General features: G+C 46.3%; 1 protein-coding gene and 3 pseudogenes across 3 annotated transcripts; 3 read left to right on the top strand and 1 right to left on the bottom strand.

Moving 5' to 3' along the window:
• The first annotated feature begins 51,279 nt into the window (after positions 1–51,279).
• LOC139006244 (peroxisomal targeting signal 1 receptor pseudogene) lies at positions 51,280–53,201 on the top strand (annotated as a pseudogene).
• Positions 53,202–74,988: 21,787 nt separating this feature from the next.
• On the top strand, positions 74,989–463,603 carry DIP2C (disco interacting protein 2 homolog C). 3 transcript variants are annotated; one of them, XM_070391030.1, is made up of 38 exons: positions 74,989–75,166; positions 287,078–287,149; positions 288,923–289,087; positions 294,342–294,452; positions 315,079–315,204; positions 329,535–329,744; positions 340,890–341,024; positions 343,812–343,931; positions 345,762–345,959; positions 356,524–356,615; positions 367,797–367,907; positions 372,589–372,712; positions 373,030–373,139; positions 373,306–373,408; positions 375,466–375,530; positions 378,090–378,183; positions 378,310–378,429; positions 380,175–380,289; positions 393,800–393,939; positions 396,577–396,713; positions 398,210–398,418; positions 399,683–399,797; positions 400,283–400,484; positions 406,209–406,318; positions 408,370–408,450; positions 412,228–412,351; positions 412,855–412,976; positions 413,852–413,963; positions 414,049–414,158; positions 425,054–425,184; positions 434,727–434,895; positions 437,429–437,599; positions 447,465–447,526; positions 453,142–453,199; positions 455,257–455,331; positions 457,171–457,345; positions 458,355–458,478; positions 460,222–463,603. In XM_070391030.1, the coding sequence occupies exons 1-38, from the start codon at positions 75,082–75,084 to the stop codon at positions 460,472–460,474; spliced, it is 4,836 nt and encodes a 1,611-aa protein (XP_070247131.1). In that variant the 5' UTR covers positions 74,989–75,081; the 3' UTR covers positions 460,475–463,603. The 3 variants fall into 3 exon arrangements, with proteins under 3 accessions (XP_070247131.1, XP_070247123.1, XP_070247139.1); XM_070391022.1 differs by having other exon boundaries at positions 288,920–289,087; XM_070391038.1 differs by lacking the exon at positions 288,923–289,087 and having other exon boundaries at positions 74,990–75,166.
• On the bottom strand, positions 174,471–184,543 carry LOC138998943 (nucleophosmin-like; annotated as a pseudogene).
• On the top strand, positions 236,398–237,010 carry LOC139006235 (large ribosomal subunit protein eL37 pseudogene; annotated as a pseudogene).
• Positions 463,604–464,388: the final 785 nt, after the last annotated feature.

The raw sequence follows: 464,388 nt of genomic DNA, 5'->3' as shown, positions 1-464,388 counted from the left end.
CATGCTATTATGGTCAATTAGTATTTGACAAAGAAGGCAAGAGCATACAATGAAGTAAGGACAATCTCTTTAATAAATGGTGTTGGGGAAATTGGACAGGTACATGAAAAAAATGAAACTAGACCACCAACTTACACCATACAAGAATAAATTCAAAATGGATAAAAGACTTCAATGTAAGTTATGAAACCATAAAAATCATGGAAGAAAACATAAGCAGTAAAATCTCAGACATCTCACATAGCAGAAGTTTCAGTGATACATCTCCTGGGGCAAGGAAAACATAAACAAATGGGACTACATCAAACTAAAAAGGTTCTGCACAGCAAAAGAAACCAGCATCAAAATGAAAAGGGACCCCACTGTATGGGAGAACATATTTACCAGAGAGATATCTGATAAGGAGTTAATCTTCAAAATATATAAAGAACTCAACAAAAGAAAGACAAGCCAATTAAAAAATGGGCAGAAGACCTGAATAGACACTTCTCCAAAAAGGACATACAGATGGCCAATAGATAAGTGAAAAAGATGCTCAGTGTCATTAATCAGCAGAGAGATGCAAATTGAAACAATAATGTGGTATTCCTCACACCTGCCAGAATGGCTATCATAAAAAAATAAACAATAAGTGCTGGCAAGGATGTGGAGAAAAGGGAACCCTAGTGCACTGCTGGTGGGAATGCAGCCACTATGGAAAATAGTATGGAGTTTCCTAAAAAAAAATTTAAAATGGAACTTCCTTTTGACCCAACAATCCCACCTCTGGGAATATATCCTAAGAGTCCAGAAACACCAATCAGAAAGAATATGTGTTACTTACAATAGCTACAATCTAGAAACAGCCCGAGTGCCCATCAGTAGATGAGTGGATAATAAGCCTGTGGTACATTTACACAGTGGAATACTATTCAGCTGTAAAAAAGGAGCTCTTGCCTGACCTGTGTGGCTCAGCTGGTTAAGCATCAACCTATGAACCAGGATGTAATGGATCAATTCCCAGTCAGGGCATATGCCCAAGTTGCGGGCTTGATCCCCAATAGGGGGTGTGCAGGAGGCAGCCAATCAATGATTCTCATTGATATTTCTATCCCTTTCTCCCTCTCCCTTCCTCTCTCTGAAATCAATTTAAAAATATTCCAAAAAGAAGGAGCTTTTGCCCTTTAAGACAGCATAGGTGGACCTGGAGATTATTATGCTCAATGAAATAAGCCAGTCAGAGGAAAGCAAGTATCCATGATCTTACTTATATGTAGAATCTAATGAACAAAATAAACTGACAAACAAAATAGGTCCAGAGACATGGATACATAGAACAGACAGACAGATCTCAGAGGGGAGAAGGGTTGGGGGTGGGGGCAAGAGATTAACCAAAGAACTTATATGCACACGTGCATAGCCCACGGACACAGACAATAGTGTGGTGAGGGCCTGGGATGGAGTGGGGGCTGGGTGGAGGGGGACAATAAGGGGGAAATGGGGAACATCTGTAATAGTGTCAACAATAAAAAAGAAATGTTTGCTCCTGTGTTGTGCCCACACTCTCCTCCCAGGCTCAGTCCATCCTGCTCTTACCCCTTATGACAGCAGCACCTGCTGGACCCAGCCAAGCCTGTTGGTTTTCATCCATAAAAGGGAAAGTGTTTGCCCCAGTCCTCACCCTAGTTCTGTCACCAGAGGGCGGCAGAGAGACTCCGACGGATGCAGCCAACTGTTCCCAAGGAGACAAAATCAAGTCTCAGCTTTGTCCTTAAGGGACCGGCGGGCCTCTGTGAGTGCGCAGGTCGCTGTGCGGAGGCCCCTGAGTGTTTCTGTGCTCTGGCCCAGGGGCTCGTTGGGCAGCTCCCTGTCTTGTTTTGAGGCCAACTTCTGGGTTTCTAACCACTACTGGTCCTGCTCCCGCAGGTCCTGAGGTGGCCCCAGGGGAGCAGCTGTGGTCAGTGCTGGGACTGGGGACATCCTGGAGGGCCGGGCCTGTCGGCATCCAGATTCGCCCTGTCTCCTGAGCTGGCCAAACCTGCAGTTTGCCTGGAGATGTCGGCAATGCGATTTTGTTTATACCTTTTCTCTTACATTTTCCATTCCTAACACAAATGCTTCATTTTTATATAACCATTAGGGGTTAGACCAGCCCACACTCCAGCCAGCCTCCTCTTCCTGTTGTCCCCCTCAAAGCGGACTGACTTGGGGTCTTCCTCCCAGGCCCCCTGGCTCAGTCTGTGGGCCCTCAACCCTCGGGCACAGTGGGACCAGGCAACTGAGTGCTGGTCTGGGCCTGCAGCGTGGGAGGTGGGCGGATGCGGCCTCGGGACGGAGGGGCAGGGCACGTGGAGACTACCCAGAGCAGCAGGACATGCCAGCCGAGTTAGTACAGCCACCTCTTTCCCTCGCCCCCTTTTCTCTCTCCCTGGCACCTGCCGTCTGAAACCTAGGTCAGCACCCACATTTCACAGAGCGCACACCCAGGGTCCAGCCACTGGAATGCCGATGCCCAGGCTGCCCACTGCTATCTGCTGTCTATGTTTTGTTCTCCATTTGCTAAGATTTCCAAGCCCACACATAAATTCACATGCATGGGTCAAGGGAGGCCGTGGAGGCGGGGCAAGGGGAGGCATCCTTATAAGCTGTATCACTGCTGTGGCCTTGGGGTTCCTGGTTCAGCCTCGGCAGAGAGCAGGCAGGGGTGCAGTCTCGTTTTATGTGGGAAAGAAGGAGAGGAAGGTTCAGCATCGCCAGGCACACGGTGGCTTTTGCGTCTGGCATCTCAGAGACCTGGATGCTCTGGCCTCCTTCCGGTGAGAGCTCGCTCAGAAATGATGCTCACGGTGGGGAAGGAGGGAGGGGCAGGGGATGGAAATGAACACACTCCTGCCTCTCAATATGCAACGTGGGCTGGGCTCTCGAGAGCCTGTGGAAACCTCTTCAGTTGGGCTCTGCTGGGCACTTTTGCTGGCAGAAATAATGGCCCAGGCAGGTGCTCCAGCGATGAGAGCAAATGCAGGCCTCGCTCTGCAGCAGCCTCCTCTCGGATTTCTATAATTGGAAGGAAGCGGAGCTGATAGGAAACACACCGCCGTTAGAATGACAGGCGTGCACATTCCATCCGGCTCCTCCGGCGCTCCGTGTGCTCCGAGCATCAGGTGCGTTTCCTGGAGGAGCGCTTTCAAGCACAAACAGTACCTTTTCCCTATTTATCGAGCTATGAATTCCTCTAATGTTTTGCCAGTCACTCTCTGGGGGCTCATTAAAGCTAATCAGCTGAGTAAATAATATAGAACGAGGACAAAAGGGATCAGCAGTATAATACGAAGAAAACCGCTTTGGCGCCCTGTTATAATCGGGTTCTTCACTCTTCACACTTGAGCTCTGGGGGAGAAAACACCTTCGTTCTGCAAGTCAAACAATTGCAATAGAAAAGATTCAGGATCGTTTTCCAAAAGATGAAAAGAAACATACTGGCCCGAGCCAGCTTGGCTCAGTGGCTAGAGCATCGGCCTGCGGACTGAAGGGTCCCGGGTTCAATTCAGGTCAAGGGCACATGCCTGGGTTTTGGGCTCAATCCCCAGTAGGGGGCAGCCAATCAATGATTCTCTCTCACCATTGATGTTTCTATCTCTCTCCCTTTCCCTTTCTCTCTGAAATCAATAAAAATATATTTTAAATAAATATAAGAAACACACTGTTATACAGTGTTGTGTGGTGAGCGGAGAAGTTGCAGTCAGGGTTGAATGCCAGCAATTTCCTTTTCTGCCGGCCCTGCACCAGTAACTGGCAAATAAAACTCAGAAACGCACGCCTGTGAACACAGGGCCCAGGGAGGAGGCAGAGTGGCGCTCACGGGGAGCTGGAAGGAGACGGGGCTGGATTCTCCCTCCCTACAGGAGCTGGGACCGGCAGGGGCAGGTGCTTCTGACACCGTGGCTGCTTCCGGCCTCCCTGTGCTCCAGCCCTTTCTCTGCAACGTGGGCTGCAGGCATAAGTGACTAATGGGGGTGACGCTGAGCCACGGAAGTCAGCAGGGAGCCGGGATGATTCAGCTCCTTCCCTTCGGCATCTGGCCCAGGAGGCGTTTGCTGCTGGCTGCAGCATCCTCGGCGTGACACACACCTGTGCGCACGGGGCTCGGCTCAGCGCCTGGTGATGGAGGAGGCAACGTGGGCCGGCTCTCGGATGGTGAGGGCAGCAGCGCCGCCTCCCACTTGCTCCCGGCACCACCACCAGTGTTTCTCTCAATGATTCTGTGTAAAGTGGGTGGGGCCACTGGCCTGGCTTCAGCATCAACAGGAAGACTGTGAGTCTAGAGAATCAGGGATGGGCTAACCCAGCGTGGGGCCTGCCACCACCTCTGTGGAGAATACGAAAGGCAGTGGGTGGTGCCCACTGTGGGTTTGTGCAGAGGATGGGCAGGGAGGCCCCAACGGTTTATGAGCTGCCCCACCCCAACCCGGTTCCTGCAAGAAGGTCCCGCCAACTCTGCCCTCCTGTCAGCACCCAGGCCATGTGGAGAGGAGTGGATTTTACTTCCCCGAAGTCTACACCAGCGCTGTCCCCTGGAAATGTAATTCGAGGCACTGATATAATTTCAAATGTCCTAGTAGCCACATTTTTAAAAAAAATTCTTTATTAGTTAAGGTATTACAAATGTGTCCTCATCCCCCCCCATTAAACCCCCATCCTCCCTCCCCCCCCGCCCCCCCACTCATGCTCTCATCCCCCTGTTGTCCATGCTCATTAGTTTGGCTTATATGCATGCATACAAGTCCTTTGGTTGATCTCTTCCCCTTGCCCCCTCCCTCCCCTACTTTCCCTCTGGGGATTAATAGTCTGATCGCTGCTTCTCTGTCTGTCTTTGGATCTGTCCCTGTTCATCAGTCTATGTTGTTCTCTATATTCCACAAATGAGTGAAATCATGAGGTATTTATCTTTCTCTGACTGGCTTATTTCACTTAGCATAATGCTCTCCAGTTCCATCCATGCTGTTGCAAAAGGCAAGACTTCCTTTTTTACTGCAGTGTAGTATTCCATTGTGTAGATGTACCACAGTTTTTTAATCCACTCATCTGTTGATGGGCACTTAGGCTGTTTCCAAATCTTAGCTATGATGAATTGTGCTGCTATGAACATAGGAGTGCATATATCCTTTCTGATTGGTGTTTCTGATAGCCACATTTTTTAAAAAAGTAAAACGAAACAGGCTACGCTAATTTTAACATTTACCCAATACAACCCAAATACTGCCACTTCAGCAGACAATGAATAAAAAAAATCACCAATGCAATCTGTTTTATTTTTTTCATGCTCACCTTAGAGAGCCAGTGCTTCACGCCTACAGCACCTCTCATTTTCTCAGGAGCCTGCAGCCGGGGCCGGGGCCACCGCCTCCCCGTGCAGTGCAGGTGTTGGCTGAGCCCATGTTGTCCAAGTCGCTCTCGGGGGTCCTCGGTTGTCTAAAACCACAGCCCACGGCTAACAGAGCTGTCCCCTCACCAAGCAAAGCGCGGCCCCACTGAGAGCGGGGCTGAGGCGGTGTGGGGCCACAGGCAGGGCCAAACAGCTTGGAGATACCACATAGGAAATAAAGAGCAACTGTGTTCAGGGGAGATGTGATTTAGGGGCAGAAATATTTTTTCTGTAGGAAAGCAATGAGCCTCCATGTGTATGCATACATGTGTGTGTGCATATACATGTGTGCATGTTCGAGTGTGAGCATGCACATGTAGGTGTATACTGCATGCACCTGTGTACATGTTTGTGCATGCGCATACACACATGCACCTGTAGGCATATGTTTAGGCATACATACATGTGTGCAAGTGTTTGCATTTGTGTGTACGTGTGCGTGTGTGTATGTGCATATGTGTGTGAGTGCATGTTTGTGTGTGCACGTGTGTGTGGGCGTGTGAGAGAGAAAGAGATGAAAGTGAAGGGAATCCACATTTATAGTGTTTTCTATTTATTTCTCCAACAAAACAGTTTTGGGAAAAGGCATTGCACTGAGGGAGGCTACTCTGGGGGACAGCGCACTCAGTGCCTGGTAATGCCCAGGGCGCCTGTGCACTTCACGCTGGAGGATCCTTGTTGCTCCGTCTGGGCAGTGAGACCCCTTTACTCTCTGTGGTTTAATGCCAAACTACTGTGATGCTCAGACCTGGGCTTGGGCTCGGGAGAAGGGGGGCAGCTCCTTGCAGGACAGCCCGAGGCTCTGAGAGGTTCCCAGTGCCGGGACCGGCCTCCCCTCTGCCAACGCAGGGAGGGAAGCCTCGGGCCCAGGGAGCAGCTCCAGCCTCAGCCCCATCCCAAGAGTGTCAGCCCATCCAGCTCACACAGAGACCGTTCTCTGAGGGGAAGATGCCGTCAGTCCACCAAGCACACCCTCCTCTTCTCTGAGCACTGCTGCCCAGCCCCACCTCTCCGGCTGCGCCAAATGGCCCCTGTTTGATTACGTGTCACCTGAGGCAGAGAGAGGGAGAAACAGAGAAAGAGACAGAGAGACAGAGAGAAGCAGAGAGAGGCAGAGCAAGAAAGGCAGAGACACAGAGAGGGAGAGCCAGAGAGAGAAGCAAAGAGAGACAGAGACAGAGTCGTGAAGGCAGTTTGCGCAGCCCCCAGGCCAGCCTCAGGCCGCAGGGTCGCCCACTCTCAGAGGGGCGGGCTGCCGGGCTTGTGTGGAAGCCTCATCCCATCGAGTGGGCTCCTTCCTTTCCTTTCTGCCTCCTGGGAAATAGAGCTTCTGCAAACTGATTTCAATAGCGGAATTTCTGATTCACTGGCACTGAGCCCGCAGCGAGGCTCTAAAAATGGCATTTCTGGGGCTGACTCAGTGGTTAGGAGGCATTTGGTAGGTTCGCTCCTGCCGTGGAGGAAGGAATGACTCATCCTCCTGGGGGCTGGAAGGTTTTGGATTGGACGCCTGGAGCCTGATGCCACATCTGGGCCGCTCCGACCCACGGGCCCTGGGAGCGGACCCACGGGCCCTGGGAGCGGAAATCCCACTGCAGGCCCAGCGAGTGTAGTAGGAGTGTCCTGCCTCCCAGCAGGGGTGGTCTGCTCACCTACCCCCAGGTAGGACTGTGCGTCCCTAGGGGTTCTCAGGGGTCTGTGAGGCTGCTTGCACCCGCCTGACTTTCGCTGGGGGCAGCCTCTTCTTTGATGCTGAGGGGACACCCTGCCTTCAACCAAAGAATCAGAGCAAAACCTGGGCTCTTGAGACAACTCGCTTTTTCTGGGGCCCACGGGAGGCATGGTGTGCGCTGGGCTTCCCTCCACGCAGAGCTGAGGCCGGCGTTGAGTGCAAGTAGTTGATTTGGGAGGTGGACCTGGAACAGCCAGTCAAAGAGGGGCAGGGAGGGAGCCTTGTCCAGCACTGGACAGTGTAGGCAGGCCCAGGGGTTGCCTGGGAGAGGAATCTGGGCTATTACCCACAACCCCATGCAGGGTACCCCTGCAGCCCCGGGCCTGATCTCAGGTGACCGGAGGGAGATGCTGGTGCGAGCACAATTCCAGTGGCTGCAGGCACAATTCCGGTGGCCGAAGGCGGCCAGTCTGCGCCATTCAGCCATCTCAATAGCCTCAGGCCAGACCAGTGTCCTTTCCCGTCCGGGCCACGGGGAGGAGTGTGCACTGCCGCTGTCTGCTGAGCACACAGAGGCCGCGGTGCTCGGGATGCCTGGGCGTCGCTGTGAGGATAAGTGAACGGGCCAAATGTCAAGAGACCATGAATGGCAGGAAGAGTGTGTGATTGGGACCGTCCCCGGGACACAGGTCTGCACGTGGGGCTGGGTGGCGGGCTCCACGGGGCACACAGTGCCCAGCCTGACACCATCTTCCACAGCAAGGAGGAGCTTCTTGGCGTCTGCCTCCCGGAGCCCAGGCCGGGGGATGGACGGGCTCTGAGTGCATCTCTGGCTGCTCGCCAGGCCCGGAAAGAGCTGCTGATGGCTGTGGTGGGTCAGGCCACACCTAACTCATCAGTAATCCAGGGCTGAGCTGCCTCTCCGGCTGGCCTGGCTCGGGCCTGGCCCAGGGACTCCGGCAAACTCGGCTGGGTCTGTGAGCTTTGATTTCTCAGGGAAGAGGGCAAATCTTTCTGAACCTTCCAGGCTGTGGGATGCCTGGACGAGTTTTGCGCCCGTGTCTGCGATCGACAGCCGCTGGCTTGGAATTAAGTCAGAGGCAGAAAGCTGAGCCCAGGCCTTCTCATGACCCCATGTTAAATCCTGGGATGCTCACTGAAATGCAGGTTCCCGGGCCGCTTTCAAAAGGCCCGCTCTGCGGATGAGCAGCAGCCGTCCTCTGAGAAGCAAAATACAAATGGCACCTTTAAGCCAGAGGAACTGCCCTAAGAAGGGGCCAAAGATCAAAGACAGGGTTCACCTTCAGAAGTCAGGGCTCCTGGTCAGAGCTGTGAGGCTCTTGGGGGGGCCTCACAGGTGGACTTTGCTCCTTCTGCCCCCAGCACCACACAAGTGGCATCACCTCCCCTCCCAGTGGCTCTCAAGGACTGGGAAGGGTTTACTTCCCAGTGCTGGAGCCTTCACGCCCACTGGGCTACTCAGACAGGGAGGGCTGGAGACGGAGGGGTGCACAGAGCATCGGCACCGCCCGCCCGCCCAGGCTGGCCGCTGGCCGGCTCCACACACCAGCGGCCACCAGAGCCCTGCCCACGTCTGCTGTGTCAAAGACGCTCAGGATACAGGCTGCACTCGTGAGGAAACCGACGCACAGATGAGACTAAGACCGGAGAGACTGACACGATGGTAACCTCCCGGAGAAGAAGGAAGGTGAGTGTAGTAGCTGCAGTACCTGCTGTGGCCTGACCTCGCTCCATGTTTCCGTGGAATCCGGCGTCAGGCCCACACTCTGTTTCCTGTGTATTTAAAGTTAACACGTTAATCCCCCAGTGCGGATACCGGGGACACGGAGTTTAGAGGACAAGTTAGCAGTTAGGATCCCACAGCTGATGCGCACGGCTAGAGGCGCCGATGGACAGAGGGCCCTGGAATGGCAAAGGCAGCTCTCGATTCTGAAAGTGCTGCCCAGGGTTTCTTTCTTGCGCGTTCACCAGGTCCCTTTCTTGACAAATCTTCCAGCTGAACCTGTCGGGGTCGTGTTTTATTATGACTTTGAGATGGAAGTTCGTTGGAGAGTGGGATTTGCACAGGTTTTTAAAGTCAGGCCACTTACCGTTCATCCCACAGGGTGAGAGACCCCACAGGCACGTGGTCTCAGGGGCGGAGCTCCATGGCGGGGGCGGAGCTCCGTGGCGGGGGCGGAGCTCCGTGGCGGGGGCGGAGCTCCATGGCGGGGGGCGGAGCAGGGGGCGGGGCGAGCTGGGCAGGCAGGCCTCACCACTGAGCCAGGCTCTTCTGACCTTGGTCTCTGAGTTCACTCCTCCTGAGTGAAGCTCACGACTTGATTTCTATCGATTCTTTTGCAAATGAAAACGATAAAGTTCAAGAGACTAAATACTTACGGTATGTGAATCGCGTTTCTCATTGTTAACTTTAAATACACAGGGAATTGTTCCTGCCTGTGGGCTGGCCTCAGGGGTGTGGGAAGTGGCACAGTGATGGGATGCCAGCTGGGAATGTGGCACTGTTCATCCCTGGCCCACTCCTGCCACCCTCCCCAGCCGTGATGTAAATTTAAATTTGGGCAAACATTTCAGAAAGAGCTTCCACCCAAACCTCCTATAGAGTCAGGGCTAGGCAGGTGCCCAGGGTCTGTCTCAGGGCACCAAAGCATCCTGAGAGAAAGAACAATAATCATCTTAAAAGATTGTGCAGAATTTCTAGCCTCCTCGCTGTTCACAAATGTTCATGGCAGCCAGAGGCCACAGAGCCAGTGTTAGGTCTTCAGTGCTTAGGGTGTGATCCACTCTGCAGCGCCCACATCACCTGGGAGCTGCGAGAAATGCAGATGCTCAGGCCCCACCGCCCTGGGGCCACCATGACCTGGTAAGAATCTGCAGTGCGGCCAGGTGTGCCAGTGCTTCACAAGCACAGTGATGGGGAAGGAGTGCTGTGGACAGGGCTGGCTCCTCTCCCCTCTCCTCCTCCCTCTCACCCCTCTTTTGTCCTCAACCCTTCCCCCATCCCTCTGCATTCTCTCTCTTTTCTCCTCTCTCGAATCTGAGCAGCCTCGGGCTCTGCCTTCTATCTTCGGTAAAAGATCCCACATCCCACAACAGCCTCCTCACGCACTGCCCTTGCCTAGCGCCTGGGTAGTGTTTTCTCTCCCATTACTTGGGGACGGCTCCATTCATTTTGTTTTCCTCGTCCTCAGTACTGGAATATTTCAAACGCGGGTGCCATGGGGCAATCCCTGATCTACTTTTAACAAACAAATAATTTAGCCCTGGAGGAAAGGGCAATCTCCTTAAGTGAAGGGATGGCAGATGGGCTTTGTCCACTGAAGAAACCCTCCCAGATTCCAGCCAGCCCCACACCAGAGGTGCTCCCTGCCCCGTGGCCACAGGCAAAGGGAGCAAAGGCCATGAGTGAAGGTGGCCACAGGGTCCCCTGAGTGCCAGTTGGGTGCCACCAGCCAGCGTGGCCTCCCTGAAGGTCCAAGGCCATCTTGTCTGCAGACCCAAGACTCGGCCCCAGGGACAGGACTGGCCTCGCTGTGTCTCGGCCTCCTCTGATGGAAGCCTCTCATCGGTCTGTGATCAGTCTGAGGGGACGGGGGCAGGATCGGGGCTCAGAGCTCAGAGCCCCCTCTGCCCGCCACCTGGAAGCCCTGCAGGGCTCTAAACCTTAGAGGATCCACACCCATCGCTGATGCCCGAGTGTGAGCAGGGCCATGTCTGGGGTGGACTCACTCAGGGGTGAGGTTACTCACCAAAAGGGAGATTATCTGACGGCCTGTCCTACCTGGGCCCCTGGAAAGGGACCAGCTCTTTCTGTGCTCACAGAGACCAGTGGTGTGAGGGGCTTCGTGGGCCAGCTTGTCCCTGGGGGACGATGGCCAATACTCTTTCCCAAGTGAGGCAGGGAAGTTCCATAGGGGACAAAGGCCTCTGGCTCTACCCCTTCCCTTTTCTGTCTTGTCTGGAACATCGCAGCCATGACCTTCACTGACCACCTGTTCCCCTGCTCCCCCCTCCCCAGTTTCCAGTACTTGAGACCAAAAGAAAAGAGAAATCGCTATCTGGAGCGGAGGGACACGGACGAGCCCTGTGGCAGTCACCCCACCACTGTCAGAGGCCGAGGAACACCCTACCCCACCCTCTCCCACGTTTAATAAAAACCTTCCACCCAGACCCCATAGATGTGTCTCGTTCTCCGAGGCCGCCCTCTCTCACTTCTCCAGAGTGTGCTATGGCTTTAATACAGTTACTATGCTTTGCGAAGACTTTCTGACACGCTCTCCAATTCCTTCTTGTTCCTAGACAAGGACCCGGATTGGGTTGAGGCCCCGCTGTGTGGCTTCACAAGCTGGCCCCTCTTCTCAAAAACACAAACTTTCAGGGTTGGGAGGGTCACAAAGGGCCAGCCGGTGCCTCTGCACTCACTCCCCACCAGCTCCTTCCACTAGTGAGCGGCTCGAAGCCAGAGGACCCCCCCCCCCCGGAACCAGGCATCCCTCCCTCTCCCTGAGAGCCCCCGGCTCACCTCTGCTGCTCACACTCTCTCCTGCTCTTGAACTGTGCCCGTTTTCCTACTCTTTCTTTCTTTTTTAAATCCTATCTAATAAAGAGGTGATATGCAAATTGACCATCACTCCAACACACAAGGTGGCCGCCCCCATGTGGTCAAAGATGGCCACCACAAGATGGCCTGCAGGGGAGGGCAGTTGGGGGGGACCGGGCCTGCAGGGGAGGGCAGTTGGAGGGACCAGTCCTGCAGGAGAGGGCAGTTGGGGGGGACCGGGCCTGCAGGGGAGGGCAGTTAGGGGTGACCAGGCCAGCAGGAGAGGGCAGTTGTGGGCAATCGGGCCAGCAGGGGAGCAGTTAGGTGTTGATCAGGCTGGCAGGGGAGTGGTTAGGGGGTGATCAGGCTGGCAGGCAGGCGAGTGGTTGGAAGCCAGCAGTCCTGGATTGTGAGAGGGGTCCCATATTGGAGAGGGTGCAGGCAGGGCTGAGGGACACACACACACACACACACACACACCCATGCACGAATTTCGTGCACTAGGCCTCTAGTTTAAATATAATTGGTGTACAATGCTATGTTAGTTTCAGGTGTCCTATATAGCGATTTGGCAATTTTATAACTTACAGTGTGATAACCCCACTAATTCTAGTCATCTCTGTCTCTGTGCAAGCCTATCCCAATATTACCACATTTCTCTTCTCCTTTTTGCCCCTCCCCTCTGATAACCATCCCTTTGGACTCTGTTTCTCTGAGTCTGTTTCTATTTTGTTTGCTTGTTTGTTTATTTAAGATTCCTTAAGTGAAACCATGTGGTATTGTCTTGTGTGTGACTTATTTCACTAAGTCAGTACCCTGTAGGTCCATTCATGTTGTTGCAAATGGCAAGGTTTATCCTGTTTTGGCTGAAGAATATTCCTCAGGCGCCGAAGGAAAGGGGAGCCCAGGTCAGAGACAACAGGTCACCTGCCGTGCTGCCCGGGTCCCCTGTGCTCTGACCCGATGCCCAGGGCTGGTGCCTGGTGTGGTCCGACCTGGATGGAGCAGGTGGCTGTCTCCTCCCGCAGCTTTGCCTGCACCCAGCCCTCTCTCTGCCGCAGCAAACCCCGGTCCCAGGGCAGCCAGAGAGATTTTCTTCAGAATGTGAATCAACCACATCACCCTGTAACCCTTAGACCAGTGGTTCTCAACCTTGGCTGCACATTAGAATCACCTGGGAATCTTTTTAAAATCCTGATTTCTGGGCCTCATCCTCTGGAAATTCTGTTTCTTTGTTACTAATGTTGTGGACTCACCCCATAACAAAGAAACAGAATTTCTGGAGGATGAGGCCCAGAAATCAGGATTTTAAAAAGATTCCCAGGTGATTCTAATGTGCAGCCAAGGTTGAGAACCACTGCTTTAGACCAAACCCAAAGCTCTCAGTGTGTCTAGAAGGTTCTCGACAGCCAGTTCCCTGGATCCCTGGGACTTCCGCGCCCCCCCCCCCCACCATCCCTGACTGTGGTCCCCTCCTCCCTCTGTCCTTCCAGCACAGCTCTGGCCCCAGCTCTCCCACAGCTCCTCCCCCACTTCAGACGTCACTCCTGAAAATGCCACTGCCCAACATCCCTCCGGGTGCCCTCCTGCCTCTCCCACTTACTGTGTCTGTGTGTGTGCCAGGGGCCCTCGGTCACCCCTGAACTCCCCAGGCACACGCGGGCACTCTGCCGTTAGTGGTCTCGTGAGTGGATGGAGAGCAAATATTACATTTCAGTTACTCCCAGGGCAACTGGACTCTGGATTCCGAATGACCTTCCGCTTAATAAGGACCCCCCAGGTCTTATGTGCCCCCAGGAGGCACACCTCTGTCACCCCACATCTGTGCAGTCACACCTCTGTCACCCCACATCTGTGCAGTCACACCTCTGTCACCCCACATTTGCGCAGTCACACCTCTGTCACCCCACATCTGTGCAGTCACACCTCTGTCACCCCACATCTGCGCAGTCACACCTCTGTCACCCCACATCTGCGCAGTCACACCTCTGTCACCCCACATCTGTGCAGTCACACCTCTGTCACCCCACATCTGCGCAGTCACACCTCTGTCACCCCACATCTGTGCAGTCACACCTCTATCACCCCACATCTGTACAGTCACACCTCTGTCACCCCATATCTGTGCAGTCGGTGGCAGCTCAGTGCAGAAACTCACCTGCGTCTCTTTAAGTTAAATCTCGTCAGATGCAGTCTCTTCAGCCCATGAGGAGCTTTTCAGAGATTGTGTGACCTCAGCCATCTGACACCGCCTCAGTTTCCGCCCTGAGGGCTCCAGGGGAGGTTCCCTTGTCACCTGGCTCAGGCACAGTTACCTGAGTGCACCTGGCGAGGGGCCCAGGCCGCCTGAGCTGACTGCAGCCTTTAATTAACAGCCAGCCTGCCAGTCAGCCCCGTCCTCTGGGTCCTGGTGAGCGGATAGAGACGGAACGTGCACGCCTCAGGCAATTTTCAATTTCTTGGTGGCCACATTTAGGGAGTACAAAGAAACAGGTAACAGTAACTCTAATAAAGTATTTTATTTAAACACCACATCCATGACATCATTTCAACATGAAGAAACGTAAGATTGCCGATGAGACAGTGCATGTCGTTTTCACTCGAAGTCTTGGAACCCGGTGCTTTATGCTGACAGCGCTCTCACTTAGGATCACCATGTTTTCTGCTCCAGGGCCCTTGCGTGTCCCGCTGGCTGGGCTACGCAGGGCCCATCTCTGCAAAAAGGAAGGCGTGGAGGTGAAGGTATTGCACGCCCAGCCTCCCCTGCCGTCTTAGCCGTACGACCCCCTGCCCCTGGTCCCAGAGTCTGTCTCCCCAGGCGCCTCCTTTCCCATCCCTCCTTCTGCTGTCACCCCCAGTGCGTCGCCCAGCAGGTCTTGCTCTACCTCCCCGTGTGTGTGGACAGGTGCCAGGTGAGGACTGCCAGAGCCCCTGCGCGGTGGGGTCCGATGGGGACCCAGCCTGGCAGGCAGTGGGTCTCTGAGTGACAGTGGCTTTGTCTATTCCTGTGAGCAGCACAGCCCAGGCTACTGGTCACCTGGCACCTGGCCGGGCCACGGAGAAGGCCCGTGGAGCTGCCAGGAGCTCTCAGGTGCCCAGGGCGCCGTGGCAGGAGCAGGAGGCCAGGCGGCATCTTCACCTCCATGCCTCCTTTCTGCAGCGGATGGGGCCTTGGTACCCCAGGCAGCTGTCAGTGGCTGTTTAAAATGCACAGGCACATTGCAAATACGGATGCCTTCCACACGGAGAAAAGTTTGGTTTTCAAATCCATTCAAATTATCCTAAGCAATGCCAGCAGTTTGCATTCCCACAGTGCGCAGGGCTCCAGTTTCTCCACACGCGGTACATGCAGACGACAATATGGCGTCGTGCACTTCAAATCTGTTCAGAGGGCAGATCTCACGGTGAGTGAGTGTTCTCACCATAGTAATTAAAAAGAAATGTCCACACTACAGGAAAAGGAAGGGAGTAACAAAAGTCTTAGATAAAATCCCAATGTTAACTTTTAAATGGTTGCAAAAGTGGCTCTAAATTCTTTATATATATATTCCTTTATTGATTTCAGAGAGGAAGGAAGAGGGAGAGAAAGATAGAAACATCAATGATGAGAGAGAATCATTGATTGGCTGCCTCCTGCACGCCCCCGACTGGGGATCGAGCCTGCAACCCAAGCATGTGCCCTTGGCTGGAATCGAACCCGGGACCCTTCAGTCCGCAGGCTGACGCTCTATCCACTGAGTCAAACTGGCCAGGGCTCTAAATTCTTTCTGTTGCCTCTTAGTGCACTTTCTCACTGCTGGATGGTTTTGAAAATGCATAGGAAGCACAGGAATGCTTAGAAAGTCTTGGGAATGAGTTATGTGTGGCCACGCAAGGATAAATCTGGTGTACATAGGTTATGTTTGCTAAAGCAAGTTTCACAGTAAAATTACTTTTTCTTAAAATATATTTTTATTGATTTCAGAGAGGAAGGGAGAGGGAGAGATAGAAACATCAATGATGAGAGAGAATCATTGACTGGCTGCCTCCTGCACGCCCTCTACTGGAGATCGAGCCGGCAACCTGGGCATGTGCCCTTGACTAGAATCCTTCAGTCCATAGGCCAATGCTCTATCCACTGAGCCAAACTGGTTAGGGCCACGGTAAGATATTTTTAAAAGATTTCATTTGGAAGCTCAGTGTTCTTGTTATCGTGACTACGTAATTATAAAGAAAGTTTGAGCTCCATGTCATGCCACCAAAGGCCCCCATCGGCCCTGTCTCCCCACGTCACCTTCCTCACCAATAACAGGCTCGTCTGGGAGTGGAGGTCCCTGGGCAGTTCAATGCCAGCCTGGCTTCTTTGTCACCAAGCTCAGCACCCGCCCCTCAGCCTACTTAATTGGCCTTTCACTCCTTCTGTGGTGAATATGCTTTTTTAAATTTTTTTATTTTCTGCATGTTCAGTTTTATTTTCTTTCCTTTTTAAAAAAAAAAATTCTTTATTAGTTAAGGTATTACAAATGTGTCCTTATCCCCCCCCCCATTAACACCCCCCCCCCACTCAGGTTCTCATCCCCCTGTTGTCCATGTCCATTGAATATGCTTTTTTTTTTTTAAATCAAAATTTTGTCCTGGCCGGTTTCTCAGTGGTTAGAGTATGCACCAAAGGGTCTCAGCATGACCCTGGGTTGCAGGTTTGGCCCCTGGCCCTGGTTGGGGTGTGTGCAGGAGGCAGCCAATCGATGTATATCTCTCACATCTCTCTCTCTCTCTCTTTCTCTCCCTCCCTCTCTTCTTCTCACCCTCCCTTCATCCCTTCTACTCTCTCTGAACAATCACTGGGAAAAGTGTCCTAGAGTAAGGATTAACCAAAAAATAAATACTCCAACTGCCATCTCCTAAATTTTGGAAGCAGAACCAGGCAGATGACTTCAACAGAGGTCTGTGCAGCTGGGGGCTCTTTCGAGCCTGTCCGCTCAGCTCTGCTCTCTCCTCTCTGTCCTTCCCCAAACAGCTGGTGCCCCCGTGGCCCCGTGGAAACCCTGGGCAGGGTGGGATCTGCTCTGCCTCTCATAAGAATAGCCCTGCAGGTGTGCGATGTCACTCCTCTACCTGCCTGGGGCAGTGAGTGGCGAGAAGAGGGGTGACAGCCACCCCACCTTCTCTCTCACAGCAGAGCAGAGCAATGTCTGTTTATTTGATGGCGCTGTGAGCTTTGGAGGGGTAAGACGTCCCTTCTGATTCCCACTGTCTGGGGGTCACTGAGATGACATTGCGGGGTGAGGGCGGGGGAGGACAGCGTGGGCAGCAGCACCGGAACTGCTCAGGTCAGTTTGTTCACTGTCTCACTGCACATACAAGCACAGTGTGACATGTGAAATACATAAACAAAAAGAAAGCAAAGTAAAGTGGAAGTGAACTTCTAGTGTAAAAGTAGGGAACATGGTAGAGGTCGGATGTGCCCTATTAGCCACCAAGGTAGTCTCACTGTAGACGCTACCCAATGGTTAGCTGCAGTTGCTATAGCGATCGGTGCAAACAGAGAGGTATTGACATTGTACAGAAAGCACTTTCCCTTTGCCATATTTTTGGAGAGATTACTGTTTATACTTGGAATGAGAAGACAGTCCTGGGACGGTTCCAGGTACCCAGGGCAAGCAGCTGCCTCGACTCCTTTTTTGGAAGGAGACAGAGGATAAATATAGTAAGTACAGGGCACACACGGCAGCCACGGATGAAAGGGAACTTGGACTGATTGGAGCCAGAGCTCAACCAATCTTCTAGATCCTTGCATTTCTCTGTTGATCATGATGAAGACTTTCGGGTACTCCCTGTGGTCTAACGGTTGGTAGAGCTAGGAGCTGTACAGGCAGGTGGTCCTGAAGTCTTGTGTGCAGATGGAGCAGAGAGCTGGCAGAGGCAGTGACCCCCAGAGGGTCTGGATGAGGTCTGGGAGAGAGGTCTGGGTCAAGGGCGGGTATGACCCTGCTGTTGGGCAAAGGCCGCCTGGCAAGCGGTAGAGTGGAGGAGGAGCTGTCTGCATGAGGCCTGGCCGCCACTAGCTGCAGCATCCTGGAGTCTGGACTCAAGCTGCAGGGCCCCAGCCGGAGTGGCCATCTCCACATCCCCAGCACATCTGTCCCCCTATTTGTGTTTGTAAAGTCCGATGCAGCAGGTGTCTGCGCCCCACCGCCCCCTTCCCTGCCTGGAGGCATTATCCAGGCGGAGCCAGAAAACGATTGTGTCATTTCAGTGACTCTGCATACAAATTAAATGCTCTGATATTTGCATTTAAAACGGTATTGCACAATATAAAGGTGAATAGGAACATTCATGCTAATAATTGAAATTTTTAGATTTTCTTACAACAATTATAAATTGCAAATAAAAATATGGCAAGTTGAGAAAGAACGATGAAAGAAAGAAAAGCATGACGTAGCTTTCACATTTTTTCCTGCCTTTGAAGAAGGGGCTGTGCTTTCCCACTGGATGAAGACATTATTCCGTAGGGTCCTGGCCTGCGGAGGGAGACACACCCACAGCACACACTCATGTGCACACAAGAAAGGGACCGCAGCTCGCTTTCCAGGGCTGCAGATTCCCTGCTCACGCTCTGCAGGTGCCGCTTTAAATGTCCCGGCGCCGACCTGAGGATCCAGAGCACGTCAGAGCCAACACGACCTGAACCACGGTCCCTGCGAAAGGAGCTTCTGAGAGACGAGCGTCACGGAATGTTGCTTTCCAAGTGAAAAGAATTTTTATTTATTAAAAGAAGTAAGTAACACAACCCAAGTGTCCATTGAAGCTTAGATGAACAAACACAAGCTAGTCTATCCACACGGTGGAATGTTATTTAGCCTTAAATTGTCTACAGCATGGATGAACATGGAGGGCATTGTGCTGAGTGAAATAAGCCAGTCGCAGGAGGACAAATGCTGAGTGCACTTACAGGAGATAGTCAAGGTCACAGGGATAGAAAGTGGAATGGTGGGTGCCAGCGGAGGGGGCAACGGGAGTTAGTGTTTAATGAGGACAGAGTTTGAGATAGAAAGTTCTGTGGATGGATGGTGGTGATGGTGATACAACAATAAATGTACTTCATGCTACTGAACCACACACTTACAGTGCTTAAGATGGTACATTTCCTGGCATGTGTATTTTAGCATTATAAACGACAGTAACACACACTCATTGTAAAAATGAAAAGCAGACACCAGGAGAAGCTGTGGGAGGAAAGATGTTCGGAAGGGCCCACGCTGGCACACTTATGTCTCACACCCCAGGTCCTGCCTGAAAAAGCCAAGGTCCTGGACTCCACAGAGCACGAACCATCAGCCGTCCTTGGCCCCGGGGTCCCAGGCGGGCGCTGGGGTGGTTGGAGAGGCTGTCCCCACAGGCGAGTCTCCTGCAATGTGGCTGGAGTCACCATTTGAGGAAAACTCCCGTAATTCTGGGCATTTAAAGACATGAGCACTGGACATTCCCGTTCACATGGAGGTGCACGTATGCAGTTCCCAAAGGGCCTGGGGAGGAGACCTGCCTCCGGGTTTCAGCTTTCCAAACAGCAGTTTCTCACAGCTGCTCTTTGGAAGGCAGCTTCCGGAGGACTTTGAAAATACAGAGGAACGAGGGTCTTTAGGGAATAATAGAGGAGCGCAGCTAAGGCCACATGCTGTGACAGCTCCAGGGCCTCCTCTGGTCCCATAAGTTTACCTTTACACAAGCCTGTCAAATGGTTTCCAAAGCCTCTGGTGCATTTAATTTCTCCACCAGCAATATATGAGCTTCCAGTCACTCCACGTTCTCATCAACACTTGGTATTGTCAGCCTTTCTAGTTTTAGCCACTTAGAGGGCATGCAGTAGTATCGCACTGTGGTTTTGCTGTGCATGTCTGTAATTTGCATAAAGTTAAGCATATTTTCTGGTACTTATTGGAAAGTTGCATACTTTATTTTATGAAATGTTTGTTCAAATAATATTTCCCATTTAAAAAAAGTTGAGTGTCCCTTTACTGAGTTGTAAAAGTTGTTTATGTATTCTAGGTCCAAGTCCACTGTCAGGTACATGTATTAGATATTTTTTTCGAATCCGAGACTTGCTTTCTCATTTTCTCCATGGAGCACATATGTTTTTATTGGAGTCAGTTTACCTTTGTTCGTTCTTTAATTGTGCTTTTAATATCTTTTCTTTGGTTACTTTTAAGATTTTATTTCTTATTACTGGTTTTAAGTAATATTATAGGTCTTGTGGTTTTCTTTGTGTTAACGCTTCTTGGGAGTTTATTGAGTTTTTTAGAGCTGCAGGTTTATAAAATTTTATCAAATTTAGAAAATTGGAACATTAATTATTTTTCTGCACCACTCCCCCCAACACAAACTTTTTGCCAAGCTTCCAACTACGCATCTGTTGGACCACTGGATGTTGCCCTTTGATGCACTAAGCTTCTGCTCATTGTTTTTCACTGTTTTTCTCTCTGTGCTTTATTTTGGATAGTTTTCTCTTGTCATATCTTCAAGTTCATTGATCTTATCATCTTCAGTGTCTAATATGCTGTTAATAACATTTAATAAAATTTTTATTTTAATTATTGTATTTTTCATTTCTAGAATTTCCATTTGGTTCTTGTCTTTTAAGATTATTTTTATTTATTTATTGACTGATTTTAAAGAGAGAGAGAGAGGAAGGAAAAGAGAGAGAGGAAGAGAGAAACATTGGTTTGTTGTTCATCTTATTTATGCATTCATTGGTTTCTTCTTGTATGTACCCTAACCAGGAATCAAACCCTCAACTTTGGTGTATCAAGATGATGCTCTCTAACCAACTGAGCTACCCAGCCTGGGCTGGTCCTTTATCTTTTATATCTTCCATTTCTTTCTTCATTAGGTTCATGTGTTCCACTACATTCTTGAGCATATCGAACATATAATAACTTATGCTTTTGTGTGATAAATTCATCATCTCCGTCATTTCTAGGTCTGTTTCTACTGACTGATTTTTAAAATTATGTTTTCCATTTTCTTGCCTTAGTGCATGTCTAATAATTTTTTTTATTGATTGCTAGCCATTGTGAATTTTAGATAACCGTTTACTAGATTGTGCTGTATTCCTTTAAAAAAAATATTGAAGCCCTAGCTGGTTTGACTTTGTGGATAGAGTGCCAGCCTGCAGACCGAAGGGTCCCAGGTTCAATTCTAGTCAAGGGCACATGCCCGTGTTGTGGCTTGATTTCCAGTAGGGGGTGTGCAGGAGGCAGCTGATCAATGATTTTTTCTTATCATTGATGTTTCTATCTCTCTCTCCCTCTCCCTTCTTCTCTCTGACATCAATAAAAATATATTTTAAAAAGGTTTTTAAAATATTGAGGCTATTTTTAGTCTTCTTGGACTCTTTCACTGGAAAGCTATTGTTTTAAAGCTATTTTAAGGCAGGTCTGTGTAGTCTTGCCTATAGGTTTCACTGCTGAGGCAATCCACTGATTGTCCATGTATTCAACAAGGTCTCTCTAGCCTGACTGTAGGGAATGTGAACACTTCCTATCCCTGTATGAACTCTAAAAATTGCTCTTTTTACAGTTCACCAGTTCTTCTTCTTTCCCTGGAATATGCTCTTTGCAAACTAAGGCATTTTACCTTGATTATGAGCAAATGGTTTCCAACTGAAGACTCAAGAGAACCCATATGCAGATTTTTGAGCTCTTTGCTTGTATGACTTCTTCCTGTTCTCTACTCTGCCTCACAAATTTTAGTTGCCTAAGCTTCCCCAGGCTCCAATCCTACCTCCTCAACTCAGTGAAACCCCCTGGTGCTGTTTGGTGCCAAGATCACAAACTGCCTTCCGGCTGAATCTGGGTTGCTTAAAAGACTCATCTCCATTGTCTCCCAACAGCATTGCTGTTCTGTGTGCATGATCTGTTTAAAACATCGTCTACTTTTCTGTTACAGCAGAAAGACAGTTCTGGACACTTACTCTCTTACAGCTAGAAGTGGAAAACTCAGTTTTATTTTTTTAAATGTTTTTTCTTAATTACAAAAAATAACACATGTTAGTTTTAGGAGATTTAGAAAATACAAGTAAATATACACACAATAAAAATCACACATAATGTACAAATAACCACTAACATTGTGGTGTCTATCTTTCTGACAGAGTCCCTGTGAGTATTACTGTATGTATATGCATCTGAGTGTGTATATGTCTACATACTGTGTTTTTTCTAAACAAAATAGAATACTGCACATACTATTTTATAATCTGATTTTTAATTTAATATTATATAATAAATAGGTTTCCGTGTTATTAAAGTCTTGAGACCATCTCCCTAACCTCTTTACTTATGTATAATCCTCTCTGTCTACCTTCCTTCCCTACTTCTGCCCTTTCCTCCTACTATAATCTGTCCTCAAAACTTCTCTGTAGAGTCTACTCCACCCCTAATGCCATCCTAGACATTGCAATGTGCACGGAGAAAAGAGAGGTCGTGGTTTCTGTGCTTGTGAAATTTACTGTCACATTAGGAAGAGAGGCCAAGTGCTGTGCTCGTCTGGGGAACAATGGCGGAGAATGTAGAGACAAGTACTTGCGAAGTGGGGTTGGCTGTGTAGGCGGAGAGTGGGTACAGAAAGGGAAAGGCTCATTTAAAAAACAGTCACAGACCAAAAAAAATAAATAAATAAAATAAAATTAACTCTGAGATCTCTCAAAATTCACCTCCTTAGAGATTGCACAGTACTGGAGTCATAGAATGAGTCATCGTTTTTGTGGGATATTTAAAACTTTGACTGGTTTGCTGGATCATTTTTTTCTCTCTCTTCCTAGAAAAGATGGCTGTGCCTAGCTTGAGCGTAGCTTGAGCTGCCAAGATCCTGTTGCTAAGGACAGCCCAAACAAATCCATATACTAATAATTTGTCCGCTTAAAACACAAGGCAAACACAGTCTGTTCTGTATGCTATAGCATTTTGATTACACACAATTATTACGATTTCTAAAAGTGTGAATGTGAGCCTTTTACTTGTGGGATAATGATCACGGGGGGTAAATTAACTATAATAAAAATCAACCTCTCAATTATGTAGGAGGTAAAGTAAGGTAAAGGGCTAATATTTAGACATCTTCCTTTCTTGGGAAATCTCTTTAATATGCTGATTAAATTAAATTTCTATATTTTTATGCTAAATAATCTCACATTTTAATCTCACCCATCAATAGGTATTCATATTTACAAAGTACAAAAATTATGAAAATTAAATTTATAAATAGGTCTGTTTCTGAGCTCTCTTTCCTGTTCAACTGGTTCATCCATGGAGCAATGCCACAGCACGGGGTTAACTATTATAACTTTATAAGTCTTGATATTGGCCAAGTCTTCCACTGTGTCTTCCTTCAGGAGTGTCTTCTCTATTCTTGGCTCTTTGCCCTCCACAGAAATTTTATAATTAACTCATCAGATTCCACAAAAATCCATCTTGGGATTTTAATTAAAATTATATTGGACTGCCCTAACTGGTTTGGCTCAGTGGATAGAGTGTCGGCCTGCGGACTGAAGGGTCCCAGGTTAGATTCCGGTCAAGGGCGTGTACCTTGGCTATGGGCACATACCCAGTGGGGAGTGTGCAGGAGGCAGCTGATCGATGTTTCTCTCTCATCGATGTTTCTAACTCTCTATCCCTCTCCCTCCTCTCTGTAAAAAATCAATAAAATATATTTTTAAAAAATTATATTGGACCAATATATCAATTTAGGGGAAAATAATATCTTTATGATCTTGGGTATTACTAGTCTTGAATGTACTGCTCTATTTTAAGGTATTCTATAATGGTTTTCAAATAAGTTTCAAAATGTTCTCCATAATGGTCTTACAAATAATATTGACATTTATTTGGAGTTACTAGTGATGCACCAAATACATTTTTGCCAAATACCAAATAACCAGTGTCAAAACAGATATCTAGCCAATGTTGTGGCCAATGGTGACTCTCAGAAAACTAAATACATAATACTAGAGGCCAGGTGCACAAAATTCATGCACAGGAGGGGGGGGGGTCCTTCAGCTCGGCCTTTACCCTCTCCAATCTGTGACCCCTGTGGGATCAGCCCTAAATTGGCAGTCGGACATCCCTCTCGCAATCCGGGACCGCTGACTTCTAACCTCTCACCTGCCTGCCTGATCTCCCCTAACCCCTCTGCCTGCCTGCCTGATTGCCCCTAACCCCTCTGCCTGTCACCCTGATTACCCCTAACTGCCCTCCCTTGCTGGCCTGATCGCCCCTAACTGCCTCTGCCTCAGCCCCCGCCACCGTGGCTTTGTCCGGAAGGAGGACCGGACGACTGGAAGATGTCCAGTTGACCTGGTCTAATTAGCATATTACCCTTTTATTAGTATAGATATGCCCAAAACACACACATAAATATAAAAATGCATCAGAAAATTTTAATTTTTACACTAAAATTTTTAGTAACAAAATTTTAAGTTTGATATTCTAATGGAGAACAATAGGTTCTCAGAGTTGATAGCTGTTAGTGCTCCTGCAGCTGGTAAATTTCACATTCGTAATGAGGTGAAAGGAAAAGCCAGAGACGTTTTTTAAAATCCTCACCTGTGGACATTTTCACTGATTTTTAGAGAGAGGGGGAGGAGAGGGAGGAAGGGAGGTAGAGAGAGAGAAAGAGAGAGAAACAATGATGTGAGAGAGAGAGAAGCACCCACATGCTGGCAGCCAGTGCCAGTGATTGAAACACAGCCTAGGCATGTGCCTGACCAGGAATCAGATCCACAATGTGTCAGTGCACAGCACGATGTTCCTACCAACTAAGCCACACTGGCCGGGGAAGCCAGATAGTTCTGAGGTATGTAATTTTCTTCTCTGAAACTTTCATCTTCATATTTTTTTAATGTATTTACTGACTAGACCCTTTCTTCCCAGAGACATTTTGAAGTGGCCAACAGAACAATAAACTTTTAATATATCTTTGTGAGATATGAAGGATTCCCAAATAATAGTTTTTCTGTAAGACCTCATGGTTTAAATGAAATTAGCTGAAAATTAAATGCAGGTTTTAAAGGTTATTTTGTTTAGTGTAATGAGTGCTTAGTATGCCAAACAATTTTATGATGACTAAAATAATTACATAATCTAATTCTTAGTATTGTGCCTGTATAATTACATAAAGTTTTAGGAATGTTTCTTGGTTCAAAAATGACAATGTTCTCCCTATATTTACCTAGCTAATGGAGCCTCTTAACATTCACATTAACTTGACGTCTTTTTCCTTATTTATTCAGCTATATGGAAGCTCTTAAGCACTGTTTATCTGCTAAAATTAACTGCTTTCACAATCTTCATTAATCATTGCAAAATTTTATTTTTGAAATAATATGCTGTTATACTACAATCAACACTTCAACATAAAAAGAACCTAAGATTTTCCCTCCAAGTTACATATAAAATGTGTACTATATTCATAAAGCAAATATTTAGATATTAGCAATAAAATCTAATGACTTGCTTTGTTTGTGTTACTAATGGTAACTGACAGTCATATGCTTATGCACAGATTTAGGGATACAAGAAGTGACATTAAGTTAGATATTTGACCTTTCTGCATCCAAGCCAAAACAACCCCAAACACAGAGGTTGAAGATCAACATCAGTGCTAGGTGCTAGATAGCTTTTCCTTAATTGCTATGTTAAATACATTACATTTTCTACATATTGTTGGTATGCAGGAACTCAGTTTTGCATGTTGATTTTATATCTAGCAATGTTGCAAAATTTTCTCCTAAATTTTAATAGTGTCTCTTATTTTGGGGGCCATTGAAGACCACCATAACAGCTGTGAATAATGACAATTTGTCATTCTTTTATAATGGTTTTCTTTGCATCGCTTTTTTGTTAGGGTGAGGGCCTCAACAATGTTGGATAGAAGCAGAGCTAGCAGTCATCTGTCTTGTTTCTGATTTTTAAAGAGTATGCTTTCAACATTACCTCATTCATTACGAAGTGAGCTGAGTTTTTCAGAGACACTATGGAAACAAAATTGGAAATTCCGTGTCTTTTCATTCAACAAGTCACATTTTCAACAAGTCCCATATTCTTAGATTCAGCCTGGCTCAAGAAGAGCAGGGGTATGCCAGAGATTAGGAGGCCCTTATAGCACTGGTTAGCAGGAACCTTGAGAAGATTAGGACTATTGGCTCAGTAGGAGAAGAAACACAGATAAACTTTGCAAATATCTGTGAAACATTTGAAGATGCCAAGAATGTAAATTTCGCCGAAACCGGTTTGGCTCAGTGGATAGAGCGTCGGCCTGCGGACTGAGGGGTCCCGGGTTCGATTCCGGTCAAGGGCATGTACCTGGGTTGCGGGCACATCCCCAGTAGGAGATGTGCAGGAGGCAGCTGATCGATGTTTCTCTATCATCGATGTTTCTAACTCTCTATCTCTCTCCCTTCCTCTCTGTAAAAAATCAATAAAATATATTTAAAAAAAAAAAAAAGAATGTAAATTTCTATTTAAAAAAAAATTTATGGTGAAATATACATAACATAAAGTTTACCATATCCAAGAAATCATTGCCATATCCAATATTATGGACCTTTTCCCCTATGTTTATTCTGAGTTTTATAGTTTAGGTTTTTGGCCCATTTTGAGTTAGTTTTTGTATATGTTAGGGTCCTACTTCATTCTTTTATTTGTAGATAACCTGTTGTCCCGGCACCTATTCCATTGTTTCATCTCCCTTTTTGCTAGTGTTACATTGTTTTGGTTACTAGAGCTTTGCAGTAAGTTTTGAAATTAGGAAAAGTGAGACTGTCAACTTTGTTCTTTTTCAAGACTATTTTGGCTATGTGGGATTCCTTGACATACCCTATAAATTTTAGGATGGGTTTTTCTATTTTTGCAAAAAGCATCATTGGGATTTGACATTGATTGCAATGAATCTGTAAGATGTAGTAAATCTGGTGTCAAGGCCCTTTTGAGTTAACATTTATACCTGTTCAAGATCTTATGCTAGTGACTTGGATAATTTATTCTCTAGAAGTTCCTTTTTGTGTCATCTAGATTCCAAATACTTATTTTCAGATACTTAATTATCTTCTGTGGAATGTAATAACTTCGATGCTATATACACTAATTGCTTATTTGGAGAAACTGCATTTTCTATAACCTCTCTTATCTTTAAGGAGATTTGTAGCCTTTTGATAATGACTAAGTTTCAAGACCTTTGCCTGGCTTCCTCACTTCAAGCTGGATTGCAATAAATTGATAACTTGTACAGATTCAGTTCGTAAGAGCACATGGGACAGGCTCTAATTACATTCTTTATCATGTAAAGAAAGCTCTTGCGTATTCCAAGTTTGCTAAGAGTTTTTCTTATTAAGTGGGTGTTGAGTTTTTGAAAACTTTTTTTTTTGCATTTACTGAAGTAATCATATGAAATTTCTCTCATTTAACTTTAATGGTGGTAAATTACATTAACTGATTTTCTATGTAAGACCAACTTGCAATCCTAGGATAAAACTAACTTATTCGTGATAGAGCACCTTTTATAACGCTGGGTTCTGTTGCTACAATTATGGTCAGGATTTTGCCTCTGTGTTCGTAAGTGATGAGGTTGCTGGTCCTCAAGGCTGAACCATGCCTCCTAGAATTCCCTTCCTTGTGTGGGCCCTTCCCCTCCAACTCTGGATGGGTCCTGCAACTCAGTTCAAACAATGGAACGCTGCAGAATTAATGCTGTGCTGGCTCAGGGCACACATCTAGGAAAGGCCTGGTAGGCCCACCATTCTCACTTTGGAGAGCCCTTGGGTGCCATATAAGAAGTTTTGCTAACGTGCTGGTGAAACCACACGGAGAGGCCACACGGTCCAGCAGAAGTTCTGAGACCATTTGAGAGACAGGCCCAGTCACCTGTGTATCCTCACTGAGGGCAACTTTCTGGCTGTCTCCAGGCAGGCACCACATCTGCGGTGAAGGCCCCCCCGGGGCATGCCAGCCTAGCTGAGCCCCATAACCTTACATGGAGAAGAGCCATGTGAGTCTTGTCAACTACAGATGAATAGAAGAGAGTAAACGTTTGGTTTTGAAGCCATTAAGTTCTGGAGTAGTATGTATGGATCAATAGTAAACCTAAACACTGTTTTTGTTTGTTGTTTTTTGTATTAAAATTAAATTAGCTTCATAAAATAAGTTGGGAATATTCCTTTTTCCCCCTATTCCCTTATATAAAAGAGTTTATATAAGGTTAGAATGAATTGTTCCTTGCATGTTTAGAAGAATCTGTTGATAGAACTTCGTGATGTTCACTTTGTGAGAAATTTTTTTAACAGTTGGTTCTATTTGTTTATTGATTAACTCTGGGTTTTCAAGACTCCCTGGTGTGCTGCAGTAAAGTCACTGGGGGCAGCAAGACTCTTCAACTTTAGAAGGACATACATTGAGATCTGACACCTGTCAGCCACTGCACACACTTCTAACTTGAAGTAGCTCATGGTTTCCACGTCAGGTTCCACTGTATTCCTGTCAGTGACACATCTCTATTATGCTGGTTTAAACATGGAGGTTCTGACCAAAAGCATTTGGAAATCACTGTGGAACAGAAAATGAGGGTGGTGGTGCTCAATCTGATTCCACGGTTCAAGAAGCTGTGTAGTGGCCAGTGGGCACCCGAATCCCAATGATAAGTAATTATGGTTATTATGTGATTTATGCACACTTTCTTCACCCAGCAAGTAAGTTGTTAAGACGTAATATGTGCTTTCTCTCTGTTATCTTTGTCCTTATGCTGGAGGTTTATGAATTTTATTGATCATTTCAAAGAGCAGCTTTTGATTTCATTGATATTCCACATCCACTTTCTATTTTCAGTTCATTGACTTCTGCTGTTATCTTTTTATTTTCTTTCTTCTACAGGTTTTGGGTTATTTTTGCTATTCTTTTTTTATTTCTTAAGGTGTAAGCTTTGATTATTTATTAGATAATATTTTTTTATTAGTTAAGGTATTACAAATGTGTCCTCATTCCCCCATTAACCCCTAACCTCCCCCGCCCCCCCCCCCCCCCCCCCCCCGCACACTCATGCTCCCATCCCCCTGTTGTCCACGTCCATTGGTTTGGCTTATATACATGTATATAAGTCCTTCGGTTGATCTCTTCCCCTTACCCCCACCCTCCCCTACTTTCCTTCTGGGGATTGATAGCCTGATCGCTGTTTCTCAGTCTTTGGATCTGTCCCTTCTCATCAGTCTATGTTGTTCTCTATAATCCACAAATGAGTGAGATCATGTGTTATTTATCTTTCTCTGACTGGCTTATTTCACTTAGCATAATGCTCTCCAGTTCCATCCATGCTGTTGCAAAAGGCAAGAGTTCCTTTTTTTTTTTTTTTTTTTTTTTTTTACCGCAGCATAGTATTCCATTGTTTAGATGTACCACAGTTTTCTAATCCACTCATCTGCTGATGGGCACTTAGGCTGTTTCCAAACCTTAGCTATGGTGAATTGTGCTGCTATGAACATAGGGGTGCATATATCCTTTCTGATTGGCATTTCTGGTTTCTTGGGATATATTCCTAGTAGTGGGATCACTGGGTCAAATGGGAGTTCCATTTTTAGTTTTTTGAGGTAGCTCCATATTGTTCTCCACAGTGGCTGCACCAGTCTGCATTCCCACCAACAGTGCAGAAGGGTTCCTTTTTCTCCACATCCTCTCCAACACTTGTTGTTTGTTGATTTGTTGATGATAGCCATTCTGACAGGTGTGAGATGATAACACATTGTCGTTTTGATTTGCATCTCTCGTATAATTAGTGACTTTGAGCATGTTTTCATATGTCTTTCAGCCTTCTGTATGTCCTCTTTCAAAAAGTGTCTATCTAGGTCCGTTGCCCATTTTTTGATTGGATTGTTTATCTTCCTTTTGTTAAGTTTCATGAGATCCCTGTAAATGTTGGAAATTAAACCCTTATCGGTGGTATCATTGGCAAATATGTTCTCCCATGCAGTGGGCGTTCTTGTTGTTTTGTTGATGGTTTCCTTTGCTGTGCAAAAGCTTTTTATTTTGATGTAGTCCCATTTGTTTATTTTCTCTTTAGTTTCCATTGCCCTAGGAGCAGTATCAGAGAAGAAATTCCTTCGGCATATGTTTGCAATTTCGCTGCCTGTGGATTCCTCTAGTATTTTTATGGTTTCCCGTCTTATGTTTAAGTCTTTTATCCATTTTGAGTTTATTTTTGTGTATGGTGTGAGTTGGTGGTCTAGTTTCATCTTTTTGCATGTATCTGTCCAATTTTCCCAACACCATTTATTGAAGAGACTGTCTTGACTCCATTGTATGCTCTTGCCTCCTTTGTCGAATATTAATTGAGTGGTTTGGGTCGATTTCTGGGGTCTCTATTCTATTCCATTGATCTATATGTCTGTTCTTGTGCCAGTACCAAGCTGTTTTAAGAACAGTGGCTTTGTAATACAGTTTGATATCTGGTATTGAGATCCCACCTACTTTGTTCTTCTTTCTCAGGATTGCTGCAGCTATTCGGGGTCTTTTTTAATTCCAGATGAATTTTTGGAACATTCATTCTAGATTTGTGAAATATGCCATTGGTAATTTAATGGGGATTGCATTGAATCTATAGATTGCTTTGGGTAGTATGGGCATTTTGATGATGTTGATTCTACCAATCCATGAACACGGTATGTTCTTCCATCTGTTTATGTCTTCCTCTATCTCTTTTTTCAGTGTCCTGTAGTTTTTTGCATATAAGTCTTTTACCTCCTTAGTTAAGTTTATTCCTAGGTATTTTAGTTTTTTTTGGTGCAATGGTAAATGGGATTGCTTTTTTAGTTTCACTTTCTGTAAGTTCACTATTGGTGTAGAGAAATGCCATGGATTTTTTAGCATTAATTCTGTATCCTGCTACATTGCCGAATTCATTTATTAAGTCTAATAATTTTTTGATGGAGTCTTTAGGATTCTCTATGTACAGTATCATGTAATCTGCAAATAAGGACAGTTTTACTTCTTCTTTTCCAATCTGGATGCCTTTTATTTCTTCTTCTTGTCGGATCGCAACGGCTAGTACTTCCAGTACTATGTTGAAGAGGAGTGGTGAGAGGGGGCATCCCTGTCTTGTTCCTGTTTTTAGGGGAAATGGTTTTAGTTTTTGCCCATTGATTATGATGTTGGCTGTGGGTTTGTCATATAAGGCTTTTATTATGTTGAGGTGTGATCCTTCAATTCCTATCTTGCTGAGAGTTTTTATCAAGAAAGGGTGTTGGATTTTGTCAAATGCTTTTTCCGCATCAATTGATATGACTTTCTATTTTCAGTTCATTGACCTCAGCTGTTATCTTTTTATTTTCTTTCTTCTACAGGTTTTGGGTTATTTTTGCTGTTCTTTTTTTTATTTCTTAAGGTGTAAGCTTTGATTATTTATTAGATAATATTTTTTTTAATATGAGCTTTTAATGCATTTCTCTTGTTACTCTCAAGTATCGTCTTCTGTTTGGCTTTTGGAAGTTTGGCTATGATGTGTGCCTTCTTTGTACCCATCCAGTTCAGTGTTTATTGAGCATCTTGAGTCTGTCAAGTTATATCTTTCATAAGATGGAGAATTTCAACCAGTATTTCTTTTTTTAAAAAAATAATTCTTTATTTTGAAAGTATTACATATGTCCCCTTCCCCCCACCCCCCTATTGGCCCCCTCCAGCTCACCCCCCTGCCCCCCGCATTCAGCACCCTGTTGTCTGTGTCCATGGGTTATGCATATATGCATACAAGGTCTTTGGTTGATTACTTCCCACCCACCCTCCCTCTGAGATTCCTCACTCTGTTACATGCTTCCGTGACTCTGGATCCACTCTGTTCATCAGTTTATTTTGTTAATTAGATTCCACATATGAGTGCAATCACGAGATACTTGTCTGTCTCTGACTGACTTATTTCACTTAGCATAATACTCTCCAGGTCCCTCCATGCTGTCTCAAAGGGTAAGAGATCCTTCTTGTTTACTGCTGCATGGCATTCTATGGTATAAATATACTACAGCCTTTTTATCCACTCATCTACTGATGGGCACTTGGGCTGTTTCCAGATTTTAGCTATTGTATATGGTACTGCATAAACATAGGGGTACATACATTCTTTCTGATTGGTGCTTCGGGTTTCTTAGGACATATTCTTAGAAGTGGAATCACTGGGTCAAATGGCAGTTTGATATTTAATTTTTTGAGGAAACTCCATACTGTTCTCTACAGTGGCTGCACCAGTCTGCATTCCCACCAGCAGTGTAAGAGGGTTCCCTTTTCTTCACATCTTTGCCATCACTTGTCATTTGTTGATTTGTTGATGGTAGCCATTCTGACAGGTGTGAGATGGTACCTCATTGTCATTTTGATTTGCAGCTCTGGGATGATTAGTGACTTTGAGCATTTTTTCATACGTCTCTTGGCCTTCTGTATGTCCTCTTTAGAGAAGTGCCTATTTAGGTCCTTTGCCCATTTTTAAATTGGATTGTTTGTCTTCTTTTGTTAAGTTGTATGAGTTCCCTATATATTTTAGAGATTAAACCCTTATCGGAGATAACATTGGCAAATATGTTCTCCCATGCAGTGGGCTTTCTTGTTGTTGTTGTTGTTTTTAAAATATATTTTATTTATTTTTTACAGAGAGGAAGGGAGAGAGATAGTTAGAAACATCGATGAGAGAGAAACGTCGATCAGCTGCCTCCTGCACACCCCCCACTGGGGATGTGCCCACAACCAAGGTACATGCCCTTGACCAGAATCGAACCTGGGACCTTTCAGTCCTCAGGCCGACGCTCTATCCACTGAGCCAAACCGGTTTCGGCCTTTCTTGTTGTTTTGTTGATGGTTTCTTTTGCTGTGCAGAAGCTTTTTATTTTGATGTAGTCACATTTGTTTATTTTCTCCTTAGGAGCTGAGTCTGTAAACACACTGCTATGAGAGATGTCTGAGATTTTGCTGCCTATGGTTTCTTCTAGGATTGTTATGGTTTCACGATTTACATTTATCAACCAGTATTTCTTCAAACACTTTTTTTTTTCAAACACTTTTTTTGTCCTATTCTTTCTCTTCCGCTTCTTGGGCTTCAATTACACATATGTAAAGATTGTTTGCTGTTACCCAATAGGTCCCTCAGGATTTGATCTTTTCTTATCCTTATGCTCTCTGTACTTCTCATTATGTCACTTCTATTTATTAATCTTTTAAAAAATCCTCACCTGAGGATATGCTTATTGATTTTAGGGAGAGGGGAAGGGGGGGGAGAGAGAGAGAGAGAGAGACGCATTGATGTGAGAGAGAACATTGATTGGTTGCTTTCCATACATGTACCCTGACCAGGGATTGAACCTGCAACCTAGGTATATGCCCTGCCCTGACTGGGGATCGAATCCACAATATTTCAGTGCATGGGACGATACTCCAACCAACTGAGCCACACCAGCCACGGCCTATTCATTAACCTTCAAGTTTTTTAATTCTTTCTTCTGTCATTTCATTTGGCTATTAAGTTTATCAAGTAAATTGTTTATTTCAGATATCAAATATTTTTGGTTTTAGAAACTTTGGATTTATTGTCATTTCTATTTCCTGTGAACACATTTTGTTTAATTTCACTGCGGATAGCTAACACAGACACTTCAAAATCTTAGCCGGGGCCATCTCAGGCTTTTGGTCAGTTTGTTTTCTTTTCTCTGGAGGGTGGGTTCCACATCCCTGGGGTGGCTCTGTTTGGATGGGAGTTAATTCAGCGCATCCTGGACATTTGAAATATTAAGCCATCAAGACTCAGGATTCTGTTCATTTTCTCTGGCAGGTGTCATTTCTTGGTTTTAGCAGGTAATCATTTGCTGGGCTGCAGAAGCGATCTCAGTTCAGGTCTTCTCTTTGCAGCAGATACTCTTAGTCAGTCCCACACACATGTAGCGCAGAGACACACAGTCAGGAATTAGGATTCTCTCCCTGGGTTCCCTTCTGAGATTCTTTCTCTCTGCTGAGGGGTGGTTTCCTGGGTTCTGTTGTCTCCTTCCCCAGGCTACGAAGAGTGGCATCCTCCTGCCCGCACCCTTAGAGCCTGTACACCACGCTCATCCTGTCCGGCCCTTCCTAAAGGCTGCAGAGACCCCCACTGGCCCATACAGGTGTCTCCAGTGTGGACGCCTCCAGACTCAACACGCTTATCATCGTGGGTCCCAGGCAGCTGCTTTTCCTTGTTGTCTGATGTTATATTTGTTTCCTGCAGGTGTGTGGTCTGCTACGATCTTATTAGTCACTAGAGGCCCGATGCATGAAATTCGTGCAAGGGGCTCAGCCCTCAGAGCCCCACATGCCTCAGCCAGCCCTTGCAGCCCTGGCTTGGTCCAGAAGGTCATCTGGACGGTTGTTCTGCTGTGCAGTCTAATTGGCATATTAGCTTTTTATTATGTAGGATTATTAGAAACAGAGGCCTTCCTTATCTCATAAAAATGCTTTGTAGTTTCTGCCACATAGCTGTTCACCTTTTTCTTTGAATTTTTCCAAGACATTTTATGTTTTTTGCCATGTCTAGAATAGTACATGCTTGTGCATGCTTCCTCTTTCTTTTCTTTTTTTCTTTTTTTAAAAATATATTTTATTGATTTTTACAGAGAGGAAGGGAGAAGGATAGAGAGTTAAAAACATCGATGAGAGAGAAACATCAATCAGCTGCCTCCTGCACACTCCCCACTGGGGATGTGCCCGCAACCAAGGTACATGCCCTTGACCGCAATCGAACCTGGGTCCCTTGAGTCCGCAGGCCGATGCTCTATCCACTGAGCCAAACCGGTTAGGGCTGCTTCCTCTTTCTTTCCATGTTTTCTAATTAGTCATTGTTGCTAGTATATAGGTTGCCTATTGAATTTTAAAATAGATTTTACATGCAGTCATTTCCCCCCCAAATTTATTTTAATTTGGTTTCTTTTTGATTTCTAGAGGAAAAATTATAGCCTCTGTAAATAATGATTGCATCTTTTATTGTTTTTATTTCCTCTCTTATTGGAATACCCTATTTTTTGCTTCTTACCTTTCACTGCCATCTCCCTCCTGGCTCCATATTCTGCTCCCAGGGCCGTGCCTGACCTCGGGGAGGGAGGACAGTGTGGAGCAGCCATCCTGGGCAGTGACCTGAGACCCTCTCTCCCTGCTCCACTTGACTCACTAGCTCAGCCCAAATAGCCCAAAAGAATATTCCTAATACAAAGCCTTGGAATATTTTGAGCACAAACAGTAAGAAAGGCTTGCTAGAAACACCTAGTGAAAATAGGAAGGTGGAATTAATTAGATTTCCGTTTTGTTATGGGCAAAGTGGAGCAGTATTTTATTTCTAAACTAGAGGCCCAGTGCACAAAATTCGTGCGCAGGTCAGGTCCCTAGGCTTGTCTGGCAATCAGGGCTAATCGGGGCCTTCTGGCTGCTAGCTGGGACCTCCCTTCCCCAGCTGCCACCTGCTGGCTGGGGCCTTCCTTCATTCTGCGCCACCCCCTGGTGGTCAGTGCACATCATAGCAAGCGATTGAACTCCCAGTCTCCTGGTAGAACTCCTGAGGGGACAATTTGCATATTGGGCTTTTTATATGTATAGATTCTTCAGAGTACAATGGAAATACTCTAACTTCTCTTGGCTGAAGCTACAAAGTTAAGCAAATAACTAAAGAAATTACAGAGATATATCATATCAAAATGCCCTTGGAATAACCAGGTAATTGAGAACAAAAGTGAAGATTTTATCTGCTTAAATTACCTAAAAATTTGTTTTTATCTTCCATTTCACCCTTGTAAATAAAACAGTGGTCTAAGGAAGGAAAATTTAGTCCTTGTTTTTTTGAATAAAAAGTTTAAACATCTTTTAAAAAAGAAACCAATAGAGAATTAGAAAAAGTATCTGAAGAGACCAATCACTGAAGAGTACAAATAGCCAATGTAGCCATGGAAATAAGATATACCTCTCTAGTAGTGTGGGAAATAGAAATTAAAGCAATGATTAATATGATTTTTTGACCTACTAGTTAGCAAATTTTAAAAAATTGGATAGTATAGCCTGCGGTGAAATAAATGTTTGTGTCTGACAATGGAATGACTGTCATTAGCTCACACTATATTTTTTAAAAATATATTTTATTGATGTTTTACAGAGAAGAAGGAAGAAGGACAGAGAGTTAGAAACATCGATGAGAGAGAAACATCGATTAGCTGCCTCCTGCACGCCCCCCACTGGGGATGTGCCCGCAACCAAGGTACATGCCCTTGACCAGAATCGAACCTGGGACCCTTGAGTCCGCAGGCCGACGCTCCATCCACTGAGCCAAACCAGCTAGGGCCACCTTGGAGGGTTTTATTGGCTGGCACCCCAGAGGCCGCGCTCCTGGCGAGCTGGGCTTGCGTGGTTCATTCTCACACAGTAAGTGCTCACTTACTTCATCCAAAGCTTCTTGGAACTACAGCAAAATGACAAGGAAACCAACCTTACCACAGGTTAATTGATACAAACAAGAGTTTAGTTCCTACAGCATCGCATCAGTGTTCTAACGAAATGGCATGGAATAAAACAACGCTATTCAAGGACCACTGCCCTCCAGGGCCTGATGCTATCTGCATTTGAGGCCATGGTGGGGAGACGTAGCCCTTGGATTTAAGCTAGGGGACTCGTGGGAACCCAAAGGAAAGTCCCTGCACCGTGAAGTAAGCCTGTCCTGGAATGTTGAGCCGGTGGCTTTGGGGTTCCAGTCAGCTGGCCTACCGCCCAGGTGTCCAGCCACACCCCAAGCTTCTAGAAATCGCCTGCAGATGGGCAGCTCCATGTCAAGTGGCAGCATCCAGGGTCCGTGCTGTCACTCAGAGGCCCGTCCTCCCCGGTGAGCCCACCACCAAGTGCCCGTGTCCAGCAGGACCAGGACAAGTGGCTGGTGGGAGCTGAGAATCCTAATGCATCGTCTAAATGTGGTGACATGGGGACTGTGCAAACTAAGCTCGGATGTCCCGAACCTGTCTGGCCTGGAGTAAGTTTAAAAACAGCCTTTCTCCCAAAGTCACGCTCTGCATAACGACCCTTTCAGTCAACAATGGGTCCCATATACGTGGTGATCCTGTACGATTAGTATCATGGAGCGAAAAGATGACCATTTCAACACACACACACACAGCGGGAGAGGCCATGTGAGAACAAAGGCCGAGATGGGGTGACAAGCCAAGGGACGCCAAGAACCCCGGCAACTGGGAGCGGGGCCTGGAACAGCTTCCCCTCGGAGCCCCGGAGGACAGCCCTGCCAGCACCGACCGCAGCCTCCGGCCTCCAGAGCTGAGAGCGAACACGGTTCTGTTGTTCAGGCAGCCTGGCTGGAGGTCCTTTGTCCCAGCTGCCCAAGCAAAGCAGCCGGCTGTGGGCACATAACACTACAGAATGCTGTTCATATGCCATCCGCGCAGGGGGGCATGTTGAAGATGCGGGGGTGGGGGGAGGAGGGTGGAAAGGGGGGACAGGGTTGCTATCGAGGGTGGGAGGCAGGGCCTCTGGTGATGCGGGAGCAGTGAGGGTGGTGCTCTGATGGACGTCTGGGAGAGGCCATCCCAGGCAGAAGGATGAGACGCAGGGAGGCGCTTTGGGATAGAGAAGCTCTGCACGGAGCGCGGGGCTGGCGGGAGGCCCGCGGCCGGTGTGTGAGCACTGCCTGCCGTGCTCAGTGCAGTCACACGCTGTACATGACAGGCTGCACCGCGCAGCCCCGGGGCGCTCTAGGTTTGTGCAGGTGCACGTGGCATTCGCACAAGGACGGAACTGCCTAACGACGCATTCCCCAGAACACAGGCCTGCCTTTCAGTGGCGCGTGACTGTCCTCCAAAAAAACAGTGCGAAGGCAGGAAAGCGCCAGAGGACTTCGTATCAGATAAAGGCACCTGGTTGCTGAAGAAAAACCAGTAAATCCCTTCATAAGTTTCCAACGGAAAATTATTTGCAGAGCAAGGCATGATCATCTTTTAAAATTGTCTCAGTTAAACTCCATAACTGCTTCTCATCAGACTTGTAAGGCGTTTCACAAGGAGCCATTTTAGTCCTGACGGCGCATTAACACAGATACTTGCCAAATCTGAACCAAACGCATTTCTTGCCTGGTGCTACTGAATGAAAGCGGTAGGAGGGGGAAAACATGTAAAGACTCCGCTCCTATTGACTTAACGATAAAAGATACAACGTCCACCGAGGGTTTCATTTGGCGAGGCTTCCGAAAAGCAGATTCAAACTCAGCTGTGAACGTAATGCATCCGCCAGGTTTCTTGGGACAGAGAGCGTTCGAGCCGCTGAATTCCAAGGAGTGCGTTTTGGGGTTGGCCCGTGCGTGACTGTAACCACAGGAAGAAACCAGGGGTTACTGTAAAGAGCGGCAGAGGGAGCCTCAGTTATAGAGCTAGTGATGCTCCCCGGATGGGAGTTATCTCTAAAGCTCGTCTGCACATGGGGAAGGAGCTCTAGGAGGAACACATGTCAAGTACTTATTTAGGGCCTGAGAGGGCCCCGTCTCCAGGCAAGGCCCCTGGTGTGGTGGGCAGGTGTCCCCGTGTTCCTGTCCCTGCTCAGACACGGAGGAGCTTCTCACACGGGGACCGCGTGTTCTCCGAGGCACAGCACCTGCGTGCTGCTGGGTGTGTGGTGGCGCCGGGAACACTCATCATTTGCCATCATTCGGTTGGTGTGCAAAGCAGCCAGAAAGGGGCATCAGTCTTGGGCCTGGCTGAGCAGTCCCTACTCCAGTGGTTTTCAAATCGCATCCCACAGAGACTTACAGGATGGTTGGTCTGTTTCTCAGGACGGTCTGCAAAAGAAGGCTGCACAGCTGGGTCCTCAATCAGAACAGGTTGTGCAGCTGTGCGTTCAGTCCCATGGTGCCATCCCCTAAAGGGTATCACAGGCCAGGGCTCATTGTCTGACCGTTTCCTAGAATATCACAGTGAAGAGCCTTGTTCTTTTTTTTAAAATATATTTTATTGATTTTTTACAGAGAGGAAGGGAGAGAGATAGAGAGTCAGAAACATCGATGAGAGAGAAACATCGACCAGCTGCCTCCTGCACATCTCCCACTGGGGATATGCCCACAACCCAGGTACATGCCCTCGACCGGAATCGAACCTGGGACCTTTCAGTCCGCAGGCCGACGCTCTATCCACTGAGCCAAACAGGTTTCGGCGAAGAGCCTTGTTCTGACCAAAGCAGTACATTGCAACCCTTGCCTGCACCACACAGGTCGTGTCTGTAGGAAAAGGCCCCACCCAGCGACCAGCCGTCCCGTTGGTGAAATCTGCACACTTACATTCGTGTGGACCGGGCACCCCCTTCCCATGTATGACCCTGCCTTTTCCTCTCAAGATGAATTAAAACATGCCATTTTGTCGGGAAGGTCATCCTGGGCCAAGGTTTCCACGGCAGCAGCAGAAGCGAGATAAAGGCCGAGCATCTCAGAGCAAAGGCAGGGAAACAAAGGCGCAGTCAGGGAAGCGATGTGGCCAAAGGGGGTTCCAGGAGGGGCCAGCAAGGCGTGGGGCTGGTGAGGACACGGGGCAGCACCTGTGGGCAAGGATAGGGTCAGTGCCCGCTGCCCATCACGCCTCTAGTCCCTTTGCTAGCATTTTTCCTTTGGGGTAAGAGGCTGTCAGGAATGCTCTATCAACAAGCAAATGTCCCCAGTAGGAGATGAGCCTTTCCCAAGAACCTGCATGCCGAGCACGTGTGTCCCCAAGTGGCAGCTGCTTGTGAGGGCTCCGGGCACCGACCCTGGTGGGCTCGAGGGCCGGAGCAGCCCCAGGGTCGCCTGGAGCCCATGCACTGCTATTAAATACCAAGACCTGGATGGAGAGGAAGGAGGACCCGCGTGTGGTGGGATGGTGAGAAGACTGCTTGTAGCCAGGCTGCCCCGAGCTGTAGAGGAAACAGATTTGGGGCGGGAGGGTGTCAGGAAGGCTTCGTTTCAGTGACACATGTCAGTTAAAGCTTTTATTTGGTGCTATCCACAGTTGGTCCATTGTAACGTGCCTGCCCTCCCCGCTCCCCCCATGGCCCTGTCCTGCAGGAGTTTCCAAGGGAAACAGGTGCTTCTCTTTCTCCGATGATGCTGTAGATTTCTCAACATGGGGCAATGCGCCAGCATGTTTCTCTTAAAGCTCCTGAAACCTAGATTTCAAAAAGCAGCAACTTTAAGGGTACTAATGCCGGAGGCCGGTCCATCCTTGCTGCTTGACGCAGTCGCTGCAGGAAAGAGGCATCTGCACAGCATGTGTTTCAGTGAACCTGGCGTATGTAGCATACTGTTTTTAATATGTTTGCTCCCTTTAGCGCCATGTGTTTTAACCAAGGTCACCTCTCCGAGAAAGGTTGTTTCCCCAGGTGGGGATCTTTCCCTGAGGTTAGGGAGGGGATACAACCCCTTAATTAAGTGCCAGGCGGGTAATTAAGCTACATGGTCTTTACTCCCTGGAATGGAGATGAGAAACACCTTAACCCTTGTAATGGAAATTGACGGGGTTGGAATCGGCTGGTATAAATACGGATGTAATAAGACAATAAACGTCAGATCCTCATCAGTTCCTGACCAGAACTCCGACCAGAACTTTGGCTGGAGATCCTGGCTAGAGGTCCTGACTAGGCTGCTGACCAACTGAAGGCTGTCTTCGTGTCATTCCTTCTTCGCCGACTCCGTCCACACCTTTGGGGACCCCTGGACCTGCTGGGATTGGACCCCAGCATACTAATTCTCTTTACTTAGCCCAGGATTTATATATAAAGCGTTGATTAAGATAGAATTTCATGCACAAGATTTTGATATGCCTTGCATTTTAGAAAGACATCAACACACAACGCGTTGGACTCCATGTCCTGGGTGGGTGAGAGGTGGCTGTTTGCGCTAAGAGTGGCCCGTCCTGGGCCTGAAACAGCCCGCCTGTGCCTCTGAGCTGTGTCCAGAGCCCAGCCTGGGCCCCGTTGAGTTGATTGCTGCAGTCACTGCACCGTTGGTTTTATAGCAAAATGTTGGACATTTTCCCCCTAAAGAAGAGGAGACAGATGAGTGTTGTGGGGTCAGGAGCCCCATGAATGGTGGGGCTCTGACTTTTCATCTGTGCATTCCCAGAGCGGAGCACAGTGGCTTCTAACAAAGAGTAGGTGCTCAGTAAATATTTGCTGGACATGCACATGAGCTCATGAGCAGGAATACATGAAAACTGGGCTGGGAAGTCCACGTCCTTGGTTCTAGCAGCTAGCTTCTGGCTGCCTGACCTTCACTCCAAGGCGGTGAGGGTCACCTGACATATTGCACATGTGGGTACATGTTATGTAACACAGAACAAACTGCCGGCTCTCTCCTCCCCTGAGGCCTGTAAGTGCTCGGGCCCATTTCCTGTTGTGCGTCTCTCACCACCAGAATTCAGCTCCATTAGGGAAGCAACTCTGTCTACTTCATTTCTGAATCATGAGGCCTGAGGTACCACCTGGCATACGGCAGGCGCCTGGAAATGTTTGGTGGATGAATAAAATGAGTGAATCTTCTCATTTCCCCTAGTTTTCTTTTTTCTTTCTTTTTTAAAAAAATATATTTTATTGATTTTTTTACAGAGAGGAAGGGAGAGGGATAGAGAGTTAGAAACATCGATGAGAGAGAAATATTGATTAGCTGCTTCCTGCACACTCCCTACTGGGAATTACCCAAAACCAAGGTACATGCCCTTGACTGGAATCGAACCTGGGACCCTTCAGTCTGCAGGATGACACTCTATCCACTGAGCCAAACCGGTTAGGGCTTGGGCTTAGTTTTCATCTGCACCTGTCTTCTAGATGGCTGCTCTGAGGCTGAAAATATATCTTAAGTAAATAACAATGTCCTGAATTAATAATGATAGTAGAGTGTAAAAAAAAGGACTGAAATGGACACTGAGAAAGATTAACAAATTTACAATAGAAACATTAAATAAGCATAGGAAGCAATGTCCATCCACTGGGATCCCATTTTCTGAGTTCCTTGTATAAATGGTCATGTTAATCAGACTGGTTGAACCATATTTTTTTCACCTTCTGTGTGCGAAGGTGATCCTGGCCTGTTGTTTGCTATTTTTACTGCTCAGCCTTTAGTCCTTTATGCCATGGTGGGCAGGCCTCCCCAGGGAGCCACACTTACCACACGCAGACTGAAGAGAGTGGTGGAGTTGACTTCACCATGGCTCCTGGGGGTTCGGGGGGGGGGGGGGGTCTGTGCTGCAAATCTTGCCAGTGACAGCACACTGTACCGTGTCATCGTCCCCGTGACCTCGCTGCACCTGTGTCATTGTCCCCGTGGGCCTCGCTGTATCTATGTCATTGTCCCCGTGGATGTCGCTGCACCTGTGTCATTGTCCCCGTGGGCCTCGCTGCACCTGTGTCATTGTCCCCGAGGACCTCGCTGCACCTGTGTCATTGTCCCCGTGGGCCTCGCTGCACCTGTGTCATTGTCCCGGAGGACCTCGCTGTACCTGTGTCATTGTCCCCATGGGCCTCGCTGCACCTGTGTCATTGACCCCGTGACCTCGCTGTATCTGTGCTGTGTGATTGATTCAGGTCCAAAGCATTTGAGAAGGAAGCAGACATTGACAGAGAAGCGCTGAGGACAGAGCACACTTTCCTTCTGGATCAGAGTGAAGTCCAACCCACAAATGTAGAAATTGAAAGTGGAGATAAACCCAGTTTTGATGTTTCTTTGAGACCCTGAGTCCCACATCCCTGGAAGCTCACATGACTCCTAGGCTTTCCCATTTCATGGAGCGACAATTTCCAGAACTCTATTTTCAGAAAATAATCAGAAGTAGTAAAAAAGTATAATGTATAAGGATGTTCATCATGGGCTTATTTATAATGCAAAAATATTGAAGCAGAGAAAAATGAATTTCTGTGCAGCCGTTAAAAATTATGTGTTGGTACATCACTAATCATCAGGTAAATGCACATTAAAACCACAATGAGATATTGCCTCCTACTTGTTGGAATGGCTATTATCAAAAACATAAGAGAACAAATGTTGGTGAGGATGTGGAGAAAAGGGAACCTTCCCGCAGTGCTGGTGGGATTGTAAGTTGGTGCAGCCACTATGGGAAACAGTATGGAGGCTCCTCAAAAAACCAAGAATGGAGCTGCCATACAATCCAGGAATTCCTCTGCTGGGTACTTATTCAAAGGAAATGAAATTATTTTCTCAAAGAGATCCCTGCACCCCATATTCTCTGCAGCATTATTTACAATAGCCAAGACATGGAAATAATCTATGTCTGTTGATGGATGACTGGATAAAGAAAATATAGTATATATATAGTGGAATGTTACGCAGTCGTGAAAAACAAGGAAATTCTGCCTTTTGTGACAACATGGTTGGACCTTGAGGACATTATGCTAAGTGAGGTAAGTCAGAGAAGGACAAATACTGCAAGGTATAACTTACATGTGGAATCTAAAAAGAAAAGTCAAGCCAAACCGGTTTGGCTCAGTGGATAGAGCATCGGCCTGCGGACTGAAGGGTCCTGGGTTCGGTTCTGGTCAAGGGCATGTAGCTTGGTTGCGGGCACATCCCTGGTAGGGAGTGTGCAGGAGGCAGCTGGTCGATGTTTCTCTCTCATTGATGTTTCTGGCTCTCTATCCCTCTCCCTTCCTCTCTGTGAAAAATCAATAAAATATATTAAAAAAAAAGAAAAAGAAAAGTCAAATTATAGACACGGTAGAAAAGTGGTTGCCAGGGGTTAGCGGGTGGCGCAAGTAGGGAGAGGTTGGTAAAAGACAACTAACTGTCAGCTGTAAGATGAATGAGGTCTGAGGATCTGATGTACAACATGATGACTGCGGTTGGTAACTGTGTTGTGTAAGTGAAATTAGCGAAGAGAGTAGAACTTAAATGTTTTCACCACAAATAAAAAGGTAAATATGTGAGGTGATGGATGCATTAATTAACTCAACGGGGGCAATCCTTTCACAATGTATGTGGGTATCAAATCACCACGAGGCATCCGCTACATGTCTTACAATTTTATATGTCAGTTAGAACCTAAAAAGAGTTGAAACTTTTTAAAGAAATCATGTGTTGCACAAAACTAGGTAATAACACCAACACATATTCACTATATATAATTTTGGCTTTATTTGGGTTTTGTGTATTTAAATGTTATTTGCTTTAAAAAGCAAGCTTGCTTTTCCCACAAAATATAAATCTTTTTATATTAGTTGGTAAAATTAGTACATTGCTGTAAATTTTAAGTAATTTCCAAAATCATGCAAATTTGAAAGTGAAGGGTTGACTATAATCACCCCCTGTTCTGGTGCAGACATATAACTCGAGGCAGATAATGCCCGGCCAGCTGGATTCCAGGTGTGGGCTGGGGGTGGGGGTGATCATCTTTAAAATGTCTAGATAAAATTGTTTCCAAAATTTTATTTAGGAAACTATGAGGTGGCAATCAGAAGGAGGAACACTGTATTTGTATAGTTCATGGATTATATATTTGAACATTTAAAGATATTTACTAAACTCCTGTCACATTAGAAAGGAGTCAGTAGAAGTGTTCAATGTGTGAGAAACACTTTGAGAAACATTGGGGGAAACATGAGTTTACTATCTGTTATGTGTTGTTTATTGTAACCTGGAATGCAGTCTTGGCTGATGAACAAAAATAGTTCTCCGTCAGCTCTGGGCGGAGGGGGGGCGGGGGGGGGGTGTTGCGGGGACGGGAGTGTGTGTGTGCTGGAGGGGGTGGGCGGTGTGTGGAGGGATTGCGCAACAAAGACATGGACAACTGTGTTGTGATTCGGGGGAGCGGGGAGGTGGAAGAGGACATAGAGAGGATAAATGGTGGTGGAAAATAAAAAGGCAGTAGTTCTGCTCCCCTTTCCTTCATCACCGTTTCTGGGGCGCCCGTGACGTCTGGGCATTGTTGCAGGGAGCCGTCTGGTGACTGCTCTGGAACCCTGTCTGCAGCCCTGGGAATTGTCAGTGGAACCTCAGTGCAAAGCAGACGCTTTCACGGCTCTAGCATTCTTGGTATTTCTCTCGCTACCTCTTTTTATTTACACGAAATGCCATCTTATCACTTAAATGGCACTGAGAATTACATACCCAAATGTATTCCTGAGCACACTGAAAAGGCCTTTGTCCGCCTGTGCGTGTATTAAGATGATGATTATCCCCGCGTGGAAGCTCAGAGAATGAGTTCAGGACTCTGTAGAGTTTATCAGGCAAGATAATCTGCGTCAGTGACACTGGTGCCCTGGACAGAACGATCCGATCCGATCCGCACCAGTGTCTTCGCCGCCCGCCAGGACGGTTGCCCTGGCAACCTGACGACGCGTTCTCAGCTCAGACCAGCCTGTTTACTCCAGCGCTTTGGGAGGAAGGACCATGGACAAGCGGTGATGAAAGGTAACTTCCTCACTCCTGCTCCTTGGTCCTTTTGTTCTCCGCTTCCCAGGTCACTAACGGGGCCGGAGAAAGTGACCTGTGCACCCTTCGCAGCAGCTTCCGGATGCTCAGACGTGTAACTAACAGTTACCGTGGAAGTTAAAGCTGCCAGGACTCTCCCAGAGACGCTGATCTAGAATCCTAGAGCGTCCACTTCCCAGGATGCTGAGACTGAGAGGAAGGTTTGGGGGGACCCGGAGCGAATCCAGCGGCAAATCTCTGGGGTGTGGGTGCCTCTCTGTTGGACCTGATGGTCTCCAACACCTCTTTTCGCTGTTATTCCTTTGATTGTGTGACTCAGTCTCTTAACTGGGGGGTGGAAGCGGGTGGGGGGAGCAGGGGACAGGATGGATGCAGCCAGTGTGCTCTGATGGTTAATGTGCTCTGATGGTTAACGGCCTGTTCTACATTTAAGAGGAAATCCCAAACCCGTATCCTGAGGTTAGCTAAACCATAGTTCACCCTCTGGAAGGTTCTTTTCCATAATTCCCAAGTCCTTAATGTTTACAAGTTCCCCTTTTCCTAGACAACTCTTTCCTTTAACTTCCTCATAAGAAGCATCCGCCAAACGGGGAAGGCTTTCTGCAGATGTTACTTGGCGGCCTGATCTCTGTGTGAGTGGTTCACACACCCAGAGAACACACCTGACCACCCACTGGCACCGACACATGGTGGGAATGGATTGTGACTTGCAAAATACTCTGCACAGTAAGAATCCCTTTCCGGACTCTGTTTGTTTGTTTGTTTGTTGTAACGATGACTTTGGATCCAGCCTGAAGAAAGGCCATATTCTTGTTAGAGGACAAAGCAGACTACCTCATGTTGCTAAATATGCACAGCAAATGGAACAAAGCCTCAGAAACATCATCACATTTTTCTTTATCCGAAGAACATTGAAAACTGTGAATATTACAGACACGAAGCCCCAGAAAATGGAAAGAGATGGGATTTGCTGGCATCCCGATGAGAGCCCGCATGGCTGGGATCCCCTTCCTGCTGGCGAGTGCGTAAGCCTGTGTGCATCACGGCTTTTGCTGCAGCCTCTGCTTTATTCATCAGGGTTCCTGACTCCTCTGCTGTTCCTCTTGGTTGTGCATCTTGAAGACATTTATTGTAAGACTTTTCCTTGGATAACACAGGTGAAAACTAAGGTTTCCATCTTTATTCATTGAAACAACGACACTGAGACACTTGGAACTCAGACAAATGTTTAAGCATGAGCTTGTGTGTGTTTTCAGCTGCGGCCCATTTGGTTGGAATTTGTGATTGGCTGTGAAGTCTCACCTCCTTCGAGGGCAGTGGTTCTCAACCTTCCTAATGCCGCGATCCTTTAATACAGTTCCTCATGTTGTGGTGACCCCCAATTTCATTGTTACAAATTGAACATAATTGAAGCATAGTGATTAATCACAAAAACAATATGTAATTATATTTGTGTTTTCCAATGGTCTTAGGCAACCCCTGTGAAAGGGTCGTTCGACCCCCAATGGGGTCGCGACCCACAGGTTGAGAACCGCTGCTCTAGGGTATTGCTGATGTTATTATGCAGAGAAGACGAAAGGTAGCGTCCCAGCATCCCAGCGTCTGTCTGTTGTGTCACAGGATGATAGGAGTTGGGTGGCTTTGGCAGACAGCATCTGAGGGACAGGGAGAGCTACTGCTGCTGGTGTCTGGTGGTGGAGTTAGGCTAAACCTTCCTGCTGAAGTGAAATGAATGAAGAGGCTGCATGGAGCACCCAGGGTCTGAGGCAGTAGGGAGCTGTGTGGTCATTACTGGATGGAAACAGAAAGGTACCGGAGAGCCAGAGCCACACAGCCACTCGGTCCCCAGGGTGCTGCCCACTGACCCCTGCCTGGGGGACAGCGAGGGCAGGGCCCACCCAGGGTGAAAATTCTGTGGGGCACATGTCCTCATTAAGATGACCCCTCTCCTGCTGAACCCCTGGGGGACCCCAGGGGAGAGGTCTCAGCCCCAGTGAAGCAGAGCGGACAGAAGACAGGCCTCCGGGAGAGCCTCCCGCCGCGCAGTGGCGACAGGTGAGCCTAGGAAGCCTTTCACAGGAACAACTAGCACTGATCTCACATAAATGATTTCAGGAAACAGAAAGAGAAGAAACACATCCCAGCTGCTGGTGTGAGACGGGCACCGCCTTGATGTGCAAACCAGATCAGGGCGTCACTGGAAAGGAAATGACAGGCCAGTCTCTCATGAATGTGGATGCAGAAATCCCAAACAAAATATTTGCAAATTGAAAGCAGTACAAGAAAAAGAAAAAATACCTCACCACCAAGTTGGATGTATTATAGGAATAGATTGGTCTTAGAAAATCAATCATATAGTCAATCATATAGATACACTAAATTAGAAAAATAATATGATCACCTCTGTAGACTTATAAAAGGCATTTGGTAGAGTTCAGCCTGCACTCAATTAAAGAAAACAACAACCAACAACTCTAACACCTCATAGTAAACTTAGAATAGACAGGACCCTCCTTAATCTCACAAAGGGTAGCTATAGAAGACTGACACACATCACTCAGTGGTGAAATGTAGAAAACTTGCCTGAGAAACGACAAGACCAGGATGACAGCTAACACCACTTCTACCCTACTCGTATTTGAGGTCTCAGCCAGTGCAGTAAGTACTGAAAAGAAATAAAAGTTATAAAGATTGTAAAGAAATAAATAAGAATCTCATGGTTCACAGATGACTGTACACATAGAAAAACCAAGGCAATCTATTACATTGTTACTAGAATTAATAAATGAGGCTTGCCTTGTTGAATGCACCAAAAATTGCATATTGTATTGCATTTCTTTATGCAAGAAAGAAACAAAACATGAGCATTTATAATATACTAGAGGCCTGGTGCACAAAATTTGTGCACTGGGGGGTGTCCCTTAGCTAAGCCTGTGCCCTCTCACGGTGCAGGAGCCCACAGGGAGCGGGCCTAAGCCGGCAGTCGGACATCCTTAGCGCTGCCTTAGAGGTGGGAGAGGCTCCTGCCGCAGTCGCTGTGCTCTCCAGCCGTGAGCCCAGCTTCTGGCTTAGTGGTGCTCCTCCTGTAGGAGCGCACTGACCACCAGGGGGCAGCTCCTGTGTTAAGCATCTGCCCCCTGGTGGTCAGTGTGCATCATAGTGACCGGTTGTTTCACCGTTTGGTCAATTTGCATGTTAGCCTTTTATTATATAGGATACCATGAATCACAGACTCAACACTATAATGTAAATTCTTCCCAAATTGATTTAGTGATTTTAGGTTCCTCAATCACACTTCCAACAGGTTTTCCTTTGTTTAATATTTTTCATGTAATTTGATAAGCTATCTCTGAAATATATGGAACTGCAAAGTGCCATGAGTAGCCAGGATATCCTTGAATAAGATGGGAAGACTTGCTGTGTTAAATAGCAAGTCATATTATAAAGCTGTGCAGCCACACACTGTGGTATTTATAGACAAGTGAACCAACTGAGTAGAATAGAAAACTTAGACACAGACTCACATGTACCTGATTTATGACCATGTGAAGTATGACAGAGGTTGCTCTTTAGATGAATGAGTCAATTATAGATTTCTTTTCTTTTTTTCTTAAATTCTTTTCCACTGATTGTTGAAAGTATTACATATGTCTCCCTTTCCCACCATAAACATGGATTTTTGTCAATAAATAGTGTTGGGAAAACTGGCTAACCAAACAAAAAAGGAAGGAAGGAAAGAAGGAAGGAAAGAAGGGAGGAAGGAAGGACGGAAGGACGGAAGGAAGGAAGGAAGGAAGGAAGGAAGGAAGGAAGGGGTGGGCCATGGCTGGTTTGGCTAGTGGTGAGAGTGTTGGCCTGAGGAACGAAGAGTCACAGGTTCGATTCCCGGTCAAGGGCACATGCCTCGGCTGCAGGTTCAATCCCCAGGAGTGGGAGGCAACCAATCGATGTCTCTCTCTCACATCAATATTTCCCTCTCCCCTCTCTCCCTCTTTCCTCCTCCTCCCTCCCTTCCACTCTCTCTGAAAATCAGTGGAAAAAATATCCTCACTCCTTGGGGGAGGATTAACCAAAAAAAAGGAAGAGAGAAAGGGAGGGAAGGAGGAAAGAAAGAAAGAGAGAAGAAAGGAAAAGAGACCCCTTACGACATACACACAAAATTAATGAAATAACTAAAGACTGAAATAAAAATTCTAACATCTAGAACCAAAGTTGGAGTAAAACTCTGTTGATTTTCTTTTCTCCTGAGATCATGTTCTTTACTTGGTTCTTCGTGTGTTGGGTAGTTTTGGACGGTATCCTGGTCATTATGGAAATGAAACTGTGGAGTTAAGAATTCGGTTGTTTTTCTCCATGGATGTTGCTTCCTTTACTTAGTTACACAGCGGTTCTCAACCTGTGGGTTGCGACCCCGTTGGGGGCCGAACGACCCTTTCACAGGGGTCGCCTAAGACCATCGGAAAACACATATACAATTACATATTGTTTTTGTGATTAATCACTATGCTTTAATTATGTTCAATTTGTAACAATGAAATTGGGGGTCACCACAACATGAGGAACTGTATTAAAGGGTCACGGCATTAGGAAGGTTGAGAACCACTGACTTAGTAGGTATTTTTCTGGGCTGGGCTGGGCTGGACCTGTAGTCTCTTGAGTGACAATTTCAGTCCATTCGGACCTTTTGTCTTCAGCAGGGGACTTAGCCTGTTCACACATGTGTGGCTGGGGCTAACCAATCATGGAAGAAGACAATAAAACCTTAAAATATATGCAGGAAGCAAAAAACTATGAAAAATGATGTGGAACACTTGAAAACGGAACATCTAGAAATAAATACAATAATAAAAATTTAAAACTAAGTGGATACATTAAAAGACAAAGAGAAAAATCTTAGCATCAGCCAAAGAAAGTGGACAGATGAGCTTCAAATAATTGACACACACAGCTGAATTTTTAATTGCAACATTAAAGTAGAAAGTTCAATGGCATTGATCTCTTCAACTGCCAACCTAGTATTCTATGTATAGGAAATTTATATTTAATGAATGAGAGTGAAATGAAAGCATTTTCATAAATAAAAATGGAAAAAATTCATTACCAACTGACTCTGACTAAAAGGAATTCTAAAGGAGACCGATAGTAAGTCATCCCAGATGCAAGTTTGAGATACAAGAAAAGAATAAATAACAGAGAAGTGAATATACAGATAAATGTAAATGAACATTGATTGAATACAATAGTAATAGTATTTAGTGGGGTCCAAAAAGGAGAGATAAGTTATGGAATATAAGCAAAGTTAAAGTATTCAAAGTTCCTTGTATTATCCAAGAAGATAACAAAGATTTTATCTTTATATTTTAATAATTTAACTATTGGTGTTATAATTTCTATAGTAAGGTAATTATAATTCAGAGCTCCCAAACTAATATTGGGAGCTAATTAACTACACAAAAAAAAAAAAAGGAGAGGAAAAAACAGAAGAGGAAGTGTGACAAATAGAATATAATGCTGGAAGCCAGTCCATCCTTGCTGCTTGACACAGTCGCTGCAGGAAAGAAACATCTGCACAGCATATGTTTCAAGGGACCTGGCATATATAGCATATTGTTCTTAATATGTTTGCTCTCCTTAGCGCCATGTGTTTTAACCAAGGTCACCTCTCCAAGAAAGGTTGTTTCCCCAGGTGGGGATTTTTCCCTGAGGTTAGGGAGGGGATACAACCCCTTAACTAAGTGCCAGGCAGGTAGTTAATCACTTTAACTACAAACAATCACGCTTAAGCTACATAATCTTTACTCCCTGGAATGGAGATAAGAAACGCCCTAACCTTTGCAATAGAAATTGACAGGATTAAAATCGACTGGTATAAATACAGATGTAACAAGACAATAAAGATCAGGTCCTCATCAGATCCTGATCAGATCCTAGCCAGAACTTTGGCTGGAGATCCTGGCTAGAGGTCCTGACTAGGCTGCTGATCAACTGAAGGCTGTCTCGGTGTCATTCCTTCTTTGCCGACTCCGTCCACACCTTTGGGGACCCCTGGACCTGTTGGGGTCGGACCCCAGCATCTGGCGCCCAACGTGGGGCACGAACCCACGACCCTGAGATTAAGAGTCTCATGCTCTACCAACTGAGCAGATCCAGTGACTGAGCAGATCCAGTGGCGCCCGACGAGAGATGGTGGTCGCCATGGCGATGCTGGAGCTGGTGGAGGCGGAATGCGGGTGTGCCAACCCCCTCATGAAGCTGGCCGGGCACTTCACCCAGGACAAGGCCCTTCGGCAGGAGGGGCTGAGGCCCGGTCCCTGGCCACCGGGGACCCCAGCCTCCGAGGCGGTCCCTAAGCCTTTGGGGGTAGCCTCTGAAGATGAGTTGGTGGCCGAATTCCTCCAGGACCAGAATGAACCACTTATATCGAGTGCCCCTCAGACCTTCAAGATGGATGACCTCCTGGCAGAGATGCAGGAGATTGAACAGTCAAGTTTCCGCCAGGCACCCCAGAGAGCCCCTGGGGTGGCAGACTTGGCCTTGTCTGAGAACTGGGCCCAGGAGTTTCTTGCAGCTGGAGATGCTGTGGATGTAACGCAGGATTATAATGAGACGGACCGGTCCCAAGAATTCATCTCTGAAGTTACAGACCCTTTGTCTGTGTCTCCTGCCCGCTGGGCTGAGGAATATCTGGAACAGTCAGAGGAGAAGTTGTGGCTGGGAGAGCCCGAGGGAACGACTGCCAGTGATCGCTGGTATAATGATTATCATCCTGAGGATGATCTACAGCATACTGCCAGTGACTTTGTGGCCAAAGTGGATGACCCCAAATTGGCTAACTCTGAGTTCCCGAAATTCGTGCGGCAGATTGGCGAGGGGCAGGTGTCCCTGGAGTCCGGTGCAGGGTCGGGCCGAGCTCAGGCAGAACAGTGGGCAGCAGAGTTTGTACAGCAGCAGGGTACATCAGATGCCTGGGTTGACGAGTTCACAAGACCAGGGAACACAGCTGCCCTTGATATGGAGTTTGAACGAGCCAAATCAGCTATAGAGTCTGATGTCGATTTCTCGGACAAGTTGCAGGCAGAGTTGGAGGAGATGGCGAAACGGGATGCTGAGGTTCACCCCTGGCTTTTTGACTATGATGACATCACGACTGCTTCCTATGATAAGGGGTACCAGTTTGAGGAGGAGAACCCCCTGCGTGACCACCCCCAGCCTTTCGAGGAAGGGCTGCGGCGACTTCAGGATGGGGACCTGCCGAATGCTGTGCTGCTTTTTGAGGCGCTGTGCAGCAGGATCCTAAGCACATGGAAGCTTGGCAGTATCTGGGTACCACACAGGCAGAGAATGAACAAGAACTAGTAGCCATCAGCGCATTACGGAAGTGTCTGGAGCTAAAGCCAGATAACCAGACAGCATTGATGGCACTAGCTGTCAGCTTCACCAACGAGTCCCTGTAGCGACAGGCCTGTGAAACCCTGCGAGACTGGCTGCGCTATACACCAGCCTATGCCCATCTGGTGGTGCCCAGGGAAGAAGGGGCCAGTGGCGCAGGACTGGGCCCAAGCAAGCGCATCCTGGGATCTCTGTTGTCTGACTCCCTATTTCTTGAAGTGAAAGAGCTCTTCCTGGCAGCTGTGCGCCTGGACCCTACAAACGTTGACCCTGATGTGCAGTGTGGGTTAGGGGTCCTTTTCAACCTGAGTGGGGAGTATGACAAGGCAGTGGACTGTTTCACAGCTGCCCTCAGCGTTCGTCCCAATGACTATTTGCTGTGGCATAAACTAGGGGCCACCCTAGCCAATGGAAACCAGAGTGAAGAAGCAGTAGCTGCATACCGTCGGGCCCTCGAGCTACAACCAGGCTATATACGGTCCCGCTATAACCTGGGCATCAGCTGCATCAACCTTGGGGCTCATCGGGAGGCTGTGGAACACTTTTTGGAGGCCTTGAACATGCAGAGGAAAAGCCGGGGCCCTCGGGGTGAAGGGGGCGCCATGTCAGAGAACATCTGGAGCACGCTGCGTTTGGCATTGTCCTTGTTAGGCCAGAGCGATGCCTATGAGGCGGCTGATGCCCGGGATCTGTCCGCCCTCTTAACTATGTTTGGCCTGCCCCAGTGACAGTGGGATGGGCTGCCCTATGAGTGTCTGCCTGGAGGGGTCCCCGCTCTGGATGTGACTCCCTCTCCCCAAATGGGCCTACCAAGGGGCTGGGCTGATGATCATATGCGGTACGGCCTCTCAGGAGTGGCCTCAATGTAGGGGTGGGTAGTCTTTGTTCTAGTTCCTACATAATTGTAGGAAAATGAGCTGTATCTCTTGAGTCCCTTGGTAATTCAAGGGTGCACACCCGGCTACAGATCTCTGCATATCATGCCCTTTCTTGGTGCTGCTTTTTGGGTAGGACCCAGAGATAATAGGGTAACTGTTGTCATCAGCTGCCATTTCTCATAGGGTCTACCACATTTGTAATATCTGTCCCCCTCCCCCTTTTACTGGGAATTGATAATAGTACAGCTTCCTTGGGCAGTTATGTGTAGGCCATTCTTCTGCCATGCACCTCTGGGATGACCATATCTAGGGAGGGATGGCAGGAATTGACCTGTTGGACTTAAATGTTGATTTGGCTCAGCAGAGTCAAGTTTTGGTAGGGGTGCTCATAGTTCTGTCATTCTTGGACCTCTCCTGGCTGTTGCTCAGATTCCCTGGATATGATGCTGCACACAGGAATGCTGGCCTCACTATCTGGGGGTCCTCAAGAGCTGCCAGGGTAAATTGCTACACAGTGTTTGGGTGTTGGGTAGCAGGAAGGCTCACTTGTGGAATTAGCTAGCCTAGAAGGGACCTGATGGGATCAGGTCAAGGGCTGTGCTCTGTGGCCGTTTGTGGAAGGACGGCATTGGGACGTGGGATGTGAGTGCAGGAGTCCCTCCTCCTCTTAGACCTGTGAGTAGGAATTGAACTAGTAGCTCTTCTAGAAAGTTGCTTCAGAAATTGTACAATCCTCAAGGCCAAGCAATAGTAGAAAGGGCTCACCAAACTTTAAAAACACAAATTAAAAAATTACAAGAAAATGAGTTTAAATATTCCTCTCCTCATCATGTTCTACAACATACTCTATTTGTAATTAATATACTAAATGTAGATTCTGAGGGAAATTCCCCGATGTACAGGCATTGGAACCCTGATCTAACTAAACCTAAAGTCCTCGTCAAATGGAGAGACTTGCTTACAGGAGCCTGGAAGGGACCTGATGTACTTTTAACCCGGGGGAGAGGATATGCTTGTATATTTCCACAGGACACAGACTCACCTGTGTGGATTCCAGACCGTCTAGTCCGACCTTATGTCTCACCACCCTCTGTCTCCACCTCACCCTAGCACACCTGACCAGTGCCCGTCTGCAGCTGATGTGCAGCCCTGAGCTGGAACAATCTGTCCATTGGGAGGATCACATGTGCCTCCATATGTCCCAGCTTTGCCCCACATCTTCTTTTCTTTTTCCTTTTTTTTTTTTTTTAAATCTAACTACTTGTTTGCTGGTCTTTGGCCTTTCTCCTTCTCTCCTGAACACAGCCTTTTCTAGAATCTCCCTACCCTACTGTTCCAGGTAGGGCACCTCCCTTTTATGCCGTGACTCTGGGTGTTTGGTATATGTCCCATACATGGAGTTGTCTTGTGCCAAGAGCCTGACATCCTGGGCTGAGAAACCCCTGTCCCGGGACTCTTCTTTGTCCTGTATTGGCCCCTCTTACCCTTGTGTCAAGAGGGACCCTCTTCTTACAATCCAATTGACTATAGCTATTGCCTGAGCTCTCTGTTCATGCTGAGGTTGAAGCCTCATAGTGGCTGGTACCATGGATCTGTCTCTAGCCCAATGGCGTGAGCTGGGCCCTCCCTGGAGAAGAAACCTGGGTTCCCCAAGATATGTGATCAATGCCGGGGCCCCGCCAGCAGGCAAGGGGATCCCAAGGCAGTTGCTGGGCGTGGAGGCCACGGGGGCATAGGCTACCAAGGAGACAGAACTAAACCTCACATCACCCTGCTTGGCCCCGGAAGATGGCTGGTTAGTCAAAGATGGGTAAGATTCCTCAGGGAGGAACAACCTAAGACAGGCACAGTCGCAGAGGGGCCGGTAGGAGAGAACTTGGGGGTCAACAGAGGTGGGGCTCAGATCCTCACCCCCCCCCACCACCAACTATGCAGGGGCTTGAACACTCACTCCTTCTGAGGGAGGTCTCCTGCCCCCATGGCTGCTTCCCACTTCGCATGCCCAGCTCAGATCGGGACCCAGGTAAAGACAGAGACTGGCTGACAGCAGCTGCCCTCTCACTGCAACAGGACTTGTTTCCCATTTCTACCTTGGACCACAGGGAAAGGGGCAGCTGAAGGAAAGGGCTGTGTCAGGATGCTGCCTTCTTCCCTTTCTTCTCCTTCTTTTTTCTAAACACTTCCATCCCTTGTAGTTCTTTTGCTTTCTCTTCTTTTCTCTCTACTACCCTCCATCTTCCATATCAGCTGACCCAGAGGGCATAGCTTACTCCTCCTCAGACACCGACACCACCATCAAGCACGGCCCTGATGGACCCTTTGATGCAGCCCTTCAACTCGCTGACACTTTGGGAAGCCCGTCGCCAGTGACGCCGCCCGCTAGCCAGACCAACAAAGACAACCAAACCACTGACTGGAGGACAGCTGAAATCCCTTGACTGAAGAGGCCAGCAACCTTCTACAAGAACACGGCTCCTTGTGCAATCCGTCCACTATGTTTATAGCTATGCTTATTGTCATTGCTTGCCAGTCTTCTTCCGAGTCTTAAACAGCCCAATCTGAGAGGTGGCCACTGATTTGCATGCGCTATCATTTAAAAAATAAAAAAGGGGGAATTTGCCAGAAGCCGGTCCATCCTTGCTGCTTGACACAGTCGCTGCAGGAAAGAAACATCTGCACAGCATATGTTTCAAGGGACCTGGCATATATAGCATATTGTTCTTAATATGTTTGCTCTCCTTAGCACCATGTGTTTTAACCAAGGTCACCTCTCTGAGAAAGGTTGTTTCCCCAGGTGGGGATTTTTCCCTGAGGTTAGGGAGGGGATACAACCCCTTAACTAAGTGCCAGGCAGGTAGTTAATCACTTTAACTACAAACAATCACGCTTAAGCTACATAATCTTTACTCCCTGGAATGGAGATAAGAAACGCCCTAACCTTTGCAATAGAAATTGACAGGATTAAAATCGACTGGTATAAATACAGATGTAACAAGACAATAAAGATCAGGTCCTCATCAGATCCTGATCAGATCCTAGCCAGAACTTTGGCTGGAGATCCTAACCAGAACTTTGGCTGGAGATCCTGGCTAGAGGTCCTGACTAGGCTGCTGATCAACTGAAGGCTGTCTCCATGTCATTCCTTCTTTGCCGACTCCGTCCACACCTTTGGGGACCCCTGGACCCGTTGGTTTTGGACCCCAGCAATATAATAAAATGGCAGATTTAAAACTAAATATCTTAATAATTACATTAAATATAAATGACTAAACTCTTTGGTTTAAAAAAAGACCAAGAGTGCTATACTGACTTTTAAACATTGAACTATATGTTATAAGAATACAGCAAGAATAATAACAAAAGGATAGAAAAAATGTATCATTTGTATTTGCGGAAGATACTTGGTATATATGATCAATGCCATACAAAATAGACTGGTGCTGGCAGAAGGTATGAGTACCAAGCAGGACCACGGCGTGTGGGAGCAAAGAATTTTCAGTAACCACCAGAGGCTCATCCCAATGACAGCGACCAGCGCCCCACCTTGGGCTGACACCCCTGCTCACCTGCCCGTCATGTTCTGCACACACCCCCTGCTGGTCAGCACACATCATAGCGACCGCTTGTTCAGCCGTTTGGTCTATTTGCATATTAGGGTTTTATATATAGACTAGTGGCCCGGTGCACGAAATTCATGCACAGGGCGGTGTCCCTCAGCCGGGCCTGCACCCTCTCTAATCGGGGACCCCCTTGGGGGATGTCCCACAGGGATCAGGCCTAAACTGGCAATCAGACATCCCTCTCACAATTTGGGACTGCTGGCTCCTAACTGCTCACGTGGCTGCCTGCCTGATTGCCCCTAACCACTCCACCTGCCAGCCTGATTACCCCCAACTGCTCCCCCCACTGCCCTGCTTGCCCCCAACTGGCCTCCCCTGCCAGCTTGATCACCCCTAACCGCCTCTGCCTCGGCCCTGCCACCATGGCTTTGTCCGGAAGGACATCCAGAAGGTCTCCCAGTCTAATTAGCATATTATCCTTTTATTAGTATATATAGTCCCATATGTTTATTTTCTCCTTTTTTTTTCTTAGCCTTAGGAAATGTATCTATAAACATACTGCTATGAGAGATGTCAGATTTTTCTACATATGGTTTCTTCTAGGATTTTTATGGTTTCCCAACTAACATTTAAGTCTTCTATCCATTTTGAGTTTATTCTTGTGTATGGTGAAAGTTGGTAGTCTATTTTCATTTTTTTGCATGTAACTGTCCAATTTTCCCAACACCATTTATTGAAGAGACTGTCTTGACTCCATTGTATGCTCTTGCCTCCTTTGTCAAATATTAATTGAGCATAAGGCTTGGGTCAATTTCTGGGTTCTCTGTTCTGTTCCATTAATCCATATGCCTGTTCTTGTGCCAGTACCAGGTTTTTAGTACAGTGGCTTTGTAGTATAACTTGAAATCTGGTATTGTGATTCCTCCAACTTTGTTTTTATTTCTCAAAATTGCTGCAGCTATTCAGGTTTTTTAAAAATTTCATATAAATTTTTGGAGTATTTGCTTTAGCTTGATGAAGTATGTCATTGGTATTTTAATAGGTATTATATTGAATCTATAGATTGCCTTGGGTAGTATGAACATTTTAATGATGTTGATTCTACCAATCCATGAACACAGTATATTCTTCCATCTGTTTATATCTTCTACTAACTCATTTTTCAATATCCTGTAGCTTTCAGAGTACAGGTCTTTTGCCTCATTGGTTAAGTTTATTCCTAAGTATCTTAATTTTTTGTTGTTGTTGCAATGGTAAATGGGATTGTTTTTTTGTCTGTGAAACTCCTAATTTCACCTTCAATTTTAAATGATAACCTTCCTTGATAGAGTAGTCTTGAATTTAGTCCCCAGCTTTTCATTAGTATACAAAATAATGCCACTCCCTTCTGGCCTGAGAAATCAACTGATAGTCTAATGGGAGTTATGTTGTATGTAACTTGCTGTCTCTCTCTTGCAACCTTTAAGATTCTTTCTTTATCTTTAACATTTGCCATTTTGATTATGGTGTGTCTTGGTGTGGGTATTTTGGGTTCATCTTGATTGGGACTCTGTGCTTCCTGGACTTATGTGACTTTTTTCTTTCCTAAGTCAGGGAAGTATTCTGTCATTATTTCTTCAAACAGGTTTTCTATTCCTTGCAGCCTCTTCTCCTCCTGGCATCCCTATTATGGAGATGTTGTTTCATTTCAGGTTATCTCAAAGCTCCCTTAAACTCTCCTTCTGCTTTCTAATTATTTTTACCATTTTCTGCTCTGAGTGGATTTTTTTTTCTACCTTGTTTTCTAATTCACTGATTTGGTCCTCACCTTCTTCTAAGCTACTGTTGAATCCTTCAAGGGTGTTTTTTATTTTAGCTATGTCATTCCTCATTTCCAATTGATTCTTATTTATTATTTCAAGCTCTCTTTTCATGCTGGTATAGCTCTCATTAAGAACCTTATTGTGGGAAGCCATCTATTGTCTTCACTAACAGAGAGGTGTGGACAAGGAGCCCGGAATTCTGGTGACCCTTGAGCCCTGACAAAGGTCAGAGCTATGCACTGACTGTTTAGTGGAGACAATAGTAGCTGAAGCAACTTCCTGACCAGATAGTCATGTAAATCCTTACTGATAAGATAGTCTGTCTGTTACTGGAAATTGCCTGCGTAAGGGCTATAAGTGTATCCCAAATGGAAAAAAAGGATGACAAGGCCTGAGCACAAGTGGAGTCCTCCCTCTTGCATTGGGCTCCCGCCTGGCCCCTCGATTTCCAAATTATTATTTCTTGTCTCATCTCTGTCATTTGCGTGTGGCCCCTCTCCCAGAGCCCAAACCCTGAACCACGCGGGATGTGGGTCTTCACACCTTATAATTGTCTTTACGTTGCTTGCAGTTATCACTGAATTGTTTGAGCACCCTCATTATCATTACTCTGAATTCTTTATCTGATGAATTGTTTTCCTCCATTTCATTTAGTTCGTTTTCTGGAGATTCCTTCTTTTCTTTCATTCGAAGGTTGTTTCTTTGTCTCCCCATTTTTGCTATTTCTTTGTTTTTGTTTCTATGTATTAGATTAAACTGCTATGCCTCCCAAATTTTTTTGGGTGGTCTTATGTAGTAGGTGTTTTGTGAGACCCAGTGGTGCAGTCTCTTAGATTTCCTGAGATGGGTGCTCTAGGAGAGCCCCTTACTTGAGTTATTTAGGTTCTCCTGTTGTAGTTGAGTCTTGAATGTTATTGTCCTGATTGTGCATGGAGTCTCCTCTCAGGCTGGATGACAATGTGGCTCACCCTTGACCATGTCATGCAAGCAGTTGTGGAGGTGCTGACAGAACAGAATGAAATATAACAACACAAAATATGAAACAGAAGAAACAAAGCAAGAATGTGCACAAGACCCCGATAGAACCAACAAAAGCAACCACCAGAGAAGAGAAAATTATGAAAGAGAAAAGAGAGCAAGAATGATAGAAAAAAGAAAGAAAAGTGTGGGGAGAAAACAAAACAAACAAAAAAAGCACAAACAAAAAAGAACAAGAAAGGGGAGGGGCATAATTTGTAGACGTAGAGCTGAAATAAAGAAAATAAGAATAAAGTGTTATGCCCAGATTTCAGGATCCCCAAAAGACCACCAGGAAGCCAGCCGAGTCCGATGCAAAAGCAAAAGAGTCTTTATTCGAGCTAGCTCGAGCTCCCCGTCCACCACACTCGCCGACGCAGCGGCAGGAGGCAGAGAGAGAGAGAGCTCTGTGGGGAGAGGGGTTTTATAGGGTTGGAGTAAGGGGAGGAGAGAGGACTGTGGGCCCTGCCAACTGGCCAGGTGCAAGTCGGTGTCTTGTTACACAGGATGTGGTCGTATCTATGGCGCACACTTCCCTTGATTATTGGTTAGTTTAAAGAAATCCTAGGTGTGGCTAGCAGAGGCTTGGGCTTCCGGGAAGAAGCTCCTTGCTGACCACATGGCTAATGGCTGCTGCCCAAAAATGGAGGATCCGGGGCAAGATGGAGGGTGTAGCCCTCACCCTTTCAAAAGAATTAGAGGAATAGAGGAAGGAAAGTGGTTTAAAATAAAGGAGGAAGAAAGGAAATGAAAAGACAAGAAAAAAAATTGAAAAGGAAAATAGAAGAGAAAGCAGATAGGCTTAAAATAAGAAAAAGAAAAAAGTTAAGAAAGCAGGGGAAAAAAGAAGAGAGAAAGAAAAGGGAGAAAAAAATATAGTGAAAAAAAGAAGAAAAGTTGAGTAAGAAAAGGGAAAGGGAAAATTGGATATACTAGCATGAACGGGACAGCAGAAACTAGAATAATAGCAAGTCAATAATGCAGATAGATAAAGAAGAAAATTTAAAAATGGAAAAAAGAAAGAAAAGAGAAAAACAAAAAGAAGAAAGAGGAGTAAAAAGGGAGGAAAAAATAGAAAAGAAGGAAAAAAGTGAAGTGGCGTTCATTTCAGCCAAGTTTAATGCCCCATGGGAGCTTGCTTTGCACCCCACTCTTTTGTTCTGTGTACCAATTTTAGGTTTTCTGTGAGGTATTTAGGTACTAACCACTGGTAGGCACTGTGTTTTGGCTTTCACAACCTGCTACAGTTCTAAGTGATTCACTGATCCACCACTTCTGTCTCTCCACAGGCCTTGGCTGCAAGCAGGAGGGACCAATTTACCCTTTAAAATAGGTTTGTTAGCCTCATGGGGCCCAGGGCTGGGTCAGCAAACTTCCCCTGATTCCCTGGACTCTGCCTCTGCCCGCCTTTTGCCTGCTAGTCAGCTGTCAATCTTACTCACTCAAAAGTCTGTTTCTGAAAGGGCCTTAGGTGAGGGAGGTTCTGTTTAGCTTTCAGGGATTACGATGGGTGTGTTTTCCTGACCCACAGCTACTCCTGCGAGTGGCCCAAAATATTACTCTGCCCTTGGCTGGACAGAGATCCTTGTATGGGGACCAATGGGGTCAGCTGGGAACCTGGAGTTTTTATTAGGTTGGTTCCCAGAATAGTGGGGTGCACGGACCCTCCTCCAATCCAGTCTCTGAGGGCTCTTTGAGACTGCTCAGACCCATAAGCTTGGCCTCGGCTTTCATTTCCTCTGGAAAGCTCAGAATGCAGGGTGTGGTATGCAGCTCTCCTGAGGGTGGGATAGTTGTATCAGCTGCCCCGAGGCTAAGGGAGCAGCTAGCTAGCTCCTTTCAGAAAAAATGGCCTTTTCGGTTTGAACAGCTAAATGCAGGGCTCCTGGCCACGGCTTTTACATCTCTCCCTGCCTTGCTTCCCACCGCAGCCTCTCCTCAGGCACCTCAAGTCCGTGCCTCCCTCCCTGTACCAAAGCCTAGGGTGAGTAGTTGCAAATGAAAGTTCCTGTGCTCTGGGTTTTTAGAGACAAAAATTTTTAAAACCCCAAAACTGCGCTTTCTCTCCAACAGGCTCCAGACTCTGCCTTGGCCAGCCGCCCCGCTGGGTGTTATGTGGGCCGCGTGTCTGGGCTCCAGACCCTCCCATAGCCCAGCGCTCCCTCCTCTCTCAGCCTCCCGGCCTGGCGCCTCAGACCTGGGTCAGCTCCTCTCGAGACCTTGCCCTTCCTTCTGATCTCCAGGTGTTTTCTGTCCTTCCTTGATACGTCTCCTCCTCAGCTGGACCTCAGCTGGTAATTCCAGGTGAATGTTTCCCAACTTAGTTGTATTTTCAGTCTGGCCCTGGGATGAGGTACATGACAGGCCTGCCGATTCAGCTGCCATTTTTCTCTCCGAAAAATATTTACTTAAAAAAAAAAAAAAAGTAGGCTACATGAAACAAAATGGACAAATCTATAAACCTAAAGTTGAATGAATGAAAAACAAAACATAAAAATTATGGTTACAGTATAATGCTATTTATATAAAGTTCAAAAGGAAGCAAAATTAAACTACATTTTATAGGGATGCCTGCAAGGGTAGTTAAGAAAAAGCAAGGGTGTAATTACCATACAGACAGGAGAATGGTGTGTCTTCAGTGGGAATGAGGGCGTTGTAGTCAGGAAGAGCCTTCTGGGATGTAAATAATGTTCAATTTCTGGTCTTGGTTTATAATTACTTGGCTCTCTAACCATTTGTTAAGTGTAACCTGTAACATTTATGAACATTTACTTATATTTTGCAATAGAAATCTTTAAAAATTAATATAATTAGCCCTAACTGGTTTGGTTCAGTGGATAGAGCGTTGGCCTGTGGGCTGAAGGGTCCCAGGTTCGATTCCAGTCAAGGGCATGTACCTTGGTTGCAGGCACATCCCTAGTAGGGGGTGTGCAGGAGGCAACTGATCGATGTTTCTCTCTCATCCATTGATGTTTCTGACTCTCTGTTCCTCTCCCTTCCTCTCTGTAAAAAATAAATAAAATCTATTTTTAAAAAAAATTAATATAATTAGACTTCCCAAGGAAATAAATTTTCTGACATGGCTGAGAATTAATTAGCTTTCTACTTATTTGTTATATGCCAAACAGATATTCATGTTAATGTATGTTATCTTTTTTTTAAAAAAAATCCTTTTATTGATTTCAGAGAGGAAGGGAGAGGGAGCGAGAGATAGAAACATCAGTGATGAGAGAGAATCATTGATCGGCTGCCTCCTGCATGGCCCACAATGGGGATCAAGCTCTTAATCCAGGGGATGTGTCCTGACCGGGAATTGAATGGTGACCTCCTGGTTCATAGATCAATGTTCAACCACTGAGCAACACTGGCTGGGCTGTATGTTATCTTTCACAATAAAAAAATATATAATTGTATAATTAGACTGGTAATAAAAAACAGCAATCACCAGACTATCTTACTTCCTAGGGACAGATTTTCTGTGTTTTTTTTTTTTGTTGCTGTTGTTTTTGTGTGTGTGTACCTCACTATTTCTAAATAAGCTTAAAGTGCTGTGTCTTTATTTTTCACTTTCATGTATTATGGATATTATGGACTGTCTAAATCCATAAGATGGGGACCTGGCTTTCTTCTCTACCTGGTTTTCTCTAGGCTCACACGCACTGTTTTCCTATTCTCTTCCTCTCCAACTACATTGCTTTTTGCTTATGTTGATTTAAAACATTATTTGGCATCTGCATTATTATGACTATGTAAATATTATTTATAACCAAAATAATTCAACCTAAACTCCTATCAATGTGTTCTATTAGCTTTTCTTTGTTTTTCTTTTTTTCCTAGAGACAGCCCTCCAGAATTCCTCATTCTTCCCCCAGTTTGGACCAGGGTTTACATTAGCATGCTTGCAAAATATTTTTCAAAGACTTCTACGAGCCATGACTCAGTAAGTGATACCAGACTTGCTGTCCACTGAAAACAACCACAAAACTGGACAATATATGAAACAACTCTTCTCAGGCATTGAAAAATGAGCATCGCAGAAGAGAATCTCATGAGGTGAGCCCAGTGTTGCTCTGTGATTGTTCTGGCTTTCAGCCTGGAGGTGCTCTTTCTGCTCTGAGCAGGAAGAGACTGAAGTTCAGGCTTTGAAGTGGTTGGGATTTGTTTGTCAGGGTGTCTGGGAAGGGGTAGTTTCCTGGAGAGCAGCACCGAGAGGTCTGCATTTGACTCGCTGTGGGGCTTTGGCTAAGACCAGGCTGCACGGGGAAAAGGTGAAACTCCGTGACTGAATAGAGATCACCTGCTGAAGTCTGAAAGCCCAGTGGTGACACCATGCAGTGCCGGGTGACATTGGGGTACTAGCCTAGGCAGCGGAGAGGCCTCACTGAAAATTTTGGAATGTAAGAGAGATTCCAGAAAGACCAAACCTAAGAAGAAAGTCAACACTCCACAGCAAGGGACAGATCCTAAAAATTAGGTCCAAACAAAAATAGACCCATTCCAACAAAGAATAAAACCAAGGCTGACAAGACCAAATAATTGCCAATAGTTTCAGTGTCTGAACAAGTTCAACACTTGTGTATGAGGAAGATGTGATTTTCTCTTTCTACCACATGCCATACACAATGTTCAGCATATAATAAAACATCGCTAGATATGAAAAGAAATGGGAAAACATGAGTCATAGTCAATAGAAAAACACAGTTTTTGAAAACTGGTTCCTGGTTACCCAGATGTTGGAATTAATAAGCAATAACTCTCAAGCAACTATTACAGTTATACATGTTTATAAATGAGCAAACGAGGAACCTCAACAGAAAAATCTATACTAATAAAAGGGTAATATGCTAATTAGACCGGGTCAACCAGACATCTTCTGGATGTCTGACTTCCTTCCGGACAGTTAGGGGATGACCAGGCTGTCAGGGAGGTAGTTAGGGGGCAACTAGGCTGGCAGGGGACCAGTTAGGGGTCAACAAGGCTGGCAGGGGGGCACTTAGGGGGTGACCAGGCCAGCAAGCAGAGGCAGTTAGGGGTGATCAGGCAGGCAGGCGGATGAGGGGTTAGGAGCCAGTGGTCCCAGATTGCAAGGCGGATGTCCGACAGCCGGTTTAGGCCCGATAGCAGGGATCCCCAAGGGGTCAGACATCCCCCGAGGGGTTCCGGATTGGAGAGGGTGCAGGCTGGGCTGAGGGCGCCCCCCCAACCCCCCGCCATGCACTGGGCCTCTAGTGTCATTTATAAAAAACAAAAACAAATGGAAATTAAAGAATTGAAAAAGTGCAACATATGAAATAAAAATTTAATTGTAAGAGCTTAACAGTGGATTGGAAAGGTTAGAAGTAGGGGTCAATGAGCCATTCAATCTGAGAAATAGAAAAATATTGAAAAAAATTAAGACATGAAGAGAGCAATTATTGAGCACTATCCATTTCTCATGTGTTAGAAATAGAACTAATCTCATTGCTTTTGTTTTCGTTTATTTTTATTATTTATTTATTTACAATTTATTGTTGAAAGTATTACAGATGTCCCTTTCATCTCCCCGCCCCATTGACTCCCTCCATCCTGCTCTCACCTTTTCCCCAGGCCTTCACCACATTATTGTCTGGTCATGCATTATGCATATCCTATATAATAAAAGCTCAGAGACCGAAATGGCAGAATAACCAGAACAACCAAAGATCAGAACGACTGCAGGCCCTTGCCCCTGCCAGCCCCGTCCCGCAGCAGGGGCCCCCACACCAATTGGGGGCATGGCGGGCCTGCAAACTGCCCATGGCCCCTTGCCTCTGCTGGCCCCACCCTGCAGCAGGGATCCACACCCTGAGTGGGGGCATGACCAGCCTGCAAACCACCTGCGGCCCCTCATCCCTGCTGGCTCTGACCCCCAGCAGAGACCCCCCACCCCGATCTGGGGCCCCCATCAGGGCAGGCTGGCCAGCCCCCACCTGTGCACCGGGCCTCTATCCTCATAATCCTATATAATAAAAGGGTAATTTGCAAATTGACCTAAATTTGGAACGACCAGAATGACCGCTTGACCAGTCACTATGAGGTGCACTGATCACCTCTCGGTCCCTTTCCCTGGCTGGCAGGCTCCAATCGCCTGATGGTGAATGAGGAACCGAGGGTGGGTGGCAGGGGATGCGGGTGGTGCCAGATCAAGGTCCCCACCCCGCCAGGCGTCTCACACACAGAGGGTGACCCGCAGCAGGGGTGGGGCTGGCGAGCGAGTGGGAAGGGCTGAACTCTCGGTCCCTTCCCCTGGCCATCACGCTCCAATCGCCCGATGGCAAATGGGGAACTGGGGTAGGTGGCAGTGGAGGGTGGGGCCAGCTGCAGGCAGCTGGGGAAGATGGCCCTGATTGCAGGCCAGGCCTAGGAACCATACCCGCACAAGAATTTTGTGTGCTGGGCCTCTAGTATGCATACAAGTTCATTGGTTAATCTCTTCCTGCTTCCCCCACCTCTTCCCTCTGAAATATTTCAGTCTGTCACATGCTTCAAGGTCTATGGATATATTTTATTTGTTACTTTATTTTGTTTATTAGATTCCATATATAAGTGAGATCATGTGATACTTGTCTTTCTCCAACTGACTTATTTCGCTTAGCATAATACTCTCCAGGTCCCTCCATGCTGTCTCAAAGGGTAAGAGATCCTTCTTTTTTACAACTGCACAGTATTCCATTGTGTAAATGTAACACTGTAACAGTTTTTTTTTTTATCCACTCATTTACTTATGGGCACTTGGGCTATTTCTAGGTCTTAGCTTTGCACAATTGCTTTGTGAAAACTACATGAATGACTGGGAAACATTAAAATTCTTCATGAGCCCATGCAAAGCAAGCAAAGTAATTTTCTTTTTAAATTCTCACCCGAGGACACGCTTATTGATTTTAGAGAGAGAGGAAGGAAGGAGAAGAGAGAGAGAGAGAGAAAGAGAGAGAGAGAACATTGATTATTTGCATCCTGTGGGTGCCCTGACCAGGAATTGAACCCAGAACCTTTTGGTATATGTGATGATGCTCCAACCAATTGAATCACCCGGCCAGGGCACAATTAAAGTAATTTTGAGCAATTATTTGGCTTATTAAAAGATAAGAATAGAAAACAAAAAATAATATTCATGTACAAAATGAACTCAAAACACTCAGTCACCTAAGTCTACCCCCCACCCTGACATGGTAGGTTCCTGACTTCCCATGATCTGTCCGTACCAACCAGCTTCATGGTGGCTTCATGGTGGATGTGAGCACCTACGGCCGATTGAGGGGTGACCCACGTTTTTTCTCCACTGACATGCAGAGCCCATCCGGAGCCCTTTACAGGCGGTGCTCCATCCCTTAGCTCAGGGGTCCTCAAACTTTTTAAACAGGGGGCCAGTTCACTGTCCCTCAGACTGTTGGAGGGCCGGACTATAGTTTAAAAAGAAACTATGAACAAATTCCTATGCACACTGCACATATCTTATTTTGAAGTAAAAAAACAAAACGGGAACAAATACAATATTTGTATTTGCATGTGGCCCTCGGGCCATAGTTTGAGGACCCCTGTCTTAGCTGCTGTAAGTTTTGGTGCTAACGGACCACAGTGACACACTTTCCTCTTGGGGTCGACGGATGTTGGCCCCCTGTGGCAGGTCAACAGCTGAGCAGCCCAGAGTTACACAGGTTGGCCGTGCCCGATCCATCTGTGGGCTGTGGAGTGCCTCTTCCCTCCTCCCCCGATGTGTTCACTCCCTACAGGTTCTTTTTTTCTAAGAGCATGGCCTCAATGAAGCACATGCCCTGAACCCTCACCCTGGGAACCCTCCTTAGATCTCCTCAGTCCGTGTGCATGACCATGAGCAGGGTAGGAAGCCGAGGCACCGGAAATGACTACAGTAAGGCTTCCACCGCAACCAGGATGTGCATGTCCCTGATGGTCCCTCCTCTCCTGTTCCCGCCCAGTCCCATTCTCAAAGCACTAACTTTATCTCCTGATTCCGGAGGGTGATGGCCGGGCAGCCAAGGCCCTGGGGTCCCTGGATCTCTCTGAGACCAGCATGGTCAGCTGCGGACAGTGCAAACTTCACCATCTTTATTTTTATTTACTTTCATCCAGTGTGGGTGAGCTAGGACAGACGGACTCGAAAACACTGCTTTTAATTGTCTTCACAATAATGCGATTCTGCATTTTATACAATTAAATTTTTTAGACTCCACTTATGAACACAATGGTGGAGTTTTACTTGGCACAGTAGAAGTCATTTAGGAATGTAGTTGGCTTCGTGTGCGTGTGTGTGTGTGTGTGTGTGTGTGTGTGTGTTTCCTCTATTTTGAAGAGATGAGTCTAGTTTAAAAGTTTTCTTTGATGATTCTGTTCCACTTTGTGGATTTTGGATGGTGAAATTTTAGTCCTCAACCACTCCTTCCTCTTCTGCTTTAAAAACTCCTGTTTTCAACACTCAATAAAGTCTTGTATCTTAAATCACTTCGTAAAACTTGAAGAAAAAAAAAGCATATGTATCATTTGTTTCAGCCACTTAATTGATATGAGTTCTGAGAATGACAATTAATTTTAACATTAGCTTAATTACGCCAGACATTAGTCCATCATCATTGGCAAAAGAAATATATTATAAAAATATGATGCAGTCTAAGACCAAACAGGATTAATTTTTGGATGAGAATTTGTTCTTCTGTGCTAATAAAAGTTCACAAAAACGATCATAAGTAATTACATTATTGGTAATTGCATATGGACTTATAATAACATATACAAGAAAATACTTAGGCTGTTTGTCCAAGACAAACGCACACACAGTTTTTCCATTGAGACATCTTTGCCTCACAGTTGAATTCTCGGCACTTCCAGTAGCGGTGTGGGTATTGAATTGATATGCTGTGGGATTCCTTTCTGCTTCTCCTTGGCTGGTAGACTGGTCTTGGTTAGCCAAATAGGTTGGAAAGTTCTTTACTCCCAGAGGATAGTAATGTAGCAGAAAGGCAGATGCACACATGTTCACTGGACTTAGTCACGTTCACATTCATTCTACAATGATGTTAAAAAAAAGTTACAGAAACGTTAACCATCTCCTGCGTGCATAGAGTAGCTTCATTCAAAGGTTCAAGCTGCTTTCTAAATTCTAAGTAATTAAACCCAAACTTTCTGTGTCAGATTATTCACTTTTATCCTTGCTTTAAAACCAACACTCTACCCAACCTGCATTTCTGATAATCTGGGGGGACTAAAATGAAACATAACCAAAAGCATAAATTGCCAGGCATAGTTCTCTAGGGAGACTTCAGCTTAAGAAGACAGTGTCACTGCCGAAACCGGTTTGGCTCAGTGGATAGAGCATCGGCCTGCGGACTGAAAGGTACCAGGTTCGATTCCGGTCAGGGGCATGTACCTGGGTTGTGGGCACATCCCATGTAGGAGATGTGCAGGAGGCAGCTGATCGATGTTTCTCTCTCATCGATGTTTCTAACTCTCTATCTCTCTCCCTTCCTCTCTGTAAAAAATCAATAAAATATATTAAAAAAAAAAAAAGAAGACAGTGTCAGGCCCTGGCCGGGTGGCTTAGTTAGTTGGAGTGTTGTCCCCTGCACCAAAAGGTTGCAGGTTCAATCCCTGGTCAGGGCACTTACCTAGGTTTTGGGTTTGATCCCCCGTTGGGTCTTGTAGGAGAAGGCAACTGATCGATGTTTCTCTCTCCCTTCCTCTCTCTTTAGAATGGATAAAAATATATCCTTGGGTGAGAATTAAAAAGAAAATAGAAGACAGTATCATAATAGGGTTGTAAGCACCTTTCCCTCCAGGACTTAGGATAGGAGAACTTAAAGAACTTCCATTACAGAATTTTGCAAGCAACTCTTCCTGGTGACTTTAGAAAAGTTAAAAAATTCACAAAACTGGAATGCATGGGGGAGATCACGGCATGAATAACTTCTACATAAATCTGATGAGGAGTGAAATAATCAACTCTGCACCGCAGGAAGGCTCCGGAAGTGGAGGTGTGCTGGGAGATGCTATCTGAGGGCGAGGGCGCTCAGCTGAGGAGCATCGTGTTTCCCTCCCCTGGGCTCATTAATGAATCAGCCGGGCTCATTAATGAATCAGCCGGGCTCATTAATGAATCAGCCGGGCTCCGAGGAGGCCTTCAGCGTCCACTGGTTGAATCCGGTCCTTTACTGCTGTCTTCCATCCTGACCAGGTTTCTGAAATCTAGGGCCCAGTTAATGTGCGTTACTGAGTTTTCACTCAGAATTGGCTTGAAATTCAGTGAAACAGGAAAGGTAGAGGTGAGGCCCTGTAGGTAGGTACATAGTGGTGACAAGTTACCCAGAGCAGACAGTAGAGCAAGATATAGACAGAGGTCCCCAAATCCTAATTTGCATGATGATTGGTTGAATAATTAGCTTTAGGTAGCTGCCCCTCTGTGGAACTCAAAACAATTGTCTTCAGAGCTTGTCTGGGTGAAAGGATAGAGGGGCAGAGGTAGCTTTCAAGGTCTCATTTTAGCATTTCTTCCATCCACTGGCCTTGGGCTGGCCACCCCCTGGTGGGCCAGGATCCTCACGGGGTGGCCTTTGTCTCCTGGACACCTGAATGTTTGTACTGAATCTCAGACCCTCTGGGTTTTGTTAAGCAAAGCTGGCATATTTGACAAATTAAACTATGCTCCTGTGTTAACAAATGCTAAGGATGTGTGACCCCCTCCCAAGCAGCAGCCATGAGATTCTACTTAAGCTTTCTGAAGACAACTGACCACACTTCAAAGATGTAACTGGCTCTAGATGGTTGCTCAGTGGATAGAGCGTCGGCCTGCAGACCAAAGGGTCCCGGTTAGATTCCAATCAAGGGCACATACCTTGGTTGCAGGTTCCTCCCGGGCCTGGGCCCTGGTCCAGGCTCGTGCAGGAGACAACCAATAGATGTGTTTCTCTTACATCGATATTTCTCTCTGTCTTCCCCTCTCTTCCACTCTCCCTAAAAAGCTATGGAAAGCCCTAACCAGTTTGGCTCAGTGGATAGAGCGTCAGCCTGAGGACTGACGGGTCCCAGGTTCGATTCTGTTCAAGAGCATGTACCTGGGTTGCAGGCACATCCCCAGTAGGGGGCGTGCAGGAGGCAGCTGATCGATGTTTCTCTCTCATAGATGTTCCTAACTCTCTATCCCTCTTCCTTTCTCTCTGTAAAAAATCAATAAAATATATTTTTTAAAAAAGCTATGGAAAAATATCCTAGGGTGAGGTTTAACAAAAAAGAAAAAATAAAGATGTAACTGTGATGATGGAGTGTCTAGGGCAGCAGTTCTCAACCCGTGGGTCGTGACCCCTTTGGCAGTCGAACGACCCTTTCACAGGGGTCCCCTAAGACCATCCTGCATATCAGATATTTACATTCCGATTCATAACAGTAGCAACATTACAGTTATGAAGTAGCAACGAAAATAATTTTATGGTTGGGTCACAACATGAGGAACTGTATTTAAAGGGCCAGAAGGTTGAGAACCACTGGGGCAGTGGTCGGCAAACTGCAGCTCGGCAAACTGCGGCTCTCGAGCCACATGCGGCTCTTTGGTCCCTTGAGTGTGGCTCTTCCACAAATACCGACTTCTGTGTATGGGCCACGAAGTTTCAATCGCACTGTGCGTGCACGCCCGCACGTGGTATTTTGTGGAAGAGCCACTCAAGGGGCCAAAGAGCCGCATGTGGCTCACGAGCCGCGGTTTGCTGACCACGGGTCTAGGGCTTTGGTGAGATTTTGACTCCATTCTAATAAACTTCTACTGGGTATTGTTATGTGCAACCTAGTCACACATTAGAACCAGGTTTTTATACAGATAGACACACATGACTGTCAGTCAGCGTTTTCACTAAGCCCTGCATCCCTTGAGGCTGCCGGACTGCGGCAGAAGAGATGAGGGGAACAGTCTTGCTCTGGTTCCAGTGCTGGACTGCACTTTGAGAAACGAGATGCTGTTTATAGGTCCCTCACCACTGCAGAAGAATTGCAGACAAACTAGCTGCCGTATGAGATGCACAGACGACCTAAGAATCCAGGTACACCAGGCAGCAAAGAGGTGTGTGATCCCAGAGGTGGGAGAGCATCTTCCCAACCAGATCAGAAGGAAGGCTTCATGGGAGAAGCAGCATTTGAACTGAAACTCGAAGGTGTAACATTTGGCATGTGGCTGTGACTCGGGCTGGGGAATAAGGGAGACAGGATGACAAGAAGAGGGAACATGTCCACAAGCAACAGACACAAGAAGTGGTGGACTCCCCACAGACAACCGAGAATTCTTGAGAGCGCGGGTGCACGGCAGGGGCCGCAAAACAGAGAGTAGAGGAGAGAGCTTTGTGCCAGGGCTGTGAAGCCTTCAGGGTCAAAGCAGGGAGCTCTCAGGCTTGTAGGCAGAGGACCCCTGTATAATGCAGAGCCCGGATGTCCCCTGCTCAGAGTGGCACTTTAGAACTAGTGATCTGGCAGCCATGGCAGGAAAGATTACAAGGACAAACACTTGGGAGGGGGGTGGGGTGAAGGGATGTGCTCTGAAGGTCTGAATTAGGCAGTGGCCCTGGGCAGAGGGGAGGAGAGAGAGCGTCAGAGAACAGTTGTAGGTAAAAGTTACTGAAGCTTGATAACAGGCATGGCTCAAATATGGGTAACAAGGAGTAAGGGAGGCTACCATCAGAGAGAATGAGCGGAGACTGATGATTGGTGGGTATGAAGATTCTGATTTCTGGTTTGGACAGAACATGTTTTGAGGACATGGCAGAATTTCCAGATAAAGACATCTATCAGGCCATTGGAAATTCCACAAGTACACTATCCAATCTGTAGTCACCCAAAGACCTGTTAAAATGAACCGGCAGCTCAGAATCTCAGCCTGCTATCGATGTGCTATTTAATGCAAAATAGTAGTCTTCTTTGGAACCAACCTCAGTTATAGCATCTTCTGTAAACGATCAAGGCCCATCTGTGCACTGAAAAGGGAATATATTTTCATTTTGGCATCATCCTGCCCTACAGCGGCTTGATACTGCTTGCTGAGTGGCGTGTGCAGCCCCACTTTGCTGTAAGGAACCCCACGCTTTGCTCTGCAGACTGGGATTTGAATCCTGGTTCTGCTGCATTTTATTTCTCTAGCAGTGGTTCTCAACCTTCCTAACGCCGCGACCCTTTAATACAGTTCCTCATGTTGTGGTGACCCCCAAGCATAAAATTATTTTCGTTGCTACTTCATAACTGTAATTTTGCTACTGTTATGAATGGTAATGTAAATATCTGATATGCAGGATCTATTTTCATTGTTCGCAACCCACGGGTTGAGAACCCCTGCAAAGCTTTTCAATTGTAGCATGAAGGACTGAACTAGAGCCCCTCTAAGGCTCTCTATACCAGCGGTCTGTTTATCGTGAAAAGGAGAGAGATGGTGATGAGGCTAGCAGTGCCCATTGACTCCATGTCCACCTTTTTCAAGCTTGTCACTGTCAGTTGCCCACTTCTCTCACATGTCCCCACCGAAAAGTCAGATCCGTATGAGAAATGCCCACAACTCTCTAAGTTGCCACTACAGTCAAGTCACTGGGAAATACAGAGATGAAGAAGGCTTAGTCTTTGTCTTCCAGGAACTTACACTTAGGCTGATGAGGATGATAAAAAAAGGGCAGGCAGGACAAGGGCAGTGAGCAGTGGGAGCACAGCAGGCAGGAGGAGAAAATTTTCTGAGTTGACATTAGGGGTGGATGTAAGGGGTGTGAGCAGAGACGCAGGTGGGCACCTTGGGTGAGAGCGCACCCTGAAGGAAAGTGTGAAAGGCCTCCAGGAGGCCTTTTGGGAGCTCATGGGAGATGTAGTGGAACTGCAGGTTGATATCAGAAGGAAACATGGATTGGTTGCCTCCCTGTATGCCACTGACTTGGGATCGAACCCTCAGGATGACACTCCAATCAGCTGAGCCTCCGCCGGGCACAACTGCCTACTTTTGAAAGGGGAAAAAATGCCACGGAGCTTCTGGGCGCTGACTCTGCTTCAGGGTCAAGTAACCGGTGGTGGGGAACTGACCAGGAAGTCGGTGGCATGTGCCAAGTGGGTGGCAGTGGCTTCAGTGGAAAGAGTGGTTACAGGAATGAAAATGAGGTCAGATGCGCAAGACTTTGTCCTGAGAGGATCAGGAAGACTGAGGAAGACAAAAGTCTCTGAGGACTCTCTGGCCTGGAGAATTAGGAAACTGGTGCAAGTTGTTAGAAGTTAGGTATCTGGGCATCTCAGTGAGGTGATTCAGTTGGGCAGCTGGAGGCATGAGATAGCCTCCCCCAAATGATCATGCCCAGAGGCACAGATCTGGAAATTGGGGGGGGAGGGGGGATGACGCACAGGAATGGAAGTAAAAAGGGATGGAATCCTGGGTAGTGACGACGACGAAGCCCAGGGAAGAGGACCTGCTGAGGACAACAGGAGCCCCCAGCCGGTGAAAGGTGGGGTGCTGGGGACCGTGCCATGGGGACCGTGCCATTGGGCCATGGTCTTTCAGGTTGGCCTGGATGTGGACAGTAGACTTCCCCTCTCCTCCAGCCTCCTTTTCGAAGGTGGGGAACAAGGCCTGACAGATGCTCTGATTAGCCAAGAGCACAGGCTGGCGGGCACTAGGAACTTTCAGACCGGTACTCGCTTCATGGCCCACACTGTCCCGTCCAACCCCCCAAACAAACTAGTCATATAAAAAAATTCAGCCCTTGAAGACCCAGAATACTTGAAGTTTCAACCTGGGAGGGTGGGGAATCCAGCAGGTATTTTTTGCCTTAAGCCAGAGGGAAGCCAGGTCCTGGGCGGGGCGGGGAGGGCCCGCGGGACCCGTGCGTGTGCTTCAGGAACGCGCGCTGAGCTGGCCCGCCCATCCCCGCCCTTGTGCGCGTCCCCATCCCGGTGCGCGCCCCGGTCCTGGCGCGTGTCCCCGCACCGCACAACATCCGCACGCCCCCACTCCCATATCCCCCAGCGCACCCCGCAAGCCCCCGCCAGCAGCCTCCGTCCTGGTGCGCGCCCCCGTCACTGCGCTCCCGCCCTCCCCACACCCCGCCTCTGGTGCGCGCCCCCGCCCGTAGCCCCCGCCCTGTTTGCGCCCTTGCCACCGCGCGCACCGGGGAGCACCCGGTGGAGCAGCCGAGCCGCGGCGGGACCGCGCCGGGCCGGGGGCGCGCGAGGACGCGGGGGCGCGGGCGCGAGGCCGCCCTGCGGGGCCGCGCGGAGGAGGCGCCGGAGGAGGAGCGCTGCCCGCCGGTGCCGCCGCTCTGTGCGGGTCCGGGATCGCTGGAGCGGCCAAGCCGCGGCCTGAAACAAAGAGGCGGGCGCGGCGCGATGGCGGACCGCAGCCTGGAGGGCATGGCGCTGCCGCTGGAGGTGCGGGCGCGGCTGGCCGAGCTGGAGCTGGAGCTGTCGGAAGGTAACAGGCCCGGCCGGGCCGCGCCGCGCTGTCGCCGGGAGGCCGCTGCGGGGTGGGCGGGCGGGCGGGCGCGTGGTCTCAGGGGCGCTGGGTCCCCGCGGTGCGTGTCACGGCCCCCACCCGGGCCACTGCGTGTCGCCGCCGGGCTGCGCTGCGGCGGGGCCTGGGGCGCGGGATGGAGCAGCCGGCCTGGCGGGCCCGTGTCCTTGTGCGCGTCCGCGCGCTGCCCCCGCGGCCCAGGCTGGGGACGTTTCGCGCCGCTCGGCCTGCAGTCCCCTGGCCTTGCTCTAATGCGAAACTTGTCGTTGGACTTGAGGGTTTGAACCCCGATGTGCCAGCCATCCTGGTTTTACTACGGCTCGGGGAAGCTCGCGCTACTATTGTTCGTGTGTGTTGTGATGCGAAGGGTGGGAGACTCGCAAACCTCCTACCTCAGGCCAGGTTCCCTGCCTGGCGCTCATCCCTCGGATTTGGAATTGGCGACAGATTTGCTGCCGTGATTTCATGGACTGTTATGTACGGTTTCTTATTTGCTCTTAATGATGGGATCATGTGCTCAACTGTCATAAGTTTAGATCGGGTTTTGCTATGCCTTAAAAAAAAAAACACCCACTAAAGTTCCAAAATGTTAATGTTTAATATCTGTTCAGTATTCACCGGCTCACCCTGAGAAGGCCACTAACGTGCAGTGGTGGGTGGGGAGGGGCCGCTGTCTCGGGTTTATATTTGGAGCAGTGCAGCGTGGTGAACTTTGTGTGTGTGTGTGTGTGTGTGTGTGTGTGTGTGTAACGGTTTTGTGAGGGCCGGCAGCCAGAAAGTAAATTCATTCGTGCCAATTTCATCAGCAGGGAGGAGCCGATGTTGACTTTATGCTTTCCTTTTTAACACTTGCAGGGCACAGAAGGGAATAAAGGAGGGGGCTGTGGCGTGGTGTTAGCTGCCTTTCCCGTGGCCCACGGACTATGTCTCTATATCAGATCTGGGGTTCTGCAGGGTATCCCAGTGATCTGTAATGTTAAACAGCCCCATAGCAGAAGGAGGCTGCTTCCTGGACTCTGTGCTGAGCAGACACTGTTCCACCTGGTTGAAGATGTGAGGGCGTAGCTAAGTACCCCAGAGGGCCCAGAGGTAGGCCATACAGAGTAGGCCCAGGGGGAACACTGTTGAGATGTACAGTGGTGGGTAAAGTGTGTGCCGTGGACAGTGCTCGAGGGGATGAAGTCTGTATTAGAAAACATTTGCTGGAGTTATTTGATTGTGTCGATGCTCAGATGGGTTTTCTCCCTCACTCTTCAGCCCCTCAGAGCTCTAGTCTGTCATCCTCACCGCTGTTGTATGATTCCCAGCACCCATCACCCATGCATCATCTCAAACAAGCAGTTCTGCTCTGTCTGCATCTCTTCCATCAGGACTCACGGGGAGAGGATTCTTTAAATTAGTTTTCGTGGAAATATCGGAAAATATTGTGGAAACACGTGGAATTTTCAGTGCCCAGTTCCTACAGAGGAGGATGGAAAAGACAAGTCCGTTTTAAGTGTCATCACGGTATCTCTGTTAGCAAAGGGGAGCCCCTGAACTCCACAGCACTGCTCACCTCCCCCTGTCAGCCTGGGAAATAAGCGCGTATTTGCCTCTCTGAATCTGGGGCAGTGCTCTGAATGTGCGTCCCGGCCCCCTCCTACGCTGGGAGCGGTCACTCATGGTCCCTTACGAACGTGTACGTGGGACACACTGCCCTGCTCGATGGCACTCACCTGCCACCAGCTGTCGCTCTCGGAGGGTGAGTAATATGTTCCTGCTGCCCAGAGGATGGCAAAACCACTTTAGACCAACGTGTGCTCAACCCCATTCTCTGAACAGATTTTATAAAAGGGCTTAATGAATTTCTTATTGAGTGTCTGGGCAGAGAAAGGGATGTGTGTGTTTGCATTCAGGGAGCACATTATTGTTTTTCTTTCTACGTGAACCTTGCTAGGCCTGGCCTGAAGAATGAAAGAATCAGAGGTTTGTGGTGTCGGCTGGTGTAGCCTCAGCCCCTCTGTGCCACCCCCACCCCCTTGTCTTGCTTTGTCCCTGCTGAGTTGATAGAGTTGCTCTTTAAGGTCCTTTGGAATTTCAGGTCTTACAAGCACATAAGTGGTTTTACTGGCTTAAATGAGATGAGCCAGTTTGTTTTCCAGTATTGCTTAGGAGAAACCAATGAGTGGAAGGATCAGAAATCTGTATCTCTCTACATTTTGGAACTTAAAAAATGCCCCAGTATACCCACTTCCACAGTGAAAAGTTAAAACAAGCCTTCGCGCCGAATGACTTAAGTATATTGCTTTCACATTTCCTGTTCCATCAGGACTCATGGGGAGAGGATTCTTTAAATTAGTTTTCATGGAAATATTGGAAAATATTGTGGAAACATGTGGAATTTTCAGTGCTCGGTTCCTACAGAGGAGGATGGAAAAAACAAGTCTGTTTTAAGCACATCACGTCGGTTGAAAAAACAGGGTGGACTATCAAAGTTCTTACGTGGCCTGTGGGCGGTTAATGGTGCTCATTATTGGGATTTGCAGACAGTGGCCCTGCTTTGGTTGCACTGTCTGCCGGGTATTGCTATCGATGCTAATATTATTTTATTTTGGGGGGCCATTGCCTGCAGAACTCAGGGTACATTCCTGCTCTGCCGGTTGCCTCCTTGTTTCACTCTGCTGTGTTACGACCCAGTGCTCCCCTCACTGGGGAAAGCCAGCGCCTTTCCCTTAGAACAGCCTCGTCAGCAGAGAACAGGAGATGTGGCAGGCGGCCCCTCCTGTGGGTACTAGCAGCTACAGTCGGTGTTGTGGGGCCAGGGATGGTGGGTCTGCTCAAATGCTTGGGATTGAATGTGAGACGGGGAGGAAGCCAGACAGTGAGCCGTCCGCTGCAGGATGCCAGGTGGAGTGGCCAACACCCCGTTTCCTAGATCATTCTTTCTTCCCTTCTTTTGGCTTTTGGGATCTTGCATTTTTCTTCTTGGCTTTAAGAGGGCCCCCAAGTAGTTTCATTAATAAGTGAATAAGCACTTGGCTTAAGGAGTAACTTTAAATGGAAATACCAAAGTAGAGAGGAAACAGAAAACTTCTCAAAGACAGACTTGTTTAAAGCACTCGTTTGTTGATTGAGATTGAGCAGTAAGTTTCTCTGTGAACAGATGATGCTCGTTTCTGGGGCTCTGCGGGCCCTGGGCTTGCAGCCACAGGAGGCCCTGGCCCCCCTCTTTCAGGAGTGGCTGGGCTCTTCTTTGGTAGAACTAGGGACGTTGCCTTGTGATATAGCCTGCGAAAGATTTGTTGTTTGCACAAGAGACGTCTTTATAAAATATACGGCATGTCAAACCCTTTGTGGCTTTTTAGTTGTTGGTATAACTACTTACTCCCTACCTTCTGCTTATGGGGGTTACTCAGCTCATACTCTGCTTGGCTGATTAATATGCCCAACTACTTTAACTGCTCATTTTATTCCATCATAGAGTCCAACTTGAACATTTTCTTAGTAAGTACGAATCTGCTTGAGGAGGGAGGTGAATGCTAACTGAAATGTCAGCCTTTTGTGCTAGTCAAGGAACCAATAATTTTTTTAAAAAAATTGCAGATGAGCAGTGCACAAGCAGCTTGCACATTCCTGTCACCAAAGCGTAAGATCTTCATGAGATGGCACTTGGAAGGTGTGTGGACTTAGGGCAGGGTGGGGAGCGTATGAGGCTGGAGAAATCGTTTGGTATGATGTTTGACCAAATACAGCAGGCTAAATTTTAAGTTGATGTTATAAATATCCAAATGATGTTATAAATATCCAAATGACCCTTGGCAGAAAAAGGGTTCCCCACCCCTGATGGAGGGGGTGGCATTTCCAGGGCTATTGGGCCCAAGATAACAGATACACTTTGCTCTAAACTCGAATTCTGTCCCCCCACCCACTTTCCAGCCCCTGATCTTTCCTTGGAGGTCCCTGATGCTACAGAGCTAACAGCTCTGCGGAAGCTTAAAGCGTAGGACCACCTTCCGAGGTCAGTAAGCAAAGACCCAGCTGTCTCTAATGCCACCCAAACTTTGTGTATATTTTCCGCACGGAAAGGAAACAGTTGATTCTGGAAAACAAGTGTGTAAAAAAATTTTGCCCCCCCCCCCCCCCAGAGTCTCATTGATAATTTGTTGTAAGTGGGCGAGGAAGAAGGGAAGGGGTCAGCAGAGGGAGGGAAATAGAAGCTGTGGGGGCCCCTGAGCCACTCCAGCTGGATCAGGATAGTTACAAAATGTGTTTACTCTGTTACATCCATCGCACCCGTAGCCCTAGGTATCGCGGTGAATGAAGTGGAGGACTCGGCCTGATGAATGTAAAATATTGTTACCTGCATTAAAAATATTTATAAGACGGCAGCGTTGACATGTGTGGGATTTGAAGTGGGTGGACTTGAATTCTAAGAGTTTTTCAGAGCTGTGAAAATCATTCCGTTTGAAAGTTCTTTTCTCTATGAATTAATATAGGTGTCAAGTTTGGCCAGGAAGCTAGGAAAGTAAACATACACACACATTAAGGCATAGATCTGTAACACTGCTCCAAATGCTTATAAGATATTTGCAGTGCTGTACTCCTGCTTAGATCTGAACTTTATGAGGTTAAAGCCGTAACAACAGCTCTATTTTGTTTTAGACTGGGCCCACGGGTTTTATATTCTTGTTATGGTTTGAGGCTACAAGCTGTTGGATGCTATGAGTCACTTCTTGTCTTCCTCCTCCCAGCCTTCTTCAAATGGCTGTCTCTTTTTTTAGAGTTGATTTTTTAAAAAGCAGTGATTTAGGGGATGAGTAGTAGCATTCTTCTGAATTGCAAAGAGAATGTATCGGATCATCTTGGTTTTGATGTCATATATATGGACTGACTCACCAGTCCAACTCCTAGTCATATTAGTAAGATCATTTCTAGTTCTTCTCATTACTCAGGCACCTTAAAAAAAAAGAGCAGATTCTTGGTGCAGTGAGTTGATTTAGTTTTGCACATCAGTATTTATCCTGGGAATCAGGGACGTGTCATCAGCTGTAGCGTGGACAGCGCCTCGTGTGATGTGATTGGTTTCCGGCCACTTTTCATTGAGTTGGTGCTCTCCTCGCCCTCCGGTTTCTCTCTCTGTACACCTCTACTTTCAAGGTTGCTGACTTTATCTTTTGTGATTTTTTTGGTGTTCCATACAAAGGTTGCCTACTCTTGTTGCCAGTGCTCTGTTCTTTCTGCTAAGAACGTCAAAAACTTGTCACCTCTCAAAAGAAGTAATTGCACCAATTTGTTCCTGATGATAATAAATAGGGATCTCAGAGAGGCGAGGCAAACTGGGGTTCCCTGGTAGGGGCTGGGGTGCAGGAGCCAGTGTGACAAGGAATGGGGTTTCTCACTAATGAGCATATGGATACTGCCCTTCTGTCTTCAGGTCCCAGTTGGGGTATTCATTTTTAAAAATATATTTTTATTGATTTCAGAGAGGAAGGGAGAGGGAGAGAGAGAGAGAGAAACATCAGTGATGAGAAGGAATCATTGATTGGCTACCTCCTGCACACCCCCTACTGGGGTTTGAGCCCACAACCCAGGCATGTGCTCTGATCGGGAATCGAACTGAGACCTCCTGGTTCATAGGTTGACGCTCAACCACTGAGGCACACCAGCCGGGCTGGAGTATTCATTTTAATAAGCCTTTGAGACAAATGGAGTGGGAGAATGCTGAGATACTGAGTTGTAAAAGTCAAAATTACAACAAGCAGACTTTTTTTGGGGGGGAGGGAGGGTTTGCTATTTAATTTTTTGTAATGCTATTGAATTCTGTCTTTTGAATATTCTCTTGATACCCTTGCATAGTAACATGGACTCTTGTGCTGTGTGAATTACAAATTGAGAGAGTTCTTTACTAATGTGCTTTGCACAGTAGGTATGGAACATGGGAAAAACTATGCAAGCTTGTGAGGAATGGAGGGTCTCTGGTTGATAGTAGGTAAAATAGGTCTTTCTCTTCTGGGCTGCTGGTTTTAAATCTTGTTTTTCTTTTGCTTCTTAGGTTGGAACTGTTTCTGTGCCTAATGAAGAGATTGAAGACCATGGGCAGATCTAGCTAGTTGTGTCAGCATCAGAGCCAGGGATTCCTTGCACACCCATCCACAATCACGCCCAATTATTATTATGTTTTTACTGAATTGTTTAGTTAGTCAAGTCATAGATTTTTCTATTTATTAGAGAAAATTTGTAACATTTAAAATAAAAAAACTGCCTGAACATCTCACCTCTTCCATACAGGCTACTTCAGATGCGCAGCCTCAGGCCTCCACCGTTGCGAGGGGAGGAGGAGGCAGGCCTCCACTGTCTGACTCGCTTCTGGACACTTAGTCCTGCCCAGAGGAGACTTTATTCTAAAGTCTCAAGGGTGATTCTGCGTGTGTTCTGACCAAACGTCTTACAAATGTTGCTGCCATATTTCAGGAGTTCATACAACAAATAAAGCTTAGGGAGGGAAGAGGCCCTTAATGACCTATGGGGACTTTCCCAGGCGCATTTGTGGATTAGCTGTGCTTGTTCCCTTGCGTGCACAAGGAGCCTCGTTTCTTGACTCTGACACTCTCAGGAAAACAGGAGCATCTACTCTGCGTCCTGGTTTTATTTCCCGTTCCCCTTTCTCCCCACGCTGAGATTCACTTCTCCATGAAGAGGAAGGTGGCACGAATCCACACTGACCACCCTCCGAGGAAGGATCAAGAGATGCTTCCTGGGCAGATAGATTTTGTAGGTCAGTTTTCTGAAATGAATATGGAAATGGAAGCTGTTATGACTTCACCTTCCCGGACGTTTCTGGGTCTTCATGAGTAAACGAATAGAGCATGGCCAGTTGTGCAGTGTTACCATTACCCAAATGCTGACACAGATGTGGCTTATAAGTCATGATACAAGGGTGGCAAGTGTATCTCAGAGCAGTTGCAAAGCCTGATGTTGTCACGGGAAAGGAACAGATGAAACCTCTTAGTTAGCCAAATGCTTTAGGAAGGACAGGTTCACTCAGGAGCCGTCAGTTTGAGGGGCTGGATTATATGACACTAGGAATTTAAGCTCCCAAACACACTTTTCACGTGTGGGTGACCTTCTTCTGTGCTTCTCGCATCTCCGAGTCTTCCTGCTTCCTATTTGGGGAGATTTGTGGGAGGATATTGAGATTTCTCTGGGCTGAAGGTCTGATCTGCTGCAAAGTCTTCCTGCTTTTCATACATCAGAGGGTGTGTCCAGGGCTCTGTTGGCCGCACCACCTACAGCATTGTCTCGGTAAGGGAGCTCGTCCTCCCTGCCTCAGTTTCCTGAGTTGTCAGCTGGGTTGTCACAAGGACCAGAGAGGCAGTGAGTGTCACAGTGCCTGCCTGGGAAATACCACGTCTGCTCTGAGCCTCCTCCCAGGTGCTGGGATGAGCCCTTTGTACTTCCTACTCCTATTGCTCCCCTCTCCCCAGCTTATTCGTAGGATTAGGGGTTACAGTGACTATAAGAGTGGCCTTAGGAGAAAGGAAGTGGGAGGAGGAGTCCTCCCAAGGTGCCGGCAGGGTGTGGGAAGCACTTTTACTTCTTCTGAGAGGACTCACTGCACTTCTTAACAATTGCCTGGCCACCTGGCCACTTACCCTGCACTGGGATAATTTCAGAGCTGCGATGCCTTTTTAAAGATAAAACTTGTTTCTTCCTGGTGGCCTTTTTGAGTCAATAAGCCTGTTACCCCTCCCCCCACCTCCCAACCACCTTTTTTTTTTTTTTTTTAGCTCCTTTGCTTTTCAAGAGAAAAGTAGGGGAAGGATGTCCTAGGTCTGATTCTAGTCCAGGTGCACCTGGGAAGGGTGTCCTAATAATTAGGTTCAGCTGCAGACCACCTTGGACCTCCAGTGAGAGTTGCTGGAGGAGCTGCCTGGGTAGCTTCTGCTGCAGTCCCCCTCCTCTCTCTGCTGACTGACGAGGAAGCACAGAACACCACCAGCTGTGACTCTGACACATCTCCCCGTAGATGTGCGTGGCACGTGGCATCAGTGTGTGTGGAGGGAGGCTAGGCTGACACCTCTTCTCATCATGTCTGATGACGCCTGCACACTGATATGGGCTGTGGCCACAGGTGGAATGACTGGAGCCTGCAGCAGTTCTGAGAGGCCAGGCTACTTCCTTCTGAAGTGGGGAGGGGCAGGGGCGTGACCTGGCAGCATGGCCAGAGGCCCTGTCCCCAGCTTGCCAAACACCTCGGATGTCCTGGGGCTTTGTCCTTACCATCCCTCTGGCAGTCTTCTGCCTTAAGCACCTTTGGGTTTGTGACTGTGAGTGGGATCAACTCTCATAAGCTGCTTCTTTTAAAATAAAAACCAGAGGTAGAGTTTTAAGCCTGCCCCCATGTGAACTTAATGGTATTGTAGAAATTATGGCTTCAATTATCCTATATAATGAAAGCATAATATGCAAATCGACCTAACGGAAGAACAACCGGTTGCTATGACACACACTGACCACCAAGGGGCAGGCAGATGCTCAGTGCAGGAGCTACCCCCTGGTGGTCAGTGTGCTCCCACAGGGGGAGTGCCGCTCAGCCAGAAGCTGGACTCACGGCTAGCTAGTACAGCAGCAGTGGCAGTGGCTGGAGCCTCTCCCGCCTCTGCTGCAGGCGGGCAGTAAGGAGCGAGGGGTCCCGGACTGCGAGAGGGATGTCTGACTGCCAGCTTATCCCCCGAGGGGTCCGGACTGCGAGAGGGTGCAGGCCGTGCTGAGGGCCCCTCTTCCCCCTCCCCAGCATGAGTCTCGTGCACTGGGCCTCTAGAGCAGTGGTTCTCAACCTTGGCTGCATATTAGAATCACCTGGGAATCTTTTTAAAATCCTGATTTCTGGGCCTCATCCTCCGGAAATTCTGTTTCTTTGTTACTAATGTTGTGGCCCCACCCCATAACAAAGAAACAGAATTTCTGGAGGATGATGCCCAGAAATCAGGATTTTAAAAAGATTCCCAGGTGATTCTTTTTTTTTTTTTTTTTATTTTTTTTATTTTATTTATTTATTTATTTATTTTTTTTATTTTCCTCTTAAAGTATTACAAAGGGTATTACATAAGTATCCTTTCCCCCCCCCCCCCGCCCTTGACAAACCACTACCCTCCCTTACCCCCCAGTGTCTTATGTCCATTAGTTATGCTTATATGCATGCATACAAGTCCTTCGGTTGATCTCTTACTCCCCTCCCTCCTGCCCCCCAACTCTCTCTGGCCTTCCCACTGCAGTTTGACAATCAGTTTGAGGCAGCTCTGCCTCTGTATCTATTATTGTTCAAAAGTTTGTAATGGTCTTTATTATCCATGAATGAGTGAGATCATGTGGTATTTTTCCTTCATTGACTGGCTTGTTTCACTTAGCATAATGCTCTCCAGTTCCATCCATGATGTTGCAAATGGTAGGAGTTCCTTCTTTTTAACAGCAGCATAGTATTCCATCGTGTAGATGTACCACAGTTTTCTAATCCATTCATCTACTGATGGGCACTTAGGCTGTTTCCAGATCTTAGCTATGGTGAATTGTGCTGCTATGAACATCTGGGTGCATATATCCTTTCTGATTGGTGTTTCTGGTTTCTTGGGATATATTCCTAGTAGTGGGATCACAGGGTCAAATGGGAGTTCCATTTCCAATTTTTTGAGGAACCTCCATACTGCCTTCCATAGTGGCTGCACCAGTCTGCATTCCCACCAGCAGTGCACAAGTGTTCCTTTTTCTCCACATCCTCTCCAGCACTTGTCGTTTGTTGATTTGTTGATGATGGCCATTCTGACAGGTGTGAGATGGTACCTCATTGTTGTTTTGATTTGCATCTCTCGGATGATTAGTGACTTTGAGCATGTTTTCATATGTCTCTTGGCTTTCTGAATGTCCTCTTTTGAAAGGTGTCTATTTAGATCCTTTGCCCATTTTTTGATTGGATTGTTTATCTTCTTTTTGTTAAGTTGTATGAGTTCCCTATAAATTTTGGAGATTAAGCCCTTATCAGATATGACGTTGGCAAATATGTTTTCCCACGAGGTGGGTTTTCTTGTTGTTTTGTTGATGGTTTCTTTTGCTGTGCAGAAGCTTTTTATTTTGATGTAGTCCCATTTGTTCAGTTTCTCTTTAGTTTCAACTGCCCTAGGAGCTGTATCAGTGAAGAAATTGTTTTGGCATATGTCTGAGATTTTGTTGCCTTTGTATTCTTCTAGAATTTTTATGGTTTCCTGTCGTACATTTAAGTCCTTTATCCATTTTGAGTTTATTCTTGTGTATGGTGTAAGTTGGTGGTCTAGTTTCATTTTCTTGCATATGTCTGTCCAATTTTCCCAACACCATTTATTGAAGAGACTATCTTGGCTCCATTGTATGTTCATGCCTCCTTTGTCAAAAATTAATTGAGCATATTGGTTCGGGCTAATTTCTGGACTCTCTATTCTATTCCACTGATCTATATGTCTGTTCTTGTGCCAGTACCAGGCAGTTTTGAGAACAGTGGCTTTGTAATACAGCTTGATATCTGGCATTGAGATCCCACCTACTTTGTTCTTTCTCAGGATCGTTGCAGCTATTCGGGGTCTTTTTTTATTCCAGATGAATTTTTGGAGAGTTCGTTCTAGATCTTTGAAGAAGGCCATTGGTATTTTAATGGGAAGTGCGTTGAATGTATAGATTGCTTTGGGTAGTATGGACATTTTAATGATGTTGATTCTACCAATCCAAGAACATGGTATGTTCTTCCATCTGTTTATGTCTTCCTCTATCTCTTTTTTCAACGTCCTGTAGTTTTCTGAGTAGAGGTCTTTAACCTCTTTAGTTAAGTTTATTCCTAGGTATCTTAATTTTTTTGGTGCGATGGTAAATGGGATTGTTTTTCTGATCTCCCTTTCTGAAAGTTCACTGTTGGTGTATAGAAATGCCTCAGATTTCTTGGGGTTAATTTTGTATCCTGCTACATTGCCAAATTCATGTATTAAGTCTAGTAGCTTTTTGATGGAGTCTCTAGGGTTTTGTATGTATAATATCATGTCATCTGCAAATAAGGACAGTTTTACTTCCTCTTTTCCAATTTGGATGCCTTTTATTCCTTCTTCTTGCCTAATTGCAATGGCTAATACTTCCAGTACTATGTTGAACAGGAGTGGTGAGAGTGGGCATCCCTGTCTTGTTCCTGTTCTTAGGGGAAATGGTGTTAGTTTTTGTCCATTGAGTATGATGTTGGCTGTGGGCCTGTCATATATGGCTTTTATTATGTTGAGGTATGATCCTTCTATTCCCACCTTTCTGAGAGTTTTTATCAAAAATGGGTGTTGGATTTTGTCGAATGCTTTTTCTGCATCAATTGATATGACCATGTGGTTTTTTTCTTTCAATTTGTTTATGTGATGTATCACATTTATTGATTTACGGATGTTGTACCATCCTTGCATCTCTGGGATGAATCCTACTTGGTCATGGTGTATGATCCTTCTGATGTACTGCTGGATCCGATTTGCTAAGATTTTGTTGAGGATTTTGGCATCTATGTTCATGAGGGATATTGGCCTGTAATTCCCTTTCATTGTGATGTCTTTACCTGGTTTTGGTATTAGGGTGATGCTGGCTTCATAGAATGAGCTTGGAAGCGTTCCTTCCTCTTGAATTTTTTGTAGTAGTCTGAGGAGGGTAGGTTTTAGTTCTTCCTTGAATGTTTGGTAGAACTCCCCTGTGAAGCCGTCTGGCCCTGGGCTTTTGTTTGCTGGAAGCTTTCTGATGACTGCTTCAATTTCTTCCATAGTTATTGGCCTATTGAGGTTTTTAGATTCTTCCTGATTGAGTTTTGGAATGTTGTATTTTTCTAGGAATTTGTCCATTTCCTCCAGGTTGTCCAGTTTGTTGGAGTAGAGTTGCTCGTAGTATTGTTTAACAATCATTTGTATTTCTGTGGGGTCTGTTGTTATTTCGCCTCTATCATTTCTGATTTGGTTTATTTGGGACCTCTCTCTTTGCTTCTTGGTGAGCCTGGCTAGGGGTTTGTCAATCTTGTTTATCCTTTCAAAGAACCAGCTCTTGGTTTCATTGATTTTCTGTATTGTTTTTTTGGTCTCTATTTCATTGATTTCTGCTCTAATCTTTATTATCTCCTTCCTTCTGCTCACTCTGGGGTTTTCTTGTTGCTCTCTTTCTAATTCTTTGAGTTGTAGAGTTAGATGATTGACTACCATTTTTTCTTGTTTTTTGAGATAGGCCTGTAGAGCTATAAACTTCCCTCTCAGGACTGCTTTCATTGTGTCCCAGAGGTTTTGGATTGTTGTGTTTTCATTGTCATTAGTGTCCAGGATGTTTTTAATTTCTTCTTTGATGTCATCGGTAACCCAATCAATATTTAATAACATGCTATTCAGCTTCCAAGTGTTTGAGTATTTTGGGTTGTTTTTATTGTAGTTTATTTCTAACATTATGCCATCGTGGTCTGTGAAGAAGCTTTTTATGATTTCAATCTTCTTGAATTTGTGGAGACTTTGCTTGTGACCCAATATGTGGTCTATTTTTGAATATGTCCCATGAGCACCTGAGAGGAATGTATATTCCGCAGCTGTGGGGTGAAGTGTTCTGAAGATGTCAATTAAGTCCATCTGATCTAGTGAGTCATTTAGGATTGCTGTTTCTTTGCTGAGTTTTTGTCTAGCGGATTTATCCAGTGATGTCAGTGGTGTATTAAAGTCCCCTACTATGATTGTATTGTTGTCGATCTCTCCCCTGATTTCTTCCAGAAGTTTTCTTATGTATGTGGGTGCTCCTGCATTGGGTGCATATATGTTTACCAGGGTTATATCTTCTTGTTGTATTGATCCCTTTAGTATTATGAAGTGGCCTTCCTTATCTCTGGTTATGGCCTTCACTTTGAGATGTACTTTGTCAGATATAAGTATTGCTACCCCAGCTTTCTTTTCCTTTCCATTTGCGTGAAAGATATTTTTCCATCCCTTCACTTTCAGTCTGTGTGAGTCCCTTCTAATGAGGTGGGTCTCTTGTAGACAGCAGATGTATGGGTCATGTTTTTTTATCCATTCAGCCACTCGATGTCTTTTGGTTGGAGCATTTAGTTCATTTACATTTAAAGTTATTATTGAAAGGTATTTGTTTGTAGCCATTTCTTTTTGTGTGTGTGTGTGTGGCTGTTTTCTTTCTGAGCTTGATATTTCTTCTTTTTACACCAGTCCCTTTAGCATTTCTTGCATGGCTGGCTTGTTGGTGATAAACTCCCTTAGCCCTTTTTTGTCTGTGAAGCTTCTTATTTCCCCTTCAATTTTGAATGATAGCCTTGCTGGATAGAGTATTCTTGGATTCAGTCCTTTGCTTTGCATCACTTTGTAGATTTCCGTCCATTCTTTTCTGGCCTGATGTGTTTCTGTTGAGAAATCATTTGATAATCTAATGGGAGATCCCTTGTATGTTACTTTCCGTCTCTCTCTTGCAGCCTGTAAGATTCTCTCTTTATCCTGAACATTTGCCATGGTAATTATGATGTGTCTTGGTGTGGGTCTTTTCGGGTTCACCTTGTTTGGGACTCTCTGGGCTTGTGTGACTTTTTTCTTCCCCACCTCAGGGAAGTTTTCTGATATTATTTCTTCGAATAGGTTTTCTAATCCATGTTCATCTTTCTGTTGTTCTGGCACCCCTATTATTCGTATGTTGTTTCGTTTCATGTTGTCCCAAAGCTCCCTTAGGCTCTCCTCCTGTCTTTTAATTTTTTTCTCCATTTGCCGTACAGTTTGAGTGTGTTTTGCTTCCTTGTCTTCTAATTCACTAATTCGGTCCTCTGCTTCTCCCAGTCTACTGTTGATACTTTCAATGGAGTTTTTTATTGAAGCTATGTCACTCTTCATTTCTTCTTGGGACTTACTTAAGTTGTTAATTTTTTCATCTGTTTCTTCTAGCTTCTTGCATAAGTAGTTGAGTTTTTCATCTGTTTCTTCTTGCTTCTTGAACATGTGGTGCATGTACTCTAGGAACCTTATTCTGAATTCTTTTTCCGTCATGTTGCATATCTCTGTCTCACTTAGCTGCTTTTCTGGCGAGTCCTCCTTTTCTTTCCTTTGGGGGTTTCTTTGCCTACCCATGTTTGATCTCGCTGACATATGTAGATGTTGAGGTGTTCAGTGGCTGCTCCCTGGGTGGCAGGGGCTCCTTGGGTTGTGGTTGCTGCTCAGACGGTTGCGGTAGCAGCTGCTTTCCAGTTGGCAGCAGCTCCTCTGGTGGGTGTTGTTCACAGCTGTGTTGGCTCTTCTGGCTGGTGGGGGGAGGCTTCACGTACAGTTGCTGTTCCACAGACAGAGGGTGTGGTGATCAGGAGGCTGTGGTGATCAGGAGGCTGCGGTGATCAGGGGGCTGCTGTTGCTTGGATCTGCTGCGTTGATTTAAAGGCACAAAATACAACAGAGCAAGGCACAACGTACCAGGCACTGAACACAAGTATATTCACAATATTAATAACTCCAAATAAAGGTGACCACCCGAATTAAGAGAATTAGGGGATAAGGGAGAAAGAAGAGAAGAAGATAAAAGAGAGAACAGAAAAGAAAAATAAGAAAAAAACAAACAAAAAAGGAGTGCAAAAATAGAATTGGGAAAAAAGAGGGGGGAAAAAAAGAGAGCGAAAAAAGAGAATGAAGTAGAAGTGGGGAAGAGACTCCCCGTATGAGGAGCAAACTCCAATAGAACTGCCACTAATCTCAACAAATTCCAGCAACAGATCCCTGGAGATGAATGCAAACTACAAACCACCAATAATATCCAGAGGGGTAAGGGAAAACAGAAGCACAAAAATAACTGGGGTGGGGTGGGGGAGGGAAGGGAAAAACCAGCAGAAAAAAAAAAGAAAAAGAAAAAGAAAAAGAAAAACAACCTCACAACCAGTCCTAAAAAAGAAGAAAAAACACAAAACAAAACAAACAAACAAATTAAAAAAAAAAAAAAAAAAAAAAAAAAAAAAAAAAAAAGCCCAATATATTCGACAATCAAGAAAACAATAGAAAGATAAGAGAGAAAAAAAATGGTTGGAAAGTGAAGAAGGATAAAGAATAGGTGTATAAGGATTTAGAGCAGTAGATTGAAAGTAGGATATATAAGTAGGGTGGAATTAGACAGGGGGTAAAAAGAGGGAATTGGGAAAGTCTGGACCAAAGTCTTACCCTTAAATAGGGTAAGAGAAACAGGACACCAAAAGGGGAAAAGTAAGGAAGAGGGTTTTAGCAAAGAGGTGGAATTGAGATAGGGAAAATTAATGCTAAAGGAACGATGAAAATAGAATGGAGAACACTAATCCCAAAAGAAAATAAAGAGAAAATAAAATGGCACTTCAAAAAATGGCAAAATGGTAGGAGCAACAATACTGGTCAAAAACAAAAATGTGGTAATTGAAAGGGTAAAATCAGGTGATGGAAAAAGAAGAAAAAGAGAAAAAAAAAATTGGTTTCTTAGTAAAAAGGTGAAAAAATTAAAAAGAAAAAGAAAAAGAAAAAATTTGCAGTAGTGATGGTCCTTCGGCTCTTCCACTCTTCAGCCTGGTTCGCCTTAGTCCTGCCAGGTATTTAGGAGAGTGTTGAATCTGCCTGCATTACACTGTTCCTCCGTGTTGCAAATCACAGTCCCGATTTTAAAGCAGGCCGTATTTGTGATCCAGTCTGCCTTAATTTGTATTCCCCTAAGAGTCAGTTTGTGGCTCAACCTCTGGGTGGCAGTGTTTTTGGGTTGGCCTCTGAGGCTATACAGCTTCTCTATCCTTTTTTAATCCTTACCCTGCTCTGTGTTGTTGGTGGGACTGAAAATCCCTCTATAGGCCAGACCCTGGTAACTCCCAGGGACTAATCAGCTTGTTTTAGTCCTTTATCTCATACAGGGTGGAATCTGGGTGTGGCTGTGCTCCTTGCCTGGGGGGCTGGAGGGAGGAATTCCACCCTCTGGAGGAATGGCTGCCCCAGTCCTGGGCCCAGGGGGGTCTCAGCACTCAATTCGCTGCCACCTCCTCCGGCTCCCCCTCTTTCCTCAGCCTCTCCCCAGATTCCCCTCGTCTGCACCTTCACCCTCTCTTCAGCACAGGTGAGTGTCTGTATCCGAACTGTCCTATGAGCAGGGTTCAGTGAAAACAAAGAAACAGACAAACGCCGGCCGGCCGCGGAAACGCTCCTCTTACCGGTCTGGGAAACGCTCCTCTTACCAGCACTGCATGGTCTGGGAAACGCTCCTCTCTTATGGGCACTGCATGGTCTGATCAGTTCCTCAGGATGCCCCCTTTAGTCTCAGTTCTCCGCAATCACAAAATCCAAATCTCAAATCTCCTGGCGCCAGCAAACCCGCGGAACTCCTTACCCTGGTCAGGGTCTGTGTCTGTCCCAAGAGACGCGGCTGTCTGCCATGCGGTCTCCCTCCGACCCTCTGGGCTCAGGTCTGGCAAACTTTCCTGCCCAGATCCCTGGTTTTTAACCTTTCCAGGGGAGGTCTGCCCTTCCAGGCTGCAAGCCGTCTCACCAGCTGAGTAAATTTGCCAATTCGGGGTGGGTGTTATTAGTTTCAGCTGCTTACTCCGTTTGCTCCGGGACAAGACCTGGGACGCGTCTGCCTATATCGCCGCCATCTTTCCATTCTCCTCGAACCTCCCCCAGGTGATTCTAATGTGCAGCCAAGGTTGAGAACCACTGCTCTAGTGTATAATAACTGACAATTTAAGAGTAACATGAAGTAATAAAGTGGAGCTGGACTTTATTCTTAAATGAGCATTATCAGGCTTCAGAAACATCTTTTGTTCTTTTTTGGGCAAATACAATGGATGCTTAAAAGCTGTTGAGATTTAGTAATATAAAGTAATCTTTAAGGATCTATTTAAGCAAGGGTGTGATTCCATTAAACTTAAGTCATTAATATGTACCCATTTAAAGCCAAGGAAATAACGACCAACTTGCCAGGGTTGAACCTGCTCCTAGTATTACCAATGTGCACTGTAATGGTCCCCTCTGCCCACACGTTACTGTGGCAGCGCTGTATCAGTGCTGTAAAAGTAAGACGTGTGGTGGGTGGGTCTTATTTCATTTTGCTCAGTTCCCGTGAACATAATCTTATTGCAGTGGCTGGGCTTCCTCCACCGACCACAACATTGTCGTTCACGGGGCCAAATGGGAAATAGCACCTGGGGCTGCTTTGCCTCTGATACCAGAGTCCAGACGTGGAGCGTTCTTTCCCTCTTAGCTGCGTGTACACAAATTAACGTGAAAAGGAAGTAGAATGCGCTTTTCTTTTCCCCTCCCTCTGTAGATGGTGATGAGTTATTATTTAGATCTCATGCTAGAGAGGGATGTACAGTGCCTGCTGGTGTTTTGGAATTCCCTGTTCTTAGGAAGGTCTGGCCCTGGACACAGGGCAGGAAGCAGCCTTGATTTTGTTTGTTTCCTTGATGACTTGCTTAGTGTTTGACACAAATCGGGTTCTGGATGGAATGCGCTCTCGTTAGAAAGCGTGTCAGCAAAACGGGGGCTTTCAGAGAGTGTTCTGTGTCCCGTGACTATAGGAGAGCGAGGCCTTGGGGAAGGAAGGTGGGCGGGGGGTGGCAGGGGTGGGGGCCCCTTGGTGGCCCTGCCATTTGGCGGGGGGTGGAGGTTGCTGGTGGAGAACGCTCCCCAGGGATAGGAAGCTCACACACAGGGCTGACTGCATCAGTGGGACCACGGGGCAGTTTTGATAACTGTGACTTATTCTTGAGAAATGTGGGGCGGGGAGTGGTACTTGGAACACCAGCGTTCCGTGAGACTGAGATGTAAAATGAACCTTACAATTGCATGGTGCCTTGTAGCTTTCCTGTTGATCTTTTTTTAGTCCTCTGAAAGTATTTTCTAAGGAAAGGATGTTCTCTTCTCTGTGCAGACGAGGAGGCTGAGTTTCACATGGTTAGAAAGCCATCATGAGCATTAGAACCGTGGTTTCCTGACACAGTGCCGTGTCCTGGGTGAGCTGGCCGACCTTAGGGCTTGGGAGAGGCGTGTTTTCTTTTGATCAAGGATTGGGGGATCCAGGCTTCTCCTCTGAGACCAGCCCACGGAGCTCTGCGCCAGCTGTGGGTACCCTGGGGAGGGGAAGCAGTGGCAGCCCCCTCCTCAGCCGTCTGGCCCCACCTCGAGCAGCAAGTCAGTGAGGAAAATGCTGGCTTTTTCTTCTACTTGGTTGTAGGGGGATGGAGGCTTCTGCGGCACATTTTCTTAGCTGGCTGCCTCTAGGACTTTGCATTTAAAATCTGTCTGTCCTCTTGGGGTGGGTCCATGGGTGTTCACTGTACCGCTCCTCACGTTTTTTCTGAATGCTTGAAAATTTCCTGTGTTTCTCCTGGAAGATAAAACATAAGAAACGCAACCCCTTGAGCTAACTTTTCTGGATGGCAACCTTTAGAATCAGGAAGCCGGATATGGTATGGTTTTATCAGAAATCTCGATCGTTTTGGTCAAGAGACAATGCTGTTAATTCTTGGTTGTGTTGTTTCTGGGAAAAATATTCTGAATGAGTTTTCAGTAATAACCTCTTCAGCGTCTCTACCAGAAAAGAGTGGCCTTTCTCAAAGCTTCCCTATACCACTAACCAAGGGTGATGGTGATCACCTTTAAGCGGCCACTCATCACGCATAGGCAATCGATTTTTATGTGGATGTGGAGTGCTTTTATAAGCGAAGTGCCCGTTCTGATCTTCTCCAGCTCCTCAGGGATGGGCCCACATCTGATGCACCTGAACCATGCTTGTCTCTGGTCCCCAGAGAACTGGCCTGGTGTCTGTAGGAATGCATGGTACCTAACGTGGACCTCTGAATCAGACGCTGCAAGTACTGGTAGACATCTGTGGACAAAGTCTGTTCTCTGTATGGTGGGGGAGGACGCTTACGTATTTTCGTGCATTGCATTAAATGTCTGACAGATATTACCTTTTAGCCTTATAGCCTGAGCGAAAGTACATTTGTCCCTCAAAAAAGGGAAGTGTTCAGAGAGCTGGCCCAGTCGTCGGCTTTGCCCTTGGAACTCTTTCTGCTGCTGCTGTCACCTGCTTGTCACATGATAGCTTTCCCAGGGGAGGCCCTCACTCCTGCAGTTAGTTAGGCAGATCCCAAATAGGAAATACAATTTTCCCTTTTATTTATTTTTTATTTTTTATCCTCATCTGAGGATATTTTTCCACTGATTTTTAGGGAGAGTGGAAGAGAAAGGGAAAGACAGGGAGAAACATTGATGTGAGAGAAACACATCAATGGATTGCCTCCTGCATGAGCCCCAACCAGGGCCTGGGCTGGGAAGGAGCCTGCAACCAAGGTACGTGCCTTGACCGGAATCGAACTTGGGACCCTTTGGTCTACAGGCCAACGCTCTCCAGTGGTTCTCAACCTTCCTAATGCCGTGACCCTTTAATACAGTTCCTCATGTTGTGGTGACCCCCAACCATAAAATTATTTTTGTTGCTGCTTCATAACTGTAATTTTGCTACTGTTATGAATCGTAATGTAAATATCTGATATGCAGGATGTATTTTCATTGTTCGTGACCCACAGGTTGAGAACCACCGCACCACTGAGCCAAACTGGCTAGGGCAGAAATACAATTTTTAAAAGATGGCAAGTTTCATGGTATCCGTGATTTTTCTTTTTTGTGTATTTACTTCCATATACCCTAAATGGTAGAGTTTCCCCACCTGATAGAACAGTTCCCTTGATTACGAGCCATTACTGGTACAAACACTCCTTGTTTTATCGAAATTCATAGGTGCTGCATTTTTTTGCAAATTGAAGGCAAGACCCTCCACCAGCAAAAAGATGACTCACTTTATCCGACACTCGCTTTATGGCGATGGTCTAAAATGGAACCCGAGAAGTCACCAAGGTCTGCCTCATAAAATTCTGTGAGGCACATTTTGGGAACCTGTAGCTCAGAAAAGGTCCTCTATTTTTATAACCATAATCTGCTTAATAAAGTGGTTGGGATTGTGGCTGTCATTTGTTGTCCTGTTTTTTATTTTTAGACCCTTGAGAAGAAGCAATTTAGTGACTATTCAGAATTGTGAAGATAATCTAGTGATTAGAGAATCTCATTGGATAAATCTTATAGCTTTCTTTCCTTTAAGTAAATAAAAATATCTTGATCCAGGTCAATGTTAGCAGGAATAACTTGTTTTTAAAACAGATAAAGATTTGCCAAAACCGGTTTGGCTCGGTGGATAGAGCGTCGGCCTGCGGACTGAAAGGTCCCAGGTTCGATTCCGGTCAAGGGCATGTACCTGGGTTGTGGGCACATCCCCAGTAGGAGGTGTGCAGGAGGCAGCTGATCGATGTTTCTCTCTCATCGATGTTTCTAACTCTCTATCCCTCTCCCCTCCTCTCTGTAAAAAATCAATAAAATATATATAAAAAAAAAAAAACAGATAAAGATTTTTGTGTGACACGTGCCCATCCTGGGATAGTGTCTCTAGAATATTCTAGAACATCCACCTCTACAAGTGTGTCCCTTCCCTACTCCCTGATTATTCATGTTTTCACCCGATTTTTTAACCCACGTATCCAAGATGGTCGTTACACACGTGCGCGTGTGACGTCTTTTCCTACAACAGGGGCCTTTTGAATATTGTTTTTGGACAGTGCAGTTTCCCATGTGCTCAGCCAGAAAGCATGTAGCTCCTCCCAATAGAGACAGATGTTCCGGCATCAGGAACCCGAGGACTTTTCCTGTCATATGAAGCAAATAGATCCCAGAACAAAGCTGGTTTTGTGTGCTCTGCATTTACCATGAACTTTGTTGCAAAAGTGGAGCGAGTGCTTCCCTACATACCGGAAACCACGTGACTCGCTTCAACAGAAAACATGGAGCATCAGTTCTGCAGTCGGGTCGTTTTGCATATTGGCGACTGCACCTGTTCCGTAAGCTGCGAAAGCCACTCCCTCTTGGCCTCGCCAGGGCCATGGTTGGCCCAGTTCATGGAAACAAGACCATTCGCCAGTTTCAGTATTTCACATCGCAGGCTGCCCCTTGTCTGCATCACAACCCAATTTTAAAGGAAGATGCAATTTGACTTTCAGTGGATTGTCTTAATGTGGTTATCCATGGCTGGATCATTATACTGTGTTGTGAATTAGTTTTGCTTTTGGATTTATCCTCATAATATAGAGTGTTCCAGAGGAAAGCATTAACACTGTTACTTGTAACTTGGACTAACTCTTGATTTTTATGAGCTGATAACGGTAATGGTGAATTTAATTTCCATTTCTCACGTTGTTCTAAATTCTAAGGTCTTTCTTTGGTCACCGCTTCTCCCATGTTCTTTCCTTCTTGTCCATCCACGCTTTCTGCTATTTTGTCTTCTTTCAGACCCAGAGGCCCTCAGCGTGTGGTGTGTGGTGTGTGGTGGGTCCTGCTTGCTGTGAATCTTTTGTCGGTGGAAAGGACTTTTTCTTTTGAGCAAGACAGCTCCAAACAAATTTCAGTTGCCCAAGTATCACCTGTTTTGTGGACGGTCTATGGACAGTTTTAACCCTTTTTCTGTGGGGTTTTGGCTGACCTTCCCTTGCCCTCCTCATGACTCCACCAGCCCATGTGCCTGTGCTCTGAATGCCTGCCTCATCACGTAGAGCGGTTAAATAAGTCACACGTCGCCGCCTAAGCACCCCTCCCCCGCGTGTGAGTGTGGATTGTGTTTTGTTACTGTGGGGGACCCTGAGGATCCTGACCTCTGGGAATGCCTCCCATTGAAGTGGTATAAAATGGGATATCGGTGCGAGTATTATCGTAACTCACGGAGCAGGTGACAAAGATGCTTCCATCTGAACAGCAGCTGACCTGACGGCACATCCGGTTTGGAGCGGGGTGACCTTTTGACAGAGCAGCTGGCGCTTGTCATACCCTGAAAGCTGTGCTTGCCCCGTTTTCTGTTTTGTACGTAGAATCTACAGTTCCTAAAGGGAGGTGTTGGCTGATTCGAAGGGGGCAAACGCGATAAAAATGCTCTCTGGAGATTTAAGTTGAGTAAGTTTGCCATATAGTGTGTTGTTTACTATTTAATACTAAATAGAGTCGACGAGTATGTCGCTCAGTGGTTCTCAACCTTCTGGCCCTTTAAATACAGTTCCTCATGTTGTGACCCAACCATAAAATTATTTTCGTTGCTACTTCATAACTGTAATGTTGCTACTGTTATGAATCGTAATGTAAATATCTGATATGCAGGATGGTCTTAGGCGACCCCTGTGAAAGGGTCGTTCGACCGCCAAAGGGGTCGCGACCCACAGGTTGAGAACCGCTGACGTAGCTGAACGGCCCACCCCTGTGAGGCAGAGGTTGCTTTTGCCCTCTGAGCGTTTGAGCTGTCTTTGCTTTCCTTGAGCACTTATTTCACGGGCAGTTTTTGAGTGAGGTTCCATATTCCACACTGTGGGAGGGGTGACCGTCGCTTCTGTAATGCAGAGGAAGATAGGACACACGCCGTGGGGAAGTTCAGCACAGATGGAAGAGACAACTTACCGCGAAGACCCACCACAGCTCCACGTGGAACTGAGTGCCAGATGCGTGGCCTCAGCTCGGAGAGCTCCGGGTTTAGAAGGAGCGGCTGGGTGACGAGGGCCTCAGTGTGCTGGGGAGGCCCCAGGCTCTGGGCCGTGAGGGCTGGGAGACGGCCGGGGCCTTTGCAGAGGGGCCGAGGCCAGCTGTGCTGGGTGTGGGCTGTCACTCAGCGAGGCCCTGCCGGGCAGTGCTGTCTGTGGCTCCTGTGTTCTGGGCGAGAGTTCTGACCCTAGTCTGCCTGGCTGGCTGGCTGGCTGGCTTTGGGCTGAGGCATGGGGCCTGGGGTCTCGGGCACTGAGTTTAATGGGACGATGGCATCTGGGCCTTTCCTAGTTTTCAGAGGCTCATGCGATTGGGGCTTTTCTTTGTTTTCATCTCTCTGTCCATCCCATCCAATGGAGCGACTGTATAAGGGTTGACAATAAACTTTGACGCTATGATTTTGAGTAGGAAGTTAAGCCCTGAATATGAGGCTGTCACCTTGGAGATGACCTTATTCAACCTCCTCACTCTCTGAGCCGGCTTATGGAAGCGGGAGGTGCAGGGACTTGCAGAGGTCACCAGTCAGAGGTCACCTGTCAGCGGCAGAGCCAGGGAACAGCCTCCTCTCTGCAGGTCCTCCCAGCAAGGCTTTGCTTCCTTGCAGGCGCTACAAGGTGGGCAGCGGGGGGATCATTGACACAGAGCGTCTGCCCCCCAGGTTTTCCGTGTGTGTGCTGCATGCGTGTTGTGTGTGCTGTAAGTGTGCAAGGTGTGTGTGGTATGAGGGTGTGCACAGTGCCCGTGTCCTGTCCTGTGCGGTTCAGGTCAGGAAGCAGCCGTGTGGGGGTGTTGGCTGAGTTGGGGTGACATGCATCCTGAGAGGTTCCTGCCCTGAATTTTGACACTGCCCCCCCTCACCCCGCCCCCCGCCCTGGTGGCCCCTCCTCTCCAGATGCCTATGGAGCCTGCGTTTACCTTCCCTCCCAGTTTCCTTTTCTTTCTGAGGACCTTCTTCCTCTTCCACGCTGCGGCTCAGGGGGACCTTTAAACCTCCGCAGGCTGCATGCCTGTCACTGTGATGGCTTCGCCCTCACTGACCAGTGATGGTCTCATGGTGCAGAGAGCTGGTTGTCTGGCCGCAGGATGCTCATCCTCCAGGCTCCCTCTGAGGAAGGTGCCAGGACGGTCCCGTCCCCCAGAAGGCCATCTCCCTCCCCAGCACCCTCCCCACCTCCCCCTCCTCACTCCTCAGCCACTGTGACCCTGGGTGGCAGGATGTGCTGTGACCCCAAGAAGGCGGAAACCTTCTGTTATCCAGGCTGTGAAAGAAAGACCCGCTTTTTAAGATCAGAGAACACCTCTGTCTGTCTGCCTTCTAGTGAGGATGAGCAGGCTGTGTTTTGAGTTTCCCCTTTTCCAGGAAAGAATGAGTCTTCTTCGTGGCGTGCTGTGGACTTGCTGTGTTGTTGGCAGGGTGGGTGCCTGTGGGCAGCCTCTGCTTGGCAGCCAGGCCTGCTTTTCAGGTGAGAAGGCCGAGGGGTCCCCCGGGAGAGTGAGGGCTCGTGCTGGCCTGAAGGTGAGGCATTTAGCGCGTAATATTTGATAGACAGACGTTTTTAAGTCCAGGGAAAAAGGGCAGTAAGTGGCTTAGACCTTTCCTCAGAGCACCACTGAACTGTGACCATGCTCACAGCCCCCTCCTGCCTCCGGCCTTCCCTGGGCCCCTGCTCTGCCGCTGCCTGGCCCCCGCGTGGGCTCATCTCCCGAGAACGCTGCCGCTCCGTGCCGGGCCTGTCTTCCTGAATGCCTGGGATTTATCAGCCGAGATCAGTAAAAGTGCAAATAGCAGTCACCGGCTTCCCACCGCAGAGACTCATTTTGTCACACGTATAACTCTGAGAATGGGACAGCGCTCTCTGTGAGAACCCTGCTTATGACAGAACACCGTGCACTGTAATCCCACGTCTGTCAGCAGAAGGTCGGCTGTGCGTGGAGGGCGGAGTCCTCCCGGGGAGCGGAGCGGAGGGCCCCCTCCCTTTCCCTGGACGCATTTCCACGTGTGTTTTGAAACAGAGCTTTGGCATTCCGGAAGAATGAAAATTATGATCGACGGCATCAATCCTCTGAAATAATAGTGAAGATGTTGGCAGTGCACACCAGGACAATAATTGGTCATTACAAATGGTTTTTATTCACACTGAAATGTTTCCTTGTTCGCTTCCCATGCCCGGGAAGGCAGTCTGTGCTCCTTCCCGCGTGGTTTTTTTCCTCCGGGCTCTTCCCTGGGGACCGAGCCCTCTGTCTGCTCCCAGTGTGGGGGTGCAGCTCCTCAGGGCTCTGTGTCTGCGGGGTGCCCGTGGTGGTTGTGGGGGTTCCCCCTCTCTTTGTTGGCTTGGGGAGCAAGATGGCTCTGACTGCGCACCTTAATGAAAGCGCTGTCTGTCCCCTGGCCCCGTCCCCTGGCCCCAGTCCCCTGTGCAGACCCAGACCCATTGGTGGGGCACTGAGGCTCGGGCCGACCCCGGGGGGCCGCCTGCAGAAGGCCAGGTCAGTAGTCACTGACATTGCGCTTGAAACTTCCAACAGGTGTGGGCAGGTACTCGGGCCACCACACTGACCTCAGCTCTGTTTTACCTCCTGTTCCGTTCTTTCCTGACGTGTAGAAACTTGGCCATGTATTGCAATCACCTGGAAACGAATTCCCTGTCCCCAAGGCCACCTTCAGAATCTGCAGTGGGGCCAGGGGATGTCCCTAGGCGATTCCAGCACCGCTGGCCAGCCTTTGGGAGGCAGCGGCTCCTCCCACTCCTTTGAAGTTAATCATTGAAGAGCAGCAGGAGGCAGGGAATTCTGGTTTAGCCCTGACTCACTGGCTCCCGTGAGCTTGGCTGTGCAGGCATTTGGGGGTAGGTAATGGTGTCCTCTGCTTTATTTTCAGCTTTCCCAGTAGGTGCTAAAAGAATGATTGATCCTGGAAGGCCAGTTTGAAGAAAGCCGAAATTCAGAATTACGATATGTGAGCTCCTGTTATTTCACATACACCCCTGCCCACCCGTTACCGCAGAGGAGCGGGGGTGCCCGGCGCTGACCGGCTCCATCCCGGCCAGGCAGCGCGCTCTGCAGTCACAGCCCCCTTCCCCGCGGTCTGCCTCCCGCGGTCACTGCGAGTCCTTGGGAGCTCAAGCACCTACGGTACAGGTGCTAAGTGAAGACGCAGGACCTCTGAAGAGGGAGGAAAAGGTCCCTGTGAGTGACTCCCTCCTGGTGGTTTACCTGGGGCAGCAGATTGCGCTCAGGGTGTGTGAGTCTGTAGCAATCGTGTTCCTGGCATTAGGTCCTACCAGAGGGAAGCCCACCTCTTGTTTTTGATGTAATTGCCTGCATGTTGCCTGGTTCCCGCCACCGGTGGTTTTGTGGAAGCTACAGTAGCGGGAAGCACGTCAGGCCCCTGCTCGGGCCGGGGTGTACCAGGCAGCGTTTCACACGTGGTAAGAACGCACGCTCTAGGACTTCTGTTAGTGGGGACTCCGAACCTCCCTGGCAACTGCGTGTGTGGTGTTTTCTTTTGAAAAGCTAACTCATATATTAGAGTCTCCATATGAAGCCTGGAATTGTTAAAAATATTTTCCTAACTAGAAGATATAATTATTGGACTTGTACATTTACACATCTTGCGTTAGATTGCATTGTTATTTATTTACCCCTTCCCTTTTTTCTTTTGGTTAAAAAAAAATGTACATTTTATTTATAGAATGAAGCGAGAAATGAAATCAAGGCACAAATATATAACATACAGTTAAAAATATACATGTATACGTTATAAGTCATCCAGAGTGGTAAAGGAGATAAAAATAAAAATGGAGAGGAACTAGTGGTTCAGAAACATTGTGTTTATTTCTCTTGTGTCCAGGAAACCTGCATCTTCGAAGCTCTGTTTTCTTTTTCAAGGTCAGCATCCAACCTGGTGGCCACCAGCGGCTGAGGGAGGGGGAGATGTTGGTCAAAGGGCACAGACTTGCAGTTGAAGATGGTAACTGCTGGGGATGTACAGTGTGGTGACCACAGTTCTCACTCAGTATTATACGCACTTAAAGTTACTCGGAGTAGATAGTAGGCATTCTCAACACAGGGAGTTAATGAACGTGTCCATTGTCCCACATATTTATCCTGATCTTGGGGGTCATTTCACAATGTAGATGCATGAAAAGAATCATCAGGGCATGCAATGTAAGCACATACAATTATATTTCTCAGTCACACCGCAGTGAAGCTGGGGGAAAAGCCACTTAGTCCTTTAGGTCTGGTTTCTCAGACTCAGGCTCCGGGACCCTTTGTGTGCGCGGGAGTGGGGGGTGGGGGCGAGAAACGGGGCGGGAGGGGGCCGTCCTATGCGTCCTAAGACCTTTAATGTCACCGTGCTTCCACCTGTTAGGTGCCATTGGTGTCCTCACTCCCGCAGAATTACCCCTGGCGGAGAACTGCTTTCTGTGGCACAGTGGGACGTGCAGGTTGGCATCAGCCGATTAATAGCTGTTGCTCATTTTTGCAGACCCAGTCGTGTGATTGAAACATGGCTGAGTGTCGATGTTTGGGTGAGCAGCTCTCCTCTGGGCATCTGCATTCAACCTGTTCAGGCGGAAATTGGTGCAATCTTGGTCTTACAGACATGAAACCCTTTGGATGCACACGCCCTGAGGTGTGTGCGTAGCTGTGCGGCATGCGGGCTACAAGACATCCGCAGTGTGTGTCTGGGGGCCCTCTGGCCTGCCGCGGGCCTGCGGGGCTATGTCCCATGAGGAATACTCCAGGGAGGCAGACTCTCCGGCCCCTTTATACAGGCTCTTGTGACCTCCCCAACCCACAGAAAACCCTTCTACTCAGGGAGCGATTTTCGCATCCTTTTGTTCTCCGTCCATTGGCGTGGAGGGTGACGGACACCCACCTGGGTTTAGAGACTTAGGTTTGAAACATGTATTACTATCTCCCACACTCTTTTCATTGTTTTGTCCACACCTAATTTGAAAGCAACATTATGTGTCATTAAAAAATTACTTTTATCCTATATCAACTCGCTGCAAAACATCCCACTTTGTTTTCATGGAATCAGTGACTCTTTTTGGAGTCACATTTAATTGGCTTCAATAGTCTGTTACAGGTACACTTGGCACAAACAGGTTTCAGAGCAAACACACTTATTTCCTGATCAGATGGGGCTCGGCTGCTGAGACAGAACAGCGGCCCAGAGCCTGTGCGGGAGAATTCAGCGGCTGCGGCATCGCTGAGCCTGCGGGGAGGGGCTGGACACTGCTTCGGGGAGGCGGCCGCCCGTCCTATGGATGCTGCATGCTCATGAGCTCTTGTGTTTCAGCAGTTCACTTTTGTGGCAATGCCACAACTATCAGGAAAGTTTGTTTTAAAGAAGTACATTCAATTACAACTTAGAAGTATATGGGTATTCCATACAGCTCCCGTAGGAGGAACTGGGGGCCTAGGGCAGTGATGGCGAACCTATGACACGCGTGTCAGAGGTGACACGAGAACTCATTTTTTTGGTTGATTTTTCTTTGTTAAATGGCATTTAAATATATAAAATAAATATCAAAAATATAAATCTTTGTTTTACTATGGTTGCAAATATAAAAAAATTTCTATATGTGACAAGGCACCAGAGTTAAGTTAGGGTTTTTCAAAATGCTGACACGCCGAGCTCAAAAGGTTTGCCATCACTGGCCTAGGGAGAACGCAGGTATGTCACTTATGAGCTCTATGGGTGATAAAATATGTGTGAACATAATGGAGGCCTGGACATGGATGCCTTCAAACGTCAGGTTATTGGGGAACCATGAGGGTTTTGGGAGGGGATCATGAGCTGATCCAGGCTGTGCTTCTGAGGAGTAGCATGCTGGGGGGTGGGGGGTCTAGGAGAGGCCCGGATGAGCCCCAGGGCTGTTCCCCGGTGTGGCACCCGGGGATGGTGAATGTCCGAGCGCAGGTGGGAGCGGGGAAGAAGAAAGTGTGTGTGTGTGTGTGTGTGTGTGTGTGTGTGTGGTGGAATGAGCATTCCTGCAGACGAGGACAGAGCTGGTGGAGGGAGCAGCCGGAATACATAAACGTGTGTAGACCAGTGGAGCCAGGCCCCCTCGGATTCACTTGCCCATGGCATCCATGAATTGCTGTTATTCTAAGTTCATTCAGAACAAAGGAATGTTCCGAAGGGCCCTTAAGCTGGAATGTGCCTGTGCATTTCAGAACGCCGTGTGCTTTGATTCTGGCTTATTATGGGTGACTGACTCTTAGCGTGTCTCCTGTGACGTCTGCAGAGCAGCCCGCCAGCGTCAGGGTCTCCACGGTGTCTCCCCATTGCCCAGCGTTTGGAAGGAGGCACCTGCCGCTGAGATCCTGAGTTCAGTTGGGAATGTGATTCCTGAGTTGCCTAGTTCCGTGAGGGAATGGTGATTTACGCCCGCGGTTCTGAGCCAGCGGCATCCAGCGGGAACAACATGCACCTTGCGTCCGCGTTGTGTCTGCATTTAGCTCCTGCCTTTCTTCAGTTCTGCATGTGTCCTTTCATCTCTGCTAATAAATAACAAATATGTTAGCCGTCAAACCTACAAAGCAGGCTTCACCTCACGCTCAGTGCTCCAGGTGAAAAAGAGAGAAGGTGATCCAGGGAGGGGAGGGTAGAGAGAGATGTCCTGGGAGGGACGCTTGACCCCTGGGGTTGAGGGCAAGCCCTTGCCGGGTGGCTGGGCTAACGGAGAGAAATGTAGAATTTTTACAAACGAACAGCGGTAAGTCCTCATGGAAAATAAGATCTTGGAATCGTTGTGAAATCATTTAATTATTATGCCTAGATCATTGTCATCGTCATCATGACACGGGAGTCGGGGTGAATGGAGTTGAAGAAAGGAAAGGGAAGGGCTGGGAAGGACTTCAGGGCTCTGGCTGGTGTGTTCTGACCCCGGATGATGTTTTCTATTTCTGGTTAGGTGTGTCTCAGCGCGTGGGCTGCGGCATTTGCAACCTTGTGTTTTTGTGACAGGTTAGCTGTGAAGATGTTGCAAGTTAGATTCCTAGAAGTTGTGGTGGGAGCTCCTGGTCTCGCTGCACAGGTGACGGCTGAGCACCTGTTGGTGACACTTGGCCCCGTGGCTGTTCCTGGTGTGTGTGGAACCCCTGGCTGGAGAGGCTGTAAGATGTGCATTTCTGTAGAGTCTCACGATGGCTCAGCATCTTCATGGCTCTCTCATGAGGGGTCATGCCCTCATGTCCTTTGCAAAGCAGACGCACATTTTAAAAAGGTGTCTTCTCTTTCTCTTGTTTACAGCGCTGTGTCTTTCACTTTCCTTCACGGCAGCTTCTCGAAATAGGGACGAAGAAAACAGTCTTTGCTTCAGACACGGAGGACGGGCCGCCTCACTAATGTGCCTGCCGTCGGGGTGTTTCTGGCTTGAGAGGGACATCCTGACTTTCAGTTCTGTGCACCCCCCCAAAGAACACTCGGCCCCTCTGCTTCACTCTGCGGGGGGATTGCTTCTGAGGGCTCTTTCTTTTCCTTCAGTTTTGAACAACTGAAGGAAAAGAAAGGGGTTTAGTTTCTGGGATGGTGAAAGGGCAGTGGAAGGGCATGGAAAGAACAAGCAGGAAGGGAGGGATTATCTCATGATTTTATTCAGGAGGAAATTTCTCGGACGGAGGAAACATTCTCGGGTCCCAGGAAGTTACACTGAATAAGTGGCCCCCTGTCACACAGCCCCCTTTGCATACTCGTTGTTACTGGGGTAACGAAGAGAATGAGAACATTCAGTCTGAGTTGAAACCACACATCTTTGGTGACATGGACTGTAATGAGCAGAATTAGTTGAAGAATTTGGGGAAAGACGGTCTGGATGAGGCCTCATTATTTGGAATTGAGGGATGAGCCCAGCAAAGTGGGCTCACTGATTTCAAGAAGGTTCATTTGGGGGGATGTGCCCCTTTTTATAGAATGGCATGATGGGGCTCCTCTGAGTGCGTGTGCCTATGTGAGTGTGTGTGAACAGGTGTGTGCGTACATGTGTGTATGTGTTTCTGGGTGTGTGTGTGTGTGACTGTGTGTGCGTTAAGTTTGTGAAGTCCTCTGTGGAAGGCACGTTGCTGAACAGCCTCTGCCCGAACCTGCCAGCCTGTCTCTCGGGGAGGGAATTGTGAACGGCCCGCCGTGGGGTAGAAGCGCCCAGAGGTCTGTAAAATACATCTGCCTGCATCGTGGGAGTTAATGGTTTAAGTGGGCATAGAGGCGTCGCAGACGCCGTAATAAAAGTGACACCGATGCCCCCTTGTTCTAAGCTTTGTGAACGTTTCCTGGACACGTGACAGATGCTGCTGCTTAACATGCAGGTGGTTAATGGTGACGTTTGTTTGACAAGACACGTTAATGATTAGTGTTTTGGTAACAAAACACTGTGTGAACTTCCCGGGGACTTGACGTAGCACTCACACTGTGCCAGGCTAATGCCACCGGGTTTCGATTTCTTCCTCATTCTCCTGTTGGCTTGGCCAGCGCTGGGGCGGGGCTCTCAATACGCCCAGAGCATTTGCATCACTTGCCCGGCCGGCCTGCGTTAAACCCTGGCCTTTTCCTTCTTATAGCAACGGTGGTCAGTAGGTCAGCAGCACCCGCGCTGCTCTCTCCTGGTCTCTGTGAGGCAGTCGAGCTTTGGCTGGCCTTGCTGTTGAGCCGCTGTGTGCTGTGCCTGGTGCCCACTGACAAGAGTCTGGTTATCCTCCTGGTACGCCCTCGGCAGGGCGGGCGTGCGGGTCCTGGATGCGAGACGAGGATGCTGTGCGGATGCTGCTTTTCTAGGCTACTACTGCGGGCCTCACCCCGTCCTCACTGAAAACCAGACCCTCCAAACGCCTTGTGAACAGTCAGAGAAGCCTGGCTGTAAGAAGTGGTTGCTTAGATGAGATAGGTAAGGTGCAGATCATAGTGAAGTGTGAATTTACATTGTAATAAACATTATTTCTTAAAAGATAAGTCACATTTGAGTATTGTACTTAAAAAGAACTCAGATACCATGAAAATATAGCTGCCCATACTCCAGTGTATCACAGTAGAGCAGGGAAGAGCACAGTACAGTAGAGAATAGAGCACATAGTATACAAGAGACTATGATAGCATAGTACAACCAGCACTGTATATTATAGCACAGTGCTGTGTAGTATAGCTGGTGCAGTGTAGTACAGTGCTGTATAGTATAGCTGGGGCAGTGTAGCACAGTGCTGTGTAGTATAGCTGGTGCAGTGTAGTACAGTGCTGTGTAGTATAGCTGGTGCAGTGTAGTACAGTGCTGTGTAGTATAGCTGGTGCAGTGTAGTACAGTGCTGTGTAGTATAGCACAGTGCTGTGTAGTATAGCTGGTGCAGTGTAGCACAGTGCTGTGTAGTATAGCTGGGGCAGTGTAGTACAGTGCTGTGTAGTATAGCTGGTGCAGTGTAGCACAGTGCTGTGTAGTATAGCTGGTGCAGTGTAGCACAGTGCTGTGTAGTATAGCTGGTGCAGTGTAGCACAGTGCTGTGTAGTATAGCTGGTGCAGTGTAGTACAGTGCTGTGTAGTATAGCACAGTGCAGTGTAGTATAGCTGGTGCAGTGTAGCACAGTGCTGTGTAGTATAGCTGGTGCAGTGTAGTACAGTGCTGTGTAGTATAGCACAGTGCAGTGTAGTATAGCTGGTGCAGTGTAGCACAGTGCTGTGTAGTATAGCTGGTGCAGTGTAGCACAGTGCTGTGTAGTATAGCTGGTGCAGTGTAGCACAGTGCTGTGTAGTATAGCTGGTGCAGTGTAGCACAGTGCTGTGTAGTATAGCTGGTGCAGTGTAGCACAGTGCTGTGTAGTATAGCTGGTGCAGTGTAGCACAGTGCTGTGTAGTATAGCTGGTGCAGTGTAGCACAGTGCTGTGTAGTATAGCTGGTGCAGTGTAGCACAGTGCTGTGTAGTATAGCTGGTGCAGTGTAGCACAGTGCTGTGTAGTATAGCTGGTGCAGTGTAGCACAGTGCTGTGTAGTATAGCTGGTGCAGTGTAGCACAGTGCTGTGTAGTATAGCTGGTGCAGTGTAGCACAGCGCTGTGTAGTATAGCTGGTGCAGTGTAGCACAGCGCTGTGTAGTATAGCACAGTGCAGTGTAGCACAGTGCTGTGTAGTATAGCTGGTGCAGTGTAGCACAGTGCTGTGTAGTATAGCTGGGGCAGTGTAGTACAGCGCTGTATAGTATAGCTGGTGCAGTGTAGCACAGCGCTGTGTAGTATAGCTGGTGCAGTGTAGCACAGTGCTGTGTAGTATAGCTGGTGCAGTGTAGTACAGTGCTGTGTAGTATAGCACAGTGCAGTGTAGCACAGTGCTGTGTAGTATAGCACAGTGCAGTGTAGTACAGCACTATGTAGTATAGCACAGTGCAGTGGAGAGGCCACATGCGGTTTGCAGCCTGTATCCCTGTCTGAAGACACCTGTGTTCGGGTACCTGCTGACCCAGACAGGACAGCAGGGTGTCCCATCCAGGTAAGAGCAATGTAGCATCTCCTCCGTCTAGTATCATTCTTTCTGAAGCTCTTCACAATTTTAAACTTTGGTTTCTCAAGTTAAAGAACAATTTAGAGTCTCTTTTTTGAGTTGCTGGCCTTGCTCTGAGCAGTTTATGAAGTGCTCTAGTCCCCATCCCAGCGGACATCTTTCTCTTACCCAAAGAAGTGTATTCTTGACATTTCTGAATTGGGAAATTTTAGTCATAGAATCATGACTCTTATTTTTATTTTTTGTTAATCCTCACCAGAGGACATTTTTTTCATTGCTCTTCAAAGAGACAGAGAGTGGAAGGAAGGGAGGGAGGGGAAGAGAGAGAGAGAGAGAAACATTGATGTGAGAGAGACACATCGATTGATTGCCTCCCACACAAGCCCCAATCACGGGCAGGGAGGGAACCTGTATCCGAGGTACATGCCCTTGACTGGGAATCGAGCCCATGACCCTTCGGATTGCGGGCCGACGCTCCAACCATTGAGCAACACCAGCCAGGGCTCTTACTGTAATTTGTAACAGATGACTACTCTGGCAGACTCCAGTCAGATTGGGTGTAAGGTCGTAAGGTGGTTAGCCCCTTGCGTGGTTCCAGAGGACTGGGGAATGGATATACTTCGCCTGCAACCCCACTTGTCCATTAAAGGCCCACCTGGCTCAAGAAGTCATCTCGGATCCCCACGCTCTAATTGTCCTTCCGCAGTTTAGATCTTGATGCACGAGGATGTGGAATCCCCAGAAGTCAGGAATTTACCCCGTCCTGTTGCATCCTGTCTGGTGTCCCGGGCAGTCGTAGGCGCTCAGAATGCGCTTGCTGACTTGGGGATTTCTGTAGGGTTCTGAGGGCGACTCTGACTCCTGTCCCAGTGCAGCTGTCTTTGCAGGAAGCCCGCTGCTGCTTTCCGCAGGGGCCTGGAAGTCGAAGGCATCCGGGGAGGGAGCGGCCGGGTACTTGGAATTTCTCAGAGGTCTCAGGCTTCAGGGATGTTCCTCAGTTAAGAGCTCAGCAACCCCAAATTAGTCTGCCCTCCCCGTCCCCCACCCCCCCCTCCCCCTCCCCCTCCCCATAAAATGTTTAGTGCAGTTTCCTTCCTCTCACCTCGATTAGCTGGCATTTACACATTTTACACGTCACTTTCTATTGGCTCAGGACTTAGTTGGGAGACTCATGCATAAGGCTTGAGATGGTCAGATAACATGATTCTCAAGCTTATTCTTGCAAAAACTGTCTTTAGAGCCAAAATTGTACCTTTGAAAAAGCCCGTTTTTCTAGGAGCGGCTCTCAGCGTTGTGGAAACACAGTCCTTGGTGCAGAGGGAGGCTGGGCCTGAGCCGGTTGCTCTTAGGACTTCGAGGTTTATTAATGAACCTTTAAAGGGATTACATATTTGCCAAGTACATTGGGGATTTTTTTTTTGCTCCATGAGGGCTTTGTAGGGTGTGATTACTGCTGGAAAGCTGGCGGCCCCGTCAGCACCTTGTGTACGGCTGAGGGCAGTGGTCCTTTGGCGCAAATACCACCTGCTGTCTGCCTCCTCCTCCGCTCCGCCTTCCGGCTCGCGGCCTCTGCCAGGTCCCTGCTCAGCCGGGCCACTCTCTGAGATGCTGGTTCTGTGGGGAAAGGCACCCGCATTCCAAGGGCTCCCAGAGTGAGCGCCTGGACCGTGGCCATGAGCGCAGCTGCCGCCGTGGCTGGGGGGCAGTTCAGGGCTGCATCCAAATTGGAGGGACAGTCCCCTGAGCTCTCAGAGCTGGGTGACCTTGGGCCTCCCGTTCGGACGTGGGAAGAGGGATGAGGATGGGGTGGTGAGCGAGGGCCTTTGCATCTCTCTTTCTTTCTTGAATAAAACGAGGTCCAGAGAAGCAGCGGCTCAAGATTCTGTGTCGTCTCCAAGTTGGAGGGGAACTTGGGCTCTGACTTGCATTGACACAGGGTTCCCCCGCCCTGGCCGCAGCACTCGGTCCTCAGTCACTCTCATTTCTTATGTCCTGGCCTCCCAGCCATCAGGAGACAAATGCCCTTAAGGGGCCAGCGCCGTCCTGGCCGAGCCATCGGGGTCACAACCGGAGAAACTGCCTGACAACACAGCCGCTGTGTCCGTTCAGCGGCTAATTCACAAAGTGACAAGAGTCGTGTGCCTTGCCTAGTAGACAGCGTGGTGTCAGCATTTTGGACCTTAACATTTTTGTTGGGAAATGGTAGTCTCTAGACATCCAGATGTTGTCTTCTAACCATAAACGAGTGGTTTCAATATGAGGAAACATGAATGGTGGTTCTCAGTGACATGCAACCAAGGACTCACACCACGGATCTGGAAATGTTTAGCTTCGAAGGGAGATGCCCGGGCCGTGTCCCCGCCCACCCCTGGGGGACACCCCTGCGGCTGGAATGGAAGGTTCAAGGGCACAGGTTGGATAGTCAGCTCACCCCCTCGCCGGAGGTACGGTTCATCATTTGCATCAGAAGAGAAGATTTGCAGGGCTGCAGCAAGTACATGATGGACTGTCAGAACTGCTGGCAAAGCCCCCACCAGGGTTTTGATGGATCCCTATATCCATCTTTTTGTGGATTTTACTGTCTGTGGTGAGGGAGGAGATGTTTTTCACAACCCCAGGCCAGCACAGCAGACACTGAGCTCCCCCTCGGGGGCTCCAGGCTGCCTGCTGTCCACAGATATCAGTGAGGGACAAAGGCACTGTCTCGGGCAGACGGGAGGAGGCCAGGAAGCTGGAGGCTGGGGGAGGGTGAACCTGTGGAGGCCTGGGGCAACTTGGATCTGGGCAAGCGTCTCCCAGGGGGATGGGCTGTCTTGACTGGTTAGGAAAGGTGACTGCTATCCAACAAGGAACATTCTGGTTCCCTCGAGGTTTCATCCTTGCCATGAAAGTTGTTAATAGAACATGGAATATCTGCCTTTTTTTTTTCCTTCTAAGGAAAGACCAGCAGAAGGCCCCACACTACCGCTCTCCCCGGCTCGGGCATACAGGGCACGATGGATGCCAGGATTGCCCGGCTTGGCGGAGGGAGGCTGGGCTGCCATGGCTTGTAGCAGGGACTCCCACGGCCCTCGTGCTGCAGTGCACTAAGCATGGGCAGTCGCATCACACGGAGGCCACCACCTCTGTTACCTCATCAGGGACTTGAGGCACCTAGAGAATTGTGTGCAGACATTACGGTGCAGCGTGCAATGGGACCATGATGGGCTGTTAAGAAAGAAAGGGCCGGATCTTTGTTTGCATAGCAGAAAAGTGCCCAAGAAAGTAAAGAAACAGGACAAAAAAAAAAAAAAAAAAAAAAGGATCACATTCTTTGGTCCCATTTTTGTTAAAAAAAAAAAGATGAACTTGGTGAGGGTTCTGTGCTTGTGTGAATATAGACAAGATGCACAGGAATGCAGAGATTCCACGGGGTTCACACTGGGGAGTGGATGGCGTTGGGAGTGGGTGGAAAGGGGTGCGTATGTGTTACTTTTTCATGAGTTCATTTTATCTTTAAATTTTTTTTATTGATTAAGTTATTACATATGTGTCCTTATCCCCACGTTACCGCCTATCCCCCCCACTCATGCCCTCACCCCCCTGTTGTCTGTGTCCATTGGTTAGGCTTATATGCATGCATACAAGTCCTTTGGTTGATCTCTCCCCCTTACCCCCATCCTCCCCTACCTTCCCTCTGAGGTTTGACGGTCTGATCGATGCTTCTCTGTCTCTGGATCTGTTTTTGTTCATCAGTTTATGTTGTTCATTATATTCCACAAATGAGTGAGATCATGTGATATTTGTCTTTCTCTGACTGGCTTATTTCACTTAGCAAAATGCTCTCCAGTTCCATCCATGCTGTTGCAAATGGTAAGAACTTCTTTTTTACTGCAGCGTAGTATTGCTCTGTGTAGATGTACCACAGTTTTTTAATCCACCGTGAGTTCATTTTTCAAAGTAAATGATTAAAGTTCAGTTTGAGCAGTAGGTCAGCCTAGCTGTGGTGACAAGTAGATGCAAACATGCAGTGGTTTCAAACGATTAACAGTTTGCTTCTTGATCACAAAGAATTCGGGGCTCCTAGGTCTTGGCCTGGGAGTGGCTGAGGCTCCCCATGTCTGCATCCTGCACAGTCCCGGCGTGGCAGCCTGGCCACTTCCAGCAGTGACCTCAGCTGAGGAGGCAGGTGCATCGGGAGGGTCGAGGACCAGGCCCAAGGGGCGCGACTCACATGGCCCTGCCGGAGCTCAGCTATGCCCACGAGGGGGAGGCTGGCTGTGTGGTCTGGGATGGAGAAGGAAGTGGGTTTAGACCAGCAGCCAGCTACCCAGCTGAGGTCTTCACCATGGGGACGTTTGCTAACTATTGAAATCCACCCTGATCCAGGTTCTGGATTTAGCTTATTTCACTTAGTGTGCCAGCTCTTAGAATTCCTAGATTGGAATGAGTGTTAATTGTACATCTCAGGACTGCTAATATAGTATTCCTCAAGAATGTACTGCTTTCTTTTACTCCACACCCCAAGAGTCCTAAAGGTTGCTTCCTTTAGCAGTTTTCTTCCTACGTTACTCTTCACTCATCCTCTCTCCCTGTGGGGACGCATTGCGGGCAGGGGTGGTGTCTCACTCGTCTGGCGCTGGTGCCCAGGGCTGCTTCGATGGAGAGGCTTTTTTCTGTGCCAAGGATGGTATTTGGAAAACCCCCAGATTTTAGGATAAGGAAAATTTTAAGGCCTTGATTTTGTTTAAATAAACATTTTTTTCCAATGGCTTATGTTCTTAGAGTATAAAAGATGTACTTTTCTGAGGAAATATTTCTTAAAAACATATTTGATTGGAAAAGCATCGAAATAGAGTTACAGAAAAACTTTTTTTTGCGTAATAGCTTTCACATGGATACATATTATTGTATAATTTTACCTATTTCACATACATTCTACTGAACCTTTTACATTTTTTTCTTAATTCCGTCCGTCATTTGGTCCCTTCAGAATTGGTGTGGGCCTCAGGCCCAGGTTCTGGGCTGAGATGCTGGGGCCCAGAGACAGAAATAAGAGACAGACACGGTCCCTGTCTAGTGGGAGAGGCTGACTAGTGAGTAATGACACGTTGCTGGTGGTGAGAGGGGCTCGGTGGTATGTGTGGACAAGTGGCAAGTGTGGAAGGGGTGAGTTGACTGGCAGGAGGAGATGAAGGAGGAGGTGTGGGGAGGCAGCCTGAGAGGGGCCTTCCCTCCAGCTGACCCTGAGCAAGGGGCCTTGTGCCTCCACCTCCGGGGCAGAGAGACGGAGCCAAGAGCCACAGAGAGCAGCTCGGTGTCCGCCCTCTGCAGGTCCACGCTGGGATGAGACACTCGACCTCAGGTGTGACCCCGAGCGGGCCCAGAGGGTTGGGGGTTTGCATGGTCTCGCATGAGCAGGTGGGAGCACCTGGGAACCTGAACCGTGACTGAGCCGAGTCCGGCCTGCATTCTCTGCGTGGCTCCGAGCACGTTTCCAGGGAAGGGCCTCTCAGGAGCCCACTTGAGTCCGGTTCCCGCCCCGGGAGGCACACCCAGAACTGGCTGCGGTGACAGCCGTGCCCAGTGCGTGCACCGAGGCTGCTCACCTGTGCGTTGTCTCTGTTCTGTAAGTGCGGACCCCAGCCCAGACCCTGAAGCCGCTGTCGTCGGCCAGGCTCCTGCCACCCCTGAAAGAAGGTGGGCACAGTGCGGCCTGCAGCTGTGTGGGTTGTTCTGAGAGCACTTTTCTCCTGGGGGCAGAGGGTGTAGCACCAAAGGAGAGGGTCTCTGAGCAGCTCCTGGAGGCCCGGCCCTTTCCTCTCCTCTTCCTGCTTCCCCCTGGAAGTGCTATCCCTAATTAGGAAGGCCCGGGCCTCGCCAGACGGCTGGAGTTGATGGGAACTTGGGACAGTAAATACGGTCTGGATTTCCGTTTCCCTCTTGAGGTGTTGATAGTGTGTTAAAGCAATGAAACACTTGGATGTCGGTGACTCTGGACGGTCACCCGCACGGGAGCCGTGAGCGAGCGTGTGCCGTCTCATCTTCTGTCAGATGGCAAGTTGAACGCCCTCCTGCCAGGAAGAGCCTATCCTTTATTTAAAGCAAGTAGAGGATCATTTGGCAAGTGACGTGGGATTTTGGTTTAAACTAAAAATACCTCGACTTCCTCTCACAGCACCGTGAGCGTGATGGCTGAGCGAGTTATTCATTGAGAAGTCGAATAACAGCGTGCTGTGTTCTGACTCTGATTTCCCTCTAATCCATGGCATTTGCTAAAACATGACACACTCTAAATCTGAGAGTTTCTGGGTCACGTGGGAAAAGGGAACGTGGGTTCTGTTTTCCTTTCAGGGAGTTGCTTCATTTTACATTTATTTAATTTTTTCCTTTTTTTTTTTAATAAGAAAAATTGCTTCCTTATCAGATATAAACTTATCTGAAACTTAATAAAAACAAAAGTGACGCACGTGGAGATGCATCTGTTTTAATGGACAAACATTAAGTTACCATGTTCGATATTTTCTTTCTCCTCTGTCCTCCCCCAGCCCCGCCACCATCGTTCATGCTCAAGTTTGCTTATGAAAAAATAAATATTATCCTTCAGAAACGTTTAATACAGTGGTTTTCAACCTAAGGAATAGGATGTCATTTCAGCAATGGAAGTTCTCAACTGAGTGGGTCTGTGCGAAGTTTGGAAGAAAAAATATTTTAAACTCCCCCTTCTCTGAGTTACCCTGCTTTGAGAATAGGATTTAATTAGCTTAATTTCCAATTTAAAGTAATTTGACAGTTTAACAAACTCTTACTACCCTATAAAATTCTGCTTATGTGTTTGTTTTGTATTTTTCAGCTGCTTGGCTTATGATAAATGCATCATAAATTATTGTAGTAATTGCTATTAAAATTAATGTGTCTTAACCATGTATCACAAAATTAACAACCAAGTAAAGGAAAAATTGCACGTATTTCTTTTATGACGAGGTTTGCTTTTCTTAGAACATCTACCTGCACTTGGAGGTAGATGCTCTGCCTTTCCCCCTGGGACTCGGGTGGCACTGTTTTCTGGGCTGTGGTAGAGTCGTGGAGGCCCCACTCCCTACAGGGGCACAGAGACAGGTGGGAGGAGATCGGATGTCCTCACACTTAGGAAGTGAGTGGGAGTGGCTGGTCTCAGTGACTCTGGGGTGGGAGTGGGAGTGGCTGGTCTCAGTGACTCTGGGGTGTCCTCAGCGCTATTCCGGGGTTCCAGCTGGGACTGGGGGAGGATGGGAGGTGGTGGTAGCTCGTTTCTCCCAATGGGCGTCGAACCCACACACGGCACACGTTTCCTGGAGAAGGAAGTGAATATGACTTAAAACTTTACATGTCCCCTTCCACGGTGTATCTGAGTCAGCATGAGTGTTAATTCGATTTAATTCGCAAAGTAATTATACTATGTGCTACTTTCTAGAAAAAACCCAGTTGATTTAAAAAATAAAATCACAGGGACGGATGGGCTTATGTGCTAGTGACTGGCAGTATTTCCTAAACTATGGAGTCTGTTTTCGCATGTCAGAAACAAAACATTTGTGAAACATAGGAAAACAGAGGGAAGACAATCCTCACCCCCGCTTGGGAGCGAGAGAATCCCGATCGATATGCAGATGCACCTGCTTTTGGTGTTTCCGCTGCTCGGTTTTTACTGTGTGATGATCAGATCACAGACTCACAGACATGTAGCTGCTGACCAGGCCTGGAAAAGCACTTGCACTGTTACAAATAGCATGTCCATTGTGGAAAGTTGAGACCACGTTTTTGTTTAAAAGTGACTCATAATCCCACCAAGTCACTCATACGTTTTGTAAAATTTCTTGGTCTTATGTCCTTAAAATAGATATTTTATAAATGGTCAGGACATCATTTCTGGGTGTGGGGGATGGAGAGACGGAGGAGCAGGGTTCGCAGGGAAGCCACGCTGTGCTGGACCGCAGACCTCTGAGCTGATCCTGAGTCTGGGTCGTTCCCGCCCCCCGGAATCACTGCCCACGCCTCCCTCAGGCAGCCCTCAGCTCTGATTAGAGTGTGAACCGGGCAGGCTCCAGCCCCCGGCACCTGAGGCTGCCTTACCGCTGCTCTCACATAGGACCAGGTGCCAGGGCTTCCTTCAGAACACCACACATGTGGCTTCACCGCCTCTTGGAGTTCAGTGCGTGGCGGAGAAACCGGAGGCCGGCTAGAATGTTGTTTCAGGAGGAAACGTGTGTCTTCCTCCCGAATGTGTTTACGATTTCCTCCCCGTTATCTTCTTAGCGAAAGTTGTGTTTGGCTCATCTTGGTGTGGCCTAGTCTCAGTGCTTCCTCTGGAATTAGGCCCTGCCCACGTGCCTGTTCGGGTCATCCACCCCACGCGTAGTGTCTTGCCGCTCTTGTTCTTCTCTGTCCCATTTTGAGCGCCTCATTATTTTGCGTTTTAGACGGGCCTCTCCGTGCACATTCCACTGCTCCTTACGTGGGCACCAGGTTGTGTGATGTGGAGTGCTCGCAGCTTGCCTGCGTGTCTGAGGCTTTGGTGGCAGTGTTTAACTCTGTGTGTTTCCGTAAGAATTTTTGGGAAGTGGGGGAGCTTCCATCAGGCTGCCAACCAGATGCTGTTTGAAGTGACCCCCGCCCAGGCTCTCTGAAGTGGGGACGGGCGTCGGGCGGAAATTGAGGGGCTCCTCAAGGTGGGTTGATGAAGCCGGGAGCTGCGTCCCCAGGTCCCCAGCACAGAGGCGTGTGCCCCGCGTGTGGGCAGGTGGGGGATTGTAATGAGGGTTGTGTCCTTCTCCAGAACACATCTGGACGGCTCCCCAGAGGGTGTGGGGTTTTTCTTCAGTAAGTGTCACTGTTTTGGGGAACCAGGACACGTGAACTCGTGAAATCATAATTGCTGTCTGTGTCCAGTTGTTGGGAATTTCTGGGGAGAGCTGATGGGATGACCCCCCCCCCCCCCCCTAGAAAACCTTTTGCAGCCTTCCTCCCGCGCCTGCTGAATTCTCCTGGTGCCGGCCTTGTCGTCCCCGTCCCCGTCGAGTGTGGCTTGTCCTCTGTCTGCTGAGGTGCATTGAGGCTTCTTCGAGACCGCCTCCTTTCTCCTTTTAAATAACGAGGAAGCTTAGAATGTAAGCGGCTTTGTCCTCTAAGACAAAGCTTCCCCAGCCATCGTGCCCCTACGCCAGCGGTTCTCAACCTGTGGGTCGAGACCCCTTTGGGGGTCGAACGACCCTTTCACAGGGGTCTCCTAAGACCATCAGAAAACACATATGTAATTACATATTGTTTTTGTGATTAATCACTATGCTTCAATTATGTTCAATTTGTAACAATGAAATTGGGGGTCACCACAACATGAGGAACTATAAAGGGTCGCGGCATTAGGAAGGTTGAGAACCACTGCCCTATGCGATGTGAGTTGCTGTCCTTGTTGGCTGTGAGTGTAGCGGGGGTCCTGGGTGGATCCATGGTAGAGAGGAGACAGGCGTGGCCCTTTCCATGGTCCCGTCTTTCCCACGAGGGCACGCCAGGCTGCTTCTCCTTCTCCCAGTCCTGTGACCTCCTGTGACCTCATGCCACCTCAAGGGGAACTTCTCCTGATCACGTCCCCCCTCCTTTAGAAGCATTCGCTGGGGCTTAAAGCACATGCCCAGTGGGAGGTCTTTTACCAGCGGAGGTGTGGATATGTGCGACTCGACAAACCAGCCAGAACTTAATACCCGCCTTTGAGGTACTGAGCGGGTAGCGAGGGGTGGCTGGAAGGGCTGCCAGGCACCCTCACTGCCTCATGCATATTTATGGGGTGAAATAGGCGTAATGGAAGGGTAACGAACAAGGCAAACCTTGAGATAGTTTTGGTAATTTAGGTTAAAGATCGCCCACGTCAGCACGTTGCTGTGTGACATGCCCGGTAGCGTGTGGGGCGGGGCAGTGTTTATCCCGGAGGCTCCTATTCAGAGCTGTGAAATCCTCTTTAAATCTCTCCTCCCACTGGAGAACCATGAGGGGATGGACACATATTGGTGTCATGTTCCTTTTCTACGTGAGCCGCCCTTGAGCTTGCAGAAGAGTAAGGCCTGGCCTGAGGGCCACGTCTCAGTGTGAGAGCACGGAGGCTTTCTGCGTGACGTGGTGTAGACGTGCACGCCCCTTCGTGCGACATTGGTGGGTGTGGGGTCTGTGAGGGGCCTGGAGCTGTGACACGGGAAGCCGTTCGCCCGGATAGAGTTAGCGCCAGCGGAAGGTCCAGAGTAAGAAGGCTATTACAGGTGGCGGTGTTGGCCAGCCTGTCACCGGGAACATAAATCTATTCCGTGAAACCTGCTGAGTTATTTTTGTGTTTAAACTGGCACCTGATGGTCATGGTGTTTGGAGCTTGCGAGTTTGCTGCAGGGGTTCAGGGTTCCCTTCAGAAGTGAAAACTTCCCCCCCACCCCCACCCCACCCCATGGCCTGTGAGCCTTTCACACGCCTCCAGGGGAGTCTCATGAGGCCCAGGTTCCAGATCTGCTGGTGCGCTGGCTCCCGGGAGCTGCGCTTGCTGACTCTCCAGCCCCGAGGCCAGGGTCTGAAGAAGTTGGTTACAACACTTGCAGCAGAAGAACAGAGGTCTTTCTTAAGATGGGCACGGTGAGGAACATGACCTCTTCATCCGCTTCAGAGAGACTTCGAAGTGTGGGCGCTATTAGGAATGAAAGGGACTCTTGCTTTCTTGTGTGTGGGCATTGAGCAGGGGCGCAAGCCCGCTCACCGCAGTCAGCTTACGTGCAGGTTGTCTGCGCAGGGAAGCACAGTGCCGCTGGCTGCCGCTGACCAAGTCAGAACATGGCTCTGTCTTACCCCGAGTGTCTCTCTCTCTCAGCAGCGAGAGAGAACGGCATCATGGGTTTTCTTCCAGATGTGCTGGTAGGAGCGGGTAATCCATCAGGTATCTGGGATCTAAACAGAAGCCCGGAGGTCAGGCAAGGTCCCGCTGGCAGTCTCTTCTTCTGGAGCACATTGTCTTGTGGACTTTGCCGCACGGGCCCTGGTTCCATCCGCCTGAGTTTGGGGACAGGTGACAACAACCCAGCCCAGGTAACAGCCCAGCCCTGAGTACAGAGGAGCCTCGGATTGCTTGTCCCGCAAACTGCCCTTCACAGGATCCTGAGTGGTTTCACGGAGTCAGGGAAGCAGTGAATGTAGTCTCTCCACTGTGACCGCAAGGAGGAGGAATGACCCTGAGATCCTTTCAGGTTAGGAGAGGTTTTCCCACTTCTCCCAATAATGGATCGTGAACGACCTTGGAGCCATTCCCCCCTTTTTTGATAGGAAAGGAGGGAGAGTACCACATCGTGAACTAGCCTCACTGTGCTGGTGGGAGGGAAGCAGCGATGAGAACCGTGTTGTGTGATTCTGTGATGCTGCTGAGAAAGTTGGGATCTACACACGCACACGTGCCCACCTTTGCTGGCGCAGCAAGTCAGGGCACGTGGTGGTTACATGCTCTCCGCTACCCTGCTGGCCCTGCAGGGTTGGGAACGCCTCTGAGGTCCGCCTCTGAGGTCTGTGCCGCCTGCGGCTGCTGGGGCTGCGTCCGAGTGGATCTTGGTAGTTTACCTGCTTCTCTTCGTAGTTCACAGTTCTCTCTGTCGTGATGGGGTTTCATGTGCCTGGTGGCCTTGTTGGAAGGTGCTGGGATTTCTGCGTCAAGGTGTTCTCTCCGTGGGAGCTCGTGTGCTGAGGTGTGGTGGGGTGGGTCTCAGAGGCTTTGGGGCAAGACTGCACCCTTGGTGTCTCTTCCCCAAGCAGGTTCACCGAGTGTCCTGGGTGCCCCCGACTGCTGGATGGTCAGGGGCGTGGCCCTCGGGAAGCCATGTGCCCAAGCCAGGCAGGGAGTGTTCCCTGTGCACACGTCGACATCAGCCTTGGGGCAGCTCCTGCCCTTGCCCCACAGGAATTCCTGCGATGCTGCTTTTTTGCATTGACCTTTGGGCCAGTGTCTGCACCTACTAGGCCTCGATCTAGTCTGTGAAACAGGCACAGTGTGGCTATTTCGAAGAGACGCTGGACCAGAGCGCATGTGGCCAGCTGTTTAGTGCTGTGATGACGTCCAGTTGTCATTAATGAGTGACCTCCAAGGCGGGTGACCATGGACGTGAGCGACATACACCCGCCAGGAAGTCTTCTTGCCACTTCGTGCCCTGGTTTCCATAGTGACCACTCCTGTGCTCTGAGCATCCTGGGGGCATTTGCTGTTTGGTCAAATTCCATTGTGTTTGTGATAGTCCTGGGTACATGTTGGACTTGCAGCATAATTACGACTTGGAAGAATAAGAATGAGGTGGGCTAACTTTCTCATACTGTGTTGCAATAGGTGGCACCACTAGCCACAGCCCAGCATGCGGTTGCCTGTGGCGGCTCCCTGTTGTCACGGTTTCCCAGCACAGAGTGCAGCTTGAGGAAACAAAGGCATTTCTACAGTGGAAGCCAAACCATGTTAGATCCTGTTGTGACTTGAGTGGCATGAGAAGAATTGCTTGCTTATTTATTTATTTTTTAATCCTCACCCAAGGACATACTTCCTATTGATTTTAGAGAGAGAAAGGGGGGGGGGGGGTTAAGAGAGAGAAAGAAACATGGACACCAGAGAAACTGATTGGTTGCTTCCCGCCCCCGCCCCAACAGGGATTGAATCTAAAACCTGGGTGTGTGCCCTGACTGGGAATCGAACCTGCTAACGTTCAGTGTACGGACGGTGCTCCAACCAACTGAGCCACACCGGCCAGGGCGAGAAGAACTGTTTATTTTACAGCAGAAATGAGATGGGAGCTGTGCCTTCCACTTCCTATTTCTAGGGACACGGGAGCCTTCTCCGGCATTTCCCTGAACTCAGGGAGGTGAGCTCAGAGTAAGACGTGGGCATCACAGTGTAACTTCGAGACAGTCCAAGAAGCCGGGAGGACACTGGACGGCTCCGTTCCCTTCCAGTGGCCGGGTCTGTGTTGGGGGCATTTTGCAGAATAACCTCAAGGCTGCGCCAGAATCTGCACTGTAAGAGGCGATGCCTTGGTTGGCTGCCCTTCCCACCCGAGTGCTCGATTGACGTTAAATGTGTGTGCCCTGGAGACCGCCAGCTTCCCAGTTACCTGGGTGAGTAAGTGCTGGAACACCCCAATGTCCTTACACCCGAAACTCTAATCTCACTCTGTACTTTTTATTACCAAAATGGGGCGTAAGGGGAGAGGGGAAATAACTCCTCCACCTGGAGCGACTCTTTCTTGTGACCTGCAATCATGTGCCGTCCCTCCCAGGAGAAGCGGGTCTTTAATGGTTTGCTTCAGGTGATATATTTATTCCCGTGATGTCCTGTTTTGCAAGTGTTGTGCTTTGGATTTTAAATATTTAGGCCAAATTGTGGTGTACGATCGAATTGGCACTATAACGATACTCGTTGCAAAGCCTTTTGGTTTCCCATTAGGATTATTTATTTCCCTTCTCTCGAGTTCACTGCTGTTGGTATGAAGAAGCCGCTGTATAGTTAGGATGTCAAATTATACAGCATTTTCACTGTTCACATATATTTTTAAAGAGTTTTCTTCTCTTGGCTCTGAAATGAGAATGCATTTAGAACTTGGCGTACAGGTAACTACACACGGTGCATTTACATGTCAGCTATGTTTTTACTTTTGTGTCCTCAGCCTTGGTGCACAGGTGAGGCCAGGCCCGTGGCGGATGCACACCCGTTCTGCCCGAGGGACTTAGGGCTGCGTCCCCATAGCGCACAGAGCGAAGGCAAGGTCACGCGCTATCTGCCTTTTAACGTTTGCTTGTGGAGGGAGGGGGTCACCCTTGGGCACGAGTTTTGGTTATCTCCCATTAGATTAGTCACCTCTTTTAGTTAAAGCTCCCTTGTCCAGCATTGGAACAGAGAGATAAGATGAATTGGACAGCGATTCTGTCCTTCTGAGTGGCGAAAGCCTGAGAACCCAGGCGTTTCCAATGGGCTGTCTGAACAGCGAGCCCCCAGCAGGTCAAGGTGGTGGGTGTGGCCGTTGCCCTTTGGGGAACAGGGTTTGCCTCTCCAGGGCCTCTTTCTTCCATGGACTCCCCGGTCCTCTTAGAAGCACAGGCACCATGTCCTTGGTGAAATGATGGCCTTTGGATCAGGTGCTGACCTTTTCTTACCATGTCTTGTTGCCTCAAGCACCCAGGAGGGATCTGCATGCCTTCCTGTGATACTGTGATTGTACTAGCATATTTGCTCTTCCCCCACAATTCCTGCCTCGCAGGTCCCAGAACTCTTGGAATTTTCTAGGTGTTCAGAGTGGCAAAGGTGGTGTTGTTATGTGAATGAGGTGATTTATGAGCAGACCCCGGGAGATGAGTGGGCTGGAGGTTGAATCAGTTGCCAGTGGCTAATGGCTTCATCAATCCTGCCTGTGTGACGAAGCCTCCATAGAAACCTAACCGAGGGGCTGTAGAGAGCTGCGGTTGTTGCACTCGAGGAGCTTTGGGGAGCGTGGCATCCTCAGAGAGGGGTGGGCAGACTGGGGAGGGGTTGGATAGATAGGTGAGGGGTGTCGAGGGGCGGGGAGAATAGATGATTGACAGGGGAAGTAAAGATGACTAAAGGTTAACCATTGTAGATCTACGCGGGGAGAGTTTGCGTACTTTCATTGTAGCATTGTTTCCACTTGTTAGTATGTTTGAATATTTTCATGATAAAAATGGGGGAATTAAAAGAATTTAATATCAGTCTGCACTTATTTTGGATGAAGGCAGAGTTGAAGTATTCATGACATTTTTTTTTTTTTTTTTGGTAAATTTTCAGGGTTGTATCCCCTGGGGTCTCCCACAAAGTTTTCCTTCTAATAAAGTTGTTACTTTATACTTGGTTAAGAGTGTAGGTCATACAGAAAATATCAACGGAGGAGTGTCTTACAAAATTGGACACTTGGTTCCAATATTATAAAAACTCAAGATAAACCTGCCTGTGTTGTTTCTGTAGGAACAGTTCCCGGGGTACAGGCGCTGAGAGCTGGGGTGGAGGTCTTGGTGCCACTGGCCACTATCTGAGCTGCTGAGTGCCACCACCCCTGGACCGACGCAGGCCCTCGCTGCTCTTTCTTAGAACGCCTTCACTTGCCCGCATCCCGGTGGTGTCTGCGCCCCACGTCCCCCGCCAGACTGTATGTTCCTCAGGGTTGGTCAGCGTCGGGGTCACCTGCTCACCCAGCTGGAGTGCTGGACATGGTGGGTGTCCCCTGATTGTGCCCTGACAGTGACTGAACGACCCGTCTGGTCGCTGCCCTGCTCTGGGCCCCCCGTGAGGACTGTGCCTCGCAGGGACTCTCTGTTTGGGCAGCACCCATGCTGGCCTTGACTCCAGGCTCCTGCGGGGAGGAGGCTGGTCCGTCTAGAGCTCCTGACACATCGCTGCCGTTCTCCTGCTGGCGGCAGGCCCATGTTGTGGGCTCATTGCCCTCCTCGGTGGGAGAACAGAAAAGATGCGCAGGATGGACACCTCCATGCTAGCTCAGCTCCTGGGTGCCATGAGCCCCTCCAGAGACTGGCCTGACCAGCTTTGCGATTCAGCTCCGAGGACGGGTAGCTTGGCCCCTGCTCGTTTTGCCTGGGGGGACCCCCAGCCTCTCAGTCTCTGCATGGGCCCCGGATCTCTGTTCGTTGTCCTACATGGACATCTGTCTGACCGTCCTTGACACTGTCGGTGGATTCTGTCTGTCAGGGAAGAGCAGAGTTTGTGTAGCAACCTGGGTGGTACACTGAGACGAGCTTTCTGGTCCTACAGAAAACAGGTCTGACGGCTAGAATTCCTTTACATTAACGCCCGTGTGGAGACAGCTGGGAGATCGGGTCCTCAGTATTCAGGATGTGTGTATACACTCTTTTATTGGCTAACCTCTTTTTATTACCTTAAATCAGGAGGAGTCAGCCCATGTCTGTTCCTTCAGTGTTAGTGAGGATGGCGGGCTGTGATTGGCCTGGGGTAGCGGAGGCTGGGAGGTTGGTGCCTGCCACGGTCTGTACTGTACGTCGTGTGTCAAGCACTGTTACCAGAGAATTCCTGGGCAGCCTCAGAGGCCCCGCCCGGTGCCGCCGTCATGCGCTCTCAGGCTGTTCCTGGAAAACAGCCTCGTCTGTTCGGTCCTCAGGAACTCGGTCGGTGCCAGCGTGACACAGAGATTTCAGTAGGTGGTTGCCGAGGACAGAACTTGGGTAGAATCTGTTTGCATTGTGAGTGATACTCTATGGTGCCCTCCAGAAGAATTTGGGAGGCGGAGGTATCATGAGAATCCCTTATTAAAGAAGGCTAGTGTTTTGTCCTTTCTACACGACGGCTGAGCCGTGGTCTGCACGTGGACCGACGTTTGCGTGGCCCCGGCATCCTCACGGCCGCAGAAGCTGACCCGGCCTCCAGGGAACGAGGAGGGGGGAGCGATGCCCCCAAAAACCTTATCTCAGTGTCACTTTGAACTTTTTCAAGCTGCTCTCTCTGTACGCAGGGCCTGCCAAGGCACACGGCACCGTGCAGCTATTGCATAAGGCGGGTTAAAAATAACCCACCACCGTAAATCTCAGGCTGCTAAAATGTCAGGCGAGGCGAAGGGAAGGAGGAGAGGGGGCGCCTCTCGTTATCTGCTATCCGCTGGAGTGGGACTGTCTGAAAGACAGCCTGTATGTAGATCCTGATCTTTCTAGCAGCATTTCCCCTAATAAAACGCTATTCCTGTGGCCGCTAACAGCAAGGCCGCCCAGGTCGGGGGCTTCCTGCTCTCTTGAGCACGGGGTTCGCCTGTAAGTGCCCTCCCCAGCGAAGCTGCGGCCAGGCCCCGAGGGACCCAACGACGTGGGAGGACTTTCTAGGAGGCTCCCTGGAAGGAGGCCTGTGCGCTGGGCCTGTAGGGTCATCCACTCAGTAGATGAAGCCAGGAGAGAGCACCTTTAATTTAAAAAGAAATTTGAGGGCAAGAGCTGTGTCTGCCTCTGCTTCAGGCCACATCGACTGAGAGACATGCGTTGTCACAGACTGAGTGCCAGCCCCCCGGCCACCAGCAGGGCCACCGCGATGCGTCAGGCACAGGGGGTCCTCTATTGTTTGGTGCCCCCGTGGGGATAGCAAGTTCTTCGTCATGGTGGTGGGAGGTCAGTGTGCTCAGTCCACCCTATTACCATGGTAAGTGCCAGAGTTCAGGAGTTCCTCAACGAGCCTGTGTCGTCTGTGTGGGGAGCCCTGTGTCCCCTGCGCCCGCTCCCGAGGGGGCCTGCGGGGCCACGGGGCCAGGCAGGCTTTGGGCAGGTGGTTGGCCTGAGGCTCGTCTCCTCCAAGGGGCCTGGCGTGAGCGAGGTGGGAGGAGCACCAGGTGCACCAGGTACAAGCACCCCTGGGGGTTCAGTTTGGGAAAAGGGGGCCACTGCTGGCAATGCATGGCAGACGCCTTGTTGGATAGTCGCACGAATGAGAGATTTATGAAGAAAGATGGTTTGGAGTGCGTCTCCTTCGGACAGAGGGGCTTGTGCCGGGGTCCAGTTTGTCTGCACATGCTGCTGTATGTTGTTTTAGCTCAGGGAGCACAGAGCGAGGCAGGTAAGATGTTGTGTGTGTTTTTTTAAAGATGAAATAAAAAATTTTTTTTTCAATTATAGCGGACATACAGTATTATATTAATTAGTTCCAGGTGTACAGCATAGTGATTAGACATGTATATGCTTTACAAGTGATCACCCCTATAAGTCTAGCACTCCCCCCGCACCATACATCCTTACTACTATAATACTGACTGTACTCCCTATGCCAGTGATGGCGAGCCTATGACACGCGTGTCAGAGGTGACATGCGAATTCATTTTTTTGGTTGATTTTTCTTTGTTAAATGGCATTTAAATATATAAAATAAATACCAAAATGTAAGTCTTTGTTTTACTATGGTTGCAAATATCAAAAAATTTCTATATGTGACACGGCACCAGGGTTTTTCAAAATGCTGACACGCCAAGCTCAAAAGGTTCGCCATCACGCCCTATGCTATACTTTGTTTTTTAGATTCCATGTTGTCCCACTTATGCCCCAATTAATTAATTATCTGCCTATATTTAGTGGGACATACGCAGGTGACCAGGGGTCAGCAATAACGTCCTATCCCCTGGTTCTTCAATGTCTAGACCAGGGGTGGGCAAACTTTTTGACTCGAGGGCCACAATGGGTTCTTTTTTTTTTTTTTTTTTTTTTTTTAATTAAATCTTTATTGTTCAGATTATTACATTAGTTACTCTTTTTTCCCACCATAACTTCCCTCCACCCAGTTCCAACCCCACCCTCTGCCCTCACTCCCCACCCATTGTCCTCATCCATAGGTGCACGATTGTTGTCTAATCTCTTCACTCATCCCCACACCCCTTTCTCCCCCCCCCAAGAATAGTCAGTCCATTCCCTTTCTATGTCCCTGATTCTATTACAATCACCAGTTCATCAGATTATTTATTCACTTGATTTTTAGATTCACTTGTTGATAGATGTGTATTTGTTGTTCATAATTTGTATCTTTACCTTTTTCTTCTTCTTCCTCTTCTTACAGGATACCTTTCAGCATTTCATATAATACTGGTTTGGTGGTGATGAACTCCTTTAGCTTTTTCTTATCTGTGAAGCTCTTTATCTGGCCTTCACTTCTGAATGATAGCTTTGCTGGATAAAGTAGTCTTGGTTGTAGGTTCTTGGTATTCATCACTTTGAATATTTCTTGCCATTCCCTTCTGGCCTGCAAAGTTTCTGTTGAGAAATCAGCTGACAGTCGTATGGGTACTCCCTTGTAGGTAACTGATTTTCTTTCTCTTGCTGCTTTTAGGATTGTCTCTTTGTCTTTTGCTCTTGGCATTTTAATTATGATGTGTCTTGGTGTGGTCCTCTTTGGATTCCTTTTGTTTGGGGTTCTCTGCGCTTCCTGGACTTGTAAGTCTATTCCTTTCACCAGGTAGGGGAAGTTTTCTGTCATTATTTCTTCAAATAGGTTTTCAATATCTTGCTCTCTCTCATCTTCTGGCACCCCTATAATTCGGATGTTGGTACGCATGAAGCTGTCCCAGAGGCTCCTTACACTATCTTCATATTTTCGGATTCTTTTTTCATTTTGCTTTTCCGGTTGGGTGTTTTTTGCTTCTTCGTATTTCAAATCTTTGACTTGATCCTTGCGACCCTCTGGTCTGCTGTTGGGAGTCTGTATAATATTCTTTATTTCAGTCAGTGTATGCTTAATTTCTAGTTGGTCCTTTATCACAACATCGAGGGTCTCATTAGATTTCTTGAGGATCTCACTACATTTATCGGCGGTCTTACTAGTCTTTTCGAGGGCTTCTAAACAGTTCTTTAAGGACCTTAAAAGTGTGGTTTTGAACTCTATATCCAACAGTTTGCTTTCCTCCAATTCTGTCGTTTGTGTCCTGTTTCTTTGTCTCGGCATTTTTTTATGCTTCGCTGTGTCGATAGAGTGCCTTTCTGTGCTAAGTGTCCCAATTACCTAAGGTAGACACTCTTGGTGCACCCCCTTGTGGGCTTTGTGCACAGTCTTGTTGTGGTTAAGCCTTGATTGTTCTAGTTATCACTGTGAGGAATTGACTTCCAGGTCAATTGGCTGTGAGAATCAGCTGTGTCTGCGGTGGGAGAACTTCTGTGCTGGAGACACCCCTCTGGGGCTAGACTTGCTTCGATGGGGCTTTGGTGCTCACTGAGTCTGCCTCCTGAGTGTGTCTTTTATGGTTCCACGGAGCTTAAAGCTGGATGGTCCCACTCTGACCTCTGGGCTTCCTGGCTCCTGGATCTCTAGGGAGGTGCTAATCTAGCCTTTGCCTGAGGCTATCCAGCAAAAGCCTCCCTGCAGGGCTTGGGCGGGGCGGGTCCCACGGGATCAACAGGGCGGGGTTAGCAATTATGGCTGCTCTCAGTCTTGCCCTCAGAGGCTCTGCTTCTCAGTGTCCCAGTAGTCGCTGCAAGCCCCACGGAGAGAAAGCTGCCCTAGGGTTCTGAGCGATGCCAGACAGTCCTGCTTCTCCCGTATGAGCCTGGGTCCTTAGAGACTCCCCCAGAACTGGAGCTCAGAGCCTGAGACTCCCTCCCGATTGAAAACAACCACGCCCTCAGCCTCCAGCCCGCTCCACATGCACTCCGAACCTTAGTATTTTACTTCAGCACTGCGCCTCCTCTGAGCCTCGGTATGCTTTTCTCTTTCCTCCTAGTTGTAGAACATCCACTCAGCCAGCTTTCCTGTGGTTCTGGATGATGTCCGTTCCGTCTTTTAGTTGTATTTTTGAAGTGGTTGTTCGAGGCAGCAAACTCCCGTGTTTACCTATGCCGCCATCTTGGTTTCTTCCACAATGGGTTCTTAAACTGGACCGGAGGGCCGGAACAAAAGCATGGATGGAGTGTTTGTGTGAACTAATATAAATTCAAAGTAAACATCATTACATAAAAGGGTATGGTCTTTTTTTTTTTTTAGTTTTATTCATTTCAAACGGTCCGGATCCGGCCCGCGGGCCGTAGTTTGCCCACGGCTGGTCTAGACAGTTGAACCGAACCAGAACACATGAACACACAAGACAGAATTAGTATGCAATCACACAAGGTTTATTTACCTATTCCTAGTGGGTCCTAGGCTCCGGCAAAGGCCACCCGGCGATGGACACCGAAAGGCGGACAGTGAAGACAGACAGACAGGCGGCCGCAGTTGGCTCAGGCTCGCACAGCAGAGCAGTCAGTCAGAGGCTCGTCTCATATCTCACAGAGTGACGTGGAGTCCTTCTCTCATCAGGCAGGAGACGTTGACTGAAGGAAGGTCCAGTGTTTATATAGCCGGTAGTAAACAACTTGTGTCTTATCAGTGTGGGCCAGACGGTGTGCCTTATGCTAGGAGCAAGGCGTTTACACTTTAAGGGCTTAGGGCGTTCACATCAAGATAGTGGGGTGTTCACCACATTTTGGAAGTTACAGAGTATTGGGGTCTTCACACAGCAAACATTTCAGACAATAATTTCACACATTAGAGGGGTTTCCTTATGATCATAACATTATTATAACACACGTATAAGTGAAGTCATATGGCATTTTTCTTTCCCTCTCTGACTTATTATTTCACTTAGCATAATACCCTCTAGGTCCAGTCATGTTGTTACAAATGGTAAGATTTCATTCTTTTTTGTTGGCCGAGTAGTATTTCATTGTTTATAGGTACCACCTCTTCTTTACCCACGATGCCTACCCACGGGCTCTTAGGTTGCTTCCATATCTTGGCGATTGTAATGATGCTGCAGTAAACAAGATCTTGTGGAATGTGATGGCTTGTGTCCTGTCCAGTTCTTCGTAGAAAGACGCTCCAAGGGCGGAGAGAATGGAGGAAAGGTGGTCTTGGCCTCGTTGGAAGGAGAGCGGTGCTGAAGCAGGTGGAAAAGCACGGAGCACATGGCAAGCCCACCGGTCCCAGCGGAGGGCAGTCCTGGCCGCACGCAGCGTGGCCGGGTGTCAGCGGGTCAGTTCTGGAGCTGGCTCAGGGTGGGCAGTTGTGGCCGCTCCAGATGGGATATTCTACTGGGCAGCTGGTGGAGAAGCCTGTAACCAGGCATTTTAGTAAAACTTACAGGGTTCCTGTTGTTCCCTCAACTGCCAGTACCAGACCCTGGGTAGCCTGCAGGCCGTCGGGATTGTAATCTTACTTCTCGGAGCTTCTGCAGTGGCAGCGTTGGGGATGGCGGTTGTGTGGCTTGAGGAATGGCATTTGCTCCGCCCTTGGGCTTCTGTGTTGGGAAATATTAGTCAAATTCCTTTACTAGACAAACACACATCCTCTCACAACCACCACAGGAAGGTGAGCTTGAGGGGAAGTGGCCAGGGACCCATTTCCCTCCCTCCTCCTCCTGCGTGTGGGAGGTGCCACTCCCTGGGTTCTGAGGAGCCAGCAAGGGGCACAGGTGCCTTTCAGGCCAGTCAGGAGAGAGCCAGCCTCGATCATGGGGCGGAAACGTGCTCAGAAGGTTAGCTGTGCTGGGAGAGAGGATTCAGCCCGGTGACGAAGGGCCCGCCCTGCGTGCCAGGTGGACGTGGGAACATGAGTCCTGGGCTCTGGTGTTACAGTGGGCTGGGCTGTCGGCCAGAGCTCATCTCCTTTAATTCCACTGCACTTGAGAGAGAATGAACGTGGAGGCAACTGCCATCCATGGGACTTTAGAATAAAGTATGGTCTTAAAAGTCCCCTAAAAATGGAGCCATCTGTAAGGTAGCTCACATGGAAGCAGAGTGCGAGCGTGTCCCCTGGAAGGCACTTCTGCGGAAGCAGCTCAAGTTCAGCTGAACCGTGGGATCCTAGGTCGGTGTGCGAAGGTCAGGTGGGTGCTGAGAGAGAAACACGGACTGGGCGTCATCCGGAACACGAGTCCCGATGCTGCCCTGACATGTTCCCAAGTCCCAGTGCTGGCCGCACCACCCTGCTCAGAGGTGAGAATTACAACTCACCCGATCCATTGCCAGTTCTTCATTCGCATCGTCATCTCACGTCAGACCCGGGTAGAGGAGTTCCGCTGCTACGTGTTTTTAATTACCCACCCTGCCTTTCCTGGAAACTGTTTCTGTGCTGCTTTACAGCATGACATTGTCCCTTTTATGAGTTGTTATTCTTTAAATCCTGGGCTTTCATGTACCTCACTCTCTATTCCGTTCTAGGATGCAGGTTCTTCCCAACTCAAAACTTAAATATCTTTGATCATACATAACAGTTTCTAAAGGTTTCAAAAGTATTGGAATATTGGTTATTGAATATTGGTGGTTTACTTACTGAAAAATTACATTTTAAATAGAACACTGAAGTGGAAATGATGCTTTGATTTTACGTGGATCCCTATAAAAATTGAAATGTCTGTCTATGATTATCTAATTACTAGGCTGTACACCTGAAACAAATACAAAATGATATTGAATGTAAACCGCAATTGAAAGTAAAATTTAAAAAGGAAAAGAAGATGTAGAAGCCCCAAACTTATTTGTGGGCACTACATAGGAATGCATCGTTGAAGAACACATTTGAAAGCATAACTCCTTTCCTGTGTTGTAGGTATCTCTTAAGGGGTGGGCTGGAGAGTGGGCTTTATGTTGAGTGAATGTTTGATGAAGATTTCTCTCAATGTAGAATTAGTTTTAACGAGTCTTCAGACTTCCCTGTAAAGGTCTACTTGTTAATGAATACTCTTGTAAAAATGTTTAAGAGCTTTAACACCTAGAGGTGCTAAGTGCTAACTCCTGCTCCTGGTGCAGTTAGTAGTAGTTACAGCGTGACACATGTAGGCAGTATTAATAACTGGTCACATGTGACCTCAAGTGCCACTCTTGTTTTGTTTTGTTAATCCTCACCGAGGATATTTTTTTCTATTGCTTTCAAAGTGTGTGTGTGTGTGTGGGGTGGTGGGGGGTGGGGGGGGGGTGGGGGGGGCGCAGAGGAGGGAAGGGAGTGGGAGAAAGAGAAACTTGGATGTTGAGAGAGACACATGGACTGGTGGGGAGTGAATCTGCAAGCCAGGTCTGTGCCCTTGACCGGGAATTGAACCCACGACCCTTTGGTGCCTGGGCCCTGATGTTCTAACCTCTGAGCACACCAGCCAGGACTCAAGTTTCACTCTTTTTGAAGCAAAATTGAGTCCCTACAGATGATATATTCTTATGTAGATTTAATGAACATAGGGATTGCTATGAAATTATAAACACCCCAAGAGACAGATAAAAGCCTGGGAAAATACAAGTCCAGGATACTCTCTATGCTTCCTCTAAAACAGGGGAAAAGCATGCCTGGCCGGCATGGGTCAGTGGTTGACTGTCGACCTATGAACCAGGAGGTCATCATTCGATTCCCGGTCGGGGCACATGACAGGGTTGCGGGCACAATCCCCAGAGTGGCAGCCAATCCCCAGGAGGCAGCCAATCAATGATTCTCTCTAATCACTGATGTTTCTCTCTCTCTCCTTCACCCTTTCTCTCTGAAATCAATAAAAATATATTTTTAAAAAAGAGGGGAAAAGCAGTAAATAGAAAGTATCCAAGATACAGCATTTTAAAAAAGTATTTATTTTAATACATTAATTAAAATAATGTAATTTATTTCCATTAATTTTAATTATTTTGATTAATTTTCTAATACTTGGGATTTAAGTATGTGAATTGAAGTAATTCATTTTAATTAATAATATATCAAGTAAATTTAATTGTTGACCTGAATTCTTTGGATGAATGATTTTGCCTCCCTAAGAAGACTGAACATTCTTTGAGGGCAGGAGCCCCACCTGGTGCTTCTGCATTCTCCGCAGTACCTTTTCCTGTCGGGTCCCATGTGCTGCGATGACCCTCCAGCACAGTCCCACAGGAGGTAGAACATCTGGAACCTTTGCCACAAAACCATCATCTCCACCCTGAGCTACAAGGTAGATGACCCACCGTGCCTCACTTTTTGGGTGTATGTTTAAGTATGAAACTAATGGGGACATTTCACCTTATTTTTAAGGCAGGGTTAAATGCTTATTTTGAACTCCTGCTTTTGATATCAGATATTACATTTTTTTCCAGGAAGATCATCCCCGTACGATCGAGAAATAGCCTGTCAGCACTATATTCTTGGTCTGAAGCAGATCAAAGAGGTCTTATTAATTATTCATTGTGACATTTTACATCTTATTTTACTTTTTATAATTACCAGAGTCTGTATAATTAACCTTTTATTGAGTTGAAGTACTTAACATTAAGTAGGGCTATAATTACAACCATTAAAAAAGGTATATGGAAGAATTTAAAAATCTTTAATTAGAAAGAAAATGGTCCCCCTCCCCACTCCCCCCAGCAGGTCCATAGTGAGATTTTTTCTTGTCAACAAGTATCTTTATTATTTCAATAAGAAAAGCAAACAAGCCAGAAAAGCAAAGTGGTCAGTCATATCTGATTGGTGAGAGTTGTGCCGTTTCATTAGCCTCATATTTTACCTCTGGGTTAGAGATGTGGCCGGCGTCTGTGAGCATCTTTGATTTTGTCACGCACATTCCTAGAGTGCAGCGATGGTTTCGTCCAGCGTTGTTGTTTTGTGGATGAGAAGGCAGCTGGGCATCCGCGAGGCCCCCCGGGGTTGCTGTGAGGAGCGTACGTGCCAGGGATCAGCTCCAAAGGGTAGCTCAGCTGGCACAGGGGCAGTCTCCTCCTCTCTGCTCAGCTCTTTTCCTGTTACACCGTAAATTGGGAAGAATTTTGTCCAAATCTAGTTCAAGTGGACTAGACTGGAAATAGCATCAGAGAACAGAGAGGTGGTTAAGCCTTCTGTAACGTATTCTGGCTTAGCAAATGGCTCTTGGCCAGGAGTCAGTCCCCTTCCTGTGGACTCTGGTGACACATGTAACCTTCAGGCTGGAACCCAGTGGCGAGGTTATGTCTGAAGGGCCGTGTGTGCCCGTGCAGTGGGGCTGATGCCGCAGAAACGGGAGCCTGTTTTCCATTGTCAGGTTTCATCCTTCAAGCACAGGTCCCAGTGGCCTGTTCCGCAGGTTTCTGTGTAGAACTGAGGGCGGCCCCTCCGCTGGACGCTTAGGGGACGAGAAGGGGCTGCTGTCAGTTCTCCACTCTCCATTCTCGCAGCCCTGAGGGTGGTTGTGTGTCTTCGTGGCTCTATCCTGGGAGGGACCTAGGCTTTGCTTCTGCCCGTGGAGAAGGGGACAGTCACAGCCCCCTTAGGGTCATTGTAAGAATTCTGCTCTGGGTGACCGCCGGGAGAGCACCCAGCATGCCCTCCGGTCTCTGTAGCACCGCCGGGCGTCTCCTACAGCCCATTTCTTCCCCGTCTCCCTACTGCCCCACATGCCAAGCCTCTATGTCCCTTTCCAGCGATGAGCATCTGGTGCGTCTCATCAGCCTTACATCTAATCTGTGCTACACGGTGGGTGTCCCACCAGGCCCCCCAAGGAGCACCCCAGCACCCACAGACACAGAAACAGATTTCTCGTGAAGCTGTTCACAGACCTCCGAGCCCATGTTCCACGGGTCCGCGGTTCTAGCTGCAGCAATCTTGATGCCAGGGCCGGGGGCACGGGGCCATGACTGAGGACCTCTTTCCGCCGTGAGAGAACATTGCGAGTGGCTTGGAGAACTCCCGGTATGACGAGAGGCATCATTAGGTCTGCCTTCATGGCAGGAGGACAAAGCCAGAGGACGGACCTGAGTTTGCTATTGATCTTACTTCCCCTGAATACCTCAGAAGCGAATGGTATCTGTAACTACAGAATAAACACGAATGGGCCCTGGTAATTCACAGATTTGTTCAGGAATGGCCCCAAATGAGAGAGTTCTAGTGAAAGAACTAAAATGGGGGCTTTGATCCCGACTCACTGTCTGTGTGACCTTGGGCTGCCCTGTCCTTTGTGGGGTTCTGCGTACCCCAGTCGGTCTCACCTAGCCTTTCTGAGAGTCCTGTTTGCTGTGGCACTTGCTCTATCACTTGTATACCGTCTTGACAGGCCAGGCACAGCACTGAGACTTTGGGTGCGGTGCTGAACCTTGCTAAGCTGGTGGAGCCACGTGATGGGCTCCAGGTAAAAGGGAAAGGAAAAATCAAATGTGCGGGAAGGAAAAAGGAACCCAGAAACGGAGATGAGACGAGGAGAGAGAGGAAGATGAGTAGGAAACGCTTCTCCAGGTGCTGCCGAACGGGATGGGTTCCCCTCTTCTGCGCTGACCCATTCTGTGGGTGGCACCTGGCTGCAGGTGGACTTAAGAGAGTTCCATCAGAAGGGGCAGTTCCAGGTGATGCCCTGGGCCCTGGAGCTGATGACCCGGCCATAGGTCCTGGCGGGGCTCTGGCACCAGCTGCTCTTCACTAGCTGTGTGTCCTTGGGGAGGTTCCTTGGCCTTTCCCTGCCTCCATTTTCTCATCTGCAAAATGGGGATCCCAGTCAGCATTTCAGTCACAAGGTGGTTATGAAGGTCACAGGTTACTTCAAACAGTGCTTATTAGCACGACACGGGCATTCAGAACATGTCAGTAGTTATCAATGTTTAGTGGACGTGACTGAGGGTTAATAGCAAGCGTGTCAAACGGGCCACGAGTTTGACATGCTTGGTTAATAGAATGGCAATTTGTGGTTCCTAATTTGTTTTATTATTTCATTTGTCCACAGTTTATTAGCCTTTTGAAAATAATTTTCAATTAATGTTTTATTTCAGAATATATTTTGTTAGATGCATTTCTTCCAGTTTTCCGGTTTATGAACATCTCTTTTGACACGTCTTTACTTGACCCTTTTCAAAGATCGTCAGGGGTAATCTTCACTGTTTTATTTTATTCCTGTCTAATGCAATATCCTTCAGTGGTTAATTCTTTTACATTGAAAGCTTGTCATTGAAATTTTTATTATCATATACAATTTCAGGTTAATTTCCTTTTTAAAAAATTTTAGGCAGCTGTTTCCCGTTTATAGGTAATTAAAAAGATTCGATACAGTTTTATAGGTGTTGCCTGTATTTGCTTGGGCATTTTAAGAGCTTGTGATTGCGGGCACCCTAATGGGAACAGCCGTGTGCACGGCAGGTGTGCATGAGGCCTTGCCTGGCTTAAAATCTTTTGCAGGTTTAGGAGTAATTTTTTTCCTGTTCTTCCCCAAGCCTTCTCATCCTTGTTCATTCCTCCTCTGTCCTTTCCCAACCTTTGGAAACTGTGCCAAAAATGTTTGACAATGCTAGGATGTCTTATCTGGTGCTGGCAGCTGAGGCCACACAACAGGCTGGCGTAGCTTAGCCCAGCCTCAGAATTGCCTTCCCAGCAGAGCAGTGAGCATGAACCCTCGTGAGAGCCAGGCCAGCTAAGAAAGCCCTCCGAGCAATGTCTAATCTAGGAATCGGCTACTACCAAGTGCCCATTTTTAGGATGTATTTAAATTTTGACATACTTTTTCCTCGGTGCTGAAGCTAGTGTGTGACTGCGGCTCTTAGTCATCGTCATGGGACTTACTGTCAATTTGACTGGAACTGGCAGATGTGGGAATGCCGTCCTGAGCCCTCGCCAAGCAATTCCACAGGCTGCTTGGCCTGTGGACAAAGGAGGGTTTGTTGTCTGCTGGCTGCAGTGGAGTTCATGTTGTTTTGTAATTGTTAGTGTAAATAGTGACCAGCTAAGAAGCAACTGTAATTTAGATGGACATATTTTTATTTTCGTAGTTGGCATCAGGAACCTGGATCTTAAATGCATGAGATTTACTGAGCAAAAGTGCCACCCGAGGCCGCCTTCCCCGGGTGTGTGCCTGGAGGTGGAGCTGGAGTTTTACTGCCGTTGGTTGTGCTCCTGGAAACCTCGAGTGGGCGAAGGTGTGTTGCTGGCCAGGCCGCAGGGATGAAAACTCCAGAGAATTTCCAGGATGCTGGTGGGGCCTTGGGGTTTTATTTGCTCATGGGGACCCAACGCTCCTGCCCAAATGCAGTTGTTTCTGGCTCGTATTGTCATGGCAACCCGTGTGCACCTCCATCTCAGCTCTGTTAGCATTGTCCTTTCTCCTTGGTGCCCACTGAGGGGAAAGCTTGCTAAGGGTTTGGTCAGTAAATCCTTTTTGAATAAGTGACTTAGTTACCTATCTTTACGTTTAAAGTATTTATAAATGGGCTTTGTTGAGGCTCTACGGTGAGGCCCTATAACACTGGTGCGCAGAGCGGGGAGGACGTGCTGGGTGGGCGTTGCTGTCTTCTGCTGGCAGGACGGGCTTCAGCCGGAGTGGATTCCAACTCACCCAGGGATGCTCGCCTTTTGCCTCCGTGCGCTGTAAAAATGCAATCATGTTAAAATTTAATACAGCGTTCTTTGTGCCCACTAAGTGGAAAGAGACGTTTTCAAATGGAGCTGAGTAGCCCAATCGATCCCTCCGTTTCTGTCTCGTGTTAGAGCGCTGAGGTTCTCAGGAGCTCCTTCGCGCTGACGATCTCATCTCTCCGCACGACCCTTTGGAGGAAATGGGGAGGCGCTTTCTCCACTCTGCAGATGTGAAGGCATGACTAGGTTCTTGGGCTCCGAAGGACCTGCTGTGTCACAGTGACGCTGGGATAAGTGAGAATGACCATAACCAATAAAATCAATTTTATCAAGAAGCTTTAAGAAAGCATACTTTCCCCAAGACATTTTCAAACAAATTAAAAGCAACTTATTTTTTCCTGTTGCCAAGTAGTGTTAGTTGAAAATTATTTGGCAAAACCCAGAAATAACCTGTGTTAATATGATATAATGTATATTTCCCCTGGGATCTATGCATCCATGCATCCATCCACCTATATTCTATCCACCCACTCCTCTTCCCATCCACCCATCTATGCTTTTAACCAATACCACTGTGCGATGACACATAGCTTCATTACTTGCTACTTTTTCTAGCCAGTAGAATACCATGCAAAATTTCCATGTGAATAAATATTCTTACCAAATGTTATTTTTAATGGCTGTGTAAGTAATACATCTCTGAGTTATGAGAGCATCTGTTTCATATGAGGCAGGTGGAGCTGCTGTTGTTAAAATAATGGGAAGTCATCCTCACAGCCGGTGCAAGCTGTGCAGAGTTGGGAGGACATGAGGAAGAGTAGGAAGCGATTGAGTTAAAACCTCAATCATTCCTTGATGTAGTGGTGCCAGGGAGGGCCCGCTCGGGGTGGCTGTTCTTGCTGCAGGTCCCTGAACCCTCACCTGGGAACGTGTCAGAAGTGCAGGTGATAGGATCCCACCCAGCCCTACTGACTCAGAAACTAGGAGGGAGCCCTAGCAACCTGTGTTTCACAAGGGGCTCTGATGCAGGGTAACTGACATTTGAGAACCACTGTTGTGGAACAGGCCAGTCAGGTTCAGACCCACCTGAGAATGGGGTCAGAGTTGCTAAGAATCTTGCTGTATCTGTACTAACCGTGTTGTGTGGCTGGGAAAGTTGGAAAGGTAGGGCATAAACCCAGGCAGGTGGAGAACTATACATGGCAGCAAGGCACCAGCCCCACCAGGCCAGATGTTCACCAGGAAGGGCTTTGGGTCCAGATCCATCCATCCATCCATCCATCCATCCGTCCATCCAAGCAGTCCATGATTTAATTGCTGCCTGCTAGGTAGCAGGCACTATGGTAGAGTTTTTTGGATTAAAATAATTTAATGAGTGGATTATCTAAGGGTTTAATACTTAAAAAGGAATGTGGAAGCTTGAGCTATTTCCTTGTCGGGAGCTACTTCACCAAATGTTTTGGGATTAAATGTGATGTCAGCCGGTGATGTGAGAGATTTGCCCTCGTATGGAGTGGCTGCGTCCTTTTACTCATTCAGCTTGGCAGCCAAATATGAATCCCGGGCTTCACACTTGGAGTTAGTTTTGGGTTCTGTGGGATCAGCCGTGGATTTAAAAATCTCTAAATATATAAGGAGCTCATACAACTCAGTATCAAACAAACAAACAGTCCAATTAAAAAATGGGTAGAACACTTCAAAGAAAACATACAGACGGCCAACAGACATATGAAAAGATGCTCAACAGTCACTAATCATCAGAGAGATGTAAATTAAAACCACAATCAATTATCGCCTTACACCCGTCAGAATGGCTATCATCAGTAAATCAACAAACAGCAAGTGCTGGCGAGGATGTGGAGAGAAGGGAACCCTAGTGCACTGTTGGTGGGAATGTAAAATGGTGCGGTCACTATGGAAAATAGTATGGAGGTTGCTCAAAAAAGTTAAATATAGAACTACCATATGCTTTAGGAATACCACTTCTGAATTTATATCTAAAGGAAATGCAGTCCGTACCTTGAAGAGATATCTGCACCCCCATGTTCACTGCACACAAAAGCCACGCGGTGGAAACCACCCAGGTGTCCACAGGTAAGTGAGTGGATGAAGAGGATGTGTTATGTTTCTACGATGGAATATTATTCAGCCATAAAGAGAAGGAAATCTTGCTATTGTGACAACATGGAAGAACCTGGAGGACAGAATGCTAAGTGAGATAAGTCAGTCAGAGAAAGACTTAATATGTGGATGTAAAAAAAGCCAAATGCAGGGAAGCAGAGAGCAGTTATGGGGATCTAATGTACAGTGTGGTGACCATGATTAATACTGTATCGTGTACTTGACATTTTCTAAGCGAGTAGAACTTAATAAAAAAAAAAGAAATTAAGTGTGTGAGGGGATGGAGGTGTAAACTAACCCTACCATGCTAATCATTCTGTGACGTATATAAAATCAACACATCATACACCTTAACAGTACACAGTGTCATATGTCAATTGTGTCTCAATATTTGTCTCAATAATATGTCAATTGTGTCTCAATAAATGTCTCCATGAAGCTGGAAAAAACCCTTTTGAATTTGTCTCGAGGATGGCTCCCGGATTCCAGGTTCCGAGCCATAGCCTCTCCCTGCCTACTCGCCTGCAGCTTCCTGAGGCTCCTGGGTTTGACATGTGGCTTAAACTGCGGGGCACTGACTCACAGGGGCTGCAGGCCAGGACTCCGGCTGCTGTGCAGGAAGCAGAACTGTCTTGTCCTTGGTCTCATCATCCACTTAGTTTATAGCGTTTCTTTGGTGATCTGAGACAGGGAGGAAGCGAGAGCTTCGGATACCATTCTGAGGCCCTTTTCAGTCTTAGGGTTCAGGACTCACGCTGATACAGATAATTCCATCTGTTTGTTACATGGTGACTTACAGACAGTTCACATCCTGATGCAGCACCGGCCTCATCTGGGAGCTGGAGAAGCCCTGGGAGGGGAGGGGTGTGTGACGTCTTCCTTACCCAGGCAGGGCCATGTGTGCAAAGTCATGAGCAGCGAGTGGAGTGGCGGAGTGGGGGTTTGGGCACTGTGTTGGCTTGGTCTTCTAGATTTTTTCTTTGGATATTGTGCAATAGTAAACAGAAACGAAAGCACAGGGAGAATTTTTAATGATTTTCTAATCTATTAATTTAAAACACACCCTGGAAGCACATCACGCTTGTTTACTTGAACTTTCTTCTCTTGAAGCTGATTGTGGCGTACAGGGGCCAGGACCCCTGCTGCCCTGTGTGTCTGGCACCCTCTCTCCAGTGCGTGCGGCCATCTCTCTCCTGTCTCTTATCTCCAGCCGTAGAGTATCCCACAGCAGGTGTGGTTTGATGTGTAAGAAAACGGTAAGGTCTCCATTGGAATGGGAGCACTGCACTTCCTTTGACATATAACACTGTGTAAGGTTGAGGTATGTGGATCCGCCATTAGGCCTCCATAGCCGAAGGCCAATCACCCAATGAACTACACTTAGGACTTGAGTTTTGTCTTTTTTTTAAAAATATATTTTATTGATTTTCCACAGAGAGGAAGGGAGAGGGATAGAGAGTTAGAAACATCGATGAGAGAGAAACATCAATCAGCTGCCTCCTTCGCACCCCCCACTGGGAATGTGCCTGCAACCATGGTACATGCCCTTGACCGGAATCGAACCTGGGACCCTTGAGTCTGCAGGCTGACGCTCTATCCACTGAGCCAAACCGGTCAGGGTGAGTTTTGTCTTGATACAGTAAGGCATTGTAATTCCAAGTCAGTATTGGCTGTTTCACCAGATGGACCTCAAATCCAGAGCTGCTGTTGGAGCAGTGAGAGCAGCATTGCCCTTTTTGGCTGGTGGGAAGGCATTTCTTTCTCCTGCGGGTGAGGAGTGAGGAAGAGGGGTGGGAGATGGTAGGAGAAGGAGGGGGAGACACTCTAGGAGTCTGCGCTCGGTAGGCTCATCTGAGAGCTAGAAGTGCAGCTGCTTTCCCCGTCCTGGCAGGTGTCTCAGGAAGGCATCGCCGACAGAAACCCTAAAACGATGTCTTCTTAAAGAGCATGAACCGAAATGGGATATTGGCATGTACAAAGTTCTTTGATTTTGTATATTTATTGGACATTTTTTGATCAAGAGAAAACATACATACTAAATTATGCTAAGAAGGTAGATCATTTTTAAAAGCAACCAGAATATATATATATATATATATATATATATATATATATATATTTTTTTTTTTTTTTTTAAAACAACACTTTTTGTTTGTTCTGAGACCTGCACTTCCTGAGCAGGATCCTAAGTCCTGTTTTAGGCTAATGACTTCCTTTCTGGAGCATGTCAGCCTGTTACTGTGTGTGAGGTCACAGGTGCTCTTTGCCGGGCAGCTTGTGCTGAGCTTCAGTGAAGCGTCTAACAATGCTGTGAAGCCAGTTTCATCATCATTCACATTTTACACAAAGAAAATTGAGGCCAATGGAGCATAGATAATGTGCCCAAGTGGACCTGGCTCGCCTGTGGGAGCGTGGAGCTGGGACCTGCATGGGACGGATGCCAACCCCTGCATGGGACTGATTTACTTGCCCATCTTTTCCCCATTTGCGACTGTGCACTGTGTGAGGGGTATCCTGGGGTGTGTGTGTATGTGCATGTGTGCAGGCTGGTGGGTGCACGGCCATGGGTGTGGGGGTGTGCACTGATGTGTGTGCACGTGCGCCCCGTTTCATAAACTGTTAATAGAGGATTTTTTGTCAGGATGGTTGCTCTCTGGTATTGGATCCACCGATGGCCCTCAGGCCTGTGTGTGCCCATCTACCCTTCATCTCCTTGGCCTCGGCTCCTCAGGACTGAACACCAGGAGCAGTTACCTGCAATTACAGGAATGTTTACGTGTGTCTCAAGTGGGAAAAAAACAAAAACAAAAACTGGAACAGTTTGCCAACATGACTGAAGAATTAGCCAGTAGATAACCAGTCAACAAATTATTAGATAAGCCTGAGAATACAAATCAGCATAAAACACATTCATTTCCAAATACAAACAAACTGGAATTGTTTTGAGAGTCGCAGTATTTTATTGCTAAACTTGAACATAACTGACACTTTCTACTCTTTTTGCTTAAATATCAGGGTTGAGGTCACTACCAGTCAAAAATAGTAAAACCTCTAAATTTGTTTCTATGATATGAGACTCATCATCAGGGTGAAATGTAATAGGTAATTTTTCCCCCTCCATATGTTCACATTCTTTTTTCCCTTCTTTTCATATTCTGCTCATCACTTCCAGTTATTCATTCAGACTGACAGGATTTCAGTCTTGCTTTGGAGAAACTGGTTAGTGGTTTTTCTTTTAATGGTTCAGTTCATCTTTAAGTCTGGGGCCCAAATTTACCTACAAGGTCTTTTCTTAAAGTGAAAGGATGCTGTAGGCCCAGTGCTTCTTTATATATTGTGGTCCACCCAATAGGACCCTTGTACACAGACTCTTGGAAATTGAGACATTCTGTGTGGTTTTAAAAAAAAGTTTGGTATAGGAGAAAATGGGCCTTTTCTTTAAGTGCCTTTTTACTGCTTTCTTGTGAAGTATTTAATGATGAAATGCACTTACAAACTAATTTTATAAATGCGTGCTTGTAGTTGAAGTATCATTATAGTTTAAAAGTAAGAAATGCTCCCAAAAAGTAGACAGTAGAAAAAAGCTAAACAAACTTAATAAAACACAAATAAAATGTCTGGTGTTATAAACATATACTGTGGAGAATACATTCGGCCCAAAGTCCAGGTCGACTTACAATTCCTATGTAAATAACGCTTAGCCACACGTGACCCTGGTGATAAAGAATGCTGATATAATGGACTGCATCAGACTAAAACATTTTTGCACAACATAGGAAACCATGAACAAAACAGAAAGACAGAACATAATGGGAGAACACATTCGCCAATGAAATATCTGAAAGGGGTTATTATCCAAAATTTGTAGAGAACTCATACAAGTCAACACCAAAAAAAAGTCCAATTAAAAAATGACCAGAGCCCTAACCAGTTTGGCTCAGTGGGTAGAGCGCTGGCTTGCGGACTGAAGGGTCCCAGGTTTGATTCCAGTCAAGGGCATGTACCTTGGTTGCGGGCATATCCCCAGGAGGGGGTGTGCAGGAGGTAGCTGATCCATGTTTTTCCTCTCATTGATGTTTCTAACTCTCTCTCCTTCTCCTCTCCTCTCTGTAAAAAAAAAAAAATCAATAAAATATATTTAAAAAAAATAAAATAAAAAATGGCCAGAAGACCTGTATAGATACTTCTCCAAAGAGGACATATAGATGGCAAATAGATAAATGAAACAGATGCTCAGCATCACTAATCATCAGAGAAATGCAAATAAAAACCACAATGAGATATTACCTCATACCTGTTAAAATGGCTATCATCAATAAATCAACAAACAACAAGTGTTGGCGAAGATGTATGATATAGATGATTGGATAAGAAGAGGTGTGTGGAATACATATATAAAAAAGAATGAACTCTTACCATTTGTGACAGCATGGATGGACCCAGAGGATATTATGCTAAGTGAAATAAGTCAGACAGAGAAAGACACATACCATGTGATTTTACTTATATACGGACTCTAAACAGCAAAATAAATGAACAAACAAAATAGAACAGACTCATAGATACAGAGATCAGACTGCTGGTTGCCAGAAGGGAGGTGGGTCGGGGGAAAAAGGTGAAAGGAGTAAGAAGTACAAATTGTTAGTCACAAAATAGCCACAGGGATGCAAAGGACAGCATTGGGAGTATAGTCAATAATATTGTAATAACTTTGTGTGGGACCAGGTGGGTACTTGCAGTATTGGGGGACCACTTTGTAAACTACATGATTGTCTAATCACTATATTACACACCTGAAACTAATATAAAATAATATTAAATGCAAACAGTAATTGAAAAAAATAAAATTTAAAAAACATAAGAAAAAAGGCTGATACATAATTTTGCTTCTTAATGTTTTTACCGGATCTGCATTCAGGCTTTGCGTGCCAGTATATTTAAGGGGGCGCAATTGGGGTCATGTATTTACAGCTTTAGCACCCGGGCTGTCGGGAAGGAGGAGCCACACTGTAAACGCGAGGGCAGATGATCACTTTCAGCGATGTTCTTGGTGCTGCTCATCCCCGCTCTGGTGAAAGCACAGTGGTCCGTCAGGGAGGAGTTGACTGCTGATCCTGAAGGTGCCCCTTTCATGCAGTGTCAGCTGCTGCACAGCCCGGCCGCCCAGTGGAGCCCTTCGGTGCGCACCGGTGGCGAGCCCTCCCCCTGCAGGGGCTGTGGGTCAGGGTTCACGCCAGATCTCAGAGTAGGTGGCATGTGAGTATCCGAGGCTTCCTGCTGGGTACCTGCCATGACCTTTGTTTGCTGTCCCTGAAAGTCACGGAGGATCCCCAGCCTCCTTGTCTCTTGGGGCCGGGGCACAGGCGCTGGCTGCCCCAGGGAAGACCTTTTGGTCTTCTCAGGAGCCTGGTGAGCGTCCGATCCGCGGACTGCCGGTGCTGTCACCTGATGGCTGTCCTTCCCCCGCCAGCTCTGACGTGGCCCTCACTGCTGGGCCACACTTGCAGTGTCCTTCCCTTGTAGAGAGTCTTCTGGGGTTTGTCTGCATGAGGATTCTTTGGAAGGTCTCTGCTGTGAGTGCCGGGTTACATTGCCTGTAGAGATGGAGGCCATCCTGAACGCAGTGGTCAGACAGAGGTGTGTCTACCGAGTGCCCTTGGATGTGATACGTGATGGCCAGAGCTCCTGGGCAGAGGGTGGCTTCTGTGGGTGTGCCCACCTGCAGGCCGTGTGCCCAGGAAAGACCTCTGGGGTGTGTGTCTCCTGACGGGCACAGATGGAGTGTGTTTTGTACTCAGGGAAAATGTTGGGCCGAGTGCTCTAGGGGCTGGTAGTTATCCAAACAGTTCTGTTCCCTGAATCATGAGTTATTCCATGAGCTATTCCAGTGGTGAAACTAGTCTCCTGCAACAAAGTGACAGTCTTTTAACTTAGTTGGGGAAACCCCCAAATAAGTAGAACCTGTAATGATGGTTTAAAAATTATTATTCAGTAGTCATGGCTATAAATACATATAATTTATGGCGATGGCTATAGAATCAGCTGCATTGTAGCTTAAGCCCATGCGGCCTGTGACACAGAGCGCTGGCTGACGGTATTTTTAATGTTGGGTGGGAGTCGCACACCACAGGGTTTGTTTGAAATGGGAGCAGCAGCTGTGCACAGGGCATTTGAGAAATGTGGACAGTCAGCTACCCAGCCGGCCGACGTGCCTAGGCGAGGGGCCTGGGATGAGGCCACGCCAGTGGCAAGGAGTTGGCTCAGCAAATGTACCATCTGACTTCACGAACCCACACGTCAGCCAGAGCTCAGCTCAGAGGTTCTCCTTTCCTCGTCTCAGGCCAGAGAAAACTCATTTCTTAAAGGATCCCCCTATAGAAATGAAACATTCGAGTACTCAGAATATATATAAGAAAATGTTACCAATTAAAAAAAAAAGACATAAGAACTTAACTATTTGGCAAGTTTGTAATTTATACATTGAGATTAAATAGTTGAGGGCATTTGTTTTACCGATGATTTTTTATTTTTATTTTTTTTTAGCATTTTATGAACAAAGTAAATGTCAACAGCATTTTAAAGTCAAGTATTTTGGATTTTTGAAAACATTTAGAATCGCTGATGAAACGTGATGCTGCGCCTGGATGAGTGCCAGGGAGGGAGGTGCAGTCCCTGGTAAGCGAGGACCCACTGCTCTTACACTATAATGAGCGCTGTGCTTGAAAGCAAAGGGAATGTCTTCAAAAGTGGGGTTCTACCACTGCACACCCACTAGAAAGGCTAAAATCCAGAACACTGACATCACCAAATGCTGACGAGGATGTGGACAGTAGGAACTCTCATCCAAAATGGGACAGCCACTTTGGAAGATGGTTTGGGGTTTCTTACAAAACTAAACTGCTCTAAAAAATAAAGTCTTTACAAAGTGGGGTGTGTGCCGTAAGGATGAGCAGGCAAGCCTACTTGGGAAGGAGGGCTTTCCGGAAAGGCTGTGTCCTTTAGGGGACCTGAGTTGCAGAGTGTCCTGCAGAGGAAGGGAGCGTGCTTTATGCACCAGAGCAGAGGGTGAAAGAGTGTGGTCCACGGAGCTGACCACTGATTGCCCATAGGTCAGTGTGTGGGCTGTTGGGAGTAGGATGCGGGGGAGGGTTGTGGCAGGTGGTGGTGGTGGGGTCTGTGTAGAAGGCGTGTGGATCATGGAGAACATTGTCCTATAAACCTCGTGGTTCAGAGGGTTCCCCAAACCCTCTGCGACAGGCTCAATTGTTGTCCCCATTGTACATTTGAGAAACCCACCCGAGGAGAGTTTACAGCAGCTCTTTAAGGCACTCAGCTGGCAGTGATAGAACTAGTATCTCAGATGAGGTGACGGTCCCAGAGCCCATGGCCTGATCAGCTGTTGGTAGTTACTCAGTCTGGGCGTGGACAGGTAGTGAGGAGGGTCCTTATGCTCGTCAGAGAACAGGCAAGTAACTGAGTCAGGAGTAGTGAGGATGCGTGAAACAAACCGCTGATGGGGCATTAGGAAGGCAAAACGGACCATACTTGATGGCGGCATAGAGAGAAATGAGGACAGTCAGGGAGTCTAGGATGAAATACAGATTTTTGGTTTGGACAAGAGCAGGGAGGGAGGGATGATGGGTGTGCTCTTTTGTGGGCATGCTGAGTTTGAGGAGCCAGGGCTCTCTCAGCAAACATGGCTCGTTGGTGGTTAGTATACGACAGAAATCATTCACGGGAGAAACGGAGTTACAGGTGATTCGTTGTCTCTCCATGGCCCCCACCCCACCCCAGCCTCCCAGTAGACACCCCCCAGTTGTTTGCTCTTTGGTGCTTCTTGCTAGTGGCCATGGGGCAGGGAGAGGATGTCCCACCTGTCCTGGCTCACCCTCTGCCCTAGGTGTCAGGTGAAGTGGGGCTTTTTGGGAGATTTGGCCAGTTCTTCATGGCAGCCAGCCTCCACCTGGTATCACTGGCAGGAGACATTCCCTGCCCCTCCCCCAGGGCAGAGGTGTTTTCTTTCTCTTCCTCAGGGAGGCAGTGGGTCTTGCCAGTTCCCTGCGGCCCACAGGGGCAGCTGCCCTCCTGAGATGGTTCTGTGAGGCCAGGAGAGGGGCGCCAAGGGTCTGAGGACTTGGGTGCACTCGGGCCGCCCACCCCTGGCCTTCAGCACTTTGTCACTTAGTGTAGGTGAGGTCCCCCTTTCATCTCCGTAGAATCACCGTGAAATGCAGGTGCCCAGGCAGCCCCACAGCATCTCTATGCCTGGGCCCGCGTGTTCCAAAAAGTGCAGGGACGTGATTATGACCGATGATGAGCCACGTCACAGGTGGGGATCCCCACTTGTGGGATGTCGACTCTGTGGCAGACACAGCGCTATACCCTTAATGGCAGGATCTGTCAGGCGGACCGTGACTGTGAGGAGCCCCTGCATTCGTGCGGAGAGCAGGCTGATTGCAGGCCCATTGCTGGTCCAGTGTGTGGTCTGCTGTGCTGCTTTGTTCTGCCCGGTGGGCCCCCCCCTCCCGCCCCCCGCGGGACACTTAGGGAGTCTCCCTGTGCCGACAGGCGTACTCAGGAGAAATACAGATTTATGAGATTTTTCCCTGCTACGACCATAGATTTAAAAATTAATACTACAAAAGAAAAAAAATGTTTTGTAAGGGGAGGAAATTAATTTGTATTTGACTGAAGACATTCATTGCTTGGATAGTCGGTTTGTTTAGGAAATGGGTCCCATGAACAATATACAGTTAAGCTGAAGTTTTCATCTGTGTTCATCTGTAATGTAAACAGCAACCCAAATTATCTGTGACGCTTTCATCAGATGTGGTCCAGTTTATAAACTACTGCTTGATAATTTAATTGATGAAATTGGTACTTGCTTTGGAGCCTAAAGTAGAGAGAACTGAATCACTGAATCCCCCACCCAAAGTGTCTAGAACCTTAGAGCAGCGGTTCACAACCTGTGGGTTTCGACCCCTTTGGGGTCGAACGACCCTTTCACAGGGGTCGCCTAAGACCATCGGAAAACACATATGTAATTACATATTGTTTTTGTGATTAATCACTATGCTTTAATTATGTTCAATTTGTAACAATGAAAATACATCCTGCGTATCAGATATTTACATTATGATTCATAACAGTAGCAAAATTACAGTTATGAAGTAGCAATGAAAATAATTTTATGGTTGGGGGTCACCACACATGAGGAACTGTATTAAAGGGTCGCGGCATTAGGAAGGTTGAGAACCACTGCCTTAGAGGTAAGCTGGGTGGTGGGGGAGGAGTCACAAGCCCAGGTATTGTACGGGAATAGGAGAAGTCCCTGTGCTGTTTCTCAGCGGTGTTCAGGAGAACACAGACAGAAAGGGGTGCTGAATGGGGAAGAAGCCCACCGTGTGCTGCTTTCCCTGCACCCCGAGCTCTCATGTGGCCACAGAACATGACTAAGCTGACTCCAGTGCAGCCTACCTGCAGGCAAAAAGCAGTGGACTTAGACATAACGCAGCGGTGGCCTTTGGCCCCCAGGGAGCATTCCTTTCAAGAGCCCTCTTGGATATCAGGATGTGAGTCATGGTTCATGCATGGAGGGTGCTGGAACCTGATGTGTGAGATGCGAATTTTTGACACCTGTGCCCGGAACTCTTCAGTGTGGATTGTGTGCTGTGCCTGAATGTTTCCTCCATTGGTAAAATCCGTCGGTGTCATTATTCTAGCCGAATCAAAAGTTCTACTGAAGAAAGGACTAAGGAAACCCTGTTCTTGGCTCTACCTGGCCTAGCATCCCGAGTAAAGTGACATTTTATAAACATTTATGAATTTGATGGGGGTGTCCTGCAGAACTTACTGTGTTACTGCAGTATTACCGCTCCTTTGTAATTGTGGTGAGATGCCTCTGGGGAAAGTTCGATGAATTAAATGTTTCTGAGGAGACAACACTCTTAGCACAGTCACCTGTTTCTCTGTTGTATAGAGCGTGGCCTCTACGACAGTATCTGCAAAGTTTCAGGTTTTGCAGAAGTAGCCATGGTGGTGCGTGGTGACTAGATTGAAGGCAGAAACCACTCGATAACTTCTTTTTAACGCCATGCAAATGATTTCTCCTGGAAGAAGAAGGAAAATGGCACACATAGATTCCTCTTTTCGTCACTTGAATATTGGCAGGGGCAGAGGCACGAAGGAACCCACCTAGGCGCTGCTCAAATCCTGCACTGTGTCACCTGAAACGCCTATTTATAGTTCACTGAGAAGCACGAGATGTCGTAAAAATCGCCTCCTTAATTGTTCCTCTATGTGAGAGCCTGGAACAGCGTTGCCTGCCTGATTTGCAGGGGGTGACAGCTGGTTGTCTGTGGGCCAGGTATGCACCCCATGTCTTGGTTCTGTCATTCCTGTCCTGCTACCTGCCCAGGTGGGTGTTCTCGCCACTCTGCTGGGACACTGAGCCACCAGAGGTCACACACATTAGGGCTGGAGACAAAGCTAGGTCTGACTGGGCTCTTTTCATGGCCCCTGTCTCGTGGCACTGAGGTAACTTTCTCTGTGATCATGTGCTGACTTACTTTGAAGAACAGAAGAGCTTCTGAGCATCACGTCTTCTCATGTTTAGTCTCTCGAGCTGTGGTGTCCACTGTGGTAGCCTGTAGTCATGGCTATTTTAAATTTAATTGAAATTAAAATTAAATTACATGAATTAAATACAGTTGCCCTTGAACAACATGGGTGTGAACTGCATGGGTCCATTTATATATGTGTATTTTTTTTCAGTGAATACTCTGAATGTACTTTTCCTTATGATTTTCTTAATTACATTTTATTTTCTCTATCTTACTTTGTTGTAAGAATAGACAAAATATGTGGTTAGCAGTAGGCTATCAGTAGTTACGTTTTTGGGGAGTCAAAGTTATATGCAGATTTCCAGTTGCGCAGGGGGTTGGGGCCCCTGATTTCCACATTATTCAAGGGTCAACTATAATTTGAAAAATAAGTTTATTAATGAAAAATTTAGTCCTTCAGTCACACTAGCCATCGTTCAGGTCCTTGGCAGCCCCAGGGGACCATTGGCTTCTGTTTGGAGAGGGCGGATGTGGGACGTGCCCATCTCTGGAAGTTCTCTTAAACGGGGCAGAAGAGCCGGGTGGGGCGCTTTCCGCTTACTGTTGGCTGTGAAAAGGCCCGGACATGCTGATGTCTGTAGCTCTGCTGCCTGGGTCTGCACCTGACACCAGAAGGCATGCGCCGGTTGAGATGGCTTCCTGCTGCCACCGAGTGCTTTCTCGGTGTTGGGCCTTCATGCTGCCATCAGGGCGATGTGCGGGCCAGGTCGGGGACCCAGGCAGCCCTGTGCTTCCCTGGCCGGGCCCGTCTCTGCGAGTCTCCAGTTCTGTGTTGGCAGGAACCCTGGCCCCACCGTGGAAAGGGCAGGTCCCTGTTGTACTGAGCTCCAATTGTGAACACAGGTGGGACTCAACTTTTTTTTTTTGGTTAATACTCTCTCCAGGATATTTTTCCATTGATTTTCAGAGAGAGTGGAAGAGAGAGGGAAAGACGGAGAGAATATTGATGTGAGAGAAACACATTGATTGATTGCCTCCTGCTTATGCGCCTACCAGGGCCTGGGGCCAGGGAGGAGCCTGCAACCGAGATACGTGCCCTTGACAGGGAATGAACCCAGGCCAATGCTCTATCAACTTAAAAAAAAAAAATATCTATATATCTATATATCTATATCTATCTATATATCTATATATATATATATATCTTTATTGATTTCAGAGAGTAAGGAAGAGGGAGACAGAGATAGAAACATCAATGAAGAGAATCATTGATGGGCTGCCTCTTGCATGCCTTCTATTGGAGACTGAGCCTGCAATAGGGCATGTGCCCTGACTGGGAATTGAACCATGACCTCCTGGTTCATGAGTTGATGACACACCAGTGGGACTCAGCTTTGATTCCTGGCCCAGTGCAGAACCTAGTCATCTGTATTGTTTGTATGACAAAAAGAATGTGTTGTCACTATTTTTGTTGTTGTTGTTTGTTTTTTAATCAGAATCTTTGTTACAAGTATTCCTTCGAATGACAAGGGAAAAAATTACCACGCACAAAGTCATCCTCTAAGGAGTTCATCATTCATGTCTGACGGTACTGGTAGTAAGAGATCTTGAAGAAGGTCCAATAGGGAAATAAGGCATAAGTTTTCTTTAAACATATGCGTGAATCTAAACAAATATGACCTGTTATTCAAATTATAAAATGAAACCTCTCCCAACTCGGAGTCCAGAAAAATGCCAGTCTCACAACTTACACTGTCCGGCACGTGCCACACGTTCTGGTACCCTGGTGACATTGCCAGCATCAATGTGAGGTAATGTGTTATAAGGGTATTTCTGGGGAACAATTTCTTACACACACCCAAGAACCCTCACCTGTACCCCTTCAAACTGTCAGCGTCAGGTCCCTCGGAGCTCAGGACAGGTGGACCAGAAGTAAATGCCTGCGATTATGAAGACAGTTTAGTGTCATTGTCCTAAATAGCACAGGTTTTCTGTGTTCTGAGGCAATAAGCTTTCAGTAGGCAGGTTCAGGATCTCATGTCCAACCTGCCTGAAGTGTGCTGATCGTTTTTGAGGGCCCAAGACCTGAGGGAGGAGCCTGCAGCTCTTTCTTTAATCCACATGAAAAGACCCCTAGTTTTCGGGTGTTCATGCCTGCTGGGGATACTCTCAGTACCCGTCAGTACCAGACAGCAGAGTTTTTGGTGGACACCTGGTTTGCAGTTTGTCTTTCTCAGCATCCTTCTCTTCCAGAAGAAGCCTGGAGTGATGTGCAGTCTGCTTTATTCTCAAGGAACATCCGTGGTCTCCATGTTCATAGTGTGACCGGTCTTCCAATTCTCCATCGGCGACTGGGAATGCAATCGCTGGTTTTGGATATAACCCAGGCTTTCAGGACATTTATATTGGAGGGAGGGAGGATCTCTGCATAGCTTAGGCCAGAGGAAGGCGGGCGTGGGGGACAGTGTGGTAATGTGTTTGGTTGGGGATGGGTGAAGGTCAGGTTGAAAGGCCTCACTGGGCCAGTGCCCGGGCCTCTCCCCTGGGAAAGCGCTTGGGGCTTAAAGGGGTGGCTGCCAGGAGGAGCCTGTTGGTCCCACTTCCAGGGAACAGTTCCTGGTGTAACGTCCACTCTTACTAGGAATGTGTGCCATTGTAATTCAGGAGCAAATGGTGCAATTGCTCTAATTACCTGCTGTGAAGTTCCCATTTCGATGGTCATGTGCTAGACACAGTGATGATTATTACAAGCGGGAAGGACAAAGCTAGCCGGGGTGGAAACTGACGCAGTTGTTTGCTTGGTCCATCCTTGCCAAGAATCTGAAGCCAGTGGAACCAGTTTTAGTGCTTGCCTTGCCTCCCAGCCGGCTGGCGTTCGTCCGCAGCTGTGCCAGCCCCTCCCGGGCCTGGCGGGCGCATTCCAGGTGCTCACACTCAACCCGGATGCCAGGGCAGGCTGGCTATTTATAGGAGTAACACCACCGTATTTCATCTGTTCGTTCTGGCGTTTTGGTGTGGACACTGAGGCCGGGGGAAGTGACACCGTTCAGTTGCTTTTAACCTCATGTTAGTGGCAAATAACTTCCCTGGGAGGGGCATGCACAGATGTAGACATCAGAGTCAGCGGGACGAGGTCACAGCTCCTGCGTGGGCTGACCTGGGGCCTTGCCAGGAGAAGAGGTGAATGAGGAGCTTACATCTTCCCACTGTTGATGCAAGATATGCCCGACCTGTAGAGAATTTTTATGAGTTTATTTGGGCCAAACGGATGACAATTTCCAGGAAGCAGGATTTAACTGACCTGAGAAAATGCTCTGGAGTATGATAGTTTTGCAGCTTATTTTATACATTATATTTCCAAAGGAGGAAATATGAGGAGGGTTATACGAATCCGTTGGTGGTAGATTAGGGAGGTTGGAGAAAGCAAAGCCTCTGAAATGGGGTAAAAAGGAACACAGAGAGAAATATATTTTACATTGGCAGGTACAAGATGGTTAATAATGAACACTTGAAGCACACAGAGATGGTACTCGGGGAACAAGATAACAATGAGGGGGTCTGTGGTCTCATATTCTGGTGAGGTGGTTGTGCCTTTGAGGGGTCTGGAAAAGAAGATTACTCTGACATTTTAAAAATTAAAATTAATTTTTTTTTTAAAGAAACATTTGATTTTTAGAGAGAGAGGAAGGGTTAGGGATAGAGAAAGAGCAAGGTGAGAGTGAAACATCGACCAGCTGCCTCCTGCACGCTCCCTACTGGGGATCAAGCCCACAACCCGGGCATGTGCCCTGCCCGGGAACCGCACTGGAAACCTTTTAGTGCAGGGGATGATGCCCAACCAACTGAGCCACACCGGCCAGGGCTCTGACATTTCAAAGGTATGTTATCTTAGATGCAAAAAAAGCGGTAGATAGGCTCCCTTAAGGTGAAGGTTGACCTTTGCCAGGGAAGCTCCAGGCCTAGGATGTGACTACCTCCCATGACCCACTGTGATGAGGGATTTATGTTCACACCATCCTGTGCACTTGCTTTCAGTCTCCGAGTGTGGAAGGCCCACCATGCAGGCCTCCCCTGAGCTTGTCAGGTGGAGTATGTGGCCCCCTTTTCGCCCGCACCACTGATGCTTTTGCCAGACATGGTTTCTTTCACTCGAGGCGGAAATGTGCGGGTGCCAGCACTGGAGGCATGGCGGTCTGGGGGACCACTCTTTCCAGGAGTCATTTCATAAGCGTACTTGTTAGGTGAGGTGAAATTTCTGGATGTTTTTTTCAGCAGGTCCCACTGAGATCTGCCCTGCTCAGGAACAGAGTGTTACAGAATTGGGGGTGCATTCCTGGCTAGGTAGCAGCAGAAGTGGGAATTGTGTTTTCTCTTAGTTAGCTTCTGGGACTCCATAGACCCCATGCTTGTCAGCCCTCAACTGTACTGAGGTTGAGAAACCCCCTGGGGGCCCACCCCCAAAAGTTCCAGGTCCCTGGGTGTGGGAGGGGCCTGAGCGGCTGCTAATTTAACCAGCCGATGCCCCGCCCTCCTTCCTCAGCCCTGCCCAGACCCATCTCTCACCACTTGCCGGGAGCAGGTGCGCTTCATTTTCTGCACACCTGTTCTTTAAACGTTCTTATGGAATTGATTTAGGACTCCCTTGTGAACTTTTGAAGCTCATTGGTCATATTTTTTTTACACCCATTTCTGTGTAAAGCAAGAGCTCATATTCTTTCATAGATGAGACAGCGCACAACTTATTTTCACCTTCCTAAGCCCGACACGCCTGCCCTTTGTCACCATTACACAGGTGTGTTTCCCTCAAACAAGACCACGGGAGAACATGTGGCTAAAACATCACTACTGCTACCGGCTAAATGTGCATATCTACTGGGCAGGGTCAGGCAGTTGTTTGAAATTCTGAATTTAAATTTTAAACCAGCAACTAAGCAAGTACTACTTTCAGTAACTGCATTGCATGTCTCAGGTGAGACCTGACTCTTTCTGACTTGGAAGTAGCGTGCACTTCGCCTGTGGGATGTCATTCTTTTCATTTCTGGTTTTGCCTGTGCCCAAAGCGAGGAGCAGATGTATGTAAATTGTGATCCTTTCTGTCGGGGACGGGGTGGAGGGGAAGGTGATCTCTCTCTATAGGGTCACTGGTGTGAATGAATAAGGTATAAAAAGATGTCATTGTCTCAAGGTTTTTCACGGGACATAGAGCATATAGGATATGAATGGGAGAGTTCATATTTTAGGTCTCTTTTTTGCAATCAAAAGTCTAAGAAAAAGTTTTGCCTTGAGGTCTTCCTCATATTTGACTTTCCTTGAGGTTTTTAAGATCATCTTATTACTGAACCCCCACCCCCCCAATCCTTGGAGGACTTCCCATCTTCATATCTTCATTTAAAGATATAGCTAATGCCAATGTATCGGATTTAAAAATACCTTTCCATTTTATTTTTCATCTGCTTTTAACTTTTATATATATTTGACAATTTACTTGTAAAAAATTAATTGGGTGGATTGATTTATTCTTGGTTGTAACTGATATAATCGAATCCTTAAAAAAAATACAAAATAATAACATTCTTCTCCCCCCACCTTCAAAAGCTGCTGAAAAGTCCTGAAATTAAAAGGATCATTTGGATGCCAGTTTAAAATGGCCCCATTACAAATTCCAGTCATGAGGATCCAGGGTGCTTGGGAAGTCATAGAGAAGTCTGTAGTTCCACCTCAGGACATAATATTAATAATATTAATTCAACCCATGCTTGTTGAGTGCCAGTGGCCACGCCCTGTTCCAGGAGATGGGGATCAATTGTGAATAAGAAACAGCCCTTTGATGGATGACTGGATAAAGATGTGGTACAGCCCAGCTATCGTGGCTCAGTGGTTGAGTGTTCACCTATGTACCAGGAGGTCACTGTTAGATTCCCGGTCAGAGCACATGCCTGGGTTGTGGGCTCAATCCCCAGTGTGGGGCGTGCAGGAGGCAGCTGATCAATGATTCTCTCTCATCATTGATGTTTCTATCTCTCTCCTTCTCCCTTCCTCTCTGAAATCAATAAAAAATATATTTAAAAAAGATGTGGTTCATGAATACAATGGAATACTACTCAGTCATAAGCAGGTTGAAATAACTGCCATTTGTGACAGCATGGGTGGATCTTGAGAATATCATGTTAAGTGAAACAAGTTGGAAAAGGACAAGAAGCATATGATTTCACTCATCCTATATAATACAAGCCCAGTGACCGAACGGCAGAACGAGCAGAACAACCAGTTAACCAGTCGCTATGATGCGCAATGACCACCAGGGGGAAGAGGCTCAATGCAGGAGCTGCCCCCTGGTGGTCAGTGTGCTCCCACAGCAGGCCGATCCCTGCAGACCATGCCCCCCCCCCCGCCCCCCCCCCCACCAGTGCACGAATCCCGTGCACCGGGCCTCTAGTGTGGAATACAAAACTGAAAGCAACAAATACATAAAGAAAACAAATAAACAGAAAAACTCATAGATACAGACAATAGGATAGTGGTTACCAGAGGGAAAGGGAATAGGGGAAGGATAAAGAGGGAAGGAGACTAGAGAGTGGGTGGTGAGCACACAATGCAATACACCGACGATGCACTATGAATGGTGCAATTGAAACTTATCAGTAACCCATGTCACCCCAGTAAATTGAAAAAAACAAAAAAGAAATAGTCTTGGCCGTATTGGGCTTACTTCTTTCCCCGCTGTTGTTTTTTAACGTAAACAGGGAGCGTAAAATGTTTTCTTGTTCAGAAAAAGTGAGGTAAAAGCAAATGTTCAGCTTTTCTACTGCTGAATCCAAACAGGCTTCTTGGAGGGAAATATTAGGAACTGTTGGCGAGAGAGAGAGGGCTCCTGGCAGGGCGGGTGCAGATACGCAGGGCTTCTTTGGGAACAGTTGTCTGAGGTGAGCAAGACTGACCGACCCAGTTTGCCTGAGGTGGGAAAAGTAGATAGAACAGCCTTGGGAAGTCTGGCAAAAGGCTCCTCAAAATAGGTGAACCCTCGTGACTTGATGTTTGTTGGATAGAAGAAAAGCATTGCCAGTCCTGGGACCTTTGTCTCACCAATACCGGCCTGTCAGCTGGTGCTATCCGTTTTCTGTTTGGGAAATGTTAGCCACTTCAATATTAGCTCAAGCTAGAGCCCCCCAGGGAAGCCGGGTTTCTCTCCACAGATTTGCACTTGTGGGAATGCCGAGGGAGCAGCTGTCGGACGAGCAGTCTGATTTCTGTCTGTAATTCGTGCGCCAGCAGGATTCGACCAGGTGGCAGTTTAGGTGAGAATTGCACAGGGCTTCAGGTGAGACGCAAATCTGCAGTTGGATTTCTGCTCTTATTATGCTCTTAACCCGTTTATATCCTATGGGATTGCCAGCATTTCTTATATTGAAGAGGTAATATGTGTTATTGTCTAAAAGTCAAGGAACATACAGAGTATCATGTTAAGTACTCTCAACCGTAAATGAAAATTTAATGAAATCATTTGAAGGAAAAGCTATTTTAGGGAAAATTTAGCTTATTTTAAAGGTAAAAAGGATGGCATATTTCTGAGTTGAGTTAAATATTACACGGGTGAAGTTTTGAAAAGACACAATGGGTGCTACAAAGTCTTTTTGTCTTGATTTAGAAAATGGGCCTTCATACAGTAGGTTGCCCGGTATTTGCAGTCAGCTTCACTGTTGCTGGTTGGAGCGTAAGTGAATGTACAGATGAGCTGGATCCTCCCCCATCTGTGTTGCTTTATAAAAGTTCCCACAGCTGAGGGAACAACCTTCCGCCAACTTCCTCCTGACCCCATCACCAGAAAACGCTGTCCTCTTGCTAATTCTGGCGTTTACTTTTGGAAAGTTCATGTAAGGAGAGAGAAGGACACAGTGCTTGAGTAGTGACTTTAACTTAGGTGGAAAATGCTAAATATGTTCTAATCGTATTTGTCTCATGGTATTTTTAGCCGTGTTCTACTAAATTTAGAGCAGTGAGTCACAACAGCTAAATGTGTCCTTACCGTTCCCTTTTTGAAGCAATATTACTTTTGTTTATATGACTCTAACAGCAAAGAGAGATGATGGAGGAATTATGTGCATGATAGGAGGTTAGTTTTCGACTGTGAATGTGTTTAAGATTTTTAGGGGAAGAAGTTAATCATACTTTTAACAAATATAGTGCTGCATGGGGGTAGCCAGTATATTAATTGTGTCACTGTAATGATAACCATATGAAACTCTTATGTTTTTATACAAGATCTTACGTATGTTGAACCTGTTTGTGTTGTTATATAAAAATATGCAGTGTGTTTATTTCCAGAAAGTCTGTTCTGACACCCAGAATTGAAGGTACTAATATATTTCTGAGGTGTGTGTGTGTGTGGTGGCTCCTTGTTCAGGTCATGGGAAGGAGACGTCGGAGGCTTACATCACATTTGCTGGTGAGCATGTGTGTATATTCTGGTCAGACCCTGAGGACTTGGATTTCATCGCCACAGTGTCCGTCAGCTGTGAGCCCAGCATCCTGCTCCGGACTCACCCTCTGGGACTGTGTGAGTCACATTATCACCACCGTAGAGTCACACATCTTAGTGAGAATGGCCCAGATGGCCCAATAAACCCATTTTGGCCTTGTCAGACCTGTAGAATGCTAAGGATCTTAGATCTTAGATTTCTCCTTATGCATTTTGTGGATTATAAGTTGTGATTCTTGTCGGAGAGGAGGTCCTGGAGTCTCTGTTGATAAAGACAGTGGCCATAGTGCTATTCATGAAAGTGCAGATGTTGTTACAGGGTATCAGAGGGGTATGCGATTGTGAAAGGTCATCTACACGTCTGTACGGGACCCTGACTGGGGCTTGGCATGGTCGGCTCCCGGGACACTTGCACGTACTGCTGACTCTGCGATTGTGTCTGGCAATAGTCCCACCTATGTCTTTCTCTGAGCTCAGTGGATTATTAGGGACTTTCTGAAGGCCCAGCTGGTTGGAGGAGAAACCTACCTATGCTTGAGTTGTGCAGGATGATCCTGACTATGCTGCCTTCAAGGCCTCCAGGAAGGAACAGAGGTGAGGACATTCTGGAGCTTCATAAACCGCAATGACAGACTCAAGCGCCTCTTTCCTCGGACAGGAGGGCCCAGTTAGAGTAAATAGGATGTTGTGTGGCTTGCTGTGTGCTCGGTCAGCCCTCACCAAGCCCGGCGACAGTCTCATAAAACTAATCTGTCATAAATTATTACCTCTCGGTGCAGATCTCATGTGTGGGGGAGAGGATGGTAGTAGTTCTGGCTGGTTGTGAACATAGGAACTTGGTAGTGTGGTTTTTTTTTTAAGTTTTTTTAAAGTATATTTTTAGAGATAGAGGAAGGGAGAGGGATAGAGAGATAGAAACATCAATGAGAGAGAATCATTGATCGGCTGCCTCCTGCACGCCCCCTACTGGGGTTCGAGCCCACAACCCTGGCGTGTGCCTTGACCAGGAATCAAACTGTGATCTCCTGGTTCATGGGTCAATGTTCAACCACTGAGCCACACCCACCTGGCAGCTTTTTTTTTTTATGTTTTCTGGTGGCCTGTCAAATAATTGCTTGAAAAACCTCTTGGGTCTCCAGTCTGATTCACTGTGACACAGCTCTCAACTTTATGAGCCCAGGTGGAGGCAAACCTAATGATTGGACAAGTCAGCGATCCACGCATGTGTGCATGTCTCCCCTGCTTTAGGGTGGGTCTGGCTCCTGAGGTTACAGAAACACTGTTCAAGAGCAGTTTTGGGGTTTTGTTATTTTGGGGTGGGGGATAGCAAGGAGTCCCTCATTGGTGGGACACTGGCCCGAATGAATGAGAATTTAAAATCCCAGAGGAGAAGCACGACGGGCAGGGGAGCGATCCCTGCCTAAGGCTGGTGGCAGCCAGTCCACCCCGGGGCCCAGGCAGAGCCTGCTGGTCTCAGGGCCCCGCTGAGTGATGGAGTTTGCCAGCTGGTCAATGGCTCTTTGTCAGCTGATATTCTTCCTCCAGCTGATCTGCAGTAGGCAGGTCTGACCACACTTCCTTCCTTATTTACACAGAATCCATTCTGAAGGGACAGCTTAGACGTCAGTTTATACATATTCCCTCGACATTTATTGATGCTTCCCGTTGCCAAACACTGCAGCAGGCTCTGGGGTCCCCTTGGGAAGGTGGTCATGTCTAACACGACAGAGCTGGGGACGCTGAGGAGAGCTGTGGGAACAGGAAGCGGAGTGATTAACTTTTCATGGGGGCATATAAAAGCGGGCGTATAAAAGGGGAAATCTTGTGTAAATAACACTTTATGTATTGAGACCAATGCTAAAGGCAGGGCATCAATCGATCTTGTTATTGTGTTGATGTTCTATGATTTTTGGTGAAGAATTTGGACTTTAGTAGATTTGCCAGGAAATCCTGAATAGCAAACTGATCTGGTGAAATTAGATTTGGAGTCTCATGATTTTTCTCAGATTCCCCTCAAAGCCAGTAGTTGAGGTAGTTTAGAAAACCAATTGTGCTGCCTCGGTTTTCCATTTTAAGAGGAAAACTTGGCTTGGATGTAAGATGCCCATGTTTAAGCCCTGATGACCGATGACACTGGAGTTCTCACCCTCTGCACCAAAGAGAGGAGGTTGTGGTTCTTAGGTAACATCAGCGCTGGGAGGGACCCCTGTGAGAAGAGAGAACTGACCCCCTACACACACACACACACACACACACACACACACATGCACACACACACTATGTATACACACACACACACTCGTATACACACACGTGTATACACACACACACTATGTATACACACACACGTGTATACACACACATGCACACACACTATGTATACACACACACACACACACATGCATGCACATGTGTACGCACGCCAGGTGTCCCCAGTTCTCCCCATTTCTAGACGCCTCAGTGTGCAGTGGTCTGTGGCTTCTGACTTACCTGGGCTTTGTAGTTCTCTTAGATACTGATGATGTAAACCACCCTGACCAGCATCTTTGATCTTGCTTTTGTAAGACACTGGTATCGAGAATGTGTAGGGAAAGTAGCAGGCCAACAATTTGATCGAGAAAAGTCAAAGTATATGGCCTGGTCATAAGTGCAAATTTATGTTTTTCGTCCCCCCATATTTTGGTATTGATGGTCCCTAACTGGCCAGGAGTAAATCATGCTTGGCCAAGTCATAGTTCTTGCCTTTAAAAAAAAAATACACTGTTTTGTTTTTTTATATGGGACAATAGAATTGAGAAAAATGTGAAGGAAATTCATCTCTGTAATTATGGGGAAATAAGTTTTTTTATGAATAGTTACTTTAAAAAGAAAAAGAAACCCCAAATGATAAGATTTTATATGATAAAGTGGCTGTTTATTGTATGTGAAGCTTTAGAGTATTAACGTTGAAAGCTCTTTATATTTGATTTAAAATTTTGGCGGATGTGCATTTGCATGTGTGCCATGTGCGGGTGTTGCTTCTACACAGATGTCTGTGTGCATGTGTCTGAGTGTGTTGGTGTCTGTGTGTGTCGGTGTGTACCTATGTATGTGCGTATGTGCCTGTGTCAGTGTGTGCATGTACATGTCCTTCAAAACACCACACAGCTCACACAGCTCTGGAAATATGTTGTGCACCCAGTACTTATTGCTTGGCTGATTTTGTTGATGTTGTTGTTAATCCTCCCCGAGAATATTTTTCCATTATTTTTTAGAGAGAGTGGAAGGGAGGGGGCGAGACAGAGAAAGAGAAACATTGATCTGAGAGAGACACATTGATTGGTTGCCTCCCACACGCACCCTGGCCAGGGCTGGGACTCGAGCCTGCAACCCAGGTGTGTGCCCTTGACCCGAATTGAACCTGGGACCCTTCAATCCGACACTCTATCCACTGAGTCAAACCGGCTAGGGCTGGTTGGCTGATTTTTTAAAGTCATATTGGTTGACATTTTCATGACTGTTTTGTTAGTGATTAATACAGTAGTCATGTGATGTGATCTTTGGGTTCTAAATTTAAATAGATATTTACCACAGGCATAATTTTTACTTGGCATTAGTCGTCAGTAGAATAATATCCCCCAAAGACGTCTATGCCCTGATCCCCAGAACCTGTAAACGTCACCGTACATGGGAGAAGGGGCTTTGCAGCTGTGACGAAGTTAAGGCTCTTGAGAAGGGGAGACCCTGGGATTATTCTGTGGCCCAGGGTCCTCACAGGGCCCGGAGGAGAGGGGGGAGGAGGAGGGTCAGAGTCAGAGAAGGAGACGTGACATGAGCAGGGCCCGGGATGCAGGCCCCTTGAGAAGCTGGAAAGGATGAGGGGAGGGCTCCCGGGAGCCTCAGAGGGAGGCAGCCCTGCTCCGACCTGAGCGTAGCCCAGGGAGACCGCTGAGCTCCAGAGTGAAGAGAATAAATGTGTGGGTGGGAAGCCACCAGATTGGTAATGTGTCACAGCGGCAGTGGACACAGCATTTGTAGTCGTTTCCTCTGAGTCTTTTAAAAATGGTTACGTTGTGTCAGCCTTTCGAGTGCCCTAAGTTATAACGAGCGGTGTTGGTAGGAGAGGCCTTGAAACTGTGGTGGAAAAGAGAATTGGACAGAAATAAGGAATCTTCTTTGGATGTGTTATTTGGGCCTTTCAGAAATGACATCTCGGTCACACAGTCTGATCTTGTTAATAGCGTATTGGAAACACGTGTTCTGATCTCGCCAGGAGGCTGGGCTGTTATGCATTGTGTGCTAAAATAAAAAAATCAAAACGTAGCAGAGATAGACGTCCCGAATCTGCACGAACTCATGTTTGAGGATTGGGATACAGAATTCACCTACTTTACAGCTTGGAGCACTACTATTTCGTCATTTGCTGAAAGTTCTTATTTTCCTATTTACTGGACTTTTGTAATAAATAGTGTTCATGTAGATTTCACATGTTACTTGACATGTCACAGCTTAGGTGTGACCAAGCAAATTGATGGGGACAGGCTTTCCCGGCAGGTTTTGTTCGTTCTGTGATAGGGTGTAGGGCAACTTTTTGGCTGGTTGCTGCTGAGCTAACCGTCTCTAAACATCAGGACTGTTCCCGCTCGCACAGCCTTGTGGTGGGTCTCGTCACCACTGTGGCAATGGAGCTTAGACAGGTGACTGGGTGCGGAGAGGCCCAGCACTGAGGCCCTGGGGGGAATTGTCTTTCCTGAGCCCTGGTCCAGGGAATTCACTTGAGTGTTTCCAGTGTTGCCCTGCGATGCTCTGGCCCACGGAGAAACAGTGGTTGCTGAGGAATGGGTCCCATGCTGCAGGATCCGGGCTCCTGCTGTTGCAGAAACAGGAGTGATTTTATGATGTGAAGTTAGTGTCAGATGCAGAAACCTGTTGGGGACTTGTGCAGAAGAGGGAATGTGGCACGAGGCCTTGAGAGCTGGGACAGCTTGGGGAGCCCCTGGGGATGCGTCCAGGCTACACGAACCTGACGTCGGACACCAGGGAGCTCTCCCGAGCCTGTGTCCTGCCGGACAGGATGGCCGAGAAGTCCCCACCCCTTCGTTTGCCACAAAGAAGTCGCCTTCCCATATGACCCAGGTGAGATGCCCAGTCCCTGTGCACCCAGGACACGCCCAGACAGACCCTCCAGATTCCGTATCTGCCTCGTAAGTGAGTGATGAGCTGCTTCCCCACTGATCAGTGGGGGCGAAATGCTTGGTGAGCTAATGGGTCCAGCATCTCTCTTTTCCAGACCCTGAAGTCACAGCCAGCAAGCAGCCCTTAACAGGGCCCGCCCAGAACAGGCTGCCGCCGCCGCCCCCCCCCCCCCCCCCCGCCTCTGGGAAACCTCTGACCTGCATCTGGCCAGGCAAGCTCCGCCCCACTCCCCACACCAGGCCCCACCAGGCTTGCTCACTCCTGCCTGTGACACAGTCTCTGCGCCCCCCCATCCCCGGATGCGGGCAGACTTTGGGGCACGGTATTCTTTCTTCCTTTGTGGCTGTCTTTTCCTGCAGCCGCAACAATTCCTGTGAATGAAGTCTGTCCTTACCGCGCTTAGATGGGTTTTTACGTGCCGTGCGGTGTCCACCGGAGAACAGCCAGGTGCCAGCCGGGAAGGCGCCCTCGCCCACATCTGCGTCACCTGGGGACCCTCGCGCCACCAGGTCTGGGCAGGGTGGCTTTCGTTTTCCAGCTTCATCCAGGTGGGCTGGAAATAAAAATGTTGTAGGTCTAGAAGTGGGAGTTTCTGTTTTTCTCATGTGTGTTTTACAGCTAAAGCAGGAATGGTGGATTTTGAAGCCTGGCTGTAGTTTAAAACTAATTGCTGAGTGTTCTAAACCGCAGTGTAGCTTTATTTTCAGTGTTTGCCTGATTAGCTGGAAATGTACTGAGTCTTTGCACTGGTAATAAGGACACTAGTTTACATTTGCATGACTGTTTTCTATGGAGCGACCAAGGCATTGTCATTTAAAACCCATGCAGTTGGGTAAAGCAGGTGATGAGCTGGAAAAAAAAAAGCCAGCTGTTAGCCTAACACTCACCTCACTCCTGTGGTTAAAGGACAAAACCAAACTGATGAACTTATTCAGTGCACAGGACACACCTGAAGGCCGACTAGTCCCCCGGCTGCAGCTTCCTAGGTTGATGTGTGCAAGTTGTGAATTTTGGCAAAGCCCGCCACCAATGCGTGGTTCGCAGTGCAGGAGAGTCTCTCTGAGTGACAGTTTGTGTTTTTAGAATATATTTTTACTGATTTCAGAGAGGAAGGGAGAGGGAGAGAGAAACATCAATGATGAGAGAGAGTCATTGATTGGCTTCTTCCTGCACGCCCCGCACTGGGGACTGAGGCCGAAACCCAGGCATGTGCCCTAAACCCAGGCATGTGCCCTGACCGTGACCTCCTGGTTCCTAGGTCGACACTCAGCCACTGAACCACGCTTGCCGGGCGAGAGTTTGTTTCTAATGAGCCGTGGAAAACATTAGCTCAGTTAGGGACCAGCTCTGCTACAGAAAGGGCTTTGAGGAGCATCCACACCTGGGGCCCCCTGGAACCTGCCTCGGTTGCAGAGCTGCCCGACTGCGGGGGTGCGGGCTTGTCCGTAACGGCATTTGTTCTGCGGACCTGACTGGGGATTTGTCATGCTCACTGGGGGTGAAAGCACTTTCAGGTGGAAGGAGCTGAGGGTGCTGCCTTGGCCATGAGCAGCCTGTCCTCTCTGATGAGCCATCTCCCAGCTCGAGGCCATTTCTATCCTTAGCAGCACTTATCCCAGGCTGGGAAGGAAGCAGGCTGGAGATTGTGCCAGAACTCACCTATGAAATCATCTTTCTGTTCCGATGGAAGGGTAGTCCGAGGAGGCGGGGAGAGAATCCAGGAGAAGTCTGTGCTTAGAGAGGGCCTGGGTGTGGAGTCCTGTGGCAGGCTGGGTGAGGCAGGGCCCTGGGGCCAGGCGGCCTCCATATACAGAGGGCCCGACCGGGTGTCTCTGTCAGCTCAGGCTTTGTAACAAAATACCCCACCCGGGCCCTAAACAACAGACATTCCTTTCTCAGGCTCTGGAGGCTGGAAGTCTGAGGTCAGGTGTCAGCACCACTGGGATCCAGGCTCATCGACAGCGTCTTCTCAGCGTCTTCTCACTGCGCCCTCACATGGAGGAGGGGCGAGGGAGCTCTGGGGGCCTCTTTTATAAGGAGACTAATTGCATCATGGGGGCTCCACCTCATGACCTCATCACCCCCAAGGACCCACCCCCTCACACCATCAATCACACTGGGGGTTAGCTTCCACACATGAGTTTGGGGGACACACACATTCATTTGTCTCCTGGGGGCTGAGCAGGGACAAATGCCCTGTGGCCTCTGCTCTGTCAGCCCCTCAGGTGACACCAGTTTCTTCCCAAACTTGCAGCACTGCAGGGACAGAATTCGTGGACGTTGACTGCTTGTCATGGCTGCTATTCCTTCCAAGTGTTACTCCTTTGCATAGTTTTGAATCCTTGGGTCAAGGGGAATGAGACTTTCTATTGTCCTGGAGGGCAGTGTTGGGTCTGGCCCTTGCAAAGGGGAGGGCAGGAGGTGGGCGGGGCAGGAGGTGGGCGGGACCCTGACCCGAGGTCAGCACAGACAATACATTGCTGCTGTGACCACTGGCTCATCCATGTGTCTTGATCCTCACACAGCCCTGGAGACACAGGAGGCTGCTGCATTTACCCCCTTTTACAGGTGACAAAGGACCTCAAAGAGGTTGGGGAGGTGGGTCAGCGGTCAGGACGGCTCTGGCTCTCCTTAGATGTTGCAGGTGGAGGGTGTCCCCACCCCTGCAGAGCATTCTCATGGACAGCACTGAGCTACATGTCCAAGATCCACAGGCGGTCCAGGATCCACACGCGGTCCAGTGGGGCTTGACAGGTCTCCTGACTCATGTCCACAGCTTCCATTGGCTCAGCTGCCCTGGGTGTGTACACAGACACTGGAGACCTTGGAAAACCTTGGCCCGAGCTCTTCCCACTTCTCCTCATGCCTCCCCCTCATCTTTGGACAGCTGCGGTCCACCTGGCACCTTTGAGGAAGCTGGGGGCCTGTCTCAGGTGCAGCCGGCACACACTGAGAGATGGGCCAGATTTGCCCACTGGACCCTCTCGACGTCAGCATGCACCTGGCAGAAATGATGTCACTGAGAAAGTCTCAGCATGATATTCCTTCTCAAATTCTCAAGTGTTAGACATTCCTGTGCATGTCATCAAATTGGAACGTTCTGGTCAGTGTGAATTTCTCACACGTGGAGCCCACCTGCAGCGTGAGCTGAAAGCAACATCCCCAGGTTCGTCTGAGCTGCGTTTTACTAAGGAACCCAAAATGCCAGAGTTAAGTTGTCAGGTGACCAAAGCTTTGGAGTTGGTATCGCTGATCGACCTTCAGTATCCACGTGGATGCCGACTGATGTGACGCTCGGTGGATGCTAATTTGGGAAATCCTTCCAGCTTTTCTCCTGTTGGCGAGCCCTTCCCCACCCCCAGTCAGCAATCCCCGGTTCCCACGTGGGCATGGGCTCGCTTTGGCCCATCTGCCCTGGACTCCTTGCTCTGCACTGAACCACCCTCTCCAGCGCTGACCTCACAGAACATCGTGTTCCTAGTTCAGCTCTTTCTCCTGGATTTGGGGTTGATGCACGTCTGAGACAAGCAGGTTTCGTTGAGGCAAGTTGTGGACACTCAGGTTGGGATGCGACCATAAGGGCTCACGCCCAGCTGGTACACAGACGGGCATTGAAGATGCTCACGGTGCTGTAGGCACTGCCCCCTTCCCTGCATCCACATGATTTCATGTATTCTTACCGCCTTGCCAGACTGGGGACCAGCACTGCTGCCATTTTTCAAGTGAGGAAAGGAAGGCCAAAGAGATGAAGCGTGTTAAGCAAGGCCACGCAGCCACTAAACAGCGGAATCGGAGCGTCTTGGGGAGGTTCCAGCTGGGCTCTGCTGTGTCTCTGGGAGATTCGCAGAGGAGAGTGGGTCTGCAGCTTTTCTGTTAATGATACAGTGATGGTTCCTTCCCCTTCCCAAGGAAGCGCATTCAGGCTTCAGCAACGGCTAGGCCTTTGAATTGGGGAATTAGTGCCCTTTCGCTTCTGCTGCCGCCTCCAGTTCTGCACCCTGCGTGCACTAAGGTTCTCTGTGGCCCGTAAACACCCCTTTGTTAGCGAAGAGGCCGGTGCCCCCTTTGTAACCCCATGCAGGGGACATCTCTCTCCCCAGGAGTGGAGCACAGACTGGATCGTGGCCATTCTTGGCTGCCCCTTCGCCCAAATGCATATGGTGGCACCCTTGTAGCATCCTGCAGCAGGTCTTAGGGAAGTGCCTCCACTGAGAAAGTGTTTTGGAGGATGGGCGGTGACCTGGAGCTTCCCACCGTGTTCCCGACGGAGCCGGGAGGGGAGGGGGTGACCCGGCTGGTGAGGCAAATCGTGGTGCTGTCTCCTTGTCCGAAGTGTTGTTTTTGCATGAAAAATGTCTAATCATGCTTGGAAACACCAGCCCCCTTCCATCTCAAAGACCAGACAACCATCCTCAGAATGGACTCCTAACGAAGGCTCATCTCTGTCATCTCCGGGCGAGGAGAACTTGGCCAAGGGTGTGGTAAGTGTGCGGAGGTGCCCCTCTGCCCAGTCTCAGGGCTGCAGGATCACGAGTGAAAATTTATGGTTAGAATTAACGGACAGAAAGTGTATGGGTTTTTCTCCTTAAAAGATTGTGAGAAGTTTCGAGTACTTACAGTAATGAAAGTTTATTTTTACTAGAGTCCCATGTTTGGATTCTAAAGAGAGGCAGACCATTCTATGTCCGTAAACTCCTCAGCCTGATTCTATGTCCGTAAACTCCTCAGCCTGATTCTATGTCCGTAAACTCCTCAGCCTGATTCTAGTGGGATGAAAAACTAAAATTACGGAGACTATCTCGCAGATTTGATTGGTGACAGTGATAAGAGGGACATGATTAGAAATAACATCTGTCTGAAGAGCTCTTTTTCTTGTTGTTGGTGGACACTGGGCATGTTCTTGGCTTTCTTCCTGGGTGAAGGCCAAGACAGCTGTTTCAGTGACCCGGCCTCTGGTATCTCTTCCCTTTGCTGTAGAACATGTGTTCTGTGGGTTCTGAAAGCACAGACCAAGTGCTTCTTGATCTCTGGTCTGTTCCCATAAATGCTATTTAACAAGAACTGTACTGGAGATGCTTGACGCTGAATACCCCTTTTATTACACAGCAGGAAGAAATGGATGACAAGTGTTTTGTGGTAGGGACTTTAAAAACGATCCTAGCTTTTTCCCTGAAACGAAATAGGTAATTATTTGTTAGGGTTATTCATGTGTTCTAAGGGAAAAAGGAACTAGATCACTCTATATATACAAGTGAAAATGTTAAAAAAAATGGTTGAGGCTGAATTCATCTGATGTCCATTTGGAAGATTAGTTTTGAGTGTGGGTTTCCAGTAAACTATATTTAGGTTACTTTCCAAGAGGTTTTTTTTTTTTTTTTTTTTTTACCATTTTTTTTAAAAAAAGAGATGCTTTTATTGATTTCAGAAAGAGGAAGAGAGGGAGAGAGAGATAGGAACATCAATGATGAGAGAGAAGCATTGATTGACTGCCTCCTGCACACCCCCTACTGGGGATGGAGCCCGCAACCTGGGCATGTGCCCTGACTGGGAATCAAACAGTGACTTCTTGGTTCATGGGTCGATGCTCAAACACTGAGCCACATCGGCTAGGCCATTTCTCTAAATTTTTCACTTGCATTTGATGCTCAGAATCTAAATGTGTTGTATTGAAACTTGTGACTTTTATTTTTCTTTAGTATTTGTAAAATTATGCAACATGAGAAGACAGATGGGAGGTGGGTGGTGAGGGGGGCAGGGCACTTGGGTTAGAGTCCTTGGTTTGCCCTTAGTTGACATTGAACTTTGGGTGAGTGACTTAGCATCCACAGTTGTCAAATGAGGGCCTGGATCGGATGACTTGGGAGGTTCCTGCAACCCCTTTCAGGTCCACATTTCACTTGGCCCTTGATTGCTCAGTTTTAATTACTGACCTATTGATGCACAGCCCGCTGGTAATGAATGACCAGCAGGTGCACAGTTCCTCTCTTTACTGTAAAGCCATTGATGTGGTTTGGTCTGTTCTTGACCTGTGACTGTTCCCTGTAGTTTCACTCTGATCTTAATCATTCTGCACTTTTGAATTTGACTTATGAGTAGGAAGAGGTGGCTCACCAGGTAATAAGAGAATTGCACATGGATGAGTTGATGTGTCTTTGAACTCCTTAACTTCTGATTTTGCTGGGTATTGTGTTCAAATGGGATGCCTTAGTAAGCCCCTCACCCATTCCATGAGCCCGGTTGGCTAATTCTAACCATTTTAGTGAAGTGTCATTTCTTTGGGCTCCGAGGAAAGGAGAGGATGTTGTCTCCTGCAAACTAGGGGGAGATGGCATTTACTCTGTCCTCTGACAGAGAGAAGTCAGGGATTCTGGCTCTCGGTACTCAATTCACAACCACGAGAGCTTGTGGTTTGCAGAGCCCATTGGGGCTGATTTGTTCCTTCTTCGGTTATTTTATTTCTGGGTCCTGGTGTCACATGGCCTTGGTCACTTCAGTTTGGGAAGCAAAGGTGAGGGATCCACGTTTGATGCAGAAACTTCCATGGCATGGAAAGGTGCCCCTGGGTGGCCCGTAGTGGGGTTTCCCTATTTTTGATGGAAAGGCAAATACTCACTGGCTTTTATTTTCCCAGCAGTGGTTTAAAATACACTGTGAATTCACTCAGGGAGTTGAAGATGCCTACAGCCCAGCCTGGCATGGCATCAGACATTTGCTCAGCTTCAATGCTGCCACGTGGAGACATCAAATGAAGACTCTTACGGTGTCATTCTCACACTGAAGAGAATGAAAACCCAAGCAAGCTGTAGCATGGGCTTCCTTTTAAGCCCCGTTCCCTTTATTGCTTTGGATTTGAGAAATGAGTGGATGTGTGACCCCAGTGGGCCTGGGGGTGCTGGACACGAGTGGTCTCCCAGCCTGGAGAATGGGGGGGAGGGGGCAGGGAACCCCAGGGCTGCTGTTCTTCTGACCCTGGCTCCACAGGGCCTGAGTGGGATTTCGAGTCATTTCTCACAAGGAATGTGTCTACTGTGTGAGGGTGGCCATTTGGATTCAGGGAGACAAAGTCCATATTGTGGTCCTTTATTGATATAAAACTTGAACCAAAAGGTTAGTGCTTGGTTTAAGGGTCTTGTGCTCAATTTAGGAGTCTCGAGGGAAGGCAGGACAGTTGGCTTTAGCTGTCCTGGGGGGTGAAGGGAAGACGTGGGGCAGAGGCTGGCGCCAGCATGGACCTCCTGGAGTAACGAGGCTTTGATGTCTCCCCCCCTTTTTTATTTTTTAATGTAAGAACTAAACTCTTTACTCTTTTTTTTTTTGTTAATCCTCACCTGAGGATATTTTTTCCATTGATTTTTAGAGAGACTGCAAGGGAGGGAGAGAGAGAGGGATAGAGAGAAACATTGACAACATAAGAGAGACACATCAATTGGTTGCCTCCTTCATGGGTGGGGAATTGAACTTGCAGCCCAGGTGACCTTGACCAGGAATCAAACCCTCAACCTTTTGGTGTGTGGATGATGCTCTAACTGCTGAGCAACACTGGCCAAGGCAAAACGCTTTACTCTTTTAAGTTGATTCACGGGGCCTTGTCTGGAAGGTTACAGTGGAGTTTTCCTCAGGGGTGACTGGTCATCCAATCAGCTTCATTTAGCCTGGACTTGACTGTGGGTGGGGACAGTGTCCAGAGGAGGACGCCTCCTGGCCTGAGTGGGGGAGCATGAATTGTGGGGCTTCGGTGAGTGAGGGAGCTCTGCAGACCCTCGGGAGTGGGGCTGGAGGGAGAGCACCTTGTAGATGGTCGTGTGGGGGAGGGAGCAGTCACCCTACAGGAGATGGGGTGGGTCTGCATCAGTCCTAACTCCTTGTTTCTTCCCTATGTTTATATATAGAAAGGGGAGGAATGGGGTCAGTCAGTACCTTATGGGTGTAAGTTCTGCCCTAATGTCATCCCAGCTGCTGTCAGTAATTTTATTTATACTCTTCTAACCTTAGGCTTATTTGGTATAAAAATACAAAGGGACATAAACAGTTCAAGGGCATTTAAAGGCTTACATAATCGTGAATAGGCCTAGTTTTATGATGTCTCATGTATTAAGAAGATGTCAGGAAACACATTCATTTAACTAGTTTAAAATACCGTCACTATTCTCACTTCTGGCAAACATTGGTTATGGGTCGATACCTGGTGAGAATGTGTAGCTGACGCAGTTGCCTCTGTGCCTCCTGTTCGCTGGGTGTCTCCTGCCTGAATGTTGTGTGTAGCCCGGGAGGGAGAGCACACTGGACCGCAGGCCACAAGGAAACCTGCAGGTCACTCAGAGAAGTAACCACCTGCGTTCGCTTGCGTGTGCTGTTTGCATGTTTGTCTGCACCCATTGCTCATGTCCTCTGTTACTCTGTGACCTGATCGTGGTTGGTTCCTTTGTATCGTCATCAAATGCTAGTGGTGATGGCGCCTGCATTTAGGGGTCTGGGCAAGAGCTGGTGCCCATGCAGGTGGGGGTGACCGACAAGGCCCTCCGAGGGCTCTGTGGTGCCACTCACACCTCCATTGAGTCCCTTCTGTTGGTTCGGTTCAGAGTGACATTTTTCTTTCCACCCAGGGTTGAATCTTCTTCCAAGGAGAAACTGTCTCATTCCCCTTTGTATCGTCTAGGCCCTAGAGAGAAGTATTCGTGATAGTTGAATAAATATCTATAGAATAAGTGGGTGAATATATAGGGACAGGTGAGGGAGACACCTTGAGTGGCTGCCTCCCACACACACCCCGACAGGAGCACTGGGATAGAACCTGCAACCTAGGTACATGCCCTTGACCGGGAATCGAACCCAAGACCCTTTGGTGCACAGGCTGATGCTCTAACCACTGAGCAACTGGCCAGGGTAGGGCAGGCAACCTTTAATGGTTCCTCAGATCAGACTTGAACTGCCAGGGCACATTCCTTCCGACCAGGTGGCCTCATGTCTTCGAAGCCTCCGTATGTCATAAAGCTGTAGTCTGCAATTGCAAGGCTCAGAGCGGCTCAGCCTGTCTCAATCCACAAAACTTAATTGGAGCTAGTTCTCCATAGCATCTATTCTGAAGCTTGTCAAAGCAGGAGTTGGTGAAAAAAGCTGAAAAATTTTAGAATTTTCATTGTAATAGTTAGAACTTATGAAGAAACTTTGAATTACATACAGTCATTGTTTTGCTTTTTTTTTTCCGGCTGCGCTCCTAACAGTGCTGCTAATTATGATTTTTAAATTGCTGGATTAACAGTCCCCTTTCAAGCAAACATCTGTGATAGATGAATTCTGTCTAGTGAGTTTCCTTAACGAATGTGAAATATGATTGGTGCTGAACCAGTTGATACCGGTAGCTCTGGTTTATTTGGTTTTTACTGCTGTAGCGTATTCCACATGTGAACATACCACAATTCATCTGTTTTTACATTGATGGGGTTAGAATTGTTTGGGTATGTATGTGTTTATTCAAGGCTTCAATTTTTTAGGATTTCTTTTTAGAAGATAAGCATCCTATGGAATAAAAGCATAATATGCAAATCGACCGAACAGTGGAACGACCGGTCGCTATGACACGCACTGACCACCAAGGGGGCAGATGCTCAACGCAGGAGATCCTCCAGCCCGCAGGTCCCAGGCCAGCCAAGGTGGGTGCCAGCGGGGGCCCCCCAATTGCCCCACTGGTTGCCCCGCAGAGGGAGGCAACCATTGGCAGCAGGGGGCGGGGCCAGCAAATGGGTGGCACCAGGTTGGCCAAGGCGGTGCCAGTGGGGGTCCCCACACTCACTCCACCAGTCACCCCACAGAGCGGCCCTGATCGCCGGCCAGGCCTAGGGACCCTACCCATGCACGAATTTCATGCATCAGGCCTCTAGTGTAATATGATAACCTTATCTGCCATTGAAATCTGATTATGGCCATACAGAAAGACATGTGTTAGTAATAAAATACATAGAACCGTTTTCTTGTATTCGGATACCCACAAATATAGAACCTAAAGTCATCCAAATGCTCCTCAGATCTTAAATTTGTAATATATTTTGTTAATCTTTCTGCCAATTCAGTAAGTTATACAGAAATATGAGAATTTGAAGTTACACATTTAGAACAGAAAGAAACAGCATTTTATTAATAACCCTAAATATATGGCTATGAATGTTTCTTCTTCTTCTTATATGACCACTGTGTATATAACTTCAAGTGTGACGTTATATTTGAATATCATTTTCCATCTCTACTTTAAGATGGGCACATAGTTCTTCAGTGAAATGTGGAAATGTATTGCATGGGAAGACTCGCCGTTTGTGGGACGTGGTTTCACACTGACACGTTGATGCAGATCCACCTCAGAGGCTTCCTGTGGAATGCCTTGGTGACCTTTCACTCAAGGCCCCAGCGCAGGGAGGGCTTACTAAACACTGAGTGGGTTTCTGACAAAGGTCCCGGTTTCCTCGTCTCGACGTCCTGAAATGGTGGGGGAGGGTGGCGAGGAACATGCAGGGTCCTGTAGTTGTGTTTTCTTAAACCCTAGAATTTATACTTGAATTCTTTTGCCTTGATACTTCTCATGTTTCTATTTCACGGGCTTAGTGCTTTTATCTAATTTATAAGGTAAATAGCTGAAAGGGAATTTTTATTTAGTCACCAGCCTGACTTTATGTGCAAGGCTCAAATCAACGTGGATGTGGCAGCTTCTGTACAAAGTGATCGTGTTTTTTGCTTTTTAAAATGGTTTGAGTGTTGTATGTCCTGAAAAACGGGTGTCTGGTGGTTCTGTGGAGAAAAAAATCACAGCCATGAAACCAGTGTTAAAAGGTTCAGCGGTGGGTGTGAGAGGTTCGCTTGCAAATGATACACTCATGGGACGGTGCCTGTGTCGCCGTGATTAACGAAGCTAATGATTTTGGTTTTCGTGACGAAATGCATGGAATCCATGCTGCGGTGTTGACCGTCCGTCACAGTTGTTCAGCTCCAGCCTCACCATTCTTAGACTGCCTCTGTGGATCCCTTTGGCAGCACCGGGGAGGGATTCTGTGACTAAGGCGTCATTAACGCACAGTGAAGAACGAAGAAGGTCGATGGTCCTGGCAGATCGAGAAGGTCCCGAGGCTGTTTCCTTCGAGCTCCTCGGGGTCTGCCTGGACGTTGTGACCGTAGAATCTGACTTTCCTCGGGTGCTCGAGGATGAACAGGGGTGGGCTGGACTGCAGGGCAGAAAGCGGGGTCCAGTTCTGGTCCCTGAGCCCCTGGAATGGAACTGCCGAGGGCTGGGAATGGGGAGTTTCTGGAAGATTGCTCTGTCCAGACAAGGTTGAGCAGGAGGAGGGGAAAGATGGCTTGTTTTCCACCACCTCCTCCTCCTCCAGGATCCAGGGAAGTGAGGAGCCCCTGCTGGCTCAAAGGTGGTCACCAGCTCTGGGCACCAGCTCTGAGAAGGAGGAGCAGTGCTGACCAAGTCCTGTCCCTTCTGTGACACTGAAGCTTTTCTCCATTTAAAAAAATTTAGTTTTATTGATTTCAGAGAGGAAGGGAGAGGGGGAAAGAGAGAGAGAAACATCAATGAGAGAATCATTGATCAGCTGCCTCCTACATGCACCCAACTGGGGATCAAGCCGGCAACCCAGGCATCTAAACATGACCTCCTGGTTTATAGGTCGACACTCAACCACTGAGCAACACCAGCCAGGTGCTTTCCTCCATTTTAAGTCCATCCTCTTATAGGGGTCAGATATTCTTGAGTTTCATGAGGTTGTCATCCCTTTGGCCAGTCTATCAACCACACGTGAAAAGCCAGGCACAATCTTTGTATCCATACCCAATGTTGATTGCACCAGAAATAGTTCTGTCTGTCTCTCAACTATCTGCAAAGTTAATTCTTTATACAATGAAGATGTGTCATATTGGACACAAGGTACACAACCTATGAAAAGACCATTGGTTTGGGAACCATGTTATTTGGACCTGAGCTGTAAAGATTTATGGTTAAATAAGGAGATATCTGAAGTCTTTCCCAGCTCAGAGAATTTTATGAGTTTTATTTAGGCCACTTGAGCAGGAAGGAAAAGGTTGCATAAGGAACATTTCCAGAAATGGTGGGTGCCGTGCCATGAGCTCATTGGGAGGAATGAATGATTTTCTCTGGTGGTTCTTTTTTTTTTTTTTTTTTTTTAAATATATGATAACATCATAGAAATCTTTTTAAAACATATATTTTATTGATTTTTTACAGAGAAGAAGGGAGAGGGATAGAGAGTTAGAAACATCGATGAGAGAGATCAACCAGCTGCCTCCTGCACGCCCCCCAGTGGGGATGTGCCCGCAACCAAGGTACATGCCCTTGACCGGAATCGAACCTGGGACCCTTGAGTCCGCAGGCCGACGCTCTATCCACTGAGCCAAACTGGTTCGGCTCTGGTGATCCTTTTAAAAGGGCTGCCACTCTGAATCTGTACATTCTGGTATGATTGTTACCAAAATGTGGCCACGCCCTACGGGTTTTGCTCAGAGTGGTCAGCAGGTTAGCCTGCTAAAGTCTCTCTATCTCGCCGTCATAAAATGGTGCGGGATGATAGTGTTAGTTGGTGCGTGTTGGTGTGCCTCTATATTCCTGTCTTAAGGTGGGACTGTTTTCTCTCTCATAAAGGCTGCCAGGTTTTATTCTCATCTGTTAGTAGAATTTCCAGGCTCCTTCTGTTTTTAATCTGATTTCTAGTACCCTGCAGGCAAGGACGTGGAAGATGACCCGTCTAACTCAGAAGGGCTGAATTTTGCAATAGGAATAGACAAGGAGCTCTTTCTGCCTCTGTGTTTGTTTCACGACGGTAGCAAACTCTCCTCTTGGTCGGTCAGGGCGAGTTCTGTTGTTTAATCTAAATGTGAGTGAATCAAAGCTGGCAAGTGTATTGTTCGATGCACCCTATGTCGCAGAGTCAGCATCAAAGCTCTTCTGGACGGCCTTGGTTAAAAGGAGCTGCGGGGCCTTTGGTCACCTGGGGGTCACCATCAAGGGAAGATCAGTGTGGGCATTAACAACTCCAGCCTTTGCAGGCTGTGTGCTTCTAAGAATCTTGTATTTTGAGCCGCAGTTTATCCTGCTTGAGGCAATGTATTGTTTCGGACCCTTTTTTGTACCGTGTGCTAGTTTCATGTACACCCCAATTAAGTACCTTTTTTTGTTCTTGTCCCAACATTAGAGTTTTCTTGTTGATGGAATCGAGAGGCCATCTGGGGTGAAGGCTTCATGTGGCAGGCCCTGGGCCACCTCCCGGCGTCCAGTTCAGTGTCTCTCAGTGTGGCTTATGAAGTCATCCTCAGGATAGCTCACCAGGCTCATTCCCAGTAGGGAAACCACTCTCACTCAGTCACTTCTTTTGTTTTTGTTTTTAATTCTTTATTGTTAAAGAATTACATATGTCTTCTTTTTCCTCCCATTGACCTCTCCCGGCCACTGCCACCCCCCAGCACATGCCCTCACCCCATAGTGTCTGTGCCCATTGGTTATGCTTAAATGCATACATACAAGACTTTTGGTTGAATTGCACCTTCAAAGTATTTATCGTTTAGTTAGTGTTAGTCCAACTCTCTTAATCTGAGGATAGTGTATGTTATAATTTTGATTCAGCGGTTTTCAGTAGTTCTTTGGGCATTTGGTTCTGTTGTCACATTGTTGGAGTTTGCTTTGGAAACTCGCTCGAAATGTGCTGCTTCCCCCCTAAACGTGTCAGGTGTTACGGGCGCATTTGCCCCGGAGCCGTTACGGCGTTTCTCTGCTTTAGGACTGTGCTGCTCACACCTCCTCCCAAGAAGCGTAGTATCATATAGAGCATTACTAGTTTGCTTTTGCTTCCAGATGGAATTCTTTTTCCCACAAAGAGAATTTACTAAAGTAAGTAGTAAATGATACTCTGCTCAGGATAGAACATGGATCAATAGACAGAAGAGAGAGTCCAGAAATAGGTCCACACAAATACGGCCATCGATTGTTGACGAGGCGAAAAGCAATTCAGTGGAAAATGGATAGTTTTTTCAACAAAAAGCGCTGGAAGGATTGTGCGTCCATGTGCAAAAAAGGAAAACCGCCTTATATGAAAGTTAACTCTCACTGGGTTGTGTAGTAAGTGTAAAACGTAAAACTATTAAAATTCTAGAGGAAAACGTAGGAGAAACTCTTCTGGACATGAAGTTAGGCAAACTGTTCTTAGATATGACACCTCGATTCATAAAAGAAAAGAATAAGTGGAGTTCATCTGAATTAAAAATGTCTGCTTTGCAAGAGGCACTGTTAAGGAAAATGCAGATACAAAATACACCCTGGGAAAAATAATTATGAACCACATCTCCTAGGAAAGAATTGTATCTGCAATCTATCAATGTATCAAGTGATCGATTGATTGATCCATCGATTCTGAAATATCTGTCTATCAATTCTATCTATCTATCTATCTATCCATCCATCCAACCCCAAAATCCAATACTAAGGAAACAATCTAATTTAAAAGTGGGCAAAATATTTGAACATACACTTTATTGAAAAGGATATAAGGATGGCAAATAAGTACATGAAATATTCAACACGACCAGTCCTCCAGAAATGCAAGTTACAATCATGATGAGATGCTTTTAACATCGATTAGAATGGTTGACATAAAAAACACCGACGATACCACGTGCTGGCGAGGATGGGAGCAACTGGAACTCTCATACATCACTGGTGGGAAATCAGAAACCAGCAGCCACTCTGGGAATCGCTTGGCAGTTTCTTAAAGTCAACACACGCTTAGCATTTGACTCGGCAGCCGGGCTCTTGGTATTAGCTCTGGAGAAGTGCGAGCTGCTGATGCTTAGCAGAAATCTGTATTCAACGTTTGCAGCAGCTCTAGTCAAAGTTGCCCAAAACAGGTGAATAAATGAGCAAATGGTGGTACACCCATACCATGGAATATTGCTCAGCAGTAAAAACAAACGAATTACTGATATTCACGGCCGCTTAGATGCCCCTCAAAGGCATTATGCTGAATAAAAGAAGCCAGTCTCAAACATGCCATTCCATAACATTCCGCTTATGGGACATTCTGGAAACGACAGAGCCTTAGGGATGGAGGACAGACCAGTGGTTGCTGGAGGCACCTCTACTCTATTTTTGTGAGCTTAGCTTTTTTAGATTCTACATATAAGTGAGAACATAAAATATTTGCCGTTCTCTGTCTGACGTATTTCACGTATTATAATATCCTCAAGGTTGGTCCATCCTTGTTGTCACAAGTGACAGGGTTTCTTTCTTTTTCGTGGCTGAATAATATTCGTGCGTGTGTGTGTGTGTGGCGATGGACTGAGTTGTTGGATCCGGCCCTCGGAATCCGAGCCTTCCTTTTAAGGACAACCCGCCCCCCCGCGCCCCCCGCCCCCCCCGCCCCCCCCCCACCCCCCCCCCGTAGCAGGTAAATTGTGCCGGGATCCTGTTTCGGCAGCTGTAGTTTCCAATTCCTACTGTTTCGCGCGTGAGAGAAATCAGAGTGGATGGAGACGAGCCGTCCTGTGATTATCCTGTGAGCAAGAGGAGACATTTCTGTCCCTCCTTCTCCCTTGGCAGCAGCAGGTGTCACTGCCGGTGGGGCAGGCGAGCTCACCACCCGTCTTCCTTTGGGAAGCACCACTGAGTTCCGGTTGCCATTGGCTGGGCTGTGTTGCTGGGTGTGGGTGAGGACAGCCTGGGGCCTTACTTCTCCTGTGTCCAGGCTGGAGGCTGGGTGGCATCTGTCCTCCCTCCTCCTTACATGTTAACCAGCCGCTTGGGGACAGGGACGGCTGACAGGGAAGCGTTCGGTCCAGACCTCCTCCGGCCACGTGGAGATTTTGGCCACTGACCGACTTGGGCAGTTACGGAAATGGCCTTTCTGTAGGGCACCCTCTCCCACCAGAGGCTGCCTGCTTTTAAGGTTTGGAAATGTCACTTAACTCGTCTTCAATTTAAAGTGTGTTATTAAATTTTAATGTTTAAATTGATGGCTGTGTTTTATGACCTTTATTTGATTTCCTTCCCGATTGATTTTTCCTTTTCCCATTGGAGAGGCAGCGTTTTAAGGGAGAGAGCGGGATGCAGGCCCATTCTGAGGACCCGTGGTGAATTTCACACAGGGAGACCAGCAGGGAGCCGGCGTGGGGCCTGTGAGCCTGGGCTGTGTGAGACTAACAGGGAACCCTGCCCTGGGGCCCTCGGTGCTGTCTCTCCCTCCTTTTCCCCGGGGAGCTGGACGTGAGGGATGACTGGTCTGCTCAGCCCCTCGAGCCCCTGCTGCCCTTCCCCCCGAGGTCAGTGCCCAGTGGGCATGTCTTTCTGGTTCCAAGGTGGCAGGGCATGTCGTCACTGACCTTGTGTTCCCAGACCCAGGTGTGTTGGGGACAGGCAGTGTTGTGAAGGGCCTTCCAGATGGAGGTCAGTCATGAGCTGATTCAGGTGGAGATAGACTAGGGGAGCATTGTTGTTGTTTTTTAATCTTTTATTGATTTCAGAGAGGAAGGGAGAGGCAGAGAGAGATGGAAACATCAATGATGAGAGAATCATTGATTGGCTGCCTCCTGCATGCCCCTCACTGGGGATCGAGCCCACAACTGGGCCTGTGCCCTGACTGGAAATCGAACCGTGACCTCCTAGTACAGTGATGGCGAACCTTTTGAGCTTGGCGTGTCAGCATTTTGAAAAACCCTAACTTAACTCTGGTGCCGTGTCACATATAGAACTTTTTTGATATTTGCAACCATAGTAAAACAAAGATTTATATATATATATTTTTTAAAAGTCAGTAAGATTTATATTTTTGATATTTATTTTATATATTTAAATGCCATTTAACAAAGAAAAATCAACCAAAAAAATGAGTTCGTGTGTCACCTCTGTCATGCGTGTCATAGGTTCGCCATCACTGTCCTAGTTCATGGGTTGACATTCAACCACTGAGCCACACCAGTCGGGCAAGGCAAGTGGTTTTTGTGTGTTGCGGTGTGTGGTCTGGGATGTGTATATAAGAAGGTGTGCATATGTACAGCGTGGTCTGGGATGTGTACATATGAGGGTGTGCATGTGTGGTGTGTGGTCTGGGATGTGTACATATGTGTGCATGCATGTGTGTGCAGGAGCCCCCTAGATATCTTCTGAAACACACACATGTGACTGCCCATGATGGCTCTCTGACCAGGCACCTTGGCACCTTGTCTGCAGGGCCAGGTGACAGCTTTCGTCCCTCACTCAGCCTGTCTCTGGCACTCGTCCTGCCCCTGCCATCCTGGCTTCTTGATGGTTTGAGGTATTCTCGATTTTGAAAAAATCTAGAATCAGAGCTCCCAGCCGTCACTGCAGACCTGCAGGCTGGAATAAGACCTGTCTGCATCCTACAGAGAGACTCACAAAGAGCCAGGCCCGTGGAGGCAGTAGTTGCTGGTGCCCGGCTGTCTCGCAGGATGGCCACTGGATGGCTACTCCCCAGGCGGCTCCTCTCTGACCAGCAGTGGCGCGTGTCTAGCCGGCTGGTCAGTGGATGCTGAGCTCCAGGCGGGTCATCTCCTCTCCCCATTTTCCATCTCTGGAAGGCTCCGAGACACAGAGCCCAGGAAGGGCCTCCACCAGCTTCCTGTTGGTGCACACGCTCTTGCTCCACACACGCGGGCAGCCGCGTCCCCGGAGCCTGGGGAGGAAAGCAGGTTGAGAGGTGCTGGAGTCTGAAGCCAGGGCAGAAGGGTTTCTTCCCTGACCTGCTGTTTTCCTGAACATCCTTTTATATTCTAGTCCTGACATTTTTTTTTTAATAAGGGAAATCAGGAATTGAGTTTCTCTTCAAGGGAACATGTCCTTTTATACTTGTCTCTTTGCCATCTGAGGCTTCTGCAAGCCCTCAGGCCACTCAGCCGGCTCCTCCAGGGTGGATTTGGTGGACAGTGAAGGGGCACTGTGTGGGCTTTGCCATCCACTCTGAGCCTGCAGCTTATGGGGAGCTGGCTACTGTGGCAAGAGGTCGGTGAAGTGCCCAATAGCACAGAATAGTACGTTTGTTTACTTTCACAAAATCAGTGGGAAACTTAAACACAGACCTGTGTTTTGGATTTAGGAGGGGCACCTGTTTTGTGTTGTGAAGAGAGAACCCGTCCCTGAATAGAGTTCCAGACTCATCTCCCTAGAAACGGTGAGACTGAGCCAGGGTCAGGGTGCAGGAAGTGATGGGGAATCCGTCCACCGAATTCCTCAAACACATGCCCAGGGGAGACTTTCCTGATGAGCACAAACATTTCAAAAGGGCGCGTGAAACGGTGGTGGCTGTTGTTTTAAAGGCTATTATATGTTTCCTGTTGCTTTAGGAGAGAATCGCCTGTGGAGGAGGGTGAGGTTCATGCACTTTTCCCTTTTCCTGTCTGAATATTAGATTTGTTGTTGTTGCTGATAGTTACATGGGTGTGTGGTGAAAAGGAGGAATTAAAAGCCACGTCCAGGGGAAGCTAGTGCGTGGAGCGGGCCACTGCTGCTCTGCTTATGCTCTTCAGCAGTGGTTCTCAACCTGTGGGTTGTGACCCTTTGGGGGTCGAACGACCCTTTGACAGGGGTCGCCTAAGACCATCGGAAAACACATATATGATTACATATTGTTTTTGTGATTAATCACTATGCTTTAATTATGTTCAATTTGTAACCATGAAAATACATCCTGCATATCAGATATTTACATTACGATTCGTAACAGTAGCAAAATTACAGTTATGAAGTAGCAAAGAAAATAATTTTATGGTTGGGGGTCACCATAACATGAGGAATTGTATTAAATGGTCGCGGCATTAGGAAGGTTGAGAACCACTGCTCTTCAGCGTCACCCAGGCCGAGGCTGGCGGTTTGACAAGGTCACAAATGAGGACAGCAACCAACCCAGGGCCTGTGCTCTGGCTGCCGTGTCTTACTTTATGGGTCATATCAGGAAGTTACACGTGTTCTCTGGAAGGAGCATCTGGCTGCGGCCATCAACATGGGCCCTTGAGATTTCCGTTTTTGGTCCATGACAACATTGTCAGTGATTTTTTTATTCCATTTGGATGATAAATAGGATGGAATTTGGCTTTTTAACCTTCCTATTGTGCATATAGTATGTTTTTGCATTAGATGCTTCTCTATGAATTACAAGCATGATGACAATAGTAATAGAAACTCCTTCCATTAATTGAGAGGTAAGCATTTGCATACCTTTAACCCTGAGAGAAAGCAGTGGAGTAGGCAGTGCTGTCCCCATGTGACTCTTGCGGAAGGTGAGGCTTAGCGAGAGATGAACAAGTGTGTCCAGGACCAGGCAGCCCCGCTGAGGGGGCGCGGGCCTTCCAGCCTGTGTCTGCTTGCTGCCTGCAGTGCAGCCTCCCCCTTCCAGCTGTTCCTTTTCGAACTGCTTACAGCACGGTGTATATACTGAAGCCTGAGGATGCAAAACGCGCTAGGGGGTTTGCTGTTTAAAAGAATCCTAGTGTAAACGTTTGGTAATGAGCCCATGTGTAGAATAATGGTCTTTTATCGTCTGTGTAGGTCCTAAGCAATCATTCATCCCACCCAAATGTTTCCTGAATCTATTCCCAGATTGATAACCTGTAAGTACTACGGAGAGCGAGGGCTGCCACGCAAGCGACCGTGCCGATGCAGACGCTGTGGAGAGCAAGCTGCCTCGCTTGGTATCTAAGCTAATGCTTGTGCTTACATTCCAGAGGAGTGATTTGATCGCTTGTAATAAAAAATATGAGAGCACTCATTGTATTTAAAAAAAGTATTAAATAATTTCCTGAAGTTCCCTCCTTTCTCTGACGTTAAAGTCTCACACATCGTTCATGGAAGGACATGGTTTTTTCTTGCCCACCTCTCCACGGTCACATACATAACAACACTTCCCCAAACCGCAGTGAACATCCTGCTGATGTAAACGACGTGTAATAAAATAGGCGTTCCCTCTATATTGTCAAAGATGCCTTTATGATAAAAATGAGAGAATAATTACTGGCCAGGAAAGTGTGCAGATTTTCAAGTCTCTTGCTGTAAACACTGACCTTCTCCCCAGAGCATGAGGTGCATACATTTGTACTCCGCGCCTTGGGCTCCAGGTGTTCCTAACGAATCTGTGTGGCCCTTCGTGTCATCGCTGGGTGTGTGAACAGCCTCCACAAGGGTGTGAAAGGTTTGTGGAGAAAGGGTTTGCTCTGCACGCACTTCGTTTTTCAGGAGTAAAGGATACACTGTTCATACAATGGCACTTCTTTTATTTTCTGGTTCTAAAATTTTATTTTTCCAATGGACTTGACTCATCACTGCACAAGGAAAGGAAATCTACTGAAACCACCCAGAACCTTTTCTATACTTGCTTGCATTTTTGCTTTAATGTCTTCTAAAGAATGAGGTCCTTCCCATGTCTTAGGAGATTTTTTTTTTTTTTTTTTTTTTAAGGATTCTTGACCTTTTGATCTTGGTGTTGATGGTTTTGAGTCTTCAACATTCTAGTTCGATTTTTGTGCATTTTTGGCTGGAGTATGTCTTATGGATTTCTTTACTGGAGCTTTTTCTTCAGCTTCCTCGTCATCTTCTTCACCATCTTCATCTTTATCATCATCATCATCCTTGTCCTCCTCATCATCTTCGTCAGCAAGGTTTCCCTTCTTCTGTGGAGCCCGGCTACCGCCTGCAGAACGCTTCCCAGACACACTCAGGAGTGTCACCCCCCTTCTCCTCTTCATCTTCTGACTCCGCTTCTTCCTCCACAGCTACTAAGCGCTGCCCACTGCTCTGCCCAGGCCCTGAACCGCACGCCCACCCTAAGACCACAGGTGGTGTGCTTTCAAAGCCGCCAAGGGAAACTGTTGCTGTACAGACGTTTTCAGAGTTGCCAGTGTTCCTTTAATTGGGCTGCTTTCCTAATTCGTTGCCTCTGCTTCAGCAACGTGCAGTTCATCCTTGGCACCAGCCCCTACACTGGCCGTCTGTGAAGACAGTTGGTGCTCATTTTCATCACTATCCACGTTCAAGTGATCATCTTTGTCGGCCGGCCTTTAGTTCACACCCGAAAAGGTCGTTCTGGGGCCTCAGAGGGCTCATGCCCACGTCCACAGACTCTTCCATGGGGGTGGGGGTCGGGGTAGCGTGCACTTAGGTGAGAGAGAAGGCGGACGGAGATAAAGGGCTTCTGTGCTGCGGTACGGCCGCGGTAAGGACGCGCGGGACGGAACCGCACCAGCAGCAATGGCACTTCTTCCAACACTTACATGGCAGTGTACCTTCGGAGGAAATGCCACGCATTGCTGTGCGTGTCATGTTTGTGGGGGTAAAAGTGGTCACACAGACAGTTTTGTAAATCACAAGATCTAATACATCTACAGGCTGCCTGTGGTGATGTCTGTGAGAATATTATGATGACTGATAAAACATTGTGCGTGCCTTTTTAAAAATATGTGGCAAGACGATCTTAAATCCGTATTGTTTTGTTTACAAAGAAAAGCCATACTTTTTCTGAAGATGGTAGCTGTGATGCACATCAGAAGTGTTCTTATCTAGAAATGGAAACTTGCTTTGCAGCTACATTGTAGGAACTCCTATATACAATGATTTCTTCTTCTTTCTACGGAAGTTCTGAGCACCTAAAAAGGCTTTTCTCAGAGCTCTTCTGCGTCATTACAGTGTTTGGCTCCATTTTATTAAACGCAAGAACAGGTGAAACGTGTGTCCTAGTCTGAGTCTAAGGGCAGAAGCGTTCATGGCCAGGTGGACCGAAGACTTGGTTTGGAAACACTGTTCTTCCTGATATAAATTCTGTACCTGTTGGTTTGCCCCCCATCCCAAGTCACCAGGTTTCCTTCTGTGTTTGTAGCGATTGAACTGTGGGTTTTTACAAAGAGAATTGTCTGTATTTGTTTGCATGGGAGCAGTTCCAAAGAGAGTTACCCGGACAGGGAGTCTTCCTCAGATTTCCTCCTGGGATGCCGCCTCTCGGGTGCTGGGCTGGGATTTGTTGGCTCGTTTCTATCTCCTCAGAAAATCAAGTCTGCACCCCCGCCCCTCCCCCCAGGTTCTCAGGTAACCAGGGGCACTCTAATAGCCAAGTGCCTGTTATGAGATGTTGGGCTTAGGCTGCACTGGGAGGAGCTGAATTGGAGAGGACTGAATAGGGCAGGGGGCAGGATGAGGGCTTCTGAAGACAGGTTCCATCTCTCCTGCAGTGGGGGGAGGGGGTTGGGGGAGGGCTGGGGGCAGAGCTGACCCAGAGCTCAGTACCACAGCCTCAGCCACTGCTCACTGCGCACAGCCTGTCTACATGGCCTCACTGTTGGTTCACTTACTCCCTCCCGGTGTTCATTCCATTCACGGCTTCAAATAAAGAACAGAGGAGGCCGCTACTTAAATGATATAGTTTTATTTAACTTTATCAAAAAGACATTAAAATTGTTTTGTGTGATTCTTCCAGATAGCTGTATTTTCATTGTACAGGTTTGTGTTTATACCATATGTGTACGTTCTGTTGTTGTTTTTTACCCATGGGTATCTAAGTATTGCAATTAAGAAATCTTTTTTAAAAATCTGAAAGTACATTTTTGAAATACAGTTTTGATTAACAGTTCATGAACAGTCTTCCTTAGGTAAGTTTCCTTGGTTTTTTGTATTCCCAGAAGCTAGTTTTTATTTATTTGGAGAAGAGTTCATGCCTTTATTTTTTTTCTACAATGGCCACTGTTTTAGTGACTATTGTATTTATAGTATACTGTTGACATATAGCAGTCTTTCATTTAGAAAGTTATGCTTTAGTTTAAAAAAATATATAAACGCATGGGCCATTTATCTCTTTATTAGCTTATTTCAATAAAAGAAAAAACATTAAGTAGAGAGGCGCAAATATTGTATCTGAAAGGTCATATTTGGTGAGTGGCCGGGTGGCAGGTACATTCCATAGTGGCATTGGGTTGTGGCCAGAATGGCTACACTGTGTCTCTTCCTAGGACGTTTGTCTGTTTCTCCAGGAAGTTAAGAATAATGTGACTCAAGAAGTTCATTAGTTACTTTGTTAAATAAGAGGCTTTGTCTCAAAGGCCAAAACATGAGGACAAGTTTCTTTTCTGATTTTTCAAAAGAACACTGACCTCATTGCTGATCAGCCTGCATGCACATCCTGCAGGAGGAAAGAGCTGAACTTCTGTCAAGACAGACCTCCAAGGAGCGGGTTGCACCGTTTTCACTGTGTTGGTGTCACTAGCTGTATTCATCGGAATTCGTTTTTAAAAATCCTGTCTGAGTTCTAGTTTGAAAAAAAATTCATGGAGAACTAGCAGCAGGCCTAAGGTGTGTTAAAGGTTGGTAGTATTCAGGGCCCTTTCAGGGTCTCGATGTATGTACACTATTGTATGTACATTGTACATATGTTTGTATTTATACCACATGTACATTGTTTGTATATACACCATACATACATTATATGTGTGTAACTGTGCTTATATGTGTTTACACTGTATATGTGCATGTCTATTATATATGTACTAGAGGCCCAATGCATGAAATTCGTGCACAGGTAGGGTTCCTAGTGGATGTCGGCTGCCTGCTGCCGCTGCTGGCCAGGGCCTCCCTTCCCCGCCATGTTCCATGCCACCCTCTGGTGGTCAGTGCACATCTAACTCCCAGTCAGTAGAACTCCTGCCCATGGGGACAATTTGCACATTAGCCTTTTATTATATAGGACTAGAAGTTTCTGCACTGGGGTGGGGGAGGGGGGATCCCTCAGCCTGGCCTGGGCCCTCTCGCAGTTGTACATCCCTCTTGCAGTCGAGGACCCCTCACTCCTTACCACCTGCCTGCTTGCTGCTCCTTACTGCTCAGCTCACTGCTCCTTAGCGCTGCTTCGGAGGCGGTAGAAGCTCCCGCCACCACTGCTGCGCTTACCAGCCATGTGAGCCCAGCTTCTGGCTGAGCGACGCTCCCCCTGTGGGAGCACACTGGCCACCAGGGGACAGCTCCTGTGTTGAGTGTCTGCCCCCTGGTGGTCAGTGAACATCATAGCAACTGGTTGTTCTGGTCATTCCACTGTAATGGTCGCTTAGGCTTTTATTATATAGATAGAGATGATACTTATCTACACTATAGGTATATATATAATATATGTATATATGCTATATGTATGCATATGATATGCATATGCACTACATGAACATATGTATATATGAACTATATGTGTGTATATGTGTATGGACACTATGTATGTGCATGCACTATGAATGCATATATGTGTGGGCACTGTTTATACACTATATATGTATGCATACTAGACATATACACTATATGAATTATGTGTGTATGTCATGTGGTACCAGGAATAGGGCTCTAGCAGGCTCTAGTGCAGTACCATCTGTCTTGCATGAACAGAGAATAGGGTGAAAATGGTTGTTCTTTGCTATGTAATACATGAACTTTGGCAAGTTGTTGCACCTTTCTGACAGTAAAGGAACCAATCATTTCACTGGCATTGTGTGCGTTCATTTAATCATCATAATCGCGCTAGGAAGTCGTTTTTTCTCTAGATGAAAACACTGAAATTTAATAGTGACTGGGTAACTTGTGTAAGCAAAAGAAACTTTACAGTATATTAGCATCATATCAACTATTTTGTTTTCCTTCACTTATCACAACCTCTGTTTATTACCATTGAACTAAATAAATGGGAAGTTACCACCAATCAGGAAATATCCATCTTCCTACTGTTTAACTTTATTCATAGAGTACTGAGTACAGTGCGTTCTTCGTCACTATGTAGCAGAATCCTTCTAACATTGCCAGTACAAACAGTTCAAGATAAACACAGCATCCTCTATGTGAAAATTGAAAATGATTCGTAAGTTCTATTATGGAAGGATCAGACAGACGTCTAGGATGGAAGAAGAATAGAGAGTGTTTCCGTAAACAGGGAAAATAAGAACTTCGTGCGCTTCTCCAGATTTGGGGATTGAGGGTAGGATGACTCAAACCTGAGAGTATTTGTCTGTAGTTTTGGATTTTTAAATAAGTGCTTTGAGTTTGCCATTTATTTGGGAATTTCACTTTTGATGGACCGCTGCTAGAATAGTCTGTTTTGTTGTTTTGTTTTTCAGGACAAAAGGGCAGGCTGTCTCAAAGGTAAATTTCAGGTTCTACTTTCAGAGAAACAGTTTGCTTGCAACCTTTTAAAAGAAACGTTTTCAGTTCTTTCCTCTTCAACAGTTAAAAAAAAAATCTTCCTGCTTTGTCTCAGCCAAGTTCACCGTGTTATTTTACCATGAATTTATCATGTTTTTAGACTTCTATCAGTCATGGTTATTTAATTTTCACATAAGGAAATCTTGTACCAGTTAGAGTTAAGTTCCTTGAAGGCCGAAAGTTATTTTATATTTTTCACAAGCTACTGGGCCAGTGATAGGGCTGCCAACCCTTCATCTGGCCATTTATGCCTTGAAAAGACATCATGGAGTCCTTCCTGTGTGCCAGGAATGGTGTTAGCTGCTTAGGTACAAAGATTAATTTGGGAAGCTCTTGCCACAATCAGGGCAATGTGTAAAAAACGTGTATAGACTGTTATGGGGACATAGCAAATGGGATTGATTTGAAATTCACTGTTGCCTTTATTAATTCCTGCTTACAATCCTGATGCTTTTTTTTTTTTTCCCCTTTAAAAAAAGTCATTGCTAATCACTGGTGAATTGGTGATAAACTATATTTATGTCTTTTAAATCGTGATTTCTTCATTCAGCTGGAGGCCATTCCCTTGGTAAGTGCCAGTAATATGTCAAAAGATGGGTTGATTTTACTGTGTCAAAGGATTAATAAATACCACAGGGTGCATCCATACTGGATTTTGTTCATTTATGAAGTGTAAGCTTTTTATCTTCTGCTGATAGGCACACTCAAGGTGCAGGTGTGATTAGGTCAAATTTAAACCTTTTTTTTTTTTAATTCTCACCTGAGGATATGTTTCTATTGATTTTTTTTTTAGAGAGAGAGGAAGAAAGAGAGAGAGAGAAACATTGATATGAGAAAGAAACACCGATTGGTTGCCTCCCATATGGGCCCTGACCAGGGATTGAACCCAAAAACCTTTTGGTGTATGGGACGATGCTCCAACCAACCGATCCACCTGGCCAGGGCCAATTTTAAGCATTTTGAGCAATGTCAGAAACACAAAGATCATAATAAATGAAAATATATGTATACCCCAGTTAGTGAATTAAATACCTTAAATGGAATGTGGCGGTCAGTCTCTATTTGTGACATTCTAGTCAAAACTGTTGGTTATTAGTCTCAATATAAGTATTTAGTTTTGCTCAACTGGGGAGAAAAGAGTGAACTGAAATGAACATTTGTCCAGTAGTTACTGGGGCCGGCGTTGTGCTGGGTATTTTCATGCCAGCTTATTTAATTCTCACGCAACCTTGTGAGGGAGGTTTGTTATTGAGGAAACTGTGGATGAAAAAACTGAGGTTAGAGAGGGTAGGGATTTGTGGACAGTCACAGCCAAACCCATCCTTAACATTACTTTCCAACACACAAACAATTGTCAAAAGACAATTATGATGAAATACAGTTAATACTAAAGTGTGACTTATTCTGTGGTGAATCAGCATTTACTTTACAGCACAGTCGTGACTAACGACCGTAATCTATCTATAATAATAAAAACGTCATATGCAAATTAGACCGGACAGCCAAATAGCGGAGCGACTGTCCGGACAACCTTCTGGACGAAGCCAGGGTTGCGAGGGCCGACTGAGCCCTTTGCACAAATTTTGTGCATCAGGCCTCTAGTTATGAATAAAAGCTACCTTCTTTGTGTCGTGTATGGAAGTGTCAGAAGGGAGTCCATTCACAGACACTTATGGGCTGTAACGAGGTGCTGGCACATTTGGAATAGAATAGCACAGTTGGGTGGAATCTTTGCCAACAGACGTGTATAGTAATTTTTAAAATCTCCGTTAATTTTGTATTCGAAAACTTGAGTTCTTAAGTCATCACAGCCGATGGCAGCAGGGCACATGGCTTGAGAGCAGTGTGGGGAAGGACATCCCTCTTCCAGAAATACCAGCTGAGTTAGAGGAGGGGAATGCTCGACCTGAGGAAAACGCACAATCATTAAAATTCTAAAGCGTGGCTGATAAAAATGCTAACTCGACTCTTATTGCAGTAGAGCAGTAATGGGTAAGAGAAGTCTGCATTTCGCTGTTGTGTGTGCTGAAAATGGCACCAGAAGTCGGGGCCCTAAATTGAGTTCTCCCTGCACGGGGGACCTGCTGGTGCCACACTCCTGCCTCTGTAGTCAGGGTGGAGGGAGATGCGCCCCGCGGGCCTCCCCAAGCCTCCCCTGAGCCCGGAGAAGGCGTCACCTCCACGCGGCCGTGCTTGCAGGTCTGAAATGATAAGTGTGCATGCACTCAGTGCTGTGACAGCTGCTCTTTCCCGCACACACCACCCCATGGCCTGTCCTGTGTGCATCATTCCTCGGGGACCCTTTGCTGTTCAAGCCTAGGCCCTCCTTCTCATCTCGGGTTTCAGGTCTGTGAGGCATGTGCTGTCTTCTCATTTGTGATAAGTGCTTGTGCCCATAGGAAGGAGCTTTGGCCTACTGAGACCCTTCGCTACTGGAAAACCTGGTCTCTCTCCATGGGAGCTCACTGCTTAAACTGCCATGATCTCTCTCTCTCTCTCTCTCTCTCTCTCTCTCTCTCTCTCTCTCTCTCTCTCTCCTACTGTTAGCCCTAGAAGGCTTCTAAGCACAATTAGCTATATGTCTTAGTCCCTGGCTTACTGCCTCTTTTTTTTAGGGGGTGGGGGGGGGTGGGGGGAGTGGGGCAAAGAACATATATCACAAAATTTATCATTCTCTTCTCTTTTTCAAGCAAAGCTGCCTTGACCAGCCAAAAATTTCTGCAGTTATAGTTAGTGGTTTGGTATTTGCAAGCATTAGTTAATATATGACGCTTAAGTCAGAATTTTATTTCTTTTATAAAAGCATCACAAAGGGTCTTGCTAATTAAGTGTTTTACATGTAATTAATAAACTACACTCAGAATACACTTAGATGTCATCTGATAGGTAATTCTCTGAGTTACAAATTAAAGTTTATAATATTATGCTCTACAATTTTTCAAGGTAAAGTTGAAAAGGTTACAGTATTGGAGTGAATCCCTTTAGTCCACTCTTATTTCTGTTTTTAAAAAATCGAGATATACGTAATTGACATACAATATTATATTAGTTTTAGGTTTACAACATACTGATTTGATATGTGTATATATTGTGAGATGATCACCATAATAAGCCTAGTTAGCATCCATCACCATTCATAATTAAAGAGTATTTATTTTTGCTTTTGATGAGAACTTTTAAGATTTACTCTATTAGCAACTTTCAAATCTGCAAATAGTTCACTATAGTCACCATGCTGTGATGATATATTTTATAGCTGGAGGATTGTACCTTTTGACCCCTTCACCTGTTTCAATCCCTCAACACACCGCCCTCCCCTCCCGGCAGCCACCAATCTGTTCTCTGTATCTATATGGGTTTGGTGATTTTGTTTTGATTCCTCATATAAGTGAGGTCATACAGTATTGGTCTTTCTCTGTCTCACTTATTTCACTTAGCACAGTACCCTCTAGATCCATCCATGTTGTTTCAGATGGCAAGATTTATTCTTTTTATTATGGCTGGATAACATTCCATTGATGGAATATACACCACATTTTCTTTATTCATCCATTGATGGATGCTTAGCTTGTTACCATGTCTTAGCTATTGCAAATTATGCTGCAATGAACATGGGAGTGTAGATATGTCCTCGACACAGTGATTTTATTTCCTTTGGAGAAATACCAAGAAGTGGGATTGCTGGACCCTACGGTAGTTCTATTTTTAAGTTTTTGAAGAACCTCCATGTGTTTTTCAGAGTGGCTGCACCAGCTTACACTCCCTCCAACAGCACACAGGGTTCCCTTTTCTCTACATCTACGACAACACGTACTGCTTATCTGTTTGAGAATAGCCATTCTAACAGGTGTGAGATGATATCTCATTGTGGTTTTGCTTTGCATTTCCTTGACGATTAGTGATGTTGAGCATCTTTTCATGTACATGTTGGCTATCTATATCTTCTTTGGAAAAATGTCTATTCAGATTCTTTGCCATTTTTTATTGGATTTTTTCTTTTTTCTTTTTAGTTGTGTGAGTCTTTTATGGATTTTGGATATTAACTCCTTATCAGATAAATGATTTGCAAATATTTCCTCCTATTTAGGGCCTTTTCATTTTTTTGATGATTTCTTTGGCTATGCAGAAAATTTTTAGTTTGATGTAGTCTCACTTTCTTATTTTTGCTTTTGTTGCCTCTGCTTTTGGTTTCAAATCCAAAAAGTCATTGCCAAGTTCGATGTCAAGGACCATATCACCAATACTTTCTTCGAGGAGCTTAATGTATTGGGATTACAATTAAGTCTTCAATTCATTTTGAGTTAATTTTTGTCATGGTGTAAGATAGTTAACCAGTTTCATTCTTGTGAATGTGGCTGTCCAGTTTGTTTTCTCAACACTATTTACTGGAGACTATCCTTTCTCCATTATATAGTCTTGGCTCCTTTGTCATAAATTAGTTGACCATATATAGGTGGGTTTATTTTTCAGCTCTGTATTCTGTTCCACTGATCAATGAGTCTGTTTTTATGCCAGTACCATACTGTTTTGATTAATACAGCTTCACTGTATAGTTTGAAATCAGTGAGCATGATGCCTCAGCTTTGTTCTTCTTTCTCAATATTGCTTTGACTATTTGGGATCTTTTGTGGTTCCATACAAATTTTCGAATTGTTTGTTCTACTTCTGGGAAGAATGCTTATACGTATTGCATTGAATCTGTAGATTTGTTTATGCAGTATGGATATTTTAGCAATATTAATTCTTGTAATCTATGAGCACAAAATCCCCTCCCATTAATTTGTCTCTTTCATTTCTTCTATCAATGTCCTATAGTTTTCAAAATACAGTTCTTTTATCTCCTTGGTTAAATTTATTGGTAGGTGTTTTATTTTTCTTGATGCAACTGTAAATGGGATTTTCTTAATTTCTCTTTCTGATAGTTTATTATTAGTATACTAGTGGCCCTGCATAAGAATCCGTGTGCGAGTAGCTCGCTGCTGCTTGCCTCAGCTGGCCACCCCGCCCACTGCCACACCTAGTTCTCTGCTGCACATAGCTCACTGCCCTGCCCTCCTGTAGCTCTCCGCCCACTGCCCCATCCTCCTGTAGCTCTCCACTGCTTGTAGCTCGCTGCCCTGCCTTCCTGCTGTTCAGTCAGTACATGACGGTGTCCTGGACCAATTTGCATATTACCCTATTATAAGTATAGATAGAAAAGCAACTGGTTTCTGAATATTGATTTTGTATACTGTGACTTTACTGAATTAATTTATTAGTTCTAAGTTTTTTGGTGGCACCTTTAGTATTTTCTATACTTAATATCATATCATCTGTAAATAGTGACAGTTTTCCTTCTTCCTTTTGAGTTTTGACGCCTTTCATTTCTCTTCATGCCTCACTGCTATGGTTAGGCTTTCAGTACTCTGCTGAGTAAAACTTGTGAAAGTGGACACCTTGTCTTGTTCCTGATTTTAGAAGGAAAACTTTCAGCTTTTCACTGTTGAGTACAGTTAGCTGTGGGCTTGTCATGTACTCTTTGTACCCACTTTGATGATAGGTTTTAACATAAATGGATATTTTTCTATAAGCCAGGCAAACTGAGAGATAATATTAGCTTCTGAGCAGCTAGCATCTTGAACCTTTCTCCTTTGTCTTGTGTGTAGAAGCCATTCCCGCCATGATGGGGAAAACAAACAGTTGGCATGTTGAATGTAATAAGTCTTTTCTGTGACAGATAGAATCATATTAAACCAAGTAAGTTTTAATGGCAGACTTTGCACATGTAAAACGTTGGCTGCAGAGAGAGGTAATTGAGCAATGAGGCTTCTACTTTGCTTGCGTGAAACCTTTGGTTATCATAGGAACTGCAATGTATCTGGTTTTGAGTGCTTGAAACAATGGTGTGTATGCCACTTTCTGTGATTTTTGAGAGCTTGCATAAACACCTCTGTGGTTATGCCCGTGTTTGTGTGTGTGTTTGTTAATAGAGCTTAATAATATTTATGTTGGGTCAGATTCTGTCTTTTAAATTAGCATCTTTTAAAGAGAATACGTGTAGCCTTTCCTATCAAGAAGATCAAACAAGCCCTGCCTGTGTGGTTCAGTTAGTTGGAGTGTCGTGCTATATGTGTTAGGCAACCGATTCATGTTTCTCTCTCATATTGATGTTTCTCTCTCTCTCTCAAATCAATAAAAATTTTAAAAAAGAAGATGAAATAAATGTCAGCTGTTCTTTCTTCGACTATCGCCCTTTCAGATGGCCCACCATGGTACCCATGCCTGTTTTTCCTGTTTCCCTGTATCAGGCTTGGGTTTGGGACTGGGTACTTTAGTTTGCCACATGTCATGGGAGGCTGTCACCTGAGGAGTTGTTTTTGTTTCACTGTTACATTATCTGATTCTCCCCAAAGCATACTCTACTGTATTTTTCCATTTTAATTTATGTGCACATAAAACAACAGAATAATTATTTTCAACAAACAATATACAGTTTCCTATTTATTCTTGGTTATTTAGTTGAAGAAAGATAGTAGTGGTGTTTATTTTAGTAAAATCTGTGCTAGGAATTGTGCAAATCTTTATGTAAAATGATGAGCTTATTAGCTATGGTCAAAGATATTCATATGTACAACAGAATGTCTTACGGCTAAAAGGAATAATTCTCTTTATTGATGTGAATAAAGATTTAAACTTATTGACCCATGTAGTGAGTAAAATGTATTATATGACTTAGTATAAGAAAACTTCTTTTTAATTTATCTGCTGTGAAATTTTCTTATATGCCTCTGCAAGATATATGAAAAACAGGATGCAGTGTCTCCAGGGAGGGAAATTGTCTATCAGGACAGCTGTGCATCTGACTTCAAAAATCCAGAGCATGGGCCAGTTTTCCAGGAATGGAGTCCAGTTACTTTTGAGTCTTTGATACCGGCAGGTCCACAGCGTTACTTTGGTAGGAACATCAGAGAGATGTTCTCATGAATAAAATACAATATTTTATCCCTTGCATTATAGTTGTGACTTTTGTGATGTGTGGAAATTCTGTTAACGGTGTCTGTCTCTTATAGATTTACTTTGCTTAGTTCAGAAAAAAGTATTTGAATGCCTTCAAGACTGAAGCACTTGATCATAAACATACCATATCATTCATGTGTGGATGAACTGATGGATCGCATGCTCTACCAATCTAGACTAGAATTGTGTAAGTTTAATTATGTTTTAGCCTCTTATTAATATTAAAGTTTTCTTATTAGTTATTCCAATTCCTTCAGTACATTGTTGCTCAAAGTCTGCAACGATGGACTCCTGAGCAGGGTTCTGATTTGACTACTAAGAGCTGGAACGATTTTCCGTTTCCCTGGGTGTGAGTTATGCAGCTTTGACTTTTGAGAGGATGTGCACATTTGATAACACGAGAGTTCTCTGCTATTAAAATTTATGTGCATATTTCTCGTAGAATGAAATGGTACCTTTATTTGTGGCTGGACGACATTGTTCTCTGAAAATATTTTAATATTTCCACCTTATTCAATATTTGAGTGGAATGCCCCGGGGTATTTGTGGGAAATCCGGGAAGATGGGACTTTTGCTCTGAGAGACCTGTGTCATGGCTCCTTACTTGGTGTGGGCGATTACCTGTGGAGCCTCAGGGAGCTGTTTGCTCACCTGGATCTACACCTACAGGTGTTGTCTGGCTTCACACAGGTGTGATAGCAGCCGTTATGGTCACTGGGAGGCTGAATTCTGAAAAGAGCTGATCCCAGAGTAAAAGCTGGGCCGCGTTGCTACCTGAAGTGGTCGCTCCCTAGCGCCCACTCCACGCCCAGCCCTGTGCTGGCTGCAGTGGGACCCACAGGCTGCCTTGTCCTGCCCGAGTGTAGGGAGTTCTGTGGAAGGAAGGAGGCGTAGGTAACTCGGACACAGAGGCAGAGCATGACGTGCTGTGGAAGTTGAGAGAGAGGAAGGTTAACAAGTATGAGTGCAGTATTTGGGGCCTGTTAGCAAAATCGCCGCAGCTGCTGGTACCTTGACACCCTTTGCCTCCTTAGAACCTTGGTGTGTCAGGGGTCCCGCTCCCTATAAAGCCCACGAGTCCCCATTACTGCCACTGGAGTGACCATGATCGGAAGCTCATAGGGGCTCCTTTGAAAAGGAAAACCTTAGAGCAGCGGTTCTCAACCTGTGGGTCGCGACCCCTTTGGGGGTCGAACGACCCTTTCACAGGGGTCGCCTAAGACCATAGGAAAACACATATATAATTACATATTGTTTTTGTGATTAATCACTATGCTTTAATTATGTTCAATTTGTAACAATGAAAATACATCCTGCATATCAGATATTTACATTACGATTCATAACAATAGCAAAATTACAGTTATGAAGTAGCAACGAAAATAATGTTATGGTTGGGGGTCACCACAACATGAGGAACTGTATTAAAGGATCACGGCGTTAGGAAGGTTGAGAACTACTTCCTTAGAGCCTCAGGGTTGATTTCAGTAATTTTAATGATAATGTTGCTTATAGATGTAAACAGGGAACTAGATGCGTGCTCCATAATGCTTATAGCTCTTCTGTAACTAGAGCGCTGAAGCAATTTACAAGTTCAAGAGCAAAACTGTAAGCTGTGAAACTGAAATGAATGTTAGTTTAAATCATCTTCCGTGAAAACAAAAGCTGCTTCATCTTGCCGGTGGTGGGATGCATGACTGGTGTCCCCGTGTCTCCCTCACCACCAGCCTTAGCGGGCAAGGCCGTGCTGCTGTGCAGACATGCATACGCGACGTGGAAATCCTAGGGCACACGTGGTTCTGAGGTGGCCATCAGGTGAGCTGGAACTTAGTGATATTAATTTTAAGAATAATTACTGCATTGCAAGTAGAATGAAAAAAATTCCTTAGTGAACCTGAAAATAAGCTGGCTAATTGGGACTGAGAACCAACCCCAGACCAATGAGAAAGAGGAAGATGAGAGAAATTGGGAAGGCAAAGAAAAGGAGGAAGGTAGGGAGTGTGTGTGTGGGGAGCTTCTTCTGTTGGAGCCACCAGCGCGGATGGCTGCAGATGACTGCAGTGCCCTGGGCTCCACTCGCACCAGGCCTTTGGTGCCCAGCTCCCTCAGCGGGTGTTGCGGGACCACAGCCTCGGGGAGGTGGAGGCAGGCTTCCTGGTTATACTCTCGCCTTTGTCAGTGGGAGCCGAGGAGGGATTTTCAGCGTGTATAAATCTGCTCCATTAGACAGACTCTTGTCGTCACAGTTGTCATTTGTTATGTCCTTTATGTCCTTCTGGAGAGAAAAGCACTCCTCCCTTTCGGTCTTTTTATTCTCTGACTAGAGGTCTGGTGCACGAAATTCATGCATGGGTAGGGTCCCTAGGCCTGGCGGGCGATCAGGGCCAATCTGTGGGGTGATGGGCGGGGTGATCGGGGGGGCCCCCACTGGCACCTGCCTTGGCTGGCCTAGGGCCTGTGGGCTGGAGACAGCTCCTGTGTTGAGCGTTTGCCCCCTGGTGGTCAGTACGTGTCATAGTGACTGGTCGTTCCACCAATCAATTTGCATATTAGGCTTTTATTATATAGGATATTCATCATGGTTGGGTCAAGTGGTTTTTCCACGAGAATATGAGGGATAATGATGTCTCTCTTACTCTCCAGAGTGATTGGCTGGATGTAGATTTTTTAAAAAATGTTTTTATTGATTTCAGAGGAAAGGAGAGGGAGAGAGAGATAAAAATAGAAACATCAATGATGAGAGAGAATCATTGATTGGCTGCCTCCTGCATGCTCCCTTCTGGGGATCAAACCTTCAACCTGGGCATGTGCCCTGACTGGGAATCAAACCGTGACCTCCTGATTCATAGGTCGATGCTCTACCACTGATCCAGGCCGGCTGGGTCAGCTTCAGATTCTTGACTTGGTGGAGAAAGTCCTCTGTATTTGTTAGGCTAATGCAGATCCATTGTGGACAAACTGAGGTGATGTGTGAGGACTTTTGTCATACAGGAGTTTTCATAAATGTTTTGCATTGAAAAAACAATAGACTTTATCAAGTAAAGCTAAATAGGGAATAATATATCTTTATTAGAATGCAGTAAACATAATTTTAACCGAATAATGAAACTTAAATTGTTTGTCACTACTGAATCCCTTGTGATCGTTTGTCTTTGAATGGAAGTATTTGGCTGATATTAAGTCAACAATGAGTTGGTTGCTTAGCTTGTGAGGGTGGGTGGGAGTTGAATTTACAGAGACAGGTCCCAGCCTCCACAGACTTTGAGCAGCTGGAGGGCGCCTCCTGGGTGAAGGGGTGAATACCGTTAGACGGGAGGGCGTCACTTCTCGGTGTAGAGAACCTTCTGCGTGAAGTGGTGTTTCATCCGCACTGACAGATGGTGACGTTTGCAGACATGGGCTGTGAGGGATACAGGGTGTGTTTGGGAGTGGCAGTGGTTCAGACTGGCGTGAAGACTGGCTCAGCGTGGAGAGCAGTGGACTTACGGCTGGGGAGGGTCCCAGGCTTTGGAGCCAGAAGGGCGTCAGCTGGACTTATGTGTGTGTCACTCTGGACAGTGTACTTAGCTGCTTCAAAACTCAGTTTTTTTAAATCTACAAAATGGGCATAAATAAACACACCTTAGGAGCAGGAAGATTAACTGAGATGATGAATGTAACTGCTCCCCTTCCTGGCACATAAACTCAGCAAAGGCACCAGCCATTGGTGGCAACAACAGGCTGGATTGGCCGTGGAGCCGTGCAGACTGGAGGGGCTTTACCTGGCACGGGGTCTCTGTTCATGGGAGGGACAGCCTCGCAGGGGCACTTGGTACCCCCTGGCCTGTGGTGTGCGTGGTCAGTGGGAGCTAAGAGTCTACTGGAATAATCCAAGGACTGGTTGATCAGATGTGAAAACATAGGTTAAGGTAGAGGATATGCAGAGACGGTCTGAATCCCAGAAACACTGGGACTTCTGGCTGCCAAGGTTGTTGACATGTATATGGGAAAATGGTGATGGAGAAACAGCTCAGATTGCTCCATAATGTTCAGTGCAGAAGACTGTGCTATGGTGACATCGTTAAGTCTAGGTTACCTAGCCAGTTCTTTCTGGGAATCCTCTCTCCTTCCCAGTCCTGCTGGGCCCCAGGGCGAGGCCTGTGGGCTCACCTCCTGTCCTTCCTGTTGGCTTGGGGCAGGCCACTTGGAGACGGTGGCTTACCTAGTCTCTTAAAGCCTCAAATGACAGTCACTATGCTGCAGCGATACCCACATTTGAGGAGTGAGTACAAAATATTCAACCTTGTGTCTATCATAGAGCTGATTAACTGGTCCCTGGGGGAGCCCACACCATCCTCGGGTGGTGGTTGTTTTGAACTTGACCTTTGAGCTAGTTTATTTTCACACGGGAATGCCAGTCAGCTATTCACCCGTCACACCTCATTATGTATTTCAAATTGTATGACTTCTCATCTGAATTGCTTCCCTTGTTTCGGCTTTTACAAAGATGAAGTCTGTTCTAAGCGCGTGACCCTGTGTCTCCGTTGCGGGTGTTCAAAAGCATCTACCCCAGCCCTGACTGTTTCGGCATGCTCGTTTGAAAGAATCAGTGACATTATTGTAGGGAGCTGCTCTGTGGGTGGAGCTGGGGCTGGGCCGGCAACTTTCTGAAAAGGGCCAGAGAGCACATGGGTTTCATCTCTGCCAGTGTAGTGGCCTCTCGGACATGTTCCTCCTTGTTTTTGTTTTTTTGTTGTTTTTGTTTTTTTATATAAACCCTTTAAAAATGTAAAAATCCCTCTTCGCCTTCTGAATTTTGTTCAGGGGCCATGGTTTGCAGACCCTCAACTGCACTCTCCTCAGGTGTCTGTCTTGAATTGCACCCTGGTAGGAGCCTCCTCACGACTTCAGTACTCCAGCGGAGAGGCTCTCACCTTGATGCTGAAGCTTACGTTACAGTTTTTTTTTAAGCTCTCTCTTCCCCGTGTCTCTCAGGAGATGCAGCTGCCAACTCTATGCTGTCGCAGGTCCAGGGAAATGCAGAAGGCGCCTGGGTATTTCTGTTTCATCACTTCCTGGAGAATGGCTCTGAGACATTTGCAGGAACTCCTAGTAGATCCAGAATCGATGTTGAGAATTTTTTCCTCCACGCGTGTCACCAGGATGTCATTTCTCATCCCTTCCCACCCACTAATCCTGTGTGACGGGCTTATCTTCCTGCTGCCGTGTGGATCTGCGAGAGGCTGAAAAATACACTTTCTCCTCCTAATTTAGAATTTCAGCTCTGATTTCACAAGCGGGTTATTATTCTTGCTCTTCTTTAGAGAGCTGAAAAGGCCCCCATCAACACTAAGAAAACAAAGCAATTCCAACCGGTCCTCTGTGTTTCCTCCCCCGCCCCTGTGGCATGCCGCTGACCTGCACGGTGCTGACCGTTTCCTCCCTCCCGGGCCCTGGGAGCGTCTGGTTTCCTACACGCTTCCTCTCCCCTCACCTCAGAGGGCACAGGGTGGCGATGGGGCGTCACAGCTCACATATAGAGAGAGCGCTGTCACTACGTGATATCCTCCCGTCCTCAGTAAACCCTAAAGCTCAGGGAGGCGACCCACCGCCCTGGGGCCCGGGAGTGGTGTGGAGCCGGCCCCAGCTCCACGCCCTGAGCCTCCATCAGAACCTCTCCCCACATCAGGTTGATGCACAAGCCCTGGTAGCCCAGCTGAAAACAGTCTTCCCAGAAACATTCAGAAGAGGTAGGAAGAAGCACTTTGGGAGAAACAACAACCTGTTAATTGTCTGCTGACAGCCTGGCAGCTGTCCCTGGAGGGCTGGTCAGAACTTGGGCCAGAGTTTTGAGTGTCTGCTTTGGTGGGACTGGGATGGGCCTGTGTATGTATGTGCCTTCCTAACCGGTTCCCAGGCCTCACGTAGAAACACTGTTCGGGGCTCTGTGCAGCCTGGCAGGTGTTAGAGTTGAGCATCAGTTCCACTTAGAATTGTCTCGAATAGGCCAGTTATCTCACATAGAGGTTTAAACCACTGGAAGATCAGTCATCACGTCATGGTTTACGGAATAGGGTTTCTCTAATCTGAGCCTTTTTTTTTTTTTTTCAAAGTAAGAATTTATTGGCTGAGCAAAAATGTAGGTAGGACAGTGAAACAAGGAAGGGCCTAGAAAAAGCAACAGGGGAGCCTGGGCTGGGCTGCTGTGGCTCACTGGGAAGCCAGAGAAAAGGGGGCCTTGGGGACAGGTTCAGAGAGTTAGCCTAGGACAGTGATGGCGAACCCTTTGAGCTCGGCGTGTCAGCATTTTGAAAAACCCTAACTTAACTCTGGTGCCATGTCACATATAGAAACTTTTTGATATTTGCAACCATAGTAAAACAAAGGCTTATATTTTTGATATTTATTTTATATATTTAAATGCCATTTAATAAAGAAAAATCAACCAAAAAAATGAGTTCGTGTGTCACCTCTGACATGTGTGTCATAGGTTCGCCATCACTGGCCTAGAATGAAGAAGCAACAGAGGAACCTGGGCTGGGCTGCTGTGGCTCACAGGGAAGCCAGAGAAAAGGGGACCTTGGGGACAGGTTCAGGGAGTTAGCCCAGGACAAGCTTCCACTGCCCATTGCTCCCCTGGTTGCATGTCTTTTGGGGTCTCTTAGAGGAAGAAGGAGGATGAGAATGGCACCAGTGTGCTCCCCTGGGGGAGAGCTTGCCCTGGGCCCTTCATCCTGAGCATAGTTCTCTCTCTCTTGCAGGTGGAAATCTTAGGGGAGATCTTGGTCTCAGGGGAGGGTCTCAATAGAATGTGCATCAGCTTTCCAGGTGTGCCCTCTCAGGGTCGTGGGCTCCATGGGTTGATTGGAGCCAGGGCTGGGGTCATTAGTCACTGCAGCTGGTCCTGAGGCAGCCAAGGTGTCCCTTGTCTGGTTTTGTTGCTTTTCTGGGCCTGGAGCTGAAATACAACTGACGCCTAGATGCTGTCTTCAGGGAGATGTTATCTTAAGGTCTGGGGTGTCTGAACGGAATGACTAGCGATATGAAAACCAAACCCCACGAGGAGCAATATGCTAGGGGAGGAAAGGTTACTCTGGGAGTGAGGTTCATGTTTCCCAGTTTTGCCCCTTGCTAGGCACCCAGGGCTTTCTTCCCTGGTGCGTTTTTGTGCCTGGCCCATCGTCAGTGCTCTGCTCTTTTCTGTCTAACTGCCTACAACACTTCGAGGCTCCTTTGTCTTTTCTAATAATTAATCGACATGAGACAAATTAATAAGAGAATATAACCAGATTTAATTGCATATGTATATACAGGATCCCCACATGCATGAAAGGTTCAGAGACAGAAAAGTAAAACGAGGTATACAAGACCTCCTGAGCCAAGGAATGAGGCAAGATGTCCGGAGGCCTGGAGGAGAGTGTAATTTCCCGGGAAGATGGGAAGAGCAGGTGTTCAGTCATTATAAGCGTGCTCTCCCTTTTAGATAGGTGATAACTCTTACCATGGGCAAGGCCCAGAGGTCAAAGTTGCTTGTGAGCCTGCAGGGTCTCGATTGCCTTCAGCCCCAAATAATCCACCTGTCAAAGGGGCACACCTCAGGCGGGCCTGCTCTGGACCCCTTCAGTATTTATAAGGACACGTCATATGATTATGCAACAAACAGGGTCATTTACCGCAAAGTCAGCAACACTAAGAACTTCATTTTTTAAAATCATACTTTAGGATTAAAGTATAATGCCTTTTCACCAAGACCCAATTCAGTAAATGCCATTTTGTAAGCAGACTAGCATGCTTTCTGATGGCCTGGCTTACTTCAGGAGTATATTATTTACTGTCTAAAACAATAAATGAACCTGGCTTGTTTGCTCAGTGGTTAGAGCATTGGCCCTCGGACCAAAGGGTCTTGGGTTTGATTCCCCATTAAGGCACATGCCTCAGTTGCAGGTTCCTCAGCCCTGGTAGGGACCAGTGCAGGGGGCAACCAATTGATGTCTCTCATCTCTCTCTCTCTCTCTCTCTTTCTCCCCTCCTCCCTCTGTCCCACTCTCTCTAGATATCAATGGAAAAAATATCCTCAGGTGAGAATTAAAAAAAATAGTAAGTGCACTATATAGCTTTCAAATGATCTCACACTAATACTTCCTGATGTTGAGCTTTGAAGGCAAGCACCAGGTGTTAGGCTGGTGGGTTTGGACTGGACTTGGGTTGAGCAGCCTCAGTCCTTGAGTTCTGGCTGGGAAAGAATTCAGAGCCCTCTGATCTGAGTCTCCATTCAGAAACGGAGCATTTGATGGGACCCTGCCGCATGCAGATGATATCGGACACAGGGGAGGAGTCCTCTTCCCCACTGGGCGCTGCTTAGGTGGAATTCTGACGATATCCTGAGAAAAAGAATTTTCTGAAACTCGCATGGGAGGATGAGTGATTTTTATTTGCATGGAATTACATCCCTGGGTTTCCAAAGTCCCATTTCTCTTAGGCCCAGTCATAGAAGCAGTGTAGCTGGGGTTTCAGTAACGCTAAAAGCATGCCAGTGTCTAGAGCAGTGGTTCTCAACCTTCTGGCCCTTTAAATACAGTTCCTCATGTTGTGACCCAACCATAAAATTATTTTCGGCCCTGGCTGGCTTGGCTCAGTGGATAGAGCGTCGGCCTGCGGACTGAGGGGTCCCGGGTTCAATTCTGGCCAAGGGCACATGCCTGGGTTGCGGGCTCCATCCTCAGTGGGGGGTGTGCAGGAGGCAGCCGATCAATGATTCTCTCTCATCATTGATGTTTCTCTCTCTCCCTCTCTCTTCCTCTGTGAAATCAATAAAGAAATATATATTTTTAAAAAATAAAAAAATAAAAAAAAATAAAAAAATTATTTTTGTTGCTACTTCATAACTGTAATGTTGCTACTGTTATGAATCGTAATGTAAATATCTGATATGCAGGATGGTCTTAGGCGACCCATGTGAAAGGGTTGTTCGACCGCCAAAGGGGTCGCGACCCACAGGTTGAGAACCGCTGGTCTAGAGATTCCTGGTCCCATTCAGCATCAGGCTAGTTGCAGTCCATTAGTCCATTGTGTGGGGGTCACGTGGCTGGGCAAATTCAGGGGAGCTGGAGTGAAAGTGCTCCACAAGCCTAGAATCAAGTGCAACATGCCGAGAGAGCCAAGAGCACACAGGAGCAAGCTTCTTTGTTCAGGGAATTCAGTATCCCAAATTGCCACGCACTTGCAGTGGCCACACCCATTCTGGCCAGTGACCTCTGTTCCCAGGTGTGGTCAACAGAAAGCACTTTCCCTAGTCATGCCAGCTTCACTGGGCATATATGTATGTGTCTTTTCTTTGTCCAGTCCCCCTACCCCAGTGTTTTGCAGGGAACATGCCTATAATGTCTGGCCTTCCCTTTGCTCCTTTCCTGTTATTAACAACTAGTTAATTACAACAGATCACAGAGACCCACCGAGCTTTCTCATGTAGGCAGCACACTAATTGTGGTGTCACTATGATCCTGGGTTGTCTGGCGAGTCAGCGTTTCTCCAGAGGAGAGATCAGAGCTATATTCCTGTTTGAGTCATGAGGTGCTGCTGGTGTTTTTAATAGCAATGCCTTTGTGGAGAGATAATCAGGGGTCTGAGTTGCTACAAAGAAAGGGTCACATTGTCCGCTGGCGCAGGCCTGGGAGCCTGGCCGAGGTCCCTGCCGTCCTGACCCCTCCACCCTGGCTCCGTTCTTGCTTTTTCTGAATGTGTAAGCTTCGAAATCTAGGTGAACTCAAAAAATAGCAACCGTGTGTGTTAGCACTGTTTATTTTTAGAATGCTTTTTCAAAGAAAAAGGCAAGCAGGGAAGTGAAGGATCTAGTTGTATGTCCTGTTGGCTAATAGTGTGTGTATCCTAAGAAAGATGAATAATAGTGCAGCCTCCTAAAGAAAAATGTACACATTTAAACCACAAATGTGTAAAAAAGTGTGTCTGTAAGATTCCTGACCGAGGAGGCTTTTAATAAATGGTAGTCATTATTATAGCTTTAAAATCGGCAAAAATTTACTTTAGAGCTCTTCAGGTAAGTGAAAATGTAAACTTGCTATACTTTTTTGGACTGAGGATTTTAATACAAAAAACATTCCCCTAAAAGATACTGAGTTTAAAACTTTTTATTCCTTAAAATGTGCTCCAATTTCGAAATAGACATTTTTTTCTGGCGTGGTTTAGAATCTCCTTTTCTTCATTGTAAAATGGCAAAGGCCCCAGGAAGCAGGTCTTCCCGTGCAGGAGTGAGAGGCCATCCCCCGAGTAGGAGACGAGGTAAGGCCAGGAACGTGGGTTCAAAGTCACGCCAGCTACAGCGCCTCAGGGGCCAGGCTCTGCTGAGTGAGTGTCCATTTCCCGGATATAAGTACGAATCAATAGTTTCTTTCTTCGTTCAGATTCAGCGTAGTTTTATTAAGCTGTTACACTGGCAAATACTCCTGAGCAGTGCTCCGAATTGAAGTGCGTGCCATTCATGTGTTTATTTGCTGTCGTGTCGTCAGGTTACACCCCTGTGTTTGTAGCTGTGCCTCCGTCCTAGGTTTAGAATGACTCCATGAGCGTGAAATTTAAGTGCATTTGATACTATTAGAAACTGGACTTGCATGGAGCAAGTTGAAGAAAATGCACAATTTTATATCTTATTACTTTAGCACATGCGGATTCTGTGGTTTTCAGTTCTAGGTGTGATTGGGGTGTAGTCTGTGGAAAATGCCTTCTTTTAACATTGGAAAAATTTTAATCCTCATAAGCATTATTTCAGAAGCAGAACCAAGATGGAAAAGAAATCTTCTGGGCTGATTCTAGTTGAAGACGGTTTCACTTCGTGTGAAATGTATGTTTTTTGAGAGTCCAAATAGTGACTTTCACAGGCTACTGTATTGTCGTTTTAGGAGTGACGCTTCCTCAAGTGAATTAAAACTGTTGGAGGACAGTGCTCTTTATATCCTACAGAGGTGTACATGCCCTGGCACAGTCAGCACCGAGGAGGTGTTCATGACTATCTGTCAAAAAAGGGAATTTTATCTATTAGGTAGAGATTTTTTTTTTTAAAAACCTTGTTTTTATTGATTTCAGAGAGGAAGGGAGAGAGAGAGAGAAACATCCATGATGAGAGTACCATTGATCAGCTGCCTCCTGCACGCCCCCTACTAGGGATCGAGCCCACAACCTGGGCATGTGCCATGATCAGGAATCGAACCATTGCCTCCTGGTTCATAGGTTGACGCTCAACCACTGAGCCATGCTGGCCGGGCAGGTTGAGATTTTATAAGTTACCAGGTAGCCTCCTCACTAGTCTCCTAATGTTTCAGATATATGAAACTGAAATGATAAAAAAGATAAATCACATGATTTCTTTCTTTAAAAAGTGAGCCTTTGTTCTTAAAATCATGATTCACTTACAACAATATTCCTTTGCAACTTCGTAAGAGCACATTTGTTGCATGAGTTCTCAAGGGAGCTCAATTTTCTGGGCAGGAAAATTATTAATTTTGAAGTTTATCTTGATGTTGGTGAGCAGGGAAATTCTTTCATGTGGATGCCTCTATATACATGCTTTAACATGTGGAAGTAGCCTTTTTGTACTTGGGGACCGTATGTTAGAATCATTATTGAAAACCTTGGGAAAGCAAAAAAAGACTTTTGTGTAACAAAAGTTGAAGCCGGTTTCATACGGTACAACCTAATGCTTTTGATGAAAGAGAGGTCCTTTTGAACCATACTTTCAGCTTATTGATTATTTTAGAATTATAGCAATCTTGATGATCTGGTTCCTCGGACTGCAGCCCAATAAAAGCAGTTAGAAATAGCACAGGACCTGCAGCTGAGCAGGTCTGCACCCGGCAGCAAAGGGCACCGCCGAGGCCTCATTCCTGGCGGCTGCTGAGCCGGAAGCGGCTCCCACGTTGGGGATGTTGTGCAGAAAGTCTTTGATTATGTCTAGACTGGAACAAAGGAGGTCGTCTCTGAGGAGGAAGAGTGTTGGTTCACTTCAGAGGTCCGTGCTTTCACAGTGGCTAGGAGCCTGTCTTAGGGGAACCTCTTCTTATCCCTGGAACAAAGTCCCCTTTCCCGGCAGATAGTCCGTAGAAGGGACCAAAGGCAGGTGTGTGGTCACATGACTGGGGAGGTGGCCTTCCAGTCTGGCACGAGTCCAAGGACTCAGGAGCTGAGCGGCTGCTTGGGGGCCTGGAGCCAGGGAGCTGAAAGTAGAAGCCAGACCACCAACTCGTCCTCCCTGCGTCGGAGACTCCCTTTGAGATTGTTGGAGGGATAAACTGCAGGAGCAAAGACAAAGATAACAAAACACACTTAGACAAATATACTGTGATGTTGAGTGAGTTTGGGAGCTGTTTTCTTGGATTTTGGAAAGAGAAGCCCTACCAGGTGCAGGTCTACCAGTAGACGTGTATGTGTGTGTGTGAGTGTGTGTGTGTGTGTGTGAGTGTGTGTGTGTGTGTGAGTGTGTGTGTGTGTGTGTGAGTGTGTGTGTGTGTGTGAGTGTGTGTGTGTGTGAGTGTGTGTGTGTGAGTGTGTGTGAGTGTGTGTGTGAGTGTGTGAGTGTGTGTGAGTGTGTGTGTGTGTGAGTGTGTGTGTGAGTGTGTGTGTGTGTGTGAGTGTGTGTGTGTGTGTGAGTGTGTGTGTGTGTGTGAGTGTGTGTGTGTGTGTGTGAGTGTGTGTGTGTGTGAGTGTGTGTGTGAGTGTGTGTGTGTGAGTGTGTGTGTGTGTGTGAGTGTGTGTGTGTGTGTGAGTGTGTGTGTGTGTGTGAGTGTGTGTGAGTGTGTGTGTGTGTGTGAGTGTGTGAGTGTGTGTGTGTGTGAGTGTGTGTGTGTGTGTGTGTGTGAGTGTGTGTGTGTGTGAGTGTGTGTGTGTGTGTGTGAGTGTGTGAGTGTGTGTGTGTGAGTGTGTGTGTGTGTGTGTGTGTGTGAGTGTGTGTGAGTGTGTGTGTGAGTGTGTGTGTGTGAGTGTGTGTGTGAGTGTGTGTGTGTGAATGTACACACTTGCACGCATATGCGAGAACAGCTTGTTTCCCCCCACCAGAGCTGACCGCTGGTTCTGTTCCACGAGGCTTTGTCCAGAGGGATCATGGACTCCCCCTATCCAGTTTGAGGCTCCTGCGCCTCCAAGATAAAGAACATGCATGAGAAAACACCAGAAAGTGATCTGTTGTTGACAGTACCATGTGGTAATTAATATTTTCCTAAATTAGCTGCTCACTGTGGAGGTCAGTGGGTTTTCAAGCATGTTAAATGGAGTCTACAGCCGGGGGAAGAGTGTGCTTTGAAGTCAGCCGAGGACCAGTGGCGTTTCAGGGACGTCTTCAGTGAGACTGACTCACGGGTGTGCTGCCAGGGAGGAGGACACCCGAGAAGCCTGCGTGCTGATCTGTGAAGTGGTTCGAGAACTTCCATCTTGATTGACTCTTAATTAACAGTGAGGTGTTCTCCTTTAAAGATCAGTGTTTACAGGGCTCACATGTCCCTGGGGTGTTTTGTTTCTGTTTGTTGCCAGTTTCTGCCCTGAACGCTGTGTCCTCCAGTCTCCCTGCCTCCCCTGAATTCTGCTCGCTCGCTCGCTCTTCCTTGTGCCCCAGGTCCTTTCTCCACCGTTGTGGGTCTTAAGGAAGCCCTTGCCTGTGCCATGGATGCAGTAGGAGCTCCGTAACCGCGTGGTCTGTACGGCTCCTTTTAGTGTAACTGCCAGCTTCTAAAACCATCAGTGCCTTGATTCCCAGGGAAGCTTTGCATCAGGCTCAGGGGCAGCCCTGAGTGCTGGGTGGGGCCAGGAGAGAATGTGGAGGGGGGTTTGGTCAAAGGCAGAAAGGACAGCCTCCAGTTTTCCATGACTCAGGTTAACGGACTCAGTGGTTGAAGGAGTTGTCATTTCCCCTGGTATGGGCAGATTTCCGCTTGGCCCGCCTGGCTCCCAGCTCCGCAGGGACTGCGGCCACACTCGGTCACCTGTAGAAGGTGTGAGCTGAGCACGCAGGTACGCAGGAGGCACAGGGATGTCGGGGGGAGGCCTGTGAGCCTCCTCCCGGGCAGTCCTGAGTCACCTTGGCTGTCCCAGTCGGGACGGTCCCGAACTGCAGAGAGGAATCGGTCCCCCTGCCACTGCCACATGTGCAGGGGCTCGTGTGGGGTTTGTAGTCTTTGTTGTTAGCACAAAGAGTGACGCCAGTTCACCCGGCCTGTCGGAGGGTTGAAGAATTTGGGGCTGCGGGGCAGTAGCACTTGTTTTGGTCTAACGTGTTCCTTCTTGAGTTAAAAATATAAAAATTCTTGTGGCTGACTCTGTAATTTTACCTCAGCCCTGCTGAGTACTTAGCTGACACCCCTGTAATAAAAGACAGATTTCACAAGAGAAAAACAAACAGAAGTTTGCAAACATGTGTGCTTCCCGTGCACATGGGAGATGCCCAGGGAAAGCTGACTGACTGACTCCTTGTGGGGCCTAGAACTCAGGCTGAGATGCCAGCCTGCGCGGGAAGGGAGGAGGGACGCGGGCCTCTCAGGGGTGTCCGTGGTGTAGCAGAGATGACTGGGTCCTCAGAAGAAGAGATTGGAGATACGGTCGTTCGTGACGAGCTGTCTGGGTGTGGTGTCCACGCCGAGCCTCCTCTCCTGTGACAGCAGGCAGTCCTGGTTGGTGAAACTTCTGGGAGGGGAGTGACACCTGAGTTGCTTTGGGAGTGTCTGTGTTTAGGCAGATGAGGGGAGTTCAGAGAAAGCCTTTCTTTGGGTCTGCTGATTTTCAGATGCCTTCAGCTCAAAATAATGAATACACTAACGTGGTGTAAGTACACATTTTGGGGTGGCGCGTCCTGAACCCCTGCAGTTGTGTTTTAGGGTGATTTGTTCTGAACCCCTGCAGTTGTGTTTTGGGGTGGCATGCTCTTCTGCTCTCCAATGCCGACTACCTTTAAGCAGGAGATGCAGTACTTGCTTTGGGTTTACTGCTGCCTTTCCCTGTCCTTTCCCCCTAGAGACCAGACATTCTAGGCCTGGCTGTTTTCCCAGTTACACATCATTCCAGTGTTTTTCTTGGTCCAGGACCAAGAGCCCAGGCACTTTTCTCATGATTAAAGTCATTCACCTAAGACACATGTCTGCCTCGGAACTTCTGATCAGCACGGAAGGTAGCTGGCATTACTACACCACGTTGATACAGTTCTAAAGAAAGGAGACATTTCACTGTTCATGAGCTGTGTGGTCCCATAGATGCAGATCTGCAGTTCCCATCACTTTCAAAACCTTGAGAGTCTCTTTCAGGCTTTGTTGGACATCACTGGTCTTGTCCCACTGCCTGGCTCTCCTCCTTGCAAGGAGGAAATGGAAGACAGGTAAGTGACTGCTTCAGGGTCACAGAGCGGGGCCTCTGTCTCCTTCTCAAAGAGTCTTCCCGGTACATCGTCGACAAGGGCCTAAACTCCTCTCTGGCTGAGTGGATTAAATGAGATTTTTCATTATTTTGTTCCAGTGTTGCCTCAACTACCTTAGAAAATATTTACAGAAACAGGTAGATTTCGGGCCCTGTCTTTGCATTCCAGTGGAATGCTTTATTTGGAAATGCGTTCTGTAGAAGGCATCCTTGGTCAGTAGAGAAACATTTCATAGTTTCAGAGCTGGAAACGATGTGACAGTATTCTTGTCATACACATAGGTATCTGATAATACACCGACGTCTGAAACATTAGTTTGTACCCGCCTTATCAGAACCCCACTTTCAGGTAATAGATTCATGTTGCAGGGACCTGACCTTTCCTTACCCAGTGACGGAGAGTCCGAGGTGGGCTGGTGACAGGTTAACAGCAGTGTGCTGGCCCCATGCCCAGGCCAGACTGATGTCAGCCTCACCTTGGCTCCTGCATCCCCTGTGCCCCGCGTCTGAATCTGGGGGCGCTTTTCGTGAAAATTTCTGCAACTCTGAGTGCCCTTGGGGGTCTTGTTCTAGGGGGTCTCTCCCGGGGCGCCACTTACCTTAATTCCTAGCAGATGTCAGTGTTGCTCTCTTATTGTCTGCTTGTATCTTCTCCCTCTTCCGCATCCTTCCTTCCTCCCCGAGAGCTTGCCTCTCTGCCCTGTAAACATTGCCCGATTCATGGCGGTGTCAGTAAATATTGACAAATGAATTAGTGAATGACCTGGTTATTTTAAGAAAAGGAGAAATTTCGTGTTTTCTGGGATGTCTGTGTGCACTCGGGCTTTGTTCTATTAGACTGTCCTGTTTTTGTTGGCTTGTGATCATGACTGATTATGAGTCGAGGATTTCTACATGCACGTGTGTGTCTTACTGTGCTTTCTGTCTGTTGTGTTGTGTGTGAGGAACACCCACTTTTGAAACAGTGTAACTAATAGAAGGATGGGGAAAAACAATTTCATAGGAAAATACTGCCTTGGAGACCTTCTGTAAAGGGTATCTAGAAGAAACACTCCATACATGTTTTTGTAAAAAGCCAAACTAACTCCTGAGAACTTTGAAATTAAGTATAAACAAGAAGTTCACATAAGGGACATGCCACAAAACATTAGTTGTTTACCCCAGTGTTCCTAATAGTTGGAGAAGGAGATTCTCTTGAACGTCACGCCGAAGAACTAGTTTATTTCGGGACATTAGCATTTGCCACTCCCATTGTCGCCCAGTGGTGGGTGTGATTTACACGCAGACATTTGGTATCTTCAGATCTTACTCGTAAGTCGGAACATGCCAACAGTCCCCACGACAGGCAGGTCCGGGTCCACACTTTACACTTGAGCGACCACCTTCATGATTTGTGGTGGAAACTGTCATGCTGTTTGGTCTGGCCCTGGGGTGGGTGCAGACAGATGGCTGAGGGATCAGTGACGATGGAGTCTTGCTTTGAGAGAGCAAGAAAGATTTCTTCGCCTGGTTTGTAGCATCCAATGGAATTCCTCTCTTCCCTGTACCTAGTGGCAGACGTTATTGGCCTGAGGATACGGATCGGTGTTCCCTCCTTTCTTACTGCCACATTGCTGCAGGGTCCCGGTCCGGAGCCCTCTGTCGACCCAGTTGCTGCCACCCTTCACCACCCACCCTGGCAGCGTGGCCCTTGGCAGAGGGGCCTAAGGTCTCCTTGGACAAAAATGGGATTTCTTATAAGAAGGCTGCCACAGTTCAGGTCCTTGAAATTACAGACACCTGAAATAGAAAAAACAAAACAAAACAAAACAAAAAAACCTCATGCAAATCAGTATAGCATTTAGTTCGGTAGTTTGTGGTCATGTAATTATATCTTCCTTTATATATATTTCTGGATAATCAGATTCTTAGATTCAGAGTTGACTATCTACAATTCTGAGAGGGTAATTGGTTAAATTACTGATGCAGATGGCTGAGGTCTTCTCTTTGCAAGTGAAGAATAAGTCGAGGGTGCGGGCTTTTAGGAACTTCTCTGGACCTGTTTCTTTCCTGAGGTGAGGCCGGGCAGGAATTTCTACTGTGAGGTGAGCGCCGTGACTGTGCGCTGGCCAGCACTGAGTTCTCATATGCAGTCTCGTGTCTGTTACATTTAGTATTTTGGTACCTGTGCCTGGCAACAAAATGCATGACCTTAACAAATGATAGAAAACTACACGAGGAAACCACCCTAGTCTGCACACATTCGGCACTGCACCTCCTCTCTCTAGGCATTTTCATTGCTCTAGCTCTGTCGTGTGTCAGCACAGTAATACAGCTGTGCTGGGACGCCACCTGTCAGTCGCCACAGTGTCACTGGGGAGGGTCCCACTATACCCCACCCCTAGGATTTTCCCTGTCTCGGTTCTCTGTCTCTGTATATCTCCGTCTCTCTGTCTCTTTCTCTCCCCTCACCTTGTGTATCTGTTTCTCTCCCATCCCCTCTTCTCTCCCCCTGTCTCTGTCTCTCTGTTTCTCTCCCCTCACCCTGTGTATCTGTTTCCCCCCACCCCCCTCTCTCCCCATCCCTGACACTATAACAGAGGCCCAGCTTTGGCACTTTCCAGCTGGTCCTTTCCAACCCTTGGATGTGAAACCCGAGGGAAAGGGCCTGGTTACTACAGAAATGCAGGGAGTTGAACTAGAACATGAGCTACTCTTGCATGTTGTTTTGTGTTTCAATCTGGAGTTGGAAATACACCTCGTCTGGAGTTTGGTGCCTCCTGTCAGAGTTCCAGAGGTTTCAAGTCTCTTGGCCTGAACCCACCGGGAACTTTGGCGACTTTTCTACCAAACATTGAGAAGTACTGCAGGATGAACAAAGGACCCACTTAATTGCAAGCTCTCTGATAAAAATGCCAGAATCCGCTGGATTACCACAGAAGCTTCTAGAAGGCAGCTCACAGCACTCCCCCCTCAGCTGTGCGTGGGGAGCTCCGCGTGTGCACCTTCTCTGCATTACTTTCCAGGTGCATCTCGATGGCCCCCTGTGCTGGAGCCTGCAGAGATGCTGGTCCCTCTTCCCCTGGCCAGTCCCTGCTTCCGCTGGAGCACTGGTCATGCTGCAAGGCGTGTGGGGTTTTATTTGAGGCGGGTGGTGATGGTGCCAAACAAATAGTTGTCCTTTCGCAGACTTAACACTTAGTGGCCGAGAGCCTTGTTTTGCCTTTGCATCCTAATGCATCCCAGAGGCCTCCCGCGTCGAGGGTGCCGTACCGTCAGTGATGGCTGAGTGAGTAAGTGAATGAATGAATGACTCCATCAGGATTTATTGTTTGCTAATGAAGCAAGGTCATGGGTATCTTCTCAGGGTATTTGCTAATAATTGCATTTGGTGTCCACTTTGCACAGCACTGCCTCTCGTGTGAATGGGAAGAGTATCCTAGTTCTTTTCCTTTTCGAGCTTTCCCTACAACTAGGGAGACATGAGTGTGTGGGGAACCACTGGGAGGAGGGGTGCCTCGAGCCCCGAGGTGGAAGGAGGCTACAGACAGCGCCTGGCAGATGTGATGTCGTGAGGAGCTGTGGGTCTGGGCCAGCCTGTCAGACTCTCTGGGCTGCTTCGGAAGAGGAGCAGCGACTTGGGCCCAGCACCTGTTACACGAGAATCTTGAGGTCTTGGGAGGCACCACCTGGAAATCTGCTCTGAGACAACCCAGGGAAACAGGAACCGACCCTCCTCAATGGTCGTGACCTGCCACATGGGAACCACAGATGCAAAGGGGATGTGAACACGTGCATGGCAGGCGCGGACGTGGCAGAAAGGACGTGGATGTGGGAGGCACTGCTCCGAGGGAAGTGAGATGCTAATTCTTACTAATCACTTAGGGCCTATGGGTTCCGGGTGGTGGTTTGTTTTGATAGGAATTGGATCTTATTTTGGAGGAGCCTGAGTCCACATATGACATGAATCAGGCCTGGAGCAGATGTCAGAAAGCGAGGGGACAGCTCCCTGCTTCAATCCGTGCTGCCCTCCTGATCCCCCGTTTTATTTTCATTAGTAAAGAATCTTGGTCGTGCAAGACAGCATTGGGGGAGACCATAAACCACACAGTGTTAATGGACTCGCTTACATTTGAGAACGTAGCATGCTCCGGGTTCTCGGGGGAGAGGCCGGCAGGGGGAGGCCCCGGAGCTGGCTGAGGGCAGGCAGAGCTGGGAGCCAGGTCCTTCCGGCCTCGGGAACAGGGGAGGGGGTGAGGTGTCTGAGCAGAGTTGGCCCGGCTCCCACGCAGAGCTGGCGTGAGCCGCATCCGTCCTCCTTCCATGCCCTCCACCTGGGGACAAGCCCCTGGTGTTCCTCCAGCCTTCACCCCTCGTAAGACATTTCACCTGCACCCCTGGCAGGTTTCCTCCCCTGGAAGTGGGTTCGCAGGCCTGGCAGCTTCAGAGTTTGTAAAACTGAAGTGAATCCACAGATGTGACACCATAAGCTGTGGAGCTGGAGGAAAGCAGGGTGTTTTCACACTGCCTGGGGGTGACCTCCAAACCCACTCCCAGATCCCTCTGGGCGCATGCTCCCTGCCAGCGGCCTCGCCTCGGGCTGCGCTGTTCCTTCTCCCTGCAGCAAGACCCCTCCTCCCTGAGCTGATGTCCATGATGGCGTCACTGGTCCGCCTGCTTCTCATCCGTGACCCTGTAGACATCCGTGACCCAGTGGTTCTCAACCTTCCTAATGCCTCGACCCTTTAATACAGTTCCTCATGTTGTGGTGACCCCAACCATAAAATTATTTTCGTTGCTACTTCATAACTGTAATTTTGCTACTGTTATGAATCATGTTGTAAATATCTGATATGCAGGATGTATTTTCATTGTTCGCGACCCACAGGTTGAGAACCGCTGCTAGACGGAGTACATCCCACCCTCCTGCAGAGCAGGCTTTCCAGAGCGAGCAGAGCTGGTCCCCTCCTCCTGGCTTGCCCCGAGCCCAAGGCATGTGAGACCCAAGCAGGGGTGAGAGGGAGTGGGATCGCCCCGGGGAACTTCACCTTTCGATGTGCCATCTGAGCCACACACTCCGGATCCGGGAGCACAGGGGCCGTGCGGAGGGGTGGTGTTTTCCGCCCATCTCTTGAGTGCTGCTCCAAGCGGAATCTGACCTTCGTAACCTGCTGTGGTCCTCAAGGCCGTGCAGGGAATATCTGGGGTGAGGAGGACATGCAGGGACTCCATCAGGCATGTAATTAAATCAGCCCCGCGATTTCACACTCCTTTCTCCTGGGGAGCGACCCCTGTCTTGTCTCCTTGCACCTGTCTCACTGTCCTGGGGGCCACTTGAGAAGCGCCGGGAAGGACAGAGAAGCACCAGCCCGTGAAAGGCGTGGCGTCCCCTCCAGGACATAAGGGCGGGCTGCTCGCTGCCTGTCAGCCCGGCTGCGGGAGAGACGGGCTCTGGGTTCTGGCATCTGCAAGTTGTGTGTGTCCCTCTGTTTTCCTGGCGTGTCTCACAAAGAGTGCCTCGTTCCCATGGGGAAGGGGGGACGGTGGAGGGAATGCGCCAGAATTGAAAGAAAAAGACAGCAACGGAAATCATAACAGGATTTGTTGAGACGATTATCAAACAAATTTCCCAGCTCTTGCTGGCCCGGGTGACTTACAAGGCTGACACTGCGTAGAATCTTAGAAGAAGCATAATTAAGAAACGATTTAATGACAAGAATATTTCTGAAATGGAAACTCTCCGAAATGGTGTAAATACCGTCTTATAACTCAGTGTTGCCGGGCACTCCCTTCCCGTGGACCTGGACCCGGAGCTGCGCCTGGACGAGGCCAGGGTCCTGGCTCCATGGGGGTCCCCTTGGGGCGGCCAGGGTTGCTTGGGACCCCCGTGGTGAGGCGTCTGGGGCCCCGAGCTGTGCCCACCAGGTGGCCGCCTCCAGGCCCCTGGTGCTGCCGTCTTGGCTTCCCGCTGAGCCAGGATGTTGGAAGCCTGTGCAGGGGCCTGCTGGTCCTCGGGGCTCCTTCCCTGCCCTACGAGATGCACGTCTCAGCATTCTGCCTCACAGGCTGCCTCACACTGCTCCCCGGACCGTCTCTGCTTTTCCTACTGAGCGGCTCAGAGCACATCTGCTCTTCCCTCCCGGGGGCACATCAGGGAATGGGACAGCTCTCCAGCCTTCCCTTCTCCACACCGAGACTGTCCTTAGCCATTTAGTATGTGGCGCGGATTCCCACACTTCTCGGCCTTAGTCCCTCTTGAGGCACGGTTCCTGCAGGACGTGATCCCTGGACATTAAGATACCTAGAAGATACCTCATGTTCGACATTCATTTTCTTTTTTGTTGGAAGGCCATTTGATGGCTCGGATGGAGAGCAGCAAAGAGCATGGACTTCTGAGCCAACTGCTGGCTACGAACCTCAGCTCCGCACCTGTGTGTGCCCTGGGAGCCCGTGTCCTCGTCCGTGCAGGGGGTTACTGACAGCGCCCGCCTCACAGGGCCGCTGGGAGGATGCAGGGACCTGTGTAGATGCCTGGCACATGCTGGATTTCAGGAAAGGCCACGTGCAGGCATGGCCAAACCCATCGTCTCCAAAGCCAGGGCCCTCTGAGCTCATTCCTGTGGAGCCCAGAATGGAGTTCCTCCTCATTTGTTTTTCTTTTTTTCACTGTAAACATATTCCGATTGGCGGTGTGAGTCCGGGAGATACTTCCCCCATCGGGCTGCGGTCCGGAGCGAAGCTCAGATCACTGGGCTGTGTGTGAGGACAGAGCTCACAGGGCACAGGGAGAAACCCTGGGGGAGGACAGAAACCTGACGTAGGAAAGCCAGCTCCATTGTTGGACAGTTTCGAGAGCTTTTCAACAAGCTGGATGTGGCCAGATAAGCCCAGCGCCCTAACCTTTGCTCAGCATTCCTGAAGACTTGTTGTTTGTTTTGTTTTGCCCCCTGGCTGTCTCTGGACAATGCTGTTATTGAGAACTCAAAGGATCAAGAATTTTTTAAAAATGGGCAAAACAGAGTGGCCACCCTTAAACAGTAGACGGGACTGACCATAGGGAACTACAGTGCAGTGGCGTTATGGTTGAGGCTGGGAAACAGTGTAAATGCTCAGTCCGTGCTCACTGAGTAGCACACAGGATAGTGCTCTGTGCACACCTAGTTCTGGGAAAAGGCCGTTGGGCCAGATGAGTTTACTTCCCTCCAGTGATCCGGTGGCCGTGCCTCTCACAGGAGAGGACGGTCCGTCTAGCTCCAGGAGGCCCATTTTCATGTGTCCGGCATGACACGCTCACCAGCACGGGGGTCGGTGCCTCTGTCCCCTCCTCCCTGGTGACGAGAGTTGAGGGAGGGATCTGCAGGGCTGGCATCGTGCCACCCGTGTTCAAACCCTGTGCGTCCAGTCACAAGTCCTCACTTCCTTAGTAGGCGTTCTTAGTCCTTTAAAGAAACGTGCCGCTGATACTCCTCTTACAAGTTCCCAGCGACGAATTCCGCGTTGTACTCTGGGGTGGGACTACTTCTCTGTGAATGAAAGCCTGGTAAATCAGATCTGTCACTCATCGTGTAAACGCCAGTGACCTGCCCAAAGGGTCTTGTCACCACGTGCCCTCGGGGTCACGAGGCCCCGGCTGTGACTGGTTCATCTCCGTGAGGCATCGAAGAGCTGCAGTCACTGGATCTCATTGGCAAAACCAGGCATAACTGTTACTCAAACACAGCTCATGAGCTCGGCCGGTGTGGTTCAGTGGTTGAGTGCCGACCTATGAACCAGGAGGTCACAGGTCCATTCCTGGTCAGGGCACATGCCCGAGTTGCAGGCTCAGTCCCCAGTGTGGGGGATGCAGGAGGCAGCCAGTCAGTGATTCTCTCTCATCATTGATGTTTCTATCTCTCTCTCCCTCTTCCTTCCTCTCTGAAATCAGTTTAAAAATATTAAAAAAATACAGCTTATGAGCAACATTCATTATAAAAGATAACAGAGGATTCATTGACCTCCAGCCCTGGGCTGGGGGGAAGGCAAAACCACATCTGAGGACGAGGAGGGCACAGGGATTTCAGCCTGAGTTCCTGGCCCGCTGGCCGTTCCCGTCGCGTGGGGTCGCGTGGGAAGGCTGTCCTCTCCTTACCCAGAGGCTGATGACTCTGTGTGAGGGACTCGCGCGGAGCCCTCGGGCCAGTGCCTGTGCAGTGGTCTGGTTAACAGGACTAGGGATTTCTGTGGAGCTCAGGGCCCCGCTTCAGACACGTGGACTTGGCAGGTCTGAGCAGGTCCCAGGGGTCTGCACCCTAACCTGAGGCCAGGTGGTCTGTGCGAGACGCTCAGGAAAAACACGGCCTTTGAGTCGCCGGAATCTCCTGAGTCTGCCTCCTCCACCTTCTGTCTTCTTGCTCCTGTCAGTGCCCCGGCCAGCTCCGCACGTCTGCGAGATCATTTCTCCAGTCCCAGACTGCCCGATGACCGAGGAGCTCTCTGTCGCAGGACCCCAACGTCTCCTCATTCTTCTCTGCTTTCCCATTGCAGCCCTGCCGGGCAGTGGTGTCCTGGTTCTAAAGACGAAGTGGTTGCTCTGGCTGTGCAGTTAGCAAGGGGAAGCCGTTACCTCAGCAGGTCCTCCTGCCCCCACCTGCCCGCTGTCCCGGCACCATGGTGCGGCATGTGCTCCGGGCGCTCGCATGTCACCTCTGCGCCCCCCTCGGCTGCCACTCCACTGCGCCACTGCAGGGGATCAGGAAGGATGGGTTTCCTGCAGGTTCCTGTTTGTCCTGCCTTCTGCAGGGGCAGGTTCTTCAGCGAAAGGCCCTCTACCCACCACCAGTCAACCTGACGATCTCTCCCCAAAGGCCCTGTCTCTGTCCTGGAGAGGAAAGGGACTGACCTGGCACCGGGCCTGGTTCTAGAACCACCTGTCCCCTCACCTGGCAGCAGGGGGACGGGCAGGAGGTCAGACCCCCTGTCCCTTCACCTGGCAGCAGGGGGACGGGCAGGAGGTCAGACCCCCTGTCCCTTCACCTGGCAGCAGGGGGACGGGCAGGAGGTCCGACCCCCTGTCCCTTCACCTGGCAGCAGGGGGACGGGCAGGAGAAGGACAGACCCTCTGTCCCCTCACCTGGCAGCAGGGGACGGGCAGGAGGAGGACAGAACCCCCGTCCCCTCACCTGGCAGCAGGGGGACGGGCAGGAGGTCAGACCCTCTGTCCCCTCACCTGGCAGCAGGGGACGGGCAGGAGGTCAGACCCTCTGTCCCCTCACCTGGCAGCAGGGGGAAGGGCAGGAGGACAGACCCTCTGTCCCCTCACCTGGCAGCAGGGGACAGGCAGGAGGTCAGACCCTCTGTCCCCTCACCTGGCAGCAGGGAACGGGCAGGAGGTCAGACCCCCGTCCCTTCACCTGGCAGCAGGGGGACGGGCAGGAGGACAGACCCCCGTCCCCTCACCTGGCAGCAGGGGGACGGGCAGGAGGACAGACCCCCGTCCCCTCACCTGGCAGCAGGGGGACGGGCAGGAGGACAGACCCTCTGTCCCCTCACCTGGCAGCAGGGGGACGGGCAGGAGGTCAGACCCCCGTCCCCTCACCTGGCAGCAGGGGGACGGGCAGGAGGACAGACCCTCTGTCCCCTCACCTGGCAGCAGGGGACGGGCAGGAGGATAGAACCCCCGTCCCCTCACCTGGCAGCAGGGGGACGGGCAGGAGGACAGACCCCTGTCCCTTCACCTGGCAGCAGGGGACGGGCAGGAGGACAGAACCCCCGTCCCCTCACCTGGCAGCAGGGGGACGGGCAGGAGGACAGACCCTCTGTCCCCTCACCTGGCAGCAGGGGGACGGGCAGGAGGACAGACCCCCGTCCCCTCACCTGGCAGCAGGGGGACGGGCAGGAGGACAGACCCTCTGTCCCCTCACCTGGCAGCAGGGGGACGGGCAGGAGGTCAGACCCCCTGTCCCTTCACCTGGCAGCAGGGGGACGGGCAGGAGGACAGACCCTCTGTCCCCTCACCTGGCAGCAGGGGGACGGGCAGGAGGACAGACCCTCTGTCCCCTCACCTGGCAGCAGGGGGACGGACAGGAGGACAGACCCTCTGTCCCCTCATCTGGCAGCAGGGGGATGGACAGGAGGACAGACCCTCTGTCCCCTCACCTGGCAGCAGGGGGATGGGCAGGAGGACAGACCCTCTGTCCCCTCACCTGGCAGCAGGGGGATGGACAGGAGGACAGACCCTCTGTCCCCTCACCTGGCAGCAGGGGGATGGACAGGAGGACAGACCCTCTGTCCCCTCACCTGGCAGCAGGGGGACGGCAGGAGGACAGACCCTCTGTCCCCTCACCTGGCAGCAGGGGGATGGGCAGGAGGACAGACCCTCTGTCCCCTCACCTGGCAGCAGGGGGATGGACAGGAGGACAGACCCTCTGTCCCCTCACCTGGCAGCAGGGGGACGGCAGGAGGACAGACCCTCTGTGTCCTCACCTGGCAGCAGGGGGACGGGCAGGAGGACAGAACCCCCGTCCCCTCACCTGGCAGCAGGGGGACGGGCAGGAGGACAGACGCCCTGTCCCTTCACCTGGCAGCAGGGGGATGGGCAGGAGGACAGACCCTCTGTCCCCTCACCTGGCAGCAGGGGGACGGGCAGGAGGACAGACCCTCTGTGTCCTCACCTGGCAGCAGGGGACGGGCAGGAGGACAGACGCCCTGTCCCTTCACCTGGCAGCAGGGGGACGGGCAGGAGAAGGACAGAACCCCCGTCCCCTCACCTGGCAGCAGGGGGACGGGCAGGAGGACAGACCCCCTGTCCCTTCACCTGGCAGCAGGGGGACGGGCAGGAGGACAGACCCCCTGTCCCCTCACCTGGCAGCAGGGGGACGGGCAGGAGGACAGACCCCCTGTCCCTTCACCTGGCAGCAGGGGGATGGGCAGGAGGACAGACCCTCTGTCCCCTCACCTGGCAGCAGGGGACGGGCAGGAGAAGGACAGAACCCCCGTCCCCTCACCTGGCAGCAGGGGGACGGGCAGGAGAAGGACAGAACCCCCGTCCCCTCACCTGGCAGCAGGGGGACGGGCAGGAGGACAGACCCCCTGTCCCTTCACCTGGCAGCAGGTGGATGGGCAGGAGGACAGACCCCCTGTCCCCTCACCTGGCAGCAGGGGGATGGGCAGGAGGACAGACCCTCTGTCCCCTCACCTGGCAGCAGGGGGATGGGCAGGAGGACAGACGCCCTGTCCCTTCACCTGGCAGCAGGGGGACGGGCAGGAGAAGGACAGAACCCCCGTCCCCTCACCTGGCAGCAGGGGGACGGGCAGGAGGACAGACCCCCTGTCCCCTCACCTGGCAGCAGGGGGATGGGCAGGAGGACAGACCCCCTGTCCCTTCACCTGGCAGCAGGGGGATGGGCAGGAGGACAGACCCTCTGTCCCCTCACCTGGCAGCAGGGGACGGGCAGGAGGACAGACCCTCTGTCCCCTCACCTGGCAGCAGGGGGACGGGCAGGAGGACAGACCCTCTGTCCCCTCACCTGGCAGCAGGGGGACGGCAGGAGGACAGACCCTCTGTCCCCTCACCTGGCAGCAGGGGGACGGGCAGGAGGACAGAACCCCCGTCCCCTCACCTGGCAGCAGGGGGACGGGCAGGAGGACAGACCCTCTGTCCCCTCACCTGGCAGCAGGGGGACGGGCAGGAGAAGGACAGACGCCCTGTCCCTTCACTTGGCAGTAGGGGGATGGGCAGGAGGACAGACCTGCCGCCACTTTCTCCAAGAAACACTGACCCACCACGGATGGAGTGGGCGCCTCCTCTTCTCCTCAGGGCTCTTCATAAGCCCCCGTCTGAGGCCTCTTGTCCCTCCGCCGTGCTGTTGTTTCCGGCGTGTGTGTATCTGTGTGTATTTCTCAGGCTGTGGACGAATCCTGCTCATCACTTGCACAGCATCCAGTGTGCGTGGTCAGGAGATGCTCGTTTAGATGCACGTGAAGAGTGGAAGTGGCGACCTGGAATCCACGTGAGGGGTACATTGGGTGCCGCACTTTGAACTTTTGCCGTCCTCTGATAAGCAGGGCCTCCGCACAGGGTGGTTAAGTAGTTGATTGCACGACTGAAGTGGGCGGTTTGTGGTTTGTGGTTCACTAAGCAGATCCTGGAGGAAGCAAGTCCCAATCCCACCGGAAACACAAGCACTGCTTCGCACACTCCTCTGGGCCGGGGCCTCAGGGCCGGGTGTCCAGCTGGCCTTGTGGGCTCCGCAAGGAGCCAGAGCAGGACGGAGGGGAGGAGAGAGGCAGCGGTTCGCAGCTCCCGGTCCCCAGCCCACAGCCCTCAGAGGGGCTCTGGGAGCCTGGACGTGCCTGTGAGGGAGGCCCCTGGCCAGGCCTTCCTCAAGGGGCTGGGGCCAAGCAAACACGGTGGGAAGGTTCATTGAGTAGCGCCGAGCCCTCTGCTGGGAAATGGCCATCGCCCTGTGTCGGAGGCAAACGCCACCCGTAAAGCAGCGAACTTGGGCGTCCCCTGTGATGGCAGTGCGCGCGGCTTCTCACCTGGGTCTAGGCCAGACCTGCAGACGATTCTGCACGACATCCCCATGACCTCTGTCCCCAGACCAGCGGGAGCCCGGCTGATTCAGGATATTTTGTCACCTCTTTCAAAGTCGCATTTAAGGAATGAAGTGGACCACGTGTCGTAATTTACTTGTTGAATACTTACTATCAGTATATCCAGTTACTTAATATGTATCAGAATAATAAGGAAGGACTTTCCCCTCCGTTTCAAAAGCAAAAGCATAAACAACCCTTTCACTTGGCAGTTTCTTTACTATGTTTCTGAAAAGCCAGCAAGCACTGTTCCTTAAAATAATAGCCCATCTGTTCCGCTGCACAGATCTTATTAAAGTCCCAGCTAAATTTCTACTCCCTTCATGTGACAGATTGTAGAAGAATTTTTTTCAACTAGAACTTCATGATGCTTTCTTTCTAAATACTGAATAGAACGTAGGGATAGCATATAAAGTTCGTTACAGTTAGTTTTAGTTCTTGGTCTTTATAGAGCTGCCGTTGTTTGTCAATGACACAGAATGTGTATCACCATAGCAACGGGACCACCCCAGTCGCAGAGCACTGTTCCCCAGGTTGTAGGCGTAGCTGTTCTCCTAAGAGGTGAGAGGCCCTCTCCTCATTCCCACGTGCGGCTGTTCTCAGGCACAGGCAGCTCAGCAGCAACTTTGAGGGACCTGGCGGGGACACCCTTCCCCGGAGGGGTGTTCCTGTGTGTCACCCTCGTGTCTGGGTGAAGGGGCAGAGGTGCAGAGACCTGCGCATCGTCGGGTGGTCTGTGAGGGGAGCCCGAACCCTGGGCTGGAGAAACCGGAGTTGACCCATCATTGCTCCGCTGAGAGCACGAATGTGGCTCTGTGTTTCTATTGACTCTGTTGCGGGATGGACGGAGAGAGGACGGTTCTGGACGGAGAGAGGACGGTTTTGTACGGAGAGAGGATGATTCTGGCCAGAGAGGGAACGATTCTGGATGGAGAGAGGGTGATTCTGGATGGAGAGAGGGTGATTCTGGCCGGCTGCCAGGATCTGGAGTCTGTCCACACTCATGGCAGAGCCTGTTGGATGAGCCTGCACTGACGTTTCTCTATCGCCCACACAAGACAGACGTGTGCATGCTTCCCAGGGGGTGCTCCTGATCCGCGGGCACTGAACTCGACAGGTAACATGTGGAATGTCCTGGAAAAGACAGAAGTCGGCAGGAGTGCTCGGCAGGGGCTCCATTCCCTTTGGCACGAGCTGTGGGCTCGGCAGATACTATGGGTGGATGTCGGACTGATCCCTTGGGACCTGAGAGTGTTCTCTCCTGGTGGCGGGAAGGTTTCCTTAAACTGAACCTGCACTGGGGCAGGACCCTACAGGAGGCCGAGCTCTGGGGATGGGCTCGGAACCAAGGTCTCCTTCCCTGGAAGAACTCCTTAAATAATGTGAGCCCAGGCTCCTGGCGGGAGCCCCGCAGTGGCACTGGTGCTGGTGGCCTTGCTGGTGCTGGTGGCGGTGCTGGTGGCGGCGGCGGGGTTTTGAGGAGGTGGGAGAGGAGGAGGTGAGCTGTGTGTCCATGGGGCAGAGGGAAGAGGGCCCCTGAGCCATGACTGTCACCAGGGACGGGAGAAGCCAGGAGTGAGTTGAAGGCCAGGACCTGGGTCGTTTTCCTTTCCTGTCGCCAGACGCCCTGTGGCTGTCTATTGCTACTCTGGCGATTCCCCTGAATTTTAAAGGGATCTTTAAACTTGCAGGGGAAGGGACTGGGCTTTCTTCATCTCTTAGCTGGGAGTGGAGACTTTCTGCCTCTGTTTGTTGTAAGCAAAGAGCAAAGACTTTCAGGAGACAAAGTCAATACGGATCTCATTGTTTTAAGAGCCTGATTATTTAAAATGGAAAGAAGGTAACATCTACAGGAAACAAAGTATTAGTAGCTTCACTGTGTCGCTATTAGAAGGTCCAGAACTGCCCTGCTCCCTGGAACTTGCTGTAGCCGGGCTATCCCCAGGTGGCTCCTGGCAGTTGCGATGGCATGAGGAACCAGACTTTTAATCTTATTTAGCTTCAATGAACATCAAGTGGCCCCATGTGGTTCCTGGCTATGGAATGGGACAGCACGGTTCTGGAAGACAAACCTTTTGTGCGGATAAGGCCACAATGGTGATCTGACAGCGTGGGCCCCCTTTCTAAGCAGCATGCACCCTGGTCGGTGTTCACCCACCCAGGGCATGTATCCGTGATGTGTCACTCACAGGTATTTAGTTTTAAGGGTGAATGTCTGCACCGCTGTGAGCCTCGGGGCCAGGGAGAGGAACAGAGTCCCTGGAATCACCCGTGAGCGTGGGCAGGGCTGCCTCCACTGCGCCCTGGGACAGGCCCTGGCGGGCTCACAGGGGCACACGCCGCCTTTCCTTTGGTGCTGGGTATCCTTTACTCTTTCCTTTTCCTTTCCGTGTGCCACATCTTGCCTGCCTAGAAGCACAGACAATTCCTTTTCTAGGAGGGTTTTTACCCATATGTGTGCATCATGCATTCTCAACAGGGGACTTGTCCTGGGGCATCGAGACCGGCACTGGTTTGTGCCCCTCCAAATGCCTCGGGAGCTGACCGAGACACAGCGTATGTGGTGTCCACATTCCCAGGGGTGGGGCAACTAGGAAGTCTAAGAAGGCTCTTAGGGAGTGGGGGCAATACTGAAAGAGTAAAAACCACACACTGTGATTGAATTGGACGAAGATTGTCTTTGATGTGGGGGTTGCTAAAGCCATTGCTTGCAGGGTCCTTGATGAGTAGAAGGTCATTGCAAACAGTTTTCGTTGTTAACTCTGATGAAGTAGAATTTACACTCCTTCGTTCCCCATTCACAGCTGGATGGGGATTGGACCAATGAACCGTAAGGACCTCTCTTTCTAATTTTAAATGATTCTCTCTTGCTCACATTCTGGGGGATGCGACGAGCTGTGTTTTCTCCCACCAGCGTGCTGTTCCCTGGTCCCGGAAGTGCTATATTTGTCCTGTGCTTTAATGTACACAAAGGTCTAAATTGCTACGTTTCTGTAAAGTCGGATATAACGTTTTAATTAAAGTGTCATCCATAAGTCATGCTCAGCGTCCCTGAGTCTGTACAGCCAGTGCGGAGCAGGGACTCACACGTGTGCCCTGGAGTGAAAGCTGCTCTGGGAACCGTGGAAGCCCATGGGGTGCAGCGGGGAGAAGGAGCCACTCACCGCCTTCTGTTCCTCATGGGTGGACCCTGGGCATGGTCACAGGAGCAGGTGTGATAGCACTTTGTAAATTACAGTCGCAAAGCATCCTGCAGACGCTGACGATACATCGACAGTTCTGATGGAGAGAGGCCTTCCTGCCAGGGGTGGCTTGAAGCTGAGTGTGAAGGGAGAGCAGGTATCTGCAGGGGAAATGAAAGGCAGGGCTGTGCCAGGTCTGGGGAGCTGCCGAAGCAAAGCAGGCAGGTACGATCTGTGGGGTTTTTTAGGGAGAGGTGTGTGTGGTTCATTTGGGGAAGGAGAGGAAAAAGGGGAAGGAGAGAGAAAAGGGGAGGAACCGGGTGGGGTATGGACATCCCTGCAGAACAGAGTGGCCTGTGTAAATATGTGTATTTTATTTTTGTCATATATACATATGTTAGATGTCATGTAAATGTGAGATTTTTATAACGTTGAAAGTATTTCTCAGCCCTGGCCCGATAGGTCAGTTGGTTAGAGTGTCATCCCGATATGTCATTGTGGCGAGCCGGCACGGCCATGGCATACTCAGCCCCAGGGCGCCTTATGTGCCATGCCAGCTCAGCCAGGTTCAGTGACCCTGAGAGGGGGCAGTGAAGGATGGAGAAAAGACAAGAGGATGAGCTGGGTCTGGGTGGAGAGACAGCACCACGGACTACAACCCGTGTCTTTATTTTATAGCCAGATTCCATGAGGCAAAGTAAGGGCGTGTGGTCAAGATGTTTACAACATTCTCGTGGGTTTCTATCCTACTCAGTTACATGCACCTGAACTCTATCAAGCCCATATTACTCAGACATGTGGGGCCACGTGTTCGGACCATAGGTTCAAGCTTACAACTACAGCTGTTGGCTATAATTGTGCTGGGAGGGCTCTGCCCTCCAAGCTGGGACTTGCACGTGGCCATGAGAGGGCTGTGCCCTCTCATTAGTCCGAGGCTTGAACCTGTCCAAACACTGTAGCCGCTCTCCACATGCCCAAGTTGTGGGTTTTATCCTCAGTAGGGCACATACAAGAATCTACCAATGAATACATAAATAAGTGGAACCACAAATCAATGTTTCTCTCTCTCTCTCTCTCTCTCTCTCTTTCTCTCTCTCTCCTCCCCCTTTTTTCATCTCTCTCTCTCTCTCTCTCTCTCTCTCAAATCAATCAACAAATAAAAAAAGAAAGTTTTTCTGGGAGCCTGCTGGTAGAGCACAAGATCACTTTCTGGACCTCAGTTTCCATATATTTAAAATGGTGAAAATAACACCTCAGGTTACCTCGAGGGTTACTATGAGGCTCAGATGGGATAATCTGTGTGGAAGTGCTCGGTGGCAGGTCATGAGCCAAGACCGCTCCCTGCTTTCAACACCCTCTCTTCCTTCATGACAAGAACCCTGATATTGGTTGGGGTCTGCAGTCCAGCCACAAAACAGCTGTTTCCCTGTCCCACCTGCTATGACCATGTGACAAAGATTTGGGTAATAGGAAGGAGTGTTGTTTGCTTGTGCTGGTAGTGTGGGCATCTGTTCTCCTTATTGGCCGGAGCTCCGGTAGCTGACTGGGACCACAGACTAAGGACCTGGCTCGGGGGTGGGGGGGTGGGGGGGGGGTGGATGGACTGTGAGGAGCTCAGCCCCACGATCTGGTGGAGCCTCCCTAGTGTCACCTGTGTGAGCAAGAAACAGACAGGAGTATTATTTAAGCCCCTGGAATTTGAGGTTTTCTATTTTGATCATTTGAACCTGTTCCTGATGGATCCAGGTCATATGACATTGTCTCGTGAATTTGAAGTCAATACTGGTCTCATTTAACTAAAGCTTGTTAATAAAACGAAATTCAGCTAATGAGTGTTGGTGGAATAAGCAGTAGGAATGGTAAATAGGTTTGATATATTTGTAACTACTTCAGTGTACCTGGTGCTTCAGTCTGCTCTACAAGTATATAATTCTCCTTGAACTCTTGATTATAGTAATTTTATTTATAGATTATTTCTTATTGATAAGTCACAAATCATTCTCAGTTATCTCAATGACCATAAATTTGATGAGACTGCATTGAGACTTTTCTCTATTCAATTGATTCCTGAGTTCTTGGCAGTTTACAGATTTAAATAAGCCTAAATATTAAAATAAAAAATAGCTCTCAATTTTGTAAACTCTTTCTTATCCCCCACACATTGAGCTGAAAGGTGCAATGCTGAAACGTTCAGGGCCGGTAGTGGTGCTGTGTGTACTTCCCTGGCCTAACTGCTTCCTTGGGTCAGTCAGCAGTTCTTAAAGTGTGGTCTGTGGGCGCCCCACATTCTTTCAGAGGATCCTCGACATCATAAAATTATAATTTCTAAGAGGTTACTTGTCTTTCTCACTTTGTGGATATTTACACTGATGATACATAAGGAATGGTGAGCAAGCAGTGGGCATCTTGGCCTGAATCAAGGTGGTAGCACCACCCTCTAATGGTTGTTACTACATTCTTTTATCTTCACATACCCGTGGCGGCGGGGGGGGGGGGGGACGACGATGACCAGTTTCACTTGGAAATGTACTATTTTGATCATTTGAACCTGTTCCTAACGGTTTTTGTTTTACTAAAACATTTTTGTTTTACTAAATCTTAACACCCAGGTGCCTTCTCTTTAATATTCTGAGCTATGAAGTGGGAAGTATGTGTAAGGTGTTCTGACACACACAGAGGCAAAAGCACTCTGATGAGCTCAACTGACCACTTTTCCCCGAGAACAGCCTACTTTTATGTAAAGGGTTGACTTGTAAACCGTGGCCATTCAGACTTAGGTATTTGTAGATGTTTTCTCAAAATTGAATTGACTTTCATTTTAAGAAAAATTAATTTCTATTACTTGTCCACAATGATAAAATTTGAGCTTTCAAGTGAATATTAAAATTTTGGAAACCTTGCATCCATCACATTTCTGTGGTGATCAGTGCTGTTTCTACTAGATGGGATTTTTTGGATGTTATGTGATGAACTGTGTCAGCACTTGAAAGACGTGCATAACTTAGCGAGCCAGCATTTTCTAAATGACCCAAGTATGGTTACAAAATCATGTTGGTAAAAGAGCCACTCAAAGTTGCAAGATGACCAATGAATTTAAAAGGAATTTAACACGAAGGTTGACTGATAAGCTTGCAAATTCCAAACAACCTTTAGGGAAGTACCAGTTACTAAATCTGGCATAAGATCAAAGGAGAATACCAAACATTATCTGGAAAAAAAAAAAACCACACAAAAAACAACTTAAATACTTCTTTCTTTTCCAATTCTGTATCAGTTGAGGCTAGACTTTCTTCACATATTTCAACCAAATCTACACAGTTATTGCATCAGACTGATATAGAAGCAGATGAGAATCCTGCAATGTTTTATTAACCCAGATGTTAAAAATGTGCAAAAAATTAGCTCATTGAGAATATACTGAAAATCACTGAAATGTGCACTTTAAAAGGAGGGACATTGTGTTTTGTCAGTTGTGTCAATTAAAAAATACATGAATGAACTTCTTTTAATGTTGATATTTTAGAATGTGGAAGATACTGCATCTAAAACTTGTTTACCGTGTAACTTACGTCCAAAAAAATCATGAAAGTCGCTTCATCCTCATAGCACCTTACACTGTATATTTGAGCCTCTTCGATTCAGCAAGTCACACTATGTTATGGCCCATATCGTTAATTTCTACCTTGGGTACAGCTTACTGCTGTCCTTCATGCAGAGGGAAAAGGACATGGAAACGTGAGCTGACAACCATGCAAAAGAAAATTTCTTTTCCCCCAAATGGTCTTTAGCAGAGCGGCAGGAAGGGTTGCACTTGGATTTAACCCTTGGTCTTTCCTGAAAAGTTACCATCGGGGTTGCCCATCTCCCAGCACTCTGCATCGACTTCCCCACGGAAATAAGTGAGGACACCTGCACAGTATTCGTTTCAGAAGGAGCGCAGACCTGGTGAAGGCAGGTGTGCTGCCAGCGGGCACGTGGGAAACGTGACCCCCGAGAACCTTGAGGGTAGGTTTTTATGTGCAGCAGCTTGCGCTGTGTGGGCAGGAGCGTGAGCAGGGCGCTCAGGAACCTGGACAGGTGCCTGTGCGTGTGCAATTAGTTACTGTGGCCGCCAGGGCGTGCGTGGAGCTTGCGTCCCGCCCCTTCTGGCGGTGAGTGAGCACCAGGACAGCTCCCGCTGTGGACAGTGCGCGCTTAGTTTGTCAGGACACCCAGGTCTTCAGAGAAGTACAGGCCCCAGCGTCCCCGTGCCCACCTGCCTCAGCCCAGGAATGCGGGCGATGGCCTGTCTGCGTCATGGAGCTGGCGCTCCCTTCCAGAGCGTTCCAGTCCTGGCTGCTGCCGAGGGAACTGTGTTCATGGCCTTTCCACGACCAGGGACGGCTGTGCTTTCCTCAGACCAAGTGCCCGGCCCTCCTAACAGCACAGACCTGCTCGGACCCACCAGGCCGGGGAGCTCGCTGGTGGGGTTTGAAGACGAACAAACACCACACTGGGCTGACATGGCTGAGAACCCAGGTGGAAGTGGCCCTGACCACTGGAGGACGACGACTCTGTTTTCTCTTCAGAAAGACTTATTCATTCCATTTGGTCCAATGCATGGGAGAGGGCTCCAGGGTGGTTAAAAGGGTGGCTGGTGGTTTCGGGGAGAGGCTCAGGCAAAAGCCAGACACCAGGGGGATACAGAGGAGCCCCTCAAAGGCCTCTGGGCTCCAGAGGCTCCTAGTCGAAGAGATACGCAATCCACCCTGGGGCCGGCCAGCCTGTGAGGGGAGTCAGGTGTCGCCCATCTTCTTGATGAGTTTCACCTCCTCATCCAGGAAATGGTTCTCTAGGAAGTCACAGAGATGAGGGTCTGGGTAGAACCCAGGGCATGCAGATCCAAAAGGGCCTGGTTCCGGTTCCCCTCCAACCAAGGCTACAGCAGCTTCCATGGCCTTCTGAGTTTCGCCCCACTCACCTTGGGAAGACTTCATGTCCCGGAAGAGACTGTGGCCACCTTGCTGGTTTTGCATCTTTAAGAGATGCTCAGAGCCCTTGTGCGTCTCCTTGGCCAACTTGTGGACTATCTGGCCCACGCCCTCGAGAGCCACATCATTGTGGTCGAAATAGAAGCCAAGAGAGAGGTAGGTGTAGGAGACCTGTAGATGCAGGTTGGCCAGGCGGTTGATGGCAGCCTCCATCTCGGTGAAACAATTCTGACGAATTTGGGAGCTCATAGTTGTTCGGCAATGAAGAGTTAAGGTAAAAACAACAAAACGGTGTTGGCTGGTCACGGAGGCAGAGGATGGCTGAGGTGGTTCAGAAGGTGGTGACTGGAAAAGAGGGTGGAGGGTGGTCGGAGGCTGGAAGAAGAGCCGTCCCTGGGTCTGTGCCATGCAAACACTGTTGAAAGCAACAAGGGCTTTCTCAGGGAAACCGTGTTCACTGGTTTCCTTCCTGTCACCTGGGAAGTTCGTCTCTCCCGTTGGTGAGGAAGCAGCGGTGGCTTTTTGAAAACACATATTGGTATGAACTCCCTTTTTGACTTCTTCCTCCTTGCATGTCCCTTCAAATCTGTCCCTGCTGCTTTTCAGATAAATTAGGATGAAAGTGAATTATGTTAAGCTATAGTTTAATTACAGCTTATTGATGCGTATTCGTGGGGAAGGCTTGTCTACATAGCCAGCCTCTTCCTGTGGGCGGGCTGTCAGCACAGGTTTTCTTTTCTTGGGCATTTTGTGGCACAGACATTTCGTTTCGTTTTTAGAAATAGGGACACATCTAGTAATTGCCTGCAATATAGTTAACCTCGAATCTCACAACGGTTTTTAAATGGTTTGCAGAAAAATTCCAACTTTAAAAATAAGCAGTATTTGGTTATCTGTGCTATTGAGAGGGACCGGATTTGAACACCCCACATCCCCAGACAGATTGTTTTAAAATGTTCTTTGGCTTTGGAGCGTTTTCACGACTTCTTTTTTTTTATTGCTTTTAATTAAAATATTAGAATTGCCTTGCATTTCCCGAGCCTGGTTGTTGGCAGTGGGTGGTTTGGGAATTACCGAAATGTTGAGGTGACTTTGGCGGCTGATGGTGGGATGAGCTGCTCCTGATGATGCTGTTGATTTGGGGGTTTGCTTTCCAGTATTAGAGGTAGGAACCTGAGGAATTGGCTGCTGTCTACGCTGTGCTCCCAGGAGAAGAAAGGGAGAACGATACGTTGTTGAGAGATGGTGAGCGTCTGAGGGAGGACTGGTAGGAGCAGGGGAGCATGGAGGTGTAGGCTTTAGGGAAGCGTTCCCTTCTCTCGGAGCAGATTCATTGGGGCAGGGGGGCAGGCTCTGCTCACACAGATGGAAGAACGTGTGCGTCCTTCAGGAATGTAGCTCCCTGCATGGGTTGTCTCCCAGTGTCCTTCCGGGTTAGCTGTCCCGAGGTCACAGACCTGGGAGCACAGACTAGACCAGCCGTGGGCAAACTATGGCCCGCGGGCTGGATCCGGCCCATTTGAAATGAATAAAACTAAAAAAAAAGAAAAAAAAAAGACCGTACCCTTTTATGTAATGATGTTTACTTTGAATTTATATTAGTTCACACAAACACTCCATCCATGCTTTTGTTCCGGCCCTCCGGTCCAGTTTAAGAACCCATTGTGGCCCTCGAGTCAAAAAGTTTGCCCACCCCTGGACTAGACTCACTGCATCAGTCTCACAATTTATGATCAATGTGGAGCGCCCATCGAGAAAGCAAGGGCAGGGGTGGGCTAGGTTCACGCACCTCGGGTGGGGAGCAGTCAGAGTCCCGCTCTGCTTGGATCCTGGGGTGTGCATTGTTTTGCTGACTTTTTGAGCAGTTTTGGTTCAGGGCCACAGCTGTTGTCGCCAGTTCACCTAATGAACAGCCTTAGGTGTCAGCGATGGCGGTTGCATGCATGTTAAGTGATCGGTTGTGTTCTGTGTATATCCAGGTACCTGGTGAATGTTGGCACCTTCTGGTCTTTCCACCTACTGGTCCCATTCTACTCACTACGTGTATTGGTCCTGTGCCTCTGTCCATGTCTGACAGACCTGTGCTCTTGAGCTATTTATACCTAAAACACCTTCAGAGGTTTTACCTGTGTTTTGCAAGTCACAAGCATATCCATTTATCATAATAGAAGCAAATATTTTCAGAAGCCTTACAGAATGCAAGGAATTGGAAACAGTAGTCTATAGATACCTTTTTTAAAGTTATTTTTTTTATTGTGGTAAAATTTACAGAACATAAAATTTACAGTTTTAGCCGTTTTTAAGTGTACAGTTTAGCAACACTAAGCACATTCACGTTGTTGGGCTACCATCACCATCCATCCCCAGCACTGTCTCAGCTTCCCAGACGGAAGCTCTGTCTCCATTAAACATGAACTCCACCCCCACCCCAGCCTCCTGCACCTGCCAGAGTATTAATAAGCTTTTTAGTGAGAGAGGCAGGGGGGGAGGACTCAGGGGTGACTGTCTTTAGGTCTGAAGAAGTGCTTTAGGTTTTCTTCTCCTGTTTCCAGGAGGAGGGCGAGGGAAGCGGTGAGCATGTGATGGCAGATCCCTGGGCCTCAGGGTTTGTTTTCCTGAGGGAACCACGTGTCCCCAAACCTGCACCCAGGCTCATTGTGTGGGGGTGGGGCCGAACCTTCTGGACTTGCTCTCCATGCAAGTTCCCTTTCCTGGTCTGTGTGGCTTGGTGATGAATTTCTAATGTCTAAGGAAGACTGAGAATCTGAACACACACGTGTTGATTTTAAAAACACACATCATTTTTATCATTCTCTACCTGTCCTTCTAAACATGAAGTGTTCCCTCCTCTGTCTTGTTAAAGTTGTGTTGCAGTGGCTGCTACTTCTGTTCAACTCGTGGTTATTTCTAAAACTCAAGCTCCTGAAACACTGAAAAATGAAGGGGAAGGGGTATTCAGGGGGCTGTCGAACATCTTGTTTCTTCTGAAATATCTGTTGTTAAGCATTTTAATGTCCATGGTTTTTGTAATATATTTTACATTGTGATTGGCTTTGAAATGATATTTTTCCATATTACTGGTCTGCTTTTTCCTGTTCATCTATGATATTGCTGTATTTAAAAATGATTGGTTATTTCATTTTAAAAACAAAATAGCTCTCTTAGAGCATAAATATGATTTCTGTAAGAATTTAGTTTCAAACATTGATGTGTATTAAGTAAGTACAGTGGCACGATTAGTGCAGTAAATGGACAGAGTTAAAATTTTCGCATTATAGTTTACTTCAAAATAAACACATAGCACTTACAGGAAAGCAAGCACCTACTGAGTGTCTAGATGGGGAAGAACTTCCAAATAGTATACGTGATGGAAAGTATTTCTTAATAAAGATTAGCTAGATTTGTTACACAGAAAGTTTTTGAAAACCTCTATATTTCCATATCTAAACAAAAATTTTAAAAGTCAAATACAAAGAGAGGTTAAACTGTGAATACGATTGATTATTGAAGGGTTTATTCCAATTGGTAAGAAATGCTATAAAACTCTAATAGATAAATGCGCAGAGCTGTCATAAAGATACACTCCACAACTGAGGTAAATATAGATGATGAACAGACAGGAGAACTTTTCTTATTAGCAATCACATAGACTTAACTGAACAGCAACTTGCTACTTTCTGCATCTCTAAATAACAAAATTTTCAAAATATTATCCAGTGCTGTATTGATATGGTTGTTAGTAGAAATGTTGGTACATATATCTTTTTGTAAAAAAATTTTTTTTGTAAATCAGAGCTTTATATGTTTATATACCTTTCTGGGTATCCTGGGGTTCCTAGACTTACATTTGAAGTTCTTAAGTTAGACGTGTGTGTGTGTGTGTGTGTGTGTGTGTGTGTGTGATTCAGGTGACCAAGCTCCCTCCTCACTACCCTTCCCACCCCCCCCCACCCCCCCCATGGAGGTCAATCAGACTGAAACAAGGGGGTGAGCTCTTCCAGGCCATCTGGCCGGTGTTTAATAAAGGCTGACTAAGCCTGCTATGCTTGGTGCCCAGGATGAAAGGCTGAATAAGATTCCGTGTTGATACCTAGATACTTAAAATTATCTCCTCTTATTACGAAATGAGTGGTTTAATAATGGCATGTGTAACACATCCTGGGAAAAACAAAGCATGAAAAATTGATATGCGTTAACTGAAGATTTTTAAATGGGGCCTTTGAAATACTTGAGAATTGAAAATAGGACCGTGGTCACTCAGAGAAGACAGTTTCAGATCTTCACCTTCCCTCTTCAGATTTCACACTCTTTCCCTTTTCTCTCCCTGTAGAAGCTACATGCTGGGAGGATGGTTAATTAGTAAAACCTGAGTCATAGATTAGACCTCCACAAATAGCGCTCGGCTCCCTCTGCCCCAGTGCCTCTCATAGGGCTTTCACAGCTCCTCGGGATTAGAATTACAGAATTCATCATCCATGAGCTGTTTCAGCATCTGTCATGGGTTAAATTGTGTCCTCCCAAAAGATAAATTCAGGTCTTGGCACCTGTGAATGTTACCTTATTGAGACATAGGGTTTTTGCCGATGATCAACCTAGATTTAGGGTGGGTCCTAAATCCAATTTTTGGTGTCCTTATTAAAGAAAGAAGAGGGCCTGCCTCTTTGGCCTTGGTCACAGAAGCAAAATGACGAAGGGAATGACGTCATTCAGAAAGTGCCACAACGCGATGCATACATTGTGCTGCCGCTGTGGCCCGAAAGCCTCCCACCTTCAGAAGTCCACCTGTGGCAAGTGTGGCTACCCCACCAAGCTGGAGAGGAAGTGTGACTGGAGGCTGCCAAGGCTAATCGACAAAACACCACTGGGACTGGTTGGAAGGGGCAGCTAAAAACTGTGCACCACTGGTTCAGGCATGGGTTCCACGAAGGGGCAACACCGAAACCCAGGAGGGCAGTTGTTGCAGCATCCAGCTCATCTTAAGGATTTCAGCGATTATTCATGCAACGAATGTTCTGGTTTTAAAAAAATAAGAAAGAGGGAAATTTGAGAGACACAGAAACACAGAGAAAAAGACTGTGGGAAGAGGAAGCAGAGATTAGAGTGATGCAGCCACAAGCCAAGGAATGCCAGGGGCCACCAGATGTTGGAAGGAGGAGGAGGACAGGGCCCAGTGCCTCTGAAGGGAGTATAGCCTTGCCAACATCTTGGTTTTTGACTTCTGGCCTCCAGAACTATGAGAGACGAGATTTCTGTTACTAAGGCCACTCAGTTTGTGGTAATTTTCATGGTGACTCTAGGAAACTAATATAGCATTCATCTGAAAATATTATTTGAGGAATGGGAGATAAGTGGTGAAAATATGGCACAAACAAAAAATACATATTCACACAGTTTGTATTTTGAGTAAAGACTTTAATTCTAAGAACACACCACTGTAGCAAGTGGGACACAAGATGTCACACCTCCTGAGTGAACACCAGTGATTCCTGGAGCAAACCCAGGTGCTCTGGTCAGCAGCTAACTTACTAGGTGTGAGTGAGGTGTGAGTCATGTGACCAGAGCCCACACCGGCCACCAGTGTTTCTGCTATCAGGCCAAACCGGTTTACCTTGTAGTTAAAAATGCTAATAACTTAACAGGAATAAAAGCCTTAATGAGAATTGTGATCAGCTGTAAAGTCCTGTGGTGAGGCTCTTCTGTTACCACTTGTGTTTAGATGTCTGTCCCATGTCACTCAAAGCATTAACTGAAGGTAAAATAGGTAAGAGAAACAACCATGGGGCATGCAAGAAGGTTCCTGTCATTTGAGTGCTGTCACCAAGTGCTGGCCTCATGGTGAAGTTTCTTCTATTCTATGATGGACCCCACACATTGATTCAGTGTTTCTTAACTTAACGGCCCTCCAGGAATTTAGGTCAAATGATGGCTAGAAATATGGGTTTGGCAGTGCCCATCATGTAGGGGATGGTGCCCTTCACATCAGATCTTCTCAGCTCACTTCTCATCATGGCCTTGCCTTCTCTTCAGTCCTGGCTCTCACCAGGGGTGGGGTGGTTTGGAGGCAAATGCTTTACCAGGGGCCAGGCTGCTCATGGCATGCTGACCTCAGGCAGCAGATCGTGTTCTCAGGACCCCACTACGACGGAAGGGAGGCGTGAGTGATGAGCTGGCAGTAGGTAGCTGCCTGCCTCGAGTTCGAAGTGGCAGTGAAGGTATGTTGGTGGTCACTTGTAGAGTCACCACATTGCTGGGTAATCCCTTGTGTAGACTCTCAGGGGCTTCAGGTGGAATAGTGGGCATGGCTCCCACCTCCCCCCCGCCAGGAAGGATTATAACTTAAAATCATCCAGCCGGTGAGAAACGTTGTGACATGAAGTAACTCTACAGCCACATGGTGCTTCAGTGGTAGATTGGACCAGGAGTCGGTCTCCTAAATGACAGGTTTCTGTTTCCTTTGTTAGGGCAAAACTCCCAAATAGTTGAGATACTGTCAATCAGCAAAACACCCATGTCATATTTCTCTCTGGAGTTTTTCAGAAGCGATGAATGGAAGCTTTCTTTGTTGTTGTTGTTTTGTTTTATTTTGTAATTGAGACCCTAGGTAGGGGTCTCTCTCTGCACATGAAGGTCCAGTAGGTGTGAGGCTGGTCAGTGTCACCGGGGGTGTCCCAGGGTCCAGGTTCCCCTCATTTACTGCTCTGCCACCAGCCCCAGGCCCAGCCACAGGAAAGAGGAAGGGGGTGGGACGTGCCTGTCCCCATGGAGGGGTCGACATCAGAGCTGTGCCTGCAGTTTTCACGTTCCCATGGTTCAGTCCTGATCATGGGCCTCACTGGATTGTTTGAATGTCTGTGGGAAGCGTGTGCCCAGTGAAACTGTGAGGTTTTTGTTACTCCCAAAGAGGAGAATGGTACTGGAGAGGGGTGACTACCATCTCTCCTGCAACGTGTCAGTGTTATATGTCTCTTCCTGCTTCATATTGATCACTGAAGAAGTGGGTTTGGCCTGCCTAGTGTGGCTCAGTTGGCTGGGCATTGTCTTGTGCACTGAAAGGTTGCTGGTTTGATTCCCAGTCGGGGCCCATGCCTCGGTTGCTGGCTAGATCCCCAGAAGGGGGCGTGCAGGAGGCAGCCAATTGATGTTTCACTCTCACATCGATGTTTCTCTCTCTCTCTCCCTCTTCCTTCCTCTCTCTCTAAAAATTACTAAAAACAATAAGTGAGTTTGCACTTCATGGTGTATTAACTGTTGGGATTTAAAGTGTTTAGTGTATCAAGACCGCAGTTTCTCTGGGCTTCTCTAAGGTGGCATTTTGTAATTCCACATGGTTGCATCTCTGGTCTGGTGCAGAAGGGAAGGCATGCTGAACACGGTGGCATAAACAGTATTTTAAGAGTCTGTCTCACCTGTGGGAAAGAGTCTATTTTGAAGGACTTGAATACTTTCTTTATGTAATATTAACCCTGTGGCTCGGTAAAGTTGCCTGCGGCCAATTGCAGTATCGACTCACTGGAGGCCTCTAGAGTCTGCTAGAAGGGGACAGGCTTGGCCTGTGGAATCCGGTAACTTCACCTGCAGTTAATGTAGTGGCTAGATGTTCAGGGAAGTAACTATATTGCTGCTTACAATTTTTGATGATATGACTTAAACATCAGAATTTCACTACATTTTTTATTTCACCACCCTTTCAAACCTCTCCCTTTCCTCAGCTGCCATGGATTGTACTGCATTTACCACTAGCATATATGAGAGATGGTCAGTTCTGACCCTTTCTTAGCTATTGACATGGAAGCGACAGAGTTAATCAGAAAAATCTCTCTGAGCTGTCGGAACCCATGGAGATCTACATGGTGAAGTTCACATGGTACATCCAGTTATCCTAGTTAAGAAATGTCAGTGCTGAGTGGGCAAAGATGGGGAGAGCTTTTAAGTAGGAAAAACCTGACTGTATTGGTTGCTCTATGTAATTTAGTGACTTTTGACTTTTTAGCCAGTTAGAAAATGCAGTGCTGGGTCACCCGAGCAGAAGTGAAGTGTCTAGCCCAGGGGTGGGCAAACTTTTTGACTCGAGGGCCACAATGGATTCTTAAACTGGACCGGAGGGCCGGAACAAAAGCATGGATGGAGTGTTTGTGTGAACTAATATAAATTCAAAGTAAACATCATTACATAAAAGGGTACGGTCTTTTTTTTTTTTTTTTTTTTTTAGTTTTATTCATTTCAAACAGGCCGGATCCGGCCCGCGGGCCGTAGTTTGCCCACGGCTGGTCTAGCCTGTCTGATCGGGCCTGAGGAGGTCGGAGGTGGGGTGCCCGGGGCTTCCTCTGAGAAGGGGTGGAAATGCTGGGGCCACCAGAAAAGGACTGCCATGACCCAGGAAGGTGCCAGCAGGCAGTGTCTGTCCAGTAGTGAGATTCCAGGCTCTCGATCTGAGAGCAGGTAGGGAACTGGACCTTGAACAAGAATGTCTCAAAAGAGACACTATTTCTACAGGCAGATGCACTAGATGGCCTCAGGTTGCCTTCTGCTTTAAAAAGTGCATTTCATCGTTTAGCCCTGAAATTACAGCACTAAGAGTGATTGGCAATAATCTGCATTCCAGCCTGTAGGTTCTGGGCTGCTCCTTGGGAGTCTTGGGGAACCCTGTGTTCACCCAATTTGTCTGTAGAATAAGTTACAGAATTATAACTAGTTACAGCCCATTCTTTTTGTACATCCTGTCACAGCGTTTGGCACTCGTGGTTGAGCACAGACTTCTGGTTGAGCCCACACACTTGGGTGACCCCTCGTAGTTTTCAGGGACAGTCCCATGATGCGCTGCTTCCTCCCAAACACTCCGTCTTGACATTGGAGGGTAGCCGAGGCTTCGCCGCTGGGACCTCCAGAGCCTTGGGTCCTGTGGCACCTTCTGTGCCCCTGAAGCTCACAGACCTTGCAGTCTTCACAGAGGGTGTACCCTGGTTGCATCCTGATCCCCCAGAAATCGCTCATGAGACCAGGACGGCCTTCCCGCAATGCCAGGCTTCCTTTGGTCCGGGCCTGCCGGTCAGAGCAGCCTTTCTGCTGTCGTCAGCTGGCACTGCTCCTGCCGCCTGACCCCGGATGTGCTCACGGACGGCAGCTTCCTCGGATGGGGCATTGCTCAGTTTCCAGCACGTACAGTGCTCTGTTTCTGTGCAATTACAGTAAAAGCCACTCGTTTTATTAATTTACTTATTTATTACCATGATTTTGAACCCACAGGGACTCTCTGCCTCTCCCGCCCCCTCAAGCACAATGGTCAGCCCCCTCCAACCGAGAGTCACGTCTCTGCCACCCTGTTATTTTTTTCCTTTTCTTTGGCCTCAGGTTATGGTAAGAACAACAATTGTGAAATGGGCACTTGGTGATTCTTCTGTAAATAAAGCCAGAATCGGTAGATGTTTGTCCCCAGGAGTCCGAAAGCTATTTTGAATCCGTCCTGTAGCAAATAGCCAAAGACCTAATAAGCTCATCTCACACCACACTTGATATCTGAGAAATGCATTAGTTTCCAACACCTCCTAATCCATTGTGACAAGTCCTATCTAATCACAGGCAGCAGAGTTCCACCGTGGAATGAAATACCACAGGAACAGGTCAGGAATTTCTGGGCTCTCATTTGGATGTGGCTATCGCTTGGCCTGGCAGATATGCCAGCCTCAGCCACAGGGGTCTCTCAAGGTAAGAACCAAATGGCCTGGCATCGTTTGCAAAGCTTTCGCAATAGTGAAGTGTCACCCGTATCACAGAGAATGAATAGTTGGTGAGGGCAGGGTGTCAGGATAACAACCGGCCAGCCCTGCACTGAGTGGTAAATAAGAACTTACTTCTTAGCAAGGAAATATGCCTAACCCGTCCTCTCCCTCTCAGTGAGAACTTACCAATTTAAAAGAAGAGCAACAAAAATCTTAAAAGATTTAACTGAAGAGATTAAGCGACGTGCCCCGGGCTACACAACTAGGGAATGGAAGAAATTAAGTGGCCAGCTGTTGCCTCTAGAATGCTCTTCCCCACCCACACACTTGTCAACATTTCCCTTTTCGTCAGTGTTTACATTTCTCATATTTCTCCCCTCTTTTCCTATTATTTCCCTTTTGGAGTATGTAGTCAGCTATTTGATACCTAAGCATGAGGAAAATACAGTGTAGTCGTCCGTCTGTGTTGAGAAATAGCTTCTGTGTCTTTTAAAGAAAAAAAAGAAAAGAAAAGAAACAAGTGGGCAGACACCTTAACCATGAGAATGCTGATTTGCTGCGACAGTGACTGGTCTTTGGACCAACTCTAAGCATGGGTAGGATTTCCTCTTTCTCCCCTCTCATTCATGTCTGCCTCCTTCTGGGATAAAGTCTTCCTCCAGCTCTGTAAGTTGGAATTAAAATTAGTAAGACTTGAAGTTTTAATTAAGCAACATTGTATGTAGACACCGAGAGTGCTCAGCAGACCCGAGGGTGCACTGTGGTGGGCAGGGAGCAGAGGCAGGGAGTGAGGGGGCCTGGGAAATGGGGCAGTCAGTGCCTTTCTGTGATGACAGAAGAGGGGTTGCAGGCCACAGAGACACTTGTGCATTGAGTCGCTCTGCCCCGGCTGCCAGGGAGCTTAGAATCTGATCTGACCCGCCTCAGGGCAGTGCGACTCCTTCCTGTTGGTCTTCACAGAGGTGTCCCATGACAGGTGTGCACACCTGGGAAGCTGTTAACCACATTTGTGACTGGGTTTCCAGTATTTTAATCAGGTTCCCTGTTCATTTTGAAACATAGGCTGTGCGGCAAGCGGGCCACAGCTGAGTTGATCTGTGCAGGACATGGCGCAGACTGTGTGGGAGGGTGGCATGGGGGGCCGTGTGGCAGCGTCACATATGAGACCCCCAGTGACATTTTTGCAGCTGAGCCTTGTTTCTCACCCAGCCCCACCATGGGAAGGTGTCAGCGTTGTGCTTCCCGACCTGGGATACTCATGAAGCCTTGTTGTGGGTCCTTGAGCAGGGAATGGAGTCACATGCGTGGACAGGAGAGGACTCTGGCAGGCTGACGTTGGGTGTCAGCTGGGTGAGGAATGCAGCATGTGACGGAGAACCGTCCTGCACCTGGAAATGGTGGCCGTGCCTTAGCTGTGATAGGCCATTAATATCCAGTCTCCATCTGTGCAGCACCCCCAGCTCACAGTGTGTATCTACAACACCTGAATCTAGAATATGAACCACAGTGGGTTTTGATGTGAATAAAATTAAGGTCAACAGTGGATTTCTTATTTTTGTGTGTGGTAAATTTGATGTGTAACATCAAATGTACAGTTCAATGATATTGAATACATTCACACTGTGTGCAACCATCTCTATCATCCATCCCCATATAACTTATTTAATCTTGTAAAACTGAAACTCAATACCCATTAAACAGTAAATCCTCATTCCCCACCCCTCAGCCCCTGGCAACCACCACTCTATTTTCTGTCTCTGATGTTTACTGCTCTGCATACCTTATACAAGTAGAATCATACAGTATTTGTCTTTTTGTGACTGACCAATTTCTCTCAGCGTAGTCACCTCAAGGTTCATCCATGTTGCAGCATGTGTCAGAATTTCCTTCCTTCCTAAGGCTGAATGATATTGCACTGTGTGTACACACCACATTCTGTTATCCATTCATCCATTGAGGGACACTTAGATTACTTCCACGTATTTGCTACTGTTAATAATGCTGTTGTGAACATGGGTATACACAAATATCTTTTTGGGACCCTGCTCTCAATTCTTTTGGGTATGTACCCACAAGTAGAATTGCTGGATCACATACGATGGATTTTTATGTGGATAAATTCGTAGTATGCATGAGTTCCATTGTGTTCTTATTTAATTATGGCACTGTTAAGTAAAGGTGTAGATAGCTGGTAGGTTAAGCTAACGTAAGGTGTTGTAACAGAGAAGCTCTGTGATACAGCAGCTTAAAGAACAAAGGAGTTCTCTCTCTCATAGGGCTGGTGACTCTGCTCCATGGTTATTCAGGGACCCAGGTTCCAAATCCCTGCTCTGCATGTCCTAAGGCCCCTCCTCTTCCATGCTATTGAATGTGGGGGACTGGCACATCCATTGTCCTGAGGATTTGGACCAGAGTGGCACACAGCACTTATGCTCGCATCCCACTCACTGCAGGAGCACATTCCTGTGGCATCTCCTGCTTAACTCGCTTAGCGGGCGAGGAGTGTGGTGCAGCCAGAGCTCTGCAGGAGCTGCTCCGCAGCTGGCAGAGTGAGCAGAATGAGAAGAAAAAGATTGATTACACTTTTTCACTTCACCTTTCTCTTTTAAAGTGGACGTAATTTTCATACCGACTTGCTACTGTGAACATGAGAGAACCTGTGGTTCCAGGCTGACCATTGTATTGAACTCATAACATTTCCTATTCCTCAGCCAACACTCCTGCCGATTTCAGAAATGCCACCAGTTGGCACGCATTTCTCACTCTGGGTTAGCCTTGCCTTTTATACTGGTGTCTACATCTGTATTTACATCCATGTAGTTGTTTGTCATAGAATTCTATCCTGTAGAAGTTACTGCCAACACATCCTTGCTGTGGATAGAAAGAAGAGGATAAATAAACAAACACCAAGTCTTTTTATTCTTGTTTTTTTTTTTTATTACTTGCGCCCAAAAGTGCAAAGATTGATTTGGGAGATAGGTGTGGGAATGATCCCACCTCTCCTGCAGAATGGAGAGGAAGAGGCACAGAACTTGGGAGAGTAAATGCCAGTTGCTTTTAGAGTGTAGACTTTGGTGTTTTGATGTGTCTTTTGGAAGTTATCCATGTAGAAATAGTTAAAGCCATGAGTGTAGGTGCATTATTGAAAGCAGAGAATTGAGAGAGGCCTGGCCAGTGTGACTCAGTGGTTGAGCATTGACCTATGAACCAGGAGGTCATGGTTCGATTCTTGGTCAGGCCACATGCCCAAGTTGCAGGCTTGATTCCCCAGTGTGGGGAGTGTAGGAGGCAGCTGGTCAATGATTCTCTCTCATCATTGATGTTTCTGTCTCTCTTTCCCTCTCCTTTCCTCTCTGAAATCAATAAAGATATTCTTTAAAGAGAGAGAGAGAGAGAGAGAGAGAGAGAGAGAGAGAGAGACTATATGTGCCTTTATTGCGAAATTCATTATATTTGGCAGACTTTGGGGGAAAACAATTTTATCTCTAAAAATGTCCTAAAATTGCCGAAACCGGTTTGGCTCAGTGGATAGAGCGTCGGCCTCTGGACTGGAAGGTCCCGGGTTCGATTCCGGTCAAGGGCATGTACCTGGGTTGCGGGCACATCCCCAGTAGGGGATGTGCAGGAGGCAGCTGGTCGATGTTTCTCTCTCATCGATGTTTCTGACTCTCTATCTCTCTCCTTTCCTCTCTGTAAAGAATCAATAAAATATATTTAAAAAAATGTCCTAAAATTAATTATATTGAACTTAATTTTAAATTAAGAAATGGCTTTTTAGTTTCTCAGTGAGTAGAACTGGGTATATGAAGAATAATGCACATTTTAACATAGGTGTCACATGTTAGTCCTGAGCTGTAGATGGGCAGGTGCAATTATATGAAACTCGTTTTACAGTACTATAAATATAAACATCTGGATTATGCATTTAGCATTGAAGCGTGGCACAGAACCTCCATCTCTCCAACCAACTTTCTAAGTAGAAACTGAACTGCTTTGGGTTGATGGCGACCACTGGGGGCTATTTGCACAGTGCACCTTCCTTGAAAGGAGTTTACCTTATTCTGTGTTCTCCTGAATTTTCTTTATGTTTGACAGGTTACACCCCAGTTCATTCCTATTTCGGGTAAACTCCTTCTCTCATAGGCTTCCATAAGCTCTGCAGTCCCCTCTCTGTCATTTGTCTTTCACTCAATCTGTAAGTTAAAAAAATGCAAGATGACTGGTGTCAGCAATTAAGGAAATTCAGAGCTCCAGATGTTACAGAGAAACCAGGTGTGGAGCAGGGGCATTCTCCTTTGGCCACAGTGACTGGGCAGCGGTTCTTCTGGATCTTCCTGAAAGTGCAGGTTCCTGGGCCCAGCCCTGCTGAATCAGAATCGGGGTCCATCCAGCCTGAGTTTGAGAACCACTGATCTGCACAAGTCGCGTCAACCCTTGAGTCTGGATTCCTGGGATAAATACTTGACATCAGAAGGTTGTGAGAATTAAATATGTGAGTCGCCTAGTTTATAACAGGTGCTCAGGGTTCATTCCATTTTCCTGTTTTTCCTTTTTCAACTTCTGAAGCCCTTTTAAGGCTCCTTCTCCTACTTCTACTTACCTCTCCTAGGTAGGCAAGCAAGATGTCCATTTTCCTGTACAGGTGGAGAAACGTCTGAAGGCCTGTGGGGCGGCCACGGTCCCCTTCACATGTCCTGTCTCGTTCTGCCAACTCATCTTCTTGTCGTTGGAAAGACCGCCCACAAGCTCTGGTGCTCTGAGTGAGAAAACGTGGAGCTTTGCCGTTTTCTTCAGTAATTGGTATCTCACCTGCACTGTTTCCACTGTGGTTCATCAGAACCCATTTACTTATTTTTATTGATTTGAGAGAGAGAGAGAGAAAGAGAGAGAGAGAGAGAGAGAAATTGGTTCAATGTTCCACTTATCAATGCATTCATTGGCTGTCTCTTGTATGTGCCCTGACCAGGTATCCAACCCACAGCCTTGGTGTATCGGGATGACAGTCCAACCGGTTACCTGGCCAGGTCTAGAGCCACTTATTTTCCATCTATTATAGGCTGCACCAGCTTTTGTAGTCCTCGGGGAATTCCGTCTACATTTCCATCAAAAACTGCATCTGAACAGCTGGGCGTGACTTGGAGATGGCTTGTCTTAGTCAAACTCTTTTTCTGTTTGAGATTTTAGGAGCTTTAGAAATTGAAAATATAAAATAAATATGTGATGTCAATATCTATTTTAAATTTGATATAAAATGATCTTTCATTGGAGACATTATGCTTTGGTTTTAAGGATCATGGTTCATTAAGAATGGTTTTATGTATTGTAGACTATCATCTTTCATGAGGATGTCTTGTTTATGACACCAAATTACAGGTTTGCTAAATATTTTTAATATGTTAGTGCCAAGTGATTTTATTCACAATATCCCAGATTTATTCTTGTGCTTCTGAAATGTGATTGTCTTAAGTTTTCTATGTGGATGATCTGGATTGCTTCAAACTAATCTGCAAGTCCACCTTCTTATTCTTTAAAAATTATTTTATATTGAGATAAATTGACATATATTAGTTTCAGGTGTACAATATAATTCAATGTATGTGTATGTTGCAAAATGGTCACCACAATCAGTCTCGTTAACACCTTTCGCTGTACATAGTTACTTTTTTTTTCTTGTGATGAGAACTTTAAAGATTTACTCTCTAGGCATTTTTCAAATATACAGCACAGTATTAACTAGAGTCCCAGGGCTGCACATTGAATTCCAGGACTTATTTATTTTATAACTGGAAATTTGTACCTTTTAACCCCCTTCACCCATTTAACCCATCCCATGCCTCTGGCACCCACCAGTTTCACCAATTTGTTCTGTTTCTGAATTTGGACTTTCTTTTTTTTTTTTTTTTTTTAGATCCTACACATAAGTTAGATCAGTGATTCCCAAAGTGGGCGCTGCAGTGATTCCCCCTGGTGGGCGCTGCAGTGATCCAGGGGGGCGGTGATGGCCACAGGTGCATTTGGGGGCATATATCTTTCTGTTTAATTGCTATTAAAATTTTAAAAAAATTAATTTCCAGGGGGCGCTGAGTAATATTTTTTCTGGAAAGGGGGCGGTAGGCCAAATAAGTTTGGGAACCACTGAGTTAGATCATATGGTACTTGTCTTTCTCTGTCTGACTTATTTCACTTAGCATAACACCCTCAAGGTCTGTTTCTACTGTTGCAAATAGCAGGATTTTCTTCTTTTTGTGGCTGGATAATATTCCTGTTTGTGTGTGCGTGCGCGTGCTTATGTGTACATATACCTATATATCACATTTCACTTATCCATTTATCCATTGATGGACACTTAGTTTATTTCTGTCTTGGCTATTATAAATAATGCTACAGTGAACATGGGGTTTCAGATATCTCTTCAATATACCAGTTTTATTTCTTTCATATATAAACTCAGAAATGGAATTGCTGGATCCTATGATAGTTCTATTTTTAAATCTTTTTTGTTGAAAGTATTACATATATCTCCCTTCCTCCCCCACTGACCCCTTCTAGCTTATACCCACCCCCTACACCAGGCCTTCACCACACTATTGTCTGTGTCCATTGGTTATACATGTATGCATACAAGTTCTTCGGTTATTCCCTTCCCACCCACCCATCCTCCCCTGCTTCCCTCTGAGATTTGACAGTCTGTTCTATGCTTCTATGTTTCTGGATCTATTTTGTTCATCAGTTTATTTTGTTCATTAGATTCCACATATGAGTGTAATACTTGTCTTCCTCTGACTGGCTTATTTCGCTTAGCATAATACTACTCTCAGGTCCCCCCATGCTGTCTCAAAGGGTAAGAGATCCTTCTTTATTCTGCTGCATAGTATTCCATGGTATAAATGTACCACAGCTTTTTAATCCACTCATCTACTGATGGGCACTTGGGCTCTTTCCAGGTCTTAGCCATTGTAAATTGTGCTGCTACGAGCATAGAGGTACATATATTCTTTCTGATGTGTGATTTGGGTTTCATAGAATATATTCCTAGAAGTGGGATCACTGGGTCAAATGGCAGTTCCATATTTAATTTTTTGAGGAAACTCCATATTGTTTTCCATAATGGCTGCACCAGTCTGCATTCCCGCCAGCAGTGCACTAGGGTTCCTTTTCTCCACATCCTTGCCAGCACTTGCTTCTGTACAGCAAAAGGAACTACCAACAAAATGAAAAGGGAGCCCACTGTATAGGACAGTGATGGGAACCTTTTGAGCTCGGCATGTCAGCATTTTGAAAAACCCTAACTTAACTCTGGTGCCGTGTCACATATAGAAATTTTTTGATATTTGCAACCATAGTAAAACAAAGATTTATATTTTTGATATTTATTTTATATATTTAAATGCCATTTAACAAAGAAAAATAAACCAAAAAAATGAGTTCATAGGTTCGCCATCACTGGTATAGGAGAACATATTTGCCAATGATACATCTGATAAAGGGTTAATATCCAAAATATATAAGGAACCCACAACTCAACAAAAGTAAGACAAACAATGCAACTAAAAATGGGCAAAGGATGTGAATAGACACTTCTCCAAAGTGGACATACAGATGGCCAAGAGACATATGAAAAAATGCTCAGTCACTAATCATCAGAGAGATGGAAATTAACAATGAGGCATCACCTCACACCTGTCAGAATGGTTACCGGCAACAGGTAGTTCTATTTTTGATTTTTTTTTTAGCAACCTCCATAGTGTTTACCATAGTGGCTGCATCAGTTTACATTCCTCCTAACAGTGCACAGTTTTCTTTTCTCCACATCCTCACCGACACTTGTTATTTCTTGTCTTTTTCATAATAGTCATTCTAACACTACGGTGTCGGGTGAATTTCCCGCCAAAATATAAGATGGCGCGGGCAATTATTTAGGTTTCCCGTGCAAAATCAGAGTTAGTTTAAAATGCCTATATCTTTTGAAGTATGGGTTCGATTGAAATGAAATTTTCGGTTTCTTGTGTAAAAAATGAAAATTTATTCAATCACAGACATTTTTTTATCTATTCAGTACATAAATAATTCGATATATATAAACTAAATACGAAAAACCCAAAAAATACTTATTACCTAAAAATATACACATATTTTTAAAGTTTAAAATAAAATTTTCATAATAAATCAAAACAAATAGAAATTAATAGTTTTTTAGCGTATGATATTTTTCAAAACACGCCCCTTTATGTAGAGGTATATTGCAAAATTTGCACATGTAGCGTGTCTCACTGCGCAATTTATGAACGGAACATACGCGACACCTTCTCAAAATGTTTTTCTTTTTTCCACTTCCGACAATTGCCTGTAACGTATGCTTTCTCATGTCCATCGATAGCCTGCATGGTGGATCAGATGTAGGTGGTTTAGCCCGCATTCCAGAAGTAGACGGTACTGGTTGAAGGTCTGGAACAATGTCCATGTCCTCTGGAATATCATCCGTCAACCAGTGGATAGCTGTTTGTTTCAAAAACATTTTAAAACCCATTTTTCTTTGCCTCACTGATTTGTAAACTGCATAAGAATTAAATAATGCGCAATTTATCATATACATTGCCAACCTTTTTGTCCATTTGACCGTCCTCCGCAATATCGAATAATATGAAAGGTATTGGTCGGCCCGGTCAACACCTTTCATATGTTTATTGTAGTCAATGAGTGCATTCGGTTTGACAATTTTCTTTTTTGATGTTCTGTCAATATTCTGACTTTCTTCCATCTCCGCAGAATGAATCGAAGAAATCAGGTATACAGGCTTTTTTGATTGCCACACTTGTAACAATATATCATTTTTCCTTATAAATTTTGTTTCACCTTTTTTCAAAGAAATTGTTTGAAAATCTTTAGGTATACCTCGATTTTTCCGGATTGTTCCACATATTCTGAATTTGTTTTTCATAAGTGCTTCACAATTTGCAACGCTATTATAATAATTGTCCATATATATATGGTACCACGAATCAGTGTATGGAGACACTACTGTTTGTATCGTTTCCAATAATCGCTTTCCTTCGCCGCAATAAATTTCCATGTTACAGATATATCCTGTATCACTTTCGCACAACAAACGAACCAATATTCCATATTTAACGATCTTGCCAGCATTATATACCCTAAAGAATAATCTTCCCCTCCAAGGTACGATCCCTTCATCTAGTGATAATTGCTGATGAGGTTTGTAAATATTTATAAATTTAGGCACAAAATAATCTAGTACTGGTCTCACTTTGCAAAGTCTATCTGATTCATTTACGATATCCGCATTATTATTGAAGTGCCAAGCTTTCCATATCTGTCGGAACCTGTCTCTCGTCATCGTTTTACCAAAATATGGCGTCTCCGTCCATGGCTCCGTGGTCCAATAGTCATCTCTTCTATCTTTGCGCACCTGTCCCATGAGAACAATTAACCCTAAAAACTTCTTCATCTCTTGAGGGGTTATATCTTTCCACTTTAGGCTTTTTTTTGAAAGTTTGAAATTATTCCTATTTTGATTATAATACCTGTTTGACTCCTCTACAAGAAATTCAAAAAAATCATCTCCGATAAATAATTTCACGGCATCTTCTATATTATTTATAACAGCATCTGTGTTTAATCCTTGATGCCCTAAAAAATCTTCTAAGACCGGTGGATTATCAACATGCGACCATTCTTCTCTCCCGCCTTCTATATCTGACTCTGAGTCAGAGCTGGAGCTCGAAATTCTTCGTCGCCTCAATGTCCTGGGACGCACCATTACTTCATCATCACTAGAATCTTCATCACTTGTACTCGCATTTTCAAGATCGCTATCACAAGAATAATTGGACAACTTGTCTGCACAAAACTCATCATCACTATAGTCTGAATGCTGCGACATTCTAGGTTAAAGCAAATAAAAATAATACTAACTGAAAATAGCGGTACTCCGATAGATATCTGACATAAAAAAATAATTATTATGCGAACACTTTGCGGAACGATTTTATTTTATTTGGTTAAAAAATTCTATATGAATGTCTTTATCACAATATATTTAAATATTTAAACACGTAATAATATTCACAAAACTCAAAACTAAAGACGTCCGGACACAAGAAGTATTTCTCAATAACTATTCTCTTTGCATGGTGAGATATCCAGGGATATTGGTTATAAAATGAGAAAACAATACATTGGTACCCTAACGGTATTGTACTCGACCAGCGCCATAAAGTGTTCTCTACTTACAAGGGATTTTTATGATACCTATTACCCCAATGGGTATGAAACGGTTCGCATACGCAGGTAGGTATCTTTGTGAATGGCAAACAAACAAATATTTGGTAATACGCAGTTACAATCGGCCCGAGTTTACACGTTTCCCGCACTCCACCGCAAATCTATATGAACCGAGTTAAGACGGCTCCCGCGGAGTACGCGCAATTCACGCGAGCCGACTTAACTCGTTTCCCGCAATCCAAGTGCTAACAGGTGTGGGGCAGTCTCATTGTGTGTTTAGTGATGTTGAGCATCATGTACCTGTTGGCCATTTGTATGCCTTTTTTTGGGATAATGTCTATTCAGATCCGCTGCCACTGTTGTAGTTGGATTGTTTTGTGTTGCTGCTGAGTTGTATGAGTTCCTTATATATTTTGGATATTAACCACTTATCCGATATATAATTTGTAAATATTTTCCTCCACTCTGTAGATTGCCTTTTTATTTTGTTGATGGTTTCCTTTGCTGTGCAGAAGCCTTTTGGTTTCATTTAGTCCTACTTGTTTATTTTTGCTTTTGTTACCTTTGCTCTTGGTGTCACCAAGACTGATGTCCACACGCTTACCCCCTATGTTTTCTTCTATGACTTTTATGCTTCCAGGTCTTATGTTTAAACCTTTAATCATTTTGAGTTAATTTTTGTTTCTGGTGTAAGATAGGAGTCCTAGTTTTATTCTTCAGTCCACAGGCCTATGCTCTATGCACTGAGCCAAACCAGCCAGGGCCTAGTTTTATTCTTTTGCATGTGGCTGTCCAGTTCTCTTAACATTCATTGACGGGCCTGTCCTTTCTCCATTGTACAGTCTTAGTTCCTTTGTCCTAAGTTAATTAGCCATATTAGGCATGAGTTTATTTCTGGGCTTTCTGTTCTGTTCCATTGATCTGTGTGTCTGTTTTTCTGCCAATACCAGATGTTTGATTGCTATAGCCTTGTGACATAGCTTGAGATCAGATAGCTTGATGCCTTTGGCTTTGCTCTTCTTTCTCAAAATTGCTTTATTATTCAGGTTCTCTGTGATTTTATACAAATTTTCTGATTGTTCTATTTCTTTAAAAACGCCATTGGAATTTTTATTGGGACTGCATCGAGTCTGTAGATTGCTTTGTGTGGTTGAGACATTTTAACAATTCAGTTCTTGCAATCCATGAACACAGAGTATCTTTCACTCGTTTGTGTCTTCTTCAATTTCTTCAGTGTCTTATAGTTTTCAGTGTACAGGTCTTTCACCTCAATGTTAAATTTATTCCTAGGTGTTTTATTGTTTTTGATACAGTGTAAATGGGATTGTTAATTTCTCTGATAGGTTCTTATTAGTGTGTACAATACAAGTTATTTTCTATATTTTATATTTTGCAACTTACTGAATTCATTTTTTCTAGCAATTTTTTGTTGGGGTTGTTAGGGTTTCTCGATAAAATATCACATCTGCAAATAGAAATAGTTAATGTTGAATATCAAATTGGCACATTTTAGAATTTCTGAGTAAAAGTAATTGTTTTACTAGACAATGAGAGAGGGAAGAGGTAATGCAGCCTGAGTTTTAAAAATAAAATGTTGACACTTCAGAGAACTGTGTTTGTTAGGATTTAAATTTTTAATCTTCGTGTAGAATTGGAGGATAGTAATCTCCTTCGGAGATCTGCTGTCAGTGAGATTAATGTGACGATCAGATTTTAAGAACGTACTTGTTATGGTTTATTTTCTGTGTTGTTTTTATAAAATTTCTTCTACCTCAAGTCAGATACACATCTGAGTTACATTGATTTTACTTTTAACGATGAGGGTAATTGCAAGATTTTCTGTCGTCTCATAGTGACTTTTCAGCCCTCTTTCAGATCTGATTCTGGACTCTCTGCATTACCTCCTCCCACATTCTTGGTTTTACACAGCACATTTTAAGTTTTTGGAAACAGAAGTTCATCTCCAGCCACTTCTGGTAGCAGTTGGTGGCTCAGAATAGCACCAGATCGGTCCCAGGGGTGTCTGCGGTCCAGCCTCCCTGGGGTACAAGCTACCCTTCAGGAGCCTCAACATGGAAATTAAAGTCTGGAGAGAGGGCGGGGCTTCCAGAGTGTCCCAGAATCACAGCGGGGTGTGAGGACCAGGAGAGGAGAGGAGAGGAGAGGAGAGGAGACCACCCCAGCCAGGCCTTTGTACCTGGGTGCAGGCAGAGAAAGAGTGTTCAACACAATAAGAGACCATTTGGTCCTCTCTGCACTCAGTCCTTGGAGGGTTAGAGTTCTTTGGGTGATGTCTTGACTGAGACTGGCTTTGACAGTGAAGGTGATGTAATGGGCCCCTGAGAGGGCCTGTCACTGTCCTGTGATGTACGTAGTGGTCCGAGTGGCTTGTCTGTCTGTCTTCCCACCGAGTGTGGCTCTGGGCGGGAAGGACACACCTATTTTGTTTATTGGCACAGCCAGTCCCTGTGGCAGGGGCTGCACTCCGGAGACACCCACAGCGCAAATCTGTGGTTGAATGAGCAGATTGTGAGCCTGCAAAGTTCAGATTTTGGGTTTGACTCTATTAAGTGGCTCAGTGCTACCATCCAGCCCCGGCTCTTTCTCTGGTTTGCCATCCATGGTGCTGCCCCTCCCCCTCCATGTCACCACACAGCTGCAGCAGCCCTGGAACGTCCTTCTTGACATCCAGCCAGGCCCCGGACAGCTGGCTGTGGGGAAGGCAGAGTGACACCTCCGGACCAGCCGGACCCCATGGCCACAAGTGTGTCCAGTGCTGGTCACCGCAGGCCTGGGTTACCTGGGCCAGGGACCCTGGCAGGGGCTGGATCAGAAGTTGGGGCTGCAGTGGGGAATGGCTATCAAGGAAAAATCTGCCTGTTATTAGCAAAGCAGACAAGGAAGTGGTTCTGGTTAAGCTGCTTGAAAAGTCCACAACTAGCTCTGTGTGCAGAACCTGGGCTCACAGATCCATGTAGATTTTCCAGGAAAAAGATTTGACACGGAAAAAATAATGGAATAGGCTTTAGACAAACTTAGAGTGGGTCCCTCTAAAACGAACCTTTTTAAAAATAGTAATTGCTTGAAGGGCAAGGGGGGATGAGGGACTGGTTGTTGGAATCAGACATTTTTTATCAAAGGAGAGGAGAACAGGGATTTTAGACCTTGGGAGGCCTCTCCTGCACAAGAGAGGCAGTCATCACTGCCTCTAGGGCAGTTTATAGATCCCTAACTTACTGGATATTTACTGGTAGTTTCCCACCAAACTCGGTCCTCGAGGGGACAGACTGCTTCTGGACAAAGTGTCACCGGACACGAAAAGGTGGGAGCTGCAGACGCAGGCACCTTGCCTAGGCGTGGAGGGCGGCGCCTCATGCCCCAGACACGGCTTCAGGGTCAGATGGAAGTGCTTTGGGGCACATCACTGGTCTGGGGCAGTCACAGCATTGCCGGGAGCTGGGTCCTGGGGGTGAAAGGAGGACCGTTGTTTACGGGTCACCTGGGGCCCCAGCCTGTCCCGGCGCTGCAGCCCCTTAGGGTCACCTCGAGTTGTGTGGATGGCCTGATTTGGGAGCCAGCGGACATGGGTGATTTCCTTGACCCATAAAATTCCCTTCTTCTGCCCCAAATTTGGCAAAGATCGTGGAGGTCTTGGTGGTGGGTTTGAATTTCTTAAGAGATGGAGGAGCGACACAACTTCACGCACGTCGTGATGTTGTATTTCTTTTCAGTAAAATTGCACTGAGGAGGTTTCCAGGTTTCCTTTGGCTTCTAGACGTCACGCAGTGTTGCAGCACGTGCAGGTTTATTGTCGACAAGCATCTGCGAGGCGGCTGCTGGTTATTAATAAGGTGACCTTTTACATCAGCACAAATGGGGGTGCCTTGAGATAAAGTCAGCGTGATGTAGGTGTGTTTGTAAGCTGTCAATCAAAGAAACGGCTGCCTCTCCATTAGTGACACATTCGCTTGGAGTTCTGACTTTGTCCTCACTCTGATGGACAGTGATGATGGGCATTCGTTGGCACCTTTCAGAAGGTTATAGTTGGTTTGTCTGTTTTTGTCCCTCGCAGTCTGGGTATAAGAAGGAATTATTTTTTGTCACCATCACCAACATGAAGCTTATATTGAATGCCCGTTCTCTTGGGTGCATGCTGTAAACAGGCGGAAGTGACCTCCCTGCCCTCAGCTCAGACCAGGTGTGATGAGGGTGTGGTCGGGCAGTGGGAGGGCCCCGGAGGAGGAGCTCAGGGTTGTTGTGGTGAGAAGAAATCTTCACAGAGAAAAAAACCCAGAGATCCTAGGCCTCCTCCGCCTCTCTTCCTTTTTTATTTATTTTTATTTAGCGTCTATGAAATGGGATATCCCAGGTTAAGAGGTGTGTTTTTGGCCTTGGCGGTAAATTAGTGGTACATTTGCCTCGGTTGGTGACATTAGACTTGATGATACAGCAGATACATGGAGACAAAGGGAGAGGTATTCCAGGGAAAGAGAATGGGCCAGCAAGGTGGGGACATGGCCATGGGAGCGAGAAAGGAACTAGCTCCAAGCCAGCCGTGGGCAAACTACGGCCCGCGGGCCGGATCCGGCCCATTTGAAATGAATAAAACTAAAAAAAAAAAAAGACCGTACCCTTTTATGTAATGATGTTTACTTTGAATTTATATTAGTTCACACAAACACTCCATCCATGCTTTTGTTCCGGCCCTCCGGTCCAGTTTAAGAACCCATTGTGGCCCTCGAGTCAAAAAGTTTGCCCACCCCTGCTCCAAGCTGTCGCCGAGAGAGCCGTGTGGGCCAGTGGGTGGCGGAGTTCAGCGTCAGAATGTGTCAGTGGAATCTGTCGGCCCAGGCATGTGAATGCCCCACCACACCTGGATTCTGCATTCTTCTTTTAAAATCCCCCAGGTGAGGAGAAGCGTCAGGTGGGGGTGAACTACTCCTTTTCTGACAAGCGTGTGGACAGCTCCTTTTCCAGGTTGGTGATAGTGCCATGCAGAGCGGGAATTTGTATGTTGGTTTGGATGGAGGATTCGGGAGCTCGGTGTGGATGACCTGGGCTCCAAACCTTGTCAAGGACAGACTGGGTGTGGCCTTGTCCTGTGGTGCCCTCCGGAGGCCCTGTGTGTGTCGTCCTCACAGACTCTGACTAAAACGTGGGAGTCAGGTGTGGCTTGCGTCATGCATAGGGCGTGTTGAAGACTCCATGCACTCGCTTATTTGAGACCCACGGTGCTGGCCTCCTGGGGTTATTTCCTAGAAAAGGCGTGTCCTTGTGGGCCAGTGGGTGGGCATACTCTCTATTGGCAGAAAATAGCTGGTGGCCCATGTGTCCTTTGTGTCTGAGCTGCCAGGGAAACCTCTAAACAGTGGTTCTCAACCTTCTGGCCCTTTAAATACAGTTCCTTATGTTGTGACCCAACCATAAAATTATTTTCGTTGCTACTTCATAACTGTAATGTTGCTACTGCTATGAATCGTAATGTAAATATCTGATATGCAGGATGGTCTTAGGCGACCCCTGTGAAAGGGTCGTTCAACCGCCAAAGGGGTTGCGACCCACAGGTTGAGAACCGCTGCCTAACACCATAGTCACTGCCCCGTTGGAGGAATTGCCTGTCTCCGGTGTGCCTCTTCCTTCTGCTTCATGTGTTTCCCTTCTGTTGAGCTCCTGAGTTAATATAATGTGTATTAACTTCACATCTGAATTTACTCCTGATTTTGGGGGGAATAAGTACATTCATAAGCTTGTATTACTGTTTAACCTGAAAGCTGAGGGTGTGCTGATAGATTTGGCAGAATGTAATAGACACAGAGCCATGCATGCAGAGTGAGCAAGGCCAGCGTCCCCTGTGTCACTCCGAGTGCACGTCCTGTTCCCCAAATCTGCTTTTCCTTTCCACAGTCATGAGGGGGGTGGCACCCTTGTTCTGTGCTCCTTAAAGGTGTCCTTTAAGCCCAAGTGTGGCTCATGACCTGCTTGGGGATCTGCAGCTGATTTTAAGCAGGGATAAGGGACAGCTTTGAGTTCTGCCTGGCACGTTCAAACAGAGAAAATAGAGTCTGACGTTCAAAAATTCCTCCATCTGCTGTGTTGTCGCTAAACTGGGCAGAGTAAATGATGTCTTCACTGGTTTCCAAGGAAAGTGGGTCAGGATATTAAGCTCCCTCTCCTACCCATCGACAGGTCCTGACATCACCAGGAGGTCTGGGGAGCCCACCTTCACTGTCTGGCAACTGCTGCTCACCCCACCGTCCTGTCGTGGGCGAGCCACTTCCAGAGGGGTGTAAGAAAACCGCCCAGTTTTGTCTGAGTTCAGAAGTGGAGCTATCCTGTGGGGTTAGCTTTTCTCTGAGATGCCTCCCCGCCCCCAAATCAAAGGAATTTAGTTTTCAGCATCTTTGTTCTTAATGCCATAGCTTTTGTGGCTGAACTCTGCATGTGAGCCCATCAATCAGTTCTGTGCTAGTGCAGTGTAGTAGATCCAGGAGTTTCCTTTATCAATGGTCAGGATTTGTCTCGCTGTGTAGAGACGGGTGGGAACCTCTATCGGCTGTACTGAAACCAGATGAGAAAATTGCTGTGTGATCCCAGGGAGGGCGTGTACAGCTTTTTTGAGAGCTAAGATCTTATTTTTAGATATCCCGGCATCTTTTGAAGCTGCCTTCACTTACCAGGAATCAGCGGATGTTTGAAAATCAGCCTTGGCATAGAGAGGGATGTGCTTCAGGGGCATAAATAACTATGCATATGTTAAAATTATCACCCCGAATTACCCTGAGTGTTAACTCTCTGTTTAGCATTTTTATATCCATTTATGGTTATTCTTTCAGTATCAGAAATTTTAAAGGTTTTGTGATAATTTTAATTATAGACAAATTACTCTTAAAAACCAGCTGCATTTATAACACTTTAAAGAACTAATTGGATTACATTACTTAACTTTTCTTGAGGCATTTTGCATAGTCACATAATTAATGTTTATCTCTTTGCCAGAAATCAGTTCATTTTTTTCCCCCCAGATCAGAAATCTGAAATGAAACATTTCTTTGCATTAGATGATATTTAACTGTGTGGCACTCAATTTGTGAATGTGAGGATAAGACTATCTTGTATTTTTTGGGGGATGATTCTTGCTTAATAGTGATAGTACTAAATGTTAAAATTATGGAACAAGTAGGTGTTTTTTTTTTTGGAAATTAGTATTTGCATGCTCACCAGGTGGGAACTGTTGAAAATGCGGACATGAAAAAATTAAATTGCATTCAGTTTGTAGAGGAAGAAGATGTTAAAAAACACTTTTTGCTTTTTTGCCACCACAGTGGTTGCTTAGCTACAGAAATGAGGTCATTGCAGGCACTTAGAATCTTCTCTCTTTCACTTCCACAATTGGAAGACATTCTCCTAGGCAAGCACAGCCGTCTGAAATTCCAATATTTAGGCTCCCAAATACCAGGTCCAGTGGAATAGATGCGGATGTCTGAGGGCATCGGCCTTTATTACGTGGGAGTCCTAACCCAGATGCAGCTGCTAGGAACAGGGACGGGCCAAGAGCTCCTGGAACTCACATTGCCCGGAAAGCGCTGGCGACACAGCAGCAGCAGTGCCCCTGAGGGTGGGAGTCCCAGACGCTTGAAACAGAAAGGGGAGCTGGCGCCTTTGAGTTAGTCCCTGGAAGAAGCCACAGTTGGTAGGTCCAGGACAGGGAGTGTGTGGCCCCCAGGCACTCTGGCTTGACCCCCAGAGCTTGCGAATTTGGTCAGTTAGCAGAAACGGCCCCTCAGGGAGGTTGTGAAGCTTCAGTAGACAGAGATGGGAAAGGAGCCTAGGACTCTGCTGGCTGACTAATGAGCACCAGCACGTGGGGACCCTGGGCCACCCAGTGTCCTTACCTGGGCAGGGTCTGTTGCCTTAAACACGTCCAATGAAAACTCAGATTTAGTGAGCCTGCCGAGGGAGGTAGCTTAGTGAAGGGAATAAAGTGTGTATTCCTGGCTGGGATATCTGAAGAGAATAATAGAAGCTGTAGTTCCTCAGCCTTGGCAGGTTTTGGTGGGGGAGTGAAGTATGCACACTCAGAGGGAATGAGACAAACTGAACCGTTGCTCTTGCTCATGTGGCCGATGTTCATATTATTCCTGCCCACATGAGGCAAGAAAAGGTGTCGTTGTGTTCTTTGTTGTGGCACAAAGGTTAGAACCAGTATTTTTGTGTGTGTTTTTTTAAAATATATTTTTGTATTGCTTTCAAAGAGGAAGGGAGAAGGAGAGGGAGACAGAAACATCAATCATAAGAGAGAATTATTGATTGGCTGCCTCCTGCACGCCTCCTACTGGGGATTGAGCGTGCAACCCAGGCATGTGCCCTGATGGGGAATCGAACAGTGACCTCTTGGTTCATAGGTCAACACTCAACCATTGAGCCATGCTGACTGGGCAAAACTAGTTTTAATTGTCTGTATAGTGAATAACTTATGTCTTTAAATGTGTTACATTTGATAATTTTTAGAGCAAGTGTGTGTGTGTACGTACTCTGTGAAAGGAGGTGTAAATGGTAGTGTCATAAATTAAATACTTTTTCTCTTTTTACTTTTCTGTATGGAGTGTGCAGTAGTAGCACATTGGTTTGTCAACAGTGTTGTTAATTATTTTATGTTGAATCTAAGATTTAGGGTTGTTTGGTAAAAGAAGTTTTCCTTAAAAACAACAACCAAAAAGCAACGGCACGGAATTTTTCTCACATGTTACTGTTCAGTCTGCCAGCCCCACATTAGCTGAGACATTGAAAATTCGCTGTGCAGCAGCTGAAGAGGCCACAGCTTTGCCTGTAAGTGCTTGCAGGCAGCAAGGCTCCCTGGGGATTCCTCACACCCTCATGGTTGCTCCTGAGGATGTCCTATTGCGAGGGCTCCCTGTGGCTCTCACTGCCCCCTGGTGGCAGGTGCTGTGCATGTGTGTCGAGAGTAGCAATACAGACTTAAGTGCATCTTAAACTTCTTGGGCGAGCAAGTTGTTGCACGTGTGTCTTGAAGGATAATAGATTCAACTATGCTATGCTTCGTATCCAGGAGAAAATCTTGGGTTTTGATGAAGAAAGCAGGGAGGGAAAGAGGTGTTTGTGTTTCGTGCCTCTGCAGGACCACGGACATCCTGTCTTTCTCTGCCACCATCGCTCTTGACAAACAAAGGTTTACTCAGGCAGACTCAGAGCAAGCAGATAATAATGCTGAATTTAAACCCACCGGCAGGCAGAGGCATCTGAAACCTTCGGCTATTTTTATACCATATTAAGGTGTGATTGCTTGCTTTCTCATTGGTGTTTTCTCCTTTTCCTTCTAGATTTTTCTCTGCATTTAGTAGAAGAGAATTTGTTCAGTTTATCTTTATGGCTCTAATGTTTAAAATACTTATTATCTTTGCTGTATCCCCAGGCCTGCCTCAGGGTCCCGGAGCAGAGCAGAGTATCACAGAAAACAGATCTGGGAGGGAAACAGCATTGTTGATGGGCACATGGCCGTGCACCTGTGGTTAAGCCGTGCATGTGTATTCAGGGAAGATAGGAAGTCTAGGAAAGAAGAAAATTGAATCCAAAAAGCAAACAAAGCCGATCCTTGTGAGACCCCAGAACTCAGAGTAGGGGAGGGGTGTTGGAGATGAGGGATGTGGGACTCGTCTGGTTTATCACGTGGCCTTTCCTAAGCCCGACTTCCTCATCTCTAACTTGGTGACACCCACAGGAAGCTTCCCTCATGGATTTCGCTGTTGTGAGTGGAGCCTCGTTAAGAATTCAGCAAATACTAGTTCTCGCTAATGTTTTAAAGATCCTGGAAAATGACTGCTGAAGATGAATCTGTTAGGTAGCTATGCTACTGAATGCTAGAGCGGTAATTCGGCTTTTGATTTGTTCCACACGTTTGCTCACTCATCCTCAGTCTCTCCGCTCCTTGGCGCTGGGTTAACACGGATGCTTTGTGTTGGCTGTTTCTTCTCCTACTGTTTGCTGTCAATTGAGAGCTTTTGCCCCAGGAAACATCTTTCCTGTAGATGAGCTGGTGAGGAACATGAGATACCAGGCCCGCAGAGCCCTGAGCTGGGAGAGCCCCTCCATCCGAGACCACTCTAAACTGGGAATAAAATTGTGGAGTTTGCTGGACCCACAGTCACACCACTCTGCCATTCTTCAGAGCCTCCTCCTGAACACGTGGCCCCGTCCCTATCCCCCCAGTTTATCCTTGTGCTGGGTACCTGCTTTCTCCTATAGGTCTGCTCTCCTGTCCCCTTGTCTGAAATCACTGATTACTAATAAGCTTGATGGACTGTGATAGCATGCTAATGGCCGCTCAAAGGTTAATCTGTCTTTCCCCCCACTCTCCACAGTAGTAAGTTGTCCGTGTTTTACTGTTTTGGGGCTTATACCTTCACTCAGAGAAGGAATTACACTTCTTCCCAGGGATTCTAAGGTGATGATCTCTCCTGGTTCATTATCAGCCTATCGCTCTACCTCCTCCATCCAATAAAGATGAAACAAGCTCTGGGAGAGTGTTTTCCAATGAGTCTGGTGGTCGCTGGAACCTTGTCAGACTTCGGGTGGAGGGCATGTGGATAGTGGGGCCACCAGACCTGGGTACCTAGGGGTGATCCTGGTCTTCCTGTTCTGGAGCCTAAACCCAGGAGGGCACTTCTGTGGGGCCATCGTCATGTCAGGACAATGGAGCAGGAGCCCGAGAGGAAGGTAGTAAATGGTGGTGCTGCTTCAACCGCCCGGGGACGTGTGCCAGGCAGGAGGAGGCGGAGGGAGGCCTTGGTTGGGACAGCATGTGCTGGGCCAGGCAGTCTGGAGTCTGCCGGCAGCCCTGCACATGACAGAGGCCCACAAGCCACTTACTAGTAAGAATCGTTTCACTCAATTGATCAATCAATCGATCGTGCTCAGAGAGGCAGGAGGACACTGTGTGGTCAGGGTAGCAGCAGGAGGCTGGATCTTAGCCCTGCCCTTCCCTTCCCTGTGCCCAGCAGTAGGCCCTGGGTGTCCCTGGACTGTCCAGTAGCTCGTATGTAACGGCTCCAGGCTTGTGGTTTTCAAAGGTCCCTGTTTCTGGGCCTCACAGAGCAGACTCCGCAAATTGTGCATTTCTTGCTTTTTGTTACCTTTACAGCTAAATCTAGGGCCAGTCTTTAATTCAAAAGCATAAAGAATTCATGGGAATACTTTTCAAATGAATGCATTTCCATATTAAAACCTTTAATTTTACAACAGGTTAGAAAAGCTGTGACAATGGCACAGAGTTCCCACAGGCCCCACTCGTTGCTCTTGCTAACATCTCACATCACCCTGGCACGTTTGTCACAAACAATAGACGCAAACAGGTGCGTTATTATTAAGTCAGGACCGTACTGTTTCTGAGCCTCATTTCCCCCTCATGAGCTTTCTCTGTCCCAGGAGCCCACCCAGGATGCCACTTGGCATTTAGTGGTCATGTCTCCGTAGCTCCTGCAGACTTTTCTTTTTGGTGACTTTGACAGTTTTGAGGATAACTGGTCAGTATGTTCTAGAACATTCCACAATTGGGATTTGTCTGAAGTTTCTCTCGTGACTTGACAGGGTTGTCGAGAGGATGTGGGAGGAAGGTCATGGGTGAAGCCCTGTTGGGGACATCATGTCAAGGGTGTGGCTGGAGCCATGGCTCCTGACTATTGACGTTGGCCTTGATCAGCGGTAGTCGTGCTTGCCGATTTCTCCACTTAGCTCCTCCTTCTTACAATGTTGAGAGCAGTTTTATTGTAAGATCCAGCCCGTGAGCCCCGAGGTGTCTCCCCAGCTGACCTGCAAACTGTTGTCCACATGCTAACTGCCACGAATGTTTACAGCAGCTGTATTCATGAGCAGCAGACACAGCTGTCTTCATGAGCAGCAAACACCAGCCGAGGATCCTCCGCGAGTGAGTGAATGAAGGAGCCACCCCGCCGAGAACAGGAGGCTGCTCAGTGAGGCAGAGTGAGTGTCATAACCACACAGAAGCAGGCTGGTGGGTCAGTGTGTGCTGCTAAATGAAGGAAGCCAGTCTGAAAAGGCCACTTGCTGTGTGAACACAATGATGTGACATTCAAGAAAGGGCACAGCTAGAGGTGCTATAAATAGATGAGTGCATCTCCATTCTTTAAAAATGGCCTTCGCAAAAGTAAGTGAATGGGACTATCTCAAACTAAAACGCCTCTGCACAGTGAAAGCAACTAACAACAAAACAAAGAGGCAGCCAAGCAAATGGGAGATGATATTTGCAAACAGTAGCTCTGACAAAGGTTTAATTTCCAAAATATGTAAAGAACTCATAAAACTCAACACCAAACAACCCAATAAAAAAGTGGGCAGAGGACCTGAAAATACACCTCTCCCAAGACATACAAACAGCCAATAGGTATATGAAAAGATGTTCAACCTCACTGGCAATTAGGGAAATGCAAATCAAAACTACAATGAGATACCACCTCATACCTTTTAGAGTGGCCATTACCAACAAGCCAAGCAATAACAAGTGTTGAGGTTTTGGAAAAAAAGGTAACCCTCATTCACTGCTGGCGGGAATGTAGACTGGTATAGCCATGTAGCCTGGAAATTCCTCAAAAAATTGAGAATAGAGCTACCATACAACCAGCAATCCCTCTCCTGGGTATATACTGGAAAACTTCGAAATCATGTATTTGCAAAGATTTATGTACTCCTATGTCCTATGCAGCATTATTCACTGTGGCCAAGACATGGAAACAACCAAAGTATCCTGCGATGGAAGACTGGATAAAGAAGGTGTGGTACATATACATGATGGAATACTACTTAGCAATAAGAAAGGATTAAATAGCGCCATCACAACAATATGGATGGACCTTGAGAACATTATGCTAAGTGAAATAAGTCAGTCAGAAAAAGCTAAGAACCATATCATTTCACTCATAATATGTGATATAAAACTGAAACTTGTGAACACAGATAGTGGTGTGGTGGTTGCCAGAGAGAAGCAGGTGTGGGGAGAAGGGGATCCTAATATGAGGTGACAGGAGAAGATTTGACTTTGGGTGGTGGGCACATGGTGCAATATACAGATCTTGTAACATAGAAACCCACATCTGAAACCTATATGTTCATGTTGACCAATGTAACCCCAATAAATTAAAAAAAATAAAAAATAAAAAACATTAGAGTGGCCTTTCATGTCACTGTTTTATGAGCCTTACCTGTGTTTGAGCATGAGGACAGCTGTCAAAGATGAGAAGACACTAGAGTTGCATTATCAACAGTGATAACAAGTTGATGGCACTTTTGTAAGTCATATGTGGCTTTTGGAATACGAGTTAACATTAAGCTCAGAGTAAAATAATAAAATCTTTCATTATCCGTTTCCCAAAGAATCTTGTTGTCCCAGGAAAGGGCCCTGGGCTGCTCTGCTAATCCCTGGTAACCCTGTCTTGTCTCACTCCTGTAAGCCTTTATCTTTACTTGGACACTAATACAGCGGTTCTCAACCTGTGGGTCGCGACCCCTTTGGGGGTCGAACGACCCTTTCACAGGGGTCGCCTCAGACCATCGGAAAACACATATAATTACATATTGTTTTTGTGATTAATCACTATGCTTTAATTGTGTTCAATTTGTAACAATGAAATTGGGGGTCACCACAACATGAGGAACTGTATTAAAGGGTCATGGCATTAGGAAGGTTGAGAACCACTGCCTACCATTACATTTAAAAAATAACACTGAACTCATTAACTCCCCAACTGTCACTTTTTGAAAAACAGGCATCAGTCCTATTCCTCAGTGTGACCCAGCTTGTTTCAGTGCAGCTGGTGTGGTGAACCCAGGGTGCATAGGAGCCTAATCTTCGTCACCCCTTCCCGGGGCCAGCGTCCCACACACTTGGTCTGAGGTGTGGTTGTGGGACGGCGGGCTGCCAAGTACTGCCGAGAAAGAGCATGTTGGATGCGTGTCTGTTCACACAGGCGGCGTGTGTAGGGCCAGCAGGAGGAAGTTTGTTTTTTCTGTAAACAGGAATTCGGGACTCATGAAAACACTGCTCAGGGACCACAGTTTTCCTGATGGATGGAGTGGCAGAACGTGCATGCGTGTGTCATCCAGCTGTACGAACGCCCACGGGGGCAGTGCTCTAGGCGCAGGCCTGGCCGCTGAGGCGGAGTCACGGAGGACTGGGAATCAGCACAGTGGATGCTGGAGAGGTCCCCCGACCTGGGGATGGAGTTTGGTGATCAGCCTGTGGGCGAGGAGAAGGGACAGGGAGCAGATCATAGTCACTGAGCAGGGCCAGCCCTGTATGCGGGCTCAGTTCCAGTTCCCGCTGCCCTTCCTTCTCACACTGCACTGTCGATCTCGGAGCCGCGAAAGGCTTGAGAATCAATAAAGGAAATGGTGGGTGTGAATTCAGTAGGACCTTCCAAGTGCTCTTTTTTGGGGACGTTGGGAAGTGAGGGATGCTCATTGAGGCCTGGGTGGGGGGGGGGGGGGGCTTTGCATGTAGTGGGGCTGCAGGCACCATGAGGATGGCTTTCATCTGGAGAGCGGATAGAGAAGGAACATACTGTTGGTGTTTTACGAAGATGGTTTATTTCAGTGTGACACCCCTGCTTTTTTAGGGACCACTACATGTTGAGTGTAGCTCGGAGCGGATGCATAAATCGCCAGGTCGGGTCTCCCCGCACCTGCAGGAGCTGAGCTGTGGACGGAGACCCTCACTGGCCATTGATCATGACCAGATCTACACTCTGAGCCTCAGTGTCCCATGAGTTGGGGCAGCAGCTCTGACCGGGCAGGGTATTGTTGGGTTAGTGGGAGCAGGTGTGGGGTGCCTGCCTCTCGGTCCGTGCGGCTGTAATGATTACCACCAACATGCTCAACAAATGAGGTTAATTGTTGCCCACGTCCAGCACCCGTTCGTTTATTCAGCATTTATCTAGTGTTGGTTGTGGGAACACGCTGGTGAATGAGTCCTGCCCCCAACCTCTCTGGGCCCGAGTTTTCTCGTCTATAAAGTGAGGATAGTAGTGGTACCTTTCACCCAGAGCTGCTGGGAAGATGTATGTGTTGATGCATTTAAAGCGTGATACGTGTGTGGTGGTGACTTCATCACTGACGTAGCCTGCAGTGTGTTAAAAACTTGGTGACACACCAACACTTTTTAAAGTTAATGTATTTCCCTGCCTTTGGGTGCCTTTCCTTTGCAAATGACTAAAACAAAGCCGAGTTTCACCAGGCACATCAGGGGAAAGCTTTCCTTCCTCGAGGCTGAGTTTGGGGTCGACCAGCAGGATCTTACCCTCCGTCCCACACTCACTCATTACGTTACCTTCCTCTCTCTCTGTCCCGTGAAGTAAGAATACTGACAATTACCATTGGGATTGTTGTGAGGGTCAAAGAAAACGGGCACATTTGAGTCGGCACTCTCTGTGTATAGAATCTGTCAGGGAAGGAGCGTGGTGGAGGGTAGGGTTCTGGCTTGTGGCTGTAAGGCACTCAGTCAGGTGTGTTTTGATCTGAAGTCCCAGGAAATCTAAAATAATCTCAGTCCTGGCTGGTGGGGTTCCATGGTCAGAGCGTCAGCCTGCACATCGAAGAGTCCTGGCTGGATTTGATTCCCAGTCCTGGTCAGGGAGTGTGCGGGAGGCAACCCATCGATGTGTCTCTATCACAGTAATGTTTCTATCTCCCATCCCTCCCTCTCTTCTATTCTCTCTTTTAACAAAATCAATGGAAAAAATATCCTCAGGTGAGGATTGAAAAATAAGTCAATAAAAAATAAAATAATCTCAGATGATCGAGATTTAAAGACAGTTGCTTTTGGATAGATTTATATAACTCTAGCTGCTGGGACAAATCCCAAGATTTTAATGGGCTAACTCAAACTCCTGTGGACCGCCTAGACAGCAGTGGCCTTAGGCGTGTGTGAGGAGCAGGTGCTGGTGGCCTGTGGTTTCGTCCTCTACCCTCCTGGGGTCCCTGCGTTCAGCCAGCACCAGAGGGCCAGGATGGAGCCGGCATGAAGACGTTACCCCCTGTCCCACGATGCTCACTTGTCTCACAGCCTCACCTGAAGCTGTGCGGGAAGAAGCGCAATCAATCAGGTTGGTGTTGGGTCGGTCACCAGGGAAATTTGAGGCTCTGTAAATGGTCCACAAAACAGAAGGTGAGGACACTTCATCCCTGTGGTAACTGGGGTCCCTGACCCTCTGGGTCTGTTTTCCGCACTAGGCTCCTTTCTGGAGTGAGAAGCTGTATTTCCCTCCTGTTCTTTCTTTAGTGTCTCACTGTCCACTTCTCCTGAGAAGGACCAAGAACCCCATGACAAGGTTTTCCTAAAACCGGCAGCAAGCAGACACCTGAGATTCACAAGCACCCTTCCTTGTCCAGCGTTGCTGTTCTGTTTCTGCATCTCTCTGGTATCTTCTCGCTTTCTTGTCTTTTGCCTCTTTATTGCTTATTTATTTTTTAGACATTTTAAATATTTTCACAGATAGTTCTTTTCTATGGGCACTTTTCTCTCCTCCATTTGTTTTCTTTTTTTCTGGGTCTCACCACTTACAAGTTCTCATCATCCGTTGATTGCATGGGCACCTTGCTTTCCCCTCAGAAGCACAAATGACGCTAATTGAAGTTTGACACTAGAGACGTGATTCGAGGTCCTTGTGCTGAGCGCTGCCGAACTCGTGAGAGCATTTCATGACCAGCCGTCCAGAATGTAGTGTCACCATGTTCTTCTTGAACTTGTTTTGAATTTGTTTTGAATTTCCTTCTTCATATCATGCCTGCGGAGGTGTTTTTAAAGAGTGATGCCTGTAGCTTATGAGTTCTGTCTGGGGCTTGGTGAGCTGAGCCCCTGCAGATGCCTCCAGGGGCCTCAGTGACTAAGCACAGGTGGTGGGTGTGGGGACCAACGACCCCCCCCCCCGCCCCCCCCCGCCACCCCTCGCCAGGAGAGCTCTTCTTTCTCATGTCCTGAAGCACCATTTCCCCGTTCTCTGTGCTTTATAGGGCAGTCATCGTGGGCTGGGTTAATGAGGTATTTTAATGCTTTTAGAGCGAGAGTTAAGATTGTCACTGTGTTCTCCCTTTTCTCATGGAGTTACTGGCTCCCGGGCACTGAAGCCAAGCTGGGGAAGTGTCAGCTGGTTTTCCCACGAGACTGAGCTTGTAATAGATGTTTTATTAGCAGATTTAAAAATGGTTACTGTATTCCATTAGTGTCTTTTCCTGTAAGATGCCAAGAGGTTAGTAACTATACACAATCCAAAGAGAATCACTTTTTGGAATGGGTTTTTAATGTAATTGCACACACACACACGCAGGCATAGACACACATGCACATACATGAGCACTGTAGAGACACACAAACATGCACAGACACACTCATGCACACACAGACACACACTCTCCCTCCGCTCCCACCCACCCACGCCTTTTAATTTTAGTAGCAAACTTTATAAGACTCCATTGTACCCGAAAGTGAGGGCAGTAGAACAGTTTCTGCTGTGATTTCTTTGAGCTTCAGCCTGTGTCCAAGTGAGTCCTGGCCTTTCATGACTTTATGCAAATGTATCTTCCTGGGGTGGCGTGTGTGGGGTGCACTGAAACGTGTGCAGTGTTAGCTCTAGCTGTGCTCACCCCAATCCAGCTGTGCTCACCCCAAGAACGGTGCTGCGCTGCCACGGCCCCTTTTCGAGGTTTCTCACCGGCGTTCCTGATTTCCTCTCGCCGACACACTCACTGTCGCAGGTGCTACTTCAGACCTCTGGGATTTTCTCAGCATCTTCGCTTTTCCTTGAAAGAAGTGCCCCTCAGTCCTTGTTACTCTTTAAAGTGGTTCCCACAGCTGTGTGTGTGGCGGGCAGGGAGGACAGGCCTAGGTCTGCGGTGGGCCGGGTGTCAGGAGAGGGAGTATATGAGGCTCACTTACTGCTGTCACGGTGCCGAGCACACACAGGGAAGCGTGACACGTGTATTCTGGGCTGGGAGGTGCTGCAGAGCGGTCAGGGGGAGGGGCTGGAGGGAGGGGCAGGAGCAGGGCCCTGATCACCCCCATGGGACAGAGCTGCCGCACCCCAGATGTTCAGGTCCTGTTCCTCTCTGGGTCCCGAGACGGCTCCTGTGTGTGTGGTGCCATACTCCTCAGAAGGGATGGAGGAACTGATGGTGTGTCGCTAACACCTTATTTACGAGGTGCCAACTATTAGTCATTTCTTTTAAAAGTTCCTAATGGGAATCGCTCCTTAACCACTTCACGGGTCCTCTGTTCAGCACAGTCTCTTCTTTCTCCAGGATCAGCACAGGTTCAGGGAGGCCCTGGTGCCTGTCCCACCAGACCCCTCTCCTGAGGCAGAAAGGGCCGAGTTAATCCTCAGGGCCTCTCACATCACTCATTAAATGATGGATGGATGACCCAATGAAACCTAGCACCCGTCATTCACAGAGCTCACTAAAGAATGTACAGTAGGTCCTTGAGTAATGTCATTTCTTTCAACGTTTTAGTATAATGTTGATGAGGGGAAAAAATAATTGATTCCCGGCAGGGCCGCTGTCTGTGTGGTGTGTGCAAGTTCTCCCCATGTCTGCGGGGGTTTCTCTGGGGACCCAATTTCCTCTCACATCCCAAAGATGTGCACATGAGGCGAACGTCGTGTCCACAGTGTCCCCATCTGAGTGTGGGTGTGAGTGGCCTGACTTGCAGGGTGTCCTGTGAGGGTGGGTCCTTCCTTGTGCCCCGAGCTGCCAGGGGAGGCTCCCGTCTCCCTGACCCTGCACTGGGATCAGTGGGGTGGAAAATGGTTATCTTACTTGTTCTTAAGTGAATATATAGCTCACATTCATTTCAGTGTTTCATATTAGAAGTGTTTTGGGTCTTCAGAAGTTGAGTGACATTTCTGGGACCAGAAATATGCCGTAGGAGCTTCACTCGGTTTCTCCAGGATAAACACAGAATTATATCAGTTCTCCCTGGGGTTCCTTATATGTCGATTCTCTTAAGGTCGCAGTTTCCAAGAACCTGTCAACGACATTAAGTGAGAACTTACTGTGTAAAAGTGGCTCTGCGTGTTAAGAATGCAAAAAAATAAAAAGGGGGACAATGCAATATAAGCTGTGATACGGTCGTAATTTTGATTTATTTGATGCTTTTACCATAAAGCTGAGAAGAACCAGGTTAGCTGTCACATTCTGTTACTCAGTCCTTATATAAGCTCTCTCCTAAAAAAAGGAAGGTGTACTAAATTATTTAGTTGCAGAGTGAAAGGACACACAATGCCAGGGAAGAAAAAGCTCACTCTCATTATCCATAATTCAGATCACGGAGTTTTCAGGGTGTTCTCCTCTGAATCTTTTACTAACTCCTTCCTCCAGTAAGTGCTGGTGATGGGCTGTCACCCGTGATGCCGCTTCTGTTTCTCCATGAGAGAAGTTTGATTTTATTTTAAAAATTAACACCTAGTAAATTGACTTTCTTTTTGGTGTTGGTTCTGTGAATTTTATGATGCTTCTTTGCAAGCTGTTTATCCACGTTGTTGCAGGGTCTGTTCAGGTCTTGGCCAGTCTTTTACTAGTAATCGGGATGCTGTCTGTCCTTTGTTAAATAAGGATTTAAAAATATTTTTTCCGGTGATTAGCTTAGTTTAAGAGTGCCTTTTTAAGAACAGATTTTTAAGTTTTGATAAGCCCATCTTATTCTAATTTTTAATGCCTTATGCGTGTAGTGCTGTGTCTAAGAATTCTTTAACCCAAATCTTGAGGCTTTTACCCCGTGTTTTATTTTCTTCTAAAAGTTGTATAGTTTTATGTTGAGGTTCTTTTTCCCCCCAAAGAGATGTCCAGTTATTCCAGTGCCGTATTGAAAAGACTGTCCTTCTCGATTGAATTCATTTTGTACCTTTGTGAAAAACAATTAGCCCTATTTATATAGGTCTATTTCTGGACTCTATTCATCTGTACCTTCACCAGTGCCACGTTGTTTTGATTATTATTGTAACTTAATGGTAATCTTAGTGCCCTGATAGGGTGACTCGGTTGGTTGGAGCATTGTCCCTTACACCAAAAGGTGGTTTGTTCGATTCACAGTCAGGGCACATACCTAGGTTTTGAGTTCAATCCCGGTTGGGGCACCTCTAGGAGGCAACAGATCGATGTTTCTTTCTCTCTCAGTGGTTTCTCTCTCTGTCTCTGTCTCTGTCTCTCTCTCTCTCTCTCTTTTCCTCTCTCCCTCTCTCCCCTCCTCCCATTCACCTCTCTCTAAAATCAATGAAAAACATACCCTTGGGTGAGGATTAAATAAATAAATAAATAAAGTCACTTGATTCCTCCAACTTTGTTTTTATTGATTATTTCTTCTCCTCCTCCTCCCCCTCCTCCTCCTCCTCCCCCTCCTCCTCCTCCTCCCCCTCCTCCTCCTCCCCCTTGATTCCTCCAACTTTGTTTTTATTGATTATTTCTTCTCCTCCTCCTCCCCCTCCTCCTCCTCCCCCTCCTCCTCCTCCTCCCCCTCCTCCTCCTCCTCCCCCTCCTCCTCCTCCTCCCCCTCCTCCTCCCCCTCCTCCCCCTCCTCCTCCTCCTCCTCCCTCCTCCCTCCTCCTCCTCCTCCTCCCCCTCCCTCCCCCTCCTCCTCCTCCCCCTCCCTCCCCCTCCTCCTCCTCCCCCTCCCTCCCTCCTCCTCCTCCTCCTCCCTCCTCCCTCCTCCCTCCTCCTCCTCCTCCTCCTCCTCCTCCTGAGAGAGAGAGAGAGAAGACGGGGGAGGGAAGGAGGGATAAAGGGAGCGAGAGATATTGACATTGCCATGAGAGAGAAATATCAATCTGTTGCCTCCGGCACATACCCCACACCCCGACTGAACCCACAACGTAGGTACGTGTCCTGACTGGAATGGCAACTGCAGTCTCCTGGTGTACGGGGCAGTGCCCCAACCTTATTCCTTACCAGGTTTCTGTAGCTATTCCAGTTCCTTTGACTTTTCACGTAACTTTTAGAATTAGCTTATTTCTACAAAAAATTCTACTATGATTTTAATTGGAGTTGCGTTGGATCTATAATTTGCAGAGACTTGACATCTGATGTTGTTTTTCATTCCATATAAATTACATCTCTTAATTTGTATGGATCTTTGATTTTTTTCATCAGCAATTTGTGGTTTTTCAGCATGCAGGTCCTACATGATCCGACACGTTTGCATGTCTTGTTAGATTTATGCTCAAGTACTTATTTTTTCATAGAACTACTTTAAATGATATTGCTTTTAAAATTTTAGTTCCAAATATTCATTGCTAGAATATGTTAATGTGATTTGACTTTGTATGTTGTAACCTACCTAGAGTCAGTTATTAGATCTAGGAGTTAATTTTACATTTATTTCTGTGTAGTTTGTTGATTTGGCTGATTTTTTCCTGTTTTCATTTTCTTTGCTTTTTTTTTTTTCCTTTCACTTGGTATGGATTTATTTTACTTTTTTCCTCTCTATTTTCTTAAAGTTGAAGCTTAGAGTATTGGCTTGAGACCTCTCTTTTTCAGATATAAACCTTCAATGCCTCATTTTTGTTCAGTTGACAATATTTTTCACTTTGAGAACTCATAGTAGTTTTGTGTAGTTCATCCTGGTACATACCTCGTTTTAGCTAGTGCTCAAGATGACAATTCCTGCAGGTTCATAATCCTGCATTTGCTTCATAATATTTTCATGCTGTGTGCCTAGATCTTAAATCACAGTAGCTGAGCTTGTCAGAGAGATGGTAACACATGGTTTATTGATGATATAAAAATTATTAAGGCGGTAATTCGAATTTAAGTGCCCTGAGGACAGGGTTTTAGGGTTTGTATTGTGCTGTAGCCAAGTCCCTAGAGCAGTGCTTGGTATGCAGGAGGCGAGAAGACCTTTTGAATGATACGTGCTCTGCATGCTGAATTAAGGATAAGTTCACTCTCGTTTGTGCTTTTGCACCCTGGTCTCTTGGCCTAGCTGAACTGCTTTGCTCTGCAAGCTAGTTTACAACATGACCACGTTTTCAATCATTTTTTTTTTCTTTTCATGTTGATTTAGGCTTCGATTACTCATTTTTTCTTATTTTAAAATGAAAGTTTTTTCCCCACTAATTCTGTTTGTATGAGCTCAACTCCCCTCTGGGATACAGTTCCAATGCATTGTTACTTCGTAGAAATTAGAAATTACCTGTAAACGCCTGTGTTTTTGAGCATCCAGCAGTGATCCATTAAACTCCACTGTAAAGCTGAGGTTTTCGTTTCCAGCTCCTGCCTTCTCTAAGTGCGAATCAGTGGGTGTAGGATTGTATACGTTATGATTGTACATATTATGCTTTATATTTTGCCTTTTGAATAGAGTGTATTATTAATTGCCACTTGATCAAAGTTGAGCAAAAATGTTTAGAAAGCATGTTTCCATAAGTTATAAGTTTGACTGTACTATTGTGGTTTTTATTCTTTAATCGTGTGGATTCATCAAAATTTCATCACACAGACATGAGGTGCCAGGTCATCCAGCTGTTTTGTTCCTGGCAGTTCAGGGTTTATTTAACCTCACAAGTGATTTTGTGCACAGAAGCTTCAGAGTGTTCACTGGAGGAATGTCTGCAGCTCCTCAGTCTCACAGAAAGAAGTACCAATTATAGAAACTTACCCAGAATGACCTATTGTACACGTCTTCTGCAGTTTGCTCTTCTTTTTGCCCCTTCTCCAACCACCCCTTTCCCCCCAAATCCAAAAATCCTTCAAATTAACTGCACACCTTTTCAGGACTGAGTTATTATTTTAGAAAGCAGGATTTGTGTGCATGTGTTTGTAATTTGATATAAAAATATTAGCATCTACTATATCTTTTTTAATATTAAGGGCTTTATCTTTAGAGATAATCTTCTTTTATTTTTAAATTTTTTATTTTTCAATTGCGGTTTATATTTTATATTTTGTATTAGTGTCAGGCGTACTGTTCTCTGTATATGTGAGTCTGTTTTTGTATGTTTGTTCATTTATTTTGCTCTTTAGATTCCACATATCAGTGAAATCATATAGTATTTGTCTTTCTGTGACTGACTTATTTCACTGAGTATAATACCCTCTAGGTGTATCCATGCTTTCACAAATGGTAAGATTTCATTCTTTTTTTATGGCCGAGTAATATTCCATTGTATATATGTACCACATTGTCTTTGCCCATCTTGATGGGCACTTGGGTTGCTTCTATATCTTGGCTGTTGTAAACAACGCTGCAATGAACACAGGGGTGCATATATTCTTTCAACTGAATGTTTTGGGTTTCTTTGGATATATTCCCAGATGTAAAATTGCTAGATTTGTAAGTTCTGTTTTTAGTTTTTTGAGGACCCTTCATGCTGTTTTTCATAGTGGCTGCACCAATATGCATTCCCACCAGTAGTTCATAAGGATTCCCTTTTCTTTTTAAAATATATTTTGATAGAAACATCAATGATGAGAGAGAATCATTGATTGGCGGCCTCCTACATGCCCCCCACTGGGGATTGAGCCCGCAACTCAGGCATGTGCCCTTAACCAGAATCAGAATCGAACCTGGGACCGTTCAGTCCACAGGCTGACACTCCATCCACTGAGCCAAAGCAGCTAAGGCAGGGTTCTCTTTTCTCTAGGTCAGTGGTTCTCAACCTTGCTGCACATTAGAATCACCTGGGAATCTTTTTTAAATCTTGATTTCTGGGCCTCATCCTCCGGAAATTCTGCTTCTTTGTTATGGGGTGGGGCCACAACATTAGTAACAAAGAAACTGAATTTCCAGAGGATGAGGCCCAGAAATCAGGATTTTAAAAAGATTCCCAGGTGATTCTAATGTGCAGCCAAGGTTGAGAACCACTGCTCTAGGTCCTTGCCAACGCTTGTCATTTGTGGATTTATTGATAATAGCCATTCTGACAGCTGTGAGATGACATCTAATTTGCATTTCTATGATGACTAGTAACATTACACATCTTTTCATATGTTTATTGGTTATCTTTGTATATCCTCTTTGGAGAATTGTCTATTCAGTTCCTCTGCCCATTTTTAAATTGAACTGTTTGGGGTTTTGGTATTGAGTTGTATGAGTTCTTTATGAATTTTGGATATTAACCTCTTATTGGATAATTCATTGGCAAATATCCCCTTCTATTCAGTAGGTTGTCTTTTCATTTTATTGATGCTTTCTTTTGCCTTGCAAATTTTTTTTAGTTTGATGTAGCCACCTTTTTTATTTTTTATTTTGTTTTCCCTTGCCCGAGGAGATACATCAGAAAAAATATGAGAGATGTCAGAGATTTTACTGATTTCATTTTAGGAATTTTATGGTCTGGTATTTAGGTCGTTAATCCATTTTTAGTTAATTCTTGTATACTAGAGGCCCAGTGCATGAAATCGTGCACTTGTGGGGGGGTCCTTCAGCCTGGCCTGTGCCCTCAGGGGATGTCCAACTGATGGCCTGCGCCCTCGGGGGATGTCCTCCTGTGGGGAGCGGGCCTAAGTTGGCAATCGTACATCCTTAGCGCTACTGCAGAGGTGGGAGAGGCTCCTGCCACCGCCGCTGTGCTTGCCAGCTGTGAGCCTGGCTTCTGGCTGAGTGGTGCTCCCCCTGTGGGAGCACACTGACCTCCAGGGGGGAAGTTTCTGTATTGGGTATCTGCTTCCAGGTGGTCAGTGTGCATCATAGCGATTGGTTGTTTCGCTGTTTGGTCAATTTGCATATTAGCCTTTTATTATATAGGATGGTATAAGAAGGTGATGTAGTTTCATTTTCTTGCATGAATCTGTCCAATTTTCCCAACACCATTTATGAATTGACTGTCTTTATTCCATTGTATGTTCTTACCTCCTTTGCATATGTTAATTGACCATACAGGTGTGGATTTATTTCTGGGCTCTCTGTTGGGTTCCATTGATTTGTATATCTGTTTTTATGCCAGTACCATGTTGTTTTAATTACTTTGCCTTGGAGTATAGTTTGATATCAGCTACCGTGATACCTTCAACTCTGTTCTGGTTTCTTAAGATTGCTGTGGCTATTTGAGGTCTTTCATGGTTCCATATAAATTTTTGGAATATTTGTTCTAGTTCTATGGAAAACACCATTGGTATCTTGATAGGAATTGTATTGAATCTATAGATTTCTTTAGGTAGTATGGACATTTTAATGATATTAATTCTTCCTACCCATTAAAATAGAATATGCTTCCACTTATTTGTATCTTCAATTTCTTTCTTCAATGTCTTACAATTTTTTGAGTACAGGTCTTCTACCTCCTTGGTTAAATTTATTTCTAGATGTTTTATTTTTTTATGCAATTGTAAATGGAATATTTGTCTTAGTTTCCCTTTCCTATAGTTAATTATTGGCATATAAAAATGCCACTAATTTGTGGCATATTCTGTCTCTTGAAACCTATAAGAGGGAGACAATATTCAGTCATTCTTATTTTTATAATAAGACCTTTGTCTGTTTCCATTTTATTTTCCATTGCTGGCCCAGATGGGACAATTTGTTTAAGAAAGTCATGGAATCATTAACTTAGCACCAGTTTATTTCTACCTTTCAAAAGTAAAAAATATAACTTTTATTTAATCTTTCATTCAGCAAACATGTAATGTGTCCGTTTCATTTACTACCCTCTATCAGTTGCCTGGAACATAGTAGGTAATAACAAATACTTGTTGGATGAATGAATAAATCAGAAAATAAATTTAGGATAATTTCCATGGCATTTGGAAAATTTGAGGTTAAGTTTAGGTCTAGATGAAGTTTACTCCACAGGGCCAGGCCGGGTGAGAGCTTAGGGTCACTCTGGCCATTTCAGAATTGATCAGTGTTGAGCCACAGTGTCCTCTTGAGCTTCTGGATTCCAGGTGGGCAGAGCACCCTGTAGCACAGGTTTTTATTCCCTCTGATAGAAGAAATAGTGGTGGCTCCTTGCTTCAAGGGAGGAACACTGTCCCATGTCACCATGCCTGTGGCAGGCTGGGAGCTCATCAGCATCTCTGGACCCTGCTGGTGGGACAGGCAGAGCCAGTGCAGGGAGGAATCTATAAACTCACCTTTGACCCTGACGGTTTACCCTCAGGGAGGTGGTTTTTTGTTGTTTTTTTGTTGTTAATTCTCACCCAAGGATATTTTCCAATTGCTTTCTAGAGAGAGTGGAAGGGAGAGGGAGAGACAGGAAACATCTATGTGAGAGAGAGACATCGATTGGTTGCCTCCTGCATGCACCATGACTAGGGCTAGGGAACCTGCAACCAAGGTATTTGTCTTTGACCAGAATCAAACCCGGGACCCTTCATTCTACAGTCCAACGCTCTATCCACTGAGCCAAACCAGCTAGGGCAGAGAGGTGTTGTTGTTTTTTGAGAGGAGTTATCACGTGCTACCCAAGGTGTCACCAGTGTGTGGAGACGCTGGAGGGCCTGACACAGCCCAAATGTTATATAAAGATTGTAGGTGGTCTACACTTGCCTGGGGGTCCCCAGTTTTATTCCCTGGGTGTAAACTTAGGCTCAGTAGTCCTGTTTGCCGTAGGAACCCACCTGAGTGAGAGCTGACCAGCTTGGAGTTGGGGCCCATACATCCTTCTCCCAACCATGGTTCCTGAGTCAGCACTTATGTTATTATAAAGTTTGAGGGGTAAATGTGTCAATGATTTCTTGAGGAGAACATTAACAATTTGACAAATGATAACTGGACATTCCAGGCATCCTTTGGAGAAGTTATTGGTACAGATCACTAGTTTAAAAAGGGACACCAGTGATGGATGTGAACACTTTGGTTAATGGTATCAGTGCCAGCAGCAAGTAACTAAGCAATGAAGTGCATGTAAGTGTTCCTCCGTCACTCTAGCCATCAAGGGAATCAGGTAGTGTTTCTATTGTGTAAGCCATTTTAGTCCATTCAGAAGGAATCAAGAATGTTTAGGAGGATCTGCTTTGAAGAAAAATTAATTCAGACTAAATTTTTCAGAATTGGTGCCTTCCCTGAAAACAGTGGTTGAGTATAGTCTATCCAGCCGTGGGCCAACTACGGCCTGCGGGCTGGATCCGGCCCGTTTGAAATGAATAAAACTAAAAAAAAAAAGACCGTACCCTTTTATGTAATGATGTTTACTTTGAATTTATATTAGTTCACACAAACACTCCATCCGTGCTTTTGTTCTGGCCCTCCGGTCCAGTTTAAGAACCCATTGTGGCCCTCGAGTCAAAAAGTTTGCCCACCCCTGGTCTATACTAATAAAAGGATAATATGCTAATTAGACTGGACATCCTTCCGGACGACCAACCGGACGAAGCCACGGTAGCGGGGGCCGAGGCAGAGGCAGTTAGGGGTGACCAGGTCGGCAGGGGAGAGTAGTTAGGGGCAACCAGGCCAGCAGGGGAGGGCAGTTAGGGGCGACCAGGCCAGCAGGGGAGGGGGTGACCAGGCTGGCAGGCAGAGTGGTTAGGGTGATTAGGCAAGCAGGCAGGTGAGTGGTTAGGAGCCAGCAGTGTCGGATTATGAGATCTGCTTAGAATGTCCGGTCTAATCATGTAGGGCCCCTGGGAGGGGAGGCCGGAAGCAGGAGAACTTTCAGATCCCTCTCTCATCTACACAGCACACTCCCCAGCATTGTGAAATTTCAGAAAGCTCTGTTGGATGCTCCCTTTTCAGATCTTCAGGCAGTTCGGGCCCCAGGACTCCTGTGCTGGGCGTATCTCCCCTTTCACATCAGCAGCTTGTTTTCAAGTCCGCTGTAGGTGGACTGAGGTTGGCTCTTCCTCTCTGTGGTTTAGAATAGAATGTCTCCAGACAGGCTGCTTTCTTTAATGCCTCCCACAATGGGAGTTCTTGATACACCAAAGTGAAAAGCTACAGGGGACATTTAAAAATTTTTTTTAACACTTGGATTGCGGGAAACGAGTTAAGTCGGCTCGCGTGAATTGCGCGTACTCCGCGGGAGCCGTCTTAACTCGGTTCATATAGATTTGCGGTGGAGTGCGGGAAACGTGTAAACTCGGGCCGATTGTAACTGCGTATTACCAAATATTTGTTTGTTTGCCGTTCACAAAGATACCTACCTGCGTATGCGAACCGTTTCATACCCATTGGGGTAATAGGTATCATAAAAATCCCTTGTAAGTAGAGAACACTTTATGGTGCTGGTCGAGTACAATACCGTTAGGGTACCAATGTATTGTTTTCTCATTTTATAACCGATATCCCTGGATATCTCACCATGCAAAGAGAATAGTTATTGAGAAATACTTCTTGTGTCCGGACGTCTTTAGTTTTGAGTTTTGTGAATATTATTACGTGTTTAAATATTTAAATATATTGTGATAAAGACATTCATATAGAATTTTTTAACCAAATAAAATAAAATCGTTCCGCAAAGTGTTCGCATAATAATTATTTTTTTATATCAGATATCTATCGGAGTACCGCTATTTTCAGTTTGCGCGGGAAACCTAAATAATTGCCCGCGCCATCTTATATTTTGGCGGGAAATTCACCCGACACCGTAGTGTTAAAAAAGATAAAGCCTTACGTGATAGTATCCAGGAATTTACTGGCTAGAATTACAATTTTAACATGATGGCTCATTTAAAATATTTTTTTTTTCCTTCTGGTGATGCCATTAACTAAGTGTTTTAAGGAACTTTTTGGTCACTCACAGAAACATGAAAATCCCAGTCATGTGAATATGTAGTTCTTAAGAATTTTCCCTCTTCATACCAAGTTTTGGAATAAGCCTCGGTGATTTTATAATCCAAGGTTATATGTTTATCCCGGTCACCTTACTTAAAATGTTCTTATGGAACATAAATTTCTAAATTTTACATTAGAAATAGGACATAAACGCATGCTCAATGAGTACAGCAGTACAGAGCACAGCAAAGGGAAGCGTCGTCCCTGTGAAGTGATGTGAACCCTGGCACCCGAGGCCAGGCCCCGGAGGGACTCGTGGCCCTGCGGGTGAGTTTGTGCTCAGTCCTAAAAGCACTGAGCAGCCTCTGACAGGCTCCAGGCAGGAGGCCAGCGGTCCTCCGTGAGAGCTCAGAGGGCTGCGTGTGGGAGAGGCCAGTGGTTGGGACTGGGGCGCTCGGCTGGAGCGGCTGTTTGGATCGCGCAGGGAGAGCTGTTGGCCTCTGGCATTAGTGCCAGGATGAAAGAGAGGCAGATGGAGGACCTCAGGATTAGTGACACATCTGTAACCTGCCTCTGGCCTCTCCTCTCTAAGGGGCTTTGCTGTCGTCCCTTCTGGCTTCTAGCTGCACGCAACTTGCTGCACACAGGCAAGGCTGCTTTCGTGTCTTCCCACCCAGCTCGGGGCCCGAGCCACGCCTGAGTGCCCCTTAGTGTCCATCACACGCTTGAATGTATAGTCGATGCTGGCAAGTACTTGGGTTGTTATACCTGTTTCCTGCTTCCTGAGACTTCACTTTCTGTGTGATTTTTTTTTAATTACAGCAGAAGGTTATAGGTGTGTTATTAATATCTTATTAATGAGAAATGTGAGACCCTGAGAAGTCAGCCGCCCTTGTGGGGTTGCCCAGCATGTGCTCGGGGAGAAAGGTCCCTGGTCTGCCTGCTCCGACTCCCCTGGCAGACCGCCCGGAGAGCACAGTCTCCTTTCTGCACCAAAAAGAAGCTCCTGCAGAGCTGACGATCATGCCGCCAGCAGGAGGCGAGGGACCACGCCTCCAAGGGTGTCCCTACACCTTATAAAGCCATCGGCTTAGGAAAGAAATGCCATGAAGGTTCCTGATGGCCATGAAATTCCAAACATGGAAATGATTGCTTTGTTATATGAAACATTTGTTCCAGCCAGCATTAAATAATCATAAAATAAACTCCTGACACCAGAATGGAAACCATCACCGTTAAGCTGGTGTGTTTACTCTGAACGGATCCTGACATGGCTGGGGCTCACACGTTACTGGGGGGGTGGGGGGGGCACTCTTCATTGCCTGGAGACACAGGGCTCTGGGTGCTCCTGTCCTGGCCAGACCTGTGCGCCTGGTGGTTCTGCACAAGCCCCAGGGGGCTGAGTTGCCAGAAGGCGGCTGAGATGGAAAAATGGGGAGCGTGGTATCACCTTCACTCTTGTATTCGTTGGGCTGGCTTTCCCTTCACTTTTCTCTGATTCAGGCTTTACTCTGAAACTCTGGACTACAATATAAGTAAGAAAAATAATTCTATTTGGGGAGGGAAACAAGAATGATCTTTTCTGTCTCAGAGTATGATTTAACCATCTATCTACTGATGGTTTCCCTTTATTACATTTTCATTTCATTTTATTTTATTATTTTTAATCCTCACCCAAGGATATTTTCCCATTGATTTTTAGAGAGAGTGGAAGAGAGAGGAAAAGACAGAGAGAAACATCGATGTGAGAGAAACACATCTATTGGTTGCCTCCTGCACGAGTCTCGACCAGGGCCCAGGCCAGGGAGGGGCCTGCAACCGAGGTATGTGCCCTTGACCGGAATCAAACCCGGGCCCTTTAGATCCACTGGCTGATGCTCTATCCACTGAGCAAAACTGGCTAGCACTGCATTTTCATTTCAAATTTATGACTTGTCTGTAACTCTGTCTTTTCTTTATAACAGAACACATGGCAACTCTATTTCTACTGCTGGAATGTAAAGTCTTATGGAACTTCTTTGAGGATAACATACGTTACACTTTTCATAAAGTGGAAAGAAAGTGCTTCAAAAGATCACTTTTATTTTCTCCTCACAGAGGTTACCAACAATTTTTAAATTTAGTTTTCTGTTATACATTCTTATTTCTAAAATGAAAAGGGAGTTAAATAAATGGGTGTCTTGAGTATTCAAGCATGGAAAATACGCTCTTTGGAATTTTATATGGAAAATAATTGAGTGTGGATCCTGTGGTTCGTGCCTTCAAACACTAGCAGCTACTTTTCAAGGAGCAAAATTCTGTAGCTGTGGCTTGGGGGGGTGGTGGGCCCTACCTCTCGATGATGGTGATCTTTGAGCTCCAGGTTGAGAGAACACTAACCTGCTGTAAATCCTGGACTTTTCCTTGTAGGATTGATAGATGTCAAATGCTTGGTCCTCTTTCGTAGCCTTTCTGCCTCTGTTTTCCAGAGTTTTACTCTGAAGGCGGTGCTTGCTACAGATCCAAGGCAAGGAGGAGAGAGAAGGTGTAGCCAATGGATTTTTCTGCCTGAACTGATGCAAAGTGAAGGGGAACCATGGTGACGCCATGGCATTGGTTGTAGGTCATCCTCAGACAGAAACCAGGGATGCATTCTGGGTGGACAGATTGTGTGTGAAGCCAGCCTGTCTGTGTATCTATCCATTATCTGTTCCTATCATATCTATCTTATTTACCTATCTATATCTATCTGTTGTTTACCTATCACCCATCTAAATTCATCTATCAATCATCTATTCTTTGCATCAGCCAGTCATCTATTATTTACCTATCATCTGACTAGAGCAGCCATCTATATCTTATCTGTCTTTATTCAGCAGAGCATAAGCGCCCCCACTAGAAAGTTTGCTTCTAGAATTTGCAGTGAGTTTGTCAGAGAATCTGTTGGCTCTCTGGCTACCAGATGCAAACATGTTTCGTTCCCAGAGTTAAACAATATCTGGACTTTTTCCTTGAAAAAGACAATGTGTAGCAAGAGCATGTTTAGCCCTGATGCTCAGGGCACCTGAGTGAACCTGGCCCCTTATCGCAGGGGCTGGATCCTTTTGGATAATGCACACCAAGCTGTTGTAATTTATACTTTAACTAGAGGCCCAGTTCATGCACTGGTCAGGTCGCTCAGCTTGGCCTATGGGGATCAGGCCAAAACCGGCTCTCTGACATCCCCGAGGGGTCCTGGATTGCAAGAGGATGGTTCTCAGGTGACGCACCCCGGAATTGGACTCCCTTCTCTCTGGTTCCGGGTGTGTCACCCGAGAACCACAGCTGCCAAGTCACCACAGCTCGGCAGCTCCTGCGTTGAGTGTCTGCCCCCTGGTGTCATTGAATGTCATAGCTACTGCTCGAACGGTCGGATGGTGGCTTAGGCTTTTATATATATAAGATAATGTAATTGTTACCCATTTCCCCCTCTGCCCTTTCACAGGTGTTCATTAAGCAGTGAGACAGTCACCCTGAGTTTGCCGTGATTACGAATGCAGCTTCTGTCCAGTTATTGAAGTCACTCTGTGACGCTTGCATCTGCTGCTCACTGTGTGACTGCACCGTCATCACGCGGTCCTAGTGTGTGAAACAACAGGGTTTGGTCTGGAGGTCACTGACCCATGAAGGCGGCACAACATGGTTTTGAGGATGAACTACACATATGTTATAAAAATAAGCCATTGGCAGCCGTTGCGGCCTCCCGGGGAGAACAGCACCGGATCTTGTGCAGGATTCTGTGCCGTGGGAGCCTAGATGCTGGGGTGTCGCTGGGCCGAGCCAGACGCCAGAGGGTGACAGCAGGCAGTGGGTGCAAGGTTGTCCCTGAGAGCAGGCTGTCCTGGGCGGCTGGAGCTGGGCAGGACACCCAGAGATGGCTGACCACATCGTGCTGGCTGGGGTGGCAGATTCTAAGTGTGGCTTCAGTGGGGACAGTTTTGGACTTGGACAAGCTTTCTTTTCTTTTTAGATCTCGGGCTCTGAATGAGAAACATAAATGCTATTTGTGCCTCAGTTTCTCACCTGTTAAGTCAGTTGTTGTAAGGATGAAGAGATTATTTAGGAATGGGACATGTAGAAAAGGGCCACACTGACATCTTCGCCTTTGAAAGGGGTCATGGTTTCTTGGGGAAAGCACTCATTTTCCTATACCCCTAAGGTTTTAACAATTGGAGTTTTCCAAAGTAAGACTTCAAAGAGTTCAAAGTGAATTTCCTGTGAAGTTGGCATACCCTGAAAATTAAGGGGGGAACCCCCTCATGCTTACATTTTCATCTGAGAGATTTTTAAAATTTGAGCCGAGTTTTGGGTGTAGAATGAACTGAAATGGGGCTGGTTTGCCAGGCTCGAATTTGCTGGTGGAATTGTGCACAGATGCTGTCTGATGACAAATCCTGAATGGCCAGTGGGGTTGGCTGGGAATGGGCACCCTGGCAAATAGTAGCTACCTAGTGTGCAGGGAGCCTCTTGGGAGGCCCGTATGTACTAGTTGATGTCCCGCTGACATACTCGCACTCACATCTCCCTTTACCCGGTCCCTGCTTGGTTTTGTCCAGGTGTCCCTCGGATGCAGGGAGCAGACTGGTTTTGAATTTGTAAAATGCTGCGCGTGAGCCCAAGTGAGTTAATCAGGAGTACAGTTGGCATGGAAACCAGCTTCCTGATAGTTTTATTATTTCCAAAGACTGCTCAGGGAAGAACACGTGGGGAAGGACAGCAAATCTGGGGAGATGGGGCAGCTGCCTTCCCAGCAGCCCCCGGGGGCTGAGAGGACAGACGCAGACTTGGGAGGTTGTTCCAGAGCAGAAAGTTCCTCCTTCTGCAGGTTACTTTATCAGGTTTTCCCAAAGCCAGGTCTTTGCCTCTTTCTTGTGATGTTACACGACAAGCAGTCAGCTAAAGCAGCAATTTTCCACCTTTCTCATCTCATGGCACACATAAACTAATTACTGCAATTCTGCGGCGTACTGAAAAATATATTTTTTCCTGCTCTGACACAAAGGTATAATTTTGATTCATTCACACTGGACGGCTATTGTATTGGATGTTGCCCCCCCCCCCTTTTTTTTTTGACAAATCTAAGGGAAAAGAGGTCAGTGTCCCTGACCAACTAGTCAGGTACTGGCATGTTTTAAAAATTTGTGTGGCACGCCGGCTGAAAGTCGCTGGGCTAGCGAGAAGCCTGTGGTGGGGTGGGGAGCGAGGTGTGAGAGCCGCTCCTCAGCCAGCGTCTCCTGTGCTCACTGACTGCCTTGTCCGTCCTGATCAATCGCAAAGCTAGTACCGTGCGCACATTCATGTGGGTGTTTGGGTGTTGATATTTTGGACATTTTAAACAAGTAGGTTTGCCGGGGTCTTTCCACAAGAACTGAACAGTCCCAACGCCTATTGGCAAACGGGTGCAGGTGCAGATAGACGAGGGGTGGGCAAACTTTTTGACTCGAGGGCCACAATGGGTTCTTAAACTGGACCGGAGGGCCGGAACAAAAGCATGGATGGAGTGTTTGTGTGAACTAATATAAACTCAAAGTAAACATCATTACATAAAAGGGTACGGTCTTTTTTTTTTTTTTTTTTTTTTTAGTTTTATTCATTTCAAACGGGCCGGATCCGGCCCGCGGGCCGTAGTTTGCCCACAGCTGAGATAGACCCGTGATGGGGGCCGTGTTTCACTTTAGTCCACTGACAGCGGCTGGCGTGCTCGTCATCCGAGAGCAGGATGTGTTTCCTGTATCTCTGTTGTTTATGGCTCCGTGTTTAAAAATGAGTCACGTGTTTTGTGGAGTGGACAAGACTCTACACTGGGCTGTGAGTTACTTGTCAGACATTAAGCACTGAGGGCGCTTTATGGTCTGATCAAGTTTAGTGGGCATACCTCACTAGAAAAAGCAAATTTACCGATTTGTGGATGACCCATAATAACTTTTTATTTGCTTGCTCTATTTTTATTTAAACGTAAGTTTTTGGCTCTTTTGGGAATGCTGGTTTGATCAGAATATTAGGAAAAAATTAGCAGATTCTCAAAAATTCAAGGGGAACATAAGTATTTTGTGTGCATTACACTTACATTTGGAAAGGTTGCTGCTAAAAGTTATTCTGTCCCATGTGCTCAGCACTGAGGAGGAATGTCAGCATGGTGATGATGCCTCCTGCTCTTCTGCATGGGAAACTCTGGCTTTAACATTTTAATTCTTATTTTACCGATAAGCCAATAAGCACCTTTCTCACATATTTGGATTTCTATAGGTTCCGTGTTCACTTTTTTTTTTTAACTTAATGTTCCATTTGATCGAAGTCACTTATTTTCAAAAATGCCCTAGCAGTTTCAAGTCCTTGGAACTGACATGTCTGATTAGAAAAAACCTCACTAATGGAGGCAGGTGCTAATCAGTAATGGTTTGGGGCAGCTGTCACCGGCACGGGCCTGCACAAGCCATGGTTGACTACGTTAATGAGAGCCGTGGGACTGGGGAGGTTCCTGCGCTGGCTTATGTGAACACGGTGTGGAGAATCTACTTCTGGGCCCCGTCAGAAGCTGAAACCGTGAGAGCAGGGCCTGGGCAAGCATTTTTGTTTGTTTGAGGGCAAGGAGGATGGCTAAAGTGCTTTCTTTTTAAGTTACAATTATTAGGCAAACAGAAAACGCAGTTGTGACTGTCTTCTTAGACTATTTTGAGTGACCAGCCTTACCCGTGGAGACCATTCTGAATCTTTCTTTCCTTCTCTTGTAGGTGACATCACACAAAAAGGCTATGAAAAGAAGAGGTCGAAATTAATTGGCGCCTACCTGCCCCAGCCTCCGAGTACGTACACTTTGATGATATGTCATCTAGTTTAGAGAGTTAACTGCAACATGCAAGAGAGTATAGCGCAAATCCTTCCTTAGTCCCTGATTTGCATGAAGACTGCGCTCCTGACATGGCACTAGTCACACCTAAGTCCTTTGCGTGACTATTGCATGTGTATTTTGTGAATATGGAATACGCACATGATATTCTATAAGTGGGCCTAATATGTTTAGTAAGTATTTCATCTATAGAGGGCAGTTACATGGTTGAGTACTTCAAAATGCTAAAATGATAAAAAGATGAGAGAAGTTATGATTTAAACATGATTTTTAGTTTGGGAAGTTAAAAATTATGGCTGTTGTTTATAGTTTAATTAATCCAAGGTTTTGTTGAAGTAGTTGGGGGTCAGGCCAAATCTAGAAACCTAGTAAATGATAGAATATCCTGCCTGGGATTATGAAATCATGAAGGTTTGTTTTGCTTAGAAATGGGATTATAAAGCATTATGGATTCTTCCCCAAAGCACAAAGTCTGTTTCACTCCACGTCCAGGTTTAGAGAATCTCTTTGCACTTGGGCCAGGTTCTGTCCATTTCAAGAAACAGAAAATGATGCCAGGCGGGAGTTCCCACAGCTCAGTTCCAGTGAAGCTCAGTTTGGTTTGAGGGTGGCTAGGCTTTGGGAATGGCTTAAAGCTGATGCAGTTAATGCTGCACTCAAGGAGAAATGATAGCAATATAAATTTTGAAGGTGGTGCCTGAACTCTACAGTTTTCATGGTTAAAACAATTTTTAAAGCTGCTCCGATGATTCTGCTAGAGAAGGGTTAAGTCTGGGGGGGCACATAGCTCACAGATCCCCGGCTCTGCCCCTCCTGATCTCCAGGCTGTGACACACCCAGCCGTTGCCTGCTAGCCTGGTTAACAGTGTTACATTCCAGGAAGCTTAATTTGTGTGTTGAGCTTCTGCTGCGTTTGTAGCTTTGTTTTGATTTTGTGTGCTTGCTTTCTTTCCTTGATTCTTAAGAGTTAATATAAAGATGGACCTGTTGTAGAGCCTGATTTAGCTGGTGGGTTGGGTAAATGAAAAATAAACCAGGTCTTTGGTTGGCTGGTGCCCATATGTGAAAGGCTTTAGGAGTAGGTGTGGGCAGACGAGTAGCCAGTGGTCTCCCCCTGCCCCCTTCCCTCCTCCTCTAGCAGTACTGCGTGGTGGTGGCCATCTTCGTGGCCGTGATGGTGAGTCCCTTTCAGCAAGCGGCCCCTCCACATCTTGGAGGAAGGCTGGTTGGCTGACTCTAGGCCAACGGTTCTCAACCTGTGGGTCACGACCCCTTTGGCGGTCGAACGACCCTTTCACAGAGGTCGGCTAAGACCATCCTGCATATCAGATATTTACATTACGATTCATAACAGTAGCAACGTTACAGTTATGAAGTAGCAACGAAAATAATTTTATGGTTGGGTCACAACATGAGGAACTGTATTTAAAGGGCCAGAAGGTTGAGAACCACTGCTCTAGGCTCTTGACATTGCCGGGTTCTCATTTCTGTGCCTTACCAAACAAGAGTGAAACAGAAGCAGTTCCCAGAAGATGGTTCTCCAGCCCCCGTGCCGGGAGCATGGCTGGCTGCGTGGGCTGGGCGCGCAGGGTGGCACCCGTGTTGCGTGGTCCCTTTGGTGTTCTTTGTGCTCTTCTGCATGGGGTCGGCAGCTCTGCTCAGCGCTGTAACAAATTTAAAAAAAACTAAAGTTTGAATTAATTAGTTTTTTTTCAACTTGTTACAGCAGCGAACGGAGCTGCGGTGGCCCGGTGTAGACTGCAGCACAGTGAAGGCGCCCCGAGGAGAACGCCACACTCCGGCCACATCGGGGTGTGTGACATCAGAGAAGCCGCTGGCAGGGAGCGGGTGGCCAGCACCGCGGGAAACCGGCCTCTGTTTTACTTTCGTTTCGGTGAGCGCACTTCTCTGAGAGAGAGAGAGAGAGACCCCACGTTTGAAAGGGACTGTCACTCAGCACCATTCTCAACACAAGTGCAAGGCTTAGTGTCGGGGGACCCTAGCAGCGTTGGGAGTCCTGTGTGTGAGCCCTCATTCTCCAGATGAGGTCACACAAGTTTTCGGGGGCAGGAGGGCGGGGTACAGTACTCTGGTTGTAAAGTTGTTACAGAACCTGGAGCCACGACTGTTCCACTGACCCAGGGCCAATTAGAATAGAATATGCTGTTTTAACCACTCTACTTTTACATTTGGGACACCGCTTACAGAATACTTGAGAAAGAAGACTGTATGACAAATTCTAAAAGTCTTAAAATGATTGGTTTGCTGCTGACCTTTGTCTCTTAGCCAAACACCTCAGCACCTAGTGGTCCTGGCCCCTGAGACCTGCTGAGGGGAGTGAGAGCTACAGGCCTTCACACTCCTACGCCCGAAGGGCAGTGTACGGGGTTTGATTGGCAAATGAAACCAATTACTGACAGAATGTGTTCTTAGAGGCAACGACCCTCAGAGGTCAACATTGTGTTAGTGGTTGATATTTTGGATACAAGAAGCCCCAAAAGGTGAGTTCAATGTGACTTATAGTAGAATAAGAAAATAAGCATTTGTAAGTTTTAGGCTTGTCTTCGGGGTTTTGCCTCTGAATAAAAGGCATTGTTTGAAAATCATGCACACATAACAAAGAGAGAAAACTTAATATTACAGTTGGCCCCACGGCCTGGTCATCCCACTGCGGCTTCTGTTGGTCGCCTCTGAGCTGCTTGCTGACAGATAGGATGAGTGGGATGAGTGTCCTTACAGGAGGAATGGAGGCTTGGGTGTGTGGTTGGTGGGTCGGGCGTTAGCTGTGAGGTCTTTCTCACAGTGACGGGAGTCTCACGCACCGGGTTGAAGTGTGAGGAAGAGAGAGCCTGCGTGGGGACGCTGCTCTGCGGACCTCGTGCCCATCCCATTCCCACTGGGCATGGTTCAGGGTTTCATAAATGTATAGTACTGAGACCAGTGCAATAAAGTGTTAGCAGTTCTTCTCAGTTCTGTGTAAAGATGGTAAACCGAGGCCCAGGGCCACAGATGGTGACAAGAGCCAGCTGGGACACCCATCTCTAGAGCATGATGTTGCCAGTGCCATTCCCCTCAGTTCACGTGGGATCTGAAGCTAGGTCAGTGCCTGGCACTTAGCGCTCAGGGGATTTTTATCACGTTATCATCTGAGGGGAACTAATTTTTGTCTCTGGCTTCCCATGATTTTGGACAGTTACCTCACCTCCTTTGGGACACCTCCCCTTCCCAGGGACCTCTCTTGGCCTGTCTCTGTTGTAGACACTGGGCAGCCTGCAGCTTTCCTGAGAGGTGGTTCTCAGATGTGGTATGAATGTGAGATCCTATGATAGGTAATGAGAGGGACCCTCCATTACTGCCCCTGGGTCCTCCTGTGGTGACAGGTTCAATTCTGCTTTGGAGTTGTATTTTTTAAAAATATATTTATATTGATTTCAGAGAGGAAGGGAGAGGGGGAGAGAGAGGAATATCAATGATGAGAATCATTGATTGGCTGCCTTCTGCATGCTCCACACTGGGGACCAAGCCCACAACCCGGGCATGTGCCCTGATGGGGCGTCGAACCGTGGCCTTCTGGTTCATAGGTCAACGCTCAACTACTGAGCCACGCTGGCTGGGCTGGAGTTGCATATTTGACTGTTGACTTTTTCTTGTTAGAACGTACCTTTAGCCACCTCAGATTTCATTCACAGTGAAGTCAGATAAAAATTAATGATTGAAATATCCACACTAATACTTTAATTTCTTTTAATGTCTTGTTGCTAGTGACCTGTTAAAGCTATTCTTGTTTTGTCAAATTTATTTGCTCTTAAAACTTGTGTTTTTAAACCCTCTATTTCAGCCCATGAAAATAAATGTTGACAGTGTTTGTTGAATATTAGCTTTCTGAGGACAGACGTGTAGGGTCCATGCGCAGGCGAGCACTAACCTACCAGTTTGCACAGCTGGGGCGAGTGTGTGAGTGTTAGGACTGTGCACATCTCAGAGGAAGTTCACGACCACCTAGGGCAGTGGTTCTCAACCTTCTGGCCCTTTAAATACAGTTCCTCATGTTGTGACCCAACCATAAAATTATTTTCGTTGCTACTTCATAACTGTAATGTTGCTACTGTTATGAATCGTAATGTAAATATCTGATATGCAGGATGGTCTTAGGCGACCCGTTTGACCGCCAAAGGGGTCGCGACCCACAGGTTGAGAACCGCTGACCTAGGGACCCAGAAGGGGTCAAGGTTGAAAATAGTTCCAGGAAGCATGTTTGAATGAACTAGGAAGGTAACAGTACTGAGAATGAAAGCGAAACATTAAGTGTATATATGAATCAGTCACTGTGTAACCTGGACCACTCCAAACTGCCCATTTAGCTGTTCTTTCCAGAACTGTACTAAGATGTCAGTAAACTGGTAAAGTGTAAAGCCACCAGACAGGGGAAGGGAAGAAACAGTGACACGTTTCTGTGATTTGTAAGGTGCCTCCCTAAGCTGGGGGCGTGGGGCTGAGACAGAAGACGGAGGTGATGAAACCTCAGGGTGGGGGGAGGCATGGCATCCCGGAAGTAGGTGATCCATGCCCTCCCCACTCTCCAGAGAGGTTCGTCCTCTGGAGAAATGGATTAAGAGCTTCTAGATTCAGGGATACCAAGTGATACTGACCCCAGAGGCGCTAAATGAGAGTGCGCGTGCTGGAGGGAGAGAAGGGCTCCAGCCGTGGATGCCGTGTGCTCCTGTGTTTAGTCACAAGACAGGAGACCAGAAGTCTCATCTTTCGGCAAATGGAACAGCCCAGATAAAAGAATCTACTGGGAATAGATTTGGTGATGCTGCCACAAAAGGAAGTAAGCACTGCTCGCAGCTCCTGTAATGGGAATAAAGAAGAAATTGCAAAAGTTGACAGAGGAGAAGAGAGAATAGGTATAGTGATGGCCACAGTGGTGTGCCACATTGTTTAAAATGGACAATTGAGTAAGATTATAAATCCATATTTATAAGTGTGAATGTAAATGCAAGTAATTATTTTTCATCATAAGACTTAATAGCACTCTTTGATTTCTGTGCATCTACTTGATAAAAATACAAAGTAATTTTTTAAAAGATCAATTTAAAAAGATTCTTTGTAGATAATAACTGGAAGAGTTCTGGTGGCTGTAAATGCAGTCATTAAGAACTGTTAATTAATGATGTTAATGTGCTTGCTAGATGAAAAGTTTACAGCATAGGTATCTTTTTCACAATTCTAATCTAGTAACCTGTTTATGTGGGACCCATAAACATGCCATAAAAATTGAGGTGCAGCTCTGGCCAGATGGCTCAGTTGGTTGTGGATTTGATTCCTGGTCAGGCACATAGGTTGCTGTCACCCTCATTGGGGCGTGTATTGGGGGCAACTGATTGATGTTTCTCTCTCACATTGACGTGTTTCTCTCTCTCTCTCTCTCTCTCTCTCTCCCTCTCCCTCTCCCTCTCCCTCTCTCTCCCTCTCCCTCTCCCTCTCCCTCTCCCTCTCCCTCTTTTCCTCCTTCCAACCCTCCCTCCTTCCCTTCCTTTCTCTGTAAAATCAATAAAAAATGTCTCGGGTCAGCATAAAAAATTGAGGTGCAGAAATCACCCTAAGAGAAATACTAAATCCCAGGAACAGATAGCTCCCCTGGAGCCATCACAGAAAACCAGGGACTAAACTCTGTTTTGTTAAATTGCTGTCTCTGGTTTACTTTCTATCAAGTAAAGGGTGTCCCAAAATTCACGCGAGAAGTAATTTTGATAGAAAACACATGTTTATAATTAAAAATTGTAAATTTTCTATTGATTCATAAAGTATACAGTATAGGATTATGTATGGAATAGCATATTGGGTAAATGGCCTCCACGGCTTTGCTGGCACATATGCACTCTTTTGTTATTGCCTGAGCAGCCGCATTTTCGAAGAAGAATGGTCCGATGATGCCTCCAGCCCAAAATCCGCACCAAACAGTGACACGTTGTGGATGCATTTGTTTCTCAACAATCACTTGTGGATCCTCTGAACCCCAAATGCAACAATTTTGTTGATTAACCAAGCCATCAAGATGAAAATGAGCCTCATCGAAATTCAGCCACATTTATGCAAAACGGTCATGGAAAATTTCAACAAAAGAGTGCGAATGTGCCAGCAAAGCTGTGGAGGCCATTTACCCGATATGCTATTCCATACATAACCCTATACTGTATACTTTATGAATCAATGAAAAATTTACAATTTCTAATTATAAACCTGTGTTTTCTATCAAAATTACTTCTTGCGTGAATTTTGGGACACCCTTTATTACGGGTCCTTTTCTGAAGAAGTAGCAATTAATGTTTAATGGTCAGTGCTCGGAATTTCTTCATTTCTGAACTGTAATGATTCATCTTTCCCGTACTTAACGTTTATCTAGATTGTGCTTTTACCACTCTAGTTCTGAAATGTAACAGGTATGATGATTGCCAGATTTAGGTCAGCATTGGACCAATACCCATTGAATCATTTTTATCTGACCATGCTAACATTTTTGCTAATTCATCAAAGCCATAGTGAAATATAATTTGTTCAATCGTTTAGCTTCAGATGGGGCAAGATTCCAGAGAGTTAGAAATTTGGAATGAACAAAGATGGAAGCTTATTCTCAATCCTAGTTATCTGAATTATATTGTTAAAGTATCTTCTAAGATTTATTTTAAAGTTATCTTTAATGATAAATGTAATTTTTAATTTTCTCATATTTTCTTACCACTTTCTATATGTTTATTATAAAAAGATCATTACTTGAGTCTGTCTTTGGACTCCATTTCCTTTTTTTTTTTTTTAATACAAACCCTAAAGATTGCAGATGTTGCTTGTGACTTAGTTTGCATTTCCCCCCATGACATATTAGACGTTAGTGATGTGCGGGAGCCTGCGCTGTTTCTAAAGTCTGTCGTGTTGGGCATGCGTCGTGCCCTGCCCTGGATGCTTCTCCCTTTCCTGGTCATCGTCTGTGACATCCCGGCCCCCATGCCCACTCCCATGTGAGCTCTAGGTCGGCTGTGGGGATGCAGTGAGTCAGGGCTGTACTATACCCAATGATTTGCTCCGCAAAGTAAATTAGCTCCCGCTGCCAAGGAAAGCCTCACCTTACTTTGCTATTTCCCTTAACCCAGGGGTGGATCAAGCTTTGCCGCCAGAGCGCCGGGCTCCCGTTACTCCTTCCTCCTCCTCTCGCTATCACCGCCGAAGGTCCTCAGGGTCAAGAGATGAGCGCTATCGGTCAGGTAAGGCACCAGTGCGGCGTGAGGTCGGCAGCAGCCATGAGGAGATGAGGCAGAAGTACGTGTCTTTGCATGTTCTTGTGATTGGTGGTGGTCCACAGGTGACTGCATCCTTCCTCATACACACATATTCTCTCCAGGGGACAAGTTAACATCCAGTAAACAGTAATGATTTTCACGTTTTAAAAGATAGTGTTTGATAGAATTTGATAAAAATAGTAACTTCTCATGAACCAAATTTTATTTTTTTAGGTTGCACAGTTCAATTTGGTTTTAATTTTTTTGTGTGTGTGTTTTTTTAAATATATTTTATTGATTATTTTACAGAGAGGAAGGGAGAGGGATAGAGAGTTAGAAACATCCATGAGAGAGAAACATCCATCAGCTGCCTCCTGCACACCCCCCATTGGGGATGAGCCTGCAACCAAGGTACATGCCATTGACTGGAATTGAACCTGGGACCCTTCAGGCCTCAGGCCGACGCTCTGTCCACTGAGCCAAACCGGGCAGGGCAGTTTTAATTTTTATAATGTTGGTTGCTAGTATAGTTTTTTTATTCTCTTTTAACCTCAAATTTTCAAGTGCAATTTTCAAAAAAGAAACAAATCCTTAAATTTTTGTATGTCCTCTATTGCTGCCTTTGTGTTTTGTGGTGCTGTCTGCAAGAGTCCTGTCTTGGTAATTCCATTTCATTGTAATCATCACCTGAGCTTGGCTGGCTTGAATTGATTTCATTCATTTAGCATCAGAAAATTTGCAATTAATATTTTAATTACTTTTGAGACTTTTTTTCCCCCAACATCTAGATTAAAGTTTCTTTTACTCTCTTCCCTAACTATAATTTTTAAAAGAAAATTCCCGGTAAGTGTTGTTGCTGGACACCAGTTAGGGCACCTGTGCATCACTGAAGATACTGGTCCGAATGATAACCTGTGTCTGTCACTTTATATTTGGCAAGGTAGTTTCACAAACATCATCTCCCTTAGTTTTTATAACAAACAGGTGAAGTGCTGATTACTGTTCATGTTACAGAAGGGGAAACTGAGGCTATGGCAGATGTGGTGGCTCCGCCAGTTCATACCAGGGTTGGGTGGGTCCATGTTTCTTGAATCTTTCTGTTAATGGGGGCTTGTAAGATAAACCACCACCGTTTCCTCTAAGGAGCTGTCCGACTGACTTCCTGGATGAAGGGGTAAGACAGATTTGATGGCGTCAGGAGTAGTCATCTGCACAAACAAGAAGAATGGACTGAGAAACGCGGAAATGCCAAGTGCAGCCTCGCTGCTGCTCCCCCTGCCTTCTCAGCCCCTCTCGGGAGGCCTTGACGCCTGATCAATACCTGGGGATGGAATGAAGGCAGGAGTTCCCAAATCCACCCTCTGTTTTTCAGAGGTATTTAACACCCAGCACACATCAAGAACCCATCTTAGCCATTCAGGACCTCAGAGGCCCCTTTCAGATCAATAGGAGAGTAGCGGCATGCATTCGTATGCTGTCAGCTTACTGTGAAATGTTTCCATTACCTCCTTTGTCTTGATACTAATGCTAGTATTTTTTATATGCACATACACACATAGACACATACGTAGACACATAGTCCTGCATACAGTAGACACACATGTAGATATACACATAGTCCTGCATACAGTAGCCACACCTGTAGACCACATATGATGATGTGTTTACAATCCTTAGTATCTTTAGTTCTCACAGAAGCTAGTCCCGTGCTCTTATTTCCATTCTATAGATGAAAAAATGGAAGTTTAGGCGGGAATGTGATTATTAATGCTACTGCAGTGAGTAGCTCATTAAAAGAGGACACAAATCTAGCTTTGCCTTCCCTGTCAGATGACTTCATGCCACAAAGATTTTATCTTGTGTCCATTTCTAACCTTTAACTCTGTGTTAATTTTTATAATTTGCATGGAAATTAAATCCCAACAAGTCTATTTCCCAAGTCTGTTATCTGTCTTTCCTGATGACGGAGGGTGGGGCTGATAGACCCCAATGCTTACACAGCCTCTGATAAGGTGCACTGCGTTTGGCAGATCCTCCTAGTTAATTAGGGGGTAGATAGGATGGGTGGTCAGAGAGTGAAAGTCTGAGGGAGGTTAGCACAGCAGGGATGGTGATTCCTTAGCCTCAGGTACCTGTCAACTCACCTGTGCACATTACCTTCCATCTTTGAGGGTGGGAGAGGGGGTGTGGGAGAGCAGCGCACTGGGGGAGGGTGGGGGCTGCTGAGGAGAATCGAGGGCAACTTGAGGAGTTATTTTTACTAGTCGGTAGAAACATGGCCACATAGTCCTCTGCGAAGGAAATAGACCCATCTGGGTTCGGCCCACCTCAAGCCCTACTTTAAATGACTGTTACCTCCTCACCCACATCACTGAGTGGGAGGCGCTGTGAAGGAAAGCTGCAGCTGCAGCCAGCGTTAGTCCTTTCCAGTTAGAGCTCCAGACTGGGATGTGAGCATTTGGTACTACCCGCCCCCGACTCTGGCCCACAGATTCTGACAGGCTCCTGACCTTGCAGCGTTGTTTCCTGTAGGCATCTCTCAAGGCATCTTTTCCCATAGCCTCTATATCAGCGGTTCTCAACCTGTGGGTCGCGACCCCTTTGGCGGTCGAACGACCCTTTCACAGGGGTCGCTAAGACCATCCTGCATATCAGATATTTACATTACGATTCATAACAGTAGCAACATTACAGTTATGAAGTAGCAACGAAAATAATTCTATGGTTGGGTCACAACATGAGGAACTGTATTTAAAGGGCCAGAAGGTTGAGAACCGCTGCTCTATATAGTTCTGATTTTCTCTCCCTTGGTTGCTCTTTCTGCCCAGTCATTGGGAATTTGGGGCTCTGGGCCTAAGGGCAAAGACTAGCTCAACCCCTCCAGTGGCCGGCACGGTCCTAGGGCTCCATCCCAGCGCCCAGCACGGGAGGAGTGTGAGGAAGGGTCCTTCCTGCTCTGCTTGGTGCTAGAGAGCAACAGAGAATAAGACACAGCCTCCCCCTCCCTAGGAGTTCACAGTCTAAGGGGGAACCAGACCAGTGGACTGAAGGTTATAATGTGTAAAGGGTGAATGTTCCTGTGCAGTGTGGTCTCTGAGGGGGCTGTTCCCCTCATGGGTAGCTCCTAAATACACATCAGCTGGTGGCACGCCTGCTCTAGCACCCCAGCAGCTCCCATTGCTCTCAGAGTAAGAACCGTGTCCCCATAATGACCCACCACGTGCGTGGCTTCACTCCCATTTCTCCATGATCTTGTCTTTCACGCTACCCCTGCTCTGCAGCCTCACTGGCGTCCTGGGTGGTTTTGAGCACACGGACGCCTGACTGCTGTAGGGCTACTGCACTGTCTGCTCTTCTGCCCCGAATGTTCTTCCCTCATATATACACACTGTTGGTTTCCTTACCTTCATTAGGTCTCTGCTCAGGTGCGACTGCTTTTGTGAGGCATTCTCTGACCACCCAAATAAAATGGTAAAACAGCATAGCACCCCACACACGATCCCTATGCTTCCCCATTCTGGTTCATTTGTATCCATTGCTGCCATCACCCTAACACTCTATTGGTCATCCACCTATCGGTCCACCTCCCTGTCTATCAAACATCTCTGTCAATAATCTGTCATCCTTCTATCATCTACCTACTTACCCATATCAGTCATTTGTATATTAGTATTAATCATCTACCTACTTGTCTATCAATTAATTTTATTTCTCTGATCTATCAACCATCTACCTGCCTACCATAAGAATGTAAGATTTACAAAGACAAAAATCTTTGATTTGTTAATTCAGCTATGCCAGTCACATAAAATGTTGCCTCGGTAATAGTTTTGGAAGGAAGGGAGATGAGGGGCCATAGCACATTTGGGGGAAAGTAAGAAATTACATACAGAGATTCCAGATTTTAAGGTATCTTGTATACCATGCTTGGGAATTTGAACTTGATCCTGAAGATGGTAGGGCGCCACTTGAAGATTTTCGGCAAAGACATGACAGGAGCAGTCTCAGCATTTGAACATTGCTTGGGTAGCACTGTGGAATATGGATTAGAAGTGGAGGAATGGCAAAGACCCTGAAAGCCTGATATTAATGCATGTCTAGGAGATGAGTCAGTGCCGGTAAGATTTGAGATATGTTTAGAAGATAATAGCAATAGGGCCCTAAGGCTGAGTTAATGTAAGAGCATGTGAGAGAGGGAACTAGGGGTGCCTCTAGGTGTCCAAGTGATGCACCTCATAGATGATGGCCTCTGGTTCTGCCTGTAGAGCAGTAAACCTTTCATTCATAGATCAGAGATGGTGGAATTTGCCACAGCTATTTACTTATAATGCAGTTGTAGAGAATACCTTAAAAAATTGTGTAGACATTTCTTAAAGTGTCATGTAAGGCATGGAAAATGTTATTATGTATATACTATTTTAATTTTAAAAATTTTTGAATATTTAACTGCTTAGTGCTTGTGAAATCTCAACTGGGGATCTCATCTTCTATAATCAATACCAAGCTCCCCGCTCCACTATGTATCATGGCAACCACCCTAAAGAAAAGCTAAGGAGGACCCATGGAACATTATGCGGGCTCACTTGATAGTCTCACTTACCATTTTATTCTCTTCTATCTCCTGTTGTTAAAATAATCTAGTCATGAGTGTTCTTATTTTAGACATTTCACTGACAAATTACTTTCTCTTACAGTATGTGCTCTTACATCATTTTAAAAATTGCAGTGTGAAATCTTGGCTGATTTGAGGCTATTGCCAGTGTACATGTTTCAGGACTTTCTGGTTTATTTCCTCCTGAGCCAGCATGGAAGATTTAAGACATTTAAAAGGAAGAGTTTTGTGTTCCTCAGGAGATTTTGCTCTTTGAATTTCTTTGACTACTTAACTTGCAGTAGTGTTCCTTTGGTTGCTTCAATGACCAAATTGTATCAGCCAACAAGTGATTCTATTATCTCTTAGATAATTGACTTAATTAACAGTCAATCTAGTCAACCGTATAGCCTCCAATTTAATCTCTCCTGGCAACATTTTTCCATTTCACTTCTAAACCCATGGCCTTACATCATGATGAACTGCTACTGGAATTCTTGATAAATAACTTCCTTTAGAAACTTAAATTTGATTTGGAAAGTGAATGAATGATGAACAGGTATCTATATATTAGGCACTTTCTTACTTTGACTTGATAAAGTCTAAATTAGAGCTTTAAAAATTCGAGGTATTTTTAAACATCCCTTTTCTCCCTACCAAACACCCTAGAAAAGAAAACCTTGAGGTTTGTGTTGCGTCTATTCCAACCAAGACCAACTATGACAAGGAAGAAAATGAAAACTAAAATGTAGCAAGAATAAAAATGATTCTTTTGTCCTTTTATGAACTAAGAAATGGTTTAAAAACCACACCTCATATTTTACTTGCGCTCACGGTCAAGGCAGCTGCCTCTCAGTGGTCAACCACCCTGACCCATCTTCACGCTCATTCATGGAGCCCTGTCTTAGGCTAAGACGGCAAGCTGAAGCAGTTCCAGGGATCTCACTACCCGTTAAGAATGTCTTTGAGGTCATACTATTCAGAATAACACTAACACACTGTTTGCCTTTTTCACTCTCATTTTTTCATGAATGCACACTGGATTTTTCCAGAGGCTGCATGACGTATGATGATGTTAGGATTCTAACAGCTAGTGGAATCTGTGATTGTGAAGCCCTGTGTTTTAAAAGTTTTAAAGTTTACTTTCTAATAGACTAAATATGCAAATAGTAATCCCACAAGCAAATGCTTTTAAGGGCTTTTGGCCTTAAGAGTTTGAAGCGTTCTTTGAGTCAAAGAGTTTGAGAACCATTGCGGTGAGGCTTACAAAAATGTAATTTATTCTTTAAAAATTGAGAGATAATATGAACTAGAAACTTCTACATCTGAATCCACCCCAAGACTGATTTTATGCTGCCATCAGTTTAAAGTCTGATTCATGACAATGCTCAGTTTCTGGGAATAAGGACCTGTGTCCTCATATTCACTCATTCAACAAATGTGCAAATAAAACTTTGTGTACTGAGTCCTCTGCTATGCACTATGCATAAGAGTGTGATATAAAAGACATTGTGTTTGCTTTTAAAGAGCTTATTTATTCTATAGTAATTTCTTCCTTAATGCTATAGTTTCATTTTCTAGATTGAAGTTTTTCTTTCTCCAGTCAACTTGAACTTACTGATTTTAATGTAGCTCCTAACTCTGTAACCTGTGTTCTCTCTGACCAACTCAGTTTTCATAAATTTATTCTAGTGTAAATTAGGAAATAACACTTTCTCACATTAGAATAAGAGAGAAGGATGCACTAAATCAGACCACACCCTCAACTAAAGATTCACTGTGAAGGATAGACTCCTGACTAGAGCTACACTGTTTAACATGATGGCCAAATCCACATGGAACTTTTCAAAATGTAAACTAATTAAAGTTAGATAAAATTTAAGGTTTGTTTCCTTTTCTTCACTAACCACTTTTTTTTTTTTCTTTTTTGGCAAGTGGCTACTAGTCTGGGCAGGGCAGATAGGGAAATCATCAGCCAAACAGAAAGCTCTCCGTCGAAGTGCTGTTCTAGGGCCAAGGTTGTGTAAGAGTAGGGGTGACGGCAGGGGATGCACTTAAAATCAAAAGACCTGTTTGTCCAGAACTAACAAAACAAACTAAATCTTGATATCTGTATCTAGTCATTTAAACAGAAACGGCACAGTCAGGTTTGCGTTTTAGAAATGTCAGTATAGCAGGAATATATAGGATAGATTGGTTGGGCTGGGATGCATTCCTGGCTGAAATCAGGGACATGTTAAAGAGGCTGTTGTATTTTATTTTTATTTTTATTGATTTCTAGAGTGAGAGGAAGGGAGAGGGAGAGAAACATCAATGCGAGAGAGAAGCATTGATCAGCTGCCTCCTGCATGCTCTGTCCCCCTCCCCACAAGGGATTGTGCCCACAACCTGGGCATGTGCCCTGACTGGGAATTGAACCAGCAATATTTCAGTGCACAGGACGAAGCCCAACCAACTGAGACACACTGGCCAGGGTGAGCCTGTTGTATTTTAGGTGAAAAAATTTATCATCAAAATTTGTGTGATGCACTAAAATGGTACTTTGAAAGAAGTTGATAGGTTAAAATGTTTATATTAAGTAAGCAGAGATCCTGGACATTGAAAAAATAAGGATTTAACATAGAAAGGTGGAAAAGGAAAATCAATAAATCCATAGAAAGAAGAAAAAAATTAATAGAATAAAATGGAGTAGAGGATACAGACTTGTTTTCTATTCCAGCATGTAGTGGAAGCATGGAAGTCATCACACCCATCCTCATCACAAGAGAAACTCTTAACAAATGGGAAATCAACAGCCTTTCTTTGATGTATCAAAGAACTGAGGTCATTGGGCAAACTGCCACCCCAAAATTGGGGATAGGTAATGTAAGCAGAGGTGGAATCTCTAAGAAAAAAATCTAAAGGCAGTGCTAGAAATCAAAAACATCATGACAGCCCTGACCAGTTTGGCTCAGTGGCTGGAGCATCGGCCTGTGGACTGAGGAGTCCCGGGTTCGATTCCGGTCAAGGGCATGTACCTTGATTGCAGGCACATCCCCAGTAGGGGGTGTGCAGGAAGCAGCTGATGGATGTTTCTCTCTCATGAATGTTTCTAACTCTCAATCCCTCTCCCTTCCTCGCTGTAAAAAAATCAATAACATATATTTTTAAAAAAACAAAAAAACAAAACATCATGACAGAAATGAAGAATGGCTCATCAATAGACAGAAGGTGGATAGGTCCGATACTCAGATCTACATAAAGAATACTTGGAGATTAAACAATATACTTTAAAGAACATATGAATTAAAAAGTCAAAGAGAAAAATTTAAAATATCTTAAAAAGGAAAAAATACAAGTGATCAAAATTTGTGAGATGCAGCAAAAACAATGCTTAGAGGCAGATGTATAGCATCAAATGCATATATTGGAAAAAAAGAAAGATCTAAAAATTTATAATCAAAGCTTAAACCTTACAAAACTAGGAAAATAAGAAGAAATTAAATCCAAAGAAGAAAAGAAATAGAAGTTGGAGGAGAACGAAAGAAATTGAAAATGCTAAATCAATAGAAAAAATGTGGAAGAAACCAAAAGCTGGTTCTTTGAAAAGGTCAATATAATTGATAAACTTCTAACCAGGTTAAGTAAGAAAACAGTAGAGATGACACAAATTATTAATATCAGAAATTAAAAGCAGCCATTACTACTGGTTTCTTAGACCATAAAAGGATAATAAAGGAATATTACAAATAACTGTATGCCCACAAATTTGATAACCTAGATGAACTGGACCTCATTCCTTGAAAGACACGATCGACCAAAACACACAAGAAGAAATAGACAATCTGAATAAGCCTATGTCTATTTAAAAACACACACAAAATCAATAAATAGTAAGTTTCCAGAACAACATACCAGGCCCAGATGGGTTCACTTGCAAATTCTATCAAAAAGCTAAGTAAGACATTATACCCATTCTTTATGTATTCTTCCTATAGATAACCTAAAACCAAAACTAGACAAAGACATTACAATAAGGGAAAACTACAGACTAGTATCTCTCATGAACATAGATATAAAATTCCTCAACAAAATATTAGTAAATCAGATCCAATACTGTATAGAAATAATTATGTACGACTACCAAGTGGGACTTATTCTAAGTATGCAAAGCTGGTTTCACATTTAAAAATTAATATAATCTAAGACATCAACAAACTAAAAAGAAAAACCAAGTGACCCCCATTAATATAAAGCCAAAAACAAAAACAAAACAGAACAAAAACCCCAAAAACATCTGACAAAATCTAACATCCATTGTGGTAAAAATCTCTCAGAAAATTAGGAATAAAAGGGAAATTTCTCAATTTGATAAAAAGTATCTACAAAAACCTACTGTTAACATTATACTTACTGGTAAGAAACTAAATTATTTCCCACTAAGATCAGAAACATGGCAAGAATGTCCTCTCTCCCTACTACTATTCAGCATTATACTAGAAGTCCTAGCTAATGCAATAGGACAAGAAGAGAAAAGGAAAAAAAGGGTATATAGATTGGGAAGGAAGAAATAAAATAGTCTTTATTCACAGATAACATGATTGTCTTTGTAGAAAATCCCAAAGAATTAAGAAAAAATCTGAAACTAATAAGCAGTTATGGCAAGATTGCAAGATATAAAGTTAATATATGAAAACCATTCACTTTCTTACATACCAGTAACAAACAATTGGAACTTGAAATTAAAAACACAATGTCATTTTATCAAAGAATGAGATACTCAAGTAGAGCTCTTAAAAATAGACATGGCCTATATGAGAAAACTATACAAATAATGAAAGAAATTATAGTTATAAATCAATGGAGAAAAATTCTGTATGCATGGATGGGAAGACTCAATAATGTCAAGATGTCAGTTCTTCCCAATGTGATCTATAGATTCAATGCAATCTCAGCCAAAATCCCAGCAAGTTATTTTGTAAATATCAACAAACTAATTCTAAAGTTCATATGGAAAGGTAAAAGGCCGAAAATAGGCAACACAGTATAGAACAACAAAATTGGAAGACTGACACTACTCAACTTGAAGACCTACTAAAAACTAAAAGTAGACAGGACAGTGAGGTATTGGGGAAATAATAGATTAATGGATCATTGGATCATATTAGCCCATAAATGGACCCACACAAATATAATCAACTGATACTTGACAAAGAAACAAAGCAATTCAATGGAGAAATGATAATCTTTTCAATACATAGCACCAGAACAACTGGACATCCACATGTTAAACAATGATTCTGGCCCTAGCCAGTTTGGCTCAGTGGATAGAGTATTGGCCTGAAGACTGACAGGTCCCAAGTTTGATTCCAGTCGAGGGCATGTACCTCAGTTGCAGGCGAGAGGCAACCAATAGATGTGCCTTTCTTACATCGATGTTTCTCTCTCTCTCTCTCTCTCTCTCTCTCTCTCTCTCTCTCTCTCTCTCCCTCTCCATCCCTCCCTCCCTCCTCTCTCCCTCCTACCCTCCTGTCTGCTCTCTCTAAAAAATCCATGGAAAAATATCTGGAGTGAGGATTAACAAAAAACAAACAACAAATCTAGAGCAGATCTTACAGCTTTTATGAAAATTAAGTCATAGTGGATTATAGACCTAAATGTAAAACAAATGTATTGTTTTGTAAACATTTTAGAAGATAATATAGGAGAATATCTAGGTGAACTTGGGTTTGGTGATGACTTGATAATACAACACCAAAAGCACAATCCATTAAAGAAAAAATTGGTAAGTTGGACTTCATTAAAATTAGAAACTTCTGTTCTATGAAAGACACAGTAAAGATAATGGAAAGACAAACCATAGTTTGGGAGAATAGTCTGCAAAACTCATTTTTTTATTGAGGACTGATATCCAAAATATACCAAGAACTCTTAAACTTCAGAGTAAGGAAACAAGCAATCCAGTTAAGAAGTGAGCAGAAGACCTGAACAGATAACTCCCCAGAAAAGACCACAAGTGGCAAGTAAGCACAGGAGAGATGCTCCACATCATATGTCATTAGGGAATTGCAAATTAAAACTACAATGAGATACCACTGTCAGAATGGCGGAAATCCAGAACACTAATACCACGTGTTTGCAGGGACAGTAACTTAGGAAGGCAGTTTAGTGGTTTCTTATAAAATTAAACATACTCTGAAGTACTTGAGGGTCCACTCTGTGGAGTATATGATTGTCTGGCCTCTATGCTATATGCCTGAAACTAGTACAGAATAATTTTAATGTAAACTATAATTGAAAAATCAAAGTCTGGTTGGTGTTGCTCAGTGGTTGAGTGTCACCACATGAACCAGAAGGTCACGGTTCGATTCCCAATTAGGGCACATGCCTGGGTTGGGAGCTCAATCCCCACTATGGGGCATACAGGAGGCAACCACTCAATGACTCTCTCTCTCTCATCATTGATGTTTCTCTCTCTCTCTCTCTCCCCCTTCCTCTCCTTTAAATCAATTAAAAAATTTTTACACTAAATGTAGAAAGCAGTATAAGATAATAACAGCAGGCATTTAGGACTCACTGTTTACCTTTAAGGGCATTTGCTGTTTGCACTGCTGATTTTGGTGTAAAATCCCATTTCTTTGATAGAGGAAGCTAGTTTCTTAGAAAGCAATATTTTCTCTTAAAGTTTCTTCTTGTGTATTCAGCAGCATTGTTTAAAACATATTGTATGTTCAGTAAACATACAATGTATGAATGGCAAACAAAACCAAACCCAAAACTAGACATACTCTTATGGAAGGATTCAGCAGCTGCACTCCTTGGTAAGGGGTTGGAAATATATACTTATATCTAAAAATGTTCACTCAAATGTTTATAGCAGCTTTGCCCATAATTGCTAGAATTTTGAAGCAACTAAGATGTCCTTCAAGGTGGATGGATAAATAAACTGTGGTTCATTTAGACAATGGAATATTGTTCAGTTATAAAAAGAAATGAAAAGACATAGAAGATCCTAAAATACATATTACTCAATGAAAGCAGCCAGTCTGAAAAGGCTACATATTGTATCATTTCAATTCTATAACATTCTGGAAAAGGTAAAACTGGGGAGACAGTGAGAAGATTGGTGGTTGCCAAGTGCTCCGAGGAAAGGTGGAGCCCAGAAGATTTTTAGGGTAGTGAGGGAAGCCCAGGTCCTGGGTGCCAGAGGGAAGCCGGTGTTGGCTGAGGGGGTGGGCAGGGGGCGGGAGGAGGAAGGCCTATTCTTGCACGAATTTTGTGCATCGGGCCTCTAGTAAATAAATAAATAAATAATAATAAATGAAAAAATAGTTAAAACAAATTTTCTCATAAAGAATATACCAGACTCAGAAGGTTTTATATGATCCTATAATCATGGATATAGGTCATTATATATTTGTCAAAACCATAGAATGTTCAACACCAAGACTGACCCCTAATGTAAACTACAGGCTTTATTTAAGGATGTATTGATATTACCCCAATTAATCGTAACAGATGTACCACACTAGTGTAAGGTGTTAATAATGGATGAAACTGTATGTGTGAAAGGTGGGATGGGGTATATGGGAACACGCTGTAGTTTCCACTCAATTTTTCTGTAAACCGAAAATTGCCCTAAAAAATAAATTCTATTACTATAAAAATGGAATAAAGGACAATGATCAAATATAGAGTGTCAACAAACATAAAAGTGATTCTTAGGAAATAGTAATAATATTGAAAAGCCTCCACTGAGAATAGTGAAGCAAGAAGACAGAAATAAATGATCTAAGGGAATGGGACCTGACCACAGATACACCAGAGGGGAAGGGAGATTATCAGAATCCTGTGAATAACCATATGACAGTAATTTGAAAACTTAAGTATATGGAGGCATTTCTAATTTAAAAACTTAAGAAATGGAAAGTTTGAGTAATCCTATGGCCATTAAATAAATGGAAACAATAGCCCTAGCTGGTTTGGCTTAGTGGATAGAGCGTTGGCCTGTGGACTGAAGGGTCCCGGGTTCGATTCCTGTCAAGGGCACATGCCTGGGTTGCAGGCTCAGTCCCTAATAGAGGGCATGCAGGAGGCAGCCAATCAAGGATTCCCTCTCATCATGGATGTTTCTATCTCTCTATTCCTCTCCCTGCCTCTCTGAAATCAATAAAAACATATTTAAAAATAAATAAATGGAAACAATAGTTGAAACAAACTTTCTCATAAAGAATATACCAGACTCAGAAGGTTTTATATTTAAGTTATGCCAAACTTTTAAGAAATTAACCAGTCTGATTCTATATGAACAATTTCAGAGAATGGAAAGAAAAAAGGTAATCTTCCCAATTCATTCTAGGACAGAAGCCTGTGTCAATAAAAGATAGGAAGTACAGAGAAAGGAAAAGTCCCAAACATTATCTGCATAGGAACCCCCAAACAACCTACAGATTTATGAGAAATGATGTTTTAATATAATGGCTTGATATAATCTGAACAAAAATTAATCACATTTCTGTACACGAGCAACAAATGAAAATTATAAAATTTTACATGAAAGAAGTTCACACAAAAAAATGGATTCGTTGTGTTAATGGACTGGGAATAATCCTACAGAGATGTCAGCTCTCCTAATGTACGTTCAGTTATAATAAAAACGTCGACCTGGTTCTCTGGGAAACTGAAACCGATTGTTGAACTGATGTGAAAGAACAGAGGGCTGAGGATGGGCAAATGCATGAAAGAAAAAGTGCAGACGTCAGATGTACCACGGGTGAAATGCAAAGCATTAGAAAGAAGCAGACTGGCAGACGAATCTTTCATTCGTGTGAAATTCTAGAAAATGTGGAGCAGTAGCAACAGGTAACACACTGGTACTTAATATGACCTCCAAACACTCAGCAAAACCTGATGTTTGTTCTAAGTAGTCATAATCCTAACATCTATAAGCCATTATTCATGTCACCATTATATTGCCATAATGTAAGCCAATGTTTATTGAGCATTTACTTTGCACAGCATGTTCTAAATGCTTTTGATCTAACTTATGTAATCTCTCTGTCTCACTACTTCATTTCATCAGTGAACAAAATCATTGGCCTTTGTTTTGTAATCAGTTTCTGGTGTCTTTTCTGTGTACTTAGTTTATAGCTGTTATAAAACTTTATCCCTTGTATAGTTCATTAAGGACAAAATTATGAGTTAAAAGTGTTCGTTAAACATGGGATGAGTTTATGGTGAAAAGAAAGTAGAGATAATTTATGCCTAGAGCAGAGCCTGGCACAGAGGACATTGGGTACATATTCATTTACTGGTTGAATAGTGACATTATTCTTTCTTCATGGCAATAGCTCTAAAGGCCAGAGACCAAGCAGTGACCCTGAGAGAGGTGGCGTGTCTGTGTAGCTACCAGTGATGAGAGAGAGAGAAGGAGGAGGAGGAGGAGCAGCAGCAAGAGGAGGAGGAGGGAGAAAGGAGGAGGGGGAGGAGGAAGGAAAGGAGGGGTGGGGAGGAGTAGAAGGAGAATGAGGAGAAGAAGTTTTTAGAAGGTGGAAAATGTGTATCCTTGGTGTCAGATGTCAGCTACATGTCACTTTGTGTCGAGGCCTCTCCTGATGGCCCTGCCCCAGACTTGCCCCTCAGTGTCCTCACAGGTCACAAACTCCTCATGTGTAATACTCATCACATCCTGTTATCTTGTTGGTTTTCTGGTCCATATCCCAAACAGAGGTCTGTGCACAGGGGAAGAGGGGGGAAGGGGGGAGGGGGGGGACTGGGTAAGCAGTAGGTGCTCAGTGAATGAGTGCAGTTGTGACCAGAGCCCCTTTCCATGCACTGCCCCTCCCACCCCCTGCACACTCATGTCACCACACACTTTTCCTGGAGATTGAGAGGTGGAGGGAATTGAACTATCGCAGCAGAAGGTGAAAAATAAGCGACTGGCATGGCTCCTGATGCCCCACTGCTGGTAAGACACAGCGCTCCTGGGAAACTCCTGGCCTTCCCTTCCTTTTCTCTGTCCTCACTGTTTTACACAGCTCCCCACACCTCCGCTTCTGTGTGCATATTCTACCCAAAGAACGAAAAACGGAGCAACCACGGGAGAGGCCCTGGTGGAAGGGAGCCTGGGTGGGGAGAGGGCACAGTGCAACCGTCAGGACACAGGAAGCAGGTCCTCCCCCCAGCTCTGCCCCAGTTTTGGTTCCTTCCATACCTGGCTTTCTTCTCTTCGTCTTCTCTGCCAGGCTTGTGGCGACATTAATGATGAGCAGCAGCATGGTAGGGTCCGACAGCACAGTACATGGTGTTCAGGTTGCCACGTTCCAGCTCTGCCCAGAGCCCCGTAGCACATGGACGCATTCAACCTTCGCAGCCACCCCAGGGGACAGTTCCAGTATTCCTTTTTGTGCTCACAAGGGAACAGGCGCATATAGGCTAAGTGCTGTGTGTAAGGGCACCTGGGAGAACTGGGCCTTGAACCCGGGCAGCCTGGCTCTAGAACCGTGGCCTTCACTGCTCTGCTGTGATGACACAGGTACGCTTCCTCAGGAAAAGGCCTCTTTTATTGATCCGCCGTTGTTTTTGAAGTTGGACGACTGTCAGCACACACGTTATTAATTTATGATGTGAGCGGTAGGAAATGGATTGTGGCTTTGGACATCAGAAGGGAGAGGCGGAGGGGCAAGCATCAATTTCCCGTAAATTTACGCATACAGTTCTACAAAGACACGCACTTTCCCTGAGGAGCTAAAGGTGTTCTGATTATTTTTACTTCTGTTTTCCACATATCCCATTGCTTGTTGTATTGCAGGATACTGGTTTCTTTCAGAATGAATGAGACAGCCACATATTTAAAGAAACCGAAAGGAAAGTATTTAAGAACTTATATCTGTGCAAGGAGCTTATGGAGACTTTTGACACAGGAGCCAAAAACGAGGGTCTTGGGAAAAGAAAGGACCGACCGATGGCCCAGTGACTGTCCTTTGGGATTTATTTTCAAGGTGCAGACCAGAGGCTGCACGTGGGTGGCCTGGTCCATGCTCAGGGTCCTCAGCGTGAGCATCTGTCTTCCACGTACAGGGCCCCATTCACAGGTTAAACTGTGGTCTGTGCTGTGTGTCTTGTAGGAAGTGTCGCTCCCAGAACTCAGGCTGTGGTGCGTGAGGACGAGGTGGAAACCACCAGCAACCTGATTCCTTCAGCACCAAACCCACTGTTTCAGAATAGTCCCGAAGCCGCTGTCATTAATGAGTGCCCACTGGGGCAGGAAGCCGGAGCCTTGCTTGTATATTTTGTATCATTCCCATAGTGACTGATTCTGTTCCCATTTTACAGATGATCAAAGTGAGACTTAAACGGATTAGAGTATTTCTCCCGTGTCTTACAGTTAATAAATGGCAGAGCCAGGATTCTGATTCTAAGCCTCAACTCTTCAGTAATCTGCAGTCACCCCAGAACTATGGGAACGTCTTATGTTTCTGTGTCCCTTGTAGCTTCCTGACAGAAAGACAATCTCTGCTTACAGAACTAAATGGGTAGAAAAATTCTGCAAGTTTCTTTGAGGGAACAGTAGGTGGAGAAATTTTCGGAAGTCAAAGAGTAGGGACACATTCACCTTTCAGTACATATTCAGCATTATTCATTCAGTTTTTAAAAACAAAATTAACACAAGCTATCTAATTATAAGGACTATATCATGATCGGAGAAGAAATAAGGAGGAAAAGAGAATACCAAGTTTGAGGCAAAAGAAGAAAAACCATATGTTAAGAGGATGCAAAACTTAAAATTTTATTTAAGAAAGAGCGGGTATCAGTTGCAGTGGTCGTGTTTATTTTGTCTTAAGCAGGAGAGGTCAAATTACTGTTCTGGGCACTGAGGACAAAGGTGAACATGTGCAGTGGTGTTTCGGTGCCACATAAACCCCAGGTGCACATCCTCCCTCTCAATAGAAGCATGGGTTTCAGGGTTGTTGCTGTTGTTTTGGTCACTTTCCTAAAAACTGGTGTTTTGGAAGAAAAGGCTAAAGGGAGTTTAGGAGGTAAATCTTCCTGATTGGAATGATGAGTTTGGCCTGGAAGGGAATTTCTCTCTTCTGGGTGTGTCCCTGCTTGATTCGGGGGACAAGGAGAGGGGCAGTGAATGGCTTTCGTTGGCCGCCGTTGGGGAGCGGGTGGCCGCTGATGCCTCTGAGTGCTGCAGAGACTGGGGAACAAGACCCCTCCCAGGGTCTGAGCAGGTCGCTGGCTCTGTTTAGTACAGCGGTTCTCAACCTGCGGGTCGCGACCCCTTTGGCGGTCAAAAGACCCTTTCACAGGGGTCACCTAAGACCATCCTGCATATCAGATATTTACATTATGATTCATAACGGTAGCAACATTACAGTTATGAAGTAGCAACAAAAATAATTTTATGGTTGTGTCACAACATGAGGAACTGTATTTAAAGGGCCAGAAGGTTGAGAACCACTGGTTTAGTAGTTGCCCTTTGTTTTTGATGTAGAAATCTGATTGCATTTCCCTGGAATTTTTAGAACCCTGTAGAATTTTTACAAAACCCCTGCTGTAATTAAAATAGAACAGAGAGTTGCCTTTTCGAAAAGAATTTGTTTGATCATTAAATATAACTCCTTTATTTTATGGATGTTTCTCCAGAAGTTTAATGATTTGCCTAAGGTTAGTGTGTATGCTGACTCTTTTTTCCAAACAGAAATTGCTGGTAGTGCCAGAAGCTGTCTAAAAGTAAAATAATGAGGCTGCATCTTACCTCTCTCTTCTCATCACTGATTCTTCGTTTTATTTGTAACTCAGGTGAACTCATCCCAGATCTATGGGAGATCAACTGAGTAGTTGTTGGCTGATTTGCTTCTCATTGGCTATTAACTAACCAGAGGAAGAATTTTTGTGTAAAATTGGATCAATCAAATATATTCTTATATGAAGTTTTTCCCTTAAGTGTAACTTGTAATTAGAATACCTATAACTGAAAATATTTTCTTAAAGCAACTGAGCTGAGACTTGGAGTCATAGTGAATGTCTGGAGGGAAACTTCAGTTTTAACAACTTCTTAAACAGTTTAACTTAAAACAGTTGTAATAAAGGCAACATAATCATGAAAATTGTGACATTTACTCCAAATTTTGGAAGTGAGTTCTTTTAAAAAATTTTCTTTTGGGGGAATGGTCAAGTGATGGTATGAGCTATTCTTCCCTCTTAGCTTTAGATAGTCTCAGTTGACCCTATCATGTTTTTTACTAATGTCACAAATTTGAAAATTTGTTTTATGGATTTAATTTAGGTGAGACTCTTCCCTTAAGATGGTTATCAGTCACATTAAAGTGGGTTTTGAAGTTATATTTTGCTTGACTTGAATAATCTTACTAAATTCTGTAATTTAAAAAAAAAAACTGATGTAGGGTTGTAGGGTCTGGTTCTGAAGTTGGTATCAGACTACCCTCCCACGTAGTACAATAATGTTAACAATAATGAGTTGAGTGCACTGGAGAGCAACTCCTGAACGTAGGCAGAAGTGGAAGGACTGTGTGAAGGAAGGGCAGAGCAGAATGAGGTTCACAGTTACTTGGCTTTTTGCCATGAAGGTACTCTCCAAATGCCTTCGTGTGGAACTTTTCAAACCCAAGCTGAAAGCTGTGGTGCTGCCGGCTTACTGTGTCAGAAGAAAGACTTTGGGCCTGTCAAAACAGCTGGGCATTAAAAGGGGAATCTGGGTAAGAGTGAGCCACAACACAGGGAGCCCCCATGTCTGTGTATAAATTCCATTCAGATTATTGGGGAACCCTGGAACTGTGTGTACCTACAGGAGACCAACAGACATAACAACCATGGAAGCAATTCCATTGGCACCATTTGAACATGGACCTTGGATTGGATAATAGTACTATATGTAGTATTATATTTGTTCAGTTTCTTGATTTTGAGAATTTACAAGAGAAAATCTTTGTCCTTAGGAAGTACATTAAAATATTTAGGTATAGGGGAGAATGGTATCTGTAATGTATTTTTAAATGATTAGCAAAAACAACACATACAGAGAAAGCGATGAGGTAGATGTAAACAATTGTGAATGTGGGTAAAACTTTATGGGAGTGCTCTGTACTGTTCTTGCATGTTTTTTGTAAATTTTTAATTATATCCAAAAAGTTTAAAAGTGGAGTCATTTGAAACTGAAAGTGTTTGATGGGTGAAGAATTCATAGACTCTCTCCTCCTCCTAGATGAGCTCTTTAGTTTTAGCTCATGAATCCAAGTCATTCATTCATCAGTTTTTAATCTGAGAGTTTAAGAAAGAGTGACCAGAAGCTCGGTTTTTGCCTCCAAGTACTTGGAGTCTCGTTGAGGAGAAAAGAGTGGTGCACACACAAGCTGAACAAAGTGTAGCAGAACACGTTCATTGTGTTTGGTACCTGATGTGCTCCAAGAAGGGGCTGGCGAATGGTTCGGTAAAGGGCCAGATAACGGGTATTTTCAGCTTTTTGGGCCATTATGTCTCTGTCACATACAGCGTGGAAGCAAACAGTGTGTGCATGTACAGTAAAGGTGTGCTTTATTCCAATAAAACATGATTTACACAAAGGGGAGGCAGGCTGCGTGTCCCACAGGTGGTGGTTGGCTGACCCTGCTCTATCTAGCTGTTTACAGGGTGGAGTTTTCACAGGAACTGCAGGAATACAGTGTGGTCCGTGGTGAAGGGCCTGGGCCCTGGGGTACTCACACCTGGGTTCAAACCCTGGCAATGCCACTCACCAGTTGGATCATCTGGGAGAGCTGCTTACCTCCACTTGCTCCTCTGTGACATGGAAATACTGAGAGCCCCTCCTCTGTATGATCGTGTATGTTGTGACTGTGGTTGTGTCTCACCTGACTGCTGCCTTCATGTCACTCTCCTTCTGCAGCCTTCTTCACAGCAGCCAGAATGATCCCATCAAAACGGAACCAGATCATGTCATCCCTCAGGATCCCTTGGTGCTCCCTGTCAGATTTAGAATAGGAGCCCTGACCCTATGCACCCCTCTCCCAGGGTCTTGTTTGTTCTGCCAGCACCACCCTCAATCTCAGTTTAGGGCCTTTGAGTGGGTTTCCCTTCTCCCTGGACCTTCTCGTCCTGACAGAGTGGCTGGTTCGTTCTTACCGTTCAGATTTCACAGTGAGAGCATTCGTCCCTGGCCTCACAGTGAAGTGGCCACTCAGTCAGTTTGTTTTCCTTGTTTTAATTCTCTGACCACTTGTCAATGGTCTGTTTCCCCCCAATGGAAAGTAAGCTGCATGGCCCTGGCAGGTGGCTCAGTTGGTTGGAGTGTTGTCCCCTACAACAAGTGGTTGTGGGTTCGACCCTGGTCAGGACACGTATGGAAGGCAACCGATCGGTGTTTCTCTCTCTCATTGGTGTTTCTCTGAGTCTGCCTCTGTCTCTGTCTCTCCCCCTTTCTCTCTCTCTAAAATCAATAAAAAACATATCCTGGGTAAGAATTAAAAAGAAAAGAAAAGAACGTAAGCTGCGTGATTCATAGCACCTCATCTACCTGATTCTCCACCTCTCCTGCCCTGAGGACATGACCTTACAAAGCAGGCAGCCAGTAAATATTTGTGGAGTTAATATAGTGAGTTAACATACACAAAACACCTGACACACTTCTGAGTTCTTGGTACGTGTTAGCTAAATCATTACTGACTGCTAGTAGGGTGTACATACCTCCCTTAACAGTGAAATGAATTACGAGGCTTGAAAACGAGAAGAAATATCTGAAGGTCATGTGCACTCACCCTAAGAAAAGAAGAATCACACATAAATTTGCAGCCAGCACTTGTTATTTATACAGAATCTAGGGTAATAAAATGAATAATTAAAAGTCTACAAACGAATGTGCATGTCTTCTCACTGGAGCTCTTAAGCTGGCAGGTTCACATTTTCCCCTTCTTCCCCACCCATTCATAAACTACTCCACAGGACCAGAGAGAGAGGAGAAAAAGCCTGGGCTTTCAGCACGTCCCCGAACAATGGAGTAATTGAGCTCTCCTTTTGTTTCAGACGTCCACACAGAAGCTGTTCAGGCAGCGCTTGCGAAACACAAAGAAAGGAAGATGGCAGTGCCTATGCCTTCCAAACGCAGGTCCTTGGTTGTGCAGACCTCGATGGATGCCTACACACCTCCAGGTGAGCGGCAGGCCCACCGTCGGCTTAGCCGAGGCGAGCATGCCTTAGCGTTCATTCACTGCCAGCCCTGCAGTCACAGTCTTTCTAGCTTTCAGAACAATGGTGCTCTAACTCAGATTTTGTGACCCACAGGTCAGAAACAGCATATATGTTCTCAATTAAATTTGGAGGGAAAGTTACCATCATTTTGTGTGTATCTATATAAATATGTATTTTAAACTTTTCATCAAGACTTATAAGTATGAAAAACTTAGTCTTATAAAATTTTATTTACTACTTGATATAGCAAAAGTGTCCATAGTTCTAACTGAACATGCACTTTTCTTGTTTAGACAGGTATGTACATATTCTCAAGTCTTTAAAATATAAGTATGTTGTAATTTTGTATTAAGAAACCAAATGAATTGAAAAATTTAGGCTCTTAAATTTTTCTTGGGGGTCATCAAACTTTTCCTTAAACTGCAGACAGTATTTTGGTCTTTGTGGGCCCTAGTGAATGGGGTATGTATGTGTGCCAATAAAACTTTATTTATAAAAATGGGCAGAGGGCCGGTTTGGTCCATAGTCTGCTGATCCCTAATCTAAATGGTTGAAGATTATATCCCATTTACATTTCTGATTTTAATACTGTTTTTTTTTTTTAGTCTTGAATTTTATGTAACTACTTAAGTTCTCTGTTTCACTCTACTCAAATAATTATAGTGTATAGCTCATGAGCTACAAAACCAAAGTGAGGCACACAGCTAAATCATCCAGGTTATCTATTACAAACATTAAGCCCAATCTACTTGATGTTTGTTTTTCTGTGATTTTGGTTCTAGCATTATTCATGTCGTTGTTGCCAAACCTAAGTTTCTTTTCTACACACCTAAGTTACCTTGCACACTACTTTGTGCAGTTTTGAATGCCACTATCTTTGTTCATAAGAGAAACTTAAGGTGCAATAAGAATAGCTGAACATAGACAACACTTTTGGAGGTCTTTGAGGATTAATCCTGAGTGTTTGCAAGCAGTGAGGGTAATGAAGCTCCCACTTCAACTCAGAGATGTGATAAAGTATCTTTAGTAATTCTCCAAACAGCTCTTAAGTATTCAACTTTGCATGCAGTTAAAGGTAAAAGTCTTGAGCTTTATAAGACAAAACATATAAATAGTGTATTCCTTAGTCATTGTTTTAAAAATAGTCCAACAAATGTTCTTCATCTCAACAATACAGTATCCTTGGCAAAAAATTTTTGGCCAATTTACTTACTTTCCTTTGTTTCTTTATGCTGAGCCTCAATGTAATTTGGGACTATTTAAAAATCAGCATAATTAACATGTTCAATTCTGTTTATTTAGTTCATTATAATTAGCCAAAATTTTATAATGGAGTGAAAATTTTTAGTTTTATATGTTATTTGTGCAACAAACAGAATGGGCTTACCAACAAACCAACTTAAAATATATTTTTTTCCAGCTTAAAATATTTTTGACCAAATGTTTGGAACTGGGCATATTCAGGAAAATGGACATATTTCTGAACTACTTGTTTTGAGAAATGTTGAGTTTAAAATGCAAGCAGTTAAGCTATTATTCATGTATATGCTTTTCTCCGTGTTAAATCCATCTTCAGAAATGTTAGTGTCATACATGATGAAAGCCAGAACTTTCAGAAAACAAATCTTGTACAAATGTCTTTGCAAAATATAAAGAATATTATCAGTCCCGTTGTTTTGAGTGTAACATTTGCATTTAATTATTTGACTAGGAGTTTCATGTACACCATATAATGCATTTTGTAAACTGTCATTCAGGAGTTCTAGTGATAATGTCACATGAAATAATTGTGTACAGTCATAAATGCCTCTTTATAACCGTACTTGCTTGAACAGAATCTTGGCTCATTTTCTCTCTTTCTGGTTGCTGGTAACTTGTTAGAACTCATTTCATGACAACTGCTCTGCAAGGAATATTTCTGGAGTTAATATTCTCTGCATGAAATGAGTAGTTGCTGACGGTGTCATAGTGTCTGGAAAAGATCTTATTAGGATCATTACACTCTGTGGATCTCAAGCAGCACAGGACTGAACTGAGAGCAGGAAAGCCCATGAGGTGAGCCCCACGATTCCCAGTTCTCTGCCTGGGGAAATCTTTAGACCGTGGCACAGAGATGGGAGTCTGAGAAAGCATGGCCACCCTGCTAAGTTGAGGAGGGCTGAGATCCAAGTTCATGGGACATAAAGGGACTGAAGCTTTCCAAAGATCCATGCTAGCCAAAAATAGCTCCATGTCTGCTCAAGGTCAAGAGAATCAACCAGTAATCGAAGTAAATGCTAAAGTAAAAGTCGGGACGCAAAGTCCTGGAGTCCTGGATAGGCAAGGGGCCGCTGAGTCTCCGCCCCGCGACTCCCTGTGACCCCGCCCTACGCAATTTACATTCCCATCTGGGCTGTGCCAGACTCACAAGTAGAAACGCCTCTGCTTCTGCAAACTTTCAAATCCACTGAGCGGGTTCAGGCGGGATCATGAGGCACCAGACCCTACGGGGAGAGGCAGCACGGCCTTGCAGCCATCAGAAAGCGAGGGAGACTCTGTTGCACAGCTGCTCGCCGGCACTGGGGGACACAAAGCCCTGGCAGAGATTCAAGGGGCCGCGGAGACTCAGCCAGTGCTATTTGCTCCGCCATGGCGACTCCCTGAGTCTCAGCCCTAATCAATTTACATCCCCATCCAAGCTGTGCCAGGTGCACAAAAAGACCCACCTGCGCTTTTGCAGCCTATCCCAACAAATTGCAGACTTCAACTGCTCGCAGCCATGGGAGACACACTCAAGAAGCAGACCCAGGAGAACCAGGATGGCGGCATAAGGAAGAGACCTGTGCGTGCTACCTCACACAACAACATCGAAACTACCAAATATCAGACAAACACCTATCATACAGAACCATGGGAAAATTGGTCCAGTGGAAGCTCTACAGCTGGAAGGAGAGAAAGAACATTGAGACTGAGTAGGATGTGACACCAAGTACAGAGCCCATCCCAGCAGGCTGCAGATTTCAGCTCCTTGCATCTGGGAGGGACGAAATCGGGGGGCAGAGTCGGGTCCGGGGCCGGCCAGGGCTGGGCCTGACTCGGCCGGCACTGTGGAACTGCTGGTCCCAGTCTCTTGTGGGGCGCTGGGGGACAGCAGACAGGCAGTCTGTGCACTTGGTGGAGGGCAGGAGTGCTGGATGTTCAACCACCAGGAACGCCTGGAGATTTTGTCTGGTGGGGAGCCGCCGGCAGGGGACAGAGGGCCAAACTTCCTGTTTCCCCGGTAAGGCTGGGATGGCCCCGGTGAGGTCGGGATGGCCCCGGTGAGGTTGAAACGGTCCCGGTGTGGTAGGGACGACCCCGGTCAGGTTGAAACAGCCCCCGTGAGGTAGGGACGACCCCAGTCAGGTCGAAACGGCCCCGGTGTGGTAGGGACGACCCCGGTGAGGTTGAAACGGCCTCCGTGAGGTAGGGACGACCCTGGTCAGGTCGAAACGGCCCCCGTGTGGTAGGGACAACCCCGGTCAGGTAGAAACGGCCTCCGTGAGGTAGGGACGACCCCGGTGAGGTTGAAACGGCCCCCGTGAGGTAGGGACGACCCCAGTCAGGTCGAAACAGCCCCGGTGTGGTAGGGACAACCCTGGTCAGGTTGAAACAGCCCCGGTGTGGTAGGGACAACCCCGGTGAGGTTGAAACAGCCCCCGTGAGGTAGGGAGGACCCCGGTGAGGTTGAAACGGCCCCCGTGAGGTAGGGATGACCCCGGTCAGGTTGAAACAGCCCCGGTGTGGTAGGGACAAACCCGGTCAGGTTGAAACGGCCCTGGTGAGGTTGAGACTACTCCAGTGAGGTTGGGACAAATAAAGGGGACCAGTATGGACTGATGAACAGGGGTAGATACAGAAGCAAAGCAACATTGAACAGAATGTTAAACTACAGTGGGAAGCCTGGGGAGGGTTGGGGGGGGGGGATTAAGAGACCAACTGAAGGACTTATATGCATGCATATAAGATTAACCAATGGACACAAGACACGGGGCGGGGGGGGGGTGGGGGGTAGGGGCCGGGGGAATGTCAAGGGCGGGAAAAAAGGAGACATATATAATACCCTTTGTAATACTTTAAGAAATAAAAATTATTAAAATATTAAAAATAAATAAATAAATAAAGTAAAAGTCAAGGCTTCCGAGTAAGATAGAATTCACCATCTAATATTCAATAAATAATCACTAGGTATACAGAGAAACAGGAGGTGTAAGTTGTGGCCATGGTAAAAGGAATCAGTAGAAAACCAACACGAAATGGCTCCAGGTTGCTCTCTGTAGCTAGCCACTGATCCACTGTCAAGAACACAGAGTATTGCTTGTCTCAGTTCTATTTGCTATAAGCATGAAATACAGATTTTGAAGAGTTTGTATTGAAAATATGACTGAAATATATTTCACTAACTTTTGTATTTATTACATGTTGAAACAATATTTTGGATATTTTATGTTAAATATATTATTTAAGTTAGTTGTTCCTATTCATGTATTTTATAATGTGGCTGCTAGAAGGTTTAAAATTATATCTAAGGCTCCCATTACATTTCTGTTGGAAAGCACTTGGGTATGTGTTCGATATAGAGCAGCGGTTCTCAACCTGTGGGTCACGACCCCTTTGGGGGTCGAACGACCCTTTCACAGGGGTCGCCTAAGACCATCGGAAAACACATATAGTCTTAGACAAACATGTAAATTAACTGTCCCTCCGCTACGCTCACCAGCCAATCAGGAGAGTATGCAAATTAACCCAACAAAGATGGCAGTTAATTTGCATATGTAGGGGCGAAGCGGCGGAGGGAAGACTGAAGGCTCTGTTCGGAGCCGTGGAGACTAAAGGCCTGGGTCCCTGGTACTGGAGGAAAACCGGTGCCAGCAGCCAGGGGAAGGGAAGGCCCATGCAACAGGCCTCTAGTAATTACATATTGTTTTTGTGATTCATCACTGTGCTTTAATTATGTTCAATTTGTAACAATGAAGATACATCCTGCATATCAGATATTTACATTACGATTCATAACAGTAGCAAAATAACAGTTATGAAGTAGCAACGAAAATAATTTTATGGTTGGGGGTCACCACAACATGAGCAACTATATTAAAGGGTCACTGCATTAGGAAGGTTGAGAACCACTGATATAGAGGAAGATGGGGTTTTCAGATCTGATTGTAAAAGATTTATCCAGGGAATCAAGTGAAAATATGTCAAAGAAGTAAAAAAAACAATATTGTCTTAATATTTGAGTTGAGCAGAGAAAGGGAAATATTTTTAAAATTAAAGGAAACTCTAAAACTGAAAAGTATAATACTGAAATGGAATTGCACTGGATCAGTTTAACATCGGATGGATAAAAAGATAGTTTTTGAACTTTAAGAGAGATCAAGAGAAGTGAACCAAACTTAAGAACAGAAAAACAGAAGATTAAAGTAAAGTTAACAGAACCTCAAGCATCTGTGGAACGGTGTTACCATACTTGTAATTGGAATCCAAGAAGGAAGAGAGTGTGAGAAAAGGGCAGGAAAACTATTTGAAGAAATGAGGGTCAAAAACTTCTTAGATTGATGTAATTTCCACATACAGATTCAGAAATTCAGTGAACCCCAAGCAAGATAAGTCTAAAAAGAATCAAACCTAAAATTCATAAAAGTCAGTGTGCTGTGAAATCCAAAGATTAAGAGAAAATCTTAAAACTCATCAGAGGAAAACAGATACATTATAGACTGGAGAACAATTATGAATAATTGCCCATATCTTCATATGAGATATATGATTATGAGGTATCTTATATAGGGTGTCCCAAAATTCACGCAAGAAGTAATTTTGATAGAAAACACAGGTTTATAATTAAAAATTGTAAATTTTTTATTTATTCATAAAGTATACCGTATAGGGTTATATATGGAATAACACATCAGGTAAATGGCCTCCACGGCTTTGCTGGCACATACACAAAGCTGTGGTCTTCATTGGTCTTCATTGTCCCTGCTCCTGGGCCATAATTGGTACTTGGTAATGCTTATCAAATTGAAGGAATTGAAATCAAAGGGCAACCTATATTAGAATCTGACTCAATAAACCAAGTAAAATTAGGCTTTTATTTATTTTTGTTGTTGTTGTTAATGCTCACGCAAAATTCAAATCTTGCGTAAATTTTGGGACACCTTATACATATAAAAGCCTAAGCAAACGAATGACTGGTTGACCGGTTGACCAGTTGCTATGATGTGCACTGACCACCAGGGGGCAGAAACTCAACACAGGAGCTGCCCCCTGGTGGTCAGTGCTCCCACAGCAGGAGTGCTGCTCAGCTGACTGACCCTTCCTGGTGGCCCACCCTGGCGGCAGCTACTCACTCCCTCAGTAGTCCTGCAGGTTCAATCTCCAGAGAACAGGCCAGGCACTGACGGACCAGCACCACTGGCACAATCCTGACAATGTCACTGGCCTCCTGGAAGTCGGCCCCGGGCACTGCGGCTGCTTCCCCTCCCTAGACACTCTGCAAGGAAGAAACGATATAAAAGCGGCCACCAGGTGACTCCTGACAACTGGCCTGAATGTCAGCTGAACTGATCCAGATCCCAGGTCAGCAAGGATGTCCCACTACCTGGAGGGCTGATTGCATCTCGGCCCCCCCACCCCCCTCGGGATGGGTGTCAGACGCAGGGTTCATGGCTGGCGAGCGCCACTATGGAGGTGCGAGCCTCTCCCGATCAGGACTGACTGGGCGTGAGCCCTCAGCAGGCGCAGTGGGGCTGGGATGAACGGGAGTGGCAGGCAGGGGTGGCAGGCGGCGTTGGGCTGCCAGTTTCGGCCCAATCCCTGCAGGCCTTGCCAAGGGACCCCACCCATGCACGAATTCGTTCACTAGGTCTCTAGTATGAGATAATATAATATTATGAAGATATAATAGAAGCCAGAAAACAATGGAAAGATACCTTTAATGTCCTAAACGGAAGGGGAAAAACTGTCAACTCATATCCAGTGAAGTATCCTTTGTAAGCAAGGATGTTAAAGGAAATAAAGCAATAATGAGACCTTGAAAACTGAGAGAACACGGTGCCAGCAGAACTGCTCTGCAAACATGCCAGCAATGGCATATGAGCTGATGGGGAAGGATATGAGATGAAAACTTACATCTGCAAAACAGAAAGAACACTGGAAACAATGAATAGCTGAAAAAACATAAAATACTATCTTGCCCCTTTATAATTTGCTTTAAAACAATAGTTACACAAAAGACAAGGACAGATAAATCTAATTATGCTGTTGTATGGTTATTACATTTCTGAAGTAGGAAGAAGTTTGAAGTTTGTAGGTTTGAAGAGCAGTTACAATATTGACCAAATGTAGAGCCATCAAGGATGCATATTTTTAGCCCTAGAGCAACCACTAAAGCATGGGAAGAGATACATGTGAGAATATAGGACATAAAATGAAACTCTTAAAAAGTTGTCAATAGAAAAGACGTCAGGGAAAATCAACAGAGATAAGAAATAAGAGGAATAAATAGGAAAACAAGTAGTAAAATCTTAACTTTAAACACACTTATACCAATGATTATAATAGACTAGAGGCTCAGTGCACAAAATTCGTGAACTCGGGGCACAGGGTCCCTTAGCCTGGCCTGTTCCCTCTCACAGTCCATGGGTCTACCTCTTTGGGGCAATCGTGGAGCCCCCCCCCCCCCCCCCCCCCCATTGATTGATTGCACTGCTGGCTGGTGGCCTGGGCTTCCCTCTGCAGGACAATCATGGGGCGATGGCCAGGCCCCCAACCAATCGCACTACACTCTCCTTGGCTGGCCTGGTGCTAGTGGGTGTCATAGCATGGTCGTCCGGGCGGTCGTTCTGCTGTTCAGTCGTTCGGTTGATTTGCATATTACGCTTTTATTATTATAGATGTAAATGAACCAAACACCCAATTAAAAGATAGAGATCTTCAGACTAGGTAAAAAGGAAAAATAAATACATCTATATGTTGTTTATAAGAGACACATTTAAATATAAAAATAAGGATAGTTAAAAATAAAATGATGAAAAATATAAATGCAATTTTAAGCATGAGAAGGTAAACAAGTCTATATTAATATCTGACAAGATAGACAACAAGACCAAGTAGTATAAGATATAAAGAGAAATGAGCAATTCACCAGGAAGACATAAGAATGAAGATTCATACATAATACCTAAAAATAGAGCATTATAACTTATAAAGCAGAAACACATAAGGAAGGGGAAAGTAGAAAAATTAAGAATAATTATTGGCTCTGGCAGGTTTGGCTTAGTGGATGGAGCGTCGGCCTGCAGACTGAAGGGTCCCGGGTTTGATTCCGGTCAAGGGCATGTACCTTGGTTGCGGGCACATCCCCAGTGGGAGGTGTGCAGGAGGCAGCTGATCGATGTGTCTCTCTTGTTGATGTTTCTAACTCTCTATCCCTCTCCCTTCCTCTCTGTAAAAAATCAATAAAATATTTTTTTTGAAAAAGAATAATTATTGGAGATTTAAAAAAATATACTTCTTAAATAATCATTAGAAAGTTGTCAAACACTATCAACCAATTTGATACTGTTATTATTTGCAGAATATTATGCCCAGCTCTTGCAGGACATGATAATTCCTCAGGAAAGGCATTATTTTTAATACTTTTTTTAATGTATACTTTAGATCCCATAATATTAACCCATTGTAAGTGTTTAAAAAATAGCCAGATGGTTCAATAATTGCCATAATCCAGTTTTAGAACATTTCCATCACCCAAAAAAGTTTCATTATACCCATTTTCAGTTAATTCCCATTCTCCAGCCCATTGATCTGATTTATATGCCTCTATAAATATTCTAAACATTTCACAATGAAATCATGAAATAGATTCTTTTGCATTTTGCTTCTTCAGCATAATGTTTTTGAGCATCTTCCATGTTGTAGCATTCTTGAGTTGTAGGATGCATTCCTTCTCATTGCTGAACTATTTCCCCTTAGATATGCCACATTTTGTTAATTCATTCCTTGTTAATGGATATTTAGCTTGTTTCCAGTTTTTGGCTATTATGAATAATGCTATCAACATTTATGTACATATCTTTGTGTATACTTACAATTTCATTTATCTTGGGTAGATTCCTGGGAGTAAAATTAATGATTTATGGTAACTTTAACTTTAAAGAGCTGCAAAATTATTTCCATAATTGCTACACCATTTTACATTCCCAATAGAAATGTATGAAGATTTTAGTTTCTCACCAACTCAATATTATCTGTATTTTTTATTATAGTCATTCTAGTGGATGTGAAATGGTATCTCATTGTGATTTAATTTTCATTTCCTAAATAAAGCTAAGCATCTTTTTATGTGCTTATTTGTACACTAGAGGCCCAGTGCATGAAATTCGTGCACAGTGGAGTCCCTAGGCCTGGCTGGCGATCAGGGCTAATCTGCGGGGCGACCAGCAGGGTGATCAGAGGGCCCCCACTGGCACCCACTGTGGCTGACCTGGGTCCTGCGGGCTGGGGGCAGCTCCCGTGTTGTGCGTTTGCCCCCTGGTGGTCAGTGCACATCATAGCGACCGGTCGTTCCACCGGTCGTTCCTCCATTTGGTTGATTTGCATATTAGGCTTTTATTATATAGGACTAGAGGCCCGATGCACAAAATTCGTGCATGGGGGGGTGTCCCTCAGCCCAGCCTGCACCCTCTCCAATCTGGGACCCCCTCGGGGGGTATCCAACTGATCGGGCCTAAACCAGCAGTCAGACATCCCTCTCACAATCCAGGACCGCTGGCTCCTAACCGCTCGCCTGCTTGCCTGCCTCATCACCTCTAACTGCATCTGCTTGCTGGCCTGATTGTCCCCTAACTGGTCCCCTGCTAGCCTGATTGCCCCCTAACTACTCCCCTGTTGGCCTGATTGCCCTCTAACTACCCCTCTGCTGGCTTGGCTGCCCCCTAACTGCCCCTGCCGACCTGGCCGCCCCCTAACTGCTCCTCTGACGGCCTGATTGTCCCTAAACACTTCTGCCTCGGCCCCTGCCACTGTGGCTTTGTCCAGATGTCCAGTCTAATTAGCATATTACCCTTTTATTAGTATATTTATTGTTGAAATGTCTCTTCAAATTTTTGCCCATTTTAAAAAAAATTTTGTCTTCTTACTGGTTAAGAATTCTTTATATAACCTGAATACAAGTCCTCTATCAGATATACAATTTGCAAACTATAATTTGTCCTTCTTTTTCTTAATGGTGCTTGTGGTAAACAGATTTATGCCCCCCCCCCCCCCGAGATATCCATGTTCTAATTGCTCAATGTGTATATTACCTTATATCGCAAAGGGGACTTTGCAGATATGATTAAGGTCCTAAGATGGGCAGTTATCCTAGACTAATGGGGTGCACCAACTATAATCAAAAAGGTCCTTATTCAGACAGAGAAAGACAAGTACTATTTGATCTCACTTATATGTGGTATCTAAAAAACAAAACATAGCATAAACCTCATAGAAAAATAGATAGTTTGTGGTTTGCAGAGGCCAGGTGTAAGAGGACAGGGAATTGGAGAAAAGTGGCCAAAAGGTACCAACTTCCAGTTACAAGGTAGATTATTAGGCATGTAATGTACAATGTGATGACTATAATTAACACTGTTAATAGGAAATAATATGAAAATTAAGAGAGTAAGTTCTAAGAGTTCTCATCAATAAGAAGAAATATTTTTTTTGCATTTTCTTTTTTTGTACCTGTAAAATGATGGATGCCAACTAAAGTTAATTATAGTAACCACTTCACAATATAAGTTGAACAATTATGCCATACTTTAAACTTATATCAATTATATATCAATATAACTGGGCAGAGGAGGTCCTCATAAGAGAGGGAAGAGTGTCAAAGTCAGGAAAAACAGATAAACAAACAGTAGGACCAGAGGTTGGAGTGTTACACTTTACAGATAAATGAAGGGGCCAAGAGCCAAGGGTGCAGGTGATGCAGGTGCCTCTAGAAAAGGCTAAGGACTAGAGAGTCTCCCCTAAGGCCGCCAAGGGATGTAGAGTCTGACTTCCAGAGCTGTAAGGTAATAAATGTGTGTTGAGGCTGAGGAAGACAGAGGGCTGCTGAAGTCCCAGGCAGTTCCTCTTAAAGGGCCTATGCACGGACTTACTCAGAATCACTCCCTCTGAGCTCTACCATTAGGCCAGTAGCTTAAAAGGCACCAGAGACATACAGAGAGGAACTGAATTGCCTGGCATCAGGGTGAGAGGTTGTGGGGGCAGTTTTCTGCCAGAAAAAGGTGTTGGCAGAGGCCATTGTCTTTTGATGAGCCCTCCACCCACAGAGCTGGCAGGCAGGCACCATATCTGAGACTCCATCAACCTGGCTCATACTGTTTGCCCTGTCTGGTGATTCTCTGAGACCCCATTTCATCCAACTTTTAGGGCCACTCAAGTAGTTTTCAGTGGCTTTTCCTTAGGAATGGCCTGTCTTGGCTCATGCTTCAGATTTTCCTAAAAACTCTCAAACAAGCAGCATCTGGCCTCAGCATCTCTCCTACCTCTCACTAAGTGACCCCAGGCCTGACATTAGCAGTAGCCTCCCTTGATTCACAGCTTGGCTGCTCCTGGGCACCTCTAAGCTCAGCACAAATAGCAGCCACCTGCAGGTTACTTTACAAAGCATGCTGGGTGGCCCCCATCAGAACACAGTCAGCGGCTGACCTTGCCTGTAACTCCTAGGAGGCCTTAGGACCAATATACCCAGTGAACAGCTAAAGACTATATCAAAGCATCACCATCCAACCACCTCCATAGGCAACACACTCAAAGGGTGGACTCAGTGGGCACCAGAGCCCCATTGAAGTAAGTCCTGCTCTGTGGGGTGGGCCCCTGCACAGATGATCTCCCACATTCGCTAGAGGTCAGTGGTCGCAGTCAGTCCTTTAAGCTGATCAGCCTGGGGGTGAATCCCTTCCATTTATGTGCTAACAACAATCAAGGCTAAACTACAGCAGGAAGGTGCACACAGCCCACATGAAGGCCCAGCTCCGGTGATCAGAGAGTCTGCCCCACTGGGCCCTACAGAACACCTATGTAAGGCCACTCTACCAAGACTGGGAGATGTAGTAGCTCTACCTAATACATAGAAACAAACACAAGGAGACTGTCAAAATGAGGAGACAAAGAAACATGTCCCAAATGAAAGGACAGAACAAACCTCCAGAAAAAGAAGTAAACAAAATGGAGACAAGTAATCTACCAGATGCAGACTTCAAAATACTGGTTAGAAGGATACTCGGTGAACTTAATGAGACCTTCAACAGCATATAAAAGGACTAGTCAGAAATGAATGATACACTAACAGAAATAAGAATAATTTACAGGGAATCAACAGAGTAAATGAAGTCAGAATCAAATTAGTGAGTTGGAATATAAGGAAGCAAAAAACACCCCATTAGAATAGCAAAAAGATAAAAGAATCCTAGAAATGAGGATAATATAAAGAGCCTCTGGGACAACTTCAAGCATACCAACATTTGGTGCTATAAGAAGAAGAAGAGAGAGGAAGAAATTGAAAACCTATTTGAAAAAGAAAAGAAAAGAAAATTTCCCTAACTTGGTGAAGGAAATGGACATACAAGTCTAGGAAGTGCAGAGAGTACCAAACAAGATGAACCCAAAGAGGCCCACACCAAGACACATTATAATTAAAATGCAAAAGGTTAAAGACAAAGAGAGAATCTTAAAAGCAGCAAGAGAAAAGCTGTTAGTTATCCACAAGGGAGCTCCCATAAGATTTCACCTAATTTCTCAACAGAAACTATTCAGGCCAGAAGGGAGTGGCACAAAATATTCAAAGTCGCCGAAACCGGTTTGGCTCAGTGGATAGAGTGTCGGCCTGCAGACTGAAAGGTCCCGGGTTCGATTCCGGTCAAGGGCATGTACCTTGGTTGCGGGCACATCCCCAGTAGGGGGTGTGCAAGAGGCAGCTGATCGATGTTCCTCTTTCATCGATGTTTCTAACTCTCTATTCCTCTCCCTTCCTCTCTGTAAAAAATCAATAAAATATATTAAAAAAAAAATATTCAAAGTGATGAAAAGCAAGGACCTACAACCAAGATTACTTTACCCAACAAAGGTGTTATTTGGAATTGAAGAACAGGTAAAGAGCTTTCCAGACAAGAACAAGATAAAGGAGTTCATCACCATCAAACTAGTATTACATGAAATGCTAAAGGGTATTCTCTAAGAAGAAGAAGGAAAAAAGATAAGAATATGAACATTAAAATGGCAATAAATACATATCTATCAACAGCTGAATCTAAACAACAAAATAAATGAACAAGCAGAGCTGAAAGGGACTCATAAAGAGAACATTTTGACCAGGTGGGAGGGAGGTTGGGGGATGGGTGAAAAGGTGGAAGGGCTAAGAAGTACAGATTGGTTGTTACAGGATTGTCATGAGGATATAAAGTTCAGCATAGGGAATATAGTCAGTTTTATTCTAATAAGTATGTATGGGGTCAGATGGGTACGAGATTTATCGGGATGATCACTTAGTAAGTTATGTAATGTCCAGTCAGTGGGGTGTACACCTGGAACTAAGTTAATATGTCAACTGTAATTGAAAAATTAAAAAATTATTTTAAAAGTGAATGTAAAAATAAATATGTTTAATTTGATCATAAAGTGTAATGTGATGATTTATTGTTCTCACCAAAGGGGGCAAGGTTTTGAGCATGTAGGTTGTTGGAGAAGGTAGGGGGCACATACTTTGTGAGGTGTGTTCTTCCTTCTCCACCATTTTCTTCACTGATACCTCACTCTTTGGGGAGGTGCGTGGTTGTCTTGCACTCAGACTGAACTTAAAGGTAAATTATAGCTCAGGGAACCACCTCGGGACTAGAGGGCTACATACATCTCACTTTGTATCCATGAAGGTTCAACATCTCGGAGAAAATGCTCCCCTCGGCCACCTCACTTGATGTGTGTATGCAAATACATTTGGCTTCTTCCCAAACTGTTGAGTGGAGGAAATTGGTGAGTGGAGGAAATTGGAGGAAATCTCCGAGATTCTAAGGCCAAAAGAAAACTTCTGTAGCTATTTATTTTAAGATGTTTTGGAGGAAAAAGACATTGTACTAAAAAAAATAACTGATCTAAGAAGTGGAATAAGTTCAAGAGTGTTCAAAGCGAAAGTCCTTAAACTGTCCATGTGTGACGTAGATCTGTGTTAGTGGTGTTTGATTGGTGTTTGCTTCTTTAATTCTCTGCATATTAACTCTCCTGTCACACAGATACCTCCTCTGGTTCGGAAGATGAAGGCTCCGTGCAGGGTGACTCCCAGGGGACGCCCACCTCCAGCCAGGGCAGCATCAACATGGAGCACTGGATCAGCCAGGCCATCCATGGCTCCACCACCTCCACAACCTCTTCCTCATCCACCCAAAGTGGGGGCAGCGGTGCCGCCCACAGGCTAGCCGATGTCATGGCCCAGACGCACATAGGTGAGTGCCTGTCACTGTGTGATTCTCGTTGTTATGTGTAAGTGGCCCCGAGTAGAAGTTTGTCTATCTGGGCATCACGACATTGGAATCCCCGCCCTGAGAGTCCACAGAGTCTCACGCTGGCTCCTGACCTGCTTTGTGCTTTGGTTTTACTGTTTTGTGAAACCATTGGTTTTATTGCCGTATTTTTCCATGTATAAGACACTATTTTTTTTCTAAAATAGTTAGACTGAAAATCGAGGGGCATCTTATACACGAAGTCAGCCGAGGAGGGAGCTGTGCAGGTATGTAGCTGCCCATACCTTGTCAAACAGGCTTCCTCCAATCACGAGCCTTATTGTTACTGATATCAACTGATGCCATAATTGGAAGTGGAGGTGGAGAGTGTGCAGATGCAGCAGAGTCCTGAGTCCATGAAGATGTCAAAAATTAAAAAGACAAATACCAGTAAGCGATTGTCTTACTCTGCAGAATTCAAACTGAATGTAATCAGCTATGCAAAAGAGCATGGAAATAGAGCTGCAGAGAGACAATTTGGACCTCCTCCCACTGAGTGTATGATCAGTGGAGAAAACAGGAAGAACTACTTCTTAAGATGCCAAAAAAGAAGAAGGCCTTAGATGGAAACCAGCAAAATGTTTAAAATATTGATTTCTTAATTTTGCATTGGAAAAGTGGGGGCGGGGAGGCGTCTTATACACAGAAAAATACGGTACTTCTCACCATCTCAGATGTCTCCTACAGCTAGAATTCAAGAGCTTGCTGCTCATAAAGGAATGCACTCATTCATTAGGGAAAACTTGCAGCCATATCTGTTTACATGTTTTCTTCTCATTTATGCTAAAATATGCTTCTAAATGAAATTTTTTTTTTTTAAATCTTTATTGTTCAGATTATTACATTTGTTCCTCTTTTTTCCCCCCATAACTCCCCTCCTTCCAGCTCCCACCCCACCCTCCACCCTCACTCCCCACCCGCTGAGTTCATCCATAGGTGCATGATTTTTGTCCAGTCACTTCCCACATCTCCCACACCCCTTTTCCCCTAAGAATAGTCAGTCCATTCCCTTTCTATGTCCCTGATTCATTATAATCACCAGTTCGTTCTGTACATCAGGTTATTTATTCACTTGATTCTTAGATTCATTTGTTGATAGATGCATATTTGTTGTTCCTAATTTGTATCTTTACCTTTTTCTTCTTCTTCCTCTTCTTAAAGGATACCTTTCAGCATTTCATATAATACTGGTTTGGCGGTGATGAACTCCTTTAGTTTTTCCTTATCTGTGAAGCTCTTTATCTGACCTTCAATTCTGAATGATAGCTTTGCTGGATAAAGTAATCTTGGTTGTAGGTTCTTGGTATTCAGCACTTTGAAAATTTCTTGCCATTCCCTTCTGGCCTGCAAAGTTTCTGTTGAGAAATCAGCTGACAGTCGTATGGGTATTCCCTTGTAGGTAATTGAGCCTCTTTCTCTTGCTGCTTTTAAGATTTTCTCTTTGTCTTTTGCTCTTGGCATTTTAATGATGATGTGTCTTGGTGTGGTCCTCTTTGGATTCCTTTTGTTTGGGGTTCTCTGCGCTTCTTGGACCTGTAAGTCCATTTCTTTCTCCAGGTGGGGGAAGTTTTCTGCCATTATTTCTTGAAATAGGTTTTCAATATCTTGCTGTCTCTCATCTTCTGGCACTCCGATAATTCTGATATTAGACCGCTTAAAGCTGTCCCAGAGGCTCCTTACACTATCTTCACACTTTCGGATTCTTTTTTCATTTTGCTTTTCCAGTTGGGTGTTTTTTGTGGAATCTTTGGTTTGATTCTTGTGCTCCTCTGGTCTGCTATTGGGTATAATATTCTTTATTTCAGTCCGTGTATGCTTACTTTCTAATTTCTTTATCGTAGCATCGAGGGTCTCATTAGTTTTCGTGAGGCTCTGCACAAATTTATGGCAAGCCCTCAAAATTGCGATTCTTAGCTCCATATCTTCCATTTCTGTCATGTTTTTTTGTCTCCGCATCTTATATGCTTTCTTGGTGCCCCCCCTTGTGGTCTCTGTGCGCAGTCTTGTTCTAGCCAAGCCTTAATTGTTGTAGTTAACACTAGAGGGATTTGACCACCAGGCCGACTGGCTGTAGGAATCAGCTGTGGGAAACGTCTGTCTTCTGGGGAGGCGTTATTCCAGCCTTTGCCTGAGGCGGTCGGCAAATGGTTGTGCGCAGGGCCTGGGCGGGGCGGGTTCAACAGGGCGGGGGGAGGGAGCAGCTATGGCCGCTCTCAGTCCGTCCCCAGGGGCTCTGCCTCTCTGTCCCAACAACCGCTGCAAACCTCGGAGGGGCCGTAGCCAGACAGTCCCGCTTCTCCCGTTTGAGTCTGGGTCCCTAGAGACTGGCCCGGATCTGTAGCCCAGAGTCTGAGACTCCCTCCTGATTGAAAACGACAACCGCGCCCTCAGCCGCCAGCCCGTTTTGCGCGCGCACCCTCACCACCGCACCGCCGTACCTTTAAATTTTCCACACTGCGCCTCCGCTGAGCGTCGGAATGCTGTTGTTTTTGCTTCTAGTTGAAGAGACTCTCCTCAGCCAGCCTTCCCGTGGTTCTGGTTGATGTCCCGCTCCGACTTTTAGTTGTATTTTTGAAGTGGTTGTCCACGGCGGCAGTCTCCGGTGTTTACCTACGCCGCCATCTTCCCGGTCTCCGAAGCAAACTTTTTCTAAATGAAATTTTTAATAGTGCTAATAAACAGGGAATTTTAAAGTGTGTTTGTCATGACTTTGGAAAGCATTTAAGGAATCCTAGGGCTTTAATCACTATGGTTTTCTGCTGTACATACATGTCACTTTGTATGTACAGTGCCCCTGATTGGGAATCAAACCTGCGACCCTTCAGTGTGTGGCCGATACTCTATTCACTGAGCCACACCAGCCAGGGCCATGTCATTTTGCATGTAGGTTCTATGGCTAGTAAGATCCTCTGTGTTGGAAAAAGCACAGTGTTAGGAAGCATTGCCTGAGATGTTTGGAAATAGTGTGGAAAAGGAGATTAAATAAGAATTATTAGAGGAAAAGAGAGGGATTGTCTGAGCAGTGTGGCTTTCAATTGTGGGTAAGTGATGTACATATTTTCTTGCCCCCCCACCCCCACCCCCCACATGTGCATGTCACTCATTTGCCAGGGAAATGAGTCCTTGTCTAATGTAGAAGGGACAAGTATGATGTCCAGATCTGTTCTGATCCATTTTCAGCTGTGGATTACAATTTTTAAACATTTCATTGGTATCAGAAATGAGACCATGTGTCCACAGGCAGGAGACAGGCAGCCACCAGGAGAGTGGGTCTGGCCTGGCCTCTCAGGTGAACGGCTGCTGGCATCTTCAGAAGTCACTTCTCCCTGGCTTAGTTTTGTAGTGGGGGGGAGGGGGGGGAGAGTAATCATTTCTTTCCTTTGTACCACTCAGAACTGTTGTGAATAAAAAGGAGAAAATAGAAAAGTTCTTCCGAATATTTTAAAGTAACACTCAAATGCAAAGTGGTGTTAATTCAATTTCAGTGTGGGATGTTTGCAGTAACATGGCCACTGGTTAATGTGCACTATGAATCTCTATTTGAAATCATATTAACTTAAAAATTAAATGGAAATGTGTGACCATTAAATATTTTTAGATAATAAAATGGCTTCCTGTGTGTTTTGGAACCTGAGAGGTGGCCGAGGTCCTGCCTTAGAGCTTTATGGGCACCGGCACGGGGTCAGACATGGAATTCCCGCCCCTCTGCCCCTCACTGCAATCCTGCAGATGTGTGTGCTCTGACCCAGTTCCCTCCAAGGAGGTGTCAGAAACTTACCAAGAGAAACACATACTTTTGAACAAATTACTCACTGTACTTGGTTTCCCTTTGTGAATCTGCGTGTGAAGTGCTGGAGGAAATGTTAGTGTGGAGAATTAAATTTACCCAGGTTATAAAAGGCTGCGTGAGTCGTGTACATAAGTTCAATGTCACCTAAATATAGCTTTTGAGTGTATGACATTTAAGTAATTTCTATATTGGCACAAAGGTAAGTTCCTAGAATATCTGGGACTTTTCTGTAAATATGAAAAACATTTTAGAAAGAAAGCAGTAGCAAAATAATAAAATGAAAATGAAAATCCTTTATTCCTGTGGCAAAACAAAAGAAGGTAAAAGTCAGAGATTTGGCAGCATCAAAAGCCTACACATAAGAAAATATTGCAGGTAAGTGTGTGTTTTAAGGAAGTTAAGGTAAAATAAACCACCACCTTGTACCTCTAACCCCATATGGTGTGGGGCTGGGACAATGTCTGCAGACACCTTTTTGCCCCCAGTAGGAGGAAAACAAGGAGTTAGGAAGCGTCTGTCTCCATATCTTTCTCCTTTTTTATTTTTTTTTTTCTGGGGAAGAAGGCTCCCTCTTTCCGAAGTTTACCCTTTCACCTTCATTCTGGATTCCAGCTCCTCCCAAACCTGCTAGCTCAGTGCTATGCTCTTTTGCATCTTCGCTCACCTAACTCACACACCTGCATTTTCCACTGTGAAGTCCTTCACCAGCCCACATCCCAACGTGCCTCCAAACACTGCCCATCGGCCCCACCCTGTACCCAGGAGCGGGCTCAGGACCTCAGCTATGCTTGGCTCCTCTCTCCCACCCCCACCCTCCATACCATCTCTGTCCACATCCTGGGCGCTTGGCTGCTCGTGGCCTTGTAAGCCTTATTTCTCCCACTCCCCCACGCCCTGTTCCCAGGCCCCTAGGTCCAGGTGCCTGCCCTCCTGTCTGGACCACTGCAGCCCCTTCCACCCCATGTCCCTCCTTTCGCACTGTCCTGTGTCTCGCAGCCCTGTTGATGGTGTTAGACCACAGTTCCGATCCTGTCTCTTTTTCCAAAGAGTTGCTTTATGGATTTTCATCTCTCAAAATTGATTTTGTTTATATGGATTTTATCCTTTAAAATCCAAGTAATGGCTTTTGGACCCACAAGTCTCCTAACCCTTCACCCACTGTGTGCCCCATTTGGCAGGAATGTCTCACTGACCTGCTCTCACCTTGGTGTACATGGGGAGACCCTCTGCTTAGCTCTGCTCTTCCACCGTGTAAATGCATTTAACTCGGAAAGTGGTAACACAGCCATTTACACTTTTCTGCATGTGGGTTTCAAAGATTCTTTCTTGAGAGGAAAGGGTCCCCCCACAAGGGAAGAAACCACAGAGAAGAAGCCTTCGGGTCTGGGACCAGGGCCTGACCCGTCGCGCAGGATGTCAGGTGCCTTGTTTGTTACGTAGTTCCCTCCGCCACAGTGAGGGGTAGCGTTCTCGTTTTGCATCCATTGGTTGATTCATCGGTTGATTCACTGGTTGGAAGACGGAGGCTTGGACAGTTGACAGACTGCCCAGCAGCCAGCTGAGGAGTCAGACTCTCATCTGCCGGGCGGCAGAGACAGGGCGACACTCTGCAGTCTCACTCTCTCCTCAGCTTCTTGTTCCATGGCTTGTTACAAATGGAAGCGGAGTTCTTCTCAGATAAAATGCAATGAAACGTCGCATAAACAATAAAGATTTTGGTGTCCCCGTCACAATCCCGCTGTGGGTTTTGTGACAGTTGGAGCCCTTTGTCATGAATTTGAGTTTTTGGACAAAAGTCAGGAAGCTGTTGTCTGAAGTTGAAAATTTCTATTCTGACATTAGAATATACATCCTAGAATTCTAAAATGTGTCTCTCAGTTGCATTCACATCTCTATGGGATTTTCATGGCATAAATGTGGGAGGAAGGCAGTTCCAGGTGTGAGAACCTCTGTAATCCTGAGTTCAACTCTACTCAGGACACTGCCGAAAGGGAAGTTTCAACACAGAACATCTTAAGACCTTCTCATTTATTGATAGGGAGGGAGGGAAAGAGGGAGGGAGGGAGGGAGAGAGGGAGAGAAGAGGAGAGGAGAGGAGAGGAGAGAGAGAAAAGAGGAGAGAGGGAGGGAGGGGGAGAAAGAGAGAGAGAGAGAGAGAGAGAGAGAGGAGAGGGGAGGGGAGGGGAGGGGAGGGGAGGGGAGGGGAGGGGAGGGGAGGGGAGGGGAGGAGAGGAGAGGAGAGGAGAGGAGAAGAGAAGAGAAGAGAAGAGAAGATTTGTTGTTCCATTTATTTATGCATCCATTGGTTGATTCTCATATGTTCCCTGACCAGGGATGGAACCCACAACCTTGATATATCAGGCGAACCTCTAACCACCTGAGCTGCTGGCCCAGGGCCTCTGGATCCTCTCCTAACCATCTTCAGATTTAGTCTGTGGGTCATTTGCCTGAACATCTGAAAAGCAGCTGTGAATTCCCATTATCAGTATCACACTCACATGCTCACACATACACTCAAACTCATACACAGTCACATGCTCACTCACATACACATACACACACATGCTCATAAGCTTACATACATCACACCCATGCACACACACAATCACACACTCACATACATCCTCATGAGTTCACACTCACAAACATCACGCACACATTCACACATATGCTCACACACGTAGGGCAAGTGAATCAAGGTAAACAGTACATTGTTCTGTCCCTGAGTGGTTATTAAAGGAATAAGATAAATCCTCACATGCTATAATGCCATGTGCCACTTTTGGTCATGACACTAGTTAGAGCTTCCCTGTGAGGTGCCTTCCACGAGACCCAGTGAAAGTGGACTTTACTGGTGAAACGGAGGAGGAAGGGCTTCTCTTCCAATGGGTGGCAGACGGGAGATGGGTCGGAGCAGTGAGCTGTCCAGCCGAGTCCCCAGCAGCAGGGCTGATACTCAACTCCCACAAGGGCTGCCCTTCTCCTCATCCTCTCTGCGTGTTCCTTTTATCACGTGTCGTACCGGTATATTGTCAGATCATGGCTGGTGGTTAAACTTGGTTCACCTTCACATTTTCATCTGGGAGCTGGTTTTCCACCATCATGTGGAGGCCGTGGTCACATCATCTTAGGAAGCTGAGGCTGCTGGGCAGGCCAGGTGGTCTGAGGGCCTGGGTCACAGGGACCTTCTCAGGGACAGCAGTGGCCGAGTGAGGAAACCTGGGATAGAGCACTCTTAGTGTGCAGGAACGGGTTCCTTTGAGCATGTTACTCACCAATGAGCATGTTGCTTTTTACATATGAAAACCAGATTTTCCACTTTTCTTCTCCTTATTTGGGGACTGAAGTTATTTGGAGACATAAAGATAATTAACATGCCTTAAAAGTGGGGTTTATCACCATGACCCTGCAGATTCCAGTTCGTACAGTTAGGATTAAAGAACAATTCTTTCCAGCGGGTGTTGAAACTGGGGGCATTTTATCAAGTTGTCAAGTGCTCTTTAATTCATTCTTTGAACTATTCCTGCAGCACTTGCTGAGCCAACAACGTGGGCTGGGTTAGGTAACGTCAGCCCCTGAGTAGGACACAGGGAGCCCGACTGAGCTGGAGTCATTAGGAAAAGTGGAGGAAGCAGCGATTTCCAAGGTCGGGCTCAGCAGGGAGACCAGCCAGGACCCTGAAATGGTCATGGCCCAAAACAGCTGTGCAACTGGGGTGGGTTGCTGGCAAGAGTAACAGACTAAAACCCTGTGTGGGGTGGGGGTGGGTATCAAGGACCGAGGTGGGACCCCTGGTACAGATGGCGCCAGAGCAGCGTGCACATCCTGCCATGAAAGATGGTGGAATTGCACTTCCCTCCTGCCTCCTCGTGTGCCCAGCCTGAACTCCTGATTCTCGGGGAACCCATGTCAGCTGCTGACAGCAAACACCACGCAGGGGCAGATGAAGCCGAATCCACCCAGTGGCGGGCAGATGAGAAGGTGTCACGGATAGCTCTCGGGGTGCTCACAGGGGAGGTGACACTTGACAGGTGGCCGGAAGGATGGTGGCCATTCTCTTGATTTAAAGGGCTGTGAAACCGATCACAGGAACAGTGGGCCCTCTTGCTCAAAAGTTACAGCCCCGCTCTAATGAGGGCTCTTAATCTACACAGCGCTTCTGACACGCGGACTCCACTGGCCTCGTGCCTGGAGCTGGCGAGCCTCTTAGACCTTTGAACCTGCACCATCCACTCAGCTCCACTTTTGCTTACCCAGTGACAAGTGTTTCATGAGCATCTGTTATGTACAGGGTTTTTCTGATACTGCCCCAAAGATTGGTAGCCTCATTAAGTCTACCAGACCTGAGGCCCTGAACCTAACTGTCCCCTATACCTGGGCTCCTGAGCATTAAAGAGAAAAAACCAACATGATATAGAAAAATGTTAGTTACATGCAAACAAGTGGTTAGGATAAGATGGAACTTGGAGACATTGTAGAAAATAGGTCTGCCTTTCATCTACCTTTCATCTAGCGCCAATATTCCACCTGTGTGTGGAAATTACCTAAAAATCGGTACAGTGGTCTGCAGTCCTGATCTTTATCAAAATAAAGCAGGGTACAGTGCGTCACTGCAACATCAGCACGTCCTCTGGCTCCTAACGAGCAGCTGCTGGGCTGGTGATCCCAGTGTGACAGCACCCCGTAGGAATGGGGAAGGGAGCGGGAGGGGAGGTGACAACTAAATGAGTTTGGAAAGCACTTTGAAGTCACCCGGCTGTCACTGTTCCGGCTTTATAATCGCCAGATGTATTGGAATCATTTTTCCCAACTTCAAAGTGGAACACGACAGTATTCCTGCCACCCAGCGCAAAGGATTGGCCGTCCATCATCAGTGATGAGGCTACAGTGTCACTTAAGCACCAGTGAATCTGGATAAAATTGCAATGCAGTATTATAGCTACTTTCGTTTTAGGTGCTAATTTGAAAGTCTGTTCAGCATACATCAGCATCTATTGTATTTTCATCTGAAATATGAGGCCCCAGTGAGTGTACTACTTGGCTGTGGAAAGTTAGAGCATTTTGCAACACGAAATAAGGTCTATTTGGCAAAAGCACGGGTAGGGGTGGTGAGCGGATGAACAGTCTCTGAATCATTGAAGAGGCAATTTGAATGACCCTCTCTTCTCCCTCTCCTACCTCGCCTCAGGGATCCACCTACTTGTTAAAATTACTTGTAACCCCAAGTCAGTACGCTCAGCATACTCGAGGTCATGTACAAAAGGTAGCAGAGCAGCAAAACTTTGAGTCCCTGACACGATGTTCCCAGCAGAGGGCGACGTTCTGCCTTCTGCTCCAGCCTCAGACTGAGCAGTGCCCTTTGCAGGGGCAGTTTGGTGCCCGTGTTTCCTCTTTTGCTTTTTGTGGGTGACTTCACTGTTTATGCAGCCCTCACCCACTCGTGGTGCTGAAGAGGGAGTCTCTGAAGGAGGAGGCTCCCCAGTGCTGGCTCCCCTGTTTACATACAGCACAAGGAAATGGCTTCCATCGCATGGACCCTAAAAAGGATTAACGACTCAAAGTTAATACCGTAATACCCGTTATTAGGACTCAGGATATCGAAAATGTCATTGCTGGTCTCATTTGACGTGTTCTCCTGAATGCCTTATATAATAAATATTGGGGGATCACTTTGTAAAGTATATGATGGTCTAAGCACTATGCTGTGCACCAGAAACTAATAAAAAAATATTGAATGTAAAGCACAAGTAAGAATAAAATAAAATAAATAAATACAAGAACTGTGCTTTCCCCACTGAACCATTTAAGCGCTTGATGACACCATCGATGAATGCCGTGGGGAAGGCCTGCTGCACAGCTTACTGCGTAACCATCACCAATGCACGTGAGATTGTAAACACATGATTTAAAAAAAAAATCCCCACCTAGGATATGTTTTCATTGATTTTGAGAGAGAGAGAGAGAGAAAGAGAGAGAGAGGAGGGAGGAGAGAGAGAGAGAGAGAGAGAGAGAGAGAGAGAGAGAGAGAGAAAGAAATATGAATGGGAGAGAGAAACATCAATCTGTTGCCTCCTGTATTCCCCTCCATCAGGGATCAATCCTACAACCTAGGTATGTGCCCTGACTGGGAATTGCACCTGCAACCTTTTGGTGTACCGGATGACGCTCCAGCCAACTGAGCCACCCAGCCAGGGCCTTTTGAATGACTGTTCAGTATTATTCATGCTGAAACAAATAAAATAGCTAATATTTCTTGAGTGCTCAGCCTCTATCAAGAAATGTCCTAAGAACTTTACATATGTTAACTCGTCTAATCTCCCCTACAAGGAAGTCAGAATTATTATTATCTTTCCAATGTTTTTTTTTAGAGAGAGTGGAAGAGAGAGGAAAAGACAGAACTATCAATGTGAGAGAAACCCATTGATTGGTTGCCTCCTGCACGAGCCCCAATCAGGACCCAGGCCAGGAAGGAGCCTGCAGTCGAGGCACGTGCCCTTGACTGGAATTGAACCTGGAACCCTTCAGTCTGCAGGCCGACGCTCTGTCCACTGAGCCAAACCAGCTAGGGTGGAAGTCAGCATTATTATTCCCGTTTGATAGGTGAGGAGACTGAGGCACAGAGAGGTTAAGACACTTCCCAAGATCTGGAGGAATTGGCAGAGCTGGGATTCAAACCCCAGGCTCTCTGCCTCCAAAGCTCGAGCTCTTAACTGCCACTACCATGACAGACAAGAAAATTGCTCTTTTGTGAACAAACATGTAACTTTCAATCACTCTTTTTCTACCTGCCGCTTCATATTATTCTTAACACATGGTGACGGATCAGGAGAATTCTTGTGTTTTCTGTTCTAAGGCTGGTGGCCAATCACGAGAATTCTTTAAAAAGACATTAGCTTCTCAGAACATGTAATAAATAACTTCAAGATGCAATGGGTATTTAATTTTAAAGTGTGCCTTTAACACTTATGTAAAACATTTTTTGTACTCGTTCAATAGAAACTTATCTGGCCACTGGGTAAAGCTAGCAATTAAACGACTGGTCCGCAATGTGTTAAAATGCTATCGTGATTCATTGATGTGGCTCCTGTTATGACATGTCTGAAGTTCTAACCTAAATTTGTTTCATTTTGAGCAATACAAATTATTTTAAAGAGCATCTTTATTCCTAGATTTTTGTAGTAGACTTTGATTCAGAATTATGGTCTCTTCTCAGGATGTGGCCTTTTTTGAAACCTTTTTTTGCTTGCTTAGCCTTCAGAATAACTCTATCAGAGAATTTATCATTTGCTTCTTTACAGAAAATCACTCTGCACCTCCTGATGTAACCACGTACACCTCAGAACACTCAATACAAATAGAAAGGCCACAAGGCTCAACGACATCACGGACTGCACCAAAGTACGGCAATGCTGAGCTCATGGAGACTGGCGATGGTAGGTCTCCCGGCATTTTCTTCCCTCCTTTGTAAACTCTGTTTTTACTAACTTAACCTTTTAAACCATAAGGTCCACTCACTGAATCTAATTTATGAAGTTCTTTACACACCACCCATAGATGGTGGCATAGTCACAGAAAATGCAAACTGTCTCCAACTTGGCCGAGAGTTACTCCTTGCAGGAAAAGAAATGATGATGTAAGAATTTAGTCCTGAGGAGAAAAGGAAATTTTATAAGATTCCAGTGTATTTGTTAATGAATAACTAAAATCGGCTCAGCAATTAACAAATTAGTGTGCAAATGTTAAGACTATGAATGGTTACTTAGAAGGGCAGGATGAAGTTACATGTAAACTAATTGACAGCTAGGGGGCCAATGGAATGCTTTGGAATTTGGAAGAAAGAGGGGCCTTTTTTCTCTGTATTGGGAAAAAAAATATTAGTGATTTGGTAAACTACAGCAGTGCGGGTTCTTCTTTATTCCTCATATCATGGACCTGGGTACACAGAGCGGCCGTTTCTATGACCCCGTCTGAAGCAGCACACTCAAACATGAACTGCATGCGTGATTCTGCTTTCCTGCAGCCTCAGTCCTTCCCAGGCTCACAAAGGTTAGCATGGAACCCAGTGGGGACATGAAATGGTGTTTCTGTGGACAATGGCCAAAGTAGCGTCAGTGCGTTGTCCATCCAGCTGTGTTCATGTCCTGTGCCGAGGTGTGATGCAGAGGTGATGAGGAGGCCTGGACCCAGTCCCTGATAGGCAGCACGCCCCTCAGCATGGCCTGAGCCCAGTGCCAGTGTGGTTCAGGAGCTCCTGGTAGTGCCTTGGGAGTCACTCCCGTTCCCATGCGGTTGGCTTCCCTGGAACACTTTCAGTCTCAGTGTTTGCCTTAGTTCTCTGCTAAATTCACTGTATATTGAATGGGCCGTTGCCGTTGTTCTAGTCATTATCATTTTAATAACTGTTGTCTTTGAAGTCCATCCTCACCTGCTCTCCCAGGTGAGTTCATATGTTGTCCATTTGGATCCCCTGTTGTCCAGCCCAGAGCTTTTCAACGTGTGATGACCTCTCCTCTCAGAATCACGTGGGTCACTTGTTAAAAAGCAGGCTCTGGGCCACCCCCAAAACCTGTGACATCGGAAACTCTGGGCTAGACAAGTCCTAGGATGGTTCTTACGCATTCTAAACTGAGCTGGGGAGCCAGTGGCCTTGTGAAATGATCTCAGATTATCTGAACCAAATTAAGAGGAACTGTTTAATGAGAAATACTCTGTTTAGAGACTGAGAAATCTGGGTGATGTATTTTTATATATTTTCAAAACTATTAAGGTATTTAATGTCTCAATTCTGAAGGTGCCCATAGAGTAGTTTGAGATTACCTATGAAAATGTTTCTGATTTGATGGAAGAATTTCCTTTAATTCTATCATATTCATGTCAAAAGTGAGGTCTGTTTTCGTGATACCTGCAGTGGAGGAGAAGGGCTCCGCCTCAGTCACTGTGGGGAGACCCCCTTGAGCCGTGGTTCTTAGAACATGAGAGCAGTGAGGTTTCCACACCCCTGGTTACCAGGTGCGCGTTTCCACGCACCCGTAAGCGATAATGAGATTTGCCTGCAGGGAGTGCATTTAAACAGTTAGGAAGGTCAACATCTTGGCACTCCTTTTTTCATAATTTGGGTTATTTATTTTAAATTTTAAAACTTCTTGTCTTTTTCATGGATCATTTCACTTATTCAGTTTTCAAAATGTCATTCATTGTTGTAAGAAATCTATTATTGTAACACGGGGTAAATGTTTCTCAGTACACGTGGATAAATGTACGCTAGTGTTCTGCGTTTCACAGAAATTGAATTTAGAGACTAATTGCTGTGCTTCTAGACAGCCGTGGGCAAACTACGGCCCGCGGGCCGGATCCGGCCCGTTTGAAATGAATAAAACTTAAAAAAAAAAAAAAAAAAAAAGACCGTACCCTTTTATGTAATGATGTTTACTTTGAATTTATATTAGTTCACACAAACACTCCATCCATGCTTTTGTTCTGGCCCTCCGGTCCAGTTTAAGAACCCATTGTGGCCCTCGAGTCAAAAAGTTTGCCCACCCCTGGTCTAGAATGTATTGCCTGAATGTTTACTCAGGAGAGAGTAACTGGAACACTTGGGAGGGACTGGATGGTCACCTGCGTGGACAGGGCCTGCCAAGGCGCTTGTAGGAAGCAGTCCCCTTGCTTTGGTTAGGAGGTCTGGGTGTGGGGACTGGCCGTGCAGATGCTGCAGGGCACCCAAATTCACTGTCTCCGGCAAAATGTTCTCTTCGCCCAGTGAGGCCAAGCACCAGGGATCTCAGGAGAGTTGGGGACTCAGGGAGGGTCTCTATGCTGCCTCAGCTCTCTCATCCCCTTAGAAAGAGGGGAACAGAGACAGTGTTCGTGAGAAGGTGACAAGCCCTGTTTTCGGAATTAGTGGTGGGACCGAGCCCAGCCTGTGGTTGGAGCTCTTCCTGACATCACCATATCAGGATGGCTCATGGAGTTGTAAACGAGAATTGTTTCTGCTGAGTCTCTACCCTCTTGCGGGTTCCAAGCCGGGTCAGTGTGCTGTGACTGTCCACCCCGTAGAATGTCTTCACTAGGCACATCACCGAGGTGACACTTCGAGGGACGCTGAGTCCCAAGCCCATCCCTGCTTCTCTCAGCCCTGAGATGGGGCAGTGGGTGTGGGTGTTTTGGCCATTTCACTGTGGTGCTTGGACTAAAGTCCGTCTGCCTGTGGTTCTGTTTTTCAGGAGTGCCGGTAAGTAGCCGGGTATCAGCAAAAATCCAACAGCTTGTCAATACCCTCAAACGACCAAAACGACCACCGTTACGAGAATTCTTTGTTGACGACTTTGAAGAATTGTTAGAAGGTAAAAGAACCCTTTCCTACCCCTGTTTATTCCAATGTCCCTGTGATCCCATAAACTGTAATGATATTTTTTCTTTTTAAGAACAAGACAGGAATCTTGTCTAGAAACCGTAGGTACTGTTCCTGCGGGTCCTGTAAGGTACCCAGATACATCCCACAAGCCAGGCTTCTTTATAAAAGGACTCTGTTGGCTTCCAGAAATGCAAGTAAATTATAGAAAACCTTGCCACGGTGACACAGTTCCCTCTGAGTAAGATTAAGAGGAGTGCAAGGAGCGTGCAACCAGTCCCATTCGCTGCCGCTCCATAGAAACCCCGGAGTGGGTATCTTAACCCCCAAGTGCTCACAAGCCTTTTAACACAAACCACTTAAAGTCAAAGCAAAATACTTATATCAAATGCAAACTCTGTGTGTTCTTATTCTTTGCATCACAAGTAAGATATAGCTGATTTCTGCCCAGCAGGTGGAAACTGTCAATCATACGCTGGGAGAGAAAAACCTCTTCCGGAAGTGAGAAAAAACTCAACTTCCCACCTTTCTAAACAGTTTGGCAAGTTGTATTTTATTGTGAAGCATTTATTTTTATTTTACTCAAGAAAATATGGTCTGTGCTCATTGTTTGTTGTAGTTGTAGCAAATTTAAGTTTATACCTCAGTATTTAAGGGTGAAATATCATTCAGCTCAAAAGATTTGAGCTCTTTTTTCTTTTGAGTCCAGAATTAGTAGTCTATGTTAATAATTGATTTTTAAAAATATTTTTTTATTGACTTCAGAGAGGAAGGGGGAGAGAGAGAAATATCAGTGATGAGAGTAAATCATTGATTGGCTGCCTCCTACACGCCCCCACAGAGGATCAAGCCTGCAAACCGGCATGAGCCCTGAGCAGGAACGGAAGGAACCATGACCTCCTGGATCACAGGTTGATGCTCAATCACTGAGCCACACCAGCCGGGCAGTAATTGATATATATATATATTTTTTCCAATGCAAAAGCATAAGAGTCTTTATTCAAGCCCGGGCTTGGCTCCCCTACCCTCCTTACTGACGCAGCAGCAAGTGGCAGAGAGAGAGCTAGCCCTGTGGGAAAAGGGGTTTTATAGGGGGTTGGAGTAAGGGGAGGAGAAAGGACTATGGGCCCTGCCGATTGGCCAGGCGCAAGTCCGTGTCTTGTTACACAGGATGTGGTCATATCTGTGGCTCGCACTTCCCTTGATTGTCATTGGTTAGTTTAAAGAAGTCCTGGGTGTGGCTAGCAGAGGCTTGGGCTTCGAGTAATTGATATTTTTAACACAGATGTTGCTGCAGTCCTAGACTCTAAGCATGTTCAGATACACAGCTTCACTTGCTGTCAGTTTGTAAATGCACTCGAGTCTCCGAAGGCACCTCACCCAAATTGCCTAGCAGTGGTCGGCAAACTCATTAGTCAACAGAGCCAGATATCAACAGTACTTCTTCAAAATAGACTCGCCCAGGCCGAAAACCGACTTCTGCACATGGGCCATGAAGTTTCAATCGCATTGTACATCCACTCCCGCACGTGGTATTTTGTGGAAGAGCCACACTCAAGGGGCCAAAGAGCTGCATGTGGCTCGCGAGCCTCAGCTTGCCGACCATGGGCCTAAGGAATTGTAAGAATTAAGTATCTCCATTACATTCATGAGGCTAATATGTAGGTAATAGCCCTGGTTCTAGGAAAACATGTTTTCTGTGTGTTAATCAGTTTATACCTTAAGTATAAGTTTCCTGGCTCCTTTAAAATGAATAAAATCGTGATTGTGCCAATATAAGTGTATTTTTTTTAAAAAGCCTTTTGTGTCCACATGTGTTTAGTTCAACAACCAGATCCGAACCAGCCAAAGCCAGAGGGAGCACAGATGTTAGCCATGCGAGGGGAGCAGCTGGGTGTGGTTACGAATTGGCCCCCGTCGTTAGAAGCTGCATTACAGCGATGGGGAACCATCTCACCAAAGGCCCCGTGCTTGACCACGATGGACACAAATGGGAAACCCTTGTACATCCTCACTTACGGTAATCCCATAAGGCTTGTCTTCCTTCTGTTTGCTTACGCACACACCTGCCACTGTCAGAGTGGCTAGTTTATATTTGTGCTGCTTTTATGTTTCTGGTCCCGAAATAAATGGAATCTGAAAGGAGCTACTTTAGGAAAATTATTTGGTTTGAATATGAAAATTATTTATTAAATGTTTTTTTAGTAAAATCCAGAAATGGATCCAAAAACTTAGTGATCATCACTCTAACAAGATGTTGGGATGTGTGTGAAATTCTTGATATTCATGGTTTTAGAGGGGATCGGTAGTTAAAGAATGTGTATCTAAGCTCTTTGACATATATAATTCAGAAGAAACAAAATCTGTTTGCAAAGTGCTTTTGCAGAAAACAAGAGAAACAAGCTATCCCTTAATTCTTCATTCAGTACAATTATCGTAATCTATAAATTTTTGCAAATAAGTGTACTAGAGGGACTTCCCTCTCTGTGTTCCATACATAATGGGCTGTGAAAACTGGAAAACAGGGGTAGAAACACTAAATAGATTAACATTAATGATCGATGTTGCTGAAAAGATGCTGAGAAAAGTTTATTGAGTAGAATTGTTCTAATACCAAGTAACGTGGCTTAATCGAAGAGCTAGGCCGTTTACTGTATGTAGTTTACATTCAGCTCTAAAATATAGCTTTCTCAAAGCCCTCGGGCAGCAGAATTTCCAGCTGAGAAACAGGATCTTCAATAGAAAATACAGATGGTGGGTGAAGGTTGTAAACAAACTTTTAAAAATCTTATGCTTGCCAAAACCGGTTTGGCTCAGTGGATGGAGCGTCGGCCTGCGGACTGAAGGGTCCCGGGTTCGATTCCGGTCAGGGGCATGTGCCTTGGTTGCGGGCACACCCCCAGTAGGAGATGTGCAGGAGGCAGCTGGTCGATGTTTCTCTCTCATCGATGTTTCTAACTCTCTATCCCTCTCTCTTCCTCTCTGTAAAAAATCAATAAAATATATTTAAAAAAAAAAAATCTTATGCTTTCCATTTACCAATATAAATAAAAGAGCATATGAAGAGAACACATGGCATTCTATCATGCTGATTAATAAAAGTAAATCATGCTAAGTTCAAACTAACTTCCTCTATCATGCCTCACTTCGAAAACTTCTCAGTCTTCTTCTCTACCTTCTCTCTAGTCTTAGTGTGAGCTGCATGTGGCTCGCGAGCCGCAGCTTGCCGACCACGGGCCTAAGGAATTGTAAGAATTAAGTATCTCCATTTTGCTTTGCTGCAGTCTCTCTCTCTCTCTCTCTCTCTCTCTCTCTCTCAGTTATGGCTTGACCTTGTCCCAGATATTTCAAGGGATTTAGATGCTTGAGTTATAAAATTAGTGGGCAACCTCTCTGTATGTTTTTGATGTTTTGCATTGTTGGTGATGTGCTTCTCAAGCTCCCACCTCCGTTTCCACGTTAAATAGTCACTGTGTTCTCCATGACCTTTGATCGCCCTTCCTCACTTACCTGCCTCCCCATCAGGGTTACACTCCCCGCACAGAGCTTAGTCCTCCTTCAAATCAAAGTGAAGTTAAAGTTTATATGTAATAAGAGAGTTTAACATCATTTCAATATCTCTTTTGCCCCCCAAACATGCACATGGCTATCTCAGAGCCTCAATATCTGTTCCCCCAGTTAAAATGTCTATTTAACTTGCCTTATCTCTGGGGGGATTTCATGTATTAACTCCCAATTTTTAAATATGCAGCAAAGTATTATTAACTGTATTGCCATTCTGTACATTACATCCCTGTGACTTATTTATTTTACAACTGGAAGTTTGTGCCTTTTGTCTGCCTCCACTCATTTCGCCTACCTCCCACCCCCATCTCTGGCAATCACCAGTCTGTTTTCTCAATCAATAAGCTTAGGATTTGTTTGTTTGTTTAGATTCCACATATAAGTGAAAACATATGCTATTTGTATATCCCTCTTTGACTTATTTCACCTAGCATAATACCCTCTAGGCCCATTCATGTCGTTGCAAATGGCAAGATTCCATTCTTTTTCATGGCTGAGTAATAGTCCATTGTTTGTATATACCACATTTTCTTATCCATTCATTTGTCAGTGGATTTTTAGATTGTTTCCATATCTTGGCTATTGTAAATAATGCTGCAGTGAACATGGGGGTGCATATGTCTCTTTGAGTTAGTGTTTTTCTTTTCTTTGGATAAATACCCAGAGTGGAAATGCTAGATCATGTGGTAGTTCTATTTGTAACTTTTTTAGAAACTTCCATTCTGTTTCCCAATGTGGCTGCACCAAATACATCCCTACCAACAGTGCACAAAGGTTCTCTTGTATCCACATCCTTGCCATCATTTGTTATCTCTTGTCTTTCTTATAATAGCCATTCTAACAGGTGTGAGGTGATAGCTTATTGTGGTTTTGATTTGCATTACCTTGATGATTAGTGATATTGAGTTGTTCTATTTCTTTTTTTAATTTGTTATTGTTTAAAGTATTACATATGTCTCCTCCCCCCCATTGGCCTATCCCCAGCCGTTCTCACCCCCCAGCACATGCCCTCACCCCCCTACTATCTGTGTCCATGGGTTATGCTTATATGCATGCATACGAGTCCTTTGGTTGTTCTCTCACCCGCTCCTGAGATTGGACGGTCTATTCGATGATTCTCTGTCACTAGATTTATTTTTGTTCATCAGTTTATGTTGTTCATTATGTTCCACAAATGAGTGAGATCATGTGATATTTATCTTTCTCCAACTGGCTTATTTTGCTTAGCATAATGCTCTCCAGGTCCATCCATGCTATTGCTAATGTTAAGAGTTCCTTCTTTTTTACAGCAGCATAGTATTCCATTGTGTAGATATACCACTGCTTTTTAATCCACTGATCTGCTGACGGGCACTTAAGCTTTTCCAAATCTTAGCTGTTGTAAATTGTGCTGCTATGAACATAGGGGTGCATATATCCTTTCTGACTGGTGTTTTTGATTTCTTGGGATATATTCCTAAAAGTGGGATTATGGGGACAAATGGGAGTTACATTTTTAATTTTTTTGAGGAAACTCTATACTGTTTTCCACAGTGGCTGCTCCAGTCTGCATTCCCACCAGCAGTGCACAAGTGTTCCTTTTTCTCCGAATCCTCTCCAGCACTTGTCGTTTGTTGATTTGTTGATGATAGCCATTCTGACAGGTGTGAGATGATACCTCGTTGTTTTGCATCTCTCGAATGATTAGTGACTTTGAGCATGTTTTCATATGTCTCTTGGCCTTCTGTATGTCCTCTTTTGAAAAGTGTCTATTTCAAAAGAGGACATACAAATCCTTTGCCCATTTTTTGATTGGATTGTTTTTGATGGAGTCTTTAGGGATTTTCTATGTACAATATCATGTCATCGACGAATAATGACTATTTTACTTCTTCTTTTCCAATTTGGATGCCTTTCATTTCTTCTTCTTGTCTGATTGCTATGGCTAGCACTTCCAGTACTATGTCAAACAGGAGTGGTGAGAGTGGGCATCCCTTTCTTGTTCCTGTTCTTAGGGGAAATGGTTTTAGTTTTTGCCCATTGAGAATGATGTTGGCTGTAGGTTTGTCATATAAGGCTTTTATTATGTTGAGGTATGATCCCTCTATTCCCAATTTGCTGCGAGTTTTTATCAAGAAAGGGATTTGGATTTTGTCAAATGCCTTTTCTGCATCAATTGATATGATTATGTGATGTTTGTCTCTCAGTTTGTTTATGTGATGTATAACATTTATTGATTTGCAGATATTATACCAGCCTTGCATCCCTAGAATAAATCCCACATTGTTATGGTGTATGTTTTTCTAATGTAATGCTGGATCTGATTTGCTAGAATTTTGTTGAGGATTTTAGCATCTAAGTCGATCAGGGATATTGGCTTGTAATTCTCTTTCTTTGTAGTGTCTTTATCTGGTTTTGGGATTAGGATAATGCTGGCTTTATAGAAAAAGCTTGGAAGTATGCTTTCCTCTTGAATTTTTTAGAATAGTCTGAGGAGGATAGCTTTTAGTTCTTCTTTGAATGTTTGATAAAACTCCCCTGTAAAGCTGTCTGGACCAGGAGAGTTGTTCTATTTCTATGAAAAAATGCTATTGGATTTTGATAGGGAGTACACTGAATCTGTAGATTGATTTGGATAGCATGAACATTTTAACAATACAAACAAACCTTGGAGATATTTCAGGTTTAATCCCAAACCACTGCAATAATAAAATGATAAAAAAATATGATCATCCCAATGCAGTCATAATCTTTTTGCTGGTAGAGGGTCAATGCTGATGAAAACACAGTACCTGGGAAGGGCCTGTATTCTTACAATCCATGAGCACAGACTACCTTTTAACTTATTTGTATCTTCAATATTTTTCATCAATGTCTTGTAGTTTTCAGTGTATAGATCTTTCACCTCTTTAGTTAAATTTATTTCCTGGTATTTTATTCTTTTTGATAATATTCTAAGTGGGATTTTTTCTTAATTTCTCTTTTTGATAGTTCATTATTAATGTATAGAAACAACAGATTTTTGTATATTGACTTTGTACCCTGCAAATTTACTGAATTCATTTATTCTAACAGGGTTTTTGGTGGAGTCTTTAGAGTTTTCTACATATAGTATCATGTCATCTGCAATTAGTGACTATTTTACTTCTTCCTTTCCAATTTGGATGCCTTTTATTTCTTTCTATTTATTCATTCATTCATTTATTGCCTAAATGATTCTGGCTAGGTCTTCTAATACTGGTTGTAGTGGGCATTGTCTTGTTCTTAATCTTAGAGGAAAAACTTTTAACTTCTCACCATTGAGTATGATGTTAGCTTGTCATATATGTCCTTTATTATATTGAGTTACATTCTCTTAAATCCACTTTGTTGAGAGTTTTCATCATAAATGGATATTGAATTTTGTCAAATGTTGTGTTTTTTTGCATGCATTGGGATGATCATATTTTTTTATCATTTATTTTGTTAATATGGTGAATCACATTGATTAATTTATGAGTATTGAACCATCCTTGGAATAAATGCTTTGGTTATGGTGTATGATCTTTTTAATGTATTGTTGAATTTGGTTTGTTAATATTTTGTAAAGGATTTTTACAGCTATGTAGCTATGTTCACCAGGGACATTACCTTGAAATTTTCTTTTCTTGTGGCATCCTTGTCTGATTTTGGTTCAGGGTAATGCTAGCCTCATAAAATAAGTTTGAAAGTGTTTCCTCTTCTTCTATTTTTTGGAAGAGTGTGAGAAGGATTGTGACTATTTGTCTTAGAATATTTGATAGAATTCACCAGTAAAACTGCCTTGTCCTGGACTTTGTTATTTTGGAGATTTTTGATTATTGATTCATTCTCCTTACAAGTAATTGGTCTGTTTAGATTTTGTATTTCTTCATGATTTAGTCTTGGAAGGTTGTATGTATCTAGGAATTTTTCCATTTCTTAGAGGTTTTATAATTAGTTGGCTCACAATTGTTTATAGTAGTCTCTTTTGTGTTTCTGTGGGATCAATTTTAATGTCTCCTCTTTCATTTCTGATTTTATTTATTTGAATCCTCCATTTTTTTCTTGATGGTGTTTATATTTTTGATAAACCAAATTTGGTTTTGTTGATATATTCAATCATCTTTTTCATCTGTATTTCATTTATTTCTACTCTGTCATTTCCTCCCTTCTACTAACTTTGGACTTCATTTGATCTTTTTCTTGTTCCTTGAGGTATAAAAGGTAGGTTGTTTATTTGAAAAAAATTTTTAATAAACAATAGAGATTTGTTCAAGGGTCTTAGAGATTGCAAATAGGAAACACAGCTAGGAAAGAAAAAAATGTTCCAAAGAAGAAAGTTAGAAGTTCTTTTATTAAAAAGCACATTTTTTTGAATTATCAGTCCTGCATGCTTAGTCCCTGGATGGTTATCAGCTAGATGTCAGGCAGTCAGGATGATGGATGCCAGGTGGTCCAGAAGATGAGAGCCAGGCATTGATGCAGGACCGAAAGTTCAAAGTTTAAGTCTCCAGGCCAGCGGTTCTCAACCTGTGGGTCACGACCCCTTTGGCGGTCAAACGACCCTTTCACAGGGGTCGCCTAAGACCATCCTGCATATCAGATATTTACATTACGATTCATAACAGCAGCATTACAGTTATGAAGTAGCAACGAAAATAATTTTATGGTTGGGTCACAACATGAGGAACTGTATTTAAAGGGCCAAAAGGTTGAGAACCACTGCTCCAGGTGAGTTAGAACAAGAATGCATACTTTCCTCCTGCCTCAACCTTCATAATGTCAGTAATTTTAGCAGCTTGTTTAAAAGTGACTCCATTGTATGTATTCCCTGTCTTCACTCCTTTCTTTCTGGATTAGAGTAGTAGATATTTTCTAGCTGAGTGACTTGTACTAAGTCTTTTAACTTCCCTGAGACTTAGTTCCTTTATCTGTACAATCTGGGTTGTCAGACACACCTTGGAAGGCTGCTGAGGATGACATGAATAAAATAGAGGTTCTGTGTAAACTATCGTCATTCTTTCCTCAGTATCCAGATGGAGGACAGTATTTGTTTTTTCCCTTTAAAAAGTTATTAGTAAACTGATGTTACATCTTAAAATTCATACTGTATTAGAATTAGAGAAATGTAATAATTCTATAACATAAATTCATAATAAGGGTTTACTGAGTCAAAGCAGGTTTATGATACTTGATATGTGTATCAAAATGTGTTCTAAAATATTTTGCCAGTAACATCAAGAATATGTGAGTGTTACTATTTTCCTACAATTTTGTCAGTATATGAGATTTGACTTTTCTCTTGATTTTAAATAGTTTTAATAGGTTCAGGTTGTTTCTTCATTATTATTTTAATATATTTAGCTATCTATCTTTCCATCCATCCATCCATCCATCTGGCTAATATGCTAATTGTCCTTCCCTGTGTCTGGGAAATGACCTCACGTAGCAACGTCCAGCTTCCTCTCCTCCTTGCAGTTTCTTTAGCCCAGGAACACTTTAGCCAGGTGGAAACACTTTACACTGTAGCCAAGCATCTGTGAAGTGTTTTCCCGTGCCTCATCTCATTTGATCCTCACAGAAGTCCTGGAGTAGGTAGATAGGAGACTCGGTGGAATCCTATTTTCTTTTCATTAGCCGGAAAACGGAGATAACTCAGGAACAGTCAGATGGGAGAGGTGCGGAGGGCAAGATATGTGGAAGGGACATTGCGGAGCTTCTGTGCCCTCTCCTGGCACACCACTTTCCCCAAATCTCCATGTGTTCACCAACCTGGAAGCTCTAGAAAGTTTTCTTGTTTCTTGAAGGAACAGGGCATTTATTGAAGGTAGGCATTTATTGCTATTAATTTCCCTCTTAACACTGCTTTTGCTGCATCCCATAAGTTTTAGGATGTTTTATTTCCATTTTCATTAGTCTCCAGGTATTTTTTTTAAATTTCTTTGTTGACCCATTGGTTGATCAGTAGCATATTGTTTAACCTCCACATATTTGTGAATTTTCCAGTTTTCTTGTGATTGATTTGTAATTTTATACCATTGTGGTCAGAAAAGATACTCGATATGATATCAGTCTTCTTAAATTTGTTAAGACTTGTTTTGTGGCCTAACATGTGGTCTACCCTGGAGAATGTGCCATGTGCACTTGAGAAAAATGTGCTATTTTTTTTTTTGATGAAACGTTCTGTATATGTATCTTAAGTTCATCTTGTCTAATGTGTCTTTAAGGTTGATATTTCCTTAACATGTCTGGATGATCTATTCATTGATGTAAATGGAGTATTATTAAAGTTTCCTAATACTATTATATTGCTGTGTATTTCTCCCTTTAGGTCTATTAACATTTGCTTTATATATTTAGGTATTCCTATGTTGGGTGCATAAATATTTGCAAATGTATTCTCTTGTTAGATTGACCCCTTTAACATTATGTAACATACTCCTCGTCTCTTATTGCAGTCTTTGTTTTATAATCAATTCTGTCTGATATAGGTATTGCTACTCCAACTTCCTTTTGGTTTCTATTTGCATGAAATATTTTTTTTCTATCCCTTTTCTTTCAGTAGTGTATGTCCTTACATTTATCTGAAGTAACTCTCTTATAGGAAGCATATAGATGGGTCGTGTTTGTTTTTATCCATTCAGCCACTCTGTCTTCTCATTGGAGGATTTAGTTCATTTCATTTTAGGGAATTATTGATAGGTATGTACTTATTGCCATTTTGTTCATTGTTTTCTGGCTGTTTTGTAGTTGTTCTGTTCTTTTCTTCTCTTGCTCTCTTCCTTTGTGATTTGATAACTTCCTTTATTGGTATGCTTAGATTCCTTTCTCATTACCTTTTATTTATCTCCTGTGGGTTTTTGCTTGCTGGTTACCATAGGCTTACATGTAACACCTTATATTTATGATCATCTATTTTAAAGTTAGGTTGCTTCAAGGTGATAATAACAAGTTTGAATGCATTCTGAAGCTCTACATTTTTATTCCCACATTTTATAATTTTGATGCCACACTTTACATCTTTTCATCTTATATATCCCTTAACTAATTGTTGTAGTAACAGTTATTTTTACTACTTTTGTCTTTTAACCTTCACACTAGCTTTGTAAGTGATTAATGTACAACCTTTACCTTATATTTACCTTTACCAGTGAGATTTATAGTTTCTTAGGTTTTGATGTTACTAATTAGTATCCTTTTTTTTTTTTTTAGCTTAAAGTAGTCCCCTTTACTTCTTTTTGTAAGGGTGGTTTAGTGCTGATAAACTCTTTTAGCTTTTGCTTCTCTGGTAAACTCTATGAATCCTTCGATTCTAAATGATAAGTTTCCTGGGTAGAGCATTCTTGATTGGAAGTTTGTTTTCTTCTTTATAAACCAGTCAAGAACTGTTATCTTCTTTAACTGAAATCAGCAACTTTTTCTTTCTTTTTTTAAAAATATGTTTTTATTGATATTTAGAGAAAGAGGAAAGGAGAGGCATAAAGAGATAGAAACATCAATGAGAGAGAAACTTCATCAATCAGCTGCCTCCTACACACTCCTTACTGGGATTGAGCCTGCAACCTGGGCATATGCCCTGACAGGGAATTGAACCAGTGACCTCTTGGTTCCTGTATCGACGCTCAACCACTGAGCCACACGGCCAGGCAGCAACTTTTTCTTTTTCTCTTTGAAAAACATCAAGTATATTTCTTAAATTTTGCCAAAAGTGTGTTGCCCTTTTCAAACTCTCTATTATAATCTAGCTTTAAATGAATTTATGGTGATATCAATTTCAGTGTTCCAAGCTGAGGATGAAGTTGGTGCTAATTGATTGTAATAGATATTTTCATTTACAACACACCATTTTTCCATTATAAAAAAAATGATTATAATTGTTTACTCAACTATAATCACTATTATTGTGCACATTAAAGAGATCTGAGGCACAAGATAATAGTGTTTCCTTAAGAAAAAAATTATTCCCTGCGTGATTTATCTGTTTTGTTTTGTTTAATCCTAGCCCAAAGGTATTTTTTCCATTGATTTTTTAGAGAGAATGGAAGGGAGGGGGAAGAGGGAGGAGAGGAGAGAGAGAGAGAGAGACAGACAGACATATTTTTGAATTGATGAGGGAGAGAGAAACATCAGTGTGAAAGAGAAACATTGATCAGCTGCCTCCCACTCAGGCCCCAACCAGGGATCAAACCTGCAACCTGGGTATGTGAACCCACCACCTTTGGTGTATGGGACAATGCTAAAACCAACTGAGCCTCACCAGCCAGGGCTTTGAAAGACTTTTATGTGTTCAAGAGCTCATGTTAGATTTTTAAAGTCATATTTATTACATCTCAGACCATTGACTATTGCCTGGATGATGCTGCAGGAAAGTCTGGCACTGGGGTGAAGGGATTTAAAATCTGCAAGTTCATCAAAGCTGGTCATTCTTTTAGAAGTGTTTTATTAATCCTGCTTTGTGTTCATTGTTTTTGGAGCTCAAATCTTTAAAATAATACAAAATATTTACTAGTATCTGTATCTAAGGTCAATGATTACTCTCCTAAAACCCGGAAGCTAGAAATATTTGAAGTTGAGAAACGCAGGACTTGAGGAGGGAGAGGGGTCAGGCCCTGTCTTACACACCCTTTACATCCATTACAGTCACACAAGACAGGAGTCATTAACAGAGGAAATGTGTGTCATTTTTGCACAACGTAAATTAGCAGTAACACACGATTGCTGTTGTCTTTGCCCTGCTTTGCTCCCCAGAAATTTTCACCACAACTTCTGTGATAATTAAAATTCTCAATGGCTTTGCTGTTGGCACTTTGCACTCTAAGAGTATTTGTATTTGTACTGTATCCCAGTGTTTAGGCTTCTCAGCTTTGCTGGGTCAGAGTTACTAGTTTTTATTTCCCATTTTGATTCCAGGGACTCTGTATAACTTACTGGAAGACTTAACATGAAAAAGTAATATTTTCTATATAATTTAATGTGCACATTATACACAGCTGAAAAGTCATTTGTCCGATTATTTGTGGCTTTATAATTTGTGTTGATAGGCAAACTCTGGACAAGAAGTATGAAGGTTGCTTACAACATTCTGCATAAATTAGGTACAAAGCAAGAACCGATGGTGCGACCTGGAGATAGGGTAAGTGCAATTTAATTTATTGCATCTCCAAAACACATTGTCTTATGTGGAAAAGATGCCCACTGTTGTAAAGTTGGAAAGTCCAGTGTCACCTAAAACTGACACTACTAAATAAGACTTTCTTTAAAAAAACAACATATTTTAATGATTTCAGAGAGGAAAGGACAGGGAAAGAGAGATAGAAACATCAATAATGAGAGAGAATCACTGATTGACTGCCACCTGCATGCCCCACACTGGGGATGGAGCCCACAAACCATGCATGTTCCCTGACTGGGCATTGAACCGTGACCTCCCAGATCATAGGTCAATGCTCAACCACTGAGCCATGCTGGCCGGACAATAAGACTTTCTTAACATTTACTCTGAACAAGGATCAATTATTTTTTTTTTTTAAATATATTTTATTGATTTTTTACAGAGAGGAAGGGAGAGAGATAGAGAGCTAGAAACATCGATGAGAGAGAAACATCGATCAGCTGCCTCCTGCACATCCCCTACTGGGGATGTGCCCGCAACCCCAGGTACATGCCCTTGACCGGAATCGAACCTGGGACCTTTCAGTCCGCAGGCCGACGCTCTATCCACTGAGCCAAACCGGTTTTGGCAAGGATCAGTTATTTAACAAATAATTTATTCTTGAGCAACTCAATGGGCTTAACTAGAGTACTTCTCACATTCTATCCATGAGTTCACATGGACTTGAGAAGTTAAGTCTCAAAATCACATGCAGGCACAGAACTAGTAAGTGGCATAGTCAGCATTCATATCCATTTCCGTCTGACCCCAAAGCTTGTGTCATCTATTGTCTCCTATTTTGAAAAACACTGAACCATCTACTTGAGCATGCAGGACAATTATATTTAAAACTTTTTTTTTACATAAGTCAGTGAGATCGACAATCTTGGCAGCAAACTGCTAGTACCATTCCTTCCCCACTGTTAAATTTATTGATATTGGCTGTCTTTCACTGAAAAGCAAATTTTTATTCTTACTGAGCAGTCTGATAAGTTACAGAGGACAGATATTGGTATTTCCATTTCAGTGTTACACTCACAGTAGATAATAATCTTGTCCAAGCTTTACACCATGATTTAGATGTGGGGCTGGATATAGAACCCAGCTTTCTTGCTTTTTTTTCATATGCTGCTATGTACTTTAGATGCCATAAGATTGGATTATCTTACCTGCACCCAAAGGACTCCAAGTAAATTTTATAAAAATATCATTCTAAATTACCATAACCCAACAAAAAATAAGCTATGATTTACTTCAGAGATACTATAAAGACACTAAAGGCCCAGTGCACGAATTCGTGCACTGGTGGGGTTCCTTGGCCTGGCCGGTGATCGGGACCAATTGGGGTCGTCTCGCCCAGTCCCGATTGGGGCCGGCCAGGGGGAGAGGTTGGCGGGCCGTGGGAGGTTGGCTGTGGGAGTGCACTGACCACCAAGGGGCAGCTCCTACATTGAGCGTCTGCCCCCTGGTGGTCAGTGAGTGTGATAGTGACCGGTTGACTGGTTGTTCGGTGGAGCAGTCATAATGATCACTTAGGCTCTTTTATAGGTAGATAGCCCATTATAGGGAATTTTTTACAAGAGTGCTGCCACCTGCACCCTGATTCTGTGGGGTAGACTATGGAGACTCTTTCCAGATTTCTATTGAACAGGTTTGGCCTTTAGCTTGTCACGTGGAGGCCTCATACTTACTGATTATGAAACTTATTACAAAAGTGCAGTAATCAAAATAGTGTGGTACTGACATAAAGACAGACATAGAACAATGAAATAGAGAGCCCAGAAATAAATCCTCACACATATGGTCAAATGATTTTCAAGAAGGATGCTAGACATTAAGTGGGGAAAGGATAGTTTATTCAATAAATGGTGCAGGGGGACCGGGATATCTACAAGCAAAAAAAGTTATTTAATCATTATAATACATATAAAAAATTAATTCAAAATATATCGAAGACCTAAACATAAGAGCCAGAACTTTTAGAATAAAACATAGGGGGAAATCATCATGACATTGAATTTGGCAGTGATTTATTGGATGTGACATCAAAAGGCCAGATTAAAAAAAAAAAAGATAAATTGGTCTTCATCAAAATAATAAAAAAACTTTTGTGCACCAAAGGGCACTATTAAAAAGGCAACATAAAAAAATGAGAGAAAATGTTTGCAAATTATATGTTTCATGAGTGATTAGTACCCAGAATAGACAGTATAAAGAACTCCTACAGTTCAACAATAATAGCAACTAAAAAAAAAATCAGAAAGAATATATGCACCCCTGTGTTCATAGTAGCATTATTTACAATAGCTAAGATCTGGAAACAGCCCAAGTGCCCTTCAGTAGATGAGTAGATTAAAAAGCTGTGGTACATTTACACAATGGAATACTATGCAGCTGTAAAAAAGAAGGATCTCTTACCCGGTGAGATAGTATGGAGGGACCTGGGAAGTATTATGCTAAGTGAAATACGCCAGTCAGAGAAAAGCAAATATCCCATGATCTCACTTACATGTGGAATCTAATGAACAAAACAAACAAACAAACAAACAAAATAGGTCTAGAGAAATGGAAGCATGCAACAGACTGATGAATTAGAGGTAGGGGGACGGGAGAGGAGAGAGTAACCAAAGAACTTATATGCATAGGTGCATAACTCATGGACACAGACAATAGTGTGGTGAAGGCCTGGGGAAGGGACAGGAGTGGGGAGGAAGGGGTCAGTAGGGGGAAAAGGGAACATCTGTAATACTTGCAACAAAACAGATACATTTTTTAATAAATGGGCAAAGGACTTGAATAGACATTTCTCTAGAGAAGATTTACAAATGGCCAATAAGCGCATTAAAAGATGCTCGGCATCACCAATCGTCAGGGAAATGTACATTAAAACCACAATGAAATACCACCTATACCCATTTGAATGGCTGCCATCAAAAATAGAAAATAAGTGTTGGCAAGAATGTGAAGAAATTGGAAACCTTGTGCATCGCAGTAGGAATATACAGTATAGTGGTTTCTTAAAAAATTAAACATAGAATTACCATATGATCCAATAATTCTTCATTTTCAAAAGAATTGAAAGCAGGAACTTGAATAGATATTTTTACACCAATGTTCATAGCAGCATTATTGATAAAATCCAAAAGGTGAATGTAAATGAAGTGTCCATAGATACATGAATGGATAACAAAATGTGGAATATATGTACAATGGAATATTACTCAGCCTTAAAAAGGAAGGAAATTTGGGCAGTGCTACAACATGGATAAACCCTGAGGACATTCTGTTAAGTGGAATAAACCAGTCGTAAAAGGGTAGATATCATATGATTCCACATATATGAAGTACTTAGAGTAGTTAAATTTATAGAGACAGAAGAATGATGGTTACCAGGAGCTGGGAAAGGCGCATGGGGAATTATTATTTAATGGGGATAGAGAAGAGCAAAAAGTTCGGGAGACGGATGATGGTGATGGTTACACAACAATGTGAATGTATTTAAATCTACATAATTGTACACTTGAAAGTAGTAGAGATGAACTATGTTCTATATAGGGTGTCCCAAAAAAACCATACACACGCTTTGAATAATTATAAAGGCAGTGTTTATTAAAATACATTTAATTTTCAAAATTGAGCTATCAGCTGTTCCAGTGTGTATATTTTAGTCTCCCTATCTATACTATTGGTTATACTAATACCCTTAGTATTTTTTTAAAAAATTTTTTTATAGTATTGCCTGCAGATTCTTAAAGTTCCCTTATAATTACAAAATAAACCACATCTGTTCAGCTAAGATGTTTATAGGAATATGAGGGGAAGAGAGCACAGTTCGATAGAATGAAATATGTAAAGGAATTGTTTTTGTTAATGGCTGGTTTGTGTTGTATGAGGGGGACTACTTTTCTAAGTTATTCTTTGAAAATTATTTATGTGGCGGTGACGTGGCCAGGATGTTGGATGGGGAGATGGCTGCCCCGTCAGGCTGGTGGGGGGTGGGGTGGGGGGTGGTTGGAGCCCAGAGAAGAGTTTGAGATCTTGGACCCGAGCCTGGGGGCCGGAGGTCCTGCAGTGTGGGGAGGCCGGGGCGGGGGCGGGAGGGCTGGTTGGCGCCCATCCTGACCCTGGCACGCAGGACCATGGCAGCCGCGCAGAAGAAAGGGAGACAGCAGTGTCTTGCACAAAAGCCTTGAACAACAATATCAGCGTTGTGGGCAGTAGGAAATACAAATACTTAACCAAGCAGATCCACAGATTTGCAAGTGCAATGAGCAGCCATGCCAAGCTCGAGGGGTGATGACAGAATGGACCCCATGTTCACGAACCTGTGAAAGAAGGAGGCAGAGCAGACAAGTGACATGTACCCAACCGCTGGGCACGGGAGCCCTGATGAGGGCCCCAGAGGGGCTGCGTTGGGCTCTCGCCAGCCTCTGCCCAGTGCTGCAAGGGCCAGGACTGTGTGACCCTGTGGGGGGCAGGAGTGCGGTCAAGTGTGGCAAAGGTGTGGGTCCCTGGAGGGCGAGGTGTACCACTAACCCCAGAAACAACAGCCTCCTCTCCACCACACCCAGCGAGGCTGAGGGCAGTGGGATTCCTCGAAATGCTACCTGGGGTGAAATGCTACCTGCTCTAAGCCCACCATAGGAACTTCAGACTTTTTTTTTGTTTCAAAAAATCATTCCCAACACCAAGGACACACTGGGGTCAAAGCCCCTCTTAGGAGCTTGGCTGGCCCCACCCCCTCCACAGGGTCACCATGGTAACGTGGCTAGAGAGATGCCTGCCTTCCACACTCCACATTCCACATGGTAGCTGTGAGAGAGTAAGATGGGTTCCAGCTCTAACCGGCTGGAGATGAAAGGGTGAAGGGATGAGGAAGCGGCATCCGGTGCTGAACTGGCATGGGAGCCTAACCGAGAAGGTGCTGAAGATTTGGCATCCTGAAGATCAGGACAACCTCAATATAATGGAAATGAACCAGGGGACACAAATCCTGAAACTGCCTGAAGTGCTGAGATCCCGGAGGCTGAAGTCAGGCTCCAGTGGCCAGAGAAAAACCATTCAGTTTTCCCTGGATTCCAATGAAGAGGAAACCACAGCCCCCAGGAGCCAGGATAGCAGCACTGCCAGCTCCAGGATCTCAGTGCTGCTGAGGGCCAAGGCGCCAAGCAGGAAGTCCGTGACGCCGAGGCCCAGAGAGGCCACCAGGACCGCGCTGCTGAGGTCGGCCATGTCCACCCGGGCCACGGTGCCGGTGCCGCCCAAGCCCGACCCAGTCAGTATCCAGGTGAGCTGGGACCCACGCGGGTTCTGGGCAATGGACACTAGTACTAAGCTCAGACCCCAGGAACCAGGAATACTTCCCACAAGGGAAGACTCCAGTAGTCCCCCTCCATCATATTTTCGTTTAATAAGTGATTTTTTGAAGCCAGAGAAACCAACCAAGGCAGCAGTGGGGCTTATAAAAAAGACAGTAGAAGTGATGAAGTTAGACCACCAAATAAGAGAAACTAAAATCCAGCAAAAAATGGTAACGGAGGAAGCTGCATTCCTACTCAATGAAAAGTTACCTGTCCAGGCTGGCACTACAGTCCTGCTAGCAAACCTGACCAACAAAGCTAAGGAGTACAGAAAAGAAATTGAAAATCAGTGGCACACCTATGCACAAGTAAGTGATGAGATCTTACCAATGAAACAAGAATTAGCCTCCAAATATGCAAAACAAACTTCAGAGTTTAAAACAACACAGCTCTTGGGGAAGGAAACCCTGGAATACAGTTTGCAGCAGCAGTTGGAGGCAGTGAGGGACATGTCACAGGTAAGGGAGAAACAGCAGAAAGAATTGCAGACATTACAGGAGAAGCTAAAGAAAGCCCGAGCTAAGACAGCTGCAAAGGCCCAGGCCCGGTACCTCCAGGAAAAAGCATTACTGGAGAAGCAACTGAATGAACCAGCCGTGGGCATGTTGGGAAAGAGAGAAAAAAAGGAACTAAAAAGGAAGGTCTGGGCCTTAGAAGTGGCAGCAGAGAAGCGTGCTTCTGAGTTGCAACGCCTCCGAGCAGAGGAGGAGGAATCACACCAGGAGGTAGAACAGCAGCCCCAGCAGCCCCTGGCGGACAAGACCCCCCAGAGCTGGTTAAAGCTTCAGAAGCAGCATCTGCAGAAACATTGGTCTGCAAAGCGCATACCAGAGAGGCCAGTACTGCAGCCCGTTGCTCCAGGACCACCACAGGCTGCTCCAGGACCACCACAGGCTACCCCAGGACTATCACAGGCTGCTCCAAGGACCAGAAGAAGAAGTTCTTCCCTAGCCACTGAATCGAATCAGTCCACATTACTTTCTAAATTGTCACAGATTCAGTAAGGACTGGAGCAAGTATTCCTAGGTGCTGCCTAAACCTGGTTAAGAAGGTTTTTAGACCTCATCGCCACTGTAAAATACCCATCGTGATATGTTAGTGTGAAGGATTAGGTGCTTTTTTACAGCAGAACTGCTAGATATTTGTGCTACCAGCCTCCCTTCATTAGGATTTTCTTTAATTAGCTCCTGTTAGTAAGCAGGGTGTTCCTCAAGTCTTCAGATAACCTAACACCATTTGCCAAACACTCATACATGAAACGAAGTTGAGGAAACCACCTTGAGGAAGTGAGAGGAAAACAGTTGTGTGATTTACGTCATCCAGCTGAAGCAGATTTCTTTATAAAGCACGTTTAAGGATAGCATCTCAGATTGACTTTATATAGTGCTTTCTGCTCTTTAACCAGCCAACATCGGTGTACCCTCATTCCTTTTGGCCAATTCAACACAAATGCAAAATGTTTTTAAATTTTTTTAAAAGAAATTTGTGCCAAGTAGGCACAAATGACCAGGTAGCCCCTTCTATAGTTTGCTCATGAGTGAGAAGGTATTCTTATAACATCAAGATCAATAAATGCTAGGCAGAACAACCTTTTATCTGAGGCAGCCCTTACAGTTTTAACTTTCAGTAAATTGAAAAGGGAAGATAGAGGGGACGTATATTACCTCAACTCTTTTGAAGTATTTTTCTATGAAGAAATACCTTTACAATTAATAAAGTGGCTGAATGCCTCTGCTTGTTTTGTCTGTTCGTTTTTAAAGTATCAAAAGAAAAGTTTTAAATATTTGGACGACTTTTTAGAGTCTTGTGCTATCTCTTTCTGTAGCAACACCCTAAATTCTAAGATGACAACATTACTTAATGTTAACTATAGTAAGTACTTTAGCTTCAGGTCTCCTATTACATTTTCATACTGTATGCACTTAATAGTGCATGAAATACCTTTTGTAATTAACATGTGCCATATATTTATGCTATTTAATAGAACTGGGAACAGTAATTTAAATTAGTATAGACTTTAGGGTAATTTTTTTACATTTATGACATATTGATGGTTAGACCAGTGGTTTATTTGAATGCTGAGTTCTAGTACAGAAATATAATCCTATATGTCAACATTGCTTTTCTATGGGGAAATATAATCAACTGTATGTTTTCTGGAAATTGTCAGTAATGAAAAACTTCAAAATAACTTTATTGAACTTTATTTTATTTATGTGTAAAATGAATTCCTTTAAATTGCATTACAAAAGGACTCTACCTCAATGTGCCTTTAACTTCTAGCTTTAACAATTTTTCTGTTAAATATTCCTTATTTAATAAAAATTTTGTTATTAAAAAATAAAAGCCTACTTGGATTTCATATTGTATTTATGTGGCTAGTATCTGGCATGTGTGTATAAATATTTATTAAATAAGCATACAGGAGTAAAGTATTCAATAATTATCTTCTATTGCAATAAATAGGATTCTTGGAAAATCATCTTTGGATGAACATTCAGTCCTTAGCATAAAAATTATAGATACTTTTCATGTGGGTAATCCTATTAATGCAGTTTGGGGAGTACCTTCTGGGGCTTTGAGAAGGGCATTGAAGTACCTAAGCTGCCTAGGTTTCAGGATGTTGTAGGAGGAGCTAAAACTTATCACATGAGAAGCCCGCCTTCAAGGAGCTTGCAGTCTTTAAAAAAAAACACAGACATATTGTTCATTAGCTTTTCTATAAATTGGAAAGGGATACAGGTCCCCAAAAGAGATTGTGACTGATACACCTGTGAACTGTTTGAGAAGGAGAGATCTCTTTCATTTGGGATCTGAGAAGTTTTGTAGCTCCAAGGAAGAGCATGTGAAAGAACTGGGGGTGGGGGAACAGAATGTGTTGTGCTGAAAAAGACAAGCCAGGCATGTACACAGTAGGGTTGAGTGTGGGAACAAGGTGGAATCGGCTTAACAAAATGTAAATCTTAGCAAACACTAGGATGGGCTTCCGCCTCTTGCTTTATTGATACCTATTCTGAGTCTGTGGATAATTAGGTGCAATGAAATCTCAAAGGAATACATAGAGAATCAAATGAATGGAAACCATGTGGGTTTATGATATCTTTGGAATCACTGTGAAGAGTCCACAAAATAGGACTTGTGACTGATCAGATATTAAAGGAAAACTTAATGAGAATGATAAAAGTATAAACTTCCCTTCCTTAAAAAAATTTTTTTGAAAAAAATATATATCATTTTGTATTCTAAAAGAGCCTTTGGGTATTTGACCCTTTTCTATTCATTATTTTAATATGATTGAGAGCTTATAATGTGCAGTTTTATATTCTGCTTTTATTCACTTTACATTAATACAATACTTCATCCTATCTTAACACAACTGTGCAAGGTTATATAAATGGCATTATCAGCATAAGTTTTAGTGATAGAGCAGGGGATTTTAAATCCTAGATCAAGTTAACCTTCCTTTGAGCAGAGCTGGGATGGCAGCTAAACTCAAACCTCAGAAACGTAATTGCTGCACAGTCCAGCTCAGAAGGATGACACCTTCTTTCTCTCTGTTCTCTGCTCGTGATGATGACTCGCACCTGCAGAACAGGTAGGTTTTAGGGAGAACAGGTCAGTGTGTAACGGGTCCCTTACGAACGGGTGAGACCATCCATTTCAGACGGAGCTTCAGCGTGTTCTGCTTTTGTGTTTGATCAGCTTCCTTAAACATTTTGGTCTGCGTCAGGGAAAGAAGTCATGCGGCAGTGGTAGCCTGGAAGATTCACAAACATTTAATAGAATATTCTTGCTTCGCCAGATCCAGATCTGAAGACAGATCAACTCTCAGCCTACCAGCCGAGGGCAGAACACCGGAAGCTAATGCGCACCTCAGATAGATTTCAAAAATAATTGGTTGTGCTTTGTGTGCATAGACATACATTCCTCCTTGAAAGTCCTATTGCTGGTTGCCGGCTGCGACAAAAAGATTACTATTTTATTAATTATTTCACAGGATTTCTCAAAATTCATTAGTAGTGCAGATGGCTTTTAATGGCCTTTCAGTTTTTTGTCTCTCATTTAGATGATTTTAGTAAACTTCAGGAATTTCATAGAGAAAGAAAATGTTCCCAAACTTTATTTTGTTCCCACCAGCCATCCTGTGTTACTACATTGCCAACATGGCCAAATTTAAGATACAGCTTTATCGGTTTGCGGCTGCATCCGAGTCCTTTTATGTGGCCCTGTTTCTTTAGATATTGAAATAGAGTGTTTTATACAACTGTTTATGACAAAACTACTAACTTCTAGTTAGGACATTTTTTAAAGAAAAAATTGTGTCAGTTTTGGAGTATGCTAGTGCAAAAATGATACGCACGTGGTAAGACATGGGATGTATGTGCTTTGAAAACACTGAACTTGTCAGGAAGAATATCGCCGATGCCGCGGCAGCATGTGAGAGGGACTCGTGTTAGAACAAAGCAGAGTCCTGGAGAGCATAGTGGAGGATCCAGAAACAGGACTTGGTCTGTTACAACCTGCGACCCTTAAGCAGGCTTTCAATGCAAGAGGCTAGGATGGGCTACTCCAGAAGCAGCATTGGGGTGGCTGGGGGGCACGTTAAGGCTAAGTTCAATGAGCTGCACTGCAGACACTAGGTCCTAGGATGAGCTCCAGATGAATTTAAATCAGATGAAATATTTTTAAAATGAGAGGTGGTAAGGGAAAAATTTGACAAATTTACATAAAACATTAAATGCACCAATAAAAAATAAAACAATTATCTCAAGAAGTCTTTGTACCAAATATAAGAGTTAATACTATCCGATATGTTTAAAATTCATCCAAATTTTAGGCGTATTGTCAGAACACAAACAGACAAGTAGGCAAGGGAAATGAAAAGCAGTTCGTCTGAGGACAGGGATTTACAAGCGATCACATGGAAAACTGCGCATCACTCAGCTACTCTAAGGCAGTGATGGCGAACCTTTTGAGCTCGGCGTGTCAGCATTTTGAAAAACCCTAACTTAACTCTGGTGCCGTGTCACATATAGAAATTTTTTATATTTGCAACCATAGTAAAACAAAGACTTATATTTTTGATATTTATTTTATATATTTAAATGCCATTCATTTAACAAAGAAAAATCAACCAAAAAAATGAGTTCACGTGTCACCTCTGACACACGTGTCATAGGTTCGCCATCACTGCTCTAAGAACTATAAGAAAACATATTGCAGTCATACTATCCATTATTTGGTTATTTGGATGGTAATTTAAATTAACCTGGCTTTTAGAACATTTACCACAAGCTAAGATGTAGGTTCTAGTGTTCTCGTTTTTCAGATGAGACAACTAAGGCTTAGAGGAGCTAAAATTGTGCCCGAGATGCCAGCGTTAAACCTGATCCCGGTCTGAATAGAGTCCCGTGAGGGTCCAGCTGCCAGCCCAGCACGCTTTTGTATAAAGCCTTGGAGTGGAAAACAGAACAGTGTGTGCACCATAGTTTCTTCTACATAAAAATATGTCAGTGTGGAAGATAAGATTTAAAAATGATAGTTGTATTCTGGTACAGTATTATAGATGACTTGGTAATATGTTTGTGTTTCATATGAATTAAAGGAAAAGTATATAATACTTAGTAAAATGTGTCTGCCTAAAATGCATTTTTATGTAGGGCACCTAATTTTTGTTCCAGCATTTGTTCTTACTGGGAACATGAACCCCAATATCTGTGGCGGCTTACATCTTTCATGATATTTTCAAAGCCATGTTAACAGGAAGTCCTTTACCCGCTCCCCCTTGCCCCCGTCTGTCCAGGTGGCGCTGGTGTTCCCCAACAACGACCCTGCTGCATCCATGGTGGCCTTCTACGGCTGCCTGCTGGCTGAGGTCGTTCCTGTGCCCATAGAAGTCCCACTCACGAGAAAGGTAAGGCCCGCGCTGTTTCATTAAAGCCTGCTAATGGGAATGGTAGGCTCAGCTACACTGGAACATTCTCTCATGAGGTCAGAATGTGCAGACAGCTCATTTAAAATGGCTTTTCGTCTCAGCAGGGTGTGGATCAAGAGGTTTTCCTTGTTTCTGAGGCTGTCAGGTTTTCAGCAGTTAGCTCAGTGAAGGGGACAGTAACCTCACGCTCGGCTCAGCTGCCGGGTTAGCAGGAACAGTGTCTCCGAGGCAGAGCTTCTGTGCACTGTAACACCATTGAGCCGAGTAATCTGTCACTAAAGCAAGTGTCTTGTTCCTCAGCTTCATTACACTGGAAATTGGGTAAATGACATTTTTTTTATTTCGAGGAGGGGGCAGTTGTTGCTTTCATTCCGATATTTGGACATTATCAAGTCCCTGGTGCAGCTATAGTTTATGAGATCTTATTCCATAATTAGAATAAGTAGCTAATCTCATTCTTATAATGATAGCATGGTCCAGTATAAGAAGGAACGTTGTGCTGTCCTGCACATCGGTCTATGTTTTTTCGTCCAGCTCAATGACTTGCTCTCCATACTCCAGAGCTATGGTAACTGGAGAGGGAAAGATAAAGGAAGGAAACCCTACAGGGTTGACACTGGTGGCCACCAAAGACAGATGGTCTGATGTTGTCCAAAGAGTCGCATCTGGAAGCCACGGAGTGGTCCCCTCTGACACGCAGGCTCCTTGACTTCAGAACATGACATTTGTTGTCTTAGAGAACTTCTCTTCATTTTAAATAAAAGAACCATTGGCTCAGGTACAGTTGAGAAGAGGGTAGGATGTACACATGAGCATAGGTAATGACAAGTTCTGCTCCCACTGGACTCATTTTAAAATAATGGACCTAATGTGAACCAAATTTTCTGAATCCTGAATGTTGCTTATTGAACCTGACTGAACAGTCTAGTCCCATGTACCTTTATTTATTCTCTGTTCTAAATCTTGGGGTCAGTGTTCCTGCGATGTTTGGCATGGAGAGGAGTGTCCACATATCTGTGCCAGGACAGGCCTCGAGTGGTCACAGCAGATCCGGAAAAGCCTGCCACCAGTACCCTCTCGTGGCGGCTGAGCTGGTCTGGTAAGGCCAGCCATCAGCACAAATCTGTCAGCCGGTGATTTAGGCTGAGCCAGAATTTCTCCTTCGTGGACACAGGCTCTGCCACGGGCATGTGAGTCTGACAGGAAAATAGCAAGGCCTTCAGGATGGGGGTCAAAGGTGAATATTCTAAGTAGGATAGAACCAGGGACAGGATGGGCTTGTGGACTGCAGGAGTCAGCCAGCCAGGGCCAGCCCCTCAGCATTCACTTCCTCCCCTGGAATTCTAACTCACCAGCCATTTGTTTGCCATAGTAAAGGTTTTCAAATACCCCATTAAAATGAAATATCTCTGAAAGGGGTAACATCAATGACCATCACATTTTTACAACCTCCCTATGATCAGTCCCAGAATATCTTCCTCAGGAAATCAGAAGTGATGAGACCATGAGAACCAGGCCTTGTCAGGAGGGACATGGGCTTCCCTGGGCGACCATCAGCCAGCCAAAGTATAAGTGCATGAACTGATGTCACCCAGATGGGGGTCTGCGTGTGTGTGTGTGTGTGTGTTTGTGGTGAGACCGGATTTGCCAAACGTTCATAGTTATTGGAGCTGGATGAATAGGTTCATGGGCTTTCTTTTTCCTTTTCTCTATATTCCCATTATAAATAAAAAGTTAGAAGCTAATTGGCAAAATATACATATATATTAATGACAAGTTCATCTTAGTTTTGATAAGTAAAATGTCTTGTGTCCAGTTTCTTTGCTCCACCTGGCTCCATGGCCGTGGGTCATCTTTAAGCACGTGGGTCTGAGCATTTTGTGTTGACTCAGCCTCTGCATCCCTCTCTCCATCATGCTGTTCATTATTGTTTTTTTCACCTCCTGAGAGCTAACCAGCCATTAGTTGGTGATTTGTGTGGGCAAGAATGGAATTGGATAAACTAACTGTAACTAGTTGTTGTGGGGCCACAAATAAAAATGAGTTCAAGAGAGAGGCTTACCATGAACTTACCTCTTCTTTATTAGAGAGAGAATCCTTTTTATGGGTGTGATTGATGGTTGCTGGTGAAGAGACTGACATGGGACTGGGGTTGATGATGGTCAAGTGACGTGTCCACGTGGCCTGTCTGACGCTTGAGGAGTTACTTGTCAGAGAGGCAGTGGTGAGGCGAGACTTCTAGGAAGTGACATAGTTAGTCAACTCTCTACATATTGGAGAAAAATTGAAAGCAAGAGGAAGGTTTGAATTCAGGTGAGGTCCGTTTTTTCCCTTGGCAGCTAAAGAATTATTACTGAGGTTTTGTGATGGGAGAGCTGACCATCCTTGACAGCAGAGCTCTTGAGAGGAAGGGCCCTAGCCAAGTGGCCCCCCACAGACCAGAGTACCTTCACTCCCAGGGAAAAGGCGCAGAGAACATGTCACGGCAGGAGAGCACACTGGGTGGGGTATCGTCACATTCTTCCTGAGTCTGCTGATGGCACATCAGGCCAGGAGGCAGGTTTACGAGGCCTGGTGTGAGAGCACCATGTGGCAGCTGCACAGGGCACGTCCAACCTTCTTGTCCTTGTCCTGAGAGTCCAGGTGGAGACACAGCTTTGACATTGTGTGTTGAGTGTCTCTACATGTGAGGCTCTGCTCTAGGCTCTGAGTTCAAGCATGTGTTTGCTCAGGGGTCTTGGTGCATAAAAGAGATGCCCAGGCTGCCCTGAGAGCCGGTGATGGGGTCTCATCTCAGCACACTGGGGTGCGTCTGGCAGAGCTGTTCTGTGAAGTTGACATTTGATCGGAGCTCTCAGTAGGAATTGTCCAGATGATGAGGACAAGAAGGTCCTTCCGAACAAAGAGAGAGCAGACGTGAAGTCTGAATTTTGTGCTGAACTGTGGCATCCTGATCCCAGTTACTCCTTCCCACGTGGTCTCTCGTCACTTCTGTATTTTAGGTGTCTTTTCATGTTTGTGATTCCATTATTTTAGAAATCAAATCATGAGCAGATGATTGGAAAGACAGGGTTCAGGGGACATCATGCCTCCACTGGGAGTGCCAGGATCAGCATGTGTGCCCTCGGCATGGGCACCAGCCCTTGGCAGGTCAGGGCAGATAGGCACTGGCAGGCTTGCTCCCAGTCCCTCTTGCTATAGACAGTCTAGCAAACTTACACTCACAAAGGAACACCTTCCGGCTACTGATCCTGTTCTTGGAATCTGTCTCCCCTCCCTGCTGCGTGATCATGGTGTTTGGCGATGGGATATCCAAGTTCACATTGAAGTGACTGGTTATAATTGTGCTTGAAATAGCATTGCTTGAAGGAAACGTCCTGTGAGCAGCCCCGAAAGGGACCGTCACTGTCCCCGGGTGACAAACCTGTCCCCGCTCAGGGCTGCACAGGTGTCGGGGGTTGTTTGTGCACAGTCCCATGGAGAGAGATGTGCTTTTCCCTGCAAGTTTACATCTACAGTAAGAAAAGTAGCAACTGTTCACTTGAAAGACTACAGTTTTAAGATGTCAACTCTGTTGATTTTACTCAGGGGAAAACACCACATGGTCTCACATTTTTCTTAGCGAGGCGCAGGCAGGCAGAGTGACAGGTAGCCAGGTCCTGGCCCACTGACAGGCTTGCTGGTTGTCCGGGGGTTCAGGCAGAGTCCAGTGGGAATGAACACAGCTCCGGATCAGGACCTGCAGCCTCTTACTTACCCAGAAGAGCTGATGGATGTGGCCCCTGCTTTGTTCTTTGGTCCCACTCATCCCCCCGTTGCCGTCTTGTTTCAGTATCAGACGTGCAGTCTGGGCTCTAGCCATGCAGCTCCCGCACAGTGTGAGTCACCGCTGGTGTGGCAGGTGGGAGGAAAGAACTCCAAGTGACCTGACTTCTCACAGGGAAGCTGACACAACAAGCAACAAAACCCCAGGGCTGGCGGTTCCCGTGGCTGCCCCACCGCCAGCAGCTGCTCAGACGCCGTGTTCCCAAGTCGGTGCTGGTCATTCGGAGGCTCCCAGTGCTGTGACCAGAGTCAATGTCAGACATGTCTAATGCATGTTCTTATTTCCTGAGACAATGGTGCTCATGGCGGGGAAAGGTGACCAGTCTCCATTTCTTTGGTAGATGTAATCAAATATGGCAGAGCCCTTTGCTCTGAGTGTTTAAAATCAGGCGGTCGGTAATTATTCAGTATGAAGACATTTTCTTGGACTCTTCTGTTCCCCCCAATACTTATGGCCTACAGTGCCGTCCACAGAACTGAGGGTCTTTATGAGACCCACTTGGTGCCACCCCCCCCCCCCCCCCCCCCCCCCCCGGTGAGTACTTGTGCTCTCCTGGTTGATCGCTGGCAGCAGACCTGTGAGATGGCTCTGCCTTTCGCCCCACGGTGCAGATGAGGAAAGTGAGGCCGTGCGGGCTCGCCACCCCCATTCAGAGCCACGCAGCTAGCAAGCAGCAGCCTGGGCTCCAGCCCCAGTTCTGCAGAGCCCAGTCTGTGCCGAAACCGTGGGTTGTCCAGGGAGGTTCGTTCCATCCGGAACCCAGGGTGAGGCCTTGTTTTGCCAGGAGTGCCACTGTCATCTCGTCTCCGTGCCTCTTCTGTCGCCCTCTCCCAGGACGCAGGAAGCCAGCAGATCGGCTTCCTGCTTGGCAGCTGTGGGGTTACTGTTGCCTTGACCAGCGACGCCTGCCACAAAGGACTGCCGAAGAGCCCGACGGGGGAGATCCCGCAGTTCAAAGGTAAGACAGTGCTGAGTGCCATGTTGGGAGGCGGGCTCTTCCCTGGGAAAGATGGTACTACATGGAATCAGTTCCAGAGTATACGATTTCCACACGCACATGTCTCAGGCAACACATTACATGTTCTCCGCCTCCCCTGCGGCGTGATTTCACCGGCAGTGGCTTGTGCACTGTGGATGTTGTCCTTGACTTGACGGAAACACCAGACGTTCCCCCTGGCATGTGATGGTGTGAAGCATAGCCATGAATGGGGAGGTGACTCCACACTCTTTTCTGGGAAACGCTCACCTGAAAAGAATTTGTCCTTTATTTCCAAGGTTGGCCAAAGCTATTATGGTTTGTCACGGAGTCAAAACATCTCTCTAAACCTCCTCGAGACTGGTTCCCACACATCAAAGATGCAAATAATGACACCGCATATATCGAGGTAAGTCACTGGGTGTGGGGTTTCGGGACTGAGTCCCCGCGGTTCCCATAGTTACACAGTTCCAGGATCAGGACCTGCAGCCTCTTACTTACCCAGAAGAGCTAGCTGATGGATGTGGCTCCTGCTTTGTTCTTTGGTCCCACTCATCTCCACGTTGTCATTTCAGTATAAGACGTGCAAGGATGGAAGCGTGCTCGGGGTGACCGTGACAAGGATTGCACTGCTGACCCATTGCCAGGCTCTGACACAAGCGTGTGGCTACACAGAAGGTATGATGGGGGGAGGGGGAGCCTCTGGGACCCTCCCTGCAGGACCCTGACTCCTGACCTTGGCCTGTGAGATGCGTGTTGACCAGTCAAGGGACTGTGTTGTGCCCACTAGTAACCATAAGAGGCGCGTTAAGTTTGCGCCCGACTCAAGTGCAGGTTAACGTGGGTTAGGTAGTGTCTCAGCTCTGGCTGCCCTAACAAATCCCACGTCCTGGGGCTTGAACAGCAGACATTAGTTTGCCACGGTGCTAGCTGGAAGTCTGAGATGAGGGCGCCGTCAAGGTTGGTTCCTGATGGTGAGTACCTCTTCCTGGCTTGCAGGCAGCACCATCTCTCAGTCCTCACGCGGCCTTTCCTGTGCACGTGGAGAGAGCGAGAGATGTGGTGTCTCTTCCTCTTCTCACAAGGACACCGGCCCTATTGGATGAGGTCCTACCCTTTGACCCTTAGTGGTCCCATCTCCAAATTTAGTCACTCTGGGGTTAGGGCTTCCACCTATGAACTTGAAGGGACCCTACTAAGGCCGTAACAGATCATTAATACCATGTGTATTCATCTCGGGTGGCACTTCAGAATCTCTCTGAAAGCATTAAAACATCCCATGTTCGGCTCACCCCTACCAACTGAATCAAGTTTCTGGGCATGGGTTCGATGAGCTTCAGAGTGGGCTACGCAGTTGAGACCAGTTGTTTTTACAGTGTACCAGACAGGATAGTCATGGAGGCAACAGATAGGATGACCAGAGGGAACTGGTATCAGTACTGACCTGGGATCCTAGAAGGTCAGACCAGATACCAGTTAACCCTCTGGCCGGAGCCTCTGTGATGGGAGCCCTGTGATGGGGATGTGCTTGAGGAAGCTGGTGGTCACGTTGCTCCACTCTAACCTGAAATGCTTTACTTTTTCTGTGTGGCTTTTTTGGTTCTGTTTCTCTCTCTCTCCCCCTTCCTTCTGGTAGTCTCCCTTTTAGAAAAAAAAATTCACTTAGCTCATGAGATGTTCTGCTGATTTTTGTTCCTGAACTAGTTTCCAGGACATTTTCACACATTGTCTCTAATTATTACCACCCTACTCACCAGTGTTTTCCATTTTAATTTCAACATTCCTTACAACCTCCTGACCCGTTTCCTTGCCCTAATCAGAGGTCCAAGGTTGTCACTCTTGTGAGGTCGGAGAGAGGAAAAATATATATATTTGTTCCTTATTTCTCGATTTAAAAAATATTAGTATAACATGGAATAGAGACTGTTACCTTTGAGCATGTTTATTTTGAAAGCCATCCTTTCTGATAGGGGGTCAGGCACAGAGTGAGGAACCTTTGGCAAGCATCTCCAGAGCAAACAAGTAGAAATGGAAGGCGGGGCATCAGTCAGTGCCTGGGGCTCAGAACGGGGCGGCCTTGGACAGAGGTGTAGGCAGCTGGGCCCCCTGCCCTGGCCAGTAGACGGATGTGACTTCAAGAGGAATGGTCATGGTGTCGCTGGCAGCTGGCTCTCCAACTTGGCTTCCATGTTCCATGTAGTAGTTGTTCCAACCATATCTTTTTAGCTCCTTTTTCTAACCCCCCACCATTAAAAAGCCCCCCATAACTCTTGACTGCTCCCCCATCCTATCCTTCCAAAGCCCCTTCCTCCTTTATCATCTGGCCCCACCTCTGAGATTCTTTGGTGCAGCATATGGTGTTTGCTGGAAACTGCCTGGTCCTCCGGGTTTCCTGGGAGAACACATGACGGAAATGAAAAGAATCTTTTTAAAAAAGGAAAAAAAGCAGGGAAGGGGGAAATCTGTATATAAAAAGAGAAGGAATAAGGTGCTTTAAGCGATGGTGTGAGGAGCTATTGCTGTCAACGTGCATGTTAGAATCTACTGTCTAGAAACAGTTTCCCACAGGCTAGCCTTTTTAAATGGGTCTGCAAGCTGCAGACTTTCTGCAAAGATACTGTGAAATGATCGTATTCCAACATCCCTTGCTCCCTCTGTGGGACGCCGGGTTTTCCTTGCCCTTTGTTCTGTACCTGTTTTTCATAAGAATCTTTCTACCCTTTTTATTTGCGCAGCTGAAACAATTGTGAACGTGTTGGATTTCAAGAAGGATGTTGGGCTCTGGCACGGAATCCTAACAGTAAGTGTGAAGCTGGGCCCTGCTGTGTCCTGGTAACATTTGCATGTCCTCATGTCAGAATTAGAGTTGGGATCTTTATACTTATCCGCTACAAGGAAATGTTCTTCCCATTATAAGGAAAAGTTGTCATTGTTAGGTGTCTTGAGTTGTCAGGTAAAGTAATTTCCAAAAGCCTGGCAAACCCACTGGGTCTCTGCAGCCACTCGCTTGAGTCACTGAACCACATACTGAGGCTCCAGTCTTTCTCGGGATCTGCCTCCCCACGGTCAGCACTTATGATTACACAGCAATGTTATCAGTGTCTTTTGTTTGGGCCACTTGCCCGTACATCTGATTTGGCTACGGCATTCTAGTTATTTTTCTATGAGTCAGTGTTTATAACTATTGAGGAGATCTCCTGTGTCATTATGCTCTGGGGAAACTCCTTTACAGACCTCCCCTTGAGGAAAATTCAGCACACATCATAGAGAACGCCTCTCTTTATTGTTGCTGCTTCTTGATAGTGATGACAGTTCAAAGTTGTAGGCACATTTATAGAGACATAATAGCTTATTATGTAACTAGAGGCCCGGTGCACAAATTCGTGCATGGGTGGGGTCCCTTGTCCTGGCTGTTGATCGGGGCTGATTAGGGCTGCCTCCTGCCCCGATCAGGGCCCAGGGCCAATTCGGGTGGCTGATGTGGGGGGGGAGGGGTCGAGGGAGGTTGGTGGGCTGGCCGGGGGGAGGGGCCCCGGGAGGCTGGCTGGTGGCTGCAGGAGGTTGGCTGTGGGAGCGCACTGACCACCAGGGGGCAGCTCCTGCATTGAGCATCTGGTGTTCAGTGTGCATCATAGCAACCAGTCGACCAGTCGTTCGGTCGGTTGCTTAGGCTTTTATATAGAGAGATATGTTTGGCACTTAAAGTGTGCAGCATAACTGCTTAGACCCGCACCGTGTCTGTTTTATATGTGGTCATTTTTATTCACCCATTTTTCTTCTTAAGTTTCTTATGCTGAAACTTTATATCTTTTCTTAAGTAGTAAAATCTAGTTCTTTTTGCACGATTGGTAGAAACATCAGTACAGAAAGGAGAATTTGTTGTTTCTTCATAAATCAGAATTTATTAGAACAAAAGCATTTAAGTGTCACATAAGACAAAGTTTACAGCTCCAGATCGGCAGTGTCTTTCTGCGATCGAGACAGTTCGTTGCGTGACTCCCCATGTGCCTCACTGCCCTGCCTCCCTTCCTTCTATAGCTTTGTGACTCCAGGACAGCCACCTGAGCCAATGAATCTTTTGTTGCCCGAGTCTCTTGGAACCTCAGTTTTCCTGTTTGTCCAATGGGAATGATGATGCTGTGTGAGAATAGTGGGCCCGATGTTGAGTGAGCACCTAGTCCATATACCGGCTTGATAATGTGACGGAGCTGCTGTTATTGTGCCATCAGCGTTTCTCCTAACAATCTCGGTTTCGAGAGCCCTGCAATAGGTCTGGAGTAGGTCTTGTAGATATTGTCTTCCACCTGCTTACTGTTGCTCTGGATTACTGCCCAGGTATCGGCGGTTGCCACCTTTTAGAGCAAGGCAGGTCTGGCTGGATAGCCACACACACTATTCTGTGGCACCTTCTATGTGTGGAAGAGCTCTCACCCCCAGCATGGAGTAGAGAGAGGGGCCAGCTGACTGACTTCTCCCGGGGAAGGTGTAGGTGGTCATTTTCCGTCAGAGCTTCCAGAATTAGGCCAGTGCTCTCCAGAGCATCCACGCCCTCTCCCTCCACTTCCACCTGCAGGAGCAGAGAGAACCCTGATAGGGCAGAGCCTGCAGGGGGGCTCTGTCTGGTGTTCCACTTTGCAGTCCCTTAGCTTCCAGCTTCTGAGTGCATTGGACTGAATGATTTCCAGCAGGTGTGTGAGGCCTACAGGTGTAAAGCATGTAGGGACTAACTTTTACTTTTTTAATTTGGTTTTGCTTTTTTTTTTCAGATACAGTTGACATTTAATACTATTTTATGATAGTTTCAAGTATACAGTATAATGGTTAGACATTTATATATTATACAAAGTGATCCCCCTCCAATAAGTCTAGTACTTTAAAAGTTAGTTTTGATTACTTGTTTTAAAGAAATGAATCCTATAGGGCTCCTGATTACGTTAGCAAGGCTACATGGCAGACTGAGGATGATGCAGATACGCTCCACTGCTCCTTGACATTTCAGGGTAACATTTAGTACATTTTTTGAAAGAAAAGTTAGTATAATTCACTAGAAAAAAATAAGCTTCTAGACTATGAAAGGACCTTAAAAAATAATTATCATCCAAGTGAAGGTTTTCTAAGGAAAGTATTTAGACTTAGGTTCTTTAACTGGATCAGGAAAAGCAGGAGCCAAGAGGACTAGATGGCCTTTGAGATAGTCGCTTCTCGGGTTATTCTGAGATGCACTGGGGTCAGCCGCCTGCTCACACTCAGCAGCCCTGGCATTGCGATGAGCCCACACCTGTCCTGTCATGCCCCCATCTGGAGCCTGGTGTCCGTGGGTGGGCCCCTCTGTCTCACCTGTGTGTGTCCTTGCCTTCAGAGCGTCATGAACATGATGCACGTGATCAGCATCCCATACTCACTGATGAAGGTGAACCCGCTCTCCTGGATTCAGAAGGTCTGCCAGTACAAAGGTACGTCCCAGGGTGACCCCATGTCTGTCGTCCCCCCCCCCCCCCCCCCCCATCATGAGTCCTTTTTTTAACATCTCACGGTCTGGAGCCACATAGTAACTCCCTTTTCTTCTGCTTCTACTTCAGCAAAAGTGGCCTGTGTTAAGTCCAGGGACATGCACTGGGCGCTGGTAGCACACAGGGATCAAAGAGACATCAACCTCTCCTCTCTGCGGATGCTGATCGTGGCCGACGGCGCAAACCCCTGTAAGCACCGGCTGCTGCTCAGGCGAGGAAAGGCAGGCAGCAGGGTCCTCGCCGCCTGGGTTCATTGTTTGCACTTTGATTTCTTTTCCTAGTCTCTACCTTGTTAAGAAGTTGTTTCAGAATAATAACCAACAGAACTGTGCACTGACTCCAGGCACATGGTGTGCCGGCAGAGAGCATGGCGCTTTCAGACGCGGCCCTGCGGCCTCCACTTCTCACTTCTGTAGAGAACGTCGCTTTTTACCTAAAAATCCTATACTTCTCTTTCTTTTGAAAATGTTACAAAAGTGATACGATTTTCTGAGGATTAAGTGAAGTAATCCCTCTATACAGTTCCTCTGGATGTGATAAATTGTCAAATGTTAACTACTATTGTTCTATGGTCCATAGTAGTTTTATTGATCAGGAAATTAATTTGTCATTTTTAATGAAATTTCATTATCAAATCCTATAGCAAAAATTATCTAGGTAAAGTTAATTAGCAGTTTCACAAGATACTGTTAATATAAGTTGAGAAATATTTCAGTCCGTAGACATAAACCCCAGCTAGCTTGTTTTTTTGTGAGAGGAATATGTAAGCCAGAAGCAAAGTCAATGAAAGTGAATTGAATGTAAGAAAGTTTGTTCTGACTACATTTGGAAACCATGCAGTATATATATTTGTAAATTAAAGCAGCATATACTTTCTTAATGAATATCTGATATGCAAAAGTGAACTGGCATACAGTTTTTAGTACTAGTTTTACAAATGATTCTTCCATTTACAAAATTACTCCATAAATTGTGAGCTTTTTCTTTTTTTAAAATTCATCTTTATTGTTGAAAGTATTATAGATATCCCCTCTTTTTCACCATTGACCCTCTCTACCCTGCACCCATTTCCAATCTCCCCCCCAGCCCCCCAGGTCTTCACCACGCTATTGTCTGTGCCTATCGATTATGCATATATGCATATAAGTTATTTGGTTAATTTCTCCCCTCCCACCCACTCACCTCCACCTTCCCTCTGAGCTATTTTAACACACAGTTTATTTTACCCGTTACTCTACAGAGCAGCATGTCTTATATAGAGCAAGGTAAACTTGTTTTAGGAAATTATTTAGCTGATAGGTCCCTAGTAATTATACTCAGGTCTCATCCAAGTTAATTTAAAGTTTTCTTCTGTTAGTTAAGGCAGAGATTTTCAACTGGTGTGCCACAAGAATTTTAAAAAATATGTTAACCTGACTATTTAGTCATGGGCACTGACCTCTTTTCCCTTAGATTGTAAATTTAAAAATGACAACAGCCAACACAACAATAGCCGTCCGGTGTAAATGAACCAAAATTATACTTTTTTTTTTTGTCAGATGGGCAAAAAAATATATTTTTTGGTGTGCCAGAGAATTTTAGTAATTAGTTCATATGTACCATGAGATGAAAAAGGTTGAAAATTGCTGAGTTAAGGTTAGATTTACCCGCCCTTTAGAACATGCATATTGAAAATGGTAGAAGAAGTCTCAAGTTCATCAGTCAGCAAATGTTTTGATAGGGCACAGAAGTTGTGTAAGTTCTTGAGTTCCGTAAGTGTGAGAAAATCATCTTTCCTTATAATGTAAGTGATAAATTGTATTAGGGGTCTTTGCCATGCTGCCTGATGCCACGTGTGCCTAAACCCTAACTTCAAAAGCACTCTCTATGATGGGATATTTTCAATCAACGCCATAGCTGCCGCTGCCTGATCGCCATTCCCTCTTCCGCTCCAGGGTCTATTTCTTCCTGCGACGCATTTCTCAATGTCTTCCAAAGTAAAGGCCTGCGCCAGGAGGTCATCTGTCCCTGCGCCAGCTCGCCGGAGGCGCTCACCGTGGCCATCCGGAGGTACTGCACACACTTCCCGCGGACAGCCTGGGGAAGGTCGCACCACGCCACCAGAGGGAGACCTGGGATCATAGCCGTTAAGCTTAGTGAGGACACTGGAATGGATTCTATAAAACGTGCAGGTTCAGTAGCCAGGGAAACAGCCCTCTCTCTGGCCAGTCACTGTCATTCCCATGTGAGTGGAAACCCACTGGGGGGACATGACCTCTTGTCCTTGCAGGTTGCTCACTTTTTCACTTGCTCACACTAGACCAGGGGTCCTCAAACTTTTTAAACAGGGGGCCAGTTCACTGTCCCTCAGACCATTGGAGGGCCGGACTATAGTTTAAAAAAACACTATGAACAAATTCCTATGCACACTGCACATATCTTATTTTGAAGTAAAAAAACAAAATGGGAACAAATACAATATTTGCATGTGGCCCGCGGGCCGTAGTTTGAGGACCCCTGCACTAGATCTAGGTTTAAAATGGGGCGGAATAGAGTCAGTGTTGGGTGAAGTGGAATTTTTGTCTCCTGTGCAGTTTCTTTTTTTTTAAAAAAAAAAATATATTTTTATTGCTTTCAGAGAGGAAGGAATAGGGAGAGAGAGATAGAAACATCAATGCTGAGAGAGAATCATTGATCGGCTGCCTACTGCAAGCCCCCTACTGGGGATCGAGCCCACAACCCGGGCCTGTGCCCTTGACTGGAATTGAACCTGGGACCTTTCAGTTCCCAGGCTGATGCTCTATCCACTGAGCCAAACCGGCCAGGGCTGACATGCAGTTTCTATGTCATCTTCATTTTCTTCTCCCTGCAATTTTACACATACTGCACTTTTAAACACTGGTTTTCTGAGGTTTGGAGCCACTTGGCGGTACATCTGAGCTCTTGAGTTTGTGGTGGGTGTGGGTGGTGGGTGCTCTTGCTGAGCCTCATTGCTCGGTGCCCTGGGTTGTGGGTGTAGGTCACTGCAGCAGCACCCCTGCCTTGAGCAGTGCTGGGGGGTGGGGGTGGGGGGCAGTGAAAGCTTATCCTACCCACGATGAGCGCTACCAGGAAGGCGCGAGATGGTCATCAGCCCTCCATTATCCACACTAACATGAGAAAGGGCAGGGAGAGCATCATCTAGGTATTGGCAGCTTGTACCATGACTGACTTCTCCGTCTCAAGTTAGGTTTCATTTCCTGTCATACAGGTGTGCTCCCTTGTAAGAAGGGATGACAGAGCTCTTGGGGCACAAAGCACATGCATCTGCCCTGGATTACTGAAAGGTTGACTTCCCAAAAATACTCACTGGGAGAGCGTCCTTAAATGAGAAACCAGGTGCTTTTAGGTGCATTTTTGTAATGTAAAATTATCCAGACCACCTGACTAATGGGTTAAGAAATCTAAAATCTTTATTTTTTTTTAATATATTTTATTGATTTTTTACAGAGAGGAAGGGAGAGGGATAGAGAGTTAGAAACATCGATGAGAGAGAAACATCGATCAGCTGCCTCCTGCACACCTCCTACTGGGGATGTGCCCGTAACCAAAGTACCTGCCCTTGACCGGAGTCGAACCCAGGACCCTTCAGTCCGCAGGCCAATGCTCTATCCACTGAGCCAAGCCGGTCAGGGCAAGAAATTTAAAATCTTTAAAGTATCAGAAGCAACCTTTAATTTTGACTGAGCCAAAAATTAAGTCTCTAACATTATTTAAATCGATGAGGAAACATGGCATCATGAGCAGGCTCCGATATTCCTTTTTAAAGGATGGCTCTGTTGCCCTAATCGCAGGAGTGTCCCCACAAACAATTTCGACATTTCTGTCTGACCTTGTAGTACAGAACACTTCAGGGCTGTCGTAGCAGATTTACCTCCACAATGTTCTTCACATGTTGTCCACATATTAGAATGTGTGTCTCATTTGAACCTAAGATGGGCTCCAGGGAGACTTTGGGACATGAGTCCCAGCAGAGGCCCAGTCCAGACATGTGATCCGGGGCCTCAGTTTCCTTAACCAAAAAAATTCAGATTAATTATTAACCGGTTAATAGTGCGGATTAACTATTAACTGATCAAAAATGCAGATTAATTATCAACTGGTCAATAGTGCAAATTAACTGTTAACCGGTTAAAAATGCGGATCAGCTACTAACTGATTAATAATATGGATTAGCTATTAACTGGTTAATACAGATTAACTATTAACTGGTTAATAAAACATATTTTGTAATCCAAAGAAAACACAATAATTTCAAGAGAAACATCGAAAGTGCTCTATTCAAAGTAATGTCCATCGCCGAGATCTTTCCAGTAACTTGGTTCACTGGCTGAGGACGCTCCGGACGGTCCCTCTGGGGAATAGTTGGTGAAGTGTGACCCCTTTCATGCTCCTCCTGCGTAACACAAGCAGGGGCCATAAAATGTACAGGAGGAAAAGGCACAGTTTAAGTCGGCTAAGGAGAATTAGGATGATCACAGTCAAGCTAAAAATAGGCCCTGGTCACATCTTACTCTACATTTGTTCCCTCGCCTTGATCATGTGCCTCAGCCTTCCCAAGACAGTCGTCGTCTTACTATTGTGCAGGGGATGCGTGTTGGAGCCACCGAATGCTGGCGATGCTATGAGAGTCATCTTTATAATCAGCTGTTGCTCTTAGACTATGTGGAGGTTCATTTAGGTGACAGGGACTGGATTTCAGTGACAAATACCTTTAGGAGGGAAATGAATGCTAGGCTCATTTAGGATCTTTCATTGTCCTTGTTTCTTACATGTATATATTTAAGCTATTTCCAAGCGCATTTGATGAAAACAGCATTCACAATTGATTTTTATCGACATACTCCTCTCCAGGCTGCTTTCCGTAACGTGAATTTAGGTTAAAATCCCCCATTCCTGGTGTTTCACGTATTGTCCACTGAAAGGTTTGGGCAGACTCTCGTCCTGGGAATCAAGCATTTAAACTCATCCGGTACTTTGTGCTCATTACTTTCTTCCCTGGAACACATAGGAGAACAGAAGGGAATGTTCCACATAAAGAGGGCAGACGCCAGGTCGTTAAGGGAAAATAGTTTTGATTCATTGCTTTCATACTGTTTTGAGTGGAGACCAGGAAGCCTCGTCATTCATTGCTGCTCAAGGATTTTGATGTGAGGACTAAATTGACACTTTCTTAACTATCACCATAAAGTCTCCTGTTGGAAGCACTGCAATCTCACATTTTGTTTACTGCCCACAGGATAATTTTTAAAGAAAAAAAATAAAACACTGTTTGGCTGCTACGTTGTCTTATTTTGTTGCAAAGAAAGGCCTGTCGGGGAATAATTACCCCTCGTTAAAGCGAGTCTGCAGGGGGACATTTTCCTCCTCGCAGCTGTGTGAGCGTTTATGTCCTTGTGTCCCGGGCTTGCCTATCTGCCCCGGATGGCCTATTCTACCCTGATGGTGAACTTCCCGGAAAGAGCCAGGAGCAGTGATGGCTTTGCTTTTTATGCTCTTAATTAGAAAATTATACTCAGTTAATGTCTGTGGTCATCGGTGAAGATAAAACTGCTAATGCATTTCCATTGCTCATGACTTGTAGGTCTTTTGGCCTTTTCTGGAATATGTATTACTCGATGATTCTTTTGTGTAAAAAAAAAAAATTATGTAAATCAGTAAGTTGATTGGTTACAGGAATGCTGCTCAGGCAGCAGGCGGCTGCGTGGAGACGGCCGTGTGCACCAGTCTAGCTTCTCGGGGTGCTGGGGTTCCTTCCAGAGCAGATGGCCAGGCCTGACGGGTTGGTGCCCATGGTTACAGCCACTTGATGCCACTCCTCTTATGAGAATGCCTCTCGCTTACACAGCAGGGGAGCATATGGGGAGGTTGTGGGGTACACAGAGTCAATGGGCACTTCAGGTGTCCCCCTTGAAAGCGGGCGGGATGCACAGATGCTCCGGAGAGTCGGCAGCAGGAACCTGGACGTGATCTGGGGAGCAGTCAGCTGGCACCCAGGCTTCCAGGGCAGTGTGCCCCTCAGATGTGCTGCCCAGGCTGCGTCTGACTGCCAGGCCTGGCCCCTGTCAACATCCCCCTCAGGGGAAGGCTGCCTTCCAGGGGGAAGTGAGGTCAGGCCAGAGAATAAGTGCTGTTCATTGTAGGATGGTTGAGGAATTTTCAGAACATGAGGGCAGAGACATGCCTGACTTCATACCTGTCCTCTTCATGGGTGTCTACATGAGTGTCAGCCAGGCGGTGGCCGGAAACCGTGCTGTTCCCTAGGGAAGTCTGCCCCGGCTCCCCATGGAGCCCAGGTGTTTAATCTGCTCTCTTCTTTCTAACCTGTTCTCATCCAAGTCAATGTTTTGTACTTTCTTTTTCCTCTGAAGAATTGTTGTAGAACAAAAAATATTGGAGAAATATTGGTCCATGATGCCTAACCTCTTCAGTAGAACACCCCCCCCCCCCTTTTTGGCCAATTTCAAAATGAACACCAGCAAAGTTTTTTTTTTTTTGGCTCCAAGTATCTCCTAGATGGCTGTCTGGTTCTATTTCAGTCTGTAGCTAGGGATGAGAGAGTCAGTTTTTAAGGCTGCATTGTGGTAATGTTGATTGAACTAAAAAAGACTTTTTTGTGGCCTACCTACAAGGTATTATTTCAATACCTTAATGCTTTAGCAATGAATAGGTAATCATGATATAAAACATGTACATTTTAATATGTAATTAAAACAATAATTCCAAAGAATAATAAAGATGTACTCCTTCTCACCATTTTCCATTTTGAAATGCCTAACCTAGTATTTAAGAAGCTGGGAGACAACCCCGAGAAAGGGCCCCCGAGGGCGATTCTGTGCCATGTAATCCCACGGAACTTGACAGTTCCTGCCAGGGGCACAGCAACCAGTGGTCCAGAATAAGAAAAAGTTAACGCAAGCCACAGACTTGAAGTGGAATTTTCAAGAATGTTTTTGATCTCTCAAAAAGTCAGACTTGGAGACTTGTAATCTCTTTTTAAAACACAAGAAGATAAAATACATTGTTTGTAATTTTTATCTAAAAAATTTGATGAAAGTTGAAAACTTCTCTAACCTCAACACGGTTTGGAGATGATAATCCTATAAATGAAAATAGGACTCAATTAAGGAGCATTGACGAGCAAAGTAACTGTGTTAGCATGTTTAAATGAAGTTCTCCTGTCTGCTTGCATTTAAGAGTGAGTTCTGCTTTGTTTTGTGTTTGATTGAATTGTGCACAGAAGTACTTGTTGGTGGAGACAGGAGCTGCACCAAGAGCAGCTGGGGAAGTAGCCCCATCCCTGACTGACTGCAGGCCGGCTGTTCCCTGACTGCAGGCTGGCTGGTCCCTGACTGCGGGCTGGCCGTTCCCTGACTGACTGCAGGCTGGCTGTTCCCAGCCAGTTCCACCCAGAGCTTGTTCTTGGACATGGACGAGCAGCCAGGGCAAATGGAAGCACAATTGCAAACAACTTGTATGGTATGATCCCTTTTCTGGCTGAAAAAAAAATTAAGTATTTCTAAATGGTATATTTAGTAAGAAAAAAATCTAAAATCTACATACTAAACTGGACAGGTGAGAACAGGATGCAAGGCTAATATTCTTTTTCTGTTTTGTTCAGTTCTCTTTTCTTAAAAGGCATGAACTGCTCTCATCAGAGAAAATTAAATTAGCTGATAAGTTGGGGACATGCTGTTTTTGTCTTGTGCCTTTCCATGACCTTAGCTCTCGGTTGCATTTTGAAAGTCTCTGTCACACTGAACATTGAATAGGAGTATGCCCATGGATTTGACTGGCTTTGTCTTGAAATTTGTGTTGTAGGAGTGTTCACTGAAATACATTTTCTGTTAAAACAAAGACACAGCCTCAGCTGCTCCCCATCTTTTAAAGGGAACTATTTTTATATTTTCATTGATTTTTTTTTAAAGAGGAAGGGAGACGGTTGAAAAGAAAAACATTGATGTGAGAGCAAAACATAGATCAGTTGCCTCCTGCATGCACCCTGACAGGGGATCAAACCCACAACCTTTGGGTGCATGGGACGATGCTCAACCAACTGAGCCACACCAGCCAGGGCTAAAGGGCACTTTTATCAGCACTCGTAATTAGCGGCTGTCCTGCCACAGTGGGAAAGGCCAGCCTGGGGAAGGAAATAAGCGGAGATAGACTCCAGTCCACGTTTGTGCGTTTGGTCACCCAGGCTCCTTCCTGGGGCTAGTTGACATTTGTTCATAAGAAGGACTCCGGACAGGAGCAGCAGGGCAGCTCTGTAAGATGCGCCCTGAGATCAGAAGGGAAGACCAGGCTGCTCAAGGCAGAAAGGAGGACCCTCCCCTCAAGTAGATGGATGGTCCTGCCACTTTTCCGTGGCTTATTTGGAGCTCGGATGTATTTCCCAGGGAAGCAGGCACTTAGGTGCCATGGGAAGAACTCCTGGACTCCAGACGCATGTCCCCCTCCTGTCCTCCATATCCAGGAGCCTGGCCCAGCAAGTCATGGGTCCAGTGGCCTGGATGTGTCTGGCCCTCCACTTGCTTTGCTTTGCCACTTGCTGGCTTAGCCATAGCCTTAACCCTCAGGTCTCAGAGTTTCATCCATAAAAGGAGGGGAATAGCAGTGCCTGCACCACAGGGTCACGTGAGCATCAAAGGTGTCGGAATACACAGAGCCCTGACGTATGCCTGGCGCACAGTGAGAATTCAGCAGGCATTGATGGTGTTATCAATGCTAGTAGTATTTCTGCGGGAATATTATGTATCTGACATATGTATGTATGTACACGTGTATACGCCCAGGTGTGTGTATTGTTCTATGATGCTCTGTGATACAGCGATGCTCTAATAGATAAGTACTGTTGTTGGAGGGAAGGAACGTGCAGTTACCCGAGACTTAGCTCCTTTGCTCTCCACATGTTCCTCAGATGGGAGCTCCTAAATCAGAGGTTGCCCATGTAAGATGAGAGGAGGAGGAGGATTTTTGTTTTCCTGCTGGCAGAGGGCTCAGTGAATGGCAGTGTCATTGGCATTTGCAGATGTGGCTGCAGTTACTGGATTGGTCCTGGGATGGAAATCTTGACAACTGCCCGTTATTCCCTTGACTGTTTATGTGCCCTTAATGCATGTTTGAGCCCGGCCAGGTGTGTGCTGTCAGCAGCAGCACACGGGAGATGTGTTCATTTCGATGGAGAGCAGCTATTATTCAGGTGTTCCACAACCGCAAGTAGCAGAGGCAGATCTAATATTTTAGAGGCTGGAAGTGGCATGACAGGTAAGCAGGGATGCAAACTGTCTGATTGAAGTCATTTACCCCCAAGCACATTGCTTCTGAGGCACATGCTAAGGCTGACGTGCGCCTTCCTCTTCCAGCGTCTTTAATTCTGCTCTTTGTCCCCTTGCTGTCACTGCAGCATTGGCCACACATAGCTCCACACCCTCTTCCTTCTCTGCGTGTGAGGGTTACCTCCGTGCAGTCCTGAAAATCCCTGGGATCGCCCCCTAAGTCACACCCCTGTGGACACAGCTGTGCAGTTTCATCCTGGGGCCGAACCCGGAAGGTGACAGATGGGGCTTAGCTCTTGTAGCCATGATTTAATTTGTTGGTTTTGATTATGAAAGTAACTGAAATCCCAAGGAATTCTGCTTATTGGGATTATTTTTTCACTTTCTCACCCAGTTTATCTGCTTGGATGTTTTATTTCCTAGGAGGGTGTTAATGGAAATAAAAAGTTTACTTGGTTAATTGAAACAACAATGAGGAATGGTACTTGACTCATCAAATTGGGGACAGTTCTAAGGTTGAAGAGCAGTGTTGTCACAGGGGTGCAGAGATAGATGCTGCTGACAGGCAGCTGAGCACTGGGGGCAAAAGCACAGATGTGAGACCCGCCCGAGCTTGCTGCCCAGGTCTGCCCCTCACCTGTTGCCGTACACACCTCTCCTCACTTCGCCTCCTGCCCGTAACTGGGGGACAGCCGTGCCGGTCTCACAGAGTCGCCACAGAATAGACTAGTTAGCATACCTAAAGTGCTGAGAACAGCATACTGCAGGCAACCAGCACAGTGTACATGTCTAGTGGATGAAAAAATAATACACACAGTTAGTGTGGATGCAAAGTGATACAGGCTTTTTTGGAAGGTATTTAGGCTTTATTAAAATTTTAAATGGACTTTTTTTATTATTTCATTCCCATCTTAATGACATATCTTACGGATCTATTTGCAGCCATATAAAAATTACGTGGAATAAAGTGACGGATCATATGTTTACATTACTGAATACCATCTAACAAGTAAGAGAGGTCAGTTTATTGTGTATGCAGTTCACATATTACACGTGATCATCTGTGCACATATGCATACTTTCATGGAAAGATCTGCAAGGTGGTGCATTTAGTGAAAAAGCAAGTTGCAGAAGAATATACATACTGTGGCCCTGCTTTTCTCTGAATGTAAATGTCTTGTGTGTCCACATATTTTATATGTGAATGCACATTACTGAGGCTAGAACTTCACGTTGAGGTGTTGGTGGTGGCTGCCTGCGGCCAGGGGAAGGTCAGCAGGAACTTGCGCCTTTTGCCGTGTGTTCTTGCGCCATGTTGGACCTGCTCATACACGGGTGTGCTCGTGTCATTTGTTTTAAAATTTTATGAAAAGAAAACTTCACTGTGAACAAAGAGGTGCTCAGTCTTCTAGGCCAGAAGCCAGGAAAGGACACGGGTTAGAGCCCAGGTCTGGGCCCAGATCTGGATCTCACCAAGCCCACCGTTCACTCAGCAACTAGGTCACCGTTTCTGACCTGTGACTCGGGGAAGAATGGTGCCCCGTAGGTTTGTGAATTAAGGGAGTCACCATGTGTGAAGGCTCAGGACAATTCAGAAACACAGGCATCAACTGAGCAAGATCCTGTCATCAGGCAGGAGGTGCTGTGGCTTCCAGGTCTTGCAAAAACATCTGGGAGGTGGTACCAGGGTGGTACTCTGTCGTCTGTGGCAAGGTGGAGTGATGAGGCAGAGCACTGAGTGTAGGAATTCACGTGCGTCTGTTTTGCCTTTTTGCAAATCTGCCAAGAAATGAGCCAGGGTTTAGTTGTCTCTGACTAGCAGGGACTCTGTTAAATATGAATTCACTAGAGGCCCAGTGCACGAATTCGTGCACGGGTGGGGTTCAGCCGGCCCCCAGATTGGCCTATCGGGCAAGCGGCTAGGGGGAGGGACCACAGGTGGTTGGCGGGCTGGCCCCAACCCCAATCAGGGTGGGAGGAACTGATTGGGTGTGGGGCCGACCACAGGAGATGCCAAAGTGCCACAGGCAGTTGGCGGGTGACCCTGCCTCTGATTCGGGGGCGGGGAGGGGCGGGTGGAGGGGCTGCAGGTGGTTGGCTGGCTGGCCCCGCCCCTTGGTTGAACTCCCAGTCGAAGGGACAATTTGCATATTAGCCTTTTATTATATAGGATGGTGAGAGGGGTTGAAGATTAGTGTCATCGGTTGACATTTTAAGTGAGGATTTTCAGTCTTTTGTAATTATCGCTTTATAGATGTAATTGAAAATTTCCTTTAACAAATGCAGCTCTAATTTAAGGTGTTTAGTACATTTTAGAATGTTGCTTCTCATTCACTATTAAACATAGGAAAGTGGGTCTGGTAATTAAGACAACAGACTGCATGCTGTTGGATCTTAAGAAAATCTTTCCCTCCTGGCTTCTTGTTTACTAAACATCAGTGATCTCGAACCTTCCGAACTTGGGCTGTGCCATGGCACGTACAGCCTGCACTTTACTTTCATGTGTCTTTTTAATACAGCATATGAGTTTCCCGGGGCTGTCTCAACAAAGTACCTCCCGCTGGGTGCCTTTGAACACAGCAGTCGGTTCTCTCACAGTTCTGGGGTGCAGAAGGCTGGGCTCAGGGTGTCAGCAGGTGGATTTCTTTCGGGGGCTCGGAGGGGGTCCCAGGCCTCTCTCCAGCCTGTGGTGGTGCCGGCAGGTCTTACAGAAACCTGCTGGCACCACCTTGGTGTTTCCAGCTTGTAGACGTGTCACCCCAATCCTGGCCTCTGTCATCACAGGGCCTTCCCCCTATGTCTTTGTTTCTTTTTTCTCTTCTTATAAGGACACTGGTCGTTGGATTAAGGCCCGTCACCCTACTCCAGGAAGGCCTCGTCTTAACTGGTTGTATCGGCCAGGTTCCCTTTTCCCACTAAAGTCACATCCGAAGTTCTGGGCCTTAGAACTTGGGCCTGTCCATTTGGGGACACAATTCAACCCACAACAGGTGCTCAGGCTCATGATTTCTGACTCTCACCTGGACCTTTGCCAAGGGCAGTTGCCGGTGAGGGAGTCCTGGCTGCAGGCAGGTTCCTCTCTGGTATTTCAAACTTCTGATGTGTCCGCATCTTTGGAAAAGGAAAAGCCAAGGAAACAATATCGATCCCATGTAGTTTCTTATTATTTGGGCAGGCTTTTTTTTTTTTTTAATCCTCATGCAAGGATATTTTTTCCATTTTATTGATTTTTGGAGAAAGAGAGAAACATTGATGTGAGCGAGAAACATCGATCTGTTGGTTGCCTCCCACACGTGCCTCAATCCTGGATTGACTCCACAACCTGGGTATGTGCCCTGACCAGGAATCGGGCCACACCTTTTGGTGTCCAGGATGGTGCTCCAGCCAACCGAGCCACTTGGCCAGGGCGGCTCTGCCCTTTTTGATTGCTACAGAATAATTCTATTTCCAGGGTCTTTTATGCTTCTCTTTTTATTGAGATACTAGAGGCCCAGTGCACAAAAATTTGTGCACTCGGGGGGGAAGAGGGGGTCTCTTAGCCTGGCCTGTGCCTTCTCACAGTCTGGGACCCCTTGGGAGATAACGACCTGCTGGCTTAGGCCTGCTCCCGGGTGGCAGAGGGCAGGCCCAATCCCTAGGTGCAGCCCCTGGTCAGGCTCAGAGCAGGGCCAATTGGGGAGTTGGGGCGCTGCCCCCTGTCATGCACAGAGCAGGGCGGATCGGGAGGTTGCAATGCCACCCCTAGTCACGCTCAGGGTAGGGCCGATTGGGGGGTTGAGGCACCGCCCCCTGTCACACTCAAGGCAGGGTCAATGGGGAGGTTGTGGCGCCACCCCCTGTCACGAACAGAGCAGGGCCCATCAGGGGGGTTGGGGCTCCATACCCTGTCACACACAGAGCAGGGTCGATCAGGGGGTTGGGGAGCTCCCCCCTGTCACACACAGAGCAGGGACCATCAGGGGGTTGAGGAGCTCCCCCCTGTCATGCACAGAGCAGGGCCGATCAGGGGGTTGAGGAGCTCCCCGCTGTCATTCACAGAGTAGGGCCGATAGGGGAGTTGGGGCACCGCCCCCTGTCACACACAGAGCAGGGCCCATCAGGGGGTTGGGGTGCTGCACCTTGCCACACTCAGGGCAGGGCCAGTGGGGAGGTTATGGCTCTACCCTGTCACACACAGAGCAAGGCCCATGGAGGGGGGTTGGGGCGCCACCCTCTATCACCCACAGAGCAGGGCCGATCAGGGGGTTGGTGCGCCGCACCCTGTCAAACACAGAGCCGCAGGGCGATCAGGGCCTTCCCCTGTCACGAACAGAGCAGGGCGGATAGGGAGGTTGTGGCCCCGCCCCCTCTCACACACAGAGCCGCAGGGCAATCAGGGGGTTTGGGCGCTGCCCCCTGTCACGCTGATCCCGGTGCCAGGAGGCATATTACCCTTTTACTATATAGAATAGAGGCCTGGTGCACGGGTGGGGGCCGGCTGGTTTGCCCTGAAGGGTGTCCTGGATCAGGGCGGGGGTCCCCACTGGGGTGCCTGGCCAGTCTGGGTGAGGGGCTGAGGGCCATTTTCAGGCTGGCGGGTGACTGAAGCTCCCAACTGCTCCTTTTTTTCTTTTTTTTTTTTTTCTATTCTGGGCCAGCTTTGGCTCTCAGGCCTCGCTGCTGAAAGCAGGTTTCTGGCCTTTGTTTACCTTCTGTATTTGATACAATGTTGTGGTTCGGCTGGCTGAAGCCTGGCTGACTGAAAGCCGGTTTCTAGGGTTTTGTTTAGCTTCTATATTTGCAACATAGTTGCTTAGAGTTGCAGCTGAGAGGCCAGCAAGTCAGGCAGGGAACGTTGGAGTTCGCCGTCACTGGAGCAAGCAAGCCTCCCTGTTCGCTTCAGTGCATGGCTGCCGGCCGCCATCTTGGCTGACAGTTAATTTGCATAAGGATATGCTGATTAGCCAATGGGAAGGGCAGCAGATGTACGGCTAATTACCATGTTTCTCTTTTATTAGTGTAGATAATTGACATATAACATATACTCCTTTTAAAAATATACTAGTTACTTGATTCAAGTAAGATCTCCTTTTTGCAAATTTTAACTGTCATGTTTCCTCACTCATACTTTTAGGTTTATGATATTTGGAAGCCAAATAGCAAACTTCTATTTTTATAGTCCAGTCTTTAGATCCTAAAACCACATTATACATTTGTAGATGGAAAATTACAAAAATAAGGTGGTGTTTACCTAGATTGTGCTCTCACTTAGCTCCCCTGGAAGAATCTAATTTGTAGGGATAAAGCCCATGATCTTGGAAAGAATTCATTTGTTTGCTAGTTCAGTCAGACACTGCTAGACACTCCTGCGGGGGCGGGGAACAGCAGTGACCAGGAGGTGCAGACTGATGAAGGAGGCAGCACAGAGAGTCAGAGGGCACCCTCTGCAGAGCTGGGTGCTACAAGCTGGGAGCAGGTGAACATTTAAGCCACCACAGAAGACATGGAGGGGGAAAGTCGCGAAGACATCTGCGGGAACTTCCAGGTAGAGGCCAGGACGAGTGCAGAAGCCCCCAGGTGGGGCGGGCTGGGCACTGGAGGAGAGTGAGAGTGGAGATGAGGCCAGGAGGGGTGGGGGCGACCATGGAGCCCAGGGGCATGTGCGGAACGTGGATGCAGAAAAACCATACTTTTTCCAAAACCCCATATCCTATGACCATAAAGCATGTTACAGCATGTCTCCCATCCAAAGAGTGTGCCTAAGAACCCGCTGTCCAGAATGGCATAGCATCAACCTCATTTCAGATTCTCACCCGTCGAGTTGCATTTGAGCCTACACTGGGCATGCTGAACTTGGGGCTGGATACGCAGAATCCCTCTCGTTTATATTCCATGCTATCATCCTGCTCTTAGAATTGTTGCTCTCCCGTTTAACCGTGTCCAAAACTGGAACATGTAATCCCGCAGAGACAGGGTTGGAGAGAGAGAACTGAACTAGTCAGTCTATGGTGGGTGTATATGGGAGGGGCAGATGCGAATGCTGTAGTGCCTTCACGCTTCCGAGGTCCTTTTGAAGTATTCCGGAAACCCAGAAGTAGCATTAACGAACACTAACATGTCAATAACAGGGCCCTTACGAACTACGAACCCTGGGAATGTGGCAGCCAGGCCTGCGTTCAGGAGTCCTGCGGGACCCAGAGTGGCTGCCTGTGGTGTGCATGGATCCTCACGTGCTTACGATGACGTCATTGCCTCTGTGTATTCAGACAAAACTGCTCTTACAGGCCCACGGATGACAGCAATCAGCCTCCCGGCCGGGGCGTCCTCTCCATGCACGGGCTGACTTACGGGGTCATCCGGGTGGACTCGGAAGAAAAGCTGTCTGTACTCACCGTGCAGGATGTCGGCCTCGTGATGCCCGGAGGTGAGAGGGGGCCCTGGGCCACAGACACTGCGGGAGTCCACTCAGGACCCCAGACATGGGCGGGGGAGGGATCAGTCGGCATCCCTGGCCCCTCTGGCAGGAGTGCTCGGGACAATGCTTAATTCCAGTCTCCTCACATGTTTGTTAAGCTTCACGGTTGGTGGTAATGCTGCTCCACCTGGAAACCCAAAATGTTCAAGAAGTTGACAAAGGCTTCTATGCCGCCTTGTGCACTGGAACCGGGGTTCCTGTCCCCTTGGGGGGGGAGCTGCTCTGTACTCCCACAGTCCTGGTGGCTTCTCTGACGGTCAGGCTCTCGCGGGTCACCCCGTCGGATGCACTGTGCAGAGCTGGGTGCTGGCTGGGCTTGTCGCAGCTGCATGAAGACTGAGGGAGGGGGGTCTGGGTATTTAGTGAAACTTGTTTTAGTGGTAAAGCCCTTTTGAAAAGTCATGGAAACCATTTCCACAAATGAGCAGAGAGGCCCTGGGTGGAAGGGCTCACCGGCAGGCATCCCTGTCCTCCACCCCCTGCCCTGCACTTGGGCCGCTCCTGTGACCTCGTGGGGCTCCAGGAAGCACAGGGAGACTGGCTGCTGGCAGGAGAGGAGAGCCCACCCTCTGATTTGCAGAATACCCTCACCTGGTCCTGCTTCTCACATGCGTCCCCCTCTCGGGACCCTCGGGAGCACTTAGGCCCTCGCAATCTAGGGGGCTCCTTTTTCGGGTGCAGGTCCCACTTGAGTTTGGACCTTCTCCTGATGAGCCCTCCACACGTGGGAGTGCAGTCTCACCTCATAGGGGGATGGTCACATCCAGGTACAACACGGCCCCTCGGACACGTGCGTGCACAGCACCGGAAATGCGGACGTAGCTTCCTCACAACCAGCACGCGCCACAAGCCAGAGGTGCACGCACCCCTGCACTGCAGGTGTGAGGCCCGTGTGGACCCTCGCGCGAGCACCCCCAGGGCCCCTCTGCACGGCGCTCTGAGCCGGCCGGGCTTCCTGGAGTCCGTGCCTGCACATAAAGTCTCCTTCTCTGGGGCCGTGGTGTCGCAGGAACCTCGCTTACACCCTCCAACCCTCCACATGCTGTATGTCTCAGGCCGCTGCACACTCCAGCCTCAGCCAGGCCTCCTGGCTCCTTTTCCTCCTTCCTTTAAAAAATTATTTTTGAAATAAATAATAGATCCCCGTGGTTTTAGCTTCAAAAGATTCAGGTTGTACAATGATAAAACGTCCTTTCCAGCAATACCGCTTCCTTATAGAAATACTCTGGGGCTGTGGGGGGACACCACACACACACACACACACACACACACACACACACACACACACACACTGATGGGCACACATGTTTGTTTTTTCTGTTTTTTCCTATTTCGCGTAAAGAGAGAGCACTGTGGGCTTTTCCTCTGTTCAGTGTCACTTGGTTTACGGCACTCCATCTTGTATCTTAGAGCTCATTTGTCGGTGCGTAAGGAGCTGTCCTTCCTCCCCAGGCGTGTAGGGTATGGTGTTGGAATACATGTAATTTATTCAATCATCCCCCACCCCCAGTGATTGTCTCTCTTGTGCTGCTGAACTGAGTGCCGTGGATGTCTCGTCGGTGCTTCATCTGCACAGATGTGAGGATGGCCAAATGGGAAAGTTCTAGAAACTGGATTTGTTCCCGGGGCAGATGCCCACATAACTGATAATATTGGGTCCTTTGGGAAAGCCGTGAAGATTAGCATCCTACCACTCAAGGGGAGGAGGGTTTGAGGGGGGGATGTTCCTCTCTCTTTCCACTCCTTCCTCCCTATTAAGTTATCACACTATATTTTATCTGATGGGTGAAGAATTTTTGGTATAATTTTATTCTGAAATTTTCTCCCCATGCGTGAGCTGAATGTTCCTGCATTTTATTGACTCCGTTTCTTAGACGTGGCACTTCCTGTCACCTTAACTCCAGTACAGGGTGGCGGGGTCAGCCCAGCCATCCTGACACACCCACCTCGCTGAGCCGCCAGCTCCCTAATCAGACCCACGGTCTGTGGTGGCCAATCATGGTGCGTGGGTCATGGCAGCGCCGGGCATGCCTGCCACAGCCGAGAAAACTAGCATCACTGGATTTCGTGCTGAAACGCTCGGTTTGGAAGTTCTCAACCAATATTCTGTGAAGGGCCCCGGCTTGGCAGGGAATCTGAGATCAAAGATTACAGTTTCCACAGGAAGCACGCAGCCTCCACCCAGAAGAGCTCGAAGGACTCCGGGGCAAGTGCTCCTCAGTTGGTGCAGTCGAGGTTGCGTCCTGGAGGCTGCGTGCGTTTTGCTGCTGCTGTGGCTGTGGCTTATCTGAGTGTCATCCTCATGTCTATGCAGAAAGGGCTACTCCTCTTTCATACAATTTACACATTAAAATTAAAGCAATTGGAATGATCTACTGATGCCACAATTGGGAAACTTTACATTTTGCTGCAACATGAAAAGTCATGACTCACTTTAGGGAAAATGACCAGCTGGCTCATCACCTCCCTGTCATGTCAAACCTGCAGTTTTATTCCTATTTATTTGTGTTCCTATTCGTATTCATCTCTCTTTCTCCATGTTTCTCTCTCTGTAACTCTCTCACTGCCCCTCTCTCCCGCGTCCAGCCATCATGTGCTCCGTGAAGCCAGACGGGATCCCGCAGCTGTGCAGGACAGACGAGATCGGGGAGCTCTGTGTGTGCGCGATTGCCACGGGCACATCCTACTATGGCCTCTCGGGCATGACCAAGAACACCTTCGAGGTAGGTCTGGGAGCGCCATTGCCAGGTGCACAGATGTGAAAGATAAGACGGAAATTTAAAAAAACAGTTTTATAGTCATTAAAATGGTTGCACTTTCTCCTGCCAGTGTCAAAAAAGGGTAAATACAGTTTCTTAAAAATGGGCCTTTTTAATATATTACTGTTCTCACCTTTGCCTGTTTAGTAAGAGCACCAGGGACAGTGGGTGGGTAAAGGGACGAGAGCATACGGGCACGGCCTCGCTGGCCGGGGAGCTGAGGTCCCCCCTTCATGGCCTGTCAGCCCAGGCCACACTTGGCCAGGTGTGAACAGGTGTGCACGCTAAATAACTATCTCCGCAGCATGAGCAGGCAGGCACATGACGGGGGTGGTGTGTGTGTGTGTGTGTGGTGAGTGTATTATGCTGTGTGTGCATGTGTATGTGGGGTGTGCAGTGTATGCATGGGTGGGGTGTGCACACAGGTGACGTGTGTGTTGTATGCACACACATGTGTAGCGTTAGCACAGGCACACACACACGTTGGCCCTGTGAGTGAGAGGGTTTGTGCACGCAGCAGTCCGGGAGCTCAGCTGCACCTCCACGTCCTCAGAGTTCCTACCATCGCCCAGTGATGCCGACCCAGGAGGAGCACACTTCTGATGACGTTGTACAGAGGAAAGCCTGAGTTGTTTGGGGATACGTTTCTTAATGTTTAGAACCGTGATTGTCGAATGAATGCAGAGGCACATTTTCAAGACACATCTAAATAAAGTCCCCATCTCCTTTTCTGTGCAGTTCCCCTGCCGGGTTTGGAGGCAGGTGTAGAATCTGAACACGTGATTTCCTTCCTTTATATTTTTTAAGTGTAGTTCCAATAAGGAAAACTCTTTTAATGAATAGAGAACGTTTCACAACTAAAAGATGTTATTTAAAATGCCCCTTGATTCTTCGTTGATCACTTTTTAAAAATATATGTTTTTATTGATTTCAGAGAGGAAAGAAGAGAGAGAGATAGAAACATCAATGATGAGAGAGACTCATTGATAGGCTGCCTCCTGCACGCCCCACACTGGGGATTGAGCTCACAACTGGGCATGTGCCCTGACTGGAAATCAAACTGTGACCTCCTAGTTCATGGGTCTACGCTCAAACACTGAGCCTCACCAGCGGGCTCCACTGATCACTTTTATGCTGTGACTTTATAAGCAGAATTAGTTAGTGTTTATTAGACTATTGTCCTGACCTTTGCATATCACCTCTTAAGAGGCTCAGAAGCTGTGATAAAGAAACCTGCCAGGGGCCCTGCAGGTGGACCAGCTGGACCAAATGTAGGGTGCTGAGTGGGTAGGGGAGGTGCCTTCCAGGTTTGTGGTGTCTGCTGGCAGCAGCTGCCAGGCCTGGCTTTCCCGGCCAGGGCTCAGGGTAGGAGACACGGCTGAAGAGAAGCAGATCCATGGGCTCCGAGGAGGAGGGAGGAAGCCGGCCTGGCTGGGCACTCACAGCGCATGCTTCCCCAGGTATTCCCCGTGACGAGCTCGGGGGCCCCGGTCAGCGAGTATCCCTTCGTGCGGACAGGCCTGCTGGGCTTCGTCGGTCCCGGGGGACTCGTCTTTGTGGTGGGCAAGATGGATGGGCTCATGGTGGTCAGTGGGCGCAGACACAACGCCGATGACATCGTGGCCACAGCGCTGGCCGTCGAGCCCATGAAGTTTGTCTACCGGGGAAGGTGAGTCACCTTCTGTGCAGTGGGCACAGTTTGCTGTAGGCTACACTTTTTATGTAAAATCGCACAAATTCCTTCAACTGATGGGACTCAGTTCACTCTTATGTAAAATGAAGCAACTGGACTCAATGACCTTTGAGATGCCATCGAGTTCTGAAATGTCCGGTTTTATAGGAATTTTCTGAGCCCCATAAATATATTTTCATTAACTTCTCCTCTACGTTAAATAAAAATATCCATTTGAGAAATGTTATTTTTAGTAAAAAAAATGATTCAGAGAGTCAAAATTCATCTTGGTAGAGGTCCTTCCAAAAGACCCAGTGATGATAGGTGAGTGACCATTTTACACGGAACTCTGGCTCCCGTGACTCCCCTCCCCCTGACTGTGCCCCTGCCTTGCTGGGCACAGGGTCAGTATTGGCGATTCCAGCCCCGTGTGTTTGCTAATTTGAAGAAGGTCATAAACTGCGTTAGAACTTTCAGTGCAGCAAGCTATGGGAATAGGAGAAATAGATACTGGATGAGGCATCACAACTTTTGGATTATTCTTTTTAAAAAATATATATTTTATTGATTTCTTATAGAGAGGAAGGGCGAGGGATAGAGAGTTAGAAACATCGATGGGAGAGAAACATCGATCAGCCGCCTCCTGCACACTCCCTACTGGGTATGTGCCCGCAACCAAGGTACATACATGCCCTTGACCGGGATCGAACCCAGGACCCTTGAGTCCGCAGGCCGACACTCTATCCACTGAGCCAAACCGGTCAGGGCTTGGATTATTCTTAAACCTCTGTGAAAAGTGGCACCGGTGTTCAAGTTGCCACTATCCCATGCTTACACGGGAGACTGCATACCTAGTAGAAAACTTACTTCACAAACGCAAAATTTCTACTCATTTGGAGACACTTGCTTCACAGGTGCAAATGCAAGCTGCAAATTGAATGGGTTTCTAAACTTCAGCCGTTCTGATGAACGCACCGAAACTCCCTCTGCCAGTGCTGAGAGGTTTGTCGCCAAACCTGAGGCATGGCCTTGGGGAATGCAGGCACTGCTATCCCGAGCTTGGTGAGGCTCCTCCTCCCAGAGCTGCACTGTCCGTAATAAGTGCCCGGGGTTCCGCTGTTGCGATGACTTTTCCGAAGCAGCCCTCGGTGCTAGAACCCCCTCAGCCTATAGTCAGTGGCGACCAAGCTCCTGGCTGCAGACTGGTCCTCCTGCAAGCATCTCCGGCCTGTGCTCACTGTGCCTCCCTCTGTCCCTGCAGAATAGCTGTGTTCTCAGTGACCGTGCTGCATGACGAGAGGATAGTGATCGTGGCCGAGCAGCGGCCCGACTCCACGGAGGAGGACAGCTTCCAGTGGATGAGCCGCGTGCTCCAGGTAGCCCCCCTCCCGCCCTCTCCCAGGCTCAGGGCAGCTTTTGTAGTATTTGTTAGGATGTGGCCAACCCTCATCGACTGTGCTTCTGTCCCTGACTGTCACTCCATTTGATCAGAAATTGCATCAACCCTGACACTTACGTTTGTGGGAGAGTGGCTGTTAGACCAAGATTAGTAATCAGGGTTTGCAAAACTGGCTCCTACTATTCATGTGGGGAGGTCGAGAGTGTATATCTTGGGAGTATATTATTTTTTCTCCAGAATTCCTTTCTCAGTGTGTGTGGTATTCCACAATCCCTCCGCAATGGTCCAGCTCGGTGAGGGTCGGCTCAGCAGCCCCTCTCTGACCGCGGCGCCTCCCATGGGCTGCACCACGGCGCTGCATGCGCTTTCTGGGCTGTGGACAGTGTTTTGCACAGTCTGCACGGGTGCCTGATGTCTTTGCACAGTACCTGTTCCAACACAGTCTCCTCTTGTGACTTCCAGGCGATCGACAGCATCCATCAAGTCGGGGTTTATTGCTTGGCCTTGGTTCCTGCAAACACCCTCCCCAAAACCCCGCTCGGTGGGATCCACTTGTCAGAAACAAAGCAGCTTTTCCTGGAGGGCTCGCTTCACCCCTGCAATGTCCTGATGTGCCCCCACACTTGTGTCACAAACCTGCCTAAACCTCGACAAAAGCAGCCAGGTATGCCCAGGGGCTGGGAGGGCTCGTGTGGAGTCTCAGGGGGGCCTCTGCAGCCTGTGGTGGGGGTGCCACGCCCACTGGGCCTCGTGAACGGGGGCGATTCTCAGCCGTCCTCCCCTCCTGGTCACAACCCCTGGAGGAGTGGGCTTGTTCTCCACCAGCAGTGTTTTCTGCAGGCGGGTGGTGCAGTGCAGGGCTCTGCTGGGCTGCAGATCCACTCAGGGCGGGGCAGGGGTGCAGGACAGCTGGAGTGAAGGGGGTGCCCGTGTCCTGGGCCTCCTTCGTGGGGCATCAGACCTCCATCTGCTGTGACCTCGGGGACGCACAGAATTTCTAGTCACGGTTCCTCGCACACAAATGAGAATAGCGCTTCCTTGCGTGTTTCATGGGTTCATTTAGGGGTCAGAGCTGCTAACACGTGGAAGAGCATTTTGAATTCCATGAAGAATTCTGCAAACTGTTTGTGACGTCATGAGAGTGAGCATTTGCCTAGTGCTTCACCGTGTAGGGGACACATAATTATTTGTTACCTGACTTGCTCCTCCTGACAGTGGAATTGATCATGCTCTTCAGAGTTGCACAGTTACCAGTGAGAGGGAATTTATCTCAAGATGGTGCATCGTGAGGAAGCAAATCCACCAGTGTAGTCAGAAGGTCCTGGCCTCCAGGCTGGGACGTGCAGACAGATGTCAGAGGATGTTGGGTGATGGAGCGTGCAGCCTGTTTCACATACTAACTTCTTCATCTCAGGGAGCCCTAGAGGGGGCGCTCTCATCTCCTTTCACAAATGAGATCTCATCTCCTCCCCCATAGTGTGGGACCGCAGTGCAGGGGAAAAAGACCTTGACCCGATGGCCATTTGCCCACCTATAGAGTGGCCATCGGGGCGACTTTATGGCGAGGCAGCTACAGGCCCGTTGGGTCATCACGGGGCGCACGCCCATGTTAGCCGCAGAGACCATCTGGACTCAAGGCTCACACCCCAAGAGTGAGATTGGATGAGTTTGGTGGGGCAGGTGGTCCCCCGGTTAATGTGAGGAGAGGGGTCTTCCCACGAGGAGCGGGGTCAGGACTTGAGTCCGTGTCTGTGACTGTCCCGGAGTCCCTCCAGCAGACGTCTGTGAAGTGGTCAGAATGCAGCTCCCCCCGCGGGATTCAGCTCTCTCCTAGGGTAAGGGAGGGGAATTCCCTTCACAGCCCAGAAAGTCAGTTTTCAGGCATCACTGCTCCTTTGTTTTTGTCCCACTTCTGTCTTGTTAATTATTTTCTCATATTCTAGATTTCCTTAACTGATATTCCTCCCCATTTCCCCCACTCACCTTCATTTCTCCTCTCAATCCCTGGTGTATGTGATTGCTGCAATCAAGCATAGAGTGGCACTGACTGAGGTCTTCATGCTTTAAATTCTGTGCGTGCTCCGGCTTCACGTGGGGTGAGCACAGCTCCTCTTTGTCTCCTGGTGTCTCAGGCATGGCCTGCACTGGGGATGCTCTGTCTGGGCGCGGTGGTGCTGGGTGTTGAGGGTGTTGGGCTCTCCAGGGTCCTTGCGCACTCCAAGGTGATGGGCACGCCTCTGTCCTGCTCACCTGTGCTCTTCATCAGACACCTCGACCTAGTGTCCCCAGGCACACAGGTGTGGAGGAGGTGGTGGAGCCCCCAGGTCAGCCGTGTGACGGGAGAGTTCAGGACAGATGCCTGTGGATGGGGATCACTTGCAAGTGCACGTGATTCCAGAAGTACAGGGTGCAGCTCACCTGCCAGATGTCAAGAAACCAGAAATGAGAACTGTGACCAAGGGGAAAGGCTAGGGTGTTCTGTGCTAAGTGCTATGGGGAAGGCCATCTTTCCTCAGGGGGAGGATTGGGGGGCAGGGCACAGTAAAGGTGCCCGGGGAGATCTGGGTGCGCTCTAACACTACAGCATGGTAAATAGAGCTTATGGGCACTGGTAAGTGAAGGGAAAGAATTTCGTATTGATATTTGGTGTCCCATCTGTTCTTGTTAAATATTGAGAGGTTAGGTAAGTCTGTCTCTTCAAAAAAAGCAGTTTTTTAGCAAACACTAAAGGCAGCTGTGGGGGGCCCATCGCCATTCCCAGCTCAGTTGGTGATCTGTGATGCCCCTTTGACAGGTGACGTTTCCCTGAGGCCTCCGTTTCCATGAATTCAGGCAGGGAAAAGGACTAGATGATTTCCATGGCGCCCTTGGAATAAACATTTATGACTCCAAATGAGTCCTCAGCTGCCAGCGTGCACATTTGGTGAGGCCCTTTATGGGTGAGGGTTTTGCTGGATGCTTGAAACAGAGCCCCTGAGATATAGATCTTTGTAGACAACCTAATTGCCTTTTAACTGGATGAATTTGTACTTACTCAGCTAACATGCTATTGCTGCACCAGTATCTTGAGTACAAAACTGTTAGAAGACCTTGAACCCATCAGTTAGGCAGCAACAAAATGATAAAAGCAGCTTCCAGCTCTAACGTCCCCTGGATGTATTTTATCAGAACAGCTGGAGGAGGCCTGAGGAATGGCCAGGGGGAGAAACGCTGCCCTCACATACACCTGCCCTGTCCCCCGCACAAACCGGTCAGTCAGGTATTGGAGGGCAGGCATTCAACAGCAGGAGAAGGAGTTGCTGGCTTGTGGATTTGTAAATCTGTAAGTGGGAGCGTGGGAAGAGCACGTTTGGGTTCATCTCAATCTTTTATTTTCGAATTCTGAGGGGTGAGGTAAGGATGTAGGAGCGTTTTGCACGCGCCCCCTTCAGTCAACAAGGGAGAGAGCCTCCGTTCTCCGTAAAGGATGAATTTTGTAAATAAAAGCAGCAGCACCTGTCTCCCAGCAACGTTAGGAACATAGCAACTCAAGTCTGTGTGGGGAAAGAGACACGTAAGGTCCAAGCTTTGCAGCCAGAGAAATAAATTCTCAGCGAGGCGAGACTGGACTCAGGGACAGAGAAGCCCTAAATAGGCACCTTGGAATCGTGCTACCCCCTCAGAATACTGCTTTTCCAACCATAGTTTGAATTCTTTAAAAATTATGGAGAAGCCTTCAGTTTAGGCCTGTGCCCAAGTTGGCTTCTTCGGAGAACTGTCCTGCCCAGTCTCCACAGCCAGGAAGAACCCTGGGTGCTTTGCCGCAGGAACTGAAGCTGGGAAACCAGTGAAGCACGCTCAGCAAGGCTGCAGACGAGGGCGCTGTCTCTGGGCAGCAGCTCCCTCACTCCAGCCGCACAGCAGTGCCCTTCCTTTCAACACGCACCACATTGCCTGACTTTCTTCTTCAGAGTTTTTTTTTTAATTGAACTTATTGGGGTACAGTTCTATATTGCATCATCCGTGTACTGTATTGTGTGCTCAGCACCCAGCGTCAGGTCTCCTCCCATCACCACGTTTCCCCCCTTTGCCGCCTTCTACCTCCCCCACCCCCCTTTCCCTCTGGAATCGTCATACTGTTGTCTGTGTCTATAGGTGTTTGCGTTTTGTGTGTGTTTTGTTTTGCTTAATCCCTCCACCCAGGCTCCCAACCCCCTCCCCTTCTGACAGCTGTCTGATCTCTGTATCTGTGCATCTCTTTCTATTTTGTTTGTTAGTTTATTTTGTTTGTTAGATTCCACCTATAAGTGAAATCATTGGTACTTGTCTTTCTCTGACTGGCTTATTTCACTTAGCAAAATACTCTCCAGGTCCATCCATGCTGTCGCAAAGGGTAAGATTTCCTTCCTTTTTTATGGCCAAGAAGTATTTCATTAAGAGCTAAGAAAAGAAATTTAGTCAGTCCCAAACTACCACACATAAAAATTCAAACATGATTTAGCTTGAGTATGTAAGTCATGTTCTATGATTACATGGGAACCAGCACCAAGACTCTTACAAATTGCAGAAATCTGTATCATGGGCTGTTCTCCACAGTTCAGTCCTGCCTGTAGCATCCTGCCATCTCCCCCACAGCTGTGGAAAAGCGACTGTTTCATGACAAACCAAATTCTGGACAGCCACGCATCTGCAGAGTGTTGTTCAGTGGTTAGAGTGTTCCTACTTGGACAGTCATCCAAAGCAGCGGTCGCCAACCTTTCAGACCTCACAGACCACCGATTGGCAACCGTTGATCTAAAGGATACTCACCTCCTGCATTCCTCATCACACCAGTGAACGCCAGGGTGACTGCTGGAGTGGTTGCCATGGAAACAGTGCACGTTCTAGTCCATGTTCAGTACCGTCACACCCCTCAGCCTAAATCTTAAAACTTGTGTCTTAGCTTCAGACTAACAGCTGTTCATGCGCAATAAATGATGCAACATATACCCAGATTTCTAAGCCTGTAGCTTGGCCTTCAGCAAAAGTTTAACAAGATTAGGACTCATAGTGGCCTTCAACCTGAATTTTATCAAACCGAGAATTAAACGCTGATGCCATCTTTGTTACTTTAAACTCCTTTACTGCTGAAACCGGTTTGGCTCAGTGGATAGACCGTCGGCCTGCGGACTGAAAGGTCCCGGGTTCAATTCCGGTCAAGGGCATGTACCTGGGTTGCGGGCACATCCCCAGTAGGGGATGTGCAGGAGGCAGCTGATCGATGTTTCTCTCTCATCAATGTTTCTAACTCTCTATCCCTTTCCCTTTCTCTCTGTAAAAAATCAATAAAATATATTTTTAAAAAAATAAAATAAACTCCTTTACCAAATTCCTTTTGGTAAATATCTCTCCCCTTTTCTTTCTCACTTCCCTCTCCTTCTTTCTCCTTCCTCACACTCTCTCACACACTCGCATGCTCACACTCATGCTCTGTCACACGTGCTCACACACACACTCATGCACTCTCACTCACACTGGCCCGTTCTCCTGGAACTCCTAACCTTTTTCTAGTAAGTGTGTGTGTCTTGATTTATATGCATGTGTTTAATGAAAAGTAACCGTGAACAGTAGTATTTTCAGGAAACGGAGGTAATCGAGGGTGTCTTGAAGTCAGAAAATTGGAAAGCGGTACTCCCGCTCTTTAGGAAACTTTTTTTTTTTTATTAGAAAATAAAGGGAAAGCTGTCAGAATAGATTATTTCTGCATTTCTCTTCTGAAATGTGTCATGACCCATGAAAAGAGCCTGGTGATGGAGTTGGTAACGGGTGTGAAGGGAGCTTGGACTGTACGGCAGCCTTTTGGTTTATTCCACGTGTCTGTGGGCCTGACAGAACTTAACCCTTTCTGTGGAAGAAATACGTGGACAAGTGACTGTGTCACATCCTTCAACAGCGTTACTCCCTAAGTCTATCCCCAGAGCCATTTATTAAAGACGAGGTTTGTTGAGTCAGCTCTCAGGGGTGTGTAGTCGCACCTGGAGCCAGACTCACAAGCCAGGAGTCCCACTGTTCAGCAGTGGAATACGCATGCTTCAGATTCCATATTTGTCTTGTGCACTGTTTTGTATAATCACTAATGTGAGGAGACTTCACACAGAAGCTTCCCCCTAACTGGAAAGTAAAGGCAGTGGGCTGCGCGGCGCTGGGGGATTTGTGATCACGGTATTTCTCTCTACCCTTCGTCGAGGTTAGACTTGCCGTCATCATCGTCGTCATGACCTCTCTGAGGCCCTACTGTAGTAAGATTGTTTGTCAAAGCCACATATTTGAGAGGATTTCCCCAGAGTGAGCTCTTTACCAAGGTGGGCAGTCACGTTTTGGGGAATTTCACATGTGTTTTCCTCACGCATGTGCCACTGTTTCTTTCCAGAAATCGGCCCTGCCTCCGTGATGGTGGGGAACCTGGTCTCTGGGAAGAGGATTGCGCAGGCCAGCGGCAGAGACCTGGGTCAGATAGAGGACAACGACCAGGCCCGGAAGGTGAGAGCAGAGGGGCTGCCTTCGCTGGGTCCCCACCCGTCACCCTGACGCTGAATTACAGGAGCACTGGTCTGCTTCCTACCCGCCTCCACTTCCTACCCGCCTCGATTCTGCAAGAAACACCCATATAATTTTATAAGAAAATGTGCTTACGCCCTGGCCGGTGTGACTCAGTAGTTAGAGTGTCGGTCCAAGCACCAAAAGGTCGCGGGTTCAATTCCCCGTTAAGGAAACATACCAGGATTGCAGGTTCTATCCCTCGCCCTGATCGGGACCCATGTGGGAATCAACCAATTGATGTGTCTGTCTCATATCAATGTTCCTCTCTCTCCCTCTTCCCCCTCAACCCCTCCCATCCACTTTCTCTAAAAAAACCAGTGAGAAAAATATCCTCAGGTGAGGATTAACAACAACAAAAAAAAGAATAAGGAAATGTGTTTCTGAGGGGGTGCAGTGTTGTAGAACGTGTCCCAGTGGCCCAGAAGGGTGGGTGACAGTCCCAGGACTGGCAGGCCCGGGGCCAGGGTCTGGGTAGCCCTGTTTGGTCCTAGAGCCCTGAGCACTTGTTCCTAGTTTCCCACCAGTCCTGACTGGGCACTAAACTGCCTCATGGTGAGCTTATAGCAAAGCTTTAGTCCAGTGGTTCTCAACCTTCCTAATGGCGCGACCCTTTAATACAGTTCCTCATGCTGTGGTGACCCCCAATTTCATTGTTACAAATTGAACATAATTAAAGCATAGTGACTAATCACAAAAACAATATGTAATTATATATGTGTTTTCCGATGGTCTTAGGCGACCCCTGTGAAAGGGTCGTTCGACCCCCAAAGGGGTCGCGACCCACAGGTTGAGAACCGCTGCTTTAGTCCTTTGATTGTACAAATGCAAGAAAACATTCGTTCAAACCCGGATTTGGGAGCCAGACCTCCTTAGAGCAGCCTTAGAAATGGAGCAGGAGCCTTCGGCCCACTCCACCACAGACACCTTCCATGTGGCTTCAAGTCCCTTTATGACTGTTTAGCCTGGAGAGCTTGCTTTTTTAATCCTCACCCAAGAATGTGTTACTTGATGAGAGAGAGAGGGGAACAGCCATTGGTTGCCTTCCCGTGTGCAACAGCAACCTTTTTGGTGTACAGAACGACACTCCAACCAACTGAGCCACCTGGCCTGGGGCAGCCTTGCTAACTCTTAAGTGTCACCAAACGGTGGTCCCGCTTGTATGGCTACCAGGAAATCTGACAAAATCAACCATTTGAAATACTGGGAATTTGGCAACATACGTAGTGAGGTTGAAAGCAGTGGCTGTGGTGTTTCTCCTCCCGGCACCTCTTAGTAACGAGGACCGTGCCGACCTGGTGCTTCCTGGATCCTGACCGGAGGTCTGCGTCAGCACGATGCGCGTGGCCTCTGGGATTTGTGGTGCTTTTGGATGACATAGGCGTGGCCATCCTAAACAACTACCTGAGAGAGCCCCTGTTACATCAGGACACAGCTGACCGCCCTGCCACCCAGAAATCACGTGGCATCTTCAGGACGCCCCGGGGAGGAGTCTGTGTCAGCTGCTCCATCTGTGGGGACGAGGGTGCAGTGCTCCCACCTTGGGCAGGTGTCAGAGAACGTCTCCACGTCTGAACCCAGTCACGGCAGAGCACTGAGCACCTGCATGTTCTGTCGACCATATCTGTCAGGGCGTCCTCATGCCTCTGTGGAGACACACCCCAAGAGCACTCAGACAGACTAGACCAGTGATGGCGAACCTATGACACGTGTGTCAGAGGTGACACGCAAACTCATTTTTTGGTTGATTTTCCTGTGTTAAATGGCATTTAAATATATAAAATAAATATCAAAAATATAAGTCTTTGTTTTACTATGGTTGCAAATATCAAAAAATTTCTATATGTGACACGACACCAGAGTTAAGTTAGGGTTTTTCAAAATGCTGACACGCCGAGCTCAAAAGGTTCACCATCACTGGACTAGACCCATTGAAATGTTGAGATGAACCCCCAGTCCAGGGGCCCGGTCCTAACATCTGTGCTTTGTTCCAGTTCCTGTTCCTGTCAGAGGTCCTGCAGTGGAGGGCCCAGACCACGCCCGACCACGTCCTGTACACGCTGCTCAACTGCAGGGTGAGCTGCTGCCGCTGCTCCCGGGGGGCCACGCCCTCTGCTCTTTGACATCTTGCTGACCCCATCCTGTCCCTTCAGTCTTATGTGAATTCCTTTTAGTTATTTGTTGCAATTTTTACTGAGACTTTTTCAATTAAGAAGGATTTCTTTTTTATTTTTTTGTTTTTCTGATTTATTTTTATTTATTTCGGGGAGAAGGATTGCTTTTAAATATAAGGGTTTATGCATCTCTCTCTCTCTCTCTCTCTCTCTCTCTATATATATATATATATATATATATATATATATATATATTCTAGCAATTTTTTGCAATATTTCTCCCCAAAATGAGTAATGAATAATTTCTGCAACCAAGAACAATTACAGATCTATGGGATATTTACATCCTTATTTTATTACTGAACTACTTTTTTGTAAGTAAGAAGTTATGTTTTAATTATAGACTTTCATTCTTAGGAATGAAAACCATTTCTATTTTATAATGAAAATACTTTAATTAAAGTTTTAATTTTACTTTAACTTTTAAAGTAAAATTAAAGTTTACCTTTATTTTGTGACGTGTGTTCCCGTCCCCTGACCCCATGTTCAATCACTTGCTGAAGCTAGACACTGGGTCTTTTGGGAAAACGTGTTTCCTGGGAATGCCTCGGACCCTGAAAGGAGCTTTATTAGAAATAAGAGAAAGTCGGGCGGGGCGAGCTGGAGGTCAAAGCCATGAGCGTGGAGAGAGGGTGGGCCCCGGGCAGAGTTCCTTGAGACGCAGCCCACTGTTTCCTGGGCCTCTGATGTGGACGCAGCTACATCCTGACCGTTCACAGGGTGGCACCGGCTCAAGCATCTGCGTCCATCCCACCCTCCCCAGCACGTAGGCACACTTATCATGACACTCAACCTGCCCAAAGGTCAGGAGCATCATTGCTGTCATTGTTATCAGTGTGATTTCCACTTACATCAAGCTGCCAGTTCAACACTGTCCAATAGAAATATAACGCAAGCCTCACACGTAATTTTATATTTTCTAAAGGTAATACTTAAAAAGGATAAAATAAACTGATGAAATTTAAGAATTTTGCTTAATATATCCAAAACATTGTCATTCCAACACATGGCTACCATATGGCCAGCGCTTGCCTCCCCCACCCCATCCCGCCCCCCACACCCCCCATGGCGTCTAGTTTGTTAACTGAGAACTCTGCTCCTTGGTCACCGCTCATTTAAGATGGGGAACCATTGGTTCCTGCTGAGTGAGGCTTCCTGCCGGCTGCATCTCTGTCCTACGCGGCAGTGCCCTGGACAGGATAAGAGTTGTTTACAAGATTTATAGGAAGTGAGGACGCAGTTCATTGCAAATCACGGAAAACTTACATTCACATTCTTGGACCTTGTTTACATGCAAAAGACCACCTGTTATTTTTTTTTAATTTATTCTTTTTTTTTTAAATCTTCACTGGAGAGGAAGGAGATTTTTTCCATTGATCCTCAAAGAGAGTGGAAGGGAGAAGGGAGAGAGAGAAACATCCATGTGAAAGAGAGACATTGATTGGTTGCCTCCCACACTGCCCCAACCAGGACCGGGGATTGAACCTGCTGCTAACCAAGGCATGTGCCTTCACCAGAATCTAACCCACAACCCCTTGGTCTGCAGGCCGACGCTGTTATTTTATTTTTTTAATGGAAACATAAGCCAACTCTTAGCTTTTCTTTTTTACTTGTGGCAGCTTCTTTAAAATTTTAAACTATAAATCCTATTTGGCTTTTTCTTTTTTCTTCAGTTTTTTAGGTGTTATTTAATTTAATGTAAAACGTTAAAATAGTGACAGACATGCAGACATTGACACTGAGATGTGTTGTCTGCAGGTCAGGGACCGGGCAGTGGGTGGCCCTGCATTCCCATTCTGTCAGGACAGTACCCAAGACCACTTTTAGGGAAGTCAGCCTGCGTTCTCTGGGAAGAACTTGTACTAGAACCGTCTTCTTTAGAAGTAGGTTTCCATGTGGAAGCCCCGGCTTTTCCCTTCCATGGTGATGACCACTGACCTGAGGGTAAACAGCTACTACTTCATGGACCCCTCACCCATAACATGTCATGTTTTCCTTCACGACGGACACTTTGGGGAATGAAATGTGTAACTGCAAGCCAGTGCTGTTTCTCCAGAGGTAAAAGGTTAGGTTGAGACCCCACGGAACAAGTGGTGATGGACATTCTGGGACCAGATGGGACCTGTGTCCCAGGTGGGCTCATGGGTGGTGGAGTCACGCCTTGTCCAACCTTGCAAACTGGGGAAGCAAGGAGAGGAGAACACCATGTTGGACTTACCATGAAGGAGCCTCTTTCCAACGGGGCACCTGCTTGGGGGATTTTTGAGAATAAATTTTGTTGGTCCCCAGTCACCCCATGTGCTGACTCCACATGTGACCAGGCTCACTTGTCCATCCCTGTAAACCCTGTGACATGGCAGGCCATGTGTGAAAACTGAGGTTCCTCAACATGAGGGACTGAATGCCAGTTAAGTTAACCTTTTGTACGTACCAATCGCGGGTGTTTTCATGAACCAGAGTCAAAATGCATTTCAGAAGCTCTTGACTGCTGGATGGAGTCACCTGTGCCCCTCAGATCTTTATGCTTCTGCCGTGACAACAAAGGGGGTTATTCACAGGGGTCAGCATTGCCCTCCGAAAAGTAGGGAAAAGATCAGCTGCAGAAGTCGAACGGCACAGACCAAGGACGCCTGCTGCTAGAGATCAGAAGCCATAGCACTGGGGTCCCAGTAACAGGAAGGCCTAGCGAGGCAGGCACAGAACGATGAGCCCGCCTGCCCCCCGCCAGCGGCACCGCTGGTCCCCGTTCAGGTCTGGAGTACAGGGCCAGCTTTTTTCCAGGACAGCAGACATGGGAGCATCCAGGGGCAGGAATGTCCTTCGCCTCCAGTTTGGGAGAGAGACAGAAACATGGATGTGAGAGACACACATCAACTGGTTGCTTCCTGCATGCACCCCTACTGAGGCAGAGAATTGAGCCTGCAACTGAGGTACATGCCCTTAACTGGAATCAAACCCTCGACCCTTCTGTCTGTGGTCTGACGCTCTAACCACTGAGCAATCGGCTAGGGCTGACCTCCTTGACTTTGATATGGTTTTTCTTTCCTTTAAAAAAAAATATTTTTATTGATTTTTTTTAAGAGAGAGAGGAAGGGAAAGGGTGAGAGAGAGAGAGAGAAACATCAGTGTGAGAAATATCAGTAGGTTGCCTCAAATGGGTCTAAACCCAAACCCGGGATATGTGCCCTGACTGGGAATTGAATGACCTTTCAGAGCATGGACAACACTCTAACCAACTGAGCCACACTGGCCAGGGCTTGATGTGGTTTTTCTCAATAAACATTCTCAATTGGTCTTATTTTCTATAGTAGAAAGTAGAAAGTCCTGCAGGTTTGATACTAATCTTACTGCCCATGGCAGTTACACTTAAGACCCAGAACCACTAGGTTGATTTTTTTTAAAGATTTACCTATGTCAGGTCAAGTAATTATTTTTTAAAATATTTCTTGTGAGCACAAGTATATCCAGATGCTGCTTAGAGGCTGTACTTCCTGGCTAGCAGGATGGGAGGAGAGTGCTTGCTGCTGGTTCCGGGACTGGAGGGGGTGATGAACACATTCTAAAACTGACTGTGGTGGTGGCACAACGGTGAATGTACTAGCAGATACTAATTGTCCATTTTAAATAAGCGCATTGTACGGTATATACACTGTATCTCACTAAAGCTTCCCCACTCAGGGTACAATAGCAAACTCGCTGACGTGTGTCCAGCTGCATAAGCGAGCGGAGAAGATAGCCGTGATGCTGATGGAGAGAGGGCGCCTGCAAGATGGGGACCACGTGGCTCTCGTCTACCCACCAGGTAAAAAGGCAGGACCGGCCACTGCAGGAGACAGCTTGTGGCACCTGTGGGGGCTTGATGGCTGGAGTTGCTGTATTGTCACCGAGAATTGCTTACTCGTCTAGTCCCTGCCACTGGCGGGGGGCTACGCTGCATGCTGTAGGACTTTTAGGGGCATGAATGAAGCGGTATTTCACAAGGCTCTCATATTTAAACTTGTTTATTAGAGTTCTGAGGCATTTATTTAATCACTAGTAGTTAAGTTGAGAAATTCCTTAGGCAGAAATTACAGGAATTAAATTTATGGGCGGCCTTAGCATCTCGTGCCTAAAGGAACAGGCCAAGTGGAAGTTAGTGCTGACACTTAACATAACCCCCGGAAAGAGAAAAGAATGTGTGTAAGGTGTTTGTCGTCCACTTAACCTTCCGACTTTTCCAGGCTAGTATTTCTGCTGATAGGGATGGCAGCCATTAAATGGTCTGATTTGTTTCAAGTAAAAACTTCTCATTTTCTTCTTGTGTAGGAATAGACCTTATCGCAGCTTTTTACGGTTGCCTGTACGCAGGCTGTGTGCCAATTACCGTCCGCCCCCCACACCCACAGAACATAGCGACGACGCTGCCTACCGTGAAGATGATTGTGGAGGTAACACCGCCTGGCGTGTCTGGGCGCTTCCCTCCTGCCCTGGACCTGAGTGTTGGGCTCTACACCAGAGCTGGGCCTTCGGGGGAGGGGCTGGCTGTGGGATTACAGTGGGAGTCTTCAACCCAAGTGCTGGGGCAGCATGGGCCTCTGCCCTCAGGGAGCTACCATCGAGTGCTGGAAGCAAGAGCCCAACTTTGCATGGAATTAGGGGCTAGAGGACAGCCCTGACTCGATACCTAGAGAAAGCAGCCCCCCAGAGAGGGCATCCCTACAGGCACCGCCCCAGCAAACCAGATCCAGTGAAAAACTCACCCATTTTTTATAGTTCTTTTGTCGTAGTTTATAAATGTCCTATTTGAAAGCATAGATTTATTTTAATTTTTTTGTGTCGGGGGGAGTTTAAGAGGACCAGGAAAGCTTTTTCCCTTTGGAGGAGGAACCACAGGGGATGTTAGTTTGGGGACCCCACAAGTACTTTTTTGTCATGATGTTGGAGTATTTTCATGGTCATTATTCCTGTTAGAAAATACGGGGTTTTTGTGGACATATGTGGCATTTCCAGTAGAAGAGCTAATGGTGTCAACAGTGAGGTTAGAAGCTCCTTTCTGAGTCCAGTCTTCACACTGGATCCCACTCAGCTATGGGCATTTTCAGGGACCTCAGTGCCCGCGCGCTCTGCGTGGCGCTTTGTGGTCGGACTCCTGGCTCTCTTGTACCTCTGCTGGCCAGCGCTAGCTCCTCACAAGGAGCCGTGTCCCTGGTAGTGCACCCTGCTCTGAAAGCCACACAGCCTCCACACACAGCGCACACACGTGTGCAGTGAGGGTTCCCCTGCGGTTTACCTTCCTTCATCCATTCTGTTCTCTGACTCTCAGGTGAGTCGCTCGGCCTGTTTAATGACAACACAACTGATCTGTAAATTGTTACGGTCCAGGGAGGCAGCTGCGGCCGTGGATGTCAGGGCGTGGCCCCCCATACTGGACACAGGTCAGTCCTCGAGCTCGCTAGGCACAGTTCCTTCTCTGCTCTCCCATTAGGTCAGCTGTGCTAATAGCTTCGCTTTGCTCTCCAGATGATTTGCCAAAGAAGCGACCGGCCCAGATCTACAAACCCTCCAACCCAGACACGCTGGCTTACCTGGATTTCAGTGTGTCCACGACTGGAATGCTAGCTGGAGTGAAGGTGAGGGTGTGGTCTGCCCAGTGTGCAGTGAGCCCAGGCAGTGATGGCCATTTGTGTTCTGCGTGAAACGTGGAATGAGGTGTAGATATGTGTTTCATTCAAGCTATAAAATGTGTGGACACTTCAGTAGTAACCTAAGCCGACTGCTTCTTTCCAAATGTTCCGACTTTTTTAAAAAATGTAAACGCAGCCTGACTCATCCCTACTGTCCTGCTTCTCAAATCCAAACATTCTTTCTGTGGTAAAACTGCATGAGAGCTTCTTGCTCTTTAAGGGATCCCTTATCACTCTCCAGAGGACTGCTGCCTGCAGCTGCAGGGACCCCTTTGCCTATGTCGTGCCCTCTGACGTAGGGCCCTCCAGGCTCAGGGACGCCCTTAGCGAGGAGCTGTTAACTTCCCTGTAGCCTCAGGAAGCCCTTCCCCTCTTATCTCCCTCTGGGGTCTGACTGCTGAGTTTGCATAGTTTAAAAGTGGGCATCTTAATAGGTGAGGTTATATCTCATTATATTTTTGATTTGTATTTTGCTAATGATTAGTGACAGTGAGCATCTTTTCATGCAATTATTGGCCATTTGTGTATCTTCTTTGCAGAGATGTCTACTCAAGTCCTTTGCCCATTTAAACAAGTTTTTGTTGTTGTTGAGTTTTAGAAGTTCTCTATATGTTTTGGGTATTAATCCTATATGAGATTTAAAAATGTTTTCTCCTGTTCTTTGGGTTGACTTTTTTTTACTCTGTAGACAGTGTCTTTTGATGCACAAAATTTTAAATTTTTGTTGAGTTCAATGTTGTCTATTTTTTTGTTGTTGGTGGTGTTTGTGTCTTTCGTGTCATATCAAAGAAAACATTGCCAAATCCAATGTCAGAAAGATTTTGTCCCATTCTTTTGTCTAGGAATTTTATTGTTTTACATTTATGTCTTTGATCCATTTTGTGTTAATTTTGTATCCAGTGATAGGTAAGAATCCAGCTTTATTCTTTTACATGTGGATATCCAGTTGTCCCAGAACCATTTGTTAAAGAAACTGTCCTTTACCCAATGAGTGTGGTCTTGGCACACTTGTGGAAATTGTTTGACCATATATAAAAGGGTCTGTTTGGAGGCTATTTTATTCCATTGTTTTAAGTGTCTGTCTTTATGCCAGTACCACACTGTTTTGATTATTGTAACTTTGTAGTAAGTTTTGAAATCAGGAAGTGTAGAACCTCCAGCTTTGTTCTTTTTCCAGAATGTTTTGGCTATTCAGGTTTTACTGAGATTCTATATGAATTTTACAATGAGCTTTTTTTTTATTTCTGCAAAAAAATCATTGAAATTTTTTATAGAAATTGCACTGAATCAGTATTGTTTTGAGGAAGTACTGGGTAGTATCTGTGACTATAGGATATGTTTCCATTTATTTATGTCTTCTTTAATTTATTTCAGGAATGGTCTATAGTGTGCATTGTATAAGTCTTTCACCTCATTGATTAAGTTAATTCCTAAGTATTTTATTCTTTATGCTATTGTAATGAGAACTGTTTTAATTAACTTTTCAGATTTTTCATTTAGTGTATAGAAATGCATGTTGACTTTTTTCCTGGTGATTTGCTGAATTCATTTATTATTTGTAGCAATTATTTTGTGACACCATTAGGGCTTTTTACATATAAGATCATATCATCTATGAACAGAGATATTTTTATTTCTTCCTTTCCAATTTGGATGCCTTTTATTTATTTTTTTCTTACCTAATTGCTCTGGCTGAAACTTCCAGTACTATGTTAAATGGAAAGGGTAAAGGCAGGCATCCTTGTCTTGTTTCTCATCTTAGAGGAAAAGTTCAGTCTTTCACAGTTGAGTATGATATTTGCTGTGGGTTTTCATATATTGTGTTTATTGTAGTGAGGTACTTTCCTTCTATTCCTAGTCTATTGAGTGTTTTTATCATTAAAGGATGTTAAATTTTTTCAGATACTTTCCTGCATCAAATGAGATGATCATGTATTTTTTTCCCTTCATACTCTTAATATGAAGTATTACATTCATTGACTGTCATATGTTGAGCCATCCTTGCATTCTAGGAATAAGCCCACCTGGTTATAATGCATAAGCATTTTATTGTGCTGCTGAATTCCATTTTCTACTATGCTCAATTATATGTTGAGGTTTATATTCCAGTGTTCATAAGGCATATTGATCTATAGTTTTCTTGTAGTCTCTTTGTCTGGTTTTGGTACCAGAGTAATGCTAACCTCATAGAATGAGGTAGGTAATGTTCCCTTCTCTTCAGTGTTTTTGGAAAAGTTTGGAAAGGATTTGTATTAGTTTTTCTTTAATGTTTGGTAGGACCACCAGTGAAGCCATCAGGTACAGGGCTTTTCTTTGTTGGAATTTCTTTTTTTCTGATTTGATCTTTTTACAAGTTAGAGGTTCATTCAGATTTCACATTACTTGTGATTTAGTCTTGGTAAGTTTTGTGTTCCTTCCTTTAAAAAAAAATGTTTTGTTGTTTCAGAGAGAGGAAAGGAGAGAGAGAGATAGAAACATTGATTGGCTACTTCCTGCACGCCCCCTATTGAGGGGGTCGAGCCTGCAACCTGAACATGGAATTGAGATAATGCTGGCCTCTTGATTTTTTTTGGAATAGTTTGAGAAGGATAGGTGTTAGTTCTTCTTTGAATGTTTGGTAAAATTCACCTGTGAAGCCATCCAGTTCATAACTTTTGTTTGTTGTGAGGTTTTTTAATTACTGCTTAAATTTCACTAGCTGTAATTAGTTTATTCAGAATCTCTGATTCTTCCTGATTCAGTTTTGGAAGATTGTATGTTTCTAGGAATTTGTCCATTTTGCCCAGGTTGTCCAATTTGTTTATGAATTTCCCTCTCAACACTGCTTTTGCTGTGACCCATAGATTTTGAGTTGTTGTGTTCTCATTTTCATTAGTTTTAAGGTATCTTTTGATTTCTTCCTTGATCTCCTTGTTGACCCATTCATTGTTTAGTAACATGTTATTTACCCTTCATGTCTTTATGTTTTGGTGTTGTACTGTGGTATTGTGTTAAGTCCTCTATTTCTTTACTTACCTTATGTCTAGTTGGTCTGTCCATTATTGATAGTGGTGTATTGAAGTCTCTTATTATTGTAGAGTTACCTATTTCTCCCTTCAGTTCTGTCCATTTTTGTTTTATATACTTTGATAGTTTCTTACCAGGTATATAGATGTTTATAATTGTTACTAGAGGCCCGGTGCACAAAAGTTTGTGCACTCGGGGGGGAGGGGGAGTCCCTCAGCCCGGTCTGTGCCCTCTCGCAGTCTGGGACCCCTCAGGGGATGACCACCTGCTGGCTTAGGCCTGCTCCCCGGGGGATTGGGCCTAAGATGGCAATCAGACATCCCTCTGGCAGCCCGGCAGCCCTTGGGGGATGTCCACTTGCCAGCAGGGAGCAGGCCTAAACTGCAGTCGGACATCCTTAGCGCTGCTGAGGAGGCAGGAGAGGCTCCCACCACCACCGCTATACTGGCAGCCATCAGCCTGGCTTGTGGCTGAGCAGAGCTCCTCCCATGTGAGAGCACCCTGACCACCAGAGGGCAGCTCCTGCATTGAGCGTCTGCCCCCTGGTGGTCAGTGTGTGTCATAGTGACCAGTCATTCCCAGTCCTTCTGCTGTTAGGGTCAGTTTGCATATTACCCTGTTACTATATAGGATAGAGGCCTGGTGCACAGGTGGGGGCTGGCTGGTTTGCCCTGAAGGGTGTCCCAGATCAGGGTGGTGGTCCCGCTTGGGTGCCTGGCCAGCCTGGATGAGGGGCTGATGGCTGTTTGCAGCTGGCCACAGCCCCTTCAGGGTGGGGACCCCTACTGGGGTGCCTGGCCAGCCTGGGTGAGGGGCTGAGGGCTGTTTTGAGGCTGGCAGGTGACTGAAGCTCCCAACCTCTCCTTTTTTTTCTTTTTTTTCTTTTTTAATTCTGGGATTTACTTACCTTCTATGGCTGTCACTGGAGCTGAGAGCCGGCTTTAGCTCTGAGACACGGCTGCTGAAAGCAGGTATCTGGGCTTTGTGTAGCTTCTATAATTGAAACACTGTTGCATCTCCAGCTCTGAGGCCCGACTGGCTGAAAGCAGGTTTCTGGGGATTGTTTAGCTTCTATAATTGCAACATAGTTGCTTAGAGTGCAGCTCAGAGCTGGGCGGCGGCAGGCAGGGAACCTTGGGTTCCTCCATCACTGGAGCAAGCAAGCCTCCTGTTCACTTCAGCTGCCTGGCTGCTGGCCGCCATCTTGGTTGGCAGTTAATTTGCATATCACCCTGATTAGCCAATGGAAAGCGTGTCGGAGGTACGGTTAATTACCATGTTTGTCTATTATTAGATAGGATATCTTCTTGCTGTATTAAACCTCTTATTAATATATAATGCCCTTTTGCCCTTTTTTATCTCTTGAAACCTTTTTTTATTTAAAGCCTATTTTTCTGATATAGCTACCTCTGGTAACTATTTGCATGAAATATCTTTATCCATCCTTTTACTTTCTAACTATTTGTGTCTTTTACTCTAAAAGGAATCTCTTGTAGGCAGCATATGGTTGGATCATAGTTTTTATCCATTCTGCCAATTTCTGTCTAGATAGAGAGTAAATCCACTTATATTTAAAGTAATTACTGATAAGAAGAGACTTCTTTCATCTTGCAATTTTCCATATGTCTTAATAGCTTTTCTGTTCCTCATTCCCCATATTACTTTCTTGTTTTGTGCTTAGTTGATTTTTTCTAGGAACATATGAATTCCTTTCTCATTTCCTTTTGTGTATATTCTATAGCTATTTTTTTGAGGTTACCATGGGACTTCCATTTAACATCCTAAAGTTATAACATCCCATTTTGAGTTTATAGCAGCTTAACTTCAGTAACATATAAAACTGTTCCTGTACAGCTTTATCCCCACCTTCTTCAGTTGTCAATGTCACAAACTTATATCTTTATACATCGTGTGGCCCCAAACATATGGTTATAATGTTTTAAATGAATTGGTCTCTTAAATTATGTAGGAAAAAAAAGTGGAATTTAAACCTGAAGTTAAAATGATTATAGTTTTTAAACTAATAGTTATTTGGTTTTTGTGTATTGGTCTCTTAAATCATGTAGGAAAAAAATGGAATCACAAACTTGTTGAAATTATACTAGCTTTTATAATTGCCCTTTAGATACATTTACTAAGATCTTTATTTGTTCAAATGATTTTGAGTTATGTCTGGTGTCCTATTTCAACCTGTAGAGATCTCTTGAGAATTTCCTTTACTCAGATTACTCAGAGCTAAGTGTAATAAACTCCTTCAACTTTTTTTAACCTAGGAGTATCTTTTTTTTTCTTTCTTTATTAAGGTATTACATATGTGTCTTTATCCCCCCCATGACTCCCCCACCCCACTCACATTCATGAACCTAGGAGTATCTTAATTCTCCAAAATTAATTGCAGTTACCATCCAGGACTCCCCTAGAAGTCGTAAGCCTTTAATAAATCCCAGAGTTCCAAACTAGTTACATGATATTCTTCTCTGCAGTTGTTGTCCAGGTGGGAATATAAGTTCCTGCTGCTTCCTGCTTCATCTTCCCAGAATCCTTTCCTCTGCTTTTTCAGTAGAATTAGAGGTGATTTGCAATATAAAATGAAACAATTACTCAGAAACTTTTAAAAGTAAAGATTAGTTTTCAGACCATTTAAAGTAGTTATGGTAGTACTGACATTAGCCTTCTACTGTCATAGCCAAAAGAAAAAGACACTTTTGATCATACCTTTTCATGATCTACAGAAATGGAAGCTATAATATTAAATCTTTGTTCAATGAAGCTATTTCTGCTTGAAACAGATAAAAGGATCTACATTATTACTTCATGGTGATTCCACTTCATATAAGTATAGATCCTAGAAATCTCAGAGAGAGATGAATAAACTTTTTCCTAAATTTATAAAAGCTTTTTTTAACTTTGGACTACTAAATGTGTTAGATGAGTACTTGAAATGAAATATATTTGTGATATCATTGAATGAAAAACCCATATGCTTTAAATACTGAGGGGCATAAAGAGAGTTGAAATCATCTGGCTTATTATCATCTCCAGAGAGAAAGCCCTTCTACCTCTGGTTGCACAGGTCACCATTTTTTTCAGGAAGAAATTTTGACTCAATTTCAGGTTTTGTACAAGAATGTCTTTTAGTATTCAATTAGATACCAAAAGTTAAGAGAGGCAAGCTTATCCAGTAAACTGTTTTCCCCATAATGGGCACTATGGAATGCCTGACTTAGTATAACACCCATGAGTATTTGTTTATATGTTCAACTTAAGTTTTTAATACTGCCTGCTTAAAAGTGTACTTTAAACTCTGAAGGGTCCTATAGATCCTAGGTACACGCTTGCTCAGTGTCATCAAGGCAGTCAGATGGAGGACTCCCATAGAGCACCTACAATTTCCTTTAGATGAATCACCCGTGGCCTCTGTACAGGATAGTTTAGCACTCATGGTGCTCTTCCTTCCACGGAGTGTGCTCTCCCACTTTCCTGATCACTTTCAGTTGGTGTGTGCCCAGGACGTGGACACTTCCTGTAACTTCAGTCAGTCCTGCCTGAGATCAGTCACAGATACATCTTGACAGTAAGCACAGGTGACCTCATCCCCAGTCCTTCCATGCTCATTTATCCACTCTCAATGTGTCTTTGAGAGGAGAGCATTAAAGTTTGTTGTTCTTGGCATTGGGAAGGCTAATTCTTTATCCAAGTACAAGTACACCTTCATAAGAATTAGGAGTTTTTCTTCTTTTTTTAAATCTTTATTGTTCAGATTATTACAGATGTTCCTCTTTTTTCCCCCCATAGCTCCCCTCCACCCAGTTCCCACCCCTGCCCAGGCCTTCGTGCCCCCCGCCCCCCACTGTCCTCATCCATAGGCGTAAGCTCTTTGTCCAATCTCTTCCCGCATCCCCCCACCCCCGCGCCCCTTTCCCCCCAAGAATTGTCAGTCCGCTCCCTTTCCATGCCCCTGATTCTATTACATTCACCAGTTTGTTCTGTTCATCAAATTTTTTATTCACTTGATTTTTAGATTCACTTGTTGATAGATATGTATTTGTTGTCACTTTGTTGTTCATAATTTTTTATCTTTACCTTTTTCTTCTTCCTCCTCTTCTTAAAGAATACCCTTCAGCATTTCATATAATACTGGTTTGGTGGTGATGAACTCCTTTAGCTTTTTCTTGTCTGTGAAGCTCTTTATCTGACCTTCAATTCTAAATGATAGCTTTGCTGAGTAAAGTAATCTTGGTTGTAGGTTCTTGCTATTCATCACTTTGAATACTTCTTGCCACTCCCTTCTGGCCTGCATAGTTTCTGTTGAGAAATCAGCTGACAGTCATATGGGTACTCCCTTGTAGGTAACGAACTGTTTTTCTCTTGCTGCTTTTAAGATTCTCTCTTTGTCTTTTGCCCTTGGCATTTTAATTATGATGTGTCTTGGTGTGGTCCTCTTTGGATTCCTTTTGTTTGGGGTCCTCTGCGCTTCCTGGACTTGAAAGTCTATTTCTTTCACCAGGTAGGGGAAGTTTTCTGTCATTATTTCTTCAAATAGGTTTTCAATATCTTGCTCTCTCTCTTCTTCTGGCACCCCCATAATTCAGATGTTGGTGCGCTTGAAGTTGTCCCAGAGGCTCCTTACACTATCTTAATATTTTTGGATTCTTTTTTCTTTTTGCTTTTCCAGTTGGGTGTTTTTTGCTTCCTCATATTTCAAATCTTTGACTTGATCCTTGGGATCCTCTAGTCTGCTGTTGAATCTCTGTATATTATTCTTTATTACAGTCAATGTATGCTTAATTTCTGACTGGTCCTTTTTTTTTTTTTTTTTTTTTTTGCATTCTCACTAAGATCCTTGAAGGTCTCACTAAGTTCCTCGGAGGTTTCTAGAAGATTCTTGAGTAACCTTATAACCGTGGTTTTGCACTTTATATCCAGTATTTTGCTTTCATCCATTTCTTTCATTTGTGACATGTTTCTTTGTCTCTGCATTTTGGCTGCTTCCCTGTGTTTGTTTCTATGTATTGGGTAGCTTTTAAGTCTCCTTGAGTTGATATAGTGACCTTGTGTGGTTGGTGTCCTATAGGGCCCAGTGGCTCAGCCTCCCCAGTCACCTGAGGTGGACACTCTTTTTTTTTTTTTTTTTAATATATTTTTTTGATATTTTACAGAGAGGAAGGGAGAGGGATAGAGAGTTAGAAATATCGATGAGAGAGAAACATCGATCAGCTGCCTCCTGCACACCCCCCACTGGGGATGTGCCCGCAACCAAGGTACTTGCCCTTGACCGGAATCGAACCTGGGACCCTTCAGTCCGCAGGCCGATGCTCTATCCACTAAGCAAAACAGGTCAGGGCCTGAGGTAGACACTCTTGGTGCACCCCTTTGTGTACTGTGTGCACAGTCTTGTTGTAGTTAAGCCTTGATTCCTGTTGGTATCAATGGGAGGAATTGACCTCCAGGCCAATTGGTTGTGAGGACCAACTGTGTCTACAATGGAAGAGCTGTTGTGCAGGAGACACCCTTATGAGGCAGGACTTGCTTCAATGGGGCTTTGGTGCTCACTGAGTCTGCCCGTTGAGTGTGTCTCTTATGGATGTGAAGAGTTGTAATCCAGTATGGTATCACACTGACCACTGGGTACACTGATCTCCAAGGAGGTGCAAAGTCATCCACTGCCTGGGCCACCCAGCAGGAGCTATAGAGAGATCTGCAGATTCCTCCTCTTTGTATTGGGTTTGGAAGTGCCCAGACTGAGGCCCAGCTGTGTAGCAAGAGAGGCTGCTGCTGCTGCTGTTGCCTGACAGATTTTAGGCTGATAAAGGACAGGCCATTCATATACAAAAGCCACTGCACACAGCTTGGGTCGGACGGGGTCTCAGGGAATTACCAGGGCAGAGCAAACAGCAATGGCTTCCAGTCAGCCCTGCACCGGAGAGGTCCCTGCATCCCCATACAGGAACAATGATCACTGCGAGCACCTCTGAAAGAAAGCCGCCCTCGCGTTCCTGTCTCGATGCCAGACAGTCCAGTTTCTCCTCGTATGTGTCTGGGTCTCCCTGAGTCTCACCCGGAACTGGAGTTCAGAGCAAGCAGGAGCTTGTATCTCCCTCCCAATTAACAGAGCAGCACACCCGGCGCCAGCCTGTTCCACGGCTCCGCACCTCCTACCAGTCTCAATGCGCTTTCTTCACCTCTCTAGTTGTGGAACTTCCACTCAGCCAGCTTTCCCGCAGTTGTGGATAATAGTTGTTCTGCCTTTTACTTATAATTTTGATGTAGTTGTAAGGGGCAGCAAGTATAGGTGTTTGCCTATGCCGCCATCTTGGGTCTCATCTCCAGGAGTTTTTCTTAAGACGAGGTTCTAAAGAAACATTTCACCTTGGGCTCTTGGTTTGTGATGTTGGCAGGTCCAAGATTGGGATGAGTTTAGAGATTGAACATTCAACTTTTCTAACTGCATTTTCTTAATCTGTGTGTGTTTCTGTCACCCTGTTGAAATCTGTCAATGCTCGCTAATCCTTAATATCACAGAGCCCTCTGCAAGCCTCCAGGTGATGGAGGACCCTTTCTCTGCTCTGTGCATCTGTGTACTCACAGATCCTGCTCTCAGGTTTCATCTTTAAATTTCCACTAGACTGCAAGCTCCTGAGCCATGGTGTATTCTTTTTTTATATCTCAAGAACCTAATACAATGCCTGATACATAACAAGTGCTCAGTTAACCTGTTTGTATTTGCCGCGCTGAGCTGAAGGACTCGGCTCTCCAGCTACAGGTGGTGCACAGCAGGGGTTCCACAAAGGTTTGTTTCAGTTGGCAATCTGAGAATGGGAGGAAGCTTGCTAGTTAGGATTTTACTCGCTCCTGATCCAGGAGGCAGGAGGTTGAGGAATGTTTCATAAATTCATCCTTATTTTTTTTTTTCCTTAAACAAATATTGTGGCTTTAAAAACATTCTAAAAAGAACTACTTACGTGTTAGATTCTAGGGTAATCTGTGTTACCTTGTATGATTCAATGAAATACCCACAGTGAAACCTTCCGGGCAGGGCTTCTCCCCACAAGGTCACAGTGGAAGGAGCCCCCAGGCCTGGCTTCTGTCACAGCATTTCCCTGAGTTTCCTGCCTTATTGTGATGCTCTCACAGTCCCACTCTGGGGAACACAGCACTTCCCATTAACCTGAGGCCTCTGGTTCACTAGAAAGCTTCTGTGAGACAGTCGATTTATTAGATATATTTTACAATAATTCACATTCTATACTGACCGTAGTGGAACTGCTCCCGGGATTGGAGAGGCTCATGACTGTCCCTTGACAGTGGGTGAGAGTAAATGTTGGCTGCTGTCACATAGTATAGCAGCCATGTCTCACTGCACAGGGCTGATTCCAGCTCAGGTGTGTGTCCTTCAGCAAATGCACCTTCTCTGAGCCTCCCTGAGTTGGGGCTGGTTCACCCCACATGCTGTGCTAGCCCATGTCCCCTAGCAGTGCTCTGTTGGGCCTGAGATGGTTGTGAATAAGGCGTAGTCCCTGCCCAGAGAAGGGGGTGAGTGGTGACATCTCCCTACCTAGTTCACAGGCCCACATGGGGTGGCAGAGGAACCTGTGGACTAACCTGCTATGCAAATGTAAGACATGGGGATTTCAATTACTAGAGGTATTAGGTCCTGGGAACAAGAAAATCATGTGTGTGTGATTTTCTCATGAAAAACGGGAAGACTAATGAGAAGATAGCAGCCCACGCCCTCCTAACAGAGCCGAAGCTTGGTCACCATTGTCCCCTGCCCTGAATCACTCTGGGCACTGGTGTCGGGCTCTGTGCACTCAGTGGGCCCTGCTGTCTTGCAGATGTGTCACGCAGCCACCAGTGCCTTCTGCCGATCCATTAAGCTGCAGTGTGAGCTCTACCCCTCTAGAGAAGTGGCCATCTGCTTGGACCCTTACTGTGGACTTGGGTTTGTCCTGTGGTGCCTCTGCAGGTGAGTGTCCCTTTAATATCTTTAAAATAATAAGTAAATCACATACCTTCTCTTGCACTCGGTCCCTGTTCTGCCCCTGCTCAGCCAGGCTGTCATGGTGTCATTCTGAGGTGTCTCCGTGAAGTTTGCTAAAACAGAAACGGTGGCCTCTGGGGACATTCTGAGAGCTGTTTGTCAGGGACCCATGGTTTCCCAAGCAGAGCACTCCCAGGCCTCAGGCTTGCTTCTTTCGCTCTTAAATCCTAGCAAAATCCCTGGCCTGGAATTTTGATTAAATCAGCTGGTGTGGCAGTTGCTCTCCTCCTTCAGGCTCCCCACTGATGCAGGTGATGTTGGGGGGGGGGGGGGGGGGGCGGGGAGGGGAGCTGCCACTGAGGGACAGCCTGAGCCCAAGCTCCTGCCAGGTATTTACAGATTGTACATATATGTTCCTTGTAGAAACTTTACAAAATACTATAAAGAAGAAAATAAAGCTTCGATAATCATACCACCTAGTGATACCAAGAAATAGTCACAATTAGCACTTGGCATGTAGCCTTTGAGAGCTTATTTTCTAACGCAGCATAGCACCTTTTATCATTAACATCCGTGAGTATATAAAGAGTGCTGCAGTAAACGCCAGTGCCCACCATCCAGCTGCCATGGACCAGCTTGTCATCCATGTTGCTCCATCCATCTTCCCTTTCTACCGTCCCTTTTTCACATGGGATATTTTAAAGCAAACACCAAACACCACATGATTTCACCCATAACCCTTTAAGTTACATATACAATTTTGTAAATGTACATCAACATATTTATAAAACGGAGATGCTACTGTATGAAATGAGTCATAATTTCTGGGGTTTTTTCTTAATAGTCGATAATAGACATTTTTTTCATGTTTTTAAACACTCTTCTAAAACAATGATCTTAGTGCCTTCATAATATTTAATAGTAATAGTTGGATTAAAGTCCAATCCTATGTTTTTTAAAAACACTGGCATTCTCACTGCTGGTGGGAATGCAGACTGGTGCAGCCACTATGGAAGGCAGTATGGAGGTTCCTCAAAAAATTGGAAATGGAACTCCCATTTGACCCTGTGATCCCACTACTAGGAATATATCCCAAGAAACCAGAAACACCTATCAGAAAGGATATATGTAACCAGATGTTCATAGCAGCACAATTCACCATAGCTAAGATCTGGAAACAGCCTAAGTGCCCATCAGTAGATGAATGGATTAGAAAACTGTGGTACATCTACACGATGGAATACTATGCTGCTGTTAAAAAGAAGGAACTCCTACCATTTGCAACATCATGGATGGAACTGGAGAGCATAATGCTAAGTGAAACAAGCCAGTCAATGAAGGAAAAATACCACATGATCTCACTCATTCATGGATAATAAAGACCATTACAAACTTTTGAACAATAATAGATACAGAGGCAGAGCTGCCTCAAACTGATTGTCAAACTGCAGTGGGAAGGCCAGAGAGAGTTGGGGGGCAGGAGGGAGGGGAGTAAGAGATCAACCGAAGGACTTGTATGCATGCATATAAGCATAACTAATGGACATAAGACACTGGGGGGTAAGGGAAGGTAGGGGTTTGTCAAGGGCGGGGGGGGGGGGGGAAAGGACACTTATGTAATACCCTTTGTAATACTTTAAGCGAAAAAAAAAAAAAAATAAAATAAAATAAAATAAAATAAAATAAAAAAAAAAAAAAAAAAAAAAAAAAAACACTGGCATTCTAATTAGGACAATTAAACTTTTTTGAGGGAGCATATAGAATTAAGCAATAAAAAATATGTTAATAATTTTTGCCACCATCTCAAATGCAGTAGCATTGTGGGTAACTTTTTCTTGGGAAATAGTTCAGAATATACCATCCCAACAGGAGGGCCAAGGTGACCTTAGACATGTTAGGCCAACTGAGCAGGAAGCTTGTCCTACTGACCTTTTAGGACAACTGTCGTATGCCACTTGGCAAAGGTTAAGCTGAAGCCCGTGAGTGGAGTGCCTCCTGGGCTTGTAGGGTCACCAAGACTAAATCCCATCCAAGCAACAGAGAAGATGCTTTTGAAGGGAACGTCCTTGATGGGCATCACAAATAGCAGGGGCGGGAATTGTGCATTGAGGGTTGCAACAGACCTTTTCTTAACGTCCTCCCTGCAAATTCACTCAGAAGTCACAAAATCAGTGTTCTGTTGATGGCCCCTGCAACATGAAAAATCAATGTGTAACAGCTGTGAACCTCTTCATTCGGAAATCCTCTATAGAAACAGATCCCAGTGAACTTGCTTTAAAAACTGGGCCTGGAATCAGCCACTGAACAGCAGTGAGAATGCACAGCATCCATAAATGTTGTATGTTCCATTTTCCTCTGAAAGAAGCTAGGGCTCCTTTGAGAAATGGCTGATTTCAAGACTGGGACAGGAAGGAAGTGCTCACAGAACGAGGGGGAAATGCCAAAGAACCAAGGAGCCAGCTTAATGCGGTGCCTGCTGGCCAAACGGGGGCAATGTGAGCATCCAAGTAAAGACTGTAATAGATTATAACACTTCGAATACAATGGGAAATTATCTGACCATTCAGGTATAAGTAGGTGAACAGATTGAAAGCTCAGTGAGGAACAAGGATCTACATGGGAGCTGTCCACCAGGCAGCTACCAATTATAAGGAGAGGAGAGAACTTCACAGTGGAGAAGCCTGAACCTCGCCCGCACTGGGACCAGCACCTGTGTGTCACTGGGAGCCTTGCAGTGAGGAAAACTGCATTGAAGGTGCTTCACCTGAAGCTAATCCTGGGGACATCAGGTGCTCAAACTGAGGGACACGTGACAGCACAGTGGCCTGTCATCTTCATGAATGCCACTGTCACACGGTGGGGGAAGCACCGAAGGGCCCGTCTGGACAGGGCCGACAGCCTCACTGCCGCCTTCGTCGTCAGCTATCAGTGAGACAACAGGCAGAACAGGAGTAGGGTCTGAGGCTTAGAGGGAAGAAATGTATCAGTTAGATTTTGGTGCCTTGATTGGCTTGTGGAGGAAAATATACGTGTTTGTTGGAAATACCCCCTAAAGTATTTGGGGTTGGGGGACATCAGGTCAGTGGCTCACTCTCCAATGATTCAAGGGAGAAAAAGTTATTTTTACTTTACTTGGAAGTTTAACATTGTGATTGTTTCAGCATTGTTTTTAATTTGATAGAAATAGTTTTTTGTATATCTTCATCCAAAAGTTTCCTTCAGCTAGAAGGTTGTTTATCTGAAAATCACTGACATAATAGACTTGTTTGAAAATATTTTTATAAGATCACGCATGTTTTAAAAAACATGTCAGAGATTTTATATTCACTGGTTAGAAGCCCCAAATTGGTCAAAAGATTCAGTGTAATACCTGTCCAGTGTAACACCTTAGCAGGTTTTTGTTGGGTTGTTTTTTTTTGGGGGGGGGGTGCCAAAAATGACATGATCATAAAATATAAATAAAGGACCCAAAACAATTTTGGAATAGAATAACAAAGTTGGAAAACTCAGACTTCCCAATTTCAACACTTACTGTTGTAACCATGACAGTGTGGTACTGGCATAAAAATATAGATGTAAATATATAAAATAATCCACGAAATAGAATTGAGAGTCCAGAAAGTAAGTGTGGTCATTTGATTTTCCAACAAAGGAGCCAAGGCAACTCAATGGGGAAAGGATTGTCTTTTCCACAAATGATGCTGGGAAAAGTGGACATCCATGTGCAAAAAGATTAAACTTATACCTAACGTCAGCTCCAAGTGGATCGTAGACCTCATAGTTTAGAGCAAAACTATAAAACTGTAAAAAAAAAGCATATAAGTAAATATTTCTAATACTAGGTTAGGCAAAGGGTTCTTAGGTATGGTATCAAAGGTACATTTAAAAATATTGATAAATTAGACTCCAACAAAATTTAAAACTTTTGCACATGAAAAGACACCATTGGGAAAGTGAAAAAGCCCTGGCTGTTGTGGCTCAGTTGGCTGGAGCATCGTCCTGTGCACCACAGGACACGCACCCAGGTTGTGGAGCTCTCCCCGGAGCCGGTCAGTGTTTCCTCTCTCTCATCAGTGTTTCTCTCTCTCTCTCTCTCTCTCTCTCTCTCTCTCTCTCTCTCTCTCTCCTTCCCCTCCCTCCTTCCTCCCATCTTCCTCTCTCTAAAATCAGTAATTAAAAAAAGTTAACCCCTAAAAAAAGAGAGAGAGAAAGAAAGTGAAAAGACAAGCTACAGACGGGGGAGAAAATATTTGCAAATCATTTATCTGATAAAGTCCTTCTAACCAGATATATACAGATTCCTAAAACTCATTAATATGCAACATGATTTAAAAATGGGCAACAGATTTGAACAGACATTTCACCAAAATACACGAATGACAAATAAGCACATGAAAATAGGCTTCACATAATTAGGGAAATGCAAATGAAACCCTTTGAGATATCACTTCACACCCATTAGAAGAGCTATAACCTGGAAGACAAAATAAAGTGGGAGACTTATATTTCCTGATTTCAAAACTATACTGTAAAGCAAAGGTAACCAAGGGTATACAGAAATGGAATTCTCCCACATCATTGATGGGAATAAAATGATGAAACCACAGTTTGCATAGTCTTAAAACTTAAACATAAATGTACCACACGACCCAGCAGTTCCACTCCTAGGCATCCACGGGAGAGAGAGGGAACCATGTCCACACAAAGACTCGACACCGGAAGCGTTCACAGCAGGCTTTGTTTAAAGTAAAAGAGGCCAGCAAGCCAAATGCCCACTGACTGGTGAGTGTATAATAGGCAGTGTTCGTCACATTCATACACTGGAGTACAGCTGCCACACGGATAAACTTCACCCACACCGTGCTGAGTGAAAACAGCCAGACCCCAGAGGCCACACATGATGTGATTGTGTCATGATTCCATTTACATGAAGTGTCCAGAAAAGGCAAATCTATAGAGACAGAAAGGAGAATGATGATTGACTGTGGGGAGCGTTTGAAACAGGATTGACTACAAATGGAATGTAGTTGTATGTTCCATTTGTAGTCAAATGGAACATACAACAAGCCTACCTTTAAGGTGATGGAATGTCCTATAACGCATCGTAGTGATAATTATGCAACTCTGCAGTTTACTACACTGCACTTAAGGCGATGTTTAAAATGGGTGGATTTCATGGTATGGGAATTATAGCTAAACAAAGGTGTCTTATTTTTATTTTAAATATTTTTTATGTATTTCAGAGAGAGAGAGAGAGATAGAAACATCAATGATGAGAGAGAATCATTGATCAGCTGCCTCCTGCATGCCCTCTACTGGGGATCGAGCCCACAACACAGGCATGTGCCCTAACCAGGAATCAAATCATGATCTCGTGTTTCATAGGTCGATGCTCAAGCACTGAGCCACACTGGCCTCGCACAAAGCTGTCTTTAAAAAACAAACAAGCAAACAGAAAACAGCCTACCATTGGATTGAGTGGCATGCATAGTACAGACACCAGCCTGTCAGGGGGGAGGCTCGCCCATGTGACACACAAGGTGATGTGGGTCCCAGTGAGCTGAGTGGCTGCCTTGCTCATAGTGCCCAAGTCATGATAGTTTTCAATTGTTTGTATGTCATTTCAGGTTCATAATCTGAAATCATTTTATTACAAATTTATATTAGTTACCAAAATGTCTTTTTTTCTCTCCTGGTCAGCCATGTTTTTATTTATATTTTCTTAAATAGACTTTATTAGGTAGGTTCACAGCAAAATTGAGTGTAAGGTACAGAGCGAGTCCCTTTATCCCCTGGCCCACATGTGCACAGCCTCCTTCATTATCAACATCTCCCACCAGGTGGTACAGTTTTTTGCAACCCAGGAACCTATGTTGACACATCATCATCACCCAGAGCCCAACATTGACCTTAGGGTTCACTCTTGGTGGTGTAGAGAACCCAGAAATAGACCCACATAAATGTCATCAACCAATCTTTAACACAGGAGGCAGGCAACACAGTGGAGCAAACATAGTCTTTTCCCCAAACAGTGCAGGAACAACTGGAGATCCACATCTAAAAACACGAACCTAGGCGAACCGGTTTGGCTCAGTGGATAGAGCGTCGGCCTGCGGACTGAGGGGTCCCAGGTTCGGTTCCGGACAAGGGCATGTACCTTGGTTGCGGGCACATCCCCACTGGGGGACGTGCAGGAGGCAGCTGATCGATCTCTATCATCGATGTTTCTAGCTCTCTATCCCTCTCCCTTCTTCTCTGTGAAAAGTCAATAAAATATATTTTTTAAAAAAAAACACGAACCTAGACACAGAACTCACAGCCTTCACAAAAATTAGCTCAAGTGGATTAGAAACCTAAATGTGAAAGATAAAATTATAAAACTCCTAGAGAAAACCTAGATGATGGGGTTTGGTGATGACTTTTTAGATATGACACCAAAGATACAAAGCATGAAAGAAAGAATTGATAGGCTGGGATTCATTAAAATTAATAGTATCTGCTCTGCAGAAAACAGGAGAATGAAAAGATGGGCCACAGGCAGGGAGAAATATCCCCAAACTGTCTTTTTAATCATTTTGTTCTTTAATCATTTTGTTCTTCTAATCATCTTAAGATCTAAACCAGCGGTTCTCAACCTGTGGGTCGTGACCCCTTTGGCGGTCGAACGACCCTTTCACAGGGGTCGCCTAAGACCATCCTGCATATCAGATATTTACATTACGATTCATAACCGTAGCAGCATTACAGTTATGAAGCAGCAACGAAAATAATTTTATGGTTGGGTCACAATGTGAGGAACTGTATTTAAAGGGCCAGAAGGTTGAGAACCACTGAAACTAAAATAGTTCCGGTTCCAGAAATTCTCAGAAAATATTCATTATAAGCAACTTGCTCTTAAGTAGGTTTGTTTTTTCCTACGGAGGTTTTTATAGCCAGTGTCAAGTAATCAACATCGGTTAATAAATGAAACAATCATCATTTTTTGGACTGGGCAAGGAAAGGGCAAGTAGGATATTCATGAATCAAGTTTTCTGCTTGTCCTCTGTTTTCTTCTTAATGTTGACTTCTGTCCTATTCATTTTCACAAGTATACATGACATTCTCTAGCCAAGCATAATATCACACACCACACTATCAGCCTTTCATATGCTAATGCTTCTGATCAAGCCAATCATTTCTCCTGATAGAAATTCTTGAGGAAGGTAGTAGGTGATTTGTATTTAATTTTCTTTGTTTTGGATCTCCTTATGCTCTAGCATTTACGAAATAAGATGCTGGGAACAATATGGAAATGATAGATTGTTGTCATAGGAATATCATCCTAAGATTTCCCCTTCATCTTACTTCCCTAAGACATGAGGCTCAAGAGCCATCAAACATGTTTGGTGCTAGCACTGAAGATGAAATAGGCCTACGTGTGAAGAAGCAGCTGCGATAAAATCGCACAGGGTAATCTAAGGTGTGGTGGGTTGAACAACATTTGGTGTTAACAAAAATCTGCCGCATCATCTCTCAAAGAGGTAAGATGCGTGCTTCCTGGTGGATAATTATGATTTAGGAGAGGCATAATGTGCATGCTTGTTAGATTTAGGCCTGCACATTAGATCTTACGCTTTAGATCTTTGACCTGGTACATGATCCCACTTTGGGCCCTGAGATTGTTCTTTTAATATCCATTCAGCAGAGGTAATTTTTCCGTTATTTTTATTTCTTCCTGCTTCATGCTTCCTTGAGGCTTCTGATTGGAGTTGACACAGTAGTTACTAAGAACGGCTCTAATTCGGTCACACCAGCTGTAGTGTGCTGGCTGATTCTGCCACCCTGCGTGGCAGCTGACCGAGTAGGACTGAATGACGGTGCCCACCCACAGGAGCAAAACAAAATAACAGCTTCCAACAGTCAGTGGTGGGAATTCCCTTCTGCTTATTGCCAGTGTTTTCAGAGGCACCCCACCTCTGGGAACAGGGTCTTAGTGGGAGAGAGGCGAGTGTTGCTGTGTCTCTTAGCTCTCACCGCCTCTGGGAAAAAAGACTGTAAGTCTTCGAAGATAGCCCTAAGACCTCTGTGAGTATTGGGGGGGCGGGGGCAGATTCTGTTGGCCCCTGGAGATAAGGAAATGTTTGTCTTCAGACCCAAGTATAAAATTCTTGTAAGGTTATTTTGAGAATAATACAGTATGTCCCAAAAGTAAGAAATAAGACTTGCCGGCCCATGTCAGTATTTTGTGATGTCGATGTATTTGTTGGCATGTTATTTGATCTCGTAAATACCCTTAATATAAAGTGATCTTGAATGACCTAAATTAATTTCCCGAGGACAACTCTCAGATGATTCAATCCTTTGAAAAGATCACAGGAAAGGTCATTTGCTGTCTTTCCTTTTGACAAAAGTAAATGAAACTTTGGAATAGAGGAACGAAGAAAGAAAAGAAATTTGCCCCCAAATGCCCTGAAGAATAGTGTTTCTTCTAAGGGCCCTGTTTAAAGTAGATTTTGCAAGCCAACCTAATTTCCTTACTTTTCTTTTTTAACTACTTTGATTCTATTGCAAACAATTTTGAAAATTTTAATGTCAGATTGACTTCATTCAAGAAGAATTGGCTTTAGATCATGACATAGGAGTTGAGTCTTAACGTGCTCTTTTATCTATCAGAATTTTGTACCTAGAAAATCCCTTTTACTTAAATCTTAGAAGGGGATTTATCTAGGGTATTTTATTATAGTGCATGACATCTAGTCACATTGATTTACAGTCATAAACTAAAAAAGTAAAACCATTAAAAATGTAGATTAGACAAATACTTCAGTATTTTAAAGCCACACTTGTCCCACCAATTGATGACAGATCAAAATATGTAGTCTAGCATTCCCCTAAATACATTCTCTAATCTAAAGGTAAAATTAAAGAAGACACGTTTTTCCTTTGTTCTTTTTGCTTTATTCTGAAGCAAAATTTCAGACCTTAAAAATTGAGTGACAAGCTTTGTCTAATTGTGCTGATTTCCCTTCATTTACTCTGGGCGTCAGTTTTCTACACCAGCCGTAGGCGTGCTTTTTCTCAGCGGCCCTTCAGTAAGTATCTGGGCGGGTTGGTGCAACGCCGGTGTGGGCCATGTTATATCCCGGGTGGCCGAGTCCCTGTACGACTTCATTTACAAAAACGGGCAGCACTGTGGTTTGCTAACTCCTGTTCTAAACTTCCAGGCCTTCTACCAAAATCCAATTCTGTGCTTCCTGCCGGGAAGGAGACCCCCACTTGCCTTTGTACTGTCTTTGAGAAACTCCGCAGCGTCACGGCTTGTGTTTCCAATGCGTGCTCACCAGGGCAGGAACGCTGGATCATAACTCTCCGGTTCTTTTGTGCTTTTCAGAGTGTGTTCTCGAGCAGGCTTTCCTTTTATGCTTCAAAGTACCTAGGAGTAGAGTGGCTGTGACCGTCCCTCTCTGGCACGTGGACTTCGGGCATTTCTCAGGCACTGGTTGGCCCCTCTTCCGCGTCCTCGCTGACCTCTCCGTTTCTCTCTGCAGCGTGTACTCTGGGCACCAGTCCATCCTCATCCCGCCTTCAGAGCTGGAAACCAACCCCGCCTTGTGGCTTCTTGCCGTCAGTCAGTACAAAGTCCGCGATACCTTTTGCTCCTATTCCGTGATGGAACTCTGTACCAAGGGGCTGGGCTCACAGACAGAATCCCTCAAGGTAAGCAGCCCTCACCGACCTCCCAGGGCCTGGAGGGCATTTCCCGGGTCCTAGGAAAGCAGTGTCCAAGGGCGTGGGCAGGGTTTGGGGAAGTTAAAATAGCCCTTCACAGAAGTCGAGGCTCACAAATTTGTTTTCACGTGCAAACCTCGTCTTATGACATGACTATTTCGGCACTGCTGCAAAGTGCGAGTGTGTGTCACTGATGTCGTTAATTCCACGAGGTCTTCTTGAAGGTCCTAAATTGCTTTCTCATTTGTGGGTGAATTCAGTTCTTCAGTCCCGTTCATTTTATTCTGACCCTGGTATTCAAGTCATCAGTTTGAATTGTGCCGCTAGTTTTATTTCCCTTGAAGACCCTGATTTATAGGTCTCAATGGATCCTAACCAAAATCCATTTTCACAATTAAGTGAACAGTGGGGTGTGTGTGTGTGTGTGTGTGACAATAATAGCATTTCCCTCTATTTAAACCAAGGACATTACAACAAACATATTTTCATAGTAAATTAAGTGGCCTTTATCCAAGTAACTAGTTTTAATTTATATTCCTTCCAACTACTATGTACTGCTTCCATGCCCAGATGTGTGGGTTGCTTTGTATAAATCCAGATTATCCTTTGTGCATGTGTGCACATACAAATTAGTAAAGCAATACAATTGCTTTTCCTGAGTTTTGTTTTCTTTTTTAGACTTAATGTATTAGAATTGAACAGGAAAATAAGATGCAAGATAATTTTGATAATAAGTTACACAAATAAGTGTGTAATTACTTGAAGTTATATATTTATGCAGGAAAACAAATTTATAAAACATAATTATTACTCATGTCCACCTGTATTACATTATGAAATGAAAAGTGCACTTCATCAAATTTCTCGGTAGCTGCATAAATAACCAAAGTGAAATAATATCGTAATTGAATGATTTCTAAGCACTTTACATATTGATTCATTTAACCTTTACAACAGCTCTCTGAAATAAAATCCATTCTTGACCTCATTTTTAAAATGAGGAAACTTAAGTGACAGAGAAATTAAGCACCCTTTCCAAGTTCTTGCATTTAATAAAATTTGGAGCTAAATTTCGACTCTGTGACCCCAGGTCCACATTTCAAACCCCAGGCTGCATTGTCTCCCAATCCATACATGTGTAAATCATTCGTATTACTGAGATTTTAATGTTTCCTGTGTACCTGTATGTGTATAAAATCATGTCTGTATACCAGTGATGGCGAACCTACGACACGCGTGTCAGAGGTGACACGCGAACTCAGTTTTTTGGTTGATTTTTCTTTGTTAAATGGCATTTAAATATATAAAATAAATATCAAAAATATAAATCTTTGTTTTACTATGGTTGCAAATATCAAAAAATTTCCATATGTGACACGGCACCAGAGTTAAGTTAGGGTTTTTCAAAATGCTGACACGCCGAGCTCAAAAGGTTCGCCATCACTGCTGTATACTGTCAGTGTCAGTGCTATCTTGTGTGTGTTTCCCTCTTCCGTTCCGGAGCCCTGTGAGCTCTCCCTGTACCCAACTTGCGCGCGCTCGCTCTCTCTCTCTCTCTCTCTCTCTCTCTTCCTGTAACTACATCCTTGCAGGTGCTTCATGGACTGATGGGTCTGCTTGTGGTGATTGTTCTCAGACACACCAGTCACCTCATGGCAAGCGCAGCCCCTCGCTCTCATGAGGCCCCAGTGTGTGCTGACTCACTAGATTCTCCTCCTCTGAGCTTCGCTGTTTTGCTCAGGTGACTGATTTGGTGCAGGACAGAGGTGTGCAGACCTTAGAAACAGAGATGCCCTTGATACGAGATTTTATCTGTGACCTTTGAAGTCTCATGGGACATAAAATGTCTTTTGCCCAAACATTTCGTTTTCCACTCCTGTATTAGAATAGGTTTTTCACCCTGGCCAGTGTGGCTCAGTTGGTTGGAGCATCGACCTGTGCACCTAAGGGTTGAGGGTTCAATTCTGCATCAGGGCACATAAACAGGTTTTGGGTTCGATCCCCAATCAGGGAGTGTACAGGAGGCAGCCAGTTGATGTTTCTCTCTCACATTCATGTTTCTCACATCCATGTTTCTCTCTCTCTCTCTCTCTTTTCTCCCTCTCTCCCTCCCTCCTTTCCTCTCTTCCCTTCCTCTCTCTCTAAAGCCAATTTTTGAAAAGTTCACTCATTTCTCTCCAGTTCCTGTGCATCCATGCCTACAGGAATCTTTACAAATGCTTCCTTTCTTCCCCAAACCCTGTCCGTTATTTTGTCCAGGACCTTGCTTCTCCTCAACCTTTCTCCTCCCCATTCTTGCTGTTGCTTCTTGCTGTTATTTAAAGGATGTTTGTAACTATATCCTTGATAATCTGCTATCTGTGTGATTGATTTTTTTTTACACATCCTAGACTGTTTCAATTAATAGCGTGAACCTTTTAACCCTGGAAATGGATATCTGCTGTGTGGATGGGCCTGGTTCCGGAGGTCACACACCTACGCACTTGGAAGGCTGATCTCTTACCGATGCTGTTGTTTCTAGGCACGAGGACTGGACTTGTCCCGCGTGCGGACGTGTGTGGTGGTGGCAGAAGAACGGCCTCGAATAGCACTCACCCAGTCCTTCTCAAAACTGTTCAAAGACCTGGGCCTCCATCCGCGGGCGGTTAGCACCTCGTTTGGCTGTAGAGTGAACCTGGCCATTTGCTTGCAGGTGAGTTTTTTTGATACCATCTGTACTGGGGTGACAGAGTCGCTGTTAATGACAGGTGTGCAACACATGCTCAGGCTCACCCTACTTCCCTTGGCTGACGCTTAGCTACGTATAGAAGATGTGATTGGTGCACAGTGTTTCTTCCTTCTTATTATTTTTATTCTGTATTTATCAGTAACCATCTTACCTAATAATAGACAAACATGTAAATTGACTGTCCCTCCACTATGCTCACCAGCCAATCAGGAGAGTATGCAAATCAACCCAACAAAGATGGCGGTTAATTTGCATACGTATGTGTGAAGCGGCAGAGCGAAGACTGAAGGCTCCGGCTTGGGTCCGGGTGCCGGAGGGAAACCGGTGCCGGCAGCCAGGGGAAGGGAAGACCTATTGCATGAATCTCTTCGTGCAACGGGCCTCTAGTTGTTCATAATTAGCATTCCTGGGACCTTTTAACTTTTGTAACAGGAGCACTGTTTGTCTGCGGTTGGGCTTTCTAAAGGCTAGGCACTAGACAAATGTTTCATTGTGGCAAGAAATCTTGTCTTTTGAAGTACTTAGTCTTGTGTATGTAGACAGTGATTTCTGCAGGAAGAATTCCAAACATAAAGCAGGTTTGGCAGTTTGCTGCTATGGTGGCAATTTAGAAATAACAGTTACAACTGCACTTCTGTGGCATAGGCGTGAGGCCGCCCTCCTAAGGTAGCCTTGCGTTAACCACCGCTAAAAAACATATATACTTATTTTCTTTCTTTATTAGTCTGCTGCCGAGTATCTCCACTACTCCTTTCTCTCTCTGAACTAACGTGAGGTCCAGTCCGTGGCGATCACTGTGCCAGGTCAGGAGGCCTGAGAGAAAGGAAGGGAAAGTGGTGTAGGAATGTTCTCCCCTGGGCCCTTCCCACAACTTCACCCAGGACAAGCTCAGTTGCAGAGTTTGTTCGTCAAACATCTTAAAACAATAAAAGCTTGACTCACAGCAGGTGCAGGAACGAAGACCAGTTGACACAAGTCACCCTGGCCTCTACTCCCTGCCCACCCACTCTATCTAAGTCCCCTCCAAGTCTCTCTAAAGTGGTTGCTCACAACCAAGTTCTTGTCCTCATTGAACATTTCCTCGTAATCAGTGAGAAGGGCAGTAAAAACACAGGTAATTTTTTGAGTAAGTGAAGAAAATATTTTTAGTCAAAATAAACAGCGTGAGAGGGTGAAGAATGGCTTGGACACACAGGAGGCAGTTTTAGGGAGAGTGGCCAAGGAGGCTTCTCTAGGAGGTGACGTGGCAGCCGAGTGCCCTGTGGCGTGAACCAAGTGCAGAATTCAGGCACAGGTGGCCACGAGTGCAAAGCCTTGAGGCTGGTCAGTGAAACGTCCACTTTCTGTTCCGATCTTTCAGAAGTTAGAAATGTGTGATGATGGCACCACACACACAGAGCCAGCTGTTATTTTGTTTTGCTCCTGTGGGTGGGCACCGTCATTCAGTCCTACTCTGTCACTCAGAATCAGCCAGCACACTACAGCTGGTGTGACCGAATTAGAGCTGTTCTTAGTAGCTGCTGTGTCATCTCCAATTAGAAGCCTCAAGGAACCATGAATCAGGAAGAAACAAAAATAATGGAAAAATTACCTCTGCTGAATGGATATTAAAAGAACAATCTCAGACATAGAACAGGTCTGAGGGCAGAAATCCCATGTCTCTTGCTCCCCGTGTACTTCTAAGGGGCCTGGTGCATAATAAATGTTTTCGAAAGTAATACCAAAAATACAGGTTAGCCAATCAACAAATAATACCCATAATTTCATCTACCCAGAGATCATCATTAATCCCTTAATGTAAATAATAATAATAATAAACACAAAAGGCTAAAATATTCCAAACTCTGTACCTGAATATTTAAAGCCGTTAAAAAATATACACTTCACTGCTGGTGGGAATGCAGACTGGTGCAGCCACTGTGGAAAACAGTATGGAGTTTCCTCAAAAAATTAAAAATGGAACTGCCATTTGACCCAGTGATCCCACTTCTAGGAATATATCCTAAGAAAACAGAAACACCAATTAGAAAGGATATATGCACCCCTCTGTTCAGAGCAACACAATTTACAATAGCTAAGATTTGGAAACAGCCTAAATGCCCATTAGCAGATGAGTGGACTAGAAAACTGTGGTACATCTACACAATGGAATACTATGCTGCTATAAAAAGTAAGGAATTCTTACCATTTACAACAGCATGGATGGAACTGGAGAGCATTATGCTAAGTGAAATAAGCCAGTCAGTGAAAGAAAAATACCACATGAGCTCACTCATTTATGGATAATAAAAAAAAATTATAAACCGATGAATAAAAATAGATACAGAGGTAGAGAGGCATCGAACAGACTGTCAAACTACAGCAGGAAGGCTGGGGGGGCGGGGGGCGTTGGGGGGGAGGTAAGAGATCAACCGAAAAACTTGTATGCATGCATATAAACATAACCAACGGACGCAAGACACTGGGGGCAGGGGGTTGAGGGCATGTATGGCGGGGGGGGGGGGGGGGGGGGGGAGCCTGGGGGAAGATCAATTGGAAAAAAAAAAAGGAGACATATGTACTACTATTTGTAATACTTTAAACAATAAAAAAAATAAAGGAAAATAAAGTTGGCCTTGTCAGCTGATAAGCTGCAAGTTCTTACAGCCGAAAAAAAAAAAAAAGAAAAAGAAAAATATACACGGTTTTCCCTTTGGAGCAGCAGCTGCTAATATATGTGAAATCGGTGAATGGATGTGTTTGTTTCCAGTTGATTTGTTGTTTTATGACAGTATTATTTTCTCAGTCGGATTGTCTGTCATCCTTACTCAATGGGCCTGCAGTTTGGCTCCAGGAGTTTTAGCAGAGGCAGCCCTGTTAGAAGGGAGGAGTCTCGACCTCTGTCCAGACGAGGAACGGAGCCACATCCAGGCGATGCGGAGTGTACAGGCTGTGGTCTCTGGCAGTGTTTTGTGAGGTCCGTGGGTACCACCTTCCAGAGGGTTCCCTGGTCGGGGAAAGGCTGAGTGAAACACCTGACATGTTTTCATGACTGAGAATGAAACGTATCTGACACATGAGAACGTAAAGCTATACAGAGATAAATTAGGGCGTGTTTTTTTAAATTTTGCTTTGAAGAATAGTCTTCATTGATGCCACCTGAACCTTTCACGATCCAACCTCAAGCTTCTCTTCCCTCCTTAACAATCTGATACGAAACGACAGTGTCTGCCGTAGAGTCATTCATGCTTTCACTTCCTGACACCCCGACCCGCTGTTCTGGCCCTGAAATGGGCTGCCGCCATCGTCACGTGGCGGACACCGCTTCTTTTCCAGGTCTCCTTTCCGATCCCTGCAGCTGGACGTATCTTCTTCCTTCGACTTCCTGTGGCCCTTTGTCTCTCCCACTTTATACTTTCTAGCACGTTTTATAGGGTGTCCCAAAATTCACGCGATAAGTAATTTTGATAGAAAACACAGGTTTATAATTAAAAATTGTAAATTTTTTATTGATTCATAAAGTATACAGTATAGGGTTATGTATGGAATAGCATATCGGGTAAATGGCCTCCACGGCTTTGCTGGCACATACACAAAGCTGTGGTCTTCATTGGTCTTCATTGTCCCTGCTCCTGGGCCATAATTGGTACTTGGAAATGCTTATCAAATTGAAGGAATTGAAATCAGAGGGCAACCAATATTAGTATCTGATTCAATAAACCAAGTAAAATTAGGCTTTTATTTTTTGTTGTTGTTAATGCTCACGCAAAATTCAAATCTTGCGTGAATTTTGGGACACCCTATATAAATACTTCTGTACCCGACTTCCGGCCCTGTACTCTGTGAAAAGCTGTTGGAGAACTCAGTGTCTCCCAAAGTCAGTCACTTATTGAAGTGAATCCATTTCTTGGAAGTCCTGAGTGCAGTCCCTGCTCCTGCAAACCCGACTCACATGAGAGAATAACCCTTTTTAGACAGGCCTCCTGTGTGAAGGGAGTTCATGGCAGCACTGAATTTTCTTGGGAATGAAGCACAGTGTGAAGCTCAGTAAGTGGATGTCCACCATGTCATTGGTCACACTTCCTTGTGAGCGGAGAGCAGGGTGTAGTGCTCTTCAGGCTTCCCGCAGCATTGGCATCTCAGACAGCAGGTCCAGGCTGCACCATAAAAAAAAAAAAGCAACACTGTTTAACAAGTGTATTGGACCCTTCAGCTCTAGGCAGCATCTAGTATCTATCCCCACAGCTCATGGAGGGGGAGTTCAGTCATTTCATTGTACAATGAGAGAAACAGGCTCAGAGAAGCGAAGTGAAGCTTTCCTGATGGACAAAGCAGGGAGCTAAGCAGCCACAGAACACAGTCTCCCTGCTCGCAGACTAGAGAGTCCAGGCAGCCAGTGCTTTCAACAAATCCAGCATTTTGCAGCTTTGGTAGGTGCCAGTTCTACTTGTGAGTATCCAATGAAATAACAGCTCTGTAAACTTCCGTTTTTGCAAAATTGAACTGTGTGCAGGCAGAGTAGCCTGTCTTCTGGGTTTTTTTAAATATATTTTATTGATTATTTTACAGAGAGGAAGAGAGAGGGATAGAGAGTTAGAAACATCGATGAGAGAGAAACATCGATCAGCTGCCTCCTGCACACTCCCCACTGGGGATGTGCCCGCAACCAAGGCACATGCCCTTGGCAGGAATCGAACCTGGGACCCTTCAGTCCGCAGGCCGACGCTCTATCCACTGAGCCAAACCAGTTAGGACCCGTCTTCTGTTTTTAACTGTTTCCTTTCCTCTAACATTTTAAATCAAAATTCCTGTTTCTGTGTGAGCTAAATGGAATAGTTCAAAAGACACACATCTCTGTGCGGAATGTGCTGTGAAAGGCGGGCTTCCCCCTGCTGGCACTGTTGGCGCGGAGTGGGGTGTGGAGGTGCAGGGGACACCCACCAGGAACGGCTTTGTGCCCAAGCCCAGAGCAGTGCTGCCGTGACTTCATGGCACCTGCTCTCGTGCTGTTATGCGAAACCCTGGTGTGTGTTTCAAATAAGCAAAATTTATGAAAAAATGACGAATATGTCATTGCCAGGTACACAAATGGGCAAATATAAAAATTTAAATTAGACACTCTTAAAGATGGAAAAGTAGAAAATGGTGGCAATGTCTGTGAAGCTGTTTTTTCAGCTCTTGAATCTTGAAAACTGAGTGACTTGTTTGCCCAGTTATCATTTTGAGACAGGAATGGCCACATCAATCATTTTGACATGGAGTCCCATGTCAGGGCTTTGGGAATGGACTCCTAACACCGTGTGGATGACTTGGACTTTCCCTGAACTATTGGCATATTGTAGACTCTGCAGAAGAAAAATGTACAAGTATGAGCCATTTGTTAAACGTAGGAATGACATTTCCCAGCATCTTTAGCTGTTAAAAATGGCTTTAAAACGATTTCAGTTGGTTGGATTTATGACAAAAGTGGACATTAGAAAGATCAAATTAGTAACTTCTGAGTTTAATTGGCTTTAACATACATTTCCCTTAGTCCTCTTAAGAAGTGTCACTTGTTTATTAACCTCTGCCTATAGCCACAATTACTCTTCTCAGAGTATAAGCTGAAAGGTCTTTGGTTCTATTAGATTTAGAAATTTACTTCATTGTAACGGAAAAATTAGCATCCTGCTCACCAGCGGAAGGGAGGGGAAAATGGGGTCTTCTGTTTTCCAAAACAGATTTCATTTTTTGCTCTATTAAGAAAAACCTTTAAGCCACCTGACACAGAAACTTTGTTATTTTGTAGAAAAATAATGATTCGTTTATCTGAAAGGAAAGTTTTATTGTGAATAGCTGTGTAGAAATAAATCAATAGTAACAGTCAACCTTAAATCTTAAAACTCATACAATGAAAGAGGAATACAGCCATTCTGATGAGGAGAGGTAGACTCATTGATTGTTGAAAAAATTGGAGGCTCAGAGGGCGGTGTAAATCTTTAGTAATTCTCAAAATAAAATGAATAGTCTTAGTAAGACTTCCATTAATTTGAGCTCTCAATTCATTTTCGCCTCCACTGCTTTTAGAAGAGGGAAGTGAAAGTAAACCAGGTGCTGCTGGGTGTTTATGCTCCAGGGGATTGGTCACATTCAGCTGAAACTTTCACATCTTCTCCCACTGGTGTATGTTGTCCCAGATCATGAAAATTGACACTGGAGACCATGGGCCCCCTCTTCTCAATTACCCAGAATGTCAGTCATCCCACCTGGTAGGCAGCAGGAACCTTCTGGCCACTGAAATGAGCAGGAACCTGTCACGCTGTCATTGGTGTGCCCTCAGAAGCACGGAGGCGCTAAGGGCCAGGTTTAGGACTGTGCAGCTGGGGATCTGTACCACCAACCAGCTGGCCAGGCACCATCATGAACACATCTGCAGCCTGGCCCCCGTCACGGACACCCCACTGCCAAGGACGAGAGCGTGCCCCCTTGTGCTATGCGTGGATGCAACTAATCAGCAGGCTTGGTTACCTACCCACAGGCTGGCTTCCAGGAAAGCTGGGAAGGAGAGCACTGGATATTTTTAGTTACTATAGAGCAGGGGCCACATGCGGCCCGCCGAAAACATTTATCCGGCCCACCGGGTGTTTTTTGCTGCCGCTGTGTGCATAGGAATTTGTTCATAGTTTTTTTTTAAACTATAGTCCGGCCCTCCAACGGTCTGAGGGACAGTGAACTGGCCCCCTGTTTAAAAAGTTTGAGGACCCCTGAGGGACAGAGGCTCTCGTATGCAGCCAGGTTCCTAAAGTGGAGGAGTTCCCCCAAATACAGAAAGAGAGTTCAGATGCTTGGTGACCAGAAGTGAATGACCAGTGGTTACTTCAGCTCATCCTGTTGGTTGCCCAACATTAACACATACTCTTCATGCCATTCTTTTTTTTTAATATGTTTTTATTGATTTCAGAGAGAAAGGGAGAGAGGGAGAGAGAAACATCAATGATGAGAGAGAATCATTGATTGGCTGCCTCCTGCACACCCCCTACTGGGGATTGAGCCTGCAACCCAGGCATATGCCCTGACTGAGAATCAAACCATGACCTCCAGGTTCATAGGTTGACACTCAACCACCAAGCCACACCGGCTGGGCTCTTCATCCCATTCTTAAACGTCATTACCACTCCCCCCCTCCCCCCCCAAAAAAACAAACATGATAATGTAACGTTTACTAACCAATAATACATCCACCCTCTGTTCAAAGAGAACAACTGAAGCCTCAGCAGTTACTGAGACTAGTTTCCAGGTCCAGGGTTTCCGGGGTAACGACCATTTTACCACAGATATTCTGCAAGCTGTAGACTAGATTGAACGTTCACCACCATGGACAGAAGGGAGAGGAAAGGAGGGGCGTACTCACTCATTCCTCCATACGTTTTGGATGTCTAACTGTTGTATTGCTGCCCTTGTCACCTCTGGAATCCGCCTGGTACGGTGACTGTAGGGAGAGGGCTCGGTGGGGCCATACAGGCACAACAGCTGCATCAGTCCAGGGGCCACGGGATGACTTCCACCCCTCCTGCATTTCTGGGAAAAACAGATTGTATCAAAGGACTTGGCCTGAATTGTTGCTTTCTGGAGTTTTACCACCGTGCCAGTGTGGGTAATTTAATAGGGGTAGAAATGGGCACCAAAATCACGGAAGGTGAAAAGAAAATGGAAGGAGGTGTCTGGGGTCCGCAGGCATGAGGAGCTGGCACAGGATGCTGAGTAGATCACCTGTGAGCCTGGTGTCCTGGTGTCTGGTCCTGTCATGCTACAAAAGTCCTTTGGCCTCTTTCTTGTACCTAATCTTGTAGGTGAGAAGTTTAGACGTAAAAGCTTCCAGGTTCCCTTCATTACTGTGATAGGGAACATGGAACTGTTTCAATGAGGAACACTCAGCTTTATAATTCATACTCCTTACTTCTCTCTGAAAAGAAAGGAAACGTTAAAAAGGCACCATGAAATTTTACTACCCAATACTGCCACTGAACCTTATGTGGTAAAAAAAAAAAAAAAAAAGAAAGAAAGGAAGAAAAGTACTTACATCTGTGTGTCCATGGCAGTCACCTGTTACTTTATTCTGTTGCTTTGTGGATATGTTGGCATCTTTTTAAGATTTTTTTTTTTTTTTAGCCTTTAATGGTATAGTGATTGATTTGAACAATTTCCATATTTGACATTGATTTTGATCTTCTTTTTACTTTGTTCCCCGCTTGTTGCATTCTCCTCCCTCCCCCTTCCTCTTCTTCATCCCATTTTTTATTATTGGGTTGTTTTGTTTCTGTGTCTGTTGTGTGTCGTCTGTTTTTGGTTTCTGTTGGCCTGGTGTCCTCTCCTTTCTCTTGTTCCCCACCTCCTGCTGCTGTAGCCCCACAGGCTGTGGAAGCTGGCCCAGCAGGTAGGCATTTCCTCTTCATCCAAGCCAGTGCCTCCCACCCAGACCAACCTGTCAGCTTCCTGCAGTGGGACAGACTAGGAGTTGAGTGCACAGTCTGACTGGGGTTTACAGACCTCGTAGGCAAGAAGACGGATGCCCAGGGTGACGTCATTCCTCAGATCTGTCCAAACGTTGTGTGACGAGTGCTGTACTTTCATTCATTGCACAACATTAGTGACTTCTTTGCCGTTTGGAGGCATCTCCGTTTTACTTCACTTTCTACTTTTAGTGACCTGTTTTCTGATTGTTCACTTATTAATTGGCCCTCTATGGTTATGTGTTTTGCATTACTTAGAGCATCAAACCACTTCTCCACTCAGCGCTGGTCTGTGACACAGCTCCACTCAATGGTCCCAGGTTAGAAAGAATGCTCTTGGTTTGCACTGTAGTAAGCTTCCAGCTAGAGCTGGCTGCGTGTGGCTCTGTCCCTGGTGAGATCCCAATGACCAGGACTGTTCAATAGGACAGTGTGTCTTTATGAGGGTGTCTTTATTTCTCTTTTAAAAAATACATAAACATGCTTTTGGTACAAGATTTAAATTCTCTCCTGAAGAATTTTAGTTCTTCAAATAAATTCTGAGGGTGCCCTCATTTCTTGGCCAGTTTGTTTTAGGTTCCATCTTTTTCTACCCAGGGTATTGCATTGCCTTCCCAAGAAATGTACATAGATGTTTGGCTTGTCATGTAGCTATAGTGACATTGTTCTCACACGGACAGAGCTCACTGGTTAGAGGTCAACTCAGCACATGTTTTGAAGGGATTTATGGTACAAGTAAGATTTCTGGACCCCTGCGTTAAATCAGTAGCCAGATAGCTCAGGCCACAGACCACCGAGTGCTGCCCAGCTGACTAGCGGTAAACACACCACCTCCTTGGCCTATATCACGAGAAAGTAACCTCCTGCAGCTGGAGGGAAACCAAGACACAAGTAGAACTAAAAGGAACAAGATATCTCTTGCCTCTTCTTCCTTAATCAGTCCGTTCCTGTACATGTTCTCCTTCAGTATCTTGAGCTCTAGATATTTTTGGATGCACCTGGTCAAGTATCTCAGCAAATGAAGCTTCATATCCTGACAGCCTGCTTTGGCAGGCAGACGTCTCAGCAGTTTCAGGCATCTTTTCTTCAGGAGGATGTGTGGTGTGCCTCTTCTCTTACCTTGATAAGTGTGATTGGCAGTCAAGCTGCATGAAAGCCCACTGTTACTCTATTAAGTTCCTGTCGGAATTGAGGTTACCAAACTGAAAGTTAACAGGTATCGTAGAGAGTGGTGGTTTCAGTGATTTTAGATTTTGTTCCATTTCAGATGTCACCAACAATATGCTTACTAGTTTGTAGGAAACAGACCCGGATTCCTCCCACACATACACTTGTTAACCTCACTGTGTCCTTGCTTGCAGGGGACCTCAGGACCTGATCCAACCACCGTCTACGTTGACATGAGAGCGCTGAGGCACGACAGGTATGATGCACTTGTGATGTTTCCAGGCGTGCGAATCCCCATCTAGAAAAGGAGGGGCAGCAATGTTTACCTGCCCCAACCAGAAACGCCTTATGAATAAAGCAGTGGAGTGGGCAAATCAGCTTGAACTCAAACTCTCTCCACATTGTGTTTTGTTAACATGCCCAATAGGCCAGTTGACTTTTTGTCTTAAAATGCACATGGAGTTCTGGCCGGTGTTGCTCAGTGGTTAGAGTGTTGGCCCAAGGACCAAGGGTCACGGGTTTGATTCCCAATCAAGGACATGTACCTGGGTTGCAGCCTCAATCCCCGACCCCTATTGGAGCACATGCAGAAGGCAACCAATCAATGGGTCTCTCTCACATAGATGTTTCTCTCTCTCTCTCTCTCCCCCTTTTCTCCCTCCCTTCCACTCTCTCTGAAAATGATTGGAAAAAATATCTGTGGGTGAAGTTTAACACATTGTTTGCGGGTAGTTTTTATCCTGTGCTCTACTACACTGGTAGAACGTATAAATACGTTTCCCGCATACAATGTGTTGAAATTTATATATAGAGAAATTGCTGCACCATAGCCAGGTGTGATCAGAGTTGTTTTTTCTAAGTTTAACCAGAGCACTTGATTCTTTTATTTGACCGTTTCAGTCAGGCACCATTTTGCACTTCATAAAATAACATTTCTTTACATGAATTGAATTTTTTTGTAACTGAGTATCCATGAAAAACAAAAATACAAGTCAAACCCACTGGTGTGTCTCAGTGGTTGAGGATTGTCTATCTATGAACCAGGAGGTCATGGTTAAATTCCCAGTCAGGGCACATGCCTGGGTTGCGGGCTCAATCCCCAGGAGGGGGCGTGCAGGAGGCAGTCGATCAATGATTCTATCTCCCCCTTCCTCTCGGAAATCAATTTTTTAAAATATCCTAAATAATAAAGAGGTAATATGCAAATTGACCCTCACGCCGTTACGACATCACAAGGTGGCAGCGCGCACAGCGGGAGCAGGGCTGGTGGGCGCTCTGTGCAGTTTCCACCGGGGTTCCTGTGGCCCCGCGTGTGCGCTGTGAGGGCGGGGCCTGGCAGCCGCTCCGTGCAGCCCAGAGACGGGGCATCAGGGAGGCACTCCAGGACTCGGGACCGTCCCAAAGTGCGCTGGCCACATGGGGCGAGACTCTAGGCAGTCACATGATGCGGGGGGTGGGGAGGTCCCAGGTCTCGCATGATTTCACGAGACCGGTTACTAGTGTATATATACTCTAAAAATAACACAAGTCAAGTTACCATTCTGTGCAGCTTCCTAAGCGGCCTTGAGCAAGAATGAAGGGTGGTGGATGATGTCAGTGCCCTCAAGGAACTTGGTAGTGCCCAGGGAAATACTACTTGCCTGCCTGGGCCTGTAGCCCTTGTTTTAGGTCCTACTGTGTGAAGGGAATTGAAGAGGTTGGAGGCCATCTATGGGAGCCCCTCGGGGGCTGAGGGCCCACACACAGGGCACCAGCTGCACTGCAGCAGAATCCCATCTGGGATATTTTCAAAATTCAGAAACTTAGCTTGGAACAGATCAGGTATCTAATACGTATAAATTTCCAAATGTAACATCTAGGCTTTAAAACAAACCTACTTTACTCCTTATAAAATCATTTGAAAATAACTTTTATAACTTCACAAGGTGAGCAGTAGCTCCTGAAAGACCCTGTGTGGGTGATATTCAGGTAGTTGTGTCTGGCCTGGCCCTCAGTGCACAGGCACAAACATGGTAAGGCCGTGGAGGTGAGAACTGCTCACCTTCGGAACTTGGAGAGTGGACTACAGGGTCAAATCCATTTATCTACAGGAATGGCTGTCATAAAGGGCAGGTGTCTGATTCTGAATTATGACTGCCCTGGCATGTCAGGATGGTTGAGAGCAGGGACTTAGGGGATTTCTCTTTCCTGGAAAAGGACAGAGATGCAAAGGACTCCTTTCTAACCATGTTTGGACCCAGCCTTTTAGCCGTCTTCAGTGTGGCAGGTCTTCCTGTTGAGAAAAGTGAAATAAAATTTGAACCAGCACAGTGTATGACAGTGAGGTAATAAAATGTCAATATCAGACCAATATCTGCTCTAGAAAGAGCCAGGGGACATGAGTCCTCGGGAAAGCGTCTTGGTGACTCACTAATTCTTTGAGCCTGGTGAGTCCATAATCCTCTTAAGGGACAGTGTTTTCCCTAATCTGTAAGTAATCTCCAATGCATGCTTCTCCCTAACGAGGTCACCCCATAGGAGGGCCAGTGCTTTGTGCACGGGGCGTTGCTGGGTGGCTGTGTGTTAGGAGCAGCAACAATCACTGCGTTAGTGGTAGCGCTGATTGAGCAAGCAGCCCAGCTCCCGCCGGTCAGACAGCCCCCTCCGCCGTCCAGGCCGCGCGCCGAGGCAGCCTTCAGAACCCCCTGCTCCTGGTGTACTCGGAGGCTCAGGCACTTCCACCAGCACCCCTACCCCAGCCTTCTGGCTCGTAGCGGAGGATGGCGGCTGGGTGCTGAGGGGCCCTGTCAGACCCCAGAAATGTTTGCTTCTCGTCTTCATCGTCCTCAGTGCTTGACTCAGAGAAACCAAAGCACCCCAACCCCTGGGTCAGACGTGACAACAGCTTCTGTGCTTCCCGTCCCAGAGCACATTCCCTAGGGGCTCTCAGAGGCAGGGCTTCCTCCGCTGCCTTCTTCCGGGTGCCTGCACAGGGCCCAGCGCCGCCCTCTCCATGCTGCCTCTCGCCGGCCCCCTTCCTTTCACTCTTCTCCCCGACAGCCTGCGATGGGAGGTTCGGACCTGGACCTACTGACCAGGTATTTCTGTCTCAGGCACTGGCCCCGGTGTGGCTCTGGGTGGCCTTCTGGGCTCCGCGTCCTGCCCTGTCCCGCTGGGCCCCTTCTTCTGAAGGAGGCAGGAACCTCAGAATGGCTCTTTCACTCTCCTGTTGGACACCACAGCCCAGGCCTCCCGTGGCGGGAGCCTTGCCCGCGCCTCTCCTGTTTCTGCACCTCCCTCCACTCTGTTGAAATTCTCCTCGTTCTGTCAAGCACAGCTCAAATAATGACTCCTCTGATATCCCCTGTGAAAGTGTCATCCAGCGTCACATCTCCGGCATCACTTCTGACCTAATGACATGCATCAGGTGCGCCTGATGCTGTAGGCTCTGAGGTCTGATCAGTCGGAGTGCAGCTCTCCCCTCTCCTGCGGTCCTTGGACAGCTCTGTAACCTCCGCATCCTCGTGCCCAGAGTGGCCCAGTAAACCAGGGGCCCAGGAGGTGCCAGCAGGGATAGGAGCTGTCCTGGGAGCCCAGTAGGCAGGAGGGCTGTGCTCTCCACGATATGGGGGGTGTCTTCCCCATGGAGAACTTGCCTCTCTATCCAAACCAGGTTTCCAGAGGGACAAAAGGGAGCCCACCCTCTCTCAGACCCCAGCGGGGAGGAGGTGAAACAGGAGAGCCTTTTAAGATAGGGACCCTATCTCTCTCGTCACTATTATCATTTAAAAAATGGGGCTTTTGTCTTTGTAAGGTGAGCTGTACAGGCATGCCTCATTTTATTGCACTTCACAGATGTTGTGTTTTGTTTTGTTTTAAATCTTAGAGTTTATTGAATTCTTTTTTTAAAATATATTTTATTGATTTTTTTACAGAGAGGAAGGTAGAGGAATAGAGAGTTAGAAACATCGATGAGAGAGAAACATGGATCAGCTGCTTCCTGCACATCCCCCACTGGGGATGTGCCCGCAACCAAGGTACATGCCCTTGACCGGAATCGAACCTGGGACCCTTCAGTCCGCAGGCCGGCGCTCTATCCACTGAGCCAAACCAGTTAGGGCAGATGTTGTGTTTTTTTACACATTGAAGGCAAGACCCTCCACCAACGAAAACATTGGGATTCTTTTTACTGCGACACTTTATTGTGGTGGGGTTTGGACCTGGACCTCCATGTCTCCAGTGTCTGCTGGTACTAATATTGAGGCACAGGTTCATTACTTTTCCCGTTGCTTTAGTACATTCACCTGGGAGCCCAGGGCACCTGCCCAGTTACCACTTAATGTAGACAAGGTAGGCTTGTCAGTACGTGTGTGCCGTTTCCCTGAGAGGAAAAGGTTGTGTGTGAGCATGTGTGAGAGACAGACAGTAGGAGGGGACAGGAGGACCACTCTTGTCAATGCCTGTGTCAAATTGGTTTGATTTCTACCTGATATTCTGCCTTTGTTTTTAATACCGCCCCCCCCTTTTTTTTTCTTGGAATCAGTGGGGTTTGTTTTTCCCCAGTTGTCTGCAGGTTGCCACGAAGGACGTTTCTGCCTCACATATGAGGACACTTGTTCTGATTCTGGACTAAATTTAGTTCCTATGGGCACCAGGGGAAAATGATGAAACTGTTTTGAGACTATTTGGAGATGACTTTGTTTTTAAAGTATTCTCTTTTTAAAATATATTTTTATTGATTTCAGAGAGGAAGGGAGAGGGAGAGAGAGATAGAAACAGCAATGATAAGAGAGAATCATTGTTTGGCTGCCTCCTGCACACCCCCTACTGGGGATCAAGCCTGCAACCCGGGCATGTGCCCTGACCAGGAATTGAACCAGTGACCTCTTGGTTCATGGGTCGATGCTCAACCACTGAGCCACACCAGCCGGTCGATTTTGATTTTAAAATATATCTTTATAAGGCAAGGAATGCATTCCTCAAAACTGTCAATATCATAAAGGCCACAGGCTTTGGGAATGTTCCTCTTTAACAGAAGATAAGTAGACATGACAACCAAATGCAATATCTGATGCTCAGCTGGGTCCTGTACTCGAGGGGGGAATGCTGTGAAGGCTACTGTTGGACTGATGGACACATTTGGAATGTAGTCTGAAGATTAAAGCTTTGGATCAATGCTAAGTCACTGAAGTTGACAACTTCTGTGCTTATGTAAGAAAATATCCCTCCTCTTAGGAAACGAACACTGAAACACTTAGGAGTAGCACGCCCTGGTCCTGTGGTAGGAATGTGAAGCCGGTCACAGAGGCCGCAAAACATGAAAAATGCCGCTGAGAAGGACTCCGCCAGCTCTGGTGCTGACAGCACCTGTGTCCTCCGCAGGGCTCACAGTAAACTACCATTGAATCGCCTTTACGCTGAAAAGAGTTTCTTTCCTGAAGGGAGGTTTGGCTGCCTGGCCTGGCCAGTCCCCTCCTGGCTCAGGTGCGCCTGTGTGCACCGTGGCTCTGTGCGGCTGCGCCGGGGCCTGCGGGGCCTGGTGTGGGCAGAGCAGCTCTCAGGGAGGCAGTGGGTCCTCATTCTTTCCATTTTCTGCAAGTGCTGAGTTGACGCCTGGTTTCAGCCAGAAGCATTTTCCCAATCGTTTCACAGGTTTGGGAAATGGGGCTTCATCTGCCTTCTCTGTGGCCTGGATGGGTGGCTTGTGCCACTTCCCACGGCGCACAGCGGCGCTCTGCCATCGGACCCCTGTTTCTTTGCCTTCTAACCTCCCTTGGCACTGGACAGTGCACACACACAGTGCTCCCCACTGCCGCCCGACACTGGCTGCACGAGGACAAAGGGAGCCAGGGTCCAGGAAAGACTCAGTAATCCCTCCGTTTATCTTTGTAGAGTCCGCTTGGTAGAACGAGGATCCCCTCACAGCTTGCCGCTTATGGAGTCAGGGAAAGTAAGTATTCAAGGAAGAAGTATGCATTTCTGTGTACGTATGAGCCTCTGAGGAAGGGTTTTGAAATTTTAACGTTATTTTATAGAATATTGTTTCCACAATGTTTTCTTGAATGTGGTTTATCAGGGCTAGGTATGGCCGTGAGTACAGAAACTCAAAGTAACAGTGTTTTCAGGGAGCTAGAGTTTTTTCCTCTCACATAAAAGAAACCCTAAAGCCACCAGGGGCCCTGGCACTTTTGTCTTGTTCTTCTCTGCATGGGCCACCTGCCCAGGGGCACCTCAGGGCCTACAGAGGCTGCTGCAACTCCAGCCACCGTTTCCACGTTTCCTGAGAAGGAGACACAGGACAAGGAGGAGACCAGTGGTGCAGGCCTGCGGGAAGCTCCCTGAGCCGCCTCCCTCTAAGAGGGCAGTGGCCGGCACGGGGTCGCACAGGCACACCCAGCTGAAAGGAAGGCTGGGAGCACTGTCCTGGTTCTGCATATCTCCGGGCCTGGCTAACAATTGGGGTACTGGTTACTATGGACGCAGACAAAAGAATAGTTATCAGGAGACGTCTAGTAGTTCCTGCCACCGTGGTTATGTTTCTTATAAAAGAACAAGAAACATACTTAAAGCTAAATGGAGACTTTTTTTCTCTCTTTTTGGCTGCAATTGTCAGATGTCTTCTCCACTTAATTCTAAAAGAGTCTTATTTTGCTTCTGTACTTTTTATAAGTCGTTTCTAACCACAGGAAGCAGTTCTCCCTCCCCGCCCCGCACCCCCCCCCCCCCCCAACCCACCCACGCAGCCTGGTGGAGCATAAGAGAACTGAGCCGCATGTCACAGTAGCGACTTCAGGTGCAGGACAGCTGTTCCGAGAGCTTTTTACCACAGATCTGCCTGCTTTCAGTCACATGATGCTAAGTAGCTGAACCGAGGCACGCTGCGTTCTAAATTTGCAGAATCAGCTTTTGCTTCCTCACTTTTGTGGTTTCGGTGGAATTCAAAACATTTCTCAGCTAAACTTCTATGAAGAAGGAAATGCTTAATATCGATGTTTTGAAATAAGGTGTTTGCCTGCAGGAGGAAACTGGAGGCATATGGAGCAGAGATGGGAGTCCTACAGGTGTTCTCGTCACACTGCACCCGCCTGCACAGGCAGTGACACGCCCTCCCTCACAGCTGGCCGCCACAGGGGTGGCTTTCCACTAAGCCCTTCGGGCGGTGCCTGCCGCATTCCTGACAGCCTTATCCCTGGCTTCCTTAATGCAGTGTCTACTGCAAGTGTTGCCCTTCGTGCTCACGTGCCATGATGTGAAGTGTAATACTAAATATATTTGAAAAAAATAATTGAAAACTTCCTATTTGGTGTCCACGTAAGAAGCATCCAAACTTGTGGAGAATTTCTGTAAGAGAGTATTTGAGCCAAAACTGATGACAGTTTCTGGAGAGCGAAATCTCATGCTCCAGAGAATGGCAGCTCGCAGCTTCTTGTAACCATTTGGAACTCAGGAGAGAACTAAGGAGTGAGAGACAGCAAGGTGGGGATTGGGTTGCAGGGTAACTCTTAAGATGATGTGTTCTCATGAGGGTGGTTACACTTATTTCAAAGGTGTGTTAACCTCGATGCACAAGAACAGTGGACAGGGCTTGCTCAAGGCAAAGGCAGACCTTTGACTAAAGAACATATAGTAACGACCCATCAAGACCTGCCCAGTTAGGGGTTTGTGATCAGATCACCCTGTGAGGTTACATCTGTAGGAGCACGTTCTCATCCTCCAGATTTGCAAGCATCGGGCCGTGTTAAATGATATTCTTTATCATGTTTCCGTTTTTAAGATCTTAAGATCACTTTGACACAGGCTCTAACGTTGCAGTAACAATTACAATGAAATGCAACTATTATGCTGTAATTACCTAATGCCGTGGTACCTAGTTTTTATTGAAAGCCATACCACTTTCCAGATTGTTTTAGAAAGGAAAGCAGGCATATGGAATGAAGGCAAGATCAGGGTTGGTTGCAGTGTAGGACCTGCCTGTTTACTGACAGGGCTGTTCTTCTTCCCACATAGATACTTCCGGGCGTTCGGATCATAATCGCCAACCCAGAAACAAAAGGACCGCTGGGAGACTCACACCTGGGGGAGGTGAGTACTGGCTTCCTCTGGGAGACAGAGGCTCGGGGACCAGATTTATCCTTCTGCTACCTGCGGCCTGTCCCCCAGGACACAGCACTCCCACGCCCCTGACCACAGTGCCCATCTGGTCGCATTGGGGAAGTCACCACTGACCGGCTGGGAAATAACATGAGATGAGCTGTATTGATTAAAGGAATCCATGACGGTTCAGGATTACAAAGTGGGACTTCCCTGAGGAAGTGGGCTCGTTTCTCTTCAAAGAATTTAGAAGAGAAAACTCTGTGGGCTCTGTTTCCTCATTTCTCAGCTCTTGCGCTTGTTGTCCACGGGCCCCCGTCGCCAGGGAGTCGATAGGGAAGCATGCAACCGGCATCCTCTACAACCTCGGGGCGTAGCAGCATCCGCACGTGCCTGGAAGCGGGAGGAGGACAGCGGTTTCTTCCCATCTGGGTGTCGGCGTGACACTCTGCTTCTTCGACTGCGTAGCCAGCTTCCTCCAGGGAGGACGTTGGGGCATCAGGAAAGGGCCTCCTGGTCACAAGACGCACTCCCTTTCAGGGTTCCCGCTGCGAGGCGAGCCTGCTCCCCACTCGGTCAGCTCCCTCCTGCCCAGCGGACGTCCCCGCTGCAGTGCCACCTGCGTGCCCCCGCGCGCCCTAGCCTGTGCTGTAGCCGATGCCTTATTAGAAACTCCACGATCAGCGCTGTGCCTGGAGGACACAGCGACGTTTACACGTTGCAGATGAGCAAACAAATGATCATGGGCGGGTCCCAGCCACGGCTCCCTCCCCCACCTCCTCTTCCTGGGCTGCTTTGCGGCCCCCACTCGAACCCCAGAATCATGCAAAGATTAGAACTGAGATGACAGTTCTACACCTTTTACTCCATTTGTTGAAATAAGATTGGGTTGTAGAAGCTGTTGTCTCGGCACCTGGAGAGGACCCCCAGGCACTGCTCTCCCGTGCCAGGGAGAAGCCACGGACGGCAGTCTGACTGTCCTAGTGTGACGTGTCTAGCGAGCAAACCTTGTTAGAAGCAGAGCACAGTTTCCATTCCCCGCATTAGACGGCTACTTCTCTGTTCGGCAGACAACAGTCGCTCGCAGGCCTGCTGTGCCGGGCCTGTTGGGAGCTGGGGTACCATGTGCACAGGGCGGAGCTTCTGACTCCCGGGAACTTGACGGGTTTTCATTGTAAATAAGATAACAGAGCAGGTAGGTCCAGAGTACCCCTGACTACTCCGATTCGGGACATTGTACAGACCTCGTAGCACACAGTGTGTGAGCTTCGAGGAACTTCAGTGACGTAAAGGTTTCCCCCAGTGGTTTCCATAGCTCCACGCAACCTGCCTGGTCTTCACTGTGAGTCAGCACATCCTTTTCCGTTTTCCCGAATGGCACACACTCTGGTGTTTTTGTTTCCTGTTTTCTGAAGTTAGAGTTTTTCCCTCTTAGAGTTTGTTTTGTACTGTGTTGTTTCCTGCAGTATATTTCCAACAGTATGCAAAACGGATGCAAGGGGGGAGATAAATCAGAAAGCTTTTTAATATTTCTCCAGGTTGCTTTTTGGAAACAGTCATTATATTTGAATATGCATGAGGAAACTGGTGCAACTCTGCTCACTGGTTGTATTTATTTAAAAAACCCTCCATCAACCTGCTTTGATGGGAGTCTCGATGGGCGGATGGTGAGGCTCGCAGAGCTGCAAGGTTGCTGCGGGGCCCCTGTGTCAGTAAACGCCTAGCTTCTGTGTCTCCCCAGAAACCGGAGTGAGGTCAACGTCGCCTTGCCTTGGCTGTCCAAGGACACGTCCTCAGGTTGACTTACCCAGGCCTGTTCTCCCCTCACAGATCTGGGTCCACAGTGCCCACAACGCCAGCGGCTACTTCACTATTTATGGAGACGAGTCCCTCCAGTCAGACCACTTCAGCTCAAGATTAAGTTTTGGAGACACCCAGACCATCTGGGCACGAACAGGCTACTTGGGGTTCCTGCGGAGAACTGAGCTCACAGACGCAAATGGAGGTGAGCGTCCAGGCGGGCGGGTGAAGGGCCAGGCCCCCCAAACACGGAGGACCTGTCAGGGGTTTGGAATTCCCAAACCCAGAACATGAGTTTCTAGGGGTCCCTGGGGCTTCCTGACACCCCTGCCTCACACAGCCGGGAGCTGTGTTCATCCGGCCAAACTGGCATATGTTTCGGGGGAAAGTTCCAAAACATGTTGGCATCACGTTTGAAGTTAAGAAGCCCAGAGACGGTTTTACTTGAGGGCACTCGCTGGGAAGAGCGCAGCTCAGAGCTTTGAGGTGGGTGGTGACCCCGACCTCGCTGGAGCACGCAGGCCCAGTCCCGCCCCCACAGTCACGGTCAGAGCCACAAGTCAGTGTCTCCATTGCATCGGACCTACAGCAGGAAAGACTTCTGCCCTGGTGTTTTTCTACCTGGATCACTTCTTCAGATTCGCCCTGCTGTCCTTCCTGACCTGAAGGGGAAGGATGCGTCTCTCATTTGTGAGGCAAGAGGGGCCACCTGCGTCACATCAGCCCTTACCCCGGGTCTGCAGGGCGCATAAGAACACACGTGCCGTCACAGGGCTGAGGAACTCTTTGTTCTGAGCATACTCAGAAACCCAGGTGGCGGGTAATAGCACTGAGACCTCCTGAGACGGCATCAGAGGGAACTGGGTGGACCTGCTGTGCCGGGTCCTCGGCAGGTCCCCGGGCGCAGCACCGTGAGGAGGGAGGCGCAGTGCCACCCCCGGGACCAGGTGCCGTGAGGAAGCCACGTGTGGCTCCCGGGGTGGAAGCGGCCTGGGAAACGCCCTCCCGAGGGCCAGGCAGAAGCAGCGCGCCTGCCCCAGTGCTCTCCTGAGGGCCGCGGGCTGAGAGCGCTCCCCGCAGAGGGCACCTGTCCCCAGCTCAGCCACTCCTTTTCCTTGCAGCTCTTGCTCATTCTGGAGTTGTTTTAATCTTTCCTTGTAAGTGGCTTGAGCGGCTATTCGGTGACTCTCACACGTACTTGGTTCCCTGCACAGAGCGCCACGACGCCCTGTACGTGGTGGGAGCCCTGGATGAGGCCATGGAGCTGCGCGGCATGAGGTACCACCCCATCGACATCGAGACCTCCGTCATCCGGGCCCACAAGAGCGTCACGGAGTGGTGAGTGCCCCGGGCGTCTGCGCCCCACAGCGGACGGAATGTGCGGCGTTGGTAACGACGGGTCCTGTCTGAGCTTTGGGTCGTAACCCTTTACCGTTCGGGGCTAAGCCCATGGCAGGTCAAGCTGGTGTCTCACACGTTCCCCGGGAATGACCTGCGACGGCCGGGTTCACAGGTGGCTCCATGCTGGCGGCCTCGGGCCCCGGGGACCACCCGGCAGCCGCCCGTCATGTCCTCTCCCCCAGCCTCCCCGTCCTGCTGCTCCTGCAGTTCACCCCTGGCCTGAGGAGGACCTGACACCCACGTCACATTAGGTATCCGGCGACCAAGTCTCTCCCTTCCTCACTGGGCCCCGAGGAACCTCTGACGGGACAGTGACAGCCCCAGCCCCAGCCTCCTGGCAGACCCCGCCTCCATTCAATACGGACATCGGCCGATTCTGATGCCGTGTCACCAGCTCCAAGTGCCATAATGACACGGCACCAAGTGACACGTAACGGTGCCGCTGTGGCATCGGCACCGCACCGGCGGGCTCCCTCGGCCGTGAGAGCAGGGTTTTGTCACGGAGATCAGATGGGGCGCCCGGCTCCAGCACACCTTCCAGGGGTAGCACTCTCCGTGCAAACCGGGAGGGCGTGGTGCTGTTTCCCTTTTTTTTTCACATGTACGTTGGTCATGCTAAACAAAACACACATTTTTTCCTAATAGACATACGTTCACAGATAATAAAACAATAAGTTTTCCCAGGTACGTCCTGCCTCACAGCTGAGATAACACCTTCAGTGTGTCCAGCATGAAAAAGCAGTTACCAGCTGCCCACTGCAGGGCTCTGGAGCCTGGTGCTGTCCCCGTGCATCCCCACCCTGGGACCCTCCTGGGCCTGGTGCTGTCCCCCACCCACCCCGACCCTGGGACCCTCCTGGGCCTGGTGCTGTCCCCGTGCACCCCCACCCTGGGGCCCTCTTGGCCTCTATAGCCTAGCAGACCATGGGCACAGGGCAATGACTTTTAAGGTTCATAACCACTTTGTAAGAGCCCAACCGTATGAGGTTAATGTGCCTTAAGGTGCAAATCACAGACTTGGCTCCCACAGATCGGGAGACTGACTGCTCTGGGTGACCTCCCTCTGGAAGATCCCAGATGAAACACTCTGAGTAAGTCTGACATTGTAGAGGAATTACCCCCAAACGGGCCGGCTCTGGCTGCGTGCAGTCACGTGAACGCCGATCAGTGCTTGTGCCCCCACATCGGCAGTTGACCCCTGAAGTATTCGACCTGAGCCGGGGCCTGCGGGTCGGCCGGGTGCAGCTGGCTCAGGGCCTCGGATGTTCCTCTCTGCCAGGCGGAGGCAGGTCAGCACCAGCCCAAACACCCAGGGCTGTCCAGCCTCGGCCACATGTCACTGTCCAGGTTAATGTGGCCCGAGGCCAAGGGCAGGACACAGACCCTGCCCTGAGGGCCACAGTGTGCCGATGGAGGGAGGAGCCACCGCTGCACCCTCACCCCTCGGCACAGTGCGGGGGGGGGGGGAGAAGGAGCTGCCAGGCACAGAGATGACGGGGATGGCGGGGATGGGCTGGCAGGAGAGGCTAATGACAGGAGCATGAGGCAGTCCATGAGCTCAGAGAGGCCGCACACGGACTGGAAGGGCTCAAGCAGGTTCACAGAGAACCAAGCGGCACTTCCTGAGGAGAGAAGGTTAAATGAAACCCCCCGGTGCAGTGACGGCTCTCTCTCTTCCAGCGCTGTGTTCACCTGGACAAACCTGCTGGTGGTGGTGGTTGAGCTTGATGGCTCGGAGCAAGAAGCCCTGGACCTGGTCCCCTTGGTGACCAACGTGGTGCTGGAGGAGCACTACCTGGTGGTGGGCGTGGTGGTCGTGGTGGACATCGGCGTCATCCCCATCAACTCGCGGGGAGAGAAGCAGCGGATGCACCTGCGCGACGGGTTTCTGGCCGACCAGCTGGACCCCATCTACGTGGCCTACAACATGTAGCCTGGCCTCCAGCTCCGCAGGCGTTTCTGGAGATGGTCGCATCGTCCTCAGTGTCGCTGAGCGAGCGGCAGCAGGGCGGCGTCGCGGGAGGGAGCCGTCTCGCGGTGCTTGGAGGAGGCTGCCCGCGGCGGCCCGGTTGGCGTGGGTGGAATGGACACGTGAGTTATCACCGAGGTTTGCTCAGAAGGACCTCGCCTTTTGCCTTCAGTTCGTTGGAAAAGCCCATTTCGAAACATTTTTCTTCTTTTTCTTTTGTTATTGGATAATAAGTGCTTTTTTCGTAAATGTGGTATTTCGTTAAGCCAAAATAGCAATTAAAAAAATATTCTGCCCTCCAGATGGGTTCTTCTAAACAATCTATGTAGTGTGACAAAGCATTGTTTTCTCTGTTTTAATGTGTCATGAGATCTTAATGACATGGACCTGTTACTAATTTAAGCCATTGCTAGCTCTCATCCTTTTAGGACAGTCTGTTGAGGTACGAGGAAACCTTCCAAATAGCACCTTCCAATTAAATTTTAGCAGCTTTCTTTGTCAGAAGTGTGCTGAAGACACAGAGGCTAACACACGGCCTTTGGCGTTAGCATAGAATGAGAGGAAATTATAAATAAGGTGTATTTCAGCAATTATCTTGCAGATATCTTTGTACTAAACTAAAAAGATAAAATAAGTTAACTTCTTCAGATGTAATTATGTACAAAACGTTTAATTTATTTTGATCTCTTTAGAAGTATAAAAGAGAAAAAAACATTCAAGAATATTAAAGTCTTGTAATGTTTGCTAATATAAAAAAGTGTTGTATTATCTTGCGTGGATAGTATCACAACAAATATATATATATGAGATATAAATTCACTAATGAGCAGAGGAGATTTTAAAGTTTAAAACGCAGAACCTGCCACTTGCATGGTGTCCCCTCCACGGTGTGTAGATAGGAGAGCTGCTCTCACTTCCGCTGTGCTGATGGGAGCAGCCAGGCTGCCAGCGGCCCCGGCCAAGCGTTTCTTCTAGAACCAGAGACCAGCAAGTGAAATGATTGGAAACCATCTCAAAGCCGGCGAGGGGCTGTGAGGTGAGCCGTGCCGGCTTTCCTCTGCTGCTGCGAGAGCCACACCGGACAGTGTGGTCGCGTGCGCTCACGGCCGGGCGCGCACGGGGAGGCAGGCGGCCGACAGCACTGTTCTCTGAGCTGCAGGAATTCGTTGCACAATGTTTTTCATCATTTTTGTTAGCGTCACCCTTTTTTGGTCCTTGGTATGAACAGGAATGATACTCTGCGGTCATTGGCACCCGGCTGCATTGATTCCCCTCAGATGGCCACTGTGGGGAGTGGACAGGGTGTTCAGAACGGCATTCGGGGGACGATTCACACAGAGCGTCACTTCGGCCGGCTCTCCGGGGCTCCCCAGCCCACGGGAGCAGAACCCACAGGGACCCCGCCCAAGCTGCCCGGACTCCCCCAGCGCCCCTGGCTGGAGCAAAAGCCGCACAGCTGCCTTCATGCTGCCACCTGTGGATCCCACGTTTCTGGTTCCCGTCTCGCTGCTGCCTCCCAGGTCTTCTCATTCCCAGGCTCATCTGTACACTCCTCATTGAGTCGGCCCGTCTGTCCAGCCAGGAGGAGGCATCAGCTACCCTAGCGTGACTGACTTGATCGCTGGCCCCGGATGGCCCTGCAGTGGCTCTCGTTGCTAGATGTGCATGACTAAGATTGTTGCTGGGCAAAATTTAGATTCTCTTTTCATTTTCTCGTAGGCGATGTCTTTATCTGCCCTTGCTGTACGCGCCAGCAGTCAGCCCTTTGCTAAAAGACAGTTTTGTTTGACTTCTGAGATCCAAGGCTAATTGTTGTTTTTTTTTTTAATTTAAGTGGCATATTTTTTTAAATTTGTCTGCATGTGGGATGCATCCTTCCATCACCACAAATCATTTGGCTTCTACGATATTGTTTGACTTCATTGCTGCGTGTGAGTATTTCTCCACATGCTTCAGATACACATTCCTACGGTCTCCGCTTCCTACGGGGAGAACTCACCACACACAGAAACAAGACATGTCCTACACTCACCCACCTGGTTAGGAAGGGGGTTTAAGGTTTCGGGAAAGACACTGAGCAGGACACACAGCTGCAGGATAACTCATGAGGTCCGGCTGGGGTCGGAAGGGGCAGCTGGGGTCAGAAGGGGCAGGTCAGGTGTCACTCCAAACACGACCCTCGCCCGCCCATGTCAGCTTCCAGGCCCCGCGGTGAGGGAGGATGTGAAAGTGTCAGCGACATCCTGTCACACACACACCCCTCCCCCCCGTGTCGGAGTTGAGGTTCAGAGGGCGGGGGGCTTGGGTGGCAGCTCTGTTGTGCAGGAAAAAGGAAAGGAGACACTCGGCACCACCGTTTCAGCAATAACGAAGGGTCGTTCTGCATTAGCAATTCACTGTAGATAAACCACTCATGGGAATGTGACAGGTGTTTGTCTTGTGACCTTGTGCTTTCGAAGTCAGACAAAACCGCGTGATCAACTTGCACAAAGGAGGGTGCACAGTGAACATTGAAACACAGACCTAACCCACCAGGGCGGCTTCCTCATGGTGCTTGTGTATTATATATATCTAACCCTGCTTGACACTTTGCCCCGGGAAACCGTCCCTTTTATCAGTTGAATGTTAGCAGCGTTATTTCATAGAGTGTGATGACTGGTTAGAGAAGTCCATGTACTCAGCCAATCACGGTTTCAAACACAATTTTTATGTGCGAAGGACGGCAACCTTCTCGTATGTTAAACCACCAGTAAGCTTTGTACATCTGTGATAACGCCTGTTTTATATTCAAATGAACAAATAAAAGCTTTTATTTTTGTTGCTCTGAAAATAGCAGTTTCTTAATTGGTCCCCTGGGAAACTGCCCGGGACAGCTTCCGTCCAGGAAGGAAGTGACTCCTACGGGACGTGGGAACTGTATCTGACTCTGTTTACATAATGTGTTGCATTACTTCTTAGTACAGAGAATCATACTTTGAACAATGTTTAAATTTTGATGTGGGCATTTATTGCTAAAAAGAATTCCTATGGCAACAAATGTTTTGTGAAATGTTTTTTTAAATTCTTTTAAATATATCTAAATATATTTGTTCACATTTTGCTGCAAGTGTACAGATTATTGGTTAACTTCTGGGATAAAGAGCAAGCATGAGTCCTGTGTGCAAACACTTCCGTCATCTGTACTGCAGGGACCCTTTGCATGTCAGGAGGAAGGGCTAGCTGGCTAGTTCAACCCAAATTATCTTTGTTCATTTGACAAGCAAAAGCCCTATCTTTTGCCCAAGACCTGAGAATTCTTATGGCTTTGTCTTTTGGAAAGCAGTAGCCAGTTAACTGACTTTCCGTCTCACGGTTATAAAAGATAAGTTTTGTACACATACAAATCAGTAGAACTCAAATCTGCACACAGATCACCAGGCTTAACCCCTCATATTAGAAATCCACTTGGCCCCCCAACCCACAGCTTTTGTTCCAGGCAATCCTGTACTAGTTGGGGGTGATGCTTTGGGTGTATGGAAGTGGGGGGCTGGCCGACCAGCCGGCTGCATTGAATTACACAGACTATTGCCAGGAAGGTCCCAGTGTCTCAGATGGTGGCCAAACAGTGATGAGTCAAATACAGACAAGATGACCAAGAGAGGCCTACACAGACCTTCCTGTGCGCACGTGTGTGCATGTGTGCGTGTGTGTGTGTGTGTGTGTGTGTGTGCACACGTGCGCCCACCGGGGTGGGTGGGAGTGAGAGTGCTCTTTGGTGATGGCATGCTCTGCTCCCCCAGCTCAGTGCCGAGTTCTTGGGACACAGTCAGCAGTAGTTTGGTTGGCTGGTCGGTTATCATTCAGTGTCTTAGTCATCCTCCCAGCATCTCCTCATTTTG

The sequence above is a fragment of the Myotis yumanensis genome, unplaced genomic scaffold (assembly GCF_028538775.1).
Source record: "Myotis yumanensis isolate MYYU_CA2020_CCGP unplaced genomic scaffold, mMyoYum1.0.hap1 SCAF_1, whole genome shotgun sequence".
NCBI classification, from domain to species: Eukaryota; Metazoa; Chordata; class Mammalia; order Chiroptera; family Vespertilionidae; genus Myotis; species Myotis yumanensis.
This window is presented reverse-complemented; position numbering and strand designations above follow the sequence as displayed.

Bases quoted from the DNA above. Each gene is read 5' to 3' on its own strand.
- DIP2C (XM_070391022.1), top strand. From the start codon at position 75,082: ATGGCGGACCGCAGCCTGGAGGGCATGGCGCTGCCGCTGGAGGTGCGG. The intron at 289,088-294,341 runs GTGAGCGCACTT...CCCTTAACCCAG, and splicing joins TCTGTTTTACTTTCGTTTCG to GGGTGGATCAAGCTTTGCCG. The intron at 398,419-399,682 runs GTGAGTCACCTT...CTGTCCCTGCAG, and splicing joins AAGTTTGTCTACCGGGGAAG to AATAGCTGTGTTCTCAGTGA.